At 45.2% G+C, this 522,619-nt stretch overlaps 1 protein-coding gene across 1 annotated transcript; it reads left to right on the forward strand.

The window, feature by feature from the left end:
* The first annotated feature begins 11,335 nt into the window (after positions 1 to 11,335).
* Positions 11,336 to 320,527, forward strand: LOC148430842 (pancreatic triacylglycerol lipase-like). The gene is made up of 13 exons (XM_088466434.1): positions 11,336 to 11,567; positions 13,318 to 13,454; positions 14,594 to 14,827; positions 26,845 to 26,893; positions 42,306 to 42,460; positions 45,065 to 45,190; positions 45,743 to 45,877; positions 105,594 to 105,702; positions 108,576 to 108,695; positions 112,090 to 112,209; positions 168,267 to 168,385; positions 177,871 to 177,987; positions 320,490 to 320,527. The coding sequence occupies exons 1-12, from the start codon at positions 11,336 to 11,338 to the stop codon at positions 177,979 to 177,981; spliced, it is 1,647 nt and encodes a 548-aa protein (XP_088322560.1). The 3' UTR covers positions 177,982 to 177,987; positions 320,490 to 320,527.
* The last annotated feature ends 202,092 nt before the right edge of the window (positions 320,528 to 522,619 follow it).

The raw sequence follows: 522,619 nt of genomic DNA on the forward strand, positions 1-522,619 counted from the left end.
GGGAGTGATCCATGTCCAGACGACCTATATCCCAATAGGAGTGTTCCATATGTAGCCTAACTATATCCCAATGGGAGTATTACATGTACAGCCTCCCTATATCCCAATAGTAGTGTTCCATGTCCTGACTTCTAATATCCCAATTGGAGTGTTCAGTGTTCATTCTGCCTATATCCCAATGGGAGTGTTCCATGTCAAGCCTTCTTATATCTCAATGGGAGTGTTCCATGTCCAGCCGTCTTATATCCCAATGGGAGTGCTCCATGTACAGCCTCCCTATATCCAAATGGGAGTGCTCCATGTTCAGCCTCCCAATATCCCAATGGGAGTGTTCCATGTCCATTCTCCCTATATCCAAATTGGAGTGTTCCATGTTCAGCCTCCCTATATCCAAATGGGAGTGTTAATATGTCCATTATCCTTATATCCAAATGGGAGTGTTCCATGTCCAGACTTTCTATTTTCCAATGGGAGTGTTCCATGTCCAGCTGCCAAATTCCCTATAGGAGTGTTCCTTGTCCAGCCTCTATATATCCCAATGGGAATGTTCCATGTCCAGCCTTCTTATATCCAAATGGGAGTGTTTCATGTCCAAACTTCTTATATCCTAATGGGAGTGTTCTGTGTCTATTCTGACTATACCCCAATAAGAGTGTTCCATGTAAAGCCGTCTTATATCCCAATGGAAGTGGGATATAATGATATAGCATCCCTATATCACAATGGGAGTGATCCATGTCCAGCCTACCTATTTCCCAATAGGCATGTTCCGTGTCCATCATCCCTATATCCCAATGGAAGTGGTCCATGTCCAGTCTTCTTATATTGCAATGGGAGGTTTCCATGTCCAGCTTCTCAGTATCCCAATGGGAATGTTCCATGTCCAGCCTTCCTATATACCAATTGGAGTGTTCCAAGTCCAGCTTCCCTGTATCCAAATGGGAGTGTTCCATGTCCATTCTCCTTATATCAAAATGGGAGTGTTCCATGTCCAGCCTCCATGTTTCCCTATGGGTGTGTTCCATGTCAAGCCTACCTATTTCCCATCGGGAGTGTTCCATATCCAGTCTTCATATATCCCAATGGAATGTTCCATGTCCAGCCTTCTTATATCACAAAGGTAGTGTTCCATATCTAGCCTTCCTATATCCCAATGGGAGTGTTCCATGTCCAGCCTCCCTATATCCCAATGGGAGTGTTCCATGTCCAGCCTTCCATTATCCCAATGGGAGTGTTCCATGTCCAGCATCCCTGTATCCCATTGGGAATGTTTAATATCTAGACTTCTTATATCCCAATGGGAGTATTCTATGTCCAGACTCCCTGTATTCCAATGGGAGTGTTCCATGTCCAGCCTTGATATATCCCAATGGGAGTGTTCCATCTTCAGTCTTCCTATAACCCAATGGGAGTGTTCCAGGTCCAGCCTCTCTTTATCCCAATGGGAGTGCTCCAGGTCCAGCCTCCCTTTATCCCAATGGGAGTGTTCCATGTCCACCCTCCCTATATCCCAATGGGAGTGTTCCATGTCCAGCCTCCCTGTATCCCAATGGGAGTGTTCCATGTCAATCCTACCTAAATCCCAATGGGAGTTTTCAATATCCAGCCTCCAAATATCCCTATGGGAGTGTTCCATGTCCAGCCTCTCTATATCTCAATGGGAATGATCCATATCCAGCTTCCCAGTATCCCAATTGGAATGTTCCATGTCCAGCCTTCCTATATCCCAATGGGAGTGTTCCATGACCAGCTTCCCTGTATCCAAATGGGAATGTTCCATGTCCATTCTCCTTATATCGAAATGGGAGTGTTCCATGTCCAGGCTCCCTGTATCCCAATGGGTGTGTTCCATGTCAAGCCTACCTATTTCCCACTGGGAGAGTTCCATGTCCAGACTTTCTATATTCCAAAGGTAGTGTTCCATATCCAGTCTTCATATATCCCAATGAGAGTGTTCCATGTCTAGCCTTTCTATAGCCCAATGGAATATTCCATGTCCAGCCTTCTTATATCACAATGGGAGTGTTCCATATCTAGCCTTCCTATATCCCAATGGGAGTGTTGTTCAGGCTTCCTATATCCCAATGGGAGTGTTCCAGGTCCAGCCTCCCTATATCCCAATGGGAGTGTTCCATGTCCACCCTCCCTATATCCCAATGGGAGTGTTCCATGTCCAGCCTCCCTGTATCCCAATGGGAGTGTTCCTTGTCCAGCCTCCAAATATCCCTATGGGAGTGTTCCATGTCCAGCCTCTCTATATCCCAATGGGAATGTTCCAATGTCCAGCCTTCTTATATCCCAATGTGAGTGTTCCATGTCCATTCTCCCTATATCAAAATGGGAGTGTTCCAGGTCCAGCCTCCCTTTATCCCAATGGGAGTGCTCCAGGTCCAGCCTCCCTTTATCCCAATGGGAGTGTTCCATGTCCACCCTGCCTATATCCCAATGGGAGTTTTCCATGTCCAGCCTCCCTGTATCCCATTGGGAGTGTTCCATGTCAATCCTACCTAAATCCCAATGGGAGTTTTCCATATCCAGCCTCCAAATATCCCTATGGGAGTGTTCCACGTCCAGCCTCTCTATATCCCAATGGGAATGTTCCATTTCCAGCTTCCCAGTATCCCAATTGGAATGTTCCATGTCCAGCCTTCCTGTATCCCAATGGGAGTGTTCCATGACCAGCTTCCCTGTATCCAAATGGGAATGTTCCATGTCCATTCTCCTTATATCCAAATGGGAGTGTTCCATGTCCAGCCTCCCTGTATCCCAATGGGTGTGTTCCATGTCAACCCTACCTATTTCCCATTGGGAGAGTTCCATGTCCACACTTTCTATATTCCAATGGTAGTGTTCCATATCCAGTCTTCATATATCCCAATGAGAGTGTTCCATGTCTAGCCTTTCTATAGCCCAATGGAATATTCCATGTCCAGCCTTCTTATATCACAATGGGAGTGTTCCATATCTAGCCTTCCTATATCCCAATGGGAGTGTTCCATGTTCTGACTTCCTATATCCCAATGAGAGTGTTCCAGGTCCAGCCTCCCTATATCCCAATGGGAGTGTTCCATGTCCACCCTCCCTATATCCCAATGGGAGTGTTCCATGTCCATCCTCCCTGTATCCCAATGGGAGTGTTCCATGTCCAGCCTCCAAATATCTCTATGGGAGAGTTCCATGTCCAGCCTCTCTATATCCCAATGGGAATGTTAAATGTCCAGCCTTTTTATATCCCAATGGGAGTGTTCCATGTCCATTCTCCTTATATCAAAATGGGAGTTCCATGTCCAGCCTCCCTGTATCCCAATGGGAGTGTTCCACGTCAAGCCTACCTATATCCCAAAGGGAGTGTTTCATGTCCAGCATTTCTATATCCCAATAGGAGTGTTCCATGTCCATCCTCGCTGTATCCCAATGGGAGTTTTCCATGTCCAGCCTCCAAATATCCCTATGGGAGTGTTGCATGTCCAGCCTCTCTATATCCCAATGGGAATGTTCCATGTCCAGCCTTCTTATATCCCAATGGGAGTGTTTCATGTCCATTCTCCCTATATCAAAATGGGAGTGTTCCATGTCCAGCCTCCCTGTATCCCATTGGGAGTGTTCCATGTCAAGCCTACCTATATCTCAAAGGGAGTGTTTCATGTCCAGCATTTCTATATCCCAATAGGAGTGTTCCATGTGCAGCATACCTATATCCCAATGGGAGTGTTCCATGTCCAGCCTACCTATATCCCAATAAGCATGTCCCATGTCCAGCATCCCTATATCCCAATGGGAGTGGTCCATGTCCAGACTTCTTATATCCCAATGGGAGTTTTCCATGTCCATTCTGCCTATATCCCAATGTGAGTGTTCCATATCCAGCCTTCTTATATTCCAATGGGAGTGTCCTGCGTGTATACATTATATATCTATAGCCTGCGTGCATACATCATATATCTATAGCCTGCGTGCATACATCATATATCTATAGTCTGCTTGTATACATCATATATCTATAGCCTGCGTGTGTACATCATATATCTATAGCCTGCGTGCATACATCATATCTATAGCCTGTGTGTATACAACATATCTATAGCCTGTGTGTATACATCATATATATAGCCTGCGTGTATACATCATATATCTATAGCCTGCGTGCATACATCATATATCTATAGCCTGCATGCATACATTATATATCTAGAGCCCACGTGCATACATCATATATCTGTAGCCTGCATGTATACATTATATATCTATAGCCTGCGAGCATCCATGGGAGGAGGTTGTGTGTGCTGCTGCTCCTGCTCTACTACCATGGCTTTGTGAGAGGGATGTTCCCCTGCAGGCTTCCCAAGGCAGGCTGCCTCTGCCTGGGGGAAGTGTTTAGGAAAGTGTGGTTGTGAGCCTGGTGCGGCCTACACAGCTTATTACTGCAGTTTATTGTGGGAGAAAGTGGACTTTTTTCCCCTCTTTAATCCCAGTGTTCTGTACTTGGCTAGAGACGCAAAAGGACAAAAAAAAAACAGGCCTCGGGTGCGTGTGGACAGCAGTGGGTGACCATGTATAACAGATGTACTGCAGCAGCAGCCAGAGGAAAGTTCCTCTGTTTCTGGAGTGACAGGCGTGGGGGATCCGGCAGGCGCGTCTTACCTGGAGGGCCCCAGCATGAGTATGGAGCTAGGTGAAGCGGCTCCGGCGGCTCTTGTGGCTTTGGACGTCTGGGTGGGTGCTGAATGTGAAGCATCCATCCCAGCAAAGGCTCAGGTGTCAGCGGCAGAGATGTCCTGGGGGATGGATGGCCTGGAAAGTGCGGTGGCTCCTGTCAGAGTTCTGGCAGGGTTGCCGATGACAGGAAAGGTTGCAGAAGGCCCTCTGCATACTAAGGGTGTCCAGGCGGATGCCGGTCCGGTGGTGCAGTCTGGGGTGTCTCCAGTCCTGGCAGCCTCTATTGTGGTTGAAAGTGTGTCAGCAGACTCTGGGCAGGAGAGGAAGCTGTCAGCTGCTGAGGACCTGGCAGTGCAACCAAAGAGTGTCTTGGTGGTCACAGGGGGGCTAGAATGTTCCAAAGGGTCTTCTAATCTAGCAGTTTCCCATAAACTACCAGTGGGGGAAGCCCTGAGTGAAGTAACTCAGGGTAGTGTGTTAGAACCCACTGGCAGTGAGGCAGGGGGAGCACTGTCACTAGAAGTAAGTGACAGTGTGCTAGGTTCTGCTGAATCAGGCCTGGAAAGTGAGGAGGATGCTTATGCCCAGTACAGCATGGAAGAGCTGCAAAGGGAAGCTGGAAGGCTGAATTCTAGGCTGCAGTATAAAGTGACAAAGAAAAACACTTGCTTTATATGGGAGCGTCCTGCTGTGGAGGATGAGATCCTGATACTGACAACAGCGTTAAACAAAATTAAGAAAAATCTGGCGGTGATTAAAAGAATAAAAAAGGAAAAGATGCAGAATCTGTTGGTGTTTTAATACCACAGACAGTGGCGGAGATGAGTACAGAAGGTTCTGATGAGAGGAGTGTTGGTGTAATAAAAAATCAGTCGGAGGTGCAGAGGAGGATGGAGTCCGAGGATTCAGTGGTATAGATGGATACAAGAGCGGGAGATGCGGTTTTCCAGAGCAAAATGGAACGGTGGGTAAGTGATGATTCACGAGGGCCTGGGAACGCGGTAGGTGTTGGTGTTCCATCTACTGTGCCGGTCGTCCCATATGAGTCAGGGCCACCCACAGTAGAAACCGGTGTTTTGGTTGGGGGAGCAGCGGGGGCTGTTTCCAGGGCGCAGGAAGAAGTACTGACTCGGCAATAGTGCTGGCAGTAGCGCTTGCCAAGGAAAGCATGGAGGGGGGCCCCCGAGTTAGACCCATTGTACTCATGGTAGATCCAGGGGTCCAGTCCTGTGAAGTGTGGGGTGAAGTTGATAGTTTGGTTGGATTGGAGCAAATGGCGCAGGGTATGCCGATATTGGATAAGAGCTCGGTGTCATCGGAAGAGAGACTGATTATAGAGACAGTGTATGGTGATAAGGTGGCAGGCCCTATATGGGCAAAAAAAGCTGCTGAGGTGATTGCCAAAGACGTGGCAGCAAGAGCTGAAAGAGCAGGGAGAAGCATGGAATCTATGGACAAATCTGTGTCAAAGGTCGTTTCCTATGCGAGCATAAATGTGGCTTGTAATGTACCTGTTGGGAATGCAGGTGGTTTTGGGAAAAGGAGGAATTTGGTGCAATTCAGGTGGGTGGGGGAGGGTGAAGCACCAAATAATGAGAAATTCTTAAAGATTATATTTGATTTTGGGTTCACTGCAAGTGATCTGTATGCCTGCATTCACCCAGCAAGGTCTGTGGGATATGATCTGAGTTTCCTGACGTATTTTGGATTACAGGCCTTCTGGGTGAAGTGGCAGGCATATAGGAAGTCAGAACCATATAATAAGTTTCTCACAAACTTGGTAACAAAGTGAGATAGGGTAAACGCTACAGTTTTGGTCAGAAATAAATCATTGCCGCCTGAGGATATGCATTTCAGGCTATCCAGGTTTTGTGATGTGCAATCGCATATAGTGAAGGCTGGTCACACAATGGGGGTGTGGGGGGGGGGCTTGGGAGATATTGATCAAATTGTGTCACTCAGATGCCGGGTTTGTGCATGTTCCCTCGGCTGCCTACCTAGGGTGAGATAGGGTTCAGTGTTTTTACCCTGGGCAGCCGAGGACGTGTTTTAAATGTGAGGACTTTAGGAATCTGAGTGGTGATTGTACAGTTAATAAGCTATGTGGCAAAATAGGCCATGTCTCAAAGGATTGCCATGTGGTTAAATTAGGGGTGAGCGGGTTCGGATTTCAGAAATCCGAACCCCCCCGAGCCCCCCCGATCCGAGTCCGATCCGAATCAGGCTCGACTTTTCCCGCCTGACTCGGATCTGAAATCGACGCAAAACGTCATCATCCCGCCTTCCGAGTCTCGCGGGTTTTGGATCCTATATAAGGTACCCACGTCGGCGCCATTTTCTCACTCGGCTGTGGACAGTGAAGAGGGAGGGTGGGAGTTAGGGCTGTGTAGTGTAGTGTAGTGTAGTGCTGCTGTTGTCCACTACTTCAAAGTCCTTAGGGGCTGGCTGTGTTGTGCTGTGCTGCTGTTGTTAATAGGGGCTGTGTCCACTACTTCAAAGTCCATAGGGGCTGGCTGGACTGTGTTGTGCAGTCAGTTCTCCATAGGGGCTGTGTCCACTCCAAAGTCCTGTGCAGTGTCCCAGTCCTAAAGGGGTGCTGTAGTGTTGTCCAGGGGGTGCTCTGTCCATCAGGGGTGCTCCCCCCAAGTGCTAAAAAAATAATATATTTTCTGTGTTTGTGAATTGTGTGCGCAGTAGCCGCACGTGCATCAACAAAGTAGTGCCAAGCGTGCGCCTGTGTCATAAGTAAAGGGCCGGCTGGCTTGACCGTTAAGGGTGCTGTAACCCCCGAAAGTACACTCCAGTCCAAACCAAAAAAAAAATTATTTTCTGTGTTTGTGAATTGTGTGCGCAGTAGCCGCACGTGCATCAACAAAGTAGTGCCAAGCGTGCGCCTGTGTCATAAGTAAAGGGCCGGCTGGCTTGACCGTTAAGGGTGCTGTAACCCCCGAAAGTACACTCCAGTCCAAACCAAAAAAAAAATTATTTTCTGTGTTTGTGAATTGTGTGCGCAGTAGCCGCACGTGCATCAACAAAGTAGTGCCAAGCGTGCGCCTGTGTCATAAGTAAAGGGCCGGCTGGCTTGACCGTTTAGGGTGCTGTAACCCCCGAAAGTACACTCCAGTAAAAAACCAAAAAAAAAATTATTTTCTGTGTTTGTGAATTGTGTGCGCAGTAGCCGCATGTGCATCAACAAAGTAGTGCCAAGCGTGCGCCTGTGTCATAAGTAAAGGGCCGGCTGGCTTGACCGTTAAAGGGTGCTGTAACCCCCAAAGTACACTCCAGTCCAAACCAAAAAAAAAATTATTTTCTGTGTTTGTGAATTGTGTGCGCAGTAGCCGAACGTGCATCAACAAAGTAGTGCCAAGCGTGCGCCTGTGTCATAAGTAAAGGGCCGGCTGGCTTGACCGTTAAGGGTGCTGTAACCCCTGAAAGTACACTCCAGTCCAAACCAAAAAAAAAATATTTTCTGTGTTTGTGAATTGTGTGCGCAGTAGCCGCACGTACATCAACAAAGTAGTGCCAAGCGTGCGCCTGTGTCATAAGTAAAGGGCCGGCTGGCTTGACCGTTAAGGGTGCTGTAACCCCCGAAAGTACACTCCAGTCCAAACCAAAAAAAAAATTATTTTCTGTGTTTGTGAATTGTGTGCGCAGTAGCCGCACGTGCATCAACAAAGTAGTGCCAAGCGTGCGCCTGTGTCATAAGTAAAGGGCCGGCTGGCTTGACCGTTAAAGGGTGCTGTAACCCCTGAAAGTACACTCCAGTCCAAACCAAAAAAAAAATTATTTTCTGTGTTTGTGAATTGTGTGTGCAGTAGCCGCACGTGCATCAACAAAGTAGTGCCAAGCGTGCGCCTGTGTCATAAGTAAAGGGCCGGCTGGCTTGACCGTTAAAGGGTGCTGTAACCCCCAAAGTACACTCCAGTCCAAACCAAAAAAAAAAATTATTTTCTGTGTTTGTGAATTGTGTGCGCAGTAGCCGCACGTGCATCAACAAAGTAGTGCCAAGCGTGCGCCTGTGTCATAAGTAAAGGGCCGGCTGGCTAGACCGTTAAAGGGTGCTGTAACCCCCGAAAGTACACTCCAGTCCAAACCAAAAAAAAAATTATTTTCTGTGTTTGTGAATTGTGTGCGCAGTAGCCGCACGTGCATCAACAAAGTAGTGCCAAGCGTGCGCCTGTGTCATAAGTAAAGGGCCGGCTGGCTTGACCGTTAAAGGGTTCTGTAACCCCCAAAGTACACTCCAAACCAAAAAAATATATATTTTCTGTGTTTGTGACTTGTGTGCACTGTGGCTGCACGTGCATCAACAAAGGAGCAGCGCCAAGCGTGCGCCTGTGTCCCATAAGTAAAGAGCCGGCTGGCTCATTTCTTAAAGGGTGGTGTAACCCACAAAGTGCACTACTCTCCAGCAAAAATAAAAAAATATTTTCTGTGTTTGTGTGCGCTTTAGCCGCACGTATATATATCAATATAACATAAATGGAGGACCAAACTTTCTCCGATAAAAATAAAATAGGGAAAGATCAAGAACCACTTCCTCCTAGTGCTGTTGCTGCTGCTGGGAGTTGTTCATAATCCCAGAGAGGAAGTAGGAACATCACTACTTTTACTAAACAATTGACCCTCCAACAGTCCCTAGCGATGAGGATGAAGTACGACAGCAGTCATCCTGAAGCAAAACGTATAACTGAGGCCTTGACTGCTATGTTGGTGTTAGACGTGCGTCCGGTATCCGACATTAGTGCAGTGGGATTTAGACAATTGATGGAGGTAGTGTGTCCTCGGTTCCAAATCCCGTCTAGATTCCACCTGCATCCTCAAAGCAGCAGCGACAAGCGTGCGTCTGTCTGTTAAAGGGTGGTGACACCCTCAAAGTGTGCTACACAAACAATTAAAATATTGTTCTTTTTTTTTCTGTCTTTGTGAATTGTGTGGGCTGTAGCCGCACCTGCATCCTTAAAGCAGCAGCGACAAGCGTGCGTCTGTCTGTTAAAGGGTGGTGTAACTCTCAAAGTGCTCCAAAAAATAAAAAACTATTTTTTTAATGTGTTTGTGACTTGTGTGCGATGTAGCCGCACTTGCATCCTTAAAGCAGCAGCGACAAGCGTGCGTCTGTCTGTTAAAGGGTGGTGACACCCTCAAAGTGTGCTACACAAACAATAAAAATATTCTTCTTTTTTCTGTCTTTGTGAATTGTGTGGGCTGTAGCCGCACCTGCATCCTTAAAGCAGCAGCGACAAGCGTGCGTCTGTCTGTTAAAGGGTGGTGACACCCTCAAAGTGTGCTACACAAACAATTAAAATATTGTTCTTTTTTTTCCGGTCTTTGTGAAATGTGTGGGCTGTAGCCGCACTTGCATCCTCAAAGCAGCAGCGACAAGCGTGCGTCTGTCTGTTAAAGGGTGGTGTAACCCTCAAAGTGTGCTCCACAAACAATAAAAATATTCTTTTTTTTTTTCTGTCTTTGTGAATTGTGTGGGCTGTAGCCGCACTTGAATCCTCAAAGCAGCAGCGACAAGCGTGTGCGTCTGTCTGTTAAAGGATAACATCGGTGACAGCATCCAAGTAGGCATGTCAGACAGTCCGTACCTGTACTGGCAGGAAAAAGAAGCAATTTGGAGGTCCCTGTACAAACTGGCTCTATTTTACCTGAGTTGCCCCCCCTCCAGTGTGTACTCCGAAAGAGTGTTTAGTGCAGCCGGGAACCTTGTCAGCGAAAGGCGTAGGAGGTTGCTTCCACAAAATGTGGAGAAGATGATGTTCATAAAATGAATTATCAACTCTTCCAGGGAGACCAGCCTCCAGAACGTACAGAGGGACCTGTGGTTCCAGCAGGGACGAATTAATACTCTGTGAGGATGAGGATGTACACACTGAAGAGGGTGAGGAATCGGTGGATGAGGAGGATGAGGATGACATCTTGCCTCCATAGAGCCAGTTTGTGCAGGGACAGATAAATTGCCAGCTTGTTTTGTGGGGGCCCAAACGAACCAATCATTTCAGCCACAGTTGTGTGGCAGACCCTGGCGCTGAAATGATTGGTTTGTTAAAGTGTGCATGTCCTGTTTATACAACATAAGGGTGGGTGGGAGGGCCCAAGGACAATTCCATCTTGCACCTCTTTTTTTTCTTTGCATTATGTACAGTTTGGGGCCTAGTTTTTCAATGCCATCCTGTCTGCCACTGCAGTGTCATGCCTAGATGGGTCACGTGTTTGTGCCGCCCACTCGTGTCGCTTAGCATAGTCATCCAGCTACCTCGGTGCAACCTTTTGGACATAAAAACACTATTGTGAGGTGTGAGGTATTCAGAATAGACTGGAAATGAGTGGAAATTAAGGTTATTGAGGTTAATAATAGCATAGGAGCAGAAAAACCTACAAATTCTGTGATTTTAGCTGTTTTTATGCTTTTTTTCAAAAAAATACAGATCCAAAACACAAAACCCAGAACCCAAAACACGGAAGGGTGGTTTTGGCAAAACCAATCCAGATCCAAAACACGAAGAAAGATCCAGATCCAAAACCAAAACACAAAACACGAAAAGTGGCCGGTGCACACCCCTAGGTTAAATGCAATTTATGTGGGGAAGAAGGGCACCCTTATAGCAGGTGTCCGAGAGCATGTCACAATGCAGAATCTAGACAGCCTCATCAGGGAAGAGGGGAGAGTAAGGATATGGAAAATAGGGAAGATGCAGTGGTAGAAGTGGTAAAAGAAGGGCAGAGTAAGAGAGTGGAGGAGGTGAGAAGGGAGGAGGTGAGAAGGGTAGAGGTGGGGGAAGAACCTTTTCAAAAAGTTAAAGGTGGGAGGAAGAAGAAGAGGATAGGGGAAGATACGACCTTAGTATTATCAAATAAATTTGATGTCTTTACGTCTGATGAAGATGGTGAAGCAGTAAGAGAGGGAGGTGAGTTGTTTTTGCTATCTGGGGTTAGTAGAAGGAAAGTGAAGAGGGTGACAAAACGAGGCGAAGTGAAGTATGGTGATAGAGAGAAGGGGAGAAAGAGAAAAGGACCAGAACAAGAGGTGTAGGTATCACCAGGAGAAGATCAAAATGACTTGATATGGAACCCAGTAGGAACAGAGAATGTTTCAAAAATTGATGGGTTGATGAAGGATGTGGCGGATGTTATAGAGGAAACACAGGGATTAGAGATGGAGGAGGTGGTGTGGTTGTAGAGGTAAATCTTGTGTCAAATCCCTCAGTTATCAAGGGGGTGGAGGAGGGGGTATGCAGGTATGCAGGAGGTGCCCTTGACTTCGGGTGTAGAGATTGCTGGCCCATCGGGGGCAGGTATGCAGCTTAAGTTTTCTTGGTTGTGTTTTTTATGGTTAGAAGTTTCACGTGGAGAAGTAAAAGTAAGCAAGGTCGTGTTTCTTTTATAATCTATAAATATGGATCCTCACCCTATACGATAGGCCACGATTAATGTGGCTTCCATAGTTTCTGAACATGCTCGTATGATGGCCTTTGATTTTTTTCAACACGGTTGAGGTTGACTTTTTGTTTTTGCAAGAAACTAGGATTAGTAAATTGGATCTCTTTCATAAAGTGAAGCGTGAGTGGAGGAGGGGTCCTTCTTACTGATCTCTTGTGGCCAAGCCGTACGGTGGGGTGGCAGTTCTTTTTACTGGCATGGTAACTATACATAAGATTATAGAATTACAGACAGGCAGATGTATGATTTTGGATGTTAACATGTTAACATGAAGGGACAGGACCTTAGATTAAGCAATATTTATGGTCTCCAATTACAAAGGGAGAGGAAATGTCTCTTCATCAAGATAACACCTTATCTTTTTGCGTCTCAGCAGGTGATCTTTGGTGGTGATTTTAATACCATAATTAGGCCAAAGGACAGAGGGGGCGCAAGAAGACCTCTGGATTATGACTCCAATTTTTTAGCTGGTACGGTTAGAGAGGCAGGTCTGGTGAATGTACATATTAGTCACTCCCCTGACGGGTTTCACTTTCTTAAGTTGTAGCCATAGGTCTAGGATAGATGTGTTTTTTGTTAAGGAGACTTCTAAAACTTCATCCCTTGGGGTAAGGTTGGTGGAGGTCTCCGATCACAGGGCCTGATTCAGAACCGAACGCTCTGACCAGAGCGCTCGCTCTGAATCAGGGCCCTCCTCCCTAAAAATGGAGCGGCCTCTTGGACGCTCGCATAGCTGTGGGTTACCAACCACAGCTTATGCGAGCGTCCATGATGATGGTCGCCATGGTCAAGACCATCACAACCATCGGGCTTGCGACGAGACCCTGTGGTAGGGTCTCGCTGCCGCAAGCCCTGGAGTGATTTTGGCTCTATCAGAGCCAAAATCACTCCCACTGACATCACTACTGATGTCATTGGGGCCGGACTCAGACGGTAGGCGTTCCCATGGGAACGCCTCCATCTGGCAGCCATGCCCCTGGCATGCCCACCAAAGGGAGCGTGCTGTCAGTCACCATTGACAGCATGCCCCCTTTGGTGTGAGACCCCGAGTGACATATTCCTCATTGCTCGCCAGGTCTCGCGCATGCGCACGACGGAGCTCCCTCCGTCATGCGCATGCGCATTCGGCCATCATCGACCCGCTTGCGAGCATCCTTCGCTCACGAGCAGGTCTGAATCTGGCCCACAGTTTTCTCCCAGTAACTTTGAATACCTCAGAAACCCCTAAGAAAGCGCAGGGCCTCTGGCATTTGAACTCAGAGCTTCTGGAAGAAGAGAAAGTTAGGCAGTCCTTTAGGGTCTTCTCTCAGGAGATGCTTCTCGAGGCTGGTTGGAGTAGGTCGGAGTGGCGGGAGGTAATTAAAAAGAGAATCTGTAAGTTTGTCCGTGGTCTTGTAGCGAAGAGAAACTTAATAAAGAAAAATTGATCTCTGAGGAGGGAGATTGTGGGGAAATCTCCCGAGTGAACTCTCAGATGAGAGAGTTTCAATATAACCGATTGGCATCTTTGGTTTTGGAAAGGGATTATGGTTCATACCACTCGCCAGATCCTTACCAGAGCTGTAAAGTGTCAGTTGATGCCATACATATCAGGGGATTGGTTGACGGACAGGGTGCTCTTCGCAAGGATAAAGAAAGCATTCTGGATGTAGTTGTGTCCTACTATTCTGATCTGTTGTCTGAGCAACCACTTATTAGAGAGAGGATGGAAACATTTCTGAGGGGGACTCCTGGTCTGATTCCTCAGGATACGTCTCTTAACTCTTTGGCTTGTGATATAACTGCAGAGGAAATTAGGAAAGAGATAGTGGGTCTGAACCCCAAGAAATCACCAGGACCAGATGGTCTGACCCTGAGTTTTATAAGACCTTTTCAGACCTCCTAATTCCCCGCCTAGTGGAAGTATTTAATGAGAGCCTGGATGAGGGAATTCTCCCTCCTTCCATGAGGTTGGCGCCCCATAGCCATTCTTAATACAGACAGAAAGATTTTGGTGATAGTACTATTTAATAGGCTTTTAGAATTTTCTGAGCTTTTGCTTTCATCTTCTCAGCACTGTACTGTGAATGGTCGAAGCACATTTAGTGCAGTCCTTGGTGTCCGAGAGGCCATTGAGTGATGCAGGGCTGAGAAGTGGGGAAAGTACCTACTGGCATTGGATCAGTCTAAGGCTTTTGACTGGGGAAACCACAAGTACCTTTGGGCTTTACTGGAATAGTATGGTCTTCCAGGGTGGGTGGTTAATTGGTTGCAGACTCTATAATGACTTGCTGAAAGCTTCCCACTTGTGAATGGTTGGGTGGGTTCTACCTTTGAGGTATGCTCTGGGGTTTGTCAGGGTTGCCCCCTGAGCCCCCTTTTATATATTTTTATGATCGATCCCTTTATCAGAAGGGTAGAGAGTGAAACTGTAGGAGGGGTGCAGCTGAGTCAGGAGTGTCCCTTGAGGGTGGTAGCCTACACAGATGATGTCACAGTGGTTCTGTCTTCTCAGGCAGAGGCCTGTGACATGGAGCACATTATCTGTGAGTATTCTGAAGCCTCGTGCTCCAGGGTAAATCAGGAAAAGTGCGACGTTTTTTGGATGGGGGAAGAAGGTGATGAATTTTCCCTTCCGGACAGCTTCCCTCAGGTCAGCGATCAGATTAAAATCCTAGGCATCAAATTTGATCATGGTGACTATGCCTCTCGAAATTGGGCTAAAAGGCTGGAAGATGCTACCAAGAAGGTAGAGTGTTGGAAAAGATGGATGTTATCTTTTAGGGAAAAGGTTGACCTGTGCAAAACTTACCTGGCCCCTATAATTTTGTATGTCAGTTACGTGTGCTTTCTGCCTCAATCTATATGGGCTAGATTGAACTCCTTATTCTTTCTGCTGTTGTGGGGGAATAGGACCAACATAGTTAAGAGAAGTATTACCTAAACCGAGGAAAGAAGGCGATTTAGATATGGTAAACCCTGTGGTCTTTTTTGCAACAGCTTTTAGAAAACTCAATGTCGGGAGTATGTTTTTGGATACTCCCCCTCAGTGCGTAGAGGGATTCAGGCCATGGGTGTCTCCCTTCCTCAGTCTATGGATAGATGGTGGCCAAGTGAAAAGTTTTCAGATTTGGCATGGTTACCTCCCGATCTATGTCATCCAGAGCTTGAAGGTGATAAAGCGATTTGGTGTGAAAGTGAGTGAAGGCAAAAACTGTTCCAGGAGGAAGTTGGGGAAAAGAATTTTGCAGACTCACTTTCATGTCCCGCTGTCACTGAGGGACTGCCCGGGTAATGTTGCTTCAGACGGGTTAGCTCTGTTAAATTCACAAAGGATACCACTAAACTTTAAAGATATTGCTTTTCTCTCTTTTTATGGAAAGCTTTACGTTGGAGAGAAACTCAAGTGGTGGAGTGCCAGTGAGCGTGGTTGTCTACGGGAGGAACGTCCAGGGGTGGAGGAGACAATGGACCACTTCCTGCTTGAGTGCCCCTTTAATGTAAAAGTTTATTTTCAAGGTTTCAAGGGCTATTGGAATCCCAGCCTTTCGGGTCTTAGTTACCCTAAGTGGACTTATGGGGTAGTCAAAAGATACGGTGGATTCGATTTGACCACAATTTTTTTAGTTAGTTTAGCAGTTAGATACCACACATGGGGTGCTTGGTTTCATGTCTCCATACGGAGAAAGGTCCTCCTCTGTGAAGTGGTGGTGGTTTCGATACTTCAAGAGGTGAAGAGGATGATGGATCTGGATAAGGGGAAGCTAGACACTCTCAGCTGGTCCTGTCAGTGGGGTCAGTTGAAGCCCCCTTGAGTAGGTGATGGATAGCCTCTTTTTGTCCAGCTGGGAGTCTTTTTCTTCTAATGCACCCCGTAGATTTTGTGGTTATTATTTTTTTATGAGAAGGCTGTGCATACATCTGTCTGGAGGTGGCAGGTAATGGTGGTGGGTAGAGTTAAGTTTTAGTTAGTTGTGTAATTTATAATAGGTGATGTGTGTTATAAATCCTTGCTCAGGCTTTTTTTTTTAAGGATAAAATGATATATGATTAAGTTAGGTGATATCTGCTTGGAGGGGGCATAATATGTCGTAATATTATGTGTACCTAAGTTTTTGTTGTTATTATGTATATTATATAATATTATTTATTATATATATATATATATATATATATATATATATATATATATATATACTATATTTAGGCTATTTATGAATTTTATGTTGCAAGTTTTAAAATAAAATAAGTATTATCTTATATCTATAGCCTGTGTGTATACATCATATATCTATAGCCTGCTTGAATACATTATATATCTATAGCCTGTGTGTATACATCATATCTATAGCCTGCATGTATACATCATATCTATAGCCTGTGTGCATACATCATATATCTATAGCCTGTGTGCAGCTTTACAATTACTATCATTACAGAATCAGGCCCTGAGTACCCAATTACAAGATGCTGCATCCTCTAAAACTTTATTCCTATGCATCTTCCCTATAATGGAATAAGTATTATTTTATATTTATGCTATTTATGTATTTTATGTTGCAAGTTTTAAAATAAATGAAGTATTATCATATATCTATAGCCTGCGTGCATACATCATATATCTATAGCCGTCGTGTATAAATCATATATCTATAGCCTGCGTGTATACATCATATATCTATAGCCTGCATGCATATATCATATATCTGTAGCCTGCGTGTATACATCATATATCTATAGCCTGCGTGTATACATCATATACCTATAGCCTGCGTGTATACATCATATATCTATAGCCTGTGTGCATACAGCTTTGCAATTACGATCATTACAGAATCAGGCCCTGAGTACCCGATTACAAGATGCTGCATCCTCTAAAACTTTATTCCTATGCATCTTCCCTATATAATGGAAGAAGAATTCTTAATTTGTATGGCACCATTATTATGATTAATGTTATCATTAGTGTTATCATTAGTGTAGTACTGTAGTTGATGGTAAGATACCACAGTGCTCTGCAGCAGTGGCCAGTGGGGAACATCATACATACTGTCATATATGGGCCCATTGTTACCACATGATTTAGGTAATGGGACCATTTATTATTAGGGGCCCGATGTGGATGCCTAGTATTCAGCCAACTCCAAAAACTGAAAGTTTCCAGAGATCACCTGCAGGAACCAGCACCATACTCAGATGGCATTGTTCCTGGGGCCCCACTGCTTCCCGTGGCCCCACTGCTTCCTAAGGGAAGAAGAAAAAGGGTAGCAAAGAGGGTTCTGAGCTGATCCCGAGGCCCCGATTATACTGTGTGCCCTGTGGCGTCATGTATGTGGATCGGCAGAGACAAGTACAGTATCACTCCTACTGTGTTAGGGATCGTGGGGACAGATGCTTTTTGAAGCAGCTGTTACTGCACCAGATTAATACTGAATTACTTCGGTAGTTAAGTATCCAGCACTACAAATCGCAGCCAGTTGGATACTTAATTATTGGGGGCCACCTGGCCTCCAATGATGAATAGGACCACAAATCACAAGAAACAAAAGGTACCATGAACAAAGAAGGAGAAAAGACCTTACACCCTCTACTATATACCTTCTGTAACACCTCACACAACTGCCTTATTGGGTATCAGTCATATCTCCATTACAGTTACCACAAATCACATCTGGTGCTCTATAACCCTCAGGCTGATATTGTTGGAAATGATATGTGAGCAGGTGCTGATATTGCAGAGTTCTGTAGGCACACACCAGAGGATGACTCACACTATGAACATCCCAGTTACTTACCCAGTGGTGTTGGTTCATTGATAGATATAGCAGGTACAGCTTTACTCACTATTATATGCACACTGGTGATGTAGTGGAGCCTTAGCAGAACGGGGTTCTATACAGCGCACCAACCAATGAGTGTATGCTGGAAACAGGTGGCAGTGCAGCGGTATGAAACAGATTTATATACAGGGATTAACCAGATTATATTAGAAGATAAGTAGGAGACTTCTGTCTTCCACCATGTCACTCTCACAGTAAAGATGGCTGCAGTCACATGTAGTAGCACATCAGGTTGGAGGATGGACCTTCCTGCAGACTCTGGGTCCAAGTGCCCAGCATGTATGCACAGTGAGGAGACTGATTTCTATGAATGAGGCCCAGGAATATCCTTGATCTATTTCTTCATGAACTGTACAAAGAAATAAAGTCATGCCTTGAATCGGGACAGATGGGTGATGATGGGAGACTCTTGAATGGCACAAAACCTGTGACAGGTGAGTGCATAAGGGAAACCCTGACACTTACCACATCCCGTGTGCAGATATCTGGATTTAGAAATGGCTGTGTTACTTTCTACATGGCTAAAGAGGCGCTATTCAAAACATCTGGAAAGTGGCACCGCGCCATTCTTTCGGTGACCTGCGCATGTGCAGTAGACTTTGAGCACAGACTAGTGCCCGGAGTCTACTGAGGATGTCAGTGCCCGGTGGCTGCCAGATGGGGAGTGAACACGGGGCCTCTTCTCTCTTAATGCTCCCCTGCTTCTATATACTGTATGTGTTTCCTCTATAGTCTATCTCTGACTACACAATAAATACTAATTTATACACTGCTCCTCCAACCTCAGCACTGCGCCTTCTCCGTACATTGCAGGGAACGTCTAACTCCTCCCTCAGCCGGGCACACCCCTTCTCTGCCAGAATCACTGTATGAGCTGCCTAACTCCTCCCCCAGCCGGGCACACTCCTGCTCTGCCAGAGACACTTATGAGTTGTCTAACTCCTCCCCCAGCCGGGCACACTCCTGCTCTGCCAGAAACGCTGTATGAGCTGTCTAACTCCTCCCCCAGCTGGGCACACTCCTGCTCTGCCAGAAACGCTGTATGAGCTGTCTAACTCCTCCCCCAGCCAGGCACACTCCTGCTCTGCCAGAAACACTGCATGAGCAGTCTAACTCCTCCCCCAGCCGGGCACACTCCTGCTCTGCCAGAAACACTGTATGAGCTGTCTAACTCCTCCCCCAGCCGGGCACACTCCTGCTCTGCCAGAAACACTGTATGAGCTGTCTAACTCCTCCCCCAGCTTGGCACACTCCTGCTCTGCCAGAAACACTGTATGAGCTGTCTAACTCCTTCCACAGCTGGGCACACTCCTCCTCTGATAGAAACACTGTATGAGCTGTCTAACTCCTCCCACAGCCGGGCACACTCCTCCTCTGCCAGAAACACTGTATGAGCTGTCTAACTCCTCCCCCAGCCGGGCACACTCCTGCTCTGCCAGAAACATTGTATGAGCTAACTCCTCCCCCAGCCAGGCACACTCCTGCTCTGCCAGAAACATTGTATGAGCTGTCTAACTCCTCCCCCAGCCGTGCACACTACTGATCTGCCAGAAACATTGTATGAGCTGTCTAACTCCTCCCCCAGCCGGGCACACTCCTGCTCTGACAGAAACATTGTATTAGCTGTCTAACTCCTCCTCCAGACGGGCACACTCCTACTGTGCCAGAAACACTGTAAGAGCTGTCTAACTCCTACTCCAGCCGGGCACACTCCTGCTCTGCCAGAAACACTGTAGGAGCTGTCTAACTCCTACCCCAGCCGGGCACACTCATGCTCTGCCAGAAACACTGTATGAGCTGTCTAACTCCTCCCCCAGCCGGGCACACTCCCGCTCTGCCAGAAACACTGTATGAGCTGTCTAACTCCTCCCCCAGCCGGGCACACTCCTGCTCTGCCAGAAGCACTGTATGAGCTGTCTAACTCCTCCCCCAGCCGGGCACACTCCTGCTCTGCCAGAAACACTGTATGAGCTGCCTAACTCCTCCCCCAGCCGGGCACACTCCAGCAGTGCCAGAAACACTGTATGAGCTGTCTAATTCCTCCCCCAGCCGGGCACACTCCTGCTCTGCCAGAAACGCAGTATGAGCTGTCTAACTCCTCCCCCAGCCGGGTACACTCCTCCTCTGCCAGAAACACTGTATGAGCTGTCTAACTCCTCCACCAGCTGGGCACACTCCTGCTCTGCCAGAAACACTGTATGAGCTGTCTAACTCCTCCCCCAGCCGGGGACACTCCTACTCTGCCAGAAACACTGTATGAGCTGCCTAACTCCTCCCCCAGCTGGGCACAATCCTGCTCTGCCAGAAACACTGTATGAGCTGCCTAACTCCTCCACCAGCCGGGCACACTCCTGCTCTGATAGAAACGCTGTATGAGCTGTCTAACTCCTCCCCCAGCCGGGCACACTCCTGCTCTGACAGAAACACTGTATGAGCTAACTCCTCCCCCAGCCGGGCACACTCCTGCTCTGCCAGAAATGCTGTATGAGCTCTCTAACTCCTCCCCCAGCCGGGCACACTCCTGCTCTGCCAGAAATACTGTATGAGCTGTTTAACTCCTCCCCCAGCCGGGCACACTCCGGCTCTGCCAGAAACACTGTATGAGCTGTCTAACTCCTCCCCCAGCCGGGCACATTCATGCTCTGCCAGAAACACTGTATGAGCTGTCTAACTCCTCCCCCAGCCGGGCACACTCCTGCTCTGCCAGAAACACTGTATGAGCTATCTAACTCTACCCCCAGCCGGGCACACTCCTGCTCTGCCAGAAACGCTGTATGAGCTGTCTAACTCCTCCCCCAGCCGGGCATACTCCCGCTCTGCCAGAAACGCTGTATGAGCTGTCTAACTCCTCCCCCAGCCGGGCACACTCCCGCTCTGCCAGAAACATTGTATGAGCTGTGTAACTCCTCCCCCAGCTGGGCACACTCCTGCTCTGCCAGAAACGCTGTATGAGCTGTCTAACTCCTCCCCCAGCCGGGCACACTCCTGCTCTGCCAGAAACGCTGTATGAGCTGTCTAACTCCTCCCCCAGCCGGGCATACTCCCGCTCTGCCAGAAACGCTGTATGAGCTGTCTAACTCCTCCCCCAGCCGGGCACACTCCCGCTCTGCCAGAAACATTGTATGAGCTGTGTAACTCCTCCCCCAGCTGGGCACACTCCTCCTCTGCCAGAAACACTGTATGAGCTGCATAACTCCTCCCCCATGCCGGGCACACTCCCACTCTGCCAGAAACACTGTATGAGCTGTCTAACTCCTCCCCCAGCCGGGGACACTCCTACTCTGCCAGAAACACTGTATGAGCTGTCTAACTCCTCCCCCAGCCGGGGACACTCCTACTCTGCCAGAAATACTGTATGAGCTGCCTAACTCCTACCCCAGCCGGGCACAATCCTGCTCTGCCAGAAACACTGTATGAGCTGCCTAACTCCTCCCCCAGCTGGGCACACTCCTCCTCTGCCAGAAACACTGTATGAGCTGCCTAACTCCTCCCCCAGCCGGGCACACTCCTGCTCTGCCAGAAACACTGTATGAGCTAACTCCTCCCCCAGCCAGGCACACTCCTGCTCTGCCAGAAACACTGTATGAGCTGCCTAACTCCTCCCCCAGCCGGGCACACACCTGCTCTGCCAGAAACACTGTATGAGCTGCCTAACTCCTCACCCAGCTGGGCACACTCCTCCTCTGCCAGAAACACTGTATGAGCTGTCTAACTCCTCCACCAGCCGGGCACACTCCTGCTCTGCCAGAAACACTGTATGAGCTGTATAACTCCTCCCACAGCCTGGCACACTCCTGCTCTGCCAGAAACGCTGTATGAGCTGTCTAACTCCTCCCCCAGCCGGGCACACTCCTCCTCTGCCAGAAACAATGTATGAGCTGTCTAACTCCTCCCCCAGCCGGGCACACTCCTGCTCTGCCAGAAACACTGTATGAGCTGTCTAACTCCTCCCCCAGCCGGGCACACTCCTGCTCTGCCAGAAACGCTGTATGAGCTGTCTAACTCCTCCCCCAGCCGGGCATACTCCCGCTCTGCCAGAAACGCTGTATGAGCTGTCTAACTCCTCCCCCAGCCGGGCACACTCCCGCTCTGCCAGAAACACTGTATGAGCTATCTAACTCCTCCCCCAGCCGGGCACACTCCTGCTCTGCCAGAAACACTGTATGAGCTATCTAACTCCTTCCCCAGCCGGGCACACTCCTGCTCTGCCAGAAACACTGTATGAGCTGTCTAACTCCTCCCCCAGCCGGACACACTCCTGCTCTGCCAGAAACGCTGTATGAGCTGTCTAACTCCTCCCCCAGCCGGGCATACTCCCGCTCTGCCAGAAATGCTGTATGAGCTGTCTAACTCCTCCCCCAGCCGGGCACACTCCTGCTCTGCCAGAAATGCTGTATGAGCTGTCTAACTCCTCCCCCAGCCGGACACACTCCTGCTCTGCCAGAAACGCTGTATGAGCTGTCTAACTCCTCCCCCAGCCGGGCATACTCCCGCTCTGCCAGAAACGCTGTATGAGCTGTCTAACTCCTCCCCCAGCCGGGCACACTCCTGCTCTGCCAGAAACGCTGTATGAGCTGTCTAACTCCTCCCCCAGCCAGGGACACTTCTCCACTGCCAGAAACACCGTATGAGCTATCTAACTCCTCCCCCAGCCGGGCACACTCCTGCTCTGCCAGAAACATTGTATGAGCTGTCTAACTCCTCCCCCAGCTGGGCACACTCCTCCTCTGCCAGAAACACTGAATGAGCTGCATAACTCCTCCCCCAGCCGGGCACACTCCTGCTCTGCCAGAGACACTGTATGAGCTGTCTAACTCCTCCCCCAGCCGGGGACCTCCTACTCTGCCAGAAACACTGTATGAGCTGTCTAACTCCTCCCCCAGCCGGGCACACTCCTGCTCTGCCAGAGACACTGTATGAGCTGTCTAACTCCTCCCCCAGCCGGGCACAATCCTGCTCTGCCAGAAACACTGTATGAGCTGCCTAACTCCTCCCCCAGCTGGGCACACTCCTCCTCTGCCAGAAACACTGTATGAGCTGCCTAACTCCTCCCCCAGCAGGGCACACTCCTCCTCTGCCAGAAACACTGTATGAGCTGCCTAACTCCTCCCCCAGCAGGGCACACTCCTCCTCTGCCAGAAACACTGTATGAGCTGCCTAACTCCTCCCCCAGCTGGGCACACTCCTCCTCTGCCAGAAACACTGTATGAGCTGTCTAACTCCTCCCCCAGCCTGGCACACTCCTGCTCTGCCAGAAACACTGTATGAGCTATCTAACTCCTCCCCCAGCCGGGCACACTCCTGCTCTGCCAGAAACACTGTATGAGCTGTCTAACTCCTCCCCCAGCCGGGCACACTCCTGCTGTGCAAGAAACACTGTATGAGCTGTCTAACTCCTCCCCCAGCCGGGCACACTCCTGCTCTGCCAGAAACACTGTATGAGCTGTCTAACTCCTCCCCCAGCCGGGCACACTCCTGCTCTGCCAGAAACGCTGTATGAGCTGTCTAACTCCTCCCCCAGCCGGGCACACTCCTGCTCTGCCAGAAACGCTGTATGAGCTTTGCTGTCAGTCCAATTGTACTTGCTCAGATCGAAATCTATGGCGTGTCCAAAGCTGATTTTGCGCTGTACATCTGACGCTTTGCGCTTCATAAATTGTCTCCAAAATGTTTTACATAAAAGATACTAATAAGGAATAATGATCAGGGAACAGAAAACATTTATTCCAGATACGGTGATTATGGCCTATAATATATATTATACAGTTTTCTATGGTGCTAGAGCTGGTAATTTCCTCAGTTACATCATCTACTAGAAACACACAGATCACATATCCAACATCTGCCACAGTAACAAGCACATATATTAATAGTAATATAGGCTAAATGCTCTTAATTATTAATTGTGCTCGAGGACATTCTGCAGTATACGGCCGACTCCTCCTATCCATGTCTATATTTATATAATGACTCCTCCCATCAATATATCTATATATACAGTGTGATGTCCTCACTAAGGTGCTTCTAACAGTCAGTCTGCAGGGATAAAGGTGAGTGTAATGTATCACTATGTGTATTCTATAGTCAGGGTAATGTATCACTGTGTGTATTCTATAGTCAGTGTAATGTATCACTATGTGTACCCTATAGTCAGTGTAATGTATGACTGTGTGTACCCTATAGTTAGTGTAATGTATCACTGTGTGTACTCTATAGTCAGTGTAATGTATAACTGTATGTACCCTATAGTTAGTGTAATGTATCACTGTGTGTACCCTATAGTCAGTGAAATGTATCACTGTGTGTACTCTATAGTCAGTGTAATGTATCACTGTGTGTACCCTTTAATAGTCAGTGTAATGTATCACTGTGTGTACCCTTTAATAGTCAGTGTAATGTATCACTGTGTGTACTCTATAGTCAGTGTAATGTATCACTGTGTGTACTCTATAGTCAGTGTAATTTATAAATGTGTGTACTATATAGTCAGTGTAATGTATCACTGTGTGTACTCTACAGTCAGTGTAATGCATCACTGTGTGCACTCTATAGTCAGTGTAATTTATAAATGTGTGTACTATATAGTCAGTGTAATGCATCACTGTGTGTACTCTATAGTCAGTGTAATGTATCACTGTGTGTACCCTACAGTTAGTGTAATGTATCACTGTGTGTAATCTATAGTCAGTGTAATGTATCACTGTGTGTACCCTATAGTCAGGGTAATGTAACACTCTGTGTACCCTATAGTCAGTGTAATGTATCACTGTGTGTACCCTATAGTCAGGGTAATGAAACACTCTGTGTACTCTATAGTCAGTGTACTGTATCACTGTGTGTACCATATAGTCAGTGTAATGTATCACTCTGTATACTCTATAGTCAGTGTAATGTATCACTGTGTGTACTCTATAGTCAGTGTAATGTATCACTGTGTGTACCCTATAGTCAGTGTAATGTGTCAATGTGTGTACCCTATAGTCAGTGTAATGTATGACTGTGTTTACCCCATAGTCAGGGTAATGTATCAAAGTGTGTACCCTATAGTCAGTGTAATGTATCACTGTGTGTACCCTATAGTCAGTGTAATGTATAACTGTGTTTACCCTATAGTCAGGGTAATGTATCACTGTGTGTACCCTATAGTCAGGGTAATGTATCACTGTGTGTACCCTATAGTCAGTGTAATGTATCACTGTGTGTACCCTATAGTCAGGGTAATGTAACACTCTGTGTACTCTATAGTCAGTGTACTGTATTACTGTGTGTACCATATAGTCAGTGTAATGTATCACTCTGTATACTCTATAGTCAGTGTAATGTATCACTGTGTGTACTCTATAGTCAGTGTAATGTATCACTGTGTGTACCCTATAGTCAGTGTAATGTGTCAATGTGTGTACCCTATAGTCAGTGTAATGTATGACTGTGTTTACCCCATAGTCAGGGTAATGTATCACTGTGTGTACCCTATAGTCAGTGTAATGTATCACTGTGTGTACCCTATAGTCAGTGTAATGTATAACTGTGTTTACCCTATAGTCAGGGTAATGTATCACTGTGTGTACCCTATAGTCAGTGTAATGTATCACTGTGTGTACTCTATAGTCAGTGTAATGTGTCACTGTGTGTACTCTAAAGTCAGTGTAATGTATTACTATGTGTACTATATAGTCAGGCTATTAACCAACCAGCCCCTTTCCAGCCACATAACACCCACTCTCTACTCCCTTCACTGGCTGCCTGTCAGATGGTGAATTGTTTTCAAGATTGGATTACTATCTTACAAAGCCCTACATGACCTTGGCCCAAGGTACCTAAAGCAGCTTCTGATTCCTTACCGTCCCACTCGATTACTGTGATCCGTTGACGAAGGATTATTAACAGTACCTAGAATCTCCCGGGATTCGTCTGGGGGGTCGAGTTTTCAGTTTTGGGGCTCCAACCTTAAGGAACTCACTTCTCCGCACAGTTCCAGAGGCCTCCACTCTAGAATCCTTCAAAAATAGACTCAAGACTCACCTATTCACCCAGCATTTCACTAATGTCCCTTGTTTAAGCTTATTTTCCATTTTGTACTGTAAAAGCAAATGCAAAGCACTTTGAGTCCTTTAGGAGAAAAGCACTATATAAATAAACGTATTATTATTCATTATTATTATAATGTATCCCTGTTTGTGCGCTATAGTCAGTGTAATTTATCATAGTGTGTACTCTACTGTATAGTCAGTATTATGTACTGTGGGCCTGAATCAGACCCGCTCGTAAGCGGCCGCTCGTTCGCTCCAAGCAATGTTCGCACATCTGCGCATGCGTATGGGTTGTAATGCGCATGCGCCAACCAGTCAGTGCGGTCGGAAATCGTGTGCTCGCAAAATAGCGAATGCCTGCTAATTTGAGTGACAGGAGGAGGCGTTTGTGGGTGGTAACAGGGGAAGGTGCTTGAAAATGGGGAGTGGAGATCCGAATGCAGGCGTGCCAAACTGTCAAAACGGGCGTTTTATGGGTTTGCATACTTAACAAAGCAGCGTCATCGACCACGTCACTTGGTTGTCTTTTAGCCTGAACTGCTCGCATGATTGCGGTAGGAAAATTCTACCACAAGAATAGCGAGCAGTTCATACGCCTTTCGATGTACTCGATTAATCAAATAAATAGCGGAGATGACGTATTATGCGAGCGGCCAAGGGGCGTCTTTACAAAATAGCGAGCGCATGTTTCGGACGCTCGCTCAGACATAGAGGCGTCAACAGACCGCAAAGAGCGAGCGCTCAATTTAAGTAGCCAGCTCCTTTTTCTGAACGAGCGTCTGCAAATAGCGTCCGGCTCTGAATCAGGCCCTGTCTCCCTTTCATATAGTGTCATATTTCACAGTGTATCCTACTTTTTGTTTGATCACCTTTTGTATGTTTTGTGCTCCCTGTAGATGTTACTTGTCTGGACCGTTGGTATCTTCTTCCTCGGTGCTGTGAAAGGTATAATAATGTATATTAACTTTTATACAGAAAAAAGTTTGTGATCCCCCACTAGTATTATAATGTTTATGATTTATTTTATAATATACAATTCTGACATAGCAAATAAAGGACGTGATATTCAATCGGAATTGCTTTGTCATTATTTGTTCTTATTGCTCATGTGCTACCACAAGCTCTATATATATAAGTTTGCAAAAAAAGGAGAAGAAAAAAAGTAGAGCTATTCTTGCAGTGCACTAAGCTGTCAGTGAATGTTAATCCGTCCTATATTAAATCATATTAGTCTTTATTCAAATTCCATTAAAATACTAACACATAAGGGTTATCACAACTGGCGAAATATTATTTAAAATGAATTCAACATTCAATAGGATAGAAAGATGTGTATGAAAGAATGAAAATAAGTGTATTGTTTTAAAAGAAAATCATGTATGTCGCTGGCTGTAATAATTATATTCTTGTATAATAGAATTGATGTTATTCTCCCAGTATCTTAATTATAATATAATATTATGTGGATATGTGTGGATTCAGCAATCCACATCCATTATTCTTTAGCAGTGATATAAGGGAGAAAACTGTTTATCTGCAGCAGCCAAAGTGTAATAGTTACTATTGTAATAAACTCCCAAAGCAACTATTCAGAGGTAGCGATTTAGCTACTTGTGTAACACTTCACATAAATATTGATAGTAGTCTGTTCACACCACAATATACTGTTATTACGTTTGAGCTAATTAGCTCCGTATGATGGTATCCAGCTTATCAATTCTATAATAACTCTGCTGTTTATTCAATGAAGGAACATATAATATATGGTATTCCCTCAACACTGCTGCATGTATAAACATTTAAACATCAAGATATTTGATAAATAATAGTAAAGAACAGCCAGTCGGCATGTGAAAGAAACGCCAAAGCGCGTTTCGCCCGGCTGCTTTTTCAAGACATCCAAAGGATTATTTATCAAATATCTTGATGTTTAAATGTTTATACATGCAGCAGTGTTGAGGGAATACCATATATTATATGTTCCTTCATTGAATAAACAGCAGAGTTATTATAGAATTGATAAGCTGGATACCATCATACGGAGCTAATTAGCTCAAACGTAATAACAGTATATTGTGGTGTGAACAGACTACTATCAATATTTATGTGAAGTGTTACACAAGTAGCTAAATCGCTACCTCTGAATAGTTGCTTTGGGAGTTTATTACAATAGTAACTATTACACTTTGGCTGCTGCAGATAAACAGTTTTCTCCCTTATATCACTGCTAAAGAATAATGGATGTGGATTGCTGAATCCACACATATCCACATAATATTATATTATAATTAAGATACTGGGAGAATAACATCAATTCTATTATACAAGAATATAATTATTACAGCCAGCGACATACATGATTTTCTTTTAAAACAATACACTTATTTTCATTCTTTCATACACATCTTTCTATCCTATTGAATGTTGAATTCATTTTAAATAATATTTCGCCAGTTGTGATAACCCTTATGTGTTAGTATTTTAATGGAATTTGAATAAAGACTAATATGTTTTAATATAGGACGGATTAACATTAACTGACAGCTTAGTGCACTGCAAGAATAGCTCTACTTTTTTCTACTCCTTTTTTTGCAATATTTACATTTATGTAGATTTTTGACATTTTAAATCTACAAAAAAAGCCACACCTCCCAAACAGCTGACAATAAGTTAATAACATTTACATTTAATACATGCATCGATTTCCTACAACCAGCACTGATAATAATTAATGAGAGTTATGTAAGAAGCTACCTTTGTTAACTCTCTTTCTTTGAAGTCCATAGGGTCCACAGTGAGACCTTGGCGGTATAGGTTTGGGAACCAATTCCAGGCACCACGCAGATAAAGCTTTCAGCTCTGAGGATGCATTGGGTCCTCTCTCCCTATAACCCTGCCCCCAAGCCAGAGGCACCTCAATTTCTGAGTAGCCAAAGGCTGGAGTAGGAAAGAGAGAGAGAAAAAAAGACTGGAACACTCAATAACCACAGGGTGCCCTGTGGACTTCAAATAAAGAGAGTTAACAAAGGTACAGTAAGTTCTTACCATAACTCTCATTTTATCTTCAGGGTTCATAGGCTCCATAGGGAGACCTTGGTGATGTCCCAAAGCAGAACTTTTAAGGGTGGGGACACTCCTGCACTGAGAGGAGAATCCGGCACCCAAAGGAAGCATCTTGAGATGTTTAGAACCTTAGAAAGGTCTCGATGGAAGACCACATGGCTGACTTGCAAGGCTAAACAGCCGAGGTACAATGGCGAGCTGCCCACGAGGGGCCCACAGACCGAGTAGCATAAGCATTAACAGAAGCTGGAACAGGTAGGACTTCCTGTGTGTAAGCCTCTGAGATAGTCATTTGAACCCACCTAGCCAATGTTTGTTTTATTGGCAGGCCATCCTTTCATGTGAAATCCATAGAGCACAAATAAGGAGTCAGATTTCCGGAAGGAACTGGTACGGTCCATGTAAATCCTGAGCACAGACCACAGTCAATGCGGCCTTACCTGCCGAGAGGACAGGTGACTGAACGGCCGGTACAATAAGTTCCTGAATAATATGGAATTTAGAAACCACCAAAGGAAGAAACACAGGGCGAGTGCGACTCACAGCCCTGTCTTGGTGAAATATCTAGAAGAGGGAGCCGCAGAAGAGTGCCCCCATTTCAACACTCTCCAGGCAGATGCAAACGCCATAAGAAATAAAGTCTAAGTTATAATCCACATAAGGTCTACCGAAAACAGTGGTTCAAATGGAGGCCCCTAGATTTGACTATTGCCAAATCCCATGGTCCCCCTAGGGAGGACAAAGGGAGGTAGAATCCAGAGAACACCCTTAAGGAAGGTATTTTTACCCGGGAATGGAGCAATTCTACATTGTAACCATACTGACAATGCAGAGACCTGCACTTTCATGGAGGCCAGGCGGAAGGCTAGACCCAATCCAGCTTGAAGGAATGCCAAGACTCTGGAAATCCTAAACACTTGAGGATCATAGTGTGGTAATCCCCAAGAGCCCGCAATAGCTCTAGTAACTTTATAGGTTTGTAACAGTGGTAATTATCTTCAGAGAAGCAAGTTCCCCTACTACATAGATCTTAGGCTCTAGATTTAAGTCAGTCACAGGTATTAAATATAAATTTAGAATTCAACACAAATAAATTATCTTTACTATTTCATTACATTGCATGTCCACCAATTTATCCAACACCTTATAACATAATATACATGACACTATTTTTCAATATGCCAATACACTATACAGCACAACTTCTATCACTTGCCAGTGGAACTAAATAACGTTGATAATGTTTTTATACTGCAGTATAAACGATTTCAGTACAATAAAATGTCTCAAGGGTCAAACCCAAATTAAGAGCTTGGAGGTGCACATACATTAGTCCCAGAGCTTGCAGGAGGTTGTATAGTGCTGCAGATAATGCTCCGGATTGTTTACATTTACTGTATATGATGTCACTGTGATTGCCAGTGGCAGAGGGCAACCCTTTGCACTTTGCACATTTGTCACTATATATATGCTGCATATATATCTCTATTGTAGTCACTTTATTTCATGTCAGTTTCCAGGTGTGTATTATCTTCCCAGGCCCGGTGTGATCCTCACATGTGGCCGTTACATATATTTTATATTGTATCTCCTCAGTGTGCTTCATATGTTGCTGTGTGCAAGTGCAGGTAGTCCATTCATATGCTCTATATGAAGCACTATAACCAGCTCCCAGGGTACCTTTCACATCAGTCTCAGACCAGTCTGCCCTCTTCCCACCTCTGGGGTCTGTCTCGGGCATCTTACAGACTGTCTCAGGGCTCTCCACCTTCAGAGAGCTGCAGAGCATCCATCTTCCTCTCTGACCATCAACTCAGAGTCTCCTTCTGTTCACTTCCAGCTATCACATGTCTGACCACCTGACACTGGTCACGTGACCTGCTGCTGACCTCTTCAGTAGCTGCAGAGACTGCTGGAAACTGTGGTCTGTCTGTGTAATGACTTCTACATGTGCTGTAGTGTGCTGCACTGTGTAAGACATAACTCGCATAGCGGGGTACAACAATAGCTACAGGTTTGAAACAATTAGAAATATGTATGCCACACTCTGTGGCAGATCCCAGCAGAAGCTGCCTTACGTGCTCTAAGCATCCTGATGATGACAGAACCAGAGAATCCTTTGGACCTTAGTAGGGACGCAGTCAAAAACAGATGAACCAGGTCCAGGGAAAGGCAAGGACCCTGAGACAACAGGTCCAGACATTGAGGCAGCAGAAACGGAGTGTCGATGGAGAGACTCCGAAAATCTACATAGCCGGGGATGTCTGGGTCAATCTGGAGCCACCAGCAGGACAGTACCTCCATCTTGTTTGAACTTCCAAAGAACTTGAGGAAGAAGGGAGACCGGTGGAACAGGTATGCAAATTGGATCTGGACCCGTACTTCGGCAGTTTGTAATTGTGTCAGGAGGCCATGAGGGTCACCTCTGGGAGGCCCCATCTGCACACTAGGAGTTGAAACACCTCTTGGTGAAGAGATCAGTCCCTGGGATGCACGTCGTGATGGCTGAGGAAGTCCACTTCCCAATTGAGAACTCTCAGAATGAACACTGCAGAGAAAGCTGGGAAGCGACCTTCGGCCCATGTCAGAATGTGTGACACTTCTATCATTGCTGCCCGACTTCTAGTGCCTCCTTGATGTAAGCCACTGTTGTGACATTGTCGGACTGAACCTGTACAGGTTTACCATGAAGTATGTGTGGGCCAGTGTGAGGGCCCATAGATAGCTCGAAGTTCCAATATGTTGATTGGCAGGGTTGAATCGACTGATGTCCAATGGCCCTGAAAGGAGTGTGGACCGGTCACTGCGCCCCAGCCCTGGAGACTGGCATCCATTGTAAAGATTACCCAGACCGGGATCCAAAAAGAGGTGACCCTTGGTTAATTAAGATGGCTATAGCCACCCAGATAGAGAGAGACACAACACCAGAGATAGCATCATCGTCTGAACATTGATCTGATGGAGAAACCTGTTCCACCTGGAGAGGATCAATTTTTGCAAAGGCCTGGAATGGAAATGAGCATATTCCACCATGTAGAAGGTGGACACCATGGATTCTAGAACCTGCATTACTGAATGGATAGACACTCATTGACTGTGGAGACAGCTGTGCACTCGTAGTTGAAGAGTGGAGATCCTGTCTGATGTCAGAAAGATTCTCTTATCCTTAGAATGCAGCAGGGCTCCCAGATTAATCATTCTCTGTGAGGGATTCATGGAGGACTTTTTCCAGTTGATTAACCATCCGTGCTTGTGTAGGAAAACAATGGTAAACTGTAAATGACTTTGAAGCACCTCTGGGGATCCTGCTAAGAGCAGGAGGCCATCCAGATATGGTAGCAGTTGGATACCCTGTGCAGGTGGGCTGTCATGGTAGCCATAATTCTGGTAAACCCCGGCGGAGCTGTGGACAGTCCAATGGGCAGAGCTTGAAAATTGGAAGTGTTGCTGTTGCATAGCAAACTGGAGATAACGCTGAGGAGAGGACGAAATAGGTACAAGTAGGTACATGTCTTGAATATCCAGCAATACCATAAAGTCCCCAGGCTCCATAGCTTGGATGATGTAGCGTAGAGTTTCCCTCCTGACCTTCGGCACCTTTAGGAATTTTTCAGGGATTCAAGCTTGAGGATAGGCCTATGAGACCCATTCGGCTTCTGAACCAGAAAGAGAGTAGAATGAGAACCAATCTCTTGCTGAGATAGTGGGACTGGCATAATTACCCCAGCTTACAGCAATGACTGTATAGCTTTCTGGATTTTTAAGGCCTTGGTCGGGTCTGAAGCAGGGCCTGTGTAGAAAAATTGGTGGGGAGGCCATCTGAGAAATGAAAGTGCATACCCATGAGAGACCCCTTCTCATACCCAGATATCCATGGTGGTTTGACACCAGCACTGGGCGAACTGAAGAAGTCAGCTTCTTACTCGTCAGACTGAGGGTTTATCCTCAGGTTTAGAAGCAGGGCATCTGGTGTTTCAGGTGTGCTTGGTTCCGGATATGGTGGCCCTCGTGGAGGACAACTGCCTAGGAAAAGACTGGCCTTTAGGCTTTCCTTGAGGACAAAAGGACATAACAGATGTAGTCCGAGGCCTTGTAGTGGAAGTAGCTGAAAGCAGGAAGGTCATTTGTGACACTGCCAACGTTGCTACAATCTTGTCAAGGTACGGGCCAAACAAGTTCTCCCCATTATAGGGCAATCCTTTAAGGCCTATCTTGGAATCCACATCTGTCTTCCATGAGCGCAGCCACAGGATATGTCGAACAGATACAGTCTTGGCCGAAACCCTGGAGGTTGCTTCTCCAACATAGGAAACTGCATCTTGAATGTGAGCAACAAAAGACATCTGTTCCTCAGATGCTTCTGAGGGAAAAAAAGTCTTCAAATGCATCAGCCCAGTTCTCTATAGTGTTAGTCACCCATGCAATAGCCATGGTAGGATGGGCAACAGCCCCTGAAAGAGAGTACATTGATTTCAGGCAAGCTTCCACCTTCCTATCCATAGAATCCTTCAGGGAAGGGATGGAAGGCATAGTATCGCTTATTATCAAGCGAGTAACATGAGAATCCACCACAGGAGGTGATTCCTATTACTTGCAATGACCCTCAGGGAATGGGAAACATTAGACTCCACCTCGTGATAAAGGGAATCAGAGTCAGACACATCATTCTCTCCCTTGTCTGATGATCTGTGTTAGACAGCAATGCAGACTGGGAAGACACCACAAGCTATTTAGATGCCTCCCTAGGTTTGTCCTTCTCTAACATGGTCTGAAAGGCCGAGGCTTAGAAAAGACATCCACCCAGGGTGGCTGTTGTGGTAATCCCTGCAAGGGAAATAACAGACTGTTGTGGTACCTGAGGGGATTGTATGTACTGTGAAAAACCCTGGTAGGGAGGGTCAGTCTGTGTCACAGGGGTAGACTGCAAGAACTGCGAGATACCCTGAGAGATAAGGACAGCATGTTGAGGTAACCCCAAGTGGGTTACAACAATTGTGGGGGCCGCCAGGCGATCTGCAATGGTCCCTTAAGGGGCCCGGCATACCTGCAGCACATGACTTGCAGGATAGCAAAATGGGTGCAGTATTGTCCTCCATTTCCTGGTCAGACATATCTGATTAACAATTATTGTGGAAATATCAAGAAGCGCTACACTGGTCCTGACTGGCGCTAAGCTTAGCTGCAGGGACCCACTATCAGTGTATGCAACGCACAGTTCCACCTAAAATTTGGCAACATTGAGCACGCAACAGTATGTGACCAACCTCACAAATATTGATAAGTATGTACAGTCAGGTGCATAAATATTGGGACATTGACAGAATTTTCATATTTTGGCCTCTATTCACCACCACAATGGCTTTGAAATAAAACAAACAAGATGTGATTTACCTGCAGACTTTCAGATTTAATTTGAGGGTAATTACATCCAAATCAGGTGAACGGTGTAGGAATTACAACGGTTTCTATATGTGCCTCCCACTTTTTAAGGGGCCAAAAGTAATGGGACAAACTAAACAATCCTAAATCTAACTTTCACTTTTTAATACTTTGTTGCAAATCCTTTGCAGGCAATTACAGCCTGAAGTCTGGAACGCATAGACATCACCAGATGCTGGGTTTCATCCCTGGTGATGCTCTGCCAGGCCTCTACTGCAAATGTCTTCAGTTCCTGCTTGTTCTTGAGGCATTTTCCCTTCAGTTTTGTCTTCATCAAGTGAAATGCATGCTCAATCGGATTCAGGTCAGGGGATTGATTTGGCCATTGCATAACATTCCACTTTTTAGCCTTAAAAAACTCTTTGGTTGCTTTTGCAGTATGCTTCGGGTCATTGTCCGTCTGCACTGTGAAGCACCGTCCAATGAGTTCTGAAGCATTTGACTGAATATGAGCATATAATATTGCCTGAAACACTTCAGAATTCATTCTGCTGCTTTTGTCAGCAGTCACATCATCAATAAATACAAGGGAACCAGTTCCATTGGCAGCCATACATGCCCACGCCATGACACTACCACCACCATGCTTCACTGATGAGGTGGTATGTTTTGGATCATGAGCAGTTCCTTTCCTACTCCATACTCTTCTCTTCGCATCACTCTGGTACAAGTTGATCTTTGTCTCATCTGTCCATAGGATGTTGTTCCAGAACTGTAATGGCTTTTTTAGATGTTGTTTGGCAAACTCTAATCTGGTCTTCCTGTTTTTGTGGCTCACCAATGGTTTATATCTTGCGGTGAACCCTCTACATTCAGTCTTGTGAAGTCTTCTCTTGATTGTTGACTTTGACACATATACAACTACCTCCTGGAGAGTGTTCTTGATTTGGCCAACTGTTGTGAAGGGGTTTTTCTTCACCAGGGAAATAATTCTTCTGTCATCCACCACAGTTGTCTTCCGGGTCTATTGGTGTTGCTGAGCTCTCCGATGCATTCTTTCTTTTTAAGAATGTTCGAAACAGTTGATTTGGCCACACCTAATGTTTTTGCTATCTCTCTGATGGGTTTGTGTTGATTTTTCAGCCTAATGATGGCTTGCTTCACTGATAGTGACAGCTCTTTGGATCTCATATTGAGAGTCGACAGCAACTGATTCCAAATGCAAATGTCACACCTAGAATCAACTCCAGACCTTTTACCTGCTTAATTGATAATGAAATAACGAGGGAATAGCCCACACCTGTCCATGAAATGGCTTTTGAGTTGATAGTCCCATTACTTTTGGCCCCTTAAAAAGTGGGAGGCACATATAGAAACTGTTGTAATTCCTACACCGTTCACCTGATTTGGATGTAATTACCCTCAAATTAAATCTGAGTGTCTGCAGTTAAAGCACATCTTGTTTGTTTCATTTCAAAGCCATTGTGGTGGTGACTAGAGGCCAAAATATGAAAATTCTGTCAATGTCCCAATATTTATGCACCTGACTGTATATGTGACGTCTCAGAACCATCCTAAGTACACCTGTATTAGGGCAGATTGTAAAGAAAAGGGATAAATATATACTGACAGTTGAGAGAAAAAGCATAGACAGTCAACCCTAGCATAAGTCACATAAAATTTTGAAATATATATATAAACATTACATATAATATACTGCAAATGGTACTACAATCAACTGCACAGATTCAGTGTCTGGGAAGGCTATAACACTGTGGGTCTGATTCAGAGCCGGACGCTATTTGCGCTCGCTCGTTCAGAAAAGGGGGCTGGCTATTTAAATTGACAGTTCGCTCTTTGCGGTCTGTTGACGCCTCCATGTCTGAACGAGCGAACAAAACATGCGGTCGTTATTTTGATAAAAACGCCCCATGGCCGCTCGCATCATACGTCATCTCCGCTATTTATTAGATTAATCGAGCACATCGAAAGGTGAATGAACTGCTCGCTATTCTTGTGGTTGCATTTTCCTACCGCAATCATGCGAGCAGTTCTGGCTAAAAGACACCCAACTGACGTGGTCGATGACACTGCTTTGTTAATTATGCACACCCTTAAAACGCCCGTTTTGACCTTTTGGCACGCCTTCGTTCGGATCTCCACTCCCCGTTTTCAAGCACCTTCCCCTGTTACCACCCACATATGCCTCACTCTGTCACTCAAAATAGCCGGCATTCGCTATTTTGCGAGCACACGATTTTCGACCGCACTGACTGGTTCGCGCATGCGTATTACAACCTGTACGCATGCGCAGATGTGTGAACATCGCTCGGAACGAACGAGCGGCCGCTTACGAGCGGCTCTGAATCAGGCCCTGTGTACACTGACCCAAAGTAGAGGTACACAGGGGGACTCAACCAAATGCCGTCCTAGGAGATCTGCGATGCATCATAGAAAAATGACCGCCGGAGACCTCAGAGGGAGCGTGGCGCAAGGAGAAAGCAGCTCAGCAAAGCCAGACCTTAGAGGAAAGGTGTGTTGAGCTGAGGGGAGGAGCCACTACAACAGGGAAGGCTGTCTCCCCTGGCTGACAATTAACCCCCCGGCTTCCCTCGTCAATATTGTCCCTGTTGGTCTAGTGAAAGCGCAGGGTATGGGGTGCCTGCATCCTCCTCAGTGCCTCCAGTCTGTCCCCTGAGATCGGAGGTAATGACTGCTCATACGTGGGTCACCGCAAGTGGTGACCCACCTTACCTTGTCAACGTACATCTGGCCGCAGTTTGGGAAGTCCACGGGACCTGGCTAGCATGGATCCCAGGGTCCCACCGAGATCCCCAGATTGGTACTGGTGTCACGGCACCGGCGGGGTGGCGGAGCAGCAGCACAGATGTCCAATGGACAGTCTGTTGCTGCGCGCTCTTGAGATAGTGAAACTATCATAAATCATAAAAATAGCTTTAGGTGCTGCTATATGATCAGAGGGTTAGTCAGGCAGGTTAGAGTCTGTTAGCCACCTTGAAGGCTGGTATGCCTTAGATAGTCATGGCCAAAGGGCCAAGGGTGAGTTGCAGCCTTTGGACTGTGAGAGCTGCCTTGAGGGCTGGTGTGCCTTGGCTAGTTGTGGCCTCAGGGGCCAAGGGAGTGATGCAGTCACTGGGCTGTTGAGTCTCTGGTGCTGTGTGTCAAAGACATAAGGGTGCGGCCAATATCGCCGGGTTGACACTGGTTGTGGTTCGCCGGATTGTGCACCTTGGATGCTGAGGTGCGACCTATTTTGCCGGTTTGACACTGGCGATGGTGCACCGGATTGTGCACTTTGGACGCTGAGGTGCGGCCAATGTTGCCATGTTGACACTTGCGATGGTGCGCCGGATTGTGCACTTTGGACGCTGAGGTGCGGCCAATGTTGCCAGGTTGACACTGGCAATGGAACACTAGACAACGTACACTGGGCACTGGAATGTAACTAATGTCGCCGGGTTGACACAAACCGCCAGATGCAGGCAAGCGCCCAAGGAAGAGGATGCACGCCGTTCCTCCCAGATAACATAAGAAGCACTTAGCAGATGGTATGCGGAACGAGCCGCCTGGACGGAACAAGCAGCAGCGGATAGACACAGCAAAACTGGACACTGGAACTTGACTGATCAACAGGAGACTGGCACAACCGGAAACACGAGAAATGCTATCACCGGCATTGGAGCAGCGCTGACAGCAGGAGAAAATGGATTCAGGGGCCAATCCAGACCAGCACCAGAATGACAGACAGGAGGTAGATGGAGTCTCAACAAACGCTAGCACGGCGTTCGGCTTGCATGGCATTAGCTGTGCGGCGGTTTGTGACAGCTGCTAAGCAGTCCCTCGGCGATGTGACCCGACTCCGGCCAGGCACCAACACAAACTGAGGTGTCTCTGGCTCGGGGGCCGGGTTATAGGGAGAGTGGACCCAATGCATCCTGGTAGCTGAAAGCTTTAACTGCTTGGTGCCGAGATTTGGTTCCCCAACCCATACCCCCAAGGTCTCCCTGTGGAGCCTATGGACCCTGAAGAAGAAATTTTTTTTCACATTTATTAAACATCCCTCCTCCCCAAACTCAATTAATAGTCCCCAAACAACCCCAGCATGAAGTGAGATGTCCATATCCGCATCCAGGAACCACACAGTCCCTGAGATCACCCCATTCCTGGGCAACTGGCCTAATTCTGTGGAACACGCTATGGCGATGGCGCACTCAAGTGGCCAATGTTTTACATATCTCCAAACATTGTTCATTTTAGAATAGGGACACCTGCGTGCCAAAGGCATGCTCGTATCGGAAAAAGGGGTGTGGCCTCATGGTGAATGGGGCGTGGCCTTGTGACGTGCCCCCGTTTACATCATCCTGGGGGTCCAGCACTACTGGAGATGCTGAGCTGCCCCCAGGCTGTGCACATGGGATTGACACTATATAGCATCACTAATACTATATAGCGCCTCTAATACTATATAGCATCTCTAATACTATATAGCGCCTCTAATACTATATAGCGTCTCTAATACTATATAGCGCCTCTAATACTATATAGCACCTCTAATACTATATAGCGCCTCTAATACTATATAGCATCACTAATACTATATAGCACCTCTAATACTATATAGCATCACTAACACTATATAGCGCCTCTAATACTATATAGCATCACTAATACTATATAGCGCCTCTAATACTATATAGCACCTCTAATACTATTTAGCGCCTCTAATACTATATAGCATCACTAACACTATATAGCGCCTCTAATACTATATAGCACCTCTAATACTATATAGCACCTCTAATACTATATAGTGCCTCTAATACTATATAGCATCACTAATACTATATAGCACCTCTAATACTATATAGCATCACTAACACTATATAGCGCCTCTAATACTATATAGCACCTCTAATACTATGTAGCGCCTCTAATACTATATAGCATCACTAATACTATATAGCACCTCTAATACTATATAGCATCACTAATACTATATAGCATCACTAACACTATATAGCGCCTCTAATACTACATAGCATCTCTAATACTATATAGCACCTCTAATACTACATAGCATCTCTAATACTATATAGGGCCTCTAATACTATATAGCACCTCTAATACTATATACCGCCTCTAATACTATATAGCATCCCTAATACTATATAGCATCACTAACACTATATAGCGCCTCTAATACTATATAGCACCTCTAATACTATATAGCACCTCTAATACTATATAGCATCACTAACACAATATAGCGCCTCTAATACTACATAGCATCTCTAATACTATATAGCACCTCTAATACTACATAGCATCTCTAATACTATATAGGGCCTCTAATACTATATAGCACCTCTATTACTATATACCGCCTCTAATACTATATAGCATCCCTAATACTATATAGCATCACTAACACTATATAGCGCCTCTAATACTATATAGCACCTCTAATACTATATAGCACCTCTAATACTATATAGCGCCTCTAATACTATATAGCACCTTTAATACTATATAGCACATCTAATACTATATAGCACCTCTAATACTATATAGCACCTCTAATACTATATAGCATATATAATACTATATAGCGCCTCTTATACTATATAGCGCCTCTTATACTATATAGCGCCTCTAATACTATATAGTGCCTCTTATACTATATAGCGCCTCTAATACTATATAGCACCTCTAATACTATAAAGTGCCTCTAATACTATATAGCACCTCTAATACTATATAGCATCACTAATACTATATAGCGCCTCTAATACTATATAGCACCTCTAATACTATATAGCGCCTCTAATACTATATAGCACCTCTAATACTATATAGCATCACTAATACTATATAGCACCTCTAATACTATATAGCGCCTCTAATACTGTATAGTGCCTCTAATACTATATAGCATCTCTAATACTATATAACATCTCTAATACTATATAGCACCTCTAATATTATATAGCATCACTAATACTATATAGCGCCTCTAATACTATATAGCGTCTCTAATACTATATAGCATCACTAATACTATATAGCGCCTCTAATACTATATAGCGCCTCTAATACTATATAGCGTCTCTAATACTATATAGCGCCTCTAATACTATATAGCGCCTCTAATACTATATAGCATCACTAATACTATATAGCATCTCTAATACTATATAGCATCACTAATACTATATAGCGCCTCTAATACTATATAGCATCTCTAATACTATATAGCGCCTCTAATACTATATAGCACCTCTAATACTATATAGCACCTCTAAAACTATATAGCGCCTCTAATACTATATAGTGTCTCTAGTCGTGCACTTCTTGCACTATTATTGGTTGTGCGCATGCAGAGCTGCAGCCCATGCGCAGGTTGGACAGCAGGACAGTATGGAAGTATGGTTATCAGTCTGCGCATATGTCCAGTCTAATTGCGCATACTTCCTGATGGTTAAAGCAGAAACCCGCAGAATGAATCTGGATGCAGAGAAAGGCAATTTTAGTGGTCTCTTCGCGGGCGTGTCGCGTTCAGTGACTACGGCTTTTGCTGCAGTGACACAGACGGCCATGTTTAGATGGAGATTCTGCACCTCCATAGGGCTGGTGAAAGCTCCGATGCTGTAACCACACTTACCTTCTTTCTGGCTGCTCCCTCAGGGCAAGTATGGCTGTAACCATGGTGTGTCCTAATACGCACAGCGAGGATTAGCGCTGCAGCCGGTGGGTGTCTCTGTACGAATCCCATTGGCCGCTGCATTAGCATAAGGATGAGGTCACGGCTGGAATAGCGCGCACCTCTGTATCAGGCCCTTACTCAGGTAAATTGTATATAGACTGTAATCACTGTGTACAGTAATAATCTGTGTATGAATTTACAGGACACCATTTATTACACAATGACGACAATAACACAGTATTACTAAGTGTAACACTCTCAGGGGTCTATTTACTAAAGTGCGGGTGTATAGAAGTGGAGATGTTTCCCATAGCAACCAATCAGATCCTAGCTATTATCTTCTAGAAGGTGCTAGATACATAAATAGAATCTAATTGGTTGCACTTTAGTAAATAGACCCCTCAGTGTCCGGCTCTCACAGACAGCACATGTAATAATGATGAGTGTGACTTGTCCTGATCCGCAGGTGCTGAGGTTTGTTACAGCACATGTAATAATGATGAGTGTGACTTGTCCTGATCCGCAGGTGCCGAGGTTTGTTACAGCACATGTAATAATGATGAGTGTGACTTGTCCTGATCTGCAGGTGCTGAGGTTTGTTACAGCACATGTAATAATGATGAGTGTGACGTGTCCTGATCCGCAGGTGTGAGGTTTGTTACAGCACATGTTATAATGATGAGTGTGACTTGTCCTGATCCGCAGGTGCCGAGGTCTGTTACAGCACATGTAATAATGATGAGTGTGACTTGTCCTGATCCGCAAGTGCTGAGGTTTGTTACAGCACATGTAATAATGATGAGTGTGACTTGTCCTGATCCGCAGGTGCCGAGGTTTGTTACAGCACATGTAATAATGATGATACGTGTGACTTGTCCTGATCCGCAGGTGCTGAGGTTTGTTACAGCACATGTAATAATGATGATACGTGTGACTTGTCCTGATCCGCAGGTGCTGAGGTTTGTTACAGCACATGTAATAATGATGAGTGTGACGTGTCCTGATCCGCAGGTGCCGAGGTTTGTTACAGCACATGTAATAATGTTGAGTGTGACTTGTCCTGATCCGCAGGTGCCGAGGTTTGTTACAGCACAGGTAATAATGATGAGTGTGACTTGTCCTGATCCGCAGGTGCCGAGGTTTGTTACAGCACATGTAATAATGATGAGTGTGACTTGTCCTGATCCGCAGGTGCTGAGGTTTGTTTCGACAGACTCGGCTGCTTTTCCGATGACCCTCCTTGGTCAGGAACTGAAGAGCGACCCTTTACAAAATTACCATGGAGCCCTGAGGAAATAAACACACGGTTCCTGCTGTACACCAGGGATAACCCGGACAGCTATCAGGTGAGACTCCCTCACAGCCAGGTATTGGGCCGTTAGCATTCTTATAAGGACATATTTATATATTTGTTCAATTTAGCCCTTTGAAGATGATCTTTTATCGCTGCCATTTGTGCAGAGATTTGTTGAAGCTTTGGGGGAATTTGCCATAAAATCCCATCCGGGACATTGCATCCGAAAAGATGTCCCAGCAGAGGCACAAAAGTCTGGTGACAGCTGCAGCTCCTGTATCCTTATAAATACAGGGAATGGCGCGCTTAATCCGTTGCAGATCGCGAAAGGCGGGAGCTGCCGAACTTACCGCTTGTTAAAATGAATGACGTTATCCCAGTCAGCGCTCACCTACCTTATATGTAAATGTGATTATGTTAAATGTTAATGCCACGTGGACACAGGTATCAGACTAGTATTAACAATTTAATAAGCAATCAATAATAATGTAATTACATATAAATAAATAGGTTATAATACATGGCTGTGTTAATATTGACAAAGCAGTAAATAGTAGCTAACTAAAAATGCAATTTCATAAAATTAAACAAGTAATACATAGTATACAGAATGAGTTGGAAGCAGGGTCGGACTGCCCCACAGGGGTACAGGGGAAATCCCCGAGGGGCCCCACTGCCTGGGGGCTCCACCTCCTCCTTTATTAGTGGAACAGGATCATGGATGAACTTGGTGTAGTTTCCATAGCCCCCAAGATTAGCCCTCCTGACAAGTGGGTGGTCCTGACACACTCCTGTCCCCTCTTTAATAAAGGGGAGCTATTCTTTGCATGCCCTCTCTAATGATTGGCCAAGTCTCTCTGTTATAGCTAGCCACACCCCCACTGGATGCTGGCCACACCTCTTAAGCTTGGGCCCCTCCCACTGCATTCCCTGGTGGACCCTTTATGTCCCAATCTGACACTGGTTGGAAGTATACCACATTACCCTCAGGATTAAGTTCCTCGACCCAGGCCACATTTACATATAAGGTAGGTGAATGCTTAGACCAGCATCCTGGTCCTGCACAACCACCGCAGGACCATGGTGAAAATTGGATCCAATGTCTACAACTCACTTCTAAAGGGAGAAAAATACCAAAAAGAAAATACTTTTATTAGATCACAGGAAGCACCAGAACCACTTTGCAATACCACTAAGGGAGGGTTAGAGGGTGGGGGGGAGGGCTAGGGTACTTATTGCATCCACCGCCAGTATTTCAATCCCATTCCAAGCAGGCCCCCCCTTTCTGCCAAGTGTCCAGTCCTGGCAGTCCCCCCCTGATAGTGGCCCTCGGTGCATTATGGGAGTGCCAGTGATACAGCTGCATTCTCAGCGGCAGAGCCGCAGCCACAGGGGCCATGTTTACTGGCAGTTGAGAAGGAGACACTGAGTCTGCCATAGGCAGGTGCAAGGGTCAGTGGTGAACGCGATGGTGCGGCCAATGGTGGGGCTTTCAGAAACCACCTGTGAAGTTGCACCTTCCACAGGCAGTGAAAGTGGGCGCCCCAGGGCTTGGACTGCCTGGCACATGCTAGTGCACAAGGGGAAGGCTGATACTAGCATTTCCATATTACACCAATGCAACTCCACAAAAAGTGACATCTGCCCCACCTGCAGCGCAGCACGGTGTTACCAAGGTGCACGGAAACTGGCCCCCAATTCAGAATCAGGCCTGATATGCGCCATTGATAAATCAGGCCTAATATGCGCCATTGATAAATCAAGCCTAATATGCCCCATTGATAAATCAGGCCTAATATACGCCATAGATAAATCAAGCCTAATATGCGCCATTGATAAATCAGGCCTAATATGCGCCATTGATAAATCAGGCCTAATATGCGCCATTGATAAATCAAGCCTAATATGCGCCATTGATAAATCAAGCCTAATATGCGCCATTGATAAATCAGGCCTAATATGCGCCATTGATAAATCAGGCCTAATATGCGCCATTGATAAATCAAGCCTAATATGCGCCATTGATAAATCAGGCCTAATATGCGCCATTGATAAATCAGGCCTATTATGCGCCATTGATAAATCAGGCCTAATATGCTCCATTGATAAATCAGGCCTAATATACGCCATAGATAAATCAAGCCTAATATGCGCCATTGATAAATCAAGCCTAATATGCGCCATTGATAAATCAGGCCTAATATGGGCCATTGATAAATCAGGCCTAATATACGCCATAGATAAATCAAGCCTAATATGCGCCATTGATAAATCAGGCCTAATATGCGCCATTGATAAATCAGGCCTAATATACGCCATAGATAAATCAAGCCTAATATGCGCCATTGATAAATCAGGCCTAATATGCGCCATTGATAAATCAGGCCTAATATGCGCCATTGATAAATCAGATCTAATATGCTCCATTGATAAATCAGGCCTAGAATGTATTAAGGTGCCATAAATAGATTCAGTAAATATCGTCATTCTCATTATGGGGAGACTCTCAGGAACATGACGTGTTGAGGATACGTAGTTATCACTGATGGTTCCTTACCAGCTGCTGAACAAAGAAGAACATGTCTGTATTTATGTTTCCTGTTACCACATTAGATGAACCTGTATAATAACCTAACGCTGCTTCTCCCCTCTCCAGGAGATCAGCGCTACTGACCCCTCTACCATCACCTCATCCAATTTCCGTACCACCAGGAACACCCGCTTCATTATCCACGGCTTCATTTCAAGCGGAGAGGACAGCTGGCTGTCTGACATGTGCAGGGTACGGACTGTAGGGGTCCCTGGATCTGAGACTTCAGATGTGACTACGGATATTACATACAGTACAATAACACTTTATCGTAACGTTTTAACTCCATCTGTGTACTCACTATTACACACAATATACAGTATGTACTACAATATACAGTATGTCACTAACACCAGCAGTCACTCAGTACAGATGTGTCCTGTTGGATCTTTGTCAATCGCACTACAAACGTGATTATCCGGGTGCGAAGGCAGCACACGTACCTGCTCGTGGGTACATATATGTTGTGATTTGACACAAAAGTGGCATAGATGCAAGAGGGCATATCTTTAGCATACAGGCTAGACAGGGGTATAAACAGTCTTGTAGACTGAAAGCTCTTGTGCCACCGATCCTGGCTGGGGATCATCCTGGGGATGAACAGGCTGCAGATACAGGAGAAGTGATCTCCACACACAGGCAGTGTATACGTACTGTAATACTATACACAATAATGGACGTATATAGCACAGGGCAGGACGAGTAATTCATAATAATATATTATACATTTATGTTTTTATTCAGACACTGTTCCAGGTTGAAGACTCGAACTGCATCTGTGTGGACTGGAGCGGAGGTTCCCAAGCTATGTACTCACAGGCCGCTAATAACATCCGTGTGGTGGGGGCAGAAGTGGCCTATTTTGTAGACATCCTCTTGGTAAGGATCCCCTGATATACAATGGTGTTCTTGTCTCTGACTAGAGTCTGTCTTCATTGTTTTAGGGGTATATTTACTAAAGTGAGAGTTTTTACAAGTGGAGATGTTGCCCATAGTAACCAATCAGAGTCTACTTAATATTTAACTAGCACCTTCTAGAAGATAATAGCTAGAATCTGATTGGTTGCTATGGGCAACATCTCCACTTCTAAAAACTCTCACTTCAGTAAATTTTCTTCTTCTGGGTGCAGGGAGGAGGAGGAGAAGGCCGGGACTTCCTGCAGAGGTCTCCAGCAGATAACTCCAGTGGGCTAGGAGGGGTGGGAGACACACAGAGACACCCTCACCCGGCGGTGGCAGCTACGCAAAGAGCAGCTCTTATTGCAATAGCTGTCCTATGCAATACTAATAGCATATGTTAGTACATATGCGAGTAGTATCAGGGCTGGATTAACGGGGGGGCGGTAAGGGCGATCGTCCCTGGGCCCCCACACATGAATGGCCCCCACACCCATTGGGGTTAAAGTGAACCGGCGGAGACGGAACTAGTTACGCCTCCTCTGGCCAACCTAACCCCTGCACCGCATGGAGGAACCATTTGCCAGACGCCCACTGAGATTGTAACCAGCGGGCACCCGGCTCCCTCACCGCAGCGGCAGCCGGAGACTGGAGCTCACTCACGAGCTCCGGGGTCCGGCTCATGCAGTGCACTATGGAAGAGACATCATGGTTTTATTATCCTGGTTTTGGATCTGGATTGGTTTTGCCAAAACTGGCCTTCCATGTTTTGTTTTTTTGTTTTGGTTTTGGGTCTGGATTTTTTCTCAAAAAATCATAAAAACAGCTAAAATCACATAAAATGGGCCTGTTTTTGTTCCTACAGTATTATTAACCGCAAAAACATTTCACTCATTTCCAGTCAATTTTGACCACCTCACAGCTCACTATATTGTTTTCATCCAGTTTAGCCCCAAAATTTGCACCAAGCAAGATGGCTGACTAAGCTAAGTGGCAGCAATGGGCGGCACTAACACGTGGCAGTTCAAGTTCCAACATGGCACATCAGGAAACAAATGTTTTTATTATTCAAGAGAGGCCTGAGGGAGTTGGAGTATGTATGTAGTTGAAGGCAAGGACATGAAGGATTGATTAGTGGTAAATTGAATTTAATTTTTTGATTCCGAAGTAAATTTATGAGGGGAATGGGAGGCATTTACAAAAAAATATTTTACTCATTCACATCAGTCATTGCTCCAGAAGAATTCTTGAGCGCCATGCCTGCTGCTGCTGGGAGTGGATTTTCTCATCCCAGAAGGGGACCAGGAAGACTTCTAGTAGAGCTTTCCAAAACAATTGACTGTTAAATAATCTTTTGCAAAGCTTCCACATGAAAAGCATTTCCCAACCTGTACAGGGATATTAAAAAAAACATAATTAGTTAGTGGCTTCCAAACTGCCACTTAACCAGCACAGATATGTGGAGAAGCACAAGATTTAAGATTAAAGGGTAAATTTAATTTACTAAAGTGAGAGTTTTTACAAGTAAGTTTTAAAAGTGATGTTGCCCATAGCAACGAATCAGATTCTACTTAACATTTACCTAGCACTTTCTAGAAGATAATAGCTAGAATCTGATTGGTTGCTAGGGGCAAGCAACATCACTTCTAAAACTCACTTCTAAAAACTCTCACTTTAGTAAATTAAATTTACCCCTTAAGGTCTTATGTTGTATCTTTCTTGGGAATCTTGCATCAACTTCTGCTGCTAGAAGTGGATTTTCATCCCTGAAGGGGACCAGGAAGACTGCTTTCCAAAGCAATTGACTGTAAAATAATCCTTTGCAAAGCTTCCACATGAATATTTCCCAACCTGTATAGGGACATTAAAAAAAACTTAGTCATTGGCCTTCAAACTGCTGTTGTTCCCACTGTCCACTAATATCCTTTTTACATCAGAGCAAAAACCTGGGTTTTTGCTGGGTCTACCTGGGTCACAGCTCAGTGTAAAAGGCTCAAGTGACCCGGCAATCCAACCCAGGTAGCTACCAGGGTTGGACCCCGGATGGTCCTGTGTAATGGTGCAGTGTAAACAGTGCAACCGGGTTATCTGACCTGGGTCATGCCTAAAATGAGCTGATACTGGTGGTTGTGGATCAGTCGCCTCCCACTTTTTATGACCTCACAAGTTTAGCAGGGCAGACGCAGGTTCAGTGTGAACGGGGCTGACCTGAGAATAACCCAGATCGATGGTGCTGTGTAAACGGTGTCTGACCTGGGTTGGACCCATGTCTAAAAACCCAAGTCGGACCTGGGTTTTTGGTGGAAAAGAGGTATTCACCAGAGCAGATATGTGGAAAAGCAGAACAGAGCAGCAAATGGAACATTCAGAATTAAGGTTTACGTCTTACGTTGTGTCTTTTTTGAGAATTCTTGAGCGCCATGCCTGCTGCTGGGAGTGGATTTTCAACCCAGAAGAGATGAAGACATTGTTTCGTCTTCCTAACGGCCACAGATCTGAAGAGATGTAAATAACTACTGGCAGGAAAAAGAGGCAATTTGGAGGCCCTTACACAAAACTGCCTTTGCTTTGGCTGCCCACCTTACAGTGTGTACTCAGAAAGAGTTTTCAGCACAGCCGGGAACCTTGTCAGTGATCGGAGTGAGACTATTTCCCCAAAATGTGGAAAAGATGATGTCCATGAAAATGAACTACAAATTCTATAAGAAAGATCTTTACCGTCAATTACATGCAAAATTACAGAGGCACTAGTAATGGTGGATTCCAGTGGGGACAAATTAATATTGTGTGAAGAAGATGATGTATACATCACCCCAGATTATACCATCACCCAATCCTATATCGTCTTCCCATTCTGTGTTGTGTATACAGCTGCGCTCCATGTTAGATTGGGGATTCGTTGTCCACTTTAGTGGATGTGAGCTCCATTTTAGTCCATATCATCATCACACCCCCTACACATCTTCTGACCTGGGCTACAGGAGGAGCAGCTGCACTCTGGAATATGGTTGCATGGAGTTGCCCCTCTGGCTCACTGGAATTCAGGTAGAGGGGCCATGGGCAGGGACTGGGAGTAAGGACACTATAATTATACAAAGCAGTTTTAGCTGCATTATTCAATTTTATCAACCATATCCTCTATTTTCACCTTTGAAAATGTTTATGCAAATCTCAGCTGAGGCGTTTGTGATGCCATAGCTAACGCGCACATACACCCCGAAAAAAAAACACATTGATTGATTAATTGATTGATTCATTTTTCTTTTACACTTGGAAGGGAGAGTACGCCTGAACAAGGCAGCAGCCCCTTGATAAACGACACAGGCAGCACCCCTGCGCAGCTACATTGCTGGTGATAAGTGTGGCTAACACGCACACACACACAGAAAAAAAACACATTGATTGATTAATTGATTGATTCATTTTTCTTTTACACTTGGAAGGGAGAGTACCCCTGAACAAGGCAGCAGCCCCTTGATAAACGACACAGGCAGCACCCCTGCGCAGCTACATTGCAGGTGATAAGTGTGGCTAACACGCACACACACACAGAAAAAAAACACATTGATTGATTGATTTATTTTTTTGGGCACTTGGGAGGGAGAGCAGCCCTGACTGATGCAGCAGCCCCTTGTTAAATGACACAGGCAGCCTCCCTGCGCAGCTACATTGCTGGTGATAAGTGTGGCTAATGCGCACACACACACAATTTTTTTATTTTATTTTGCATTTGGGGAGGAGTGCACCCTGAACAAGGCAGCAGCAGCCCCTTGATAAATGACACAGGCAGCACCCCTGCACAGCTACGTTGCTGATAAGTGTTGCTAACATGCGCACACACAGAGAAAATGTTTATTTTTTTTTTTTGTACTTGGAGGGGAGAGCACCCCTGATGGACAGAGCACCCCCTGGACAACACAGCAGAACACCTTATGGACTGCAGTGACACAGGAGCCACTGAAGTCCCCTCTTCTGTCTGCAGCACAGCTCCTAGTACATAGAGTAACACAGGCCTTATGGACAACAGGCCCAGCACAGCCCAGCCCAGCAGCTAGCCCTGGTATATGGATATGGATGGAGTAGACAACAGCCAGCCAGCCCCTATGACAAGTGACAACAGCAACAAGCCCCTATGACAAGTGACAACAGCAACAAGCCCCTATGGCGTATGGACATTAAGCAGCCAGCCCCTGACAAGTGACAACAGTAACCAGCCCCTTAAACACACAGCAACAGCGCAGCACAGCACAGCACAGCAAAGCACCCTCCTTCCTCTTCACTGTCCACAGTCAGAACGAAAATGGCGGTGATCATGGGACCTTTTATACAATCCAAAACCAGCGAGAATCCAACAGCGGCATGATGAAGTTTTGCATTGTTTTGAGATCCGAGTCAGGCGGGAAACCAGAGCCGACTCGGAACTGGTTCATATCACCTAAGTTCGGGTGGGCTCGGATCTCTGAAATCGGAACCCGCTCATCTCTAGTTTATACTAGTAATCTATATCTTTGTCCCTTTTGTTTATAGAACATTCTGGGTCTCATTCAGAGCCGCTTGTAAGCGGCTGTTTGCTCGTTCCGAGCGATGTTCGCACATCTGCGCATGCGTACGGTTTGTAATACGCATGCGCGAACCAGTCAGTGCGGCCGAAAAACTTTTGTTCGCTATATAGCGAATGCCTGCTATTTTGAGTGACAGGAGGAAGCGTATGTGGGTGGTAACAGGGGAAGGTGCTTGAAAACGGGGAGTGGAAATCAGAACGCAGGCGTGCTTAAAGGTCAAAACGGGCGTTTTATGGGTGTGCATAATTAATACAGCAGCATCATTGACCACGTCACTGGGTTGTTTTAAAGTCAGAACTGCTCGCAATATAGCGGTAGGAAAAACCAGCCACAAGAATAGCGAGCAGTTCATACGCTGTTCGATGTACTCGATTAATCTAATAAATAGCGGACATGACGTATGATGCGAGCGGCCAGGGGGCGTCTTTTTCAAAATTACGACTGCATGTTTTGTTCGCTCGTTCAGACATAGAGGCGTGAACAGACCGCAAAGAGCGAACGGTTCATTTGAATAGCCACCTCTTTTTTGTGAACGAACGACTGCAAATAGCGTCCGGCTCTGAATCAGGGCCTCTGATCAATCTGATCTCTATCCTACAGATAGAGGGCCTGATTCAGACCAAGCGGGTTGATGGTGGCCCAGTGCGCATGCGCACGACGGAGCCGGCTCCGTCGTGGGCATGCGCGAGACCCGGATAGCAACGGGCAAACCGTCGCTCTGGGTCTCGCAACAAAGGGGGCGTGCTGTCGATGTTGAGTGACAGGACGCTCCCTTTGGTGGGCGGGCCGGGGGAGTGGCTGCCCAGACGGAGTCGTTCCCATGGGAACGCCTACTGTCTAGGGCCGGCCCCACTGACATCACAAGTGTTGTCAGTGGGAGTGCTTTCGGCTCTGTTAGAGCCAAAAGCACTCTGGGGCTTGCAGCCACGAGACCCTACCACAAGGGTCTCGTCGCAAGCACGATGGTCTTGACCATTGCGACCATCTTCCTGCCCACTCGCTATAGCTGTGGGTGGTCACCCACAGCTATTCGAGCGGCCAGGAGGACGTTCAAAAAAGAAAACAGCCCGGCCCTGATTCAGAGCGAGCACTCTGTCAGAGTGTCCGGCTCTGAATCAGGGCCAGAATACATAGTGCACCATACTTGCCCACCTTTGGCTTCTCCTCTCCGGGAGACACCTTGGTAGGAGAAGCAGGTGGGCTGTGACAGGGCGGGGCCTGATGGTTCTCGCGATTAAGCCCCGCCCCCTTCATGGGAAAATTGACGCAATTGGCTTAAATTTAAATAGGGGCTAAATTATGTATTTCATGGATAATCGCGTCATTAAGCCCCGCCCCCTACACAGGGACCTGCGATCGTCGTGGAAATTCTCCCCATTATGCCCACTTCACTAGGAAGTGGGCAGAATGCGGGAGAAGCGCCTACCCTTCTGGGGGTGTGAGGGGTTACCTGAAAAATCCTGAGCCTCCCACGAAAACTGGGAGGGTAGGCATGTATGTAATAAACATGGCTACAGCCCTCATACCTCACTGTAAGACTCCAGAATGAATGTATGCAGTAGTGTTTTATCATTAGGAGACATGGCAGCACCTACTTCTATATGAGGAATATCACAACATATGATCATTTTTTTGACCTGTGAATCCCTGGTCAATGCTAACTATGCCTCAGCATGATCATATGTATATAGGGAATCATTCTGTATGCCATGCATTTGCCCCCTGTACTCTGTAGCACACATGATTTAGGTAATGATTTACAAAGATGCCTACTCTACTGATTGTACCAGGGGCCCGATTCAGACCTGGACGCCTAGGCGCGATCGCTCGCTATGGGCGACTGTCGCCCACCTGAGCATGCGTTGCAGTGTGCCTGCCCGAACCAGTCTGTGCGATGGGGTAGTGCTCGTTCAAAACGCGCAGACGGCCGCTCATTTGAGTGACAGATAGCGCCGTTTGTGGGTGGGAACAGAGGAAGGTCCTTTGAAACGGGGAAGTAGTTGTGGGAATGCAGGCGTGTCTGAGCGTCAAAACGGCATTCTTTGGGTGTCAACAATGGTATGATACAGTGATAACTTGTACACCGTTGTTATTTACATCACCTTTCTCTAGACAGGATATTATTCAGTCCTGATCATTCAACCTATGATGAGTTACACATGTATAATCTTGTAGGTGTATTTTATGTCAGCGAATTCTCACTTAAGTGTATTTTTTTCAACACTATAGTGTAAGACCCAGAACATCTTTTCAGGATAAGATAAAACTTATTCTTGTCACCATATGTTTATGTGTTGTGTTATTGTCACATTCATGTGAGTACCCTCCTCTACAAATACTTTATATACTTATAATAAAAGTTAAGTTTTAGTTGTATCATATAATTTATTATTTTGTATTATTTATGATGGATTAGCGCCACACCTAGGAGCGTGTCCTTTTCTCCTTCCATTTACCAATATTACACCCCAGTTACTCTCATGGGAGCACCTCTGTGTCCTTATTATATTCATATTCTCATATTTATTACTCATCACAGCATCACATCCATCATTTATCTCTTTTCTGTATTTCCTACATAAGGTCATTGTGCCAGCGTTCCAGTCGTGTCACATTCCCCTTACACCCCCCCCACATATTTACCATTTCTGCTGGTTACTGGTTACATTGCTGGTCACACTGTCTGTTACTGGTTACACATATAGTTACTGGTTATGGTGCTGTTTTCACTAGTGCAGGTCACAGTGCTGGTTACATTAATGGTTACTGGCTATGGTGCTGGTCATACTGCTAGTTACTAGTTATGGAGCTGGTTACACTGCTGGTTTCTGGAAAAGCTACTGGTCACTGGCTACACAGCCGGTTGCTATGATTTTCACACTTGGTTACTTATTACGGTGTTGGTCACCATGCTGGTTGCTGGTTACGGTGCTAGTCACACTTCTAGTTACTGGTTATGATGCTGCTTACACTGCTCATTGCCAATTAAGCTGTTGGTACTGATTATGGTGCTGGTCAGGTCACACTACTGCTTACTGGCTAAGGTGCTGGTTATGATACCGGTTACACTGCTGGTTACTGTGAAAGCCATACTGCTAGTTACTGGTCACGGTGCTGGTCACATAGCTGTTACTGGTTATGACGTTGCTCACTTTTCTGGTTTCTTTTTAAGTTGATGGTTAATGGTTGCAGTGCCGGTCACACTATTTGTTACTGGTTACACATTATTGCCGGTCACACTGTTTGTTACTGGTTACACATTAGTGCCGGTCACACTGTTTGTTACTGGTTACACATTAGTGCCGGACACACTATTTGTTACTGGTTACACATTAGTGCCGGTCACACTGTTTGTTACTGGTTACACATTAGTGCCTGTCACACTGTTTGTTACTGGTTACACATTAGTGCCGGTCACACTGTTTGTTACTGGTTACACATTAGTGCCGGTCACACTGTTTGTTACTGGTTACACATTAGTGCCGGTCACACTGTTTGTTACTGGTTCCACATTAGTGCCGGTCACACTGTTTGTTACTGGTTCCACATTAGTGCCGGTCACACTGTTTGTTACTGGTTACACATTAGTGCCGGTCACACTGTTTGTTACTGGTTACACATTAGTGCCGGTCACACTGTTTGTTACTGGTTACACATTAGTGCCGGTCACACTGTTTGTTACGGGATCCACATTAGTGCCGGTCACACTGTTTGTTACTGGTTACACATTAGTGCCGTTCACACTATTTGTTACTGGTTACACATTAGTGCCGGTCACACTGTTTGTTACTTGTTACACATTAGTGCCGGTCACACTGTTTGTTACTGGTTCCACATTAGTGCCGGTCACACTGTTTGTTACTGGTTCCACATTAGTGCCGGTCACACTGTTTGTTACTGGTTCCACATTAGTGCCGGTCACACTGTTTGTTACAGGTTACACATTAGTGCCGGTCACACTGTTTGTTACTGGTTACACATTAGTGCCGGTCACACTGTTTCTTACAGGTTACACATTAGTGCCGGTCACACAGCTTGTTACTGGTTACACATTAGTGCCGGTCACACTGTTTGTTACTGGTTACACATTAGTGCCGGTCACACTGTTTGTTACTGGTTACACATTAGTGCCGGTCACACTGTTTGTTACTGGTTACACATTAGTGCCGGTCACACTTTTTGTTACTGGTTACACATTAGTGCCGGGCACACTGTTTGTTACTGGTTACACATTAGTGCCGGTCACACTGTTTGTTACTTGTTCCACATTAGTGCCGGTCACACTGTTTGTTACTGGTTCCACATTAGTGCCGGTCACACTGTTTGTTACTGGTTCCACATTAGTGCCGGTCACACTGTTTGTTACTGGTTCCACATTAGTGCCGGTCACACTGTTTGTTACTGGTTCCACATTAGTGCCGGTCACACTGTTTGTTACTTGTTACACATTAGTGCCGGTCGCACTTTGTTACTGGTTACACATTAGTGCCGGTCACACTGTTTGTTACTGGTTACACATTAGTGCCGGTCACACTGTTTGTTACTTGTTACACATTAGTGCCGGTCACACTGTTTGTTACTGGTTACACATTAGTGCCGGTCACACTGTTTGTTACTGGTTACACATTAGTGCCGGTCACACTGTTTGTTACTAGTTACACATTAGTGCCGGTCACACTGTTTGTTACTGGTTACACATTAGTGCCGGTCACACTGTTTGTTACTGGTTACACATTAGTGCCGGTTACACTGTTTGTTACTGGTTACACATTAGTGCCGGTCACACTGTTTGTTACTGGTTTCACATTAGTGCCGGTCACTCTGTTTGTTACTGGTTTCACATTAGTGCCTGTCACACTGTTTGTTACTGGTTACACATTAGTGCCGGTCACACTGTTTGTTACTGGTAACACATTAGTGCCGGACACTGTTTGTTACTGGTTACACATTAGTGCCGGTCATACTGTTTGTTACTGGTTACACATTAGTGCCGGTCACACTGTTTGTTACTGGTTACACATTAGTGCCTGTCACACTGTTTTTTACTGGTTACACATTAGTGCCGGTCACACTGTTTGTTACTTGTTACACATTAGTGCCGGTCACACTGTTTGTTACTGGTTACACATTAGTGCCGGTCACACTGTTTGTTACTGGTTACACATTAGTGCCGGTCACACTGTTTGTTACAGGTTATACATTAGTGCCGGTCACACAGCTTGTTACTGGTTACACATTAGTGCCGGTCACACTGTTTGTTACTGGTTACACATTAGTGCCGGTCACACTGTTTGTTACTGGTTACACATTAGTGCCGGTCACACTGTTTGTTACTGGTTACACATTAGTGCCGGTCACACTTGTTGTTACTGGTTACACATTAGTGCCGGTCACACTGTTTGTTACTGGTTACACATTAGTGCCGGTCACACTGTTTGTTACTTGTTCCACATTAGTGCCGGTCACACTGTTTGTTACTGGTTCCACATTAGTGCCGGTCACACTGTTTGTTACTGGTTCCACATTAGTGCCGGTCACACTGTTTGTTACTGGTTCCACATTAGTGCCGGTCACACTGTTTGTTACTGGTCCACATTAGTGCCGGTCACACTGTTTGTTACTTGTTACACATTAGTGCCGGTCGCACTGTTTGTTACTGGTTACACATTAGTGCCGGTCACACTGTTTGTTACTGGTTACACATTAGTGCCGGTCACACTGTTTGTTACTGGTTACACATTAGTGCCGGTCACACTGTTTGTTACTGGTTACACATTAGTGCCGGTCACACTGTTTGTTACTGGTTACACATTAGTGCCGGTCACACTGTTTGTTACTGGTTACACATTAGTGCCGGTCACACTGTTTGTTACTGGTTACACATTAGTGCCGGTCACACTGTTTGTTACTGGTTTCACATTAGTGCCGGTCACTCTGTTTGTTACTGGTTTCACATTAGTGCCTGTCACACTGTTTGTTACTGGTTACACATTAGTGCCGGTCACACTGTTTGTTACTGCTAACACATTAGTGCCGGACACTGTTTGTTACTGGTTACACATTAGTGCCGGTCATACTGTTTGTTACTGGTTACACATTAGTGCCGGTCACACTGTTTGTTACTGGTTACACATTAGTGCCTGTCACACTGTTTTTTACTGGTTACACATTAGTGCCGGTCACACTGTTTGTTACTTGTTACACATTAGTGCCGGTCACACTGTTTGTTACTGGTTACACATTAGTGCCGGTCACACTGTTTGTTACTGGTTACACATTAGTGCCGGTCACACTGTTTGTTACTGGTTACACATTAGTGCCGGTCACACTGTTTGTTACTGGTTACACATTAGTGCCGGTCACACTGTTTGTTACTTGTTACACATAAGTGCCGGTCACACTGTTTGTTACTGGTTACACATTAGTGCCGGTCACACTGTTTGTTACTGGTTACACATTAGTGCCGGTCACACTGTTTGTTACTTGTTACACATTAGTGCCGGTCACACTGTTTGTTACTGGTTACACATTAGTGCCGGTCACACTGTTTGTTACTGGTTACACATTAGTGCCGGTCACACTGTTTGTTACTGGTTACACATTAGTGCCGGTCACACTGTTTGTTACTGGTTACACATTAGTGCCGGTCACACTGTTTGTTACTGGTAACACATTAGTGCCGGACACTGTTTGTTACTGGTTACACATTAGTGCCGGTCATAATGTTTGTTACTGGTTACACATTAGTGCCGGTCACACTGTTTGTTACTGGTTACACATTAGTGCCTGTCACACTGTTTTTTACTGGTTACACATTAGTGCCTGTCACACTGTTTTTTACTGGTTACACATTAGTGCCGGCACACTGTTTGTTACTTGTTACACATTAGTGCCGGTCACACTGTTTGTTACTGGTTACACATTAGTGCCGGTCACACTGTTTGTTACTGGTTACACATTAGTGCCGGTCACACTGTTTGTTACTGGTTACACATTAGTGCCGGTCACACTGTTTGTTACTTGTTACACATAAGTGCCGGTCACACTGTTTGTTACTGGTTACACATTAGTGCCGGTCACACTGTTTGTTACTGGTTACACATTAGTGCCGGTCACACTGTTTGTTACTGGTTACACATTAGTGCCGTTCACACTGTTTGTTACTTGTTACACCTTAGTGCCGGTCACACTGTTTGTTACCTGTTACACATTAGTGCCGGTCACACTGTTTGTTACTGGTTCCACATTAGTGCCGGTCACACTGTTTGTTACTGGTTCCACATTAGTGCCTGTCACACTGTTTGTTACTGGTTACACATTAGTGCCGGTCACACTGTTTGTTACTGGTTACACATTAGTGTCGGTCACACTGTTTGTTACTGGTTACACATTAGTGCCGGTCACACTGTTTGTTACTGGTTACACATTAGTGCCGGTCACACTGTTTGTTACTGGTTACACATTAGTGCCGGTCACACTGTTTGTTACTGGTTACACATTAGTGCCGGTCACACTGTTTGTTACTGGTTACACATTAGTGCCGGTCACACTGTTTGTTACTGGTTACACATTAGTGCCGGTCACACTGTTTGTTACTGGTTACACATTAGTGCCGGTCACACTGTTTGTTACTGGTTACACATTAGTGCCGGTCACACTGTTTGTTACTGGTTACACATTAGTGCCTGTCACACTGTTTGTTACTGGTTACACATTAGTGCCTGTCACACTGTTTGTTACTGGTTACACATTAGTGCCGGTCACACTGTTTGTTACTGGTTACACATTAGTGCCGGTCACACTGTTTGTTACTGGTTACACAATAGTGCCGGTCACGCTGTTTGTTACTGGTTCCACATTAGTGCCGGTCACGCTGTTTGTTACTGGTTCCACATTAGTGCCGGTCACGCTGTTTGTTACTGGTTACACATTAGTGCCGGTCACGCTGTTTGTTACTGGTTCCACATTAGTGCCGGTCACGCTGTTTGTTACTGGTTCCACATTAGTGCCGGTCACACTGTTTGTTACTGGTTCCACATTAGTGCCGGTCACACTGTTTGTTACTGGTTCCACATTAGTGCCGGTCACACTGTTTGTTACTGGTTCCACATTAGTGCCGGTCACACTGTTTGTTACTGGTTCCACATTAGTGCCGGTCACACTATTTGTTACTGGTTACACATTAGTGCCGGTCACACTGTTTGTTACTGGTTCCACATTAGTGCCGGTCACACTGTTTGTTACTGGTTCCACATTAGTGCCGGTCACACTGTTTGTTACTGGTTCCACATTAGTGCCGGTCACACTGTTTGTTACTGGTTACACATTAGTGCCGGTCACACTGTTTGTTACGGGATCCACATTAGTGCCGGTCACACTGTTTGTTACTGGTTACACATTAGTGCCGGTCACACTGTTTGTTACTGGTTACACATTAGTGCCGGTCACACTGTTTGTTACTTGTTACACATTAGTGCCGGTCACACTGTTTATTACTGGTTCCACATTAGTGCCGGTCACACTGTTTGTTACTGGTTACACATTAGTGCCGGTCACACTGTTTGTTACTGGTTACACATTAGTGCCTGTCACACTGTTTTTTACTGGTTACACATTAGTGCCGGTCACACTGTTTGTTACTTGTTACACATTAGTGCCGGTCACACTGTTTGTTACTGGTTACACATTAGTGCCGGTCACACTGTTTGTTACTGGTTACACATTAGTGCCGGTCACACTGTTTGTTACTGGTTACACATTAGTGCCGGTCACACTGTTTGTTACTGGTTACACATTAGTGCCGGTCACACTGTTTGTTACTTGTTACACATAAGTGCCGGTCACACTGTTTGTTACTGGTTACACATTAGTGCCGGTCACACTGTTTGTTACTGGTTACACATTAGTGCCGGTCACACTGTTTGTTACTCGTTACACATTAGTGCCGTTCACACTGTTTGTTACTCGTTACACCTTAGTGCCGGTCACACTGTTTGTTACTCGTTACACATTAGTGCCGGTCACACTGTTTGTTACTCGTTACACATTAGTGCCGGTCACACTGTTTGTTACTGGTTCCACATTAGTGCCTGTCACACTGTTTGTTACTGGTTACACATTAGTGCCGTTCACACTGTTTGTTACTGGTTACACATTAGTGTCGGTCACACTGTTTGTTACTGGTTACACATTAGTGCCGGTCACACTGTTTGTTACTGGTTACACATTAGTGCCGGTCACACTGTTTGTTACTGGTTACACATTAGTGCCGGTCACACTGTTTGTTACTGGTTACACATTAGTGCCGGTCACACTGTTTGTTACTGGTTACACATTAGTGCCGGTCACACTGTTTGTTACTGGTTACACATTAGTGCCGGTCACACTGTTTGTTACTGGTTACACATTAGTGCCGGTCACACTGTTTGTTACTGGTTACACATTAGTGCCTGTCACACTGTTTGTTACTGGTTACACATTAGTGCCTGTCACACTGTTTGTTACTGGTTACACATTAGTGCCGGTCACACTGTTTGTTACTGGTTACACATTAGTGCCGGTCACACTGTTTGTTACTGGTTACACATTAGTGCCGGTCACGCTGTTTGTTACTGGTTACACAATAGTGCCGGTCACGCTGTTTGTTACTGGTTACACATTAGTGCCGGTCACGCTGTTTGTTACTGGTTCCACATTAGTGCCGGTCACGCTGTTTGTTACTGGTTACACATTAGTGCCGGTCACGCTGTTTGTTACTGGTTCCACATTAGTGCCGGTCACACTGTTTGTTACTGGTTCCACATTAGTGCCGGTCACACTGTTTGTTACTGGTTCCACATTAGTGCCGGTCACACTGTTTGTTACTGGTTCCACATTAGTGCCGGTCACACTGTTTGTTACTGGTTACACATTAGTGCCGGTCACACTATTTGTTACTGGTTACACATTAGTGCCGGTCACACTGTTTGTTACTGGTTACACATTAGTGCCGGTCACACTGTTTGTTACTGGTTCCACATTAGTGCCGGTCACACTGTTTGTTACTGGTTACACATTAGTGCCGGTCACACTGTTTGTTACTGGTTACACATTAGTGCCGGTCACACTGTTTGTTACTGGTTACACATTAGTGCCGGTCACACTGTTTGTTACGGGATCCACATTAGTGCCGGTCACACTGTTTGTTACTGGTTACACATTAGTGCCGGTCACACTATTTGTTACTGGTTACACATTAGTGCCGGTCACACTGTTTGTTACTTGTTACACATTAGTGCCGGTCACACTGTTTGTTACTGGTTCCACATTAGTGCCGGTCACACTGTTTGTTACTGGTTCCACATTAGTGCCGGTCACACTGTTTGTTACTGGTTCCACATTAGTGCCGGTCACACTGTTTGTTACAGGTTACACATTAGTGCCGGTCACACTGTTTGTTACTGGTTACACATTAGTGCCGGTCACACTGTTTGTTACAGGTTACACATTAGTGCCGGTCACACAGCTTGTTACTGGTTACACATTAGTGCCGGTCACACTGTTTGTTACTGGTTACACATTAGTGCCGGTCACACTGTTTGTTACTGGTTACACATTAGTGCCGGTCACACTGTTTGTTACTGGTTACACATTAGTGCCGGTCACACTTTTTGTTACTGGTTACACATTAGTGCCGGTCACACTGTTTGTTACTGGTTACACATTAGTGCCGGTCACACTGTTTGTTACTTGTTCCACATTAGTGCCGGTCACACTGTTTGTTACTGGTTCCACATTAGTGCCGGTCACACTGTTTGTTACTGGTTCCACATTAGTGCCGGTCACACTGTTTGTTACTGGTTCCACATTAGTGCCGGTCACACTGTTTGTTACTGGTTCCACATTAGTGCCGGTCACACTGTTTGTTACTGGTTCCACATTAGTGCCGGTCGCACTGTTTGTTACTGGTTACACATTAGTGCCGGTCACACTGTTTGTTACTGGTTACACATTAGTGCCGGTCACACTGTTTGTTACTGGATACACATTAGTGCCGGTCACACTGTTTGTTACTGGTTACACATTAGTGCCGGTCACACTGTTTGTTACTGGTTACACATTAGTGCCGGTCACACTGTTTGTTACTAGTTACACATTAGTGCCGGTCACACTGTTTGTTACTGGTTACACATTAGTGCCGGTCACACTGTTTGTTACTGGTTACACATTAGTGCCGGTCACACTTTTTGTTACTGGTTCCACATTAGTGCCGGTCACACTGTTTGTTACTGGTTCCACATTAGTGCCGGTCACACTGTTTGTTACTGGTTCCACATTAGTGCCGGTCACACTGTTTGTTACTGGTTCCACATTAGTGCCGGTCACACTGTTTGTTACTGGTTCCACATTAGTGCCGGTCACACTGTTTGTTACTGGTTACACATTAGTGCCGGTCGCACTGTTTGTTACTGGTTACACATTAGTGCCGGTCGTACTGTTTGTTACTGGTTACACATTAGTGCCGGTCACACTGTTTGTTACTGGATACACATTAGTGCCGGTCACACTGTTTGTTACTGGTTACACATTAGTGCCGGTCACACTGTTTGTTACTGGTTACACATTAGTGCCGGTCACACTGTTTGTTACTAGTTACACATTAGTGCCGGTCACACTGTTTGTTTCTGGTTACACATTAGTGCCGGTCACACTGTTTGTTACTGGTTACACATTAGTGCCGGACACACTGTTTGTTACTGGTTTCACATTAGTGCCGGTCACTCTGTTTGTTACTGGTTTCACATTAGTGCCTGTCACACTGTTTGTTACTGGTTACACATTAGTGCCGGTCACACTGTTTGTTTCTGGTAACACATTAGTGCCGGACACTGTTTGTTACTGGTTACACATTAGTGCCGGTCACACTGTTTGTTACTGGTTACACATTAGTGCCTGTCACACTGTTTTTTACTGGTTACACATTAGTGCCGGTCACACTGTTTGTTACTTGTTACACATTAGTGCCGGTCACACTGTTTGTTACTGGTTACACATTAGTGCCGGTCACACTGTTTGTTACTGGTTACACATTAGTGCCGGTCACACTGTTTGTTACTGGTTACACATTAGTGCCGGTCACACTGTTTGTTACTGGTTACACATTAGTGCCGGTCACACTGTTTGTTACTTGTTACACATAAGTGCCGGTCACACTGTTTGTTACTGGTTACACATTAGTGCCGGTCACACTGTTTGTTACTGGTTACACATTAGTGCCGGTCACACTGTTTATTACTTGTTACACATTAGTGCCGTTCACACTGTTTGTTACTTGTTACACCTTAGTGCCGGTCACACTGTTTGTTACTTGTTACACCTTAGTGCCGGTCACACTGTTTGTTACTTGTTACACATTAGTGCCGGTCACACTGTTTGTTACTGGTTCCACATTAGTGCCGGTCACACTGTTTGTTACTGGTTCCACATTAGTGCCTGTCACACAGTTTGTTACTGGTTACACGTTAGTGCCGGTCACACTATTTGTTACTGGTTACACATTAGTGTCGGTCACACTGTTTGTTACTGGTTACACATTAGTACCGGTCACACTGTTTGTTACTGGTTACACATTAGTGCCGGTCACACTGTTTGTTACTGGTTACACATTAGTGCCGGTCACACTGTTTGTTACTGGTTGTACATTAGTGCCGGTCACACTGTTTGTTACTGGTTACACATTAGTGCCGGTCACACTGTTTGTTACTGGTTCCACATTAGTGCCGGTCACACTGTTTGTTACTGGTTCCACATTAGTGCCGGTCACACTGTTTGTTACTGGTTCCACATTAGTGCCGGTCACACTGTTTGTTACTGGTTCCACATTAGTGCCGGTCACACTGTTTGTTACTGGTTCCACATTAGTGCCGGTCACACTGTTTGTTACTGGTTCCACATTAGTGCCGGTCACACTGTTTGTTACTGGTTCCACATTAGTGCCGGTCACACTGTTTGTTACTGGTTCCACATTAGTGCCGGTCACACTGTTTGTTACAGGTTACACATTAGTGCCGGTCACACTGTTTGTTACTGGTTCCACATTAGTGCCGGTCACACTGTTTGTTACAGGTTACACATTAGTGCCGGTCACACTGTTTGTTACTGGTTACACATTAGTGCCGGTCACACTGTTTGTTACAGGTTACACATTAGTGCCGGTCACACAGCTTGTTACTGGTTACACATTAGTGCCGGTCACACTGTTTGTTACTGGTTACACATTAGTGCCGGTCACACTGTTTGTTACTGGTTACACATTAGTGCCGGTCACACTGTTTGTTACTGGTTACACATTAGTGCCGGTCACACTGTTTGTTACTGGTTTCACATTAGTGCCTGTCACACTGTTTGTTACTGGTTACACATTAGTGCCGGTCACACTGTTTGTTACTGGTTACACATTAGTGCCGGACACTGTTTGTTACTGGTTACACATTAGTGCCGGTCATACTGTTTGTTACTGGTTACACATTAGTGCCGGTCACACTGTTTGTTACTGGTTACACATTAGTGCCTGTCACACTGTTTTTTACTGGTTACACATTAGAGCCGGTCACACTGTTTGTTACTTGTTACACATTAGTGCCGGTCACACTGTTTGTTACTGGTTACACATTAGTGCCGGTCACACTGTTTGTTACTGGTTCCACATTAGTGCCGGTCACACTGTTTGTTACTGGTTCCACATTAGTGCCGGTCACACTGTTAGTTACAGGTTACACATTAGTGCCGGTCACACTGTTTGTTACTGGTTACACATTAGTGCCGGTCACACTGTTTGTTACAGGTTACACATTAGTGCCGGTCACACAGCTTGTTACTGGTTACACATTAGTGCCGGTCACACTGTTTGTTACTGGTTACACATTAGTGCCGGTCACACTGTTTGTTACTGGTTCCACATTAGTGCCGGTCACACTGTTTGTTACTGGTTCCACATTAGTGCCGGTCACACTGTTTGTTACTGGTTACACATTAGTGCCTGTCACACTGTTTTTTACTGGTTACACATTAGTGCCGGTCACACTGTTTGTTACTTGTTACACATTAGTGCCGGTCACACTGTTTGTTACTGGTTCCACATTAGTGCCGGTCACACTGTTTGTTACTGGTTCCACATTAGTGCCGGTCACACTGTTAGTTACAGGTTACACATTAGTGCCGGTCACACTGTTTGTTACTGGTTACACATTAGTGCCGGTCACACTGTTTGTTACAGGTTACACATTAGTGCCGGTCACACAGCTTGTTACTGGTTACACATTAGTGCCGGTCACACTGTTTGTTACTGGTTACACATTAGTGCCGGTCACACTGTTTGTTACTGGTTACACATTAGTGCCTGTCACACTGTTTTTTACTGGTTACACATTAGTGCCGGTCACACTGTTTGTTACTTGTTACACATTAGTGCCGGTCACACTGTTTGTTACTGGTTACACATTAGTGCCGGTCACACTGTTTGTTACTGGTTACACATTAGTGCCGGTCACACTGTTTGTTACTGGTTACACATTAGTGCCGGTCACACTGTTTGTTACTGGTTACACATTAGTGCCGGTCACACTGTTTGTTACTGGTTACACATTAGTGCCGGTCACACTGTTTGTTACTTGTTACACATTAGTGCCGTTCACACTGTTTGTTACTTGTTACACCTTAGTGCCGGTCACACTGTTTGTTACTTGTTACACATTAGTGCCGGTCACACTGTTTGTTACTGGTTACACATTAGTGCCGGTCACACTGTTTGTTACTGGTTCCACATTAGTGCCTGTCACACTGTTTGTTACTGGTTACACATTAGTGCCGGTCACACTGTTTGTTACTGGTTACACATTAGTGTCGGTCACACTGTTTGTTACTGGTTACACATTAGTGCCGGTCACACTGTTTGTTACTGGTTACACATTAGTGCCGGTCACACTGTTTGTTACTGGTTACACATTAGTGCCGGTCACACTGTTTGTTACTGGTTACACATTAGTGCCGGTCACACTGTTTGTTACTGGTTACACATTAGTGCCGGTCACACTGTTTGTTACTGGTTACACATTAGTGCCGGTCACACTGTTTGTTACTGGTTACACATTAGTGCCTGTCACACTGTTTGTTTCTGGTTACACATTAGTGCCTGTCACACTGTTTGTTACTGGTTACACATTAGTGCCGGTCACACTGTTTGTTACTGGTTACACATTAGTGCCGGTCACACTGTTTGTTACTGGTTACACAATAGTGCCGGTCACGCTGTTTGTTACTGGTTACACATTAGTGCCGGTCACGCTGTTTGTTACTGGTTCCACATTAGTGCCGGTCACGCTGTTTGTTACTGGTTACACATTAGTGCCGGTCACGCTGTTTGTTACTGGTTACACATTAGTGCCGGTCACGCTGTTTGTTACTGGTTCCACATTAGTGCCGGTCACGCTGTTTGTTACTGGTTCCACATTAGTGCCGGTCACACTGTTTGTTACTGGTTCCACATTAGTGCCGGTTACACTGTTTGTTACTGGTTCCACATTAGTGCCGGTCACACTGTTTGTTACTGGTTACACATTAGTGCCGGTCACACTGTTTGTTACTGGTTACACATTAGTGCCGGTCACACTGTTTGTTACTGGTTACACATTAGTGCCGGTCACACTGTTTGTTACTGGTTCCACATTAGTGCCGGTCACACTGTTTGTTACTGGTTACACATTAGTGCCGGTCACACTGTTTGTTACTGGTTACACATTAGTGCCGGTCACACTGTTTGTTACTGGTTACACATTAGTGCCGGTCACACTGTTTGTTACGGGATCCACATTAGTGCCGGTCACACTGTTTGTTACTGGTTACACATTAGTGCCGGTCACACTATTTGTTACTGGTTACACATTAGTGCCGGTCACACTGTTTGTTACTTGTTACACATTAGTGCCGGTCACACTGTTTGTTACTGGTTCCACATTAGTGCCGGTCACACTGTTTGTTACTGGTTCCACATTAGTGCCGGTCACACTGTTTGTTACTGGTTCCACATTAGTGCCGGTCACACTGTTTGTTACAGGTTACACATTAGTGCCGGTCACACTGTTTGTTACTGGTTACACATTAGTGCCGGTCACACTGTTTGTTACAGGTTACACATTAGTGCCGGTCACACAGCTTGTTACTGGTTACACATTAGTGCCGGTCACACTGTTTGTTACTGGTTACACATTAGTGCCGGTCACACTGTTTGTTACTGGTTACACATTAGTGCCGGTCACACTGTTTGTTACTGGTTAAACATTAGTGCCGGTCACACTTTTTGTTACTGGTTACACATTAGTGCCGGTCACACTGTTTGTTACTGGTTACACATTAGTGCCGGTCACACTGTTTGTTACTGGTTACACATTAGTGCCGGTCACACTGTTTGTTACTGGTTACACATTAGTGCCGGTCACACTGTTTGTTACTGGTTACACATTAGTGCCGGTCACACTGTTTGTTACTGGTTACACATTAGTGCCGGTCACACTGTTTGTTACTGGTTACACATTAGTGCCGGTCACACTGTTTGTTACTGGTTTCACATTAGTGCCTGTCACACTGTTTGTTACTGGTTCCACATTAGTGCCGGTCACACTGTTTGTTACTGGTAACACATTAGTGCCTGACACTGTTTGTTACTGGTTACACATTAGTGCCGGTCACACTGTTTGTTACTGGTTACACATTAGTGCCGGTCACACTGTTTGTTACTGGTTACACATTAGTGCCGGTCACACTGTTTGTTACTGGTTACACATTAGTGCCTGTCACACTGTTTTTTACTGGTTACACATTAGTGCCGGTCACACTGTTTGTTACTTGTTACACATTAGTGCCGGTCACACTGTTTGTTACTGGTTACACATTAGTGCCGGTCACACTGTTTGTTACTGGTTACACATTAGTGCCGGTCACACTGTTTGTTACTGGTTACACATTAGTGCCGGTCACACTGTTTGTTACTGGTTACACATTAGTGCCGGTCACATTGTTTGTTACTTGTTACACATAAGTGCCGGTCACACTGTTTGTTACTGGTTACACATTAGTGCCTGTCACACTGTTTTTTACTGGTTACACATTAGTGCCGGTCACACTGTTTGTTACTTGTTACACATTAGTGCCGGTCACACTGTTTGTTACTGGTTACACATTAGTGCCGGTCACACTGTTTGTTACTGGTTACACATTAGTGCCGGTCACACTGTTTATTACTTGTTACACATTAGTGCCGTTCACACTGTTTGTTACTTGTTACACCTTAGTGCCGGTCACACTGTTTGTTACTTGTTACACCTTAGTGCCGGTCACACTGTTTGTTACTTGTTACACATTAGTGCCGGTCACACTGTTTGTTACTGGTTACACATTAGTGCCGGTCACACTGTTTGTTACTGGTTCCACATTAGTGCCTGTCACACAGTTTGTTACTGGTTACACGTTAGTGCCGGTCACACTATTTGTTACTGGTTACACGTTAGTGTCGGTCACACTGTTTGTTACTGGTTACACATTAGTGCCGGTCACACTGTTTGTTACTGGTTACACATTAGTGCCGGTCACACTGTTTGTTACTGGTTACACATTAGTGCCGGTCACACTGTTTGTTACTGGTTGTACATTAGTGCCGGTCACACTGTTTGTTACTGGTTACACATTAGTGCCGGTCACACTGTTTGTTACTGGTTCCACATTAGTGCCGGTCACACTGTTTGTTACTGGTTCCACATTAGTGCCGGTCACACTGTTTGTTACTGGTTCCACATTAGTGCCGGTCACACTGTTTGTTACTGGTTCCACATTAGTGCCGGTCACACTGTTTGTTACTGGTTCCACATTAGTGCCGGTCACACTGTTTGTTACTGGTTCCACATTAGTGCCGGTCACACTGTTTGTTACTGGTTCCACATTAGTGCCGGTCACACTGTTTGTTACTGGTTCCACATTAGTGCCGGTCACACTGTTTGTTACAGGTTACACATTAGTGCCGGTCACACTGTTTGTTACTGGTTCCACATTAGTGCCGGTCACACTGTTTGTTACAGGTTACACATTAGTGCCGGTCACACTGTTTGTTACTGGTTACACATTAGTGCCGGTCACACTGTTTGTTACAGGTTACACATTAGTGCCGGTCACACAGCTTGTTACTGGTTACACATTAGTGCCGGTCACACTGTTTGTTACTGGTTACACATTAGTGCCGGTCACACTGTTTGTTACTGGTTACACATTAGTGCCGGTCACACTGTTTGTTACTGGTTACACATTAGTGCCGGTCACACTGTTTGTTACTGGTTTCACATTAGTGCCGGTCACTCTGTTTGTTACTGGTTTCACATTAGTGCCTGTCACACTGTTTGTTACTGGTTACACATTAGTGCCGGTCACACTGTTTGTTACTGGTTACACATTAGTGCCGGACACTGTTTGTTACTGGTTACACATTAGTGCCGGTCATACTGTTTGTTACTGGTTACACATTAGTGCCGGTCACACTGTTTGTTACTGGTTACACATTAGTGCCTGTCACACTGTTTTTTACTGGTTACACATTAGAGCCGGTCACACTGTTTGTTACTTGTTACACATTAGTGCCGGTCACACTGTTTGTTACTGGTTACACATTAGTGCCGGTCACACTGTTTGTTACTGGTTCCACATTAGTGCCGGTCACACTGTTTGTTACTGGTTCCACATTAGTGCCGGTCACACTGTTTGTTACAGGTTACACATTAGTGCCGGTCACACTGTTTGTTACTGGTTACACATTAGTGCCGGTTACACTGTTTGTTACAGGTTACACATTAGTGCCGGTCACACAGCTTGTTACTGGTTACACATTAGTGCCGGTCACACTGTTTGTTACTGGTTACACATTAGTGCCGGTCACACTGTTTGTTACTGGTTCCACATTAGTGCCGGTCACACTGTTTGTTACTGGTTCCACATTAGTGCCGGTCACACTGTTTGTTACTGGTTACACATTAGTGCCGGTCACACTGTTTTTTACTGGTTACACATTAGTGCCGGTCACACTGTTTGTTACTTGTTACACATTAGTGCCGGTCACACTGTTTGTTACTGGTTCCACATTAGTGCCGGTCACACTGTTTGTTACTGGTTCCACATTAGTGCCGGTCACACTGTTAGTTACAGGTTACACATTAGTGCCGGTCACACTGTTTGTTACTGGTTACACATTAGTGCCGGTCACACTGTTTGTTACAGGTTACACATTAGTGCCGGTCACACAGCTTGTTACTGGTTACACATTAGTGCCGGTCACACTGTTTGTTACTGGTTACACATTAGTGCCGGTCACACTGTTTGTTACTGGTTACACATTAGTGCCTGTCACACTGTTTTTTACTGGTTACACATTAGTGCCGGTCACACTGTTTGTTACTGGTTACACATTAGTGCCGGTCACACTGTTTGTTACTGGTTACACATTAGTGCCGGTCACACTGTTTGTTACTGGTTACACATTAGTGCCGGTCACACTGTTTGTTACTGGTTACACATTAGTGCCGGTCACACTGTTTGTTACTGGTTACACATTAGTGCCGGTCACACTGATTGTTAATGGTTACACATTAGTGCCGGTCACACTGTTTGTTACTTGTTACACATTAGTGCCGTTCACACTGTTTGTTACTTGTTACACCTTAGTGCCGGTCACACTGTTTGTTACTTGTTACACATTAGTGCCGGTCACACTGTTTGTTACTGGTTACACATTAGTGCCGGTCACACTGTTTGTTACTGGTTCCACATTAGTGCCTGTCACACTGTTTGTTACTGGTTACACATTAGTGCCGGTCACACTGTTTGTTACTGGTTACACATTAGTGTCGGTCACACTGTTTGTTACTGGTTACACATTAGTGCCGGTCACACTGTTTGTTACTGGTTACACATTAGTGCCGGTCACACTGTTTGTTACTGGTTACACATTAGTGCCGGTCACACTGTTTGTTACTGGTTACACATTAGTGCCGGTCACACTGTTTGTTACTGGTTACACATTAGTGCCGGTCACACTGTTTGTTACTGGTTACACATTAGTGCCGGTCACACTGTTTGTTACTGGTTACACATTAGTGCCTGTCACACTGTTTGTTTCTGGTTACACATTAGTGCCTGTCACACTGTTTGTTACTGGTTACACATTAGTGCCGGTCACACTGTTTGTTACTGGTTACACATTAGTGCCGGTCACGCTGTTTGTTACTGGTTACACAATAGTGCCGGTCACGCTGTTTGTTACTGGTTACACATTAGTGCCGGTCACGCTGTTTGTTACTGGTTCCACATTAGTGCCGGTCACGCTGTTTGTTACTGGTTACACATTAGTGCCGGTCACGCTGTTTGTTACTGGTTACACATTAGTGCCGGTCACACTGTTTGTTACTGGTTCCACATTAGTGCCGGTCACACTGTTTGTTACTGGTTCCACATTAGTGCCGGTCACACTGTTTGTTACTGGTTCCACATTAGTGCCGGTTACACTGTTTGTTACTGGTTCCACATTAGTGCCGGTCACACTGTTTGTTACTGGTTACACATTAGTGCCGGTCACACTATTTGTTACTGGTTACACATTAGTGCCGGTCACACTGTTTGTTACTGGTTACACATTAGTGCCGGTCACACTGTTTGTTACTGGTTCCACATTAGTGCCGGTCACACTGTTTGTTACTGGTTACACATTAGTGCCGGTCACACTGTTTGTTACTGGTTACACATTAGTGCCGGTCACACTGTTAGTTACTGGTTACACATTAGTGCCGGTCACACTGTTTGTTACGGGATCCACATTAGTGCCGGTCACACTGTTTGTTACTGGTTACACATTAGTGCCGGTCACACTATTTGTTACTGGTTACACATTAGTGCCGGTCACACTGTTTGTTACTTGTTACACATTAGTGCCGGTCACACTGTTTGTTACTGGTTCCACATTAGTGCCGGTCACACTGTTTGTTACTGGTTCCACATTAGTGCCGGTCACACTGTTTGTTACTGGTTCCACATTAGTGCCGGTCACACTGTTTGTTACAGGTTACACATTAGTGCCGGTCACACTGTTTGTTACTGGTTACACATTAGTGCCGGTCACACTGTTTGTTACAGGTTACACATTAGTGCCGGTCACACAGCTTGTTACTGGTTACACATTAGTGCCGGTCACACTGTTTGTTACTGGTTACACATTAGTGCCGGTCACACTGTTTGTTACTGGTTACACATTAGTGCCGGTCACACTGTTTGTTACTGGTTAAACATTAGTGCCGGTCACACTTTTTGTTACTGGTTACACATTAGTGCCGGTCACACTGTTTGTTACTGGTTACACATTAGTGCCGGTCACACTGTTTGTTACTGGTTACACATTAGTGCCGGTCACACTGTTTGTTACTGGTTACACATTAGTGCCGGTCACACTGTTTGTTACTGGTTACACATTAGTGCCGGTCACACTGTTTGTTACTGGTTACACATTAGTGCCGGTCACACTGTTTGTTACTGGTTACACATTAGTGCCGGTCACACTGTTTGTTACTGGTTTCACATTAGTGCCTGTCACACTGTTTGGTACTGGTTCCACATTAGTGCCGGTCACACTGTTTGTTACTGGTAACACATTAGTGCCTGACACTGTTTGTTACTGGTTACACATTAGTGCCGGTCACACTGTTTGTTACTGGTTACACATTAGTGCCGGTCACACTGTTTGTTACTGGTTACACATTAGTGCCGGTCACACTGTTTGTTACTGGTTACACATTAGTGCCTGTCACACTGTTTTTTACTGGTTACACATTAGTGCCGGTCACACTGTTTGTTACTTGTTACACATTAGTGCCGGTCACACTGTTTGTTACTGGTTACACATTAGTGCCGGTCACACTGTTTGTTACTGGTTACACATTAGTGCCGGTCACACTGTTTGTTACTGGTTACACATTAGTGCCGGTCACACTGTTTGTTACTGGTTACACATTAGTGCCGGTCACATTGTTTGTTACTTGTTACACATAAGTGCCGGTCACACTGTTTGTTACTGGTTACACATTAGTGCCTGTCACACTGTTTTTTACTGGTTACACATTAGTGCCGGTCACACTGTTTGTTACTTGTTACACATTAGTGCCGGTCACACTGTTTGTTACTGGTTACACATTAGTGCCGGTCACACTGTTTGTTACTGGTTACACATTAGTGCCGGTCACACTGTTTGTTACTGGTTACACATTAGTGCCGTTCACACTGTTTGTTACTTGTTACACCTTAGTGCCGGTCACACTGTTTGTTACTTGTTACACATTAGTGCCGGTCACACTGTTTGTTACTGGTTACACATTAGTGCCGGTCACACTGTTTGTTACTGGTTCCACATTAGTGCCTGTCACACTGTTTGTTACTGGTTACACATTAGTGCCGGTCACACTGTTTGTTACTGGTTACACATTAGTGTCGGTCACACTGTTTGTTACTGGTTACACATTAGTGCCGGTCACACTGTTTGTTACTGGTTACACATTAGTGCCGGTCACACTGTTTGTTACTGGTTACACATTAGTGCCGGTCACACTGTTTGTTACTGGTTGCACATTAGTGCCGGTCACACTGTTTGTTACTGGTTACACATTAGTGCCGGTCACACTGTTTGTTACTGGTTACACATTAGTGCCGGTCACACTGTTTGTTACTGGTTACACATTAGTGCCGGTCACACTGTTTGTTACTGGTTACACATTAGTGCCGGTCACACTGTTTGTTACTGGTTACACATTAGTGCCTGTCACACTGTTTGTTACTGGTTACACATTAGTGCCTGTCACACTGTTTGTTACTGGTTACACATTAGTGCCGGTCACACTGTTTGTTACTGGTTACACATTAGTGCCGGTCACACTGTTTGTTACTGGTTACACAATAGTGCCGGTCACGCTGTTTGTTACTGGTTACACATTAGTGCCGGTCACGCTGTTTGTTACTGGTTCCACATTAGTGCCGGTCACGCTGTTTGTTACTGGTTACACATTGGTGCTGGTCACGCTGTTTGTTACTGGTTACACATTAGTGCCGGTCACGCTGTTTGTTACTGGTTCCACATTAGTGCCGGTCACGCTGTTTGTTACTGGTTCCACATTAGTGCCGGTCACGCTGTTTGTTACTGGTTACACATTAGTGCCGGTCACACTGATTGTTACTGGTTACACATTAGTGCCGATCACACTGTTTGTTACTGGTTACACATTAGTGTCGGTCACACTGTTTGTTACTGGTTGCACATTAGTGCCGGTCACACTGTTTGTTACTGGTTACACATTAGTGCCGGTCACACTGTTTGTTACTGGTTACACATTAGTGCCGGTCACACTGTTTGTTACTGGTTACACATTAGTGCCGGTCACACTGTTTGTTACTGGTTACACATTAGTGCCTGTCACACTGTTTGTTACTGGTTACACATTAGTGCCTGTCACACTGTTTGTTACTGGTTACACATTAGTGCCGGTCACACTGTTTGTTACTGGTTACACATTAGTGCCGGTCACACTGTTTGTTACTGGTTACACAATAGTGCCGGTCACGCTGTTTGTTACTGGTTACACATTAGTGCCGGTCACGCTGTTTGTTACTGGTTCCACATTAGTGCCGGTCACGCTGTTTGTTACTGGTTACACATTGGTGCCGGTCACGCTGTTTGTTACTGGTTACACATTGGTGCCGGTCACGCTGTTTGTTACTGGTTCCACATTAGTGCCGGTCACGCTGTTTGTTACTGGTTCCACATTAGTGCCGGTCACGCTGTTTGTTACTGGTTACACATTAGTGCCGGTCACACTGATTGTTACTGGTTACACATTAGTGCCGGTCACACTGTTTGTTACTGGTTACACATTAGTGCCTGTCACACTGTTTGTTACTGGTTACACATTAGTGCCGGTCACACTGTTTGTTACTGGTAACACATTAGTGCCGGACACTGTTTGTTACTGGTTACACATTAGTGCCGGTCACACTGTTTGTTACTGGTTACACATTAGTGCCGGTCACACTGTTTGTTACTGGTTACACATTAGTGCCTGTCACACTGTTTTTTACTGGTTACACATTAGTGCCGGTCACACTGTTTGTTACTGGTTACACATTAGTGCCGGTCACACTGTTTGTTACTGGTTACACATTAGTGCCGGTCACACTGTTTGTTACTGGTTACACATTAGTGCCGGTCACGCTGTTTGTTACTGGTTACACATTAGTGCCGGTCACGCTGTTTGTTACTGGTTACACATTAGTGCCGGTCACTCTGTTTGTTACTGGTTACACATTAGTGCCGGTCACGCTGTTTGTTACTGGTTACACATTAGTGCCGGTCACGCTGTTTGTTACTTGTTACACATAAGTGCCGGTCACGCTGTTTGTTACTGGTTACACATTAGTGCCGGTCACGCTGTTTGTTACTTGTTACACATTAGTGCCGGTCACGCTGTTTGTTACTTGTTACACATTAGTGCCGTTCACGCTGTTTGTTACTTGTTACACATTAGTGCCGGTCACACTGTTTGTTACTTGTTACACATTAGTGCCGGTCACACTGTTTGTTACTGGTTACACATTAGTGCCGGTCACACTGTTTGTTACTGGTTCCACATTAGTGCCGGTCACACTGTTTGTTACTGGTTCCACATTAGTGCCGGTCACACTGTTTGTTACAGGTTACACATTAGTGCCGGTCACACTGTTTGTTACTGGTTACACATTAGTGCCGGTCACACTGTTTGTTACAGGTTACACATTAGTGCCGGTCACACAGCTTGTTACTGGTTACACATTAGTGCCGGTCACACTGTTTGTTACTGGTTACACATTAGTGCCGGTCACACTGTTTGTTACTGGTTACACATTAGTGCCGGTCACACTGTTTGTTACTGGTTACACATTAGTGCCGGTCACACTTTTTGTTACTGGTTACACATTAGTGCCGGTCACACTGTTTGTTACTGGTTACACATTAGTGCCGGTCACACTGTTTGTTACTTGTTCCACATTAGTGCCGGTCACACTGTTTGTTACTGGTTCCACATTAGTGCCGGTCACACTGTTTGTTACTGGTTCCACATTAGTGCCGGTCACACTGTTTGTTACTGGTTCCACATTAGTGCCGGTCACACTGTTTGTTACTTGTTACACATTAGTGCCGGTCGCACTGTTTGTTACTGGTTACACATTAGTGCCGGTCACACTGTTTGTTACTGGTTACACATTAGTGCCGGTCACACTGTTTGTTACTGGATACACATTATTGCCGGTCACACTGTTTGTTACTGGTTACACATTAGTGCCGGTCACACTGTTTGTTACTGGTTACACATTAGTGCCGGTCACACTGTTTGTTACTGGTTACACATTAGTGCCTGTCACACTGTTTGTTACTGGTTACACATTAGTGCCGGTCACACTGTTTGTTACTGGTAACACATTAGTGCCGGACACTGTTTGTTACTGGTTACACATTAGTGCCGGTCACACTGTTTGTTACTTGTTACACATTAGTGCCGGTCGCACTGTTTGTTACTGGTTACACATTAGTGCCGGTCACACTGTTTGTTACTGGTTACACATTAGTGCCGGTCACACTGTTTGTTACTGGATACACATTAGTGCCGGTCACACTGTTTGTTACTGGTAACACATTAGTGCCTGACACTGTTTGTTACTGGTTACACATTAGTGCCGGTCACACTGTTTGTTACTGGTTACACATTAGTGCCGGTCACACTGTTTGTTACTGGTTACACATTAGTGCCGGTCACACTGTTTGTTACTGGTTACACATTAGTGCCGGTCACACTGTTTGTTACTGGTTACACATTAGTGCCGGTCACACTGTTTGTTACTGGTTACACATTAGTGCCGGTCACACTGTTTGTTACTGGTTACACATAAGTGCCGGTCACACTGTTTGTTACTGGTTACACATTAGTGCCGGTCACACTGTTTGTTACTGGTTCCACATTAGTGCCGGTCACACTGTTTGTTACCTGTTCCACATTAGTGCCGGTCACACTGTTTGTTACAGGTTACACATTAGTGCCGGTCACACTGTTTGTTACTGGTTACACATTAGTGCCGGTCACACTGTTTGTTACAGGTTACACATTAGTGCCGGTCACACAGCTTGTTACTGGTTACACATTAGTGCCGGTCACACTGTTTGTTACTGGTTACACATTAGTGCCGGTCACACTGTTTGTTACTGGTTACACATTAGTGCCGGTCACACTTTTTGTTACTGGTTACACATTAGTGCCGGTCACACTGTTTGTTACTGGTTACACATTAGTGCCGGTCACACTGTTTGTTACTGGTTACACATTAGTGCCGGTCACACTGTTTGTTACTGGTTACACATTAGTGCCAGTCACACTGTTTGTTACTGGTTTCACATTAGTGCCGGTCACACTGTTTGTTACTGGTTTCACATTAGTGCCTGTCACAATGTTTGTTACTGGTTACACATTAGTGCCGGTCACACTGTTTGTTACTGGTAACACATTAGTGCCGAACACTGTTTGTTACTGGTTACACATTAGTGCCGGTCACACTGTTTGTTACTGGTTACACATTAGTGCCGGTCACACTGTTTGTTACTGGTTACACATTAGTGCCGGTCACACTGTTTGTTACTGGTTACACATTAGTGCCTGTCACACTGTTTTTTACTGGTTACACATTAGTGCCGGTCACACTGTTTGTTACTTGTTACACATTAGTGCCGGTCACACTGTTTGTTACTGGTTACACATTAGTGCCGGTCACACTGTTTGTTACTGGTTACACATTAGTGCCGGTCACACTGTTTGTTACTGGTTACACATTAGTGCCGGTCACACTGTTTGTTACTGGTTACACATTAGTGCCGGTCACACTGTTTGTTACTTGTTACACATAAGTGCCGGTCACACTGTTTGTTACTGGTTACACATTAGTGCCGGTCACACTGTTTGTTACTGGTTACACATTAGTGCCGGTCACACTGTTTGTTACTGGTTACACATTAGTGCCGTTCACACTGTTTGTTACTTGTTACACCTTAGTGCCGGTCACACTGTTTGTTACTTGTTACACATTAGTGCCGGTCACACTGTTTGTTACTGGTTACACATTAGTGCCGGTCACACTGTTTGTTACTGGTTCCACATTAGTGCCTGTCACACTGTTTGTTACTGGTTACACATTAGTGCCGGTCACACTGTTTGTTACTGGTTACACATTAGTGTCGGTCACACTGTTTGTTACTGGTTACACATTAGTGCCGGTCACACTGTTTGTTACTGGTTACACATTAGTGCCGGTCACACTGTTTGTTACTGGTTACACATTAGTGCCGGTCACACTGTTTGTTACTGGTTGCACATTAGTGCCGGTCACACTGTTTGTTACTGGTTACACATTAGTGCCGGTCACACTGTTTGTTACTGGTTACACATTAGTGCCGGTCACACTGTTTGTTACTGGTTACACAATAGTGCCGGTCACGCTGTTTGTTACTGGTTACACATTAGTGCCGGTCACGCTGTTTGTTACTGGTTCCACATTAGTGCCGGTCACGCTGTTTGTTACTGGTTCCACATTAGTGCCGGTCACGCTGTTTGTTACTGGTTCCACATTAGTGCCGGTCACGCTGTTTGTTACTGGTTCCACATTAGTGCCGGTCACGCTGTTCGTTACTGGTTCCACATTAGTGCCGGTCACGCTGTTCGTTACTGGTTCCACATTAGTGCCGGTCACGCTGTTCGTTACTGGTTCCACATTAGTGCCGGTCACGCTGTTTGTTACAGGTTACACATTAGTGCCGGTCACACTGTTTGTTACTGGTTACACATTAGTGCCGGTCACACTGTTTGTTACTGGTTACACATTAGTGCCGGTCACACTGTTTGTTACTGGTTACACATTAGTGCCGGTCACACTGTTTGTTACTGGTTACACATTAGTGCCGGTCACACTGTTTGTTACTGGTTACACATTAGTGCCGGTCACACTGTTTGTTACTGGTTACACATTAGTGCCGGTCACACTGTTTGTTACTGGTTACACATTAGTGCCTGTCACACTGTTTGTTACTGGTTACACATTAGTGCCGGTCACACTGTTTGTTACTGGTTACACATTAGTGCCGGTCACACTGATTGTTACTGGTTACACATTAGTGCCGGTCACACTGTTTGTTACTGGTTACACATTAGTGCCTGTCACACTGTTTGTAACTGGTTACACATTAGTGCCGGTCACACTGTTTGTTACTGGTAACACATTAGTGCCGGACACTGTTTGTTACTGGTTACACATTAGTGCCGGTCACACTGTTTGTTACTGGTTACACATTAGTGCCGGTCACACTGTTTGTTACTGGTTACACATTAGTGCCGGTCACACTGTTTGTTACTGGTTACACATTAGTGCCGGTCACACTGTTTGTTACTGGTTACACATTAGTGCCTGTCACACTGTTTTTTACTGGTTACACATTAGTGCCGGTCACACTGTTTGTTACTGGTTACACATTAGTGCCGGTCACACTGTTTGTTACTGGTTACACATTAGTGCCGGTCACACTGTTTGTTACTGGTTACACATTAGTGCCGGTCACGCTGTTTGTTACTGGTTACACATTAGTGCCGGTCACGCTGTTTGTTACTGGTTACACATTAGTGCCGGTCACGCTGTTTGTTACTGGTTACACATTAGTGCCGGTCACGCTGTTTGTTACTGGTTACACATTAGTGCCGGTCACGCTGTTTGTTACTTGTTACACATAAGTGCCGGTCACGCTGTTTGTTACTGGTTACACATTAGTGCCGGTCACGCTGTTTGTTACTGGTTACACATTAGTGCCGGTCACGCTGTTTGTTACTTGTTACACATTAGTGCCGTTCACGCTGTTTGTTACTTGTTACACATAAGTGCCGGTCACACTGTTTGTTACTGGTTACACAATAGTGCCGGTCACGCTGTTTGTTACTGGTTACACATTAGTGCCGGTCACGCTGTTTGTTACTGGTTCCACATTAGTGCCGGTCACGCTGTTTGTTACTGGTTACACATTGGTGCCGGTCACGCTGTTTGTTACTGGTTACACATTAGTGCCGGTCACGCTGTTTGTTACTGGTTCCACATTAGTGCCGGTCACGCTGTTTGTTACTGGTTCCACATTAGTGCCGGTCACGCTGTTTGTTACTGGTTACACATTAGTGCCGGTCACACTGATTGTTACTGGTTACACATTAGTGCCGATCACACTGTTTGTTACTGGTTACACATTAGTGTCGGTCACACTGTTTGTTACTGGTTGCACATTAGTGCCGGTCACACTGTTTGTTACTGGTTACACATTAGTGCCGGTCACACTGTTTGTTACTGGTTACACATTAGTGCCGGTCACACTGTTTGTTACTGGTTACACATTAGTGCCGGTCACACTGTTTGTTACTGGTTACACATTAGTGCCGGTCACACTGTTTGTTACTGGTTACACATTAGTGCCTGTCACACTGTTTGTTACTGGTTACACATTAGTGCCTGTCACACTGTTTGTTACTGGTTACACATTAGTGCCGGTCACACTGTTTGTTACTGGTTACACATTAGTGCCGGTCACACTGTTTGTTACTGGTTACACAATAGTGCCGGTCACGCTGTTTGTTACTGGTTACACATTAGTGCCGGTCACGCTGTTTGTTACTGGTTCCACATTAGTGCCGGTCACGCTGTTTGTTACTGGTTACACATTGGTGCCGGTCACGCTGTTTGTTACTGGTTACACATTGGTGCCGGTCACGCTGTTTGTTACTGGTTCCACATTAGTGCCGGTCACGCTGTTTGTTACTGGTTCCACATTAGTGCCGGTCACGCTGTTTGTTACTGGTTACACATTAGTGCCGGTCACACTGATTGTTACTGGTTACACATTAGTGCCGGTCACACTGTTTGTTACTGGTTACACATTAGTGCCTGTCACACTGTTTGTTACTGGTTACACATTAGTGCCGGTCACACTGTTTGTTACTGGTAACACATTAGTGCCGGACACTGTTTGTTACTGGTTACACATTAGTGCCGGTCACACTGTTTGTTACTGGTTACACATTAGTGCCGGTCACACTGTTTGTTACTGGTTACACATTAGTGCCTGTCACACTGTTTTTTACTGGTTACACATTAGTGCCGGTCACACTGTTTGTTACTGGTTACACATTAGTGCCGGTCACACTGTTTGTTACTGGTTACACATTAGTGCCGGTCACACTGTTTGTTACTGGTTACACATTAGTGCCGGTCACGCTGTTTGTTACTGGTTACACATTAGTGCCGGTCACGCTGTTTGTTACTGGTTACACATTAGTGCCGGTCACTCTGTTTGTTACTGGTTACACATTAGTGCCGGTCACGCTGTTTGTTACTGGTTACACATTAGTGCCGGTCACGCTGTTTGTTACTTGTTACACATAAGTGCCGGTCACGCTGTTTGTTACTGGTTACACATTAGTGCCGGTCACGCTGTTTGTTACTGGTTACACATTAGTGCCGGTCACGCTGTTTGTTACTTGTTACACATTAGTGCCGTTCACGCTGTTTGTTACTTGTTACACATTAGTGCCGGTCACGCTGTTTGTTACTTGTTACACATTAGTGCCGGTCACACTGTTTGTTACTGGTTACACATTAGTGCCGGTCACACTGTTTGTTACTGGTTCCACATTAGTGCCGGTCACACTGTTTGTTACTGGTTCCACATTAGTGCCGGTCACACTGTTTGTTACAGGTTACACATTAGTGCCGGTCACACTGTTTGTTACTGGTTACACATTAGTGCCGGTCACACTGTTTGTTACAGGTTACACATTAGTGCCGGTCACACAGCTTGTTACTGGTTACACATTAGTGCCGGTCACACTGTTTGTTACTGGTTACACATTAGTGCCGGTCACACTGTTTGTTACTGGTTACACATTAGTGCCGGTCACACTGTTTGTTACTGGTTACACATTAGTGCCGGTCACACTTTTTGTTACTGGTTAACACATTAGTGCCGGTCACACTGTTTGTTACTGGTTACACATTAGTGCCGGTCACACTGTTTGTTACTTGTTCCACATTAGTGCCGGTCACACTGTTTGTTACTGGTTCCACATTAGTGCCGGTCACACTGTTTGTTACTGGTTCCACATTAGTGCCGGTCACACTGTTTGTTACTGGTTCCACATTAGTGCCGGTCACACTGTTTGTTACTTGTTACACATTAGTGCCGGTCGCACTGTTTGTTACTGGTTACACATTAGTGCCGGTCACACTGTTTGTTACTGGTTACACATTAGTGCCGGTCACACTGTTTGTTACTGGATACACATTATTGCCGGTCACACTGTTTGTTACTGGTTACACATTAGTGCCGGTCACACTGTTTGTTACTGGTTACACATTAGTGCCGGTCACACTGTTTGTTACTGGTTACACATTAGTGCCTGTCACACTGTTTGTTACTGGTTACACATTAGTGCCGGTCACACTGTTTGTTACTGGTAACACATTAGTGCCGGACACTGTTTGTTACTGGTTACACATTAGTGCCGGTCACACTGTTTGTTACTTGTTACACATTAGTGCCGGTCGCACTGTTTGTTACTGGTTACACATTAGTGCCGGTCACACTGTTTGTTACTGGTTACACATTAGTGCCGGTCACACTGTTTGTTACTGGATACACATTAGTGCCGGTCACACTGTTTGTTACTGGTAACACATTAGTGCCTGACACTGTTTGTTACTGGTTACACATTAGTGCCGGTCACACTGTTTGTTACTGGTTACACATTAGTGCCGGTCACACTGTTTGTTACTGGTTACACATTAGTGCCGGTCACACTGTTTGTTACTGGTTACACATTAGTGCCGGTCACACTGTTTGTTACTGGTTACACATTAGTGCCGGTCACACTGTTTGTTACTGGTTACACATTAGTGCCGGTCACACTGTTTGTTACTGGTTACACATAAGTGCCGGTCACACTGTTTGTTACTGGTTACACATTAGTGCCGGTCACACTGTTTGTTACTGGTTCCACATTAGTGCCGGTCACACTGTTTGTTACTGGTTCCACATTAGTGCCGGTCACACTGTTTGTTACAGGTTACACATTAGTGCCGGTCACACTGTTTGTTACTGGTTACACATTAGTGCCGGTCACACTGTTTGTTACAGGTTACACATTAGTGCCGGTCACACAGCTTGTTACTGGTTACACATTAGTGCCGGTCACACTGTTTGTTACTGGTTACACATTAGTGCCGGTCACACTGTTTGTTACTGGTTACACATTAGTGCCGGTCACACTTTTTGTTACTGGTTACACATTAGTGCCGGTCACACTGTTTGTTACTGGTTACACATTAGTGCCGGTCACACTGTTTGTTACTGGTTACACATTAGTGCCGGTCACACTGTTTGTTACTGGTTACACATTAGTGCCGGTCACACTGTTTGTTACTGGTTTCACATTAGTGCCGGTCACACTGTTTGTTACTGGTTTCACATTAGTGCCTGTCACACTGTTTGTTACTGGTTACACATTAGTGCCGGTCACACTGTTTGTTACTGGTAACACATTAGTGCCGAACACTGTTTGTTACTGGTTACACATTAGTGCCGGTCACACTGTTTGTTACTGGTTACACATTAGTGCCGGTCACACTGTTTGTTACTGGTTACACATTAGTGCCGGTCACACTGTTTGTTACTGGTTACACATTAGTGCCTGTCACACTGTTTTTTACTGGTTACACATTAGTGCCGGTCACACTGTTTGTTACTTGTTACACATTAGTGCCGGTCACACTGTTTGTTACTGGTTACACATTAGTGCCGGTCACACTGTTTGTTACTGGTTACACATTAGTGCCGGTCACACTGTTTGTTACTGGTTACACATTAGTGCCGGTCACACTGTTTGTTACTGGTTACACATTAGTGCCGGTCACACTGTTTGTTACTTGTTACACATAAGTGCCGGTCACACTGTTTGTTACTGGTTACACATTAGTGCCGGTCACACTGTTTGTTACTGGTTACACATTAGTGCCGGTCACACTGTTTGTTACTGGTTACACCTTAGTGCCGTTCACACTGTTTGTTACTTGTTACACCTTAGTGCCGGTCACACTGTTTGTTACTTGTTACACATTAGTGCCGGTCACACTGTTTGTTACTGGTTACACATTAGTGCCGGTCACACTGTTTGTTACTGGTTCCACATTAGTGCCTGTCACACTGTTTGTTACTGGTTACACATTAGTGCCGGTCACACTGTTTGTTACTGGTTACACATTAGTGTCGGTCACACTGTTTGTTACTGGTTACACATTAGTGCCGGTCACACTGTTTGTTACTGGTTACACATTAGTGCCGGTCACACTGTTTGTTACTGGTTACACATTAGTGCCGGTCACACTGTTTGTTACTGGTTGCACATTAGTGCCGGTCACACTGTTTGTTACTGGTTACACATTAGTGCCGGTCACACTGTTTGTTACTGGTTACACATTAGTGCCGGTCACACTGTTTGTTACTGGTTACACATTAGTGCCGGTCACACTGTTTGTTACTGGTTACACATTAGTGCCGGTCACACTGTTTGTTACTGGTTACACATTAGTGCCTGTCACACTGTTTGTTACTGGTTACACATTAGTGCCTGTCACACTGTTTGTTACTGGTTACACATTAGTGCCGGTCACACTGTTTGTTACTGGTTACACATTAGTGCCGGTCACACTGTTTGTTACTGGTTACACAATAGTGCCGGTCACGCTGTTTGTTACTGGTTACACATTAGTGCCGGTCACGCTGTTTGTTACTGGTTCCACATTAGTGCCGGTCACGCTGTTTGTTACTGGTTCCACATTAGTGCCGGTCACGCTGTTTGTTACTGGTTCCACATTAGTGCCGGTCACGCTGTTTGTTACTGGTTCCACATTAGTGCCGGTCACGCTGTTCGTTACTGGTTCCACATTAGTGCCGGTCACGCTGTTCGTTACTGGTTCCACATTAGTGCCGGTCACGCTGTTCGTTACTGGTTCCACATTAGTGCCGGTCACGCTGTTTGTTACAGGTTACACATTAGTGCCGGTCACGCTGTTTGTTACTGGTTACACATTAGTGCCGGTCACACTGTTTGTTACTGGTTACACATTAGTGCCGGTCACACTGTTTGTTACTGGTTACACATTAGTGCCGGTCACACTGTTTGTTACTGGTTACACATTAGTGCCGGTCACACTGTTTGTTACTGGTTACACATTAGTGCCGGTCACACTGTTTGTTACTGGTTACACATTAGTGCCGGTCACACTGTTTGTTACTGGTTACACATTAGTGCCTGTCACACTGTTTGTTACTGGTTACACATTAGTGCCGGTCACACTGTTTGTTACTGGTTACACATTAGTGCCGGTCACACTGATTGTTACTGGTTACACATTAGTGCCGGTCACACTGTTTGTTACTGGTTACACATTAGTGCCTGTCACACTGTTTGTTACTGGTTACACATTAGTGCCGGTCACACTGTTTGTTACTGGTAACACATTAGTGCCGGACACTGTTTGTTACTGGTTACACATTAGTGCCGGTCACACTGTTTGTTACTGGTTACACATTAGTGCCGGTCACACTGTTTGTTACTGGTTACACATTAGTGCCGGTCACACTGTTTGTTACTGGTTACACATTAGTGCCGGTCACACTGTTTGTTACTGGTTACACATTAGTGCCTGTCACACTGTTTTTTACTGGTTACACATTAGTGCCGGTCACACTGTTTGTTACTGGTTACACATTAGTGCCTGTCACACTGTTTTTTACTGGTTACACATTAGTGCCGGTCACACTGTTTGTTACTGGTTACACATTAGTGCCGGTCACACTGTTTGTTACTGGTTACACATTAGTGCCGGTCACACTGTTTGTTACTGGTTACACATTAGTGCCGGTCACGCTGTTTGTTACTGGTTACACATTAGTGCCGGTCACGCTGTTTGTTACTGGTTACACATTAGTGCCGGTCACGCTGTTTGTTACTGGTTACACATTAGTGCCGGTCACGCTGTTTGTTACTGGTTACACATTAGTGCCGGTCACGCTGTTTGTTACTTGTTACACATAAGTGCCGGTCACGCTGTTTGTTACTGGTTACACATTAGTGCCGGTCACGCTGTTTGTTACTGGTTACACATTAGTGCCGGTCACGCTGTTTGTTACTTGTTACACATTAGTGCCGTTCACGCTGTTTGTTACTTGTTACACATTAGTGCCGGTCACGCTGTTTGTTACTTGTTACACATTAGTGCCGGTCACACTGTTTGTTACTGGTTACACATTAGTGCCGGTCACACTGTTTGTTACTGGTTCCACATTAGTGCCGGTCACACTGTTTGTTACTGGTTCCACATTAGTGCCGGTCACACTGTTTGTTACAGGTTACACATTAGTGCCGGTCACACTGTTTGTTACTGGTTACACATTAGTGCCGGTCACACTGTTTGTTACAGGTTACACATTAGTGCCGGTCACACAGCTTGTTACTGGTTACACATTAGTGCCGGTCACACTGTTTGTTACTGGTTACACATTAGTGCCGGTCACACTGTTTGATACTGGTTACACATTAGTGCCGGTCACACTTTTTGTTACTGGTTACACATTAGTGCCGGTCACACTGTTTGTTACTGGTTACACATTAGTGCCGGTCACACTGTTTGTTACTTGTTCCACATTAGTGCCGGTCACACTGTTTGTTACTGGTTCCACATTAGTGCCGGTCACACTGTTTGATACTGGTTCCACATTAGTGCCGGTCACACTGTTTGTTACTGGTTCAACATTAGTGCCGGTCACACTGTTTGTTACTGGTTCCACATTAGTGCCGGTCACACTGTTTGTTACTGGTTACACATTAGTGCCGGTCGCACTGTTTGTTACTGGTTACACATTAGTGCCGGTCGCACTGTTTGTTACTGGTTACACATTAGTGCCGGTCACACTGTTTGTTACTGGATACACATTATTGCCGGTCACACTGTTTGTTACTGGTTACACATTAGTGCCGGTCACACTGTTTGTTACTGGTTACACATTAGTGCCGGTCACACTGTTTGTTACTGGTTACACATTAGTGCCTGTCACACTGTTTGTTACTGGTTACACATTAGTGCCGGTCACACTGTTTGTTACTGGTAACACATTAGTGCCGGACACTGTTTGTTACTGGTTACACATTAGTGCCGGTCACACTGTTTGTTACTTGTTACACATTAGTGCCGGTCGCACTGTTTGTTACTGGTTACACATTAGTGCCGGTCACACTGTTTGTTACTGGTTACACATTAGTGCCGGTCACACTGTTTGTTACTGGATACACATTATTGCCGGTCACACTGTTTGTTACTGGTTACACATTAGTGCCGGTCACACTGTTTGTTACTGGTTACACATTAGTGCCGGTCACACTGTTTGTTACTGGTTACACATTAGTGCCTGTCACACTGTTTGTTACTGGTTACACATTAGTGCCGGTCACACTGTTTGTTACTGGTAACACATTAGTGCCGGACACTGTTTGTTACTGGTTACACATTAGTGCCGGTCACACTGTTTGTTACTGGTTACACATTAGTGCCGGTCACACTGTTTGTTACTGGTTACACATTAGTGCCGGTCACACTGTTTGTTACTGGTTCCACATTAGTGCCGGTCGCACTGTTTGTTACTGGTTACACATTAGTGCCGGTCACACTGTTTGTTATTGGTTACACATTAGTGCCGGTCACACTGTTTGTTACTGGTTACACATTAGTGCCGGTCACACTGTTTGTTACTGGTTACACATTAGTGCCGGTCACACTGTTTGTTACTGGTTACACATTAGTGCCGGTCACACTGTTTGTTACTGGTTACACATTAGTGCCGGTCACACTGTTTGTTACTGGTTACACATTAGTGCCGGTCACACTGTTTGTTACTGGTTACACATTAGTGCCGGTCACACTGATTGTTACTGGTTACACATTAGTGCCGGTCACACTGTTTGTTACTGGTTACACATTAGTGCCGGTCACACTGTTTGTAACTGGTAACACATTAGTGCCGGACACTGTTTGTTACTGGTTACACATTAGTGCCGGTCACACTGTTTGTTACTGGTTACACATTAGTGCCGGTCACACTGTTTGTTACTGGTTACACATTAGTGCCGGTCACACTGTTTGTTACTGGTTACACATTAGTGCCGGTCACACTGTTTGTTACTGGTTACACATTAGTGCCTGTCACACAGTTTTTTACTGGTTACACATTAGTGCCGGTCACACTGTTTGTTACTGGTTACACATTAGTGCCGGTCACACTGTTTGTTACTGGTTACACATTAGTGCCGGTCACACTGTTTGTTACTGGTTACACATTAGTGCCGGTCACGCTGTTTGTTACTGGTTACACATTAGTGCCGGTCACGCTGTTTGTTACTGGTTACACATTAGTGCCGGTCACGCTGTTTGTTACTGGTTACACATTAGTGCCGGTCACGCTGTTTGTTACTTGTTACACATTAGTGCCGGTCACGCTGTTTGTTACTTGTTACACATAAGTGCCGGTCACGCTGTTTGTTACTGGTTACACATTAGTGCCGGTCACGCTGTTTGTTACTGGTTACACATTAGTGCCGGTCACGCTGTTTGTTACTTGTTACACATTAGTGCCGTTCACGCTGTTTGTTACTTGTTACACATTAGTGCCGGTCACGCTGTTTGTTACTTGTTACACATTAGTGCCGGTCACACTGTTTGTTACTGGTTCCACATTAGTGCCGGTCACACTGTTTGTTACTGGTTCCACATTAGTGCCGGTCACACTGTTTGTTACTGGTTCCACATTAGTGCCGGTCACACTGTTTGTTACAGGTTACACATTAGTGCCGGTCACACTGTTTGTTACTGGTTACACATTAGTGCCGGTCACACTGTTTGTTACAGGTTACACATTAGTGCCGGTCACACAGCTTGTTACTGGTTACACATTAGTGCCGGTCACACTGTTTGTTACTGGATACACATTATTGCCGGTCACACTGTTTGTTACTGGTTACACATTAGTGCCGGTCACACTGTTTGTTACTGGTTACACATTAGTGCCGGTCACACTGTTTGTTACTGGTTACACATTAGTGCCTGTCACACTGTTTGTTACTGGTTACACATTAGTGCCGGTCACACTGTTTGTTACTGGTAACACATTAGTGCCGGACACTGTTTGTTACTGGTTACACATTAGTGCCGGTCACACTGTTTGTTACTTGTTACACATTAGTGCCGGTCGCACTGTTTGTTACTGGTTACACATTAGTGCCGGTCACACTGTTTGTTACTGGTTACACATTAGTGCCGGTCACACTGTTTGTTACTGGATACACATTATTGCCGGTCACACTGTTTGTTACTGGTTACACATTAGTGCCGGTCACACTGTTTGTTACTGGTTACACATTAGTGCCGGTCACACTGTTTGTTACTGGTTACACATTAGTGCCTGTCACACTGTTTGTTACTGGTTACACATTAGTGCCGGTCACACTGTTTGTTACTGGTAACACATTAGTGCCGGACACTGTTTGTTACTGGTTACACATTAGTGCCGGTCACACTGTTTGTTACTGGTTACACATTAGTGCCGGTCATACTGTTTGTTACTGGTTACACATTAGTGCCGGTCACACTGTTTGTTACTGGTTCCACATTAGTGCCGGTCGCACTGTTTGTTACTGGTTACACATTAGTGCCGGTCACACTGTTTGTTATTGGTTACACATTAGTGCCGGTCACACTGTTTGTTACTGGTTACACATTAGTGCCGGTCACACTGTTTGTTACTGGTTACACATTAGTGCCGGTCACACTGTTTGTTACTGGTTACACATTAGTGCCGGTCACACTGTTTGTTACTGGTTACACATTAGTGCCGGTCACACTGTTTGTTACTGGTTACACATTAGTGCCGGTCACACTGTTTGTTACTGGTTACACATTAGTGCCGGTCACACTGATTGTTACTGGTTACACATTAGTGCCGGTCACACTGTTTGTTACTGGTTACACATTAGTGCCGGTCACACTGTTTGTAACTGGTAACACATTAGTGCCGGACACTGTTTGTTACTGGTCACACATTAGTGCCGGTCACACTGTTTGTTACTGGTTACACATTAGTGCCGGTCACACTGTTTGTTACTGGTTACACATTAGTGCCGGTCACACTGTTTGTTACTGGTTACACATTAGTGCCGGTCACACTGTTTGTTACTGGTTACACATTAGTGCCTGTCACACTGTTTTTTACTGGTTACACATTAGTGCCGGTCACACTGTTTGTTACTGGTTACACATTAGTGCCGGTCACACTGTTTGTTACTGGTTACACATTAGTGCCGGTCACACTGTTTGTTACTGGTTACACATTAGTGCCGGTCACGCTGTTTGTTACTGGTTACACATTAGTGCCGGTCACGCTGTTTGTTACTGGTTACACATTAGTGCCGGTCACGCTGTTTGTTACTGGTTACACATTAGTGCCGGTCACGCTGTTTGTTACTTGTTACACATTAGTGCCGGTCACGCTGTTTGTTACTTGTTACACATAAGTGCCGGTCACGCTGTTTGTTACTGGTTACACATTAGTGCCGGTCACGCTGTTTGTCACTGGTTACACATTAGTGCCGGTCACGCTGTTTGTCACTTGTTACACATTAGTGCCGTTCACGCTGTTTGTTACTTGTTACACATTAGTGCCGGTCACGCTGTTTGTTACTTGTTACACATTAGTGCCGGTCACACTGTTTGTTACTGGTTCCACATTAGTGCCGGTCACACTGTTTGTTACTGGTTCCACATTAGTGCCGGTCACACTGTTTGTTACTGGTTCCACATTAGTGCCGGTCACACTGTTTGTTACAGGTTACACATTAGTGCCGGTCACACTGTTTGTTACTGGTTACACATTAGTGCCGGTCACACTGTTTGTTACAGGTTACACATTAGTGCCGGTCACACAGCTTGTTACTGGTTACACATTAGTGCCGGTCACACTGTTTGTTACTGGTTACACATTAGTGCCGGTCACACTGTTTGTTACTGGTTACACATTAGTGCCGGTCACACTGTTTGTTACTGGTTACACATTAGTGCCGGTCACACTGTTTGTTACTGGTTACACATTAGTGCCGGTCACACTGTTTGTTACTGGTTACACATTAGTGCCGGTCACACTGTTTGTTACTTGTTCCACATTAGTGCCGGTCACACTGTTTGTTACTGGTTCCACATTAGTGCCGGTCACACTGTTTGTTACTGGTTCCACATTAGTGCCGGTCACACTGTTTGTTACTGGTTCCACATTAGTGCCGGTCACACTGTTTGTTACTGGTTCCACATTAGTGCCGGTCACACTGTTTGTTACTTGTTACACATTAGTGCCGGTCGCACTGTTTGTTACTGGTTACACATTAGTGCCGGTCACACTGTTTGTTACTGGTTACACATTAGTGCCGGTCACACTGTTTGTTACTGGATACACATTATTGCCGGTCACACTGTTTGTTACTGGTTACACATTAGTGCCGGTCACACTGTTTGTTACTGGTTACACATTAGTGCCGGTCACACTGTTTGTTACTGGTTACACATTAGTGCCTGTCACACTGTTTGTTACTGGTTACACATTAGTGCCGGTCACACTGTTTGTTACTGGTAACACATTAGTGCCGGACACTGTTTGTTACTGGTTACACATTAGTGCCGGTCACACTGTTTGTTACTGGTTACACATTAGTGCCGGTCGCACTGTTTGTTACTGGTTACACATTAGTGCCGGTCACACTGTTTGTTACTGGTTACACATTAGTGCCGGTCACACTGTTTGTTACTGGATACACATTATTGCCGGTCACACTGTTTGTTACTGGTTACACATTAGTGCCGGTCACACTGTTTGTTACTGGTTACACATTAGTGCCGGTCACACTGTTTGTTACTGGTTACACATTAGTGCCTGTCACACTGTTTGTTACTGGTTACACATTAGTGCCGGTCACACTGTTTGTTACTGGTAACACATTAGTGCCGGACACTGTTTGTTACTGGTTACACATTAGTGCCGGTCACACTGTTTGTTACTGGTTACACATTAGTGCCGGTCACACTGTTTGTTACTGGTTACACATTAGTGCCGGTCACACTGTTTGTTACTGGTTCCACATTAGTGCCGGTCACACTGTTTGTTACTGGTTCCACATTAGTGTCGGTCGCACTGTTTGTTACTGGTTACACATTAGTGCCGGTCACACTGTTTGTTACTGGTTACACATTAGTGCCGGTCACACTGTTTGTTACTGGTTACACATTAGTGCCGGTCACACTGTTTGTTACTGGTTACACATTAGTGCCGGTCACACTGTTTGTTACTGGTTTCACATTAGTGCCGGTCACACTGTTTGTTACTGGTTTCACATTAGTGCCGGTCACACTGTTTGTTACTGGTTACACCTTAGTGCCGGTCACACTGTTTGTTACTGGTTACACATTAGTGCCGGTCACACTGTTTGTTACTGGTTCCACATTAGTGCCGGTCACACTGTTTGTTACTGGTTCCACATTAGTGCCGGTCACACTGTTTGTTACTGGTTACACATTAGTGCCGGTCACACTGTTTGTTACTGGTGACACATTAGTGCCGGTCACACTGTTTGTTACTGGTTACACATTAGTGCCGGTCACACTGTTTGTTACGGGATCCACATTAGTGCCGGTCACACTGTTTTTTACTGGTTACACATTAGTGCCGGTCACACTATTTGTTACTGGTTACACATTAGTGCCGGTCACACTGTTTGTTACTTGTTACACATTAGTGCCGGTCACACTGTTTGTTACTGGTTCCACATTAGTGCCGGTCACACTGTTTGTTACTGGTTCCACATTATTGCCGGTCACACTGTTTGTTACTGGTTCCACATTAGTGCCGGTCACACTGTTTGTTACAGGTTACACATTAGTGCCGGTCACACTGTTTGTTACTGGTTACACATTAGTGCCGGTCACACTGTTTGTTACAGGTTACACATTAGTGCCGGTCACACAGCTTGTTACTGGTTACACATTAGTGCCGGTCACACTGTTTGTTACTGGTTACACATTAGTGCCGGTCACACTGTTTGTTACTGGTTACACATTAGTGCCGGTCACACTGTTTGTTACTGGTTACACATTAGTGCCGGTCACACTTTTTGTTACTGGTTACACATTAGTGCCGGTCACACTGTTTGTTACTGGTTACACATTAGTGCCGGTCACACTGTTTGTTACTGGTTACACATTAGTGCCGGTCACACTGTTTGTTACTAGTTACACATTAGTGCCGGTCACACTGTTTGTTACTGGTTACACATTAGTGCCGGTCACACTGTTTGTTACTGGTTACACATTAGTGCCGGTCACACTGTTTGTTACTGGTTACACATTAGTGCCGGTCACACTGTTTGTTACTGGTTTCACATTAGTGCCTGTCACACTGTTTGTTACTGGTTCCACATTAGTGCCGGTCACACTGTTTGTTACTGGTAACACATTAGTGCCGGACACTGTTTGTTACTGGTTACACATTAGTGCCGGTCACACTGTTTGTTACTGGTTACACATTAGTGCCGGTCACACTGTTTGTTACTGGTTACACATTAGTGCCGGTCACACTGTTTGTTACTGGTTACACATTAGTGCCTGTCACACTGTTTTTTACTGGTTACACATTAGTGCCGGTCACACTGTTTGTTACTTGTTACACATTAGTGCCGGTCACACTGTTTGTTACTGGTTACACATTAGTGCCGGTCACACTGTTTGTTACTGGTTACACATTAGTGCCGGTCACACTGTTTGTTACTGGTTACACATTAGTGCCGGTCACACTGTTTGTTACTGGTTACACATTAGTGCCGGTCACACTGTTTGTTACTGGTTACACATAAGTGCCGGTCACACTGTTTGTTACTGGTTACACATTAGTGCCGGTCACACTGTTTGTTACTGGTTCCACATTAGTGCCGGTCACACTGTTTGTTACTGGTTCCACATTAGTGCCGGTCACACTGTTTGTTACAGGTTACACATTAGTGCCGGTCACACTGTTTGTTACTGGTTACACATTAGTGCCGGTCACACTGTTTGTTACAGGTTACACATTAGTGCCGGTCACACAGCTTGTTACTGGTTACACATTAGTGCCGGTCACACTGTTTGTTACTGGTTACACATTAGTGCCGGTCACACTGTTTGTTACTGGTTACACATTAGTGCCGGTCACACTGTTTGTTACTGGTTACACATTAGTGCCGGTCACACTTTTTGTTACTGGTTACACATTAGTGCCGGTCACACTGTTTGTTACTGGTTACACATTTGTGCCGGTCACACTGTTTGTTACTGGTTACACATTAGTGCCGGTCACACTGTTTGTTACTGGTTACACATTAGTGCCGGTCACACTGTTTGTTACTGGTTTCACATTAGTGCCGGTCACTCTGTTTGTTACTGGTTTCACATTAGTGCCTGTCACACTGTTTGTTACTGGTTACACATTAGTGCCGGTCACACTGTTTGTTACTGGTAACACATTAGTGCCGGACACTGTTTGTTACTGGTTGCACATTAGTGCCGGTCACACTGTTTGTTACTGGTTACACATTAGTGCCGGTCACACTGTTTGTTACTGGTTACACATTAGTGCCGGTTACACTGTTTGTTACTGGTTACACATTTGTGCCTGTCACACTGTTTTTTACTGGTTACACATTAGTGCCGGTCACACTGTTTGTTACTTGTTACACATTAGTGCCGGTCACACTGTTTGTTACTGGTTACACATTAGTGCCGGTCACACTGTTTGTTACTGGTTACACATTAGTGCCGGTCACACTGTTTGTTACTGGTTACACATTAGTGCCGGTCACACTGTTTGTTACTGGTTACACATTAGTGCCGGTCACACTGTTTGTTACTGGTTACACATAAGTGCCGGTCACACTGTTTGTTACTGGTTACACATTAGTGCCGGTCACACTGTTTGTTACTGGTTACACATTAGTGCCGGTCACACTGTTTGTTACTTGTTACACATTAGTGCCGTTCACACTGTTTGTTACTTGTTACACCTTAGTGCCGGTCACACTGTTTGTTACTTGTTACACATTAGTGCCGGTCACACTGTTTGTTACTGGTTACACATTAGTGCCGGTCACGCTGTTTGTTACTGGTTCCACATTAGTGCCTGTCACGCTGTTTGTTACTGGTTCCACATTAGTGCCGGTCACGCTGTTTGTTACTGGTTACACATTAGTGCCGGTCACGCTGTTTGTTACTGGTTACACATTAGTGCCGGTCACGCTGTTCGTTACTGGTTCCACATTAGTGCCGGTCACGCTGTTCGTTACTGGTTCCACATTAGTGCCGGTCACGCTGTTCGTTACTGGTTCCACATTAGTGCCGGTCACGCTGTTCGTTACTGGTTCCACATTAGTGCCGGTCACACTGTTCGTTACTGGTTCCACATTAGTGCCGGTCACACTGTTCGTTACTGGTTCCACATTAGTGCCGGTCACACTGTTCGTTACTGGTTCCACATTAGTGCCGGTCACACTGTTCGTTACTGGTTCCACATTAGTGACGGTCACACTGTTTGTTACTGGTTACACATTAGTGCCGGTCACACTGTTTGTTACTGGTTACACATTAGTGCCGGTCACACTGTTTGTTACTGGTTACACATTAGTGCCGGTCACACTGTTTGTTACTGGTTACACATTAGTGCCGGTCACACTGTTTGTTACTGGTTACACATTAGTGCCGGTCACACTGTTTGTTACTGGTTACACATTAGTGCCGGTCACACTGTTTGTTACTGGTTAGACATTAGTGCCGGTCACACTGTTTGTTACTGGTTACACATTAGTGCCGGTCACACTGTTTGTTACAGGTTACACATTAGTGCCGGTCACACTGTTTGTTACTGGTTACACATTAGTGCCGGTCACACTGTTTGTTACTGGTTACACATTAGTGCCGGTCACACTGTTTGTTACTGGTTACACATTAGTGCCGGTCACACTGTTTGTTACTTGTTACACATTAGTGCCGGTCACACTGTTTGTTACTGGTTACACATTAGTGCCGGTCACACTGTTTGTTACTGGTTACACATTAGTGCCGGTCACACTGTTTGTTACTGGTTACACATTAGTGCCGGTCACACTGTTTGTTACTGGTTACACATTAGTGCCGGTCACACTGTTTGTTACTGGTTACACATTAGTGCCGGTCACACTGTTTGTTACTGGTTACACATTAGTGCCGGTCACACTGTTTGTTACTGGTTACACATTAGTGCCTGTCACACTGTTTGTTACTGGTTACACATTAGTGCCTGTCACACTGTTTTTTACTGGTTCCACATTAGTGCCTGTCACACTGTTTTTTACTGGTTCCACATTAGTGCCTGTCACACTGTTTGTTACTGGTTACACATTAGTGCCGGTCACACTGTTTGTTACTGGTTACACATTAGTGCCGGTCACACTGTTTGTTACTGGTTACACATTAGTGCCGGTCACACTGTTTGTTACTGGTTACACATTAGTGCCGGTCACACTGTTTGTTACTGGTTACACATTAGTGCCGGTCACACTGTTTGTTACTGGTTACACATTAGTGCCGGTCACACTGTTTGTTACTGGTTACACATTAGTGCCGGTAACACTGTTTGTTACTGGTTACACATTAGTGCCTGTCACACTGTTTGTTACTGGTTACACATTAGTGCCGGTCACACTGATTGTTACTGGTTACACATTAGTGCCGGTCACACTGTTTGTTACTGGTTACACATTAGTGCCTGTCACACTGTTTGTTACTGGTTACACATTAGTGCCGGTCACACTGTTTGTTACTGGTAACACATTAGTGCCGGACACTGTTTGTTACTGGTTACACATTAGTGCCGGTCACACTGTTTGTTACTGGTTACACATTAGTGCCGGTCACACTGTTTGTTACTGGTTACACATTAGTGCCGGTCACACTGTTTGTTACTGGTTACACATTAGTGCCGGTCACACTGTTTGTTACTGGTTACACATTAGTGCCTGTCACACTGTTTTTTACTGGTTACACATTAGTGCCGGTCACACTGTTTGTTACTGGTTACACATTAGTGCCGGTCACACTGTTTGTTACTGGTTACACATTAGTGCCGGTCACGCTGTTTGTTACTGGTTACACATTAGTGCCGGTCACGCTGTTTGTTACTGGTTACACATTAGTGCCGGTCACGCTGTTTGTTACTGGTTACACATTAGTGCCGGTCACGCTGTTTGTTACTGGTTACACATTAGTGCCGGTCACGCTGTTTGTTACTGGTTACACATTAGTGCCGGTCACGCTGTTTGTTACTTGTTACACATAAGTGCCGGTCACGCTGTTTGTTACTGGTTACACATTAGTGCCGGTCACGCTGTTTGTTACTTGTTACACATTAGTGCCGGTCACGCTGTTTGTTACTGGTTCCACATTAGTGCCGGTCACACTGTTTGTTACTGGTTCCACATTAGTGCCGGTCACACTGTTTGTTACTGGTTCCACATTAGTGCCGGTCACACTGTTTGTTACTGGTTCCACATTAGTGCCGGTCACACTGTTTGTTACTGGTTACACATTAGTGCCGGTCACACTGTTTGTTACTGGTTACACATTAGTGCCGGTCACACTGTTTGTTACTGGTTACACATTAGTGCCGGTCACACTGTTTGTTACTGGTTACACATTAGTGCCGGTCACACTGTTTGTTACTGGTTACACATTAGTGCCGGTCACACTGTTTGTTACTGGTTACACATTAGTGCCTGTCACACTGTTTTTTACTGGTTACACATTAGTGCCGGTCACACTGTTTGTTACTGGTTACACATTAGTGCCGGTCACACTGTTTGTTACTGGTTACACATTAGTGCCGGTCACACTGTTTGTTACTGGTTACACATTAGTGCCGGTCACGCTGTTTGTTACTGGTTACACATTAGTGCCGGTCACGCTGTTTGTTACTGGTTACACATTAGTGCCGGTCACGCTGTTTGTTACTGGTTACACATTAGTGCCGGTCACGCTGTTTGTTACTGGTTACACATTAGTGCCGGTCACGCTGTTTGTTACTTGTTACACATAAGTGCCGGTCACGCTGTTTGTTACTGGTTACACATTAGTGCCGGTCACGCTGTTTGTTACTTGTTACACATTAGTGCCGGTCACGCTGTTTGTTACTTGTTACACATTTGTGCCGTTCACGCTGTTTGTTACTTGTTACACATTAGTGCCGGTCACACTGTTTGTTACTTGTTACACATTAGTGCCGGTCACACTGTTTGTTACTGGTTACACATTAGTGCCGGTCACACTGTTTGTTACTGGTTCCACATTAGTGCCGGTCACACTGTTTGTTACTGGTTCCACATTAGTGCCGGTCACACTGTTTGTTACTGGTTCCACATTAGTGCCTGTCACACTGTTTGTTACTGGTTCCACATTAGTGCCGGTCACACTGTTTGTTACTGGTTCCACATTAGTGCCTGTCACACTGTTTGTTACTGGTTACACATTAGTGCCGGTCACACTATTTGTTACTGGTTACACATTAGTGCCGGTCACACTGTTTGTTACTGGTTACACATTAGTGCCGGTCACACTATTTGTTACTGGTTACACATTAGTGCCGGTCACACTGTTTGTTACTGGTTACACATTAGTGCCGGTCACACTGTTTGTTACTGGTTACACATTAGTGCCGGTCACACTGTTTGTTACTGGTTAGACATTAGTGCCGGTCACACTGTTTGTTACTGGTTACACATTAGTGCCGGTCACACTGTTTGTTACTGGTTACACATTAGTGCCGGTCACACTGTTTGTTACTGTTTACACATTAGTGCCTGTCACACTGTTTGTTACTGGTTACACATTAGTGCCGGTCACACTGTTTGTTACTGGTTACACATTAGTGCCGGTCACACTGTTTGTTACTGGTTACACATTAGTGCCGGTCACACTGTTTGTTACTGGTTACACAATAGTGTCGGTCACACTGTTTGTTACTGGTTACACATTAGTGCCGGTCACACTGTTTGTTACTGGTTCCACATTAGTGCCGGTCACACTGTTACTGGTTCCACATTAGTGCCGGTCACACTGTTTCTGGTTCCACATTAGTGCTGGTCACACTGTTTGTTACAGGTTACACATTAGTGCCGGTCACACTGTTTGGATCTGGTTACACATTAGTGCCGGTCACACTGTTTGTTACTTGTTACACATTAGTGCCGGTCACACTGTTTGTTACTTGTTACACATTAGTGCCGTTCACACTGTTTGTTACTTGTTACACATTAGTGCCGGTCACACTGTTTGTTACTGGTTACACATTAGTGCTGGTCACACTGTTTGTTACTCGTTCCACATTAGTGCCGGTCACACTGTTTGTTACTGGTTCCACATTAGTGCCGGTCACACTGTTTGTTACTGGTTCCACATTAGTGCCGGTCACACTGTTTGTTACTGGTTCCACATTAGTGCTGGTCACACTGTTTGTTACTGGCTACACATTAGTGCCGGTCTCACTGTTTGTTACTGGTTACACATTAGTGCCGGTCACACAATTTTTACTGGTTACACATTAGTGCCAGTCACACTGTTTGTTACTGGTTACACATTAGTGCCGGTCACACTATTTGTTACTGGTTACATATTAGTGCCGGTCACACTGTTTGTTACTGGTTACACATTAGTGCCGGTCACACTGTTTGTTACTGGTTAGACATTAGTGCCGGTCACACTGTTTGTTACTGGTTACACATTAGTGCCGGTCACACTGTTTGTTACAGGTTACACATTAGTGCCGGTCACACTGTTTGTTACTGGTTACACATTAGTGCCTGTCACACTGTTTGTTACTGGTTACACTTTAGTGCCGGTCACACTGTTTGTTACTGGTTACACATTAGTTCCGGTCACACTGTTTGTTACTGGTTACACATTAGTGCCGGTCACACTGTTTGTTACTGGTTACACATTAGTGCCGGTCACACTGTTTGTTACTGGTTACACATTAGTGCCGGTCACACTGTTTGTTACTGGTTACACATTAGTGCCGGTCACACTGTTTGTTACTGGTTACACATTAGTGCCGGTCACACTGTTTGTTACTGGTTACACATTAGTGCCGGTCACACTGTTTGTTACTGGTTACACATTAGTGCCGGTCACACTGTTTGTTACTGGTTCCACATTAGTGCCGGTCACACTGTTTGTTACTGGTTCCACATTAGTGCCGGTCACACTGTTACTGTTTCCACATTAGTGCCGGTCACACTGTTACTGTTTCCACATTAGTGCCGGTCACACTGTTACTGGTTCCACATTAGTGCTGGTCACACTGTTTGTTACTGGTTACACATTAGTGCCGGTCACACTGTTTGGATCTGGTTACACATTAGTGCCGGTCACAGTGCTGGTTACCAGTCAAGCTATTGATTACTGATTACAGAGCGCTGGTCACACTACTGGTTACTGGCTAAGCCACTGGTTACGGGTTACTATTCTGGTCGCCCTGCTGGTAACTGTGGTGTTAATATAGCTAGTTACTGGTTATGGTGCTGGTCCTCTTACTAGTTGCTGGTTAAACTGCTGGATACTGGTTATGGCACTGGTCACACCACTGGTTACTGGTTACGGTACTGGTCACGATGCTGGCTACCAGTTACACTGCTGTTTATTTAACATATAACTAATTTTCTAACTAAACAGTCCAGGTAAAAAACAAAATTCCTTCCTTTTTCCTTTTCTTCACTGCGAAGTAAAATCTTTGTTATTAGTCTTTTTTTTATTATCTTATGCTATGTACTATATTTATTAAGCGCCTTCAAAAGTACAATGTAAAATGCCTTAGATTTGCACATCTACGGTCCAGCGCTGTACCGTTCGCTCTCTAGAAGCATCTCCCCAAACTAAGAATGTGCTTATATGTGCGTGACAACCTGAACCAGTGCACTGCGCAACACCGCACATGTGACATGAAAAGTCAGACTCCTCCCACTTTCTATCCACTCCTCAGTAATTCAAACTTTTCAGTTTTTCTCCTCACATTCTGCTTGGTTTATAGTTCAGTAATGGGTTAATCATGTTTGGGACATTGATGTTTGTTTCATGTGGTGCTTTAAAGTGTGTGATGCTTTCTATTAAGTTGTACACAGAGGGTGCAGAAATGCACTTCTCTGCCAAGATGGACCATTAGGCTGTGAAATGTGTGTGTTGCAAGTTCTCTCTCCACCCATATTCTCCTCCTACTTCATATACAGAAAGTTCTCTCTCCACCCACATTCTCCTCCTACTTCATATACAGAAAGTTCTCTCTCCACCCATATTCTCCTCCTTCTTCATATACAGAAAGTTCTCTCTCCACCCATATTCTCCTCCTTCTTCATATACAGAAAGTTCTCTCTCCACCCATATTCTCATCCTTCTTTGTATACAGAAAGTTCTCTCTCCACCCAAATTCTCCTCCTACTCTGCATATAGCAACATCTTTCTTCACCCATATTCTCCTCCTCCTTCATATACAGCAAGTTCTTTCTTCACCCATGTTCTGCTCCTACTCTCCATATAGCAAGTTCTCTCTCCGCCCATATTAGCCTTTTTCTCCTCCCTATACAGCAATTTCGCTCTCCACCTATATTCTCCTCCTACTCCACATATAGCAAATTTCTTTCTCCACCCATCTTCTCCTCCTCCTTCGCATATAGCAAGTTCTCTCTCCACCCATAGTCTCTTTCTTCTCTCCATATAACAAATATTCTCTCCATGCTGATTCTCCTCCTCCTCCACATGTAGAAAGTTTTCTCTCCACCAATGTTCTCCTCCTACTCCATATACAGCAAGTTCTCTCTCTACTCATATTCTCCTCCTACTCTGCATATGGAAAATTCTCTATCTACCCATATTATTTTTCTCCTCCGCATATAATATGCTTTCTCTCCATCCATATTCTCCATCTCCTCTGCATATGGCAAGTTCCCTCTCCACACTTATTATCCTCCTCCTCTGCATATAGCAAGATCTCGTTCTACCCATTTTGTCCTCCTACTCTGCATACAGCAAGATTTGTCTCCCCCATTTTCTCCTCCTTCTCTGCTGATAGAAAGTTCTCTCTCCACCCATATTATCTGCCTCCACCCATACTCTCCTCCTCCTTCATATACAGCAAGTTTTCTCTTCACCCATATTCTGCTCCTACTCTGCATACAGCAAGATCTTTCTTCACCCATATTCTCCTCGTCCTCCACATATAGCAAGTTCTCTCTCCAACCATATTCTCCTCCTCCTTATACAGCAAGTTTTCTCTTCACCCATATTCTGCTCCTACTCTGCATACAGCAAGATCTTTCTTCACCCATATTCTACTCGTCCTCCACATATAGCAAGTTCTCTCTCCATCCATGTTGTTCTCCTCCTCCTCTCCATAGAACATGCTTTCTCTCCATCTATATTCTCCATCCCCTCTGCATATAGCAAGTTCACTCTCCAGCCTTATTCTCCTCAACATATTACAAGATCTTGTTCTACTCATTTTGTCCTCCTACTACGCATATAGCAAGATTTGTCTCCCCCATTTTCTCCTCCTTTTCTGCTTATAGAAAGTTTTCTCTCCACCTACTCCGTATACAGCAAGTTCTCTCTCCACCCATATTCTCCTCTTACTCTGTATATGGCAAGTTCTCTCTTCACCCATATTCTTCTCCTCGTCCACATGTAGAAAGTTTTCTCTCCACCCATATTCTCCTCCTACTTTGCATATAGCAAGTTCTTTCTCCTCCTACTCCTTATAGAACAAGTTCTCTCTCCACCCATATTCTCCTCCTCCTCCGCATATAATAAGTTATCTACCCAATTTCTCCTCCTCCTCTGCATGTAGCAAGTTTTTTCTCCACCCATATTCTCCTCGTATGTAGAAAGTTCTCTCTCCACCCATATTCTCCTCCTTCTCTACAGGTTGAAAATTCTCTCTCCACCCATATTCTGCTCTTACTATGCTTATAGAAATTTCTCTTTTCACCCATATTCTCCTCTTCCCCATAAGGCAAGTTTTCTCTCCACCTATAGTCTCCTTCTTTTCTGCTTATAGCAACTATTCACTCCACGCATATTCTCCTTTTTCTCCACATGTAGAAAGTTTTCTCTCCACCCATATTGTAATTTTTCTCCTCCATATACAGCAAGTTCTCTCTCCACCCATTTTCTCCTCCTACTCCACATTTAGCAAGTTCTCTCTTCTCCCCTATTCTCCTCCTCCGCATATAGCAAGTTCTCTCTCCGCCCATATTCTGCTCCTACTCAGCATATAGCAAGTTCTCTATCCACCCATATTCTGCTCCTACTCTGCATATAGCAAGTTCTCTATCCACCCATATTCTGCTCCTACTCAGCATATAGCAAGTTCTCTATCCACCCATATTCTGCTCCTACTCTGCATATAGCAAGATCTATTTCTACCCATTTTGTCCTCCTACTCCGCATATAGCAAGATTTTTCTTCCCAATTTTCTCCTACATCTAAGGTTATAGCAAGTTCTCTCTCCATCCATATTCTCTGCCTTCTCCGCATATACCATGTTTTCTCTTCACCCATACTCTCCTCCTACTTTGCATATAGTAAGTTCTCTCTCCCCCCATATTCTCCTCCTACTCCATATACAGCAAGTTCTCTCTCAACCCATATTCTCCTCCTCCGCATATAGTAAGTTCTCTACCCACTGTCTCCTCCTCTGCATGTAGCAAGTACTCTCTCCACCCATACTCTCCTCCTCTTCCACATACAGCAAGTTCTCTCTCCACCCATATTCTCCTCCACATGTACAGTTCTCTCTCCACACATTTTCTGCTTCTACTCTGCATATAGCAAATACTCTCTCCAACTATACTCTCCTCTTCCTCCCCCGCATAAAGCAAGTTCTCTATCCACCCATATTCTCCTCCTACTTTGCATATAGCAAGATCTGTTATGATATCCAATGCTTACTCCATGTGAAAAGTCTAGAACCAGTCTAGCGAGATGTTCTGTCAATAACAACCGCCCGTTGTTCCCTTAGAACTGGGATGTGTTCACCGGTACGTAGGCGGCAGCCTGGACTTATAGCTCAAGGTAGTAGCAATTCACATGGAATAGCAAAAGGATTCAATGGTGAGAGCAACAGTAGGAATGGAGTACAGTTATAAGAGTAGAAAAGGTGGCCTGAGGCCCTTGCTGAAGAGTTAGATAATTGATTAGGCTTTGAGAGCAGATGATGCGGCTTGGAGCCAATGCTGAAGAGTTTGACAATTGATTTGGCTTTGAGAGTCGATGTTATGTCTTGAGCATTGAACCAGATACAATGTCCTGATAATTATTACACAGATTTGAGTACTGGTCTGTGTACAGGTTGTGCAAGTTTGTGTACAGATTAGTGTACAAAGTAGCATCCACAGTTCTGATGGCATTTACATAGATTGGAGTACCGGTTTGTGTAAAGGTTGAGCAGGTTTGTGTACAAGTAAGCTTCCACTGACCTGCCGAGAATTCTTATTCGGCTTGGAGGGCCATTACTGATGGTGCGGCTAGGAAGCCACAGGTTGTATTAGGAAGCTGGAGCACAGTACGGGAGTTGATGGTGCGGCTAGGGAGCCATAGGAGAGGCTACAGGAGCCGGAGGCAGCTGGGAGATAGAACTGGAGAGACGGAGATTGTTCAAGCAGAGACGACAGGATACTGCTCATGCCGCTGAGCCAAGTGAACCCACAGGAACGCTATAGTCGGTGAGGTGGCAAAAGTCCAGTGTATAGTATTTTCTCTACCCAATTTCTCCTCCTCCTCTGCTTGTAGCAAGTTCTCTCTCCACCCATATTCTCCTCCTACTCTGCATACAGCAAGTTCTCTCTCCGCCCATATTCTGCTCCTACTCTGCATACAGCAAGTTCTCTCTCCGCCCATATTCTCCTCCTACTCTGCATGTAGCAAGTTCCCTCTCCACCAATATTCTCCTCCTCCTCTGCATGTAGCAAGTTCCCTCTCCACCCATATTCTCCTCCTCCTCTGCATATAGCAAGTTCCCTCTCCACCCATATTCTCCTCCTCCTCTGCATGTAGCAAGTTCCCTCTCCACCCATATTCTCCTCCTCCTCTGCATATAGCAAGTTCTCTCTCCGGCAATATTCTCCTCTGCATATAGCAAGTTCTCTCTCCGCTCATATTCTGCTCCTAGTCTGCATATAGCAAGTTCTCTCTCCGCCCATATTCTGCTCCTACTCTGCATATAGCAAGTTCTCTCTCCACCCATATTCTGCTCCTACTCTGCATATAGCAAGTTCTCTCTCCGCTCATATTCTGCTCCTAGTCTGCATATAGCAAGTTCTCTCTCCGCCCATATTCTGCTCCTACTCTGCATATAGCAAGTTCTCTCTCCACCCATATTCTGCTCCTACTCTGCATATAGCAAGTTCTCTGTCCACCCATATTCTGCTCCGACTCTGCATATAGCAAGTTCTCTCTCCACCCATATTCTGCTCCTACTCTGCATATAGCAAGTTCTCTCTCCGCCCATATTCTCCTCCACCTACTGTATGTAAATTTATATTGCTGGTTTTATGCTGTGACTCATTCTGGGCTTTGTGTATGACCTTTTATTATTAATGAATACCTCTGAGGCTGTTCTAAGTTTCTGTAAATTAATCCTTTGTTTTGTCCCTGTTTCAAGTTTCTTACTATGACCTCTTGCTCTGGATTTTCCCTATATTATTTCCTCTTGTTATATTATGATACAATGTCTTTGTTACCAGCAAAACTTTGCCTATTCTCCTGCCAATGTTCACCTGATTGGCCACAGCTTGGGGGCGCACACTGCCGGAGAGGCTGGAAAGAGGATGAAGGGCATCGCTCGGATCACAGGTGACCAGACAGGGTTTATAATTTATAGTAATGATGGAAAAAAGAAATGACAGTGGTGAAAAACACAATGAGATCTACAGAAGAACAATGGATAAACAATGAGGTGTGGGGAATAACTGACAGTAGCCAATGAGGTGTGGGGAATAAGTGACAGTAGCCAATGAGGTGTGGGGAATAACTGGCAGTAGCCAATGAGGTGTGGGGTAAGAACTAGAAATAGTTAATGGGATGTGGGGAAGGGTTGTGGAGAATGAAAAGGAAATAACCGGCCACTGAGATGTGTTGAAGAGCTGGAAAGAACCAATGGGGTATTTGGAATTGGATGACTGGAAAGAACTTGGCTTGAGCTGAAACTACCAATGAACTCTAGGCAGGGAATAACCAATCAGATCTTAGAATAGAAACTAGAGGTGACCAATTAAGTCCTTAGAAAAATGAGCTGCTGAACAGGAGAATTTAGTTAATGGGAGAAAGAACCAAACACGGTGGCAGAAAAGTAGGAAGATGCCATGAGGGGGAAGAGGAGCATTGTTTGAACATAAAACTGAGCCACTCACAGCTAGTTACAATTGTACAATAATACACCAATGTATTAGCTATTAGATACACCTGCAAGTCTATACACCTACTTAGTCACACATGATACACCTGGTTATTCACACCTACAGAATGATACACCTGGTCATTCACACCTGCAGAATGATACACCTGGTTATTCACACCTCCAGAAGGATACACCTGGTTATTCACACCTGCAGAATGATACACCTGGTTATTCACACCTCCAGAAGGATACACCTGGTTATTCACACCTGCAGAATGATACACCAGGTTATTCACACCTGCAGAATGATACACCTGGTTATTCACACCTGCAGAATGATACACCTGGTTAGTTACAACTACAGAATGATACACCTGGTTATTCACACCTGCAGAATGATACACCTGGTTATTCACACCTACAGAATTGTACACCTGGTTAGATACACCTACAGAATGCTACACCTGGTTAGATACACCTCCAGAATGCTACACCTGGTTATTCACACCTAAAGAATGATACACCTGGTTATTCACACCTACAGGATAGTACACCAGGTCATTCACACTGGCAGAATGATACACCTGGTATTCACACCTCCAGAAGGATACACCTGGTTATTCACACCTGCAGAATGATACACCTGGTTATTCACACCTGCAGAATGATACACCTGGTTAGTTACAACTACAGAATGATACACCTGGTTATTCACACCTGCAGAATGATACACCTGGTTATTCACACCTACAGAATTGTACACCTGGTTAGATACACCTCCAGAATGCTACACCTGGTTAGATACACCTACAGAATGATACACCTGGTTATTCACACCTACAGAATGATACACCTGGTTATTCACACCTACAGAATAGTACACCTGGTCATTCACACCTGCAGAATGATACACCTTGTTATTCACACCTCCAGAAGGATACACCTGGTTATTCACACCTGCAGAATGATACACCTGGTTATTCACACCTCCAGAAGGATACACCTGGTTATTCACACCTGCAGAATGATACACTTGGTTATTCACACCTGTAGAATGATACACCTGGTTAGTTACAACTACAGAATGATACACCTGTTTAGATACACCTCCAGAATAATACACCTGGTTAGTTACACCTACAGAATGATACACCTGGTTAGATACACCTACAGAATGATACACCTACAGAATGATACACCTGGTTAGATACACCTACAGAATGATACACCTGCTTAGATACACCTACAGAATGATACACCTACAGAATGATACACCTGGTTAGATACACCTACAAAATGATACACCTGGTTAGTTACACCTACAGAATGATACACCTGATTAGTTACACATACAGAATGACACACCTGATTAGTTACACCTACAGAATGATACACCTACAGAATGATACACCTGATTAGTTACACCTACAGAATGATACACCTGATTAGTTACACCTACAGAATGATACACCTACAGAATGATACACCTGATTAGTTTAGTTACACCTACAGAATGATACACCTGATTAGTTACACCTACAGAATGATACACCTGATTAGATACACCTACATAATGGTACACCTACAGAATGATACACCTGGTTAGATACACCTGATTAGTTACACCTACATAATGATACACATGATTAGTTACACCTACAGAATGATACACCTGATTAGTTACACCTACAGAATGATACACCTGATTAGTTACACCAACAGAATGATCTACCTGTTTAGTCACACCTACAGAATGATACACATTATTAGTTACACCTACATAATAATACACCTGGTTAGTTACACCTACAGAATGATACACCTGGCTAGATACACCTACAGAATGATACACCTACAGAATGATACACCTGGTTAGATACACCTACAGAATGATACACCTGATTAGTTACACCTACAGATTGATACACCTACAGAATGATACACCTGATTAGTTACACCTACAGAATGATACACCTACAGAATGATACACCTGATTAGTTACACCTACAGATTGATACACCTACAGAATGATACACCTGATTAGTTACACCTACAGAATGATACACCTGATTAGTTACACCTACAGAATGATACACCTGATCAGTTATACCTGCAGAATAATACATGTTTAGTTGCACCAGTAGATTGAGGTTTGTTTCCCCTATGCACAGTTCCCCCTGCAGTGCATATACCTGTTTATTTCCTCCTGTAGCACCTACACCTGTTTAGTCCACCCTGCAGCACATATACCAGGTTTGTTACATTGGCAGAACAATACCATTGTATTTGTCCTGTTGGTTGATTCTTCTTTTCGGTTCTCTCTCATCAGGCCTGGACCCAGCAGAACCATATTTCCAGAACACAGATCCAGAAGTCAGGCTGGATCTGTCAGATGCTAATCTCGTTGATGTGATCCACACAGATGCCGGTTCTGTACTTCCTGACCTGGGTTGGTTTTTTGTAGTGTATGACAATTGTCTGACTGTTGTGCCCTTCTGTGCTTATCTACTGTAACCTTTATACCAATATATATTATAGGGAAGTGCATTAGTTAAATATTGTAGGTTTTATCATATGTATTTATCTATATAATTAGCAAGAAAGCGTGTCTGTCTGTTTGTCTTTTATGCACGGCCAGAGTTTTGGACCTAGCTCCACCAAATTTTACAGGGTGGTGTAGTTTGACCAGGATAAGGTTTTTGCCTAGGTTTGAACTTCATCAGGGACACACACTGTCACACAATCCCTAAAAATAGGGACACTCAAATTCCTTAAGTGTTGGGGCTGGCTCCAGTGGAAATTGGCAGACTGAGAAAAATCCTGTGTAAAAGCTACAAAAGTATCCTTTTAACCTCAGTCTGAGCAAACTTTATGACTCACACAAGTTCATTAAATCCAGAGTTAGTCCTTTTTAAAGTGACCATATATATTAGTCAGCCCTCTGTGTTAACATGCAAGTGCGTAACTAAAACTTTGGGGACCACATAGCAAGGTCTTAAAAGGGCCCACCAGAAGTATAAAAAAAACATACATTTTCCCCATCACAGAACCCATTCATGTTATGACACACAGAGCCAATTCAGGTTATGCCACACAGTAGTACCCCTTATACACATTTGCCATGCAGTAGTACACTTATATACATTAAGTCATGCAGTAGTAGTGCCCCTTAGGGTTCTCCAAGTACCAGCATGTGGGGGAGGCTTACTGGGACCTGTAGTTCCACTGTAAAGACAATGTTGTTAATTCTAATTTTTAAATACTACATACACTATCAACCCGCCACCCACCACCCAGGGGTGGTGGAGATAGTACCGGGCTATCAATCTAGGCCTGGGGTGCCCTGGAGAGGGGGACCCCTTTATTGGGGGGGTACCCAACTCCCCAGGGATCCCTGGCCTCGGCTGACTAGTGGTCAGGGTTGATGCTGTGGCTGGGGGGCCCGGTGAAAGGGTACAGAGATGGTTTTAAATATAGGTGGAACCTCACGCAAAATTGTTTCACCCTATATTTAAAACCAGCTCTGTCCATGCTGCCTGGTGCTAGTTCTCAAATTACAGTGGAACCCTACACATTTTGTTCCCTGTAATTTTAAGAACCAGGACTGGCTGACAAGTCCAGGGCTGGTTAGTCTTTTGAGGGGGACCTCATGTAATTTAAAAAAAAAAATTAACCCTGTTTTAACAATTCACAGAAAGAAACATACACAAATCACAATGATTTGTGTATGTTTCAGTCAAACTCGCAGCTCTGGAGGTGAGTGTTTAAAACGTCAATTTGGCAGAGAGTTTGCAGTCATCTCACCTGAACTTCTCATCTCGATTCTTGGTAAATTTTTGCGAGCTGTATCTTTTAGGTGAAAAGTACTTCCGAGTTTGCCCGATGGGGATAAGATTCGAGTTTGCTATCTCATTGAGAAGAGAGAAATCTCACTCTAACTCACCCGACTTTGCCTTTAGTCCATTTGCGAGTAGAAAATCATGCCTAAACTCTCCTGAGATGGTCATCTTGACGAATCTTGATTTTTAGTAAATTTACTCCTAAGGGTGACAGGTCATCACATCCCTGTCCCCAACACATAACTGACCCTAAGGGTAACAGGTCAGAACATCCCTGTCCCCACAACAAAACTGAACCTAAGGGTGACGGTCAGCACATCCCTGTCCCCACCACATAACTGAGCCTAAGGATGCCAGGTCAGCACATCCCTGTCCTCACCACATAACTGACCCTAAGGATGACAGGTCAGTACATCCCTGTCCTCACCACATAACTTGACCCTAAGTATGACAGGTCAGCACATCCCTGTCCCCACCATATAACTTGACCCTAAGGAAGACAGGTCAGCACATCCCTGTCCTCACCACATAACTGACCCTAAGGATGACCGGTCAGCACATCCCTGTCCCCACCTCATAATTGACCCTAAGGATGACAGGTCAGCACTTCCCTGTCCCCCACCACATAACTGACCCTAAGGATGACATGTCAGCACATCCCTGTCCCCACCACATAACTGACCCTAAGGATGACAGGTCAGCACATCCCTGTCCTCACCACATAACTGACTCTAAGGATGACAGGTCAGCACATCCCTGTCCTCACCACATAACTGACCCTAAGGGTGACAGGCCAGCATATTCCTGTCCCCACCACATAACTGATCCAAAGGATGACAGTTCAGCACATCCCTGTCCTCACCACATAACTGACCATAAGGATGACAGGTCAGCACATCCCTGTCCCCACCACATAACTTGACCCTAAGGATGATAGGCCAGCATATTCCTGTCCCCACCACATAACTGACCCTAAGGATGACAGTTCAGCACATCCCTGTCCTCACCACATAACTGACCCTAAGGATGATAGGTCAGCACATTCCTGTCCCCACCACATAACTGACCCTAAGGGTGACAGGTCAGCACATCCCTGTCCCCACCACATAACTGACCCTAAGGATGACAGTTCAGCACATCCCTCTCCATCACCACATAACTGACCCTAAGGATGACAGTTCAGCACATCCCTGTCCTCACCACATAACTGAATCTAAGGGTAATAGGTTAGCACATCCCTGTCCCCACCATATAAATGGCCCTAAGGATGACAGGTCAGCACATCCCTGTCCCCCACCACATAACTGACCCTAAGGGTGAAAGGTCATAACATCCCTGCCACCACATCACATAACTGACCCTTAGGATGACCGGTCAGCACATCCCTGTCCTCAACACATAACTGTCCCTAAGGATGACAGGTCAGCACATCCCTGTCCCCACCACATAACTGACCCTAAGGATGACAGGTCAGCACATCCCTGTCCCCACCACATAACTGACCCTAAGGATGACAGGTCAGCACATTCCTGTCCCCGCCACATAACTGACCCTAAGGATGACAGGTCAGCACATCCCTGTCCTCACCACATAACTGACCCTAAGGATGACAGGTCAGCACATCCCTGTCCCCGCCACATAACTGACCCTAAAGATGACAGGTCAGCACATCCCTGTCCTCACCACATAACTGACCCTAAGGATGACAGGTCAGCACATGCCTGTCCCCGCGACATAACTGACCCTAAGGATCACAGGTCAGCACATCCCTGTCCCCGCCACATAACTGACCCTAAGGATGACAGGTCAGCACATCCCTGTCCCTGCCACATAACTGACCCTAAGGATGACAGGTCAGCACATCCCTGTCCCTGCCACATAACTGACCCTAAGGATGACAGGTCAGCACATCCCTGTCCCTGCCACATAACTGACCCTAAGAATTACAAATAAGCACATTTTTATATTTCATTCACTGACTTAACATAAATATGTGTCTTTCAGGACTTGGAATGAGTCAGGTTATTGGTCACTTGGATTTCTTCCCAAACGGTGGAGTTAATATGCCTGGTTGTCCTCAGAACAAGCAGAACCCCAACGCCAATGTTGAAGATGTTTGGAGTGGTAAATATTATCCTCTTATTGCTGGTTCTGGCCTTGAGATTGCTGTATATCCTGCACATAGGATGAATGCTTGGCCTGGAACTCAGGCTGTATAGTAGCCAGGCTGTAATGCTGTTCCTGAGCGGCACCTGCAGTAAATAGTTATGTGTCCATTTATGAAGCCAGACTGCGGGATGACTGAGAAAACGCACTCAGCCGGGTTTAAAGCCACCCAGACACCATCATCATCTTTCACTAGGCAGACAGAAGCTCATTGCTGATTGGTTACTGTTGCTTAGTGCTTTTGGATTTTACTCCTCTCCCATGAAACATTTACTAACTTCCCATGGCAGGGTAATTTCTTCAGGTCCGTATATAAGACGGCGTGTTAGCGGCATGTATTGTACAGTGTAGTTGGGGTTTTAGTGATTGCGAAAAACGGAAACATTTGAGGGTCCCAGGGACCCCTAGCTTTATAAAATTGGAATCCTACTCCACCGTTCCTGGGTCCCATCACATATTATGGTGGGGTGAAAGCAGGCAGCAGCTGGGACAGTGCTGGTGGGCAGGTAGCAGTTGGGGTAGAGCTGGGGGGAAAGGCAGGGAGAAGATGGGGCAGAGGGGAGTAAGGTCAGGCAGTGCTGGGGCTAGGGAGGGGGTAAGTGCAGACAGCAATCGCAACAGTGCTGGGGGGCAAGGATAGATAACAGCTGACACAGTATTGGGGTGCAAGGAGGGGGCTGGGGCAAACAATACTGAGGGTAGAGAGGGGGCAAGTGTACATAGCAGCTGAGGCAGTACTATGGGAAAGGAGGTGGTTAGGGGCAGGCAGTGCTGGGGGTAGAGAGGGGGCAAGTGTAGATAGCAGCTGAGGCAGTACTATGGGCAAGGAGGTGGTTAGGGGCAGGCAGTGCTGGGGGTAGAGAGGGGGCAAGTGTAGATAGCAGCTGAGGCAGTACTATGGGCATGGAGGTGGTTGGGGCAGGCAATGCTGGGGGTAGTTAGGGGGCGAGGATAGATAGCAACTTGGGCAGTACTGAGGGCAAGGAGGAAGTTAGGGCCTGGTAGGGAGGGTGAAACTGTAGGTAGCTTGGGCAGTAAAGGGGGCAAAGAGAAGGTTAGTGGCTGGCAGTGCTGAAGGATAAGGAGTGTGTAATGGTATACAGCAGCTGGGGCATTACTGGAGGTAAGGGGCAGGCAGTGCTGGGGTAGGGTGGCAGTAAGGGTAGACAGCAGCTGGGCCAAGGAGAAGATTAGTGGTAGGCATATATACAATGCATCACACACAGGAGTACCCCATAAATATAGTGGCCCACACACAGCAGTGCATTTACAGAGTGTAACACACAGCAGTGCATTTACAGAGCGTAACACACAGCAGTGCATTTACAGAGCGTAACACAGAGCAGTGCATTTATAGAGTGTAACACACAGCAGTGCATTTACAGAGTGTATCACACAGCAGTGCATTTACAGAGCGTAACACACAGCAGTGCATTTACAGAGCGTAACACACAGCAGTGCATTTACAGAGCGTAACACACAGCAGTGCATTTACAAAGCGTAACACACAGCAGTGCATTTACAGAGCGTAACACACAGTAGTGCATTTACAGAGCGTAACACACAGCAGTGCATTTACAGTGCGTAACACACAGGAGTGCATTTACAGAGCGTAACACACAGCAGTGCATTTACAAAGCGTAACACACAGCAGTGCATTTACAGTGCGTAACACACAGCAGTGCATTTACAGAGCGTAACACACAGCAGTGCATTTACAAAGCGTAACACACAGCAGTGCATTTACAGAGCGTAACAAACAGTAGTGCATTTACAGAGCGTAACACACAGCAGTGCATTTACAGTGCGTAACACACAGGAGTGCATTTACAGAGCGTAACACACAGCAGTGCATTTACAAAGCTTAACACACAGCAGTGCATTTACAGTGCGTAACACACAGCAGTGCATTTACAGAGCGTAACACACAGCAGTGCATTTACAGTGCGTAACACACAGCAGTGCATTTACAGAGCGTAACACACAGCAGTGCATTTACAGAGAGTGGGAGGACATTGTAATGAAATAATATAAACAGTGCCTCACCAGCAATGTACAGCTGCCTGGAGGACACTCTACCTCCCCAGTCACCAGTACTGTAACTCCCCAGGGACCCACTGGTAGATCTGCAGCTCACTGGTGGTCACTACTCCTCCGCGCTGGTAACCCCGCAGCACGGTCACTCTGCTGCCCGCTGCAGGGGCAAACGCAGGATTTTTAAGGGTGGTTGATGGCTAGATAGATCTTTGAATATAAACTAACACACACGTATGCACACATACACAGCTTGCGCACACATAGCTTACATACACATACACAGCCTGCGCACACATAGCATCCATACACATACACAGCCTGCGCACACATAGCTTACACACACATACACAGCCTGCGCACACATAGCTTACACACCCATACACAGCCTGCGCACACATAGCTTACACACACATACACAGCTTGCGCACACATAGCTTCCATACACATACATAGCATGCGCACACATAGCATCCATACACATACACAGCTTGCACACACATAGCTTACATACACATACAAAGCCTGCGCACACATAGCATCCATACACATACACAGCCTGCGCACACATAGCTTACACACACATACAAAGCCTGCGCACACATAGCTTACACACACATACACAGCCTGCGCACACATAGCTTACACACACATACACAGCCTGCGCACACATAGCATCCATATACATACACAGCATGCGCACAAATAGCTTACACACACATACACAGCCTGCGCACACATAGCTTACACACACATACACAGCCTGCGCTCACATAGCTTACATACACATAAACAGCCTGCGCTCACATAGCTTACATACACAAACACAGCCTGCGCTCACATAGCTTACATACACATACACAGCCTGCGCACACAAAGCTTACACACACATACACAGCCTGCGCACACATTACTTACACACACATACACAGCCTGCGCTCACATAGCTTACATACACATAAACAGCCTGCGCTCACATAGCTTACATACACATACACAGCCTGCGCACACAAAGCTTACACACACATACACAGCCTGCACACACAAAGCTTACACACACATACACAGCATGCGCACACATAGCTTACACACACATACACAGCCTGCGCTCACATAGCTTACATACACATAAACAGCCTGCGCTCACATAGCTTACATACACATACACAGCCTGCGCACACATAGCTTACATACACATACACAGCCTGCGCACACATAGCTTACATACACATGCACAGCCTGCGCACACAAAGCTTACATACACATACACAGCCTGCGCACACATAGCTTACATACAAATACATAGCCTGCGCACACGTAGCTTCCATACACATACACAGCCTGCGCACACGTAGCTTCCATACACATACACAGCCTGCGCACACATAGCTTCCACACACATACACAGCTTGCGCACACCTAGCTTCCATACACAGCCTGCGCACACATAGCTTCCAAACACAGCCTGCGCACACCTAGCTTCCATACACATACACAGCCTGCGCACACATAGCTTCCATACATATACACAGCATGCGCACACATAGCTTCCATACACATACACAGCCTACGCACACATAGCTTACATACAAATACACAGCCTGCGCACACCTAGCTTCCATACACAGCCTGCGCACACCTAGCTTCCATACACATACACAACCTGCGCACACATAGCTTCCATACATATACACAGCATGCGCACACATAGCTTCCATTCACATACACAGCCTGCGCACACAGAGCTTCCATACACAGCCTGCGCACACATAGCTTACATACACATACACAGCCTGCGCACACATAGCTTACATACACATACACAACCTGCGCACACAAAGCTTACATACACATACAAAGCCTGCGCACACATAGCTTACATACACATACACAGCATGCACACACGTAGCTTACATACACAGCCTGCGCACACATAGCTTACATACACATACACAGGCTGCGCACACATAGCTTCCATACACATACACAGCATGCGCACACATAGCTAACATACACATACACAGTCTGCGCACACATAGCTTCCATACACATACACAGCCTGCGCACACATAGCTTACATACACAGCCTGTGCACACATTGTTTACATACACTGCCTGCGCACACATAGCTTACATACACAGCTTGCGCACACATAGCTTACATACACATACACAGCCTGCGCACACATAGCTTACATACACAGCCTGCGCACACATAGCTTACATACACAGCCTGCGCACACAAAGCTTAAATACACATACACAGCCTGCGCACACATAGCTTACATACACATGCACAGCCTGCGCACACATAGCTTACATACACAGCCTGCGCACACATAGCTTACATACACATACACAGCCTGCGCACACATAGATTCCATACACAGCCTGCGCACACATAGCTTCCATACACATACACAGCCTGCGCACATATAGCTTCCATACACATACACAGCCTGCGCACACGTAGCTTACATACACAGCATGCGCACACATAGCTTACATACACATACACAGCATGCGCACACGTAGCTTACATACACAAACACAGCATGCGCACACATAGCTTACATATACATAGTTTACATATACACACAGCATACTTACACATACACACACAGCATACTTACACATACACATTCAGAATACTTACACATACACAGCATGCTTACACATACACACTCAGAATACTTACACAAACACACAGCATACTTACACATAGACACTCAGAATACTTACACATACACACAGCATATTTACACACTCAGCATTCTTACACATACACACTCAGAATACTTACACATACACACTCAGCATACTTACACATACACACTCAGCATACACACAGCATACTTACACATACACACAGCATACTTACACATATACTCTCAGCATACTTACACATGCACACTCAGCATACTTACACACTCAGCATACACACAGCATACTTACACATACACACTCAGCATACTTACAAATACACACAGAGCATACTCACAGCATACTTACACCTACACACTCAGCATACTTACACATACACACTCAGCATACTTACACATGCACACTCAGCATACTTACACATACACACTCAGCATACACACAGCATACTTACACATACACACACAGCATACTTACACATACACACAGCATACTTACACATACACACTCAGCATACTTACACATACACACTCAGCATACTTACACATACAGCATACACACAGCATACTTACACATACATACTCAGCATAGTTACACATACACACACAGCATTCTTACACATACACACTAAGCATACTTGCACATACACACACAGCATACTTACACATACACACTCAGCATACTTACACATACACACTCAGCATACACACAGCATACTTACACATACACACTCAGCATACACACAGCATACTTAGACATACACACTCAGCATACTTACACATTCACACTCAGCATACTTACACAAACTCACTCAGCTTACTCACAGCATACTTACACATACACACACAGCATACTTACACATACACACTCAGCATACTTACACATACACACTCAGCATACACACAGCATACTTACACATACACACTCAGCATACTTACACATACACACAGCATACTTACACATACACACTCAGCATACTTACACATACACACTCAGCATACTTACACATGCACACTCAGCATACACACAGCATACTTACATATACACACAGCATACTTACACATGCACACTCAGCATACTTACACATACACACTCAGCATACTTACACATACAGCATACACACAGCATACTTACACATACACACACAGCATACTTGCACATACACACAGCATACTTACACATACACACTCAGCATACTTAGACATACACACTCAGCATACTTACACATGCACACTCAGCATACTTACACATACACACTCAGCATACTTACACATACTCACTCAGCTTACTCACAGCATACTTACACATACACACACATCATACTTACACATACACACTCAGCATACTTACACATACACACTCAGCATACACACAGCATACTTACACATACACACTCAGCATACTTACACATGCACACTCAGCATACTTAGACTTACACACTCAGCATACTTACACATACACACACAGCATACTTACACATACACTCTCAGCATACTTACATATACAAACAGAGCATACTTACACATACACACACATCATACTTACACATACACACACAGAATACTTACACATACACACTCAGCATACTTACACATACACACTCAGCATACACACAGCATACTTACATATACACACTCAGCATACTTACACATGCACATTCAGCTTACTTACACATACACACTCAGCATACACACAGCATACTTACAGATACACACTCAGCATACTTAAACATACACACTCAGCATACTTACACATGCACACTCAGCATACTTACACATACACACTCAGCATACTTACACATACACACTCAGCATACTTACACATACACACTCAGCATACTTACACATACACACTCAGCATACACACAGCATACTTACACATACACACTCAGCATACTTACACATACTCACTCAGCTTACTCACAGCATACTTACACATACACACACATCATACTTACACATACACACTCAGCATACTTACACATACACACTCAGCATACACACAACATACTTACACATACACACACAGCATACTTACACATACACTCTCAGCATACTTACATATACACACACAGCATACTTACACATACACACTCAGCATACTTACACATACTCACTCAGCTTACTCACAGCATACTTACACATACACACACATCATACTTACACATACACACTCAGCATACTTACACATACACACTCAGCATACACACAGCATACTTACACATACACACTCAGCATACTTAGACTTACACACTCAGCATACTTACACATACACACACAGCATACTTACACATACACACACAGCATACTTACACATACACACACAGAATACTTACACATACACACTCAGCATACTTACACATACACACTCAGCATACACACACCATACTTACATATACACACTCAGCATACTTACACATGCACACTCAGCATACTTAGACATACACACTCAGCATACTTACACATGCACACTCAGCATACTTACACATACACACTCAGCATACACACAGCATACTTACAGATACACACGCAGCATACTTAAACATACACACTCAGCATACTTAGACATACACACACAGCATACACACAGCATACTTACACATGCACACTCAGCAAACTTACACATACACACTGAGCATACTTACACATACAGCATACACACAGCATACTTACACATACACACTCAGCATACTTACACATACACACACAGCATACTTACACATACACACACAGCATACACACAGAATACTTACACATACACACTCAGCATACTTACACATACACACAGCATACTTACACATACACACTCAGCATACACACACACAGCATACTTACACATACACACTCAGCATACTTAGACATACACACTACGCATACTTACACATACACACTCAGCATACTTACACATACACACTCAACATACTTACACATACTCACTCAGCTTACTCACAGTATACTTACACATACACACACAGCATACTTACACATACACACTCAGCATACTTACACATACACACTCAGCATACACACAGCATACTTACACATACACACTCAGCATACTTACACATTCACACTCAGCATACTTACATATACTCAATCAGCATACACACAGCATACTTACACATACACACTCAGCATACTTACACATGTGCACTCAGCATACTTACACATGCACACTCAGCATACTTACACATGCACACTCAGCATACTTACACATACACACTCAGCATACACACAGCATACTTACACATACACACTCAGCATACTTACACATACACACTCAGCATACTTAGACATATTCACTCAGCATACTTACACATGCACACTCAGCAAACTTACACATACACACTGAGCATACTTACACATACAGCATACACACAGCATACTTACACATACACACTCAGCATACTTACACATACACACACAGCATACTTACACATACACACACAGCATACACACAGAATACTTACACATACAAACTCAGCATACTTACACATACACACAGCATACACACACACAGCATACTTACACATACACACTCAGCATACTTAGACATACACACTACGCATACTTACACATACACACTCAGCATACTTACACATACACACTCAGCATACTTACACATACTCACTCAGCTTACTCACAGCATACTTACACATACACACACAGCATACTTACACATACACACTCAGCATACTTACACATACACACTCAGCATACACACAGCATACTTACACATACACACTCAGCATACTTACACATACTCACTCAGCTTACTCACAGCATACTTACACATACACACACAGCATACTTACACATACACACTCAGCATACTTACATATACTCAATCAGCATACACACAGCATACTTACACATACACACTCAGCATACTTACACATGTGCACTCAGCATACTTACACATGCACACTCAGCATACTTACACATGCACACTCAGCATACTTACACATACACACTCAGCATACACACAGCATACTTACACATACACACTCAGCATACTTACACATACACACTCAGCATACTTAGACATATTCACTCAGCATACTTACACATGCACACTCAGCATACTTACACATACACACTCAGCATACTTACACATACACACTCAGCATATTTACACATGCACACTCAGCATACTTACACATATTCTCTCAGCATACTTACACATGCACACTCAGCATACTTACACATACACACTCAGCATACACACAGCATACTTACACATACACACTCAGCATACTTACACATGCACACTCAGCATACTTAGACTTACACACTCAGCATACTTACACATACACACTCAGCATACTTACACATACACACTCAGCATACTTACACATACACACACAGCATACTTGCACATACACACAGCATACTTACACATACACACTCAGCATACTTACGCATACACACTCAGCATACTTACACATACACACTCAGCTTGCTTACACATGCACACTCAGCATACACACAGCATACTTACACATGCACACTCAGCATACTTACACATACACACTGAGCATACTTACACATACAGCATACACACAGCATACTTACACATACACACTCAGCATACTTACACATACACACACAGCATACTTACACATACACATTGAGCATACTTACACATACACACACAGCATACTTACACATACACACACAGCATACACACAGAATACTTACACATACACACTCACCATACTTACACATACACACAGCATACTTACACATACACACTCAGCATACACACACACAGCATACTTACACATACACACTCAGCATTTTTACACATGCACACTCAGCATACTTACACATACACACTCAGCATACTTACACATACTCACTCAGCTTACTCACAGCTTACTTACACATACACACACAGCATACTTACACATACACACTCAGCATACTTACACATACACACCCAGCATACACACAGCATACTTACATATAAACACTCAGCATAGTTACACATACACACACAGCATTCTTACACATACACACTGAGCATACTTGCACATACACACACAGCATACTTACACATACACACTAAGCATACTTACACATACACACTCAGCATACACACAGCATACTTACACATACACACTCAGCATACACACAGCATACTTACACATACACACAGCATACTTACACATACACACTCAGCATACTTACACATACACACTCAGCATACTTACACATGCACACTCAGCATACACACAGCATACTTACACATACACACAGCATACTTACACATGCACACTCAGCATACTTACACATACACACTCAGCATACTTACACATACAGCATACACACAGCATACTTACACATACATACTCAGCATAGTTACACATACACACACAGCATTCTTACACATACACACTGAGCATACTTGCACATACACACACAGCATACTTACACATACACACTCAGCATACTTACACATACACACTCAGCATACACACAGCATACTTACACATACACACTCAGCATACACACAGCATACTTAGACATACACACTCAGCATACTTACACATGCACACTCAGCATACTTACACATTCACACTCAGCATACTTACACAAACTCACTCAGCTTACTCACAGCATACTTACACATACACACACAGCATACTTACACATACACACTCAGCATACTTACACATACACACTCAGCATACACACAGCATACTTACACATACACACTCAGCATACTTACACATACACACAGCATACTTACACATACACACTCAGCATACTTACACATACACACTCAGCATACTTACACATGCACACTCAGCATACACACAGCATACTTACATATACACACAGCATACTTACACATGCACACTCAGCATACTTACACATACACACTCAGCATACTTACACATACAGCATACACACAGCATACTTACACATACACACACAGCATACTTGCACATACACACAGCATACTTACACATACACACTCAGCATACTTAGACATACACACTCAGCATACTTACACATGCACACTCAGCATACTTACACATACACACTCAGCATACTTACACATACTCACTCAGCTTACTCACAGCATACTTACACATACACACACATCATACTTACACATACACACTCAGCATACTTACACATACACACTCAGCATACACACAGCATACTTACACATACACACTCAGCATACTTACACATGCACACTCAGCATACTTAGACTTACACACTCAGCATACTTACACATACACACACAGCATACTTACACATACACTCTCAGCATACTTACATATACAAACAGAGCATACTTACACATACACACACATCATACTTACACATACACACACAGAATACTTACACATACACACTCAGCATACTTACACATACACACTCAGCATACACACAGCATACTTACATATACACACTCAGCATACTTACACATGCACATTCAGCTTACTTACACATACACACTCAGCATACACACAGCATACTTACAGATACACACTCAGCATACTTAAACATACACACTCAGCATACTTACACATGCACACTCAGCATACTTACACATACACACTCAGCATACTTACACATACACACTCAGCATACTTACACATACACACTCAGCATACTTACACATACACACTCAGCATACACACAGCATACTTACACATACACACTCAGCATACTTACACATACTCACTCAGCTTACTCACAGCATACTTACACATACACACACATCATACTTACACATACACACTCAGCATACTTACACATACACACTCAGCATACACACAACATACTTACACATACACACACAGCATACTTACACATACACTCTCAGCATACTTACATATACACACACAGCATACTTACACATACACACTCAGCATACTTACACATACTCACTCAGCTTACTCACAGCATACTTACACATACACACACATCATACTTACACATACACACTCAGCATACTTACACATACACACTCAGCATACACACAGCATACTTACACATACACACTCAGCATACTTAGACTTACACACTCAGCATACTTACACATACACACACAGCATACTTACACATACACACACAGCATACTTACACATACACACACAGAATACTTACACATACACACTCAGCATACTTACACATACACACTCAGCATACACACACCATACTTACATATACACACTCAGCATACTTACACATGCACACTCAGCATACTTAGACATACACACTCAGCATACTTACACATGCACACTCAGCATACTTACACATACACACTCAGCATACACACAGCATACTTACAGATACACACGCAGCATACTTAAACATACACACTCAGCATACTTAGACATACACACACAGCATACACACAGCATACTTACACATGCACACTCAGCAAACTTACACATACACACTGAGCATACTTACACATACAGCATACACACAGCATACTTACACATACACACTCAGCATACTTACACATACACACACAGCATACTTACACATACACACACAGCATACACACAGAATACTTACACATACACACTCAGCATACTTACACATACACACAGCATACTTACACATACACACTCAGCATACACACACACAGCATACTTACACATACACACTCAGCATACTTAGACATACACACTACGCATACTTACACATACACACTCAGCATACTTACACATACACACTCAACATACTTACACATACTCACTCAGCTTACTCACAGTATACTTACACATACACACACAGCATACTTACACATACACACTCAGCATACTTACACATACACACTCAGCATACACACAGCATACTTACACATACACACTCAGCATACTTACACATGCACACTCAGCATACTTACATATACTCAATCAGCATACACACAGCATACTTACACATACACACTCAGCATACTTACACATGTGCACTCAGCATACTTACACATGCACACTCAGCATACTTACACATGCACACTCAGCATACTTACACATACACACTCAGCATACACACAGCATACTTACACATACACACTCAGCATACTTACACATACACACTCAGCATACTTAGACATATTCACTCAGCATACTTACACATGCACACTCAGCAAACTTACACATACACACTGAGCATACTTACACATACAGCATACACACAGCATACTTACACATACACACTCAGCATACTTACACATACACACACAGCATACTTACACATACACACACAGCATACACACAGAATACTTACACATACACACTCAGCATACTTACACATACACACAGCATACACACACACAGCATACTTACACATACACACTCAGCATACTTAGACATACACACTACGCATACTTACACATACACACTCAGCATACTTACACATACACACTCAGCATACTTACACATACTCACTCAGCTTACTCACAGCATACTTACACATACACACACAGCATACTTACACATACACACTCAGCATACTTACACATACACACTCAGCATACACACAGCATACTTACACATACACACTCAGCATACTTACACATACTCACTCAGCTTACTCACAGCATACTTACACATACACACACAGCATACTTACACATACACACTCAGCATACTTACATATACTCAATCAGCATACACACAGCATACTTACACATACACACTCAGCATACTTACACATGTGCACTCAGCATACTTACACATGCACACTCAGCATACTTACACATGCACACTCAGCATACTTACACATACACACTCAGCATACACACAGCATACTTACACATACACACTCAGCATACTTACACATACACACTCAGCATACTTAGACATATTCACTCAGCATACTTACACATGCACACTCAGCATACTTACACATACACACTCAGCATACTTACACATACACACTCAGCATATTTACACATGCACACTCAGCATACTTACACATATTCTCTCAGCATACTTACACATGCACACTCAGCATACTTACACATACACACTCAGCATACACACAGCATACTTACACATACACACTCAGCATACTTACACATGCACACTCAGCATACTTAGACTTACACACTCAGCATACTTACACATACACACTCAGCATACTTACACATACACACTCAGCATACTTACACATACACACACAGCATACTTGCACATACACACAGCATACTTACACATACACACTCAGCATACTTACGCATACACACTCAGCATACTTACACATACACACTCAGCTTGCTTACACATGCACACTCAGCATACACACAGCATACTTACACATGCACACTCAGCATACTTACACATAAACACTGAGCATACTTACACATACAGCATACACACAGCATACTTACACATACACACTCAGCATACTTACACATACACACACAGCATACTTACACATACACATTGAGCATACTTACACATACACACACAGCATACTTACACATACACACACAGCATACACACAGAATACTTACACATACACACTCACCATACTTACACATACACACAGCATACTTACACATACACACTCAGCATACACACACACAGCATACTTACACATACACACTCAGCATACTTACACATGCACACTCAGCATACTTACACATACACACTCAGCATACTTACACATACTCACTCAGCTTACTCACAGCTTACTTACACATACACACACAGCATACTTACACATACACACTCAGCATACTTACACATACACACCCAGCATACACACAGCATACTTACATATAAACACTCAGCATAGTTACACATACACACACAGCATTCTTACACATACACACTGAGCATACTTGCACATACACACACAGCATACTTACACATACACACTAAGCATACTTACACATACACACTCAGCATACACACAGCATACTTACACATACACACTCAGCATACACACAGCATACTTACACATGCACACTCAGCATACTTACACATACACACTGAGCATACTTACACATACAGCATACACACAGCATACTTACACCTACACACTCAGCATAGTTACACATACACACACAGCATTCTTACACATACACACTGAGCATACTTGCACATACACACACAGCATACTTACACATACACACTCAGCATACTTACACATACACACTCAGCATACACACAGCATACTTACACATACACACAGCATACTTACACATGCACACTCAGCATACTTACACATACACACTGAGCATACTTACACATACAGCATACACACAGCATACTTACACCTACACACTCAGCATAGTTACACATACACACACAGCATTCTTACACATACACACTCAGCATACACACAGCATACTTACACTTACACACTCAGCATACTTACACATACACACTCAGCATACTTACACATGCACACTCAGCATACTTAGACTTAAACACTCAGCATACTTACACATGCACACTCAGCATACTTACACATACACACTCAGCATACACACAGCATACTTACACTTACACACTCAGCATACTTACACATACACACTCAGCATACTTACACATGCACACTCAGCATACTTACACATACACACTCTGCATACACACAGCATACTTACACATACACACAGCATACTTACACATACACGCTCAGCATACTTACACATACACACTCAGCATACTTACACATGCACACTCAGCATACACACAGCATACTTACACATACACACAGCATACTTACACATGCACACTCAGCATACTTACACATACACACTGAGCATACTTACACATACAGCATACACACAGCATACTTACACATACACACTCAGCATACTTACACATACACACACAGCATACTTACACATACACACTGAGCATACTTGCACATACACACACAGCATACTTACATATACACACTCAGCATACTTACACATACACACTCAGCATACACACAGCATACTTACACATACACACACAGCATACACACAGCATACTTAGACATACACTCTCAGCATACTTACACATGTACACTCAGCATACTTACACATACACACTCAGCATACTTACACATACTCACTCAGCTTACTCACAGCATACTTACACATACACACACAGCATACTTACACATACACACTCAGCATACTTACACACACACACTCAGCATACACACAGCATACTTACACATACACACTCAGCATACTTACACATGCACACTCAGCATACTTAGACTTACACACTCAGCATACTTACACATACACACACAGCAAACTTACACATACACTCTCAGCATACTTACACATACACACTCAGCATACTTACGCATACACACTCAGCATACTTACACATACACACTCAGCTTGCTTACACATGCACACTCAGCATACACACAGCATACTTACACATGCACACTCAGCATACTTACACATACACACTGAGCATACTTACACATACAGCATACACACAGCATACTTACACATACACACTCAGCATACTTACACATACACACTGAGCATACTTACACATACAGCATACACACAGCATACTTACACATACACACTCAGCATACTTACACATACACACACAGCATACTTACACATACACACTGAGCATACTTACACATACACACAGCATACTTACACATACACACACAGCATACACACAGAATACTTACACATACACACTCACCATACTTACACATACACACAGCATACTTACACATACACACTCAGCATACACACACACAGCATACTTACACATACACACTCAGCATACTTAGACATACACACTCAGCATACTTACACATGCACACTCAGCATACTTACACATACACACTCAGCATACTTACACATACTCACTCAGCTTACTCACAGCATACTTACACATACACACACAGCATACTTATACATACACACTCAGCATACTTACACATACACACCCAGCATACACACAGCATACTTACACATACACACTCAGCATACTTACACATGCACACTCAGCATACTTACATATACTCAGTCAGCATACACACAGCATACTTACACATACACACTCAGCATACTTACACATGCACACTCAGCATACTTACACATGCACACTCAGCATACTTACACATACACACTCAGCATACACACAGCATACTTACACATACACACACAGCATACTTACTCATACACACAGCATACTTACACATACACACTCAGCATACTTACACATACACACTCAGCATACTTACACATGCACACTCAGCATACACACAGCATACTTACACATACACACAGCATACTTACACATGCACTCTCAGCATACTTACACATACACACTGAGCATACTTACACATACAGCATACACACAGCATACTTACACCTACACACTCAGCATAGTTACACATACACACATAGCATACTTACACATACACACTGAGCATACTTACACATACAGCATACACACAGCATACTTACACCTACACACTCAGCATAGTTACACATACACACACAGCATTCTTACACATACACACTCAGCATACACACAGCATACTTACACTTACACACTCAGCATACTTACACATACACACTCAGCATACTTACACATGCACACTCAGCATACTTAGACTTAAACACTCAGCATACTTACACATGCACACTCAGCATACTTACACATACACACTCAGCATACACACAGCATACTTACACTTACACACTCAGCATACTTACACATACACACTCAGCATACTTACACATGCACACTCAGCATACTTACACATACACACTCTGCATACACACAGCATACTTACACATACACACAGCATACTTACACATACACGCTCAGCATACTTACACATACACACTCAGCATACTTACACATGCACACTCAGCATACACACAGCATACTTACACATACACACAGCATACTTACACATGCACACTCAGCATACTTACACATACACACTGAACATACTTACACATACAGCATACACACAGCATACTTACACATACACACTCAGCATACTTACACATACACACACAGCATACTTACACATACACACTGAGCATACTTGCACATACACACACAGCATACTTACATATACACACTCAGCATACTTACACATACACACTCAGCATACACACAGCATACTTACACATACACACACAGCATACACACAGCATACTTAGACATACACTCTCAGCATACTTACACATGTACACTCAGCATACTTACACATACACACTCAGCATACTTACACATACTCACTCAGCTTACTCACAGCATACTTACACATACACACACAGCATACTTACACATACACACTCAGCATACTTACACACACACACTCAGCATACACACAGCATACTTACACATACACACTCAGCATACTTACACATGCACACTCAGCATACTTAGACTTACACACTCAGCATACTTACACATACACACACAGCATACTTACACATACACTCTCAGCATACTTACACATACACACTCAGCATACTTACGCATACACACTCAGCATACTTACACATACACACTCAGCTTGCTTACACATGCACACTCAGCATACACACAGCATACTTACACATGCACACTCAGCATACTTACACATACACACTGAGCATACTTACACATACAGCATACACACAGCATACTTACACATACACACTCAGCATACTTACACATACACACTGAGCATACTTACACATACAGCATACACACAGCATACTTACACATACACACTCAGCATACTTACACATACACACACAGCATACTTACACATACACACTGAGCATACTTACACATACACACAGCATACTTACACATACACACACAGCATACACACAGAATACTTACACATACACACTCACCATACTTACACATACACACAGCATACTTACACATACACACTCAGCATACACACACACAGCATACTTACACATACACACTCAGCATACTTAGACATACACACTCAGCATACTTACACATGCACACTCAGCATACTTACACATACACACTCAGCATACTTACACATACTCACTCAGCTTACTCACAGCATACTTACACATACACACACAGCATACTTATACATACACACTCAGCATACTTACACATACACACCCAGCATACACACAGCATACTTACACATACACACTCAGCATACTTACACATGCACACTCAGCATACTTACATATACTCAGTCAGCATACACACAGCATACTTACACATACACACTCAGCATACTTACACATGCACACTCAGCATACTTACACATGCACACTCAGCATACTTACACATACACACTCAGCATACACACAGCATACTTACACATACACACACAGCATACTTACTCATACACACAGCATACTTACACATACACACTCAGCATACTTACACATACACACTCAGCATACTTACACATGCACACTCAGCATACACACAGCATACTTACACATACACACAGCATACTTACACATGCACTCTCAGCATACTTACACATACACACTGAGCATACTTACACATACAGCATACACACAGCATACTTACACCTACACACTCAGCATAGTTACACATACACACATAGCATACTTACACATACACACTCAGCATACTTACACATACACACTCAGCATACACACAGCATACTTACACATACACACTCAGCATACACACAGCATACTTAGACATACACACTCAGCATACTTACACATGCACACTCAGCATACTTACACATTCACACTCAGCATACTTACACAAACTCACTCAGCTTACTCACAGCATACTTACACATACACACACAGCATACTTACACATACACACTCAGCATACTTACACATACACACTCAGCATACACACAGCATACTTACACATACACACTCAGCATACTTACACATGCACACTCAGCATACTTAAACTTACAAACTCAGCATACTTACACATGCACACTCAGCATACTTACACATACACACTCAGCATACACACAGCATACTTACACATACACACTCAGCATACTTACACATACACACTCAGCATACTTACACATGCACACTCAGCATACTTACACATACACACTCAGCATACACACAGCATACTTACACATACACACAGCATACTTACACATACACGCTCAGCATACTTACACATACACACTCAGCATACTTACACATGCACACTCAGCATACACACAGCATACTTACACATACACACAGCATACTTACACATGCACACTCAGCATACTTACACATACACACTGAGCATACTTACACATACAGCATACACACAGCATACTTACACATACACACTCAGCATACTTACACATACACACACAGCATACTTACACATACACACTGAGCATACTTACACATACACACACAGCATACTTACACATACACACACAGCATACACACAGAATACTTACACATACACACTCACCATACTTACACATACACACAGCATACTTACACATACACACTCAGCATACACACACACAGCATACTTACACATACACACTCAGCATACTTAGTCATACACACTCAGCATACTTACACATGCACACTCAGCATACTTACACATACACACTCAGCATACTTACACATACTCACTCAGCTTACTCACAGCATACTTACACATACACACACAGCATACTTACACATACACACTCAGCATACTTACACATACACACCCAGCATACACACAGCATACTTACACATACACACTCAGCATACTTACACATGCACACTCAGCATACTTACACATGCACACTCAGCATACTTACACATACACACTCAGCATACACACAGCATACTTACACATACACACACAGCATACTTACTCATACACACAGCATACTTACACATACACACTCAGCATACTTACACATACACACTCAGCATACTTACACATGCACACTCAGCATACACACAGCATACTTACACATACACACAGCATACTTACACATGCACTCTCAGCATACTTATACATACACACTGAGCATACTTACACATACAGCATACACACAGCATACTTACACCTACACACTCAGCATAGTTACACATACACACACAGCATTCTTACACATACACACTGAGCATACTTGCACATACACACACAGCATACTTACACATACACACTCAGCATACTTACACATACACACTCAGCATACACACAGCATACTTACACATACACACTCAGCATACACACAGCATACTTAGACATACACACTCAGCATACTTACACATGCACACTCAGCATACTTACACATTCACACTCAGCATACTTACACAAACTCACTCAGCTTACTCACAGCAAACTTACACATACACACACAGCATACTTACACATACACACTCAGCATACTTACACATACACACTCAGCATACACACAGCATACTTACACATACACACTCAGCATACTTACACATGCACACTCAGCATACTTAGACTTACACACTCAGCATACTTACACATGCACACTCAGCATACTTACACATACACACTCAGCATACACACAGCATACTTACACATACACACTCAGCATACTTACACATACACACTCAGCATACTTACACATGCACACTCAGCATACTTACACATACACACTCAGCATACACACAGCATACTTACACATACACACAGCATACTTACACATACACGCTCAGCATACTTACACATACACACTCAGCATACTTACACATGCACACTCAGCATACACACAGCATACTTACACATACACACAGCATACTTACACATGCACACTCAGCATACTTACACATACACACTGAGCATACTTACACATACAGCATACACACAGCATACTTACACATACACACTCAGCATACTTACACATACACACACAGCATACTTACACATACACACTGAGCATACTTGCACATACACACACAGCATACTTACATATACACACTCAGCATACTTACACATACACACTCAGCATACACACAGCATACTTACACATACACACACAGCATACACACAGCATACTTAGACATACACTCTCAGCATACTTACACATGTACACTCAGCATACTTACACATACACACTCAGCATACTTACACATACTCACTCAGCTTACTCACAGCATACTTACACATACACACACCGCATACTTACACATACACACTCAGCATACTTACACATACACACTCAGCATACACACAGCATACTTACACATACACACTCAGCATACTTACACATGCACACTCAGCATACTTAGACTTACACACTCAGCATACTTACACATACACACACAGCATACTTACACATACACTCTCAGCATTCTTACATATACACACACAGCATACTTACACATACACACACAGCATACTTACACATACACACACAGCATACTTACACATACACACTGAGCATACTTACACATACACACACAGCATACTTACACATACACACACAGCATACACACAAAATACTTACACATACACACTCACCATACTTACACATACACACAGCATACTTACACATACACACTCAGCATACACACACAGCATACATACACATACACACTCAGCATACTTACACATGCACACTCAGCATACTTACACATACACACTCAGCATACTTACACATACTCACTCAGCTTACTCACAGCATACTTACACATACACACACAGCATACTTACACATACACACTCAGCATACTTACACATACACACCCAGCATACACACAGCATACTTACACATACACACTCAGCATACTTACACATGCACACTCAGCATACTTACATATACTCACTCAGCATACACACAGCATACTTACACATACACACTCAGCATACTTACACATGCACACTCAGCATACTTACACATGCACACTCAGCATACTTACACATACACACTCAGCATACACACAGCATACTTACACATACACACACAGCATACTTACTCATACACACAGCATACTTACACATACACACTCAGCATACTTACACATACACACTCAGCATACTTACACATGCACACTCAGCATACACACAGCATACTTACACATACACACAGCATACTTACACATGCACACTCAGCATACTTACACATACACACTCAGCATACTTACACATACAGCATACACACAGCATACTTACACCTACACACTCAGCATAGTTACACATACACACACAGCATTCTTACACATACACACTGAGCATACTTGCACATACACACACAGCATACTTACACATACACACTCAGCATACTTACACATACACACTCAGCATACACACAGCATACTTACACATACACACTCAGCATACACACAGCATACTTAGACATACACACTCAGCATACTTACACATGCACACTCAGCATACTTACACATTCACACTCAGCATACTTACACAAACTCACTCAGCTTACTCACAGCATACTTACACATACACACACAGCATACTTACACATACACACTCAGCATACTTACACATACACACTCAGCATACACACAGCATACTTACACATACACACTCAGCATACTTACACATGAACACTCAGCATACTTAGACTTACACACTCAGCATACTTACACATGCACACTCAGCATACTTACACATACACACTCAGCATACACACAGCATACTTACACATACACACTCAGCATACTTACACATACACACTCAGCATACTTACACATGCACACTCAGCATACTTACACATACACACTCAGCATACACACAGCATACTTACACATACACACAGCATACTTACACATACACGCTCAGCATACTTACACATACACACTCAGCATACTTACACATGCACACTCAGCATACACACAGCATACTTACACATACACACAGCATACTTACACATGCACACTCAGCATACTTACACATACACACTGAGCATACTTACACATACAGCATACACACAGCATACTTACACATACACACTCAGCATACTTACACATACACACACAGCATACTTACACATACACACTGAGCATACTTGCACATACACACACAGCATACTTACATATACACACTCAGCATACTTACACATACACACTCAGCATACACACAGCATACTTACACATACACACACAGCATACACACAGCATACTTAGACATACACTCTCAGCATACTTACACATGTACACTCAGCATACTTACACATACACACTCAGCATACTTACACATACTCACTCAGCTTACTCACAGCATACTTACACATACACACACAGCATACTTACACATACACACTCAGCATACACACAGCATACTTACACATACACACTCAGCATACTTACACATGCACACTCAGCATACTTAGACTTACACACTCAGCATACTTACACATACACACACAGCATACTTACACATACACTCTCAGCATACTTACACATACACACTCAGCATACTTACGCATACACACTCAGCATACTTACACATACACACTCAGCTTGCTTACACATGCACACTCAGCATACACACAGCATACTTACACATGCACACTCAGCATACTTACACATACACACTGAGCATACTTACACATACAGCATACACACAGCATACTTACACATACACACTCAGCATACTTACACATACACACACAGCATACTTACACATACACACTGAGCATACTTACACATACACACACAGCATACTTACACATACACACACAGCATACACACAGAATACTTACACATACACACTCACCATACTTACACATACACACAGCATACTTACACATACACACTCAGCATGCACACACACAGCATACTTACACATACACACTCAGCATACTTAGTCATACACACTCAGCATACTTACACATGCACACTCAGCATACTTACACATACACACTCAGCATACTTACACATACTCACTCAGCTTACTCACAGCATACTTACACATACACACACAGCATACTTACAGATACACACTCAGCATACTTACACATACACACCCAGCATACACACAGCATACTTACACATACACACTCAGCATACTTACACATGCACACTCAGCATACTTACACATGCACACTCAGCATACTTACACATACACACTCAGCATACACACAGCATACTTACACATACACACACAGCATACTTACTCATACACACAGCATACTTACACATACACACTCAGCATACTTACACATACACACTCAGCATACTTACACATGCACACTCAGCATACACACAGCATACTTACACATACACACAGCATACTTACACATGCACACTCAGCATACTTACACATACACACTGAGCATACTTACACATACAGCATACACACAGCATACTTACACCTACACACTCAGCATAGTTACACATACACACACAGCATTCTTACACATACACACTGAGCATACTTGCACATACACACACAGCATACTTACACATACACACTCAGCATACTTACACATACACACTCAGCATACACACAGCATACTTACACATACACACTCAGCATACACACAGCATACTTAGACATACACACTCAGCATACTTACACATACACACTCAGCATACACACAGCATACTTACACATACACACTCAGCATACACACAGCATACTTAGACATACACACTCAGCATACTTACACATGCACACTCAGCATACTTACACATTCACACTCAGCATACTTATACAAACTCACTCAGCTTACTCACAGCATACTTACACATACACACACAGCATACTTACACATACACACTCAGCATACTTACACATACACACTCAGCATACACACAGCATACTTACACATACACACTCAGCATACTTACACATGCACACTCAGCATACTTACACATACACACTCAGCATACACACAGCATACTTACACATACACACTCAGCATACTTACACATACACACTCAGCATACTTACACATGCACACTCAGCATACTTACACATACACACTCAGCATACACACAGCATACTTACACATACACACAGCATACTTACACATACACGCTCAGCATACTTACACATACACACTCAGCATACTTACACATGCACACTCAGCATACACACAGCATACTTACACATACACACAGCATACTTACACATGCACACTCAGCATACTTACACATACACACTGAGCATACTTACACATACAGCATACACACAGCATACTTACACATACACACTCAGCATACTTACACATACACACACAGCATACTTACACATACACACTGAGCATACTTGCACATACACACACAGCATACTTACATATACACACTCAGCATACTTACACATACACACTCAGCATACACACAGCATACTTACACATACACACACAGCATACACACAGCATACTTAGACATACACTCTCAGCATACTTACACATGTACACTCAGCATACTTACACATACACACTCAGCATACTTACACATACTCACTCAGCTTACTCACAGCATACTTACACATACACACACAGCATACTTACACATACACACTCAGCATACTTACACATACACACTCAGCATACACACAGCATACTTACACATACACACTCAGCATACTTACACATGCACACTCAGCATACTTAGACTTACACACTCAGCATACTTACACATACACACACAGCATACTTACACATACACTCTCAGCATACTTACATATACACACACAGCATACTTACACATACACACACAGCATACTTACACATACACACACAGAATACTTACACATACACACTCAGCATACTTACACATACACACTCAGAATACACACAACATACTTACATATACACACTCAGCATACTTACACATACACACTCAGCATACTTACACATGCACACTCAGCATACTTACACATACACACTCAGCATACACACAGCATACTTACACATACACACACAGCAGACTTACACATACACACAGCATACTTACACATACACACTCAGCATACTTACACATACACACTCAGCATACTTACACATGCACACAGCATACTTACACATGCACACTCAGCATACTTACACATACACACTCAGCATACTTACACATGCACACTCAGCATACTTACACATACACACTCAGCATACTTACACATACTCACTCAGCTTACTCACAGCATACTTACACATACACACACAGCATACTTACAGATACACACTCAGCATACTTACACATACACACCCAGCATACACACAGCATACTTACACATACACACTCAGCATACTTACACATGCACACTCAGCATACTTACACATGCACACTCAGCATACTTACACATACACACTCAGCATACACACAGCATACTTACACATACACACACAGCATACTTACTCATACACACAGCATACTTACACATACACACTCAGCATACTTACACATACACACTCAGCATACTTACACATGCACACTCAGCATACACACAGCATACTTACACATACACACAGCATACTTACACATGCACACTCAGCATACTTACACATACACACTGAGCATACTTACACATACAGCATACACACAGCATACTTACACCTACACACTCAGCATAGTTACACATACACACACAGCATTCTTACACATACACACTGAGCATACTTGCACATACACACACAGCATACTTACACATACACACTCAGCATACTTACACATACACACTCAGCATACACACAGCATACTTACACATACACACTCAGCATACACACAGCATACTTAGACATACACACTCAGCATACTTACACATGCACACTCAGCATACTTACACATTCACACTCAGCATACTTATACAAACTCACTCAGCTTACTCACAGCATACTTACACATACACACACAGCATACTTACACATACACACTCAGCATACTTACACATACACACTCAGCATACACACAGCATACTTACACATACACACTCAGCATACTTACACATGCACACTCAGCATACTTAGACTTACACACTCAGCATACTTACACATGCACACTCAGCATACTTACACATACACACTCAGCATACACACAGCATACTTACACATACACACTCAGCATACTTACACATACACACTCAGCATACTTACACATGCACACTCAGCATACTTACACATACACACTCAGCATACACACAGCATACTTACACATACACACAGCATACTTACACATACACGCTCAGCATACTTACACATACACACTCAGCATACTTACACATGCACACTCAGCATACACACAGCATACTTACACATACACACAGCATACTTACACATGCACACTCAGCATACTTACACATACACACTGAGCATACTTACACATACAGCATACACACAGCATACTTACACATACACACTCAGCATACTTACACATACACACACAGCATACTTACACATACACACTGAGCATACTTGCACATACACACACAGCATACTTACATATACACACTCAGCATACTTACACATACACACTCAGCATACACACAGCATACTTACACATACACACACAGCATACACACAGCATACTTAGACATACACTCTCAGCATACTTACACATGTACACTCAGCATACTTACACATACACACTCAGCATACTTACACATACTCACTCAGCTTACTCACAGCATACTTACACATACACACACAGCATACTTACACATACACACTCAGCATACTTACACATACACACTCAGCATACACACAGCATACTTACACATACACACTCAGCATACTTACACATGCACACTCAGCATACTTAGACTTACACACTCAGCATACTTACACATACACACACAGCATACTTACACATACACTCTCAGCATACTTACATATACACACACAGCATACTTACACATACACACACAGCATACTTACACATACACACACAGAATACTTACACATACACACTCAGCATACTTACACATACACACTCAGCATACTTACACATGCACACTCAGCATACTTACACATACACACTCAGCATACACACAGCATACTTACACATACACACACAGCATACTTACACATACACACAGCATACTTACACATACTCACTCAGCATACTTACACATACACACTCAGCATACTTACACATGCACACTCAGCATACACACAGCATACTTACACATACCCACAGCATACTTACACATGCACACTCAGCATACTTACACATGCACACTCAGCATACTTACACATACAGCATACACACAGCATACTTACACATACACACTCAGCATACTTACACATACACACACAGCATACTTACACATACACACTGAGCATACTTGCACATACACACACAGCATACTTACATATACACACTCAGCATACTTACACATACTCACTCAGCTTACTCACAGCATACTTACACATACACACACAGCATACTTACACATACACACTCAGCATACTTACACATACACACTCAGCATACACACAGCATACTTACACATACACACTCAGCATACTTACACATGCACACTCAGCATACTTAGACTTACACCCTCAGCATACTTACACATACACACACAGCATACACACAGCATACTTAGACATACACTCTCAGCATACTTACACATGTACACTCAGCATACTTACACATACACACTCAGCATACTTACACATACTCACTCAGCTTACTCACAGCATACTTACACATACACACACAGCATACTTACACATACACACTCAGCATACACACAGCATACTTACACATACACACTCAGCATACTTACACATGCACACTCAGCATACTTAGACTTACACACTCAGCATACTTACACATACACACACAGCATACTTACACATACACTCTCAGCATACTTACACATACACACTCAGCATACTTACGCATACACACTCAGCATACTTACACATACACACTCAGCTTGCTTACACATGCACACTCAGCATACACACAGCATACTTACACATGCACACTCAGCATACTTACACATACACACTGAGCATACTTACACATACAGCATACACACAGCATACTTACACATACACACTCAGCATACTTACACATACACACACAGCATACTTACACATACACACTGAGCATACTTACACATACACACACAGCATACTTACACATACACACACAGCATACACACAGAATACTTACACATACACACTCACCATACTTACACATACACACAGCATACTTACACATACACACTCAGCATACACACACACAGCATACTTACACATACACACTCAGCATACTTAGTCATACACACTCAGCATACTTACACATGCACACTCAGCATACTTACACATACACACTCAGCATACTTACACATACTCACTCAGCTTACTCACAGCATACTTACACATACACACACAGCATACTTACAGATACACACTCAGCATACTTACACATACACACCCAGCATACACACAGCATACTTACACATACACACTCAGCATACTTACACATGCACACTCAGCATACTTACACATGCACACTCAGCATACTTACACATACACACTCAGCATACACACAGCATACTTACACATACACACACAGCATACTTACTCATACACACAGCATACTTACACATACACACTCAGCATACTTACACATACACACTCAGCATACTTACACATGCACACTCAGCATACACACAGCATACTTACACATACACACAGCATACTTACACATGCACACTCAGCATACTTACACATACACACTGAGCATACTTACACATACAGCATACACACAGCATACTTACACCTACACACTCAGCATAGTGACACATACACACACAGCATTCTTACACATACACACTGAGCATACTTGCACATACACACACAGCATACTTACACATACACACTCAGCATACTTACACATACACACTCAGCATACACACAGCATACTTACACATACACACTCAGCATACACACAGCATACTTAGACATACACACTCAGCATACTTACACATGCACACTCAGCATACTTACACATTCACACTCAGCATACTTATACAAACTCACTCAGCTTACTCACAGCATACTTACACATACACACACAGCATACTTACACATACACACTCAGCATACTTACACATACACACTCAGCATACACACAGCATACTTACACATACACACTCAGCATACTTACACATGCACACTCAGCATACTTAGACTTACACACTCAGCATACTTACACATGCACACTCAGCATACTTACACATGCACACTCAGCATACACACAGCATACTTACACATACACACTCAGCATACTTACACATACACACTCAGCATACTTACACATGCACACTCAGCATACTTACACATACACACTCAGCATACACACAGCATACTTACACATACACACAGCATACTTACACATACACGCTCAGCATACTTACACATACACACTCAGCATACTTACACATGCACACTCAGCATACACACAGCATACTTACACATACACACAGCATACTTACACATGCACACTCAGCATACTTACACATACACACTGAGCATACTTACACATACAGCATACACACAGCATACTTACACATACAAACTCAGCATACTTACACATACACACACAGCATACTTACACATACACACTGAGCATACTTGCACATACACACACAGCATACTTACATATACACACTCAGCATACTTACACATACACACTCAGCATACACACAGCATACTTACACATACACACACAGCATACACACAGCATACTTAGACATACACTCTCAGCATACTTACACATGTACACTCAGCATACTTACACATACACACTCAGCATACTTACACATACTCACTCAGCTTACTCACAGCATACTTACACATACACACACAGCATACTTACACATACACACTCAGCATACTTACACATACACACTCAGCATACACACAGCATACTTACACATACACACTCAGCATACTTACACATGCACACTCAGCATACTTAGACTTACACACTCAGCATACTTACACATACACACACAGCATACTTACACATACACTCTCAGCATACTTACATATACACACACAGCATACTTACACATACACACACAGCATACTTACACATACACACACAGAATACTTACACATACACACTCAGCATACTTACACATACACACTCAGAATACACACAACATACTTACATATACACACTCAGCATACTTACACATACACACTCAGCATACTTACACATGCACACTCAGCATACTTACACATACACACTCAGCATACACACAGCATACTTACACATACACACACAGCATACTTACACATACACACAGCATACTTACACATACACACTCAGCATACTTACACATACACACTCAGCATACTTACACATGCACACTCAGCATACACACAGCATACTTACACATACCCACAGCATACTTACACATGCACACTCAGCATACTTACACATGCACACTCAGCATACTTACACATACAGCATACACACAGCATACTTACACATACACACACAGCATACTTACACATACACACTGAGCATACTTGCACATACACACACAGCATACTTACATATCCACACTCAGCAAACTTACACATACACACTCAGCATACACACAGCATACTTACACATACACACACAGCATACACACTGCATACTTAGATATACACACTCAGCATACTTACACATGTACACTCAGCATACTTACACATACACACTCAGCATACTTACACATACTCACTCAGCTTACTCACAGCATACTTACACATACACACACAGCATACTTACACATACACTCTCAGCATACTTACATATACACACACAGCATACTTACACATACACACACAGCATACTTACACATACACACACAGAATACTTACACATACACACTCAGCATACTTACACATACACACTCAGAATACACACAGCATACTTACATATACACACTCAGCATACTTACACATGCACACTCAGCATACTTAGACATACACACTCAGCATACTTACACATGCACACTCAGCATACTTACACATGCACCCTCAGCATACTTACACATGCACACTCAGCTTACTTACACATACACACTAAGCATACACACAGCATACTTACACATACACACTCAGCATACTTACACATACACACTCAGCATACTTAGACATACTCACTCAGCATACTTACACATGCACACTCAGCATACTTACAAATGCACACACAGCATACTTACACATACACACTCAGCATACTTATACATACACACTCAGCATACTTACACATACACACTCAGCATACACACAGCATACTTACACATACACACTCAGCATACACACAGCATACTTACACATACACACAGCATACTTACACATACACGCTCAGCATACTTACACATACACACTCAGCATACTTACACATGCACACTCAGCATACACACAGCATACTTACACATACACACAGCATACTTACACATGCACACTCAGCATACTTACACATACACACTGAGCATACTTACACATACAGCATACACACAGCATACTTACACATACAAACTCAGCATACTTACACATACACACACAGCATACTTACACATACACACTGAGCATACTTGCACATACACACACAGCATACTTACATATACACACTCAGCATACTTACACATACACACTCAGCATACACACAGCATACTTACACATACACACACAGCATACACACAGCATACTTAGACATACACTCTCAGCATACTTACACATGTACACTCAGCATACTTACACATACACACTCAGCATACTTACACATACTCACTCAGCTTACTCACAGCATACTTACACATACACACACAGCATACTTACACATACACACTCAGCATACTTACACATACACACTCAGCATACACACAGCATACTTACACATACACACTCAGCATACTTACACATGCACACTCAGCATACTTAGACTTACACACTCAGCATACTTACACATACACACACAGCATACTTACACATACACTCTCAGCATACTTACATATACACACACAGCATACTTACACATACACACACAGCATACTTACACATACACACACAGAATACTTACACATACACACTCAGCATACTTACACATACACACTCAGAATACACACAACATACTTACATATACACACTCAGCATACTTACACATACACACTCAGCATACTTACACATGCACACTCAGCATACTTACACATACACACTCAGCATACACACAGCATACTTACACATACACACACAGCATACTTACACATACACACAGCATACTTACACATACACACTCAGCATACTTACACATACACACTCAGCATACTTACACATGCACACTCAGCATACACACAGCATACTTACACATACCCACAGCATACTTACACATGCACACTCAGCATACTTACACATGCACACTCAGCATACTTACACATACAGCATACACACAGCATACTTACACATACACACACAGCATACTTACACATACACACTGAGCATACTTGCACATACACACACAGCATACTTACATATCCACACTCAGCAAACTTACACATACACACTCAGCATACACACAGCATACTTACACATACACACACAGCATACACACTGCATACTTAGATATACACACTCAGCATACTTACACATGTACACTCAGCATACTTACACATACACACTCAGCATACTTACACATACTCACTCAGCTTACTCACAGCATACTTACACATACACACACAGCATACTTACACATACACTCTCAGCATACTTACATATACACACACAGCATACTTACACATACACACACAGCATACTTACACATACACACACAGAATACTTACACATACACACTCAGCATACTTACACATACACACTCAGAATACACACAGCATACTTACATATACACACTCAGCATACTTACACATGCACACTCAGCATACTTAGACATACACACTCAGCATACTTACACATGCACACTCAGCATACTTACACATGCACCCTCAGCATACTTACACATGCACACTCAGCTTACTTACACATACACACTAAGCATACACACAGCATACTTACACATACACACTCAGCATACTTACACATACACACTCAGCATACTTAGACATACTCACTCAGCATACTTACACATGCACACTCAGCATACTTACAAATGCACACACAGCATACTTACACATACACACTCAGCATACTTATACATACACACTCAGCATACTTACACATACACACTCAGCATACACACAGCATACTTACACATACACACACAGCATACTTGCACATACACACAGCATACTTACACATACACACTCAGCATACTTACACATACACACTCAGCTTACTTACACATGCACACTCAGCATACACACAGCATACTTACACATACACACTCAGCATACTTAGACATACTCGCTCAGCATACTTACACATGCACACTCAGCATACTTACACATGCACACACAGCATACTTACACATACACACTCAGCATACTTACACATACACACTCAGCATACTTACACATACACACTCAGCATACACAGAGCATACTTACACATACACACACAGCATACTTGCACATACACACAGCATACTTACACATACACACTCAGCATACTTACACATACACACTCAGCTTACTTACACATGCACACTCAGCATACACACAGCATACTTACACATGCACACTCAGCATACTTACACATACACACTGAGCATACTTACACATACAGCATACACACAGCATACTTACACATACACACTCAGCATACTTACACATACACACACAGCATACACAGAGAATACTTACACATACACACTCAGCATACTTACACATACACACAGCATACTTACACATACACACTCAGCATACACACACACAGCATACTAACACATACACACTCAGCATACTTAGACATACACACTAAGCATACTTACACATACACACTCAGCATACTTACACATACACACTCAGCATACTTACACATACTCACTCAGCTTACTCACAGCATACTTACACATACACACACAGCATACTTACACATACACACTCAGCATACACACAGCATACTTACACATACACACTCACCATACTTACACATACACACTCAGCATACACACAGCATACTTACACATACACACTCAGCATACTTACACATGCACACTCAGCATACTTACATATACTCACTCTGCATACACACAGCATACTTACACATACACACTCAGCATACTTACACATGTACACTCAGCATACTTACACATGCACACTCAGCATACTTACACATGCACACTCAGCATACTTACACATACACACTCAGCATACACACAGCATACTTACACATACACACTCAGCATACTTACACATACACACTCAGCATACTTAGACATATTCACTCAGCATACTTACACATGCACACTCAGCATACTTACACATACACACTCAGCATACTTACACATATTCTCTCAGCATACTTACACATGCACACTCAGCATACTTACACATACACACTCAGCATACACACAGCATACTTACACATCCACACTCAGCATACTTACACATGCACACTCAGCATACTTAGACTTACAAACTCAGCATACTTACACATACACACTCAGCATACTTACACATACACACTCAGCATACTTACACATACACACTCAGCATACACACAGCATACTTACACATACACACACAGCATACTTGCACATACACACAGCATACTTGCACATACACACAGCATACTTACACATACACACTCAGCATACTTACGCATACACACTCAGCATACTTACACATACACACTCAGCTTACTTACACATGCACAGTTAGCATACACACAGCATACTTACACATGCACACTCAGCATACTTACACATACACACTGAGCATACTTACACATACACACTGAGCATACTTACACATACACACACAGCATACTTACACATACACAATCAGCATACTTACACATACACACACAGCATACTTACACATACACACACAGCATACACACAGCATACTTACACATACACACTCAGCATACTTACACATACACACTCAGCATACTTACACATACACACTCAGCATACTTACACATACATACACAGCATACTTACACATACATACACAGCATACTTACACATACACACACAGCATACTTACACATACTCAACATACTTACACATACACACACAGCATACTTACACATACACACACAGCATACTTACACATACACACACAGCATACTTACACATACACACTCAGCATACTTAGACATACACACTCAGCATACTTACACATATACACACAGCATACTTACACATACACACTCAGCATACTTACACATACACACACAGCATACACTAAGCATACTTACCATACTGAGGGCAGAGAGGGAGGAGGTCTCTACTGATGTAAACGATGTTAGCTGTCCTGTCACTCTGTGTGTGTCTATGAGTGACAGCTGCTGCAGGGCCAGGGCTGCACACTGATTGGCTCTCACTTTCTCAGAGAGCCAATCAGAGCTAACAGAGAGGGGGGAGGGGAGGGACTGAGGGCCAGGTCTGAGAGACAGCCTCCAATGATCCAAGCAACATGAGCCAGGAAGGTTATCACAGGCAGAGACACAGCACACACCAGCCAGGGGAGGCAGAGACACAGCAGCCAGGGGAGGCAGAGACACGGCAGCCAGGGGAGGCAGAGACACAGCACACAGCAGCCAGTGGAGGCAGAGACAGAGCACACAGCAGCCAGTGGAGGCAGAGACACGGCAAACAGCAGCCAGGGGAGGCAGAGACACGGCACACAGCACACAGCAGCCAGTGGAGACAGAGACACAGCAGCCATGGGAGGCAGAGACACGGCACACAGCAGCGAGGGGAGGCAGAGACACAGCACACAGCACCCAGGGGAGGCAGAGACACAGCACACAGCAGCCAGTGGAGGCAGAGACACAGCACACAGCAGCCAGGGGAGGCAGAGACACAGAACACAGCAGCCAGGGGAGGCAGAGACACAGAACACAGCAGCCAGGGGTGGAAGAGACACAGCACACAGCAACCATGGGAGGCAGAGTCACAGAACACAGCAGCCAGGGTAGGCAGATACACGGCACACAGCAGCCAGGGGAGGCAGAGACATGGCACACAGCAGCCAGGGGAGGCAGACACAGCACGCGGCACACAGCATCCAGGGGAGGCAGAGGCACGGCACACAGCAGCCAGGGGAGGCAGAGACATGGCACACAGCATCCAGGGGAGGCAGAGCCACGGCACACAGCGGCCAGGGGAGGCAGAGCCATGGCACACAGCGTCCAGGAGAGGCAGAGACACGGCACACAGAGGCCAGGGGAGGCAGAGACATGGCACACAGTGGCCAGGGGAGGCAGAGACACAGAACACAGCAGCCAGGAGAGGCAGAGACACAGAACACAGCAGCCAGGGGAGGCAGAGACACGGCACAGATCAGCCAGGGGAGGCAGAGACACGGCACACAGCAGCCAGGGGGGCTCGGCACACAGCAGCCAGGGAGGCAGACACAGCATCCAGGGGAGGCAGAGGCACGGCACACAGCAGCCAGGGGAGGCAGATACATAGCAGCCAGGGGAGGCAGAGGCACGGAACACAGTAGCCACGGGTGGCAGAGGCATGGCACACAGCAGCCAGGGGAGGCAGAGGCACGGCACACAGCAGCCCTGGGAGGCAGAGACATGGCACACAGCAGCCAGGGGAGGCAGAGACACGGCACACAGCAGCCAGTGGAAACACAGACACTGCACACTGCAGACAGGGGAGGCAGAGGCACAGCACACAGCAGCCAGGGGTGGCAGAGACATGGTGCAGAGCAGCCAGGGGAGGCAGAGACACAGCAGCAAGGGGAGGCAGAGGCAAGGCACACAGCAGCCACGTTAGGCAGAGGCACGGCACACAGCAGCAAGCGGAGCCAGAGACACGGCACAGAGCAGCCAGGGGACGGAGAGGCATAGAACACAGCAGCCAGGGGAGGCAGAGACATGGCACACAGCATCCAGGGGAGGCAGAGACACGGCACACAGCAGCCAGGGGAGGCAGAGGCATGGCACACAGCAGCCAGGGGAGGCAGAGACATGGCACACAGCAGCCAGGGGAGGCAGAGATACGGAACACAGCAGCCAGGGGAGGCAGAGACACGGCACACAGCAGCCCGGGGAGGCAGAGACACGGCACACAGCAGCAAGGGGAGGCAGGAGACACGACACACAGCAGCCAGGGGAGGCAGAGACACGGCACACAGCAGCCAGGGGAGGCAGAGACACGGCACACAGCACACAGCAGCCAGTGGAGACAGAGACACAGCAGCCAGGGGAGGCAGAGACACGGCACACAGCAGCCAGGGGAGGCAGAGACACAGCACACAGCACCCAGGGGAGGCAGAGACACAGCACACAGCAGCCAGTGGAGGCAGAGACACAGCACACAGCAGCCAGGGGAGGCAGAGACATGGCACACAGCAGCCAGGGGAGGCAGAGACACGGCACACAGCAGCCAGGGAAGGCAGAGACACGGCACACAGCAGCCAGGGGAGGCAGAGACATGGCACACAGCAGCCAGGGGAGGCAGGAGACATGACACACAGCAGCCAGGGGAGGCAGAGACACAGCACACAGCACACAGCAGCCAGTGGAGACAGAGACACAGCAGCCAGGGGAGGCTGAGACACGGCACACAGCAGCCAGGGGAGGCAGAGACACAGCGCACAGCAGCCAGGGGAGGCAGAGACATGGCACACAGCAGCCCGGGGAGGCAGAGAGATGGCACACAGCAGCCAGGGGAGGCAGGAGACACAGCACAAAGCAGCCAGGGGAGGCAGAGACACAGCACACAGCAGCCAGGGGAGGCAGAGACACAGCACACAGCACCCAGGGGAGGCAGAGACATGGCACACAGCAGCCAGGGGAGGCAGACAAAGCACGCGGCACACAGCATCCAAGGGAGGCAGAGGCACGGCACACAGCAGCCAGGGGAGGCAGAGACATGGCACACAGCATCCAGGGGAGGCAGAGCCACGGCACACAGCGGCCAGGGGAGGCAGAGCCACGGCACACAGCGTCCAGGAGAGGCAGAGACACGGCACACAGAGGCCAGGGGAGGCAGAGACATGGCACACAGTGGCCAGGGGAGGCAGAGACACAGAACACAGCAGCCAGGAGAGGCAGAGACACGGCACAGAGCAGCCAGGGGAGGCAGAGACACGGCACAGATCAGCCAGGGGAGGCAGAGACACGGCACACAGCAGCCAGGGGGGCTCGGCACACAGCAGCCAGGGAGGCAGAGAAACAGCATCCAGGGGAGGCAGATGCATGGCACACAGCAGCCATGGGTGGCAGAGGCATGGCACACAGCAGCCAGGGGAGGCAGAGGCACGGCACACAGCAGCCAGGGGAGGCAGAGACATGGCACACAGCAGCCAGGGGAGGCAGAGACACGGCACACAGCAGCTAGGGGAGGAAGAGACACAGCACACAGCAGCCACGGGAGGCAGAGCCATGGCACACAGCAGCCTGGGAATGCAGAGATACTGCAGCCAGGGGAGGTAGAAACACAGCAGCCAGGGGAGTCAGAGGCATGGCACACAGCAGCCAGGGAATGCAGAGATACTGCAGCCAGGGGAGGTAGAAACACAGCAGCCAGGGGAGGCAGAGACACGGCACACAGCAGCTAGGGGAGGAAGAGACATGGCACACAGCAGCCAGGGGTGGCAGAGCCATGGCACACAGCAGCCTGGGGAGGAAGAGACATGGCACACAGCAACCATGGGAGGCAGAGTCACAGAACACAGCAGCCAGGGTAGGCAGATACATGGCACACAGCAGCCAGGGAAGGCAGAGACATGGCACACAGCAGCCAGGGGAGGCAGAGACACAGCACGCGGCACACAGCATCCAGGGGAGGCAGAGGCACGGCACACAGCAGCCAGGGGAGGCAGAGACATGGCACACAGCATCCAGGGGAGGCAGAGCCATGGCACACAGCGGCCAGGGGAGGCAGAGCCATGGCACACAGCGTCCAGGAGAGGCAGAGACATGGCACACAGAGGCCAGGGGAGGAAGAGACATGGCACACAGTGGCCAGGGGAGGCAGAGACACAGAACACAGCAGCCAGGAGAGGCAGAGACACGGCACAGAGCAGCCAGGGGAGGCAGAGACACGGCACAGATCAGCCAGGGGAGGCAGAGACACGGCACACAGCAGCCAGGGGGGCTCGGCACACAGCAGCCAGGGAGGCAGAGACACAGCATCCAGGGGAGGCAGAGGCATGGCACACAGCAGACAGGGGAGGCAGATACACAGCAGCCAGGGGAGGCAGAGGCACGGAACACAGCAGCCACGGGTGGCAGAGGCATGGCACACAGCAGCCAGTGGAGGCAGAGGCATGGCACACAGCAGCCAGTGGAGGCAGAGACACGGCACACAGCAGCCACGGGAGGCAGAGACATGGCACACAGCAGCCAGGGGAAACACAGACACAGCACACTGCAGCCAGGGGAGGCAGAGGCACAGCACACAGCAGCCAGGGGTGGCAGAGACATGGTGCAGAGCAGCCAGTGGAGGCAGAGACACAGCAGCAAGGGGAGGCAGAGGCACGGCACACAGCAGCCACGTTAGGCAGAGGCATGGCACACAGCAGCCAGGGGAGGCAGACACATGGCACACAGCAGCCAGGAGAGGCAGAGACACGGCACACAGCAGCCAGGGGAGGCAGAGACACGGCACAGAGCAGCCAGGGGACGGAGAGGCATAGAACAAAGCAGCCAGGGGAGGCAGACACACGGCACACAGCAGCCAGGGGAGGCAGAGACATGGCACACAGCAGCCAGGGGAGGCAGAGGCACGGCACACAGCAGCCCGGGGAGGCAGAGACACGGCACACAGCAGCCAGGGGAGGCAGAGACACGGCACACAGCACACAGCAGCCAGTGGAGACAGAGACACAGCAGCCAGGGGAGGCAGAGACACGGCACACAGCAGCCAGGGGAGGCAGAGACACAGCACACAGCACCCAGGGGAGGCAGAGACACAGCACACAGCAGCCAGTGGAGGCAGAGACACAGCACACAGCAGCCAGGGGAGGCAGAGACACGGCACACAGCAGCCAGTGGAGGCAGAGACACAGCACACAGCAGCCAGGGGAGGCAGAGACACGGCACACAGCAGCCAGGGGAGGCAGAGACACAGCACACAGCAGCCAGGGGAGGCAGAGACACAGCACACAGCAGCCAGGGGAGGCAGAGACACGGCACACAGCAGCCAGGGGAGGCAGAGACACGGCACACAGCAGCCAGGGGAGGCAGAGACACAGCACACAGCAGCCAGGGGAGGCAGAGACATGGCACACAGCAGCCAGGGGAGGCAGAGACACAGCACACAGCACACAGCAGCCAGAGGAGACAGAGACACAGCAGCCAGGGGAGGCTGAGACACGGCACACAGCAGCCAGATGAGGCAGAGACACAGCACACAGCAGCCAGGGGAGGCAGAGACATGGCACACAGCAGCCCGGGGAGGCAGAGACACGGCACACAGCAGCCAGGGGAGGCAGGAGACACAGCACACAGCAGCCAGGGGAGGCAGAGACACATCACACAGCAGCCAGGGGAGGCAGAGACACGGCACACAGCACACAGCAGCCAGTGGAGACAGAGACACAGCAGCCAGGGGAGGCAGAGACACAGCACACAGCAGCCACGGGAGGCAGAGACACAGCACACAGCAGCCAGGGGAGGCAGAGACACAGCACACAGCAGCCAGGGGAGGCAGAGACATGGCACACAGCAGCCCGGGGAGGCAGAGACACGGCACACAGCAGCCAGGGGAGGCAGGAGACATGGCACAGAGCTGCCAGGGGAGTCAGAGACACAGAACACAGCAGCCAGGGGAGGCAGAGACACAGAACACAGCAGCCAGGGGAGGTAGAGACACAGAACACAGCAGCCAGGGGTGGAAGAGACACGGCACACAGCAACCATGGGAGGCAGAGTCACAGAACACAGCAGCCAGGGTAGGCAGATACATGGCACACAGCAGCAAGGGAAGGCAGAGACATGGCACACAGCAGCCAGGGGAGGCAGAGACACAGCACGCGGCACACAGCATCCAGGGGAGGCAGAGGCACGGCACACAGCAGCCAGGGGAGGCAGAGACATGGCACACAGCATCCAGGGGAGGCAGAGCCATGGCACACAGCGGCCAGGGGAGGCAGAGCCATGGCACACAGCATCCAGGAGAGGCAGAGACACGGCATACAGAGGCCAGGGGAGGCAGAGACATGGCACACAGCGGCCAGGGGAGGCAGAGACACAGAACACAGCAGCCAGGAGAGGCAGAGACACGGCACAGAGCACCCAGGGGAGACAGAGACACAGCAGCCAGATGAGGCAGAGACACAGCACACAGCAGCCAGGGGAGGCAGAGACATGGCACACAGCAGCCCGGGGAGGCAGAGACACGGCACACAGCAGCCAGGGGAGGCAGGAGACACAGCACACAGCAGCCAGGGGAGGCAGAGACACAGCACACAGCAGCCAGGGGAGGCAGAGACACGGCACACAGCACACAGCAGCCAGTGGAGACAGAGACACAGCAGCCAGGGGAGGCAGAGACACAGCACACAGCAGCCACGGGAGGCAGAGACACAGCACACAGCAGCCAGGGGAGGCAGAGACACAGCACACAGCAGCCAGGGGAGGCAGAGACATGGCACACAGCAGCCCGGGGAGGCAGAGACACGGCACACAGCAGCCAGGGGAGGCAGGAGACATGGCACAGAGCTGCCAGGGGAGTCAGAGACACAGAACACAGCAGCCAGGGGAGGCAGAGACACAGAACACAGCAGCCAGGGGAGGTAGAGACACAGAACACAGCAGCCAGGGGTGGAAGAGACACGGCACACAGCAACCATGGGAGGCAGAGTCACAGAACACAGCAGCCAGGGTAGGCAGATACATGGCACACAGCAGCCAGGGAAGGCAGAGACATGGCACACAGCAGCCAGGGGAGGCAGAGACACAGCACGCGGCACACAGCATCCAGGGGAGGCAGAGGCACGGCACACAGCAGCCAGGGGAGGCAGAGACATGGCACACAGCATCCAGGGGAGGCAGAGCCATGGCACACAGCGGCCAGGGGAGGTAGAGCCATGGCACACAGCATCCAGGAGAGGCAGAGACACGGCATACAGAGGCCAGGGGAGGCAGAGACATGGCACACAGCGGCCAGGGGAGGCAGAGACACAGAACACAGCAGCCAGGAGAGGCAGAGACACGGCACAGAGCACCCAGGGGAGGCAGAGACACGGCACAGATCAGCCAGGGGAGGCAGAGACACGGCACACAGCTGCCAGGGAGGCAGAGACACAGCATCAAGGGGAGGCAGATGCATGGCACACAGCAGCCAGGGGTGGCAGATACACAGCAGCCAGGGGAGGCAGAGGCACAAAACACAGCAGCCACGGGTGGCAGAGGCATGGCACACAGCAGCCAGGGGAGGCAGAGGCACGGCACACAGCAGCCAGGGGAGGCAGAGACACAGCACACAGCAGCCAGGGGAGGCAGAGACATGGCACACAGCAGCCAGTGGAAACACAGACACGGCACACTGCAGCCTGGGGAGGCAGAGGCACAGCACACAGCAGCCAGGGGTTTCAGAGACATGGTGCAGAGCAGCCAGGGGAGGCAGAGACACAGCAGCAAGGGGAGGCAGAGGCATGGCACACAGCAGCCACGTTAGGCAGAGGCACGGCACACAGCAGCCAGGGGAGGCAGACACACGGCACACATCAGCCAGGAGAGGCAGAGACACGGCACACAGCAGCCAGGTGAGGCAGAGACACGGCACAGAGCAGCCAGGGGACGGAGAGGCATAGAACACAGCAGCCAGGGGCGGCAGAGACACGGCACACAGCAGCCAGGGGAGGCTGAGACATGGCACACAGCAGCCAGGTGAGGCAGAGACACAGCACACAGCAGCCAGGGGAGGCAGAGACATGGCACACAGCAGCCCGGGGAGGCAGAGACACAGCACACAGCAGCCAGGGGAGGCAGGAGACACAGCACACAGCAGCCAGGGGAGGCAGAGACACAGCACACAGCAGCCAGGGGAGGCAGAGACACGGCACACAGCACACAGCAGCCAGTGGAGACAGAGACACAGCAGCCAGGGGAGGCAGAGACACAGCACACAGCAGCCACGGGAGGCAGAGACACAGCACACAGCAGCCAGGGGAGGCAGAGACACAGCACACAGCAGCCCGGGGAGGCAGAGACACGGCACACAGCAGCCAGGGGAGGCAGGAGACACGGCACACAGCAGCCAGGGGAGGCAGAGACACGGCACACAGCAGCCAGGGGAGGCAGAGACACAGCACACAGCAGCCAGGGGAGGCAGAGACACAGCACACAGCAACCAGGGGAGGCAGAGACATGGCACACAGCAGCCAGGGGAGGCAGAGACACGGCACACAGCAGCCAGGTGAGGCAGAGACACGGCACACAGCAGCCAGGGGAGGCAGAGGCACGGCACACAGCAGCCAGGGGAGGCAGAGACGCATCTCACAGCAGCCAGGGAAGGCAGAGACACAGCACACAGCAGCCAATGAGGCAGGAGACAGGGCCACAGCAGCCAGGGGAGGCAAGAGACACAGCACACAGCAGCCAGGAGAGGCAGAGACATGGCACACAGCAGCCAGGGGAGGCAGAGACACAGAACACAGCAGCCAGGGAGGCAGAGACATGGCACAGAGCTGCCAGGGGAGTCAGAGACACAGAACACAGCAGCCACGGGAGGCAGAGACACAGAACACAGCAGCCAGGGGAGGTAGAGACACAGAACAAAGCAAGCCAGGGGTGGAAGAGACACGGCACACAGCAACCATGGGAGGCAGAGTCACAGAACACAGCAGCCAGGGTAGGCAGATACATGGCACACAGCAGCCAGCGAAGGCAGAGACATGGCACACAGCAGCCAGGGGAGGCAGAGACACAGCACGCGGCACACAGCATCCAGGGGAGGCAGAGGCACGGCACACAGCAGCCAGGGGAGGCAGAGACATGGCACACAGCATCCAGGGGAGGCAGAGCCATGGCACACAGCGGCCAGGGGAGGCAGAGACATGGCACACAGCATCCAGGAGAGGCAGAGACACGGCACACAGAGGCCAGGGGAGGCAGAGACATGGCACACAGCGGCCAGGGGAGGCAGAGACACAGAACACAGCAGCCAGGAGAGGCAGAGACACGGCACAGAGCAGCCAGGGGAGGCAGATACACGGCACAGATCAGCCAGGGGAGGCAGAGACACGGCACACAGCAGCCAGGGGGGCTCGGCACACAGCTGCCAGGGAGGCAGAGACACAGCATCCAGGGGAGGCAGAGGCACGGCACACAGCAGCCAGGGGTGGCAGATACACAGCAGCCAGGGGAGGCAGAGGCACGGAACACAGCAGCCACGGGTGGCAGAGGCATGGCACACAGCAGCCAGGGGAGGCAGAGGCACGGCACACAGCAGCCAGGGGAGGCAGAGACACAGCACACAGCAGCCAGGGGAGGCAGAGACATGGCACACAGCAGCCAGTGGAAACACAGACACGGCACACTGCAGCCTGGGGAGGCAGAGGCACAGCACACAGCAGCCAGGGGTGGCAGAGACATGGTGCAGAGCAGCCAGGGGAGGCAGAGACACAGCAGCAAGGGGAGGCAGAGGCACGGCACACAGCAGCCACGTCAGGCAGAGGCACGGCACACAGCAGCCAGGGGAGGCAGACACACGGCACACAGCAGCCAGGAGAGGCAGAGACACGGCACACAGCAGCCAGGGGAGGCAGAGACACGGCACAGAGCAGCCAGGGGACGGAGAGGCATAGAACACAGCAGCCAGGGGAGGCAGAGACACGGCACACAGCAGCCAGGGGAGGCAGGAGACACGGCACACAGCAGCCAGGTGAGGCAGAGACACAGCACACTGCAGCCAGGGGAGGCAGAGACACGGCACACAGCACACAGCAGCCAGTGGAGACAGAGACACAGCAGCCAGGGGAGGCAGAGACACGGCACACAGCAGCCAGGGGAGGCAGAGACACAGCACACAGCACCCAGGGGAGGCAGAGACACAGCACACAGCAGCCAGTGGAGGCAGAGACACAGCACACAGCAGCCAGGGGAGGCAGAGACATGGCACACAGCAGCCAGGGGAGGCAGGAGACATGGCACACAGCAGCCAGGGGAGGCAGAGACACAGCACACAGCAGCCAGTGGAGACAGAGACACAGCAGCCAGGGGAGGCTAAGACACGGCACACAGCAGCCAGGGGAGGCAGAGACACAGCACACAGCAGCCAAGGGAGGCAGAGACATGGCACACAGCAGCCCGGGGAGGCAGAGACATGGCACACAGCAGCCAGGGGAGGCAGGAGACACGGCACACAGCAGCCAGGGGAGGCAGTGACACAGCACACAGCAGCCAGGGGAGGCAGAGACACGGCACACAGCACACAGCAGCCAGTGGAGACAGAGACACAGCAGCCAGGGGAGACAGAGACACAGCACACAGCAGCCACGGGAGGTAGAGACACAGCACACAGCAGCCAGGGGAGGCAGAGACACAGCACACAGCAGCCAGGGGAGGCAGAGACACAGCACACAGCAGCCAGGGGAGGCAGAGACACGGCACACAGCAGCCAGGGGAGGCAGAGACACGGCACACAGCAGCCAGGGGAGGCAGAGACACGGCACACAGCAGCCAGGGGAGGCAGAGACACGGCACACAGCAGCCAGGGGAGGCAGAGACACAGCACACAGCAGCCAGGGGAGGCAGAGACACAGCACACAGCAGCCAGGGGAGGCAGAGACACAGCAACCAGGAGAGGCAGAGACATGGCAAACAGCAGCCAGGGGTTGCAGAGACACAGCAGCCAGGGGAGGCAGAGGCACGGCACACAGCAGCCAGGGGAGGCAGAGACGCAACACACAGCAGCCAGGGAAGGCAGAGACACAGCACACAGCAGCCAAGTGAGGCAGGAGACAGGGCCACAGCAGCCAGGGGAGGCAGGAGACACAGCACACAGCAGCCAGGAGAGGCAGAGACATGGCACACAGCAGCCAGGGGAGGCAGAGACATGGCACACAGCAGCCAGGGGAGGAAGAGACACAGCACACAGCAGCCAGGGGAGGCAGAGCCATGGCACACAGCAGCCAGGGGAGGCAGAGACACAGCAGCCAGGGGAGGTAGAGACACAGAACACAGCAGCCAGGGGAGGCAGAGACACGGCACAGAGCTGCCAGGGGAGGCAGAGACACAGAACACAGCAGCCAGGGGAGGCAGAGACCTGGCACAGAGCTGCCAGGGGAGGCAGAGACACTGAACACAGCAGCCAGGGGAGGCAGAGACACAGAACACATCAGCCAGGGGCGGCAGAGACACAGAACACAGCAGCCAGGGGTGGAAGAGACACGGCACACAGCAACCATGGGAGGCAGAGTCAAAGAACACAGCAGCCAGGGTAGGCAGATACACGGCACACAGCAGCCAGGGGAGGCAGAGACATGGCACACAGCAGCCAGGGGAGGCAGACACAGCACGTGGCACACAGCATCCAGGGGAGGCAGAGGCATGGCACACAGCAGCCAGGGGAGGCAGAAACATGGCACACAGCATCCAGGGGAGGCAGAGCCACGGCACACAGCGGCCAGGGGAGGCAGAGCCATGGCACACAGCATCCAGGAGAGGCAGAGACACGGCACACAGAGGCCAGGGGAGGCAGAGACATGGCACACAGTGGCCAGGGGAGGCAGAGACACAGAACACAGCGGCCAGGAGAGGCAGAGACACGGCACAGAGCAGCCAGGGGAGGCAGAGACACGGCACAGATCAGCCAGGGGAGGCAGAGACACAGAACATAGCAGCCAGGGTAGGCAGAGACATGGCACACAGCAGCCAGGGGAGGCAGAGACACGGCACACAGCAGCCAGGGGAGGCAGAGACATGGCACACAGCGGCCAGGGGAGGCAGCGACACGGAACACAGCGGCCAGGGGAGGCAGAGATACAGCACACAGCAGCCATGGGAGGCAGAAACACGGCATACAGCAGCCAGGGTAGTCAGAGGCATGGCACACAGTAGCCAGGGAATGCAGAGATACTGCAGCCAGGGGAGGTAGAAACACAGCAGCCAGGGGAGGCAGAGACACAGCACACAGCAGCCAGGGGAGGCAGAGACACAGCACAAAGCAGCCAGGGGAGGCAGAGACACAGAACAAAGCAGCCATGGGAGGCAGAGACATGGCACACAGCAGCCAGGGGAGGCAGAGACACGGCACACAACAGCCAGGGGAGGAAGAGACACAGCACACAGCAGCCAGGGGAGGCAGAGCCATGGCACACAGCAGCCAGGGGAGGCAGAGACACAGCAGCCAGGGGAGGTAGAGACACAGAATAAAGCAGCCAGGGGAGGCAGAGACACAGAACACAGCAGCCAAGGGAGGCAGAGACACAGCACACAGCAGCCAGGGAAGGCATAGATATGGCACACTGCAGCCAGGGGAGGCAGAGTCATGGCACACAGCAGCAATGGGAGGCAGCGACAGCACACAGCAGCCAGGGGAGGCAGAGATATGGCACACATCAGCTAGGGAATGTAGAGGCTCGGCCCACAGCAGCCAGGGGAGGCAGAGACAATGCACACAGCAGCCAGGGGAGACAGAGACACAGCAGCCAGGGGAGGCAGAGACACGGCACACAGAAGCCAGGGGAGGCAAAGACAAGCCACACAGCAGCCAGGGGAGGCAGAGACACAGAACCCAGCAGCCAGGGGAGGCAGAGACACAGAAGCCAGGGGAGGCAGAGACACAGCAGAAATCAGTCAGGGGAGGCAGAGACACAGCATCCAGGGAATGTAGAGGCACGGCACACAGCAGCCAGGGGAGGCGGAGGCACGGCACACAACATCCAGGGGAAGCTGAGGCAGGGCACACAGCAGCCAGGGGAGGCAGAGACATGGCACACAGCAGCCAGGGGAGGCAGAGACACTGCAGCCAGGGGAGGCAGAGACACAGCACACAGCTGATAGGGGAGGCAGAGACACAGCACACAGCAGCCAGGGGAGGAAGAGACATGGCACACAGCAGCCAGGGGAGGCAGAGGCACAGCACACAGCAGCCAGGGGAGGCAGAGACACGGCACACAGCAGCCATGGGAGGCAGAGACACGGCACACAGCAGCCAGGTGAGGCAGAGACACGGCACACAGCAGCCAGGGGAGGCAGAGACACAGCACACAGCAGCCAGGGGAGGCAGAGACACAGCACACAGCAGCCAGGGGAGGCAGAGACACAGCACACAGCAGCCAGGGGAGGCAGAGACACAGCACACAGCAACCAGGAGAGGCAGAGACATGGCACACAGCAGCCAGGGGTTGCAGAGACACAGCAGCCAGGGGAGGCAGAGGCACGGCACACAGCAGCCAGGGGAGGCAGAGACGCAACACACAGCAGCCAGAGAAGTCAGAGACACAGCACACAGCAGCCAAGTGAGGCAGGAGACAGGGCCACAGCAGCCAGGAGAGGCAGAGACATGGCACACAGCAGCCAGGGGAGGCAGAGACATGGCACACAGCAGCCAGGGGAGGAAGAGACACAGCACACAGCAGCCAGGGGAGGCAGAGCCATGGCCCACAGCAGCCAGGGGAGGCAGAGACACAGAACATAGCAGCCAGGGTAGGCAGAGACATGGCACACAGCAGCCAGGGGAGGCAGAGACACGGCACACAGCAGCCAGGGGAGGCAGAGACATGGCACACAGCGGCCAGGGGAGGCAGCGACACGGAACACAGCGGCCAGGGGAGGCAGAGATACAGCACACAGCAGCCATGGGAGGCAGAAACACGGCATACAGCAGCCAGGGTAGTCAGAGGCATGGCACACAGTAGCCAGGGAATGCAGAGATACTGCAGCCAGGGGAGGTAGAAACACAGCAGCCAGGGGAGGCAGAGACACAGCACACAGCAGCCAGGGGAGGCAGAGACACAGCACAAAGCAGCCAGGGGAGGCAGAGACACAGAACAAAGCAGCCATGGGAGGCAGAGACATGGCACACAGCAGCCAGGGGAGGCAGAGACACGGCACACAACAGCCAGGGGAGGAAGAGACACAGCACACAGCAGCCAGGGGAGGCAGAGCCATGGCACACAGCAGCCAGGGGAGGCAGAGACACAGCAGCCAGGGGAGGTAGAGACACAGAATAAAGCAGCCAGGGGAGGCAGAGACACAGAACACAGCAGCCAAGGGAGGCAGAGACACAGCACACAGCAGCCAGGGAAGGCATAGATATGGCACACTGCAGCCAGGGGAGGCAGAGTCATGGCACACAGCAGCAATGGGAGGCAGCGACAGCACACAGCAGCCAGGGGAGGCAGAGATATGGCACACATCAGCTAGGGAATGTAGAGGCTCGGCCCACAGCAGCCAGGGGAGGCAGAGACAATGCACACAGCAGCCAGGGGAGACAGAGACACAGCAGCCAGGGGAGGCAGAGACACGGCACACAGAAGCCAGGGGAGGCAAAGACAAGCCACACAGCAGCCAGGGGAGGCAGAGACACAGAACCCAGCAGCCAGGGGAGGCAGAGACACAGAAGCCAGGGGAGGCAGAGACACAGCAGAAATCAGTCAGGGGAGGCAGAGACACAGCATCCAGGGAATGTAGAGGCACGGCACACAGCAGCCAGGGGAGGCGGAGGCACGGCACACAACATCCAGGGGAAGCTGAGGCAGGGCACACAGCAGCCAGGGGAGGCAGAGACATGGCACACAGCAGCCAGGGGAGGCAGAGACACTGCAGCCAGGGGAGGCAGAGACACAGCACACAGCTGATAGGGGAGGCAGAGACACAGCACACAGCAGCCAGGGGAGGAAGAGACATGGCACACAGCAGCCAGGGGAGGCAGAGGCACAGCACACAGCAGCCAGGGGAGGCAGAGACACGGCACACAGCAGCCATGGGAGGCAGAGACACGGCACACAGCAGCCAGGTGAGGCAGAGACACGGCACACAGCAGCCAGGGGAGGCAGAGACACAGCACACAGCAGCCAGGGGAGGCAGAGACACAGCACACAGCAGCCAGGGGAGGCAGAGACACAGCACACAGCAGCCAGGGGAGGCAGAGACACAGCACACAGCAACCAGGAGAGGCAGAGACATGGCACACAGCAGCCAGGGGTTGCAGAGACACAGCAGCCAGGGGAGGCAGAGGCACGGCACACAGCAGCCAGGGGAGGCAGAGACGCAACACACAGCAGCCAGAGAAGTCAGAGACACAGCACACAGCAGCCAAGTGAGGCAGGAGACAGGGCCACAGCAGCCAGGAGAGGCAGAGACATGGCACACAGCAGCCAGGGGAGGCAGAGACATGGCACACAGCAGCCAGGGGAGGAAGAGACACAGCACACAGCAGCCAGGGGAGGCAGAGCCATGGCCCACAGCAGCCAGGGGAGGCACAGACACAGCAGCCAGGGGAGGTAGAGACACAGAACACAGCAGCCAGGGGAGGCAGAGACACGGCACAGAGCTGCCAGGGGAGGCAGAGACACTGAACACAGCAGCCAGGGGATGCAGAGACACAGAACACATCAGCCAGGGGCGGCAGAGACACAGAACACAGCAGCCAGGGGTGGAAGAGACACGGCACACAGCAACCATGGGAGGCAGAGTCACAGAACACAGCAGCCAGGGTAGGCAGATACACGGCACACAGCAGCCAGGGGAGGCAGAGACATGGCACACAGCAGCCAGGGGAGGCAGACACAGCACGTGGCACACAGCATCCAGGGGAGGCAGAGGCATGGCACACAGCAGCCAGGGGAGGCAGAGCCACGGCACACAGCGGCCAGGGGAGGCAGAGCCATGGCACACAGCATCCAGGAGAGGCAGAGACACGGCACACAGAGGCCAGGGGAGGCAGAGACATGGCACACAGTGGCCAGGGGAGGCAGAGACACAGAACACAGCGGCCAGGAGTGGCAGAGACACGGCACAGAGCAGCCAGGGGAGGCAGAGACACGGCACAGATCAGCCAGGGGAGGCAGAGACACAGAACATAGCAGCCAGGGTAGGCAGAGGCACGGCACACAGCAGCCAGGGGAGGCAGAGACACGGCACACAGTGGCCAGGGGAGGCAGAGACACAGAACATAGCAGCCAGGGTAGGCAGAGACATGGCACACAGCAGCCAGGGGAGGCAGAGACACGGCACACAGCAGCCAGGGGAGGCAGAGACATGGCACACAGCGGCCAGGGGAGGCAGCGACACGGAACACAGCGGCCAGGGGAGGCAGAGACACAGCACACAGCAGCCATGGGAGGCAGAAACACGGCATACAGCAGCCAGGGGAGTCAGAGGCATGGCACACAGCAGCCAGGGAATGCAGAGATACTGCAGCCAGGGGAGGTAGAAACACAGCAGCCAGGGGAGGCAGAGACACAGCACACAGCAGCCAGGGGAGGCAGAGACACAGCACAAAGCAGCCAGGGGAGGCAGAGACACAGAACAAAGCAGCCATGGGAGGCAGAGACATGGCACACAGCAGCCAGGGGAGGCAGAGACACGGCACACAGCAGCCAGGGGAGGAAGAGACACAGCACACAGCAGCCAGGGGAGGCAGAGCCATGGCACACAGCAGCCAGGGGAGGCAGAGACACAGCAGCCAGGGGAGGTAGAGACACAGAATAAAGCAGCCAGGGGAGGCAGAGACACAGAACACAGCAGCCAAGGGAGGCAGAGACACAGCACACAGCAGCCAGGGAAGGCATAGATATGGCACACTGCAGCCAGGGGAGGCAGAGTCATGGCACACAGCAGCAATGGGAGGCAGCGACAGCACACAGCAGCCAGGGGAGGCAGAGATATGGCACACATCAGCTAGGGAATGCAGAGGCTCGGCCCACAGCAGCCAGGGGAGGCAGAGACAAGGCACACAGCAGCCAGGGGAGGCAGAGACACAGCAGCCAGGGGAGGCAGAGACACGGCACACAGCAGCCAGGGGAGGCAAAGACAAGCCACACAGCAGCCAGGGGAGGCAGAGACACAGAACCCAGCAGCCAGGGGAGGCAGAGACACAGAAGCCAGGGGAGGCAGAGACACAGCAGACAGCAGTCAGGGGAGGCAGAGACACAGCATCCAGGGAATGTAGAGGCATGGCACACAGCAGCCAGGGGAGGCGGAGGCACGGCACACAACATCCAGGGGAAGCTGAGGCACGGCACACAGCATCCAGGGGAGGCAGAGACATGGCACACAGCAGCCAGGGGAGGCAGAGACACTGCAGCCAGGGGAGGCAGAGACACAGCACACAGCTGATAGGGGAGGCAGAGACACAGCACACAGCAGCCAGGGGAGGCAGAGACATGGCACACAGCAGCCAGGGGAGGCAGAGGCACAGCACACAGCAGCCAGAGGAGGCAGAGACATGGCACACAGCAGCCATGGGAGGCAGAGACACGGCACACAGCAGCCAGGGGAGGCAGAGTCACAGCACACAGCAGCCAGCGGATTCAGAGACACGGCACAGAGTAGCCAGGGGAGGCAGAGGCACAGAGCACAGCAGCCAAGGGAGGTAGAGACACAGAACACAGCAGCCAGGGGAGGCAGAGACACAGAACACAGCAGCCAGGGGTGGAAGAGACACGGCACACAGCAACCATGGGAGGCAGAGTCACAGAACACAGCAGCCAGGGTAGGCAGGTACACAGCACACAGCAGCAAGGGGAGGCAGAGACATGGCACACAGCAGCCAGGGGAGGCAGAGACACAGCACACGGCACACAGCATCCAGGGGAGACAGAGGCACGGCACACAGCAGCCAGGGGAGGCAGAGACATGGCACACAGCAGCCAGGGGAGGCAGAGACACGGCACAGAGCGGCCAGGGGAGGCAGAGACACAGAACACAGCAGCCAGGGGAGGCAGAGGCACAGCACACAGCAGCCAGGGGAGGCAGAGACATGGCACACAGCAGCCAGGGGAGGCAGAGCTTTTAGTATTTAAAGAAAAGAAGCCACCATCCCAACACCATTGAATGATTACCATTCGATGGCAGCAAACATCGGAATGCTGTCATCGAATGGTAAAAACACTAACATCGGAAGCAAACATCAATGGTCGGCAAACATCGACCATCAAAGTCCATCCCTAGCTCTTCCAGTCAGCTCTCTGCCTGTAAGCACTGTAGCTCCGTCGCTATTGCAGGTGGCCTCCGGGGGCACAGACAAGGCCGTCTCCTCTATAATAAACACATTTGGCTCACAGGGGGGTTTCTGCTTGCGCTAGCGGGCTGTACTTCACCTCACAACACCGCAGTTATTTTCTTCCACGCTGCAGTCAGCGCTGCTGCTCCAACGGCATGGTCACTCTCCTCCCAACTGCTGACAGTGCCGCAGGGAGAAGGACCGGAGCTAGCAGAGAAGGGAGAGAAGCCTCATGGCAGGCGAGAATTCCTCCGCGCAGACATGCAATATCCCGCCCACTCCTGTAACTACCAATAGTTACAGCTAGATTACAGAGGGAGGGGTCCAGTCCAGGAAACATATTCCCCTCTCTCTGCCTCGCAGCCCAGCCCGCCCTTGTCAGCCACTTAATTGGCGGCAAGGGATTGGCTGTAGCGGAGCGCGTCCCCGGGGACCCACTCATTTGTAAATAGTGAGTCCCCGGTCCTCAAAAGTGGGTTTATTATTTCTATTTTGCCTATTGCCTTCCTATCAGCGGATCAGTTATGGTGAAGAGTTCCCAGCAATGGTTACATATAGTGTTATGGTGCATACACACGGTCAGATTTTTCTTCAGATCTGAACGATAACGATTTAAAAAATCATTCAATCGTTCATATCTGAAGGAAAATCTGACATATCTGACATGCCTGAACGATGAACGATGCGCGTTACCGATGGTCAGATAACGATATCTGACATCTGATGTGTTTGCAGTCAGATTTGGATGATTCCATTCATTTTACTGCAGTCAAAAATCGTTCATAGTTCAAATCGTTCAGATAGTTCATCTGACAAATCTGACTGTGCGTATGCTCCATTAGATAGCAGCATGGCCACCTCCAGTCGGGAAAGGATCCATTTTTTATATACTGTAGAATATCAGGTGAGTCTGATTCCATGTCATTAGAAGGAATACAATGGGAGACATACATTGAGGATACACATGGCCATAGAGAGCAATGGCGGGTCCAGGTGATGGGGGAGGTGTGGCCTATTGTGGGGACGGAGGTGTGGCCTATTGTGGGGACAGAGGCCTATTGAGGTCAAGTCTGCTCATATATTAAATCTATCGCGCAGACAAGGGGACAATTCTTATCCCTGACAGCTTAAGACAAGTTCGGGCCAAGGTGATTAGTATCCATCCACCCCTCTCAGCGAGGATACACATACGTTTTCCTGACATTAACCTTTTGGTGTCTGGATCTTCTTTGCAGGAGCCGTGGTCTTTGGCCCATGTAACCACGGCAAGGCCATCACGTATTACGCAGAGAGCATCATAGACCCCAACAGCTTCATCAGCTACCCGTGCACTGACTGGAAAAGCTACAAAGCGGTGAGTCTCTGGCCCAAATGTAATAAAGTGCAAGATTTGCAAAGTATCACAATTTTGCAGATTCAGGACTAAGATTTATGCAAAACCAGATTGGTACAGAAAGGCCAATGTAACAAGATGGAGTTCACAAAAAAATGTGCTTTGATAAATTATTGCATGATCAATGTAATAATGTGGTATCAGTCAGAAGTACTGTATTAAGCCAGGAATGAAGGTTTTTTTTTTAGAAAATGATTGCAATAAAATTTAAATATCTATTAGCAAAGACCTCTGTCTTGCAATTGAAATATACTGTAGTAGAAATGTTATATTTTCATATGTTGCAAAAATGTATCGGATTTTCTTGCTCCTCTTTCATAAGACGACAGCAGGAGAAGGGGTTCTGAGAGCCAACTCATCTGTGAGAAAGTCTGCCATGGTTGAAAAGGCCTTCAATGTATGAGAAGGCCCCCCATGGTTGAGAAGGTCTCCCATGTATGAGAAGACAGCCCATGTGTGCTAAGTCCTCCCATGTACAGTATGAGAGCCTCCCATGTGTGATTTTCTTGCTCCTCTTTCATATGACAACAGAGGAGAAGACCTCACATGTCTGACAAGACCTCCCATGTAGATCTTCCATGTATGAGAAGACTGCCCATGTATGAGAAGGCCTCCCATGGTTGAGAAGGCATCTCAAGTATGAGACAGCCTCTCATGTATGAGAAGACCTCCCATGTATGAGACCACCCATGTATGAGAAAACCTCACATGTATGAGAAGACTGCCCATGTATGAGAAGGCCTCCCATGTACAGTATCAGAAGGCCTCCGATGTGCAGTATGAGAAGACCTCCCAAGTATGAGACAGCCTCCTATGTATGAGAAAACCTCACATGTATGAGAAGACTGCCCATGTATGAGAAGGCCTCCCATGTACAGTATCAGAATGCCTCCCATGTATGAGAAGACCTGCCATGTATGAGAAGATCTCCCATGTATGACAAGATCTCCCATGTATGAGATCTCCCATGTATGAGCAGACCACCCATGTATGCAAAGACCTCTGATGTATGATTTTGAGAAGGCCTCTCTTGTATGATTTTCTTTCTTATCTTTCATAAGACAACGGTAGGAGATGGAGATCTGAGAGCCCACTCATGTATGAGAAGGACTCCCATGTATGAGAAGACCTCCAATGTATGAGAAGATATCCCATGTATGAGAAGGCCTCCCATGTATGAGAAGGCCTCCAATGTATGAGAAGACCGCCCATGTATGCAAAGGCATCCCATGTACAGTATGAGAAGGCCTCCCATGCATGATTTTCTTGCTCCTCTTTCATAAGACGACAGTAGGAGAGACCTGAGAGCCCACATATGAGAATGTATCCCATGTATGATAAGGCCTCCCATGTTTAAAAAAGGCCTCCCATGTATGAGAAGACCTCCAATGTATGAGAAGACCTCCCATGTATGAGAAAGACCTCCCTTGTATGATTCTCTTGCTCCTTTTTCATAAGATGACAGGAGGAGAGGGAGATCTGAGAGCCCACTCATGTATGAGAAGGCCTCCCATGGTTGACAAGGCCTCCCATGTATGAGAAGACCTCCCATGACTGAGAAGGCCTCCCATGGTTAGAAAGGCCTCCCATGTATAAGAAGACTTCCCATGTATGAGAAGGCCTCCCATGTATGAGAAAGCCTCCCATGTACAGTATAAGAAGGCTTCTCATGTATGAGCAGACTTCCCATGTAAGAGAAGGCATCCCATGTATTAGTAGGCCTTTCATGTATGAGAAGGCCTCCCATGTATGAGAAGGCCTCCCATATACAGTATGAAAAAGCCTCCCATATACAGTATGAGAAGGCTTCCCATATACAATATGAGAAGACCTCCCATGTATGAGAAGGCCTCCCATGTACAGTATGAGTAGACCTCCCATATAGAGTATGAGAAGACCTCTCATATACAGTATGAGAAGACCTCCCATGTACAGTATGAGAGGACCTCCCATGTATGAAAAGTCCTCTCATCTATGCAAAGGCAACAGTGATTAACACCTTGGAAAGATGCCATTAGGTACCAGATCTTATCCCACAATGCTTTGCTTTGCATTCCTGAACTTGGTTTATTCCACAATAAAGCAGCCCCATAGAAAACTTTTTTCTACTGAAATGTGGAGACTGCAGCAGATATAACAACCTGTAATGAATACTGGGCTGATCCCTTGTGCTGACACATGTCTGATCTGTATTGCGGTCCCCCAGGGGCAGAACTATGGGAGACAATGGAGGCGCCTGCCGCCGGGCTCCAGCTCTGAAGGGGCACCTCCTCCATTGTCCACAATGTATTCACCAATACTTAGGGCTGTAACTATGTACCCAGAGTGTACCGCCACGGTCACCCAATACATGGCACCCCTTCCCGGCACCTGAGAAGCCACCATACACTAGTGGAGAGCTCCATGTCAGGCCATTACCTGCTGCCTACATCTATCTATAGCCTGTCTGCATGCGAATTGCTACATTACAGTGTCAGCAGCTGTGACGGGAATCGGGGAGGCACAAAATTATAAGTTGCCTCAGGGCGCCTGGGATGAACTTATGCCACTGCGGTCCCCCTAGATACTTACATAGAAAACGTTGGATTAATGCACATACTCCGCTTCCTCCCAGGACATGGACAATGCAACAGATTCCAGGGTGCTGGTCTACAAATTTGTAATAAGCAAACATGATAACCATTGCATCTCTAATGATAACCATTGTATCTCTAATGATCACCATTGCATCTCTAATGATCACTGTGAGGACATGAGATATGTGTTACAAATGTACTGGCAGCATCTCAGTCATTGCAGAGATCAATTTACTTTTTAGTCCTTTTGTGTTCCCCTTCCCGTCTCCTAGTGTATGTGTGATCATTCTCAGGACACACATTTCCATTAGCATGTATATTATGTACTGTAATAATAAGTAATTGTAATGTTTAATACTGGATAAGCCTTGATGTTAGCCTGGTCCATATGTCTGTGTTATTCGTAACCACTAGAGCAAGGTGACACCTCCCAGAACAAAAGACCCTCTAAGTTAATTCCCACCTCCCCAGGGGACGCTCAGGATTTACTCCTCCTTCCATTTGCCTGTTTTGTGTCTCACGTGAATCTGGTAGCCCGAACGGAACCATCCCAGTAGGTATTCGTCAGGGAAGTGATACCCGGAGGAGGTAGGAGAAAGTGACAGCATAAGGGACCCGCACCAATCAGGAGATGGTGCAACCCCCCCTGGGTGGTCACAATATCGTGGGAAATTGGAAGATTTCAAAACAGGTCACAGAAGGCAACTCGACATGTTAGTCACTGACTTTGGCTAAGAGGCCTCGCTCTGCTAAGGTGCTAGTGGAACGCATCACCAGTTCTGTGGATTTATACTTTGGAAATTCTGCAAGGACCTATACGCTATTCATTGCTGTGTATTCTGTGATTAGCTTCTACTGTATGGGATCCTGGAAACAATTGTTTGGACCCAGGGACTATCAGTGCTGTGTGATCAGTGATAGTTTCTACTGTGAGGAATGAGGGTCTCTAGCTATTTCGTGGAATTGTTCTGGGACGTTATACTCTACTGGAACTGCCTCTGTCTGGACTGCTACCTGTTTATTGCCTGTTCACTGTATTTACTGCTTGTCCTGACATATTATCTGTTGCTGTGGAAAAGTAAACCATCACGTTGGTTTCATCTGCTCGGTGTCTGGGTGATTGAGAGAACCCCGTATCCTCACATTTGGCGGCAGCGTCAGTGGGAACATTCAGACATCAATCAAGGAGCAGTGAAAGCATGAAGTCACTCACAATAGAGAAGAGAGGATCAGGCCATATGTAAGGAATTTGCAGTAAAGTGGTCCCTGCAACTGAGTGGTCGCCAGTCCTGTAAAAGGTAAAATGGTGCTAAGGAAAGAAAGTCAGTGCCTCAAGTCTCCCATGGCAGTGAAGCTCATGGATGGAGGTAAGTCGGTATGTCGGCAGGCTAGGAAGCCGGATATTTTATTTATTATAAGGATGCAGTACATATGGGCATACTGGAATGATGCTCGGAGGATGATTAGCGGGTGGAGAGTATCCAGCTTAACAGACAAATTGTGTTATCTGGGAGATGCTTTCATGCACTGCAGAAGTGAAGCAGTCACATGGAAGATGCTGGATGAACCAGAGTTTGAAGAATTCACAGAGGAAGTGAAGGCTACAATGGCCCAAATGATACAAGGAAGCCACTGTACAAAGACAGAAGGGCAGGTCCAGGATAAGTTGTCCTCCTGGACAGACCCAGAGGAAAGATCTGAAATAGGACTACTGCAACCCGGCCAGACAACCGAGGGGGTTGCCCCAAAATTATCTGTTACCAGTGGAGCGGGGTCATTGTCAGGGGGGCCCCTAAGCCCTCTGGAAGAACTGTGCATAGAGGAGTTGATAGCAGAATGCCAGCTGCGTGGCATCCCTGGCCAATTTGGCACGTGCAGGGAAATCCTTCAGTATATACTCCAGGACCAGGCGGACCCCACCAAAGCGTTCACTGATTATCGGACATTTATACTCGATCACAGCCCACCGATGAGTGTGGGGGAACAGCTGGAGTGTCTGGAGTCGTGCTTTGTTGTGGCAGAGGAAGAGGCCTCAGATCGTGGTCTCCTGGATACCCCAGGCTGGCGGGACCAGTGTTGCAGGGTGGATGCAGAAAGGCACCGCCTGCAACAGCTTCTCCCACTCCCAAAGGACACAGCTGCCCAGTGTACTATACTGGGAGAGGCTAGCGCACAAGTGAAGGAAGCAGTGCCCATAATACAGGCACCCCAGGAGGAGTCGCACTACACCTTCCCTTTTGCTGAGGTGGAAGATGGAGACCTATTAACCAGCTGCCAGGGGATCTATGAGGATGGTGTCCGAGAGGAGATCATCAAGGTTGGGGGAGTACCGTCTCACTTCCCGACCACAAGCATACCAGTCGCAGATGGCATCGTGGTCCAGGCTGTTCAGCATACTCAGCTGGGAGAGGCCCATCATGATGAACTGGCAATGGCAGACTCTTTTATTTCATCGGGGGAGGCTGAGGAGAAAATGCCCTGTGTATATCCTGCTATCCTAACTCCCCCTGAAGGATATGAAGGATTGTACCCGTTCCCCTATTTGGAAACTGAGGAATTGCAGGCAAAATGTTGGTACGTACCCTGTGATTTAAACGGAACATGGGTAGCAAAGACTGTTAACCTAACATCAGATCATAAATCAGAAGAGGATTTGTTATCACCCTGTAATAACTCGGACAGTGGTGTGGACTGTAACTATGTGCCAGGGGATATGCCTGCCTTTGGTAAGATTCCAGCAAGTACAGGCCAGGTGGATGTCAGGAGACAGCGCTTGCAACCCCTTCTCCCACCCCAGGGAGAAGGCACTGCACAACCCAGCCCCCTGCATCTCACAGAACACAAGACATTCACGGAGATAAGTTTGGAGTGTTCAGCGGTTAAAACCCTAAGTGGTACCCAACCAGTTATCCAGCTGACTGGGCTAGTAGAGGGAGTTACCAAGGAGGAGGATTCCCAGAAGAAGTTCCAGGTGAGACACTGGCTTTTGAGGGGGGAGGGCCGGGACAAGACCAGCCTGTCCTGGTGGTTCCCCTGCAGCCACTAACTGCATTGTTCCATATAGAAGGTTCATCCTGGGGCCCGAGCCGTGAGGAGCCCACATGTTGCACTGAAAGTTGTCAGCCCCCCAGTTGGTGTTTGGGGGAGGAAGGAATTGTCACTGCCACAGAAGTGCCATGTACAGAGCCCCAATATTTGCCTGCCCATGGGCAGACGTTACTTGTACAAAGTGGTGAGGGGGAAGGTACCCACTGCCCCTGTGTTCCAGAAGTGAGTGTATTAGGATGCCCGACTGGTATGTTTTGGGGAAAGGGGTGTGATAATGTGAAGGGGGAACATCGAACATCTGACTTGAGGCAATTGCTAAATCCTCTGGTGGTAAAAGGGGACATGTTATATTGTAATTTTGTACTTGTGGATGGTCTAACTAGACTGCTTCTCACAGCCTGGGTCTTATGTTACATTACTCAGTGGGACGCTGGTGGCACACTCACACACAAGATGCTTTATCCTGCACCCCACCTCGCCCAGTCTGTAGTGGTTCTGGATCCCCCCAGGGAACAAGGCCTAAAAAGTGGGAGAGGAATGTGAGGACATGAGATATGTGTTACAAATGTACTGGCAGCATCTCAGTCATTGCAGAGATCAATTTACTTTTTAGTCCTTTTGTGTTCCCCTTCCCGTCTCCTAGTGTATGTGTGATCATTATCAGGACACACATTTCCATTAGCATGTCTATTATGTACTGTAATATAATAATGTAAGTAATTGTAATGTTTAATACTGGATAAGCCTTGATGTTAGCCTGGTCCATATGTCTGTGTTATTCGTAACCACTAGAGCAAGGTGACACCTCCCAGAACAAAAGACCCTCTAAGTTAATTCCCACCTCCCCAGGGGACGCTCAGGATTTACTCCTCCTTCCATTTGCCTGTTTTGTGTCTCACGTGAATCTGGTAGACTGAACGGAACCATCCCAGTAAGTGTTCGTCAGGGAAGTGATATCCGGAGGAGATAGGAGAAAGTGACAGCATAAGGGACCCGCACCAATCAGGAGACGGTGCAACCCCCCTGGGTGGTCACAATATCGTGGGAAATTGGAAGATTTCAAAACAGGTCACAGAAGGCAACTCGACATGTTAGTCGCTGACTTTGGATAAGAGGCCTCGCTCTGCTAAGGTGCTAGTGGAACGCATCACCAGTTCTGTGGATTTATACTTTGGAAATTCTGCAAGGACCTATACGCTATTCATTGCTGTGTATTCTGTGATTAGCTTCTACTGTATGGGATCCTGGAAACAATTGTTTGGACCCAGGGACTATCAGCGCTGTGTGATCAGTGATAGTTTCTACTGTGAGGACTGAGGGTCTCTAGCTATTTCGTGGAATTGTTCAGGGACGTTATACTCTACTGGGACTGCCTCTGTCTGGACTGCTACCTGTTTATTGCCTGTTCACTGTATTTACTGCTTGTCCTGACATATTATCTGTTACTGTGTGCTGTGGAAAAATAAACCATCACGTTGGTTTCATCTGCTCGGTGTCTGGGTGATTGAGAGAACCCCGTATCCCCACAATCACCATTGTATCTCTAATGATAACCATTGCATCTCTAATGATCACCATTGCATCTCTAATGATCACCATTGTATCTCTAAAGATCACCATTGTATCTCTAATGATAACCATTGCATCTCTAACGATAACCATTGCATCTCTAATGATAACCACTGCATCTCTAATGATCACCATTGCATCTCTAACGATACCCATTGTATCTCTAATGATCACCATTGTATCTCTAATGATCACCATTGCATCTCTAACGATAACCATTGCATCTCTAATGATCACCATTGTATCTCTAATGATCACCATTGCATCTCTAATGATCACCATTGTATCTCTAATGATACCCATTGCATCTCTAACGATCACCATTGTATCTCTAACGATCACCATTGTATCTCTAATGATAACCATTGCATCTCTAACGATAACCATTGTAACTCTAACGATAACCATTGCATCTCTAACGATAACCATTGCGTCTCTAACGATAACCATTGCGTCTCTAATGATCACCATTGCATCTCTAATGGTCATCTTTGCATCTCTAATGATCACCATTGTATCTCTAATGATCACCATTGCATCTCTAATGATAACCATTGCATCTCTAATGATCACCATTGTATCTCTAATGATCACTATTGCATCTCTAATGATCACCATTAATTATCTAATGATCACCATTGTATCTCTAATGATCACCATTGCGTCTCTAATGATCACCATTGTATCTCTAATGATCACAAATGTATCTCTAATGATCACCATTGTATCTGTAATGATAACCATTGTATCTCTAATGATAACCATTGTATCTCTAATGATAACCATTGTGTCTCTAATGATCACCATTGTCTCTCTATTGATAACCATTGTATCTCTAATGATCACCATTGCATCTCTAAGGATCACAATTGCATCTCTAAACTTTGCATTCCACAGTGGTTTTCGCATTGCAGTTTTACGCAAAATCTTTTTTTTATATTCCAGCAATAATAATTTTTTTCCGGATTGCAAAGACCCGCGATAATAGTCTGATTGTTTTGCAAAATATGCAGAAATTATACATTGGCCCATTAGTGCATAGTGACAATTATTAGTGTATAGTGACAATTATTAGTGCATAGTGACAATTATTTGTGTATCGTGACAATTATTAGTATATAGTGACAATTATTAGTGCATAGTGACAATTATTAGTATATAGTGACAGTTATTAGTGCATAGTGACAACTATTAGTATATAGTGACAATTAGTGTATAGTGACAATTATTAGTGCATAGAGACAATTATTTTTATATAGTGACAATTGTTAGTATATAGTGACAACTATTAGTATATAGTGACCATTAGTGTATAGTGACAATTATTAGTATATAGTGACAATTAGTGCATAGTGACAATTATTAGTATGTAGTGGCAATTAGTGTATAGTGACAATTATTAGTATATAGTGACAATTAGTGCATAGTGACAATTATTAGTATATAGTGGCAATTAGTGTATAGTGACAATTATTAGTATATAGTGACAATTAGTGCATAGTGACAATTATTAGTATATAGTGGCAATTAGTGTATAGTGACAATTATTAGTGCATAGTGACAATTATTAGTATATAGTGACAAGTATTAGTGCATAGTGACAATTATTAGTATATAGTGACAATTATTAGTGCATAGTGACAACTATTAGTATAAAGTGACAATTAGTGTATAGTGACAATTATCAGTATATACTATTGACAATTAGAGTATAGTGACAATTATTAGTATATAGTGACAATTAGTGCATAGTGATAATTATTAGTATATAGTGGCAATTAGTGCATAGTGACAATTATTAGTGCATAGTGACAATTATTAGTATATAGTGACAAGTATTAGTGCATAGTGACAATTATTAGTATATAGTGACAATTATTAGTGCATAGTGACAACTATTAGTATATAGTGACAATTAGTGTATAGTGACAATTATTAGTGCATAGTGACAATTATTAGTATATAGTGATTATGCCAGATATAACAGATCACCTGTATATAAAGTCCGCTAGTTTTTACCTGTATACTGTCACAGAACTCATTCATATAATATACAGTATAGATTACTTCCTCCTCTCCATAACATACAGAATTTTTAAAATATTGTGTTTCATGTATTTACCTGTACACTATAGATTGTAAGCTCTTTAGGGCAGTGACTTCTCACATGGACTAAGCTCTATGACAATCTATAAAAGACAACATACATAGATAAAATAAAAATGCTCCTTTCATTTTTTCTGTCATTTACAGGGCGTCTGCCACTACTGCCCAAGTGACGAATGTGCCAAGATGGGTCACTACGCTGATACCTACAGCGGTGTTACCAGTTCCAGCCAAGTCTTTTACCTCATCACCTCGTAATCATTGGTAAATGAAAACCGTCAGTACTGGGAAGGGGAGATAAGACAGGGATGTTCCCTTCTCTTTATTAGGTAATAGAAGAGAAGTGACCTCTGTGACAACGAGACTAAGAGAGATATTACACATGTGTCTCCCAGCCCAGGCAGAGAATAATGAGCGAGAACCACACAGAGGGTGCGATACATCCCGTCACTGACCAATAAGAGCCGTCCTGTGCTGTGTGAGGATGTCCCGGTCCTATTGCACATGCACGTCCATAGGCCAGCACATGTGAGAGCCATGGGGGAGGCCGGGAGGTATCTTATTACTGTAGATCTCTCCTGGGGAATTCTGCAAAAAGGATCCTGTAGGCTCCTATTACACAATGCTATCTATAGATGGACTTCCCATAGGCTCCTATTACACAATGCTATTTATAGATGGTGTTCCCGTAGGTCCCTATTACACAATGCTATCTATATATGGCATTCCCATAGGCTCCTATTACACAATGCTATCTATAGATGGCGTTCCCATAGGCTCCTATTACACAATGCTTTCTATAGATGGTGATCCCATAGGCTCCTATTACACAATACTATCTATAGATGGCGTTCCCGTAGGTTCCTATTACACAATGCTATCTATATATGGCGTTCCCATAGGCTCCTATTACACAATGCTATCTATAGATGGCGTTCCGATAGGCTCCTATTAGACATTGCTATCTATAGATGGCGTTCCCATAGGCTCCTATTACACAATGCTGTCTATAGATGGCACCCCCATAGGCTCCTATTACATAATGCTATCTATAGATGGTGTTCCCATAGGCTCCTATTACACAAAGCTATCTGTAGATGGTGTTCCCATAGGTTCCTATTACACAATGCTATCTATAGATAGTGTTCCCGTAGGTTCCTATTACACAATGCTATCTATAGATGGCGTTCCCATAGGCTCCTATTACACAATGCTATCTATAGATGGTGTTCCCGTAGGTTCCTATTACACAATGCTATCTATAGATGGCGTTCCCATAGGATCCTATTACACAATGCTATCTATAGATGGCATTCCCATAGGCTCCTATTAGGCATTGCTATCTATAGATGGTGTTCCCATAGGTTCTTATTACACAATGCTATCTTTAGATGGTGTTCCCGTAGGTTCCTATTACACAATGCTATCTATAGATGCGTTCCCATAGGCTCCTATTAGGCATTGCTATCAATAGATGGCGTTCCCATAGGCTTCTATTAGGCATTGCTATCTATAGATGGCATTCCCATAGGCTCCTATTACACGATGCTATCTATATATGGCGTTCCCATATGCTCCTATTACACAATGCTATCTATAGATGGCATTCCCATAGGCTCCTATTAGGCATTGCTATCTATAGATGGCGTTACCATAAGCTCCTATTAGGCATTGCTATCTATAGATGGCGTTCCCATAGGATCCTATTAGGCATTGCTATCTATAGATGTCCTTCCCTTAGGCTCCTATTACACAATAATATCTATAGATGGTGTTCCCGTAGGCTCCTATTACACAATGCTATCTATAGATGGCATTCCCATAGGCTCCTATTAGGCATTACTATCTATAGATGGCGTTCCCATAGGCTCCTATTAGACATTGCTAATTATAGATGGTGTTCCCATAGGCTCCTATTACACAATGCTATCTATATATGGCGTTCCCATAGGCTCCTATTACACAATGCTATCTATAGATGGCGTTCCTGTAGGTTCCTATTACACAATGCTATCTATAGATGGCATTCCCATAGGCTCCTATTAGGCATTACTATCTATAGATGGCGTTCCCATAGGCTCCTATTAGGCATTACTATCTATAGATGGCATTCCCATAGGCTCCTATTAGGCATTGCTATCTATAGATGACATTCCCATAGGCTCCTATTAGACATTGCTATCTATAGATGGTGTTCCCATAGGCTCCTATTACACAATGCTATCTATATATGGCGTTCCCATAGGCTCCTATTACACAATGCTATCTATAGATGGCGTTACTGTCGGTTCCTATTACACAATGCTGTCTATAGATGGCATCCCCATAGGCTCCTATTACACAATGCTATCTATAGATGGTGTTCCCATAGGCTCCTATTACACAAAGCTATCTGTAGATGGTGTTCCCGTAGGTTCCTATTACACAATGCTATCTATAGATAGTGTTCCCGTAGGTTCCTATTACACAATGCTATCTATAGATGGCGTTCCCATAGGCTCCTATTACACAATGCTATCTATAGATGGTGTTCCCGTAGGTTCCTATTACACAATGCTATCTATAGATGGCGTTCCCATAGGCTCCTATTACACAATGCTATCTATAGATGGCATTCCCATAGGCTCCTATTAGGCATTGCTATCTATAGATGGCGTTCCCATAGGTTCTTATTACACAATGCTATCTATAGATGGTGTTCCCGTAGGTTCCTATTACACAATGCTATCTATAGATGCGTTCCCATAGGCTCCTATTAGGCATTGCTATCTATAGATGGCGTTCCCATAGGCTTCTATTAGGCATTGCTATCTATAGATGGCATTCCCATAGGCTCCTATTACACAATGCTATCTATATATGGCGTTCCCATAGGCTCCTATTACACAATGCTATCTATAGATGGCATTCCCATAGGCTCCTATTAGGCATTGCTATCTATAGATGGCGTTACCATAAAATCCTATTAGGCATTGCTATCTATAGATGGCGTTCCCATAGGCTCCTATTAGACATTGCTATCTATAGATGGTGTTCCCATAGGCTCCTATTACACAATGGTATCTATATATGGCGTTCCCATAGGCTCCTATTACACAATGCTATCTATAGATGGCGTTCCTGTAGGTTCCTATTACACAATGCTATCTATAGATGGCATTCCCATAGGCTCCTATTAGGCATAACTATCTATAGATGGCGTTCCCATAGGCTCCTATTAGGCATTACTATCTATAGATGGCATTCCCATAGGCTCCTATTAGGCATTGCTATCTATAGATGACGTTCCCATAGGCTCCTATTAGACATTGCTATCTATAGATGGTGTTCCCATAGGCTCCTATTACACAATGCTATCTATATATGGCGTTCCCATAGGCTCCTATTACACAATGCTATCTATAGATGGCGTTCCTGTAGGTTCCTATTACACAATGCTATCTATATTTGACATTCCCATAGGCTCCTATTACACAATGCTATCTATAGATGGCGTACCCATAGGCTCCTATTAGACATTGCTATCTATAGAAGGCGTTCCCATAGGCTCCTATTACACAATGCTATCTATAGATGGCGTTCCCATAGGCTCCTATTACACAAAGCTATCTGTAGATGGTGTTCCCGTAGGTTCCTATTACACAATGCTATCTAAATATAGTGTTCCCGTAGGTTCCTATTACACAATGCTATCTATAGATGGCATTCCCATAGGCTCCTATTACACAATGCTATCTATAGATGTTGTTCCCGTAGGTTCCTATTACACAATGCTATCTATAGATGGCATTTCCATAGGCTCCTATTACACAATGCTATGTATAGATGGCATTCCCATAGGCTCCTATTAGGCATTGCTATCTATAGATGGCGTTCCCATAGGTTCTTATTACACAATGCTATCTATAGATGGTGTTCCCGTAGGTTCCTATTACACAGTGCTATCTATAGATGCGTTCCCATAGGCTCCTATTAGGCATTGCTATCTATAGATGGCGTTCCCATAGGCTTCTATTAGGCATTGCTATCTATAGATGGCATTCCCATAGGCTCCTATTACACAATGCTATCTATATATGGCGTTCCCATAGGCTCCTATTACACAATGCTATCTATAGATGGCATTCCCATAGGCTCCTATTAGGCATTGCTATCTATAGATGGCGTTACCATAAGCTCCTATTAGGCATTGCTATCTATAGATGGCGTTCCCATAGGATCCTATTAGGCATTGCTATCTATAGATGGCGTTCCCTTAGGCTCCTATTACACAATACTATCTATAGATGGTGTTCCTGTAGGCTCCTATTACACAATGCTATCTATAGATGGCATTCCCATAGGCTCCTATTAGGCATTACTATCTATAGATGGTGTTCCCATAGGCTCCTATTAGGCATTACTATCTATATATGGCGTTCCCATAGGCTCCTATTAGACATTGCTATCTATAGATGGTGTTCCCATAGGCTCCTATTACACAATGCTATCTATATATGGCGTTCCCATAGGCTCCTATTAAACAATGCTATCTATAGATGGCGTTCCTGTAGGTTCCTATTACACAATGCTATCTATAGATGGCATTCCCATAGGCTCCTATTAGGCATTACTATCTATAGATGGCGTTCCCATAGGCTCCTATTACACAATGCTATCTATATATGGCGTTCCCATAGGCTCCTATTACACAATGCTATCTATAGATGGCGTTCCTGTAGGTTCCTATTACACAATGCTATCTATATATGACATTCCCATAGGCTCCTATTACACAATGCTATCTATAGATGGCGTACCCATAGGCTCCTATTAGACATTGCTATCTATAGAAGGCGTTCCCATAGGCTCCTATTACACAATGCTATCTATAGATGGCGTTCCCATAGGCTCCTATTACACAAAGCTATCTGTAGATGGTGTTCCCGTAGGTTCCTATTACACAATGCTATCTAAATATAGTGTTCCCGTAGGTTCCTATTACACAATGCTATCTATAGATGGCGTTCCCATAGGCTCCTATTACACAATGCTATCTATAGATGTTGTTCCCGTAGGTTCCTATTACACAATGCTATCTATAGATGGCGTTTCCATAGGCTCCTATTACACAATGCTATGTATAGATGGCATTCCCATAGGCTCCTATTAGGCATTGCTATCTATAGATGGCGTTCCCATAGGTTCTTATTACACAATGCTATCTATAGATGGTGTTCCCGTAGGTTCCTATTACACAGTGCTATCTATAGATGCGTTCCCATAGGCTCCTATTAGGCATTGCTATCTATAGATGGCGTTCCCATAGGCTTCTATTAGGCATTGCTATCTATAGATGGCATTCCCATAGGCTCCTATTACACAATGCTATCTATATATGGCGTTCCCATAGGCTCCTATTACACAATGCTATCTATAGATGGCATTCCCATAGGCTCCTATTAGGCATTGCTATCTATAGATGGCGTTACCATAAGCTCCTATTAGGCATTGCTATCTATAGATGGCGTTCCCATAGGATCCTATTAGGCATTGCTATCTATAGATGGCGTTCCCTTAGGCTCCTATTACACAATACTATCTATAGATGGTGTTCCTGTAGGCTCCTATTACACAATGCTATCTATAGATGGCATTCCCATACGCTCCTATTAGGCATTACTATCTATAGATGGTGTTCCCATAGGCTCCTATTAGGCATTACTATCTATATATGGCGTTCCCATAGGCTCCTATTAGACATTGCTATCTATAGATGGTGTTCCCATAGGCTCCTATTACACAATGATATCTATATATGGCGTTCCCATAGGCTCCTATTAAACAATGCTATCTATAGATGGCGTTCCTGTAGGTTCCTATTACACAATGCTATCTATAGATGGCATTCCCATAGGCTCCTATTAGGCATTACTATCTATAGATGGCGTTCCCATAGGCTCCTATTAGGCATTACTATCTATAGATGGCATTCCCATAGGCTCCTATTAGGCATTGCTATCTATAGATGACGTTCCCATAGGCTCCTATTAGACATTGCTATCTATAGATGGTGTTCCCATAGGCTCCTATTACACAATGCTATCTATATATGGCGTTCCCATAGGCTCCTATTACACAATGCTATCTATAGATGGCGTTCCTGTAGGTTCCTATTACACAATGCTGTCTATAGATGGCATCCCCATAGGCTCCTATTACACAATGCTATCTATAGATGGTGTTCCCATAGGCTCCTATTACACAAAGCTATCTGTAGATGGTGTTCCCGTAGGTTCCTATTACACAATGCTATCTATAGATAGTGTTCCCGTAGGTTCCTATTACACAATGCTATCTATAGATGGCGTTCCAATAGGCTCCTATTACACAATGCTATCTATAGATGGTGTTCCCGTAGGTTCCTATTACACAATGCTATCTATAGATGGCGTTCCCATAGGCTCCTATTACACAATGCTATCTATAGATGGCATTCCCATAGGCTCCTATTAGGCATTGCTATCTATAGATGGCGTTCCCATAGGATCTTATTACACAATGCTATCTATAGATGGTGTTCCCGTAGGTTCCTATTACACAATGCTATCTATAGATGCGTTCCCATAGGCTCCTATTAGGCATTGCTATCTATAGATGGCGTTCCCATAGGCTTCTATTAGGCATTGCTATCTATAGATGGCATTCCCATAGTCTCCTATTACACAATGCTATCTATATATGGCGTTCCCATAGGCTCCAATTACACAATGCTATCTATAGATGGCATTCCCATAGGCTCCTATTAGGGATTGCTATCTATAGATGGCGTTACCATAAGCTCCTATTAGGCTATTAGGCATTGCTATCTATAAATGGCGTTCCCATAGGCTCCTATTAGACATTGCTATTTATAGATGGTGTTCCCATAGGCTCCTATTACACAATGCTATCTATATATGGCGTTCCCATAGGCTCCTATTACAAATTGCTATCTATAGATGGTGTTCCTGTAGGTTCCTATTACACAATGCTATCTATAGATGGCATTCCCATAGGCTCCTATTAGGCATTACTATCTATAGATGGCGTTCCCATAGGCTCCTATTAGGCATTACTATCTATAGATGGCATTCCCATAGGCTCCTATTAGGCATTGCTATCTATAGATGACGTTCCCATAGGCTCCTATTAGACATTGCTATCTATAGATGGTGTTCCCATAGGCTCCTATTACACAATGCTATCTATATATGGCGTTCCCATAGGCTCCTATTACACAATGCTATCTATAGATGGCGTTCCTGTCGGTTCCTATTACACAATGCTGTCTATAGATGGCATCCCCATAGGCTCCTATTACACAATGCTATCTATAGATGGTGTTCCCATAGGCTCCTATTACACAAAGCTATCTGTAGATGGTGTTCCCGTAGGTTCCTATTACACAATGCTATCTATAGATAGTGTTCCCGTAGGTTCCTATTACACAATGCTATCTATAGATGGCGTTCCCATAGGCTCCTATTACACAATGCTATCTATAGATGGTGTTCCCGTAGGTTCCTATTACACAATGCTATCTATAGATGGCGTTCCCATAGGCTCCTATTACACAATGCTATCTATAGATGGCATTCCCATAGGCTCCTATTAGGCATTGCTATCTATAGATGGCGTTCCCATAGGTTCTTATTACACAATGCTATCTATAGATGGTGTTCCCGTAGGTTCCTATTACACAATGCTATCTATAGATGCGTTCCCATAGGCTCCTATTAGGCATTGCTATCTATAGATGGCGTTCCCATAGGCTTCTATTAGGCATTGCTATCTATAGATGGCATTCCCATAGGCTCCTATTACACAATGCTATCTATATATGGCGTTCCCATAGGCTCCTATTACACAATGCTATCTATAGATGGCATTCCCATAGGCTCCTATTAGGCATTGCTATCTATAGATGGCGTTACCATAAAATCCTATTAGGCATTGCTATCTATAGATGGCGTTCCCATAGGCTCCTATTAGACATTGCTATCTATAGATGGTGTTCCCATAGGCTCCTATTACACAATGGTATCTATATATGGCGTTCCCATAGGCTCCTATTACACAATGCTATCTATAGATGGCGTTCCTGTAGGTTCCTATTACACAATGCTATCTATAGATGGCATTCCCATAGGCTCCTATTAGGCATAACTATCTATAGATGGCGTTCCCATAGGCTCCTATTAGGCATTACTATCTATAGATGGCATTCCCATAGGCTCCTATTAGGCATTGCTATCTATAGATGACATTCCCATAGGCTCCTATTAGACATTGCTATCTATAGATGGTGTTCCCATAGGCTCCTATTACACAATGCTATCTATATATGGCGTTCCCATAGGCTCCTATTACACAATGCTATCTATAGATGGCGTTCCTGTAGGTTCCTATTACACAATGCTATCTATATTTGACATTCCCATAGGCTCCTATTACACAATGCTATCTATAGATGGCGTACCCATAGGCTCCTATTAGACATTGCTATCTATAGAAGGCGTTCCCATAGGCTCCTATTACACAATGCTATCTATAGATGGCGTTCCCATAGGCTCCTATTACACAAAGCTATCTGTAGATGGTGTTCCCGTAGGTTCCTATTACACAATGCTATCTAAATATAGTGTTCCCGTAGGTTCCTATTACACAATGCTATCTATAGATGGCGTTCCCATAGGCTCCTATTACACAATGCTATCTATAGATGTTGTTCCCGTAGGTTCCTATTACACAATGCTATCTATAGATGGCATTTCCATAGGCTCCTATTACACAATGCTATGTATAGATGGCATTCCCATAGGCTCCTATTAGGCATTGCTATCTATAGATGGCGTTCCCATAGGTTCTTATTACACAATGCTATCTATAGATGGTGTTCCCGTAGGTTCCTATTACACAGTGCTATCTATAGATGCGTTCCCATAGGCTCCTATTAGGCATTGCTATCTATAGATGGCGTTCCCATAGGCTTCTATTAGGCATTGCTATCTATAGATGGCATTCCCATAGGCTCCTATTACACAATGCTATCTATATATGGCGTTCCCATAGGCTCCTATTACACAATGCTATCTATAGATGGCATTCCCATAGGCTCCTATTAGGCATTGCTATCTATAGATGGCGTTACCATAAGCTCCTATTAGGCATTGCTATCTATAGATGGCGTTCCCATAGGATCCTATTAGGCATTGCTATCTATAGATGGCGTTCCCTTAGGCTCCTATTACACAATACTATCTATAGATGGTGTTCCTGTAGGCTCCTATTACACAATGCTATCTATAGATGGCATTCCCATAGGCTCCTATTAGGCATTACTATCTATAGATGGTGTTCCCATAGGCTCCTATTAGGCATTACTATCTATATATGGCGTTCCCATAGGCTCCTATTAGACATTGCTATCTATAGATGGTGTTCCCATAGGCTCCTATTACACAATGCTATCTATATATGGCGTTCCCATAGGCTCCTATTAAACAATGCTATCTATAGATGGCGTTCCTGTAGGTTCCTATTACACAATGCTATCTATAGATGGCATTCCCATAGGCTCCTATTAGGCATTACTATCTATAGATGGCGTTCCCATAGGCTCCTATTACACAATGCTATCTATATATGGCGTTCCCATAGGCTCCTATTACACAATGCTATCTATAGATGGCGTTCCTGTAGGTTCCTATTACACAATGCTATCTATATATGACATTCCCATAGGCTCCTATTACACAATGCTATCTATAGATGGCGTACCCATAGGCTCCTATTAGACATTGCTATCTATAGAAGGCGTTCCCATAGGCTCCTATTACACAATGCTATCTATAGATGGCGTTCCCATAGGCTCCTATTACACAAAGCTATCTGTAGATGGTGTTCCCGTAGGTTCCTATTACACAATGCTATCTAAATATAGTGTTCCCGTAGGTTCCTATTACACAATGCTATCTATAGATGGCGTTCCCATAGGCTCCTATTACACAATGCTATCTATAGATGTTGTTCCCGTAGGTTCCTATTACACAATGCTATCTATAGATGGCGTTTCCATAGGCTCCTATTACACAATGCTATGTATAGATGGCATTCCCATAGGCTCCTATTAGGCATTGCTATCTATAGATGGCGTTCCCATAGGTTCTTATTACACAATGCTATCTATAGATGGTGTTCCCGTAGGTTCCTATTACACAGTGCTATCTATAGATGCGTTCCCATAGGCTCCTATTAGGCATTGCTATCTATAGATGGCGTTCCCATAGGCTTCTATTAGGCATTGCTATCTATAGATGGCATTCCCATAGGCTCCTATTACACAATGCTATCTATATATGGCGTTCCCATAGGCTCCTATTACACAATGCTATCTATAGATGGCATTCCCATAGGCTCCTATTAGGCATTGCTATCTATAGATGGCGTTACCATAAGCTCCTATTAGGCATTGCTATCTATAGATGGCGTTCCCATAGGATCCTATTAGGCATTGCTATCTATAGATGGCGTTCCCTTAGGCTCCTATTACACAATACTATCTATAGATGGTGTTCCTGTAGGCTCCTATTACACAATGCTATCTATAGATGGCATTCCCATACGCTCCTATTAGGCATTACTATCTATAGATGGTGTTCCCATAGGCTCCTATTAGGCATTACTATCTATATATGGCGTTCCCATAGGCTCCTATTAGACATTGCTATCTATAGATGGTGTTCCCATAGGCTCCTATTACACAATGATATCTATATATGGCGTTCCCATAGGCTCCTATTAAACAATGCTATCTATAGATGGCGTTCCTGTAGGTTCCTATTACACAATGCTATCTATAGATGGCATTCCCATAGGCTCCTATTAGGCATTACTATCTATAGATGGCGTTCCCATAGGCTCCTATTAGGCATTACTATCTATAGATGGCATTCCCATAGGCTCCTATTAGGCATTGCTATCTATAGATGACGTTCCCATAGGCTCCTATTAGACATTGCTATCTATAGATGGTGTTCCCATAGGCTCCTATTACACAATGCTATCTATATATGGCGTTCCCATAGGCTCCTATTACACAATGCTATCTATAGATGGCGTTCCTGTAGGTTCCTATTACACAATGCTGTCTATAGATGGCATCCCCATAGGCTCCTATTACACAATGCTATCTATAGATGGTGTTCCCATAGGCTCCTATTACACAAAGCTATCTGTAGATGGTGTTCCCGTAGGTTCCTATTACACAATGCTATCTATAGATAGTGTTCCCGTAGGTTCCTATTACACAATGCTATCTATAGATGGCGTTCCAATAGGCTCCTATTACACAATGCTATCTATAGATGGTGTTCCCGTAGGTTCCTATTACACAATGCTATCTATAGATGGCGTTCCCATAGGCTCCTATTACACAATGCTATCTATAGATGGCATTCCCATAGGCTCCTATTAGGCATTGCTATCTATAGATGGCGTTCCCATAGGATCTTATTACACAATGCTATCTATAGATGGTGTTCCCGTAGGTTCCTATTACACAATGCTATCTATAGATGCGTTCCCATAGGCTCCTATTAGGCATTGCTATCTATAGATGGCGTTCCCATAGGCTTCTATTAGGCATTGCTATCTATAGATGGCATTCCCATAGTCTCCTATTACACAATGCTATCTATATATGGCGTTCCCATAGGCTCCAATTACACAATGCTATCTATAGATGGCATTCCCATAGGCTCCTATTAGGGATTGCTATCTATAGATGGCGTTACCATAAGCTCCTATTAGGCTATTAGGCATTGCTATCTATAAATGGCGTTCCCATAGGCTCCTATTAGACATTGCTATTTATAGATGGTGTTCCCATAGGCTCCTATTACACAATGCTATCTATATATGGCGTTCCCATAGGCTCCTATTACAAATTGCTATCTATAGATGGTGTTCCTGTAGGTTCCTATTACACAATGCTATCTATAGATGGCATTCCCATAGGCTCCTATTAGGCATTACTATCTATAGATGGCGTTCCCATAGGCTCCTATTAGGCATTACTATCTATAGATGGCATTCCCATAGGCTCCTATTAGGCATTGCTATCTATAGATGACGTTCCCATAGGCTCCTATTAGACATTGCTATCTATAGATGGTGTTCCCATAGGCTCCTATTACACAATGCTATCTATATATGGCATTCCCATAGGCTCCTATTACACAATGCTATCTATAGATGGCGTTCCTGTAGGTTCCTATTACACAATGCTATTTATATATGGCATTCCCATAGGCTCCTCTTACACAATGCTATCTATAGATGGCGTACCCATAGGCTCCTATTAGACATTGCTATCTATAGAAGGCGTTCCCATAGGCTCCTATTACACAATGCTATCTATAGATGGCGTTCCCATAGGCTCCTATTACACAAAGCTATCTGTAGATGGTGTTCCCGTAGGTTCCTATTACACAATGCTATCTATAGATGGCATTTCCATAGGCTCCTATTACACAATGCTTTCTATAGATGGTGTTCCTGTAGGTTCCTATTACACAATGCTATCTATAGATGGCGTTCCCATAGGTTCTTATTACACAATGCTATCTATAGATGGTGTTCCCGTAGGTTCCTATTACACAATGCTATCTATAGATGCGTTCCCATAGGCTCCTATTAGGCATTGCTATCTATAGATGGCGTTCCCATAGGCTTCTATTAGGCATTGCTATCTATAGATGGCATTCCCATAGGCTCCTATTACACAATGCTATCTATAGATGGCATTCCCATAGGCTCCTATTAGGCATTGCTATCTATAGATGGCGTTACCATAAGCTCCTATTAGGCATTGCTATCTATAGATGGCGTTCCCATAGGCTCCTATTAGACATTGCTATCTATAGATGGTGTTCCCATAGGCTCCTATTACACAATGCTATCTATATATGGTGTTCCCATAGGCTCCTATTACACAATGCTATCTATAGATGGCGTTCCTGTAGGTTCCTATTACACAATGCTATCTATAGATGGCATTCCTATAGGCTCCTATTAGGCATTACTATCTATAGATGGCGTTCCCATAGGCTCCTATAAGGCATTACTATCTATAGATGGCATTCCCATAGGCTCCTATTAGGCATTGCTATCTATAGATGACGTTCCCATAGGCTCCTATTAGACATTGCTATCTATAGATGGTGTTCCCATAGGCTCCTATTACACAATGCTATCTATATATGGCGTTCCCATAGGCTCCTATTACACAATGCTATCTCTAGATGGCGTTCCTATAGGTTCCTATTACACAATGCTATCTATATATGGCATTCCCATAGGCTCCTATTACACAATGCTATCTATAGATGGCGTACCCATAGGCTTCTATTAGACATTGCTATCTATAGAAGGCGTTCCCATAGGCTCCTATTACACAATGCTATCTATAGATGGCGTTCCCATAGGCTCCTATTACACAAAGCTATCTGTAGATGGTGTTCCTGTAGGTTCCTATTACACAAAGCTATCTATAGATGGCATTCCCATAGGCTAATATTACACAATGCTTTCTATAGATGGTGTTCCCATAGGCTCCTATTAGGCATTGCTATCTATAGATGGCGTTACCATAAGCTCCTATTAGGCATTGCTATCTATAAATGGCGTTCCCATAGGCTCCTATTAGACATTGCTATTTATAGATGGTGTTCCCATAGGCTCCTATTACACAATGCTATCTATATATGGCGTTCCCATAGGCTCCTATTACAAATTGCTATCTATAGATGGCGTTCCTGTAGGTTCCTATTACACAATGCTATCTATAGATGGCATTCCCATAGGCTCCTATTAGGCATTACTATCTATAGATGGCGTTCCCATAGGCTCCTATTAGGCATTACTATCTATAGATGGCATTCCCATAGGCTCCTATTAGGCATTGCTATCTATAGATGACGTTCCCATAGGCTCCTATTAGACATTGCTATCTATAGATGGTGTTCCCATAGGCTCCTATTACACAATGCTATCTATATATGGCGTTCCCATAGGCTCCTATTACACAATGCTATCTATAGATGGCGTTCCTGTAGGTTCCTATTACACAATGCTATATATATATGGCATTCCCATAGGCTCCTATTACACAATGCTATCTATAGATGGCGTACCCATAGGCTCCTATTAGACATTGCTATCTATAGAAGGCGTTCCCATAGGCTCCTATTACACAATGCTATCTATAGATGGCGTTCCCATAGGCTCCTATTACACAAAGCTATCTGTAGATGGTGTTCCCGTAGGTTCCTATTACACAATGCTATCTATAGATGGCATTTCCATAGGCTCCTATTACACAATGCTTTCTATAGATGGTGTTCCTGTAGGTTCCTATTACACAATGCTATCTATAGATGGCGTTCCCATAGGTTCTTATTACACAATGCTATCTAAAGATGGTGTTCCCATAGGCTCCTATTACACAATGCTATATATAGATGGCATTCCCATAGGCTCCTATTAGGCATTGCTATCTATAGATGGCGTTACCATAAGCTCCTATTAGGCATTGCTATCTATAGATGGCGTTCACATAGGCTCCTATTAGACATTGCTATCTATAGATGGTGTTCCCATAGGCTCCTATTACACAATGCTATCTATATATGGTGTTCCCATAGGCTCCTATTACACAATGCTATCTATAGATGGCGTTCATGTAGGTTCCTATTACACAATGCTATCTATAGATGGCATTCCTATAGGCTCCTATTAGGCATTACTATCTATAGATGGCGTTCCCATAGGCTCCTATTAGGCATTACTATCTATAGATGGCATTCCCATAGGCTCCTATTAGGCATTGCTATCTATAGATGACGTTCCCATAGGCTCCTCTTAGGCATTGCTATCTATAGATGACGTTCCCATAGGCTCCTATTACACAATGCTATCTATAGATGGCGTTCCTGTAGGTTCCTATTACATAATGCTATCTATATATGGCATTCCCATAGGCTCCTATTACACAATGCTATCTATAGATGGCGTACCCATAGGCTTCTATTAGACATTGCTATCTATAGAAGGCGTTCCCATAGGCTCCTATTACACAATGCTATCTATAGATGGCGTTCCCATAGGCTCCTATTACACAAAGCTATCTGTAGATGGTGTTCCTGTAGGTTCCTATTACACAAAGCTATCTATAGATGGCATTCCCATAGGCTAATATTACACAATGCTTTCTATAGATGGTGTTCCTGTAGGTTCCTATTACACAATGCTATCTATAGATGGCGTTCCCATAGGCTCCTATTACACAATGCTATCTATAGATGGCGTTCCCAAAGGCTCCTATTAGACATTACTATCTATAGATGGTGTTCCCATAGGTTCCTATTACACAATGCTATCTATAGATGGTGTTCCCGTAGGTTCCTATTACACAATGCTATCTATAGATGGCGTTCCCATAGTATCCTATTAGGCAATGCTATACATAGAACGCGTTCCCATAGGCTCCTATTAGACATTGCTATCTATAGAAGGTGTTCCCATAGACTCCTGTTGCACAATGCTATCTATAGATGGCGTTCCCATAGGCTCCTATTAGGCTTTGCTATTTATAGATGGCGTTCCCATAGGCTCCTATTACACAATGCTATCTAAATATGGCATTCCCTTAGGCTCCTATTAGGCATTGCTCTCTATAGATGGCGTTCCCAAAGGCTACTATTAGACATTGCTATCTATAGATGGAATCCCATAGGCTCCTATTAGGCATTGCTATCTATAGATGGTGTTCCCATAGGCTCCTTTTAGGTATTGCTATCTATAGATGGCGTTCCCATAGGCTCCTATTAGACATTGCTATCTATAGATGGTGTTCCCATACGCTCCTACTACACAATGCTATCTGTAGATGGCGTTCCCATAGGCTCCTATTACACAATGCTATCTGTAGATGGCGTTCCCATTGGCTCCTATTACACAATGCTATCTGTAGATGGCGTTACCATAGGCTCCTATTAGACATTGCTATCTATAGATAGTGTTCCCATAGGCTCCTATTAGGCATTGCTTTCTATAGATGGCATTCCCATAGGCTCCTATTAGACATTGCTATCTATAGGTGGCATTCCCATAGGCTCCTATTACACAATGCTATCTGTAGATGGCGTTCCCATAGGCTACTATTAGACATTGCTATCTATAGATGGCATCCCATAGGCTCCTATTAGGCATTGCTATCTATAGATGGCGTTCCCATAGGCTCCTTTTAGGTATTGCTATCTATAGATGGCGTACCCATAGGCTCCTAAGACATTGCTATCTATAGATGGTGTTCCCATAGGCTCCTACTACACAATGCTATCTATAGGTGGCATTCCCATAGGCTACTACTACACAATGCTATCTGTAGATGGCGTTCCCATAGGCTCCTATTACACAGTGCTATCTGTAGATGGCGTTACCATAGGCTCCTATTAGACATTGCTGTCTATAGATAGTGTTCCCATAGGCTCCTATTAGGCATTGCTTTGCATAGATGGCATTCCCATAGGCTCCTATTAGACATTGCTATCTAAAGGTGGCATTCCCATAGGCTCCTATTACACAATGCTATCTGTAGATGGAGTTCCCATAGGCTCCTATTAGGCATTTCTATCTATAGATGGTCTTCACATAGGCTCCTATTACACAATGCTATATATAGATGGCATTCCCATAGGCTGCTATTACACAATGCTGTCTGTAGATGGCGTTCCCATAGGCTCCTATTACACAATGCTATCTATATATGGCATATCCATAGGATCCTATTACACAATGCTATCTATAGATGGCATTCCCGTAGGTTCCTATTATACAATGCTATCTATATATGGCGTTCCCATAGGCTCCTAATACACAATGCTATCTATAGATGGCTTTCCCATAGGCTCCTATTAGACATTGCAATCTATAGATGGCGTTCCCATAGGCTTCTATTACACAATGCTATCTAAAGATGGCGTTCCCATAGGCTCCTATTACACAATGCTATCTATAGATGGTGTTCCCTTAGGTTCCTATTACACAATGCTATCTATAGATGGCGTTCCTATAGGCTCCTATTACACAATGCTATCTATAGATGGCATTCCCATAGGCTCCTATTAGGCATTGCTATCTATAGATGACGTTCCCATAGGTTCCTATTACACAATGCTATCTATAGATGTGTTCCCGTAGGTTCCTATTACACAATGCTATCTATATATGGCATTCCCATAGGCTCCTATTAGGCATTGCTATCTATAGATGGCAATCCCATAGGCTTCTATTAGGCATTGCTATCTATAGATGGCATTCCCATTGGCTCCTATTACACAATGCTATATATATATGGCCTTCCCATAGGCTCCTATTACACAATGCAATCTATAGATAACGTTCCCATAGGCTCCTATTACACAATGCTATCTATAGATGGCATTCCCATAGGCTCCTATTAGGCATTGCTATCTATAGATGGCGTTACCATAAGCTCCTATTAGGCATTGCTATCTAAAGATGGCGTTCCCATAGGCTCCTATTAGGCATTGCTATATAAAGATGGCATTCCCACAGGCTCCTTTTAGGCATTGCTATCTATAGATGGCGTTCCCATAGGCTCCCATTACACAATGCTTTGTATAGATGGCGTTCCCATAGTCTCCTATTAGACATTGCTATCTATAGATGGCGTTCCCATAGTCTCCAATTACACAATGCTATCTATGGATGATGTTCCCATAGGCTTCTATTAAGCATTGCTATCTCTAGATGGCGTTCCCATAGGCTCCTATTAGGCATTGCTATCTATAGATGGCATTCCCATAGGCTCCTATTACACAATGCTATCTATAGATGGCATTCCCATAGGCTCCTATTAGGTATTGCTATCTATAGATGACATTACCATAAGTTCCTATTAGGCATTGCTATCTATAGATGGCGTTCCCATAGGATCCTATTAGGCATTGCTATCTATAGATGGCGTTCCCTTAGGCTCCTATTACACAATAATATCTGTAGATGGTATTCCCGTAGGCTCCTATTACACAATGCTATCTATAGATGGCATTCCCATAGGCTCCTATTAGGCATTACTATCTATAGATGGCGTTCCCATAGGCTCCTATTAGGCATTACTATCTATAGATGGCATTCCCATAGGCTCCTATTAGACATTGCTATCTATAGATGGTGTTCCCATAGGCTCCTATTACACAATGCTATCTATAGATGGTGTTCCCATAGGCTCCTATTACACAATGCTATCTATAGATAGCGTTCCTGTAGGTTCCTATTACACAATGCTATCTATAGATGGCATTCCCATAGGCTCCTATTAGGCATTACTATCTATAGATGGCGTTCCCATAGGCTCCTATTAGGCATTACTATCTATAGATGGTGTTCCCATAGGCTCCTATTACACAATGCTATCTATATATGGCGTTCCCATAGGCTCCTATTACACAATGCTATCTATAGATGGCGTTCCTGTAGGTTCCTATTACACAATGCTATCTATATATGGCGTTCCCATAGGCTCCTATTACACAATGCTATCTATAGATGGCGTACCCATAGGCTCCTATTAGACATTGCTATCTATAGAAGGCGTTCCCATAGGCTCCTATTACACAATGCTATCTATAGATGGCGTTCCCATAGGCTCCTATTACACAAAGCTATCTGTAGATGGTGTTCCCGTAGGTTCCTTTTACTCAATGCTATCTATAGATGGCATTCCCATAGGCTCCTATTACACAATGCTTTCTATAGATGGTGTTCCTGTAGGTTCCTATTACACAATGCTATCTATAGATGGCATTCCCATAGGCTCCTATTACACAATGCTATCTATAGATGGCGTTCCCATAGGCTCCTATTAGGCATTACTATCTATAGATGGCGTTCCCATAGGTTCCTATTACACAATGCTATCTATAGATGGTGTTCCCGTAGGTTCCTATTACACAATGCTATCTATAGATGGCGTTCCCATAGGCTCCTATTAGGCATTGCTATTTATAGATGGCGTTCCCATAGGCTTCTATTAGGCATTGCTATCTATAGATGGCATTCCCATAGGCTCCTATTACTCAATGCTATCTATATATGGTGTTCCCATAGGCTCCTATTAGGCATTGCTATCTATAGATGGTGTTCCCATAGGCTCCTATTACACAATGCTATCTATAGATGGCATTCCCATAGGCTCCTATTAGGCATTGCTATCTATAGACGGCTTTACCCTAAGCTCCTATTAGGCAATGCTATACATAGAACGCGTTCCCATAGGCTCCTATTAGACATTGCTATCTATAGATGGTGTTCCCATAGACTCCTGTTGCACAATGCTATCTATAGATGGCGTTCCCATAGGCTCCTATTAGGCTTTGCTATTTATAGATGGCGTTCCCATAGGCTCCTATTACACAATGCTATCTAAATATGGCATTCCCTTAGGCTCCTATTAGGCATTGCTCTCTATAGATGGCATTCCCATAGGCTACTATTAGACATTGCTATCTATAGATGGCATCCCATAGGCTCCTATTAGGCATTGCTATCTATAGATGGTGTTCCCATAGGCTCCTATTACTCAATGCTATCTATAGGTGGCATTCCCATAGGCTCCTACTACACAATGCTATCTGTAGATGGCGTTCCCATAGGCTCCTATTACACAATGCTATCTATATATGGCGTTCCCATAGGCTCCTATTACACAATGCTATCTATAGATGGCGTTCCCATAGGCTCCTATTAGACATTGCAATCTATAGATGGCGTTCCCATAGGCTTCTATTACACAATGCTTTCTATAGATGGCGTTCCCATAGGCTTCTATTAAGCATTGCTATCTCTAGATGGCGTTCCCATAGGCTCCTATTAGGCATTGCTATCTATAGATGGCATTCCCATAGGCTCCTATTACACAATGCTATCTATAGATGGCATTCCCATAGGCTCCTATTAGGCATTGCTATCTATAGATGACATTACCATAAGCTCCTATTAGGCATTGCTATCTATAGATGGCGTTCCCATAGGATCCTATTAGGCATTGCTATCTATAGATGGCGTTCCCTTAGGCTCCTATTACACAATACTATCTATAGATGGTATTCCCGTAGGCTCCTATTACACAATGCTATCTATAGATGGCATTCCCATAGGCTCCTATTAGGCATTACTATCTATAGATGGCGTTCCCATAGGCTCCTATTAGGCATTACTATCTATAGATGGCATTCCCATAGGCTCCTATTAGACATTGCTATCTATAGATGGTGTTCCCATAGGCTCCTATTACACAATGCTATCTATAGATGGCGTTCCCATAGGCTCCTATTACACAATGCTATCTATAGATAGCGTTCCTGTAGGTTCCTATTACACAATGCTATCTATAGATGGCATTCCCATAGGCTCCTATTAGGCATTACTATCTATAGATGGCGTTCCCATAGGCTCCTATTAGGCATTACTATCTATAGATGGTGTTCCCATAGGCTCCTATTACACAATGCTATCTATAGATGGCGTTCCTGTAGGTTCCTATTACACAATGCTATCTATATATGGCGTTCCCATAGGCTCCTATTACACAATGCTATCTATAGATGGCGTACCCATAGGCTCCTATTAGACATTGCTATCTATAGAAGGCGTTCCCATAGGCTCCTATTACACAATGCTATCTATAGATGGCATTCCCATAGGCTCCTATTACACAAAGCTATCTGTAGATGGTGTTCCCGTAGGTTCCTATTACTCAATGCTATCTGTAGATGGCGTTCCCATAGGCTCCTATTACACAATGCTATCTATATATGGCGTTCCCGTAGGCTCCTATTACACAAGGCTATCTATAGATGGCGTTCCCATAGGCTCCTATTAGACATTGCAATCTATAGATGGCATTCCCATAGGCTTCTATTACACAATGCTTTCTATAGATGGGGTTCCCATAGGCTCCTATTACACAATGCTATCTATAGATGGTGTTCCCGTAGGTTCCTATTACACAATGCTATCTATAGATGGCGTTACCATAGGCTCCTATTAGGCATTGCTATCTATGGATGGCGTTCCCATAGGATCCTATTAGGCAATGCTATCTATAGATGGCGTTCCCAAAGGCTCCTATTACACAATGCTGTCTATAGATGGCGTTCCCAAAGGCTCCTATTACACAATGCTGTCTATAGATGGCGTTCCCATAGGCTCCTATTAGACATTGCTATCTACAGATGGTGTTCCCATAGACTCCTGTTGCACAATGCTATCTTTATATGGCATTCCCGTAGGCTCCTATTAGGCTTTGCTATTTATAGATGGCATTCCAATAAGCTCCTATTAGGCATTGCTATCTATAGATGGCGTTCCCATAGGCTCCTATTACACAATGCTATCTATAGATGCCGTTCCCATAGGCTCCTATTACACAAAGCTATCTGTAGGTGGTGTTCCCGTAGGTTCCTATTACACAATGCTATCTATAGATGTCGTTCCTATATGCTCCTATTACACAATGCTATCTATAGATGGCATTCCCATAGGCTTCTATTAGGCATTGCTATTTATAGATGGCATTCCCATAGGCTCCTATTACACAATGCTATCTATATATGGCCCTCCCATAGGCTCCTATTACACAATGCAATCTATAGATAACGTTCCCATAGGCTCCTATTACACAATGCTATCTATAGATGGCATTCCCATAGGCTCCTATTAGGCATTGCTATCTATAGATGGCGTTACCATAAGCTCCTATTAGGCATTGCTATCTATAGATGGCGTTCCCATAGGCTCCGATTAGGCATTGCAATATAAAGATGGCATTCCCACAAGCTCCTATTTGGCATTGCTATCTATAGATGGCGTTCCCATAGGCTCCTATTACACAATGCTTTGTATAGATGGCGTTCCCATAGGCTCCTATTAGACATTGCTATCTATAGATGGCTTTCTCATAGGCTCCAATTACACAATGCTATCTATGGATGATGTTCCCATAGGCTTCTATTAGGCATTGCTATCTCTAGATGGCATTCCCATAGGCTCCTATTAGGCATTGCTATCTATAGATGGACTTCCCATAGGCTCCTATTACACAATGCTATCTATAGATGGCGTTCCCGTAGGTTCCTATTACACAATGCTATCTATAGATGGCGTTCCCATAGGCTCCTATTACACAATGCTATCTATAGATGGCGTACCCATAGGCTCCTATTAGACATTGCTATCTATAGATGGCGTTCCCATAGGCTCCTATTACACAATGCTATCTATAGATGGCGTTCCCATAGGCTCCTATTACACAAAGCTATTTGTAGATGGTGTTCCCGTAGGTTCCTTTTACACAATGCTATCTATAGATGGTGTTCCTGTAGTTTCCTATTACACAATGCTATCTATAGATGGCATTCCCATATTCTCCTATTACACAATACTATCTATAGATGGCAATCCCATAGGCTCCTATTAGGCATTACTATCTATAGATGGCGTTCCATTAGGTTCCTATTAGACAATGCTATCTATAGATGGTGTTCCCGTAGGTTCCTATTACACAATGCTATCTATAGATGGCGTTCACATAGGCTCCTATTAGGCATTGCTATTTATAGATGGTGTTCCCATAGGCTTCTATTAGGCATTGCTATCTATAGATGGTGTTCCCATAGGCTCCTATTACACAATGCTATCTATATATGGCGTTCCCATAGGCTCCGATTAGGCATTGCTATCTATAGATGGTGTTCCCATAGGCTCCTATTACACAATGCTATCTATAGATGGCATTCCCATAGGCTCCTATTAGGCATTGCTATCTATAGATGGCGTTACCATTAGCTCCTATTAGGCAATGCTATCTATAGATGGCGTTCCCATAGGCTCCTATTAGGCATTGCTATCAATAGATGGCGTTCCCATAGGCTCCTATTACACAATGCTTTCTATAGATGGCGTTCCCATAGGCTCCTATTAGACATTGCTATCTATAGATGGTGTTCCCATAGACTCCTGTTGCACAATGCTATCTATATATGGCGTTCCCGTAGGCTCCTATTAGGCTTTGCTATTTATAGATGGCATTCCCTTAGGCTCCTATTAGGCATTGCTCTCTATAGATGGCGTTCCCATAGGCTACTATTAGACATTGCTATCTATAGATGGCATCCCCATAGGCTCTTATTAGGCATTGCTATCTATAGATGGTGTTCCCATAGGATCCTATTACACAATGCTATCTATAGGTGGCATTCCCATAGGCTCCTACTACACAATGCTATCTGTAGATGGCGTTCCCATAGGCTCCTATTACACAATGCTATCTGTAGATAGTGTTCCCATAGGCTCCTATTAGGCATTGCTTTCTATAGATGGCATTCCCATAGGCTCCTATTAGACATTGCTATCTATAGATGGTGTTCCCATAGGCTCTATTTACACAATGCTATCTATAGGTGGCGTTCCCATAGGCAACTATTACACAATACTATCTGTAGATGGCGTTCCCATAGGCTCCTATTAGGCATTTCTTTCTATAGATGGTCTTCCCAAAGGCTCCTATTAGGCAATGCTATCTATAGATGGCATTCCCATAGGCTGCTATTACACAATGCTGTCTATAGATGGCGTTCCCATAGGCTCCTATTAGACATTGCTATCTATAGATGGCTTTCCCATAGGCTCCTACTACACAATGCTATCTATAGATGGCGTTCCCATAGTCTCCTATTACACAATGCTATCTATAGATGGCATTCCCATAGGCTCCTATTAAACAATGCTATCTATAGATGGCATTCCCATAGGCTCCTATTAGGCATTGCTATTTATAGATGGCGTTCCCATAGGTTCCTATTACACAATGCTATCTATAGATGGTGTTCCCGTAGGTTCCTATTACACAATGCTATCTATAGATGGCATTCCCATAGGCTCCTATTAGGCATTGCTATCTATAGATGGCGTTCCCATAGGCTTCTATTAGGCATTGTTATCTATAGATGGCATTCCCATAAGCTCCTATTACACAATGCTATCTATATATGGCGTTCCCATAGGCTCCTATTACACAATACTATCTGTAGATAGCGTTCCCATAGGCTCCTATTAGGCATTTCTATCTATAGATGGTCTTCTCATAGGCTCCTATTACACAATGCTATCTATAGATGGTGTTCCCATAGGCTCCTATTACACAATGCTTTCTATAGATGGTGTACCAGTAGGTTCCTATTACACAATGCTATCTATAGATGGCATTCCCATAGGCTCCTATTACACAATGCTATCTATAGATGTCATTCCCATAGGCTCCTATTAGGCATTACTATCTATAGATGGCGTTCCCATTGGTTCCTATTACACAATGCTATCTATAGATGGTGTTCCCTTAGTTTCCTATTACACAATGCTATCTGTAGATGGCGTTCACATAGGCTTCTATTAGGCATTGTTATCTATAGATGGCATTCCCATAAGCTCCTATTAGACATTGCTATCTATAGATGGCGTTCCCATAGGCTCCTATTACACAATGCTATTTATAGATGGCGTTCCCATAGGCTCCTATTACACAATACTATCTATATATGGCGTTCCCATAGGCTCCTATTAGGCATTGCTATCTATAGATGGTGTTCCCATAGGCTCCTATTACACAATGCTATCTATAGATGGCATTCCCAAAGGCTCCTATTAGGCATTGCTATCTATAGATGGCGTTACCATAAGCTCCTATTAGGCAATGCTATCTATAGATGGCGTTCCCATAGGCTCCTATTAGGCATTGCTATCTATAGATGGCGTTCCCATAGGCTCATATTACACAATGCTATCTATATATGGCGATCCCATAGGCTCCTATTACACAATGCTTTCTATATATATGGCGTTCCCATAGGCTCCTATTAGACATTGCTATCTATAGATGGTGTTCCCATAGACTCCTGTTGCACAATGCTATCTATATATGGCGTTCCCATAGGCTCCTATTAGACATTGCTATCTATAGATAGTGTTCCCATAGGCTCCTATTAGGCATTGCTGTCTATAGATGTCGTTCCCACAGGCTCCTATTAGACATTGCTATCTATAGATGGTGTTCCCATAGACTCCTGTTGCACAATGCTATCTATATATGGCGTTCCCGTAGGCTCCTATTAGACATTGATATCTATAGATGGCATCCCCATAGGCTCCTATTAGGTATTGCTATCTATAGATGGCATTCCGATAGGCTCCTATTAGACATTTCTATCTACAGATGGTGTTCCCATAGGCTCCTATTACACAATGCTATCTATAGGTGGCATTCCCATAGGCTCCTATTACACAATGCTATCTGTAGATGGTGTTCCCATAGGATCCTATTAGACATTACTATCTATAGATAGTGTTCCCATAGGCTCCTATTAGGCATTGCTTTCTATAGATGGCATTCCCATAGGCTCCTATTAGACATTACTATCTATAGATGGTCTTCCCATAGGCTCCTATTACACAATGCTATCTATAGATGGCATTCCCATAGGATGCTATTACACAATGCTGTCTTAAGATGGCGTTCCCATAGGCTCCTATTACACAATGCTATCTATAGATGGCATTCCTATAGGCTACTATTACACAATGCTATCTATAGATGGAATTCCCAAAGGCTCCTATTACACAATGCTATCTATAGATGCCGTTCCCATAGTCTCCTATTAGGCATTGCTATCTATAGATGGCGTTCCCATAGGCTCCTATTACACATTGCTGTCTATAGATGTCGTTCCCATAGGCCCCTATTACACAATGCTATCTATAGATGGCGTTCCCATAGGCTCCTATTAGGCATTGCTATCTATAGATGGCGATCCCATAAGCTTCTATTAGGCATTGCTATCTATAGATGGCGTTCCCATTGGCTCCTATTAGGCATTGCTATCTATAGATGGCGTTCCCATCGGCTCCAATTAGGCATTGCTATCTATAGATGATATTCCAATAGGCTCCTATTTGGCATTGCTATCTATAGATGGACTTCCCATAGGCTCCTATTACACAATGCTATCTATAGATGGCATTCCCATAGGCTCCTATTAGGCATTGCTCTCTATAGATGGCGTTCCCATAAGCTCCTATTAGACATTGCTATCTATAGATGGCGTTCCCATGGGCTCCTATTAGGCATTGCTATCTATAGATGGCGTTCCCATAGGCTCCTATTAGGCATTGCTATCTATAGATGGACTTCCCATAGGCTCCTATTAGGCATTGCTATCTATAGATGGCGTTCCCATATGCTCCTATTAGGCCTTGCTATCTATAGATGGTATTCCCATAGGCTCCTATTAGGCATTTCTATCTATAGATGGACTTCCCATAGGCTCCTATTAGGCATTGCTATCTATAGATGGCGTTCCCATAGGCTTCTATTAGGCATTGCTATCTATAGTTTGCATTCTCATAGGCTCCTATTAGGCATTTCTATCTATAGATGGACTTCCCGTAGGCTCCTATTAGGCATTGCTATCTATAGATGGCGTTCCCATAGGCTCCTATTAGGTATTGCTATCTATAGATGGCATTCCCATAGGCTCCTATTAGGCATTGCTATCAATAGATGGTGTTCCCATAGGCTCCTATTAGGCATTGCTATCTATAGAAGGCGTTCCCATAGGCTCCTATTTGGCATTGTTATCTATAAATGGCGTTCCCATAGGCTCCTATTAGGCATTGCTATCTATATATGGCGTTCCCATAGGCTCCTATTAGGCATTGCTATCTATAGAAGACGTTCCCATAGGCTCCTATTACACAATGCTATCTATAGATGGCGTTCCCATAGGCTCCTATTACACATTGCTATCTATAGATGGCGTTCCCATAGGCTCCTATTACACAATGCTATCTATAGATGGACTTCCCATAGTCTCCTATTAGGCATTGCTATCTATAGATTGCATTCCCATAGGCTCCTATTAGGCATTGCTCTCTATAGATGGCGTTCCCATAGGCTCCTATTAGGCATTGCTATCTATAGATGGACTTCCCATAGGCTCCTATTAGGCATTGCTATCTATAGATGGCGTTCCCATAGGCTCCTATTAGGCATTGCTCTCTATAGATGGCGTTCCCATATTCTCCTATTAGGCATTGATATCTATAGATGGCGTTCCCTTAGGCTCCTATTAGGCATTGCTATCTATAGATGGCATTCCCATAGGCTCCTATTAGGCATTGCTATCTATAGATGGCATTCCCATAGGCTCCTATTACACAATGCTATCTATAGATGGCGTTCCCATAGGCTCCTATTAGGCTTTGCTCTCTATAGATGGTGTTCCCATAGACTCCTATTACACATTGCTATCTATAGATGGCGTTCCCATAGGCTCCTATTAGGCAATGCTCTCTATAGATGGTGTTCACATAGGCACCTATTACACAATGCTATCTATAGATGGCGTTCCCATAGGCTCCTATTACACAATGCTATCTATAGATGGCGTTCCCATAGGCTCCTAATAGGCATTGCTATCTATAGATGGCATTCCCATAGGCCCCTATTACACAATGCTATCTATAGATGGCGTTCCCATAGGCTCCTATTACGCATTGCTATCTATAGACGGCGATCCCATAAGCTTCTTTTAGGCATTGCTATCTATAGATGGCGTTCCCATAGGCTCCTATTACACAATGCTATCTATAGACGGCATTCACATAGGCTCCTATTAGACATTGCTATCTATAGATGGCGTTCCCATAGGCGCCTATTGGGCATTGCTGTCTATAGATGGCGTTCCCATAGGCTCCTATTAGGCAATGCTATCTATAGATGGCGTTCCCATAGGCTTCTATTAGGCTTTGCTCTCTATAGATGGTGTTCCCATAGGCTCCTATTACACATTGCTATCTATAGATGGCGTTCCCATAGGCTCCTATTAGGCAATGCTCTCTATAGATGGAATTCCCAAAGGCTCCTATTACACAATGCTATCTATAGATGCCGTTCCCATAGTCTCCTATTAGGCATTGATATCTATAGATGGCGTTCCCATAGGCGCCTATTACACATTGCTGTCTATAGATGTCGTTCCCATACGCCCCTATTACACAATGCTATCTATAGATGGCATTCCCATAGGCTCCTATTAGGCATTGCTATCTATAGATGGCGATCCCATAAGCTTCTTTTAGGCATTGCTATCTATAGATGGCGTTCCCATAGGCTCTATTACACAATGCTATCTATAGATGGCATTCACATAGGCTCCAATTAGACATTGCTATCTATAGATGGCGTTCCCATAGGCGCCTATTGGGCATTGCTGTCTATAGATGGCGTTCCCATAGGCTCCTATTAGGTATTGCTATCTATAGATGGCGTTCCCATAGGCTCCTATTAGGCATTGCTATCTATAGATGGCGTTCCCATAGGCTCCTATTACACATTGCTATTTATAGATGGCGTTACCATAGGCTCCAATTAGGCATTGCTATCTATAGATGGCGTTCCCATAGGCTCCTATTAGGCATTGCTATCTATAGATGGCATTCCCATAGGCTCCTATTATACAATGCTATCTATAGATAACGTTCCCATAGCCTCCTATTACACAATGCTATGTATAGATGGCATTCCCATAGGCTCCTATTAGGCATTGCTATCTTTTGATGGCGTTCCCATAGGCTCCTATTACACAATGCTATCTATGGATGATGTTCCCATAGGCTCCTATTAGGCATTGCTATCTCTAGATGGCGTTCCCATAGGCTCCTATTAGGCATTGCTATCTATAGATGGCGTTCCCATAGGCTCCAATTAGGCATTGCTATCTATAGATGATATTCCAATAGGCTCCTATTTGGCATTGCTATCTATAGATAGACTTCCCATAGGCTCCTATTACACAATGCTATCTATAGATGGCATTCCCCTAGGCTCCTATTAGGCATTGCTCTCTATAGATGGCGTTCCCATAAGCTCCTATTAGACATTGCTATCTATAGATGTCTTTCCCATGGGCTCCTATTAGGCATTGCTATCTATAGATGGACTTCCCGTAGGCTCCTATTAGGCATTGCTATCTATAGACGGACTTCTCGTAGGCTCCTATTAGGCATTGCTATCTATAGATGGCATTCCCATAGGCTCCTATTAGGCATTGCTATCTATAGATGGCGTTCCCATAGGTTTCTATTAGGCATTGCAATCTATAGATGGCATTCCCATAGGCTTCTATTAGGCATTGCTATCTATAGATGGCATTCCCATAGGCTCCTATTAGGCATTGCTATCTATAGATGGCGTTCCCATAGGCTCCTATTAGGCATTGCTATCTATAGATGGACTTCCCATAGGCTCCTATTAGGCATTGCTATCTATAGATGGCGTTCACATAGTCTCCTATTAGGCATTGCTCTCTATAGATGGTGTTCCCATAGGCACCTATTACACAATGCTATCTATAGATGGCGTTCCCATAGGCTCCTATTAGGCATTGCTATCTATAGATGGCGTTCCCATAGGCTCCTATTAGGCATTGCTATCTATAGATGGCATTCCCATAGGCTCCTATTAGGCATTGCTATCTATAGATGGCGTTCCCATAGGCTCCTATTAGGCATTGCTATCTATAGATGGCATTCCCATAGGCTCCTAATACACAATGCTATCTATAGAGGGCTTTCCCATAGGCTCCTATTAGGCATTGCTATCTATAGATGGCGTTCCCATAGGCTCCTATTAGGCATTGCTATCTATAAATGGCATTCCCATAGGCTCCTATTAGGCATTGCTATCTATAGATGGCGTTCCCATAGGCTCCTATTAGGCATTGCTATCTATAGATGGCATTCCCATAGGCTTCTATTAGGCATTGCTATCTATAGATGGCGTTCCCATAGGCTTCTATTAGGCATTGCTATCTATAGATGGCGTTCCCATAGGCTCCTATTAGGCATTGCTATCTATAGATGGCGTTCCCATAGGCTCCTATTAGGCATTGCTATCTATAGATGGAATTCCCATAGGCTCCTTTTAGGCATTGCTATCTATAGATGGCGTTCCCATAGGCTCCTATTAGGCATTGCTATCTATAAATGGCGTTCCCATAGGCTCCTTTTAGGCATTGCTATCTATAGATGGCGTTCCCATAGGCTCCTATTAGGCAATGCTATCTATAGATGTCGTTCCCATAGGCTCCTATTAGGCATTGCTATCTATAGATGGACTTCCCGTAGGCTCCTATTAGGCATTGCTATCTATAGATGGCGTTCCCATAGGCTCCTATTAGGCATTGCTATCTATAGATGGCATTCCCATAGGCTCCTATTACACAATGCTATCTATAGATGGCGTTCCCATAGGCTCCTATTAGGCATTGCTATCTATAGATGGCGTTCCCATAGGCTCCTATTAGGCATTGCTATCTATAGATGGACTTCCTGTAGGCTCCTATTAGGCATTGCTATCTATAGATGGACTTCTCGTAGGCTCCTATTAGGCATTGCTATCTATAGATGGCGTTCCCATAGGCTCCTATTAGGCATTGCTATCTATAGATGGCGTTCCCATAGGTTTCTATTAGGCATTGCAATCTATAGATGGCTATCCCATAGGCTTCTATTAGGCATTGCTATCTATAGATGGCATTCCCATAGGCTCCTATTAGGCATTGCTATCTATAGATGGACTTCCCATAGGCTCCTATTAGGCATTGCTATCTATAGATGGCGTTCCCCTAGGCTCCTATTAGGCACTGCTATCTATAAATGGCGTTCCCATAGGCTCCTATTAGGCATTGCTATCTATAGATGGCGTTCCCATAGGCTCCTATTAGGCATTGTTATCTATAGATGGCGTTCCCATAGGCTCCTATTACACAATGCTATCTATAGATGGCGTTCCCATAGGCTCCTATTAGGCATTGCTCTCTATAGATGGTGTTCCCATAGGCTCCTATTACACATTTCTATCTATAGATGGCGTTCCCATAGGCTCCTATTAGGCATTGCTCTCTATAGATGGTTTTCCCAAAGGCTCCTATTACACAATGCTATCTATAGATGGCGTTCCCATAGGCTCCTATTACACAATGCTATCTATAGATGGCGTTCCCATAGGCTCCTATTAGGCATTGCTATCTATAGATGGCATTCCCAAAGGCTCCTATTAGGCATTGCTATCTATAGATGGCGTTCCCATAGGCTCCTATTAGGCATTGCTATCTATAGATGGCATTCCCATAGGCTCCTATTAGGCATTGCTATCTATAGATGGCGTTCCCATAGGCTCCTATTAGGCATTGATATCTATAGATGGCATTCCCATAGGCTCCTATTAGGCAGTGCGATCTATAGATGGCATTCCCATAGGCTCCTGTTAGGCATTGCTATCTATAGATGGCGTTCCCATAGGCTCCTATTAGGCATTGCTATCTATAGATGGCATTCCCATAGGCTCCTATTAGGCATTGCTATCTATAGATGGCGTTCCCATAGGCTCCTATTACACAATGCTATCTATAGATGGCTTTCCCATAGGCTCCTATTACACATTGCTATCTATAGATGGCGTTCCCATAGGCTCCTATTACACAATGCTATCTATAGATGGTGTTCCCATAGGCTCCTATTACTCAATGCTATCTATAGATGGACTTTCCATAGGCTCCTATTAGGCATTGCTATCTATAGATGGCGTTCCCATAGGCTCCTATTAGGCATTGCTATCTATAGATGGACTTCCCGTAGGCTCCTATTAGGCATTGCTATCTATAGATGGCGTTCCCATAGGTTCCTATTAGGCATTGCTATCTATAGATGGCATTCCCATAGGCTCCTATTACACAATGCTATCTATAGATGGCGTTCCCATAGGCTCCTATTAGGCATTGCTATCTATAGATGGACTTCCCGTAGGCTCCTATTAGGCATTGCTATCTATAGACGGACTTCTCGTAGGCTCCTATTAGGCATTGCTATCTATAGATGGCATTCCCATAGGCTCCTATTAGGCATTGCTATCTATAGATGGCGTTCCCATAGGTTTCTATTAGGCATTGCAATCTATAGATGGCATTCCCATAGGCTTCTATTAGGCATTGCTATCTATAGATGGCATTCCCATAGGCTCCTATTAGGCATTGCTATCTATAGATGGCGTTCCCATAGGCTCCTATTAGGCATTGCTATCTATAGATGGACTTCCCATAGGCTCCTATAAGGCATTGCTATCTATAGATGGCGTTCCCATAGGCTCCTATTAGGCATTGCTCTCTATAGATGGTGTTCCCATAGGCACCTATTACACAATGCTATCTATAGATGGCGTTCCCATAGGCTCCTATTAGGCATTGCTATCTATAGATAGCGTTCCCATAGGCTCCTATTAGGCATTGCTATCTATAGATGGCATTCCCATAGGCTCCTATTAGGCATTGCTATCTATAGATGGCATTCCCATAGGCTCCTATTAGGCATTGCTATCTATAGATGGCATTCCCATAGGCTCCTAATACACAATGCTATCTATAGAGGGCTTTCCCATAGGCTCCTATTAGGCATTGCTATCTATAGATGGCGTTCCCATAGGCTCCTATTAGGCATTGCTAACTATAAATGGCGTTCCCATAGGCTCCTATTAGGCATTGCTATCTATAGATGGTGTTCCCATAGGCTCCTATTAGGCATTGCTATCTATAGATGGCGTTCCCATAGGCTTCTATTAGGCATTGCTATCTATAGATGGCGTTCCCATAGGCTTCTAGTAGGCATTGCTATCTATAGATGGCGTTCCCATAGGCTCCTATTAGGCATTGCTATCTATAGATGGCGTTCCCATAGGCTCCTATTAGGCATTGCTATCTATAGATGGACTTCCCATAGGCTCCTTTTAGGCATTGCTATCTATAGATGGCGTTCCCATAGGCTCCTATTAGGCATTGCTATCTATAAATGGCGTTCCCATAGGCTCCTATTAGGCATTGCTATCTATAGATGGCGTTCCCATAGGCTCCTATTAGGCATTGCTATCTATAGATGTCGTTCCCATAGGCTCCTATTAGGCATTGCTATCTATAGATGGACTTCCCGTAGGCTCCTATTAGGCATTGCTATCTATAGATGGCGTTCCCATAGGCTCCTATTAGGCATTGCTATCTATAGATGGCATTCCCATAGGCTCCTATTACACAATGCTATCTATAGATGGCGTTCCCATAGGCTCCTATTAGGCATTGCTATCTATAGATGGACTTCTCGTAGGCTCCTATTAGGCATTGCTATCTATAGATGGAGTTCCCATAGGCTCCTAATAGGCATTGCTATCTATAGATGGCGTTCCCATAGGTTTCTATTAGGCATTGCAATCTATAGATGGCGTTCCCATAGGCTTCTATTAGGCATTGCTATCTATAGATGGCATTCCCATAGGCTCCTATTAGGCATTGCTATCTATAGATGGCGTTCCCATAGGCTCCTATTAGGCATTGCTATCTATAGATGGCGTTCCCATAGGCTTCTATTAGGCATTGCTATCTATAGATGGCATTCCCATAGGGTCCTATTAGGCATTGCTATCTATAGATGGCATTCCCATAGGCTCCTATTAGGCATTGATATCTATAGATGGCATTCCCATAGGCTCCTATTAGGCAGTGCGATCTATAGATGGCATTCCCATAGGCTCCTATTAGGCATTGCTATCTATAGATGGCGTTCCCATAGGCTCCTATTAGGCATTGCTATCTATAGATGGCATTCCCATAGGCTCCTATTAGGCATTGCTATCTATAGATGGCGTTCCCATAGGCTCCTATTACACAATGCTATCTATAGATGGCGTTCCCATAGGCTCCTATTACACATTGCTATCTATAGATGGCGTTCCCATAGGCTCCTATTACACAATGCTATCTATAGATGGTGTTCCCATAGGCTCCTATTACTCAATGCTATCTATAGATGGACTTTCCATAGGCTCCTATTAGGCATTGCTATCTATAGATGGCGTTCCCATAGGCTCCTATTAGGCATTGCTCTCTATAGATGGTGTTCCCATAGGCACCTATTACACAATGCTATCTATAGATGGCGTTCCCAAAGGCTCCTATTACACAATGCTATCTATAGATGGCGTTCCCATAGGCTCCTATTAGGCATTGCTATCTATAGATGGCGTTCCCATAGGCTCCTATTAGGCATTGCTATCTATAGATGGCATTCCCATAGGCTCCTATTAGGCATTGCTATCTATAGATGGCGTTCCCATAGGCTCCTATTAGGCATTGCTATCTTTAGATGGCATTCCCATAGGCTCCTAATACACAATGCTATCTATAGAGGGCTTTCCCATAGGCTCCTATTAGGCATTGCTATCTATAGATGGCGTTCCCATAGGCTCCTATTAGGCATTGCTATCTATAAATGGCGTTCCCATAGGCTCCTATTAGGCATTGCTATCTATAGATGGCGTTCCCATAGGCTCCTATTAGGCATTGCTATCCCTTAGATGGCGTTCCCATAGGCTCCTATTAGGCATTGCTATCTATAGATGGACTTCCCGTAGGCTCCTATTAGGCATTGCTATCTATAGATGGCGTTCCCATAGGCTCCTATTAGGCATTGCTATCTATAGATGGCGTTCCCTTAGGCTTCTATTAGGCATTGCTATCTATAGATGGCGTTCCCATAGGCTTCTATTAGGCATTGCTATCTATAAATGGCGTTCCCAAAGGCTCCTATTACACAATGCTATCTATAGATGGCGTTCCCATAGGCTCCTATTACACAATGCTATCTATAGATGGCGTTCCCATAGGCTCCTATTAGGCATTGCTATCTATAGATGGCATTCCCATAGGCTCCTATTAGGCATTGCAATCTATAGATGGCGTTCCCATAGGCTCCTATTAGGCATTGCTATCTATAGATGGCATTCCCATAGGCTCCTATTAGGCATTGCTATCTATAGATGGCGTTCCCATAGGCTCGTATTAGGCATTGCTATCTATAGATGGACTTCCCGTAGGCTCCTATTAGGCATTGCTATCTATAGATGGACTTCTCGTAGGCTCCTGTTAGGCATTGCAATCTATAGATGGCGTTCCCATAGGCTCCTATTAGGCATTGCTATCTATAGATGGCGTTCCCATAGGTTTCTATTAGGCATTGCAATCTATAGATGGCGTTCCCATAGGCTTCTATTAGGCATTGCTATCTATAGATGGCATTCCCATAGGCTCCTATTAGGCATTGCTATCTATAGATGGCGTTCCCATAGGCTCCTATTAGGCATTGCTATCTATAGATGGCGTTCCCATAGGCTTCTATTAGTCATTGCTATCTATAGATGGCATTCCCATAGGCTTCTATTAGGCATTGCTATCTATAGATGGCGTTCCCATAGGCTTCTATTAGGCATTGCTATCTATAGATGGCATTCCCATAGGCTCCTATTAGGCATTTCTATCTATAGATGGCGTTCCCATAGGCTCCTATTAGGCATTGCTATCTATATATGGACTTCCCATAGGCTCCTATTAGGCATTGCTATCTATAGATGGCGTTCCCATAGGCTCCTATTAGGCATTGCTATCTATAAATGGCGTTCCCATAGGCTCCTATTAGGCATTGCTATCTATAGATGGCGTTCCCATAGGCTCCTATTAGGCATTGTTATCTATAGATGGCGTTCCCATAGGCTCCTATTACACAATGCTATCTATAGATGGCGTTCCCATAGGCTCCTATTAGGCATTGCTCTCTATAGATGGTGTTCCCATAGGCTCCTATTACACATTGCTATCTATAGATGGCGTTCCCATAGGCTCCTATTAGGCATTGCTCTCTATAGATGGTTTTCCCAAAGGCTCCTATTACACAATGCTATCTATAGATGGCGTTCCCATAGGCTCCTATTACACAATGCTATCTATAGATGGCGTTCCCATAGGCTCCTATTAGGCATTGCTATCTATAGATGGCTTTCCCAAAGGCTCCTATTAGGCATTGCTATCTATAGATGGCGTTCCCATAGGCTCCTATTAGGCATTGCTATCTATAGATGGCATTCCCATAGGCTCCTATTAGGCATTGCTATCTATAGATGGCGTTCCCATAGGCTCCTATTAGGCATTGATATCTATAGATGGCATTCCCATAGGCGCCTATTAGGCAGTGCGATCTATAGATGGCATTCCCATAGGCTCCTATTACACAATGCTATCTATAGATGGCGTTCCCATAGGCTCCTATTAGGCATTGCTATCTATAGATGGCGTTCCCATAGGCTCCTATTAGGCATTGCTATCTATAGATGGACTTCCCGTAGGCTCCTATTAGGCATTGCTATCTATAGATGGACTTCTCGTAGGCTCCTAATACACAATGTTATCTATAGAGGGCTTTCCCATAGGCTCCTATTAGGCATTGCTATCTATAGATGGCGTTCCCATAGGCTCCTATTAGGCATTGCTATCTATAAATGGCGTTCCCATAGGCTCCTATTAGGCATTGCTATATATAGATGGCGTTCCCATAGGCTCCTATTAGGCATTGCTATCTATAGATGGCGTTCCCATAGGCTCCTATTAGGCATTGCTATCTATAGATGGACTTCCCGTAGGCTCCTATTAGGCATTGCTATCTATAGATGGCGTTCCCATAGGCTCCTATTAGGCATTGCTATCTATAGATGGCGTTCCCATAGGCTTCTATTAGGCATTGCTATCTATAGATGGCGTTCCCATAGGCTTCTATTAGGCATTGCTATCTATAGCTGGCGTTCCCATAGGCTCCTATTAGGCATTGCTATCTATAGATGGCGTTCCCATAGGCTCCTATTAGGCATTGCTATCTATAGATGGACTTCCCATAGGCTCCTTTTAGGCATTGCTATCTATAGATGGCGTTCCCATAGGCTCCTATTAGGCATTGCTATCTATAAATGGCGTTCCCATAGGCTCCTATTAGGCATTGCTATCTATAGATGGCGTTCCCATAGTCTCCTATTAGGCATTGCTATCTATAGATGGACTTCCCGTAGGCTCCTATTAGGCATTGCTATCTATAGATGGCGTTCCCATAGGCTCCTATTAGGCATTGCTATCTATAGATGGACTTCCCGTAGCCTCCTATTAGGCATTGCTATCTATAGACGGACTTCTCGTAGGCTCCTATTAGGCATTGCTATCTATAGATGGCATTCCCATAGGCTCCTATTAGGCATTGCTATCTATAGATATGGCGTTCCCATAGGTTTCTATTAGGGATGTGCGCCGGACCATTTTTGCCGGATTTGGATTTGGATTTGGTTCTAATTCGTCGTCCGGCTTTGGATTTGGATTTGGATTTGCCAAACTGCGGTGACTGGCTTTGGATTTGGATTTGGATTTGGATTTGGATTTTTTTACAAAAATTGACAAAAAAAGCTAAAATCACATAAATTGGTCTTTTTTTTCTTCCTAGAGTATTATTAACCTCAATAACATTAATTTCCAGTCAATTTAGACCATATCACAGCTTATAATATTGTTTTCAACATTATTGGCCAAAGGTTGCAGTGAGCTGACTGGTTACTAAGCGACAAAGCAACGACACAGACACCACAGTATAAAGCACATCTATGACACATTGCCACACAGCAGTGGCAGAAATGAAAAGTAGTGCACCCACCCAGTGGGGTACGGCCAGCAGAGTCACAGTACTTGTTTACAAAGTGGGCTACGGCCCTAGGAGTCACAGTGCACAATCTTATTAGCATTACACCGCACATAGGGCCTGATTCACATTACACCATAAAGTAGTGTCTCTTATTTATGTTACGACACACAGTAGTGCCCCTTTTACACAATGCCCACAGTAGTGACCCTTTTACACAATGCCCACAGTAGCGGTGTCCCTTACACAATGTCCCCCAGCAGTGGTGCCCCCTATGCAGTCCCCTTAGTAGTACGGTCCACTATGCAGTGCCCCCAGTTGAATGCTCCCCAGTAGTATGCCCCCCATTAGCAGGCCCCCCCAGTAGTATGTCCCCCATTAGCAGGCCCCCCCAGTAGTATGCCCCCCATTAGCATGCCACCCAGTAGTATGCCCCCCCAGTAGTATGGCTCCCCCAGTAGTAGGCTGCCCCAGTAGCAGGCCCCCCCAGTAGTAGGCTGCTCCAGTAGTAGCCCCCCCTGTAGTATGGGCCCCCCCTGTAGTATGGCCCCCCCTGTAGTAGGCCCCCCCAGTAGTATGCCCCCCCCAGTAGCAGGCCCCTCAGTAGTATGGCCCCCCCAGTAGCAGACCCCCCCCAGTAGTATAGCCCCCCCCAGTAGCAGGCCCCTCTGTAGTATGGCCCCCCCAGTAGTATAGCCCTGCCCAGTAGCAGACCCCCCCCCAGTAGTGCAGACCCCCCCCAGTAGTATAGCCCCCCCCCCAGTAGCAGGCCCCTCTGTAGTATGGCCCCCCAATAGTGCAGATCCCCCCCAGTAGTATGGCCCCCCCAGTAGCAGACCCCCCCCAGTAGTATAGCCCCCCCCAGTAGCAGGCCCCTCTGTAGTATGGCCCCCCCAGTAGTATTGCCTCCCCCAGTAGCAGACCCCCCCCCCAGTAGTGCAGACCCCCCCCCAGTAGTATAGCCCCCCCAGTAGCAGGCCCCTCTGTAGTATGGCCCCCCCAGTAGTATAGCCCCCCCCCAGTAGCAGACCCCCCCAGTAGTGCAGACCCCCCCCCAGTAGCGCCCCCGGACCTTTGACAAGTAAAAAAATAAAAAAAATAAAACTTACCTGTATCCCCGCTCCCGCGCCGTCCGCTCTGTCACACGCTGAGGAGGGAGCCGGAAGACGGAGCTCATGTGTGAGCTCCAGCCGGCTCCCTCCGTGCAGCAGCCAATGAGAGTCTGTGTGACTCTCATTGGCTGCTGTAACAAACACACAGCTGCCGCTGGCGGCTGTGTGTCTGTGTCTGTGTAGGGCAGAGCGCTATCACTGCGCTCTGCCCTACACGCGAGGAGACCTGATGTCGGATTCTCTAGTGAGAATCCGACATCAGGCGGCCGCCGTTCGGCCCCGAACGGGGATCCGAGTCAGGCGGTGAACACCCGAACAGGGTTCGGGTGGACTCGGATCCCCAATGTTCGGAGCGGTTCGGATTCCACAGAATCCGAACCGCTCATCTCTAGTTTCTATTAGGCATTGCAATCTATAGATGGCGTTCCCATAGGCTTCTATTAGGCATTGCTATCTATAGATGGCATTCCCATAGGCTCCTATTAGGCATTGCTATCTATAGTTGGCGTTCCCATAGGCTCCTATTAGGCATTGCTATCTATAGATGGACTTCCCATAGGCTCCTATTAGGCATTGCTATCTATAGATGGCGTTCCCATAGGCTCCTATTAGGCATTGCTCTCTATAGATGGTGTTCCCATAGGCACCTATTACACAATGCTATCTATAAATGGCGTTCCCATAGGCTCCTATTAGGCATTGCTATCTATAGATGGCGTTCCCATAGGCTTCTATTAGGCATTGCTATCTATAGATGGCGTTCCCATAGGCTTCTATTAGGCATTGCTATCTATAGATGGCGTTCCCATAGGCTCCTATTAGGCATTGCTATCTATAGATGGCGTTCCCATAGGCTCCTATTAGGCATTGCTATCTATAGATGGACTTCCCATAGGCTCCTTTTAGGCATTGCTATCTATAGATGGCGTTCCCATAGGCTCCTATTAGGCATTGCTATCTATAAATGGCGTTCCCATAGGCTCCTATTAGGCATTGCTATCTATAGATGGCGTTCCCATAGGCTCCTATTAGGCATTGCTATCTATAGATGTCGTTCCAGTAGGCTCCTATTAGGCATTGCTATCTATAGATGGACTTCCCGTAGGCTCCTATTAGGCATTGCTATCTATAGATGGCGTTCCCATAGGCTGCTATTAGGCATTGCTATCTATAGATGGCATTCCCATAGGCTCCTATTACACAATGCTATCTATAGATGGCGTTCCCATAGGCTCCTATTAGGCATTGCTATCTATAGATGGCGTTCCCGTAGGCTCCTATTAGGCATTGCTATCTATAGATGGACTTCCCGTAGGCTCCTATTAGGCATTGCTATCTATAGATGGACTTCTCGTAGGCTCCTATTAGGCATTGCTATCTATAGATGGCGTTCCCATAGGCTCCTATTAGGCATTGCTATCTATAGATGGCGTTCCCATAGGCTTCTATTAGGCATTGCTATCTATAGATGGCGTTCCCATAGGCTTCTATTAGGCATTGCTATCTATAGATGGCGTTCCCATAGGCTCCTATTAGGCATTGCTATCTATAGATGGCATTCCCATAGGCTCCTATTACACAATGCTATCTATAGAGGGCTTTCCCATAGGCTCCTATTAGGCATTGCTATCTATAAATGGCGTTCCCATAGGCTCCTAGTAGGCATTGCTATCTATAGATGGCGTTCCCATAGGCTCCTATTAGGCATTGCTATCTATAGATGGCGTTCCCATAGTCTCCTATTAGGCATTGCTATCTATAGATGGACTTCCCGTAGGCTCCTATTAGGCATTGCTATCTATAGATGGCGTTCCCTTAGGCTCCTATTAGGCATTGCTATCTATAGATGGCGTTCCCATAGGCTTCTATTAGGCATTGCTATCTATAGATGGCGTTCCCATAGGCTTCTATTAGGCATTGCTATCTATAGATGGCGTTCCCATAGGCTCCTATTAGGAATTGCTATCTATAGATGGCGTTCCCATAGGCTCCTATTAGGCATTGCTATCTATAGATGGACTTCCCATAGGCTCCTTTTAGGCATTGCTATCTATAGATGGCGTTCCCATAGGCTCCTATAAGTCATTGCTATCAATAGATGGCGTTCCCATAGGCTCCTATTAGGCATTGCTATCTATAGATGGCGTTCCCATAGGCTCCTATTAGGCATTGCTATCTATAGATGGACTTCTCGTAGGCTCCTATTAGGCATTGCTATCTATAGATGGCGTTCCCATAGGCTCCTATTAGGCATTGCTATCTATAGATGGCGTTCCCATAGGCTCCTATTAGGCATTGCTATCTATAGATGGCGTTCCCATAGGTTTCTATTAGGCATTGCTATCTATAGATGGCGCTCCCATAGGCTTCTATTAGGCATTGCTCTCTATAGATGGCGTTCCCATAGGCTCCTATTACACATTGCTATCTATAGATGGCGTTCCCATAGGCTCCTATTAGGCATTGCTCTCTATAGATGGTGTTCCCATAGGCTCATATTAGGCATTGCTATCTATAGATGGCATTCCCATAGGCTTCTATTAGGCATTGCTATCTATAGATGGCGTTCCCATAGGCTCCTATTAGGCATTGCTATCTATAGATGGCGTTCCCATAGGCTCCTATTAGGCATTGCTATCTATAAATGGCGTTCCCATAGGCTCCTATTAGGCATTGCTATCTATAGATGGCGTTCCCATAGGCTCCTATTAGGCATTGTTATCTATAGATGGCGTTCCCATAGGCTCCTATTACACAATGCTATCTATAGATGGCGTTCCCATAGGCTCCTATTAGGCATAGCTATCTATAAATGGCGTTCCCATAGGCTCCTATTAGGCATTGCTATCTATAGATGGCGTTCCCATAGGCTCCTATTAGGCATTGCTATCCATAGATGGCGTTCCCATAGGCTCCTATTAGGCATTGCTATCTATAGATGGCGTTCCCATAGGCTCCAATTAGGCATTGCTATCTATAGATGGACTTCTCGTAGGCTCCTATTAGGCATTGCTATCTATAGATGGCGTTCCCATAGGCTCCTATTAGGCATTGCTATCTATAGATGGCGTTCCCATAGGCTCCTATTAGGCATTGCTATCTATAGATGGCGTTCCCATAGGTTTCTATTAGGCATTGCTATCTATAGATGGCGCTTCCATAGGCTTCTATTAGGCATTGCTCTCTATAGATGGCGTTCCCATAGCCTCCTATTACACATTGCTATCTATAGATGGCGTTCCCATAGGCTCCTATTAGGCATTGCTCTCTATAGATGGTGTTCCCATAGGCTCCTATTAGGCATTGCTATCTATAGATGGCGTTCCCATAGGCTTCTATTAGGCATTGCTATCTATAGATGGCGTTCCCATAGGCTCCTATTAGGCATTGCTATCTATAGATGGCGTTCCCATTGGCTCCTATTAAGCATTGCTATCTATAAATGGCGTTCCCATAGGCTCCTATTAGGCATTGCTATCTATAGATGGCGTTCCCATAGGCTCCTATTAGGCATTGTTATCTATAGATGGCGTTCCCATAGGCTCCTATTACACAATGCTATCTATAGATGGCGTTCCCATAGGCTCCTATTAGGCATTGCTCTCTATAGATGGTGTTCCCATAGGCTCCTATTACACATTGCTATCTATAGATGGCGTTCCCATAGGCTCCTATTAGGCATTGCTCTCTATAGATGGTGTTCCCAAAGGCTCCTATTACACAATGCTATCTATAGATGGCGTTCCCATAGGCTCCTATTACACAATGCTATCTATAGATGGCGTTCCCATAGGCTCCTATTAGGCATTGCTATCTATAGATGGCATTCCCATAGGCTCCTATTAGGCATTGCTATCTATAGATGGCGTTCCCATAGGCTCCTATTAGGCATTGCTATCTATAGATGGCATTCCCATAGGCTTCTATTAGGCATTGCTATCTATAGATGGCGTTCCCATAGGCTCCTATTAGGCATTGATATCTATAGATGGCGTTCCCATAGGCTCCTATTAGGCAGTGCAATCTATAGATGGCATTCCCATAGGCTCCTGTTAGGCATTGCTATCTATAGATGGCGTTCCCATAGGCTCCTATTAGGCATTGCTATCTATAGATGGCATTCCCATAGGCTCCTATTAGGCATTGCTATCTATAGATGGCGTTCCCATAGGCTCCTATTACACAATGCTATCTATAGATGGCGTTCCCATAGGCTCCTATTACACATTGCTATCTATAGATGGCGTTCCCATAGGCTCCTATTACACAATGCTATCTATATATGGTGTTCCCATAGGCTCTTATTACTCAATGCTATCTATAGATGGACTTTCCATAGGCTCCTATTAGGCATTGCTATCTATAGATGGCGTTCCCATAGGCTCCTATTAGGCATTGCTCTCTATAGATGGTGTTCCCATAGGCACCTATTACACAATGCTATCTATAGATGGCGTTCCCATAGGCTCCTATTACACAATGCTATCTATAGATGGCGTTCCCATAGGCTCCTATTAAGCATTGCTATCTATAGATGGCGTTCCCATAGGCTCCTATTAGGCATTGCTATCTATAGATGGCATTCCCATAGGCTCCTATTAGGCATTGCTATCTATAGATGGCGTTCCCATAGGCTCCTATTAGGTATTGCTATCTTTAGATGGCATTCCCATAGGCTCCTAATACACAATGCTATCTATAGAGGGCTTTCCCATAGGCTCCTATTAGGCATTGCTATCTATAGATGGCATTCCCATAGGCTTCTATTAGGCATTGCTATCTATAAATGGCGTTCCCATAGGCTCCTATTAGGCATTGCTATATATAGATGGCGTTCCCATAGGCTCCTATTAGGCATTGCTATCTATAGAAGGCGTTCCCATAGGCTCCTATTAGGCATTGCTATCTATAAATGGACTTCCCGTAGGCTCCTATTAGGCATTGCTATCTATAGATGGCGTTCCCATAGGCTCCTATTAGGCATTGCTATCTATAGATGGCGTTCCCATAGGCTTCTATTAGGCATTGCTATCTATAGATGGCGTTCCCATAGGCTTCTATTAGGCATTGCTATCTATAGATGGCGTTCCCATAGGCTCCTATTAGGCATTGCTATCTATAGATGGCGTTCCCATAGGCTCCTATTAGGCATTGCTATCTATAGATGGACTTCCCATAGGCTCCTTTTAGGCATTGCTATCTATAGATGGCGTTCCCATAGGCTCCTATTAGGCATTGCTATCTATAAATGGCGTTCCCATAGGCTCCTATTAGGCATTGCTATCTATAGATGCCGTTCCCATAGGCTCCTATTAGGCATTGCTATCTATAGATGGACTTCCCGTAGGCTCCTATTAGGCATTGCTATCTATAGATGGCGTTCCCATAGGCTCCTATTAGGCATTGCTATCTATAGATGGCATTCCCATAGGCTCCTATTACACAATGCTATCTATAGATGGCGTTCCCATAGGCTCCTATTAGGCATTGCTATCTATAGATGGCGTTCCCATAGGCTCCTATTAGGCATTGCTATCTATAGATGGCGTTCCCATAGGCTTCTATTAGGCATTGCTATCTATAGATGGCGTTCCCATAGGCTTCTATTAGGCATTGCTATCTATAAATGGCGTTCCCAAAGGCTCCTATTACACAATGCTATCTATAGATGGCGTTCCCATAGGCTCCTATTACACAATGCTATCTATAGATGGGATTCCCATAGGCTCCTATTAGGCATTGCTATCTATAGATGGCATTCCCATAGGCTCCTATTAGGCATTGCTATCTATAGATGGCGTTCCCATAGGCTCCTATTAGGCATTGCTATCTATAGATGGCATTCCCATAGGCTCCTATTAGGCATTGCTATCTATAGATGGCGTTCCCATAGGCTCCTATTAGGCATTGCTATCTATAGATGGCGTTCCCTTAGACTCCTATTAGGCATTGCTATCTATAGATGGACTTCCCGTAGGCTCCTATTAGGCATTGCTATCTATAGATGGACTTCTCGTAGGCTCCTGTTAGGCATTGCAATCTATAGATGGCGTTCCCATAGGCTCCTATTAGGCATTGCTATCTATAGATGGCGTTCCCATAGGTTTCTATTAGGCATTGCAATCTATAGATGGCGTTCCCATAGGCTTCTATTAGGCATTACTATCTATAGATGGCATTCCCATAGGCTCCTATTAGGCATTGCTATCTATAGATGGCGTTCCCATAGGCTCCTATTAGGCATTGCTATCTATAGATGGCGTTCCCATAGGCTTCTATTAGGCATTGCTATCTATAGATGGCATTCCCATAGGCTTCTATTAGGCATTGCTATCTATAGATGGCGTTCCCATAGGCTTCTATTAGGCATTGCTATCTATAGATGGCATTCCCATAGGCTCCTATTAGGCATTGCTATCTATAGATGGCGTTCCCATAGGCTCCTATTAGGCATTGCTATCTATAGATGGACTTCCCATAGGCTCCTATTAGGCATTGCTATCTATAGATGGCGTTCCCATAGGCTCCTATTAGGCATTGCTATCTATAAATGGCGTTCCCGTAGGCTCCTATTAGGCATTGCTATCTATAGATGGCGTTCCCATAGGCTCCTATTAGGCATTGTTATCTATAGATGGCGTTCCCATAGGCTCCTATTACACAATGCTATCTATAGATGGCGTTCCCATAGGCTCCTATTAGGCATTGCTCTCTATAGATGGTGTTCCCATAGGCTCCTATTACACATTGCTATCTATAGATGGCGTTCCCATAGGCTCCTATTAGGCATTGCTCTCTATAGATGGTTTTCCCAAAGGCTCCTATTACACAATGCTATCTATAGATGGCGTTCCCATAGGCTCCTATTACACAATGCTATCTATAGATGGCGTTCCCATAGGCTCCTATTAGGCATTGCTATCTATAGTTGGCATTCCCAAAGGCTCCTATTAGGCATTGCTATCTATAGATGGCGTTCCCATAGGCTCCTATTAGGCATTGCTATCTATAGATGGCGTTCCCATAGGCTCCTATTAGGCATTGATATCTATAGATGGCATTCCCATAGGCGCCTATTAGGCAGTGCGATCTATAGATGGCATTCCCATAGGCTCCTATTACACAATGCTATCTATAGATGGCGTTCCCATAGGCTCCTATTAGGCATTGCTATCTATAGATGGCGTTCCCATAGGCTCCTATTAGGCATTGCTATCTATAGATGGACTTCCCGTAGGCTCCTATTAGGCATTGCTATCTATAGATGGACTTCTCGTAGGCTCCTATTAGGCATTGCTATCTATAGATGGCGTTCCCATAGGCTCCTATTAGGCATTGCTATCTATAGATGGCGTTCCCAAAGGTTTCTATTAGGCATTGCAATCTATAGATGGCGTTCCCATAGGCTTCTATTAGGCATTGCTATCTATAGATGGCATTCCCATAGGCTCCTATTAGGCATTGCTATCTATAGATGGCGTTCCCATAGGCTCCTATTAGGCATTGCTATCTATAGATGGCGTTCCCATAGACTTCTATTAGGCATTGCTATCTATAGATGGCATTCCCATAGGCTTCTATTAGGCATTGCTATCTATAGATGGCGTTCCCATAGGCTTCTATTAGGCATTGCTATCTATAGATGGCATTCCCATAGGCTCCTATTAGGCATTGCTATCTATAGATGGCGTTCCCATAGGCTCCTATTAGGCATTGCTATCTATAGATGGACTTCCCATAGGCTCCTATTAGGCATTGCTATCTATAGATGGCGTTCCCATAGGCTCCTATTAGGCATTGCTATCTATAAATGGCGTTCCCATAGGCTCCTATTAGGCATTGCTATCTATAGATGCCGTTCCCATAGGCTCCTATTAGGCATTGTTATCTATAGATGGCGTTCCCATAGGCTCCTATTACACAATGCTATCTATAGATGGCGTTCCCATAGGCTCCTATTAGGCATTGCTCTCTATAGATGGTGTTCCCATAGGCTCCTATTACACATTGCTATCTATAGATGGCGTTCCCATAGGCTCCTATTAGGCATTGCTCTCTATAGATGGTTTTCCCCAAGGCTCCTATTACACAATGCTATCTATAGATGGCGTTCCCATAGGCTCCTATTACACAATGCTATCTATAGATGGCATTCCCATAGGCTCCTATTAGGCATTGCTATCTATAGATGGCATTCCCAAAGGCTCCTATTAGGCATTGCTATCTATAGATGGCATTCCCATAGGCTCCTATTAGGCATTGCTATCTATAGATGGCGTTCCCATAGGCTCCTATTAGGCATTGCTATCTATAGATGGCGTTCCCATAGGCTCCTATTAGGCATTGCTATCTATAGATGGCGTTCCCATAGGCTCCTATTAGGCATTGCTATCTATAGATGGCATTCCCATAGGCTCCTATTAGGCATTGCTATCTATAGATGGCATTCCCATAGGCTCCTATTAGGCATTGGTATCTATAGATGGCGTTCCCATAGGCTCCTATTAGGCATTGATATCTATAGATGGCATTCCCATAGGCTCCTATTAGGCAGTGCAATCTATAGATGGCATTCCCATAGGCTCCTGTTAGGCATTGCTATCTTTAGATGGCGTTCCCATAGGCTCCTATTAGGCATTGCTATCTATAGATGGCATTCCCATAGGCTCCTATTAGGCATTGCTATCTATAGATGGCGTTCCCATAGGCTCCTATTGCACAATGCTATCTATAGATGGCGTTCCCATAGGCTTCTATTACACATTGCTATCTATAGATGGCGTTCCCATAGGCTCCTATTACAGAATGCTATCTATAGATGGTGTTCCCATAGGCTACTATTACTCAATGCTATCTATAGATGGACTTTCCATAGGCTCCTATTAGGCATTGCTATCTATAGATGGCGTTCCCATAGGCTCCTATTAGGCATTGCTCTCTATAGATGGTGTTCCCATAGACACCTATTACACAATACTATCTATAGATGGCGTTCCCATAGGCTCCTATTACACAATGCTATCTATAGATGGCGTTCCCATAGGCTCCTATTAGGCATTGCTATCTATAGATGGCGTTCCCATAGGCTCCTATTAGGCATTGCTATCTATAGATGGCATTCCCATAGGCTCCTATTAGGCATTGCTATCTATAGATGGCGTTCCCATAGGCTCCTATTAGGCATTGCTATCTATAGATGGCGTTCCCATAGGCTCCTATTAGGCATTGCTATCTATAGATGGCGTTCCCATAGGCTTCTATTAGGCATTGCTATCTATAGATGGCGTTCCCATAGGCTTCTATTAGGCATTGCTATCTATAGCTGGCGTTCCCATAGGCTCCTATTAGGCATTGCTATCTATAGATGGCGTTCCCATAGGCTCCTATTAGGCATTGCTATCTATAGATGGACTTCCCATAGGCTCCTTTTAGGCATTGCTATCTATAGATGGCGTTCCCATAGGCTCCTATTAGGCATTGCTATCTATAAATGGCGTTCCCATAGGCTCCTATTAGGCATTGCTATCTATAGATGGCGTTCCCATAGTCTCCTATTAGGCATTGCTATCTATAGATGGACTTCCCGTAGGCTCCTATTAGGCATTGCTATCTATAGATGGCGTTCCCATAGGCTCCTATTAGGCATTGCTATCTATAGATGGACTTCCCGTAGCCTCCTATTAGGCATTGCTATCTATAGACGGACTTCTCGTAGGCTCCTATTAGGCATTGCTATCTATAGATGGCGTTCCCATAGGTTTCTATTAGGGATGTGCGCCGGACCATTTTTGCCGGATTTGGATTTGGATTTGGTTCTAATTCGTCGTCCGGCTTTGGATTTGGATTTGGATTTGCCAAACTGCGGTGACTGGCTTTGGATTTGGATTTGGATTTGGATTTGGATTTTTTTACAAAAATTGACAAAAAAAGCTAAAATCACATAAATTGGTCTTTTTTTTCTTCCTAGAGTATTATTAACCTCAATAACATTAATTTCCAGTCAATTTAGACCATATCACAGCTTATAATATTGTTTTCAACATTATTGGCCAAAGGTTGCAGTGAGCTGACTGGTTACTAAGCGACAAAGCAGCGGCTCAACGACACAGACACCACAGTATAAAGCACATCTATGACACATTGCCACACAGCAGTGGCAGAAATTAAAAGTAGTGCACCCACCCAGTGGGGTACGGCCAGCAGAGTCACAGTACTTGTTTACAAAGTGGACTACGGCCCTAGGAGTCACAGTGCACAATCTTATTAGCATTACACCGCACATAGGGCCTGATTCACATTACACCATAAAGTAGTGTCTCTTATTTATGTTACGACACACAGTAGTGCCCCTTTTACACAATGCCCACAGTAGTGACCCTTTTACACAATGCCCACAGTAGCGGTGTCCCTTACACAATGTCCCCCAGCAGTGGTGCCCCCTATGCAGTCCCCTTAGTAGTACGGTCCACTATGCAGTGCCCCCAGTTGAATGCTCCCCAGTAGTATGCCCCCCATTAGCAGGCCCCCCCAGTAGTATGTCCCCCATTAGCAGGCCCCCCCAGTAGTATGCCCCCCATTAGCATGCCACCCAGTAGTATGCCCCCCCAGTAGTATGGCTCCCCCAGTAGTAGGCTGCCCCAGTAGCAGGCCCCCCCAGTAGTAGGCTGCTCCAGTAGTAGCCCCCCCTGTAGTATGGGCCCCCCCTGTAGTATGGCCCCCCCTGTAGTAGGCCCCCCAGTAGTATGGCCCCCCCCAGTAGCAGGCCCCTCAGTAGTATGGCCCCCCCAGTAGCAGACCCCCCCCAGTAGTATAGCCCCCCCCAGTAGCAGGCCCCTCTGTAGTATGGCCCCCCCAGTAGTATAGCCCTGCCCAGTAGCAGACCCCCCCAGTAGTGCAGACCCCCCCAGTAGTATAGCCCCCCCCCCAGTAGCAGGCCCCTCTGTAGTATGGCCCCCCAATAGTGCAGATCCCCCCCAGTAGTATGGCCCCCCCAGTAGCAGACCCCCCCCCAGTAGTATAGCCCCCCCCAGTAGCAGGCCCCTCTGTAGTATGGCCCCCCCAGTAGTATTGCCTCCCCCAGTAGCAGACCCCCCCCCAGTAGTGCAGACCCCCCCCCAGTAGTATAGCCCCCCCAGTAGCAGGCCCCTCTGTAGTATGGCCCCCCCAGTAGTATAGCCCCCCCCCAGTAGCAGACCCCCCCAGTAGTGCAGACCCCCCCCCCAGTAGCGCCCCCGGACCTTTGACAAGTAAAAAAATAAAAAAAATAAAACTTACCTGTATCCCCGCTCCCGCGCCGTCCGCTCTGTCACACGCTGAGGAGGGAGCCGGAAGACGGAGCTCATGTGTGAGCTCCAGCCGGCTCCCTCCGTGCAGCAGCCAATGAGAGTCTGTGTGACTCTCATTGGCTGCTGTAACAAACACACAGCTGCCGCTGGCGGCTGTGTGTCTGTGTCTGTGTAGGGCAGAGCGCTATCACTGCGCTCTGCCCTACACGCGAGGAGACCTGATGTCGGATTCTCTAGTGAGAATCCGACATCAGGCGGCCGCCGTTCGGCCCCGAACGGGGATCCGAGTCAGGCGGTGAACACCCGAACAGGGTTCGGGTGGACTCGGATCCCCAATGTTCGGAGCGGTTCGGATTCCACAGAATCCGAACCTCTCATCTCTAGTTTCTATTAGGCATTGCAATCTATAGATGGCGTTCCCATAGGCTTCTATTAGGCATTGCTATCTATAGATGGACTTCCCATAGGCTCCTATTAGGCATTGCTATCTATAGATGGCGTTCCCATAGGCTCCTATTAGGCATTGCTCTCTATAGATGGTGTTCCCATAGGCACCTATTACACAATGCTATCTATAAATGGCGTTCCCATACGCTCCTATTAGGCATTGCTATCTATAGATGGCGTTCCCATAGGCTTCTATTAGGCATTGCTATCTATAGATGGCGTTCCCATAGGCTTCTATTAGGCATTGCTATCTATAGATGGCGTTCCCATAGGCTCCTATTAGGCATTGCTATCTATAGATGGCGTTCCCATAGGCTCCTATTAGGCATTGCTATCTATAGATGGACTTCCCATAGGCTCCTTTTAGGCATTGCTATCTATAGATGGCGTTCCCATAGGCTCCTATTAGGCATTGCTATCTATAAATGGCGTTCCCATTAGGCATTGCTATCTATAGATGGCGTTCCCATAGGCTCCTATTAGGCATTGCTATCTATAGATGTCGTTCCATTAGGCTCCTATTAGGCATTGCTATCTATAGATGGACTTCCCGTAGGCTCCTATTAGGCATTGCTATCTATAGATGGCGTTCCCATAGGCTGCTATTAGGCATTGCTATCTATAGATGGCATTCCCATAGGCTCCTATTACACAATGCTATCTATAGATGGCGTTCCCATAGGCTCCTATTAGGCATTGCTATCTATAGATGGCGTTCCCGTAGGCTCCTATTAGGCATTGCTATCTATAGATGGACTTCCCGTAGGCTCCTATTAGGCATTGCTATCTATAGATGGACTTCTCGTAGGCTCCTATTAGGCATTGCTATCTATAGATGGCGTTCCCATAGGCTCCTATTAGGCATTGCTATCTATAGATGGCGTTCCCATAGGCTTCTATTAGGCATTGCTATCTATAGATGGCGTTCCCATAGGCTTCTATTAGGCATTGCTATCTATAGATGGCGTTCCCATAGGCTCCTATTAGGCATTGCTATCTATAGATGGCATTCCCATAGGCTCCTATTACACAATGCTATCTATAGAGGGCTTTCCCATAGGCTCCTATTAGGCATTGCTATCTATAGATGGCGTTCCCATAGGCTCCTATTAGGCATTGCTATCTATAAATGGCGTTCCCATAGGCTCCTAGTAGGCATTGCTATCTATAGATGGCGTTCCCATAGGCTCCTATTAGGCATTGCTATCTATAGATGGCGTTCCCATAGGCTCCTATTAGGCATTGCTATCTATAGATGGACTTCCCGTAGGCTCCTATTAGGCATTGCTATCTATAGATGGCGTTCCCTTAGGCTCCTATTAGGCATTGCTATCTATAGATGGCGTTCCCATAGGCTTCTATTAGGCATTGCTATCTATAGATGGCGTTCCCATAGGCTTCTATTAGGCATTGCTATCTATAGATGGCGTTCCCATAGGCTCCTATTAGGCATTGCTATCTATAGATGGCGTTCCCATAGGCTCCTATTAGGCATTGCTATCTATAGATGGACTTCCCATAGGCTCCTTTTAGGCATTGCTATCTATAGATGGCGTTCCCTTAGGCTCCTATCAGGCATTGCTATCTATAAATGGCGTTCCCATAGGCTCCTATTAGGCATTGCTATCTATAGATGGCGTTCCCATAGTCTCCTATTAGGCATTGCTATCAATAGATGGCGTTCCCATAGGCTCCTATTAGGCATTGCTATCTATAGATGGCGTTCCCATAGGCTCCTATTAGGCATTGCTATCTATAGATGGACTTCTCGTAGGCTCCTATTAGGCATTGCTATCTATAGATGGCGTTCCCATAGGCTCCTATTAGGCATTGCTATCTATAGATGGCGTTCCCATAGGCTCCTATTAGGCATTGCTATCTATAGATGGCGTTCCCATAGGTTTCTATTAGGCATTGCTATCTATAGATGGCGTTCCCATAGGCTCCTATTAGGCATTGCTATCTATAGATGGCGTTCCCATAGGCTCCAATTAGGCATTGCTATCTATAGATGGACTTCTCGTAGGCTCCTATTAGGCATTGCTATCTATAGATGGCGCTTCCATAGGCTTCTATTAGGCATTGCTCTCTATAGATGGCGTTCCCATAGCCTCCTATTACACATTGCTATCTATAGATGGCGTTCCCATAGGCTCCTATTAGGCATTGCTCTCTATAGATGGTGTTCCCATAGGCTCCTATTAGGCATTGCTATCTATAGATGGCGTTCCCATAGGCTTCTATTAGGCATTGCTATCTATAGATGGCGTTCCCATAGGCTCCTATTAGGCATTGCTATCTATAGATGGCGTTCCCATTGGCTCCTATTAAGCATTGCTATCTATAAATGGCGTTCCCATAGGCTCCTATTAGGCATTGCTATCTATAGATGGCGTTCCCATAGGCTCCTATTAGGCATTGTTATCTATAGATGGCGTTCCCATAGGCTCCTATTACACAATGCTATCTATAGATGGCGTTCCCATAGGCTCCTATTAGGCATTGCTCTCTATAGATGGTGTTCCCATAGGCTCCTATTACACATTGCTATCTATAGATGGCGTTCCCATAGGCTCCTATTAGGCATTGCTCTCTATAGATGGTGTTCCCAAAGGCTCCTATTACACAATGCTATCTATAGATGGCGTTCCCATAGGCTCCTATTACACAATGCTATCTATAGATGGCGTTCCCATAGGCTCCTATTAGGCATTGCTATCTATAGATGGCATTCCCATAGGCTCCTATTAGGCATTGCTATCTATAGATGGCGTTCCCATAGGCTCCTATTAGGCATTGCTATCTATAGATGGCATTCCCATAGGCTCCTATTAGGCATTGCTATCTATAGAAGGCGTTCCCATAGGCTCCTATTAGGCATTGCTATCTATAGATGGCATTCCCATAGGCTCCTATTAGGCATTGCTATCTATAGATGGCGTTCCCATAGGCTCCTATTAGGCATTGCTATCTATAGATGGCATTCCCATAGGCTCCTATTAGGCATTGCTATCTATAGATGGCGTTCCCATAGGCTCCTATTAGGCATTGATATCTATAGATGGCGTTCCCATAGGCTCCTATTAGGCAGTGCAATCTATAGATGGCATTCCCATAGGCTCCTGTTAGGCATTGCTATCTATAGATGGCGTTCCCATAGGCTCCTATTAGGCATTGCTATCTATAGATGGCATTCCCATAGGCTCCTATTAGGCATTGCTATCTATAGATGGCGTTCCCATAGGCTCCTATTACACAATGCTATCTATAGATGGCGTTCCCATAGGCTCCTATTACACATTGCTATCTATAGATGGCGTTCCCATAGGCTCCTATTACACAATGCTATCTATATATGGTGTTCCCATAGGCTCTTATTACTCAATGCTATCTATAGATGGACTTTCCATAGGCTCCTATTAGGCATTGCTATCTATAGATGGCGTTCCCATAGGCTCCTATTAGGCATTGCTCTCTATAGATGGTGTTCCCATAGGCACCTATTACACAATGCTATCTATAGATGGCGTTCCCATAGGCTCCTATTACACAATGCTATCTATAGATGGCGTTCCCATAGGCTCCTATTAAGCATTGCTATCTATAGATGGCGTTCCCATAGGCTCCTATTAGGCATTGCTATCTATAGATGGCATTCCCATAGGCTCCTATTAGGCATTGCTATCTATAGATGGCGTTCCCATAGGCTCCTATTAGGTATTGCTATCTTTAGATGGCATTCCCATAGGCTCCTAATACACAATGCTATCTATAGAGGGCTTTCCCATAGGCTCCTATTAGGCATTGCTATCTATAGATGGCATTCCAATAGGCTTCTATTAGGCATTGCTATCTATAAATGGCGTTCCCATAGGCTCCTATTAGGCATTGCTATATATAGATGGCGTTCCCATAGGCTCCTATTAGGCATTGCTATCTATAGAAGGCGTTCCCATAGGCTCCTATTAGGCATTGCTATCTATAAATGGACTTCCCGTAGGCTCCTATTAGGCATTGCTATCTATAGATGGCGTTCCCATAGGCTCCTATTAGGCATTGCTATCTATAGATGGCGTTCCCATAGGCTTCTATTAGGCATTGCTATCTATAGATGGCGTTCCCATAGGCTTCTATTAGGCATTGCTATCTATAGATGGCGTTCCCATAGGCTCCTATTAGGCATTGCTATCTATAGATGGCGTTCCCATAGGCTCCTATTAGGCATTGCTATCTATAGATGGACTTCCCATAGGCTCCTTTTAGGCATTGCTATCTATAGATGGCGTTCCCATAGGCTCCTATTAGGCATTGCTATCTATAAATGGCGTTCCCATAGGCTCCTATTAGGCATTGCTATCTATAGATGCCGTTCCCATAGGCTCCTATTAGGCATTGCTATCTATAGATGGACTTCCCGTAGGCTCCTATTAGGCATTGCTATCTATAGATGGCGTTCCCATAGGCTCCTATTAGGCATTGCTATCTATAGATGGCATTCCCATAGGCTCCTATTACACAATGCTATCTATAGATGGCGTTCCCATAGGCTCCTATTAGGCATTGCTATCTATAGATGGCGTTCCCATAGGCTCCTATTAGGCATTGCTATCTATAGATGGACTTCCCGTAGGCTCCTATTAGGCATTGCTATCTATAGACGGACTTCTCGTAGGCTCCTATTAGGCATTGCTATCTATAGATGGCATTCCCATAGGCTCCTATTAGGCATTGCTATCTATAGATGGCGTTCCCATAGGTTTCTATTAGGCATTGCAATCTATAGATGGCGTTCCCATAGGCTTCTATTAGGCATTGCTATCTATAGATGGCGTTCCCATAGGCTCCTATTAGGCATTGCTATCTATAGATGGCGTTCCCATAGGCTCCTATTAGGCATTGCTATCTATAGATGGACTTCCCATAGGCTCCTTTTAGGCATTGCTATCTATAGATGGCGTTCCCATAGGCTCCTATGAGGCATTGCTATCTATAAATGGCGTTCCCATAGGCTCCTATTAGGCATTGCTATCTATAGATGGCGTTCCCATAGGCTCCTATTAGGCATTGCTATCTATAGATGGCGTTCCCATAGGCTCCTATTAGGCATTGCTATCTATAGATGGCATTCCCATAGGCTCCTATTAGGCATTGCTATCTATAGATGGACTTCTCGTAGGCTCCTATTAGGCATTGCTATCTATAGATGGCGTTCCCATAGGCTCCTATTAGGCATTGCTATCTATAGATGGCGTTCCCATAGGCTCCTATTAGGCATTGCTATCTATAGATGGCGTTCCCATAGGTTTCTATTAGGCATTGCTATCTATAGATGGCGCTCCCATAGGCTTCTATTAGGCATTGCTCTCTATAGATGGCGTTCCCGTAGGCTCCTATTACACATTGCTATCTATAGATGGCGTTCCCATAGGCTCCTATTAGGCATTGCTCTCTATAGATGGTGTTCCCATAGGCTCCTATTAGGCATTGCTATCTATAGATGGCGTTCTCATAGGCTTCTATTAGGCATTGCTATCTATAGATGGCGTTCCCATAGGCTCCTATTAGGCATTGTTATCTATAGATGGCGTTCCCATAGGCTCCTATTACACAATGCTATCTATAGATGGCGTTCCCATAGGCTCCTATTAGGCATTGCTCTCTATAGATGGTGTTCCCATAGGCTCCTATTACACATTGCTATCTATAGATGGCGTTCCCATAGGCTCCTATTAGGCATTGCTCTCTATAGATGGTGTTCCCAAAGGCTCCTATTACACAATGCTATCTATAGATGGCGTTCCCATAGGCTCCTATTACACAATGCTATCTATAGATGGCGTTCCCATAGGCTCCTATTAGGCATTGCTATCTATAGATGGCATTCCCATAGGCTCCTATTAGGCATTGCTATCTATAGATGGCGTTCCCATAGGCTCCTATTAGGCATTGCTATCTATAGATGGCATTCCCATAGGCTCCTATTAGGCATTGCTATCTATAGATGGCGTTCCCATAGGCTCCTATTAGGCATTGATATCTATAGATGGCGTTCCCATAGGCTCCTATTAGGCAGTGCAATCTATAGATGGCATTCCCATAGGCTCCTGTTAGGCATTGCTATCTATAGATGGCGTTCCCATAGGCTCCTATTAGGCATTGCTATCTATAGATGGCATTCCCATAGGCTCCTATTAGGCATTGCTATCTATAGATGGCGTTCCCATAGGCTCCTATTACACAATGCTATCTATAGATGGCGTTCCCATAGGCTCCTATTACAGATTGCTATCTATAGATGGCGTTCCCATAGGCTCCTATTACACAATGCTATCTATATATGGTGTTCCCATAGGCTCTTATTACTCAATGCTATCTATAGATGGACTTTCCATAGGCTCCTATTAGGCATTGCTATCTATAGATGGCGTTCCCATAGGCTCCTATTAGGCATTGCTCTCTATAGATGGTGTTCCCATAGGCACCTATTACACAATGCTATCTATAGATGGCGTTCCCATAGGCTCCTATTACACAATGCTATCTATAGATGGCGTTCCCATAGGCTCCTATTAAGCATTGCTATCTATAGATGGCGTTCCCATAGGCTCCTATTAGGCATTGCTATCTATAGATGGCATTCCCATAGGCTCCTATTAGGCATTGCTATCTATAGATGGCGTTCCCATAGGCTCCTATTAGGTATTGCTATCTTTAGATGGCATTCCCATAGGCTCCTAATACACAATGCTATCTATAGAGGGCTTTCCCATAGGCTCCTATTAGGCATTGCTATCTATAGATGGCATTCCCATAGGCTTCTATTAGGCATTGCTATCTATAAATGGCGTTCCCATAGGCTCCTATTAGGCATTGCTATATATAGATGGCGTTCCCATAGGCTCCTATTAGGCATTGCTATCTATAGAAGGCGTTCCCATAGGCTCCTATTAGGCATTGCTATCTATAAATGGACTTCCCGTAGGCTCCTATTAGGCATTGCTATCTATAGATGGCGTTCCCATAGGCTCCTATTAGGCATTGCTATCTATAGATGGCGTTCCCATAGGCTTCTATTAGGCATTGCTATCTATAGATGGCGTTCCCATAGGCTTCTATTAGGCATTGCTATCTATAGATGGCGTTCCCATAGGCTCCTATTAGGCATTGCTATCTATAGATGGCGTTCCCATAGGCTCCTATTAGGCATTGCTATCTATAGATGGACTTCCCATAGGCTCCTTTTAGGCATTGCTATCTATAGATGGCGTTCCCATAGGCTCCTATTAGGCATTGCTATCTATAAATGGCGTTCCCATAGGCTCCTATTAGGCATTGCTATCTATAGATGCCGTTCCCATAGGCTCCTATTAGGCATTGCTATCTATAGATGGACTTCCCGTAGGCTCCTATTAGGCATTGCTATCTATAGATGGCGTTCCCATAGGCTCCTATTAGGCATTGCTATCTATAGATGGCATTCCCATAGGCTCCTATTACACAATGCTATCTATAGATGGCGTTCCCATAGGCTCCTATTAGGCATTGCTATCTATAGATGGCGTTCCCATAGGCTCCTATTAGGCATTGCTATCTATAGATGGACTTCCCGTAGGCTCCTATTAGGCATTGCTATCTATAGACGGACTTCTCGTAGGCTCCTATTAGGCATTGCTATCTATAGATGGCATTCCCATAGGCTCCTATTAGGCATTGCTATCTATAGATGGCGTTCCCATAGGTTTCTATTAGGCATTGCAATCTATAGATGGCGTTCCCATAGGCTTCTATTAGGCATTGCTATCTATAGATGGCGTTCCCATAGGCTCCTATTAGGCATTGCTATCTATAGATGGCGTTCCCATAGGCTCCTATTAGGCATTGCTATCTATAGATGGACTTCCCATAGGCTCCTTTTAGGCATTGCTATCTATAGATGGCGTTCCCATAGGCTCCTATTAGGCATTGCTATCTATAAATGGCGTTCCCATAGGCTCCTATTAGGCATTGCTATCTATAGATGGCGTTCCCATAGGCTCCTATTAGGCATTGCTATCTATAGATGGCGTTCCCATAGGCTCCTATTAGGCATTGCTATCTATAGATGGCATTCCCATAGGCTCCTATTAGGCATTGCTATCTATAGATGGACTTCTCGTAGGCTCCTATTAGGCATTGCTATCTATAGATGGCGTTCCCATAGGCTCCTATTAGGCATTGCTATCTATAGATGGCGTTCCCATAGGCTCCTATTAGGCATTGCTATCTATAGATGGCGTTCCCATAGGTTTCTATTAGGCATTGCTATCTATAGATGGCGCTCCCATAGGCTTCTATTAGGCATTGCTCTCTATAGATGGCGTTCCCGTAGGCTCCTATTACACATTGCTATCTATAGATGGCGTTCCCATAGGCTCCTATTAGGCATTGCTCTCTATAGATGGTGTTCCCATAGGCTCCTATTAGGCATTGCTATCTATAGATGGCGTTCTCATAGGCTTCTATTAGGCATTGCTATCTATAGATGGCGTTCCCATAGGCTCCTATTAGGCATTGCTATCTATAGATGGCGTTCCCATAGGCTCCTATTAGGCATTGCTATCTATAAATGGCGTTCCCATAGGCTCCTATTAGTCATTGCTATCTATAGATGGCGTTCCCATAGGCTCCTATTAGGCATTGTTATCTATAGATGGCGTTCCCATAGGCTCCTATTACACAATGCTATCTATAGATGGCGTTCCCATAGACTCCTATTAGGCATTGCTATCTATAAATGGCGTTCCCATAGGCTCCTATTAGGCATTGCTATCTATAAATGGCGTTCCCATAGGCTCCTATTAGGCATTGCTATCTATAGATGGCGTTCCCATAGGCTTCTATTAGGCATTGCTATCTATAGATGGCGTTCCCATAGGCTCCTATTAGGCATTGCTATCTATAGATGGCGGTCCCATAGGCTCCTATTAGGCATTGCTATCTATAAATGGCGTTCCCATAGGCTCCTATTAGGCATTGCTATCTATAGATGGCGTTCCCATAGGCTCCTATTAGGCATTGTTATCTATAGATGGCGTTCCCATAGGCTCCTATTACACAATGCTATCTATAGATGGCGTTCCCATAGGCTCCTATTAGGCATTGCTATCTATAGATGGCGTTCCCATAGGCTTCTATTAGGCATTGCTATCTATAGATGGCGTTCCCATAGGCTCCTATTACACAATGCTATCTATAGATGGCGTTCCCATAGGCTCCTATTACACAATGCTATCTATAGATGGCGTTCCCATAGGCTCCTATTAGGCATTGCTATCTATAGATGGCATTCCCATAGGCTCCTATTAGGCATTGCTATCTATAGATGGCGTTCCCATAGGCTCCTATTAGGCATTGCTATCTATAGATGGCATTCCCATAGGCTCCTATTAGGCATTGCTATCTATAGATGGCGTTCCCATAGGCTCCTATTAGGCATTGATATCTATAGATGGCATTCCCATAGGCTCCTATTAGGCATTGCTATCTATAGATGGCGTTCCCATAGGCTCCTATTAGGCATTGCTTTCTATAGATGGCGTTCCCATAGGCTCCTATTAGGCATTGCTATCTATAGATGGACTTCCCGTAGGCTCCTATTAGGCATTGCTATCTATAGATGGCGTTCCCATAGGCTCCTATTAGGCATTGCTGTCTATAGATGGCGTTCCCATAGGCTTCTATTAGGCATTGCTATCTATAGATGGCGTTCCCATAGGCTTCTATTAGGCATTGCTATCTATAGATGGCGTTCCCATAGGCTCCTATTAGGCATTGCTATCTATAGATGGCGTTCCCATAGGCTCCTATTAGACATTGCTATCTATAGATGGACTTCCCATAGGCTCCTTTTAGGCATTGCTATCTATAGATGGTGTTCCCATAGGCTCCTATTAGGCATTGCTATCTATAGATGGCGTTCCCATAGGCTCCTATTAGGCATTGCTATCTAAAGATGGACTTCCCGTAGGCTCCTATTAGGCATTGCTATCTATAGATGGCGTTCCCATAGGCTTCTATTAGGCATTGCTATCTATAGATGGCGTTCCCATAGGCTCCTATTAGGCATTGCTATCTATAGATGGCGTTCCCATAGGCTCCTATTAGGCATTGCTATCTATAGATGGACTTCCCATAGGCTCCTTTTAGGCATTGCTATCTATAGATGGCGTTCCCATAGGCTCCTATTAGGCATTGCTATCTATAAATGGCGTTCCCATAGGCTCCTATTAGGCATTGCTATCTATAGATGGTCTTCCCATAGGCTCCTATTAGGCATTGCTATCTATAGATGGCGTTCCCATAGGCTCCTATTAGGCATTGCTCTCTATAGATGGTGTTCCCATAGGCACCTATTACACTATGCTATCTATAGATGGCGTTCCCATAGGCTCCTATTACACAATGTTATCTATAGATGGCATTCCCAAAGGCTCCAATTAGGCATTGCTATCTATAGATGGCGTTCCCATAGGCTCCTATTAGGCATTGCTATCTATAGATGGCATTCCCATAGGCTCCTATTAGGCATTGCTATCTATAGATGGCGTTCCCATAGGCTCCTATTAGGCATTGCTATCTATAGATGGCATTCCCATAGGCTCCTAATACACAATGCTATCTATAGAGGGCTTTCCCATAGGCTCCTATTAGGCATTGCTATCTATAGATGGCGTTCCCATAGGCTCCTATTAGGCATTGCTATCTATAAATGGCGTTCCCATAGGCTCCTATTAGGCATTGCTATCTATAGATGGCGTTCCCATAGGCTCCTATTAGGCATTGCTTTCTATAGATGGCGTTCCCTTAGGCTCCTATTAGGCATTGCTATCTATAGATGGACTTCCCGTAGGCTCCTATTAGGCATTGCTATCTATAGATGGCGTTCCCATAGGCTCCTATTAGGCATTGCTATCTATAGATGGCGTTCCCATTGGCTTCTATTAGGCATTGCTATCTATAGATGGCGTTCCCATAGGCTTCTATTAGGCATTGCTATCTATAGATGGCGTTCCCATAGGCTCCTATTAGGCATTGCTATCTATAGATGGCGTTCCCATAGGCTCCTATTAGACATTGCTATCTATAGATGGACTTCCCATAGGCTCCTTTTAGGCATTGCTATCTATAGATGGTGTTCCCATAGGCGCCTATGGGAACGCCATCTATAGATAGCAATGCCTAATAGAGCCTATGGGAAGTCCATCTATAGAAAGCAATGCCTAATAGGAGCCTATGGGAACGCCATCTATAGATAGCAATGCCTAATAGGAGCCTATGGGAACGCCATCTATAGATAGCAATGCCTAATAGGAGCCTACGGGAAGTCCATCTATAGATAACAATGCCTAATAGGAGCCTATGGTAACGCTATCTATAAATAGCAATGCCTAATAGGAGCCTATGGGAATGCCATCTATAGATAGCAATGCCTAATAGGAGCCTATGGGAACGCCATTTATAGATAGCAATGCCTAATAGGAGCCTATGGGAACGCCATCTATAGATAGCAATGCCTAAAAGGAGCCTATGGGAAGTCCATCTATAGATAGCAATGCCTAATAGGAGCCTATGGGAACGCCATCTATAGATAGCAATGCCTAATAGGAGCCTATGGGAACGCCATCTATAGATAGCAATGCCTAATAGAAGCCTATGGGAACGCCATCTATAGATAGCAATGCCTAATAGAAGCCTATGGGAACGCCATCTATAGATAGCAATGCCTAATATGAGCCTATGGGAACGCCATCTATAGATAGCAATGCCTAATAGGAGCCTATGGGAATGCCATCTAAAGATAGCAATGCCTAAAAGGAGCCTACGGGAAGTCCATCTATAGATAGCAATGCCTAATAGGAGCCTATGGGAACGCCATCTATAGATAGCAATGCCTAATAGGAGCCTATGGGAACGCCATTTATAGATAGCAATGCCTAATTGGAGCCTATGGGAACGCCATTTATAGATAGCAATGCCTAATAGGAGCCTACGAGAAGTCCTTCTATAGATAGCATTGTGTATCTATCTATAGATGGACTTCTCGTAGGCTCCTATTAGGCATTGCTATCTATAGATAGCGTTCCCATAGGCTTCTATTAGGCATTGCTATCTATAGATGGCATTCCCATAGGCTCCTATTAGGCATTGCTATCTTTAGATGGCATTATATATAGATGGCGTTCCCATAGGCTCCTATTAGGCATTGCTATCTATAGATGGCGTTCCCATAGGCTCCTATTAGGCATTGCTATCTATAGATGGCGTTCCCAAAGGCTCCTATTAGGCATTGCTATCTATAGATGGCGTTCCCATAGGCTCCTATTAGGCATTGCTATCTATAGATGGCATTCCCATAGGCTCCTATTAGGCATTGCTATCTATAGATGGCGTTCCCATAGGCTCCTATTAGGCATTGCTATCTATAGATGGCATTCCCATAGGCTCCTAATACACAATGCTATCTATAGAGGGCTTTCCCATAGGCTCCTATTAGGCATTGCTATCTATAGATGGCGTTCCCATAGGCTCCTATTAGGCATTGCTATCTATAGATGGCGTTCCCATAGGTTTCTATTAGGCATTGCAATCTATAGATGGCGTTCCCATAGGCTTCTATTAGGCATTGCTATCTATAGATGGCATTCCCATAGGCTCCTATTAGGCATTGCTATCTATAGATGGCGTTCCCATAGGCTCCTATTAGGCATTGCTATCTATAGATGGTCTTCCCATAGGCTCCTATTAGGCATTGCTATCTATAGATGGCGTTCCCATAGGCTCCTATTAGGCATTGCTCTCTATAGATGGTGTTCCCATAGGCACCTATTCCACAATGCTATCTATAGATGGCGTTCCCATAGGCTCCTATTACACAATGTTATCTATAGATGGCGTTCCCAAAGGCTCCAATTAGGCATTGCTATCTATAGATGGCGTTCCCATAGGCTCCTATTAGGCATTGCTATCTATAGATGGCATTCCCATAGGCTCCTATTAGGCATTGCTATCTATAGATGGCGTTCCCATAGGCTCCTATTAGGCATTGCTATCTATAGATGGCATTCCCATAGGCTCCTAATACACAATGCTATCTATAGAGGGCTTTCCCATAGGCTCCTATTAGGCATTGCTATCTATAGATGGCGTTCCCATAGGCTCCTATTAGGCATTGCTATCTATAAATGGCGTTCCCATAGGCTCCTATTAGGCATTGCTATCTATAGATGGCGTTCCCATAGGCTCCTATTAGGCATTGCTTTCTATAGATGGCGTTCCCATAGGCTCCTATTAGGCATTGCTATCTATAGATGGACTTCCCGTAGGCTCCTATTAGGCATTGCTATCTATAGATGGCGTTCCCATAGGCTCCTATTAGGCATTGCTATCTATAGATGGCGTTCCCATAGGCTTCTATTAGGCATTGCTATCTATAGATGGCGTTCCCATAGGCTTCTATTAGGCATTGCTATCTATAGATGGCGTTCCCATAGGCTCCTATTAGGCATTGCTATCTATAGATGGCGTTCCCATAGGCTCCTATTAGACATTGCTATCTATAGATGGACTTCCCATAGGCTCCTTTTAGGCATTGCTATCTATAGATGGTGTTCCCATAGGCTCCTATTAGGCATTGCTATCTATAGATGGCGTTCCCATAGGCTCCTATTAGGCATTGCTATCTATAGATGGACTTCCCGTAGGCTCCTATTAGGCATTGCTAACTATAGATGGCGTTCCCATAGGCTTCTATTAGGCATTGCTATCTATAGATGGCGTTCCCATAGGCTCCTATTAGGCATTGCTATCTATAGATGGCGTTCCCATAGGCTCCTATTAGGCATTGCTATCTATAGATGGACTTCCCATAGGCTCCTTTTAGGCATTGCTATCTATAGATGGCGTTCCCATAGGCTCCTATTAGGCATTGCTATCTATAAATGGCGTTCCCATAGGCTCCTATTAGGCATTGCTATCTATAGATGTTCTTCCCATAGGCTCCTATTAGGCATTGCTATCTATAGATGGCGTTCCCATAGGCTCCTATTATGCATTGCTCTCTATAGATGGTGTTCCCATAGGCACCTATTACACAATGCTATCTATAGATGGCGTTCCCATAGGCTCCTATTACACAATGTTATCTATAGATGGCGTTCCCAAAGGCTCCAATTAGGCATTGCTATCTATAGATGGCGTTCCCATAGGCTCCTATTAGGCATTGCTATCTATAGATGGCATTCCCATAGGCTCCTATTAGGCATTGCTATCTATAGATGGCATTCCCATAGGCTCCTATTAGGCATTGCTATCTATAGATGGCATTCCCATAGGCTCCTAATACACAATGCTATCTATAGAGGGCTTTCCCATAGGCTCCTATTAGGCATTGCTATCTATAGATGGCGTTCCCATAGGCTCCTATTAGGCATTGCTATCTATAAATGGCGTTCCCATAGGCTCCTATTAGGCATTGGTATCTATAGATGGCGTTCCCATAGGCTCCTATTAGGCATTGCTTTCTATAGATGGCGTTCCCATAGGCTCCTATTAGGCATTGCTATCTATAGATGGACTTCCCGTAGGCTCCTATTAGGCATTGCTATCTATAGATGGCGTTCCCATAGGCTCCTATTAGGCATTGCTATCTATAGATGGCGTTCCCATAGGCTTCTATTAGGCATTGCTATCTATAGATGGCGTTCCCATAGGCTTCTATTAGGCATTGCTATCTATAGATGGCGTTCCCATAGGCTCCTATTAGGCATTGCTATCTATAGATGGCGTTCCCATAGGCTCCTATTAGACATTGCTATCTATAGATGGACTTCCCATAGGCTCCTTTTAGGCATTGCTATCTATAGATGGTGTTCCCATAGGCTCCTATTAGGCATTGCTATCTATAGATGGCGTTCCCATAGGCTCCTATTAGGCATTGCTATCTATAGATGGACTTCCCGTAGGCTCCCATTAGGCATTGCTATCTATAGATGGCGTTCCCATAGGCTTCTATTAGGCATTGCTATCTATAGATGGCGTTCCCATAGGCTCCTATTAGGCATTGCTATCTATAGATGGCGTTCCCATAGGCTCCTATTAGGCATTGCTATCTATAGATGGACTTCCCATAGGCTCCTTTTAGGCATTGCTATCTATAGATGGCGTTCCCATAGGCTCCTATTAGGCATTGCTATCTATAAATGGCGTTCCCATAGGCTCCTATTAGCCATTGCTATCTATAGATGGCATTCCCATAGGCTCCTAATACACAATGCTATCTATAGAGGGCTTTCCCATAGGCTCCTATTAGGCATTGCTATCTATAAATGGCGTACCCATAGGCTCCTATTAGGCATTGCTATCTATAAATGGCGTTCCCATAGGCTCCTATTAGGCATTGCTATCTATAGATGGCGTTCCCATAGGCTCCTATTAGGCATTGCTATCTATAGATGGACTTCCCGTAGGCTCCTATTAGGCATTGCTATCTTTAGATGGCATTCCCATAGGCTCCTATTAGGCATTGCTATCTATAGATGGCGTTCCCATAGGCTCATATTAGGCATTGCTATCTATAGATGGCGTTCCCATAGGCTTCTATTAGGCATTGCTATCTATAGATGGCGTTCCCATAGGCTTCTATTAGGCATTGCTATCTATAGATGGCGTTCCCATAGGCTCCTATTAGGCATTGCTATCTATAGATGGCGTTCCCATAGGCTCCTATTAGGCATTGCTATCTATAGATGGACTTCCCATAGGCTCCTTTTAGGCATTGCTATCTATAGATGGCGTTCCCATAGCCTCAAATTAGGCATTGCTATCTATAAATGGCGTTCCCATAGGCTCCTATTAGGCATTGCTATCTATAGATGGCATTCCCATAGGCTCCTATTAGGCATTGCTATTTATAGATAGCGTTCCCATAGGCTCCTATTAGGCATTGTTATCTATAGATGGACTTCCCGTAGGCTCCTATTAGGCATTGCTATCTATAGATGGCGTTCCCATAGGCTCCTATTAGGCATTGCTATCTATAGATGGACTTCCCATAGGCTCCTATTAGGCATTGCTATCTATAGATGGACTTCCCATAGGCTCCTATTAGGCATTGCTATCTATAGATGGAGTTCTCATAGGCTCCTTTTAGGCATTGCTATCTATAGATGGCGTTCCCATAGGCTCCTATTAGGCATTGCTATCTATAGATGGACTTCCCATAGGCTCCTTTTATGCATTGCTATCTATAGATGGCGTTCCCATAGGCTCCTATTAGGCATTGCTATCTATAAATGGCGTTCCCATAGGCTCCTATTAGGCATTGCTATCTATAGATGGCGTTCCCATAGGCTCCTATTAGTCATTGCTATCTATAGATAGCATTCCCATAGGCTTCTATTAGGCATTGCTATCTATAGATGGCATTCCCATAGGCTCCTATTAGGCATTGCTATCTTTAGATGGCATTATATATATATAGATGGCGTTCCCATAGGCTCCTATTAGGCATTGCTATCTATAGATGGCATTCCCATAGGCTCCTATTAGGCATTGCTATTTATAGATAGCGTTCCCATAGGCTCCTATTAGGCATTGTTATCTATAGATGGACTTCCCGTAGGCTCCTATTAGGCATTGCTATCTATAGATGGCGTTCCCATAGGCTCCTATTAGGCATTGCTATCTATAGATGGACTTCCCATAGGCTCCTATTAGGCATTGCTATCTATAGATGGACTTCCCATAGGCTCCTATTAGGCATTGCTATCTATAGATGGCGTTCCCATAGGCTCCTATTAGGCATTGCTATCTATAGATGGCGTTCCCATAGGCTCCTATTAGACATTGCTATCTATAGATGGACTTCCCATAGGCTCCTTTTAGGCATTGCTATCTATAGATGGTGTTCCCATAGGCTCCTATTAGGCATTGCTATCTATAGATGGCGTTCCCATAGGCTCCTATTAGGCATTGCTATCTATAGATGGACTTCCCGTAGGCTCCTATTAGGCATTGCTATCTATAGATGGCGTTCCCATAGGCTTCTATTAGGCATTGCTATCTATAGATGGCGTTCCCATAGGCTCCTATTAGGCATTGCTATCTATAGATGGCGTTCCCATAGGCTCCTATTAGGCATTGCTATCTATAGATGGACTTCCCATAGGCTCCTTTTAGGCATTGCTATCTATAGATGGCGTTCCCATAGGCTCCTATTAGGCATTGCTATCTATAAATGGCGTTCCCATAGGCTCCTATTAGGCATTGCTATCTATAGATGGTCTTCCCATAGGCTCCTATTAGGCATTGCTATCTATAGATGGCGTTCCCATAGGCTCCTATTAGGCATTGCTCTCTATAGATGGTGTTCCCATAGGCACCTATTACACAATGCTATCTATAGATGGCGTTCCCATAGGCTCCTTTTACACAATGTTATCTATAGATGGCGTTCCCAAAGGCTCCAATTAGGCATTGCTATCTATAGATGGCGTTCCCATAGGCTCCTATTAGGCATTGCTATCTATAGATGGCATTCCCATAGGCTCCTATTAGGCATTGCTATCTATAGATGGCGTTCCCATAGGCTCCTATTAGGCATTGCTATCTATAGATGGCATTCCCATAGGCTCCTAATACACAATGCTATCTATAGAGGGCTTTCCCATAGGCTCCTATTAGGCATTGCTATCTATAGATGGACTTCCCGTATGCTCCTATTAGGCATTGCTATCTATAGATGGCGTTCCCATAGGCTCCTATTAGGCATTGCTATCTATAGATGGCGTTCCCATAGGCTTCTATTAGGCATTGCTATCTATAGATGGCGTTCCCATAGGCTTCTATTAGGCATTGCTATCTATAGATGGCGTTCCCATAGGCTCCTATTAGGCATTGCTCTCTATAGATGGCGTTCCCATAGGCTCCTATTAGACATTGCTATCTATAGATGGACTTCCCATAGGCTCCTTTTAGGCATTGCTATCTATAGATGGTGTTCCCATAGGCTCCTATTAGGCATTGCTATTTATAGATGGCGTTCCCATAGGCTCCTATTAGGCATTGCTATCTATAGATGGACTTCCCGTAGGCTCCTATTAGGCATTGCTTTCTATAGATGGCGTTCCCATAGGCTTCTATTAGGCATTGCTATCTATAGATGGCGTTCCCATAGGCTCCTATTAGGCATTGCTATCTATAGATGGCGTTCCCATAGGCTCCTATTAGGCATTGCTATCTATAGATGGACTTCCCATAGGCTCCTTTTAGGCATTGCTATCTATAGATGGCGTTCCCATAGGCTCCTATTAGGCATTGCTATCTATAAATGGCATTCCCATAGGCTCTTATTAGCCATTGCTATCTATAGATGGCATTCCCATAGGCTCCTAATACACAATGCTATCTATAGAGGGCTTTCCCATAGGCTCCTATTAGGCATTGCTATCTATAAATGGCGAACCCATAGGCTCCTATTAGGCATTGCTATCTATAAATGGCGTTCCCATAGGCTCCTATTAGGCATTGCTATCTATAGATGGCGTTCCCATAGGCTCCTATTAGGCATTGCTATCTATAGATGGACTTCCCGTAGGCTCCTATTAGGCATTGCTATCTTTAGATGGCATTCCCATAGGCTCCTATTAGGCATTGCTATCTATAGATGGCGTTCCCATAGGCTCATATTAGGCATTGCTATCTATAGATGGCGTTCCCATAGGCTTCTATTAGGCATTGCTATCTATAGATGGCGTTCCCATAGGCTTCTATTAGGCATTGCTATCTATAGATGGCGTTCCCATAGGCTCCTATTAGGCATTGCTATCTATAGATGGCGTTCCCATAGGCTCCTATTAGGCATTGCTATCTATAGATGGACTTCCCATAGGCTCCTTTTAGGCATTGCTATCTATAGATGGCGTTCCCATAGGCTCCTATTAGGCATTGCTATCTATAAATGGCGTTCCCATAGGCTCCTATTAGGCATTGCTATCTATAGATGGCATTCCCATAGGCTCCTATTAGGCATTGCTATTTATAGATAGCGTTCCCATAGGCTCCTATTAGGCATTGTTATCTATAGATGGACTACCCGTAGGCTCCTATTAGGCATTGCTATCTATAGATGGCGTTCCCATAGGCTCCTATTAGGCATTGCTATCTATAGATGGACTTCCCATAGGCTCCTATTAGGCATTGCTATCTATAGATGGACTTCCCATAGGCTCCTATTAGGCATTGCTATCTATAGATGGCGTTCCCATAGGCTCCTTTTAGGCATTGCTATCTATAGATGGCGTTCCCATAGGCTCCTATTAGGCATTGCTATCTATAGATGGACTTCCCATAGGCTCCTTTTATGCATTGCTATCTATAGATGGCGTTCCCATAGGCTCCTATTAGGCATTGCTATCTATAAATGGCGTTCCCATAGGCTCCTATTAGGCATTGCTATCTATAGATGGCGTTCCCATAGGCTCCTATTAGGCATTGCTATCTATAGATAGCATTCCCATAGGCTTCTATTAGGCATTGCTATCTATAGATGGCATTCCCATAGGCTCCTATTAGGCATTGCTATCTTTAGATGGCATTATATATATATAGATGGCGTTCCCATAGGCTCCTATTAGGCATTGCTATCTATAGATGGCGTTCCCATAGGCTCCTATTAGGCATTGCTATCTATAGATGGACTTCTCGTAGGCTCCTATTAGGCATTGCTATCTATAGATGGCGTTCCCATAGGCTCCTATTAGGCATTGCTATCTATAGATGGCGTTCCCATAGGCTCCTATTAGGCATTGCTATCTATAGATGGCGTTCCCATAGGTTTCTATTAGGCATTGCTATCTATAGATGGCGCTCCCATAGGCTTCTATTAGGCATTGCTCTCTATAGATGGCGTTCCCATAGGCTCCTATTACACATTGCTATCTATAGATGGCGTTCCCATAGGCTCCTATTAGGCATTGCTCTCTATAGATGGTGTTCCCATAGGCTCCTATTACACAATGCTATCTATAGATGGCGTTCCCATAGGCTACTATTACACAATGCTATCTATAGATGGACTTCCCATACGCTCCTATTAGGCATTGCTATCTATAGATGGCGTTCCCATAGGCTCCTATTAGGCATTGCTCTCTATAGATGGCGTTCCCATAGGCTCCTATTAGGCATTGCTATCTATAGATGGACTTCCCATAGGCTCCTATTAGGCATTGCTATCTATAGATGGCATTCCCATAGGCTCCTATTAGGCATTGCTCTCTATAGATGGTGTTCCCATATTCTCCTATTAGGCATTGCTATCTATAGATGGCGTTCCCATAGGCTTCTATTAGGCATTGCTATCTATAGATGGCATTCCCATAGGCTCCTATTAGGCATTGCTATCTATAGATGGCGTTCCCATAGGCTCCTATTAGGCATTGCTATCTATAGATGGACTTCCCATAGGCTCCTATTAGGCATTGCTATCTATAGATGGCGTTCCCATAGGCTCCTATTACACAATGCTATCTATAGATGGCGTTCCCGTAGGCTCCTATTACACATTGCTATCTATAGATGGCGTTCCCATAGGCTCCTATTACACAATGCTATCTATATATGGTGTTCCCATAGGCTCCTATTACTCAATGCTATCTATAGATGGACTTTCCATAGGCTCCTATTAGGCATTACTATTTATAGATGGCGTTCCCATAGGCTCCTTTTAGGCACTGCTCTCTATAGATGGTGTTCCCATAGGCACCTATTACACAATGCTATCTATAGATGGCGTTCCCATAGGCTCCTATTACACAATGCTATCTATAGATGGCGTTCCCATAGGCTCCTATTAGGCATTGCTATCTATAGATGGCTTTCCCATAGGCTCCTATTAGGCATTGCTATCTATAGATGGCATTCCCATAGGCTCCTATTAGGCATTGCTATCTATAGATGGCGTTCCCATAGGCTCCTATTAGGCATTGCTATCTTTAGATGGCATTCCCATAGGCTCCTAATACACAATGCTATCTATAGAGGGCTTTCCCATAGGCTCCTATTAGGCATTGCTATCTATAGATGGCGTTCCCATAGGCTCCTATTAGGCATTGCTATCTATAAATGGCGTTCCCATAGGCTCCTATTAGGCATTGCTATATATAGATGGCGTTCCCATAGGCTCCTATTAGGCATTGCTATCTATAGAAGGCGTTCCCATAGGCTCCTATTAGGCATTGCTATCTATAGATGGACTTCCCGTAGGCTCCTATTAGGCATTGCTATCTATAGATGGCGTTCCCATAGGCTCCTATTAGGCATTGCTATCTATAGATGGCGTTCCCATAGGCTTCTATTAGGCATTGCTATCTATAGATGGCGTTCCCATAGGCTTCTATTAGGCATTGCTATCTATAGATGGCGTTCCCATAGGCTCCTATTAGGCATTGCTATCTATAGATGGCGTTCCCATAGGCTCCTATTAGGCATTGCTATCTATAGATGGCATTCCCATAGGCTCCTATTACACAATGCTATCTATAGATGGCGTTCCCATAGGCTCCTATTAGGCATTGCTATCTATAGATGGCGTTCCCATAGGCTCCTATTAGGCATTGCTATCTATAGATGGACTTCCCGTAGGCTCCTATTAGGCATTGCTATCTATAGATGGCGTTCCCATAGGCTCCTATTAGGCATTGCTATCTATAGATGGCATTCCCATAGGCTCCTATTACACAATGCTATCTATAGATGGCGTTCCCATAGGCTCCTATTAGGCATTGCTATCTATAGATGGCGTTCCCATAGGCTCCTATTAGGCATTGCTATCTATAGATGGACTTCCCGTAGGCTCCTATTAGGCATTGCTATCTATAGACGGACTTCTCGTAGGCTCCTATTAGGCATTGCTATCTATAGATGGCATTCCCATAGGCTCCTATTAGGCATTGCTATCTATAGATGGCGTTCCCATAGGTTTCTATTAGGCATTGCAATCTATAGATGGCGTTCCCATAGGCTTCTATTAGGCATTGCTATCTATAGATGGCATTCCCATAGGCTCCTATTAGGCATTGCTATCTATAGATGGAGTTCTCATAGGCTCCTATTAGGCATTGCTATCTATAGATGGACTTCCCATAGGCTCCTATTAGGCATTGCTATCTATAGATGGCGTTCCCATAGGCTCCTATTAGGCATTGCTCTCTATAGATGGTGTTCCCATAGGCACCTATTACACAATGCTATCTATAGATGGCGTTCCCATAGGCTCCTATTAGGCATTGCTCTCTATAGATGGCGTTCCCATAGGCTCCTATTAGGCATTGCTATCTATAAATGGCGTTCCCATAGGCTCCTATTAGGCATTGCTATCTATAGATGGCGTTCCCATAGGCTCCTATTAGGCATTGCTATCTATAGATGGACTTCCCATAGGCTCCTTTTAGGCATTGCTATCTATTGATGGCGTTCCCATAGGCTCCTATTAGGCATTGCTATCTATAAATGGCGTTCCCATAGGCTCCTATTTGGCATTGCTATCTATAGATGTCGTTCCCATAGGCTCCTATTAGGCATTGCTATCTATAGATGGACTTCCCGTAGGCTCCTATTAGGCATTGCTATCTATAGATGGCGTTCCCATAGGCTCCTATTAGGAATTGCTATCTATAGATGGCATTCCCATAGGCTCCTATTACACAATGCTATCTATAGATGGCGTTCCCATAGGCTCCTATTAGGCATTGCTATCTATAGATGGCGTTCCCATAGGCTCCTATTAGGCATTGTTATCTATAGATGGACTTCCCGTAGGCTCCTATTAGGCATTGCTATCTATAGATGGCGTTCCCATAGGCTCCTATTAGGCATTGCTATCTATAGATGGACTTCCCATAGGCTCCTATTAGGCATTGCTATCTATAGATGGACTTCCCATAGGCTCCTATTAGGCATTGCTATCTATAGATGGCGTTCCCATAGGCTCCTTTTAGGCATTGCTATCTATAGATGGCGTTCCCATAGGCTCCTATTAGGCATTGCTATCTATAGATGGACTTCCCATAGGCTCCTTTTATGCATTGCTATCTATAGATGGCGTTCCCATAGGCTCCTATTAGGCATTGCTATCTATAAATGGCGTTCCCATAGGCTCCTATTAGGCATTGCTATCTATAGATGGCGTTCCCATAGGCTCCTATTAGGCATTGCTATCTATAGATAGCATTCCCATAGGCTTCTATTAGGCATTGCTATCTATAGATGGCATTCCCATAGGCTCCTATTAGGCATTGCTATCTTTAGATGGCATTATATATATATAGATGGCGTTCCCATAGGCTCCTATTAGGCATTGCTATCTATAGATGGCGTTCCCATAGGCTCCTATTAGGCATTGCTATCTATAGATGGACTTCTCGTAGGCTCCTATTAGGCATTGCTATCTATAGATGGCGTTCCCATAGGCTCCTATTAGGCATTGCTATCTATAGATGGCGTTCCCATAGGCTCCTATTAGGCATTGCTATCTATAGATGGCGTTCCCATAGGTTTCTATTAGGCATTGCTATCTATAGATGGCGCTCCCATAGGCTTCTATTAGGCATTGCTCTCTATAGATGGCGTTCCCATAGGCTCCTATTACACATTGCTATCTATAGATGGCGTTCCCATAGGCTCCTATTAGGCATTGCTCTCTATAGATGGTGTTCCCATAGGCTCCTATTACACAATGCTATCTATAGATGGCGTTCCCATAGGCTCCTATTACACAATGCTATCTATAGATGGACTTCCCATACGCTCCTATTAGGCATTGCTATCTATAGATGGCGTTCCCATAGGCTCCTATTAGGCATTGCTCTCTATAGATGGCGTTCCCATAGGCTCCTATTAGGCATTGCTATCTATAGATGGACTTCCCATAGGCTCCTATTAGGCATTGCTATCTATAGATGGCATTCCCATAGGCTCCTATTAGGCATTGCTCTCTATAGATGGTGTTCCCATATTCTCCTATTAGGCATTGCTATCTATAGATGGCGTTCCCATAGGCTTCTATTAGGCATTGCTATCTATAGATGGCATTCCCATAGGCTCCTATTAGGCATTGCTATCTATAGATGGCGTTCCCATAGGCTCCTATTAGGCATTGCTATCTATAGATGGACTTCCCATAGGCTCCTATTAGGCATTGCTATCTATAGATGGCGTTCCCATAGGCTCCTATTACACAATGCTATCTATAGATGGCGTTCCCGTAGGCTCCTATTACACATTGCTATCTATAGATGGCGTTCCCATAGGCTCCTATTACACAATGCTATCTATATATGGTGTTCCCATAGGCTCCTATTACTCAATGCTATCTATAGATGGACTTTCCATAGGCTCCTATTAGGCATTACTATTTATAGATGGCGTTCCCATAGGCTCCTATTAGGCACTGCTCTCTATAGATGGTGTTCCCATAGGCACCTATTACACAATGCTATCTATAGATGGCGTTCCCATAGGCTCCTATTACACAATGCTATCTATAGATGGCGTTCCCATAGGCTCCTATTAGGCATTGCTATCTATAGATGGCTTTCCCATAGGCTCCTATTAGGCATTGCTATCTATAGATGGCATTCCCATAGGCTCCTATTAGGCATTGCTATCTATAGATGGCGTTCCCATAGGCTCCTATTAGGCATTGCTATCTTCAGATGGCATTCCCATAGGCTCCTAATACACAATGCTATCTATAGAGGGCTTTCCCATAGGCTCCTATTAGGCATTGCTATCTATAGATGGCGTTCCCATAGGCTCCTATTAGGCATTGCTATCTATAAATGGCGTTCCCATAGGCTCCTATTAGGCATTGCTATATATAGATGGCGTTCCCATAGGCTCCTATTAGGCATTGCTATCTATAGAAGGCGTTCCCATAGGCTCCTATTAGGCATTGCTATCTATAGATGGACTTCCCGTAGGCTCCTATTAGGCATTGCTATCTATAGATGGCGTTCCCATAGGCTCCTATTAGGCATTGCTATCTATAGATGGCGTTCCCATAGGCTTCTATTAGGCATTGCTATCTATAGATGGCGTTCCCATAGACTTCTATTAGGCATTGCTATCTATAGATGGCGTTCCCATAGGCTCCTATTAGGCATTGCTATCTATAGATGGCGTTCCCATAGGCTCCTATTAGGCATTGCTATCTATAGATGGACTTCCCATAGGCTCCTTTTAGGCATTGCTATCTATAGATGGTGTTCCCATAGGCTCCTATTAGGCATTGCTATCTATAAATGGCGTTCCCATAGGCTCCTATTAGGCATTGCTATCTATAGATGGCGTTCCCATAGGCTCCTATTAGGCATTGCTATCTATAGATGGACTTCCCGTAGGCTCCTATTAGGCATTGCTATCTATAGATGGCGTTCCCATAGGCTCCTATTAGGCATTGCTATCTATAGATGGCATTCCCATAGGCTCCTATTACACAATGCTATCTATAGATGGCGTTCCCATAGGCTCCTATTAGGCATTGCTATCTATAGATGGCGTTCCCATAGGCTCCTATTAGGCATTGCTATCTATAGATGGACTTCCCGTAGGCTCCTATTAGGCATTGCTATCTATAGACGGACTTCTCGTAGGCTCCTATTAGGCATTGCTATCTATAGATGGCATTCCCATAGGCTCCTATTAGGCATTGCTATATATAGATGGCGTTCCCATAGGTTTCTATTAGGCATTGCAATCTATAGATGGCGTTCCCATAGGCTTCTATTAGGCATTGCTATCTATAGATGGCATTCCCATAGGCTCCTATTAGGCATTGCTATCTATAGATGGAGTTCTCATAGGCTCCTATTAGGCATTGCTATCTATAGATGGACTTCCCATAGGCTCCTATTAGGCATTGCTATCTATAGATGGCGTTCCCATAGGCTCCTATTAGGCATTGCTCTCTATAGATGGTGTTCCCATAGGCACCTATTACACAATGCTATCTATAGATGGCGTTCCCATAGGCTCCTATTAGGCATTGCTCTCTATAGATGGCGTTCCCATAGGCTCCTATTAGGCATTGCTATCTATAAATGGCGTTCCCATAGGCTCCTATTAGGCATTGCTATCTATAGATGGCGTTCCCATAGGCTCCTATTAGGCATTGCTATCTATAGATGGCGTTCTCATAGGCTTCTATTAGGCATTGCTATCTATAGATGGCGTTCCCATAGGCTTCTATTAGGCATTGCTATCTATAGATGGCGTTCCATTAGGCTCCTATTAGGCATTGCTATCTATAGATGGCGTTCCCATAGGCTCCTATTAGGCATTGCTATCTATAGATGGACTTCCCATAGGCTCCTTTTAGGCATTGCTATCTATTGATGGCGTTCCCATAGGCTCCTATTAGGCATTGCTATCTATAAATGGCGTTCCCATAGGCTCCTATTAGGCATTGCTATCTATAGATGTCGTTCCCATAGGCTCCTATTAGGCATTGCTATCTATAGATGGACTTCCCGTAGGCTCCTATTAGGCATTGCTATCTATAGATGGCGTTCCCATAGGCTCCTATTAGGAATTGCTATCTATAGATGGCATTCCCATAGGCTCCTATTACACAATGCTATCTATAGATGGCGTTCCCATAGGCTCCTATTAGGCATTGCTATCTATAGATGGCGTTCCCATAGGCTCCTATTAGGCATTGCTATCTATAGATGGACTTCCTGTAGGCTCCTATTAGGCATTGCTATCTATAGATGGACTTCTCGTAGGCTCCTATTATGCATTGCTATCTATAGATGGCGTTCCCATAGGCTCCTATTAGGCATTGCTATCTATAGATGGCGTTCCCATAGGTTTCTATTAGGCATTGCAATCTATAGATGGCGTTCCCATAGGCTTCTATTAGGCATTGCTATCTATAGATGGCATTCCCATAGGCTCCTATTAGGCATTGCTATCTATAGATGGCGTTCCCATAGGCTCCTATTAGGCATTGCTATCTATAGATGGACTTCCCATAGGCTCCTATTAGGCATTGCTATCTATAGATGGCGTTCCCATAGGCTCCTATTAGGCATTGCTCTCTATAGATGGTGTTCCCATAGGCACCTATTACACAATGCTATCTATAGATGGCGTTCCCATAGGCTCCTATTACACAATGTTATGTATAGATGGCGTTCCCAAAGGCTCCTATTAGGCATTGCTATCTATAGATGGCGTTCCCATAGGCTCCTATTAGGCATTGCTATCTATAGATGGCATTCCCATAGGCTCCTATTAGGCATTGCTATCTATAGATGGCGTTCCCATAGGCTCCTATTAGGCATTGCTATCTATAGATGGCATTCCCATAGGCTCCTAATACACAATGCTATCTATAGAGGGCTTTCCCATAGGCTCCTATTAGGCATTGCTATCTATAGATGGCGTTCCCATAGGCTCCTATTAGGCATTGCTATCTATAAATGGCGTTCCCATAGGCTCCTATTAGGCATTGCTATCTATAGATGGCGTTCCCATAGGCTCCTATTAGGCATTGCTTTCTATAGATGGCGTTCCCATAGGCTCCTATTAGGCATTGCTATCTATAGATGGACTTCCCGTAGGCTCCTATTGGGCATTGCTATCTATAGATGGCGTTCCCATAGGCTCCTATTAGGCATTGCTATCTATAGATGGCGTTCCCATAGGCTTCTATTAGGCATTGCTATCTATAGATGGCGTTCCCATAGGCTTCTATTAGGCATTGCTATCTATAGATGGCGTTCCCATAGGCTCCTAATTAGGCATTGCTATCTATAGATGGCGTTCCCATAGGCTCCTATTAGGCATTGCTATCTATAGATGGACTTCCCATAGGCTCCTTTTAGGCATTGCTATCTATAGATGGTGTTCCCATAGGCTCCTATTAGGCATTGCTATCTATAGATGGCGTTCCCATAGGCTCCTATTAGGCATTGCTATCTATAGATGGACTTCCCGTAGGCTCCTATTAGGCATTGCTATCTATAGATGGCGTTCCCATAGGCTTCTATTAGGCATTGCTATCTATAGATGGCGTTCCCAATAGGCTTCTATTAGGCATTGCTATCTATAGATGGCGTTCCCATAGGCTCCTATTAGGCATTGCTATCTATAGATGGCGTTCCCATAGGCTCCTATTAGGCATTGCTATCTATAGATGGACTTCCCATAGGCTCCTATTAGGCATTGCTATCTATAGATGGCGTTCCCATAGGCTCCTATTAGGCATTGCTATCTATAGATGGACTTCCCATAGGCTCCTTTTAGGCATTGCTATCTATAGATGGCGTTCCCATAGGCTCCTATTAGGCATTGCTATATATAGATGGCATTCCCATAGGCTCCTAATACACAATGCTATCTATAGAGGGCTTTCCCATAGGCTCCTATTAGGCATTGCTATCTATAGATGGCGTTCCCATAGGCTCCTATTAGGCATTGCTATCTATAAATGGCGTTCCCATAGGCTCCTATTAGGCATTGCTATCTATAGATGGCGTTCCCATAGGCTCCTATTAGGCATTGCTATCTATAGATGGCGTTCCCATAGGCTCCTATTAGGCATTGCTATCTATAGATGGACTTCCCGTAGGCTCCTATTAGGCATTGCTATCTATAGATGGCGTTCCCATAGGCTCCTATTAGGCATTGCTATCTATAGATGGCGTTCCCATAGGCTTCTATTAGGCATTGCTATCTATAGATGGCATTCCCATAGGCTTCTATTAGGCATTGCTATCTATAGATGGCGTTCCCATAGGTTCCTATTATGCATTGCTATCTATAGATGGCGTTCCCATAGGCTCCTATTAGGCATTGCTATCTATAGATGGACTTCCCATAGGCTCCTTTTAGGCATTGCTATCTATAGATGGCGTTCCCATAGGCTCCTATTAGGCATTGCTATCTATAAATGGCGTTCCCATAGGCTCCTATTAGGCATTGCTATCTATAGATGGCATTCCCATAGGCTCCTATTAGGCATTGCTATCTATAGATAGCGTTCCCATAGGCTCCTATTAGGCATTGCTATCTATAGATGGACTTCCCGTAGGCTCCTATTAGGCATTGCTATCTATAGATGGCGTTCCCATAGGCTCCTATTAGGCATTGCTATCTATAGATGGCGTTCCCATAGGCTCCTATTAGGCATTGCTATCTATAGATGGACTTCCCATAGGCTCCTATTAGGCATTGCTATCTATAGATGGCGTTCCCATAGGCTCCTATTAGGCATTGCTATCTATAGATGGCGTTCCCATAGGCTCCTATTAGGCATTGCTATCTATAGATGGACTTCCCATAGGCTCCTTTTATGCATTGCTATCTATAGATGGCGTTCCCATAGGCTCCTATTAGGCATTGCTATCTATAAATGGCGTTCCCATAGGCTCCTATTAGGCATTGCTATCTATAGATGGCGTTCCCATAGGCTCCTATTAGGCATTGCTATCTATAGATAGCGTTCCCATAGGCTCCTATTAGGCATTGCTATCTATAGATGGACTTCCCGTAGGCTCCTATTAGGCATTGCTATCTATAGATGGCGTTCCCATAGGCTTCTATTAGGCATTGCTATCTATAGATGGCGTTCCCATAGGCTCCTATTAGGCATTGCTATCTATAGATGGACTTCCCATAGGCTCCTATTAGGCATTGCTATCTATAGATGGCGTTCCCATAGGCTCCTATTAGGCATTGCTATCTATAGATGGCGTTCCCATAGGCTCATTATTAGGCATTGCTATCTATAGATGGACTTCTCGTAGGCTCCTATTAGGCTTTGCTATCTATAGATGGCGTTCCCATAGGCTCCTATTAGGCATTGCTATCTATAGATGGCGTTCCCATAGGCTCCTATTAGGCATTGCTATCTATAGATGGCGCTCCCATAGGCTTCTATTAGGCATTGCTCTCTATAGATGGCGTTCCCATAGGCTCCTATTACACATTGCTATCTATAGATGGCGTTCCCATAGGCTCCAATTAGGCATTGCTCTCTATAGATGGTGTTCCCATAGGCTCCTATTACACAATGCTATCTATAGATGGCGTTCCCATAGGCTCCTATTACACAATGCTATCTATAGATGGACTTCCCATAGGCTCCTATTAGGCATTGCTATCTATAGATGGCGTTCCCATAGGCTCCTATTAGGCATTGCTCTCTATAGATGGCGTTCCCATAGGCTCCTATTAGGCATTGCTATCTATAGATGGACATCCCATAGGCTCCTATTAGGCATTGCTATCTATAGATGGCATTCCCATATGCTCCTATTAGGCATTGCTCTCTATAGATGGCGTTCCCATATTCTCCTATTAGGCATTGCTATCTATAGATGGCGTTCCCATAGGCTTCTATTAGGCATTGCTATCTATAGATGGCATTCCCATAGGCTCCTATTAGGCATTGCTATCTATAGATGGCGTTCCCATAGGCTCCTATTAGGCATTGCTATCTATAGATGGACTTCCCATAGGCTCCTATTAGGAATTGCTATCTATAGATGGCGTTCCCATAGGCTCCTATTAGGCATTGCTATCTATAAATGGCGTTCCCATAGTCTCCTATTAGGCATTGCTATCTATAGATGGCGTTCCCCTAGGCTCCTATTAGGCATTGCTATCTATAGATGGTGTTCCCATAGGCTCCTATTAGGCATTGCTATCTATAGATGGCGTTCCCCTAGGCTCCTATTAGGCATTGCTATCTATAGATGGCGTTCCCATAGGCTCCTTTTAGGCATTGCTATCTATAGATGGCGTTCCCATAGGCTCCTATTAGGCATTGCTATCTATAAATGGCGTTCCCATAGGCTCCTATTAGGCATTGCTATTTATAGATGGCGTTCCCATAGGCTCCTATTAGGCATTGCTATCTATAGGTGGCATTCCCATAGGCTCCTATTAGGCATTGCTATCTATAGATGGACTTCCCGTAGGCTTCTATTAGGCATTGCTATCTATAGATGGCGTTCCCATAGGCTCCTATTAGGCATTGCTATCTATAGATGGCATTCCCATAGGCTCCTATTACACAATGCTATCTATAGATGGCGTTCCCATAGGCTCCTATTAGGCATTGCTATCTATAGATGGCGTTCCCATAGGCTCCTATTAGGCATTGCTATCTATAGATGGACTTCCCGTAGGCTCCTATTAGGCATGGCTATCTATAGATGGACTTCCCGTAGGCTCCTATTAGGCATTGCTATCTATAGATGGCGTTCCCATAGGCTCCTATTAGGCATTGCTATCTATAGATGGCGTTCCCATAGGCTTCTATTAGGCATTGCTATCTATAGATGGCGTTCCCATAGGCTTCTATTAGGCATTGCTATCTATAGATGGCATTCCCATAGGCTCCTATTAGGCATTGCTATCTATAGATGGCGTTCCCATAGGCTCCTATTACACAATGCTATCTATAGATGGTGTTCCCATAGGCTCCTATTAGGCATTGCTATCTATAAATGGCGTTCCCATAGGCTCCTATTAGGCATTGCTATCTATAGATGGCGTTCCCATAGGCTCCTATTAGGCATTGTTATCTATAGATGGCGTTCCCATAGGCTCCTATTATACAATGCTATCTATAGATGGCGTTCCCATAGGCTCCTATTAGGCATTGCTCTCTATAGATGGTGTTCCCATAGGCTCCTATTACACATTGCTATCTATAGATGGCGTTCCCATAGGCTCCTATTAGGCATTGCTCTCTATAGATGGTGTTCCCAAAGGCTCCTATTACACAATGCTATCTATAGATGGCGTTCCCATAGGCTCCTATTACACAATGCTATCTATAGATGGCGTTCCCATAGGCTCCTATTAGGCATTGCTATCTATAGATGGCATTCCCATAGGCTCCTATTAGGCATTGCTATCTATAGATGGCGTTCCCATAGGCTCCTATTAGGCATTGCTATCTATAGATGGCATTCCCATAGGCTCCTATTAGGCATTGCTATCTATAGATGGCATTCCCATAGGCTCCTATTAGGCATTGATATCTATAGATGGCATTCCCATAGGCTCCTATTAGGCAGTGCAATCTATAGATGGCATTCCCATAGGCTCCTGTTAGGCATTGCTATCTATAGATGGCGTTCCCATAGGCTCCTATTAGGCATTGCTATCTATAGATGGCATTCCCATAGGCTCCTATTAGGCATTGCTATCTATAGATGGCGTTCCCATAGGCTCCTATTACACATTGCTATCTATAGATGGCGTTCCCATAGGCTCCTATTACACAATGCTATCTATAGATGGCGTTCCCGTAGGCTCCTATTACACATTGCTATCTATAGATGGCGTTCCCATAGGCTCCTATTACACAATGCTATCTATATATGGTGTTCCCATAGGCTCCTATTACTCAATGCTATCTATAGATGGACTTTCCATAGGCTCCTATTAGGCATTACTATCTATAGATGGCGTTCCCATAGGCTCCTATTAGGCATTGCTCTCTATAGATGGTGTTCCCATAGGCACCTATTACACAATGCTATCTATAGATGGCGTTCCCATAGGCTCCTATTACACAATGCTATCTATAGATGGCGTTCCCATAGGCTCCTATTAGGCATTGCTATCTATAGATGGCGTTCCCATAGGCTCCTATTAGGCATTGCTATCTATAGATGGCATTCCCATAGGCTCCTATTAGGCATTGCTATCTATAGATGGCGTTCCCATAGGCTCCTATTAGGCATTGCTATCTTTAGATGGCATTCCCATAGGCTCCTAATACACAATGCTATCTATAGAGGGCTTTCCCATAGGCTCCTATTAGGCATTGCTATCTATAGATGGCGTTCCCATAGGCTCCTATTAGGCATTGCTATCTATAAATGGCGTTCCCATAGGCTCCTATTAGGCATTGCTATATATAGATGGCGTTCCCATAGGCTCCTATTAGGCATTGCTATCTATAGAAGGCGTTCCCATAGGCTCCTATTAGGCATTGCTATCTATAGATGGACTTCCCGTAGGCTCCTATTAGGCATTGCTATCTATAGATGGCGTTCCCATAGGCTCCTATTAGGCATTGCTATCTATAGATGGCATTCCCATAGGCTTCTATTAGGCATTGCTATCTATAGATGGCGTTCCCATAGGCTTCTATTAGGCATTGCTATCTATAGATGGCGTTCCCATAGGCTCCTATTAGGCATTGCTATCTATAGATGGCGTTCCCATAGGCTCCTATTAGGCATTGCTATCTATAGATGGACTTCCCATAGGCTCCTTTTAGGCATTGCTATCTATAGATGGCGTTCCCATAGGCTCCTATTAGGCATTGCTATCTATAAATGGCGTTCCCATAGGCTCCTATTAGGCATTGCTATCTATAGATGGCGTTCCCATAGGCTCCTATTAGGCATTGCTATCTATAGATGGACTTCCCGTAGGCTCCTATTAGGCATTGCTATCTATAGATGGCGTTTCCATAGGCTCCTATTAGGCATTGCTATCTATAGATGGCATTCCCATAGGCTCCTATTACACAATGCTATCTATAGATGGCGTTCCCATAGGCTCCTATTAGGCATTGCTATCTATAGATGGCATTCCCATAGGCTCCTATTAGGCATTGCTATCTATAGATGGACTTCCCGTAGGCTCCTATTAGGCATTGCTATCTATAGACGGACTTCTCGTAGGCTCCTATTAGGCATTGCTATCTATAAATGGCATTCCCTTAGGCTCCTATTAGGCATTGCTATCTATAGATGGCGTTCCCATAGGTTTCTATTAGGCATTGCAATCTATAGATGGCGTTCCCATAGGCTTCTATTAGGCATTGCTATCTATAGATGGCATTCCCATAGGCTCCTATTAGGCATTGCTATCTATAGATGGAGTTCCCATAGGCTCCTAATAGGCATTGCTATCTATAGATGGACTTCCCATAGGCTCCTATTAGGCATTGCTATCTATAGATGGCGTTCCCATAGGCTCCTATTAGGCATTGCTCTCTATAGATGGTGTTCCCATAGGCACCTATTACACAATGCTATCTATAGATGGCGTTCCCATAGGCTCCTATTAGGCATTGCTATCTATAGATGGCGTTCCCATAGGCTCCTATTAGGCATTGCTATCTATAAATGGCGTTCCCATAGGCTCCTATTAGGCATTGCTATCTATAAATGGCGTTCCCATATGCTCCTATTAGGCATTGCTATCTATAGATGGCGTTCCCATAGGCTTCTATTAGGCATTGCTATCTATAGATGGCGTTCCCATAGGCTCCTATTACACAATGCTATCTATAGATGGACTTCCCATAGGCTCCTATTAGGCATTGCTATCTATAGATGGCGTTCCCATAGGTTTCTATTAGGCATTGCTATCTATAGATGGCGCTCCCATAGGCTTCTATTAGGCATTGCTCTCTATAGATGGCGTTCCCATAGGCTCCTATTACACAATGCTATCTATAGATGGACTTCCCATAGGCTCCTATTAGGCATTGCTATCTATAGATGGCGTTCCTATAGGCTCCTATTAGGCATTGCTCTCTATAGATGGCGTTCCCATAGGCTCCTATTAGGCATTGCTATCTATAGATGGACTTCCCATAGGCTCCTATTAGGCATTGCTATCTATAGATGGCATTCCCATAGGCTCCTATTAGGCATTGCTCTCTATAGATGGCGTTCCCATATTCTCCTATTAGGCATTGCTATCTATAGATGGCGTTCCCATAGGCTTCTATTAGGCATTGCCATCTATAGATGGCATTCCCATAGGCTCCTATTAGGCATTGCTATCTATAGATGGCGTTCCCATAGGCTCCTATTAGGCATTGCTATCTATAGATGGACTTCCCATAGGCTCCTATTAGGCATTGCTATCTATAGATGGCGTTCCCATAGGCTCCTATTAGGCATTGCTATCTATAAATGGCGTTCCCATAGTCTCCTATTAGGCATTGCTATCTATAGATGGCGTTCCCCTAGGCTCCTATTAGGCATTGCTATCTATAGATGGCGTTCCCATAGGCTCCTATTAGGCATTGCTATCTATAGATGGCGTTCCCCTAGGCTCCTATTAGGCATTGCTATCTATAGATGGCGTTCCCATAGGCTCCTTTTAGGCATTGCTATCTATAGATGGCGATCCCATAGGCTCCTATTAGGCATTGCTATCTATAAATGGCGTTCCCATAGGCTCCTATTAGGCATTGCTATATATAGATGGCGTTCCCATAGGCTCCTATTAGGCATTGCTATCTATAGGTGGCATTCCCATAGGCTCCTATTAGGCATTGCTATCTATAGATGGACTTCCCGTAGGCTTCTATTAGGCATTGCTATCTATAGATGGCGTTCCCATAGGCTCCTATTAGGCATTGCTATCTATAGATGGCATTCCCATAGGCTCCTATTACACAATGCTATCTATAGATGGTGTTCCCATAGGCTCCTATTAGGCATTGCTATCTATAGATGGCGTTCCCATAGGCTCCTATTAGGCATTGCTATCTATAGATGGACTTCCCGTAGGCTCCTATTAGGCATGGCTATCTATAGATGGACTTCCCGTAGGCTCCTATTAGGCATTGCTATCTATAGATGGCGTTCCCATAGGCTCCTATTAGGCATTGCTATCTATAGATGGCGTTCCCATAGGCTTCTATTAGGCATTGCTATCTATAGATGGCGTTCCCATAGGCTTCTATTAGGCATTGCAATCTATAGATGGCATTCCCATAGGCTCCTATTAGGCATTGCTATCTATAGATGGCGTTCCCATAGGCTCCTATTACACAATGCTATCTATAGATGGTGTTCCCATAGGCTCCTATTAGGCATTGCTATCTATAGATGGCGTTCCCATAGGCTCCTATTAGGCATTGCTATCTATAGATGGCATTCCCATAGGCTCCTATTACACAATGCTATCTATAGATGGCGTTCCCATAGGCTCCTATTAGGCATTGCTATCTATAGATGGCATTCCCATAGGCTCCTATTAGGCATTGCTATCTATAGATGGACTTCCCGTAGGCTCCTATTAGGCATTGCTATCTATAGACGGACTTCTCGTAGGCTCCTATTAGGCATTGCTATCTATAAATGGCATTCCCTTAGGCTCCTATTAGGCATTGCTATCTATAGATGGCGTTCCCATAGGTTTCTATTAGGCATTGCAATCTATAGATGGCGTTCCCATAGGCTTCTATTAGGCATTGCTATCTATAGATGGCATTCCCATAGGCTCCTATTAGGCATTGCTATCTATAGATGGAGTTCCCATAGGCTCCTAATAGGCATTGCTATCTATAGATGGACTTCCCATAGGCTCCTATTAGGCATTGCTATCTATAGATGGCGTTCCCATAGGCTCCTATTAGGCATTGCTCTCTATAGATGGTGTTCCCATAGGCACCTATTACACAATGCTATCTATAGATGGCGTTCCCATAGGCTCCTATTAGGCATTGCTATCTATAGATGGCGTTCCCATAGGCTCCTATTAGGCATTGCTATCTATAAATGGCGTTCCCATAGGCTCCTATTAGGCATTGCTATCTATAGATGGCGTTCCCATATGCTCCTATTAGGCATTGCTATCTATAGATGGCGTTCCCATAGGCTTCTATTAGGCATTGCTATCTATAGATGGCGTTCCCATAGGCTTCTATTAGGCATTGCTATCTATAGATGGCGTTCCCATAGGCTCCTATTAGGCATTGCTATCTATAGATGGCGTTCCCATAGGCTCCTATTAGGCATTGCTATCTATAGATGGCGTTCCCATAGGTTTCTATTAGGCATTGCTATCTATAGATGGCGCTCCCATAGGCTTCTATTAGGCATTGCTCTCTATAGATGGCGTTCCCATAGGCTCCTATTACACAATGCTATCTATAGATGGACTTCCCATAGGCTCCTATTAGGCATTGCTATCTATAGATGGCGTTCCCATATTCTCCTATTAGGCATTGCTATCTATAGATGGCATTCCCATAGGCTCCTATTAGGCATTGCTATCTATAAATGGCGTTCCCATAGTCTCCTATTAGGCATTGCTATCTATAGATGGCGTTCCCTAGGCTCCTATTAGGCATTGCTATCTATAGATGGCGTTCCCATAGGCTCCTATTAGGCATTGCTATCTATAGATGGCGTTCCCCTAGGCTCTTATTAGGCATTGCTATCTATAGATGGCGTTCCCATAGGCTCCTTTTAGGCATTGCTATCTATAGATGGCGATCCCATAGGCTCCTATTAGGCATTGCTATCTATAAATGGCGTTCCCATAGGCTCCTATTAGGCATTGCTATATATAGATGGCGTTCCCATAGGCTCCTATTAGGCATTGCTATCTATAGGTGGCATTCCCATAGGCTCCTATTAGGCATTGCTATCTATAGATGGACTTCCCGTAGGCTTCTATTAGGCATTGCTATCTATAGATGGCGTTCCCATAGGCTCCTATTAGGCATTGCTATCTATAGATGGCATTCCCATAGGCTCCTATTACACAATGCTATCTATAGATGGCGTTCCCATAGGCTCCTATTAGGCATTGCTATCTATAGATGGCGTTCACATAGGCTCCTATTAGGCATTGCTATCTATAGATGGACTTCCCGTAGGCTCCTATTAGGCATGGCTATCTATAGATGGACTTCCCGTAGGCTCCTATTAGGCATTGCTATCTATAGATGGCGTTCCCATAGGCTCCTATTAGGCATTGCTATCTATAGATGGCGTTCCCATAGGCTTCTATTAGGCATTGCTATCTATAGATGGCGTTCCCATAGGCTTCTATTAGGCATTGCAATCTATAGATGGCATTCCCATAGGCTCCTATTAGGCATTGCTATCTATAGATGGCGTTCCCATAGGCTCCTATTACACAATGCTATCTATAGATGGTGTTCCCATAGGCTCCTATTAGGCATTGCTATCTATAAATGGCGTTCCCATAGGCTACTATTAGGCATTGCTATCTATAGATGGCGTTCCCATAGGCTCCTATTAGGCATTGTTATCTATAGATGGCGTTCCCATAGGCTCCTATTACACAATGCTATCTATAGATGGCGTTCCCATAGGCTCCTATTAGGCATTGCTCTCTATAGATGGTGTTCCCATAGGCTCCTATTACACATTGCTATCTATAGATGGCGTTCCCATAGGCTCCTATTAGGCATTGCTCTCTATAGATGGTGTTCCCAAAGGATCCTATTACACAATGCTATCTATAGATGGCGTTCCCATAGGCTCCTATTACACAATGCTATCTATAGATGGCGTTCCCATAGGCTCCTATTAGGCATTGCTATCTATAGATGGCATTCCCATAGGCTCCTATTAGGCATTGCTATCTATAGATGGCGTTCCCATAGGCTCCTATTAGGCATTGCTATCTATAGATGGCATTCCCATAGGCTCCTATTAGGCATTGCTATCTATAGATGGCGTTCCCATAGGCTCCTATTACACATTGCTATCTATAGATGGCGTTCCCATAGGCTCCTATTACACAATGCTATCTATAGATGGCGTTCCCGTAGGCTCCTATTACACATTGCTATCTATAGATGGCGTTCCCATAGGCTCCTATTACACAATGCTATCTATATATGGTGTTCCCATAGGCTCCTATTACTCAATGCTGTCTATAGATGGACTTTCCATAGGCTCCTATTAGGCATTACTATCTATAGATGGCGTTCCCATAGGCTCCTATTAGGCATTGCTCTCTATAGATGGTGTTCCCATAGGCACCTATTACACAATGCTATCTATAGATGGCGTTCCCATAGGCTCCTATTACACAATGCTATCTAAAGATGGCGTTCCCATAGGCTCCTATTAGGCATTGCTATCTATAGATGGCGTTCCCATAAGCTCCTATTAGGCATTGCTATCTATAAATGGCGTTCCCATAGGCTCCTATTAGGCATTGCTATATATAGATGGCGTTCCCATAGGCTCCTATTAGGCATTGCTATCTATAGAAGGCGTTCCCATAGGCTCCTATTAGGCATTGCTATCTATAGATGGACTTCCCGTAGGCTCCTATTAGGCATTGCTATCTATAGATGGCGTTCCCATAGGCTCCTATTAGGCATTGCTATCTATAGATGGCGTTCCCATAGGCTTCTATTAGGCATTGCTATCTATAGATGGCTTTCCCATAGGCTCCTAATAGGCATTGCTATCTTTAGATGGCATTCCCATAGGCTCCTAATACACAATGCTATCTATAGAGGGCTTTCCCATAGGCTCCTATTAGGCATTGCTATCTATAGATGGCGTTCCCATAAGCTCCTATTAGGCATTGCTATCTATAAATGGCGTTCCCATAGGCTCCTATTAGGCATTGCTATATATAGATGGCGTTCCCATAGGCTCCTATTAGGCATTGCTATCTATAGAAGGCGTTCCCATAGGCTCCTATTAGGCATTGCTATCTATAGATGGACTTCCCGTAGGCTCCTATTAGGCATTGCTATCTATAGATGGCGTTCCCATAGGCTCCTATTAGGCATTGCTATCTATAGATGGCGTTCCCATAGGCTTCTATTAGGCATTGCTATCTATAGATGGCGTTCCCATAGGCTTCTATTAGGCATTGCTATCTATAGATGGCGTTCCCATAGGCTCCTATTAGGCATTGCTATCTATAGATGGCGTTCCCATAGGCTCCTATTAGGCATTGCTATCTATAGATGGACTTCCCATAGGCTCCTTTTAGGCATTGCTATCTATAGATGGCGTTCCCATAGGCTCCTATTAGGCATTGCTATCTATAAATGGCGTTCCCATAGGCTCCTATTAGGCATTGCTATCTATAGATGGCGTTCCCATAGGCTCCTATTAGGCATTGCTATCTATAGATGGACTTCCCGTAGGCTCCTATTAGGCATTGCTATCTATAGATGGCGTTCTCATAGGCTCCTATTAGGCATTGCTATCTATAGATGGCATTCCCATAGGCTCCTATTACACAATGCTATCTATAGATGGCGTTCCCATAGGCTCCTATTAGGCATTGCTATCTATAGATGGCATTCCCATAGGCTCCTATTAGGCATTGCTATCTATAGATGGACATCCCGTAGGCTCCTATTAGGCATTGCTATCTATAGACGGACTTCTCGTAGGCTCCTATTAGGCATTGCTATCTATAAATGGCATTCCCATAGGCTCCTATTAGGCATTGCTATCTATAGATGGTGTTCCCATAGGTTTCTATTAGGCATTGCAATCTATAGATGGCATTCCCATAGGCTCCTATTAGGCATTGCTATCTATAGATGGAGTTCCCATAGGCTCCTATTAGGCATTGCTATCTATAGATGGACTTCCCATAGGCTCCTATTAGGCATTGCTATCTATAGATGGCGTTCCCATAGGCTCCTATTAGGCATTGCTCTCTATAGATGGTGTTCCCATAGGCACCTATTACACAATGCTATCTATAGATGGCGTTCCCATAGGCTCCTATTAGGCATTGCTATCTATAGATGGCGTTCCCATAGGCTCCTATTAGGCATTGCTATCTATAAATGGCGTTCCCATAGGCTCCTATTAGGCATTGCTATCTATAGATGGCGTTCCCATAGGCTCCTATTAGGCATTGCTATCTATAGATGGCGTTCCCATAGGCTTCTATTAGGCATTGCTATCTATAGATGGCGTTCCCATAGGCTTCTATTAGGCATTGCTATCTATAGATGCCGTTCCCATAGGCTCCTATTAGGCATATGCTATCTATAGATGGCGTTCCCATAGGCTCCTATTAGGCATTGCTATCTATAGATGGACTTCCCATAGGCTCCTTTTAGGCATTGCTATCTATAGATGGCGTTCCCATAGGCTCCTATTAGGCATTGCTATCTATAAATGGCGTTCCCATAGGCTCCTATTAGGCATTGCTATCTATAGATGGCGTTCCCATAGGCTCCTATTAGGCATTGCTATCTATAGATGTCGTTCCCATAGGCTCCTATAAGGCATTGCTATCTATAGATGGACTTCCCGTAGGCTCCTATTAGGCATTGCTATCTATAGATGGCGTTCCCATAGGCTCCTATTAGGCATTGCTATCTATAGATGGCATTCCCATAGGCTCCTATTACACAATGCTATCTATAGATGGCGTTCCCATAGGCTCCTATTAGGCATTGCTATCTATAGATGGCGTTCCCATAGGCTCCTATTAGGCATTGCTATCTATAGATGGACTTCCCGTAGGCTCCTATTAGGTATTGCTATCTATAGATGGACTTCTCGTAGGCTCCTATTAGGCATTGCTATCTATAGATGGCGTTCCCATAGGCTCCTATTAGGCATTGCTATCTATAGATGGCGTTCCCATAGGTTTCTATTAGGCATTGCAATCTATAGATGGCGTTCCCATAGCCTTCTATTAGGCATTGCTATCTATAGATGGCATTCCCATAGGCTCCTATTAGGCATTGCTATCTATAGATGGCGTTCCCATAGGCTCCTATTAGGCATTGCTATCTATAGATGGACTTCCCATAGGCTCCTATTACACAATGCTATCTATAGATGGCGTTCCCATAGGCTCCTATTAGGCATTGCTATCTATAGATGGCGTTCCCATAGGCTCCTATTAGGCATTGCTATCTATAGATGGACTTCCCGTAGGCTCCTATTAGGCATTGCTATCTATAGATGGACTTCTCGTAGGCTCCTATTAGGCATTGCTATCTATAGATGGCGTTCCCATAGGCTCCTATTAGGCATTGCTATCTATAGATGGCGTTCCCATAGGTTTCTATTAGGCATTGCAATCTATAGATGGCGTTCCCATAGGCTTCTATTAGGCATTGCTATCTATAGATGGCATTCCCATAGGCTCCTATTAGGCATTGCTATCTATAGATGGCGTTCCCATAGGCTCCTATTAGGCATTGCTATCTATAGATGGACTTCCCATAGGCTCCTATTAGGCATTGCTATCTATAGATGGCGTTCCCATAGGCTCCTATTAGGCATTGCTCTCTATAGATGGTGTTCCCATAGGCACCTATTACACAATGCTATCTATAGATGGCGTTCCCATAGGCTCCTATTACACAATGTTATCTATAGATGGCGTTCCCAAAGGCTCCTATTAGGCATTGCTATCTATAGATGGCGTTCCCATAGGCTCCTATTAGGCATTGCTATCTATAGATGGCATTCCCATAGGCTCCAATTAGGCGTTGCTATCTATAGATGACGTTCCCATAGGCTCCTATTAGGCATTGCTATCTATAGATGGCATTCCCATAGGCTCCTAATACACAATGCTATCTATAGAGGGCTTTCCCATAGGCTCCTATTAGGCATTGCTATCTATAGATGGCGTTCCCATAGGCTCCTATTAGGCATTGCTATCTATAAATGGCGTTCCCATAGGCTCCTATTAGGCATTGCTATCTATAGATGGCGTACCCATAGGCTCCTATTAGGCATTGCTATCTATAGATGGCGTTCCCATAGGCTCCTATTAGGCATTGCTATCTATAGACGGACTTCCCGAAGGCTCCTATTAGGCATTGCTATCTATAGATGGCGTTCCCATAGGCTCCTATTAGGCATTGCTATCTATAGATGGCGTTCCCATAGGCTTCTATTAGGCATTGCTATCTATAGATGGCGTTCCCATAGGCTTCTATTAGGCATTGCTATCTATAGATGGCGTTCCCATAGGCTCCTATTAGGCATTGCTATCTATAGATGGCGTTCCCATAGGCTCCTATTAGGCATTGCTATCTATAGATGGACTTCCCATAGGCTCCTTTTAGGCATTGCTATCTATAGATGGTGTTCCCATAGGCTCCTATTAGGCATTGCTATCTATAGATGGCGTTCCCATAGGCTCCTATTAGGCATTGCTATCTATAGATGGACTTCCCGTAGGCTCCTATTAGGCATTGCTATATATAGATGGCGTTCCCATAGGCTTCTATTAGGCATTGATATCTATAGATGGCGTTCCCATAGGCTTCTATTAGGCATTGCTATCTATAGATGGCGTTCCCATAGGCTCCTATTAGGCATTGCTATCTATAGATGGCGTTCCCATAGGCTCCTATTAGGCATTGCTATCTATAGATGGCGTTCCCACAGGCTCCTATTAGGCATTGCTATCTATAGATGGACTTCCCATAGGCTCCTTTTAGGCATTGCTATCTATAGATGGCGTTCCCATAGGCTCCTATTAGGCATTGCTATCTATAGATGGCGTTCCCATAGGCTCCTATTAGGCATTGCTATCTATAGATGGCATTCCCATAGGCTCCTAATACACAATGCTATCTATAGAGGGCTTTCCCAAAGGCTCCTATTAGGCATTGCTATCTATAGATGGCGTTCCCATAGGCTCCTATTAGGCATTGCTATCTATAAATGGCGTTCCCATAGGCTCCTATTAGGCATTGCTATCTATAGATGGCGTTCCCATAGGCTCCTATTAGGCATAGATATCTATAGATGGCGTTCCCATAGGCTCCTATTAGGCATTGCTATCTATAGATGGACTTCCCGTAGGCTCCTATTAGGCATTGCTATCTATAGATGGCGTTCCCATAGGCTCCTATTAGGCATTGCTATCTATAGATGGCGTTCCCATAGGCTTCTATTAGGCATTGCTATCTATAGATGGCGTTCCCATAGGCTTCTATTAGGCATTGCTATCTATAGATGGCGTTCCCATAGGCTTCTATTAGGCATTGCTATCTATAGATGGCGTTCCCATAGGCTCCTATTAGGCATTGCTATCTATAGATGGCGTTCCCATAGGCTCCTATTAGGCATTGCTATCTATAGATGGACTTCCCATAGGCTCCTTTTAGGCATTGCTATCTATAGATGGCGTTCCCATAGGCTCCTATTAGGCATTGCTATCTATAAATGGCGTTCCCATAGGCTCCTATTAGGCATTGCTATCTATAGATGGCATTCCCATAGGCTCCTATTAGGCATTGCTATCTATAGATAGCGTTCCCATAGGCTCCTATTAGGCATTGCTATCTATAGATGGACTTCCCGTAGGCTCCTATTAGGCATTGCTATCTATAGATGGCGTTCCCATAGGCTCCTATTAGGCATTGCTATCTATAGATGGCGTTCCCATAGGCTCCTATTAGGCATTGCTATCTATAGATGGACTTCCCATAGGCTCCTATTAGGCATTGCTATCTATAGATGGCGTTCCCATAGGCTCCTATTAGGCATTGCTATCTATAGATGGCGTTCCCATAGGCTCCTATTAGGCATTGCTATCTATAGATGGACTTCTCGTAGGCTCCTATTAGGCATTGCTATCTATAGATGGCGTTCCCATAGGTTCCTATTAGGCATTGCTATCTATAGATGGCGTTCCCATAGGCTCCTATTAGGCATTGCTCTCTATAGATGGCGTTCCCATAGGCTCCTATTAGGCATTGCTATCTATAGATGGACTTCCCATAGGCTCCTATTAGGCATTGCTATCTATAGATGGCATTCCCATAGGCTTCTATTAGGCATTGCTATCTATAGATGGCATTCCCATAGGCTCCTATTAGGCATTGCTATCTATAGATGGTGTTCCCATAGGCTCCTATTAGGCATTGCTATCTATAGATGGACTTCCCATAGGCTGCTATTAGGCATTGCTATCTATAGATGGCGTTCCCATAGGCTCCTATTAGGCATTGCTATCTATAGATGGCGTTCCCATAGGCTCCTATTAGGCATTGCTATCTATAGATGGACTTCCCATAGGCTCCTATTAGGCATTGCTATCTATAGATGGACTTCCCGTAGGCTCCTATTAGGCATTGCTATCTATAGATGGCGTTCCCATAGGCTCCTATTAGGCATTGCTATCTATAGATGGTGTTCCCATAGGCTCCTATTAGGCATTGCTATCTATAGATGGACTTCCCATAGGCTCCTATTAGGCATTGCTATCTATAGATGGCGTTCCCATAGGCTCCTATTAGGCATTGCTATCTATAGATGGCGTTCCCATAGGCTCCTATTAGGCATTGCTATCTATAGATGGACTTCTCGTAGGCTCCTATTAGGCATTGCTATCTATAGATGGCGTTCCCATAGGTTCCTATTAGGCATTGCTATCTATAGATGGCGTTCCCATAGGCTCCTATTAGGCATTGCTCTCTATAGATGGCGTTCCCATAGGCTCCTATTAGGCATTGCTATCTATAGATGGCGTTCCCATATTCTCCTATTAGGCATTGCTATCTATAGATGGCGTTCCCATAGGCTTCTATTAGGCATTGCTATCTATAGATGGCATTCCCATAGGCTCCTATTAGGCATTGCTATCTATAGATGGACTTCCCATAGGCTGCTATTAGGCATTGCTATCTATAGATGGCGTTCCCATAGGCTCCTATTAGGCATAGATATCTATAGATGGCGTTCCCATAGGCTCCTATTAGGCATTGCTATCTATAGATGGACTTCCCGTAGGCTCCTATTAGGCATTGCTATCTATAGATGGCGTTCCCATAGGCTCCTATTAGGCATTGCTATCTATAGATGGCGTTCCCATAGGCTTCTATTAGGCATTGCTATCTATAGATGGCGTTCCCATAGGCTTCTATTAGGCATTGCTATCTATAGATGGCGTTCCCATAGGCTCCTATTAGGCATTGCTATCTATAGATGGCGTTCCCATAGGCTCCTATTAGGCATTGCTATCTATAGATGGACTTCCCATAGGCTCCTTTTAGGCATTGCTATCTATAGATGGCGTTCCCATAGGCTCCTATTAGGCATTGCTATCTATAAATGGCGTTCCCATAGGCTCCTATTAGGCATTGCTATCTATAGATGGCATTCCCATAGGCTCCTATTAGGCATTGCTATCTATAGATAGCGTTCCCATAGGCTCCTATTAGGCATTGCTATCTATAGATGGACTTCCCGTAGGCTCCTATTAGGCATTGCTATCTATAGATGGCGTTCCCATAGGCTCCTATTAGGCATTGCTATCTATAGATGGCGTTCCCATAGGCTCCTATTAGGCATTGCTATCTATAGATGGACTTCCCATAGGCTCCTATTAGGCATTGCTATCTATAGATGGCGTTCCCATAGGCTCCTATTAGGCATTGCTATCTATAGATGGCGTTCCCATAGGCTCCTATTAGGCATTGCTATCTATAGATGGACTTCTCGTAGGCTCCTATTAGGCATTGCTATCTATAGATGGCGTTCCCATAGGCTCCTATTAGGCATTGCTATCTATAGATGGACTTCCCATAGGCTGCTATTAGGCATTGCTATCTATAGATGGCGTTCCCATAGGCTCCTATTAGGCATAGATATCTATAGATGGCGTTCCCATAGGCTCCTATTAGGCATTGCTATCTATAGATGGACTTCCCGTAGGCTCCTATTAGGCATTGCTATCTATAGATGGCGTTCCCATAGGCTCCTATTAGGCATTGCTATCTATAGATGGCGTTCCCATAGGCTTCTATTAGGCATTGCTATCTATAGATGGCGTTCCCATAGGCTTCTATTAGGCATTGCTATCTATAGATGGCGTTCCCATAGGCTCCTATTAGGCATTGCTATCTATAGATGGCGTTCCCATAGGCTCCTATTAGGCATTGCTATCTATAGATGGACTTCCCATAGGCTCCTTTTAGGCATTGCTATCTATAGATGGCGTTCCCATAGGCTCCTATTAGGCATTGCTATCTATAAATGGCATTCCCATAGGCTCCTAATACACAATGCTATCTATAGAGGGCTTTCCCAAAGGCTCCTATTAGGCATTGCTATCTATAGATGGCGTTCCCATAGGCTCCTATTAGGCATTGCTATCTATAAATGGCGTTCCCATAGGCTCCTATTAGGCATTGCTATCTATAGATGGCGTTCCCATAGGCTCCTATTAGGCATAGATATCTATAGATGGCGTTCCCATAGGCTCCTATTAGGCATTGCTATCTATAGATGGACTTCCCGTAGGCTCCTATTAGGCATTGCTATCTATAGATGGCGTTCCCATAGGCTCCTATTAGGCATTGCTATCTATAGATGGCGTTCCCATAGGCTTCTATTAGGCATTGCTATCTATAGATGGCGTTCCCATAGGCTTCTATTAGGCATTGCTATCTATAGATGGCGTTCCCATAGGCTCCTATTAGGCATTGCTATCTATAGATGGCGTTCCCATAGGCTCCTATTAGGCATTGCTATCTATAGATGGACTTCCCATAGGCTCCTTTTAGGCATTGCTATCTATAGATGGCGTTCCCATAGGCTCCTATTAGGCATTGCTATCTATAAATGGCGTTCCCATAGGCTCCTATTAGGCATTGCTATCTATAGATGGCATTCCCATAGGCTCCTATTAGGCATTGCTATCTATAGATAGCGTTCCCATAGGCTCCTATTAGGCATTGCTATCTATAGATGGACTTCCCGTAGGCTCCTATTAGGCATTGCTATCTATAGATGGCGTTCCCATAGGCTCCTATTAGGCATTGCTATCTATAGATGGCGTTCCCATAGGCTCCTATTAGGCATTGCTATCTATAGATGGACTTCCCATAGGCTCCTATTAGGCATTGCTATCTATAGATGGCGTTCCCATAGGCTCCTATTAGGCATTGCTATCTATAGATGGCGTTCCCATAGGCTCCTATTAGGCATTGCTATCTATAGATGGACTTCTCGTAGGCTCCTATTAGGCATTGCTATCTATAGATGGCGTTCCCATAGGTTCCTATTAGGCATTGCTATCTATAGATGGCGTTCCCATAGGCTCCTATTAGGCATTGCTCTCTATAGATGGCGTTCCCATAGGCTCCTATTAGGCATTGCTATCTATAGATGGACTTCCCATAGGCTCCTATTAGGCATTGCTATCTATAGATGGCATTCCCATAGGCTTCTATTAGGCATTGCTATCTATAGATGGCATTCCCATAGGCTCCTATTAGGCATTGCTATCTATAGATGGTGTTCCCATAGGCTCCTATTAGGCATTGCTATCTATAGATGGACTTCCCATAGGCTGCTATTAGGCATTGCTATCTATAGATGGCGTTCCCATAGGCTCCTATTAGGCATTGCTATCTATAGATGGCATTCCCATAGGCTCCTATTAGGCATTGCTATCTATAGATGGACTTCCCATAGGCTCCTATTAGGCATTGCTATCTATAGATGGACTTCCCGTAGGCTCCTATTAGGCATTGCTATCTATAGATGGCGTTCCCATAGGCTCCTATTAGGCATTGCTATCTATAGATGGTGTTCCCATAGGCTCCTATTAGGCATTGCTATCTATAGATGGACTTCCCATAGGCTCCTATTAGGCATTGCTATCTATAGATGGCGTTCCCATAGGCTCCTATTAGGCATTGCTATCTATAGATGGCGTTCCCATAGGCTCCTATTAGGCATTGCTATCTATAGTTGGACTTCTCGTAGGCTCCTATTAGGCATTGCTATCTATAGATGGCGTTCCCATAGGTTCCTATTAGGCATTGCTATCTATAGATGGCGTTCCCATAGGCTCCTATTAGGCATTGCTCTCTATAGATGGCGTTCCCATAGGCTCCTATTAGGCATTGCTATCTATAGATGGCGTTCCCATATTCTCCTATTAGGCATTGCTATCTATAGATGGCGTTCCCATAGGCTTCTATTAGGCATTGCTATCTATAGATGGCATTCCCATAGGCTCCTATTAGGCATTGCTATCTATAGATGGACTTCCCATAGGCTGCTATTAGGCATTGCTATCTATAGATGGCGTTCCCATAGGCTCCTATTAGGCATTGCTATCTATAGATGGCGTTCCCATAGGCTCCTATTAGGCATTGCTATCTATAGATGGACTTCCCATAGGCTCCTATTAGGCATTGCTATCTATAGATGGCGTTCCCATATTCTCCTATTAGGCATTGCTATCTATAGATGGCGTTCCCATAGGCTTCTATTAGGCATTGCTATCTATAGATGGACTTCCCATAGGCTGCTATTAGGCATTGCTATCTATAGATGGCGTTCCCATAGGCTCCTATTAGGCATTGCTATCTATAGATGGCGTTCCCATAGGCTCCTATTAGGCATTGCTATCTATAGATGGACTTCCCATAGGCTCCTATTAGGCATTGCTATCTATAGATGGACTTCCCGTAGGCTCCTATTAGGCATTGCTATCTATAGATGGCGTTCCCATAGGCTCCTATTAGGCATTGCTATCTATAGATGGTGTTCCCATAGGCTCCTATTAGGCATTGCTATCTATAGATGGACTTCCCATAGGCTCCTATTAGGCATTGCTATCTATAGATGGCGTTCCCATAGGCTCCTATTAGGCATTGCTATCTATAGATGGCGTTCCCATAGGCTCCTATTAGGCATTGCTATCTATAGATGGACTTCTCGTAGGCTCCTATTAGGCATTGCTATCTATAGATGGCGTTCCCATAGGTTCCTATTAGGCATTGCTATCTATAGATGGCGTTCCCATAGGCTCCTATTAGGCATTGCTCTCTATAGATGGCGTTCCCATAGGCTCCTATTAGGCATTGCTATCTATAGATGGCGTTCCCATATTCTCCTATTAGGCATTGCTATCTATAGATGGCGTTCCCATAGGCTTCTATTAGGCATTGCTATCTATAGATGGCATTCCCATAGGCTCCTATTAGGCATTGCTATCTATAGATGGTGTTCCCATAGGCTCCTATTAGGCATTGCTATCTATAGATGGACTTCCCATAGGCTGCTATTAGGCATTGCTATCTATAGATGGCGTTCCCATAGGCTCCTATTAGGCATTGCTATCTATAGATGGCGTTCCCATAGGCTCCTATTAGGCATTGCTATCTATAAATGGCGTTCCCATAGGCTCCTATTAGGCATTGCTATCTATAGATGGCGTACCCATAGGCTCCTATTAGGCATTGCTATCTATAGATGGCGTTCCCATAGGCTCCTATTAGGCATTGCTATCTATAGATGGACTTCCCGTAGGCTCCTATTAGGCATTGCTATCTATAGATGGCGTTCCCATAGGCTCCTATTAGGCATTGCTATCTATAGATGGCGTTCCCATAGGCTCCTATTAGGCATTGCTATCTATAGATGGACTTCTCGTAGGCTCCTATTAGGCATTGCTATCTATAGATGGCGTTCCCATAGGTTCCTATTAGGCATTGCTATCTATAGATGGCGTTCCCATAGGCTCCTATTAGGCATTGCTCTCTATAGATGGCGTTCCCATAGGCTCCTATTAGGCATTGCTATCTATAGATGGACTTCCCATAGGCTCCTTTTAGGCATTGCTATCTATAGATGGTGTTCCCATAGGCTCCTATTAGGCATTGCTATCTATAGATGGCGTTCCCATAGGCTCCTATTAGGCATTGCTATCTATAGATGGACTTCCCATAGGCTCCTATTAGGCATTGCTATCTATAGATGGACTTCCCGTAGGCTCCTATTAGGCATTGCTATCTATAGATGGCGTTCCCATAGGCTCCTATTAGGCATTGCTATCTATAGATGGTGTTCCCATAGGCTCCTATTAGGCATTGCTATCTATAGATGGACTTCCCATAGGCTCCTATTAGGCATTGCTATCTATAGATGGCGTTCCCATAGGCTCCTATTAGGCATTGCTATCTATAGATGGCGTTCCCATAGGCTCCTATTAGGCATTGCTATCTATAGATGGACTTCTCGTAGGCTCCTATTAGGCATTGCTATCTATAGATGGCGTTCCCATAGGTTCCTATTAGGCATTGCTATCTATAGATGGCGTTCCCATAGGCTCCTATTAGGCATTGCTCTCTATAGATGGCGTTCCCATAGGCTCCTATTAGGCATTGCTATCTATAGATGGCGTTCCCATATTCTCCTATTAGGCATTGCTATCTATAGATGGCGTTCCCATAGGCTTCTATTAGGCATTGCTATCTATAGATGGCATTCCCATAGGCTCCTATTAGGCATTGCTATCTATAGATGGTGTTCCCATAGGCTCCTATTAGGCATTGCTATCTATAGATGGACTTCCCATAGGCTGCTATTAGGCATTGCTATCTATAGATGGCGTTCCCATAGGCTCCTATTAGGCATTGCTATCTATAGATGGCGTTCCCATAGGCTCCTATTAGGCATTGCTATCTATAGATGGACTTCCCATAGGCTCCTATTAGGCATTGCTATCTATAGATGGACTTCCCGTAGGCTCCTATTAGGCATTGCTATCTATAGATGGCGTTCCCATAGGCTCCTATTAGGCATTGCTATCTATAGATGGTGTTCCCATAGGCTCCTATTAGGCATTGCTATCTATAGATGGACTTCCCATAGGCTCCTATTAGGCATTGCTATCTATAGATGGCGTTCCCATAGGCTCCTATTAGGCATTGCTATCTATAGATGGCGTTCCCATAGGCTCCTATTAGGCATTGCTATCTATAGTTGGACTTCTCGTAGGCTCCTATTAGGCATTGCTATCTATAGATGGCGTTCCCATAGGTTCCTATTAGGCATTGCTATCTATAGATGGCGTTCCCATAGGCTCCTATTAGGCATTGCTCTCTATAGATGGCGTTCCCATAGGCTCCTATTAGGCATTGCTATCTATAGATGGCGTTCCCATATTCTCCTATTAGGCATTGCTATCTATAGATGGCGTTCCCATAGGCTTCTATTAGGCATTGCTATCTATAGATGGCATTCCCATAGGCTCCTATTAGGCATTGCTATCTATAGATGGACTTCCCATAGGCTGCTATTAGGCATTGCTATCTATAGATGGCGTTCCCATAGGCTCCTATTAGGCATTGCTATCTATAGATGGCGTTCCCATAGGCTCCTATTAGGCATTGCTATCTATAGATGGACTTCCCATAGGCTCCTATTAGGCATTGCTATCTATAGATGGCGTTCCCATATTCTCCTATTAGGCATTGCTATCTATAGATGGCGTTCCCATAGGCTTCTATTAGGCATTGCTATCTATAGATGGCATTCCCATAGGCTCCTATTAGGCATTGCTATCTATAGATGGACTTCCCATAGGCTGCTATTAGGCATTGCTATCTATAGATGGCGTTCCCATAGGCTCCTATTAGGCATTGCTATCTATAGATGGCGTTCCCATAGGCTCCTATTAGGCATTGCTATCTATAGATGGACTTCCCATAGGCTCCTATTAGGCATTGCTATCTATAGATGGACTTCCCGTAGGCTCCTATTAGGCATTGCTATCTATAGATGGCGTTCCCATAGGCTCCTATTAGGCATTGCTATCTATAGATGGTGTTCCCATAGGCTCCTATTAGGCATTGCTATCTATAGATGGACTTCCCATAGGCTCCTATTAGGCATTGCTATCTATAGATGGCGTTCCCATAGGCTCCTATTAGGCATTGCTATCTATAGATGGCGTTCCCATAGGCTCCTATTAGGCATTGCTATCTATTGATGGACTTCTCGTAGGCTCCTATTAGGCATTGCTATCTATAGATGGCGTTCCCATAGGTTCCTATTAGGCATTGCTATCTATAGATGGCGTTCCCATAGGCTCCTATTAGGCATTGCTCTCTATAGATGGCGTTCCCATAGGCTCCTATTAGGCATTGCTATCTATAGATGGCGTTCCCATATTCTCCTATTAGGCATTGCTATCTATAGATGGCGTTCCCATAGGCTTCTATTAGGCATTGCTATCTATAGATGGCATTCCCATAGGCTCCTATTAGGCATTGCTATCTATAGATGGTGTTCCCATAGGCTCCTATTAGGCATTGCTATCTATAGATGGACTTCCCATAGGCTGCTATTAGGCATTGCTATCTATAGATGGCGTTCCCATAGGCTCCTATTAGGCATTGCTATCTATAGATGGCGTTCCCATAGGCTCCTATTAGGCATTGCTATCTATAAATGGCGTTCCCATAGGCTCCTATTAGGCATTGCTATCTATAGATGGCGTACCCATAGGCTCCTATTAGGCATTGCTATCTATAGATGGCGTTCCCATAGGCTCCTATTAGGCATTGCTATCTATAGATGGACTTCCCGTAGGCTCCTATTAGGCATTGCTATCTATAGATGGCGTTCCCATAGGCTCCTATTAGGCATTGCTATCTATAGATGGCGTTCCCATAGGCTCCTATTAGGCATTGCTATCTATAGATGGACTTCTCGTAGGCTCCTATTAGGCATTGCTATCTATAGATGGCGTTCCCATAGGTTCCTATTAGGCATTGCTATCTATAGATGGCGTTCCCATAGGCTCCTATTAGGCATTGCTCTCTATAGATGGCGTTCCCATAGGCTCCTATTAGGCATTGCTATCTATAGATGGACTTCCCATAGGCTCCTTTTAGGCATTGCTATCTATAGATGGTGTTCCCATAGGCTCCTATTAGGCATTGCTATCTATAGATGGCGTTCCCATAGGCTCCTATTAGGCATTGCTATCTATAGATGGACTTCCCATAGGCTCCTATTAGGCATTGCTATCTATAGATGGACTTCCCGTAGGCTCCTATTAGGCATTGCTATCTATAGATGGCGTTCCCATAGGCTCCTATTAGGCATTGCTATCTATAGATGGTGTTCCCATAGGCTCCTATTAGGCATTGCTATCTATAGATGGACTTCCCATAGGCTCCTATTAGGCATTGCTATCTATAGATGGCGTTCCCATAGGCTCCTATTAGGCATTGCTATCTATAGATGGCGTTCCCATAGGCTCCTATTAGGCATTGCTATCTATAGATGGACTTCTCGTAGGCTCCTATTAGGCATTGCTATCTATAGATGGCGTTCCCATAGGTTCCTATTAGGCATTGCTATCTATAGATGGCGTTCCCATAGGCTCCTATTAGGCATTGCTCTCTATAGATGGCGTTCCCATAGGCTCCTATTAGGTATTGCTATCTATAGATGGCGTTCCCATATTCTCCTATTAGGCATTGCTATCTATAGATGGCGTTCCCATAGGCTTCTATTAGGCATTGCTATCTATAGATGGCATTCCCATAGGCTCCTATTAGGCATTGCTATCTATAGATGGTGTTCCCATAGGCTCCTATTAGGCATTGCTATCTATAGATGGACTTCCCATAGGCTGCTATTAGGCATTGCTATCTATAGATGGCGTTCCCATAGGCTCCTATTAGGCATTGCTATCTATAGATGGCGTTCCCATAGGCTCCTATTAGGCATTGCTATCTATAAATGGCGTTCCCATAGGCTCCTATTAGGCATTGCTATCTATAGATGGCGTACCCATAGGCTCCTATTAGGCATTGCTATCTATAGATGGCGTTCCCATAGGCTCCTATTAGGCATTGCTATCTATAGATGGACTTCCCGTAGGCTCCTATTAGGCATTGCTATCTATAGATGGCGTTCCCATAGGCTCCTATTAGGCATTGCTATCTATAGATGGCGTTCCCATAGGCTTCTATTAGGCATTGCTATCTATAGATGGCGTTCCCATAGGCTTCTATTAGGCATTGCTATCTATAGATGGCGTTCCCATAGGCTCCTATTAGGCATTGCTATCTATAGATGGCGTTCCCATAGGCTTCTATTAGGCATTGCTATCTATAGATGGACTTCCCATAGGCTCCTTTTAGGCATTGCTATCTATAGATGGTGTTCCCATAGGCTCCTATTAGGCATTTCTATCTATAGATGGCGTTCCCATAGGCTCCTATTAGGCATTGCTATCTATAGATGGACTTCCCGTAGGCTCCTATTAGGCATTGCTATCTATAGATGGCGTTCCCATAGGCTCCTATTAGGCATTGCTATCTATAGATGGCGTTCCCATAGGCTCCTATTAGGCATTGCTATCTATAGATGGACTTCCCGTAGGCTCCTATTAGGCATTGCTATCTATAGATGGCGTTCCCATAGGCTCCTATTAGGCATTGCTATCTATAGATGGACTTCCCATAGGCTCCTTTTAGGCATTGCTATCTATAGATAGCGTTCCCATAGGCTCCTATTAGGCATTGCTATCTATAAATGGCGTTCCCATAGGCTCCTATTAGGCATTGCTATCTATAGATGGCGTTCCCATAGGCTCCTATTAGGCATTGCTATCTATAGATGGCATTCCCATAGGCTCCTAATACACAATGCTATCTATAGAGGGCTTTCCCATAGGCTCCTATTAGGCATTGCTCTCTATAGATGGCGTTCCCATAGGCTCCTATTAGGCATTGCTATCTATAAATGGCGTTCCCATAGGCTCCTATTAGGCATTGCTATCTATAGATGGCGTTCCCATAGGCTCCTATTAGGCATAGCTATCTATAGATGGCGTTCCCATAGGCTCCTATTAGGCATTGCTATCTATAGATGGACTTCCCGTAGGCTCCTATTAGGCATTGCTATCTATAGATGGCGTTCCCATAGGCTCCTATTAGGCATTGCTATCTATAGATGGCGTTCCCATAGGCTTCTATTAGGCATTGCTATCTATAGATGGCGTTCCCATAGGCTTCTATTAGGCATTGCTATCTATAGATGGCGTTCCCATAGGCTCCTATTAGGCATTGCTATCTATAGATGGCGTTCCCATAGGCTCCTAATAGGCATTGCTATCTATAGATGGACTTCCCATAGGCTCCTTTTAGGCATTGCTATCTATAGATGGCGTTCCCATAGGCTCCTATTAGCATTGCTATCTATAAATGGCGTTCCCATAGGCTCCTATTAGGCATTGCTATCTATAGATGGCATTCCCATAGGCTCCTATTAGGCATTGCTATCTATAGATAGCGTTCCCATAGGCTCCTATTAGGCATTGCTATCTATAGATGGACTTCCCGTAGGCTCCTATTAGGCATTGCTATCTATAGATGGCGTTCCCATAGGCTCCTATTAGGCATTGCTATCTATAGATGGCGTTTCCATAGGCTCCTATTAGGCATTGCTATCTATAGATGGACTTCCCATAGGCTCCTATTAGGCATTGCTATCTATAGATGGCGTTCCCATAGGCTCCTATTAGGCATTGCTATCTATAGATGGCGTTCCCATAGGCTCCTATTAGGCATTGCTATCTATAGATGGACTTCTCGTAGGCTCCTATTAGGCATTGCTATCTATAGATGGCGTTCCCATAGGCTCCTATTAGGCATTGCTATCTATAGATGGCGTTCCCATAGGTTCCTATTAGGCATTGCTATCTATAGATGGCGTTCCCATAGGTTTCTATTAGGCATTGCTATCTATAGATGGCGCTCCCATAGGCTTCTATTAGGCATTGCTCTCTATAGATGGCGTTCCCATAGGCTCCTATTACACATTGCTATCTATAGATGGCGTTCCCATAGGCTCCTATTAGGCATTGCTATCTATAGATGGCGTTCCCATATTCTCCTATTAGGCATTGCTATCTATAGATGACGTTCCCATAGGCTTCTATTAGGCATTGCTATCTATAGATGGCATTCCCATAGGCTCCTATTAGGCATTGCTATCTATAGATGGACTTCCCATAGGCTGCTATTAGGCATTGCTATCTATAGATGGCGTTCCCATAGGCTCCTATTAGGCATTGCTATCTATAGATGGCGTTCCCATAGGCTCCTATTAGGCATTGCTATCTATAGATGGACTTCCCATAGGCTCCTATTAGGCATTGCTATCTATAGATGGCGTTCCCATATTCTCCTATTAGGCATTGCTATCTATAGATGGCGTTCCCATAGGCTTCTATTAGGCATTGCTATCTATAGATGGCATTCCCATAGGCTCCTATTAGGCATTGCTATCTATAGATGGACTTCCCATAGGCTGCTATTAGGCATTGCTATCTATAGATGGCGTTCCCATAGGCTCCTATTAGGCATTGCTATCTATAGATGGCGTTCCCATAGGCTCCTATTAGGCATTGCTATCTATAGATGGACTTCCCATAGGCTCCTATTAGGCATTGCTATCTATAGATGGACTTCCCGTAGGCTCCTATTAGGCATTGCTATCTATAGATGGCGTTCCCATAGGCTCCTATTAGGCATTGCTATCTATAGATGGCGTTCCCATAGGCTTCTATTAGGCATTGCTATCTATAGATGGACTTCCCATAGGCTCCTTTTAGGCATTGCTATCTATAGATGGTGTTCCCATAGGCTCCTATTAGGCATTTCTATCTATAGATGGCGTTCCCATAGGCTCCTATTAGGCATTGCTATCTATAGATGGACTTCCCGTAGGCTCCTATTAGGCATTGCTATCTATAGATGGCGTTCCCATAGGCTCCTATTAGGCATTGCTATCTATAGATGGCGTTCCCATAGGCTCCTATTAGGCATTGCTATCTATAGATGGACTTCCCGTAGGCTCCTATTAGGCATTGCTATCTATAGATGGCGTTCCCATAGGCTCCTATTAGGCATTGCTATCTATAGATGGACTTCCCATAGGCTCCTTTTAGGCATTGCTATCTATAGATAGCGTTCCCATAGGCTCCTATTAGGCATTGCTATCTATAAATGGCGTTCCCATAGGCTCCTATTAGGCATTGCTATCTATAGATGGCGTTCCCATAGGCTCCTATTAGGCATTGCTATCTATAGATGGCATTCCCATAGGCTCCTAATACACAATGCTATCTATAGAGGGCTTTCCCATAGGCTCCTATTAGGCATTGCTCTCTATAGATGGCGTTCCCATAGGCTCCTATTAGGCATTGCTATCTATAAATGGCGTTCCCATAGGCTCCTATTAGGCATTGCTATCTATAGATGGCGTTCCCATAGGCTCCTATTAGGCATAGCTATCTATAGATGGCGTTCCCATAGGCTCCTATTAGGCATTGCTATCTATAGATGGACTTCCCGTAGGCTCCTATTAGGCATTGCTATCTATAGATGGCGTTCCCATAGGCTCCTATTAGGCATTGCTATCTATAGATGGCGTTCCCATAGGCTTCTATTAGGCATTGCTATCTATAGATGGCGTTCCCATAGGCTTCTATTAGGCATTGCTATCTATAGATGGCGTTCCCATAGGCTCCTATTAGGCATTGCTATCTATAGATGGCGTTCCCATAGGCTCCTAATAGGCATTGCTATCTATAGATGGACTTCCCATAGGCTCCTTTTAGGCATTGCTATCTATAGATGGCGTTCCCATAGGCTCCTATTAGCATTGCTATCTATAAATGGCGTTCCCATAGGCTCCTATTAGGCATTGCTATCTATAGATGGCATTCCCATAGGCTCCTATTAGGCATTGCTATCTATAGATAGCGTTCCCATAGGCTCCTATTAGGCATTGCTATCTATAGATGGACTTCCCGTAGGCTCCTATTAGGCATTGCTATCTATAGATGGCGTTCCCATAGGCTCCTATTAGGCATTGCTATCTATAGATGGCGTTTCCATAGGCTCCTATTAGGCATTGCTATCTATAGATGGACTTCCCATAGGCTCCTATTAGGCATTGCTATCTATAGATGGCGTTCCCATAGGCTCCTATTAGGCATTGCTATCTATAGATGGCGTTCCCATAGGCTCCTATTAGGCATTGCTATCTATAGATGGACTTCTCGTAGGCTCCTATTAGGCATTGCTATCTATAGATGGCGTTCCCATAGGCTCCTATTAGGCATTGCTATCTATAGATGGCGTTCCCATAGGTTCCTATTAGGCATTGCTATCTATAGATGGCGTTCCCATAGGTTTCTATTAGGCATTGCTATCTATAGATGGCGCTCCCATAGGCTTCTATTAGGCATTGCTCTCTATAGATGGCGTTCCCATAGGCTCCTATTACACATTGCTATCTATAGATGGCGTTCCCATAGGCTCCTATTAGGCATTGCTATCTATAGATGGCGTTCCCATATTCTCCTATTAGGCATTGCTATCTATAGATGGCGTTCCCATAGGCTTCTATTAGGCATTGCTATCTATAGATGGCATTCCCATAGGCTCCTATTAGGCATTGCTATCTATAGATGGACTTCCCATAGGCTGCTATTAGGCATTGCTATCTATAGATGGCGTTCCCATAGGCTCCTATTAGGCATTGCTATCTATAGATGGCGTTCCCATAGGCTCCTATTAGGCATTGCTATCTATAGATGGACTTCCCATAGGCTCCTATTAGGCATTGCTATCTATAGATGGCGTTCCCATATTCTCCTATTAGGCATTGCTATCTATAGATGGCGTTCCCATAGGCTTCTATTAGGCATTGCTATCTATAGATGGCATTCCCATAGGCTCCTATTAGGCATTGCTATCTATAGATGGACTTCCCATAGGCTGCTATTAGGCATTGCTATCTATAGATGGCGTTCCCATAGGCTCCTATTAGGCATTGCTATCTATAGATGGCGTTCCCATAGGCTCCTATTAGGCATTGCTATCTATAGATGGACTTCCCATAGGCTCCTATTAGGCATTGCTATCTATAGATGGACTTCCCGTAGGCTCCTATTAGGCATTGCTATCTATAGATGGCGTTCCCATAGGCTCCTATTAGGCATTGCTATCTATAGATGGTGTTCCCATAGGCTCCTATTAGGCATTGCTATCTATAGATGGACTTCCCATAGGCTCCTATTAGGCATTGCTATCTATAGATGGCGTTCCCATAGGCTCCTATTAGGCATTGCTATCTATAGATGGCGTTCCCATAGGCTCCTATTAGGCATTGCTATCTATAGATGGACTTCTCGTAGGCTCCTATTAGGCATTGCTATCTATAGATGGCGTTCCCATAGGTTCCTATTAGGCATTGCTATCTATAGATGGCGTTCCCATAGGCTCCTATTAGGCATTGCTCTCTATAGATGGCGTTCCCATAGGCTCCTATTAGGCATTGCTATCTATAGATGGCGTTCCCATATTCTCCTATTAGGCATTGCTATCTATAGATGGCGTTCCCATAGGCTTCTATTAGGCATTGCTATCTATAGATGGCATTCCCATAGGCTCCTATTAGGCATTGCTATCTATAGATGGTGTTCCCATAGGCTCCTATTAGGCATTGCTATCTATAGATGGACTTCCCATAGGCTGCTATTAGGCATTGCTATCTATAGATGGCGTTCCCATAGGCTCCTATTAGGCATTGCTATCTATAGATGGCGTTCCCATAGGCTCCTATTAGGCATTGCTATCTATAAATGGCGTTCCCATAGGCTCCTATTAGGCATTGCTATCTATAGATGGCGTACCCATAGGCTCCTATTAGGCATTGCTATCTATAGATGGCGTTCCCATAGGCTCCTATTAGGCATTGCTATCTATAGATGGACTTCCCGTAGGCTCCTATTAGGCATTGCTATCTATAGATGGCGTTCCCATAGGCTCCTATTAGGCATTGCTATCTATAGATGGCGTTCCCATAGGCTCCTATTAGGCATTGCTATCTATAGATGGACTTCTCGTAGGCTCCTATTAGGCATTGCTATCTATAGATGGCGTTCCCATAGGTTCCTATTAGGCATTGCTATCTATAGATGGCGTTCCCATAGGCTCCTATTAGGCATTGCTCTCTATAGATGGCGTTCCCATAGGCTCCTATTAGGCATTGCTATCTATAGATGGACTTCCCATAGGCTCCTTTTAGGCATTGCTATCTATAGATGGTGTTCCCATAGGCTCCTATTAGGCATTGCTATCTATAGATGGCGTTCCCATAGGCTCCTATTAGGCATTGCTATCTATAGATGGACTTCCCATAGGCTCCTATTAGGCATTGCTATCTATAGATGGACTTCCCGTAGGCTCCTATTAGGCATTGCTATCTATAGATGGCGTTCCCATAGGCTCCTATTAGGCATTGCTATCTATAGATGGTGTTCCCATAGGCTCCTATTAGGCATTGCTATCTATAGATGGACTTCCCATAGGCTCCTATTAGGCATTGCTATCTATAGATGGCGTTCCCATAGGCTCCTATTAGGCATTGCTATCTATAGATGGCGTTCCCATAGGCTCCTATTAGGCATTGCTATCTATAGATGGACTTCCCGTAGGCTCCTATTAGGCATTGCTATCTATAGATGGCGTTCCCATAGGCTCCTATTAGGCATTGCTATCTATAGATGGCGTTCCCATAGGCTTCTATTAGGCATTGCTATCTATAGATGGCGTTCCCATAGGCTTCTATTAGGCATTGCTATCTATAGATGGCGTTCCCATAGGCTCCTATTAGGCATTGCTATCTATAGATGGCGTTCCCATAGGCTCCTAATAGGCATTGCTATCTATAGATGGACTTCCCATAGGCTCCTTTTAGGCATTGCTATCTATAGATGGCGTTCCCATAGGCTCCTATTAGCATTGCTATCTATAAATGGCGTTCCCATAGGCTCCTATTAGGCATTGCTATCTATAGATGGCATTCCCATAGGCTCCTATTAGGCATTGCTATCTATAGATAGCGTTCCCATAGGCTCCTATTAGGCATTGCTATCTATAGATGGACTTCCCGTAGGCTCCTATTAGGCATTGCTATCTATAGATGGCGTTCCCATAGGCTCCTATTAGGCATTGCTATCTATAGATGGCGTTTCCATAGGCTCCTATTAGGCATTGGTATCTATAGATGGACTTCCCATAGGCTCCTATTAGGCATTGCTATCTATAGATGGCGTTCCCATAGGCTCCTATTAGGCATTGCTATCTATAGATGGCGTTCCCATAGGCTCCTATTAGGCATTGCTATCTATAGATGGACTTCTCGTAGGCTCCTATTAGGCATTGCTATCTATAGATGGCGTTCCCATAGGCTCCTATTAGGCATTGCTATCTATAGATGGCGTTCCCATAGGTTCCTATTAGGCATTGCTATCTATAGATGGCGTTCCCATAGGTTTCTATTAGGCATTGCTATCTATAGATGGCGCTCCCATAGGCTTCTATTAGGCATTGCTCTCTATAGATGGCGTTCCCATAGGCTCCTATTACACATTGCTATCTATAGATGGCGTTCCCATAGGCTCCTATTAGGCATTGCTATCTATAGATGGCGTTCCCATATTCTCCTATTAGGCATTGCTATCTATAGATGGCGTTCCCATAGGCTTCTATTAGGCATTGCTATCTATAGATGGCATTCCCATAGGCTCCTATTAGGCATTGCTATCTATAGATGGACTTCCCATAGGCTGCTATTAGGCATTGCTATCTATAGATGGCGTTCCCATAGGCTCCTATTAGGCATTGCTATCTATAGATGGCGTTCCCATAGGCTCCTATTAGGCATTGCTATCTATAGATGGACTTCCCATAGGCTCCTATTAGGCATTGCTATCTATAGATGGCGTTCCCATATTCTCCTATTAGGCATTGCTATCTATAGATGGCGTTCCCATAGGCTTCTATTAGGCATTGCTATCTATAGATGGCATTCCCATAGGCTCCTATTAGGCATTGCTATCTATAGATGGACTTCCCATAGGCTGCTATTAGGCATTGCTATCTATAGATGGCGTTCCCATAGGCTCCTATTAGGCATTGCTATCTATAGATGGCGTTCCCATAGGCTCCTATTAGGCATTGCTATCTATAGATGGACTTCCCATAGGCTCCTATTAGGCATTGCTATCTATAGATGGACTTCCCGTAGGCTCCTATTAGGCATTGCTATCTATAGATGGCGTTCCCATAGGCTCCTATTAGGCATTGCTATCTATAGATGGTGTTCCCATAGGCTCCTATTAGGCATTGCTATCTATAGATGGACTTCCCATAGGCTCCTATTAGGCATTGCTATCTATAGATGGCGTTCCCATAGGCTCCTATTAGGCATTGCTATCTATAGATGGCGTTCCCATAGGCTCCTATTAGGCATTGCTATCTATAGATGGACTTCTCGTAGGCTCCTATTAGGCATTGCTATCTATAGATGGCGTTCCCATAGGTTCCTATTAGGCATTGCTATCTATAGATGGCGTTCCCATAGGCTCCTATTAGGCATTGCTCTCTATAGATGGCGTTCCCATAGGCTCCTATTAGGCATTGCTATCTATAGATGGCGTTCCCATATTCTCCTATTAGGCATTGCTATCTATAGATGGCGTTCCCATAGGCTTCTATTAGGCATTGCTATCTATAGATGGCATTCCCATAGGCTCCTATTAGGCATTGCTATCTATAGATGGTGTTCCCATAGGCTCCTATTAGGCATTGCTATCTATAGATGGACTTCCCATAGGCTGCTATTAGGCATTGCTATCTATAGATGGCGTTCCCATAGGCTCCTATTAGGCATTGCTATCTATAGATGGCGTTCCCATAGGCTCCTATTAGGCATTGCTATCTATAAATGGCGTTCCCATAGGCTCCTATTAGGCATTGCTATCTATAGATGGCGTACCCATAGGCTCCTATTAGGCATTGCTATCTATAGATGGCGTTCCCATAGGCTCCTATTAGGCATTGCTATCTATAGATGGACTTCCCGTAGGCTCCTATTAGGCATTGCTATCTATAGATGGCGTTCCCATAGGCTCCTATTAGGCATTGCTATCTATAGATGGCGTTCCCATAGGCTCCTATTAGGCATTGCTATCTATAGATGGACTTCTCGTAGGCTCCTATTAGGCATTGCTATCTATAGATGGCGTTCCCATAGGTTCCTATTAGGCATTGCTATCTATAGATGGCGTTCCCATAGGCTCCTATTAGGCATTGCTCTCTATAGATGGCGTTCCCATAGGCTCCTATTAGGCATTGCTATCTATAGATGGACTTCCCATAGGCTCCTTTTAGGCATTGCTATCTATAGATGGTGTTCCCATAGGCTCCTATTAGGCATTGCTATCTATAGATGGCGTTCCCATAGGCTCCTATTAGGCATTGCTATCTATAGATGGACTTCCCATAGGCTCCTATTAGGCATTGCTATCTATAGATGGACTTCCCGTAGGCTCCTATTAGGCATTGCTATCTATAGATGGCGTTCCCATAGGCTCCTATTAGGCATTGCTATCTATAGATGGTGTTCCCATAGGCTCCTATTAGGCATTGCTATCTATAGATGGACTTCCCATAGGCTCCTATTAGGCATTGCTATCTATAGATGGCGTTCCCATAGGCTCCTATTAGGCATTGCTATCTATAGATGGCGTTCCCATAGGCTCCTATTAGGCATTGCTATCTATAGATGGACTTCTCGTAGGCTCCTATTAGGCATTGCTATCTATAGATGGCGTTCCCATAGGTTCCTATTAGGCATTGCTATCTATAGATGGCGTTCCCATAGGCTCCTATTAGGCATTGCTCTCTATAGATGGCGTTCCCATAGGCTCCTATTAGGCATTGCTATCTATAGATGGCGTTCCCATATTCTCCTATTAGGCATTGCTATCTATAGATGGCGTTCCCATAGGCTTCTATTAGGCATTGCTATCTATAGATGGCATTCCCATAGGCTCCTATTAGGCATTGCTATCTATAGATGGTGTTCCCATAGGCTCCTATTAGGCATTGCTATCTATAGATGGACTTCCCATAGGCTGCTATTAGGCATTGCTATCTATAGATGGCGTTCCCATAGGCTCCTATTAGGCATTGCTATCTATAGATGGCGTTCCCATAGGCTCCTATTAGGCATTGCTATCTATAAATGGCGTTCCCATAGGCTCCTATTAGGCATTGCTATCTATAGATGGCGTACCCATAGGCTCCTATTAGGCATTGCTATCTATAGATGGCGTTCCCATAGGCTCCTATTAGGCATTGCTATCTATAGATGGACTTCCCGTAGGCTCCTATTAGGCATTGCTATCTATAGATGGCGTTCCCATAGGCTCCTATTAGGCATTGCTATCTATAGATGGCGTTCCCATAGGCTTCTATTAGGCATTGCTATCTATAGATGGCGTTCCCATAGGCTTCTATTAGGCATTGCTATCTATAGATGGCGTTCCCATAGGCTCCTATTAGGCATTGCTATCTATAGATGGCGTTCCCATAGGCTTCTATTAGGCATTGCTATCTATAGATGGACTTCCCATAGGCTCCTTTTAGGCATTGCTATCTATAGATGGTGTTCCCATAGGCTCCTATTAGGCATTTCTATCTATAGATGGCGTTCCCATAGGCTCCTATTAGGCATTGCTATCTATAGATAGACTTCCCGTAGGCTCCTATTAGGCATTGCTATCTATAGATGGCGTTCCCATAGGCTCCTATTAGGCATTGCTATCTATAGATGGCGTTCCCATAGGCTCCTATTAGGCATTGCTATCTATAGATGGACTTCCCGTAGGCTCCTATTAGGCATTGCTATCTATAGATGGCGTTCCCATAGGCTCCTATTAGGCATTGCTATCTATAGATGGACTTCCCATAGGCTCCTTTTAGGCATTGCTATCTATAGATAGCGTTCCCATAGGCTCCTATTAGGCATTGCTATCTATAAATGGCGTTCCCATAGGCTCCTATTAGGCATTGCTATCTATAGATGGCGTTCCCATAGGCTCCTATTAGGCATTGCTATCTATAGATGGCATTCCCATAGGCTCCTAATACACAATGCTATCTATAGAGGGCTTTCCCATAGGCTCCTATTAGGCATTGCTCTCTATAGATGGCGTTCCCATAGGCTCCTATTAGGCATTGCTATCTATAAATGGCGTTCCCATAGGCTCCTATTAGGCATTGCTATCTATAGATGGCGTTCCCATAGGCTCCTATTAGGCATAGCTATCTATAGATGGCGTTCCCATAGGCTCCTATTAGGCATTGCTATCTATAGATGGACTTCCCGTAGGCTCCTATTAGGCATTGCTATCTATAGATGGCGTTCCCATAGGCTCCTATTAGGCATTGCTATCTATAGATGGCGTTCCCATAGGCTTCTATTAGGCATTGCTATCTATAGATGGCGTTCCCATAGGCTTCTATTAGGCATTGCTATCTATAGATGGCGTTCCCATAGGCTCCTATTAGGCATTGCTATCTATAGATGGCGTTCCCATAGGCTCCTAATAGGCATTGCTATCTATAGATGGACTTCCCATAGGCTCCTTTTAGGCATTGCTATCTATAGATGGCGTTCCCATAGGCTCCTATTAGCATTGCTATCTATAAATGGCGTTCCCATAGGCTCCTATTAGGCATTGCTATCTATAGATGGCATTCCCATAGGCTCCTATTAGGCATTGCTATCTATAGATAGCGTTCCCATAGGCTCCTATTAGGCATTGCTATCTATAGATGGACTTCCCGTAGGCTCCTATTAGGCATTGCTATCTATAGATGGCGTTCCCATAGGCTCCTATTAGGCATTGCTATCTATAGATGGCGTTTCCATAGGCTCCTATTAGGCATTGCTATCTATAGATGGACTTCCCATAGGCTCCTATTAGGCATTGCTATCTATAGATGGCGTTCCCATAGGCTCCTATTAGGCATTGCTATCTATAGATGGCGTTCCCATAGGCTCCTATTAGGCATTGCTATCTATAGATGGACTTCTCGTAGGCTCCTATTAGGCATTGCTATCTATAGATGGCGTTCCCATAGGCTCCTATTAGGCATTGCTATCTATAGATGGCGTTCCCATAGGTTCCTATTAGGCATTGCTATCTATAGATGGCGTTCCCATAGGTTTCTATTAGGCATTGCTATCTATAGATGGCGCTCCCATAGGCTTCTATTAGGCATTGCTCTCTATAGATGGCGTTCCCATAGGCTCCTATTACACATTGCTATCTATAGATGGCGTTCCCATAGGCTCCTATTAGGCATTGCTCTCTATAGATGGTGTTCCCATAGGCTCCTATTACACAATGCTATCTATAGATGGCGTTCCCATAGGCTCCTATTACACAATGCTATCTATAGATGGACTTCCCATAGGCTCCTATTAGGCATTGCTATCTATAGATGGCGTTCCCATAGGCTCCTATTAGGCATTGCTCTCTATAGATGGCGTTCCCATAGGCTCCTATTAGGCATTGCTATCTATAGATGGACTTCCCATAGGCTCCTATTAGGCATTGCTATCTATAGATGGCATTCCCATAGGCTCCTATTAGGCATTGCTCTCTATAGATGGCGTTCCCATATTCTCCTATTAGGCATTGCTATCTATAGATGGCGTTCCCATAGGCTTCTATTAGGCATTGCTATCTATAGATGGCATTCCCATAGGCTCCTATTAGGCATTGCTATCTATAGATGGCGTTCCCATAGGCTCCTATTAGGCATTGCTATCTATAGATGGACTTCCCATAGGCTCCTATTAGGCATTGCTATCTATAGATGGCGTTCCCATAGGCTCCTATTAGGCATTGCTATCTATAAATGGCGTTCCCATAGTCTCCTATTAGGCATTGCTATCTATAGATGGCATTCCCATAGGCTCTTATTAGGCATTGCTATCTATAGATGGCGTTCCCATAGGCTCCTATTAGGCATTGCTATCTATAGATGGCGTTCCCATAGGCTCCTATTAGGCATTGCTATCTATAGATGGCGTTCCCATAGGCTCCTTTTAGGCATTGCTATCTATAGATGGCGTTCCCATAGGCTCCTATTAGGCATTGCTATCTATAAATGGCGTTCCCATAGGCTCCTATTAGGCATTGCTATCTATAGGTGGCATTCCCATAGGCTCCTATTAGGCATTGCTATCTATAGATGTACTTCCCGTAGGCTCCTATTAGGCATTGCTATCTATAGATGGCGTTCCCATAGACTCCTATTAGGCATTGCTATCTATAGATGGCATTCCCATAGGCTCCTATTACACAATGCTATCTATAGATGGCGTTCCCATAGGCTCCTATTAGGCATTGCTATCTATAGATGGCGTTCCCATAGGCTCCTATTAGGCATTGCTATCTATAGATGGACTTCCCGTAGGCTCCTATTAGGCATGGCTATCTATAGATGGACTTACCGTAGGCTCCTATTAGGCATTGCTATCTATAGATGGCGTTCCCATAGGCTCCTATTAGGCATTGCTATCTATAGATGGCGTTCCCATAGGCTTCTATTAGGCATTGCTATCTATAGATGGCGTTCCCATAGGCTTCTATTAGGCATTGCTATCTATAGATGGCATTCCCATAGGCTCCTATTAGGCATTGCTATCTATAGATGGACTTCCCATAGGCTCCTATTAGGCATTGCTATCTATAGATGGCGTTCCCATAGGCTCCTATTAGGCATTGCTATCTATAGATGGACTTCCCGTAGGCTCCTATTAGGCATTGCTATCTATAGATGGCGTTCCCATAGGCTTCTATTAGGCATTGATATCTATAGATGGCGTTCCCATAGGCTTCTATTAGGCATTGCTATCTATAGATGGCGTTCCCATAGGCTCCTATTAGGCATTGCTATCTATAGATGGCGTTCCCATAGGCTCCTATTAGGCATTGCTATCTATAGATGGACTTCCCATAGGCTCCTTTTAGGCATTGCTATCTATAGATGGCGTTCCCATAGGCTCCTATTAGGCATTGCTATCTATAAATGGCGTTCCCATAGGCTCCTATTAGGCATTGCTATCTATAGATGGCGTTCCCATAGGCTCCTATTAGGCATTGCTATCTATAGATGGCATTCCCATAGGCTCCTAATACACAATGCTATCTATAGAGGGCTTTCCCATAGGCTCCTATTAGGCATTGCTATCTATAGATGGCGTTCCCATAGGCTCCTATTAGGCATTGCTATCTATAAATGGCGTTCCCATAGGCTCCTATTAGGCATTGCTATCTATAGATGGCGTTCCCATAGGCTCCTATTAGGCATAGCTATCTATAGATGGCGTTCCCATAGGCTCCTATTAGGCATTGCTATCTATAGATGGACTTCCCGTAGGCTCCTATTAGGCATTGCTATCTATAGATGGCGTTCCCATAGGCTCCTATTAGGCATTGCTATCTATAGATGGCGTTCCCATAGGCTTCTATTAGGCATTGCTATCTATAGATGGCGTTCCCATAGGCTTCTATTAGGCATTGCTATCTATAGATGGCGTTCCCATAGGCTCCTATTAGGCATTGCTATCTATAGATGGCGTTCCCATAGGCTCCTATTAGGCATTGCTATCTATAGATGGACTTCCCATAGGCTCCTTTTAGGCATTGCTATCTATAGATGGCGTTCCCATAGGCTCCTATTAGGCATTGCTATCTATAAATGGCGTTCCCATAGGCTCCTATTAGGCATTGCTATCTATAGATGGCATTCCCATAGGCTCCTATTAGGCATTGCTATCTATAGATAGCGTTCCCATAGGCTCCTATTAGGCATTGCTATCTATAGATGGACTTCCCGTAGGCTCCTATTAGGCATTGCTATCTATAGATGGCGTTCCCATAGGCTCCTATTAGGCATTGCTATCTATAGATGGCGTTCCCATAGGCTCCTATTAGGCATTGCTATCTATAGATGGACTTCCCATAGGCTCCTATTAGGCATTGCTATCTATAGATGGCGTTCCCATAGGCTCCTATTAGGCATTGCTATCTATAGATGGCGTTCCCATAGGCTCCTATTAGGCATTGCTATCTATAGATGGACTTCTCGTAGGCTCCTATTAGGCATTGCTATCTATAGATGGCGTTCCCATAGGCTCCTATTAGGCATTGCTATCTATAGATGGCGTTCCCATAGGTTCCTATTAGGCATTGCTATCTATAGATGGCGTTCCCATAGGTTTCTATTAGGCATTGCTATCTATAGATGGCGCTCCCATAGGCTTCTATTAGGCATTGCTCTCTATAGATGGCGTTCCCATAGGCTCCTATTACATATTGCTATCTATAGATGGCGTTCCCATAGGCTCCTATTAGGCATTGCTCTCTATAGATGGTGTTCCCATAGGCTCCTATTACACAATGCTATCTATAGATGGACTTCCCATAGGCTCCTATTAGGCATTGCTATCTATAGATGGCGTTCCCATAGGCTCCTATTAGGCATTGCTCTCTATAGATGGCGTTCCCATAGGCTCCTATTAGGCATTGCTATCTATAGATGGACTTCCCATAGGCTCCTATTAGGCATTGCTATCTATAGATGGCATTCCCATAGGCTCCTATTAGGCATTGCTCTCTATAGATGGCGTTCCCATATTCTCCTATTAGGCATTGCTATCTATAGATGGCGTTCCCATAGGCTTCTATTAGGCATTGCTATCTATAGATGGCATTCCCATAGGCTCCTATTAGGCATTGCTATCTATAGATGGCGTTCCCATAGGCTCCTATTAGGCATTGCTATCTATAGATGGACTTCCCATAGGCTCCTATTAGGCATTGCTATCTATAGATGGCGTTCCCATAGGCTCCTATTAGGCATTGCTATCTATAAATGGCGTTCCCATAGTCTCCTATTAGGCATTGCTATCTATAGATGGCATTCCCATAGGCTCTTATTAGGCATTGCTATCTATAGATGGCGTTCCCATAGGCTCCTATTAGGCATTGCTATCTATAGATGGCGTTCCCATAGGCTCCTATTAGGCATTGCTATCTATAGGTGGCGTTCCCATAGGCTCCTTTTAGGCATTGCTATCTATAGATGGCGTTCCCATAGGCTCCTATTAGGCATTGCTATCTATAAATGGCGTTCCCATAGGCTCCTATTAGGCATTGCTATCTATAGGTGGCATTCCCATAGGCTCCTATTAGGCATTGCTATCTATAGATGGACTTCCCGTAGGCTCCTATTAGGCATTGCTATCTATAGATGGCGTTCCCATAGACTCCTATTAGGCATTGCTATCTATAGATGGCATTCCCATAGGCTCCTATTACACAATGCTATCTATAGATGGCGTTCCCATAGGCTCCTATTAGGCATTGCTATCTATAGATGGCGTTCCCATAGGCTCCTATTAGGCATTGCTATCTATAGATGGACTTCCCGTAGGCTCCTATTAGGCATGGCTATCTATAGATGGACTTACCGTAGGCTCCTATTAGGCATTGCTATCTATAGATGGCGTTCCCATAGGCTCCTATTAGGCATTGCTATCTATAGATGGCGTTCCCATAGGCTTCTATTAGGCATTGCTATCTATAGATGGCGTTCCCATAGGCTCCTATTAGGCATTGCTATCTATAGATGGCATTCCCATAGGCTCCTATTAGGCATTGCTATCTATAGATGGCATTCCCATAGGCTCCTATTAGGCATTGCTATCTATAGATGGCGTTCCCATAGGCTCCTATTAGGCATTGCTATCTATAGATGGCATTCCCATAGGCTCCTATTAGGCATTGCTATCTATAGATGGCGTTCCCATAGGCTCCTATTACACAATGCTATCTATAGATGGCGTTCCCATAGGCTCCTATTACACATTGCTATCTATAGATGGCGTTCCCATAGGCTCCTATTACACAATGCTATCTATAGATGGTGTTCCCATAGGCTCCTATTACTCAATGCTATCTATAGATGGACTTCCCATAGGCTCCTATTAGGCATTGCTATCTATAGATGGTGTTCCCATAGGCTCCTATTAGGCATTGCTCTCTATAGATGGCGTTCCCATAGGCTCCTATTAGGCATTGCTATCTATAGATGGACTTCCCATAGGCTCCTATTAGGCATTGCTATCTATAGATGGACTTCCTATAGGCTCCTATTAGGCATTGCTCTCTATAGATGGCATTCCCATAGGCTCCTATTACACATTGCTATCTATAGATGGCATTCCCATAGGCTCCTATTAGGCATTGCTCTCTATAGATGGCGTTCCCATAGGCTCCTATTACACAATGCTATCTATAGATGGTGTTCCCATAGGCTCCTATTACTCAATGCTATCTATAGATGGACTTCCCATAGGCTCCTATTAGGCATTGCTATCTATAGATGGCGTTCCCATAGGCTCCTATTAGGCATTGCTCTCTATAGATGGCGTTCCCATAGGCTCCTATTAGGCATTGCTATCTATAGATGGACTTCCCATAGGCTCCTATTAGGCATTGCTATCTATAGATGGACTTCCCATAGGCTCCTATTAGGCATTGCTCTCTATAGATGGCGTTCCCATAGGCTCCTATTACACATTGCTATCTATAGATGGCGTTCCCATAGGCTCCTATTAGGCATTGCTCTCTATAGATGGTGTTCCCATAGGCTCCTATTACACAATGCTATCTATAGATGGCGTTCCCATAGGCTCCTATTACACAATGCTATCTATAGATGGACTTCCCATAGGCTCCTATTAGGCATTGCTATCTATAGATGGCGTTCCCATAGGCTCCTATTAGGCATTGCTCTCTATAGATGGCGTTCCCATAGGCTCCTATTAGGCATTGCTATCTATAGATGGACTTCCCATAGGCTCCTATTAGGCATTGCTATCTATAGATGGCGTTCCCATAGGCTCCTATTAGGCATTGCTCTCTATAGATGGCGTTCCCATATTCTCCTATTAGGCATTGCTATCTATAGATGGCGTTCCCATAGGCTCCTATTAGGCATTGCTCTCTATAGATGGCGTTCCCATAGGCTCCTATTAGGCATTGCTCTCTATAGATGGCATTCCCATAGGCTCCTATTAGGCATTGCTATCTATAGATGGCGTTCCCATAGGCTCCTATTAGGCATTGCTCTGTATAGATGGTGTTCCCATAGGCTCCTATTACACATTGCTATCTATAGATGGCGTTCCCATAGGCTCCTATTAGGCATTGCTCTCTATAGATGGTGTTCCCATAGGCTCCTATTAGGCATTGCTCTCTATAGATGGTGTTCCCATAGGCTTCTATTACACATTGCTATCTATAGATGGCGTTCCCATAGGCTCCTATTACGCATTGCTCTCTATAGATGGTGTTCCCATAGGCTCCTATTACACATTGCTATCTATAGATGGCGTTCCCATAGGCTCCTATTAGGCATTGCTCTCTATAGATTGTGTTCCCATAGGCTCCTATTACACAATGCTATCTATAGATGGCGTTCCCATAGGCTCCTATTACACAATGCTGTCTATAGATGGACTTCCCATAGGCTCCTATTAGGCATTGCTATCTATAGATGGCGTTCCCATAGGCTCCTATTAGGCATTGCTCTCTATAGATGGTGTTCCCATAGGCTCCTATTACACATTGCTATCTATAGATGGCGTTCCCATAGGCTCCTATTAGGCATTGCTCTCTATAGATGGCGTTCCCATAGGCTCCTATTAGGCATTGCTCTCTATAGATGGTGTTCCCATAGGCTCCTATTAGGCATTGCTATCTATAGATGGCGTTCCCATAGGCTCCTATTAGGCATTGCTATCTATAGATGGACTTCCCATAGGCTCCTATTAGGCATTGCTATCTATAGATGGCGTTCCCATAGGCTCCTATTAGGCATTGCTCTCTATAGATGGCGTTCCCATATTCTCCTATTAGGCATTGCTATCTATAGATGGCGTTCCCATAGGCTCCTATTAGGCATTGCTCTCTATAGATGGCGTTCCCATAGGCTCCTATTAGGCATTGCTCTCTATAGATGGCATTCCCATAGGCTCCTATTAGGCATTGCTATCTATAGATGGCGTTCCCATAGGCTCCTATTAGGCATTGCTCTGTATAGATGGTGTTCCCATAGGCTCCTATTACACATTGCTATCTATAGATGGCGTTCCCATAGGCTCCTATTAGGCATTGCTCTCTATAGATGGTGTTCCCATAGGCTCCTATTAGGCATTGCTCTCTATAGATGGTGTTCCCATAGGCTCCTATTACACATTGCTATCTATAGATGGCGTTCCCATAGGCTCCTATTACGCATTGCTCTCTATAGATGGTGTTCCCATAGGCTCCTATTACACATTGCTATCTATAGATGGCGTTCCCATAGGCTCCTATTAGGCATTGCTCTCTATAGATTGTGTTCCCATAGGCTCCTATTACACAATGCTATCTATAGATGGCGTTCCCATAGGCTCCTATTACACAATGCTGTCTATAGATGGACTTCCCATAGGCTCCTATTAGGCATTGCTATCTATAGATGGCGTTCCCATAGGCTCCTATTAGGCATTGCTCTCTATAGATGGTGTTCCCATAGGCTCCTATTACACATTGCTATCTATAGATGGCGTTCCCATAGGCTCCTATTAGGCATTGCTCTCTATAGATGGCGTTCCCATAGGCTCCTATTAGGCATTGCTCTCTATAGATGGTGTTCCCATAGGCTCCTATTAGGCATTGCTATCTATAGATGGACTTCCCATAGGCTCCTATTAGGCATTGCTATCTATAGATGGACTTCCCATAGGCTCCTATTAGGCATTGCTATCTATAGATGGCGTTCCCATAGGCTCCTATTAGGCATTGCTATACATAGGGCAAATGTGGTCTGTAAAATAGCAATTCTGATACAACTGTCCTCTGCGAATGAGGAACTTCCGGTTCTATGACTCAGACGTTCCTCAGGCATCCTATTGCGCATGCAGCTGCAGGGAGTGCTGGGAGGTATCCGATTGGAGCATGCATCTCCTTAGCTTCTAAGTGTACTTAGGGCCTGATTCACTAAGCTGCGATTGCGCACGCAGTTCAACTGCGATAGATTGCTTCTCCATTGTAATCGCTATGCCCACGCAGCACTGCATAAAGACGCCCAATTTACATTACACACGTTTAGCAAGACTGCCAAACCATCGGTAACATGGAGTAACATCGCAGCCTCACGCACACTTGCACAAGGTCAGGCCTCTCTCAGAAATTGCTAACAACCACGCACGCTACGAGGCGGTGGCTAATCTATGCACACCACTGTAACTAGAGATGTGCGCCGACCCTCGTGTTTTGGTTTTGATTTTGGATCTGGATCTCCCCTGGTTTTGGATTTGAATCTGGTTTTGGATTTTTTCCTTGGTGTTTTGGTTTTGGATCTGGATTTTTTCTTAAAATATCATCAAAACAGCTAAAATCACATAAAATGAGCCTGATTTTGTTCCTACAGTATTAGTAACCTCAATAACATTTATTTCCAGTCATTTCCAATCAATTTTGACCACTTTTTTCATCTAGTTAAGGCCAAAAGGTTGCATCCAGCTAGCTGGCTGACTACGCTAAGTGATACAGTGGGCGGCACTAATATGTGGCATTTCAGCTTCCAATTTCCTACACGGATACAGTGTGTTATACAGTGTGGGTTGGATACACCAATAGTGCACATACTGTGACAGCAGTGTCAGCAGAGCGGGGTTGCTGACAGTGTCCTCAGTACATGGGATGGCAATGCTGCGGTGCTAGCAGTGTCCTCAGTGCAGGGTACCGGCGGTGTCAGGAGAGTGGGGGTGCCAACGGTTTCTTTAGTGCAGATTTGCTGGCTGTGTCGGCTGTGTAGAGGTTGCTGATGGTGTCCTCAGTACATGGGATGGCAGTGCTGCGGTGCTGGCAGTGTCCTCAGTGAAGGGTACCAGTGGTGTTAGCAGTACGGGGGTGCCAGCCGTGTCTTCAGTGCAGGTTTGCTGGCGTGGTCGGCCATGCCGGGGTGTTCTCAGTGCAGGGTGCCGGCGGTGTCGGCAGCATAGGGGAGCCAGTGGTGTCAGCAGCGGGGCTGCCGGCGGTATCAGCAGTGGGGGTGCTGACAGTGGGGGGTGCGGGCAGCAGGTGTGTCGGCAGCGGGGGGTGCCGGCCGTGTAAACCAGCGCCATCTTCTTTTAGTTGTTTTTGCCCTGCATTCAATGAGCTTAACGCAGATTGACAGGCATCTGTCACGGCTCTGTCAGCCAATCAGCGCTTTGCCCATTGAAGGCAAAGGGATTTTCAAAAATGGCCCCTCGAGGCAAAACCTGGAGATCCGACAGCAGATCGCTAGGTTTTGCCTCTGGAGAGGGGTGCGGGGCAGGCAGGGAGATCTGAGCTTTCCTCGGATCTCCCCGGATCCCCGAAATACGGATGGGTTCGGTTCTCTGAGGGTATCTTCTACCTTCTTCTATCACAGTGTACAGTATATAATGTATATGACTGTTCCTGGAGGGAAGACCAGGGTATCTTCTACCTTCTTGCACCACAGTATATCGTATATAGGATTAACAGATGTTCCTGGGGGGAAGACCAGGATATCTTCTACCTTTTTGCACCACAGTCTTCAGTATATAGGGTATATGACTGTTCCTGGAGGGAAGACCAGGGTATCTTCTACCTTCTTCTATCACAGTGTACAGTATATAGGGTGTACAGCTGTTCCTGGAGGGAAGACCAGGGTATCTTCTACCTTCTTCAACCACAGTCTGCTGTATATAGGGTATATGGCTGTTCCTGGAGGGAAGACCAGGGTATCTTCTACCTTCTTCGATCACAGGGCCTGATTCAGACCCGGTCGCAAGTGCTGAGCGCTCGCAACCGGGTCAATGTTTGCCCACTGGTCATGCGCATTACGGAGCCGGCTCCGTCGTGCACATGCGCGAGACCCGGCTAGCAACAGGTGCTCCGTCGCTCTGGGTCTCGCACCAAAGGGGTGGCTTCACAAATGGAGGCGTTCCCAAGCGAATGCCTGCCGTTTGTGGGTGGCCCCACTGACATCACCAGTGTATTAGAGCCAGAAGCTCTCTGGGGCTTGCGGCCATGAGACCCTACCACAAGGGTCTCGTCACAAGCCCGATGGTCGCGATGGTCTTGACCATCGCGACCATCAACCTGGCCACTCGCTATAGCTGTGGGTGGTCGCTCCAAAAAAAAAAAAAAATGCCCTGATTCAGAGCGAGCGCTCTTTCAGAGCGTCCAGCTCTGAATCAGGCCCACAGTGTGCAGTATATAGGGTATACGGCTTTTCCTGGAGGGAAGACCAGGCTATCTTCTAGCTTCTTCCACCACAGTGTACAGTATACAGGGTTTACAGCTGTTCCTGGAGGTAAGACCAGGGTATCTTCTATCTTCTTGCACCACAGTATACAGTATATAAGGGTGGACAGCTGCTCCTGCATGTAAAACCAGGTTATCTTCTACAAGCATCAGTTTAATAGACAGAAGGACAGCAGAGAGACTTCTCGGTCATAGACCAGGATGTACCTCACTCGCAAAGGACAACTCTTCGGGAGAGCTGTCTGTGGCCGGAATCCAACCACATGAGATTAAAATGGCTGCCAAGGCATTGAGGTGATTAACCCTCATGCCGTTGCACCATTTTTAAAAGGACAGTGTAAAAGCACACTGCACATGGTTTATAATAAACTGTATTAAAGTATATATGTATTGCTGTAATGCACTGCAGCTGATCTGCAATGCATTAGTGCATGAAGCAACGTATATTTAATAGGCTATGCACTATATGGTTTACATGTATGTTTTGTAGAGAAAATGCACTTTTTGTATAAGACATGACCTGCCTCTGTGGCTGCAGGAAACTAGATGCTAATTGTCATTCCCTTAGCAGAAGGTCTGATGAATAGGCTTGACTTTAAGTTCTCTGGGCCTGATTCAGACCCGCTCGCGAGCGCTATGCACTCACAAGCGGGTCGATGGTGGCCCAGTACGATGACGAGTGACAGCACGCCCCCTTTGGTGAGCAGGCCGGGGGAGTGGCTGCCCAGACGGAGGAGTTCCCATGGGAACGCCTACCGTCTGGGGCCGGCCCCACTGACATCACAAGTGATGTCAGTGGGAGTGCTTTCAGCTCTGTTAGAACCGAAAGCACTCTAGGGCTTGCGGCAATGAGACCCTACCACAAGGGTCTCGTCGCAAGCCCGATGGTCGCGATGGTATTGACCATCGCGACCATCTTCCTGGCCGCTCGCTATAGCTGTGGGTGGTCACCCACAGCTATACGAGTGGCCAGGAGGCTGCTCTAAAAATCAAGAAGGACGGCCCTGATTCAGAGCGAGAGCTCTGTCAGAGCGTCCGGCTCTGAATCAGGGCCTCTGTGTAAAGGTGTGACTAGTGACATATAGCCAAACACTTCAGTTACAGAACTTCCTTTGAAAAGACAATTTGTTTTTAAGAACCTTTTGGATGTCACAATGTTTTAAGGTTGGGAATGCCAAATTGATTGATACTTCCATTGGGAAGGATGAATGTCATTTACTATTTCCTTTGAAATGTAATATGTGGTTAAATTATATTACTGTATGTGAGGAAACATTGATTGGTTGGGGACCACAGGGCGGACACCCCCTGTGGAACTCTGCCCTGAGGGAGCGTAAAAGAAGACTTTGTGCCTGGTAATATTGTACATCTTTGAAAATCTTTTGTGGAGAATTGCTGCTTGATTTCTGTGTGTTATTCCCCTTCAGACGGAAGGGAGGGTCTTCATTAAGACATTGAGCAAAAAAACACCTTTCGTCTTTACATTCTACTACATCTGTATCCTGCGACCAACAGAATTGCGCAAAACGCTATTCCGTTCTCCTGCTGTTCTGGGTAAGAGCTCCGCGTCTCCAAGTTCAAGCCGTCTGCCAGCTACCGTGCAGACCTGGTCCATTGCGAGGGATCAGGTGGGAACAGCCGACACCAAACAGGAGGTCCGCAGTTAATCAAACACATACGCAGCAGAAGCGGTTCCAGGTGCCGAGGTAGAAGCCTGAGGGTAACGTAAAAAGCGGTTCCAAACGCCGGTGGTAGAGTTTGGTGGTGGCAGCATCGTTAAACGCCCACGGCGCAGTGGGCGGAGTCAGTGACAGGCGGTCACTGACGGTGAGTGGGAGTCCAAAAGCGCTAACCCGTGACCAGGGCCGGCCTTGGCGAAAGGCATCCGGTCACACTGTTCTTTACATTTTTCAATATTCTTACTGGTGTAACTAATGCCAGCATGCAAAGAGTGGCAGGGTGCATTGCATGCATTCAGGCCCCTGAGAGAGAATGGCCTGGACAGCAGGACAAGCATGAGCATCGAGATGATGCACTAAAACTATGTTGGCAGAAAAAATTACAGCCTGAAGGCCTGCAGACTGTGAAGCTGCAACAGGGTTTGACTTAGAGCAAAGGTGGGCCGAAGGATAGTAAGTGCCCACCATGGTCCTGAGTGAGCTATGACAGGGAAAACCCATCACACTTGCAAAAGAGATACATTTTTTTTTCCATACGCTGAATACCTAAATCTAGCGCTTGGGAAAGAGTAGTCACAGTCTGAGGTGAGCGATCCTGGGCAACAGGAGAAGGCTTTACCAATGAGCAAAGCCTCAAAAGGTGCAGCAAAGCAATAACTTATACATTGGCAACAATTTCCAGGGAGGCCTAAAAGAGAGTGGACATCACTGACCGTGCGAGGCTGTGGGACTGTACAGACCTCACTAACTATGTGAAGCTACGGGACTGTGCAGACCTCACTAACCGTGTGAGCTGCGGGACTGTACAGACCTCACTGACTGTGAGAGACTGTGGGACTGTACAGATCTCACTCACTGTGAGAGACTGCGGTACTGTACAGACCTCACTAAACCGTGTGAGCTGCGGGACTGTACAGACCTCACTGACTGTGAGAGACTGCGGGACTGTATGGACATCACTGACCATGTGAAGCTGTGGGACTGTACAGACCTCACTGACCATGCGAGGCTGCAGGACTCTACAGACCTCACTGACTGTGAGAGGCTGCGGGACTGTACAGACATCACTGACCATGTGAAGCTGCGGGACTGTACGGACCTCACTGACCATGTGAAGCTGAGTAACTGTACAGACCTCACTGACCATGCGAGGCTGCAGGACTCTACAGACCTCACTGACTGTGAGAGGCTGCGGGACTGTACAGACATCACTGACCATGTGAAGCTGCGGGACTGTACGGACCTCACTGACCATGTGAAGCTGCCGAAAACTATATGGACTTCACTGACCGTGCAAAGCCGCGGGACTGTATGGACCTCACTGACCATGTCAAGCTGTGGGACTGTACAGACTTCACTGACCATGTGAAGCTGCAGGACTCTACAGACCTCACTGTCCATGAGAGGCTTTGGGACTGTATAGACCTCACTGGCCATATGAGGCTGCAGGACTGTACGGACCTCACTGACCATGTGAAGCTGTGGGACTGTACGGACATCACTGACCATGTGAAGCTGCGGGACTGTACAGACATCAGTGACCATGTGAAGCTGCGGGACTGTACGGACACCACTGACCATGCTAGGCTGTGGGACTGTACAGACTTCACTGACCATGTGAAGCTGCGGGACTCTACAGACCTCACTGTCCATGAGAGGCTTTGGGACTGTATAGACCTCACTGGCCATATGAGGCTGCAGGACTGTACGAACCTCACTGAACTTGTGAAGCTGCAGGACTGTACGGACATCACTGACCATGTGAAGCTGCGGGACTGTACGGACATCACTGACCATGTGAAGCTGCGGGACTGTACGGACATCACTGACCATGTGAAACTGCGGGATTGTACGGACATCACTGACCATGTGAAGCTGCGGGATTGTACGGACATCACTGAACATGTGAAGCTGCGGGACTGTACGGACATCACTGACCATGTGAAGCTGTGGGACTGTACGGACATCACTGACAATGTGAAGCTGGCGGACTGTGCGGACATCACTGACCATGTGAAGCTGCGGGACTGTACGGACATCACTGACCATGTGAAGCTGCGTGACTGTACGGACATCACTGACCATGTGAAGCTGCGGGATTGTACGGACATCACTGAACATGTGAAGCTGCGGGACTGTACGGGCATCACTGACCATGTGAAGCTGGCGGACTGTGCGGACATCACTGACCATGTGAAGCTGCGGGACTGTACGGACATCACTGACCATGTGAAGCTGCGTGACTGTACGGACATCACTGAACATGTGAAGCTGCGGGACTGTACGGACATCACTGGCCATGTGAAGCTGGGGGATTGTACGGACATCACTGACCATGTGAAGCTGTGGGACTGTACGGACATCACTGACCATGTGAAGCTGCGGGACTGTGCGGACATCACTGACCATGTGAAGCTGCGGGACTGTATGGACATCACTGACCATGTGAAGCTGCGGGACTGTACGGACATCACTGACCATGTGAAGCTGGGGGACTGTACAGACATCACTGACCATGTGAAGCTGCGGGACTGTACGGACATCACTGACCATGTGAAGCTGTGGGACTGTACGGACCTCACTGACCAGGCTAGGCTGTGGGACTGTACAGACATCACTGACGGTGCTAGGCTGTGGGATTGTACTGTGGGCCTTTAAGTGGTCAGTGGATATGGCTTTAGCACCAGGCTGAAGATGGCGGCCAATCAACAGTAAACAACTGACTAGCTGAAGTTTGGAGCAAGATACCTCATGTCTCCTTCTGGCCACGGTCATTGAGAAAAAACACAGTATAAAATGTATAAATGGGTACAAAGAGTAGGAGGATGGATTGTTACTGGACATCCTGGAGATTTGTGCGAGTGGCCTTAATGTACAGGGAGGGGCTTTTAGTGTTGCCATATACCAAACATGGCCAGGTGTATTGTCAGCATTTGTGTCTGAGGGCACTGAGTTACTGAGAGTCAGGACATGGAGGAACACTACAGAAGTCACCCCTGGGCCAATGATACTGGTGTATTGGGGGGGAGTCTGTGGGATAGAATCCATGCACTGGTATTTTTCCCTCAGGGTATATGTATCAGTGCTGGGAATGATCTCTGAGAGAATACAGGTTCAATGACCATACATAACAGAAATAAAAATAAAGTACTAGGCAGTTCATGAACATTTTATTGTTATATTGGTGACTTTCACAGGGCCTGAGAAAATGCCCAATTACCAGGCTCTTAATTGCACATGAACGGCCAATGGTGGCACATGTGCATTAGGTCAGCCTGTCTCTCCTCATACAGAATATACATCTTACCCTCACCTATACCTCTGAGCTAATCTCACACCACATTCCCTATTGTCCTCTTCCTCTGAATGTGGTCTATGTGCTGATTACCTACTCTCACTCCCACATCTGAGACTTCTCCTGCGCTTCTCCTGCACTTCTCCCCTCCTCTGGAACTTACTTTCTCACAAGGATTCAGACTAACAGAATACTTTGTTCTAGGGGTGAGCGGGTTCGGATTTCTGAAATCCGAACCCCCCCGAGCCCCCCCGATCCGAGTCCGATCCGAATCAGGCTCGACTTTTCCCGCCTGACTCGGATCTGAAATCGAGGCAAAACGTCATCATCCCGCCTTCCGAGTCTCGCGGGTTTTGGATCCTATATAAGGTACCCACGTCGGCGCCATTTTCTCACTCGGCTGTGGACAGTGAAGAGGGAGGGTGGGAGTTAGGGCTGTGTAGTGTAGTGTAGTGTAGTGCTGCTGTTGTCCACTACTTCAAAGTCCATAGGGGCTGGCTGTGTTGTGCTGTGCTGCTGTTGTTAATAGGGGCTGTGTCCACTACTTCAAAGTCCATAGGGGCTGGCTGGACTGTGTTGTGCAGTCAGTTCTCCATAGGGGCTGTGTCCACTCCAAAGTCCTGTGCAGTGTCCCAGTCCTAAAGGAGTGCTGCAGTGTTGTCCAGGGGGTGCTCTGTCCATCAGGGGTGCTCCCCCCAAGTGCTAAAAAAATAATATATTTTCTGTGTTTGTGAATTGTGTGCGCAGTAGCCGCACGTGCATCAACAAAGTAGTGCCAAGCGTGCGCCTGTGTCATAAGTAAAGGGCCGGCTGGCTTGACCGTTAAGGGTGCTGTAACCCCCGAAAGTACACTCCAGTCTAAACCAAAAAAAAAATTATTTTCTGTGTTTGTGAATTGTGTGCGCAGTAGCCGCACGTGCATCAACAAAGTAGTGCCAAGCGTGCGCCTGTGTCATAAGTAAAGGGCCGGCTGGCTTGACCGTTAAGGGTGCTGTAACCCCCGAAAGTACACTCCAGTCCAAACCAAAAAAAAAATTATTTTCTGTGTTTGTGAATTGTGTGCGCAGTAGCCGCACGTGCATCAACAAAGTAGTGCCAAGCGTGCGCCTGTGTCATAAGTAAAGGGCCGGCTGGCTTGACCGTTAAGGGTGCTGTAACCCCCGAAAGTACACTCCAGTCCAAACCAAAAAAAAAATTATTTTCTGTGTTTGTGAATTGTGTGCGCAGTAGCCGCACGTGCATCAACAAAGTAGTGCCAAGCGTGCGCCTGTGTCATAAGTAAAGGGCCGGCTGGCTTGACCGTTAAGGGTGCTGTAACCCCCGAAAGTACACTCCAGTCCAAACCAAAAAAAAAATTATTTTCTGTGTTTGTGAATTGTGTGCGCAGTAGCCGCACGTGCATCAACAAAGTAGTGCCAAGCGTGCGCCTGTGTCATAAGTAAAGGGCCGGCTGGCTTGACCGTTAAGGGTGCTGTAACCCCCGAAAGTACACTCCAGTCCAAACCAAAAAAAAAATTATTTTCTGTGTTTGTGAATTGTGTGCGCAGTAGCCGCACGTGCATCAACAAAGTAGTGCCAAGCGTGCGCCTGTGTCATAAGTAAAGGGCCGGCTGGCTTGACCGTTAAAGGGTGCTGTAACCCCCAAAGTACACTCCAGTCCAAACCAAAAAAAAAATTATTTTCTGTGTTTGTGAATTGTGTGCGCAGTAGCCGCACGTGCATCAACAAAGTAGTGCCAAGCGTGCGCCTGTGTCATAAGTAAAGGGCCGGCTGGCTTGACCGTTAAAGGGTGCTGTAACCCCCGAAAGTACACTCCAGTCCAAACCAAAAAAAAAATTATTTTCTGTGTTTGTGAATTGTGTGCGCAGTAGCCTCACGTGCATCAACAAAGTAGTGCCAAGAGTGCGCCTGTGTCATAAGTAAAGGGCCGGCTGGCTTGACCGTTAAAGGGTGCTGTAACCCCCAAAGTACACTCCAGTCCAAACCAAAAAAAAAATTATTTTCTGGGTTTAGCCGCACGTATATATCAAATCGATATAACATAAATGGAGGACCAAACTTTCTCCGATAAAAATAAAATAGAGAAAGATCAAGAACCACTTCCTCCTAGTGCTGAAGCTGCTGCCACTAGTCATGACATAGACGATAACATGCCATCAACGTCGTCTGCCAAGGCCGATGCCCAATGTCATAGTAGAGGGCACATACAATCCCAAATGGCAAAGTTCAGGAAAATGACCTTGAAAAAGACATTTAAATCAGCTGAAGAGAAACGTAAACTTGCCAATATGCCATTTACGACACGGAGTGGCAAGGAACGGCTAAGGTCGATCCCTAGTATGTTCATGACTAGTGGTTCAGCTTCACATGACGATGGAAGCCCTCCTCCCACTAAAAAAATCAAAAGAGTTAAGCTGGCAAAAGCACAGCGAAGAACTGTGCTTTCTAAGAAGATATCACAAATCCCCAAGGAGAGTCCAAGTGTGGTGGTGGTTGCGATGCCTGACCTTCCCAGCACTGGACGGGAAGAGGTGGCTCTTTCCACCATTTGCACGCCCCCTGCAAGTGCTGAAAGGAGCACCCACAGTCCACTTGCTGATATGTCACTGTTGAAGTACAACAGGATGAGGATACTGGTGTAGCTGGCGCTGAGGAGGAAGTTGGCGAGGAGGATTCTGATGGTGATGTGGTTTGTTTAAATCAGGCTCCGGGGGAGACAGTTGTTGTCCGTGGGATGAAAAAGCCCATCACGGTCATGCCTGGGCAGAAGACCAAACATTCCACCTCTTTGGTCTGGCCAAATCCGGACAACAACTGTCTTGCCATATGTACCATATGTAAAGGTGAAATAAGTAGGGGTAGGGACGTCAACCACCTAGGAACATCCTCCCTTATACGGCACCTGCAGCGCGTTCATAAAAAGTTACTGTCAAGTTCAGAAACTTTGGCTAAGACCGTAAGCAGTCCAGGGACACCTAAATCCCGTTGTCCTGTTGTATCCAAGCGCCTGCAAACCACACCGTCAACTCCCTCCTCGTCAATTTCCTCCTTAGTCAGGATCGGAAGTAGTCCTGCAGGCCATGTCACTGGCATGACTGACTCTCCTATCCGGGATTCCTCTGGAGGATCCTGCATTGCTACGCCTACTGCTGCCGCTGCTGCTGTTGCTGCTGCTGGGAGTCGTTCATCATCCCAGAGAGGAAGTAGGAACACCACTACTTTTACTAAACAATTGACCCTCCAACAGTCCTTAGCGAGGAGGATGAAGTACGACAGCAGTCATCCTGAAGCAAAACGTATAACTGAGGCCTTGACTGCTATGTTGGTGTTAGACGTGCGTCCGGTATCCGCCATTAGTGCAGTGGGATTTAGACAATTGATGGAGGTAGTGTGTCCCCGGTTCCAAATCCCGTCTAGATTCCACTTCACTAGGCAGGCGATACCGAGACTGTACAGAAACGTCAGAAAAAGTGTCCTCAGTGTCCTGAAAAATGCCGTTGTACACAATGTCCACTTAACCACGGACATGTGGACAAGTGGAACAGGGCAGACTAAGGACTATATGACTGTGACAGCCCACTGGGTAGATGTATCACCTTACGCAGCAACAGCAGCAGCGTCACCAGTAGCAGCATCTCAGAAACGCCAGCTCGTTACAAGGCAGGCTACGCTGTGTATCACCGGTTTCAGTAAGAGGCACACCGCCGACAACCTCTTAGAGAAACTGAGGGAAATCATCGCCCAGTGGCTTACCCCACTTAGACTCTCCTGGGGATTTGTGATATCTGACAACGCCACCAATATTGTGCGGGCATTACATCTGGGCAAATTCCAGCACGTCCCATGTTTTGCTCACACAATAAACTTGGTGGTGCAGAATTTTCTGAAAAGCGACAGGGGCGTGCAGGAGACGCTTTGGGTGGCCCGAAAAATTTCTGGCCACTTTCGCCATTCAGCGACTGCGTGCCGAAGACTGGAGCGCCAGCAAACACTCTTGAACCTGCCCCGCCATCACCTGAAGCAAGAGGTTGTGACGCGGTGGAACTCAACCCTCTATATGCTTCAGAGGATGGAGGAGCAGCAAAAGGCCATACAAGCCTATACATCCACCTATGACATAGGCAAAGGAGGGGGTATGCACCTGACTCAAGCGCAGTGGAGAATGATTTCCGTGTTGTGCAAGGTTCTCCAGCCCTTCGAACTTGCCACACGTGAAGTCAGTTCAGACACAGCCAGCTTGAGTCAGGTCATTCCCCTCATCAGGCTTTTGCAGAAGCAGCTGGAGAAAGTGAAGGAGGAGCTAAGACGGAGCGATTCCGCTCGGCATGTGGGACTTGTGGATGAAGCCCTTCATTCGCTTTGCCAGGATTCCAGGGTGGTCAATCTGTTGAAATCAGACCACTACATTTTGGCCACCGTGCTTGATCCTAGGTTTAAAGCCTATGTGGTGTCTCTCTTTCCGGCCGACACAAGCCTGCAGAGGTGCAAAGACCTGCTGGTGAACACACTGTCAGCTGAAGCGGAACGTGACACGTCAACGGCTCCTTCTTCATTTTCTCCCGCAACTGGGGCTGCCAGGAAAAAACTTAGGTATCCTAAGCAACCCGCTGGCGGTGATGCAGGGCAGGCAGGACCAAGTTTGGACATCTGGTCCGGACTGAAGGACCTGGCAACAATTTCTGACATGTCTACTGTCACTGCATATGATACTGTCACCATTGACAGAATGGTGGAGGATTACATCGGTGACAGCATCCAAGTAGGCATGTCAGACAGTCCATACCTGTACTGGCAGGAAAAAGAGGCAATTTGGAGGCCCCTGTACAAGCTGGCTCTATTTTACCTGAGTTGCCCCCCCTCCAGTGTGTACTCCGAAAGAGTGTTTAGTGCAGCCGGGAACCTTGTCAGCGAAAGGCGTAGGAGGTTGCTTCCACAGAATGTGGAGAAGATGATGTTCATCAAAATGAATTATCAGCTCTTCCAGGGAGACCAGCCTCCAGAAGGTACAGAGGGACCTGTGGTGGTGGATTCAAGTGGGGACGAGTTAATTCTTTGTGAGGATGAGGATGTACACACTGAAGAGGGTGAGGAATCGGTGGATGAGGAGGATGAGGATGACATCTTGCCTCCGTAGAGCCAGTTTGTGCAGGGACACATTAATTGCCAGCTTGTTTTGTGGGGGCCCAAACGAACCAATCATTTCAGCCACAGTTGTGTGGCAGACCCTGGCGCTGAAATGATTGATTTGTTAAAGTGTGCATGTCCTGTTTATACAACATAAGGGTGGGTGGGAGGGCCCAAGGACAATTCCATCTTGCACTTCTTTTTTTTCTTTGCATTATGTACAGTTTGGGGCCTAGTTTTTCTAACTGCCATCCTGTCTGCCACTGCAGTGTCACTCCTAGATGGGTCACGTGTTTGTGCCGCCCACTCGTGTCGCTTAGCATAGTCATCCAGCTACCTCGGTGCAACCTTTTGGACATGAAAACACTATTGTGAGGTGTGAGGTGTTCAGAATAGACTGGAAATGAGTGGAAATTAAGGTTATTGAGGTTAATAATAGCATAGGAGCAGAGAAACCAACAAATTCTGTGATTTTAGCTGTTTTTATGCTTTTTAAAAAAAAAATACAGATCCAAAACACAAAACCCAGAACCCAAAACACGGAAGGGTGGTTTTGGCAAAACCAATCCAGATCCAAAACACGAAGAAAGATCCAGATCCAAAACCAAAACACAAAACACGAAAAGTGGCCGGTGCACACCCCTACTTTGTTCAAACATGCCCTGAAAAGAAAACGCACCTGTTCCTGCAAGCCTACCAGCTCTTAACTTGCACTGTCTGTCCTCCTCTCATCTCTTCATCATTTTCCTCCCAGTTATACTCCTCTCCCCTAAACTTTGAGCTCTCACAAGCAGGGTCCTCTACCCCTTTGTTCTCGTTATGCACGACCCATGTTTCCGTTGCTCTCCCATTTGCAGTCAGTGACTCTGATCGTTTTACCCACTCTTAACTGCCATTCACTTTATATGCATTGTTTGAGTTTTACCCTTGCACTATCTGTTTGAACTATTAATATTGATTGTTTGTAATTGTAAGTAATATATTCTTATTACGTTGTGTAGCAGGGCTCCTCACAGTGACGTGACCATAGGAGGAGGAGCTCAGTTAATTCATCTCACCTTGTAAAGCAGAGCTCTTTACAGTACTGTAGCTCTATAAGGAGAGGTCCAGACCCTGTCTATATGCAGGGTTGGACTGGCCCACAGGGGTACAGGGGAAATCCCTGGTGGGCCCCACTGCCTGTGGACCTATCCTCCTCTTCTAGGTGTCGGGTTCCAGACCTCAAAGTATAGACTGTTACTCTAATAGACAGTCAGTTACCTGATAAAGCAGGACCAGTGATCAGCATGGGGGCTTGGTTCTCTTCTATAGAAATTACACCAAGTTATGCCTAATGGTTAGCCAAGCGTCTGTGGTGGCTGGCCACACCCCCTCTGGAGGGTGACCAAACCCCATAAGCAAGGGCCCCTACCACTGCATTCCCCCGGTGGGCCCTTCATGTCCCAGTCCAACACTGTCTGTATGTATGACAGTCACTCATGTAGCAGAGTTCCTCACAGTAGCTCCAGAAGGAGAGGTCTAGGACCATGTCTGTGTGTAACACATTCTGCCATGTACAGTAGCAGTGCACCTCACAGTAGCTCCAGAAGGAGAGGTCTAGGACCATGTCTGTGTGAATTACATTCTGCCATGTACAGTAGCAGTGCACCTCACAGTAGCTCCAGAAGGAGAGGTCTAGGACCATGTCTGTGTGTATTACATTCTGCCATGTACAGTAGCAGTGCACCTCACAATAGCTCTAGAAGGAGAGGTCTAGGACCTTGTCTGTGTGTGTATTACATTCTGCCATGTACAGTAGCAGTGCACCTGACAGTAACTCTAGAAGGAGAGGTCTAGGACCTTGTCTGTGTGTGTATTACATTCTGCCATGTACAGTAGCAGTGCACCTGACAGTAACTCTAGAAGGAGATGTCCAGGACCTTGTGTGTATGTATTACATTCTGCCATGTACAGTAGCAGTGCACCTCACAGTAGCTCTAGAAGGAGATGTCCAGGACCATATGTGTATGTATTACATTCTGCCATGTACAGTAGTAGTGCACCTCACAGTAGCTCTAGAAGGAGAGGTCCAAGACCATATATGTATGTATTACATTCTGCCATGTACAGTAGCAGTGCACCTCACAGTAGCTCTAGAAGGAGAGGTCCAGGACCATATGTGTTTGTATTACATTCTGCCATGTACAGTAGCAGTGCACCTCACAGTAGCTCTAGAAGGAGAGGTCCAGGACCATGTCTGTGTGTATTACATTCTGCCATGTACAGTAGCAGTGCACCTCACAGTAACTCTAGAAGGAGAGGTCCAGGACCATGTCTGTGTATATGACATTCTGCCATGTACAGTAGCAGTGCACCTCACAGTAACTCTAGAAGGAGAGGTCCAGGACCATGTCTGTGTGTATTACATTCTGCCATGTACAGTAGCAGTGCACCTGACAGTAACTCTAGAAGGAGAGGTGCAGGACCATGTCTGTGTGTATTACATTCTGCCATGTACAGTAGCAGTGCACCTCACAGTAGCTCTAGAAGGAGATGTCCAGGACCATATGTGTATGTATTACATTCTGCCATGTACAGTAGCAGTGCACCTCACAGTAGCTCTAGAAGGAGAGGTCCAGGACCATGTCTGTGTGTATTACATTCTGCCATGTACAGTAGCAGTGCACATCACAGTAACTCTAGAAGGAGAGGTCCAGGACCATATGTATATGTATTACATTCTGCCATGTACAGTAGCAGTGCACCTCACAGTAACTCTAGAAGGAGAGGTCCAGGACCATGTCTGTGTGTATTACTTTCTGCCATGTACAGTAGCAGTGCGCCTCACAGTAGCTCTAGAAGGAGAGGTGCAGGACCATATGTGTATGTATTACAATCTGCCATGTACAGTAGCAGTGCACCTCACAGTAACTCTAGAAGGAGTGGTCCAGGACCATGTCTGTGTGTATTACATTCTGCCATGTACAGTAGCAGTGCACCTCACAGTAACTCTAGAAGGAGAGGTCCAGGACCATATGTGTATGTATTACATTCTGCCATGTACAGTAGCAGTGCACCTCACAGTAGCTCTAGTAGGAGAGGTGCAGGACAATGTCTGTGTGTATTACTTTCTGCCATGTACAGTAGCAGTGCACCTCACAGTAACTCTAGAAGGAGAGGTCCAGGACCATATGTGTATGTATTACATTCTGCCATGTACAGTAGCAGTGCACCTCACAGTAGCTCTAGAAGGAGAAGTCTAGGACCATGTCTGTGTGTATTACATTCTGCCATGTACAGTAGCAGTGCACCTCACAGTAACTCTAGAAGGAGAGGTGCAGGACCATATGTGTATGTATTACAATCTGCCATGTACAGTAGCAGTGCACCTCACAGTAACTCTAGAAGGAGAGGTCCAGGACCATGTCTGTGTGTATTACATTCTGCCATGTACAGTAGCAGTGCACCTCACAGTAACTCTAGAAGGAGAGGTCCAGGAGCATATGTGTATGTATTACATTCTGCCATGTACAGTAGCAGTGCACCTCACAGTAGCTCTAGTAGGAGAGGTGCAGGACAATGTCTGTGTGTATTACTTTCTGCCATGTACAGTAGCAGTGCACCTCACAGTAACTCTAGAAGGAAAGGTCCAGGACCATATGTGTATGTATTACATTCTGCCATGTACAGTAGCAGTGCACCTCACAGTAGCTCTAGAAGGAGAGGTCCAGGACCATGTCTGTGTGTATTACATTCTGCCATGTACAGTAGCAGTGCACCTCACAGTAACTCTAGAAGGAGAGGTCCAGGACCATGTCTGTGTGTATTACATTCTGCCATGTACAGTAGCAGTGCACCTCACAGTAGCTCTAGAAGGAGAGGTCCAGGACCATGTCTGTATGTATTACATTCTGCCATGTACAGTAGCAGTGCACCTCACAGTAACTCTAGAAGGAGAGGTCTAGGACCATGTCTGTGTGTATTACATTCTGCCATGTACAGTAGCAGTGCACCTCACAGTAGCTCTAGAAGGAGAGGTCCAGGACCATATGTATATGTATTACATTCTGCCATGTACAGTAGCAGTGCACCTCACAGTAACTCTAGAAGGAGAGGTCCAGGACCATATGTGTATGTATTACATTCTGCCATGTACAGTAGCAGTGCACCTCACAGTAACTCTAGAAGGAGAGGTCCAGGACCATGTCTGTGTGTATTACTTTCTGCCATGTACAGTAGCTGTGCACCTCACAGTAGCTCTAGAAGGAGAGGTCCAGGACCATGTCTGTGTGTATTACATTCTGCCATGTACAGTAGCAGTGCACCTCACAGTAGCTCTAGAAGGAGAGGTCCAGGACCATGTCTGTGTGTATTACATTCTGCCATGTACAGTAGCAGTGCACCTCACAGTAACTCTAGAAGGAGAGGTCCAGGACCATGTCTGTGTGTATTACATTCTGCCATGTACAGTAGCAGTGCACCTCACAGTAACTCTAGAAGGAGAGGTCCAGGACCATGTCTGTGTGTATTACATTCTGCCATGTACAGTAGCAGTGCACCTCACAGTAGCTCTAGAAGGAGAGGTCCAGGACCATGTCTGTGTGTATTACATTCTGCCATGTACAGTAGCAGTGCACCTCACAGTAACTCTAGAAGGAGAGGTCCAGGACCATGTCTGTGTGTATTACATTCTGCCATGTACAGTAGCAGTGCACCTCACAGTAGCTCTAGAAGGAGAGGTCTAGGACCATGTCTGTGTGTATTACATTCTGCCATGTAGCAGAGCTCCTCACAGTGACTGTAGGAGGATGAGCTCAGTAATTATATGTCGTAGTTATTATTCCTCTCCTTATTTATGTGTGTAAGCAGTGCTCCTCACAGTGATTGTAGGAGAAGCTCATTTATCATCTTTGTATATAAAATTGATTATTCATTATGTCATTTTCTGTCTGTATTTCAGGCTGTTCCCTGGAAAATATTCTCTTCCTGTAGTATCAGAAGTTTATTGTTATAAAGCACAGATTTATACATGTCTAGTACACAGGTGATGGTAATATTTGAACAAAGTGCTGTAAATAAAATCTGAATAAATGTGTCTAATGCCATCACTGTGACCATTAGGTAGATGTGTGTAATATAAGAAATAATTCTCCCTAGCTGACTAATAATATGTATAGCGTGCGTTATATCATGTAATATTAATGGTTTCTATTATACTTATTTTCAGATACATTAACAGCTTCAGAAGTCGTCTCCAGAAACCAGTAGCTAATACCGGCAAGGCAATATATGAAGAGAACATTTGCTGTATAAATAAACACTATATCAGGAAACGCTTCTTTCTGTTTGTACTGAATCTTTCTCACCTCTTCCCCCAATTAGCGCTTTTCTCACCCACCTGCTGAGCTTATGGTCACACTGTTTAGTGCAAAACATTTCCAACATTAGTAATAATAATAATCTGTTTATTCTGCACCCACAAAAATTGTAGCTTGTTTTTAGAAGAATATGAATTTTTAGAAAATATTATTAGTTTGCTTAAAACCTAAGAAAGTATATAGAGAAAATGGGCAATAAAGTGTTCTGTGACGTAAGCGTGCGCGGTTTTTGTCTCGTTTTGTGATCTCGCTTTGGAATCAGTCCAGCAATAATATGATGGGCAGGGAAAGGATCCATTTTATAACTAGACAACCTGCCTCATGAAATGAAAGTACTAACGAGTTTACATGAGCAAAGATAGATAGATCTAATGATTGTAGCCCCCAGACAGTCTTAGATATAGTGCTAATAGCACATACTGTATACTTATATAAGCTACTTCTGTCATCTATTGTACATACTTAGGGATAATATGGTATTTGCATATATTCTATGAGATGTAACTAAGGCATCCATAACTTTATTGCAATTAAAGACAATTTAACAAATTACAACTAACTTATACTAAAGATAAAGACACGGACACAGACTGCTTTGGTTAAATGGTCATAACTTGCTCAGGTATGAACCTGAGCTTTAAATTTACATTTGGGAGGCAAAGAAGGATGATACAAACACTCAGCTCCAGCCATATGTTACCAATATTAGGGAGCGACTGATACGCCCCCTGTGGTCACTGTAAGCTGAGCATTATCTAACCAATATTAGGGAGCGACTGAAATGCCCCCTGTGGTCATTGTAAGTTGAGCGTTACTTACCCAATATTAGGGAGCGACTGATACGCCCCATGTGGTCATTTTAAGCTGAGCGTTACTTACCCAATATTAGGGAGCGACTGATATGCCCCCTGTGGTCATTGTAAGCTGAGCGTTACTTAACCAATATTAGGGAGCGACTGATACGCCCCATGTGGTCATTTTAAGCTGAGCGTTACTTACCCAATATTAGGGAGCGACTGAAACGCCCCCTGTGGTCATTGTAAGCTGAGCGTTACTTAACCAATATTAGGGAGCGACTGATACGCCCCATGTGGTCATTTTAAGCTGAGTGTTACTTACCCAATATTAGGGAGCGACTGATACGCCCCCCCTGTGGTCATTGGAAGCTGAGCATTACTTACCCAATATTAGGGAGCGACTGAAACGCCCCCTGTGGTCATTGTAAGCTGGGCGCTACTTAACCAATATTAGGGAGCGACTGATACGCCCCCTGTGGTCATTGTAAGCTGAGCATTTCTTAACTAATATTAGGAGAGACTGATACGCCCCCCCGGGGTCATTGTAAACTGAGCGTTACTTACCTAATATTAGGGAGCGACTGATACGCCCACTGTGGTCATTGGAAGCTGAGCATTACTTAACCAATATTAGGGAGCGACTGATACGCCCCCCCTGTGGTCATTGTAAGCTGAGCATTATTTAACCAATATTAGGGAGCGACTGAAAAGCCCCCTGTGGTCATTGTAAGCTGAGCATTACTTACCCAATATTAGGGAGCGACTGATACTCCCCCCTGTGGTCATTGTAAGTTGAGCGTTATTTAACCAATATTATGGAGCGACTGATATGCCCCCCCTGTGGTCATTGTAATCTGAGCATTACTTACCCAATATTAGGGAGCGACTGATACGCCCCCTGTGGTCATTGAAAGCTGAGCATTACTTAACCAATATTAGGGAGCGACTGAAACGCCCCCCTGTGGTCATTGTAAGCTGAGCCTTACTTAACCAATATTAGGGAGCGACTGAAACGCCCCCTGTGGTCATTGTAAGCTGAGCGTTAATTAACCAATATTAGGGAGCGACTGATACGCCCCCTGTGGTCATTGTAAGCTGAGCGTTATTTAACCAATATTAGAGAGCGACTGAAAAGCCCCATGTGGTCATTTTAAGCTGAGCGTTACATACCCAATATTAGGGAGCGACTGATACGCCCCCTGTGGTCATTGGAAGCTGAGCATTACTTAACCAATATTAGGGAGCGACTGATATGCCCCCTGTGGTCATTGTAAACTGAGCGTTACTTACCCAATATTAGAAAGCGACTGATACGCCCACCCTGTGCTCATTGTAAGCTGGGCGCTACTTAACCAATATTAGGGAGAGACTGAAACGCCCCCCTGTGGTCATTGTAAGCTGAGAGTTTCTTAACTAATATTAGGGAGAGACTGAAACGCCCCCCCCGTGGACATTGTAAACTGAGCGTTACTTACCCAATATTAGGGAGCGACTGATACGCCCCCTGTGGTCATTGGAAGCTGAGCCTTACTTAACCAATATTAGGGAGCGACTGATATGCCCCCTGTGGTCATTTTAAGCTGAGCGTTACTTACCCAATATTAGGGAGCGACTGATACGCCCCCCTTGTGGTCATTGTAAGCTGATCGTTATTTAACCAATATTAGGGAGCGACTGAAACGCCCCTTGTGGTCATTGTAAGTTGAGCATTATTTAACCAATATTAGGGAGCGACTGATATGCCCCCCCTCATGTGGTCATTGTAAGCTGAGTGTTACTTAACCAATATTAGGGAGAGACAGATACTCTCCCCTGTGGTCATTGTAAGTTGAGCTTTATTTAACCAATATTAGGGAGCGACTGAAACGCCCCCCCCTGTGGTCATTGTAAACTGAGCATTACTTAGCCAATATTAGGGAGCGACTGATACGCCCCCTGTGGTCATTGTAAGCTGAGTGTTACTTAACCAATATTAGGGAGAGACTGATACTCTCCCCTTGTGGTCATTGTATGTTGAGCTTTATTTAACCAATATTAGGGAGCGACTGAAACGCCCCCCCCTGTGGTCATTGTAAACTGAGCGTTATTTAACCAATATTAGGGAGCGACTGAAACGCCCCCCCCTGTGGTCATTGTAAGCTGAGTGTTACTTACCCAATATTAGAGAGCGACTCTAACGCCCCATGTGGTCATTGTAAGCTGAACGTTACTTAGCCAATATTAGGGAGCAACTGATACGCCCCCCCGTGGTCATTGTAAACTGAGCATTACTTAGCCAATATTAGGGAGCAACTGATATGCCCACCGTGGTCATTGTAAAATGAGCGTTACTTACCCAATATTAGGGAGATACTGATACGCCCCCTGTGGTCATTGTAAGCTGAGCATTACTAAACCAATATTAGGGAGCGACTGATACGCCCCCTGTGGTCATTGTAAGCTGAGCATTATTTAACCAATATTATGGAGCGACTGATACGCCCCCCCCTGTGGTCATTGTAAACTGATCGTTACATAACCAATATTAGGGAGTGACTGATACGCCCCCTGTGGTCATTGTAAGCTGAGTGTTACTTACCCAATATTAGGGAGCGACTGATACGCCCCCCTTGTGGTCATTGTAATCTGAGCGTTAATGACCAAATATTAGGGAGCGACTGATATGCCCCCCTGTGGTCATTGTAAGCTTAGCGTTACTTACCCAATATTAGGGAGCGACTGACACGCCCCCTTGTGGTCATTGTAAGTTGAGCATTATTTAACCAATATTAGGGAGCGACTGATACGCCCCCTGTGGTCATGGTAAGCTGAGCGTTACTTACCCAATATTAGGGAGCGACTGATACGCCCCCCTTGTGGTCATTGTAATCTGAGCGTTAATGACCCAATATTAGGGAGCGACTGATATGCCCCCCTGTGGTCAATGTAAGCTTAGCGTTACTTACCCAATATTAGGGAGCGACTGACACGCCCCCTTGTGGTCATTGTAAGTTGAGCATTATTTAACCAATATTAGGGAGCGACTGATACGCCCCCTGTGGTCATGGTAAGCTGAGTGTTACTTACCCAATATTAGGGAGCGACTGATACGCCACCCTTGTGGTCATTGTAATCTGAGCGTTAATGACCCAATATTAGGGAGCGACTGATATGCCCCCCTGTGGTCATTGTAAGCTTAGCGTTACTTACCCAATATTAGGGAGCGACTGACACGCCCCCTTGTGGTCATTGTAAGTTGAGCATTATTTAACCAATATTAGGGAGCGACTGATACGCCCCCTGTGGTCATGGTAAGCTGAGCGTTACTTAACCAATATTAGGGAGCGACTGAAACGCCCACTGTGGTCATTGTAAGCTGAGCATTATTTAACCAATATTAGGGAGCAACTGAAACGCCCCCTGTGGTCATTGTAAGCTGAGCGTTACTTAACCAATATTAGGGAGCGACTGAAACGCCCACTGTGGTCATCGTAAGTTGAGCGTTATTTAACCAATATTAGGGAGAGACTGATACTCTCCCCTTGTGGTCATTGTATGTTGAGCTTTATTTAACCAATATTAGGGAGCGACTGAAACGCCCCCCCCTGTGGTCATTGTAAACTGAGCGTTATTTAACCAATATTAGGGAGCGACTGAAACGCCCCCCCCTGTGGTCATTGTAAGCTGAGTGTTACTTTCCCAATATTAGAGAGCGACTGTAACGCCCCATGTGGTCATTGTAAGCTGAACGTTACTTAGCCAATATTAGGGAGCAACTGATACGCCCCCCCGTGGTCATTGTAAACTGAGCATTACTTAGCCAATATTAGGGAGCAACTGATATGCCCACCGTGGTCATTGTAAAATGAGCGTTACTTACCCAATATTAGGGAGATACTGATACGCCCCCTGTGGTCATTGTAAGCTGAGCATTACTAAACCAATATTAGGGAGCGACTGATACGCCCCCTGTGGTCATTGTAAGCTGAGCATTATTTAACCAATATTATGGAGCGACTGATACGCCCCCCCCTGTGGTCATTGTAAACTGATCGTTACATAACCAATATTAGGGAGTGACTGATACGCCCCCTGTGGTCATTGTAAGCTGAGTGTTACTTACCCAATATTAGGGAGCGACTGATACGCCCCCCTTGTGGTCATTGTAATCTGAGCGTTAATGACCCAATATTAGGGAGCGACTGATATGCCCCCCTGTGGTCATTGTAAGCTTAGCGTTACTTACCCAATATTAGGGAGCGACTGACACGCCCCCTTGTGGTCATTGTAAGTTGAGCATTATTTAACCAATATTAGGGAGCGACTGATACGCCCCCTGTGGTCATGGTAAGCTGAGCGTTACTTACCCAATATTAGGGAGCGACTGATACGCCCCCCTTGTGGTCATTGTAATCTGAGCGTTAATGACCCAATATTAGGGAGCGACTGATATGCCCCCCTGTGGTCAATGTAAGCTTAGCGTTACTTACCCAATATTAGGGAGCGACTGACACGCCCCCTTGTGGTCATTGTAAGTTGAGCATTATTTAACCAATATTAGGGAGCGACTGATACGCCCCCTGTGGTCATGGTAAGCTGAGTGTTACTTACCCAATATTAGGGAGCGACTGATACGCCCCCCTTGTGGTCATTGTAATCTGAGCGTTAATGACCCAATATTAGGGAGCGACTGATATGCCCCCCTGTGGTCATTGTAAGCTTAGCGTTACTTACCCAATATTAGGGAGCGACTGACACGCCCCCTTGTGGTCATTGTAAGTTGAGCATTATTTAACCAATATTAGGGAGCAACTGATACGCCCCCTGTGGTCATGGTAAGCTGAGCGTTACTTAACCAATATTAGGGAGCGACTGAAACGCCCACTGTGGTCATTGTAAGCTGAGCATTATTTAACCAATATTAGGGAGCAACTGAAACGCCCCCTGTGGTCATTGTAAGCTGAGCGTTACTTAACCAATATTAGGGAGCGACTGAAACGCCCACTGTGGTCATCGTAAGTTGAGCGTTATTTAACCAATATTAGGGAGCGACTGATACGCCCCCCCTGCGGTCATTGTAAGCTGAGCGTTATTTAACCAATATTAGGGAGCGACAGAAAAGCCCCTTGTGGTCATTGTAAGTTGAGCATTATTTAACCAATATTAGGGAGCGACTGATACGCCCCCCTGTGGTCATAGTAAGCTGAACATTACTTACCCAATATTAGGGAGCGACTGATACGCGCCCCTGTGGTCATTGTAAGTTGAGCGTTATTTAACCAATATTATGGAGCGACTGATACGCCCCCTGTGGTCATTGTAAGCTGAGTGTTACTTACCCAATATTAGGGAGCGACTGATACGCCCCCTGTGGTCATTGTAAGCTGAGCGTTACTTACCCAATATTAGGGAGTAACTGATACGCCCACCCTGTCATCATTGTAAGCTGAGCGTTTCTTACCCAATATTAGGGAGCGACTGAAACGCCCCCCCTGTGGTTATTGTAAACTGAGCATTACTTACCCAATATTAGGGAGCGACTGATACGCCCCCTGTGGTCATTGTAAACTGAGCATTAGTTACCCAATATTAGGGAGCGACTGGTACGCCCCCTGTGGTCATTGTAAGCTGAGCGTTTCTTACCCAATATTAGGGAGCGACTGATACGTCCCCCCTGTGGTCATTGTAAACTGAGCATTACTTACCCAATATTAGGGAGCGACTGATACGCCCCCTGTGGTCATTGTAAACTGAGCATTAGTTACCCAATATTAGGGAGCGACTGATACGCCCCCTGTGGTCATTGGAAGCTGAGCATTACTTACCCAATATTAGGGAGCGACTGATACGCCCCCTGTGGTCATTGGAAGCTGACCATTACTTAACCAATATTAGGGAGCGACTGAAACCCCCCCTTGTGGTCATTGTAAGCTGAGCGTTATTTAACCAATATTAGGGAGCGACTGAAAAGCCCCTTGTGGTCATTGTAAGTTGATCATTATTTAACCAATATTATGGAGCGATTGATACGCCCCCTATGGTCATTGTAAGCTGAGCGTTACTTACCCAATATTAGGGAGCGACTGATATGCCCCCTATGGTCATTGTAAGCTGAGCGATACTTACCCAATATTAGGGAGCGACTGATATGCCCCCCCCTGTGGTCATTGTAAGCTGAGCATTACTTACCCAATATTAGGGAGCGACTGATATGCCCCCTGTGATCATTGGAAGCTGAGCATTACTTAACCAATATTAGGGAGCGACTGAAACGCCCCCCTGTGGTCATTGTAAGCTGAGCGTTATTTAACCAATATTAGGGAACGATTGAAACGCCCCTTGTGGTTATTGTAAGTTGCGCATTATTTAACCAATATTAGGGAGCGACTGAAACGCCCCCCCTGTGGTCATTGTAAGCTGAGCGTTATTTAACCAATATTAGGGAGCGACTGAAACGCCCCCCTGTGGTCATTGTAAACTGAGCGTTACTTTCCCAATATTATAGAGCGACTGATATGCCCCCTGTGGTCATTGTAAACTGAGCGTTACTTACCCAATATTAGGGAGCGACTGATATGGCCCCTGTGGTCATTGGAAGCTGAGCATTACTTAACCAATATTAGGGAGCGACTGAAACGTCCCCCTGTGGTCATTGTAAGCTGAGCGTTACTTAACCAATATTAGGGAGCGACTGATATTCCCCCTGTGGTCATTGTAAGCTGAGCGTTATTTAACCAATATTAGGGAGCGACTGAAACGCCCCTTATGGTCATTGTAAGTTGAGCATTATTTAACCAATATTAGGGAGCGACTGATATGCCCCCCCCTGTGGTCATTGTAAGCTGAGCGATATTTAAACAATATTAGGGAGCGACTGAAATGCCCCCCCCTGTGTTCATTGTAAACTGAGCGTTACTTTCTCAATATTATAGAGCGACTGATACGCCCCCTGTGGTCATTGTAAGCTGAGCGCCAATTAACCAATATTAGGGAAAGACTGAAACGCCCCCCCCCCTGTGGTCATTGTAAACTGAGCGTTACTTAGCCAATATTATGGAGCCACTGATACGCCCCCTGTGGTCTTTGTAAGTTGAGCGTTATTTAACCAATTTTAGGGAGCGACTGAAACGCCCCCCCCGTGGTCATTGTAAACTGAACGTTACTTAACCAATATTATGGAGCGGCTGATACGCCCCCCCTCATGTGGTCATTGTAAGCTGAGCGTTACTTAGCCAATATTAGGGAGCGACTGATACGCCCCCCCGTGGTCACTGTAAACTGAGCTTTACTTACCCAATATTAGGGAGCGACTGATATGCCCCCTGTGGTCATTGTAAACTGAGCGTTACTTACCCAATATTAGGGAGCGACTGATACGCCCACCCTGTGCTCATTGTAAGATGAGCGCTTCTTAACCAATATTAGGGAGAGACTGATACGCCCCCTGTGGTCATTGTAAGCTGAGCGTTACTTACCCAATATTAGGGAGCGACTGATACGCCCCCTGTGGTCATTTTAAGCTGAGCGTTACTTACCCAATATTAGGGAGCGACTGATACGCCCCCTGTGGTCATTATAAACTGAGCATTACTTACCCAATATTAGGGAGCGACTGATACGCCCCCTGTGGTCATTGGAAGCTGAGCATTACATAACCAATATTAGGGAGCGACTGATATGCCCCCTGTGGTCATTGTAAACTGAGCGTTACTTACCCAATATTAGGGAGCGACTGATACGCCCACGCTGTGCTCATTGTAAGATGAGCGCTTCTTAACCAATATTAGGGAGAGACTGATACGCCCCCTGTGGTCATTGTAAGCTGAGCGTTACTTACCCAATATTAGGGAGCGACTGATACGCCCCCTGTGGTCATTTTAAGCTGAGCGTTACTTACCCAATATTAGGGAGCGACTGATACGCCCCCTGTGGTCATTGTAAACTGAGCATTACTTACCCAATATTAGGGAGCGACTGATACGCCCCCTGTGGTCATTGGAAGCTGAGCATTACATAACCAATATTAGGGAGCGACTGATATGCCCCCTGTGGTCATTGTAAACTGAGCGTTACTTACCCAATATTAGGGAGCGACTGATACGCCCACCCTGTGCTCATTGTAAGCTGGGCGCTACTTAACCAATAGTAGGGAGAGACTGAAATGCCCCCCTGTGGTCATTGTCAGCTGAGCGTTTCTTAACTAATATTAGGGAGAGACTGATACGCCCCCCCGTGGATATTGTAAACTGAGCGTTACTTAACCAATATTAGGGAGCGACTGATATGCCCCCTGTGGTCAATGTAAGCTTAGCGTTACTTACCCAATATTAGGGAGCGACTGACACGCCCCCTTGTGGTCATTGTAAGTTGAGCATTATTTAACCAATATTAGGGAGCGACTGATACGCCCCCTGTGGTCATGGTAAGCTGAGTGTTACTTACCCAATATTAGGGAGCGACTGATACGCCCCCCTTGTGGTCATTGTAATCTGAGCGTTAATGACCCAATATTAGGGAGCGACTGATATGCCCCCCTGTGGTCATTGTAAGCTTAGCTTTACTTACCCAATATTAGGGAGCGACTGACACGCCCCCTTGTGGTCATTGTAAGTTGAGCATTATTTAACCAATATTAGGGAGCGACTGATACGCCCCCTGTGGTCATGGTAAGCTGAGCGTTACTTAACCAATATTAGGGAGCGACTGAAACGCCCACTGTGGTCATTGTAAGCTGAGCATTATTTAACCAATATTAGGGAGCAACTGAAACGCCCCCTGTGGTCATTGTAAGCTGAGCGTTACTTAACCAATATTAGGGAGCGACTGAAACGCCCACTGTGGTCATCGTAAGTTGAGCGTTATTTAACCAATATTAGGTAGCGACTGATATGCCCCCTGCGGTCATTGTAAGCTGAGCGTTATTTAACCAATATTAGGGAGCGACAGAAAAGCCCCTTGTGGTCATTGTAAGTTGAGCATTATTTAACCAATATTAGGGAGCGACTGATACGCCCCCCTGTGGTCATAGTAAGCTGAACATTACTTACCCAATATTAGGGAGCGACTGATACGCGCCCCTGTGGTCATTGTAAGTTGAGCGTTATTTAACCAATATTATGGAGCGACTGATACGCCCCCTGTGGTCATTGTAAGCTGAGTGTTACTTACCCAATATTAGGGAGCGACTGATACGCCCCCTGTGGTCATTGTAAGCTGAGCGTTACTTACCCAATATGAGGGAGTAACTGATACGCCCACCCTGTCATCATTGTAAGCTGAGCGTTTCTTACCCAATATTAGGGAGCGACTGAAACGCCCCCCCTGTGGTTATTGTAAACTGAGCATTACTTACCCAATATTAGGGAGCGACTGATACGCCCCCTGTGGTCATTGTAAACTGAGCATTAGTTACCCAATATTAGGGAGCGACTGATACGCCCCCTGTGGTCATTGTAAGCTGAGCGTTTCTTACCCAATATTAGGGAGCGACTGATACGTCCCCCCTGTGGTCATTGTAAACTGAGCATTACTTACCCAATATTAGGGAGCGACTGATACGCCCCCTGTGGTCATTGTAAACTGAGCATTAGTTACCCAATATTAGGGAGCGACTGATACGCCCCCTGTGGTCATTGGAAGCTGAGCATTACTTACCCAATATTAGGGAGCGACTGATACGCCCCCTGTGGTCATTGGAAGCTGACCATTACTTAACCAATATTAGGGAGCGACTGAAACCCCCCCTTGTGGTCATTGTAAGCTGAGCATAATTTAACCAATATTAGGGAGCGACTGAAAAGCCCTTTGTGGTCATTGTAAGTTGATCATTATTTAACAAATATTATGGAGCGATTGATACGCCCCCTATGGTCATTGTAAGCTGAGCGTTACTTACCCAATATTAGGGAGCGATTGATATGCCCCCTATGGTCATTGTAAGCTGAGCGATACTTACCCAATATTAGGGAGCGACTGATATGCCCCCCCCTATGGTCATTGTAAGCTGAGCATTACTTACCCAATATTAGGGAGCGACTGATATGCCCCCTGTGATCATTGGAAGCTGAGCATTACTTAACCAATATTAGGGAGCGACTGAAACGCCCCCCTGTGGTCATTGTAAGCTGAGCGTTATTTAACCAATATTAGGGAACGATTGAAACGCCCCTTGTGGTTATTGTAAGTTGCGCATTATTTAACCAATATTAGGGAGCGACTGAAACGCCCCCCCTGTGGTCATTGTAAGCTAAGCGTTATTTAACCAATATTAGGGAGCGACTGAAACGCCCCCCTGTGGTCATTGTAAACTGAGCGTTACTTTCCCAATATTATAGAGCGAATGATATGCCCCCTGTGGTCATTGTAAACTGAGCGTTACTTACCCAATATTAGGGAGCGACTGATATGGCCCCTGTGGTCATTGGAAGCTGAGCATTACTTAACCAATATTAGGGAGCGACTGAAACGTCCCCCTGTGGTCATTGTAAGCTGAGCGTTACTTAACCAATATTAGGGAGCGACTGATATTCCCCCTGTGGTCATTGTAAGCTGAGCGTTATTTAACCAATATTAGGGAGCGACTGAAACGCCCCTTATGGTCATTGTAAGTTGAGCATTATTTAACCAATATTAGGGAGCGACTGATATGCCCCCCCCTGTGGTCATTGTAAGCTGAGCGATATTTAAACAATATTAGGGAGCGACTGAAATGCCCCCCCCTGTGGTCATTGTAAACTGAGCGTTACTTTCTCAATATTATAGAGCGACTGATACGCCCCCTGTGGTCATTGTAAGCTGAGCGCCAATTAACCAATATTAGGGAAAGACTGAAACGCCCCCCCCCCCTGTGGTCATTGTAAACTGAGCGTTACTTAGCCAATATTATGGAGCCACTGATACGCCCCCTGTGGTCTTTGTAAGTTGAGCGTTATTTAACCAATTTTAGGGAGCGACTGAAACGCCCCCCCCCGTGGTCATTGTAAACTGAACGTTACTTAACCAATATTATGGAGCGGCTGATACGCCCCCCCTCATGTGGTCATTGTAAGCTGAGCGTTACTTAGCCAATATTAGGGAGCGACTGATACGCCCCCCCGTGGTCACTGTAAACTGAGCTTTACTTACCCAATATTAGGGAGCGACTGATATGCCCCCTGTGGTCATTGTAAACTGAGCGTTACTTACCCAATATTAGGGAGCGACTGATACGCCCACCCTGTGCTCATTGTAAGATGAGCGCTTCTTAACCAATATTAGGGAGAGACTGATACGCCCCCTGTGGTCATTGTAAGCTGAGCGTTACTTACCCAATATTAGGGAGCGACTGATACGCCCCCTGTGGTCATTTTAAGCTGAGCGTTACTTACCCAATATTAGGGAGCGACTGATACGCCCCCTGTGGTCATTGTAAACTGAGCATTACTTACCCAATATTAGGGAGCGACTGATACGCCCCCTGTGGTCATTGGAAGCTGAGCATTACATAACCAATATTAGGGAGCGACTGATATGCCCCCTGTGGTCATTGTAAACTGAGCGTTACTTACCCAATATTAGGGAGCGACTGATACGCCCACCCTGTGCTCATTGTAAGATGAGCGCTTCTTAACCAATATTAGGGAGAGACTGATACGCCCCCTGTGGTCATTGTAAGCTGAGCGTTACTTACCCAATATTAGGGAGCGACTGATACGCCCCCTGTGGTCATTTTAAGCTGAGCGTTACTTACCCAATATTAGGGAGCGACTGATACGCCCCCTGTGGTCATTGTAAACTGAGCATTACTTACCCAATATTAGGGAGCGACTGATACGCCCCCTGTGGTCATTGGAAGCTGAGCATTACATAACCAATATTAGGGAGCGACTGATATGCCCCCTGTGGTCATTGTAAACTGAGCGTTACTTACCCAATATTAGGGAGCGACTGATACGCCCACCCTGTGCTCATTGTAAGCTGGGCGCTACTTAACCAATAGTAGGGAGAGACTGAAATGCCCCCCTGTGGTCATTGTCAGCTGAGCGTTTCTTAACTAATATTAGGGAGAGACTGATACGCCCCCCCGTGGATATTGTAAACTGAGCGTTACTTAACCAATATTAGGGAGCGACTGATATGCCCCCTGTGGTCAATGTAAGCTTAGCGTTACTTACCCAATATTAGGGAGCGACTGACACGCCCCCTTGTGGTCATTGTAAGTTGAGCATTATTTAACCAATATTAGGGAGCGACTGATACGCCCCCTGTGGTCATGGTAAGCTGAGTGTTACTTACCCAATATTAGGGAGCGACTGATACGCCCCCCTTGTGGTCATTGTAATCTGAGCGTTAATGACCCAATATTAGGGAGCGACTGATATGCCCCCCTGTGGTCATTGTAAGCTTAGCTTTACTTACCCAATATTAGGGAGCGACTGACACGCCCCCTTGTGGTCATTGTAAGTTGAGCATTATTTAACCAATATTAGGGAGCGACTGATACGCCCCCTGTGGTCATGGTAAGCTGAGCGTTACTTAACCAATATTAGGGAGCGACTGAAACGCCCACTGTGGTCATTGTAAGCTGAGCATTATTTAACCAATATTAGGGAGCAACTGAAACGCCCCCTGTGGTCATTGTAAGCTGAGCGTTACTTAACCAATATTAGGGAGCGACTGAAACGCCCACTGTGGTCATCGTAAGTTGAGCGTTATTTAACCAATATTAGGTAGCGACTGATATGCCCCCTGCGGTCATTGTAAGCTGAGCGTTATTTAACCAATATTAGGGAGCGACAGAAAAGCCCCTTGTGGTCATTGTAAGTTGAGCATTATTTAACCAATATTAGGGAGCGACTGATACGCCCCCCTGTGGTCATAGTAAGCTGAACATTACTTACCCAATATTAGGGAGCGACTGATACGCGCCCCTGTGGTCATTGTAAGTTGAGCGTTATTTAACCAATATTATGGAGCGACTGATACGCCCCCTGTGGTCATTGTAAGCTGAGTGTTACTTACCCAATATTAGGGAGCGACTGATACGCCCCCTGTGGTCATTGTAAGCTGAGCGTTACTTACCCAATATGAGGGAGTAACTGATACGCCCACCCTGTCATCATTGTAAGCTGAGCGTTTCTTACCCAATATTAGGGAGCGACTGAAACGCCCCCCCTGTGGTTATTGTAAACTGAGCATTACTTACCCAATATTAGGGAGCGACTGATACGCCCCCTGTGGTCATTGTAAACTGAGCATTAGTTACCCAATATTAGGGAGCGACTGATACGCCCCCTGTGGTCATTGTAAGCTGAGCGTTTCTTACCCAATATTAGGGAGCGACTGATACGTCCCCCCTGTGGTCATTGTAAACTGAGCATTACTTACCCAATATTAGGGAGCGACTGATACGCCCCCTGTGGTCATTGTAAACTGAGCATTAGTTACCCAATATTAGGGAGCGACTGATACGCCCCCTGTGGTCATTGGAAGCTGAGCATTACTTACCCAATATTAGGGAGCGACTGATACGCCCCCTGTGGTCATTGGAAGCTGACCATTACTTAACCAATATTAGGGAGCGACTGAAACCCCCCCTTGTGGTCATTGTAAGCTGAGCGTTATTTAACCAATATTAGGGAGCGACTGAAAAGCCCCTTGTGGTCATTGTAAGTTGATCATTATTTAACCAATATTATGGAGCGATTGATACGCCCCCTATGGTCATTGTAAGCTGAGCGTTACTTACCCAATATTAGGGAGCGACTGATATGCCCCCTATGGTCATTGTAAGCTGAGCGATACTTACCCAATATTAGGGAGCGACTGATATGCCCCCCCCTGTGGTCATTGTAAGCTGAGCATTACTTACCCAATATTAGGGAGCGACTGATATGCCCCCTGTGATCATTGGAAGCTGAGCATTACTTAACCAATATTAGGGAGCGACTGAAACGCCCCCCTGTGGTCATTGTAAGCTGAGCGTTATTTAACCAATATTAGGGAACGATTGAAACGCCCCTTGTGGTTATTGTAAGTTGCGCATTATTTAACCAATATTAGGGAGCGACTGAAACGCCCCCCCTGTGGTCATTGTAAGCTGAGCGTTATTTAACCAATATTAGGGAGCGACTGAAACGCCCCCCTGTGGTCATTGTAAACTGAGCGTTACTTTCCCAATATTATAGAGCGAATGATATGCCCCCTGTGGTCATTGTAAACTGAGCGTTACTTACCCAATATTAGGGAGCGACTGATATGGCCCCTGTGGTCATTGGAAGCTGAGCATTACTTAACCAATATTAGGGAGCGACTGAAACGTCCCCCTGTGGTCATTGTAAGCTGAGCGTTACTTAACCAATATTAGGGAGCGACTGATATTCCCCCTGTGGTCATTGTAAGCTGAGCGTTATTTAACCAATATTAGGGAGCGACTGAAACGCCCCTTATGGTCATTGTAAGTTGAGCATTATTTAACCAATATTAGGGAGCGACTGATATGCCCCCCCCTGTGGTCATTGTAAGCTGAGCGATATTTAAACAATATTAGGGAGCGACTGAAATGCCCCCCCCTGTGGTCATTGTAAACTGAGCGTTACTTTCTCAATATTATAGAGCGACTGATACGCCCCCTGTGGTCATTGTAAGCTGAGCGCCAATTAACCAATATTAGGGAAAGACTGAAACGCCCCCCCCCCTGTGGTCATTGTAAACTGAGCGTTACTTAGCCAATATTATGGAGCCACTGATACGCCCCCTGTGGTCTTTGTAAGTTGAGCGTTATTTAACCAATTTTAGGGAGCGACTGAAACGCCCCCCCCCGTGGTCATTGTAAACTGAACGTTACTTAACCAATATTATGGAGCGGCTGATATGCCCCCCCTCATGTGGTCATTGTAAGCTGAGCGTTACTTAGCCAATATTAGGGAGCGACTGATACGCCCCCCCGTGGTCACTGTAAACTGAGCTTTACTTACCCAATATTAGGGAGCGACTGATATGCCCCCTGTGGTCATTGTAAACTGAGCGTTACTTACCCAATATTAGGGAGCGACTGATACGCCCACCCTGTGCTCATTGTAAGATGAGCGCTTCTTAACCAATATTAGGGAGAGACTGATACGCCCCCTGTGGTCATTGTAAGCTGAGCGTTACTTACCCAATATTAGGGAGCGACTGATACGCCCCCTGTGGACATTTTAAGCTGAGCGTTACTTACCCAATATTAGGGAGCGACTGATACGCCCCCTGTGGTCATTGTAAACTGAGCATTACTTACCCAATATTAGGGAGCGACTGATACGCCCCCTGTGGTCATTGGAAGCTGAGCATTACATAACCAATATTAGGGAGCGACTGATATGCCCCCTGTGGTCATTGTAAACTGAGCGTTACTTACCCAATATTAGGGAGCGACTGATACGCCCACCCTGTGCTCATTGTAAGATGAGCGCTTCTTAACCAATATTAGGGAGAGACTGATACGCCGCCTGTGGTCATTGTAAGCTGAGCGTTACTTACCCAATATTAGGGAGCGACTGATACGCCCCCTGTGGTCATTTTAAGCTGAGCGTTACTTACCCAATATTAGGGAGCGACTGATACGCCCCCTGTGGTCATTGTAAACTGAGCATTACTTACCCAATATTAGGGAGCGACTGATACGCCCCCTGTGGTCATTGGAAGCTGAGCATTACATAACCAATATTAGGGAGCGACTGATATGCCCCCTGTGGTCATTGTAAACTGAGCGTTACTTACCCAATATTAGGGAGCGACTGATACGCCCACCCTGTGCTCATTGTAAGCTGGGCGCTACTTAACCAATAGTAGGGAGAGACTGAAATGCCCCCCTGTGGTCATTGTCAGCTGAGCGTTTCTTAACTAATATTAGGGAGAGACTGATACGCCCCCCCGTGGATATTGTAAACTGAGCGTTACTTAACCAATATTAGGGAGCGACTGATATGCCCCCTGTGGTCATTGGAAGCTGAGCATTACTTAACCAATATTAGGGAGCGACTGAAACGCCCCCCTGTGGTCATTGTAAGCTGAGCCATACTTAACCAATATTAGGGAGTGACTGATACGCCCCCTGTGGTCATTTTCAGCTGAGTGTTACTTACCCAATATTATAGAGCGAATGATACGCCCCCTGTGGTCATTGTAAGCTGAGCGTTACTTACCCAATATTAGGGAGCGACTGATACGCCCCCTGTGGCCATTGTAAGCTGAGTGTTACTTAACCAATATTAGGGAGAGACTGATACTCTCCCGTTGTGGTCATTGTAAGTTGAGCTTTATTTAACCAATATTAGGGAGCGACTGAAACGCCCCCCCCCTGTGGTCATTGTAAACTGAGCGTTACTTAGCCAATATTAGGGAGCGACTGTAACGCCCCATGTGGTCATTGTCAGCTGGGCGTTACTTAGCCAATATTAGGGAGCGACTGATACGCCCCCCCGTGGTCATTGTAAATTGAGCGTTACTTACCCAATATTAGGGACCGACTAATACGCCCCCTGTGGTCATTGTAAGTTGAGCGTTATTTTACCAGTATTAGGGAGCGACTGAAACTCCCCCCCTGTGGTCATTGTAAGCTGAGCGTTATTTAACCAATATTATGGAGTGACTAATACGCCCCCCCCCGTGGTCATTGTAAACTGAGTGTTACTTACCCAATATTAGGGAGCGACTGATACGCCCCCCCTGTGGTCATTGTAAACTGAGTGTTACTTACCATATATTAGGGAGCGACTGATACGCCCCCCCTGTGGTCATTGTAAACTGAGCATTACTTACCCAATATTAGGGAGCGACTGATACGCCCCCTGTGGTCACTGGAAGCTGAGTGTTACTTACCCAATATTAGGGAGCGACTGATATGCCCCCTGTGGTCATTGTAAACTGAGCGTTACTTACCCAATATTAGGGAGCGACTGATATGCCCCCTGTGGTCATTGTAAACTGAGCGCTACTTAACCAATATTAGGGAAAGACTGAAACGCCCCCCCCCCTGTGGTCATTGTAAACTGAGCGTTACTTAACCAATATTATGGATTGACTGATATGCCCCCCCTCATGTGGTCATTGTAAGCTGAGCGTTACTTAGCCAATATTAGGGAGCGACTGATACGCCCCCCCCCCGTGGTCATTGTAAACTGAGCGTTGCTTACCCAATATTAGGGAGCTACTGAAATGCCCCTTGTGGTCATTGTAAACTGAGTGTTACTTACACAATATTAGGGAGCGACTGATAGGCCCCCTGTTGTCATTTTAAGCTGAGCGGTACTTACCCAATATTAGGGAGCGACTGATACGCCCCCTGTGGTCATATTAAGCTGAGCGTTACTTACCCAAAATTAGGGAGCGACAGATACGCCCCCTGTGGTCATTGTAAACTGAGCATTACTTACCCAATATTAGGGAGCGACTGATACGCCCCCTGTGGTCATTGGAAGCTGAGCATTACTTAACCAATATTAGGGAGCGACTGAAACGCCCCTTGTGGTCATTGTAAGTTGAGCATTATTTAACCAATATTAGGGAGCGACTGATATGCCCCCCCTCATGTGGTCATTGTAAGCTGAGCGCTACTTAACCAATATTAGTGAAAGACTGAAATACCTCCCCCCTGTGGTCTTTGTAAACTGAGTGTTACTTAACCAATATTAGGGAGAGACTGATACGCCCCTTGTGGTCATTGCAAGCTGAGTGTTACTTAACCAATATTAGGGAGCGACTGAAACTCCCCCCTGTGGTCATTGTAAGCTGAGCGTTATTTAACCAATATTATGGAGCGACTGATAAGCCCCCTGTGGTCATTGTAAGCTGAGTGTTACTTACCCAATATTAGGGAGCGACTGAAACGCCCCCCCCCCTGTGGTCATTGTAAATTGAGCGTTACTTAGCCAATATTAGGGAGCGACTGTAACGCCCCATGTGGTCATTGTCAGCTGGGCGTTACTTAGCCAATAGTAGGGAGCGACTGATACGCCCCCCCGTGGTCATTGTAAATTGAGCGTTACTTACCCAATATTAGGGACCGACTAATACGCCCCCTGTGGTCATTGTAAGTTGAGCGTTATTTTACAAGTATTAGGGAGCGACTGAAACTCCCCCCTGTGGTCATTGTAAGCTGAGTGTTACTTACCCAATATTAGGGAGCGACTGATACGCCCCCCCTGTGGTCATTGTAAACTGAGCATTACTTACCCAATATTAGGGAGCTACTGATACGCCCCCTGTGGTCACTGGAAGCTGAGCATTATTTAACAAATATTAGGGAGCGACTGATACGCCCCCTGTGGTCATTGGAAGCTGAGCATTACTTAACCAATATTAGGGAGCGACTGAAATGCCCCTTGTGGTCATTGTAGGCTGAGCATTACTTACCCAATATTATAGAGCGACTGATATGCCCCCCCTGTGGTCATTGTAAGCTGAGCGTTATTTAACCAATATTAGAGAGCGACTGAAACGCCCCCCCCCCCCTGTGGTCATTGTAAACTGAGCGTTACTTAACCAATATTATGGATTGACTGATATGCCCCCCCTCATGTGGTCATTGTAAGCTGAGCGTTACTTAGCCAATATTAGGGAGCGACTGATACGCCCCCCCGTGGTCATTGTAAACTGAGCGTTGCTTACCCAATATTAGGGAGCTACTGAAATGCCCCCTGTGGTCATTGTAAACTGAGTGTTACTTACCCAATATTAGGGAGCGACTGATAGGCCCCCTGTGGTCATTTTAAGCTGAGCGTTACTTACCCAATATTAGGGAGCGACAGATACGCCCCCTGTGGTCATTGTAAACTGAGCATTACTTACCCAATATTAGGGAGCGACTGATACGCCCCCTGTGGTCATTGGAAGCTGAGCATTACTTAACCAATATTAGGGAGCGACTGAAACGCCCCCTGTGGTCATTGTAAGCTGAGCCTTACTTAACCAATATTAGTGAGCGACTGATACGCCCCCTGTCGTCATTGTAAGCTGAGCGTTATTTAACCAATATTAGGGAGCGACTGAAACGCCCCTTGTGGTCATTGTAAGTTGAGCATTATTTAACCAATATTAGGGAGCGACTGATATGCCCCCCCTCATGTGGTCATTGTAAACTGAGCATTACTTAACCAATATTAGGGAGAGACTGATACGCCCCCTGTGGTCATTGCAAGCTGAGTGTTACTTAACCAATATTAGGGAGAGACTGATACGCCCCCTGTGGTCATTGTAAGTTGAGCTTTATTTAACCAATATTAGGGAGCGAATAAAACGACCCCCCACTGTGGTAATTGTAAGCTGAGCGCTACTTAACCAATATTAGGGAAAGACTGAAACGCCCCCCCCCTGTGGTCATTGTAAACTGAGCGTTACTTAGCCAATATTAGGGAGCGACTGATACGCCCCCTGTGGTCATTGTAAGCTGAGTGTTTCATAACCAATATTAGGGAGAGAATGATACTCTCCCCATGTGGTCATTGTAAGTTGAGCGTTATTTAACCAATATTAGAGAGCGACTGAATCGCCCCCCCCCCCCGTGGTCATTGTACACTGAGCGTTACTTAACCAATATTATGGATTGACTGATATGCCCCCCCTCATGTGGTCATTGTAATCTGAGCGTTACTTAGCCAATATTAGGGAGCGACTGATACGCCCCCCCGTGGTCATTGTAAACTGAGCGTTGCTTACCCAATATTAGGGAGCTACTGAAATGCCCCCTGTGGTCACTGTAAACTGAGCTTTACTTACCCAATATTAGGGAGCGACTGATACGCCCACCCTGTGCTCATTGTAAGCTGGGCGCTACTTAACCAATAGTAGGGAGAGACTGAAATGCCCCCCTGTGGTCATTGTCAGCTGAGCGTTTCTTAACTAATATTAGGGAGAGACTGATACGCCCCCCCGTGGATATTGTAAACTGAGCGTTACTTAACCAATATTAGGGAGCGACTGATATGCCCCCTGTGGTCATTGGAAGCTGAGCATTACTTAACCAATATTAGGGAGCGACTGAAACGCCCCCCTGTGGTCATTGTAAGCTGAGCCATACTTAACCAATATTAGGGAGTGACTGATACGCCCCCTGTGGTCATTTTCAGCTGAGTGTTACTTACCCAATATTATAGAGCGAATGATACGCCCCCTGTGGTCATTGTAAGCTGAGCGTTACTTACCCAATATTAGGGAGCGACTGATACGCCCCCTGTGGCCATTGTAAGCTGAGTGTTACTTAACCAATATTAGGGAGAGACTGATACTCTCCCGTTGTGGTCATTGTAAGTTGAGCTTTATTTAACCAATATTAGGGAGCGACTGAAACGCCCCCCCCTGTGGTCATTGTAAACTGAGCGTTACTTAGCCAATATTAGGGAGCGACTGTAACGCCCCATGTGGTCATTGTCAGCTGGGCGTTACTTAGCCAATATTAGGGAGCGACTGATACGCCCCCCCGTGGTCATTGTAAATTGAGCGTTACTTACCCAATATTAGGGACCGACTAATACGCCCCCTGTGGTCATTGTAAGTTGAGCGTTATTTTACCAGTATTAGGGAGCGACTGAAACTCCCCCCCTGTGGTCATTGTAAGCTGAGCGTTATTTAACCAATATTATGGAGTGACTAATACGCCCCCCCCCCCGTGGTCATTGTAAACTGAGTGTTACTTACCCAATATTAGGGAGCGACTGATACGCCCCCCCTGTGGTCATTGTAAACTGAGTGTTACTTACCATATATTAGGGAGCGACTGATACGCCCCCCCTGTGGTCATTGTAAACTGAGCATTACTTACCCAATATTAGGGAGCGACTGATACGCCCCCTGTGGTCACTGGAAGCTGAGTGTTACTTACCCAATATTAGGGAGCGACTGATATGCCCCCTGTGGTCATTGTAAACTGAGCGTTACTTACCCAATATTAGGGAGCGACTGATATGCCCCCTGTGGTCATTGTAAACTGAGCGCTACTTAACCAATATTAGGGAAAGACTGAAACGCCCCCCCCCCTGTGGTCATTGTAAACTGAGCGTTACTTAACCAATATTATGGATTGACTGATATGCCCCCCCTCATGTGGTCATTGTAAGCTGAGCGTTACTTAGCCAATATTAGGGAGCGACTGATACGCCCCCCCCCCGTGGTCATTGTAAACTGAGCGTTGCTTACCCAATATTAGGGAGCTACTGAAATGCCCCTTGTGGTCATTGTAAACTGAGTGTTACTTACACAATATTAGGGAGCGACTGATAGGCCCCCTGTTGTCATTTTAAGCTGAGCGGTACTTACCCAATATTAGGGAGCGACTGATACGCCCCCTGTGGTCATATTAAGCTGAGCGTTACTTACCCAAAATTAGGGAGCGACAGATACGCCCCCTGTGGTCATTGTAAACTGAGCATTACTTACCCAATATTAGGGAGCGACTGATACGCCCCCTGTGGTCATTGGAAGCTGAGCATTACTTAACCAATATTAGGGAGCGACTGAAACGCCCCTTGTGGTCATTGTAAGTTGAGCATTATTTAACCAATATTAGGGAGCGACTGATATGCCCCCCCTCATGTGGTCATTGTAAGCTGAGCGCTACTTAACCAATATTAGTGAAAGACTGAAATACCTCCCCCCTGTGGTCTTTGTAAACTGAGTGTTACTTAACCAATATTAGGGAGAGACTGATACGCCCCTTGTGGTCATTGCAAGCTGAGTGTTACTTAACCAATATTAGGGAGCGACTGAAACTCCCCCCTGTGGTCATTGTAAGCTGAGCGTTATTTAACCAATATTATGGAGCGACTGATAAGCCCCCTGTGGTCATTGTAAGCTGAGTGTTACTTACCCAATATTAGGGAGCGACTGAAACGCCCCCCCCCCTGTGGTCATTGTAAATTGAGCGTTACTTAGCCAATATTAGGGAGCGACTGTAACGCCCCATGTGGTCATTGTCAGCTGGGCGTTACTTAGCCAATAGTAGGGAGCGACTGATACGCCCCCCCGTGGTCATTGTAAATTGAGCGTTACTTACCCAATATTAGGGACCGACTAATACGCCCCCTGTGGTCATTGTAAGTTGAGCGTTATTTTACAAGTATTAGGGAGCGACTGAAACTCCCCCCTGTGGTCATTGTAAGCTGAGTGTTACTTACCCAATATTAGGGAGCGACTGATACGCCCCCCCTGTGGTCATTGTAAACTGAGCATTACTTACCCAATATTAGGGAGCTACTGATACGCCCCCTGTGGTCACTGGAAGCTGAGCATTATTTAACAAATATTAGGGAGCGACTGATACGCCCCCTGTGGTCATTGGAAGCTGAGCATTACTTAACCAATATTAGGGAGCGACTGAAATGCCCCTTGTGGTCATTGTAGGCTGAGCATTACTTACCCAATATTATAGAGCGACTGATATGCCCCCCCTGTGGTCATTGTAAGCTGAGCGTTATTTAACCAATATTAGAGAGCGACTGAAACGCCCCCCCCCCCTGTGGTCATTGCAAACTGAGCGTTACTTAACCAATATTATGGATTGACTGATATGCCCCCCCTCATGTGGTCATTGTAAGCTGAGCGTTACTTAGCCAATATTAGGGAGCGACTGATACGCCCCCCCGTGGTCATTGTAAACTGAGCGTTGCTTACCCAATATTAGGGAGCTACTGAAATGCCCCCTGTGGTCATTGTAAACTGAGTGTTACTTACCCAATATTAGGGAGCGACTGATAGGCCCCCTGTGGTCATTTTAAGCTGAGCGTTACTTACCCAATATTAGGGAGCGACAGATACGCCCCCTGTGGTCATTGTAAACTGAGCATTACTTACCCAATATTAGGGAGCGACTGATACGCCCCCTGTGGTCATTGGAAGCTGAGCATTACTTAACCAATATTAGGGAGCGACTGAAACGCCCCCTGTGGTCATTGTAAGCTGAGCCTTACTTAACCAATATTAGTGAGCGACTGATACGCCCCCTGTCGTCATTGTAAGCTGAGCGTTATTTAACCAATATTAGGGAGCGACTGAAACGCCCCTTGTGGTCATTGTAAGTTGAGCATTATTTAACCAATATTAGGGAGCGACTGATATGCCCCCCCTCATGTGGTCATTGTAAACTGAGCATTACTTAACCAATATTAGGGAGAGACTGATACGCCCCCTGTGGTCATTGCAAGCTGAGTGTTACTTAACCAATATTAGGGAGAGACTGATACGCCCCCTGTGGTCATTGTAAGTTGAGCTTTATTTAACCAATATTAGGGAGCGAATAAAACGACCCCCCACTGTGGTAATTGTAAGCTGAGCGCTACTTAACCAATATTAGGGAAAGACTGAAACGCCCCCCCCCTGTGGTCATTGTAAACTGAGCGTTACTTAGCCAATATTAGGGAGCGACTGATACGCCCCCTGTGGTCATTGTAAGCTGAGTGTTTCATAACCAATATTAGGGAGAGAATGATACTCTCCCCATGTGGTCATTGTAAGTTGAGCGTTATTTAACCAATATTAGAGAGCGACTGAATCGCCCCCCCCCCCCTGTGGTCATTGTACACTGAGCGTTACTTAACCAATATTATGGATTGACTGATATGCCCCCCCTCATGTGGTCATTGTAATCTGAGCGTTACTTAGCCAATATTAGGGAGCGACTGATACGCCCCCCCGTGGTCATTGTAAACTGAGCGTTGCTTACCCAATATTAGGGAGCTACTGAAATGCCCCCTGTGGTCACTGTAAACTGAGCTTTACTTACCCAATATTAGGGAGCGACTGATATGCCCCCTGTGGTCATTGTAAACTGAGCGTTACTTACCCAATATTAGGGAGCGACTGATACGCCCACCCTGTGCTCATTGTAAGATGAGCGCTTCTTAACCAATATTAGGGAGAGACTGATACGCCCCCTGTGGTCATTGTAAGCTGAGCGTTACTTACCCAATATTAGGGAGCGACTGATACGCCCCCTGTGGTCATTTTAAGCTGAGCGTTACTTACCCAATATTAGGGAGCGACTGATACGCCCCCTGTGGTCATTGTAAACTGAGCAATACTTACCCAATATTAGGGAGCGACTGATACGCCCCCTGTGGTCATTGGAAGCTGAGCATTACATAACCAATATTAGGGAGCGACTGATATGCCCCCTGTGGTCATTGTAAACTGAGCGTTACTTACCCAATATTAGGGAGCGACTGATACGCCCACCCTGTGCTCATTGTAAGATGAGCGCTTCTTAACCAATATTAGGGAGAGACTGATACGCCCCCTGTGGTCATTGTAAGCTGAGCGTTACTTACCCAATATTAGGGAGCGACTGATACGCCCCCTGTGGTCATTTTAAGCTGAGCGTTACTTACCCAATATTAGGGAGCGACTGATACGCCCCCTGTGGTCATTGTAAACTGAGCATTACTTACCCAATATTAGGGAGCGACTGATACGCCCCCTGTGGTCATTGGAAGCTGAGCATTACATAACCAATATTAGGGAGCGACTGATATGCCCCCTGTGGTCATTGTAAACTGAGCGTTACTTACCCAATATTAGGGAGCGACTGATACGCCCACCCTGTGCTCATTGTAAGCTGGGCGCTACTTAACCAATAGTAGGGAGAGACTGAAATGCCCCCCTGTGGTCATTGTCAGCTGAGCGTTTCTTAACTAATATTAGGGAGAGACTGATACGCCCCCCCGTGGATATTGTAAACTGAGCGTTACTTAACCAATATTAGGGAGCGACTGATATGCCCCCTGTGGTCAATGTAAGCTTAGCGTTACTTACCCAATATTAGGGAGCGACTGACACGCCCCCTTGTGGTCATTGTAAGTTGAGCATTATTTAACCAATATTAGGGAGCGACTGATACGCCCCCTGTGGTCATGGTAAGCTGAGTGTTACTTACCCAATATTAGGGAGCGACTGATACGCCCCCCTTGTGGTCATTGTAATCTGAGCGTTAATGACCCAATATTAGGGAGCGACTGATATGCCCCCCTGTGGTCATTGTAAGCTTAGCTTTACTTACCCAATATTAGGGAGCGACTGACACGCCCCCTTGTGGTCATTGTAAGTTGAGCATTATTTAACCAATATTAGGGAGCGACTGATACGCCCCCTGTGGTCATGGTAAGCTGAGCGTTACTTAACCAATATTAGGGAGCGACTGAAACGCCCACTGTGGTCATTGTAAGCTGAGCATTATTTAACCAATATTAGGGAGCAACTGAAACGCCCCCTGTGGTCATTGTAAGCTGAGCGTTACTTAACCAATATTAGGGAGCGACTGAAACGCCCACTGTGGTCATCGTAAGTTGAGCGTTATTTAACCAATATTAGGGAGCGACTGATACGCCCCCCCTGCGGTCATTGTAAGCTGAGCGTTATTTAACCAATATTAGGGAGCGACAGAAAAGCCCCTTGTGGTCATTGTAAGTTGAGCATTATTTAACCAATATTAGGGAGCGACTGATACGCCCCCCTGTGGTCATAGTAAGCTGAACATTACTTACCCAATATTAGGGAGCGACTGATACGCGCCCCTGTGGTCATTGTAAGTTGAGCGTTATTTAACCAATATTATGGAGCGACTGATACGCCCCCTGTGGTCATTGTAAGCTGAGTGTTACTTACCCAATATTAGGGAGCGACTGATACGCCCCCTGTGGTCATTGTAAGCTGAGCGTTACTTACCCAATATGATGGAGTAACTGATACGCCCACCCTGTCATCATTGTAAGCTGAGCGTTTCTTACCCAATATTAGGGAGCGACTGAAACGCCCCCCCTGTGGTTATTGTAAACTGAGCATTACTTACCCAATATTAGGGAGCGACTGATACGCCCCCTGTGGTCATTGTAAACTGAGCATTAGTTACCCAATATTAGGGAGCGACTGATACGCCCCCTGTGGTCATTGTAAGCTGAGCGTTTCTTACCCAATATTAGGGAGCGACTGATACGTCCCCCCTGTGGTCATTGTAAACTGAGCATTACTTACCCAATATTAGGGAGCGACTGATACGCCCCCTGTGGTCATTGTAAACTGAGCATTAGTTACCCAATATTAGGGAGCGACTGATACGCCCCCTGTGGTCATTGGAAGCTGAGCATTACTTACCCAATATTAGGGAGCGACTGATACGCCCCCTGTGGTCATTGGAAGCTGACCATTACTTAACCAATATTAGGGAGCGACTGAAACCCCCCCTTGTGGTCATTGTAAGCTGAGCGTTATTTAACCAATATTAGGGAGCGACTGAAAAGCCCCTTGTGGTCATTGTAAGTTGATCATTATTTAACCAATATTATGGAGCGATTGATATGCCCCCTATGGTCATTGTAAGCTGAGCGTTACTTACCCAATATTAGGGAGCGACTGATATGCCCCCTATGGTCATTGTAAGCTGAGCGATACTTACCCAATATTAGGGAGCGACTGATATGCCCCCCCCTGTGGTCATTGTAAGCTGAGCATTACTTACCCAATATTAGGGAGCGACTGATATGCCCCCTGTGATCATTGGAAGCTGAGCATTACTTAACCAATATTAGGGAGCGACTGAAACGCCCCCCTGTGGTCATTGTAAGCTGAGCGTTATTTAACCAATATTAGGGAACGATTGAAACGCCCCTTGTGGTTATTGTAAGTTGCGCATTATTTAACCAATATTAGGGAGCGACTGAAACGCCCCCCCTGTGGTCATTGTAAGCTGAGCGTTATTTAACCAATATTAGGGAGCGACTGAAACGCCCCCCTGTGGTCATTGTAAACTGAGCGTTACTTACCCAATATTAGGGAGCGACTGATATGGCCCCTGTGGTCATTGGAAGCTGAGCATTACTTAACCAATATTAGGGAGCGACTGAAACGTCCCCCTGTGGTCATTGTAAGCTGAGCGTTACTTAACCAATATTAGGGAGCGACTGATATTCCCCCTGTGGTCATTGTAAGCTGAGCGTTATTTAACCAATATTAGGGAGCGACTGAAACGCCCCTTATGGTCATTGTAAGTTGAGCATTATTTAACCAATATTAGGGAGCGACTGATATGCCCCCCCCTGTGGTCATTGTAAGCTGAGCGATATTTAAACAATATTAGGGAGCGACTGAAATGCCCCCCCCTGTGGTCATTGTAAACTGAGCGTTACTTTCTCAATATTATAGAGCGACTGATACGCCCCCTGTGGTCATTGTAAACTGAGCGCCAATTAACCAATATTAGGGAAAGACTGAAACGCCCCCCCCCCCCTGTGGTCATTGTAAACTGAGCGTTACTTAGCCAATATTATGGAGCCACTGATACGCCCCCTGTGGTCTTTGTAAGTTGAGCGTTATTTAACCAATTTTAGGGAGCGACTGAAACGCCCCCCCCCGTGGTCATTGTAAACTGAACGTTACTTAACCAATATTATGGAGCGGCTGATACGCCCCCCCTCATGTGGTCATTGTAAGCTGAGCGTTACTTAGCCAATATTAGGGAGCGACTGATACGCCCCCCCGTGGTCACTGTAAACTGAGCTTTACTTACCCAATATTAGGGAGCGACTGATATGCCCCCTGTGGTCATTGTAAACTGAGCGTTACTTACCCAATATTAGGGAGCGACTGATACGCCCACCCTGTGCTCATTGTAAGATGAGCGCTTCTTAACCAATATTAGGGAGAGACTGATACGCCCCCTGTGGTCATTGTAAGCTGAGCGTTACTTACCCAATATTAGGGAGCGACTGATACGCCCCCTGTGGTCATTTTAAGCTGAGCGTTACTTACCCAATATTAGGGAGCGACTGATACGCCCCCTGTGGTCATTGTAAACTGAGCATTACTTACCCAATATTAGGGAGCGACTGATACGCCCCCTGTGGTCATTGGAAGCTGAGCATTACATAACCAATATTAGGGAGCGACTGATATGCCCCCTGTGGTCATTGTAAACTGAGCGTTACTTACCCAATATTAGGGAGCGACTGATACGCCCACCCTGTGCTCATTGTAAGATGAGCGCTTCTTAACCAATATTAGGGAGAGACTGATACGCCGCCTGTGGTCATTGTAAGCTGAGCGTTACTTACCCAATATTAGGGAGCGACTGATACGCCCCCTGTGGTCATTTTAAGCTGAGCGTTACTTACCCAATATTAGGGAGCGACTGATACGCCCCCTGTGGTCATTGTAAACTGAGCATTACTTACCCAATATTAGGGAGCGACTGATACGCCCCCTGTGGTCATTGGAAGCTGAGCATTACATAACCAATATTAGGGAGCGACTGATATGCCCCCTGTGGTCATTGTAAACTGAGCGTTACTTACCCAATATTAGGGAGCGACTGATACGCCCACCCTGTGCTCATTGTAAGCTGGGCGCTACTTAACCAATAGTAGGGAGAGACTGAAATGCCCCCCTGTGGTCATTGTCAGCTGAGCGTTTCTTAACTAATATTAGGGAGAGACTGATACGCCCCCCCGTGGATATTGTAAACTGAGCGTTACTTAACCAATATTAGGGAGCGACTGATATGCCCCCTGTGGTCATTGGAAGCTGAGCATTACTTAACCAATATTAGGGAGCGACTGAAACGCCCCCCTGTGGTCATTGTAAGCTGAGCCATACTTAACCAATATTAGGGAGTGACTGATACGCCCCCTGTGGTCATTTTCAGCTGAGTGTTACTTACCCAATATTATAGAGCGAATGATACGCCCCCTGTGGTCATTGTAAGCTGAGCGTTACTTACCCAATATTAGGGAGCGACTGATACGCCCCCTGTGGCCATTGTAAGCTGAGTGTTACTTAACCAATATTAGGGAGAGACTGATACTCTCCCGTTGTGGTCATTGTAAGTTGAGCTTTATTTAACCAATATTAGGGAGCGACTGAAACGCCCCCCCCTGTGGTCATTGTAAACTGAGCGTTACTTAGCCAATATTAGGGAGCGACTGTAACGCCCCATGTGGTCATTGTCAGCTGGGCGTTACTTAGCCAATATTAGGGAGCGACTGATACGCCCCCCCGTGGTCATTGTAAATTGAGCGTTACTTACCCAATATTAGGGACCGACTAATACGCCCCCTGTGGTCATTGTAAGTTGAGCGTTATTTTACCAGTATTAGGGAGCGACTGAAACTCCCCCCCTGTGGTCATTGTAAGCTGAGCGTTATTTAACCAATATTATGGAGTGACTAATACGCCCCCCCCCGTGGTCATTGTAAACTGAGTGTTACTTACCCAATATTAGGGAGCGACTGATACGCCCCCCCTGTGGTCATTGTAAACTGAGTGTTACTTACCATATATTAGGGAGCGACTGATACGCCCCCCCTGTGGTCATTGTAAACTGAGCATTACTTACCCAATATTAGGGAGCGACTGATACGCCCCCTGTGGTCACTGGAAGCTGAGTGTTACTTACCCAATATTAGGGAGCGACTGATATGCCCCCTGTGGTCATTGTAAACTGAGCGTTACTTACCCAATATTAGGGAGCGACTGATATGCCCCCTGTGGTCATTGTAAACTGAGCGCTACTTAACCAATATTAGGGAAAGACTGAAACGCCCCCCCCCTGTGGTCATTGTAAACTGAGCGTTACTTAACCAATATTATGGATTGACTGATATGCCCCCCCTCATGTGGTCATTGTAAGCTGAGCGTTACTTAGCCAATATTAGGGAGCGACTGATACGCCCCCCCCCCGTGGTCATTGTAAACTGAGCGTTGCTTACCCAATATTAGGGAGCTACTGAAATGCCCCTTGTGGTCATTGTAAACTGAGTGTTACTTACACAATATTAGGGAGCGACTGATAGGCCCCCTGTTGTCATTTTAAGCTGAGCGGTACTTACCCAATATTAGGGAGCGACTGATACGCCCCCTGTGGTCATATTAAGCTGAGCGTTACTTACCCAAAATTAGGGAGCGACAGATACGCCCCCTGTGGTCATTGTAAACTGAGCATTACTTACCCAATATTAGGGAGCGACTGATACGCCCCCTGTGGTCATTGGAAGCTGAGCATTACTTAACCAATATTAGGGAGCGACTGAAACGCCCCTTGTGGTCATTGTAAGTTGAGCATTATTTAACCAATATTAGGGAGGGACTGATATGCCCCCCCTCATGTGGTCATTGTAAGCTGAGCGCTACTTAACCAATATTAGTGAAAGACTGAAATACCTCCCCCCTGTGGTCTTTGTAAACTGAGTGTTACTTAACCAATATTAGGGAGAGACTGATACGCCCCTTGTGGTCATTGCAAGCTGAGTGTTACTTAACCAATATTAGGGAGCGACTGAAACTCCCCCCTGTGGTCATTGTAAGCTGAGCGTTATTTAACCAATATTATGGAGCGACTGATACGCCCCCTGTGGTCATTGTAAGCTGAGTGTTACTTACCCAATATTAGGGAGCGACTGAAACGCCCCCCCCCCCCCTGTGGTCATTGTAAATTGAGCGTTACTTAGCCAATATTAGGGAGCGACTGTAACGCCCCATGTGGTCATTGTCAGCTGGGCGTTACTTAGCCAATATTAGGGAGCGACTGATACGCCCCCCCGTGGTCATTGTAAATTGAGCGTTACTTACCCAATATTAGGGACCGACTAATACGCCCCCTGTGGTCATTGTAAGTTGAGCGTTATTTTACAAGTATTAGGGAGCGACTGAAACTCCCCCCTGTGGTCATTGTAAGCTGAGTGTTACTTACCCAATATTAGGGAGCGACTGATACGCCCCCCCTGTGGTCATTGTAAACTGAGCATTACTTACCCAATATTAGGGAGCTACTGATACGCCCCCTGTGGTCACTGGAAGCTGAGCATTATTTAACAAATATTAGGGAGCGACTGATACGCCCCCTGTGGTCATTGGAAGCTGAGCATTACTTAACCAATATTAGGGAGCGACTGAAATGCCCCTTGTGGTCATTGTAGGCTGAGCATTACTTACCCAATATTATAGAGCGACTGATATGCCCCCCCTGTGGTCATTGTAAGCTGAGCGTTATTTAACCAATATTAGAGAGCGACTGAAACGCCCCCCCCCTGTGGTCATTGTAAACTGAGCGTTACTTAACCAATATTATGGATTGACTGATATGCCCCCCCTCATGTGGTCATTGTAAGCTGAGCGTTACTTAGCCAATATTAGGGAGCGACTGATACGCCCCCCCGTGGTCATTGTAAACTGAGCGTTGCTTACCCAATATTAGGGAGCTACTGAAATGCCCCCTGTGGTCATTGTAAACTGAGTGTTACTTACCCAATATTAGGGAGCGACTGATAGGCCCCCTGTGGTCATTTTAAGCTGAGCGTTACTTACCCAATATTAGGGAGCGACAGATACGCCCCCTGTGGTCATTGTAAACTGAGCATTACTTACCCAATATTAGGGAGCGACTGATACGCCCCCTGTGGTCATTGGAAGCTGAGCATTACTTAACCAATATTAGGGAGCGACTGAAACGCCCCCTGTGGTCATTGTAAGCTGAGCCTTACTTAACCAATATTAGTGAGCGACTGATACGCCCCCTGTCGTCATTGTAAGCTGAGCGTTATTTAACCAATATTAGGGAGCGACTGAAACGCCCCTTGTGGTCATTGTAAGTTGAGCATTATTTAACCAATATTAGGGAGCGACTGATATGCCCCCCCTCATGTGGTCATTGTAAACTGAGCATTACTTAACCAATATTAGGGAGAGACTGATACGCCCCCTGTGGTCATTGCAAGCTGAGTGTTACTTAACCAATATTAGGGAGAGACTGATACGCCCCCTGTGGTCATTGTAAGTTGAGCTTTATTTAACCAATATTAGGGAGCGAATAAAACGACCCCCCACTGTGGTAATTGTAAGCTGAGCGCTACTTAACCAATATTAGGGAAAGACTGAAACGCCCCCCCCCTGTGGTCATTGTAAACTGAGCGTTACTTAGCCAATATTAGGGAGCGACTGATACGCCCCCTGTGGTCATTGTAAGCTGAGTGTTTCATAACCAATATTAGGGAGAGAATGATACTCTCCCCATGTGGTCATTGTAAGTTGAGCGTTATTTAACCAATATTAGAGAGCGACTGAATCGCCCCCCCCCCCCTGTGGTCATTGTACACTGAGCGTTACTTAACCAATATTATGGATTGACTGATATGCCCCCCCTCATGTGGTCATTGTAATCTGAGCGTTACTTAGCCAATATTAGGGAGCGACTGATACGCCCCCCCGTGGTCATTGTAAACTGAGCGTTGCTTACCCAATATTAGGGAGCTACTGAAATGCCCCCTGTGGTCATTGTAAACTGAGTGTTACTTACCCAATATTAGGGAGCGACTGATAGGCCCCCTGTTGTCATTTTAAGCTGAGCGTTACTTACCCAATATTAGGGAGCGACTGATACGCCCCCTGTGGTCATATGATAAACGAAATGACTTTATAGGAGTGGAGAGGGTTAAACTTCCTAGGCTGGGGGCAGACCAGTGTGAGGAATCATGTGATAATTAGGGCCAATGGGTTTTTAGGGTTGTAGGTTATAGCAGGGATATTAGAGATTGTTGGAGGCGGAGTCAGCCTCTTTTGTTCCTGTCTTGGGAATGGGTAAGTGCTCTTACCTGAGCTCTGTTATATTTTCTTCATAGCCATCCTTCTGTTTTTCTTTCCTCTTCTTATCTTTGTTCTTCACCTTCTTCATCTATCCCTCTCTCTCTCTGCCCTCCCCCACCTTTGCGCTCTGCATTTTCTAACAATCCTCCTAACCCTTATAAGGACTGTGACCCCCCCCAAATTGGTAGCATGCCCCGCCCGCACCGCTCATCGCGGATCCCCGCCCGTTACCGGGCACAGGAAGAAGGCCCAGGGAGTTCTGGGGAGGCTCCTGCCTCTCAAGAGGGAGCTGAAGGGGCTAGCGCGAGTCGCGCAGCCCCGCGGCGTCATGGGCGGCCGGGCGCGGCCGCGCTTACCCGCGGCCGTCAAGCAGGTGCTGTCAGGGCGGCTGGACACAGCCGCCGGCGGGGGGAAGGCGCGGCTGCTCTGAGCAGCCGCGAGAGGCAGTTAGTGAGCCCGCGGGAGGGCAGAGCTGCCGCGATTAGGGCGGTGAGCGCTCGCCCCCCGCGGGTTCAAAGGTCACAGGCGCACACGCGCACCGCAAGGAGGGCTGCTAATAGCCCTGTTAGTGCCCGGAGGGGCAGGGGGGACTCCCCCACAGTTAATGAAGTGGGGAATGTCGAGGTGGGGGAGATGGACAGCCCTGGCAGCACATTAGGGGCTTTGTCAGTCAGGGAGGCAGCCATTTTAGGACAGGGAGAGCTGATGGAGGATGATTGGCAGGCTAGTCAGCAATCAGCAGACAGGGCCATGTCTGGGGCAGCAGCTTCTGGCTATGTGGATACTCAGGTCCCTAGTGGGGGTGCAAGTCAGTCCTTTGACCCTGCAGCTTTTGCGGCCATGATGTCATCAATGACATCTGCTTTTGCTCCCATGGTTGCGGCATTGGCTCCTAGCCAAGCAGATAGTGAAAGGGTGGATCAGAGGCAGCGTTCAATTTCTGCTACTCTAGGGCCAGCGGTAGATCAGTTCATGCAGGCTTGCAAGGCTATGGGCTCCGCTGCGGCTCAGTTGGCAAGACCAGAGGCGTCTGGGGCTGGTGCGGCTGTGTCTTCTCCTGCTGTGTCGACCGTGCCCAGGGTTTCGGCCCAGGGGGCGGCTTCATCGTCTGTTTCAGATACTGCTGAGGGCGAAGCTATGGAACAGGATTTCAGCGTCGAGGAGGCTTCATCATCGGTCGTGTCCGGGAGGGAGCAGTCCGGATCGTCAGGTGAGATCTCAGAAGATGATGATGTTGCTGACTCTGCCTCCTCTTCTTCCTCTGTCTCTGACTTGTCGTCGACCTCTTCTTCTCTGGCTTCTTCTGTCAGCAGCGCGAAAAAGGCGCGGAAGAGGGCTGCTAAATATGCGCGCAAGGAGGCGGATAGGCGGGATAAGCGGGCTAAGCAGCAGCGTCAGAGTAGTAGCGCGCGGAAGTCCAAGAAGCGTCAGCATCAACCAGGTGTGGTGCATTGCGACAATACAGCAGTATTGCGGGGTCTGCGCGATTGTTGCAAGAAAAAAATCAGGAAGGGCGATTATGTGGACATGTTCATTTTAACTGAGCAAGCCAAAAAAGATTTCAAGGCAGCTAAGCTTAAAGGCGGGGTGGGGTTGGAAGCTTTTCGTTCCTATGATAACTGGCTTGCTGGGTTTTGCGTATTCGCAGCATGCTACTTGAAAGATCGCCCAGGGGAGCACCTGAACGTAATAAGGTATATCCACCTGATTCATGGGATGCAGCGTAAATCCAGGGGCAGCGCCTGGAGAACATATGATGAGGAATTTAGGCGCAAGCAGGACGGATCCAAGCGCTTAGATTTTGGGTGCAAGGACGTGGAAGTGTGGCTTGACGTCACGCAACCACCAAAAGGTGGAGTGGAGGATTCTCGGGTAGGCGGGGATACTCATAAGGGGGGGTCTGGGGCGTGGCGCCCGAGTTCTGATCCCTCCCCGGGGCGTCGACAGACGGGCCCCGGTCGGCTTTCTGCGCAGACACCTTTTAAAGGTAAATGTTTTGCCTTTAATAATGCCTCCTGTTCCCAGGGCCAACGGTGCCGTTTTCGACACCTTTGCTTGCGTTGCAACGGATCGCACCCCGCCTCTAATTGTTTCAGGTTGTCAGCCCAACAGGGATCCAAGTCGGGAGGAGGAGCTATTCCCAAAGCGGGAGGTAGCGCAGGCGCTAAATAGGGCACCAACCCCTATCCGTTTGGATGCTATGTCCAGGTGGCTAGGGTGGTACCCTAATAGGCAGGACGCTAAGTTTTTGTTTTTCGGGTTCAAGTTGGGTTTTCGTTTACCAGTTATAGGGGAAGTTCGAGTCGGTTCCCCGAGAAATTTACAATCAGCTCGACTTTTTCCTGACGTTCTTCAGTTAAAAGTCGAGAAAGAGGTTCAGTTAGGACGTATGGTGGGTCCATTTGCGCATCCTCCAATGGGGAATCTGATTCTTTCCCCAGTGGGGGTGGTGCCTAAGAAAACTCCAGGAAAATTTCGGCTGATCCAGCATCTGTCTTATCCATTGGGGTCCTCCGTTAATGACGCTATACCTCCTGAATTCTGTTCAGTGAGGTATCAGTCTTTTGATGATGCTCTCAGTATCGTTAGGGCATATGGACGCGGGGCCCTCATGGCTAAGATGGATGTGGAGTCAGCTTTTCGTTTGCTTCCTTTGCACCCCGAATCGTTTAGGTTCATGGGTTTTCGCATTGGGGGGGAATACTTCATAGACAAGTGCTTGCCTATGGGGTGTTCGATTTCCTGCGCATACTTTGAAAAATTTAGCACTTTCCTTCATTGGTGCGTAGAGTTTTCTTGTGGGGGTCATGGGATAGCGCACTATCTCGATGACTTCCTCTGCGTGGGGCCCGCTGGGTCAGAGCGTTGTAACGAGTTACTTGGTTCCATGAGAGCGCTGTTTTTTCATTTTGGAGTACCTGTGGCAGACGAAAAGACAGAGGGACCCCTCTCGTGTTTGTCATTTTTAGGTATCGAGATTGATACCTTGGCTGGATCCTGTCGGCTGCCGCGCGATAAAATTGACAAATTGCGAGATTCCATTTCAGAGTGTTTGGTTGCGCGCAAAATTTCGCTCAGTCAGGCCCAATCACTGTTGGGTTGTATGAACTTTGCCTGTAGAGTTATACCGATGGGGAGGGTATTTTGCAGAAAGCTAGAGAGGGCCACAGCGGGGGTTTCCAAACCTCACCATTTGATCCGTTTATCGTCAGAAATAAAGAGAGACCTGGAAGTTTGGGTTTCCTTTTTGGCAGATTTTAATGGGATCAGGATATGGTTATCCCCTCTGGTGGGCAATGTCGATTTGCAGCTTTTCACCGATGCAGCAGGATCTTCGGGGTTCGGTTGCTACCTGAGGGGATCCTGGTGCGTCGCAACTTGGCCAGAGGAGTGGATTCGTGCAGGTTTGACAAGAGATATGCTGCTCTTAGAACTGTTCCCAATAATGGTCGCCTTGGAGGTCTGGGGCGAGCGCTTCTGCAATCGCAGCATTCTGTTCAGATGTGACAATCTGGGCGTGGTGCATGCGGTAAACGGGCAGCGAGCAAAGTCGTTGCTGGTTTTGCGTGTGCTAGCGCAGCTGGTGCTTGCCTGTTTGCGCCATAATGTGCTGTTTCGAGCTCAACACGTACCCGGAGTTGACAACGGGATTGCCGATGCGCTGTCCAGATGTCAATGGGGTCGGTTCCGTACATTGGCTCCTGATGCAGAGACTGATGGTGTGCTGTGCCCCTCTTATGTTTGGCAGGTTATCAAGCCGGACTGGAGGGGTTAGCGGAGCTGTCCATTGCACCAAGTACCCTCAAGGCTTACCGTCGGTCTTGGGAAGAATGGGAAGTTTTTTCCCGTAGCCAAGGCCTTGGAGGTAAGGGTCAGCATCAATTGATGCTTGCTTTTATTTGGCAGCTGTATGTATCTGGCAAATCGAGAGCGGTAGTTTCACGGTACCTGGCAGGTATTTCGTTTTTCTCCAAATTGAAGGGAATCCCTGACCTTACAAGGAGTTTTGTCATCACAAAGGCCTTGAAAGGTTGGGCGCGCGCTGAGCCGGTTAACCCCGATAAAAGACGGCCTATAGACATTTATCTGTTACCGTCCATTCTAGGAGCGGTTGCGGACGTGGCGGCCTCCGGTTTCGAAACGCTTTTGTTTAAGTTAGCTTTTTCCATGGCTTTTCATGGTGCTTTCCGGGTGTCGGAATTGGTTGCTCCCTCCAAGTGGAGGGATTCAACTATGCTGCGTTCGGATGTGAAGGTGGGTGAGAGGTCCTTGCTGTGCAGATTGCGTCGTTCTAAGACCGATCAGTTAGGCAGGGGTCGCTGGATAACATTGGTCCCCTCGGCGGATTGTCGAATTTGTCCGGTCGGCTTGGCCACTCGTTATGCATCTGTCAGACCCTCAGCGGAGGGCTCATGGCTGATGCATGGCGATGGGCTTCCGCTGACAAAATTTCAGTTTAGTTGGATGCTGCGGCGATGTCTTTGCAGCGTGGGCCTCTCACCAGGGGAGTTCGGCACGCATTCGTTTCGAATTGGTGCTGCCACTTCCGCCGCTGCTGCGGGATTTCCAGAGTCACAGATTCAAGCTCTGGGCCGATGGAAATCAGCCAGTTATAAGCGTTACATTCGACCGAATCATTGAGGTTAATGTTGTGCATGCACGTTACATATGGTTTGTTATGTTTTACGAAATGTCATTGGTCCTGGTCTTGTTTGTTTTCCCCTGTCTTTCCTACTCGGGGACTAGCTACTCGCCATTGATTTCAGTGGGAGTCTGGAGAGTTTTGACGATTTTTTTTACCTGATCTGACGGATTTAATTCGGCTATTTGGTTTATAATTACAATTATATGTCCCTCAGCAGGTTTTACGTTTTCTCTCTGGTCGAGTTCACTTGTGTTATCCGATATCTCTCCCAAACCCCCCCCCCCCGCTCTCCCCCCCCCCCTTCTTTTTTATTTTAACTTATCCTCTTATGTCTTCATGTTGCTTCAAATTGGCACAGAAGCTTGTTGATCTTTAAAGATTCAAATCAAAATTTTTTCTTTTTGGCAGATCCTCAGTAATATGTTCCCCGTTAGATATACATGATTAAATATGCTAAAATTTTACAATAACTTTAATGTTTTCTTTGTTTTTCCCTCATTATAGGAATGGCTTTTGATGATTGTACTGTATGGATAATTGGCCATTCATTTGTTTTTTGGGCGGCTAGGTTCATGCAGGCGCAGGACGCGCCGTTGTTTCCGGGGGCTAGTGGAGTTAGATGGATAGGGGTCAGAGGTATGTTGTGGGAGAGCCTTAAGCCTAAACTCTTGCAGCAGGTTCAGCGGTATGGCTTACCGAGAGTCGTGGTTATTCATCTAGGCGGGAATGATTTGGGCAAGAGGACATCTCTGGATTTAAGGCATGCGGTGGTGGAGGATTTGGGTCAGATTATAATGGCATGGCCAGCTTGCACAATAGTTTGGTCTTTCATGGTCCCTAGATTGTGTTGGCGTGGTGTGGTTGACGGCAGAGCCATTGATGAAGCCCGGAAGAAAGTGAACTTTACGGTTTCAAAATTTGTGTTGGAAAATGGTGGGGCAGTGGTCAGACATCCTAGGATAAAATTTCGGTATACTTACCTTTTTCGGTCTGACGGGGTTCATTTAGCGGAGGAAGGTATGTTTATTTTTCTTGAGGATCTGTTTGAGGTTGTGGTTTCTGTGCGTTAGTTCTATGGTGGCGGTGCAAGGTTTCTTTTGGCAGAACCTTGCTTTTGGCGGGAAAGAACGGCAGGTTACCTATTAGCACTGTGAATATTTGTTTACTCATTGTTTTGCTCACCTTCGTTGACTCATAAAGTCTGCTGGACCACCATGCCGGGGGCAGCATCATCACCTTACCGGGTGGGTAGTCAAGATAGAAGGCTTGAGCGTATTGTGTTGTGGTTGGAGTGTTTATAGTGTTAGGCTTGGGCTGTTGTTAGCCGTTCTTTCTTTGCCACCATATTTAAATTAATTTAATTAATATAGTAACTAATTCATTATATGTTTTTAAATAAATAGCTAACAAATTCTGCCAAATACAAGTCTCCGTGTCTTTATTTCAATTAAGTATGTTATTGTCACTGATTCACACGCAGGTCAATCCTCAGACGATGGGAAGTTTAGATAAACGAAATGACTTTATAGGAGTGGAGAGGGTTAAACTTCCTAGGCTGGGGGCAGACCAGTGTGAGGAATCATGTGATAATTAGGGCCAATGGGTTTTTAGGGTTGTAGGTTATAGCAGGGATATTAGAGATTGTTGGAGGCGGAGTCAGCCTCTTTTGTTCCTGTCTTCCCACCCTCCCTCCCTAAAGTTTATTTTTATGGGCTCTTTTTGATTTGGGTTTGGTGATTGTTTCGTTGGCTATTTTAGGCGGGAAAGAACGGCAGGTTACCTATTAGCACTGTGAATATTTGTTTACTCATTGTTTTGCTCACCTTCGTTGACTCATAAAGTCTGCTGGACCACCCTGCCGGGGGCAGCATCATCACCTTACCGGGTGGGTAGTCAAGATAGAAGGCTTGAGCGTATTGTGTTGTGGTTGGAGTGTTTATAGTGTTAGGCTTGGGCTGTTGTTAGCCGTTCTTTCTTTGCCACCATATTTAAATTAATTTAATTAATATAGTAACTAATTCATTATATGTTTTTAAATAAATAGCTAACAAATTCTGCCAAATACAAGTCTCCGTGTCTTTATTTCAATTAAGTATGTTATTGTCACTGATTCACACGCAGGTCAATCCTCAGACGATGGGAAGTTTATAAGCTGAGCGTTACTTACCCAATATTTGGGAGCGACAGATACGCCCCCCTGTGGTCATTGTAAACTGAGCATTACTTACCCAATATTAGGGAGCGACTGATACGCCCTCTGTGGTCATTGGAAGCTGAGCATTACTTAACCAATATTAGGGAGCGACTGAACCACCCCCCTGTGGTCATTGTAAGCTGAGCCTTACTTAACCAATATTAGTGAGCGACTGATATGCCCCCTGTCGTCATTGTAAGCTGAGCGTTATTTAACCAATATTAGGGAGCGACTGAAACGCCCCTTGTGGTCATTGTAAGTTGAGCATTATTTAACCAATATTAGGGAGCGACTGATATGCCCCCACTCATGTGTCATTGTAAGCTGAGCGCTACTTAACCAATATTAGGGAAAGACTGAAATGCCTCCCCCCTGTTGTCATTGTAAACTGAGCGTTACTTAACAAATATTAGGGAGAGACTGATACGCCCCCTGTGGTCATTGCAAGCTGAGTGTTACTTAACCAATATTAGGGAGAGACTGATACGCCCCCTGTGGCCATTGTAAGCTGAGTGTTACTTAACCAATATTAGGGAGAGACTGATACTCTCCCCTTGTGGTCATTGTAAGTTGAGCTTTATTTAACCAATATTAGGGAGCGACTGAAACGCCCCCCCCCCTGTGGTTATTGTAAACTGAGCGTTACTTAGCCAATATTAGGGAGCGACTGTAACACCCCATGTGGTCATTGTCAGCTGGGCGTTACTTAGCCAATATTAGGGAGCGACTGATACGCCCCCCCCCGTGGTCATTGTAAATTGAGCGTTACTTACCCAATATTAGGGACCGACTAATACGCCCCCTGTGGTCATTGTAAGTTGAGCGTTATATTACCAGTATTAGGGAGCGACTGAAACTCCCCCCCTGTGGTCATTGTAAGCTGAGCGTTATTTAACCAATATTATGGAGCGACTGATACGCCCCCTGTGGTCATTGTAAGCTGAGTGTTACTTACCCAATATTAGGGAGCGATTGATACGCCCCCCCTGTGGTCATTGTAAACTGAGCATTATTTAACAAATATTAGGGAGCGACTGATATGCCCCCTGTGGTCATTGGAAACTGAGCGTTACTTACCCAATATTAGGGAGCGACTGATACGCCCCCTTTGGTCATTGGAAGCTGAGCATTACTTAACCAATATTAGGGAGCGACTGATACGCTCCCCTGTGGTCACTGTAAGCTGAGCGTTATTTAACCAATATTAGGGAGCGACTGAAATGCCCCTTGTGGTCATTGTAGGCTGAGCATTACTTACCCAATATTATAGAGCGACTGATATGCCCCCCCTGTGGTCATTGTAAGCTGAGCGTTACTTAGCCAATATTAGGGAGCGACCAATACGCCCCCCCGTGGTCATTGTAAACTGAGTGTTACTTACCCAATATTAGGGAGCGACCAATACGCCCCCCCGTGGTCATTGTAAACTGAGTGTTACTTAGCCAATATTAGGGAGCGACCAATACGCCCCCCCGTGGTCATTGTAAGCTGAGTGTTACTTACCCAATATTAGGGAGCGACTGATATGCCCCCTGTGGTCATTGGAAACTGAGCGTTACTTACCCAATATTAGGGAGCGACTGATACGCCCCCTTTGGTCATTGGAAGCTGAGCATTACTTAACCAATATTAGGGAGCGACTGATACAATCCCCTGTGGTCATTGTAAGCTGAGTGTTACTTAACCAATATTAGGGAGCGACTGATATGCCACCTGTGGTCACTGTAAGCTGAGCGTTATTTAACCAATATTAGGGAGCGACTGAAATGCCCCTTGTGGTCATTGTAGGCTGAGCATTACTTACCCAATATTATAGAGCGACTGATATGCCCCCCCTGTGGTCATTGTAAGCTGAGCGTTATTTAACCAATATTAGGGAGCGACTGAAACGCCCCCCTGTGGTCATTGAAAACTAAGCGTTACTTTCCCAATATTATAGAGCGACTGATACGCCCCCTGTGGTCATTGTAAACTGAGCGCTACTTAACCAATATTAGGGAGCGACTGATACGCCCCCTGTGGTCATTGTAAGCTGAGTGTTTCATAACCAATATTAGGGAGAGAATGATACTCTCCCCTTGTGGTCATTGTAAGTTGAGCGTTATTTAACCAATATTAGAGAGCGACTGAAATGCCCCCCCCCCCCTGTGGTCATTGTAAGCTGAGCGTTACTTAGCCAATATTAGGGAGCGACCAATACGCCACCCGTGGTCATTGTAAACTGAGTGTTGCTTACCCAATATTAGGGAGCAACTGATAGGCCCCCTGTGGTCATTTTAAGCTGAGCGTTACTTACCCAATATTAGGGAGCGACAGATACGCCCCCTGTGGTCATTGTAATCTGAGCATTACTTACCCAATATTAGGGAGCGACTGATACGCCCCCTGTGGTCATTGGAAGCTGAGCATTACTTAACCAATATTAGGGAGCGACTGAAACGCCCCTTGTGGTCATTGTAAGTTGAGCATTATTTAACCAATATTAGGGAGCGACAGATATGCCCCCCCTCATGTGGTCATTGTAAACTGAGCGTTACCTAGCCAATATTAGGGAGCGACTATAAGCCCCATGTGGTCATTGAAAGCTGAGCGTTACTTAGCCAATATTAGGGAGCGACTGATATGCCCCCTGTGGTCATTGGAAGCTGAGCATTACTTAACCAGTATTAGGGAGCGACTGAAAATCCCCCCCTGTGGTCATTGAAAGCTGAGCGTTATTTAACCAGTATTATGGAGCGACAGATACGCCCCCTGTGGTCATTGTAAGCTGAGTGTTACTTACCCAATATTAGGGAGTGACTGATATGCCCCCTGTGGTCATTGGAAGCTGAGCATTACTTAACCAATATTAGGGAGCGACTGAAACATCCCCCTGTGGTCATTGTAAGCTGAGCGTTACTTAACCAATATTAGGGAGCGACTGATATGCCCCCTGAGGTCATTGTAAGCTGAGCGTTATTTAACCAATATTAGGGAACGACTGAAACGCCCCTTATGGTCATTGTAAGTTGAGCATTATTTAACCAATATTAGAGAGCGACTGATACACCCCCCCCCCCCCTCTGGTCATTGTAAGCTGAGCGTTATTTAAACAATATTAGGGAGCGACTGAAACGCCCCCCCCTGTGGTCATTTTAAACTGAGCGTTACTTTCTCAATATTATAGAGCGACTGATACGCCCCCTGTGGTCATTGTAACCTCAGCGCTAATTAACCAATATTAGGGAAAGACTGAAACGCCACCCCCCCTGTGGTCATTGTAAACTGAGCGTTACTTAGCCAATATTATGGTGCCACTGATACGCCCCCTGTGGTCTTTGTAAGTTGAGCGTTATTTAACCAATATTAGGGAGCGACTGAAACGCCCCCCCCCCCCCGTGGTCATTGTAAACTGAGCGTTACTTAACCAATATTATGGAGCGACTGATATGTCCCCTGTGGTCATTGTAAACTGAGCATTACTTACCCAATATTAGGGAGCGACTGATACGCCCCCTGTGGTCATTGGAAGCTGAGCATTACTTAACCAATATTAGGGAGCGACTGAAACGCCCCCCTGTGGTCATTGTAAGCTGAGCCTTACTTAACCAATATTAGGGAGAGACTGATACGCCCCCTGTGGTCATTGCAAGCTGAGTGTTTCTTAACCAATATTAGGGAGAGACTGATACGCCCCCTGTGGTCATTGTAAGTTGAGCTTTATTTAACCAATATTAGGGAGCGAATGAAACGACCCCCCCCTGTGGTCATTGTAAACTGAGCGTTACCTAGCCAATATTAGGGAGCGACCGTAAGCCCCATGTGGTCATTGTAAGCAGAGCGTTACTTAGCCAATATTAGGGAGCGACTGATACGCCCCCTGTGGTCATTGTAAGTTGAGCGTTATTCTACCAGTATTAGGGAGCGACTGAAAATCCCCCCCTGTGTTCATTGTAAGCTGAGCGTTATTTAACCAGTATTATGGAGCGACAGATACCCCCCCTGTGGTCATTGTAAGCTGAGTGTTACTTACCCAATATTAGGGAGCGACTGATACGACCCCCTGTGGTCATTGTAAAATGAGCGTTACTTACCCAATATTAGGGAGCGACTGACATGCCCCCTGTGGTCATTGTAAGCTGAGCTTTACTTACCCAATATTAGGGAGCGACTGACACGCCCCCTGTGGTCATTGGAAGCTGAGCATTACTTACCCAATATTAGGTAGCGACTGAAATGCCCCCCTGTGGTCATTGAAAGCTGAGCGTTACTTACCCAATATTAGGGAGCGACAGATACGCCCCCCCTGTGGTCATTGTATGCTGAGCATTACTTGCGCAATATTAGGAAGCGACTGATACACCCCCTGTGGTCATTGTAAGCTGAGCATTTCTTACCCAATATTAGGGAGCGACTGATACGCCCCCTGTGGTCAATGGAAGCTGAGCATTACTTAACCAATATTAGGGAGTGACTGAAACACCCCCTGTGGTCATTGTAAGCTGAGCATTACTTAACCAATATTAGGGAGCGACTGATACGCCCCCCCTGTGGTCATTGTAAGCTGAGCGTTATTTAACCAATATTATGGAGCGACAGATACGACCCCTGTGGTCATTGTAAGCTGAGCGTTACTTTACCAATATTAGGGAGCGACTGATACGCCCCCCTTGTGGTCATTGTAAACTGAGCATTACTTAAGCAATATTAGGGAGCGACTGATACGCCCCCCTTGTGGTCATTGTAAGTTGAGCGTTACTTAACCAATATTAGGGAGCGACTGAAATGCCCCCCTGTGGTCATTGTAAGCTGAGGGTTATTTAACCAATATTAGGGAGCGACTGATATGCCCCTTGTGGTCATTGTAAGCTGAGCGTTATTTAACCAATATTAGGGAACGACTGAAACGCCCCCACCTGTTTTCATTGTAAACTGAGCGTTACTTACCCAATATTATAGAGCGACTGATATGCCCCCTGTGGTCATTGTAAGCTGAGTGTTACTTACCCAATATTAGGGAGCGACTGATACGACCCCCTGTGGTCATTGTAAAATGAGCGTTACTTACCCAATATTAGGGAGCGACTGACATGCCCCCTGTGGTCATTGTAAGCTGAGCTTTACTTACCCAATATTAGGGAGCGACTGACACGCCCCCTGTGGTCATTGGAAGCTGAGCATTACTTACCCAATATTAGGGAGCGACTGAAATGCCCCCCTGTGGTCATTGAAAGCTGAGCGTTACTTACCCAATATTAGGGAGCGACAGATACGCCCCCCCTGTGGTCATTGTATGCTGAGCATTACTTGCGCAATATTAGGAAGCGACTGATACACCCCCTGTGGTCATTGTAAGCTGAGCATTTCTTACCCAATATTAGGGAGCGACTGATACACCCCCTGTGGTCAATGGAAGCTGAGCATTACTTAACCAATATTAGGGACTGACTGAAACACCCCCTGTGGTCATTGTAAGCTGAGCGTTACTTAACCAATATTAGGGAGCGACTGATACGCCCCCCCTGTGGTCATTGTAAGCTGAGCGTTATTTAACCAATATTAAGGAGCGACTGATACGACCCCTGTGGTCATTGTAAGCTGAGCGTTACTTAACCAATATTAGGGAGCGACTGATACGCCCCCCTTGTGGTCATTGTAAACTGAGCATTACTTAAGCAATATTAGGGAGCGACTGATACGCCCCCCTTGTGGTCATTGTAAACTATGCATTACTTACCCAATATTAGGGAGCGACTGATACGCCCCCCTGTGGTCATTGTAAGTTGAGCGTTACTTAACCAATATTAGGGAGCGACTGAAATGCCCCCTTGTGGTCATTGTAAGCTGAGCGTTATTTAACCAATATTAGGGAGCGACTGATATGCCCCTTGTGGTCATTGTAAGCTGAGCGTTATTTAACCAATATTAGGGAACGACTGAAACACCCCCCCCTGTGGTCATTGTAAACTGAGCGTTACTTACCCAATATTATAGAGCGACTGATATGCCCCCTGTGGTCATTGTAAGTTGAGCGTTATTTAACCAATATTAGGGAGCGACTGAAACGCCCCCCCTGTGGTCATTGTAAACTGAGCGTTACTTAGCCAATATTAGGGAAAGACTGTAAGCCCCATGTGGTCATTGTAAGCTGAGCGTTACTTAGCCAATATTATGGAGCGACAGATACGCCCCCCCATGGTCATTGTAAACTGAGCGTTACTTACCGAATATATAGAGAACGACTGATATGCCCCCTGTGGTCATTGTAAACTGAGCGTTACTTACCCAATATTAGGGAGCGACTGATACGCCCCCTGTAGTCATTGTAAGTTTAGCGTTATTTTATCAGTATTAGGGAGCGACTGAAACTCCCCTCCTGTGGTCATTGTAAGCTGAGCGTTATTTAACCAATTTCATGGAGCGACTGATACGCCCCCCGGTGGTCATTGTAAACTGAACATTTCTTACCCAATATTAGGGAGCGACTGATACGCCCCCTGTGGTCATTGTAAGCTGAGTGTTACTTACCCAATATTAGGGAGCGACTGATATGCCCCCCCTGTGGTCAGTGTAAATTGAGTGTTACTTACCCAATATTAGGGAGCGACTGATATGCCCCCCTGTGGTCATTGTAAACTGAGCATTACTTACCCAATATTAGGGAGCGACTGATACGCCCCCTGTGGTCATTGAAGCTGAGCATTACTTAACCAATATTAGGGAGCGACTGATACGCCCCCTGTGGTCATTGGAAGCTGAGCATTACTTAACCAATATTAGGGAGCGACTGATACGCCCCCTGTGGTCATTGAAGCTGAGCATTACTTAACCAATATTAGGGAGCGACTGAAACGCCCCCTGTGGTCATTGTAAGCTGAGCGTTACTTTACCAATATTAGGGAGCGACTAATAAGCCCCCTGTGGTCATTGTAAGCTGAGCTTTACTTAACCAATATTAGGGAGTGACTGATACGCCCCCTGTGGTCATTGTAAACTGAGCGTTACTTACCTAATATTAGGGAGCAACTGATACGCCCCCTGTGGTCATTGTAAACTGAGCGTTACTTACCTAATTTTAGGGAGCGACTGATACGCCCCCTGTGGTCATTGTAAGCTGAGTGTTACTTAACCAATATTAGGGAGCGACTGATACGCCCCATGTTGTCATTGTAAGTTGAGTGTTACTTAACCAATATTAGGGAGCGACTGAAACTCCCCCCCTGTGGTCATTGTAAGTTGAGCGTTATTTAACCAATATTAGGGAGCGACTGATATGCCCCCCCCCCTGTGGTCATTGTAAACTGAGCATTACTTACCCAATATTAGGGAACGACTGATACGCCCCCTGTGGTCATTGTAAGCTGAGGGTTACTTACCCAATATTATGGAGCGACTGATACGCCCCCCCTGTGGTCATTGTAAGCTGAGTGTTACTTAACCAATATTAGGGAGCGACTGAAACTCCCCCCCTGTGGTCATTGTAAGTTGAGCGTTATTTAACCAATATTATGGAGCGACTGATATGCCCCCCCCCTGTGGTCATTGTAAACTGAGCATTACTTACCCAATATTAGGGAACGACTGATACGCCCCCTGTGGTCATTGTAAGCTGAGGGTTACTTACCCAATATTAGGGAGCGACTGATATGCCCCCCCTGTGGTCATTGTAAACTGAGCGTTACTTACCCAATATTAGGGAGCGACTGATACGCCCCCTGTGGTCATTGTAAGCTCAGTGTTACTTACCCAATATTAGGGAGCGACTGATACGCCCCCCCTGTGGTCATTGGAAGCTGAGCATTACTTAACCAATATTAGGGAGCGACTGAAACGCCCCCTGTGGTCATTGTAAGCTGAGCTGTGAAGACTCACAACCCCCTATAATACTGCACAGTATGAGCGTGTCCGCAGAGATGGACGCCCAAAGTCCTCAAGCAGAGGTAGGCCATAATATGACTCTTCAAAGGATATGTGCTCCACAACATTTTCTTACACTTTACATGGCCGCTGGTTTGTAGCACCTTCTTGCCCAACATGATGATATAACATAATGTTAGTAAGAACACAACACAATAAAGAGCATAAGAAAGAGATAAGGGAGGGAGGGCGGGACAAACACCATCCAGAAAGGAAGTTGCTGGGCATACACCAGCCTTATAAAGCCCACATCTAGCCACTCCCAATATCTCACACATGGTCAGAAACCAACCAACCAAATAAACCCCCCAAACTACTCTACCTAGCAACAGTTGAACAAATTCTAACAAATTACAAAAAACTAAGGACTCTTATAAATCCTTAAGCTTATGCAACTCTCGTCTCATCTTATATAAGGACTGCAGAGTAGGGAAGTCATTGGAACCTCTCCTGTAAATGAAGAGACATAAAGCCCCAGAATCCTCGCTGTGCAGATTATCATTGAAATGACACATATTCTAACCATGGAACTGGAAGTCTTATACTCACCTTATTGATTGAAGTTAAGCCAATCACTTCCCTGTATATATGTATGTTAGTTTGTCATCATTTCCTTGTGCTTGTATTTTGCGACTCTAATCTTGATAACCTGATACACCAACTAAGTACAGTACTTTCCTTTCAATGCAATTCCTGTGTGAGCAAACACAGCATAAGCTGCTGGACAAGACAGTTTGCCTCATTAATGGCCCCACCCACCTGTACAATACAGTCATCATTCTCACATAACGACCCAGACCAGGGGTGTATTTATAATGGGTGTAGGGTGTGCGAGGCGGCCATTTTCCCGGTGATCAGCTCATGCGCTATATACTTTGGGCACACTCTAGTGCCAAGAGTTTATAAGTGCGGCGCTGGCCATGCTGCGCTCAGTGCGCTGCCGGACGCGGTACTGAGAGGAGGGATCCCATGATGGAGACTGCACATGGGCCCTCTCCTCTCTAGAAATGCCTGTGACCCAGACCTAGCTTTCCTTTTGGGAGATGAGGCTTTAAGGACATTTCTGAAGTCGTACACAGGAGGAATATAACAAGCAATCTCCTAATGCCAATCCTGGAGGGTCAAGCACCTAAATGTGACATTTTAGATGATAGTGAGGCCTCTAGCAGACACCTCAGGACAGAGCTGGCTCTAGGGGTGTTCAACCTGAGTGGTCGCACAGGGGCGCCACCCATAGAGGGCGCACCCCTCCCCAACATCCCGATTTCAGCGGGGCATTACTGTCCCGCTGTTCCACCCGTGGGCCGAAGTGGCCTGAGGGTGGTTAAACCGGGAGGTTGGGGACCCCCACCGCTGCAGCTGTGCGGTGGTGCCGGACCCCGGAGACTCTGAATGGATGCTGCGCGCATGCTCACGGCATCCATTCAGTGATGGGAGAGGTCTCCTATCTCGTCAGAGCCATTTACTTGTACTTGTTTGTCTGTGTTCCTGGTCAAGTATCTCCCAGTCTGCTGTGAACGTGATTCCAGCCTGTGGCCCTGCCACATTACCAGCTGCGTGCGGCCTATCTGTGCTACCTTCCTGTGGCCCAGCCATGTTACCAGCCTGCGGTGTTGTCATATTATCAATTATCTGTACCTCAGTCTACAGTTCAGCTGCACCATCTGTAGCCTCCTGCAGTTCCTTCCCATGGCCCAGTTGTGTACAAGTCAGAGGTTCTCATTCATATCTGCAACTCTTACCATCTAGTGCAGCCCCTACTGCAGCATATCCCCATCACTACCTATGGTCCACTCGCACTAAGGTGTGCAATCATATCTGCAGTATTATCCTCCCCGCTGGCAACAAGGAACTGCCCTGCCTGTTGTTCACCTGCTGGCGTATCAGTTCTCATCAAGTCCATCACTGGGTATTCAGATTCAGCCTTCGCCCAGATCGAGATTGCCAGCTCAGGTACATCCCAACTGCGTACCATCTGCGACCTGCAGGTGTTAGCAAGATAAGCCCACACTGTGCCGAGAGTAAGACCTGGCAGCAGCCTAAGTACTGGTGTGCATATTCAGTCACTAAGGGAACAATTTAGTGACTCTGTGGGTTTATCTTGCATCACACTGTAGCGTCATAACACATAGACTGCCGAATACAAACAAGTGGTCCAGAACCATTAAAACAGGCCAACTGTATGAAGTAATTGATACAATTGTAACAATAATTTACACATAAATGATTATTTAATATGAATAAAAGGGAAAGTTGTAAGTATTTGGGGAGGGGCTGTGAAAGTAATTGTAGGTACATGTAAGACATTGACGTATGGTGAGGTCAATGGCTGGGGAAGCACACATGGAGAAGGGTCTGAGTGCTGGGAGCCTGTCTCACCCCCTACTCACTGTTATGCTGGGTACACATGGGACGATCTGTTAAGTGAATGATATCGCTAAACGATCTCCCTTGAAATTCCTGATGTGCTATATGAATGATATTGTTCTTCCACACACCAAATATTTCACCAACGATGAATGACCAATGATCGTTCTCCCATATGGCAAATGCACGATATCGTCAAGTTTGGCTTGCATGCATGCTCGATTCATGATATCGTTATCAGCCAGCGAGCAACATTAGTAGTTCACTGTATACAAACGGAACGAAATGAACAATATATCATTGAACGATATCGTTATCATTCATATCATAACAATATATTGTTCCGTGTGTATGCAACTTAACTTTCCCCTCACTACACTAAGCTCAGTGTCCATTGATTCTCCTACCTGCATCACTGTCTCTTCACTTGCTGCTGCTGACAGCGCAGTGCACTTCCTGATCACATGACACATCCAAGGTGTCCATCAGTGCTCAAGGCACGCCCCCGCACACTCAGAGGCATGCCTCTATTAGCTCTCTGTCTGTGCAGCTTACAGCCAATAGTGTGGCCCTGCCCCCAGCTCTGCAAGCAGTGTCTGACTATACAGAAGCGAGGCTGAGCTGTTGCTGCCTCATCTGTCATCTCCCTGCAGTCCCAGGGAGCTCCACAAAGTGAGTGAGTGTCAACTATAAAAATGTTACAATAAACAAAGATGATGTTATAAGTTATAAAAATGATTAGATTAATACAAAGAAGATATTTATATCACATCTCAGGAGAATGACAGGGGAGGCTCTGTCAATGCAGACATCCCTTTAACATATAGAGGCCCATTTATCATAAAATATTTGCAACATATTCCCCCAAAACACCAGTTTTTGGGGGATACTCACAAATATTTAGTATCACCCCAATGTATGAAGGACTGCAGCAGATATTTCCATGTCCATAGGTTTCTATGTGGGATGTGATCTATCGGATTAACCAAGCTCCAGGATGCGAAGCATTCCGGCGTTCAGCCCCGCAGCGTAATGCCGTCTGAAGATGGCGTTGTGCTGCTGTAGCTTATGAGTTACACTTCATATAACTTACAGGAAGAGGGTTTCTCCGAAACCCTCCCCAGCAATGCATGCAAGTTCTGCAGACCACGCATGCCCAGGAGTCCTGGCACAGGAGTGAAGAGACCGCTGATAAGTCTCTGCGCATATCGCCCCTGTCCCTGCATATGCTGTTTCATACATCCGGGCGGTATAACAGCATCCTGCAATGCGATTCTCAGCACTAATATCGCGCCCAGATCGCATCGCTAATACAATTATTGATAAATCTGCTCCTAGATCTGCTTATTTTGCAGTTCCTTATAAGCTGCAGAAAATCAGTGTGAGCCCATTCCCAGGGAGATTTGTATATAAATTGTTCTGGTGGGAATTGATTTACCATTCATCTGGGATGTAAATGATTGTTCCAGCTGTTTCAGAGTGTTCAGTCACTTAGAGGCCTATTGCTCCCTGATTAACTATGAAACTTACGGCAGTGGATATTTAAATACTGAAGCAATTTACCATTACTTCAGTGCTGGGGCAGCTGCTTGAAAACCAGCCGTCCCCATGAGACCCAGCACCTGCAGTTACACCACTAATTACCAGTCACGTAACTTTACTCTGCTGGGTCTGATCAGAGGTCCTGATTCAGACCAGGACGCAAAGCAGCGCACTTTCACAGCCATCAGGGGCAGGGTATGCAAATTCCGCAAATGCATGTCAAGGCTAAATGACGCCCTCTGTGTCTTAGAGAGCGACGGCAGAGCGAACGTACGCTGGTCTAAAGACGCCTCCTTTTCCTTCACAACACACATCATCTCCAGGAAGTGTATGTAATATCCGTAACCCTAGAGGTAGACCCTAATCTTCCGCAAGCACTGCAGGCTGAAATACAACCAGGTGACACGTACAATGACGCCTCCATGCTAATTATGCACGCCCATGAAATGCCGTTAGAACTAGAGACGTGCGCCGACCCCCATGTTTTGAATTTGGTCCTGTATCTACCCTGGCTTTGGATCTGGATTGGTTTTGCCAAAACCTCACCTCCGTGTTTTGTTTTTCGGTTTTGTTTTTGGATCTGGATTTTTTCTTAAAAAATCTTAAAAACAGCTAAAATCACATATAATTGGTCTGTTTTTGTTCCTACATTATTATTAATCATTCTAGATGTCTAACCTGTGATTATATGATGAGTAAGGCTAATAAGATCTGTGCAAATAACGGGAGTATTTTTGATATCAAACAATTTATTAACAGTGAAACCTTGTTTGTGATCTATGCTTTACGTTGTAGTTGTTCCAAATTATATATAAGACGTACCACTAGGACCCTTAAAGAGAGATTTAGGGAGCATCACATGAATATATTAAAAGGTCTTTAGACACATTGGCCCTCATTCAGAGGCGGTCGCAAGAAGCGATCGTTCTCTCTGAATGAGGGCGGCCACTTCTTTTTTTCTTGTGCGGCCTTCTGGTCGCTAGCTAAGCTGTGGGTTACCACCCACAGCTTAGCGGCCGATCAGGTTGATGGTTGCGATGGTCAAAACCATCGCGACCATCGGGGCTTGGGACCAGACCCCAAGGTTTGGTCTCGGCAACCGCAAGCCCCAGGGAGCTTCCTGCTCTGAACGAGCAGGAAACTCCCCACTGACATCACTGCTGATGTCAATGCGGCCGCCCACAAAACGGCAAGCGTTCCGTCAGGAACGCCTCCGTTTGTGTAACCACCCACCCGGCACGCGTACAAAATGGGGTGAGCTGTCGATGTCCCTTTTGTAGTGAGCTCCGGAGCGAGAGTTTTTTTCTCGCTCCAGGGCTTGCACACACGCAGTGCGGCCGCTGTGCGTGCGCAGGACCAAAACATCGAACCGGTTGCGAGCGCTCAGCGCTTGTGACCGCCTATGAATGAGGTCCATACCCTGAGAGATGGTGATAGGTTTCGTCGTCTGTGCAAGGCAGAGTCTGAAAGGATATTGAAACTTCAGACCCTGCAACCAGATGGTTTGAAAGAAACTTTTAGAATTTGTAGATTGATAGGTGCGGACGTGGGACATGTCTCCCCATCCATACATACTGTCAGGTCGATGGAGGGAACATCCGTCTCACGCCCACACCCCTTCCCCAAAAGTAGCGGGTTTGAGTTCATTTAAAACAAATATCTACGTATTAATTATTGGAACTAACTGCTTTTTCTATGTCCTCCTTTTCCTTTTTTCCCTCCCCCCTCCCCCCCCTCTTTCTCCCCCCCCTTTTTTTCCCCTCTTTACTCTCCTCTCCATGTTAATGTATTTGAGATGGCTCGCTAAGTGGGGTTCTCTTATTGAATATTTAATTAATAATAATTTTACTACTTTGTATTTTTTATTTTACTTATATTTTATTAATTATTTATAATTTTTTAATGAATGTATTCATTTATTCTCTACTCCTTGTATTATGATTATTTCTGGATAATTATGGTTTACCTGTTAGTATATACACTGCCACAATGATTACCTTTAGTGCTATATACTTTTCTGAGGTAGAGAGTGTGTGTTTATATATACCAGCCATTAATGAGTTCATATTTGCAAGCCGTCTTGAATCCCTTCATTAAATGAAACATAAAATGAGAGGAAAGATAAACGAACCCGTTTTTATATGGGTTTTTTTATATTTTTTTTATTATTTTAATATACTGTACTGTGGATAATTTCAATATAATTTATTTTTATACTTGGATACAATATATGTTTTTATATTACATGAATATACGATGTGTAGAGGAAAAGGAATTATTATAAACAAATCCAATATAGCAAGACTGGAATTAGGATCCTAGGAAGTGATCCAGGTGGATAATAATTCCTAATTTATAAGCACCAATCAAATGAGAGAGTGTGGTACTTAGCCCAGCAGGGTGGAACAAGGAACGTCCAACTTGAAAAAGGCCACAGAAGTGGCTGAAACGCGTCGTTGTTCCTGGTGCTTTGAATTCTTCTTGTGTGGTATCCTGGATTTCTCTATCTGAGCGGCACACAGCGGTCAGTAGCCCATCACCAGCATACCTGACGAAGCAATGGCGGCCAGCGCTCTGGCTATTAAGGCTGGATTGAATGCGGCGCCGTGACCACAGCTTTCCCGCTTGTCAGCTACAATCAGCGGATGGTGGGTCAGGCTGGATCTGATATTAAGCTACCTTGACCTGTCTTAGGGGGACGCCCCTTACTAGCCATCAGAGTTTGGACACTATACTTACTTGGATACACCTGCTTATTATGGTCTATACCTGGAGGTAATACATTGACTGTTTATTCTTCTATGTGCATATGAGGACAGTCTGGAAAACAAGACTCTCATTGAATCATTACTAAAGGTACGTAGACACGTAACGATTTTTTGTACGATTTAACTATAACGACGTTGTTATCGTTCAATCGTTGAAAAAATCATTCAGTTTCTGAGTTATAACGATGAACGATTATCGTTCATGCGCGTTCCTGTTTGTAGTTCGTTCTGACTGACCAACTGAACGATTTTCATTAAGGGAAGTTTCAAAGATCGTTTGTAGTTCAAAAAATCATTCATTACACTTTAAAAAAATCTGACAGATAATCTGACAGAAAATCGTTCATAAAATCATTCATTACAGATAATCTGACAGAAAATCGTTCATGAAATCGTTCATAAAATCGTTGGTAAGAAAATCGCTGTGTGTGTATGCAGCTTTAGTGGTGTTTCTGGAATTAACCACTTAGGTAAAAAGAACAAGTAATTGATCAAGCTGCTACTAATCCTACACACAGGCTCTATATTGTCTATGTAATGTATTGGTACTTATCCTTAAATTTAAATTGATATGTTCACATGTTGCATATGGACCAATATTTAACTTGGTAGAGTTAATGATCCTATTTGTTTTCACCTCAGATATTGCTTATAAGATTAAAGAGTAAAGGTGCATACACACACAATGATTTTTTGAACGATTATCGTTAAACAATATCGTTTAACGATAATCGTTTGAAAAAATCGTTCACTTTCTGAGTCAAACGATGAACGATTATTGTTCATGCACGTTCACGTTTGTAGTTCAGTCAGACTTGTCAACTCAACGATTTTCATTAAGTTAATATGCAAAAATCGTTTGTAGTTCATAAAAATCGTTCATTACATTTAAATGAACATAGTAAATGAACAACTTTAGTAAACGATTTTAGTTCATTTTTTCAAGGTAGAAAATCGTTTACTAAAATCGTTCATTAACTCAATCGTTGTGCGTGTATGCAGCTTAAGAGATTTATACTTATACATGGTGTGGTATCTATGGTGTTGTAAAAGGACACTTATGGTTTAATAAATGCTATTAATTGAAATTTGCACTCCAGCGCAGAAGCTATTTTCTTTGTCTATTTTTGTGAGGTTGGCAAGACCTTATTATTCTGCTGCAGGTGTGCCTAGAGAATTATCAGCAGGTGGTCATTAGGCACTGAGATCCTCTACTACAGGGGTCTTCAACCTTTGGCCCACCAGCTGCTCTAGAACTACAGATCCCAGAATGCCCTGCCACAGTTTTAGCATGCTGTTATATCAAAACGGTGGCAGGGCATGCTGGGATGTGTAGTTCCACAGCAGCTGGAGGGCCAAAGGTTGAAGACCCATGCTCTAGTATATCTGTTTTTGTTCCTACAGTATTATTAACCTCAATAACATTTATTTCCACTTCTTTCCAGTCAATTTTGACCACCTCACAGCTCACTATATTGTTTTCATCCAGTTTAGGCCCAAAATTTGCACCAAGCTAGCTGGCTGACTAATCTAAGTGGCAGCAATGGGCGGCACAAACACGTGGCAGTTCAAATTCCAATATGGCACATCAGGAAACAAATGTTTTTATTATTCCAAGAGAGGCCTGAGAGAGTATGTAGTTGAAGGCAGAGACAGGAAGGGTTTTGTAGTAAATTTAATTTCATTTTTTTATTCCGAAGTAAATTTTTGAGGGAGAAGGAGAGGGGAGTATGCACTTACAAAAAAATATTTTACTCATTCACATCAGTCCTTGCCCCAGAAGAATCCTTGAGGGCTATGCCTGCTGCTGGGAGTGGATTTTCTCATCCCAGAAGGGGACCAGGAAGACTTCTAGTGGTGCTTTCTACATGAAAAAGCATTTCCCAAACTGTACAGGGACATTAAAAAACATAGTTAGTTAGTGGCCTAAAACTGTAAGGGGTAAAGTTAATTTACTAAAGTGAGAGTTTTTAGAAGTGCATTTTAGAAGTGATATTGCCCATAACAACCAATCAAAGTCTACTTAACATCACTTTCAAGAAGATAATAGCTAGAATCTGATTATTTTCTATGGGCAAGCATCATCACTTCTAAAACTCACTTCTAAAAACTCTCACTTTAGTACATTAAATTTACCCCTTATAGTCTTACGTTTTGTCTTTTTTGAGAATCCTGCGCCAACTTCTGCTGCTAGGAGTGGATTTTCATCCCAGAAGGGGACCAGGAAGACTGCTTTCCAAAACAATTGACTGTAAAATAATCCTTTGCAAAGCTTCCACACTGAACATTTCCCAACCTGTACAGGGACAATAAAAAAAACATAGTTAGTTAGTGGCCTTAAAGTGCCACTTTACCAGCACAGATATAGTGGACAAGCGTAAGATTTATGATTTAAGGCAGGGGTAGCCAACTGTGGTCCTCGAGAGCTACCAACAGTGCATGTTTTCCATCTCTCCTCACAGAGTCACAACTGTAATAATTAACTCCACCTGTGGATCTTTTCAAATGTGGTACTAAGCAATGAATACACCTGTGCACCTGCTAAGTGGTCTGGAAAATGAGAACTGTTAGTAGCTCTCATGGACCGAGGTTGTCTACCCCTGATTTAAAGCCTTACGTTGTGTTTTTCTTGAGAATCCTGCATCTGCTTCTGCGGCTAGGAGTGGATTTTCATCCCAGAAGGGGACCAGGAAGACTGCTTTCCATTACAATTAATCCTTTGCAAACCTTCCGAAAAAGAATTTCCCAACATGTACAGAGACATTAAAAAAAAACAGCTAGTTAGTGTCCTTCAGTTCAAACTGCCATTGTACCCACTGTCCACTTAACCGGAGCAGATATTGTGGACAAGCAGAACAGAGTAGCAAATGCAACATTTAAGGTTTAAGTCTTACGTTGTGTCTTGAGCACCATGCCTGCTGCTGGGAGTGGATTTTCATCCCAGAAGGGATGAAGACATTGTTTTTTCTTCCCAGCGGACACAGGGCCTGATTCAGAGCCGCTCGTAAGTGGCCGCTCATTCGCTCCGAGCGATGTTTGCCCAACTGCGCATGCGTACGGATCGTTATACGCATGCGCAAACCAGTCAGTGCGGTCGAAATTCATGTGCTCGCAAAATAGCGAATGCCTGATAATTTGAGTGACAGAAAGAGGCGTATGTGGGTGGTAACAGGGGAAGGTGCTTGAAAACGGGGAGTGGAGATTCGATTGCAGGCGTGCTTAAAGGTCAAAACGGGCGTTTTATGGGTGTGCATTGAGCACGTCACTTGGTTATTTTATAGCCAGAACTGCTCGCAAAATTGTGGTAGCAAAAACCAACCACAAGAATAGCGAGCAGCTCATACCCTGGTCGATGTACTCGATTAATCTAATAAATAGCGGACATGACGTAGGATGCGAGCGGCCAGGGGGCGTAGTTTCCCAAACAACGACCGCAAGTTTTGTTCGCTCGTTCAGACCTAGAGGTGTGAACAGACCGCAAAGAGCGAACGGTTCATTTGAATAGCCACCTTTTTTTTTTGAACGAACGACCGCAAATAGCGACCAGCTCTGAATCAGACCCACAGTTCTGAAGAGATGTAAATAACTACTGACAGGAAAAAGAGGCAATTTGGAGGCCAATACACAAAACTGCCTTTGCTTTACCTGAGCTGCCCACCTTCCAGTGTGTACTCAGAAAGAGTTTTCAGCCCAGCCGGAAACTTTGTCAGTGATCGGCCTATGAGACTACTTCCCCAAATTGTGGTAAAGATGATGCCCATCAAAATGAACTACTAATTCTACGAGATAGACCTTTACCATCAATTACGTGCAAAAATTACAGAGGCACCTGTAATGGTGGATTCAAGCGGGGACAAATTAATATTGTGCGAAGAAGATGATGTATACATCACCCCAGATTATACCATCACCCAATCCTATATCGTCTTCCCATTCTGTGTTGTGTATAAATTATAGCTGTTCTCCCTGTTAGATTGGGGATTCATTGTCCACGTTAGTGGATGTGAGCTCCATTTTAGTCCATATCACCACACCCTACACATCTTCTGACCTGGGCTACAGGAGGAGCAGCTGCACTCTGGAATACGGTTGCATGGAGTTGCCCCTCTGCCTCGCTGAAATTCAGGTAGAGGGGCCATGGGTAGGGACTGGGAGTAGGGACACTATAATCAGAGAATGCAGTTTTAGCTGCTTTATTTCATTTTTCAAGCCATATCCTCTGTTTTCACATTTGAAAATGTTTATGCAAATCTCAGCAGAGATGTTTTGTGATGCCATGATTAGCGCGCACACACACAAAACAGATTGATTTAATTCATTTTGGGGGGGCACTTGGGAGGGAGAGCACCCAAACGAGGCAGCAGACTCTTGATAAACAACACAGGCAGCACAGCACCCCTATGCACCTACGTTGCTGAACACGCACACACAAAAAAAATTGTTTTTATTTTCACACTGGTGGTGTGGCAGGCTAATACGCACACACAAAAATTGTTTTGGTTTTTTTACACTGGGGGAGAAGAACACCCATGACAGACAGAGCACCCCCTGGACAACACAGCAGAACAGTGAGCCCCTATGGACAACAGCCAGCCAGTCCCTATGGATTGGACAACAGCCAGCCCCACAATTATTATGCACAACAGCAGCCAGCACAGCTCCCTCCCTCTTCACTCTCCACAGCTGGAATGAAAAATGGCGGCGATCGTGGGACCTATACGATCCAAAAATCTGACAGTGGGATGATGATGTTTTGCTTTGTTTTCAGATACGAGTCAGGCGGGAAAACCCGAGCCGACTCGTATCTGCTAAGTTCGGATGGGATCGGTTATTGGGGAGCCGAACCCGCTCTTTTATAGTTAGAACATACAGGCATGCCTGCGTTCACACATCCACACCCCCATTTTTATGGACCACCCCCTGACACCACCCTCAAAAGGCACTATCTGTCACTCAAAGTAGCGCTCAGTCTGTGTACTACAAGTGCACAATTCCCGATCACAGTGACTGGCTCGCGCACATACGCCTGCGCATACGGGCGACTATCGGCCATAGTGTGCGATCGTGGCTTAGCGTCCGGGTCTGAGTCAGGCCCAGAGTTCCCACATGTGCACAGAGCGAGCAAACACAAGCGGAACTAAACACTGCAGGGTCCTGGGAACCAACAATAGTCCCGCAGGGAAACTCCTAAAGCTTTCAGTTTTTAGAATTTGATGAATATCGGGCCAAAACCTTATGTTTCCGCATGTGTAATGGGACCATAAGTGATAATGGATAATCTCCATAGTAACATATGAGAGGGGAGAGAGTCAGACCTCCGCACCCAGGTCCCTCATTACACGTATGAGACCCCTAATCATAGCAGCCACCTCTCCTGGAATGTCTATCAGACCCCCCAATAAGGGGAACACGGCCCAGACCCCTGAGAGCAGGAAATTCTCCATCAGATCAATTACCTGCGGCCAGGCGATCACGGCATGACGCACAGCAAGCCACACCCACCTGCGCTTTTCCTAGATCACTTTCACATCTCCTAGAAGGGAACGGGTAGAGTTGGGAAATATGCTCCTCATGCAGCTTCCTAGGGTGAGCGGGTTCGGTTTTACTCGGTTTTACTCGGTTCTTATCGCCACTTTCCCGCAATTTCAGCTCGATTTCATTCGCTATCCAAAACACGTGTTCGGCAATAGCCAATAAAAAGATCCGAGTAAAACCGAACCCGCTCACCCCTAAACATAACCTGTTACTGATATTCATGGATACAATATATGATATTTACAGTACATACACTTTCCATATATGTCATCACAAAGTCAAATAAATCCAAAATACAAGCTGTATCCTGACATATATAGTAGAATATTTTATATAATTCACAAATCTAAATAAAGGTATTTTCCTGCCAAGGCCAGCCTGCATTATGTGATCGGTGCTGGAGAAGTCAGTAACACACCCGGCAGAACGACTGGGCTATAATAAGCTTATAATAACCTTTCTGTGTGCATCTCTGGGATGGAGCCATGTAACTATAATGTTTGGAGGATGTTATCATTACTTCTCAACTATTATATAATAACAAGCACTGTACCAGGAACTCAGCTTATCAGCACCTTGGCACTCACTGGGCTACACAGCTGCCAGGGAACATTGTACTGCATAGACTATTGTTATCTCAGTTTATATCTTAATAATATTACACTAGGAAAATTTGTGTCAGGTCCCATCATTACATTATACAGTAAGATGTGTCAGGTGCTATCATTACATTATACAGTAATATGTGTCATGTCCCATCATTACATTATACAGTAAGATGTGTCAGGTCCCATCATTACATTATACAGTAAGATGTGTCAGGTACCATCATTACATTATACAGTAAGATGTGTCAGGTGCCATCATTACATTATACAGTAATATGTGTCAGGTCCCATCATTACATTATACAGTAAGATGTGTCAGGTACTATCATTACATTATACAGTAATATGTGTCAGGTCCCATCATTACATTATACAGTAAGATGTGTCAGGTCCCATCATTACATTATACAGTAAGATGTGTCAGGTACAATCATTACATTATACAGTAATATGTGTCAGGTACAATCATTACATTATACAGTAAGATGTGTCAGGTCCCATCATTACATTATACAGTAAGATGTGTCAGGTCCCATCATTACATTATACAGTAAGATGTGTCAGGTCCTATCATTACATTATACAGTAAGATGTGTCAGGTACAATCATTACATTATACAGTAAGATGTGTCAGGTACTATCATTACATTATACAGTAAGATGTGTCAGGTACCATCATTACATTATACAGTAAGATGTGTCAGGTGCCATCATTACATTATACAGTAAGATGTGTCAGGTGCCATCATTACATTATACAGTAAGATGTGTCAGGTCCCATCATTACATTATACAGTAAGATGTGTCAGGTCCCATCATTACATTATACAGTAAGATGTGTCAGGTCCCATCATTACATTATACAGTAAGATGAGTCAGGTACAATCATTACATTATACAGTAAGATGTGTCAGGTACAATCATTACATTATACAGTAAGATGTGTCAGGTACTATCATTACATTATACAGTAAGATGTGTCAGGTACTATCATTACATTATACAGTAAGATGTGTCAGGTCCCATCATTACATTATACAGTAAGATGTGTCAGGTCCCATCATTACATTATACAGTAAGATGTGTCAGGTACTATCATTACATTATACAGTAAGATGTGTCAGGTGCTATCATTACATTATACAGTAAGATGTGTCAGGTCCCATCATTACATTATACAGTAAGATGAGTCAGGTCCCATCATTACATTATACAGTAAGATGAGTCAGGTACAATCATTACATTATACAGTAAGATGTGTCAGGTACAATCATTACATTATACAGTAAGATGTGTCAGGTACTATCATTACATTATACAGTAAGATGTGTCAGGTACTATCATTACATTATACAGTAAGATGTGTCAGGTCCCATCATTACATTATACAGTAAGATGTGTCAGGTCCCATCATTACATTATACAGTAAGATGTGTCGGGTCCCATCATTACATTATACAGTAAGATGTGTCAGGTCCCATCATTACATTATACAGTAAGATGTGTCAGGTCCCATCATTACATTATACAGTAAGATGTGTCAGGTCCCATCATTACATTATACAGTAAGATGTGTCAGGTCCCATCATTACATTATACAGTAAGATGTGTCAGGTCCCATCATTACATTATACAGTAAGATGTGTCAGGTACAATCATTACATTATACAGTAAGATGTGTCGGGTCCCATCATTACATTATACAGTAATATGTGTCAGGTCCCATCATTACATTATACAGTAAGATGTGTCAGGTCCCATCATTACATTATACAGTAATATGTGTCAGGTCCCATCATTACATTATACAGTAAGATGTGTCAGGTCCCATCATTACATTATACAGTAATATGTGTCAGGTCCCATCATTACATTATACAGTAAGATGTGTCAGGTCCCATCATTACATTATACAGTAAGATGTGTCAGGTACAATCATTACATTATACAGTAAGATGTGTCAGGTACAATCATTACATTATACAGTAAGATGTGTCAGGTCCCATCATTACATTATACAGTAAGATGTGTCAGGTCCCATCATTACATTATACAGTAAGATGTGTCAGGTCCCATCATTACATTATACAGTAATATGTGTCAGGTCCCATCATTACATTATACAGTAAGATGAGTCAGGTACTATCATTACATTATACAGTAAGATGTGTCAGGTCCCATCATTACATTATACAGTAAGATGTGTCAGGTCCCATCATTACATTATACAGTAAGATGTGTCAGGTACTATCATTACATTATACAGTAATATGTGTCAGGTCCCATCATTACATTATACAGTAAGATGTGTCAGGTCCCATCATTACATTATACAGTAAGATGTGTCAGGTCCTATCATTACATTATACAGTAATATGTGTCAGGTCCTATCATTACATTATACAGTAATATGTGTCAGGTACTATCATTATATTATACAGTAAGATGTGTCAGGTACTATCATTACATTATACAGTAATATGTGTCAGGTCCCATCATTACATTATACAGTAAGATGTGTCAGGTCCCATCATTACATTATACAGTAAGATGTGTCAGGTCCTATCATTACATTATACAGTAATATGTGTCAGGTCCTATCATTACATTATACAGTAATATGTGTCAGGTACTATCATTACATTATACAGTAAGATGTGTCAGGTACAATCATTACATTATACAGTAAGATGTGTCAGGTACAATCATTACATTATACAGTAATATGTGTCAGGTCCCATCATTACATTATACAGTAAGATGTGTCAGGTACTATCATTACATTATACAGTAAGATGTGTCAGGTCCCATCATTACATTATACAGTAAGATGTGTCAGGTCCCATCATTACATTATACAGTAAGATGTGTCAGGTACTATCATTATATTATACAGTAAGATGTGTCAGGTGCCATCATTACATTATACAGTAATATGTGTCAGGTCCCATCATTACATTATACAGTAAGATGTGTCAGGTCCCATCATTACATTATACAGTAAGATGTGTCAGGTCCTATCATTACATTATACAGTAATATGTGTCAGGTACTATCATTATATTATACAGTAAGATGTGTCAGGTCCCATCATTACATTATACAGTAAGATGTGTCAGGTACTATCATTACATTATACAGTAAGATGTGTCAGTTCCCATCATTACATTATACAGTAAGATGTGTCAGGTCCCATCATTACATTATACAGTAAGATGTGTCAGGTACAGTCATTACATTATACAGTAAGATGTGTCAGGTCCCATCATTACATTATACAGTAATATGTGTCAGGTCCCATCATTACATTATACAGTAAGATGTGTCGGGTCCCATCATTACATTATACAGTAAGATGTGTCGGGTCCCATCATTACATTATACAGTAAGATGTGTCGGGTCCCATCATTACATTATACAGTAAGATGTGTCAGGTACAATCATTACATTATACAGTAATATGTGTCAGGTCCCATCATTACATTATACAGTAAGATGTGTCGGGTCCCATCATTACATTATACAGTAAGATGTGTCAGGTCCCATCATTACATTATACAGTAAGATGTGTCAGGTACAATCATTACATTATACAGTAATATGTGTCAGGTCCCATCATTACATTATACAGTAAGATGTGTCAGGTGCCATCATTACATTATACAGTAAGATGTGTCAGGTCCCATCATTGCATTATACAGTAAGATGTGTCAGGTCCCATCATTACATTATACAGTAAGATGTGTCAGGTCCCATCATTACATTATACAGTAAGATGTGTCAGGTCCCATCATTACATTATACAGTAAGATGTGTCAGGTCCCATCATTACATTATACAGTAATATGTGTCAGGTGCCATCATTACATTATACAGTAATATGTGTCAGGTACTATCATTACATTATACAGTAAGATGTGTCAGGTCCCATCATTGCATTATACAGTAAGATGTGTCAGGTCCCATCATTACATTATACAGTAAGATGTGTCAGGTCCTATCATTACATTATACAGTAAGATGTGTCAGGTACCATCATTACATTATACAGTAAGATGTGTCAGGTACAATCATTACATTATACAGTAAGATGTGTCAGGTCCCATCATTACATTATACAGTAAGATGTGTCAGGTACTATCATTACATTATACAGTAAGATGTGTCAGGTCCCATCATTACATTATACAGTAAGATGTGTCAGGTCCCATCATTACATTATACAGTAAGATGTGTCAGGTCCCATCATTACATTATACAGTAAGATGTGTCAGGTGCCATCATTACATTATACAGTAAGATGTGTCAGGTACTATCATTACATTATACAGTAAGATGTGTCAGGTACTATCATTACATTATACAGTAAGATGTGTCAGGTCCCATCATTATATTATACAGTAAGATGTGTCAGGTCCCATCATTATATTATACAGTAAGATGTGTCAGGTACTATCATTACATTATACAGTAATATGTGTCAGGTCCCATCATTACATTATACAGTAAGATGTGTCAGGTACAATCATTACATTATACAGTAAGATGTGTCAGGTACAATCATTACATTATACAGTAAGATGTGTCAGGTCCCATCATTACATTATACAGTAAGATGTGTCAGGTCCCATCATTACATTATACAGTAAGATGTGTCAGGTCCCATCATTACATTATACAGTAAGATGTGTCAGGTCCCATCATTACATTATACAGTAAGATGTGTCAGGTCCCATCATTACATTATACAGTAATATGTGTCAGGTGCTATCATTACATTATACAGTAAGATGTGTCAGGTACAATCATTACATTATACAGTAAGATGTGTCAGGTGCTATCATTACATTATACAGTAAGATGTGTCAGGTACAATCATTACATTATACAGTAAGATGTGTCAGGTCCCATCATTACATTATACAGTAATATGTGTCAGGTACAATCATTACATTATACAGTAAGATGTGTCAGGTCCCATCATTACATTATACAGTAAGATGTGTCAGGTCCCATCATTACATTATACAGTAAGATGTGTCAGGTCCCATCATTACATTATACAGTAAGATGTGTCAGGTCCCATCATTACATTATACAGTAAGATGTGTCAGGTCCCATCATTACATTATACAGTAAGATGTGTCAGGTCCCATCATTACATTATACAGTAAGATGTGTCAGGTCCCATCATTACATTATACAGTAAGATGTGTCAGGTACTATCATTACATTATACAGTAAGATGTGTCAGGTACTATCATTACATTATACAGTAAGATGTGTCAGGTACTATCATTACATTATACAGTAAGATGTGTCAGGTCCCATCATTACATTATACAGTAAGATGTGTCAGGTGCCATCATTACATTATACAGTAATATGTGTCAGGTCCCATCATTACATTATACAGTAAGATGTGTCAGGTACCATCATTACATTATACAGTAAGATGTGTCAGGTACTATCATTACATTATACAGTAATATGTGTCAGGTCCCATCATTACATTATACAGTAAGATGTGTCAGGTACAATCATTACATTATACAGTAAGATGTGTCAGGTCCCATCATTACATTATACAGTAAGATGTGTCAGGTCCCATCATTACATTATACAGTAAGATGTGTCAGGTACAATCATTACATTATACAGTAATATGTGTCAGGTCCCATCATTACATTATACAGTAAGATGTGTCTGGTTTAATCATTACATTATACAGTAAGATGTGTCAGGTCCCATCATTACATTATACAGTAAGATGTGTCAGGTACTATCATTACATTATACAGTAAGATGTGTCAGGTCCCATCATTACATTATACAGTAAGATGTGTCAGGTACTATCATTACATTATACAGTAAGATGTGTCAGGTCCCATCATTACATTACACAGTAAGATGTGTCAGGTCCCATCATTACATTATACAGTAAGATGTGTCAGGTACAATCATTACATTATACAGTAAGATGTGTCAGGTCCTATCATTACATTATACAGTAAGATGTGTCAGGTCCCATCATTACATTATACAGTAAGATGTGTCAGGTACTATCATTACATTATACAGTAATATGTGTCAGGTACAATCATTACATTATACAGTAAGATGTGTCAGGTCCCATCATTACATTATACAGTAATATGTGTCAGGTCCCATCATTACATTATACAGTAAGATGTGTCAGGTCCCATCATTACATTATACAGTAAGATGTGTCAGGTCCCATCATTACATTATACAGTAAGATGTGTCAGGTCCCATCATTACATTATACAGTAATATGTGTCAGGTCCCATCATTACATTATACAGTAAGATGTGTCAGGTACAATCATTACATTATACAGTAAGATGTGTCAGGTACTATCATTACATTATACAGTAAGATGTGTCAGGTACAATCATTACATTATACAGTAAGATGTGTCAGGTCCCATCATTACATTATACAGTAAGATGTGTCAGGTACAATCATTACATTATACAGTAAGATGTGTCAGGTCCAATCATTACATTATACAGTAAGATGTGTCAGGTCCCATCATTACATTATACAGTAATATGTGTCAGGTCCCATCATTACATTATACAGTAAGATGTGTCAGGTCCCATCATTACATTATACAGTAAGATGTGTCAGGTACAATCATTACATTATACAGTAAGATGTGTCAGGTACAATCATTACATTATACAGTAAGATGTGTCAGGTCCCATCATTACATTATACAGTAAGATGTGTCAGGTCCCATCATTACATTATACAGTAAGATGTGTCAGGTACAATCATTACATTATACAGTAAGATGTGTCAGGTGCTATCATTACATTATACAGTAAGATGTGTCAGGTACTATCATTACATTATACAGTAAGATGTGTCAGGTCCCATCATTACATTATACAGTAAGATGTGTCAGGTGCCATCATTACATTATACAGTAATATGTGTCAGGTCCCATCATTACATTATACAGTAAGATGTGTCAGGTACCATCATTACATTATACAGTAAGATGTGTCAGGTCCCATCATTACATTATACAGTAAGATGTGTCAGGTACAATCATTACATTATACAGTAAGATGTGTCAGGTGCCATCATTACATTATACAGTAAGATGTGTCAGGTCCCATCATTACATTATACAGTAAGATGTGTCAGGTCCCATCATTACATTATACAGTAAGATGTGTCAGGTACCATCATTACATTATACAGTAAGATGTGTCAGGTCCCATCATTACATTATACAGTAAGATGTGTCAGGTACAATCATTACATTATACAGTAAGATGTGTCAGGTCCCATCATTACATTATACAGTAAGATGTGTCAGGTCCCATCATTACATTATACAGTAAGATGTGTCAGGTACTATCATTACATTATACAGTAAGATGTGTCAGGTCCCATCATTACATTATACAGTAAGATGTGTCAGGTCCCATCATTACATTATACAGTAAGATGTGTCAGGTCCCATCATTACATTATACAGTAAGATGTGTCAGGTCCCATCATTACATTATACAGTAAGATGTGTCAGGTCCCATCATTACATTATACAGTAAGATGTGTCAGGTACTATCATTACATTATACAGTAAGATGTGTCAGGTCCTATCATTACATTATACAGTAAGATGTGTCAGGTACTATCATTACATTATACAGTAAGATGTGTCAGGTCCCATCATTACATTATACAGTAAGATGTGTCAGGTCCCATCATTACATTATACAGTAAGATGTGACAGGTACAATCATTACATTATACAGTAAGATGTGTCAGGTCCCATCATTACATTATACAGTAAGATGTGTCAGGTCCCATCATTACATTATACAGTAAGATGTGACAGGTACAATCATTACATTATACAGTAAGATGTGTCAGGTGCCATTATTACATTATACAGTAAGATGTGTCAGGTACAATCATTACATTATACAGTAAGATGTGTCAGGTGCCATCATTACATTATACAGTAAGATGTGTCAGGTCCCATCATTACATTATACAGTAAGATGTGTCAGGTACAATCATTACATTATACAGTAAGATGTGTCAGGTGCTATCATTACATTATACAGTAAGATGTGTCAGGTGCCATCATTACATTATACAGTAATATGTGTCAGGTCCCATCATTACATTATACAGTAAGATGTGTCAGGTCCCATCATTACATTATACAGTAAGATGTGTCAGGTCCCATCATTACATTATACAGTAAGATGTGTCAGGTACTATCATTACATTATACAGTAAGATGTGTCAGGTACCATCATTACATTATACAGTAAGATGTGTCAGGTACTATCATTACATTATACAGTAATATGTGTCAGGTCCCATCATTACATTATACAGTAAGATGTGTCAGGTACAATCATTACATTATACAGTAAGATGTGTCAGGTGCCATCATTACATTATACAGTAAGATGTGTCAGGTACTATCATTACATTATACAGTAAGATGTGTCAGGTCCCATCATTACATTATACAGTAAGATGTGTCAGGTCCCATCATTACATTATACAGTAAGATGTGTCAGGTCCCATCATTACATTATACAGTAAGATGTGTCAGGTCCCATCATTACATTATACAGTAAGATGTGTCAGGTACAATCATTACATTATACAGTAAGATGTGTCAGGTCCCATCATTACATTATACAGTAATATGTGTCAGGTCCCATCATTACATTATACAGTAAGATGTGTCAGGTCCCATCATTACATTATACAGTAATATGTGTCAGGTCCCATCATTACATTATACAGTAAGATGTGTCAGGTACCATCATTACATTATACAGTAAGATGTGTCAGGTCCCATCATTACATTATACAGTAAGATGTGTCAGGTGCCATCATTACATTATACAGTAAGATGTGTCAGGTCCTATCATTACATTATACAGTAAGATGTGTCAGGTCCCATCATTACATTATACAGTAAGATGTGTCAGGTCCCATCATTACATTATACAGTAAGATGTGTCAGGTCCTATCATTACATTATACAGTAAGATGTGTCAGGTCCTATCATTACATTATACAGTAAGATGTGTCAGGTGCTATCATTACATTATACAGTAAGATGTGTCAGGTGCAATCATTACATTATACAGTAAGATGTGTCAGGTCCCATCATTACATTATACAGTAAGATGTGTCAGGTGCCATCATTACATTATACAGTAAGATGTGTCAGGTCCCATCATTACATTATACAGTAAGATGTGTCAGGTGCCATCATTACATTATACAGTAAGATGTGTCAGGTGCTATCATTACATTATACAGTAAGATGTGTCAGGTGCAATCATTACATTATACAGTAAGATGTGTCAGGTGCAATCATTACATTATACAGTAAGATGTGTCAGGTCCCATCATTACATTATACAGTAAGATGTGTCAGGTCCCATCATTACATTATACAGTAAGATGTGTCAGGTCCCATCATTACATTATACAGTAAGATGTGTCAGGTCCCATCATTACATTATACAGTAATATATGTCAGGTCCCATCATTACATTATACAGTAAGATGTGTCGGGTCCCATCATTACATTATACAGTAAGATGTGTCGGGTCCCATCATTACATTATACAGTAAGATGTGTCAGGTGCTATCATTACATTATACAGTAAGATGTGTCAGGTCCCATCATTACATTATACAGTAAGATGTGTCAGGTGCCATCATTACATTATACAGTAATATGTGTCAGGTCCCATCATTACATTATACAGTAAGATGTGTCAGGTCCCATCATTACATTATACAGTAAGATGTGTCAGGTGCCATCATTACATTATACAGTAAGATGTGTCAAGTCCCATCATTACATTATACAGTAAGATGTGTCAGGTCCCATCATTACATTATACAGTAAGATGTGTCAGGTCCCATCATTACATTATACAGTAAGATGTGTCAGGTGCCATCATTACATTATACAGTAAGATGTGTCAGGTCCCATCATTACATTATACAGTAATATATGTCAGGTACAATCATTACATTATACAGTAAGATGTGTCAGGTCCCATCATTACATTATACAGTAAGATGTGTCAGGTCCCATCATTACATTATACAGTAAGATGTGTCAGGTCCCATCATTACATTATACAGTAAGATGTGTCAGGTCCTATCATTACATTATACAGTAAGATGTGTCAGGTACAATCATTACATTATACAGTAAGATGTGTCAGGTCCCATCATTACATTATACAGTAAGATGTGTCAGGTGCAATTATTACATTATACAGTAAGATGTGTCAGGTCCCATCATTACATTATACAGTAAGATGTGTCAGGTCCCATCATTACATTATACAGTAAGATGTGTCAGGTGCAATTATTACATTATACAGTAAGATGTGTCAGGTACAATCATTACATTATACAGTAAGATGTGTCAGGTCCCATCATTACATTATACAGTAAGATGTGTCAGGTGCTATCATTACATTATACAGTAAGATGTGTCAGGTCCCATCATTACATTATACAGTAAGATGTGTCAGGTGCCATCATTACATTATACAGTAAGATGTGTCAGGTCCCATCATTACATTATACAGTAAGATGTGTCAGGTGCCATCATTACATTATACAGTAAGATGTGTCAAGTCCCATCATTACATTATACAGTAAGATGTGTCAGGTACAGTCATTACATTATACAGTAATATGTGTCAGGTCCCATCATTACATTATACAGTAAGATGTGTCAGGTCCCATCATTACATTATACAGTAAGATGTGTCAGGTACAATCATTACATTATACAGTAAGATGTGTCAGGTCCCATCATTACATTATACAGTAAGATGTGTCAGGTGCTATCATTACATTATACAGTAAGATGTGTCAGGTCCCATCATTACATTATACAGTAAGATGTGTCAGGTGCCATCATTACATTATACAGTAAGATGTGTCAGGTCCCATCATTACATTATACAGTAAGATGTGTCAGGTGCCATCATTACATTATACAGTAAGATGTGTCAAGTCCCATCATTACATTATACAGTAAGATGTGTCAGGTACAGTCATTACATTATACAGTAATATGTGTCAGGTCCCATCATTACATTATACAGTAAGATGTGTCAGGTCCCATCATTACATTATACAGTAAGATGTGTCAGGTACAATCATTACATTATACAGTAAGATGTGTCAGGTGCCATCATTACATTATACAGTAAGATGTGTCAGGTACAATCATTACATTATACAGTAAGATGTGTCAGGTCCCATCATTACATTATACAGTAATATATGTCAGGTACAATCATTACATTATACAGTAAGATGTGTCAGGTCCCATCATTACATTATACAGTAAGATGTGTCAGGTGCTATCATTACATTATACAGTAAGATGTGTCAGGTCCCATCATTACATTATACAGTAAGATGTGTCAGGTACAATCATTACATTATACAGTAAGATGTGTCAGGTGCTATCATTACATTATACAGTAAGATGTGTCAGGTCCCATCATTACATTATACAGTAAGATGTGTCAGGTCCCATCATTACATTATACAGTAAGATGTGTCAGGTACAATCATTACATTATACAGTAAGATGTGTCAGGTGCTATCATTACATTATACAGTAAGATGTGTCAGGTCCCATCATTACATTATACAGTAAGATGTGTCAGGTCCCATCATTACATTATACAGTAAGATGTGTCAGGTACTATCATTACATTATACAGTAAGATGTGTCAGATCCCATCATTACATTATACAGTAATATGTGTCAGGTACAATCATTACATTATACAGTAAGATGTGTCAGGTACAATCATTACATTATACAGTAAGATGTGTCGGGTCCCATCATTACATTATACAGTAATATGTGTCAGGTCCCATCATTACATTATACAGTAAGATGTGTCAGGTCCCATCATTACATTATACAGTAAGATGTGTCAGGTACAATCATTACATTATACAGTAAGATGTGTCAGATCCCATCATTACATTATACAGTAATATGTGTCAGGTCCCATCATTACATTATACAGTAAGATGTGTCAGGTCCCATCATTACATTATACAGTAAGATGTGTCAGGTACAATCATTACATTATACAGTAAGATGTGTCAGGTACTATCATTACATTATACAGTAAGATGTGTCAGGTACAATCATTACATTATACAGTAAGATGTGTCAGGTCCCATCATTACATTATACAGTAAGATGTGTCAGGTCCCATCATTACATTATACAGTAAGATGTGTCAGGTCCCATCATTACATTATACAGTAAGATGTGTCAGGTACTATCATTACATTATACAGTAAGATGTGTCAGGTCCCATCATTACATTATACAGTAATATATGTCAGGTCCCATCATTACATTATACAGTAAGATGTGTCAGGTCCCATCATTACATTATACAGTAAGATGTGTCAGGTACAATCATTACATTATACAGTAATATGTGTCAGGTGCTATCATTATATTATACAGTAAGATGTGTCAGGTGCTATCATTACATTATACAGTAAGATGTGTCAGGTCCCATCATTACATTATACAGTAAGATGTGTCAGGTCCCATCATTACATTATACAGTAATATGTGTCAGGTGCTATCATTATATTATACAGTAAGATGTGTCAGGTCCCATCATTACATTATACAGTAAGATGTGTCAGGTCCCATCATTACATTATACAGTAAGATGTGTCAGGTCCCATCATTACATTATACAGTAAGATGTGTCAGGTCCCATCATTACATTATACAGTAATATATGTCAGGTCCCATCATTACATTATACAGTAAGATGTGACAGGTACAATCATTACATTATACAGTAAGATGTGTCAGGTCCCATCATTACATTATACAGTAATATATGTCAGGTCCCATCATTACATTATACAGTAAGATGTGTCAGGTCCCATCATTACATTATACAGTAAGATGTGTCAGGTACAATCATTACATTATACAGTAAGATGTGTCAGGTACAATCATAACATTATACAGTAAGATGTGTCAGGTCCCATCATTACATTATACAGTAAGATGTGTCAGGTCCCATCATTACATTATACAGTAAGATGTGTCAGGTGCCATCATTACATTATACAGTAAGATGTGTCATGTACAATCATTACATTATACAGTAAGATGTGTCAGGTCCCATCATTACATTATACAGTAAGATGTGTCAGGTACAATCATTACATTATACAGTAAGATGTGTCAGGTCCCATCATTACATTATACAGTAAGATGTGTCAGGTCCCATCATTACATTATACAGTAATATGTGTCAGGTCCCATCATTACATTATACAGTAAGATGCGTCAGGTCCCATCATTACATTATACAGTAAGATGTGTCAGGTCCCATCATTACATTATACAGTAAGATGTGTCAGGTCCCATCATTACATTATACAGTAATATATGTCAGGTCCCATCATTACATTATACAGTAAGATGTGTCAGGTCCCATCATTACATTATACAGTAAGATGTGTCAGGTACCATCATTACATTATACAGTAAGATGTGTCAGGTACCATCATTACATTATACAGTAAGATGTGTCAGGTCCCATCATTACATTATACAGTAATATGTGTCAGGTCCCATCATTACATTATACAGTAAGATGTGTCAGGTCCCATCATTACATTATACAGTAATATGTGTCAGGTCCCATCATTACATTATACAGTAAGATGTGTCAGGTCCCATCATTACATTATACAGTAAGATGTGTCAGGTCCCATCATTACATTATACAGTAAGATGTGTCAGGTACAATCATTACATTATACAGTAAGATGTGTCAGGTGCCATCATTACATTATACAGTAAGATGTGTCAGGTGCAATTATTACATTATACAGTAAGATGTGTCAGGTCCCATCATTACATTATACAGTAAGATGTGTCAGGTACAATCATTACATTATACAGTAAGATGTGTCAGGTCCCATCATTACATTATACAGTAAGATGTGTCAGGTCCCATCATTACATTATACAGTAAGATGTGTCAGGTGCCATCATTACATTATACAGTAAGATGTGTCAGGTCCTATCATTACATTATACAGTAAGATGTGTCAGGTACCATCATTACATTATACAGTAAGATGTGTCAGGTCCTATCATTACATTATACAGTAAGATGTGTCAGGTACCATCATTACATTATACAGTAAGATGTGTCAGGTCCTATCATTACATTATACAGTAAGATGTGTCAGGTACCATCATTACATTATACAGTAAGATGTGTCAGGTCCTATCATTACATTATACAGTAAGATGTGTCAGGTACCATCATTACATTATACAGTAAGATGTGTCAGGTCCTATCATTACATTATACAGTAAGATGTGTCAGGTGCCATCATTACATTATACAGTAAGATGTGTCAGATCCCATCATTACATTATACAGTAAGATGTGTCAGGTCCCATCATTACATTATACAGTAAGATGTGTCAGGTCCCATCATTACATTATACAGTAAGATGTGTCAGGTCCCATCATTACATTATACAGTAACATGTGTCAGGTACTATCATTACATTATACAGTAAGATGTGTCAGGTCCCATCATTACATTATACAGTAAGATGTGTCAGGTCCCATCATTACATTATACAGTAAGATGTGTCAGGTGCCATCATTACATTATACAGTAAGATGTGTCAGGTACAATCATTACATTATACAGTAAGATGTGTCAGGTCCCATCATTACATTATACAGTAAGATGTGTCAGGTCCCATCATTACATTATACAGTAAGATGTGTCAGGTACTATCATTACATTATACAGTAAGATGTGTCAGGTCCCATCATTGCATTATACAGTAAGATGTGTCAGGTACAATCATTACATTATACAGTAAGATGTGTCAGGTGCTATCATTACATTATACAGTAAGATGTGTCAGGTCCCATCATTACATTATACAGTAAGATGTGTCAGGTCCCATCATTACATTATACAGTAAGATGTGTCAGGTCCCATCATTACATTATACAGTAAGATGTGTCAGGTACAATCATTACATTATACAGTAAGATGTGTCAGGTCCCATCATTACATTATACAGTAAGATGTGTCAGGTGCCATCATTACATTATACAGTAAGATGTGTCAGGTCCCATCATTACATTATACAGTAAGATGTGTCAGGTCCCATCATTACATTATACAGTAAGATGTGTCAGGTACAATCATTACATTATACAGTAAGATGTGTCAGGTCCCATCATTACATTATACAGTAAGATTTGTCAGGTCCTATCATTACATTATACAGTAAGATGTGTCAGGTCCCATCATTACATTATACAGTAAGATGTGTCAGGTGCCATCATTACATTATACAGTAAGATGTGTCAGGTCCCATCATTACATTATACAGTAAGATGTGTCAGGTCCCATCATTACATTATACAGTAAGATGTGTCAGGTCCCATCATTACATTATACAGTAAGATGTGTCATGTCCCATCATTACATTATACAGTAAGATTTGTCAGGTCCCATCATTACATTATACAGTAAGATGTGTCAGGTGCAATTATTACATTATACAGTAAGATGTGTCAGGTCCCATCATTACATTATACAGTAAGATGTGTCAGGTCCCATCATTACATTATACAGTAAGATGTGTCAGGTCCCATCATTACATTATACAGTAAGATGTGTCAGGTGCCATCATTACATTATACAGTAAGATGTGTCAGGTGCCATCATTACATTATACAGTAAGATGTGTCAGGTCCCATCATTACATTACACAGTAAGATGTGTCAGGTCCCATCATTACATTATACAGTAAGATGTGTCAGGTGCTATCATTACATTATACAGTAAGATGTGTCAGGTCCCATCATTACATTATACAGTAAGATGTGTCAGGTGCCATCATTACATTATACAGTAAGATGTGTCAGGTGCCATCATTACATTATACAGTAAGATGTGTCAGGTGCCATCATTACATTATACAGTAATATGTGTCAGGTCCCATCATTACATTATACAGTAAGATGTGTCAGGTCCTATCATTACATTATACAGTAAGATGTGTCAGGTACTATCATTACATTATACAGTAATATGTGTCAGGTCCCATCATTACATTATACAGTAAGATGTGTCAGGTCCCATCATTACATTATACAGTAAGATGTGTCAGGTCCTATCATTACATTATACAGTAATATATGTCAGGTACTATCATTACATTATACAGTAAGATGTGTCAGGTCCCATCATTACATTATACAGTAATATGTGTCAGGTGCCATCATTACATTATACAGTAAGATGTGTCAGGTGCTATCATTACATTATACAGTAAGATGTGTCAGGTACAATCATTACATTATACAGTAAGATGTGTCAGGTGCTATCATTACATTATACAGTAAGATGTGTCAGGTCCCATCATTACATTATACAGTAAGATGTGTCAGGTACAATCATTACATTATACAGTAAGATGTGTCAGGTCCCATCATTACATTATACAGTAAGATGTGTCAGGTCCCATCATTACATTATACAGTAAGATGTGTCAGGTACAATCATTACATTATACAGTAAGATGTGTCAGGTGCTATCATTACATTATACAGTAAGATGTGTCAGGTCCCATCATTACATTATACAGTAAGATGTGTCAGGTCCCATCATTACATTATACAGTAAGATGTGTCAGGTCCCATCATTACATTATACAGTAATATGTGTCAGGTACTATCATTACATTATACAGTAATATGTGTCAGGTCCCATCATTACATTATACAGTAAGATGTGTCAGGTACAATCATTACATTATACAGTAAGATGTGTCAGGTCCCATCATTACATTATACATTAAGATGTGTCAGGTACTATCATTACATTATACAGTAAGATGTGTCAGGTCCCATCATTACATTATACAGTAAGATGTGTCAGGTCCCATCATTACATTATACAGTAAGATGTGTCAGGTCCCATCATTACATTATACATTAAGATGTGTCAGGTACTATCATTACATTATACAGTAAGATGTGTCAGGTACAATCATTACATTATACAGTAATATGTGTCAGGTCCCATCATTACATTATACAGTAAGATGTGTCAGGTCCCATCATTACATTATACAGTAAGATGTGTCAGGTACTATCATTACATTATACAGTAAGATGTGTCAGGTCCCATCATTACATTATACAGTAAGATGTGTCAGGTCCCATCATTACATTATACAGTAAGATGTGTCAGGTCCCATCATTACATTATATAGTAAGATGTGTCAGGTCCCATCATTACATTATACAGTAAGATGTGTCAGGTGCTATCATTACATTATACAGTAAGATGTGTCAGGTACAATCATTACATTATACAGTAAGATGTGTCAGGTGCTATCATTACATTATACAGTAAGATGTGTCAGGTCCCATCATTACATTATACAGTAAGATGTGTCAGGTCCCATCATTACATTATACAGTAAGATGTGTCAGGTCCCATCATTACATTATACAGTAATATGTGTCAGGTCCCATCATTACATTATACAGTAAGATGTGTCAGGTCCCATCATTACATTATACAGTAAGATGTGTCAGGTCCCATCATTACATTATACAGTAAGATGTGTCAGGTACAATCATTACATTATACAGTAAGATGTGTCAGGTCCCATCATTACATTATACAGTAAGATGTGTCAGGTCCCATCATTACATTATACAGTAAGATGTGTCAGGTGCTATCATTACATTATACAGTAAGATGTGTCAGGTCCCATCATTACATTATACAGTAAGATGTGTCAGGTCCCATCATTACATTATACAGTAATATGTGTCAGGTCCTATCATTACATTATACAGTAAGATGTGTCAGGTACAATCATTACATTATACAGTAAGATGTGTCAGGTGCTATCATTACATTATACAGTAAGATGTGTCAGGTCCTATCATTACATTATACAGTAAGATGTGTCAGGTCCCATCATTACATTATACAGTAATATGTGTCAGGTCCCATCATTACATTATACAGTAATATGTGTCAGGTACTATCATTACATTATACAGTAATATGTGTCAGGTGCTATCATTACATTATACAGTAAGATGTGTCAGGTCCCATCATTACATTATACAGTAAGATGTGTCAGGTCCCATCATTACATTATACAGTAAGATGTGTCAGGTACTATCATTACATTATACAGTAAGATGTGTCAGGTCCCATCATTACATTATACAGTAAGATGTGTCAGGTCCCATCATTACATTATACAGTAAGATGTGTCAGGTACAATCATTACATTATACAGTAAGATGTGTCAGGTACAATCATTACATTATACAGTAAGATGTGTCAGGTACAATCATTACATTATACAGTAAGATGTGTCAGGTCCCATCATTACATTATACAGTAAGATGTGTCAGGTACAATCATTACATTATACAGTAAGATGTGTCAGGTACTATCATTACATTATACAGTAAGATGTGTCAGGTCCTATCATTACATTATACAGTAAGATGTGTCAGGTCCCATCATTACATTATACAGTAAGATGTGTCAGGTACAATCATTACATTATATAGTAAGATGTGTCAGGTCCCATCATTACATTATACAGTAATATGTGTCAGGTACAATTATTACATTATACAGTAAGATGTGTCAGGTCCCATCATTACATTATACAGTAAGATGTGTCAGGTACTATCATTACATTATACAGTAAGATGTGTCAGGTCCCATCATTACATTATACAGTAAGATGTGTCAGGTCCCATCATTACATTATACAGTAAGATGTGTCAGGTACAATCATTACATTATACAGTAAGATGTGTCAGGTACAATCATTACATTATACAGTAAGATGTGTCAGGTACAATCATTACATTATACAGTAAGATGTGTCAGGTACTATCATTACATTATACAGTAAGATGTGTCAGGTCCCATCATTACATTATACAGTAAGATGTGTCAGGTACAATCATTACATTATACAGTAAGATGTGTCAGGTCCCATCATTACATTATACAGTAAGATGTGTCAGGTACAATCATTACATTATACAGTAAGATGTGTCAGGTCCCATCATTACATTATACAGTAATATGTGTCAGGTGCTATCATTATATTATACAGTAAGATGTGTCAGGTCCCATCATTACATTATACAGTAAGATGTGTCAGGTCCCATCATTACATTATACAGTAAGATGTGTCAGGTCCCATCATTACATTATACAGTAAGATGTGTCAGGTACTTTCATTACATTATACAGTAAGATGTGTCAGGTGCCATCATTACATTATACAGTAAGATGTGTCAGGTCCCATCATTACATTATACAGTAAGATGTGTCAGGTCCCATCATTACATTATACAGTAAGATGTGTCATGTGCAATTATTACATTATACAGTAAGATGTGTCAGGTCCCATCATTACATTATACAGTAATATATGTCAGGTCCCATCATTACATTATACAGTAAGATGTGTCAGGTCCCATCATTACATTATACAGTAATATGTGTCAGGTACTATCATTACATTATACAGTAAGATGTGTCAGGTACTATCATTACATTATATAGTAAGATGTGTCAGGTACAATCATTACATTATACAGTAAGATGTGTCAGGTGCCATCATTACATTATACAGTAATATGTGTCAGGTCCTATCATTACATTATATAGTAAGATGTGTCAGGTCCTATCATTACATTATATAGTAAGATGTGTCAGGTACTATCATTACATTATACAGTAAGATGTGTCAGGTCCCATCATTACATTATACAGTAAGATGTGTCAGGTCCCATCATTACATTATACAGTAAGATGTGTCAGGTCCCATCATTACATTATACAGTAAGATGTGTCATGTGCAATTATTACATTATACAGTAAGATGTGTCAGGTACAATCATTACATTATACAGTAAGATGTGTCAGGTCCCATCATTACATTATACAGTAAGATGTGTCAGGTGCAATTATTACATTATACAGTAAGATGTGTCAGGTCCCATCATTACATTATACAGTAAGATGTGTCATGTGCAATTATTACATTATACAGTAAGATGTGTCAGGTACCATCATTACATTATACAGTAATATGTGTCAGGTACAGTCATTACATTATACAGTAAGATGTGTCAGGTACTATCATTACATTATACAGTAAGATGTGTCAGGTCCCATCATTACATTATACAGTAATATATGTCAGGTACAATCATTACATTATACAGTAAGATGTGTCAGGTCCCATCATTACATTATACAGTAAGATGTGTCAGGTCCCATCATTACATTATACAGTAATATATGTCAGGTCCCATCATTACATTATACAGTAAGATGTGTCAGGTCCCATCATTACATTATACAGTAAGATGTGTCAGGTACCATCATTACATTATACAGTAAGATGTGTCAGGTACCATCATTACATTATACAGTAAGATGTGTCAGGTCCCATCATTACATTATACAGTAAGATGTGTCAGGTCCCATCATTACATTATACAGTAATATGTGTCAGGTACAATCATTACATTATACAGTAAGATGTGTCAGGTACAATCATTACATTATACAGTAAGATGTGTCAGGTGCTATCATTACATTATACAGTAAGATGTGTCAGGTACAATCATTACATTATACAGTAATATGTGTCAGGTACAATCATTACATTATACAGTAAGATGTGTCAGGTACAATCATTACATTATACAGTAAGATGTGTCAGGTGCAATTATTACATTATACAGTAAGATGTGTCAGGTCCCATCATTACATTATACAGTAAGATGTGTCAGGTCCCATCATTACATTATACAGTAATATGTGTCAGGTACAATCATTACATTATACAGTAAGATGTGTCAGGTACAATCATTACATTATACAGTAAGATGTGTCAGGTCCCATCATTACATTATACAGTAAGATGTGTCAGGTACAATCATTACATTATACAGTAAGATGTGTCATGTACTATCATTACATTATACAGTAAGATGTGTCAGGTCCCATCATTACATTATACAGTAAGATGTGTCAGGTGCCATCATTACATTATACAGTAAGATGTGTCAGGTCCTATCATTACATTATACAGTAAGATGTGTCAGGTACAATCATTACATTATACAGTAAGATGTGTCAGGTACAATCATTACATTATACAGTAAGATGTGTCAGGTGCCATCATTACATTATACAGTAAGATTTGTCAGGTCCTATCATTACATTATACAGTAAGATGTGTCAGGTGCAATTATTACATTATACAGTAAGATGTGTCAGGTCCCATCATTACATTATACAGTAAGATGTGTCAGGTGCAATTATTACATTATACAGTAAGATGTGTCAGGTACTATCATTACATTATACAGTAAGATGTGTCAGGTGCCATCATTACATTATACAGTAAGATGTGTCAGGTCCCATCATTACATTATACAGTAAGATGTGTCAGGTCCCATCATTACATTATACAGTAAGATGTGTCAGGTCCCATCATTACATTATACAGTAATATGTGTCAGGTACAATCATTACATTATACAGTAAGATGTGTCAGGTGCAATTATTACATTATACAGTAAGATGTGTCAGGTCCCATCATTACATTATACAGTAAGATGTGTCAGGTACCATCATTACATTATACAGTAAGATGTGTCAGGTCCCATCATTACATTATACAGTAATATGTGTCAGGTACAATCATTACATTATACAGTAAGATGTGTCAGGTCCCATCATTACATTATACAGTAAGATGTGTCAGGTCCCATCATTACATTATACAGTAAGATGTGTCAGGTACAATCATTACATTATACAGTAAGATGTGTCAGGTCCCATCATTACATTATACAGTAAGATGTGTCAGGTCCCATCATTACATTATACAGTAAGATGTGTCAGGTCCCATCATTACATTATACAGTAATATGTGTCAGGTCCCATCATTACATTATACAGTAAGATGCGTCAGGTCCCATCATTACATTATACAGTAAGATGTGTCAGGTCCCATCATTACATTATACAGTAAGATGTGTCAGGTCCCATCATTACATTATACAGTAATATATGTCAGGTCCCATCATTACATTATACAGTAAGATGTGTCAGGTCCCATCATTACATTATACAGTAAGATGTGTCAGGTACCATCATTACATTATACAGTAAGATGTGTCAGGTACCATCATTACATTATACAGTAAGATGTGTCAGGTCCCATCATTACATTATACAGTAAGATGTGTCAGGTACCATCATTACATTATACAGTAAGATGTGTCAGGTCCCATCATTACATTATACAGTAAGATGTGTCAGGTACCATCATTACATTATACAGTAAGATGTGTCAGGTACAATCATTACATTATACAGTAAGATGTGTCAGGTACAATCATTACATTATACAGTAAGATGTGTCAGGTGCAATTATTACATTATACAGTAAGATGTGTCAGGTCCCATCATTACATTATACAGTAAGATGTGTCAGGTACAATCATTACATTATACAGTAAGATGTGTCAGGTACCATCATTACATTATACAGTAAGATGTGTCAGGTCCCATCATTACATTATACAGTAAGATGTGTCAGGTACCATCATTACATTATACAGTAAGATGTGTCAGGTCCCATCATTACATTATACAGTAAGATGTGTCAGGTACCATCATTACATTATACAGTAAGATGTGTCAGGTACAATCATTACATTATACAGTAAGATGTGTCAGGTGCAATTATTACATTATACAGTAAGATGTGTCAGGTCCCATCATTATATTATACAGTAAGATGTGTCAGGTACAATCATTACATTATACAGTAAGATGTGTCAGGTCCTATCATTACATTATACAGTAATATGTGTCAGGTACTATCATTACATTATACAGTAAGATGTGTCAGGTACAATCATTACATTATACAGTAAGATGTGTCAGGTACTATCATTACATTATACAGTAAGATGTGTCAGGTGCCATCATTACATTATACAGTAAGATGTGTCAGGTCCTATCATTACATTATACAGTAAGATGTGTCAGGTACCATCATTACATAATACAGTAAGATGTGTCAGGTCCTATCATTACATTATACAGTAAGATGTGTCAGGTACCATCATTACATTATACAGTAAGATGTGTCAGGTGCCATCATTACATTATACAGTAAGATGTGTCAGGTCCCATCATTACATTATACAGTAACATGTGTCGGGTACTATCATTACATTATACAGTAAGATGTGTCAGGTACCATCATTACATTATACAGTAAGATGTGTCAGGTGCCATCATTACATTATACAGTAAGATGTGTCAGGTCCCATCATTACATTATACAGTAACATGTGTCAGGTCCCATCATTACATTATACAGTAACATGTGTCAGGTACTATCATTACATTATACAGTAAGATGTGTCAGATCCCATCATTACATTATACAGTAAGATGTGTCAGATCCCATCATTACATTATACAGTAAGATGTGTCAGGTACTATCATTACATTATACAGTAAGATGTGTCAGGTCCCATCATTACATTATACAGTAAGATGTGTCAGGTCCCATCATTACATTATACAGTAAGATGTGTCAGGTCCCATCATTACATTATACAGTAACATGTGTCAGGTACTATCATTACATTATACAGTAAGATGTGTCAGGTACTATCATTACATTATACAGTAAGATGTGTCAGGTCCCATCATTACATTATACAGTAAGATGTGTCAGGTCCCATCATTACATTATACAGTAAGATGTGTCAGGTCCCATCATTACATTATACAGTAAGATGTGTCAGGTACAATCATTACATTATACAGTAAGATGTGTCAGGTCCCATCATTACATTATACAGTAAGATGTGTCAGGTGCTATCATTACATTATACAGTAAGATGTGTCAGGTGCTATCATTACATTATACAGTAAGATGTGTCAGGTCCCATCATTACATTATACAGTAAGATGTGTCAGGTCCCATCATTACATTATACAGTAAGATGTGTCAGGTCCCATCATTACATTATACAGTAAGATGTGTCAGGTACAATCATTACATTATACAGTAAGATGTGTCAGGTCCCATCATTACATTATACAGTAAGATGTGTCAGGTACAATCATTACATTATACAGTAAGATGTGTCAGGTCCCATCATTACATTATACAGTAAGATGTGTCAGGTCCTATCATTACATTATACAGTAAAATGTGTCAGGTACCATCATTACATTATACAGTAAGATGTGTCAGGTCCCATCATTACATTATACAGTAATATGTGTCAGGTCCCATCATTACATTATACAGTAAGATGTGTCAGGTCCTATCATTACATTATACAGTAAGATGTGTCAGGTGCCATCATTACATTATACAGTAAGATGTGTCAGGTGCCATCATTACATTATACAGTAAGATGAGTCAGGTACAATCATTACATTATACAGTAAGATGTGTCAGGTCCCATCATTACATTATACAGTAAGATGTGTCAGGTCCCATCATTACATTATACAGTAAGATGTGTCAGGTCCCATCATTACATTATACAGTAAGATGTGTCAGGTCCCATCATTACATTATACAGTAAGATGTGTCAGGTCCCATCATTACATTATACAGTAAGATGTGTCAGGTGCCATCATTACATTATACAGTAAGATGTGTCAGGTACAATCATTACATTATACAGTAAGATGTGTCAGGTGCCATCATTACATTATACAGTAAGATGTGTCAGGTCCCATCATTACATTATACAGTAAGATGTGTCAGGTACTATCATTATATTATACAGTAAGATGTGTCAGGTACAATCATTACATTATACAGTAATATGTGTCAGGTCCCATCATTACATTATACAGTAATATGTGTCAGGTACTATCATTACATTATACAGTAAGATGTGTCAGGTCCCATCATTACATTATACAGTAAGATGTGTCAGGTACTATCATTACATTATACAGTAAGATGTGTCAGGTCCCATCATTACATTATATAGTAAGATGTGTCAGGTACTATCATTACATTATACAGTAAGATGTGTCAGGTCCCATCATTACATTATACAGTAAGATGTGTCAGGTACCATCATTACATTATACAGTAAGATGTGTCAGGTCCCATCATTACATTATACAGTAAGATGTGTCAGGTCCCATCATTACATTATACAGTAATATGTGTCAGGTCCCATCATTACATTATACAGTAAGATGCGTCAGGTCCCATCATTACATTATACAGTAAGATGTGTCAGGTCCCATCATTACATTATACAGTAAGATGTGTCAGGTCCCATCATTACATTATACAGTAATATATGTCAGGTCCCATCATTACATTATACAGTAAGATGTGTCAGGTCCCATCATTACATTATACAGTAAGATGTGTCAGGTACCATCATTACATTATACAGTAAGATGTGTCAGGTACCATCATTACATTATACAGTAAGATGTGTCAGGTCCCATCATTACATTATACAGTAAGATGTGTCAGGTACCATCATTACATTATACAGTAAGATGTGTCAGGTCCCATCATTACATTATACAGTAAGATGTGTCAGGTACCATCATTACATTATACAGTAAGATGTGTCAGGTACAATCATTACATTATACAGTAAGATGTGTCAGGTACAATCATTACATTATACAGTAAGATGTGTCAGGTGCAATTATTACATTATACAGTAAGATGTGTCAGGTCCCATCATTACATTATACAGTAAGATGTGTCAGGTACAATCATTACATTATACAGTAAGATGTGTCAGGTACCATCATTACATTATACAGTAAGATGTGTCAGGTCCCATCATTACATTATACAGTAAGATGTGTCAGGTACCATCATTACATTATACAGTAAGATGTGTCAGGTCCCATCATTACATTATACAGTAAGATGTGTCAGGTACCATCATTACATTATACAGTAAGATGTGTCAGGTACAATCATTACATTATACAGTAAGATGTGTCAGGTGCAATTATTACATTATACAGTAAGATGTGTCAGGTCCCATCATTATATTATACAGTAAGATGTGTCAGGTACAATCATTACATTATACAGTAAGATGTGTCAGGTCCTATCATTACATTATACAGTAATATGTGTCAGGTACTATCATTACATTATACAGTAAGATGTGTCAGGTACAATCATTACATTATACAGTAAGATGTGTCAGGTACTATCATTACATTATACAGTAAGATGTGTCAGGTGCCATCATTACATTATACAGTAAGATGTGTCAGGTCCTATCATTACATTATACAGTAAGATGTGTCAGGTACCATCATTACATAATACAGTAAGATGTGTCAGGTCCTATCATTACATTATACAGTAAGATGTGTCAGGTACCATCATTACATTATACAGTAAGATGTGTCAGGTGCCATCATTACATTATACAGTAAGATGTGTCAGGTCCCATCATTACATTATACAGTAACATGTGTCAGGTACTATCATTACATTATACAGTAAGATGTGTCAGGTACCATCATTACATTATACAGTAAGATGTGTCAGGTGCCATCATTACATTATACAGTAAGATGTGTCAGGTCCCATCATTACATTATACAGTAACATGTGTCAGGTCCCATCATTACATTATACAGTAACATGTGTCAGGTACTATCATTACATTATACAGTAAGATGTGTCAGATCCCATCATTACATTATACAGTAAGATGTGTCAGATCCCATCATTACATTATACAGTAAGATGTGTCAGGTACTATCATTACATTATACAGTAAGATGTGTCAGGTCCCATCATTACATTATACAGTAAGATGTGTCAGGTCCCATCATTACATTATACAGTAAGATGTGTCAGGTCCCATCATTACATTATACAGTAACATGTGTCAGGTACTATCATTACATTATACAGTAAGATGTGTCAGGTACTATCATTACATTATACAGTAAGATGTGTCAGGTCCCATCATTACATTATACAGTAAGATGTGTCAGGTCCCATCATTACATTATACAGTAAGATGTGTCAGGTCCCATCATTACATTATACAGTAAGATGTGTCAGGTACAATCATTACATTATACAGTAAGATGTGTCAGGTCCCATCATTACATTATACAGTAAGATGTGTCAGGTGCTATCATTACATTATACAGTAAGATGTGTCAGGTGCTATCATTACATTATACAGTAAGATGTGTCAGGTGCTATCATTACATTATACAGTAAGATGTGTCAGGTCCCATCATTACATTATACAGTAAGATGTGTCAGGTCCCATCATTACATTATACAGTAAGATGTGTCAGGTCCCATCATTACATTATACAGTAAGATGTGTCAGGTACAATCATTACATTATACAGTAAGATGTGTCAGGTCCCATCATTACATTATACAGTAAGATGTGTCAGGTACAATCATTACATTATACAGTAAGATGTGTCAGGTCCCATCATTACATTATACAGTAAGATGTGTCAGGTCCTATCATTACATTATACAGTAAAATGTGTCAGGTACCATCATTACATTATACAGTAAGATGTGTCAGGTCCCATCATTACATTATACAGTAATATGTGTCAGGTCCCATCATTACATTATACAGTAAGATGTGTCAGGTCCTATCATTACATTATACAGTAAGATGTGTCAGGTGCCATCATTACATTATACAGTAAGATGTGTCAGGTGCCATCATTACATTATACAGTAAGATGAGTCAGGTACAATCATTACATTATACAGTAAGATGTGTCAGGTCCCATCATTACATTATACAGTAAGATGTGTCAGGTCCCATCATTACATTATACAGTAAGATGTGTCAGGTCCCATCATTACATTATACAGTAAGATGTGTCAGGTCCCATCATTACATTATACAGTAAGATGTGTCAGGTCCCATCATTACATTATACAGTAAGATGTGTCAGGTGCCATCATTACATTATACAGTAAGATGTGTCAGGTACAATCATTACATTATACAGTAAGATGTGTCAGGTGCCATCATTACATTATACAGTAAGATGTGTCAGGTCCCATCATTACATTATACAGTAAGATGTGTCAGGTACTATCATTATATTATACAGTAAGATGTGTCAGGTACAATCATTACATTATACAGTAATATGTGTCAGGTCCCATCATTACATTATACAGTAATATGTGTCAGGTACTATCATTACATTATACAGTAAGATGTGTCAGGTCCCATCATTACATTATACAGTAAGATGTGTCAGGTACTATCATTACATTATACAGTAAGATGTGTCAGGTCCCATCATTACATTATATAGTAAGATGTGTCAGGTACTATCATTACATTATACAGTAAGATGTGTCAGGTCCCATCATTACATTATACAGTAAGATGTGTCAGGTACCATCATTACATTATACAGTAAGATGTGTCAGGTCCCATCATTACATTATACAGTAAGATGTGTCAGGTCCCATCATTACATTATACAGTAAGATGTGTCAGGTACTATCATTATATTATACAGTAAGATGTGTCAGGTCCCATCATTACATTATACAGTAATATGTGTCAGGTGCTATCATTACATTATACAGTAAGATGTGTCAGGTACAATCATTACATTATACAGTAAGATGTGTCAGGTGCTATCATTACATTATACAGTAAGATGTGTCAGGTCCCATCATTACATTATACAGTAACATGTGTCAGGTCCCATCATTAATGCATCCGAATACTTGAATAAGTTTGAGGATAGATAAGCACCCTGTTTGATATGTAATTTTGTTAGGTAAGTTAAGGGTTAAAAGCTGGAGGGGGATGTGGTTAGTATTCGTCACTTGAGGAGTATAAGCCTATGGTAGGATTTAAGGGAGGGCTTAGAGGTTCCATATAAATAGCCTGGTGAGGGGAGACATGTTCCTCTTTCCAGTTTATTTCAACCAGGCTGGCTAAGTGACATATGTATTGTATTTTATATGTCTGTCTTTCTCTTCTTCTTTCACACCCCATTTATTTCCCCTGGTCTATCACCCTCTCTGTCTCCTATTAATTTTATCTTTTACTACCTTCCTTTTTCTAATTTCCCCCCTGTCCTTTCCTTTCTGCACATGTTCCATACTTTTCCTCCCCCTTCCCCTGCTTGTGTTTCCATATAGTCCGTTACCTGCCAGTGCCCTCCCTCCCTGTCATTTCCAGATACACAGGCCCCGCGTCCCCCCCCGCCCCCGGCTGCCAGGCCTCTCACCTCCGTGGCTGCTTCCCCAGCCACGCGAGGGCCATGATCCGCTCAGGCACAAGGCTCCACCTGCCTGCACTCCCGCTGCCGGCTCTCGATTGCCGCCCCCCCCACATCGACCACCCCTTCCCCGCGGCCGCCTGCTCTCAAGCGGCAGCGATATTAGCTAGACGGCCCCCACTCCCCGTCTCCCCTCACGCTAAGCGCGGCCATCCCGCTCCCTGCACCGGTGGTTAGCTCCACCCACAGGGTTGCGGCGGCCATCTTGTGCAGCCAGGCGCCGCATGGTGCTCTGCCGCACCCCTCCGACCCCCCCATGCCCCCACTACTTAAGAACAGGGGGGCACCTCCCTGCACAGCCTCCCCCCTGCTCTGCCAGTACCAGAGACCCCCTTGGTGCGGTGTCCCCTAGCGCGCCACCCACCAACTTGTCCCCTTTCCCCCCCGCACCCTGGGGTGGGGGTTACACCCCCCCTTGCATTTAGGGGCAGCTGGTGCACAGCACAATAATCCTGCCCCATTCAAGCCTACAATGACGCGCCGCCCGGCTGCCCCCCCCCCCTTATTTCCCTGCCACCGGGATGCTGCACATAAGCCCAATGCATTTTTCAGCCCCTTATCATCCACCCCGCTTATGCACTGCCAGCCACTGCCCCCCACTCTCCTCCAGTTCGCCCCCTCCACTGCTAATGCAGCCCCCCCCCTTTTTTCCCAGGGATTGGCGCCTCACTACAAGGCGCAATAGCTATGCCCATCCAGCCGCATGCCACTACAGCTGTTTTCCTGAACCCATACATGTTTCCACCCCCTCCTCACACCCCTCCCCCCAAAACCTGATCCTGTACCCCCGCTGGCTACAGCATCTCCTGCTCTTTCTTCTGCGGAGGGACTTTGTTGCGTGGGTTTCACCGGATAATTTTTCGAGCCCCCAGGTCACAGTTTTTTGAGCGTCTAGGACCATTGTCGAAGTCCAGCGGACAGATGGTGCTGATGTCAAATCAAGTCGTGGTAGGCGCACCGCACAGCGAGGGACTGTTGGCGAACACAAAGGAGCCAGTGGCTGGGCCTTCCACGTCAGGATCAGGTGAGCATGGTGTTAACCCATTTGCACAGCACACATTCCCCTTCCACTGATGATTCTAGCGATTCTTCCAGTTCATTTGTAAATCCGCGCAAGCTTAGGCATTACTTAGTGCAAATTTAATGGGTAGCAAGGGTGCCCTTAGAGATTTAACACAGTGTCAGCAATTGAGGTACCAGATGAAGCGCGGGTTATGGTTCACTGAGCGAATACGGCTATCCTTAAAGATTTAAAGTTTTAAAGTAGGGAGCGGTTAGTGAAGAGTAAATTTGTGGATATGTTTGTGATAACGGCTGACGCACGTAGGTTTAGTTCAGGCTAAGTCAGCAGGAGTAATGGCGGGGGCCTTCGGGTATGTTATGTTTTTTGCGGCGTGCAACCTTGAGTCCAGACACAACAGGTTAGGTTTCAAGGATGTTGAGGTTTGGCTTGCTCGACCAACTGCCTAGCTTGCCTGCGGAATCCACGATTGGTCGGAAGCAGCCCTTTCTGGCCTGCCCAGATCTGTGGGCATCAGCCGCTGGTAGTGCTACGCGTGTAATAATACGCATGGTCATATGGGGCAGGCTGTGGATACAGTCATATCTGCATGCTCTGTGGGAGCATTCATCCAGCCAAGGTGTGCGCGTTGGTCTGCCGCACAGGGTCAAGGAGAATATTGCAGCAGCAGCGCAGAGGTGTTCAGAAAAGCACCGTCATTGATTAATTTGGGGGTTTTTGGCGTGGGTTTGCATTTATCTTTGACACAGGAATATCCGTGGTTTCTGAGAGGAATCTGAAAGCGGAAGTCGGGTGGGGGCCCATGCGTGGCCCCTTTTGCTCCACCCACTTTTGGTACGGTTTAGGTGCACCGCCTTCAAGGGGGTGTCGTAGATGGAATTGGGTAAATTGGGGTTGTTACAGAGTCTCTTACATAAATGGAAGGGTTCGGCAATCACACAAAATATCTGTCAGATCACTGCGCCATTTAACAAATGGGGGGAAGGCTCTACTAGCTAAGGCAGATATCGCATCTGCTTTTTGACTGCTGCCCATTTCACCCCGAGTCCTTTAAATATTTGGGGTTTGGAGTTGCAGGGCTCAATTACGTTACACAGAGGGAATGCCCTTATGGCCTTGTGGTTAAGATGACTGTTTATACATGGCGGCCGATTGGCTTTTTCATTTCGTGTACTTTAGTTGAAGGTTTTAGTTACTTTTTGCAGTAGTTGTCCATGCGGGTATTGGGACATACTGTGGTATCCCGCTACCTGGATGTTTTCATGTTATGGGGCTAGTAGATACCAGAGTTTGCCAGTATTCAATTAATTTCCTTAGTTTAGTCGTTATGGGAGCCCCGATGGCTCGTGACAGGTAAGAAGGTTCAGTTATGCGCATTATCTTATTTGCGGATAGAAATCGATACCTTGATAGGATTATGCCGCTTGCCTATGGCGAAGGCGTGGCGTGTTGGGGAGTTGCTAGAAGCATTTCATTTTGGCAAAAAAAAAAAAAAAAGTTTAGCTGGTACAGTTGCAGTCGCTATCGGGCCCCCTCAGTTTGGCATTTAGAGTCATACATAGGGGTCGGTTTTTCAGTAGACTTCTAGAAGGAGCCACAGCAGGGGTTAGGAAGCCTCGTCACCTCATATGTGTCCCTCTGGAGCGGAGTGGACATGCTGCGCATTTGTTTGTTTTTTATGCGCAAATTCAACGGAGTACAGTCCTGCACACGTCACCCGTAGCCAAGTCCGAACTTAGACCGTTACATATGCATCCTGTTCATTAAGTGGTGCATTTGAAGGGGAGTGTGGCACGGAGTCTTGGCCGGTTTCCTGTGGGGTTCAGGGCCTAGACAGGAACATCCTTATTCTTGAGAATTTTTCAATTGTAGTGGCGGTCGAACTGCGGTCCAGCAAGCCTTGCATTAGGCAAATCCTGTTTGGTGATAATTTAGGTGTGGTATAAGAAGGCTCTAATCTAGGACGGACTGGGATCCGGCCTCGCAGTGGTTAGGCATCTATGTGTTTAAGGAATATTGAGTTTAGGGCACGGCATGTTTCGGGCGTTGCTACCAAGATAGTGGACATCTTATATCGTTCAGTAGGACATGTTTCATTCGCTCACGCCTCCTGCTAATTTACATGGTTTCTCCTTCCCCTTCCATGCCTGGCGGATCGTCACGCCGGCATCCAGGGACTAGCACGGAAGTCATGGGCACCAAGTACATTAAGACCTACACGCTAGTTTTGTGCAATTGGCAAGGTGTTTAGCTTCCAAGAGCGGGCGGTTTCAGATGGTTAATGATTGTATGGCAGAGTTTGTCTGTAGCTGCTATGACAGGGGTGGTTCCAAGGCGGCTTGTCTCCAGCGTTACCCTGTATAATTTTCCAAGTTGCACGTTTGGCGATCCTGACAAATTATTTGTATTAAACAAGGCATTTAATAGGGTGGGCAAGAGAGTATTAACAAAGGTATTTAATAGGGTGGGCAAGGGGGCATCCTAACATCAACGCATCCCTATTACAGGATTTGATTGGGCCAGTAAAGGAGTGGCTTCGGTCAAGTGCTAGGCGCCTTCCCCCCCCCCCCCCTTTTTGGTTAGCATTTTCATTAGCTTACTTTAGGGCTTTTAGAATGGGCGAGCTAGTTGCTGCTACTAAGATTTCTGCGCTATCAGGTTTAATGTTAAAATAAGGTGGTTATCAAACCGGTATTGAGCTTGTGCTGAATAGATGGGTCTAAGACAGATTAACTGGCAGGGAGCGAGGGATTTCTCTTCAGATGCATGCAGATCCAGTGATTTGGCCAGTTGCTCTTTGGGGTACTTTAATAGGGTTTGCCCTCCAGGTGGCGGGCAGTGGTTATCCATGTTAATCTAACTCCCTTTTGTCCAGGTCGTAGTTTACGAGGGTGTTTCAGAATGATATAGCTAGGGCAGTGGAAGTCGTATTTAAAACAAGTAGCATTAAGTAGTTGCGCTCCTTGCGAGTTTGTTGGGAAACCCAGGGGCCTTATGCCTACTGCCGCTAGGGATTCTGAAAGGATTTTCAGCTTTTGCCCTCAAGGAGGTTTTGCTGTTTTTCATCTTCAGATGGGTCACCCAACTATTTGTTTCCCTTTCCTTGTGGTTAGATTATTGTTGTTATTATATATAGCAATTTCTGTTTGCATTAAATACCAATATCTGTCTGTATAAATGCCAATTCTGTCTAGGTGAACTTTCGGACAGGGTTGTCTGTGAGTGCTAACTGTCGGGTGTGGGAAAATTCCTATATTTACAGGGCTAGTCAGCACCCTTTGGAGTTACATGCCCAATTTTGGTTGTGAGTGCGTAAGTGGCATTGCTTAGGATTACGAGAAATGCACTGTAATTGCCTGCTAGATGCCCCATGGGCAGCAGAGGAGAAGTTTGGGGCCAGACTTGGGAGGCAATGATTTGGTCGCATTCGTGGGTATTGAACAGATATGGCCATTGCACGCTTGTCATTTAGCGTTTGGTGGACGCGTCATACAATACCCAAGTTTGTCACGGGGCAGAGAGCTTGCATAGGCCCAACGGGGTACATCTCACGAGCGCACGGCTAGAGCAGTTGACCGATGACCTCTGCAGGTTTCAATTTCATTAAGAAGGTCACAGTTTTGGTGGCGGGCCTGGTTCTGCGAACCGGGCTTTGGCGGGAAGCAGTGCTCATGGGCGGCCTATTATTAGCGCAGGAGTGCCTGTGGTAGCATTCTTCCTTTGAGAGCGGCCAGTTTGTCACCGCCTAAAGGGGGGACATGGTCATTGTTCCAAGGGAGGGACCAATGCTGTGCCAATTAGGGAAGGATGGTACTGCCCCAGGTCAGTCTGTGCAGGGCGGGGATCCGCCCCTTTTTATTTGTATTGATATCCACTGGGCTGTGGCCTTGGAGCACTGCTTTCTTCTTGCCACCTATTCTAGAATTTCAATTTGATCAATAAATTCTGGCTGTGACCTCTTTGAATTCCATATACATGTGTCAGTGTGTTTATTTCTAGGTTTAGGATTAAGTTAAGTTAACAAAAGGGAATAATAAAACAAATGGGTGACTTACATTATACAGTAAGATGTGTAAGGTCCCATCATTACATTATACAGTAAGATGTGTCAGGTGCTATCATTACATTATACAGTAAGATGTGTCAGGTCCCATCATTATATTATACAGTAATATGTGTCAGGTCCCATCATTACATTATACAGTAAGATGTGTCAGGTCCCATCATTACATTATACAGTAATATATGTCAGGTCCCATCATTACATTATACAGTAAGATGTGTCAGGTCCCATCATTACATTATACAGTAAGATGTGTCAGGTCCCATCATTACATTATACAGTAATATGTGTCAGGTCCCATCATTACATTATACAGTAAGATGTGTCAGGTACCATCATTACATTATACAGTAAGATGTGTCAGGTACCATCATTACATTATACAGTAATATGTGTCAGGTCCCATCATTACATTATACAGTAAGATGTGTCAGGTCCCATCATTACATTATACAGTAAGATGTGTCAGGTCCCATCATTACATTATACAGTAAGATGTGTCAGGTCCCATCATTACATTATACAGTAAGATGTGTCAGGTCCCATCATTACATTATACAGTAATATGTGTCAGGTCCCATCATTACATTATACAGTAAGATGTGTCAGGTCCCATCATTACATTATACAGTAAGATGTGTCAGGTCCCATCATTACATTATACAGTAAGATGTGTCAGGTCCCATCATTACATTATACAGTAAGATGTGTCAGGTCCCATCATTACATTATACAGTAAGATGTGTCAGGTCCTATCATTACATTATACAGTAATATGTGTCAGGTCCCATCATTACATTATACAGTAAGATGTGTCAGGTACCATCATTACATTATACAGTAAGATGTGTCAGGTACCATCATTACATTATACAGTAAGATGTGTCAGGTCCCATCATTACATTATACAGTAAGATGTGTCAGGTCCCATCATTACATTATACAGTAAGATGTGTCAGGTGCTATCATTACATTATACAGTAAGATGTGTCAGGTCCCATCATTACATTATACAGTAAGATGTGTCAGGTACTATCATTACATTATACAGTAAGATGTGTCAGGTCCCATCATTACATTATACTGTAAGATGTGTCAGGTACAATCATTACATTATACAGTAAGATGTGTCAGGTCCCATCATTACATTATACAGTAAGATGTGTCAGGTCCCATCATTACATTATACAGTAAGATGTGTCAGGTCCCATCATTACATTATACAGTAAGATGTGTCAGGTGCTATCATTACATTATACAGTAAGATGTGTCAGGTCCCATCATTACATTATACAGTAAGATGTGTCAGGTACTATCATTACATTATACAGTAAGATGTGTCAGGTCCCATCATTACATTATACTGTAAGATGTGTCAGGTACAATCATTACATTATACAGTAAGATGTGTCAGGTCCCATCATTACATTATACAGTAAGATGTGTCATGTACAATCATTACATTATACAGTAATATGTGTCAGGTACAGTCATTACATTATACAGTAAGATGTGTCAGGTGCCATCATTACATTATACAGTAAGATGTGTCAGGTGCCATCATTACATTATACAGTAAGATGTGTCAGGTCCCATCATTACATTATACAGTAAGATGTGTCAGGTCCCATCATTACATTATACTGTAAGATGTGTCAGGTACAATCATTACATTATACAGTAAGATGTGTCATGTACAATCATTACATTATACAGTAATATGTGTCAGGTACAGTCATTACATTATACAGTAAGATGTGTCAGGTCCCATCATTACATTATACAGTAAGATGTGTCATGTACAATCATTACATTATACAGTAAGATGTGTCAGGTCCCATCATTACATTATACAGTAATATGTGTCAGGTACAATCATTACATTATACAGTAAGATGTGTCAGGTCCCATCATTACATTATACAGTAAGATGTGTCATGTACAATCATTACATTATACAGTAAGATGTGTCAGGTCCCATCATTACATTATACAGTAAGATGTGTCAGGTCCCATCATTACATTATATAGTAAGATGTGTCAGGTCCCATCATTACATTATACAGTAAGATGTGTCAGATACTATCATTACATTATACAGTAAGATGTGTCAGGTCCCATCATTACATTATACAGTAAGATGTGTCAGGTGCCATCATTACATTATACAGTAAGATGTGTCAGGTACAATCATTACATTATACAGTAAGATGTGTCAGGTCCCATCATTACATTATACAGTAAGATGTGTCAGGTCCTATCATTACATTATACAGTAAGATGTGTCAGGTCCCATCATTACATTATACAGTAATATGTGTCAGGTACCATCATTACATTATACAGTAAGATGTGTCAGGTCCCATCATTACATTATACAGTAAGATGTGTCAGGTCCCATCATTACATTATACAGTAAGATGTGTCAGGTGCTATCATTACATTATACAGTAAGATGTGTCAGGTACAATCATTACATTATACAGTAAGATGTGTCAGGTCCCATCATTACATTATACAGTAAGATGTGTCAGGTGCTATCATTACATTATACAGTAAGATGTGTCAGGTGCTATCATTACATTATACAGTAAGATGTGTCAGGTACAATCATTACATTATATAGTAAAAGTGCCCACACACATACCGATGTGCTCACGACACGATTTTGTGGCCAATTTCCTCATGAACTTTCACGGGAGCTCCCTTGCCGTCGTGATCACGATTTTGGAAAAAAGACACCCAATCTGTATTACGATCTCACGATCGTGAGATTGGCCATAACAAATCGTGAGTTTAAAAAAATAAAAACAGGCTCTTGACTATTGGTGGGAAATTTAAATAGCCATAACAATGGGAGGGGTTATCTAGGGAGTATAAAAAGCAGGCACCCTTTAAAATCTGTGTACATTCTGCTCTGCTACTAGATGAGGCTAGGTATATTCCTGCTGAATCCTGTACATTGCTACTGTGCTCTTTGTATTTGGATTGCCTTATACAAAGTTTATTATACCTGCAAGTGTGTGCTACCTACCTGCATTCTATCCTGTTCCTGAATTCTTTATTGATGCATCCCTATCGGTATAGAGTGTTGGTCGCTGAAGCTGGGGTCCGGGAGATTAGGAAGAGGGCCCAGCGAAGAAGGATGAGAGCATGCTGGACCAAGGAGTGGCTGCTACAAAGGGATACCCGCTCTCACATGTCCCTGCTGATAGAGATCAAGGAGAACAACCCAGTGGACTATCGGAACTACCTACGCATGGATGATGCCAGCTTCCAAGAATTGCTGCATCTGGTGACCCCCCACATCCAGACACAGGACACAAGGTGGAGGATGGCAATCCCTGCTGAAGACAGACTGGTGGCTACCCTAAGGTACCTGGCTACAGGAAGGTCACTGGAAGACCTAAAGTTTGGGACACTCATCTCACCTCAGTTCTTGGGCGTCATCATTCCTGAGACCTGCAAAGCCATCGTTAAAGTGCTACAGTACCATTATTGCAAGGTAAGTTAAAAAAAAACACCACACATTGGCCCTCATTCAGACCCACTCGCAAGTGGGCGTACGCATGTTCGCCGTACGTAAAAAAATATTTAAATTCAAGCACTCGCTCGTTTTTTCTACGCAGCTAAAAATCCGCCCCAAACTCAGGCGACCCCTCCTCTGACTAACGAGCGTGCCAAATAGCGAGCGTACATCCCCGAAATGGCTTGAAGGGAACGCACGCACAAGTACAAACCGGAAGTGGGACTGTCAGATTCCGATTACCTGCTCGTTTTTTCAGCCTTCCTCCCTCAATCGTATCATGCCAATCAATGTATCAATTAGCTTAATTGTTTTTTTTTTTTCAACACAATGCAATAAACTTTAATCTTGTCCGTGTTTGTATTTGCTCGCAGAATACGTACGGCTGAAACCTTCGCTTTTATTGTTCCAAAGACATGTTAGCCCCAATTAAACAATTGTTCTATTTGTTTGTCTCCCCACAATTTTTCTGTGGTTCATTTCTTTATTTAAATTAGCTTACGCATGTCACTTATTCACAACAGAAATCAAAATACAAAGTGGTCACTCACAAACAAAACACACAGTGATAATCAGAAAAACACCACATACCAAAAACACTAAACAAACACACAACAAATCAAGAACTGGTTGACGAAGGTCCATGCCCACATGATTTCACAAATATGGCGTTGCAATATTGGTGTCAGAATATATTCCCGAAGTTTCCACAGAAAGGTTTTTGAAGGGTAGCAGGAAGTAGTCATCGTGGGAGTGCCAAAGATTATGCAAACAAACAGAAGATGGTGCAAGAATTAATATCAAAAAAGATGAACGTTAAAAAACCGTAACACATTGGGTATACACACTGTTGTTTGATCAATAATTACCTAAAATATCGGGCCACCACATCATCGTGTATGGCCCCCCCACATACTGACCTCCGGCCAACCTCGGGGGGGCCATCCTCAGGTAAGGCATCCTCTGGCTGCATTGGAACACCACTCCTTATGGCGATGTTGTGAAAGATCCCACACAGGACCACAATTTTCGAAACCATATCCGGCAAATATATGAGCTCGCCAACAGAGCGGTGGAGGCATCTGAATCGGCCTTTTAAGAGGCCGATACAGCGCTCCACCACTTGCCTGGTGGCTGTAAGTGCGGTATTAAACTCACTTTGTGGACCTGGTGTGGGAGCCAAGTAAGAAGTGAGCAGCCAGGGCATGCAAGGGTATCCACTGTCTCCTGTGAAAAAGAATAGACAACATCAGGATCACTGTGTATCAAGCTTAACATTGTTATGTACTAAAGGTCTCCACTTACCCAGAAGCCACGCATCACCAGCTTGTAGGTTGTTTAATTTGTGCCATATCCCTGATTGCCGGATGACGAAGGAGTCATGTGCACTTCCTGGTAATTTTGCATTCAGGGACAGGATCTGGAGGGCATCACATACCACCATTACATTCAGGGAGTGATAGTGTTTCCTGTTTCGAAATATGGCCTCCAGCCGTGCTGGAGGCTGAAGTGGTATGTGAGTACCATCCACAACCCCTATGATGTGTGGGAAGCCAGCTATTTGGTAAAAATTGGCCTTGGCCACACTAAGGGCACCCATATCCAAAGGCATTTGAATAAAATGATGGAGGTGCTTGAAAAGTGCCTCCATCACTGCCCTCAGGATCCTGGAAAAGGAGGATTGTGAGATGCCCGCCACTATTCCCACCATTGTTTGAAACGATCCTGAGGCACAGAAATGTAACACCGCCATAAATTGCGTAAGTGGTGGTATTGCTGTAGGACTGTCAATTTGCCGCTCCAGATCACTCTCTATTAATGAGAGAGTGTCTATGATGATTTTGGGAGGAAGACGGTAGCGTCTTAAAACCTCATCATCGGGCATTCCAAAAAGGGTGACACATGTTCGAAATATCTTGGGCCTTGCACGCCTACGATGCCTACGCCTGGGACGAGATTGAGGTTGGTCGGCTTCCGGGAGCATGGCCAGAACAATCCGCCCTAGATCAACCTGAAATGGCAAGATTGTAATGTAAGGCTTTGGACCCACCCCAAGAGAAAATTCAAAACAACTTAGCTTGATGATACCATCCATTGCTGCTTACATGCCGGGGTATTGTCACGATACGTCCAAACTGAAATTAAACACAAAAATTATTTGAAAAATTTCACTCTGTGCATTTTTGTTTCTAAATTTTGTGATAGACCAAACTTAAAATATGCGAAACACACATTTGGCAAAAGAGCAAAACGACATTGCACACAGTACATCAAAATGGGTTGAAATGTTTGCCCAAAAAGCGAAAGGGCAACCTCAAAAAAAAAAAAATATTAATAAGCATTTAAAAATGCGCAAATTAGTTCGCAAATACAAGTCACAATAGTAAGTAGTAAAAATGCGCTAATTAGTTCGCAAATACAAGTCACAATAGTAAGTAGTAAAAATGCGCTAATTAGTTCGCAAATACAAGTCACAATAGTAAGTAGTAAAAATGCGCTAATTAGTTCGCAAATACAAGTCACAATAGTAAGTATTAAAAATGCGCTAATTAGTTCGCAAATACAAGTCACAATAGTAAGTAGTAAAAATGCGCTAATTAGTTCGCAAATACAAGTCACAATAGTAAGTAGTAAAAATGTGCTAATTAGTTCGCAAATACAAGTCACTATACAAACTGTGAAAAATGCGCTAATTAGTTCACAAATACAAGATAAAAAATGGACTTACCAAGAGCAAATATATAAGAGTCCAAATCAAAAGGTCTTTGGGTCCGAAATTAATCAAAAGCTAAAATATATGAAATTATTGATCCAAAATTTACAAAAATGAAGAAACACAATGAAACAACAATTGATCAAAAGTTAGACTTCACAAAACTTACCAAATCAAGAAACGAGGTAAAAAAAATAAAAAACAAAAAAGAGAACGGAAAATAAAAACGCAAATCTACCAAACAAAATAATCTCCAACCGCCAACTCCTTTATACGCAAACAATAAACTCCAGCCAAGGTATCCTCCAACAATCCAAAAACGCAACCTCGACTCGAGACACACCAAGCCATAAATAGTGTTTCGTTTCCCGCACAAATTAAGGAGGGATCATAGGAACGCACAATCAATGATGCGGCCGCAAAATAAGGACGCATGTATAAATACGTCACGAAAACACATTAAAATTCTGGGGTATTTCTGGATTGGACCTCAGACATGGCGACAGACCAGGGAAACAATGCCCAAGAGTCAGGCGGTAAGTCTTTCATGCATTTTGTATCAATGATTTATTTGAAACATAAGATTGGGCAAGTTGTGATTTTGAGAAATCTGAATATTTACACAAATAGGTGAGGAGGATGACATGGAAGAGGCTGCCGGGCCCAGTATTCCGGCCAAAGCTGCCAAAAAAAAAAGGCAGCCACATTTCACAAGAAAGGAGATGGAGGTTTTGATACAGAAGTGTGTGGACATCCTGCCATAGGCAGACAGGAATATGAGTCTAAGCCAGAAGGGGAGAATGTGGGAAGAGGTAGTCGTTGCTGTCAATAGGGTGGGTGATTATGTCCGTCTAGCCAGGGATGTCAAACGGCGGTAAGTAAACACTTGCCCCCCCTAAAAACAAACACCATTTTAAACAAAAGGATAATGGCTTCCATTTTTTCCCACAGATGGGGCGACTTCAAATATCGCCTAAAGCAAAAAATCGCGGACAGGGCTAGGCATGCAAGGGGGACAGGTGGGGGTCCCACCCCTGTGTCATTGGAGTTGACCAATTTAGAAGAGCTGGCACAGGGGTGTGTGCAGCCTGTGGAGGTGTTTGGCGTGTCCAACATGGATACGGACATGCCAGACTTTGCGGCTCCTCATGTTGTCCCAGGTAAATCTTTGGATGTTATCAACTATGAAATGTTATTGTGCCAATATGTAGATTCTAATGTGAGGCTTTTCTGTTTTTTCCTAACAGAGACACAGGCGGATAAGTCTGTTCCAGAGGGGAGCCTTGGCCGCCGAATTTCTGCTGGCTCGGCAGGGGAGGAACCAGTACATCCGGCTGAGGACCCTGCAGAAGCCAGTCCAGGGCAATCCCCCTCGCAGGCAGTGTCCCTCCTCACAGAACTCAAATTCAAATCGGATTTCCATACGGAGATTCTGCAGAGGATGGACGCCAGTCTGCTACGGGTGGCTGAGGCCCTGGAGCAAAATGCTGCGGCCAACGTGACCATTGGTCAGGCCCTTGCGGAAAATACCAGGGCCAACATCCGCATCGCCAATGCCCTGGAGCAGCTCGTTCGCCAGCACATGGTGGAGCTGACCTCCCTTCCTGCCGGAACATCAGGATCCTCCGCCTCTGGCACAACATCAGCCAATCCTCCAAATGTGCCTAGCCCTGTGCCTAGTCCAGAGGCCACAACATCTGCCTCTGGACAGGCCAGCCCGATGACATCCCGGACCCGGTCTGGCGCCCTCCCTCCCCCATCCAAACGGGTGAAAAAACGATGACAGCAATGGTGACTTTTCCCACAATCCTTCTGTGCTTGGCTCATATTCCTTTCTGGTCAAAACTTCCCTCTCCTTTCTTGTGAAATGTTTTTAAATTTTTTTTGTATGTTTATGTCAACAGTTATGTTGGGCCAATTTGTTTGATTTTGGGACATATCTTTGGCAAAAAAAGATGATCCCAAATTTTTAATTTTTTTTAATTTTGTTTGAGCAATAAATTGAAACAAAAAATCTGACATTGGCTTGTGAAATTATTGTACAAATGGGTTAAATTGAATCCTGGACCAAAAGGCAAAAACTGGAAAAAAAAAACAAAAAAGGGCTCTTTAAGGAACATTTAAAAAATCATATAACGAGGCAAATTCAAGAGGCAAAAATAAAATGGTGCGAAAATTAAAACATGATGACATTATTGTTACAATAGGCCCTAACCACCAAATTGAGGGCAAAATAAACCCTCACAAATGTACGCAAATTGATTGTGTCATCCTGACATTAGCAGCTCTGATTTCCACCTGCGTACGGTTTTGTGCTATCCCAAAAAACTGATTTCAAAACACATACCAAGCCGGTTTTCAATCCAACACTAATTGCTTTTCAGCCCTCCCGCGATTAATCGCAACAACATCGAGGAGTCCCGGGACGGAGGAGAAGGCCGTCGCCAATGTGGTCGAGTAATCCAGACCCTAAGCTGTGCGAGCATTTTGAAGGAAAAGAGGATCATCCAGTGACGTATGAGTCGGTCCGAACACATTTTACGCTCGCATTTGCTAATGTATGTACGCCCCAAAAACGCCTCGCCACGCCTGCGTTTTTCCATCTCCACCCCCGTCAACACCCAAAAACACCCTGTTCTGTCAATCACATTTGACAGGTCACGTCCTGTACGCTATTTGACGAACGAGACCAAAAAAGCTCGCAATCTGCCGTACGCACATGCGCACTGTTACACCGACGCATGCGCGGTTATTCAACATGGGAACGCAACGAGCGTACTGCTGTTTGCGAGTGGCTCTGAATGAGGGCCATTGTTTTCTTGTGTAAAGAATTTTTTTTTTTTGTTCTCAACATAAAGAAAAAAATAGCCTTCATTAAGTACAATGTGCACTGACCTGCAGGCAACTGAAAGTGTGCACTAAACTGTGTGCAATATCCTTTTTTTATAACAATTTTACAAAAGAACATTATCACCAAATTTTATGAATCCCAATAGGTAGCCGGCTGTATGTGATAGGGTGGGTCAGATGCCAGTTTGAACAGGCCAATACACATATGGCACAAGTATACATTGTGGCCCCGGCTTCCAGCAATGTGTACTTGTGCCATGTGTGTAGTGTCCTTGTCCAAATGGCGTCATCACCACCCTATCCCATGCAGCAAGCACCTATTGGGATTCATAAAATTTGGTGACATTAAAAGCAAGAAAAAATGTACATCTCTGTATATTGGGGCGACTCATCTGCTGCATCCAGCAGAGCATTATACAAGGTGGTGCTGGTGCTTGGGGTGCTTGGTGGGGGAGTAATATCTAACTGGGCAGGGGGGCGGACATACCTATTTGGGGCAGGGGAAAATAGCATTGGATCTGCAATGTATGTAGAATTTGAGATATTTTTGCTCATACAGCGACTCAAGAGGTCGTAGTTTAACCTTAGAAATTTCTTTGGATATCTGCATCCAGATTTCTCAATGTGCTGTTCACATGAACTGTGAAATCATCTATTGCATCTGGGGGTTTCTGCAGCAGCCGTTCTGCGTTTTGTAAAAAATGGTCCTCTCGTTCTGTAAAATTCTCCTTTCTGCCTTGTTTTTTTCTTTTTTTGGGGTTGTTGAGAAGATGAGGGTCCAGGTGGAAGTTGAGTTTCCACTTGTGTGCTATTCTCCGGATCACTGTCACCACCGAGCAGACTGAGGTCCGGTGTGGATGTTAAATCAGGGTCTTGGGTGGGAGTCTATATAGGGAAAAAAGATATAAAAAATATTATATTCATGTTTTAACATCTTTTTTCCTATTTTTACAGTTTCCTAACACCGTGGAGGAGTGGACCAGCATCGCGGAAGATTTTGAACAACATTGGAATTTCCCTAACTGCGGAGTAGCTATCGTTGGGAAACACATCCGCATCAACCCACCTGCCAACACCGGATCATATTACTACAACTACAAAGGATTCTTCAGCATCGTTCTCATGGCAGTGGTGAATGCCAACTATGAATTTCTGTTTGTGGATGTCGGAAAGAATGACTGTGCTTCGGATGGTGGGTCCTTCAAAACGACGACTTTCTACCAGAGACTCGCCAACAAAACCCTCAACCTGCCCTCACTGGACCAGACAAAGCACGGCCTAAATTACGTTTTCGTTGCAGACGAGGCTTTTGCATTACATGAACATGTGATGAAGCCATTTGCACACAGGGGCCTGACCAGAGAGAAAAGGATATACAACTACCGTCTATCCCGGGCACGGCGCATTGTGGAAAATGCATTTGGAATAATGAGCAACCGCTTCAGCATTTTCCACACCACCATCAATCTACATGTGGAGAAGATAGACTGGGTCGTGATGGCGTGCTGTGTGCTGCCCAACTTTCTGCGAAGAAAATCTACTCAATGAGGACCAGTCCCAGCTAGACCAGAGGATGTAGGACCCCTGGAGGACATTGAACATTTGACATCTGTGTCTGCACCACCAACTACAACAACATCCACCTCACGTGCCAAAGAAGTGAGGGAGGAGTACATGACCTATTTCAATGGACCAGGTGCTGTACCATGGCAGGAGGACTGTCTGTGAACTACTGACTAAATTGGACATTTGGGATTTAACAACAAAAACATTAAGGATTTTGGTTTAAACTGTGTCACTACTTACCAAGACTTCTGCAACCTCCTCATCTCCCTCACACTCAGACATCAAGATGATTGATTCCCTTTGAGGCTCTTGTTCACTGATGAATGACATAATTTGGTAGTACTACAGCGCAGGAGTATATATTTCATCTGTAGCCGCTCCTGATTTTTTGGAGTCATCCACCTTTTTTTTTTCTTTGATGTATACTGTCCTGAGATTTTGAATCTTTTGCTGTACAGTTTTCAGGTCTGCATCAGATATGTATTTTTTCGTATACACCAACAGTTCCTCGAGTGCGGCAACTTCTGTGACTTATTGTGGTACTTCCGAGAACTGATCTTCCACAGACAGTCTTTCGAGTGCAGGATTTCAATGAATCCTGTAAAGAATTCACGTTCAGAATCCATGGACATTATCTATGAATAAGAAAAAAAAGGACATTTAAATATTTGAGTATATAGTTTTGTTAATGTAATGTTGTTACAGTTCACATTTTTAATGTTTTCATATTTTCTTTTTTACAGGTTTTTAAAGGTTTGTTATGGTATTCTAATCATGTTTTCTTTTACAGGAAAGTTATGTGTTTATTGCTTGGTAATATAATGTTTTTCTTTGTTTGACAGTATGGGTTTTCCACCTTTGGGCCTGTCGTTGTGGTAGAACTACAGATCCCAGGATGCCCTAAAAACTGTTTCAAAGGTGGGTGGCAGGTCATACTGGGATCTGTAGTTCCGCAACAGCTGGAGACCGAAAGGTAGAAGACCCCCAGATTTAAATAATGTGTGTTTTTAAATGTAATGTATGGTGATTTTTTTGTAAAATACGTGTTAATGTATTTATTTTTTTGATGTATTACACACATTGGTGGGCAGTGGGGGAGCTTAATGCATGACCCAGCCACCGCCCGCCTCAATACGGCGGGCGGTGGCTGGGTCATGCATTTATTACCTGGGGGCACACATTGGTGGGCAGTGGGAGCTTAATGCATGACCCAGCCACCGCCCGCCTCAATACGGATTGAACAGTGACCTATGTTTACCTACAATAGGTTCCAACTCACCTGAATTATATGATTATAACAAGACTGTCCCTTTCATGCCAATACATTCTATTGGACCAATTAATCATATTGGAACATTCCTTGTTTATCTACATGTGAGGTGATCCTCATTGATTTTATCCCATTCCCTAATTTGCTATGTGATTTTATTTGTTATTAAAACTAATTTGATTACATTCAACCAAGCCATTATGTATGTTTAACAATTTATATTTTATATGATTATATTGCCTATGTGCTTGAATATGCATATCATTTTCACTGTTGAAAGATATTGAAGTATTCCATTTTGATATTAGCGCGGTTCACCATTTTCTTTCTACCAGTACACTCAGAGTATAGCTACAATAGACTCAGAGAATAGCTACAGTACACTCTACGACCATCGGGGCTTGCGACGGGACTCTTGTGGTAGAGCCGGAAGCTCACCACTGGCATCACTCGTGATGTCAGTGGGGCCACCCGCAAACGACAGTACAATCAATGAATAGCTATAGTACACTCAGGGTATAGCTACAGTACACAGAGTATAGCTATAGTACACTCCAGATATCGCTACAGTACACTCAGATATAGCTAAAGTATACTCAGGGTATAGCTATAGTACACTTAGGGGATAGCTACAGTACACTCAGGGTATAGCTACAGTATACTCATAGGAGAGCTACAGTACACTCAGGATATAGCTACAGTACACTCAGGGTATAGCTACAGTACACTCAGGGTATAGCTACAGTACACTCAGGGTATAGCTATAGTACATTCCGGGCATTGCTACAGTACACTCAGGGTATAGCTACAGTACACTCAGGGTATAGCTATAGTACATTCCGGGCATTGCTACAGTACACTGAGGGTATAGCTATAGTACACTCAGAGAATAGCCACTGTACACTCAGAGTATAGCTACAGTACACTCAGAGAATAGCTACAATACACTCAGGGTATAGCTATAGTACATTCCGGGTATCACTACAGTACACTCAGGGTATAGCTACAGTACACTCAGATTATAGCAACAGTACACTCAGGGTATAGCTATAGTACACTCAGAGAATAGCTACAGTACACTCATGTATAGCTAAAGTACACTCAGGGTATAGCTACCGTACACTCAGAGTATAGCTACAGTACAGAGTATAGCTACAGTACACTCAGGGTATAGCTACAGTACACTCAGATAATAGCTACAGTACACTCAGGGTATAGCTACAGTACACTCAGGGTATAGCTATAGTACACTCTGAGTATCGCTACAGTACACTCAGAGTATAGCTACAGTACACTCAGGGTATAGCTACAGTACACTCAGATAATAGCTAAAGTATACTCAGAGTATAGATGTAGTACACTCAGGGTATAGATACAGTACACTCAGGGTATAGCTACAGTACACTCAGAGGATTGCTGTAGTACACTCAGGGTATAGCTACAGTACAATCAGGGTACAGCTACAGTACACTCAGAGTATAGCTACAGTACACTCAGGGTATAGCTATAGTACACTCTGGGTATCGCTACATTACACTCATGTATAGCTAAAGTACACTCAGGGTTTAGCTACAGTACACTCAGGGTATAGCTACAATACAATCAGAGTATAGCTACCATACACTCAGTATAACTACAGTACACTCAGAGAATAGCTATAGTACACTCAGGATATAGCTACAGTACACTCAGAGTATAGCTACACTACACTCAGAGAATAGTTACAGTACACTCAGGGTATAGCTACAGTACACTCAGGGTATAGCTACATTACAATCAGAGTATAGCTACAGTACACTTAGGGTATAGCTACAGTACAATCAGAGAATAGCTATAGTACACTTTGGGTATTCCTACATTCTGAGTATTGCTACAGTACACTCAGGGTATAGCTACAGTATACTCAGAGTATAGCTATAGTACACTCCTGGTATCGCTACAGTACACTCAGATATAGCTAATGTACACTCAGGGTTTAGCTATAGTACACTCAGAGAATAGCTACAGTACACTCAGATATAGCTAAAGTACACTCAGGGTATAGCTATAGTACATTCCGGGTATCGCTACAGTACACTCAGGGTATAGCTACAGTACTCTCAGATTATAGCAACAGTACACTCAGGGTATAGCTTTAGTACACTCAGAGAATAGCTACAGTACACTCATGTATAGCTAAAGTACACTCAGGGTATAGCTACCGTACACTCAGAGTATAGCTACAGTACAATCAGAGTATAGCTACAGTACACTCAGGGTATAGCTACAGTACACTCAGATAATAGCTACAGTGTACTCAGAGTATAGATGTAGTACACTCAGGGTATAGATACAGTACACTCAGGGTATAGATACAGTACACTCAGGGTATAGCTACAGTACACTCAGGGTCTAGCTACAGTACACTCAAAGGATTGCTGTAGTACACTCAGGGTATAGCTACAGTACAATCAGGGTACAGCTACAGTACACTCAGAGTATAGCTACAGTACACTCAGGGTATAGCTATAGTACCCTCTGTGTATCGCTACAGTACACTCAGAGTATAGCTACAGTACACTCAGGGTAAAGCTACAGTACACTCAGATAATAGCTACAGTATACTCAGAGTATAGATGTAGTACTCTCAGAGAATAGCTACAGTACACTCATGTATAGCTAAAGTACACTCAGGGTATAGCTACCGTACACTCAGAGTATAGCTACAGTACAATCAGAGTATAGCTACAGTACACTTAGGGTATAGCTACAGTACAATCAGAGAATAGCTATAGTACACTCTGGGTATTCCTGCATTCTGGGTATTGCTACAGTACACTCAGAGTATAGCTACAGTACAATCAGAGTATAGCTACAGTACACTCAGGGTATAGCTACAGTACACTCAGATAATAGCTACAGTGTACTCAGAGTATAGATGTAGTACACTCAGGGTATAGATACAGTACACTCAGGGTATAGATATAGTACACTCAGGGTATAGCTACAGTACACTCAGGGTATAGCTACAGTACACTCAAAGGATACCTGTAGTACACTCAGGGTATAGCTACAGTACAATCAGGGTACAGCTACAGTACGCTCAGAGTATAGCTACAGTACACTCAGGGTATAGCTACAGTACACTCAGGGTATAGCTATAGTACACTCTGGGTATCGCTACAGTACACTCAGAGTATAGCTACAGTACACTCAGGGTATAGCTACAGTACACTCAGATAATCGCTACAGTATACTCAGAGTATAGATGTAGTACACTCAGGGTATAGATACAGTACACTCAGGGTATAGATACAGAACACTCAGGGTATAGCTACAGTACACTCAGGGTATAGCTACAGTACACTCAGAGGATTGCTGTAGTACACTCAGGGTATAGCTACAGTACAATCAGGGTACAGCTACAGTACACTCAGAGTATAGCTATAGTACACTCTGGGTATCGCTACATTACACTCATGTATAGCTAAAGTACACTCAGGGTTTAGCTACAGTACACTCAGGGTATAGCTACAATACAATCAGAGTATAGCTTCCGTACACTCAGTATAACTACAGTACACTCAAGAATAGCTATAGTACACTCAGGATATAGCTACAGTACACTCAGAGAATAGTTACAGTACACTCAGGGTATAGATACAGTACACTCAGGGTATAGCTACAGTACACTCAGGGTATAGCTACAGTACAATCAGAGTATAGCTACCGTACACTCAGGGTATAGCTATAGTATACTCAGAGTATAGCTATTGTACACTCCTGGTATCGCTACAGTACACTCAGATATAGCTAAAGTACACTCAGGGTTTAGCTATAGTACACTCAGGGTATAGCTACAGTACACTCAGAGTATAGCTATAGTACACTCAGTATATAGCTAGAGTACACTTAGGGTATAGCTACAGTACGCAGAGTATAGCTATAGTACACTCCAGGTGTCGCTACAGTAGACTCAGATATAGCTAAAGTGCACTCAGGGTATAGCTTCAGTAAACTCATAGTAGAGCTACAGTACATTCAGATACAACTAAAGTTCACTCAGGGTATAGCTACAGTTCACTTATAGTAGAGCTACAGTACACTCACGATATAGCTACATTACACTGAGTATAGCTACAGTACACTCAGGGTATAGCTATAGTACATTCCGAGTATCGCTACAGTGGAATGGGTTCCCGTCAGCGGCAGCCCGACAAGAGCAGAGTTCGAAGAAGCGGAATCCCGACAGCGCTGAAAATCCCGATCGTGGAGAGGTGAGTATCTACTAACCTAACCTAACCCCCCTAACCCTCCTTAGGGGTGCCTCACCCTAAATCCCCCCCCAAGTGCCTAACCCTAATCCACCCTCTAAGTGCCTAACCCTAACCACCCCCTTCCCCGCTGCCTAAACCTAAGTCCCCCGGGGGGGGTGCCTAACCCTATGTCCCCCCCGGGGGTGCCTTACCCTAACCCTCCCTCCCCTAGCCTAACTCTAACCCTCCCGGGGGGGTGCCTAACCCTATGTCCCCCCCGGGAGCCCTAAACCTAACTCTCCCCCCCCGCGGCTGTCCGCTCGCGGCGCCCGGCATCTCTACGATCGGGATGCCGGGTGCCGGTCTCCCGGCATCGGGGAAATGCGGGCGTCTACATCTTGACGCCCGGCATTTCACCCTTGCTGGGATAAGACAGTCGGGAAGCCGGCTGCCGGTATTTAGGCAGTTGGCTTCCCGATTTCTTCCCGCTACAGTACACTCAGATTATAGCAACAGTACACTCAGGGTATAGCTATAATACACCCAGAGAACAGCTACAGTACACTCAGGGTATAGCTACAGTACACTCAGGGTATAGCTACAGTACACAGGGTCTGATTCAGAGCCGGACACTCTTTGAGAGCGCTCGCTCTGAATCAGGGCGTCCCTGTTTTTTTTTAAAGACGGCCTCCTGGCCGCTCGCATAGCTGTGGGTGACCATCCACAGCTTTAGCGAGCAGCCAGGTGATGGTTGTGGTGGTCACGATCATCGAGACCATCGGGGCTTGCAACGGGACCCTTGTGGTAGGGTCTCGTTCCCGCAAGCCCCAGTGAACTTTCGGCTTTAATAGAGCTGGAAGCTCACAACTGACATCACTCGTAATGTCAGTGGGTCCGCCCCCAAATGGCAGGCGTTCCTTTGGGAATGCCTCCGTTTGGCCAGCCACCCCCCTTGCCCGCCTCCAAAACAGGGCAAGCTGTCAATCACAATCGACAGCTGCCCCGCTTTAGTGCGAGACCTGTAGTGACGGAGCTCCCGTCGCTGGCCGGGTCTCGCGCATGCCCAACTCCTAGCCAGCTCCGGCGTGCATATGCGCAGTGGGGGACCATCGACCCACTTGCGAGTGCTGTGCGTTTGCGAGCGGGTCTGAATCAGGCCCACAGTATGCAGTTCTACCTTGGCTGCTTTCCTGAAGATAATTTGTGTAGGAGATGGAGCAAATGATTAGTATTTTAGTAAATTCTGTGACACCCGCAATTGTTGGGTATCACTTATCTAATATCACTGAAGTCAGCTTAAGGAAGCAACGGTTGTGCAGGAATACAAATCACACAAGCCATTGGGGCAGAGGAATGTAAAAGGTGCATGTACAGTAGGAGAGACTGGAAGCCAGAAAAATGGAGCCGTGCTAAGGGTGAGCAAGGAGAAACCAATGAATACAACGGGGGTGTAGTGGAGATTGGTGTGCTAGAATGAGCGAGAGAGATGCCATTGTGATCAGAGAGTACATTAGTGGGTGGCAGAAGATACCCCGTGAGCAGAACAGCTTGTGGCAGGGTGTGGGGCGACTATCCCAAGTGACACCGCTAAGGTGTACCAAAGCATAAGTAGGAGCGTGCCGGCATTTTCCCTATCTATCCACCTGCTCAGGGAGGTGCACACAAAGAACAGCAAATGTTCTGCAGAAAACGATCGCATTTTTCAAAATTGAGTGAAAATGAAAAGTACGGTGCGAGTTTGCAGTGAGAATGGATTGCAGGAGCCACATTGGGCCCAGGTCAGTGTTGCAGCAAATCCTATCCTAACTGTGATCCCGTGTTCAGTGTTGATGCAAAATTACGCTAATGACTTGTGTCTAGTGCACAGGGACGCCAACCTCCAGCGCCCAACACACGCCGACTGCGTACAAAAGACAAAACATTGGTTGTACATTGAACATCTGAGCAATCCTAAAACCCATTCACAGCGCTGCCTTTGTACATGTGCAGTAGTAAAAAAATCGCTCTACTGCATGCAACATTGACACCGCGTGCACCTTAGGATGAGGCCCATTGTCACTAACTGAATTCACCACAATGTGCGCCATAGCGGCCTTTCTATGTCTTATGGTACAGATTGTGAGGATCACCCCTGGTATCACTGCAGTCTTTGTGTACTCACCCTGTGCATGTTACTTTTAGTTCTTTTTTAGATCAGCCTGACACCCCCCAAAAGATGCTCTGACATGGGGGTCACTATGGGTACCCCCGAATAGCACTGCTAAAGGTATGTGGGGTCTTTAAACGGTCTCAATAGCTGCAGTTTTGCGTTTTTAAGACAGTGGTGAAGAATAGCATTTAGCCACTTTTTTGGGGGAAAATAAGTAGTCCCATGAAATTTGGGGTACCTGAAAATGGGTGCAAGCATATTTTTAAATGGCTAAAGTGAATCTTTTTAAATTGTGAAAAATCCACTCGCTGCAACCACCTGCAATCCAAAAAACACCTGGGGCATACTTACCCCCCTCCCGAGTCTATTTTGCTAGTTTAGAAGTTAATCCCCCATCTTTTTATTTTTTTGCCCCTTTTTCTGGGATGTCCTGTGGTACTTTTTTAAACTTTTTTGAAACAGAATACTTTTGGGGGACTGTCCAAGGGGTGCAGTGTGGTTTGTTGATGTTTGTACCCCAAAACCCCAATTCTTCACTTTTTTTCGCCACCTTTTCATAGGCGATACTTTTTCGCTGGTTCTGATGCATTGACTTTTCGCTCCAGTGAAAAGTCGGGAAAATTGAATGCGGGGATAAGTCAAACCTGCAAAAAATGACGTCATATACTTTATCGCCGATAACGGCTTTTCGCAGCCTAATTGAATATGGCCGCATGTTGCAGTCCTAAAAGACATTTAAAAGTCCTGAAGCGCCTCTCCTGCACAATCCTGTTCTAGACAAAAATCCCCTTATCTCCGGGCTGTAGGCGGGCAATAGGGTAAATTGTGCTGTCCCCACACCCAAATGTATGATGGTACAAGAAGCGAGATGCCCGACTGTCTAGGCTGCAGGGTGCCATTCCAGGGACCAGGAGACATGGACGGTGCTGCTCCCTGGGCGCTGTCACTGCCCCTAGTTACCAGGCCCGCCAAGAGCCTCGGTGGGCCTGGGTAATAGGGGGCGTGGTCTAATCGTGGGAGGTGTGGCCATGCCCCCTTCCCAGGGGGGGTGCAATCAATGAGATCGCTCCCCCGCACAGGCATAGGAGACTGCTGTGGCTCCTGCTCAACAGCCACGAGCAGTCTCCCACTGCAGCTCAACACACGTGTGCTGGGCTGCTGGGAGGGGGGCGGTGCCAGACCCGGGTCCCAGCCGTGCCCCTCAGGAGGCCCGGGCCAGGGTAATCTGCACCCGCCACCCCCCCCTCTCGGCTCCCCTGCTAGTTACATCTCCCATCATGGCGAAACAAGGAAAAGCTCCAGGTTCCCTATGTGCATGCCGGGGTCTCACTGTAATAATGAAACTAGCATAAAAGACTAATTTGTTCATTAAAGGAATAAACACTTTGTTTTATTAATGAAGATTTTTTCCTTTTATCACATCCCCCTGATCAAATGTCGTTACAGAATCTGGGGGTCTACGTACTAAGCCTTGGATGGAGATAAAGTGGACGGAGATAAAGTACCAGCCAATCAGAGCCTAACTGTCATGTCACAGGCTGTGCTTAAAAAATAACAGTTAGGAGCTGGTTGGTTGGCACTTTTTCTCCATACAAGGCTTAGTAAATAGACACACTGGTCAGTTGGCTGCTGCAGGCAGTGTCCCTTGATGAATAGCAAACACAATATCTGCTCAGCGATAGGGCTTAATAAACCAGCCCCTTACCATGGTCATATACCCAAGGGCACAGTGAGGGCAGAGCAGGCAGGGCATGTGCTCCAGGTGCTGGCAGGGCCACATGGGTGGTCACCTTTATATCCTTTAATATATCAATAGACCAGCGGACGGTCCCAGCGTAGCAGCACATAAATGACGGGGGCACCATTCACAATGGACTGCTGCCATTCTCTTTCCATTGGGGGCACATCTTTGCCTGTATACCTGCTGCGTTCCCTGACCTCTGCTTTTCCTCTGTAGATGGAAGCTGCTCGGAAAGTGAGGTCTTTGGATTAGCTACTATTGTGGGTGTAACGCTAATCAGTAATCTATTCTAATATCTATTGTATGAGCATTGCACCCATATACTGTACTAAGATCCGTTCTATATTACACACTGCATGTGTTTTACACTCTGCCTCAGGCAGTTGGGTACAGGATGCCGCCACTCAGAATCCCGGCGGTCAGAATCCCGAACTTGGCATCCCAACTGGGTTACATGGCCAACACCAGAAGTACAGATGTGTCCACATACACCTTTGTGAAAATTGAGCCATGGCCTGCCATTCATGGCATCAGATAACCAGCCCTGCCAAGATATACATGTCGGGAAATGTGTAAGGAGGCTGAAATATAGTGTAGTACCACTTTTCAGACAGCAGGTGGCATTTTTAGAAAAGTATACTGCGGCTGCCTCAGTAGAAAGCTGGATAGGAAGATCAAATACAGTGAGCTGCTTCCCATTGCAGTGCCAGACAGGCTTACAGAATCTCCTGCATACTGTACTTTGGCTACATACACAGTAAAAAGTCCTACAGAATAGAAAATAGCACTTGGAAATATAGCACCATATTTCATATACTAAAAAAAATCTATTGCTATATGTCTAGCTGGATCTATCAGTTTCAGTTCATTTTCACTTTGTAAGAGGTAAAAGACTTCAGTATTTGCCTGTAGGTGTTATAGCGTAGTGGTAAGGTGACTGCACATCACACCAGGAAATTAGGGTTTGAATCTTAGTGTAAACTAGGGATGTGCAGGCTCGGATAGGTTCGAGTTTGCACGTTGAGTTCAGATTTTTCCCTCCAAAAAAACGGAACTCAGAAAGAGGCTAAACGTCATCTTACATGGACGAACATCATCATTCCTGGACTTTCTGAGTTCCAAATTTTTTTGGGGTGCCTTGCTTCTTGGACGTGAGCCCCTTAATTAATTTTAGGGACACCAGTATAGAGGAGCCTTGACTATTGGCCTGGCGCTTATTCATATATTTGCAAATGTGTGTAACTAATACCTCTGAATCGCTATTATCATGTAGGATTTAAGTATTGTTTTTGCTGCAGTGTGCTGGTGAGCAAATCTCTTTTTTCGGTGTTCAGTGTAAACCCCGCCCTTTACAAGCACCTGTCTTATGCAATTAAGCTGATCTGAGCAACTACCATTTTTTTTGCAAGTTTGGGGATACATGAAGGCAGTCAGCATTAGGAGGAGGTGCTGATGCTTATAGTGCCATGTGGAGGTTTTTTTGGGTACCTCCAAGGTAAGTTAGCTCTCAGCTTATATATGTACTGTTATCATGCAGTACATCAATTGTAATTATATGACCCAGAGTGGGTGCTACCATTATGTAGCAATAATTATTTTGGGGTGAGCGTTTGGGAGTGGGGCTCCCCGGGGGGCTTCTGACTGGGCCTTTCTCATGGCATCACCACTTAATTCACATAGAATACTTTTATCACTTCTCTATTTGTTTGTACATTATTTATGTCATTTTAATTCTTTTCCATTTCATTAACACTTATTCTTTACACATCTTTTCTTTATACTTCACTATCACCTTTTTTCCATTTTTCGTGTGATGCCCTGGGGATGGCTCTTGGTTGGAATTTTTTTGGGGTGCCTTGCTTCTTGGACGTGAGCCCCTTAATTTTAGGGACGCCAGTATAGAGGAGCCTTGACGATTGGCCTGGTGCTTTTTCATATATTTGCAAATGTGTGTAACTAATACCTCTGAATCGCTATTATCATGTAGGATTTAAGGATTGTTTTTGCTGCAGTGTGCTGGAGGGCAAATCTCTTTTTTCTGTGTTCAGTGTAAACCCCGCCCTTTACAAGCACCTGTCTTATGCAATTAAGCTGATCTGAGCAACTACCATTTTTTTTGTCTTTTGTACGTATACCCTGAGTGTACTGTATCTATACCCTGAGTGTATTGTATCTATACTCTGAGTGTACTGTAGCTATATCCTGAGTGTACTATAGCTATACTCTGAGTCTATTGTAGCTATACTCTGAGTGTACTGTAGCTATACCCTGAGTGTACTGTAGCGATACCCTGAGTGTATTGTAGCTATACTCTAAGGGTATTGTAGCTATACTTTGAGTGTACTGTATCTATACCCTGAGTGTACTGTAGCTATACCCTGAATGTACTGTATCTATACTCTGAGTGTACTGTAGCTATTCTCTGAGTGTACTATAGCTATACGCTTGAGTCTACTTTAGCTATACTCTGAGTGTACTGTAGCTATACCCTGAGTGTACTGTAGCTATACCCTGAGTGTACTGTTGCTATACCAGGAGTGTACTGTAGCTTTACCATGAGTGTACTGTAGCTATACCCTGAGTGTACTGTATCTGTATCCTGAGTGTACTGTATCTATACCATGAGTGTGCTGTAGCTATACACTGAGTGTACTGTATCTATACCCTGAGTTTACTGTAGATATACCCTGAGTGTACTGTATCTATACTCTGAGTGTACTGTAGCTATTCTCTGAGTGTACTGTACCTATACCCTGAGTGTACTGTATCTATGCTCTGAGTGTACTGTATCTATACCCTGAGTGTACTGTACCTATACCCTGAGTGTACTGTATCTATGCTCTGAGTGTACTGTAGCTATTCTCTGAGTGTACTACAGCTATACTCTGAGTCTATTGTAGCTATACCCTGAGTGTATTATAGCTATACTCTGAGTGTACTATAGCTATACTCTTGAGTCTACTGTAGCTATACCCTGAGTGTACTGTAGCTATACCCTGAGTGTACTGTAGCTATGCTCTGAGTGTACTGTGGCTATACTATGAGTATACTGTAGCTGTTCTCGGAGTGTACTGTTGCTATACCATGAGTGTACTGTAGCTATACCATGAGTGTACTGCAGCTATACCCTGAGTGTACTGTATCTATACCATGAGTTTACTGTAGCTATACACTGAGTGTACTGTATCTATACCCTGAGTGTACTACAGCAATCCTTTGAGTGTACTGTAGCTATACCCTGAGTGTACTGTAGCTATACCCTGAGTGTACTGTAGCTATACCCTGAGTGTACTGTATCTATACTCTGAGTGTACTGTAGCTATTCTCTGAGTGTACTGTAACTATACCCTGAGTGTACTGTATCTATGCTCTGAGTGTACTGTAACTATACCCTGAGTGTACTGTACCTATACCCTGAGTGTACTGTATCTATGCTCTGAGTGTACTGTAGCTATTCTCTGTGTGTACTACAGCTATACTCTGAGTCTATTGTAGCTATACCCTGAGTGTATTGAAGCTATACTCTGAGTGTACTATAACTATACTCTGAGTCTTTTATACCTATACCCTGTCTGTACTGTATCTATACACTGAGTGTACTGTAGCTATACCCTGAGTGTATTGTATCTATACTCTGAGTGTACTGTAGCTATTCTCTCAGTGTACTGTAGCTTTACCCTGAATCTATTGTAGCTATATCCTGAGTGTATTGTAGCTATACCCTGAGTGTACTGTAGCAATACCCTGAGTTTACTGTAGCGATACCCTGAGATTACTGTAGCTTTACTCTGAGTATACTGTAGCTTTACCCTGAGTGTACTGTAGCGATACCCTGAGTGTACTGTAGCTATACTCTGAGTGTATTGTAGCTATACTCTGAGTGTACTGTAGCTATACCCTGAGTGTACTGCAGCTATTCTCTGAGTGTATTGTAGCTATACTCTGAGTGTATTGTACCTATACTCTGAGTGTACTGTAGCTATTCTCTGAGTGTATTGTACCTATACTCTGAGTGTACTGTAGCTATACCCTGAGTGTACTGTAGCGATACCCTGAGTGTATTGTAGCTATTCTCTGAGTGTACTGTAGCGATACCCTGAGTGTACTGTAGCTATACTCTGAGTGTATTGTAGCTATACTCTGAGTGTATTGTACCTATACTCTGAGTGTACTGTAGCTATACCCTGAGTGTACTGTAGCGATACCCTGAGTGTATTGTAGCTATTCTCTGAGTGTACTGTAGCGATACCCTGAGTGTACTGTAGCTATACTCTGAGTGTATTGTAGCTATACTCTGAGTGTACTATAGCTATACCCTGAGTGTACTGTAGCTATTCTCTGAGTGTACTGTAGCTATTCTCTGCGTGTATTGTACCTATACTCTGAGTGTACTGTAGCTATTCTCTGAGTGTATTGTACCTATACTCTGAGTGTATTGTAGCTATACTCTGAGTGTATTGTAGCTATTCTCTGAGTGTATTGTACCTATACTCTGAACATGTTTAGCAAGTTATTTTGGTACTATGATAGATCAGGGAAATGCAGGGGTAGAAAGAGTCTTGAGGAGAAGAGAAATGTCAGTGCCAGGAGGACACAAACCTCAGACAGAATCTCTGGATGGTAGGACAAGGCCAACAAATGTGGAATAGACAATCCTGATGCTTAGAAACCTCTCCAGCAAAGAGTAAAGACTGAGGTAAATTTGGAGTAATTGGTGGGTAAAACACAGAATTTAAATGTGGTTTTTTTATACTGTCCCAAGTGGAGGATTTGGAGTTTTCCATCTAGTTCACTTTTCAAAGTTTTGTTTGTGAAGAAACTTCGGAGAGGTGGTACTGTTACTTATAACCTAAGGGTATAACTATATTGTCTTACTAGAAGAGGAGTAACAAGTGTAATTTTATTTAACACCAAACTTACGTCAGTAAAAGACACTAACAATTCTTCAGAACAGCAATATAATGCAATATGATACAATTTCAATATTATACAACAACAATATTAATGATATCAGTTTATAATAACTCCCTCTGACAGTATAATTAACGTTGTTCCCCAGGTTGATGAGGTCCAGAAATAATAGTTTTGTATTTTGTCTGTAACAAGCTTCCTATAGTCCCTTTAGCGATTATTTATAGGAAACTCGATTCCTCTCTTGGATAAACTGCGGTGTCGATTAATACTAGCAGACTTCTCCTTTCTTAGTTACTTTGTTATTCACAGCAGCGGTTTCAATAATAACGTTCCAGGCAGCTCTTGTAGGGGAATAATGTATCGATGTGTGATACCCCCATAGTTATGGGGTTACCCCTTAGTAAATCAGGGAGACACTTATGTGCTCTTTAGCCCCTGTCATTTTTTTTTATTTATATATACAAGATCATACAGCACCATTGGCCCCATAGGATAATACAGTGAACTCTTGCTGACCTTTCTCCCTCAGACCTTACTGAGCATGTTCAGACAGGGAGGTAGAAAGTGTCCCTTGGTCAGCAACCCATTTTTGGAGGGAAAATCCTGCCCCATTGATAGGCAGCCCTAGTGTCCAGGCAGAGATCCTTGTAGGCGGCCTGTTGCTGAGTCCCCCTTGTCCACTCATGGATGCCAGACCGACAGGGAGGAGAGTGAGGGAGAGCTTATAAAATACTATCCCCAGGGCTGTCAGTGCTGAGTCTGGGAGGAATTTCTGAAAAAAGGATTGTCTGTGAGGAGTTGCTGTGGAGTGTCCCTGGATCTGTAGAAATAGGGGTGCAGTAACCCCTCTCATTTACCCTGAATTACAAATACTGCACCTGGTGCTGTCTGTGAGGAGTTGCTGTGGAGTTGCCCTTGGACCTGTAAACATAAGGATGCTATAACTTTGATGTTGCCCTGGATTACAATTACCAGACTTCACATTAGCCCGGAAGGCTACCTTTCCAATCTGCCAGGAGAGGTGCTCTGATGCTGGATGTGAGTCCCTGGAGGAAGCTTGCCTGGGGATTTGCATAGAGCACCCTGCTTTGGAAGAAGCCCCCTCTGAATAAAGAACTGCCTCCCTAAGTGCCTGTTATCAGGAGGCGCCATGTGTAAGTCTGCGCATGCTGGGAGAGAAGAGGAGCTGCCTGGGAAGGAGGTCTCATCGCTCCATAGTCGTGGATGAAGTCCCAGCTGAGGAAAAGGTCCCACCATGGATGAAAACCCTGCTGGCACCCGCACGGGCAGAAGAAAAGACAGCCCCAGAGGAAGAGTGCTTCAGGACCCCTCCTGCTGCTGTGTGTGTTTGCCGGACAGAGCCCCTGTGGAAAGGGATTTTGCACCTCTTGCTCCTTGTAAAATACCTGCTGGAGGTCTGCAGCTGGGAGCTCTGGTGCGGTGCTGTGCATCCCAGAGTTGCCCTGGACATCGGAGGAGGCTGAATAGCCACTGCCAGGGGTGAGATCATACCAGAACCTCCCTATACTGTGTCCCTCCACAGCTCCTATCTTCCCTCCATTAAGGCCCTGCCCCTCACCTATCCTATCTGGGTCCCCTGGGTCTATTGCATTATCCTTTACCTTGTGGCTAACCATGATTAGGCTGGGAGACTAGGTTTTGTGTAAAAGCTGGGACCGGGGGTTAGTCTCCCACACAACTGGGTGTAGAAAGGGGTCATCGTATCTTAAATTAGGTAAAGTGTGTGTGTAGTGATGAAATAGGGTGGAAGTAAAAGATAGGTCACCCCCTCTTTTCCCCAAGAGTTGTATTGGTGGTCATTTTCTTTCCTGGGAACCTCTGGCTCATGTCCAGGAGGGGACATGACTTATGGGTGTCGGCTCATGTCCAATGCCACTGTGGGTGATGTATAAAGTATTTTATGTCTATCTTTAAAGTAAATGTAATGCCATGTGATATGTATTTGGCTCTGTATACTGATTGACTTGTGTGTTAGCTAAAGGGTTGATAGTGGCCCTCCGTGGCCCTTTATCTGTTATAGCACTCTGTAAAGCTTTTCACTGCTTGCTGTGTTATTATTGTCAATGCTGATTAATATTTTGCTTGCATGAAATGTTTGAGTATTTACCCATATTGGTGGTGATGTAAATTGTATCTTATACACTATTTGGCCCGGTAACCATTTCAAAGACCATTCATGCTGATGTAATGTATATTGCTTGTTAATTTTGCCCTGTGGAACCCCGGCTGGCAATTCTGGTGATAGTAATTTGTGGCACATGCAATTAGGAAGACTGTTGTCCCTATTTTCTCAAGGCTCATGGACTATTTGTTGTTACAGCTGGTGCACTACAAGAACCTATCCAACCTGCAGGTGCATAACCCTGCTTGCGGCTAATTATTTTGCATAGACTATTTGTTGTTACAGCCGGTGCACTACAAGAACCTATCCAACCTGCATGTGCATAACGCTGCTTGGAGCTAATTATTTTGCATAGACTATTTGCTGTCATAGCCAGTGCACTACAAGAACCTATCCAACCTGCATGTGCATAACCCTGCTTGGAGCTAATTATTTTGCATGGACTATTTGTTGTTGCAGCTGGTGCACTACAAGAACAATATAAACAATTAAGTAATCATCGACTTGCGCTAGTGTAATGAATATTCACATAAAAGGTACTTCCCTTCGTAATCTGTTTTCCTATCATAGGTCTTCCATATTCACTCCAGATGTGTATTCCATATAAAACATAAAGCATAAGAAAGAACCATAGTGTAATATCATTAACACATTTATTGATTCTCAAATATTAAAATTTAGGGTAACTGCATCCACACAACGATGCTACAATACATAAAAAATCCAAAAAAGGATCAGATGATATGGTGGGGAATTACCAGATATTCCTCCTCCAAAAAGGCCTGTAGTTGGTAAAACGATTGCAGTTGTCCGGAAACGCCAAGGAATTCTTGGATCCTTCACCCAGGTCTTCAACCAGTCACTCTCACCAACGTGTTTCGAGAGTTATACCTCTCTTCCTCAAAGTAATGTGACTGTATTGCTAAAATTGTTGCTTATTATACCCTGACTGGGAACTATTTCAGGGTCACAGGGTCGAACACAATCTTTTGTAAAAACACTTTATCTCCATAATGAAGCATCTTCTCTATATTTCTATAGATACTTCTACATTCCATTTAATCTGTATAAAGCACCACTTAAAAAAGGAAGACTAAACGATTTTGAACATTTTCGCCACACCGGAAGTGCCCTTCCGGCTACTTCCGGTCAGCGTTCATCCTCACAGCTTCCCTGGGCACATGGGATCATTCACTATTAGGTCCCACCATGATCTTCGTTCCTGGTATGGCTTCTAAATAGGCTGCTCCTTCCTGTTATTGATGCGCCTCCTGGAACGCAGTCACTTCCGACTTCAGTAATTCCCGGAAGTGCGTCATCACTCCTTCCGGTCATATTATCCACTGTAGTCTGCAGTCATCGCTCTTTCTTAGTCCCTTACTCTATGATTTGAGAAAAAGGGAATGAAATAGGCACTTTACACTAATATGTTTAACACAGCTATCGTAACTGGAATGTATAGCCTCCATTCTAAAGGTCAACATATTATAAATACCACTTCTAAAAAAGTATACATGATATGTTTTGATAAAAAAGCCAGATATAATAATCTAATAATACTTAAGAAGGGAAAAGCAATCAAATATATAATAAATAATGAAAATAATGCACCTAAAACATAAAATGATATATAATTCATAGATACTTACAAATATTATTCATAGATACATTAAAACTATGTTAAAACTTTATGCAAATTAATCCAAATCTATAAAAACCATTTCAATTCAAAGTCTAGATTTAGGCCTCTAGGGGCTAGCGTTTTTAACTTATAAATCCAAATCATTTCTTTTTTAGCTAGACGAGTTTCTAGGTCTCTATATTTCAACGTGTTTCTTTCGTTTTCTATGGCCATGAAACACAAGATACCCTTAGTGGAACAATTAAGCACCTCTTTAAAGTGGTTGGAGAGCGAGTGTGTGGTCACTCCCTTTTTAATATTGCGTACATGCTCCCCTAATCTAGTTTTTAAAGCCCGGCTAGTCCTACCAATGTATACCGGATGGCAACTACACTCTATATAATAAACCACATTCGTGGTATGACAAGTCATGAATTGTTGTAATTTATACTTCTGTCCATTCCTTTCAAAATTTAAGTATTTCGTCTTATCTGTTTTTATTTCTTTACAAGCGATACAACTGCCACATCTAAAAAAAACCTTATTCCTAACTGGATATGTGGGTTCTGATGTTAGAGCACTTCTGGTTAATAGTTGTTTTAAGTTCGGTGCCCTTCTATATATAAAACGTGGCTTTTCAGGAATTATCTTCTTAAGAGTCGAATCCCTCTGTAATAAATGCCAATGCTTGCGAAAAATGGACTCTATTTACTTGTGCTGCCTTGTGTAGTCTGTGATAAAAGCATACTGAATTTCTTCATCCTTTTTCTCTTTTTCTTTTTCCTTTTCTTTCTTCTGAATCAATTCTTCTCTGTTTTTCTTCAAAACTTCTTCTTTAAATTTGTCCAAAATTTCTTTATCATAACCCTTATCCTTAAATCTTTTCTGCATGGTTGAAATTTGTATATCACAGATGTCACTTTTGCTACAATTGCGTCTGAGTCTTAAAAACTGACTCTTAGGGATGCTCCTTAGCCAGTTCTTATGGTGCTCACTTGTATTCGAAATATAGTTATTTGCATCTGTAGGTTTACTGTAGGTTTTTGTTTCTAGATTATTATTTTCTATATAAATAGTCAAATCTAATAAAAAAAATTCATTTTGACTGGATTGAAATGTTAAAAGCACATTAAAATCATTATTATTCAAATAGGTATAAAATACTCCCAAACTTTCCTTAGTGTCTTCCCAAATAAAAAGAACATCATCAATATATCTGAACCAATATTTTAAACCTTAATTTTTCCTTTTTTCGATGTATTCCTCCTCCCAGTACGCCATAAATAAGTTGGCATAACTGGCAGCGAATTTTGAGCTCATGGCAGTTCCATTTATTTGGATGTAGTAATCTCCATTGAAGTAAAAATAATTGTTAGTCAATATAAAATCAATACTATTAATAATGAAATCCTTCTTTTCATTTGTAAAATCCGTCTTATCCAAATGCCATTTAATCGCCTCTATTCCTTTTTCTCGAGGTATGCTTGTATATAGAGCGGCCACATCTGCCGTCACTAACGTCATCCTTTCGTTCCACTCTATTTCGTTAATTTTCCTTAATGTTTCCGTAGTATCCTTTAAGTGTGCTTTAGTGTTTGCCTCCAATGGTTGGAGATGTACATCTATGAATTCAGACAAATTCGTAGTGAGACTTCCCGCTCCTGCTATTATTGGTCTTCCGGGTGGTTTTGCTGCATCCTTGTGTATCTTCAGGAGGGTATAAATGGTAGGTATGACTGGATTTTCTACTTTCAAGAATTTATACTCCATGTTGGAGATCACTTCTTTCTTCAATGATTCATCCAGAAACTTGAAAAAATTGTTTTTGATTTTTGTTGTGGGATCATTTTTTAATTTCCGAAAAGTTTCACCATCATTCAATTGCCATTCAATCTCCATAATATAGTCCTCTTTATTCATAATAGCCACTCCTCCTCCCTTATCACATGGTTTAATGACTATTGTATTATCATTCTGCAAAAATTTTTAGTGCTATAACTCTCGAAATGCGTTGGTGACAGTGACTGGTTGAAGACCTGGGTGAAGGATCCAAGACTTCCTCAGCTAAGGGGTATCCTGTAAGGTTTCCGGAGACCTGCAATCGTTTTACCAACTACAGGCCCTTTTGGAGGAGGAATATCTGTAATTCCCCACCATATCATCTGATCCTTTTTTGGATTTTTTATGTATTGTAGCATCGTTGTGTGGATGCAGTTACCCTAAATTTTAATATTTGAGAATCAATAAATGTGTTAATGATATTACACTATGGTTCTTTCTTATGCTTTATGTTTTATATGGAATACACATCTGGAGTGAATATGGAAGACCTATGATAGGAAAACAGATTATGAAGGGAAGTACCTTTTATGTGAATATTCATTACACTAGCGCAAGTCGATGTTTACTTAATTGTTTATATTGTTCTTGCTAGGTTATTAATGGATATAACCATATCATTGATTTGCTGCTGATTGGTGTTTTTTTTGGCGACCAAGGTTGCACCACATTCAATTTATCCTGGTGCACTACAAGAACCTATCCAACCTGCAGGTGCTTAACCCTGCTTGGAGCTAATTGTTTGCATAGACTATTTGTTGTTACAGCTGACGCACTACAAGAACCTATCCAACCTGCAGGTGCATAACCCTGCTTGGAGCTAATTGTTTGCATAGACTATTTGTTGTTGCAGCTGGTACACTACAAGAACAATATAAACAATTAAGTAATCATCGACTTGCGCTAGTGTAATGAATATTCACATAAAAGGTACTTCCCTTCATAATCTGTTTTCCTATCATAGGTCTTCCATATTCACTTCAGATGTGTATTCCATACAAAACATAAAGCATAAGAAAGAACCATAGTGTAATATCATTAACACATTTATTGATTCTCAAATATTAAAATTTAGGGTAACTGCATCTATTTGTTGTTACAGCTGACGCACTACAAGAACCTATCCAACCTGCAGGTGCATAACCCTGCTTGGAGCTAATTGTTTGCATAGACTATTTGTTGTTACAGCTGATGCTCTACAAGAACCTATCCAACCTGCATGTGCATAACCCTGCTTGGAGCAAATTATTTTGCATAGACTATTTGCTGTTACAGCTGATGCTCTACAAGGACCTATCCAACCTGCAGGTGCAAAACCCTGCTTGGAGCTAATTGTTTGCATAGACTATTTGTTGTTACAGCTGGTGCACTATAAGAACCTAGCCAACCTGCATGTGCATAACCCTACTTGGAGCTAATTGTTTGCATAGACTATTTGTTGTTACAGCTGGTGCACTATAAGAACCTATCTAACCTGCAGGTGCATAACCCTGCTTGGAGCTAATTATTTTGCATAGACTATTTGTTGTTACAGCTGATGCTCTACAAGAACCTATCCAACCTGCAGGTGCATAACCCTGCTTGGAGCTAATTGTTTGCATAGACTATTTGTTGTTACAGCTGGTGCACTATAAGAACCTATCCAACCTGCATGTGCATAACCCTACTTGGAGATAATTGTTTGCATAGACTATTTGTTGTTACAGCTGGTGCACTATAAGAACCTATCTAACCTGCAGGTGCATAACCCTGCTTGGAGCTAATTATTTTGCAAAGACTATTTGTTGTTACAGCTGATGCTCTACAAGAACCTATCCAACCTGCAGGTGCATAACCCTGCTTGGAGCTAATTGTTTGCATAGACTATTTGTTGTTACAGCTGGTGCACTACAAGAACCTATACAACCTGCATGTGCATAGCCCTGCTTGGAGCTAATTATTTTGCATAGACTATTTGTTGTTACAGCTGGTGGACTACAAGAACCTATCCAACCTGCATGTGCATAACCCTGCTTGGAGCTAATTATTTTGCATACACTATTTGTTGGTACAACTGGTGCACTACTGATATAAGCCTAACCTGCATGTGTTTTCCCAAGTTTTTCTCAGCAAAAATAGAGCATTAACACAGACTGTATTTCACAGCTATAGACTGCCGGAGCACCATTGATTCAAGCTAGACCAGCAGGTTTCATATTTAGGTCTCTCATTAGTTTTTTTGGTAAAGTAAAATTCTGCAGGAATTGTGGTTCTTGTTGGTTTCACATGCTTGCCAGCTGGGGTCACCGGTAGATGACAGGGAGGTAATAAATAAATACCTTGTCATTGAATATTGGCCCTCATTCAGAGTCACTCGCTAGCGGCAGTACGCTCGTTCCAAGCGATGTTCGCACATCTGCGCATGCGTACGGATCGTTATACGCATGCGCGAACCAGTCAGTACGGCCGAAATTCATGAGCTCGCAAAATAGCGAATGCCTGCTATTTTGAGTGACAGAATGAGGCGTATGTGGATGGTAACAGGGGAAGGTGCTTGAAAATGGGGAGTGGAGATCCGAACGCAGGCGTGCTTAAAGGTCAAAACGAGCGTTTTAAGGGTGTGCATAATTAATACAGCAGCGTCATTGACCACGTCACTGGGTTATTTTATAGCCAGAACTGCTCGCAAAATTGTGGTAGCAAAAACCAACCACAAGAATAGCGAGCAGTTCATACGCTGGTCGATGTACTCGATTAATCTAATAAATAGCGGACATGACGTATGGTGCGAGCGGCCAGGGGCGTTTTTAACAAATAAACGAGCGTATGTTTTGCTCGCTCGTTCAGACTTAGAGGTGTGAACAGACTGCAATTTGCGAACGGATCATTTGAATAGCCACCCCTTGTTTTTGAACGAGCGAGCGCAAATAGCGACCGGCTCTGAATGAGGGCCATTGTCATTAATTTCATTCCATCTGTAAATGGTAAATATCTCCTGTCATTTGTTGTTAATTATTAACAAATAATAAAATTGCATTGCACCTTCCCTCCTGACTGGTCATTGTGTCTGCAAAAGGGGAATTCAGGCTTGCCTCTCTGTCACGTGTGTCCTATCTTAGCTACGGGGAAATCGGCCACTGAAGCAATCCGAACACACCTGAACCTGGTGATAGTGGTGCAGCACTGTACAAACCAGTCAGTACATTACATAAATTTTTGGTGTTCACGAACAGGATACGGAGACTTCACGCAAGCCTACCCCTACAGATACCATGGAAACCAAACAGTCATCTCCAAGCAGCAGTTCCCAGGGGGGGACCAGCCTTACTCCTATCACCATGCCTTACTACTTTGGGGCCCCATGGCTACCATGTTATTCCGGTGAAGTGGGAGATAAAGGAACAGGGAGTCTGAAAGACTTCAAAGCAAAACTAAGGTCCATTTTCAGATTATATTTGCTGACTGAAGCACAGAAAGTGGAAGTCCTGATAGGACAATTAAAAGGGTCAGCTTTAATAGAAGTCACCTCCTGGCCAAATCGTGAGAAGACCACAGTCGATCAGATATTCGAGAGGCTAACATCAACCTTTGAAAAGAAAACTATGTCAGAGATGAAGATGCGGTTCTATGCCAGGACACAACAACATGTAGAATCACTCCGTGATTATGCCCTTAGTCTTCAGGAGGCGTTGAAGGCCATTCAGCAAGTGGATGAAGACGAAGTGAGAGACGCTGATAAAACCCTAATTGAACAGTTCACGGAAGGCGTGAGGGGAGAACCCATGAAAATCCAGCTACGATTATTGCAGCGGCAAGATCCAGCAAGATCCAGAAGCGACCTTCTGGGACTTTAAAGAAACGGCCATCCTTGTTGTAGGTGAAAATACCAGATCAAGAAATGTGGAGCGGAACCCAGTAACAGCCTCAGTGACCCAAAGCAGTCAGAAATTGAAAGTGGACCCATTAGTATCCTTAAGCAAACAAGTAGCCGAACTTGCTAAAGAAATACAGTCCTTAAAAGCCGACCAGCAGGAAGATTCGATCAGATGGAGAGCAGAGAGGAGGCCATACAGAGAAAACTGGAGAAATGCAGGACGAAGGCCCATGGATCAGTTCAACCAACAAGGGCTCCCTATCTGTCGGCGATGTCATCAAAGCGGACACCTGGATCGTGCATGCTACGCAGAGGCGTTACACTCCGAAGTCCTGAGGCCGAGGACCAACCCTCTGGAAGAACAGAGACAATAGGTCCACTCTTGGTAGAAGGACAATCCAGAACCACAAATCCACGCAAGAATTCCTCCACAAGCGCAAGAAGAATGCTGGGTCAGGGGGTGTGGTTTAACGTACAATGCGGATATGGTTTTATAAACCCAAATAACCTCATGTTGGATGTGTTTGTGCACTTCACGGCTATTAAGAAGAACAACCACAAGAACTACCTGCGCAGTGTGGGAGATGGAGAGATGGTTGAGTTCGAAATTGCGATTGGAGAGAAAGGTGCTAAAGCCATAAATGTGACTGGACCTGGAGGTGTTCCCATACAAGGCAGCCGATATGCAGCTCATCGCAACAGGCGTAATCCTAATAACATGTGCATCACAAACAGAGGTCATACAGAAGAAACCACAATGTTCCAACTCAGTCACAGGAACATCCATCACAAGACCCCAGTGTTCCTATTCCCAGTGAAATTAAGGAAGTTAAGAAGATAGACAAAGGAGTAGGAACAGACATTGAGTGGTCAGGGATAGACGACCTGGTGAACAACCTAGATACAGAACTGTCTGCACACAAAGAGATGGTACTTAACCCAGGAATAAAGCAGCACCATGGTACAGATCAATGGCTTCCCTGTCAAGAGCCAGCACATGAGAGCCAACTGAAGGTGAGCGACAGAGATGCTGGTATGGCCTCATGCAAACAACCAGAGTTGCTAACCACAAATCAAGGAGAAGATCCAGATCAGGTAGCTGACTCATTTGTGACAGAGAGGTCAAGTGTCCCTGCAGATCCCTGTAGGTGGCCTGTTGCTGAGTCCCCCCTGTCCACTCATGGATGCCAGACCGACAGGGAGGAGAGTGAGGGAGAGCTTATAAAATACTATCCCCAGGGCTGTCAGTGCTGAGTCTGGGAGGAATTTCTGAAAAATGGATTGTCTGTGAGGTGTTTCTGTGGAGTGTCCCTGGATCTGTGCAAATATAGGGGTGCAGTAACCCCTCTCATTTACCCTGGATTACAAATACTGCACCTGGTGCTGTCTGTAAGGAGTGTCAGTGCAGTGCCCTTGGAGCTGTAAACATGAGGATGTTATAACTTTTATGTTTGCCCTGGATTACAATTACCAGACTTCACATTAGCCCGGAAGGCTACCTATCCAATCTGCCAGGAGAGGTGCTCTGATGCTGGATGTGAGTCCCTGGAGGAAGCTTGCCTGGGGATTTGCATAGAGCACCCTGCTTTGGAAGAAGCCCCCCCTGAATAAAGGACTGCCTTTCTAAGTGCCTGCTATCAGGAGGCACCACATGTGTAAGTCTGTGCATGCTGGGAGAGAAGATGAGCTGCCTGGGAAAGAGGTCTCATCGCTCCATCGTCGCAGATGAAGCCCCAGCTGAGGAAAAGGTCCCACCATGGATGAAAACCCTGCTGGCACCTGCACAGGCAGAAGAAAAGACAGCCCCAGAGGAAGAGTGCTTCAGGACCCCTCCTGTTGCTGTGTTTGTCTGCCGGACAGAGCTCCAGTGGAAAGGGATTTTGCACCTGTTACCCCTTGTAAAATACCTGCCGGAGGTCTGCAGCTGGGAGCTCTGGTGTGTTGCTGGGCATCCCGGAGTTTCCCCGGACATCGGAGGAGGCTGAACTGCCACTGCCACAGGTGAGATCATACCAGAACCTCCCTATACTGTGTCCCTCCACAGCTCCTATCTTCCCTCCATTAAGACCCTGCCCCTCTGTACACCTATCCTATCTGGGTCCCCTGGGTCTATTGCATTATCCTTTACCTTGTGGCTAACCATGATTAGGCTGGGAGACTTGGTTTTGTGTAAAAGCTGCGACCGGGAGTTAGAATCCCACACAACTGGGTGTAGAAAGGGGTCATAGTGTATTAAATTAGGTAAAGTGTGTGTGTAGTGATGAAATAGGGGGGAAGTAAAAGATAGGTCACCCCCTCTTTTCCCCAAGAGTTGTATTGGTGGTCATTTTTTTTCCTGGGAACCTCTGGCTCATGTCCAGGAGGGGACATGACTTATGGGTGTCGGCTCATGTCCAATGCCACTGTGGGTGATGTATAAAGTATTTTATGTCTATCTTTAAAGTAAATGTAATGCCATGTGATATGTATTTGGCTCTGTATACTGATTGACTTGTGTGTTAGCTAAAGGGTTGATAGTGGCCCTCCGTGGCCCTTTATCTGTTATAGCACTCTGTAAAGCTTTTCACTGCTTGCTGTGTTATTATTGTCAATGCTGATTAATATTTTGCTTGCATGAAATGTTTGAGTATTTACCCATATTGGTGGTGATGTAAATTGTATCTTATACACTATTTGGCCCGGTAACCATTTCAAAGACCATTCATGCTGATGTAATGTATATTGCTTGTTAATTTTGCCCTGTGGAACCCCGGCTGGCAATTCTGGTGATAGTAATTTGTGGCACATGCAATTAGGAAGACTGTTGTCCCTATTTTCTCAAGGCTCATGGACTATTTGTTGTTACAGCTGGTGCACTACAAGAACCTATCCAACCTGCAGGTGCATAACCCTGCTTGCGGCTAATTATTTTGCATAGACTATTTGTTGTTACAGCCGGTGCACTACAAGAACCTATCCAACCTGCATGTGCATAACGCTGCTTGGAGCTAATTATTTTGCATAGACTATTTGCTGTCATAGCCAGTGCACTACAAGAACCTATCCAACCTGCATGTGCATAACCCTGCTTGGAGCTAATTATTTTGCATGGACTATTTTTTGTTGCAGCTGGTGCACTACAAGAACAATATAAACAATTAAGTAATCATCGACTTGCGCTAGTGTAATGAATATTCACATAAAAGGTACTTCCCTTCGTAATCTGTTTTCCTATCATAGGTCTTCCATATTCACTCCAGATGTGTATTCCATATAAAACATAAAGCATAAGAAAGAACCATAGTGTAATATCATTAACACATTTATTGATTCTCAAATATTAAAATTTAGGGTAACTGCATCCACACAACGATGCTACAATACATAAAAAATCCAAAAAAGGATCAGATGATATGGTGGGGAATTACCAGATATTCCTCCTCCAAAAGGGCCTGTAGTTGGTAAAACGATTGCAGTTGTCCGGAAACGCCAAGGAATTCTTGGATCCTTCACCCAGGTCTTCAACCAGTCACTCTCACCAACGTGTTTCGAGAGTTATACCTCTCTTCCTCAAAGTAATGTGACTGTATTGCTAAAATTGTTGCTTATTATACCCTGACTGGGAACTATTTCAGGGTCACAGGGTCGAACACAATCTTTTGTAAAAACACTTTATCTCCATAATGAAGCATCTTCTCTATATTTCTATAGATACTTCTACATTCCATTTAATCTGTATAAAGCACCACTTAAAAAAGGAAGACTAAACGATTTTGAACATTTTCGCCACACCGGAAGTGCCCTTCCGGCTACTTCCGGTCAGCGTTCATCCTCACAGCTTCCCTGGGCACATGGGATCATTCACTATTAGGTCCCACCATGATCTTCGTTCCTGGTATGGCTTCTAAATAGGCTGCTCCTTCCTGTTATTGATGCGCCTCCTGGAACGCAGTCACTTCCGACTTCAGTAATTCCCGGAAGTGCGTCATCACTCCTTCCGGTCATATTATCCACTGTAGTCTGCAGTCATCGCTCTTTCTTAGTCCCTTACTCTATGATTTGAGAAAAAGGGAATGAAATAGGCACTTTACACTAATATGTTTAACACAGCTATCGTAACTGGAATGTATAGCCTCCATTCTAAAGGTCAACATATTATAAATACCACTTCTAAAAAAGTATACATGATATGTTTTGATAAAAAAGCCACATATAATAATCTAATAATACTTAAGAAGGGAAAAGCAATCAAATATATAATAAATAATGAAAATAATGCACCTAAAACATAAAATGATATATAATTCATAGATACTTACAAATATTATTCATAGATACATTAAAACTATGTTAAAACTTTATGCAAATTAATCCAAATCTATAAAAACCATTTCAATTCAAAGTCTAGATTTAGGCCTCTAGGGGCTAGCGTTTTTAACTTATAAATCCAAATCATTTCTTTTTTAGCTAGACGAGTTTCTAGGTCTCTATATTTCAACGTGTTTCTTACGTTTTCTATGGCCATGAAACACAAGATACCCTTAGTGGAACAATTAAGCACCTCTTTAAAGTGGTTGGAGAGCGAGTGTGTGGTCACTCCCTTTTTAATATTGCGTACATGCTCCCCTAATCTAGTTTTTAAAGCCTGGCTAGTCCTACCAATGTATACCGGATGGCAACTACACTCTATATAATAAACCACATTCGTGGTATGACAAGTCATGAATTGTTGTAATTTATACTTCTGTCCATTCCTTTCAAAATTTAAGTATTTCGTCTTATCTGTTTTTATTTCTTTACAAGCGATACAACTGCCACATCTAAAAAAAACCTTATTCCTAACTGGATATGTGGGTTCTGATGTTAGAGCACTTCTGGTTAATAGTTGTTTTAAGTTCGGTGCCCTTCTATATATAAAACGTGGCTTTTCAGGAATTATCTTCTTAAGAGTCGAATCCCTCTGTAATAAATGCCAATGCTTGCGAAAAATGGACTCTATTTACTTGTGCTGCCTTGTGTAGTCTGTGATAAAAGCATACTGAATTTCTTCATCCTTTTTCTCTTTTTCTTTTTCCTTTTCTTTCTTCTGAATCAATTCTTCTCTGTTTTTCTTCAAAACTTCTTCTTTAAATTTGTCCAAAATTTCTTTATCATAACCCTTATCCTTAAATCTTTTCTGCATGGTTGAAATTTGTATATCACAGATGTCACTTTTGCTACAATTGCGTCTGAGTCTTAAAAACTGACTCTTAGGGATGCTCCTTAGCCAGTTCTTATGGTGCTCACTTGTATTCGAAATATAGTTATTTGCATCTGTAGGTTTACTGTAGGTTTTTGTTTCTAGATTATTATTTTCTATATAAATAGTCAAATCTAATAAAAAAAATTCATTTTGACTGGATTGAAATGTTAAAAGCACATTAAAATCATTATTATTCAAATAGGTATAAAATACTCCCAAACTTTCCTTAGTGTCTTCCCAAATAAAAAGAACATCATCAATATATCTGAACCAATATTTTAAACCTTAATTTTTCCTTTTTTCGATGTATTCCTCCTCCCAGTACGCCATAAATAAGTTGGCATAACTGGGAGCGAATTTTGAGCTCATGGCAGTTCCATTTATTTGGATGTAGTAATCTCCATTGAAGTAAAAATAATTGTTAGTCAATATAAAATCAATACTATTAATAATGAAATCCTTCTTTTCATTTGTAAAATCCGTCTTATCCAAATGCCATTTAATCGCCTCTATTCCTTTTTCTTGAGGTATGCTTGTATATAGAGCGGCCACATCTGCCGTCACTAACGTCATCCTTTCGTTCCACTCTATTTCGTTAATTTTCCTTAATGTTTCCGTAGTATCCTTTAAGTGTGCTTTAGTGTTTGCCTCCAATGGTTGGAGATGTACATCTATGAATTCAGACAAATTCGTAGTGAGACTTCCCACTCCTGCTATTATTGGTCTTCCGGGTGGTTTTGCTGCATCCTTGTGTATCTTCAGGAGGGTATAAATGGTAGGTATGACTGGATTTTCTACTTTCAAGAATTTATACTCCATGTTGGAGATCACTTCTTTCTTCAATGATTCATCCAGAAACTTGAAAAAATTGTTTTTGATTTTTGTTGTGGGATCATTTTTTAATTTCTGAAAAGTTTCACCATCATTCAATTGCCATTCAATCTCCATAATATAGTCCTCTTTATTCATAATAGCCACTCCTCCTCCCTTATCACATGGTTTAATGACTATTGTATTATCATTCTGCAAAAATTTTTAGTGCTATAACTCTCGAAATGCGTTGGTGACAGTGACTGGTTGAAGACCTGGGTGAAGGATCCAAGACTTCCTCAGCTAAGGGGTATCCTGTAAGGTTTCCGGAGACCTGCAATCGTTTTACCAACTACAGGCCCTTTTGGAGGAGGAATATCTGTAATTCCCCACCATATCATCTGATCCTTTTTTGGATTTTTTATGTATTGTAGCATCGTTGTGTGGATGCAGTTACCCTAAATTTTAATATTTGAGAATCAATAAATGTGTTAATGATATTACACTATGGTTCTTTCTTATGCTTTATGTTTTATATGGAATACACATCTGGAGTGAATATGGAAGACCTATGATAGGAAAACAGATTATGAAGGGAAGTACCTTTTATGTGAATATTCATTACACTAGCGCAAGTCGATGTTTACTTAATTGTTTATATTGTTCTTGCTAGGTTATTAATGGATATAACCATATCATTGATTTGCTGCTGATTGGTGTTTTTTTTGGCGCCCAAGGTTGCACCACATTCAATTTATCCTGGTGCACTACAAGAACCTATCCAACCTGCAGGTGCTTAACCCTGCTTGGAGCTAATTGTTTGCATAGACTATTTGTTGTTACAGCTGACGCACTACAAGAACCTATCCAACCTGCAGGTGCATAACCCTGCTTGGAGCTAATTGTTTGCATAGACTATTTGTTGTTGCAGCTGGTACACTACAAGAACAATATAAACAATTAAGTAATCATCGACTTGCGCTAGTGTAATGAATATTCACATAAAAGGTACTTCCCTTCATAATCTGTTTTCCTATCATAGGTCTTCCATATTCACTTTAGATGTGTATTCCATACAAAACATAAAGCATAAGAAAGAACCATAGTGTAATATCATTAACACATTTATTGATTCTCAAATATTAAAATTTAGGGTAACTGCATCTATTTGTTGTTACAGCTGACGCACTACAAGAACCTATCCAACCTGCAGGTGCATAACCCTGCTTGGAGCTAATTGTTTGCATAGACTATTTGTTGTTACAGCTGATGCTCTACAAGAACCTATCCAACCTGCATGTGCATAACCCTGCTTGGAGCAAATTATTTTGCATAGACTATTTGCTGTTACAGCTGATGCTCTACAAGAACCTATCCAACCTGCAGGTGCAAAACCCTGCTTGGAGCTAATTGTTTGCATAGACTATTTGTTGTTACAGCTGGTGCACTATAAGAACCTATCCAACCTGCATGTGCATAACCCTACTTGGAGCTAATTGTTTGCATAGACTATTTGTTGTTACAGCTGGTGCACTATAAGAACCTATCTAACCTGCAGGTGCATAACCCTGCTTGGAGCTAATTATTTTGCATAGACTATTTGTTGTTACAGCTGATGCTCTACAAGAACCTATCCAACCTGCAGGTGCATAACCCTGCTTGGAGCTAATTGTTTGCATAGACTATTTGTTGTTACAGCTGGTGCACTATAAGAACCTATCCAACCTGCATGTGCATAACCCTACTTGGAGATAATTGTTTGCATAGACTATTTGTTGTTACAGCTGGTGCACTATAAGAACCTATCTAACCTGCAGGTGCATAACCCTGCTTGGAGCTAATTATTTTGCAAAGACTATTTGTTGTTACAGCTGATGCTCTACAAGAACCTATCCAACCTGCAGGTGCATAACCCTGCTTGGAGCTAATTGTTTGCATAGACTATTTGTTGTTACAGCTGGTGCACTACAAGAACCTATACAACCTGCATGTGCATAGCCCTGCTTGGAGCTAATTATTTTGCATAGACTATTTGTTGTTACAGCTGGTGGACTACAAGAACCTATCCAACCTGCATGTGCATAACCCTGCTTGGAGCTAATTATTTTGCATACACTATTTGTTGGTACAACTGGTGCACTACTGATATAAGCCTAACCTGCATGTGTTTTCCCAAGTTTTTCTCAGCAAAAATAGAGCATTAACACAGACTGTATTTCACAGCTATAGACTGCCGGAGCACCATTGATTCAAGCTAGACCAGCAGGTTTCATATTTAGGTCTCTCATTAGTTTTTTTGGTAAAGTAAAATTCTGCAGGAATTGTGGTTCTTGTTGGTTTCACATGCTTGCCAGCTGGGGTCACCGGTAGATGACAGGGAGGTAATAAATAAATACCTTGTCATTGAATATTGGCCCTCATTCAGAGTCACTCGCTAGCGGCAGTACGCTCGTTCCAAGCGATGTTCGCACATCTGCGCATGCGTACGGATCGTTATACGCATGCGCGAACCAGTCAGTACGGCCGAAATTCATGAGCTCGCAAAATAGCGAATGCCTGCTATTTTGAGTGACAGAATGAGGCGTATGTGGATGGTAACAGGGGAAGGTGCTTGAAAATGGGGAGTGGAGATCCGAACGCAGGCGTGCTTAAAGGTCAAAACGAGCGTTTTAAGGGTGTGCATAATTAATACAGCAGCGTCATTGACCACGTCACTGGGTTATTTTATAGCCAGAACTGCTCGCAAAATTGTGGTAGCAAAAACCAACCACAAGAATAGCGAGCAGTTCATACGCTGGTCGATGTACTCGATTAATCTAATAAATAGCGGACATGACGTATGGTGCGAGCGGCCAGGGGCGTTTTTAACAAATAAACGAGCGTATGTTTTGCTCGCTCGTTCAGACTTAGAGGTGTGAACAGACTGCAATTTGCGAACGGATCATTTGAATAGCCACCCCTTGTTTTTGAACGAGCGAGCGCAAATAGCGACCGGCTCTGAATGAGGGCCATTGTCATTAATTTCATTCCATCTGTAAATGGTAAATATCTCCTGTCATTTGTTGTTAATTATTAACAAATAATAAAATTGCATTGCACCTTCCCTCCTGACTGGTCATTGTGTCTGCAAAAGGGGAATTCAGGCTTGCCTCTCTGTCACGTGTGTCCTATCTTAGCTACGGGGAAATCGGCCACTGAAGCAATCCGAACACACCTGAACCTGGTGATAGTGGTGCAGCACTGTACAAACCAGTCAGTACATTACATAAATTTTTGGTGTTCACGAACAGGATACGGAGACTTCACGCAAGCCTACCCCTACAGATACCATGGAAACCAAACAGTCATCTCCAAGCAGCAGTTCCCAGGGGGGGACCAGCCATACTCCTATCACCATGCCTTACTACTTTGGGGCCCCATGGCTACCATGTTATTCCGGTGAAGTGGGAGATAAAGGAACAGGGAGTCTGAAAGACTTCAAAGCAAAACTAAGGTCCATTTTCAGATTATATTTGCTGACTGAAGCACAGAAAGTGGAAGTCCTGATAGGACAATTAAAAGGGTCAGCTTTAATAGAAGTCACCTCCTGGCCAAATCGTGAGAAGACCACAGTCGATCAGATATTCGAGAGGCTAACATCAACCTTTGAAAAGAAAACTATGTCAGAGATGAAGATGCGGTTCTATGCCAGGACACAACAACATGTAGAATCACTCCGTGATTATGCCCTTAGTCTTCAGGAGGCGTTGAAGGCCATTCAGCAAGTGGATGAAGACGAAGTGAGAGACGCTGATAAAACCCTAATTGAACAGTTCACGGAAGGCGTGAGGGGAGAACCCATGAAAATCCAGCTACGATTATTGCAGCGGCAAGATCCAGCAAGATCCAGAAGCGACCTTCTGGGACTTTAAAGAAACGGCCATCCTTGTTGTAGGTGAAAATACCAGATCAAGAAATGTGGAGCGGAACCCAGTAACAGCCTCAGTGACCCAAAGCAGTCAGAAATTGAAAGTGGACCCATTAGTATCCTTAAGCAAACAAGTAGCCGAACTTGCTAAAGAAATACAGTCCTTAAAAGCCGACCAGCAGGAAGATTCGATCAGATGGAGAGCAGAGAGGAGGCCATACAGAGAAAACTGGAGAAATGCAGGACGAAGGCCCACGGATCAGTTCAACCAACAAGGGCTCCCTATCTGTCGGCGATGTCATCAAAGCGGACACCTGGATCGTGCATGCTACGCAGAGGCGTTACACTCCAAAGTACTGAGGCCGAGGACCAACCCTCTGGAAGAACAGAGACAATAGGTCCACTCTTGGTAGAAGGACAATCCAGAACCACAAATCCACGCAAGAATTCCTCCACAAGCGCAAGAAGAATGCTGGGTCAGGGGGTGTGGTTTAACGTACAATGCGGATATGGTTTTATAAACCCAAATAACCTCATGTTGGATGTGTTTGTGCACTTCACGGCTATTAAGAAGAACAACCACAAGAACTACCTGCGCAGTGTGGGAGATGGAGAGATGGTTGAGTTCGAAATTGCGATTGGAGAGAAAGGTGCTAAAGCCATAAATGTGACTGGACCTGGAGGTGTTCCCATACAAGGCAGCCGATATGCAGCTCATCGCAACAGGCGTAATCCTAATAACATGTGCATCGCAAACAGAGGTCATACAGAAGAAACCACAATGTTCCAACTCAGTCACAGGAACATCCATCACAAGACCCCAGTGTTCCTATTCCCAGTGAAATTAAGGAAGTTAAGAAGATAGACAAAGGAGTAGGAACAGACATTGAGTGGTCAGGGATAGACGACCTGGTGAACAACCTAGATACAGAACTGTCTGCACACAAAGAGATGGTACTTAACCCAGGAATAAAGCAGCACCATGGTACAGATCAATGGCTTCCCTGTCAAGAGCCAGCACATGAGAGCCAACTGAAGGTGAGCGACAGAGATGCTGGTATGGCCTCATGCAAACAACCAGAGTTGCTAACCACAAATCAAGGAGAAGATCCAGATCAGGTAGCTGACTCATTTGTGACAGAGAGGTCAAGTGTCCCTGCAGATCCCTGTAGGTGGCCTGTTGCTGAGTCCCCCCTGTCCACTCATGGATGCCAGACCGACAGGGAGGAGAGTGAGGGAGAGCTTATAAAATACTATCCCCAGGGCTGTCAGTGCTGAGTCTGGGAGGAATTTCTGAAAAAAGGATTGTCTGTGAGGTGTTTCTGTGGAGTGTCCCTGGATCTGTGCAAATATAGGGGTGCAGTAACCCCTCTCATTTACCCTGGATTACAAATACTGCACCTGGTGCTGTCTGTAAGGAGTGTCAGTGCAGTGCCCTTGGAGCTGTAAACATGAGGATGTTATAACTTTTATGTTTGCCCTGGATTACAATTACCAGACTTCACATTAGCCCGGAAGGCTACCTATCCAATCTGCCAGGAGAGGTGCTCTGATGCTGGATGTGAGTCCCTGGAGGAAGCTTGCCTGGGGATTTGCATAGAGCACCCTGCTTTGGAAGAAGCCCCCCCTGAATAAAGGACTGCCTTTCTAAGTGCCTGCTATCAGGAGGCACCGCATGTGTAAGTCTGTGCATGCTGGGAGAGAAGATGAGCTGCATGGGAAAGAGGTCTCATCGCTCCATCGTCGCAGATGAAGCCCCAGCTGAGGAAAAGGTCCCACCATGGACGAAAACCCTGCTGGCACCTGCACAGGCAGAAGAAAAGACAGCCCCAGAGGAAGAGTGCTTCAGGACCCCTCCTGTTGCTGTGTTTGTCTGCCGGACAGAGCTCCTGTGGAAAGGGATTTTGCACCTGTTACCCCTTGTAAAATACCTGCCGGAGGTCTGCAGCTGGGAGCTCTGGTGTGTTGCTGGGCATCCCGGAGTTTCCCCGGACATCGGAGGAGGCTGAACTGCCACTGCCACAGGTGAGATCATACCAGAACCTCCCTATACTGTGTCCCTCCACAGCTCCTATCTTCCCTCCATTAAGACCCTGCCCCTCTGTACACCTATCCTGTCTGGGTCCCCTGGGTCTATTGCATTATCCTTTACCTTGTGGCTAACCATGATTAGGCTGGGAGACTTGGTTTTGTGTAAAAGCTGCGACCGGGAGTTAGAATCCCACACAACTGGGTGTAGAAAGGGGTCATAGTGTATTAAATTAGGTAAAGTGTGTGTGTAGTGATGAAATAGGGGGGAAGTAAAAGATAGGTCACCCCCTCTTTTCCCGAAGAGTTGCATTGGTGGTCATTTACTAACCTGTGAACCTCTGGCTCATGTCCAGGAGGGGACGTGACTTATGGGTGTCGGCTCATGTCCGATGCCACTGTGGGTGATGTATAAAGTATTTTATGTCTAGCTTTAAAGTAAATGTAATGCCATGTGATATGTATTTGGCTCTGTTTACTGTTTGACTCCTGTGTTAGCTAAAGGGTTGATAGTGGCCCTCCGTGGCCCTTTATCTGTTATAGCACTCTGTAAAGCTGTTCACTGCTCGCTGTGTTATTATTGTCAATGCTGATTAATATTTTGCTTGCATGAAATGTTTGAGTATTTACCCGTATTGGTGATGATGTAAATTGTTTCTTATACACTATTTGGCCCGGTAACCATTTCAAAGACCATTCATGCTGATGTAATGTATATTGCTTGTTTATTTAGCCCTGTGTAACCCCCGGCTGGCAATTCTGGTGATAGTAATTTGTGGCACAGGCAATTAGGAAGACTGTTGTCCCTATTTTCTCAAGGCTCATGGACTATTTGTTGTTACAGCTGGTGCACTACAAGAATCTATCCAATCTGCAGGTGCATAACCCTGCTTGCAGCTAATTATTTTGCATAGACTATTTGTTGTTACAGCTGGTGCACTACAAGAACCTGTCCAACCTGCATGTGCATTACCCTGCTTGGAGCTAATTATTTTGCATGGACTATTTGTTGTTACAGCTGGTGCACTACAAGAACCTTTCCAACCTGCAGATGCATAACCCTACTTGGAGCTAATTTTTTGCATAGACTGTTGTTACAGCTGGTGCACTACAAGAACCTATCGAACCTGTATGTGCATAACCCTGCTTGGAGCTAATTGTTTGCATAGAATATTTGTTGTTACAGCTGTCGCACTACAAGAACCTATCCAACCTGCATGTGCATAACCATGCTTGGAGCTAATTATTTTGCATAGACTATTTGTTGGTACAACTTGAGCACTACTGATATAAGCCTAACCTGCATGTGTTTTCCCACGTTTTTCTCAGCAAAAAGGGAGCGTTAGCACAGACTGTATATCACAGCTATAGACTGCGGAGCACCATTGATTCCAGCTAGACCAGCAGGTTTCATATTTAGGTCCCTCATTTGTTTTTTTTGGTAAAGTAAAGTTCTGCAGGAATTGTGGTTCTTGTTGGTGTCACATGCTTGCCAGCTGGGGTCACCGGTAGATGACGGGGAGGTAATAAATAAATACCTTGTCATTGAATAGTGTCATTAATTTCATTCCATCTGTATATGGTAAATATCTCCTTTCATTTGTTGTTAATTATTAACAAATAATAAAATTGCGTTGCACCTTCCCTCCTGACTGGTCATTGTGTCTGCAAAGGGGGAATTCAGGCTTGTCTCTCTGTCACGGTGTGTCCTATCTGACCACAGGGAAATCGGCCACCGAAGCAATCCGAACACACCTGAGCCTGGTGATAGTGGTGGAGCACTGTACAAACCAGTCAGTACATCACACATTAGTCACTATATAATTGAAGGCTATTGACTACACGTGACTGAAGTTTGCGTTGCTGTACTGTAGCTGTTTTATAAGGATATAGATCACAGCTGTATTATGCCGTCAGTTGAATCTCCTATCTGAGGAATCAGACCCAGAGTCTGTAAGTTATCCCTGACGCTGTCTCACTACTATATCAGCGTTGGTGCTGATGATTAATATACAATATACTGCTGCTGTAACCTAACTGACGTCCTCTCGGTCTGTAACTCTGACTCCCCAGGGTACGCTGTCTATTTCATGGAATAGTGATCCGATTTTATAGGTGCAGTAAGAGGTATCGTGTATAAGAGGTGAGGTGGACGTTTCAGTACTCACTGTGCTTCACTCATTTAATCAACATGTTACTAAGCGATGATTGACACTGTATTTCCCTAGGGACTTCTCCCGAACAGGCTTTTCACTTAGTGGCCTATTCATCATACCTAAAATATCGACGGAGGTAATTAGGTTTAGAACTGGCATGGAGTTCTACCTAATTACCGGAGGAATTCATCATTCTTCCTCCCTATAACTATCTATTCCGAAAAGCTGTGATTTTTGCGATGACAGCTTTTCGGGAAATAGATAGTTTTCCCTCTCTACACTAACTTACCGCAGCTGGAATCCGTGCTGCGCATGCGCTGTTACAATCGTAAACCCAGCACATACGCAGCACTACTTACAGCTGCGGTAAGTTTGTGTGCGCCCCCCAACCCCCCCTTCCCCCTCCGCTCACCTCCCCCCATCCCGCACTTACCTGCCTGCTGCAGTGCCTCCGGCTCCATCCTGCTGGTCTGTCATGTGGTCTCCCAGCAGCCCACAGTACAGTTTAAAAAAAACAAAAACATTTTTTTTTCTAAACTTTATTGTGTTCTGCTGGTAGAACACAATGTCAGCATTGCAGACTTAGCCAGAGGACGCATCAGAGCGCCGGAGGAAGACTCCAGGGGACCTGCACAGCTGGAAGCAGGTAAGTCTGTGCTGCTATTCGTCACCTCACAGTGGCGAATAGTAACTCCATCAAATTCTGAAAATACATCATTTTCAGAATTTGATGAATACCATAATTTCCATATCCCCATAATAATGTACTAGTGTGGAAATTAACGCAGGGGAACTTAGCAAGGAGATATCAGTGATATCTCCTCTGCTAAGTGGCTTCATGAATACTAAAATAATATCTACGAGCTCGCGACCGGGTCGATGTTGCTCCAGTGTGCATGCGCACGATGGAGCCAGCTCTGTCATGCGCATGCGCGAGACCCGGCTAACGACGGGTGATCCGTCGTTAGGGGTCTCGTAGCAGACAGGCCGAGCTGTCGATGTTGAGTGACAGCTCGCCCCGTTTGCTGGGCGGGCCGGGGGCGTGCCCGGCCAAACGGAGGCGTACCTGTCGGAACACTTGCCATTTGGGGGCGGCCCCACTGACATCATCAGTGATGTCAGTGGGGAGCTTCCTGCTCAAACAGAGCAGGAAGCTCCCTGGGGCTTAAGGTTGACGAGACCCTACCTTAGGGTCTCGTCATAAGCCCCGATGGTCGCGATGGTCTAGACCATCATGACCATCACCCTTAGCGGTTGTTAGAGCTGTGGATGTTAACCCACAGCCTAACGACCAACATGGAGGCGGCCGTTCAGGATGCAAGCGGCCGCCCTGTTTCAGAACGACCGCTTGCATCCTACGACCGCCTCTGAATGAGGCCCTCAGTCTTCTCACAAACAGACAGCCTGTATTTACAGAGCGGCAATCCGGACACTGCCCTCTGATCACCTTACCCGGCTACCATCATGCCGGCTCAGGTAATGTCCATTATACTACCTTACTGGCTATCTTCTACAACTACCGTATACTAAAAGTGTGAGTCTTTTTTCCCAAAGACATTAATGACTGCTCACACGAATATCCACATCTAAACGAGTATATACATTTTTCTATACTCTCCTTACTACATGTGCATCATAAAGGTTATCAAAGGAGCCTTACCAAGTTACTCCCTCACTGAATGAGGAGAATTTCTCTTACTATTTGTTCTCTATTTGTTTTTTATTCTCTTTTAACAGCGCTGTATGTTAACACTTTAACTTTTACTTGTGGGTCTATGTTAGATAATTACATATCAATTATCAGCGGGCTGTATTGAATCAATCACAGCCAGCATGTTTTAGATGTTTTTTCATACTTTTTTATACTGTGCATTAAATGCTTATTTACCTTAAATTCATGGAATTCATTGTCTTGTTCTCTATTTAGGTTAGAGACACATTTACTATAACATTATTGCCACTTAACCCAGATTTTTCTGTGATATATTGTGCTCCCAATTGTTTTGTTTTTCTAAGTAATAACTAACCTAAGCTAACTACCCTAAACCTCCTTAGGGGTGCCTAACCCTAACCTCCCCTCCAAGTGCCTAACCCTAATCCCCCCTGTAAGTGCCTAACCCTAACCCCCCCTTCCCCGCTGCCTAGACCTAAGTCCCCCGGGGAGGTTCCTAACCCTAAGTCCCCCCCGGGGGTGCCTAACCCTAACCCTCCCCCTAGCCTAACCCAAAACCTCCTGGGGTGTGCCTAACCCTAAGTCCCCCCCGGGTGTGCTAAACCTAACCCTCCCCCCCCACGGCTGTCCGCTCGCGATGTCCAGCATCCCTTCGATCAGGATGCCGGGCACCTGTCTCCCGCCGTCAGTAAAATGACAGACGTCTACATATGGATGCCTGTCATTTAACCCACGCCGGGATAAAGCAGTCGGGAAGCCGGCTGTCGGGATCACGTCAGCCAGTTTCCCGAATGCTTCCCCTGTGGAACACCTGCTCTAGAACATGGGGAATGTCACCTCTGTGGAGAGGTCATTAAAAAAAAAATCTAACACCTGCTCTAGAACATGGGGAAAATGCATATGGTGCAGGGGCACGTGTGCAGTCTCCTTCCGGGGTCCACTCCTCTCTACCCAGAGTCTACGGCGCATGCACAGGTTGCCTGGGAAATAGGAAATAGTTCCCTTCTGCACCAGGTGGCCATTTTCCAGGTGATTTGTACAGCGCTGCTACCACCAACATGGGGATCTCGAGAAGGAAGTATTGAAATGGGTGCAGGGTGTGCAGTGTGGGCTCCCCTGGACCCAGGGGCCCGTGTGCACCATACACTTTGTTCCCATTATAGATACACCCCTGATATGGTGGTCTGGAGGGATGAGAGAGGTACCTGTATCATTTTAAAGAAAAGTTGGAAGGGTGCTTTGTTATGATGGTACAGCAATGGGAATCAAGAAACAATATCAATAATCATATGTTAGTAAATGTGTGATTTAGACTCTGAAACACAAAATCGAATTAAAATCTTTCATAAATTGATCAAAATCGACCTTTTGTAAATATACCCCTAAGGGTGTCCATGAGTGCTATGTGTAAGTCTGACATTGTAGTCATAGGGAAGCCTTCTTCCATATTTTTTATAGTCCTCTGCAAATGTGAGGATGAGTAGCAGTTGAAGGAATGATGATGATGTACAAATTGAGGATGCTACTGTGGAATTCAAACAGGATGAGGGGGATATTTGTGTATCTGATGCTAATGAGGATGTTGATGATAAATGTGTTGTACAAGAAGAAGTTGATAAAATTCAAGAGGTGGATGTTGTTGGTGTCAAAGTAAGTCATCCACCAGTGGCAACAGTTCTTACCAGTGATAGAAGGAAGCACATTATCTGGGCATAGGACCAAAAAAGCCACCTTTTCTGTGTGGAATAATTTTTTCCCAAATCCTGTCATTGTCTATGAATTAGTGCCATTTGTAAGTAAAGGCAGGGATATTAACCATCGAGAGGCCTCCTCCTTATTATGTTACAGTATGTTGCAGCAAGTTCAAGCAAATTATTTATCAAAATCTGAAAAATCCTGAAAATAATAACAGAATTCTTGCAGCAGCTACCAGCAGCATGGATAGATCCCAGCACATGCAATCCCAACACCTTCATCATCAACCCCCTCAATAATGATTGGAGCTAGTCCTCCTGCATACAATCTGTAAAGGCTAACTGACTCCTCCCCAATCCAGGGTTTCCAAGAAGAACTTTGGGCCTGATTCAGAGATGGACATACTCTGATAGATCGCAGTTGCTAAAATATGCTAATGCCTTCCAAAGCACAGCCCGGCATAGGGATGCCCACTGCTGCCTCCTCATATCCGTACAGTGCAAGCACAGCCCAACATAGGGATGCCCACTGCTGCCTTCTCATATCTGTTTAGCTTAAGCACAGCCCAGCATAGGGATGCCAATGCTGCCATCTCATATCAATACAGCGTAAGCACAGCCGAGCATAGGGACACCCACTGCTTCCTCATATAAGTACAGTGTAAGCACAGCCCAGCATAGGGACGCCCACTGCTGTCTCCTCATATCCGTACAATGTAAGCACAGCCCAGCATAGGGATGCCCACTGCTGCTTCATATCTGTACAGTGTAATCACAGTCCAGCATAGGGACGCCCACTGCTGCTTCATATCCGTACAGTGTAATCACAGCTCAGCATAGGGACACCCACTGCTGTCTCCTCATATCCGTACAATGTAAGCACAGCCCAGCATAGGGACGCCCACTGCTGCTTCATATACGTACAGTGTAATCACAGTCCAGCATAGGGACGCCCACTGCTGCCTCCTCATATCAGTACAAGGTAAGCACAGCCCAGCATAGCGATGCCCACTGCTGCCTTCTCATATACATAGAGAGTAAGCACAGCCCAGCATAGAGATATCCACTGCTGCCTTCTCATATCCGTACAGTGTAAGCACAGCCCAGCATAGGGACGCCCACTGCTGCCTCCTCATATCCGTACAGTGAAAGCACAGCCCAGCATAGGGCCACCCACTGCTACCTCCTCATATCTGTACAGTGTAAGCACAGCCCAGCATAGGGCCACCCATTGCTGCCTCCTCATATCTGTACATTGTAAGCACAGCCCAGTATAAGGACACCCACTGGTGCCTCCTCATATCCATACAGTGTAAGCACAGCCCAGCATAGGGACACCCACTGGTGCCTCCTCATATCCATACAGTGTAAGCACAGCCCAGCAAAGGGACGCACACTGCTGCCTTCTCATATCCGTACAGTGTAAGCACAGCCCAGTATAGGGACACCCACTGTTGCCTCCTCATATCCATACAGTGTAAGCACAGCCCAGCATAGGGACACCCACTGGTGCCTCCTCATATCCATACAGTGTAAGCACAGCCCAGCATAGGGATGCACACTGCTGCCTTCTCATATCCGTAAAGTGTAAGCACAGCCCAGCATAGGGACGCCAACTGCTGCCTCCTCATATACGTACAGTGTAAGCAGAGCCCAGCATAGGGATGCCCACTGCGCATTCTCATATCCGTACAGAGTAAGCACAGCCCAGCATAGGGACGCCCACTGCAGCCTCCTCATATATGTACAGTGTAATCACAGCCCAGCATAGAGACGCCCACTGCTGCGTTCTCATATACATACAGTGTAAGCACAGCCCAGCATAGGGACGCCCACTGCTGCCTTCTTATATCCATACAGTGTAATCACAGCCCAGCGTAGCGTCGCCCACTGCTGCCTCCTCATATACATACAGAGTAAGCACAGCCCAGCATAGGGCCACCCACTGCTACCTCCTCATATATGTACAGCCTACCCTCCAACATGACCCCCTCCATTAGCTACAAAATGCTCTGCTCCTGGACTTCCCATCTAAGGTATGATTGCAGTCACCTGTGTTGAACTAGGTAATTGATGAGAAGAGTGTTTAAACACAGGTGGCTGCAATCATAAATTAAGAGGGAAGTCCAGGAGTAGAGCATTTTGAACCTAATGGAATGGTTCATGTTGGAGGGTCTGGTACAGTGTAAGCACAGCCCAGCATAGGGACGCACACTGCTGCCTCCTCATATCTGTACAGTGTAAGCACAGCATAGGGACGCCCACTGCTGCCTCCTCATATCCGTACAGTGTAAGCACAGCCCAGTATAGGGACACCCACTGGTGCCTCCTAATATCCATACAGTGTAAGCACAGCACAGCATAGGGACGCACACTGCTGCCTTCTCATATCCGTACAGTGTAAGCACAGCCCAGCATAGGGCCACCCACTGCTACCTCCTCATATATGTACAGCCTACCCTCCAACATGACCCCCTCCATTACCAACAAAATGCTCTGCTCCTGGACTTCCCATCTAAGGTATGATTGCAGTCACCTGTGTTGAACTAGGTAATTGATGAGAAGAGTGTTTAAACACAGGTGGCTGCAATCATAAATTAAGAGGGAAGTCCAGGAGCAGAGCATTTTGTACCTAATGGAACGGATCATGGTGGAGGGTCTGGTACAGTGTAAGCACAGCCCAGCATAGGGACGCACACTGCTGCCTCCTCATATCCATACAGTGTAAGCACAGCCCAGCATAGGGACGCACACTGCTGCCTTCTCATATCCGTACAGTGTAAGCACAGCCCAGTATAGGGATACCCACTGGTGCCTCCTCATATCCACACAGTGTAAGCACAGCCCAGCATAGGGACGCACACTGCTGCCTTCTCATATCCGTACAGTGTAAGCACAGCCCAGTATAGGGACACCCACAGGTGCCTCCTCATATCCATACCGTGTAAGCACAGCCCAGCATAGGGACACCCACTGGTGCCTCCTCATATTCATACAGTGTAAGCACAGCCCAGCATAGGGATGCCCACTGCTGCCTCCTCATATACGTACAGTGTAAGCACAGCCCAGCATAGGGACGCCAACTGCTGCCTCCTCATATACGTACAGTGTAAGCACAGCCCAGCATAGGGATGCCCACTGCTGCATTCTCATATCCGTACAGTGTAAGCACAGCCCAGCATAGGGACACCCACTGCTGCCTCCTCATATCCGTACAGTGTAACCACAGCCCAGCATAGGGACGCCCACTGCTGCCTCTTCATATCCGTACAGTGTAATCACAGCCCAGCATAGGGACGCCCACTGCTGCCTCCTCATATCCATACAGTGTAAGCACAGCCCAGCATAGGGACGCCAACTGCTGCCTCCTTATATACGTACAGTGTAAGCACAGCCCAGCATAGGGATGCCCACTGCTGCCTTCTCAAATCCGTAAAGTGTAAGCACAGCCCAGCATAGGGACGCCAACTGCTGCCTCCTCATATACGTACAGTGTAAGCACAGCCCAGCATAGGGATGCCCACTGCTGCATTCTCAAACCCGTACAGTGTAATCACAGCCCAGCATAGGGCCACCCACTGCTACCTCCTCATATATGTACAGCCTACCCTCCAACATGACCCCCTCCATTAGCTACAAAATGCTCTGCTCCTGGACTTCCCATCTAAGGTATGATTGCAGTCACCTGTGTTGAACTAGGTAATTGATGAGAAGAGTGTTTAAACACAGGTGGCTGCAATCATAAATTAAGAGGGAAGTCCAGGAGCAGAGCATTTTGTACCTAATGGAACGGGTCATGTTGGAGGGTCTGGTACAGTGTAAGCACAGCCCAGCATAGGGACGCACACTGCTGCCTTCTCATATCCGTACAGTGTAAGCACAGCCCAGCATACGGACACCCACTGGTGCCTCCTCATATCCATACAGTGTAAGCACAGCCCAGCATAGGGACGCACACTGCTGCCTTCTCATATCCGTACAGTGTAAGCACAGCCCAGCATACGGACACCCACTGGTGCCTCCTCATATCCATACAGTGTAAGCACAGCCCAGCATAGGGACGCCCACTGCTGCCTTCTCATATCCGTACAGTGTAAGCACAGCCCAGCATAAGGACGCACACTGCTGCCTTCTCATATCCGTACAGTGTAAGCACAGCCCAGCATAGGGACGCACACTGCTGCCTTCTCATATCCGTACAGTGTAAGCACAGCCCTGCATTGGGACGCCCACTGCTGCCTCCTCATATCTGTACAGTGTAATCACAGCCCAGCATAGGGACGCCCCCTGCTGCCTCCTCATATTTGTACAGTGTAAGCACAGCCCAGCATATGGACGCCCACTGCTGCCTCCTCATATCCGTACTGTGTAAGCAGTAAGCACAGCCCAGCATAGGGACGCCCCCTGCTGCCTCCTCATATCCGTACAGTGTGAGCACAGCCCATCATAGGGACGCCCACTGCTGCCTCCAAATATCTGTACAGTGTAAGCACAGCCCAGCATAGGGACGCCCACTACTGCCTCCTCATATCCATACAGTGTAATCACAGCCCAGCATAGGGACACCCACTGCTGCCTTCTCATATACATACAGAGCAAGCACAGCCCAGCATAGGGACACCCACTGCTGCCTTCTCATATCCATACAGTGTAAGCACAGCCCAGCATAGGGACGCCCACTGCTGCCTTCTCATATACATACAGAGCAAGCACAGCCCAGCATAGGGACACCCACTGCTGCCTCCTCATATCCATACAGTGTAAGCACAGCCCAGCATAGGGACGCACACTGCTGCCTTCTCATATCCATACAGTGTAAGCACAGCCCAGCATAGGGACGCCCACTGCTGCCTTCTCATATCTGTACAGTGTAAGCACAGCCCAGCATAGGGACACCCACTGCTGCCTTCTCATATCCATACAGTGTAAGCACAGCCCAGCACAGGGACGCCCACTGCTGCCTTCTCATATACATACAGAGTAAGCACAGCCCAGCATAGGGACACCCACTGCTGCATCCTCATATACGTACAGTGTCAGCACAGCCCAGCATAGGGACGCCCACTGCTGCCTTCTCATATCCGTACAGTGTAAGCACAGCCCAGCATAGGGACATCCACTGCTGCCTCCTCATGTCCGTACAGTGTAAGCACAGCCCAGCATAGGGACACCCACTGCTACCTTCTCATATCCATACAGTGTAAGCACAGCCCAGCATAAGGATGTCCACTGCTGCCTTCTCATATCTGTACAGTGTAAGCACAGCCCAGCATAGGGACATCCACTGCTGCCTTCTCATATCCGTACAGTGTAAGCACAGCCCAGCATAGGGACACCCACTGCTACCTTCTCATATCCATACAGTGTAAGCACAGCCCAGCATAAGGATGTCCACTGCTGCCTTCTCATATCTGTACAGTGTAAGCACAGCCCAGCATAGGGACACCCACTGCTACCTTCTCATATCTGTACAGTGTAAGCACAGCCCAGCATAGGGACATCCACTGCTGCCTCCTCATGTCCGTACAGTGTAAGCACAGCCCAGCATAGGGACGCCCCCTGCTGCCTTCTCATATCCGTACAGTGTAAGCACAGCCCAGCATAGTGACATCCACTGCTGCCTTCTCATATCCGTACAGTGTAAGCACAGCCCAGCATACGGACACCCACTGCTGCCTCCTCATATCCATACAGTGTAATCACAGCCCAGCATAGGGACACCTTCTGCTGCCTTCTCATATACATACAGAGCAAGCACAGCCCAGCATAGGGACAGCCACTGCTGCCTTCTCATATCCATACAGTGTAAGCACAGCACAGCATAGGGACGCCCACTGCTGCCTTCTCATATACATACAGAGCAAGCACAGCCCAGCATAGGGACACCTACTGCTGCCTCCTCATATCCATACAGTGTAAGCACAGCCCAGCATAGGGACGCACACTGCTGCCTTCTTATATCCATGCAGTGTAAGCACAGCCCAGCATAGGGACGCCAACTGCTGCCTCCTCATATACGTACAGTGTAAGCACAGCCCAGCATAGGGATGCCCACTGCGCATTCTCATATCCGTACAGAGTAAGCACAGCCCAGCATAGGGACGCCCACTGCAGCCTCCTCATATATGTACAGTGTAATCACAGCCCAGCATAGAGACGCCCACTGCTGCGTTCTCATATACATACAGTGTAAGCACAGCCCAGCATAGGGACGCCCACTGCTGCCTTCTTATATCCATACAGTGTAATCACAGCCCAGCGTAGCGTCGCCCACTGCTGCCTCCTCATATACATACAGAGTAAGCACAGCCCAACATAGGGCCACCCACTGCTACCTCCTCATATATGTACAGCCTACCCTCCAACATGACCCCCTCCATTAGCTACAAAATGCTCTGCTCCTGGACTTCCCATCTAAGGTATGATTGCAGTCACCTGTGTTGAACTAGGTAATTGATGAGAAGAGTGTTTAAACACAGGTGGCTGCAATCATAAATTAAGAGGGAAGTCCAGGAGTAGAGCATTTTGAACCTAATGGAATGGTTCATGTTGGAGGGTCTGGTACAGTGTAAGCACAGCCCAGCATAGGGACGCACACTGCTGCCTCCTCATATCTGTACAGTGTAAGCACAGCATAGGGACGCCCACTGCTGCCTCCTCATATCCGTACAGTGTAAGCACAGCCCAGTATAGGGACACCCACTGGTGCCTCCTAATATCCATACAGTGTAAGCACAGCACAGCATAGGGACTCACACTGCTGCCTTCTCATATCCGTACAGTGTAAGCACAGCCCAGCATAGGGCCACCCACTGCTACCTCCTCATATATGTACAGCCTACCCTCCAACATGACCCCCTCCATTAGCAACAAAATGCTCTGCTCCTGGACTTCCCATCTAAGGTATGATTGCAGTCACCTGTGTTGAACTAGGTAATTGATGAGAAGAGTGTTTAAACACAGGTGGCTGCAATCATAAATTAAGAGGGAAGTCCAGGAGCAGAGCATTTTGTACCTAATGGAATGGATCATGGTGGAGGGTCTGGTACAGTGTAAGCACAGCCCAGCATAGGGACGCACACTGCTGCCTCCTCATATCCATACAGTGTAAGCACAGCCCAGCATAGGGACGCACACTGCTGCCTTCTCATATCCGTACAGTGTAAGCACAGCCCAGTATAGGGACACCCACTGGTGCCTCCTCATATCCACACAGTGTAAGCACAGCCCAGCATAGGGACGCACACTGCTGCCTTCTCATATCTGTACAGTGTAAGCACAGCCCAGTATAGGGACACCCACAGGTGCCTCCTCATATCCATACAGTGTAAGCACAGCCCAGCATAGGGACACCCACTGGTGCCTCCTCATATTCATACAGTGTAAGCACAGCCCAGCATAGGGATGCCCACTGCTGCCTCCTCATATACGTACAGTGTAAGCACAGCCCAGCATAGGGACGCCAACTGCTGCCTCCTCATATACGTACAGTGTAAGCACAGCCCAGCATAGGGATGCCCACTGCTGCATTCTCATATCCGTACAGTGTAAGCACAGCCCAGCATAGGGACACCCACTGCTGCCTCCTCATATCCGTACAGTGTATCCACAGCCCAGCATAGGGACGCCCACTGCTGCCTCTTCATATCCGTACAGTGTAATCACAGCCCAGCATAGGGACGCCCACTGCTGCCTCCTCATATCCATACTAGGGGTGAGCGGGTTCGGATTTCTGAAATCCGAACCCCCCCGAGCCCCCCCGATCCGAGTCCGATCCGAGTCAGGCTCGACTTTTCCCGCCTGACTCGGATCTGACATCGAGGCAAAACGTCATCATCCCGCCTTCCGAGTCTCGCGGGTTTTGGATCCTATATAAGGTACCCGCGTCGGCGCCATTTTCTCACTCGGCTGTGGACAGTGAAGAGGGAGGGTGGGAGTTAGTGCTGTGTAGTGTAGTGTAGTGTAGTGCTGCTGTTGTCCACTACTTCAAAGTCCATAGGGGCTGGCTGTGTTGTGCTGTGCTGCTGTTGTTAATAGGGGCTGTGTCCACTACTTCAAAGTCCATAGGGGCTGGCTGGACTGTGTTGTGCAGTCAGTTCCAAAGTCCTGTGCAGTGTCCCAGTCCTAAAGGGGTGCTGTAGTGTTGTCCAGGGGGTGCTCTGTCCATCAGGGGTGCTCCCCCCAAGTGCTAAAAAAATAATATATTTTCTGTGTTTGTGAATTGTGTGCGCAGTAGCCGCACGTGCATCAACAAAGTAGTGCCAAGCGTGCGCCTGTGTCATAAGTAAAGGGCCGGCTGGCTTGACCGTTAAGGGTGCTGTAACCCCCGAAAGTACACTCCAGTCCAAACCAAAAAAAAAATTATTTTCTGTGTTTGTGAATTGTGTGCGCAGTAGCCGCACGTGCATCAACAAAGTAGTGCCAAGCGTGCGCCTGTGTCATAAGTAAAGGGCCGGCTGGCTTGACCGTTAAGGGTGCTGTAACCCCCGAAAGTACACTCCAGTCCAAACCTAAAAAAAAATTATTTTCTGTGTTTGTGAATTGTGTGCGCAGTAGCCGCACGTGCATCAACAAAGTAGTGCCAAGCGTGCGCCTGTGTCATAAGTAAAGGGCCGGCTGGCTTGACCGTTAAAGGGTGCTGTAACCCCCGAAAGTACACTCCAGTCCAAACCAAAAAAAAATTATTTTCTGTGTTTGTTAATTGTGTGCGCAGTAGCCGCACGTGCATCAACAAAGTAGTGCCAAGCGTGCGCCTGTGTCATAAGTAAAGGGCCGGCTGGCTTGACCGTTAAGGGTGCTGTAACCCCCGAAAGTACACTCCAGTCCAAACCTAAAAAAAAATTATTTTCTGTGTTTGTGAATTGTGTGCGCAGTAGCCGCACGTGCATCAACAAAGTAGTGCCAAGAGTGCCCCTGTGTCATAAGTAAAGGGCCGGCTGGCTTGACCGTTAAAGGGTGCTGTAACCCCCGAAAGTACACTCCAGTCCAAACCAAAAAAAAATTATTTTCTGTGTTTGTGAATTGTGTGCGCAGTAGCCGCACGTGCATCAACAAAATAGTGCCAAGCGTGCGCCTGTGTCATAAGTAAAGGGCCGGCTGGCTTGACCGTTAAAGGGTGCTGTAACCCCCGAAAGTACACTCCAGTCCAAACCTAAAAAAAAATTATTTTCTGTGTTTGTGAATTGTGTGCGCAGTAGCCGCACGTGCATCAACAAAGTAGTGCCAAGAGTGCGCCTGTGTCATAAGTAAAGGGCCGGCTGGCTTGACCGTTAAAGGGTGCTGTAACCCCCGAAAGTACACTCCAGTCCAAACCAAAAAAAAATTATTTTCTGTGTTTGTGAATTGTGTGCGCAGTAGCCGCACGTGCATCAACAAAGTAGTGCCAAGCGTGCGCCTGTGTCATAAGTAAAGGGCCGGCTGGCTTGACCGTTAAAGGGTGCTGTAACCCCTGAAAGTACACTCCAGTCCAAACCAAAAAAAAATTATTTTCTGTGTTTGTGAATTGTGTGCGCAGTAGCCGCACGTGCATCAACAAAGTAGTGCCAAGCGTGCGCCTGTGTCATAAGTAAAGGGCCGGCTGGCTTGACCGTTAAGGGTGCTGTAACTCCCGAAAGTACACTCCAGTCCAAACCAAAAAAAAAATTATTTTCTGTGTTTGTGAATTGTGTGCGCAGTAGCCGCACGTGCATCAACAAAGTAGTGCCAAGCGTGCGCCTGTGTCATAAGTAAAGGGCCGGCTGGCTTGACCGTTAAGGGTGCTGTAACCCCCGAAAGTACACTCCAGTCCAAACCAAAAAAAAAATTATTTTCTGTGTTTGTGAATTGTGTGCGCAGTAGCCGCACGTGCATCAACAAAGTAGTGCCAAGCGTGCGCCTGTGTCATAAGTAAAGGGCCGGCTGGCTTGACCGTTAAGGGTGCTGTAACCCCCGAAAGTACACTCCAGTCCAAACCTAAAAAAAAATTATTTTCTGTGTTTGTGAATTGTGTGCGCAGTAGCCACACGTGCATCAACAAAGTAGTGCCAAGCGTGCGCCTGTGTCATAAGTAAAGGGCCGGCTGGCTTGACCGTTAAAGGGTGCTGTAACCCCCGAAAGTACACTCCAGTCCAAACCAAAAAAAAATTATTTTCTGTGTTTGTGAATTGTGTGCGCAGTAGCCGCACGTGCATCAACAAAGTAGTGCCAAGCGTGCGCCTGTGTCATAAGTAAAGGGCCGGCTGGCTTGACCGTTAAATGGTGCTGTAACCCCCAAAGTACACTCCAGTCCAAACCAAAAAAAAATTATTTTCTGTGTTTGTGAATTGTGTGCGCAGTAGCCGCACGTGCATCAACAAAGTAGTGCCAAGAGTGCGCCTGTGTCATAAGTAAAGGGCCGGCTGGCTTGACCGTTAAAGGGTGCTGTAACCCACAAAGTACACTCCAGTCCGAACCAAAAAAAAATTTATTTTCTGTGTTTAGCCGCACGTATATATCAAATCGATATAACATAAATGGAGGACCAAACTTTCTCCAATAAAAATAAAATAGAGAAAGATCAAGAACCACTTCCTCCTAGTGCTGAAGCTGCTGCCACTAGTCATGACATAGACGATAACATGCCATCAACGTCGTCTGCCAAGGCCGATGCCCAATGTCATAGTAGAGGGCACATACAATCCCAAATGGCAAAGTTCAGGAAAATGACCTTGAAAAAGACATTTAAATCAGCTGAAGAGAAACGTAAACTTGCCAATATGCCATTTACGACACGGAGTGGCAAGGAACGGCTAAGGTCGATCCCTAGTATGTTCATGACTAGTGGTTCAGCTTCACATGACGATGGAAGCACTCCTCCCACTAAAAAAATCAAAAGAGTTAAGCTGGCAAAAGCACAGCGAAGAACTGTGCTTTCTAAGAAGATATCACAAATCCCCAAAGAGAGTCCAAGTGTGGTGGTGGTTGCGATGCCTGACCTTCCCAGCACTGGACGGGAAGAGGTGGCTCTTTCCACCATTTGCACGCCCCCTGCAAGTGCTGAAAGGAGCACCCACAGTCCACTTGCTGATATGCAAATTGAAGATGTCACTGTTGAAGTACAACAGGATGAGGATACTGGTGTAGCTGGCGCTGAGGAGGAAGTTGGCGAGGAGGATTCTGATGGTGATGTGGTTTGTTTAAATCAGGCTCCGGGGGAGACAGTTGTTGTCCGTGGGATGAAAAAGCCCATCACGGTCATGCCTGGGCAGAAGACCAAACATTCCACCTCTTTGGTCTGGCAATATTTCTATCCAAATCCGGACAACAACTGTCTTGCCATATGTACCATATGTAAAGGTGAAATAAGTAGGGGTAGGGACGTCAACCACCTAGGAACATCCTCCCTTATACGGCACCTGCAGCGCGTTCATAAAAAGTTACTGTCAAGTTCAGAAACTTTGGCTCAGACCGTAAGCAGTCCAGGGACACCTAAATCCCGTTGTCCTGTTGTATCCAAGCGCCTGCAAACCACACCGTCAACTCCCTCCTCGTCAATTTCCTCCTTAGTCAGGATCGGAAGTAGTCCTGCAGGCCATATCACTGGCATGACTGACTCTCCTATCCGGGATTCCTCCGGAGGATCCTGCATTGCTACGCCTACTGCTGCCGCTGCTGCTGTTGCTGCTGCTGCTGGGAGTCGTTCATCATCCCAGAGAGGAAGTAGGAACACCACTACTTTTACTAAACAATTGACCCTCCAACAGTCCTTAGCGAGGAGGATGAAGTACGACAGCAGTCATCCTGAAGCAAAACGTATAACTGAGGCCTTGACTGTTATGTTGGTGTTAGACGTGCGTCCGGTATCCGCCATTAGTGCAGTGGGATTTAGACAATTGATGGAGGTAGTGTGTCCCCGGTTCCAAATCCCGTCTAGATTCCACTTCACTAGGCAGGCGATACCGAGACTGTACAGAAACGTCAGAAAAAGTGTCCTCAGTGTCCTGAAAAATGCCGTTGTACACAATGTCCACTTAACCACGGACATGTGGACAAGTGGAACAGGGCAGACTAAGGACTATATGACTGTGACAGCCCACTGGGTAGATGTATCACCTTACGCAGCAACAGCAGCAGCGTCACCAGTAGCAGCATCTCAGAAACGCCAGCTCGTTACAAGGCAGGCTACGCTGTGTATCACCGGTTTCAGTAAGAGGCACACCGCCGACAACCTCTTAGAGAAACTGAGGGAAATCATCGCCCAGTGGCTTACCCCACTTAGACTCTCCTGGGGATTTGTGATATCTGACAACGCCACCAATATTGTGCGGGCATTACATCTGGGCAAATTCCAGCACGTCCCATGTTTTGCTCACACAATAAACTTGGTGGTGCAGAATTTTCTGAAAAGCGACAGGGGCGTGCAGGAGACGCTTTGGGTGGCCCGAAAAATTTCTGGCCACTTTCGCCATTCAGCGACTGCGTGCCGAAGACTGGAGCGCCAGCAAACACTCTTGAACCTGCCCCGCCATCACCTGAAGCAAGAGGTTGTGACGCGGTGGAACTCAACCCTCTATATGCTTCAGAGGATGGAGGAGCAGCAAAAGGCCATACAAGCCTATATATCCACCTATGACATAGGCAAAGGAGGGGGTATGCACCTGACTCAAGCGCAGTGGAGAATGATTTCCGTGTTGTGCAAGGTTCTTCAGCCCTTCGAACTTGCCACACGTGAAGTCAGTTCAGACACTGCCAGCTTGAGTCAGGTCATTCCCCTCATCAGGCTTTTGCAGAAGCAGCTGGAGAAAGTGAAGGAGGAGCTAAGACGGAGCGATTCCGCTCGGCATGTGGGACTTGTGGATGAAGCCCTTCATTCGCTTTGCCAGGATTCCAGGGTGGTCAATCTGTTGAAATCAGACCACTACATTTTGGCCACCGTGCTCGATCCTAGGTTTAAAGCCTATGTGGTGTCTCTCTTTCCGGCCGACACAAGCCTGCAGAGGTGCAAAGACCTGCTGGTGAACACACTGTCAGCTGAAGCGGAACGTGACACGTCAACGGCTCCTTCTTCATTTTCTCCCGCAACTGGGGCTGCCAGGAAAAAACTTAGGTATCCTAAGCAACCCGCTGGCGGTGATGCAGGGCAGGCAGGACCAAGTTTGGACATCTGGTCCGGACTGAAGGACCTGGCAACAATTTCTGACATGTCTACTGTCACTGCATATGATACTGTCACCATTGACAGAATGGTGGAGGATTACATCGGTGACAGCATCCAAGTAGGCATGTCAGACAGTCCATACCTGTACTGGCAGGAAAAAGAGGCAATTTGGAGGCCCCTGTACAAACTGGCTCTATTTTACCTGAGTTGCCCCCCCTCCAGTGTGTACTCCGAAAGAGTGTTTAGTGCAGCCGGGAACCTTGTCAGCGAAAGGCGTAGGAGGTTGCTTCCACAGAATGTGGAGAAGATGATGTTCATCAAAATGAATTATCAGCTCTTCCAGGGAGACCAGCCTCCAGAAGGTACAGAGGGACCTGTGGTGGTGGATTCAAGTGGGGACGAGTTAATACTTTGTGAGGATGAGGATGTACACACTGAAGAGGGTGAGGAATCGGTGGATGAGGAGGATGAGGATGACATCTTGCCTCCGTAGAGCCAGTTTGTGCAGGGACACATTAATTGCCAGCTTGTTTTGTGGGGGCCCAAACGAACCAATCATTTCAGCCACAGTTGTGTGGCAGACCCTGGCGCTGAAATGATTGATTTGTTAAAGTGTGCATGTCCTGTTTATACAACATAAGGGTGGGTGGGAGGGCCCAAGGACAATTCCATCTTGCACCTCTTTTTTTCTTTGCATTATGTACAGTTTGGGGCCTAGTTTTTCTAACTGCCATCCTGCCTGCCACTGCAGTGTCACTCCTAGATGGGTCACGTGTTTGTGCCGCCCACTCGTGTCGCTTAGCATAGTCATCCAGCTACCTCGGTGCAACCTTTTGGACATAAAAACACTATTGTGAGGTGTGAGGTGTTCAGAATAGACTGGAAATGAGTGGAAATTAAGGTTATTGAGGTTAATAATAGCATAGGAGCAGAAAAACCTACAAATTCTGTGATTTTAGCTGTTTTTATGCTTTTTTTCAAAAAAATACAGATCCAAAACACAAAACCCAGAACCCAAAACACGGAAGGGTGGTTTTGGCAAAACCAATCCAGATCCAAAACACGAAGAAAGATCCAGATCCAAAACCAAAACACAAAACACGAAAAGTGGCCGGTGCACACCCCTAATCCATACAGTGTAAGCACAGCCCAGCATAGGGACGCCAACTGCTGCCTCCTTATATACGTACAGTGTAAGCACAGCCCAGCATAGGGATGCCCACTGCTGCCTTCTCAAATCCGTAAAGTGTAAGCACAGCCCAGCATAGGGACGCCAACTGCTGCCTCCTCATATACGTACAGTGTAAGCACAGCCCAGCATAGGGATGCCCACTGCTGCATTCTCAAACCCGTACAGTGTAATCACAGCCCAGCATAGGGCCACCCACTGCTACCTCCTCATATATGTACAGCCTACCCTCCAACATGACCCCCTCCATTAGCTACAAAATGCTCTGCTCCTGGACTTCCCATCTAAGGTATGATTGCAGTCACCTGTGTTGAACTAGGTAATTGATGAGAAGAGTGTTTAAACACAGGTGGCTGCAATCATAAATTAAGAGGGAAGTCCAGGAGCAGAGCATTTTGTACCTAATGGAACGGGTCATGTTGGAGGGTCTGGTACAGTGTAAGCACAGCCCAGCATAGGGACGCACACTGCTGCCTTCTCATATCCGTACAGTGTAAGCACAGCCCAGCATACGGACACCCACTGGTGCCTCCTCATATCCATACAGTGTAAGCACAGCCCAGCATAGGGACACCCACTGCTACCTTCTCATATCCGTACAGTGTAAGCACAGCCCAGCATAGGGACGCCCACTGCTGCCTTCTCATATCTGTACAGTGTAAGCACAGCCCAGCATAGGGACGCCCACTGCTGCCTTCTCATATCCATACAGTGTAAGCACAGCCCAGCATAGGGACACCCACTGCTGCATCCTCATGTCCGTACAGTGTAAGCACAGCCCAGCATAGGGACGCCCACTGGTGCCTTCTCATATCTGTACAGTGTAAGCACAGCCCAGCATAGGCACACCCACTGCTGCCTTCTCATATCCATACAGTATAAGCACAGCCCAGCATAGGGACACCCACTGCTGCCTTCTCATATCTGTACAGTGTAAGCACAGCCCAGCATAGGGACGCCCACTGCTGCCTTCTCATTTCCATACAGTGTAAGCACAGCCCAGCATAGGGACACCCACTGCTGCCTTCTCATATCTGTACAGTGTAAGCACAGCCCAGCATAGGGACGCCCACTGCTGCCTTCTCATATCCGTACAGTGTAAGCACAGCCCAGCATAGGGACACCCACTGCTGCCAGATCATATCTGTACAGTGTAAGCACAGCCCAGCATAGGGATGCCCACTGCTGCCTCCTCATATCCATACAGTGTAAGTACAGCCCAGCATAGGGACACCCACTGCTGCCTTCTCATATCCATACAGTGTAAGCACAGCCCAGCATAGGGACGCCCACTGCTGCCTTCTCATATCCATACAATGTAAGCACAGCCCAGCATAGGGACACCCACTGCTGCATCCTCATGTCCGTACAGTGTAAGCACAGCCCAGCATAGGGACGCCCACTGGTGCCTTCTCATATCTGTACAGTGTAAGCACAGCCCAGCATAGGGACACCCACTGCTGCCTTCTCATATCCATACAGTGTAAGCACAGCCCAGCATAGGGACACCCACTGCTGCCTTCTCATATCCATACAGTGTAAGCACAGCCCAGCATAGGGACATCCACTGCTGCCTCCTCATGTCCGTACAGTGTAAGCACAGCCCAGCATAGGGACGCCCACTGCTACCTTCTCATATCCGTACAGTGTAAGCACAGCCCAGCATAGGGACGCCCACTGCTGCCTTCTCATATCCATACAGTGTAAGCACAGCCCAGCATAGGGACACCCACTGCTACCTTCTCATATCCGTACAGTGTAAGCACAGCCCAGCATAGGGACGCCCACTGCTGCCTTCTCATATCTGTACAGTGTAAGCACAGCCCAGCATAGGGACGCCCACTGCTGCCTTCTCATATCCATACAGTGTAAGCACAGCCCAGCATAGGGACGCCCACTGCTGCCTTCTCATATCTGTACAGTGTAAGCACAGCCCAGCATAGGGACACCCACTGCTGCCTCCTCATATCCATACAGTGTAAGCACAGCCCAGCATAGGGACACCCACTGCTGCCTTCTCATATCCATACAGTGTAAGCACAGCCCAGCATAGGGACGCCCACTGCTGCCTTCTCATATCCATACAGTGTAAGCACAGCCCAGCATAGGGACACCCACTGCTGCATCCTCATGTCCGTACAGTGTAAGCACAGCCCAGCATAGGGACGCCCACTGCTGCCTTCTCATATCTGTACAGTGTAAGCACAGCCCAGCATAGGGACACCCACTGCTTCCTCCTCATATCCATACAGTGTAATCACAGCCCACCATAGTGACACCCACTGCTGCCTTCTCATATCCGTACAGTGTAAGCACAGACCAGCATAGGGACGCCCACTGCTGCCTCCTCATATCCATACAGTGTAATCACAGCCCAGCATAGGGACGCCCACTGCTGCCTTCTCATATGCATACAGTGTAAGCACAGCCCAGCATAGGGACACCCACTGCTGCCTTCTCATATCTGTACAGTGTAAGCACAGCCCAGCATAGGGACGCCCACTGCTGCCTTCTCATATACGTACAGGGTAAGCACAGCCCAGCATAGGGACACCCACTGCTGCCTTCTCATATCTGTTCAGTGTAAGCACAGCCCAGCATAGGGACGCCCACTGCTGCCTCCTCATATCCATACAGTGTAAGCACAGCCCAGCATAGGGACACCCACTGCTGCCTTCTCATATCCATACAGTGTAAGCACAGCCCAGCATAGGGACGCCCACTGCTGCCTTCTCATATCCATACAGTGTAAGCACAGCCCAGCATAGGGACACCCACTGCTGCATCCTCATGTCCATTCAGTGTAAGCACAGCCCAGCATTGGGACGCCCACTGGTGCCTTCTCATATCTGCACAGTGTAAGCACAGCCCAGCATAGGGACACCCACTGCTGCCTTCTCATATCCATACAGTGTAAGCACAGCCCAGCATAGGGACACCCACTGCTGCCTTCTCATATCCATACAGTGTAAGCACAGCCCAGCATAGGGACATCCACTGCTGCCTCCTCATGTCCGTACAGTGTAAGCACAGCCCAGCATAGGGACGCCCACTGCTGCCTTCTCATATCCGTACAGTGTAAGCACAGCCCAGCATAGGGACGCCCACTGCTGCCTTCTCATATCTGTACAGTGTAAGCACAGCCCAGCATAGGGACACCCACTGCTACCTTCTCATATCCGTACAGTGTAAGCACAGCCCAGCATAGGGACGCCCACTGCTGCCTTCTCATATCTGTACAGTGTAAGCACAGCCCATCATAGGGACGCCCACTGCTGCCTTCTCATATCCATACAGTGTAAGCACAGCCCAGCATAGGGACATCCACTGCTGCCTTCTCATATCCGTACAGTGTAAGCACAGCCCAGCATAGGGACACCCACTGCTGCCTCCTCATATCCATACAGTGTAATCACAGCCCAGCATAGGGACGCCCACTGCTGCCTTCTCATATCTGTACAGTGTAAGCACAGCCCAGCATAGGGACACCCACTGCTGCCTTCTCAAATCTGTACAGTGTAAGCACAGCCCAGCATAGGGACGCCCACTGCTGCCTTCTCATATCCGTACAGTGTAAGCACAGCCCAGCATAGGGACACCCACTGCTGCCTTCTCATATCTGTACAGTGTAAGCACAGCCCAACATAGGGACACCCACTGCTGCCTTCTCATATCCATACAGTGTAAGCACAGCCCAGCATAGGGAAGCCCACTGCTGCCTTCTCATATCCATACAGTGTAAGCACAGCCCAGCATAGGGACAGCCACTGCTGCATCCTCATGTCCGTACAGTGTAAGCACAGCCCAGCATAGGGACGCCCACTGGTGCCTTCTCATATCTTTACAGTATAAGCACAGCCCAGCATAGGGACACCCACTGCTGCCTTCTCATATCCATACAGTGTAAGCACAGCCCAGCATAGGGACACCCACTGCTGCCTTCTCATATCCATACAGTGTAAGCACAGCCCAGCATAGGGACATCCACTGCTGCCTCCTCATGTCCGTACAGTGTAAGCACAGCCCAGCATAGGGACGCCCACTGCTGCCTCCTCATATCCATACAGTGTAAGCACAGCCCAGCATAGGGACACCCACTGCTGCCTTCTCATATCCATACAGTGTAAGCACAGCCCAGCATAGGGACGCCCACTGGTGCCTTCTCATATCCATACAGTGTAAGCACAGCCCAGCATAGGGACGCCCACTGCTGCCTTCTCATATCCGTACAGTGTAAGCACAGCCCAGCATAGGGACACCCACTGCTGCCTTCTCATATCTGTACAGTGTAAACACAGCCCAGCATAGGGACACCCACTGCTACCTTCTCATATCCGTACAGTGTAAGCACAGCCCAGCATAGGGACGCCCACTGCTGCCTTCTCATATCTGTACAGTGTAAGCACAGCCCAGCATAGGGACATCCACTGCTGCCTTCTCATATCCGTACAGTGAAAGCACAGCCCAGCACAGGGACACCCACTGCTGCCTCCTCATATCCATACAGTGTAATCACAGCCCAGCATAGGGACGCCCACTGCTGCCTTCTCATATCCATACAGTGTAAGCACAGCCCAGCATAGGGACACCCACTGCTGCCTTCTCATATCTGTACAGTGTAAGCACAGCCCAGCATAGGGACGCCCACTGCTGCCTTCTCATATCCGTACAGTGTAAGCACAGCCCAGCATAGGGACACCCACTGCTGCCTTCTCATATCCATACAGTATAAGCACAGCCCAGCATAGGGACACCCACTGCTGCCTTCTCATATCTGTACAGTGTAAGCACAGCCCAGCATAGGGACGCCCACTGCTGCCTTCTCATTTCCATACAGTGTAAGCACAGCCCAGCATAGGGACACCCACTGCTGCCTTCTCATATCTGTACAGTGTAAGCACAGCCCAGCATAGGGACGCCCACTGCTGCCTTCTCATATCCGTACAGTGTAAGCACAGCCCAGCATAGGGACACCCACTGCTGCCAGATTATATTTGTACAGTGTAAGCACAGCCCAGCATAGGGATGCCCACTGCTGCCTCCTCATATCCATACAGTGTAAGCACAGCCCAGCATAGGGACACCCACTGCTGCCTTCTCATATCCATACAGTGTAAGCACAGCCCAGCATAGGGACGCCCACTGCTGCCTTCTCATATCCATACAGTGTAAGCACAGCCCAGCATAGGGACACCCACTGCTGCATCCTCATGTCCGTACAGTGTAAGCACAGCCCAGCATAGGGACGCCCACTGGTGCCTTCTCATATCTGTACAGTGTAAGCACAGCCCAGCATAGGGACACCCACTGCTGCCTTCTCATATCCATACAGTGTAAGCACAGCCCAGCATAGGGACACCCACTGCTGCCTTCTCATATCCATACAGTGTAAGCACAGCCCAGCATAGGGACATCCACTGCTGCCTCCTCATGTCCGTACAGTGTAAGCACAGCCCAGCATAGGGACGCCCACTGCTACCTTCTCATATCCGTACAGTGTAAGCACAGCCCAGCATAGGGACGCCCACTGCTGCCTTCTCATATCCATACAGTGTAAGCACAGCCCAGCATAGGGACACCCACTGCTACCTTCTCATATCCGTACAGTGTAAGCACAGCCCAGCATAGGGACGCCCACTGCTGCCTTCTCATATCTGTACAGTGTAAGCACAGCCCAGCATAGGGACGCCCACTGCTGCCTTCTCATATCCATACAGTGTAAGCACAGCCCAGCATAGGGACGCCCACTGCTGCCTTCTCATATCTGTACAGTGTAAGCACAGCCCAGCATAGGGACACCCACTGCTGCCTCCTCATATCCATACAGTGTAAGCACAGCCCAGCATAGGGACACCCACTGCTGCCTTCTCATATCCATACAGTGTAAGCACAGCCCAGCATAGGGACGCCCACTGCTGCCTTCTCATATCCATACAGTGTAAGCACAGCCCAGCATAGGGACACCCACTGCTGCATCCTCATGTCCGTACAGTGTAAGCACAGCCCAGCATAGGGACGCCCACTGGTGCCTTCTCATATCTGTACAGTGTAAGCACAGCCCAGCATAGGGACACCCACTGCTGCCTTCTCATATCCATACAGTGTAAGCACAGCCCAGCATAGGGACACCCACTGCTGCCTTCTCATATCCATACAGTGTAAGCACAGCCCAGCATAGGGACATCCACTGCTGCCTCCTCATGTCCGTACAGTGTAAGCACAGCCCAGCATAGGGACGCCCACTGCTACCTTCTCATATCCGTACAGTGTAAGCACAGCCCAGCATAGGGACGCCCACTGCTGCCTTCTCATATCTGTACAGTGTAAGCACAGCCCAGCATAGGGACACCCACTGCTACCTTCTCATATCCGAACAGTGTAAGCACAGCCCAGCATAGGGACGCCCACTGCTGCCTTCTCATATCTGTACAGTGTAAGCACAGCCCAGCATAGGGACGCCCACTGCTGCCTTCTCATATCCATACAGTGTAAGCACAGCCCAGCATAGGGACACCCACTGCTGCCTTCTCATATCTGTACAGTGTAAGCACAGCCCAGCATAGGGACACCCACTGCTTCCTCCTCATATCCATACAGTGTAATCACAGCCCACCATAGGGACACCCACTGCTGCCTTCTCATATCCGTACAGTGTAAGCACAGACCAGCATAGGGACGCCCACTGCTGCCTCCTCATATCCATACAGTGTAATCACAGCCCAGCATAGGGACGCCCACTGCTGCCTTCTCATATGCATACAGTGTAAGCACAGCCCAGCATAGGGACACCCACTGCTGCCTTCTCATATCTGTACAGTGTAAGCACAGCCCAGCATAGGGACGCCCACTGCTGCCTTCTCATATCCGTACAGTGTAAGCACAGCCCAGCATAGGGACACCCACTGCTGCCTTCTCATATCTGTTCAGTGTAAGCACAGCCCAGCATAGGGACGCCCACTGCTGCCTCCTCATATCCATACAGTGTAAGCACAGCCCAGCATAGGGACACCCACTGCTGCCTTCTCATATCCATACAGTGTAAGCACAGCCCAGCATAGGGACGCCCACTGCTGCCTTCTCATATCCATACAGTGTAAGCACAGCCCAGCATAGGGACACCCACTGCTGCATCCTCATGTCCATTCAGTGTAAGCACAGCCCAGCATTGGGACGCCCACTGGTGCCTTCTCATATCTGCACAGTGTAAGCACAGCCCAGCATAGGGACACCCACTGCTGCCTTCTCATATCCATACAGTGTAAGCACAGCCCAGCATAGGGACACCAACTGCTGCCTTCTCATATCCATACAGTGTAAGCACAGCCCAGCATAGGGACATCCACTGCTGCCTCCTCATGTCCGTACAGTGTAAGCACAGCCCAGCATAGGGACGCCCACTGCTGCCTTCTCATATCCGTACAGTGTAAGCACAGCCCAGCATAGGGACGCCCACTGCTGCCTTCTCATATCTGTACAGTGTAAGCACAGCCCAGCATAGGGACACCCACTGCTACCTTCTCATATCCGTACAGTGTAAGCACAGCCCAGCATAGGGACGCCCACTGCTGCCTTCTCATATCTGTACAGTGTAAGCACAGCCCAGCATAGGGACGCCCACTGCTGCCTTCTCATATCCATACAGTGTAAGCACAGCCCAGCATAGGGACATCCACTGCTGCCTTCTCATATCCGTACAGTGTAAGCACAGCCCAGCATAGGGACACCCACTGCTGCCTTCTCATATCCATACAGTGTAAGCACAGCCCAGCATAGGGACGCCCACTGGTGCCTTCTCATATCCATACAGTGTAAGCACAGCCCAGCATAGGGACGCCCACTGCTGCCTTCTCATATCCGTACAGTGTAAGCACAGCCCAGCATAGGGACACCCACTGCTGCCTTCTCATATCTGTACAGTGTAAGCACAGCCCAGCATAGGGACACCCACTGCTACCTTCTCATATCCGTACAGTGTAAGCACAGCCCAGCATAGGGACGCCCACTGCTGCCTTCTCATATCTGTACAGTGTAAGCACAGCCCAGCATAGGGACATCCACTGCTGCCTTCTCATATCCGTACAGTGAAAGCACAGCCCAGCACAGGGACACCCACTGCTGCCTCCTCATATCCATACAGTGTAATCACAGCCCAGCATAGGGACGCCCACTGCTGCCTTCTCATATCCATACAGTGTAAGCACAGCCCAGCATAGGGACACCCACTGCTGCCTTCTCATATCTGTACAGTGTAAGCACAGCCCAGCATAGGGACGCCCACTGCTGCCTTCTCATATCCGTACAGTGTAAGCACAGCCCAGCATAGGGACACCCACTGCTGCCTTCTCATATCTGTACAGTGTAAGCACAGCCCAGCATAGGGACACCCACTGCTGCCTTCTCATATCCATACAGTGTAAGCACAGCCCAGCATAGGGACGCCCACTGCTGCCTTCTCATATCCATACAGTGTAAGCACAGCCCAGCATAGGGACACCCACTGCTGCCTCCTCATGTCCGTACAGTGTAATCACAGCCCAGCATAGGGACGCCCACTGCTGCCTTCTCATATCCGTACAGTGTAAGCACAGCCCAGCATAGGGACACCCACTGCTACCTTCTCATATCCATACAGTGTAAGCACAGCCCAGCATAGGGACGCCCACTGCTGCCTTCTCATATCCATACAGTGTAAGCACAGCCCAGCATAGGGACACCCACTGCTGCATCCTCATGTCCATACAGTGTAAGCACAGCCCAGCATAGGGACACCCACTGCTGCATCCTCATGTCCGTTCAGTGTAAGCACAGCCCAGCATTGGGACGCCCACTGGTGCCTTCTCATATCTGTACAGTGTAAGCACAGCCCAGCATAGGGACACCCACTGCTGCCTTCTCATATCCATACAGTGTAAGCACAGCCCAGCATAGGGACACCCACTGCTGCCTTCTCATTTCCATACAGTGTAAGCACAGCCCAGCATAGGGACATCCACTGCTGCCTCCTCATGTCCGTACAGTATAAGCACAGCCCAGCATAGGGACGCCCACTGCTGCCTTCTCATATCCGTACAGTGTAAGCACAGCCCAGCATAGGGACGCCCACTGCTGCCTTCTCATATCTGTACAGTGTAAGCACAGCCCAGCATAGGGACACCCACTGCTACCTTCTCATATCCGTACAGTGTAAGCACAGCCCAGCATAGGGACGCCCACTGCTGCCTTCTCATATCTGTACAGTGTAAGCACAGCCCAGCATAGGGACGCCCACTGCTGCCTTCTCATATCCATACAGTGTAAGCACAGCCCAGCATACGGACATCCACTGCTGCCTTCTCATATCCGTACAGTGTAAGCACAGCCTAGCATAGGGACACCCACTGCTGCCTCCTCATATCCATACAGTGTAATCACAGCCCAGCATAGGGACGCCCACTGCTGCCTTCTCATATCCATACAGTGTAAGCACAGCCCAGCATAGGGACACCCACTGCTGCCTTCTCATATCTGTACAGTGTAAGCACAGCCCAGCATAGGGACGCCCACTGCTGCCTTCTCATATCCGTACAGTGTAAGCACAGCCCAGCATAGGGACACCCACTGCTGCCTTCTCATATCTGTACAGTGTAAGCACAGCCCAGCATAGGGACACCCACTGCTGCCTTCTCATATCCATACAGTGTAAGCACAGCCCAGCATAGGGACGCCCACTGCTGCCTTCTCATATCCATACAGTGTAAGCACAGCCCAGCATAGGGACACCCACTGCTGCATCCTCATGTCCGTACAGTGTAAGCACAGCCCAGCATAGGGACGCCCACTGGTGCCTTCTCATATCTGTACAGTGTAAGCACAGCCCAGCATAGGGACACCCACTGCTGCCTTCTCATATCCATACAGTGTAAGCACAGCCCAGCATAGGGACGCCCACTGCTGCCTCCTCATATCCATACAGTGTAATCACAGCCCACCATAGGGACACCCACTGCTGCCTTCTCATATCCGTACAGTGTAATCACAGCCCAGCATAGGGCCACCCACTGCTGCCTCCTCATATCTGTACAGTGTAATCACAGCCCAGCATAGGGACGCCCCCTGCTGCCTTCTCATATCCATACAGTGTAAGCACAGCCCAGCATAGGGGCGTCCACTGCTGCCTTCTCATATCTGTACAGTGTAAGCACAGCCCAGCATAGGGACACCCACTGCTGCCTTCTCATATCCGTACAGTGTAAGCACAGCCCAACATAGGGACGCCCACTGCTGCCTCCTCATATCTGTACAGTGTAAGCACAGCCCAAGATAGGGATGCCCACTGCTGCCTCCTCATATCTGTACAGTGTAAGCACAGCCCAACATAGGGACGCCCACTGCTGCATCCTCATGTCCGTACAGTGTAAGCACAGCCCAGCATAGGGACGCCCACTGGTGCCTTCTCATATCTGTACAGTGTAAGCACAGCCCAGCATAGGGACGCCCACTGCTGCCTTCTCATATCCATACAGTGTAAGCACAGCCCAGCATAGGGACGCCCACTGCTGCCTCCTCATATCCATACAGTGTAATCACAGCCCACCATAGGGACACCCACTGCTGCCTTCTCATATCCGTACAGTGTAATCACAGCCCAGCATAGGGCCACCCACTGCTGCCTCCTCATATCTGTACAGTGTAATCACAGCCCAGCATAGGGACGCCCCCTGCTGCCTTCTCATATCCATACAGTGTAAGCACAGCCCAGCATAGGGGCGTCCACTGCTGCCTTCTCATATCCGTACAGTGAAAGCACAGCCCAGCACAGGGACACCCACTGCTGCCTCCTCATATCCATACAGTGTAATCACAGCCCAGCATAGGGACGCCCACTGCTGCCTTCTCATATCCATACAGTGTAAGCACAGCCCAGCATAGGGACACCCACTGCTGCCTTCTCATATCTGTACAGTGTAAGCACAGCCCAGCATAGGGACGCCCACTGCTGCCTTCTCATATCCGTACAGTGTAAGCACAGCCCAGCATAGGGACACCCACTGCTGCCTTCTCATATCCATACAGTATAAGCACAGCCCAGCATAGGGACACCCACTGCTGCCTTCTCATATCTGTACAGTGTAAGCACAGCCCAGCATAGGGACGCCCACTGCTGCCTTCTCATTTCCATACAGTGTAAGCACAGCCCAGCATAGGGACACCCACTGCTGCCTTCTCATATCTGTACAGTGTAAGCACAGCCCAGCATAGGGACGCCCACTGCTGCCTTCTCATATCCGTACAGTGTAAGCACAGCCCAGCATAGGGACACCCACTGCTGCCAGATTATATTTGTACAGTGTAAGCACAGCCCAGCATAGGGATGCCCACTGCTGCCTCCTCATATCCATACAGTGTAAGCACAGCCCAGCATAGGGACACCCACTGCTGCCTTCTCATATCCATACAGTGTAAGCACAGCCCAGCATAGGGACGCCCACTGCTGCCTTCTCATATCCATACAGTGTAAGCACAGCCCAGCATAGGGACACCCACTGCTGCATCCTCATGTCCGTACAGTGTAAGCACAGCCCAGCATAGGGACGCCCACTGGTGCCTTCTCATATCTGTACAGTGTAAGCACAGCCCAGCATAGGGACACCCACTGCTGCCTTCTCATATCCATACAGTGTAAGCACAGCCCAGCATAGGGACACCCACTGCTGCCTTCTCATATCCATACAGTGTAAGCACAGCCCAGCATAGGGACATCCACTGCTGCCTCCTCATGTCCGTACAGTGTAAGCACAGCCCAGCATAGGGACGCCCACTGCTACCTTCTCATATCCGTACAGTGTAAGCACAGCCCAGCATAGGGACGCCCACTGCTGCCTTCTCATATCCATACAGTGTAAGCACAGCCCAGCATAGGGACACCCACTGCTACCTTCTCATATCCGTACAGTGTAAGCACAGCCCAGCATAGGGACGCCCACTGCTGCCTTCTCATATCTGTACAGTGTAAGCACAGCCCAGCATAGGGACGCCCACTGCTGCCTTCTCATATCCATACAGTGTAAGCACAGCCCAGCATAGGGACGCCCACTGCTGCCTTCTCATATCTGTACAGTGTAAGCACAGCCCAGCATAGGGACACCCACTGCTGCCTCCTCATATCCATACAGTGTAAGCACAGCCCAGCATAGGGACACCCACTGCTGCCTTCTCATATCCATACAGTGTAAGCACAGCCCAGCATAGGGACGCCCACTGCTGCCTTCTCATATCCATACAGTGTAAGCACAGCCCAGCATAGGGACACCCACTGCTGCATCCTCATGTCCGTACAGTGTAAGCACAGCCCAGCATAGGGACGCCCACTGGTGCCTTCTCATATCTGTACAGTGTAAGCACAGCCCAGCATAGGGACACCCACTGCTGCCTTCTCATATCCATACAGTGTAAGCACAGCCCAGCATAGGGACACCCACTGCTGCCTTCTCATATCCATACAGTGTAAGCACAGCCCAGCATAGGGACATCCACTGCTGCCTCCTCATGTCCGTACAGTGTAAGCACAGCCCAGCATAGGGACGCCCACTGCTACCTTCTCATATCCGTACAGTGTAAGCACAGCCCAGCATAGGGACGCCCACTGCTGCCTTCTCATATCTGTACAGTGTAAGCACAGCCCAGCATAGGGACACCCACTGCTACCTTCTCATATCCGAACAGTGTAAGCACAGCCCAGCATAGGGACGCCCACTGCTGCCTTCTCATATCTGTACAGTGTAAGCACAGCCCAGCATAGGGACGCCCACTGCTGCCTTCTCATATCCATACAGTGTAAGCACAGCCCAGCATAGGGACACCCACTGCTGCCTTCTCATATCTGTACAGTGTAAGCACAGCCCAGCATAGGGACACCCACTGCTTCCTCCTCATATCCATACAGTGTAATCACAGCCCACCATAGGGACACCCACTGCTGCCTTCTCATATCCGTACAGTGTAAGCACAGACCAGCATAGGGACGCCCACTGCTGCCTCCTCATATCCATACAGTGTAATCACAGCCCAGCATAGGGACGCCCACTGCTGCCTTCTCATATGCATACAGTGTAAGCACAGCCCAGCATAGGGACACCCACTGCTGCCTTCTCATATCTGTACAGTGTAAGCACAGCCCAGCATAGGGACGCCCACTGCTGCCTTCTCATATCCGTACAGTGTAAGCACAGCCCAGCATAGGGACACCCACTGCTGCCTTCTCATATCTGTTCAGTGTAAGCACAGCCCAGCATAGGGACGCCCACTGCTGCCTCCTCATATCCATACAGTGTAAGCACAGCCCAGCATAGGGACACCCACTGCTGCCTTCTCATATCCATACAGTGTAAGCACAGCCCAGCATAGGGACGCCCACTGCTGCCTTCTCATATCCATACAGTGTAAGCACAGCCCAGCATAGGGACACCCACTGCTGCATCCTCATGTCCATTCAGTGTAAGCACAGCCCAGCATTGGGACGCCCACTGGTGCCTTCTCATATCTGCACAGTGTAAGCACAGCCCAGCATAGGGACACCCACTGCTGCCTTCTCATATCCATACAGTGTAAGCACAGCCCAGCATAGGGACACCAACTGCTGCCTTCTCATATCCATACAGTGTAAGCACAGCCCAGCATAGGGACATCCACTGCTGCCTCCTCATGTCCGTACAGTGTAAGCACAGCCCAGCATAGGGACGCCCACTGCTGCCTTCTCATATCCGTACAGTGTAAGCACAGCCCAGCATAGGGACGCCCACTGCTGCCTTCTCATATCTGTACAGTGTAAGCACAGCCCAGCATAGGGACACCCACTGCTACCTTCTCATATCCGTACAGTGTAAGCACAGCCCAGCATAGGGACGCCCACTGCTGCCTTCTCATATCTGTACAGTGTAAGCACAGCCCAGCATAGGGACGCCCACTGCTGCCTTCTCATATCCATACAGTGTAAGCACAGCCCAGCATAGGGACATCCACTGCTGCCTTCTCATATCCGTACAGTGTAAGCACAGCCCAGCATAGGGACACCCACTGCTGCCTTCTCATATCCATACAGTGTAAGCACAGCCCAGCATAGGGACGCCCACTGGTGCCTTCTCATATCCATACAGTGTAAGCACAGCCCAGCATAGGGACGCCCACTGCTGCCTTCTCATATCCGTACAGTGTAAGCACAGCCCAGCATAGGGACACCCACTGCTGCCTTCTCATATCTGTACAGTGTAAGCACAGCCCAGCATAGGGACACCCACTGCTACCTTCTCATATCCGTACAGTGTAAGCACAGCCCAGCATAGGGACGCCCACTGCTGCCTTCTCATATCTGTACAGTGTAAGCACAGCCCAGCATAGGGACATCCACTGCTGCCTTCTCATATCCGTACAGTGAAAGCACAGCCCAGCACAGGGACACCCACTGCTGCCTCCTCATATCCATACAGTGTAATCACAGCCCAGCATAGGGACGCCCACTGCTGCCTTCTCATATCCATACAGTGTAAGCACAGCCCAGCATAGGGACACCCACTGCTGCCTTCTCATATCTGTACAGTGTAAGCACAGCCCAGCATAGGGACGCCCACTGCTGCCTTCTCATATCCGTACAGTGTAAGCACAGCCCAGCATAGGGACACCCACTGCTGCCTTCTCATATCTGTACAGTGTAAGCACAGCCCAGCATAGGGACACCCACTGCTGCCTTCTCATATCCATACAGTGTAAGCACAGCCCAGCATAGGGACGCCCACTGCTGCCTTCTCATATCCATACAGTGTAAGCACAGCCCAGCATAGGGACACCCACTGCTGCCTCCTCATGTCCGTACAGTGTAATCACAGCCCAGCATAGGGACGCCCACTGCTGCCTTCTCATATCCGTACAGTGTAAGCACAGCCCAGCATAGGGACACCCACTGCTACCTTCTCATATCCATACAGTGTAAGCACAGCCCAGCATAGGGACGCCCACTGCTGCCTTCTCATATCCATACAGTGTAAGCACAGCCCAGCATAGGGACACCCACTGCTGCATCCTCATGTCCATACAGTGTAAGCACAGCCCAGCATAGGGACACCCACTGCTGCATCCTCATGTCCGTTCAGTGTAAGCACAGCCCAGCATTGGGACGCCCACTGGTGCCTTCTCATATCTGTACAGTGTAAGCACAGCCCAGCATAGGGACACCCACTGCTGCCTTCTCATATCCATACAGTGTAAGCACAGCCCAGCATAGGGACACCCACTGCTGCCTTCTCATTTCCATACAGTGTAAGCACAGCCCAGCATAGGGACATCCACTGCTGCCTCCTCATGTCCGTACAGTATAAGCACAGCCCAGCATAGGGACGCCCACTGCTGCCTTCTCATATCCGTACAGTGTAAGCACAGCCCAGCATAGGGACGCCCACTGCTGCCTTCTCATATCTGTACAGTGTAAGCACAGCCCAGCATAGGGACACCCACTGCTACCTTCTCATATCCGTACAGTGTAAGCACAGCCCAGCATAGGGACGCCCACTGCTGCCTTCTCATATCTGTACAGTGTAAGCACAGCCCAGCATAGGGACGCCCACTGCTGCCTTCTCATATCCATACAGTGTAAGCACAGCCCAGCATACGGACATCCACTGCTGCCTTCTCATATCCGTACAGTGTAAGCACAGCCTAGCATAGGGACACCCACTGCTGCCTCCTCATATCCATACAGTGTAATCACAGCCCAGCATAGGGACGCCCACTGCTGCCTTCTCATATCCATACAGTGTAAGCACAGCCCAGCATAGGGACACCCACTGCTGCCTTCTCATATCTGTACAGTGTAAGCACAGCCCAGCATAGGGACGCCCACTGCTGCCTTCTCATATCCGTACAGTGTAAGCACAGCCCAGCATAGGGACACCCACTGCTGCCTTCTCATATCTGTACAGTGTAAGCACAGCCCAGCATAGGGACACCCACTGCTGCCTTCTCATATCCATACAGTGTAAGCACAGCCCAGCATAGGGACGCCCACTGCTGCCTTCTCATATCCATACAGTGTAAGCACAGCCCAGCATAGGGACACCCACTGCTGCATCCTCATGTCCGTACAGTGTAAGCACAGCCCAGCATAGGGACGCCCACTGGTGCCTTCTCATATCTGTACAGTGTAAGCACAGCCCAGCATAGGGACACCCACTGCTGCCTTCTCATATCCATACAGTGTAAGCACAGCCCAGCATAGGGACGCCCACTGCTGCCTCCTCATATCCATACAGTGTAATCACAGCCCACCATAGGGACACCCACTGCTGCCTTCTCATATCCGTACAGTGTAATCACAGCCCAGCATAGGGCCACCCACTGCTGCCTCCTCATATCTGTACAGTGTAATCACAGCCCAGCATAGGGACGCCCCCTGCTGCCTTCTCATATCCATACAGTGTAAGCACAGCCCAGCATAGGGGCGTCCACTGCTGCCTTCTCATATCTGTACAGTGTAAGCACAGCCCAGCATAGGGACACCCACTGCTGCCTTCTCATATCCGTACAGTGTAAGCACAGCCCAACATAGGGACGCCCACTGCTGCCTCCTCATATCTGTACAGTGTAAGCACAGCCCAAGATAGGGATGCCCACTGCTGCCTCCTCATATCTGTACAGTGTAAGCACAGCCCAACATAGGGACGCCCACTGCTGCATCCTCATGTCCGTACAGTGTAAGCACAGCCCAGCATAGGGACGCCCACTGGTGCCTTCTCATATCTGTACAGTGTAAGCACAGCCCAGCATAGGGACGCCCACTGCTGCCTTCTCATATCCATACAGTGTAAGCACAGCCCAGCATAGGGACGCCCACTGCTGCCTCCTCATATCCATACAGTGTAATCACAGCCCACCATAGGGACACCCACTGCTGCCTTCTCATATCCGTACAGTGTAATCACAGCCCAGCATAGGGCCACCCACTGCTGCCTCCTCATATCTGTACAGTGTAATCACAGCCCAGCATAGGGACGCCCCCTGCTGCCTTCTCATATCCATACAGTGTAAGCACAGCCCAGCATAGGGGCGTCCACTGCTGCCTTCTCATATCTGTACAGTGTAAGCACAGCCCAACATAGGGACGCCCACTGCTGCCTTCTCATATCCGTACAGTGTAAGCACAGCCCAGCATAAGGACGCCCACTGCTGCCTTCTCATATCCGTACAGTGTAAGCACAGCCCAACATAGGGACGCCCACTGCTGCCTCCTCATATCTGTACAGTGTAAGCACAGCCCAACATAGGGACGCCCACTGCTGCCTCCTCATATCCATACAGTGTAAGCACATACATATTGTGGCAGTATTACCAGAGATCGCATTGGTGAGCAGTAGATTCTGGCCATTAATGAGGCAAACTGTCTCGTCCAGCAGCTTATGCTGTGTTTGCTCACACAGGAATTGCATTGAAAGGAAAGTACTGTACTTAGTTGGTGTATCAGGTTATCAAGATTAGAATCACAAAATACAAGCACAAGGAAATGATGACAAACTAACATACATATATACAGGGAAGTGATTGGCTTAACTTCAATCAAAAAGGTGAGTATAAGACTTCCAGTTCCATGGTTAGAATATGTCACTTTAATGATAATCTGCACAGCGAGGATTCTGGGGCTTTATGTCTCTTCATTTACAGGAGAGGTTCCAATGACTTCCCTACTCTGCAGTCCTTATATAAGATTTCATGTCTCAAAATATATGCAAATACCATATTATCCCTAAGTATGTACAATAGATGACAGAAGTAGCCTATATAAGTATACAGTATGTGCTATTAGCACTATATCTAAGACTGTCTGGGGGCTACAATCATTAGATCTATCTATCTTTGCTCATGTAAACTCGTTAGTACTTTCATTTCATGAGGCAGGTTGTCTAGTTATCACAATGGATGCTTTCTCTAGCCACCATATTATTGCCGCACATTTTATGTATTTTACTCACGACTGCGCAAACTAAACATTTAAGGACAGAATTTATCATGAAAACCTAGGCGTCGAATGTAACTTTTGCTGTTACAGAAAGGAGGACTGATTCCAAAGCGAGATCACAGAACGAGACAAAAAACGCGCACGCTTACGTCACAGAACACTTTATTGCCCATTTTCTCTATATACTTTCTTAGGTTTTAAGCAAACTAATAATATTTTCTAAAAATTCATATTCTTCTAAAAACAAGCTACAATTTTTGTGGGTGCAGAATAAACAGATTATTATTATTACTAATGTTGGAAATGTTTTGCACTAAACAGTGTGACCATAAGCTCAGCAGGAGGGTGAGAAAAGCGCTAATTGGGGGAAGAGGTGAGAAAGATTCAGTACAAACAGAAAGAAGCGTTTCCTAATATAGTGTTTATTTATACAGCAAATGTTCTCTTCATATATTGCCTTGCCGGTATTAGCTACTGGTTTCTGGAGACGACTTCTGAAGCTGTTAATGTATCTGAAAATAAGTATAATAGAAACATTAATATTACATGATATAACGCACGCTATACATATTATTAGTCAGCTAGGGAGAATTATTTCTTATATTACACACATCTACCTAATGGTCACAGTGATGGCATTAGACACATTTATTCAGATTTTATTTACAGCACTTTGTTCAAATATTACCATCACCTGTGTACTAGACATGTATAAATCTGTGCTTTATAACAATAAACTTCTGATACTACAGCAGGGTTGCCTACCTTTAATATTCTCTTCCCGGGAGAAGCAGCAGGGGGCCGACGGGGGCGGGGCATGACAATTCACGTCATTAAGCCCCGCCCCCTCGCGGTAAAATTGCCACGATTGGGCACAATTTACATAGGGGGCGGGGCCAAATGCTGTGATTCATGCAGAATCACAGCTTAAGCCCCGCCCCCTTCACGGAGACCCACGATTGCCACGGGTATTCTCTTAATTCTGCCCACTTCACTAGGAAGTGGGCAGAATGCGGGAGAATTGCCTACGCTTCCGGGGGTGTGGGGGGTTACCCGAAAAAATTGGGAGCCTCCTGCGAAAACCAGGAGGGTAGGCATGTATGTACTACAGGAATAGAATATATTCCATGGAACAGCCAGAAATACAGACAGAAAATGACATAATGATTCAGGGGTCTATGTACTAAGCAGTGTTAGGAGACAGAGTGAAATGAGATAAGGTGCCAGCCAATCAGCTCCTAACTGCAATCTCACAGGCTGTGTTTGAAAAATGACAGTTGGGAGCTGATTGGCTGGTACCTTATAATTTTTCACTTTGTCTCCTAACACTGCTTAGTAAATAGACCCCTCATTCTAAATACAGAGATGATAAATGAGCTTCTCCTCCTACAATCACTGTGAGGAGAACTGCGTACACAAGGAAATGAGGAGAGGAATAATAACTAATGGTGCGTACACACGGGACGATTTACTACCCAAACGAAATCGCCCCTGTGTCCCCGGCAGGTTTGTGCTCAGCGTCATTAACAACACTGAGCACAAACACTGAACGATTTCATGAACGAAGTCGCTCAGTGCCGGGCTCCCTCCCTCATCCCGAACATGTCCAACCTGACAATATCGTCAGGTTGGACAGGCAGTTGGAGCGATGAGCGACACTGATCAATGACCAGCGGGAGTGCGCTTCGTGGTCATTGGTCGTTCATCGTTTTGACCCAAAAACTGAACAATATTTTGAACGACTGAACGATAACAATATCGTTATCATTCGATCACTCAAAATATCGTTGCATGTGTACGCACTTCAAGACATAGGGTGAGATGCACTAACATCTCGCAGCACTTACTGCCAGACACCGCCTCCCTGCTGATGGCATATGTACTAACATCTCGTAGCACTTACTGCCGGACACCGCCTCCCTGCTGATCACATATGTACTAACATCTCGCAGCACTTACCGCCGGACACCACCTCCCTGCTGATTACATATGTACTAACATCTCGCAGCACTTACTGCCGGACACCGCCTCCCTGCTGATCGCATATGTACTAACATCTCGCAGCACTTACTGGCGGACACCGCCTACCTGCTGATCGCATATGTACTAACACCTCGCAGCACTTACGCCAGACACCGCCTCCCTGCTGATCACATATGTACTAACATCTCGCAGCACTTACCGCCGGACACCGCCTCCCTGCTGATCACATATGTACTAACATCTCGCAGCACTTACCGCCGGACACCGCCTCCCTGCTGATGGCATATGTACTAACATCTCGCAGCACTTACCGCCGGACACCGCCTCCCTGCTGATCACATATGTACTAACATCTCGCAGCACTTACCGCCGGACACCGCCTCCCTGCTGATGGCATATGTACTAACATCTCGCAGCACTTACTGCCAGACACCGCCTCCCTGCTGATCGCATATGTACTAACATCTCGTAGCACTTACCGCTGTACACCGCCTCCCTGCTGATGGCATATGTACTAACATCTCGCAGCACTTACCGCCGGACACCGCCTCCCTGCTGATCACATATGTACTAACGTCTCATAGCACTTACTGCAAGACACCGCCTCCCTGCTGATCGCAATGTACTAACATCTCGCAGCACTTACCGCCGGACACCGCCTCCCTGCTGATCACATATGTACTAACATCTCGCAGCACTTACTGCCGGACACCGCCTCCCTGCTGATGGCATATGCACTAACATCTCGCAGCACTTACTGCCAGACACCGCCTCCCTGCTGATCGCATATGTACTAACATCTCGCAGCACTTACCGCCGGACACCGCCTCCCTGCTGATCGCATATGTACTAACATCTCGCAGCACTTACTGCCGGACGCCGCCTCCCTGCTGATCACATATGTACTAACATCTCATAGCACTTACTGCCAGACACCGCCTCCCTGCTGATGGCTTATGTACTAACATCTCATAGCACTTAGCGCCGGACACCGCCTCCCTGCTGATGGCATATGCACTAACATCTCGCAGCACTTACCGCCGGACACCGCCTCCCTGCTGATCGCAAATGTACTAACATCTCGCTGCACTTACCGCCGGACACCGCCTCCCTGCTGATCACATATGTACTAACATCTCGCAGCACTTACCGCCGTACACCGCCTCCCTGCTGATCGCATATGTACTAACATCTCGCAGCACTTACTGCCGGACACCGCCTCCCTGCTGATCACATATGCACTAACATCTCGCAGCACTTACCGCCGGACACCGCCTCCCTGCTGATCACATATGTACTAACATCACGCAGCACTTACCGCCGGATTTCTGAAATCCGAACCCCCCCGAGCCCCCCCAATCCGAGTCCGATCCGAGTCAGGCTCGACTTTTCCCGCCTGACTCGGATCTGAAATCGAGGCAAAACGTCATCATCCCGCCTTCCGAGTCTCGCGGGTTTTGGATCCTATATAAGGTACCCGCGTCGGCGCCATTATCTCACTCGGCTGTGGACAGTGAAGAGGGAGGGTGGGAGTTAGGGCTGTGTAGTGTAGTGTAGTGCTGCTGTTGTCCACTACTTCAAAGTCCATAGGGGCTGGCTGTGTTGTGCTGTGCTGCTGTTGTTAATAGGGGCTGTGTCCACTACTTCAAAGTCCATAGGGGCTGGCTGGAGTCAGTTCTCCATAGGGGCTGTGTCCACTCCAAAGTCCTGTGCAGTGTCCTAGTCCTAAAGGGGTGCTGTAGTGTTGTCCAGGGGGTGCTCTGTCCATCAGGGGTGCTCCCCCCAAGTGCTAAAAAAATAATGTATTTTCTGTGTTTGTGAATTGTGTGCGCAGTAGCCGCACGTGCATCAACAAAGTAGTGCCAAGCGTGCGCCTGTGTCATAAGTAAAGGGCCGGCTGGCTTGACCGTTAAAGGGTGCTGTAACCCCCGAAAGTACACTCCAATCCAAACCAAAAAAAAATTATTTTCTGTGTTTGTGAATTGTGTGCGCAGTAGCCGCACGTGCATCAACAAAGTAGTGCCAAGCGTGCGCCTGTGTCATAAGTAAAGGGCCGGCTGGCTTGACCGTTAAAGGGTGCTGTAACCCCCGAAAGTACACTCCAATCCAAACCAAAAAAAAATTATTTTCTGTGTTTGTGAATTGTGTGCGCAGTAGCCGCACGTGCATCAACAAAGTAGTGCCAAGCGTGCGCCTGTGTCATAAGTAAAGGGCCGGCTGGCTTGACCGTTAAAGGGTGCTGTAACCCCCGAAAGTACACTCCAGTCCAAACCAAAAAAAAATTATTTTCTGTGTTTGTGAATTGTGTGCGCAGTAGCCGCACGTGCATCAACAAAGTAGTGCCAAGCGTGCCCCTGTGTCATAAGTAAAGGGCCGGCTGGCTTGACCGTTAAAGGGTGCTGTAACCCCCGAAAGTACACTCCAGTCCAAACCAAAAAAAAATTATTTTCTGTGTTTGTGAATTGTGTGTGCAGTAGCCGCACGTGCATCAACAAAGTAGTGCCAAGCGTGCGCCTGTGTCATAAGTAAAGGGCCGGCTGGCTTGACCGTTAAAGGGTGCGGTAACCCCCAAAGTACACTCCTGTCCAAACCAAAAAAAAAATTATTTTCTGTGCTTGTGAATTGTGTGCGCAGTAGCCGCACGTGCATCAACAAAGTAGTGCCAAGCGTGCGCCTGTGTCATAAGTAAAGGGCCGGCTGGCTTGACCGTTAAGGGTGCTGTAACCCCCGAAAATACACTCCAGTCCAAACCCCAAAAAAAATTATTTTCTGTGTTTGTGAATTGTGTGCGCAGTAGCCGCACGTGCATCAACAAAGTAGTGCCAAGCGTGCGCCTGTGTCATAAGTAAAGGGCCGGCTGGCTTGACCGTTAAAGGGTGCTGTAAACCCCAAAGTACACTCCAGTCCAAACCAAAAAAAAAATTATTTTCTGTGTTTGTGAATTGTGTGCGCAGTAGCCGCACGTGCATCAACAAAGTAGTGCCAAGCGTGCGCCTGTGTCATAAGTAAAGGGCCGGCTGGCTTGACCGTTAAAGGGTGCTGTAACCCCCAAAGTACACTCCAGTCCAAACCAAAAAAAAAATTATTTTCTGTGTCTGTGAATTGTGTGCGCAGTAGCCGCACGTGCATCAACAAAGTAGTGCCAAGCGTGCGCCTGTGTCATAAGTAAAGGGCCGGCTGGCTTGACCGTTAAGGGTGCTGTAACCCCTGAAAGTACACTCCAGTCCAAACCAAAAAAAAAAAAATTTTCTGTGTTTGTGAATTGTGTGTGCAGTAGCCGCACGTGCATCAACAAAGTAGTGCCAAGCGTGCGTCTGTGTCATAAGTAAAGGGCCGGCTGGCTTGACCGTTAAAGGGTGCTGTAACCCCCAAAGTACACTCCAGTCCAAACCCCCAAAAAAATTATTTTCTGTGTTTGTGAATTGTGTGCGCAGTAGCCGCACGTGCATCAACAAAGTAGTGCCAAGCGTGCGCCTGTGTCATAAGTAAAGGGCCGGCTGGCTTGACCGTTAAAGGGTGCTGTGACCCCCAAAGTACACTCCAGTCCAAACCAAAAAAAAAATTATTTTCTGTGTCTGTGAATTGTGTGCGCAGTAGCCGCACGTGCATCAACAAAGTAGTGCCAAGCGTGCGCCTGTGTCATAAGTAAAGGGCCGGCTGGCTTGACCGTTAAGGGTGCTGTAACCCCTGAAAGAACACTCCAGTCCAAACCAAAAAAAAAAATATTTTCTGTGTTTGTGAATTGTGTGCGCAGTAGCCGCACGTGCATCAACAAAGTAGTGCCAAGCGTGCGCCTGTGTCATAAGTAAAGGGCCGGCTGGCTTGACCGTTAAGGGTGCTGTAACCCCTGAAAGTACACTCCAGTCCAAACCAAAAAAATAATAATTTTCTGTGTTTAGCCGCACGTATATATCAAATCGATATAACATAAATGGAGGACCAAACTTTCTCCGTTAAAAATAAAATAGAGAAAGATCAAGAACCACTTCCTCCTAGTGCTGAAGCTGCTGCCACTAGTCATGACATAGACGATAACATGCCATCAACGTCGTCTGCCAAGGCCGATGCCCAATGTCATAGTAGAGGGCACATACAATCCCAAATGGCAAAGTTCAGGAAAATGACCTTGAAAAAGACATTTAAATCAGCTGAAGAGAAACGTAAACTTGCCAATATGCCATTTACGACACGGAGTGGCAAGGAACGGCTAAGGTCGATCCCTAGTATGTTCATGACTAGTGGTTCAGCTTCACATGACGATGGAAGCCCTCCTCCCACTAAAAAAATCAAAAGAGTTAAGCTGGCAAAAGCACAGCGAAGAACTGTGCTTTCTAAGAAGATATCAAATATCCCCAAGGAGAGTCCAAGTGTGGTGGTGGTTGCGATGCCTGACCTTCCCAGCACTGGACGGGAAGAGGTGGCTCTTTCCACCATTTGCACGCCCCCTGCAAGTGCTGAAAGGAGCACCCACAGTCCACTTGCTGATATGCAAATTGAAGATGTCACTGTTGAAGTACAACAGGATGAGGATACTGGTGTAGCTGGCGCTGAGGAGGAAGTTGGCGAGGAGGATTCTGATGGTGATGTGGTTTGTTTAAATCAGGCTCCGGGGGAGACAGTTGTTGTCCGTGGGATGAAAAAGCCCATCACGGTCATGCCTGGGCAGAAGACCAAACATTCCACCTCTTTGGTCTGGCAATATTTCTATCCAAATCCGGACAACAACTGTCTTGCCATATGTACCATATGTAAAGGTGAAATAAGTAGGGGTAGGGACGTCAACCACCTAGGAACATCCTCCCTTATACGGCACCTGCAGCGCGTTCATAAAAAGTTACTGTCAAGTTCAGAAACTTTGGCTAAGACCGTAAGCAGTCCAGGGACACCTAAATCCCGTTGTCCTGTTGTATCCAAGCGCCTGCAAACCACACCGTCAACTCCCTCCTCGTCAATTTCCTCCTTAATCAGGATCGGAAGTAGTCCTGCAGGCCATGTCACTGGCATGACTGACTCTCCTATCCGGGATTCCTCTGGAGGATCCTGCATTGCTACGCCTACTGCTGCCGCTGCTGCTGTTGCTGCTGCTGGGAGTCGTTCATCATCCCAGAGAGGAAGTAGGAACACCACTACTTTTACTAAACAATTGACCCTCCAACAGTCCTTAGCGAGGAGGATGAAGTACGACAGCAGTCATCCTGAAGCAAAACGTATAACTGAGGCCTTGACTGCTATGTTGGTGTTAGACATGCGTCCGGTATCCGCCATTAGTGCAGTGGGATTTAGACAATTGCTGGAGGTAGTGTGTCCCCGGTTCCAAATCCCGTCTAGATTCCACTTCACTAGGCAGGCGATACCGAGACTGTACAGAAACGTCAGAAAAAGTGTCCTCAGTGTCCTGAAAAATGCGGTTGTACCCAATGTCCACTTAACCACGGACATGTGGACAAGTGGAACAGGGCAGACTAAGGACTATATGACTGTGACAGCCCACTGGGTAGATGTATCACCTTACGCAGCAACAGCAGCAGCGTCACCAGTAGCAGCATCTCAGAAACGCCAGCTCGTTACAAGGCAGGCTACGCTGTGTATCACCAGTTTCAGTAAGAGGCACACCGCCGACAACCTCTTAGAGAAACTGAGGGAAATCATCGCCCAGTGGCTTATCCCACTTAGACTCTCCTGGGGATTTGTGATATCTGACAACGCCACCAATATTGTGCGGGCATTACATCTGGGCAAATTCCAGCATGTCCCATGTTTTGCTCACACAATAAACTTGGTGGTGCAGAATTTTCTGAAAAGCGACAGGGGCGTGCAGGAGACGCTTTGGGTGGCCCGAAAAATTTCTGGCCACTTTCGCCATTCAGCGACTGCGTGCCGAAGACTGGAGCGCCAGCAAACACTCTTGAACCTGCCCCGCCATCACCTGAAGCAAGAGGTTGTGACGCGGTGGAACTCAACCCTCTATATGCTTCAGAGGATGGAGGAGCAGCAAAAGGCCATACAAGCCTATACATCCACCTATGACATAGGCAAAGGAGGGGGTATGCACCTGACTCAAGCGCAGTGGAGAATGATTTCCGTGTTGTGCAAGGTTCTCCAGCCCTTCGAACTTTCCACACGTGAAGTCAGTTCAGACACTGCCAGCTTGAGTCAGGTCATTCCCCTCATCAGGCTTTTGCAGAAGCAGCTGGAGAAAGTGAAGGAGGAGCTAAGACGGAGCGATTCCGCTCGGCATGTGGGACTTGTGGATGAAGCCCTTCATTCGCTTTGCCAGGATTCCAGGGTGGTCAATCTGTTGAAATCAGACCACTACATTTTGGCCACCGTGCTTGATCCTAGGTTTAAAGCCTATGTGGTGTCTCTCTTTCCGGCCGACACAAGCCTGCAGAGGTGCAAAGACCTGCTGGTGAACACACTGTCAGCTGAAGCGGAACGTGACACGTCAACGGCTCCTTCTTCATTTTCTCCCGCAACTGGGGCTGCCAGGAAAAAACTTAGGTATCCTAAGCAACCCGCTGGCGGTGATGCAGAGCAAGCAGGACCAAGTTTGGACATCTGGTCCGGACTGAAGGACCTGGCAACAATTTCTGACATGTCTACTGTCACTGCATATGATACTGTCACCATTGACAGAATGGTGGAGGATTACATCGGTGACAGCATCCAAGTAGGCATGTCAGACAGTCCATACCTGTACTGGCAGGAAAAAGAGGCAATTTGGAGGCCCCTGTACAAACTGGCTCTATTTTACCTGAGTTGCCCCCCCTCCAGTGTGTACTCCGAAAGAGTGTTTAGTGCAGCCGGGAACCTTGTCAGCGAAAGGCGTAGGAGGTTGCTTCCACAGAATGTGGAGAAGATGATGTTCATCAAAATGAATTATCAGCTCTTCCAGGGAGACCAGCCTCCAGAAGGTACAGAGGGACCTGTGGTGGTGGATTCAAGTGGGGACGAGTTAATACTTTGTGAGGATGAGAATGTACACCCTGAAGAGGGTGAGGAATCGGTGGATGAGGAGGATGAGGATGACATCTTGCCTCCGTAGAGCCAGTTTGTGCAGGGACACATTAATTGCCAGCTTGTTTTGTGGGGGCCCAAACAAACCAATCATTTCAGCCACAGTTGTGTGGCAGACCCTGGCGCTGAAAAGATTGATTTGTTAAAGTGTGCATGTCCTGTTTATACAACATAAGGGTGGGTGGGAGGGCCCAAGGACAATTCCATCTTGCACTTCTTTTTTTTCTTTGCATTATGTACAGTTTGGGGCCTAGTTTTTCTAACTGCCATCCTGTCTGCCACTGCAGTGTCACTCCTGGATGGGTCACGTGTTTGTGCCGCCCACTCGTGTCGATTAGCATAGTCATCCAGCTACCTCGGTGCAACCTTTTGGACATAAAAACACTATTGTGAGGTGTGAGGTGTTCAGAATAGACTGGAAATGAGTGGAAATTAAGGTTATTGAGGTTAATAATAGCATAGGAGCAGTAAAACCTACAAATTCTGTGATTTTAGCTGTTTTTATGCTTTTTTTAAAAAAAATACAGATCCAAAACACAAAACCCAGAACCCAAAACACGGAAGGGTGGTTTTGGCAAAACCAATCCAGATCCAAAACACGAAGAAAGATCCAGACCAAAACCAAAACACAAAACACGAAAAGTGGCCGGTGCACACCCCTAATATGTACTAACATCTCGCAGCACTTACCGCCAGACACCGCCTCCCTGCTGATCACATATGCACTAACATCTGGCAGCACTTACCGCCGGACACCGCCTCCCTGCTGATCGCATATGCACTAACATCTGGCAGCACTTACCGCCGGACACCGCCTCCCTGCTGATCGCATATGCACTAACATCTGGCAGCACTTACCGCCGGACACCGCCTCCCTGCTGATCGCATATGCACTAACATCTGGCAGCACTTACTGCCGGACACCGCCTCCCTGCTGATCGCATATGCACTAACATCTGGCAGCACTTACCGCCGGACACCGCCTCCCTGCTGATCGCATATGCACTAACATCTGGCAGCACTTACTGCCGGACACCGCCTCCCTGCTGATGGCTTATGTTCTAACATCTCGCAGCACTTACCGCCGGACACCGCCTCCCTGCTGATCGCATATGCACTAACATCTGGCAGCACTTACTGCCGGACACCGCCTCCCTGCTGATGGCATATGTACTAACATCTCGCAGCACTTACCGCCGGACACCGCCTCCCTGCTTATCACATATGCACTAACATCTGGCAGCACTTACCGCTGGACACCGCCTCCCTGCTGATCGCATATGCACTAACATCTGGCAGCACTTACTGCCGGACACCGCCTCCCTGCTGATCGCATATGCACTAACATCTGGCAGCACTTACCGCCGGACACCGCCTCCCTGCTGGTCGCATATGCACTAACATCTGGCAGCACTTACTGCCGGACACCGCCTCCCTGCTGATGGCATATGCACTAACATCTCGCAGCACTTACTGCCGGACACCGCCTCCCTGATGATCGCATTTGTACTAACATCTCGCAGCACTTACAGCCGGACACCGCCTCCCTGCTGATCGCATATGCACTAACACCTCGCAGCACTTACTGCCGGACACCGCCTCCCTGCTGATCGTATATGTACTAACATCTCGCAGCACTTACCGCCGGACACCGCCTCCCTGCTGATGGCATATGCACTAACACCTCGCAGCACTTACTGCCGGACACCGCCTCCTTGCTGATCGCATATGTACTAACATCTCGCAGCACTTACCGCCGGACACCGCCTCCCTGCTGATCGCATATGCACTAACACCTCGCAGCACTTACTGCCGGACACCGCCTCCCTGCTGATCGCATTTGTACTAACATCTCGCAGCACTTACTGCCGGACACCGCCTCCCTGCTGATGGCATATGCACTAACATCTCGCAGCACTTACTGCCGGACACCGCCTCCCTGCTGATCGCATTTGTACTAACATCTCGCAGCACTTACTGCCGGACACCGCCTCCCTGCTGATGGCATATGCACTAACATCTCGCAGCACTTACTGCCGGGCACCGCCTCCCTGCTGATCGCATATGTACTAACATCTCGCAGCACTTACCGCCGGACACCGCCTCCCTGCTGATGGCATATGCACTATCATCTAGCAGCACTTACTGCCGGACACCGCCTTCCTGCTGATGGCATATGTACTAACATCTCGCAGCACTTACCGCCGGACACCGCCTCCCTGCTGATCACATATGCACTAACATCTCACAGCACTTACTGCCGGACACCGCCTTCCTGCTGATCACATATGTACTAACATCTCGCAGCACTTACCGCCGGACACCGCCTCCCTGCTGATCGCATATGTACTAACATCTCGCAGCACTTACTGCCGGACACCGCCTCCCTGCTGATCGCATATGTACTAACATCTCGCAGCACTTACCGCCGGACACCGCCTCCCTGCTTATCACATATGCACTAACGTCTGGCAGCACTTACCGCCGAACACCGCCTCCCTGCTGATCGCATATGCACTAACATCTGGCAGCACTTAGCGCCGGACACCGCCTCTCTGCTGATGGCATATGTACTAACATCTCGCAGCACTTACTGCCAGACACCGCCTCCCTGCTGATCACATATGCACTAACATCTCGCAGCACTTACCACTGGACACCACCTCCCTACTGATCACATATGTACTAACATCTCGCAGCACTTACCGCCAGACACCGCCACCCTGCTGATGGCATATGTACTAACATCTCGTAGCACTTACCGCCGGACACCGCCTCCCTGCTGATCACATATGCACTAACATCTCGCAGCACTTACCGCCGGACACTGCCTCCCTGCTGATCACATATGTACTAACATCTCGCAGCTCTTACTGCCGGACACCGCCTCCCTGCTGATCACATGTGCGCTAACATATGCGATCAGCAGCACAAAGGACAGCTCTTCTGATAAGAGTTGTCCTTGGCGATCTGCCCTGCGCCATGGACTTCTGGGTTTATGACCCGGGAGTCCATCTGCGCATGTGCAGAGTGGCGCGTTGGCCGCGGGGCATGCTGGGATCCCTTATAGCAGCGTGATGCGGTAGAAACCCATAGGCTTCTGCTATTGCTGGAGTTACCCTCCGCATCAGAGCCCGGCGGCCAGGACATTGATGCATATGGAAAATGCGGTAAAACCCCGAAAAAAAACGTTTTTTACCGCATTTTCCATTTAGTGCATTCCGTCCGTAATAACTGAGCTCCTCCTCCTAAATTTATTATGGCAACATGGGAACATGTCATACACACACAGACATGGTCCTGGACCTCTCCTGGAGCGTGTGATATCTGGTTCTGACCTTGACTAATATTGGTGCCGAAATCCTGGCAGGTCAGATCCTGGCACCAGTATCCCAACCATCGGCATCCCGAAGGTAAGTGTCAGGGTGTTTGGGGGAGTTTAGCATTAGATATCGGGGAGAGGGGGAGGATTAGGGTTATGCACCGGGGAGGGGGTGTTAGGATTAGGGTGCAGGGAGGGGGAGGTTAGGTTTAGGCACTAGGGGGAGGGGGTTAGGTATAGGCAGTGGAGAGGGGGAGTTGGGGTAGGGAAAATACTTACCATGCCTTCCTTCCTATGGGTGTCTGTATTCAGAACAGCGTCACCCGACAGCCGGGATATCATGCCCAACCTGCACGGCTGATGGGGTAAAATCATACTCTCCCGATTTGGCCGGGTTGCAACTCCCGGCACCCCTGGAAAAGTAGGCAGGTCTCCCGACCCCTCCAGTCCCCCTGCAATGTAGCTCCAAACCACCATGGAGGGGCTGATGACGCGATTCGCGCTGAATCGCATCATCATGACCCCGCCCCCTGCATCACAATGTTGGTAATATCGGCATTGTGTAGCGGCAGCAGAGCCTAAATGACGCGGTCGCATGGCTCTGCCCCTAAACAGCTTGTAATGTGTCTGGTCACGCCCCTCTATACAGGTCACGCCCCCCTGCTAAGCCGACCTGGCTGCTCCCTCCTGAAGGAAGCCAGGATGTAGGCAAGTATGGGTAAGATCATATCTGCCAACTATCCCTCATTGTCAGGGAGAGAATCTCCCTGACTCCCTGAAGAGTTCAGCAATCTCCCTGATTGCACCTTACCCCCATTATGAAGCTGTTGAATTTAAAAAAAACAGAGATATATATATTCAAATGGGATCATTATTAGTAGGGATGGGCGGGTTCGGATTTACTCGTATTTACTCGGTTCTCAAAACGGCATTTTATTGGCTATCGGCTATCACGTGTTTTGGATAGCCAATTAAATAAATCCGAACTTGCGGTAAAGTGGCGATAAGAACCGAGTAAATCCGAGCCCGCTCATCCGTAATTATTAGTATAATTTCCCTGCATTGGGTATAAGGCACAATGATCCCTATGGCTACATGTATTAGTATAATTTCTACTGCAGGGGCCATAGGGCTCCACAGGAGACCTTGGGGTATAGGTTGATGACGTCAGTCGTCGAGCACCTCAATAGTTAAATTTGTGCTCCCTGTATGCACCGGGCTCCTCTCCTATACCCCACCCCCAAGCCAAGGCACCTCAGTTTCGTAGGTGCTCGGCACAGAGTCGGGTCACTTCAAGAGGGGCTGCATTGACAGCCCAGGAAATAGTTGTTTTTTACTGCAGAGTGGTCAGCATGGGCTGTCTAACGGACGCCCATGCTGCCACTCCGACACCCCGTCGGTGCCGAGATTCTGGCACTATGCTAGGGATCGCGGCGAGTGACTGGGGGTTTTGGCTAGCAAATGCTCCTAGATGCCTAGGACTGTGGCCGGACATCACCGGGGACATTCAGGTAAGCAGCGGGTATCCGTGGCGGGCGCCCGCTGATAACAGTTCATTTACTTCCCAGTGCTGGGGGGTCCCTGGAAGAGGCTGCGTGTGGCACCAGGCATGGTGCCTGCGCTGTCACTAGACCACCAGGGATAGGGGGCCACAACATGTGGACATTGTGGCATCCCAGGGGTTAATAGCACGCCAGGGGAGCGGGCCTTCCCTGTATGGCACAGCCAACCCCTCCCCACTACACTGCGTGCCTCTCCACAGTGGTTTGGTGGTTACAGGCAGCTCTCCTCCTTAGGCATGCCCGCTGTGAGTCCTCCGGCGGCCATTTTAATGTGCATAAAACGCTAGTCTCACAGGGAGCTGCGGAACCTGGGTCACCTTACATACCCCTCTCCAAGCAGGTCGGTGTATGTAGCACTATTCCTACTACACACAAGGTCTAGTTAGTTGATAATGGTGCAGTATAGTGCAGGTTTTCCTGGCATTGTATGTGTCTGTTCCTAGCGCTGTCTGGCTGTAATACTCTTTTGTCTGTCAGCCATTTTAGCCATCCCTGTACTTTCTCTGCCATTAGCCCTTGCGGTGACAGTGCTGATGAGGGATCAAATTACTTCACAGTTCAGTGGTGAAGGCAGACATTCATTATCATACCTCCCAACATGACCCTCTCCAGGAGGGACACAATGCTCTGGTCCTGGACTTCCCTGGTAAGAGGTGGGGCTGCAGCACAATAGGGGAGTCACACCAACTGTCATGTCACACGCTGCCCAACATCACTGGCTGGGACTCACTGGCAGTTGGTGTGACTCCCCTATTTGAATTTTGGACTGTGCTGCAGCCCCACCCCCTGGAGCCTCCACCAATCATAAATTACCAGGGAAGTCCAGGACCAGAGCATTGTGTCCCTCCCGGAGAGGGTCATGTTGGGAGATATGCATTATGTCTGGCAGTGATTCTGCTCAGGCTGATATCCCCCTTACACAGTCCTGCAATAGGTGCTTTGCTGGACAAAAGGAGGGAGAGATTATTGTGGGAGGATTGTGTACCCTGTGTATCAGAAATGCAGGATTACCTACTGGGCCTAGCTCTTCTCAAGAGCCGCCGTGGGCTTGTTTTGCACAAGCACTAACTACCCAGATGGGTCGGCTTGCTGAACCTCCAGTGGCCCCACAATTGGGGTACGCTCCGCATGTTGCTATGCCATCTACGTCACAGGGGATTCCCCGACAGTTGCCCTTACAACCTACTCCCTACCAGACTGAACCTATTTGGGTTAATACCCTCTCCAATATGGTGCAAAACCTGACAGAGGTTTTACAGGGGGAGTCTTTCCAGCGCTCTGCTAGGAAGGAGGTACTGTCTTCCCAGTCCATGTATTATCAAGATGATGTGTCAACTGATGATGGGGAAATTCAGGACTTCTCTGATACAGAGCTCCCTCTAAAGGAGGTGGAGCCTAAAACCAAAATTTATGTACACGGCTTCATTCGTGCAGTCCGTGTGGCTATGGATATTGGGGATGAGGATAGCCCAGCAGCCAAATTCAAACATGCTTTCTTTAAGGAAGTGAAAAGTTCAGCGATGGCTTTTCCCCTGTCGGATCAGCTAGTTGAACATCTGGAAGAAGCCTGGAAAACTCCAGGCAGGAGGTTTCAACTGCAGAAATGGTTGGAAGCCACTTATCCATTCGAGGAGAAGTATTTCTCTAAATGGGAAACTCCTACTCGGGTGGATTCTCATATTACACGCCTTGTCAAAAGTGCGACACTTCCTATGCTGTCCATGTTATCATTAAAGGATGTTACAGACAGAAAAGTGGAGGTGTGCCTAAAGTCCATATATTCCCTCTTTGGTTGCGATCTTGGAGAGCGGCTGCTGATTCCAAGAAAGGGTTAGAAGGTTTTCCATGTAATGGCCAGGTCTTATTTGGGCCAGATTTGAACAAAGTAATGGACACTTTGGCTGCTGACAAATCTGCCTGTTTACCTTCGGCCCCAATGCCGTGATGATCTGGAACTCATTCCTTTCGGACTGTCCAACCTCAGGATAAGGCCATGATTCAGTCCTTTCCCAGACCGTCAGGAGCTAAGAAGGTCACAAAGCCCAAGAAGCAGGCTTGGAGTACCAAGCATCCAGCTGCCAAGCCCGACTCTAAACCCTCAGCCTGACGGTCTGGGCCTCTCCTTGGGGGACCCCAAGGTGGGAGGCTGACTTCTTCAGTTTGCCCAGTGTTGGTGGCATACCACAACAGACACTTGGGTAAGGGAAGTGGTCTCTCAAGGGTACGCTCTTTCCTTCCAATACAGACCTCCTCATCAATTCTTCCCTACGGGACTTCAGACGGATCAGGAAAAGGCATTGGAACTGCAGAAAGCTATACTATCTATGCTCCTACAGGGAGTTATAGTTCTGGTACCTACTCCCCAGAGGGGAATGGGCGAAGTCAGGCAGCACTAATTATTCCACTCTCTTTTTGGTTCCAAAACCGAATGGTGCATACAGGCCTATCATAAACCTCGAGTCCCTAAACAAGTTTATCCGAGGGCCTTGGTTCAAAATGGAAACCCTGCAGTCAATAATACTGGCTATGGAACCTGGGGATTTTATGGTGTCTCTGGACATTCAGGATGCCTACCTGCATGTCCCGATAGATTCAGCTCATCCAGAGGTACCTCAGGTTCGCAGTGTTGCAACAACACTTCCAGTTTCAGGCCCTGCTGTTTGAACTGTCCACGGCACCCAGGGTGTTCACCAAACTTATGGCAGTGATGGCGGCCCAACTGCGGCTGCAGGGGGTCCGTCTGTTGCCCTACCTGGATGACCGACTATTGCTAGCCAGGTCTCCGGAATAACTTCTTCAGCATCTACAGCTGACAATCGCAGTGCTACAAAGCCACGGTTGGTTGATCAACTGGAAGAAGTCCTCGCTGATGCCCTCACAGAGGATGCTACATCTTGGGGCATTGCTTGATTCTCAACAACAGAGGATTTTCTTGACTAGGGACAAGATAATCACACTGCAGCAGTGGGTTCACAGCTGTCTGCACAGTCGCCGGGTGCCGATTAACTTGGCAATGCAGTCACTGGGCTCCATGGTGTCGACCTTCGACATGGTGGAGTGTGGCCAGTTCCATTCCCGGCCTCTACAGACACTGATCCTTTCCAGATGGGATGGATTTCCATGCCGGATACGAACCCAGACATTGGTACTGTCTCCGGAGGTACGTCTGTCTCTGGCTTGGTGGCTTCACAAAAGTCACCTTACAAAGACCGCCCCTTTTGGATCCCGGAGTGGGTCCTTCTGACAACGGACACCTGTCACCAGGGTTGGGGTGCAGTGATGGGTTCACACCTCTTCCAGGGAAGGTGGACAATAGTCATGCTTCCAATAAACATATTTGAACTCAAAGTGGTTCTAAGGGCTCTTCATCAAGCAAGGCTCATACTTCTCGGGAAAACCCATGTAAGTCCAGTCACACAATGCCACCACAGTGGCCTACATAAACCGCCAAGGAGGCACTCGAAGTCAGGCAGCACTAATGGAAGTGTCCCGCATCCTGACTTGGGCGGAGGAAAATGTCCCAGCCATATCAGCGGTGTTTATACCGGGACTCCTGAACTGGAAAGCTGACTTTCTAAGCTGTCACGATGTACACCCAGGGGAATGGTCACTTCACCAGGAAGTACTTCAGCTTCTGGTGAACAAGTGGGGACTTCCCGAAGTAGATCTAATGGCATCTTGGCACAACCACAAGTTGCCAAGGTATGGCTCAAGAACAAGAGACGTGGGGGCTCTGCTAGTAGATGCTCTCAAATGAACCTTCCAGTTTGCGTACCTGTTTCCTCCATTCTCCCTTCTGCCTCGGGTGATTCGGAAGTTCAAGCAAGAAGGAGGTATGCTACTGCTGGCAGCTCCAGCATGGCCCAGACATCTCTGGTACGCAGAGAGTCTATCCACATACACTCTGATGCTGTTGCCTCAATGTCCACCTGTTGTCCCAAGGTTCTTGCCTCTACCCGGACCTGAGTCATCTGTCTTTGGCAATGCAAGGGAGCTCTGAACTCCCTTAAATCCCCAGTGCTCAGCCGTGACTGGTCAAAGAGGAGCATGTGACACAACAGGATAGGGCAACTAGGTCACATGTCCGGAGGCAAGATGGCGGCGCCCATGCCAGAACAGAACGGAAGCACCACCAGGCCTAACCAGACCAGAGTGACAGTATGTCCACACAGAACCATGCACAGCCAATGCTCCTCGTCAGGCACCACTGCCACCACCAGACGCCCCTTGCCATAGCATCCTCACAGGTATTACCCGTCGACTACCATGCCGAGAGACCCTGGTCATGACAGTAACCACCCTTTATGGGTGGCCTCAGGACACCATCTAGGCTTTTCAGGATGAGCCAAGTGGACTTTCTTGACAGGACTGGAAACGTGGATAGTCTCAGCTTTGGCCCGACAGAAACAGGAACTGGAAACTGAAAACCCCTCCTGGGGTACGAGACTTGAGGTCCCTTCCTGGGGTGCTAGATTTTAAATCCCCTCCTGGGGAACAAAACTTGACACATCCTCTCGATGTATGGGGCTAAAAACCCCATCCTGGGGCTGGACACTCAGAAATCCCTTAAGGGGCTGCAGCTCTGGAGACCTCCTTTGATGTTGAGACCTTAGAGACATCCTCTGGGGTTGAGGCTTTGGAGTCACCCCTCCTGGGACTTCAAAGGACTTTCCAACAGGCGGTTGCAGGCGGTAGCTGTCAAAACTTTTGCCCCAAGCATGGGTGTATTCCGTACTGTTTCTAGACCACTATCAGAGGATAATGATCGTGACAAGGCGTCGGTCTTCGGAAGGCAAGACACTTGACATTCCACACTCCATGACTGAACCTGTATAGTGTTCCAATCAATTCTGGGGTTGTGCTTACACAGCCACGGGTATCAGAGTATAACTTCATGGGAAGTCTTGGGTATAATGAAAAAACTGATATGTTCAACATGGAGGGCTCCAACACGAACTAAAACAGGTTGAGTTCTCTTAGACACAGTTCCATTACAAAGAGATTTACCATCAATAGAGGTCCAGGAGATAGTATGATCCAAGGTGCTGCAGGGAATTTGTAATTTATCTGCCAACCAAGATGACATGAAATTCCCCGCTGCCCCGGAGTCCAAAAGGGCAGACAAAAACACAGGGCTAGAATTAATGTCTAAGGCTATGAACAAGACAGAGTCAATATGTTTAGAGGACGGAAGAATTGCTCCTAGCTGAGTGCACCTAGAACTAGCTAGAAACGGGACGCTCCCCAGCTTGCGGGTACAGGAAGCCACCAGGTGACCCACGTCTCCACAATATAGACAAAGTTTCTCTTTAATGCGTCTCTGTCGTTCTTCATTAGAAAGGTCTGATTTACCTGCATGGGTTCTTCCTCGTAAAGAGAGGGAGTGGGACAGGTAGGGGAAGGGAAACGCTTAGCCCTGTGTTTTTCATCTTGGTGCTCTCTAAAGCGTATATCAACTTTATTACAAAGGGAAATGAGATCACTAAGACTGGAGGGTAATTCACGAGTCATCCTTTAAATGATCTTATAGACCTTGCCAAAAGGCCAATGTTAAGGCTTCTTCGTTCCACTTGAGTTCAGATGCCAAAGTCTGAAACTAAATGATGTACTGGCTGACAGGACGGGTCCCTTATTTTAACTTCATAATACTGGAGGAAGCAGAGGAAGTTCTTCCAGGCTCATCGAAAAACCTCCTGAATGTTGCTAGGAACTCTGGGTAATTGTCCAGAAGCGGATCTGAACGCTCCCAGAGTGGAGAAACCCATTCTAGGGCAGAGCCGGATAACAAGGACACAATGTAAGCCACTTTGGTTCTAGGAGCAGGAAAATTAGAGGGTTGCAAAGTAAAGTGCACATCGCACTGATTGAGAAATCCACGACACAGTTTTGGAGTACCATCAAACTTATCAGGTGTGGGAAGATGCAAATGAGAAGTAGATCCAGAATAAGAAATCAAAGGAGTGGGGACAGGAGTAGCTGCAAGCACACTAGGAGCCGTTGAAGTAGCTTGTACAGTATCCAGACGGCGTGCAATATCTTGCACAAACTGTGCCATCTGTGCTGTATAGTCTCCACACTCTCCAAGCGAGTTGCTATGCTCTGAATTAAATCCTGTTGGTTAGTTATTTCTTGCATGAACTGAGCCACTTGGTGCTGCATAGCTTCCAGGTTTTCCAAACGGCCAGCAATACTTCGGAAAAAATCTGCTCCAGACTCCTGTTCCGTGGCCGGATCCATGGGGCCAGTGCAAACTGTGAGGTTCTGAATTTGTTGTGGACCCGGGGTGGTGACAGAAGCAGACACAGACTTAAATGAGAAAGTGGGGTTTTTAATAAGTGACTGAAAAGATAAGGGAGTGGCAAACAACAGTCCAAGTATAGCACTAAAGTGCACTTGTTAACTGTTGTGAGGGTTAATGAACAAATGCAGGGGCGGATTGGGCCGCCGGGACACCGGGCAGTTCCCGCTAGGCCAGTGCCTTTGGTGGCTGGCGGCCGCTCAGCCTACACTTCCCTAACTGACCCCCCTCCCCGGGCTTGTGCTGCCGCGATCGGCACTTCAACTCACCCTTCACTAACTTAAACTTGCCCCTCCCAGCGTCGATCCGCTGCCGCTATCAAGGTCGGCCAGCTGCACAGCTTATGTGCAATGAAAGTGCACGGCAGACCTTTAAGCTTAATTTTAAAATATGGCAGACGCAGCCTTTGCTCCGCCTCCAGCCCCTCCGCGGCCCGCCTCCAACCTCCCACAGATGTCACATCACACCACACCGTGAGCAGGCAGCAAATGTGATGCAACTTGCGCCTTGCGGCACTGTGCCAGGCTGCTGGCACCCAGCGAACTGGCCATGGTTGCTGTTATTATTGTGTGCTGCAGCAGCAGGTAGGCAGCAGCTGAATAATAAAGAAAATTAATATAGAACATATTAAAGTAAGTTTATATACGTGATTTATACATGATAGATACATATGACCTATATAACATGTATATTATATATACACGGTATATAAATATGTATGTATATATATATGTATAAATGCATATGTATATATAATATATATATACATATATATACAGTATATATACATATGCATGTATATATACATACATATTATTCTGTATGTATATTATATATACATATGCATATATATATATACATACATATTAATATACTGATATCTATATATATATATATATATATATATATATATATATATATATACCCAAGAAATATTTCTGCACAAGTCCTGGAGTGCCACCCCCTGCTTGGATTTATTCATACTTTGTTTTTGGCTGAGCACCCGGGCCCGTTGTGTTGCTAGTATGGTGAGTGCTGGATCTGTGTTTCCAAACATATATATATATATATTACATACTGTACCATCAGCAAAAGCTTTTAGGCGTGCCGGTCAACACAGGATTATATATATATATATATATATATATATGTATATATTAGGGGTGTGCACCGGCCACTTTTCGTGTTTTGTGTTTTGGTTTTGGATCTGGATCTTTCTTTGTGTTTTGGATCTGGATTGGTTTTGCCAAAACCACCCTTCCGTGTTTTGGGTTCTGGGTTTTGTGTTTTGGATCTGTATTTTTTTTAAAAAAAGCATAAAAACAGCTAAAATCACAGAATTTGTTGGTTTCTCTGCTCCTATGCTATTATTAACCTCAATAACCTTAATTTCCACTCATTTCCAGTCTATTCTGAACACCTCACACCTCACAATAGTGTTTTCATGTCCAAAAGGTTGCACCGAGGTAGCTGGATGACTATGCTAAGCGACACGAGTGGGCGGCACAAACACGTGACCCATCTAGGAGTGACACTGCAGTGGCAGACAGGATGGCAGTTAGAAAAACTAGGCCCCAAACTGTACATAATGCAAAGAAAAAAAAGAAGTGCAAGATGGAATTGTCCTTGGGCCCTCCCACCCACCCTTATGTTGTATAAACAGGACATGCACACTTTAACAAATCAATCATTTCAGCGCCAGGGTCTGCCACACAACTGTGGCTGAAATGATTGGTTCGTTTGGGCCCCCACAAAACAAGCTGGCAATTAATGTGTCCCTGCACAAACTGGCTCTACGGAGGCAAGATGTCATCCTCATCCTCCTCATCCACCGATTCCTCACCCTCTTCAGTGTGTACATCCTCATCCTCACAGAGTATTAATTCGTCCCTGCTGGAACCACAGGTCCCTCTGTACGTTCTGGAGGCTGGTCTCCCTGGAAGAGTTGATAATTCATTTTATGAACATCATCTTCTCCACATTTTGTGGAAGCAACCTCCTACGCCTTTCGCTGACAAGGTTCCCGGCTGCACTAAACACTCTTTCGGAGTACACACTGGAGGGGGGGCAACTCAGGTAAAATAGAGC

This window comes from Taudactylus pleione, unplaced genomic scaffold (assembly GCF_031769625.1).
Source record: "Taudactylus pleione unplaced genomic scaffold, aTauple2 ptg003137l, whole genome shotgun sequence".
Classification (NCBI taxonomy): domain Eukaryota; kingdom Metazoa; phylum Chordata; class Amphibia; order Anura; family Myobatrachidae; genus Taudactylus; species Taudactylus pleione.

Bases quoted from the DNA above. Each gene is read 5' to 3' on its own strand.
- LOC148430842 (XM_088466434.1), top strand. From the start codon at position 11,336: ATGGAAAATAGGGAAGATGCAGTGGTAGAAGTGGTAAAAGAAGGGCAG. The intron at 45,878-105,593 runs GTAAGGATCCCC...CTTTGTTACCAG, and splicing joins ATTTTGTAGACATCCTCTTG to CAAAACTTTGCCTATTCTCC. The intron at 105,703-108,575 runs GTGACCAGACAG...CTCTCTCATCAG, and splicing joins GGGCATCGCTCGGATCACAG to GCCTGGACCCAGCAGAACCA.